General features: G+C 48.6%; 17 protein-coding genes and 1 pseudogene across 56 annotated transcripts; 12 read left to right on the top strand and 6 right to left on the bottom strand.

The window, feature by feature from the left end:
- Positions 1-1,018: 1,018 nt before the first annotated feature.
- On the bottom strand, positions 1,019-26,259 carry RBM5 (RNA binding motif protein 5). Of its 3 annotated transcripts, XM_079934529.1 has the most exons (25): positions 26,137-26,258; positions 24,725-24,794; positions 22,397-22,562; positions 21,461-21,616; positions 17,648-17,717; positions 17,085-17,158; positions 14,547-14,630; positions 13,601-13,661; positions 13,065-13,130; positions 12,046-12,206; positions 11,500-11,597; positions 10,808-10,895; positions 10,579-10,656; positions 10,423-10,495; positions 9,664-9,749; positions 9,197-9,275; positions 8,893-8,984; positions 7,096-7,257; positions 6,101-6,250; positions 5,947-6,018; positions 5,190-5,369; positions 4,583-4,657; positions 3,466-3,563; positions 3,259-3,388; positions 1,031-2,396 (listed from the first exon to the last, which is right to left on the bottom strand). In XM_079934529.1, the coding sequence occupies exons 2-25, from the start codon at positions 24,739-24,741 to the stop codon at positions 2,271-2,273; spliced, it is 2,442 nt and encodes an 813-aa protein (XP_079790655.1). In that variant the 5' UTR covers positions 24,742-24,794; positions 26,137-26,258; the 3' UTR covers positions 1,031-2,270. The 3 variants fall into 3 exon arrangements, with proteins under 3 accessions (XP_079790656.1, XP_079790654.1, XP_079790655.1); XM_079934528.1 differs by having other exon boundaries at positions 1,022-3,388; positions 26,137-26,259; XM_079934530.1 differs by lacking the exons at positions 17,085-17,158; positions 22,397-22,562; positions 24,725-24,794; positions 26,137-26,258 and having other exon boundaries at positions 1,019-3,388; positions 21,461-21,529.
- Positions 26,260-32,124: 5,865 nt separating this feature from the next.
- Positions 32,125-139,142, bottom strand: RBM6 (RNA binding motif protein 6). 3 transcript variants are annotated; one of them, XM_079933616.1, is made up of 21 exons: positions 138,981-139,142; positions 117,842-117,950; positions 112,470-113,748; positions 110,512-110,601; positions 109,183-109,252; positions 91,365-91,438; positions 54,573-54,647; positions 48,408-48,468; positions 46,204-46,476; positions 45,601-45,761; positions 44,440-44,537; positions 43,716-43,758; positions 43,494-43,575; positions 43,164-43,249; positions 42,450-42,596; positions 40,393-40,488; positions 39,000-39,260; positions 37,119-37,193; positions 36,328-36,425; positions 33,649-33,778; positions 32,125-32,369 (listed from the first exon to the last, which is right to left on the bottom strand). In XM_079933616.1, exons 2-21 carry the CDS (start codon positions 117,883-117,885, stop codon positions 32,244-32,246), a joined length of 3,369 nt encoding a protein of 1,122 aa, XP_079789742.1. In that variant the 5' UTR covers positions 117,886-117,950; positions 138,981-139,142; the 3' UTR covers positions 32,125-32,243. The 3 variants fall into 3 exon arrangements, with proteins under 3 accessions (XP_079789742.1, XP_079789743.1, XP_079789744.1); XM_079933617.1 differs by lacking the exons at positions 91,365-91,438; positions 112,470-113,748; positions 117,842-117,950; positions 138,981-139,142 and having other exon boundaries at positions 110,512-110,557; XM_079933618.1 differs by lacking the exons at positions 91,365-91,438; positions 109,183-109,252; positions 110,512-110,601; ... (1 more) ...; positions 117,842-117,950; positions 138,981-139,142 and adding an exon at positions 55,586-57,534.
- Positions 139,143-145,089: 5,947 nt separating this feature from the next.
- MON1A (MON1 homolog A, secretory trafficking associated) lies at positions 145,090-159,429 on the top strand. 9 transcript variants are annotated; one of them, XM_079934597.1, is made up of 8 exons: positions 145,090-145,399; positions 146,484-146,555; positions 153,132-153,178; positions 155,002-155,141; positions 156,371-156,856; positions 157,430-158,195; positions 158,908-159,055; positions 159,156-159,429. In XM_079934597.1, the coding sequence occupies exons 2-8, from the start codon at positions 146,550-146,552 to the stop codon at positions 159,294-159,296; spliced, it is 1,734 nt and encodes a 577-aa protein (XP_079790723.1). In that variant the 5' UTR covers positions 145,090-145,399; positions 146,484-146,549; the 3' UTR covers positions 159,297-159,429. The 9 variants fall into 9 exon arrangements, with proteins under 9 accessions (XP_079790723.1, XP_079790722.1, XP_079790727.1 ...); XM_079934596.1 differs by having other exon boundaries at positions 146,425-146,555; XM_079934601.1 differs by lacking the exon at positions 146,484-146,555.
- Positions 159,430-163,483: 4,054 nt separating this feature from the next.
- Positions 163,484-176,109, top strand: MST1R (macrophage stimulating 1 receptor). Of its 5 annotated transcripts, XM_079934016.1 has the most exons (20): positions 163,484-164,862; positions 167,492-167,680; positions 167,755-167,883; positions 168,057-168,227; positions 168,899-169,059; positions 169,416-169,581; positions 169,695-169,831; positions 170,250-170,411; positions 170,507-170,600; positions 170,758-170,967; positions 171,069-171,215; positions 171,296-171,458; positions 171,628-171,729; positions 171,805-172,011; positions 172,289-172,369; positions 172,521-172,702; positions 172,797-172,906; positions 173,169-173,334; positions 173,732-173,868; positions 175,632-176,109. In XM_079934016.1, exons 1-20 carry the CDS (start codon positions 163,615-163,617, stop codon positions 175,813-175,815), a joined length of 4,146 nt encoding a protein of 1,381 aa, XP_079790142.1. In that variant the 5' UTR covers positions 163,484-163,614; the 3' UTR covers positions 175,816-176,109. The 5 variants fall into 5 exon arrangements, with proteins under 5 accessions (XP_079790142.1, XP_079790145.1, XP_079790144.1 ...); XM_079934019.1 differs by lacking the exon at positions 171,069-171,215; XM_079934018.1 differs by lacking the exon at positions 171,628-171,729 and having other exon boundaries at positions 171,781-172,011.
- Positions 176,110-185,229: 9,120 nt separating this feature from the next.
- On the top strand, positions 185,230-189,236 carry LOC307192962 (uncharacterized protein). The gene is made up of 2 exons (XM_079934338.1): positions 185,230-187,446; positions 188,010-189,236. The coding sequence occupies exons 1-2, from the start codon at positions 185,502-185,504 to the stop codon at positions 189,173-189,175; spliced, it is 3,111 nt and encodes a 1,036-aa protein (XP_079790464.1). The 5' UTR covers positions 185,230-185,501; the 3' UTR covers positions 189,176-189,236.
- Positions 189,237-200,135: 10,899 nt separating this feature from the next.
- On the top strand, positions 200,136-204,613 carry CAMKV (CaM kinase like vesicle associated). Its single transcript, XM_079934294.1, has 10 exons — positions 200,136-200,374; positions 200,485-200,616; positions 200,799-200,873; positions 201,087-201,225; positions 201,369-201,489; positions 201,649-201,724; positions 201,823-201,959; positions 202,120-202,198; positions 202,435-202,522; positions 202,819-204,613. Exons 1-10 carry the CDS (start codon positions 200,280-200,282, stop codon positions 203,389-203,391), a joined length of 1,515 nt encoding a protein of 504 aa, XP_079790420.1. The 5' UTR covers positions 200,136-200,279; the 3' UTR covers positions 203,392-204,613.
- Positions 204,614-205,631: 1,018 nt separating this feature from the next.
- Positions 205,632-232,777, top strand: TRAIP (TRAF interacting protein). 2 transcript variants are annotated; one of them, XM_079933533.1, is made up of 15 exons: positions 205,632-206,368; positions 213,364-213,421; positions 213,925-214,008; positions 216,418-216,457; positions 217,063-217,190; positions 218,422-218,516; positions 219,017-219,130; positions 219,888-219,975; positions 220,724-220,813; positions 221,261-221,349; positions 228,995-229,150; positions 231,391-231,439; positions 231,713-231,862; positions 231,974-232,024; positions 232,246-232,777. In XM_079933533.1, exons 1-15 carry the CDS (start codon positions 206,271-206,273, stop codon positions 232,369-232,371), a joined length of 1,416 nt encoding a protein of 471 aa, XP_079789659.1. In that variant the 5' UTR covers positions 205,632-206,270; the 3' UTR covers positions 232,372-232,777. The 2 variants fall into 2 exon arrangements, with proteins under 2 accessions (XP_079789659.1, XP_079789660.1); XM_079933534.1 differs by lacking the exons at positions 231,391-231,439; positions 231,713-231,862; positions 231,974-232,024; positions 232,246-232,777 and adding exons at positions 229,546-229,605; positions 230,079-230,363.
- Positions 232,778-236,408: 3,631 nt separating this feature from the next.
- On the top strand, positions 236,409-247,585 carry UBA7 (ubiquitin like modifier activating enzyme 7). Of its 5 annotated transcripts, XM_079934052.1 has the most exons (24): positions 236,409-236,603; positions 236,688-236,856; positions 236,956-237,090; positions 237,200-237,306; positions 237,624-237,714; positions 237,815-237,950; positions 238,151-238,248; positions 238,342-238,488; positions 238,903-239,085; positions 239,267-239,374; positions 239,531-239,611; positions 239,689-239,844; positions 239,938-240,103; positions 240,183-240,388; positions 240,487-240,551; positions 240,643-240,826; positions 240,900-240,974; positions 241,229-241,412; positions 241,940-242,022; positions 242,304-242,390; positions 242,482-242,673; positions 244,237-244,329; positions 244,405-244,505; positions 244,963-245,169. In XM_079934052.1, exons 1-24 carry the CDS (start codon positions 236,548-236,550, stop codon positions 245,090-245,092), a joined length of 3,033 nt encoding a protein of 1,010 aa, XP_079790178.1. In that variant the 5' UTR covers positions 236,409-236,547; the 3' UTR covers positions 245,093-245,169. The 5 variants fall into 5 exon arrangements, with proteins under 5 accessions (XP_079790178.1, XP_079790177.1, XP_079790176.1 ...); XM_079934051.1 differs by lacking the exon at positions 244,963-245,169 and adding an exon at positions 247,421-247,585 and having other exon boundaries at positions 239,689-240,103; XM_079934050.1 differs by having other exon boundaries at positions 239,689-240,103.
- Positions 245,361-247,111, bottom strand: INKA1 (inka box actin regulator 1). The gene is made up of 2 exons (XM_079934015.1): positions 246,938-247,111; positions 245,361-246,193 (listed from the first exon to the last, which is right to left on the bottom strand). Exons 1-2 carry the CDS (start codon positions 246,986-246,988, stop codon positions 245,393-245,395), a joined length of 852 nt encoding a protein of 283 aa, XP_079790141.1. The 5' UTR covers positions 246,989-247,111; the 3' UTR covers positions 245,361-245,392.
- A 7,870-nt stretch (positions 247,586-255,455) lies between the features above and the next one.
- On the top strand, positions 255,456-262,541 carry CDHR4 (cadherin related family member 4; the record flags this gene model as incomplete). Its single annotated transcript, XM_079934845.1, has 19 exons — positions 255,456-255,504; positions 255,857-256,041; positions 256,165-256,327; positions 256,407-256,489; positions 256,997-257,107; positions 257,746-257,849; positions 258,044-258,180; positions 258,462-258,645; positions 258,742-258,895; positions 259,143-259,236; positions 259,512-259,715; positions 259,796-259,935; positions 260,170-260,320; positions 260,401-260,621; positions 260,863-261,005; positions 261,496-261,552; positions 261,654-261,741; positions 261,955-261,982; positions 262,486-262,541. The coding sequence occupies 19 exons, from the start codon at positions 255,456-255,458 to the stop codon at positions 262,539-262,541; spliced, it is 2,352 nt and encodes a 783-aa protein (XP_079790971.1).
- Positions 262,542-264,542: 2,001 nt separating this feature from the next.
- On the top strand, positions 264,543-338,948 carry IP6K1 (inositol hexakisphosphate kinase 1). Of its 4 annotated transcripts, none has more exons than XM_079932983.1 (6): positions 264,543-264,722; positions 316,891-317,241; positions 330,262-330,472; positions 332,467-332,648; positions 334,757-334,932; positions 335,489-338,948. In XM_079932983.1, the coding sequence occupies exons 2-6, from the start codon at positions 317,019-317,021 to the stop codon at positions 336,020-336,022; spliced, it is 1,326 nt and encodes a 441-aa protein (XP_079789109.1). In that variant the 5' UTR covers positions 264,543-264,722; positions 316,891-317,018; the 3' UTR covers positions 336,023-338,948. The 4 variants fall into 4 exon arrangements, with proteins under 4 accessions (XP_079789109.1, XP_079789112.1, XP_079789110.1 ...); XM_079932984.1 differs by lacking the exon at positions 264,543-264,722 and adding an exon at positions 264,769-265,043; XM_079932986.1 differs by lacking the exon at positions 316,891-317,241 and having other exon boundaries at positions 264,579-264,722.
- LOC307192256 (aminoacyl tRNA synthase complex-interacting multifunctional protein 2-like) lies at positions 318,787-323,772 on the top strand (annotated as a pseudogene). The gene has a single exon. The product of its transcript is annotated as an aminoacyl tRNA synthase complex-interacting multifunctional protein 2-like (transcript).
- A 204-nt stretch (positions 338,949-339,152) lies between the features above and the next one.
- Positions 339,153-341,501, top strand: GMPPB (GDP-mannose pyrophosphorylase B). 3 transcript variants are annotated; one of them, XM_079935253.1, is made up of 9 exons: positions 339,153-339,648; positions 339,776-339,856; positions 339,948-339,996; positions 340,135-340,277; positions 340,497-340,655; positions 340,742-340,820; positions 340,895-341,022; positions 341,106-341,288; positions 341,368-341,501. In XM_079935253.1, the coding sequence occupies exons 1-9, from the start codon at positions 339,520-339,522 to the stop codon at positions 341,497-341,499; spliced, it is 1,083 nt and encodes a 360-aa protein (XP_079791379.1). In that variant the 5' UTR covers positions 339,153-339,519; the 3' UTR covers positions 341,500-341,501. The 3 variants fall into 3 exon arrangements, with proteins under 3 accessions (XP_079791379.1, XP_079791378.1, XP_079791380.1); XM_079935252.1 differs by having other exon boundaries at positions 340,422-340,655; XM_079935254.1 differs by having other exon boundaries at positions 339,518-339,856; positions 340,422-340,655.
- Positions 341,502-341,520: 19 nt separating this feature from the next.
- RNF123 (ring finger protein 123) lies at positions 341,521-376,946 on the bottom strand. 9 transcript variants are annotated; one of them, XM_079935245.1, is made up of 39 exons: positions 370,220-370,563; positions 369,035-369,152; positions 368,677-368,761; positions 365,436-365,524; positions 365,217-365,311; positions 364,745-364,799; positions 364,547-364,632; positions 364,156-364,242; positions 363,857-363,924; positions 363,537-363,662; positions 363,033-363,147; positions 362,845-362,949; positions 362,286-362,411; positions 362,052-362,144; positions 361,907-361,980; positions 360,985-361,102; positions 360,697-360,796; positions 360,424-360,485; positions 360,175-360,246; positions 359,853-359,973; positions 359,178-359,279; positions 357,761-357,867; positions 357,153-357,351; positions 356,648-356,793; positions 356,260-356,343; positions 355,359-355,466; positions 350,294-350,471; positions 349,296-349,370; positions 349,053-349,140; positions 348,876-348,963; positions 348,703-348,787; positions 347,185-347,324; positions 346,893-347,081; positions 346,726-346,801; positions 346,400-346,484; positions 342,552-342,694; positions 342,305-342,399; positions 342,093-342,178; positions 341,521-342,009 (listed from the first exon to the last, which is right to left on the bottom strand). In XM_079935245.1, exons 2-39 carry the CDS (start codon positions 369,114-369,116, stop codon positions 341,889-341,891), a joined length of 3,954 nt encoding a protein of 1,317 aa, XP_079791371.1. In that variant the 5' UTR covers positions 369,117-369,152; positions 370,220-370,563; the 3' UTR covers positions 341,521-341,888. The 9 variants fall into 9 exon arrangements, with proteins under 9 accessions (XP_079791371.1, XP_079791364.1, XP_079791368.1 ...); XM_079935238.1 differs by adding an exon at positions 370,630-370,681 and having other exon boundaries at positions 341,872-342,009; positions 342,093-342,399; positions 370,220-370,361; XM_079935242.1 differs by adding an exon at positions 370,630-370,663 and having other exon boundaries at positions 341,872-342,009; positions 342,093-342,399; positions 370,271-370,361.
- Positions 342,711-346,381, top strand: AMIGO3 (adhesion molecule with Ig like domain 3). The gene has a single exon (XM_079935251.1). It carries the CDS (start codon positions 343,528-343,530, stop codon positions 345,055-345,057), a length of 1,530 nt encoding a protein of 509 aa, XP_079791377.1. The 5' UTR covers positions 342,711-343,527; the 3' UTR covers positions 345,058-346,381.
- Positions 371,563-383,227, top strand: MST1 (macrophage stimulating 1). 4 transcript variants are annotated; one of them, XM_079935248.1, is made up of 18 exons: positions 371,563-371,700; positions 372,370-372,517; positions 372,597-372,709; positions 372,793-372,907; positions 372,988-373,124; positions 373,205-373,325; positions 373,476-373,594; positions 373,769-373,937; positions 374,119-374,249; positions 374,340-374,442; positions 374,591-374,727; positions 374,820-374,855; positions 374,946-375,066; positions 375,237-375,314; positions 375,455-375,601; positions 375,682-375,788; positions 375,890-376,029; positions 383,095-383,227. In XM_079935248.1, the coding sequence occupies exons 1-18, from the start codon at positions 371,607-371,609 to the stop codon at positions 383,122-383,124; spliced, it is 2,046 nt and encodes a 681-aa protein (XP_079791374.1). In that variant the 5' UTR covers positions 371,563-371,606; the 3' UTR covers positions 383,125-383,227. The 4 variants fall into 4 exon arrangements, with proteins under 4 accessions (XP_079791374.1, XP_079791373.1, XP_079791376.1 ...); XM_079935247.1 differs by lacking the exon at positions 383,095-383,227 and adding an exon at positions 376,133-376,605; XM_079935250.1 differs by lacking the exon at positions 383,095-383,227 and adding an exon at positions 376,133-376,605 and having other exon boundaries at positions 373,682-373,937.
- Positions 376,775-394,868, bottom strand: APEH (acylaminoacyl-peptide hydrolase). 2 transcript variants are annotated; one of them, XM_079935246.1, is made up of 25 exons: positions 394,799-394,868; positions 394,487-394,541; positions 394,030-394,122; positions 385,617-385,796; positions 385,409-385,541; positions 384,819-384,945; positions 384,349-384,442; positions 384,174-384,249; positions 383,921-384,084; positions 383,617-383,754; positions 383,429-383,520; positions 383,306-383,346; positions 383,100-383,221; positions 382,581-382,641; positions 381,202-381,299; positions 380,503-380,554; positions 379,576-379,664; positions 379,002-379,140; positions 378,426-378,509; positions 378,261-378,341; positions 377,831-377,919; positions 377,547-377,737; positions 377,336-377,438; positions 377,145-377,251; positions 376,775-377,054 (listed from the first exon to the last, which is right to left on the bottom strand). In XM_079935246.1, the coding sequence occupies exons 2-25, from the start codon at positions 394,496-394,498 to the stop codon at positions 376,949-376,951; spliced, it is 2,472 nt and encodes an 823-aa protein (XP_079791372.1). In that variant the 5' UTR covers positions 394,499-394,541; positions 394,799-394,868; the 3' UTR covers positions 376,775-376,948. The 2 variants fall into 2 exon arrangements, 1 of the variants encoding a protein (XP_079791372.1); XR_013830311.1 differs by lacking the exons at positions 376,775-377,054; positions 377,145-377,251 and having other exon boundaries at positions 377,337-377,438; positions 377,547-377,694.
- BSN (bassoon presynaptic cytomatrix protein) lies at positions 394,040-479,195 on the bottom strand. The gene is made up of 11 exons (XM_079935236.1): positions 478,944-479,195; positions 430,204-430,612; positions 415,915-416,799; positions 408,249-408,719; positions 401,151-407,801; positions 396,828-398,904; positions 395,711-396,522; positions 395,484-395,583; positions 394,799-394,930; positions 394,487-394,541; positions 394,040-394,122 (listed from the first exon to the last, which is right to left on the bottom strand). The coding sequence occupies exons 1-10, from the start codon at positions 479,135-479,137 to the stop codon at positions 394,501-394,503; spliced, it is 11,772 nt and encodes a 3,923-aa protein (XP_079791362.1). The 5' UTR covers positions 479,138-479,195; the 3' UTR covers positions 394,040-394,122; positions 394,487-394,500.
- Positions 479,196-487,587: the final 8,392 nt, after the last annotated feature.

Genomic DNA, 487,587 nt, shown 5'->3' with positions numbered 1-487,587 from the left:
GGAGGTTCCCTCTAGGTCAGCAAGAGACCCTTCCAAATTCAGAATTTGGGTTTCCCTGATTGGGAACTTTGCACTGCTCTCACAGCACCCCCATCGGCCATGGCTGTAACAGCGGTCCTATGGTCAGGGTAGGCCAGGGCAGGACATGGCACACTCATCCCTGGGCTTGGGGATGGAGTAGAACCTGACAGGCCAGCGGGGGATGCCTGGGCCCTTGGGCTTCAGCCTCAGGTCCTCAGGGGTTAAGAGTCATTTAGCACTACTGGCAGGATCTCCCAAATATGGTCTTCTATGAGAGATCTGAGCCAAAGGTACAGCCTGTCAAACTTTAAGAAATTGGTCTATGGGTTCAGATGCAAGATGAGGGCTGAAGTCACCTGGCTAGGTATGCTGGTGACAGGTATAGCTGTGGAACAGGCTGAAAGTGGGAGAGGGAGCCGCCAGCTTCTCTTGAGGATCTGATCAGAGGATGGACACTAAATTCATGTTTATAGGAAAGCCCATGCCAGTGCAGACAGCAGATGCTGTGGTCCAGAGCTGTCTTCATGGGAGCCTTGAGCAGCAGAGTACGGCAACTATCAGCACCAAGTAGGGCTGGGACCGATTCCTGGTGTGGGGAAGTGAGAGGCTCAAGATGGCTGATGGAGACCTGGCTCTCCTGCCAGGGCTCAGTTGTAGCTTCCCAGGGAAGAGGCTTACACTCACTTGCCCTTTGATGAGCTGGCTATACATAATTAAGAGCTTCCCAGATTTCATAACATGTGGCCTCACCTGTGTGGCTGCAGCCTTCCAGGCTGGCTGTCAGATGTGTCTAATTAAGCTGCTTGCAACTGCTGCTCAAATACTAAGAGAACCAGCGTCTGCAAGGACTCTGGAGTTGGGGATGGTATCTCCCCACGGCTGTCCCTGGAAGATGGGCATATCAGTTGGGCCCTCATTTGTGAGGTTCCCAAGCCTTAGCCCACAGAAGCCCAAGCCTGAGGTTTCTGCATTTGCCTCCACATTTCCCTAGCAAAGCCAGGCTCAACCTCTCTGAGGCACCCCCTAGGAGGCTGGGGTGAGGGCACGTGCCCTGAAAGCTCCTCCTGAGCATTTTTCATCCTGATTTTATAAGGGCCAGGCCTGCCTGAAAACAGAAAAATATGACCATTCACAAAAGCCATGGAGGTCTAACTTTAAGAACAAGTTCCCCTTCCCTGACTAAATGCCAAACAGGGAGCCCAAGCACTCAGTTCAGCTAGATGGGCAGCATAGGTACCCCATCACCACATCTGGTCCCGGGAACAGCCTCAGACTCAGACACACTTCCTGCTCTTGTCAAGCATGGTGTTGCTGGCCAAATGATGACAAGGACTGGATGACACCACCCTGAATGGAAAACCCTGCAACGTCCCTCAGCAGCTGAGATGACAGCGGAGAAGTAGAGTGCTTCGGGGGAGAGAGATGGCCTCTCAGCTCCTCCACCTCAGCAGAGGTTGCCTGTATTGTGGCCAAAAGCAGGGAGGCTCTTCCTCACAGAGCAGTAACATGCCTACCCCCCGCAGGTCTAGGATATAGTCTGTGAAAAGTGAAGAAGCCCAAGTTCTCGCACTCACTTAGGCCTATACAAAGTAAGGAAGTGGAAAAGCCGACTCAGTTATGATGGAGTTTTCATGATGAATTTTCACACACTTCCTTCATCACCCCAAGAATAAAGAGACACAGACACACATTTTTCAAGGTATTTCTTTTGTAAAGGAGCCAGATTTGGCAACTAGACTGAAAATCTTCCAAAATTCTGTACAAATGTGTAATATACAAATATACACAAGGCTTTTGCCGAGAAAAGACAGCACAACAAATGACAGAGGCGGCTTTGGTGTTACATACCACCCTAGGGCATCTCAACACCCCCTAGGAATGCAAGGGGCTGATGGACCACAACATAGGCTACACATGTAAAACACACTACAATTACACTATGTACACTGAAGTATAAAAGACCCACTGTCCCCTTGGCCAGCTCACGAGCCCTCTGGCAGGAAGGCAGGCCATTCACCAGATAATCCATATGAGGGGAACTCCTTTAAGTGGGAGAACCTTGCAGAATGAAGTGGTTTGCCCTAAAAACTATTAACAGCACAAGGCATGCCCTTAAACAGAAAGGTGGTCAGAGTGAATTCAAGAGATGGAGCACTCCTTGTGCTCTCTGGAGCTCCTTGTCATATCTGTCTCTCTCTCTCTTTCTCTCTCTCTCTCTCTCTCTCTCTCTCTCTCATCCTCTCTGAGTCTCACTCCATCTCAGTGAACCGGGCAAACATGGCCTTCCGGACAGCATCTTTGTAGGAATCTGCACCAGACAGTCCGTATGCGCTGCCTTTGGCTCCTAGGCCAGCTCCTTTTAGCCGGACTTGAGCCTGGGGGGGATAAAACTGCTGTCAGCAGCTGGCAGGTAGGGTGTGGACGGCTCCCTCTCTCCCTTATCTAACCCACTCCCTACTGAGCTGGACCACCCTCTGGAAGACAGGAGAGGAAGTTTTAAATGAAGATATGGATTTCTATATTGGAGACCTGGAGTAGGTTTAAGGACTGAAGGGATCAAATAGGTAAGGGAGACAGGCAGATAGAACCACACCCTCCCCTACTCCTATGCCTGTTCAGCAAGCATTGTAAGGGCCCCAAAGCACAAAGCATTGCACTGAAGCCCAGGGAAGCTCTGGTAATTTTGGGCACAGATCACAGCAGGACAGCTTGAAGTCAGCAGAACTCACTTGCACAAATCAACAGTAAGAGTCTGACCTAAGCTATGTTACCGGGTCAGAGAGGGAGCAATCACTGGCGGTGCTTTTGTCTAGAAGGCCAGTGGTTGAGGGCCTCTGCTCCTGAGATCTGAGTAAAAGATTTCTTATCATGGATGGAAATCCTACTAAATTATAATTTGTTTTATACATAAGCAAAATCACTTAGAAATTAAAGCACAGTACCTTTCTAAAAATCCAATCTAAGCTACACGGGTCTGAATTGGTATTAAATTAGGGTTTGTTTATAACAAAGGACATGGAAAGACACAGCCCTTAGGAGAAGGTAGGTTTTACCCAAAGATACCAAAAGACCAGAAAAATCAAGTAGGGTGCCACACCCATTCCTTCCAACTGACATCTTAAAAGGAGCGTGAAATATGGGAGGGCTGCAGAGAAGACAACTCCCACTGGGTCCTAGGTCCTCTGGGTTCTTCAATCGCATCTCATCTCTGGGATAAGCCTGCAAGCCACTGCTTACCTCAATGGGGGCTGTGATGCCTTGACACTTTCTTCCCAAACCTGAGCCTTCCCGCCAACCCATGGCCTGCAGCATCTTGTTGCCAATGTTACTGTGGTCAATGCCATCTTTGGTGGGCTGCTCGTAATTCCTGCCAGTGGCAAACACACAGTTACTTAAAAAGCCAGAGCCCCGGCTCACAAAGTGGAAAATGTGCACAACACATACACAGTGCCAGCATCAAACTGCTTCTTGCGCTTAGGTTCTGGAGGTTCTGGAATGCCGTACTTCTCCCGTCTTTCTGCAGCTCGATCCCGGTATTTCATCTATGTGAGAAAACAAACATGGTTAGAGATATTCAGACTTCAATCTGTAGCAGTCTCATGCACCCACACTTCAAGATTATCACCTCAAGTGCTTTCTTCATCTGGAGCTTGGCCTTTTAGAGTGCTCTCAAATACCACATGCCCTGTCTCCCTCGCTGCACTCAGTCATACCCAAAACGGCAGGTTTGTAGAGATGAACTGTGTGTGGAACCTGGGGTAGAACTATGTTTACAACAACCAGTTTTATTTAACGAGTCACCTCTTGTCAAGCTCTTCAACCAGCCTGCTGGGCGTGGGCACAGCTTGCCAAGGTCCTCGAGGGAGAGGAGGGCAGAGCTGCTGTACCCCTCAGCATTTGGACAGGCCCACCTCCAGGGAGACAGAGCCAAGGAGACTTCCAGAGACCTGTTCTATAGTCCCTGGAGAGACGGCACCATAAACAGTGGAAAAAAACAGGAAAGCAAAAGCCCTAACTACAGATACTATCTTGGGGTGAGAAATTTCAAGTAACTTGCTCACTGGTTCATCTCTAACCCACAGGCCTCTATTTGTATTTAAAACCCTGCCCAGCTGGCTCTCAACCTGCCTCGTCAACTACCAAATGACTGCCCATTAGTGGCCCCACAAGTTTCTCCTGCCCACTGCTTCCTTCCACATCACCTGCAATCATCTTGTGTCCTGCTGTTCCCTGGGCCTCATTTGAAGCTTCTCTCATTGTTCACAAAGGCTTCCCTGGCCAGGCCAAATGAGCTCACTCTCTCCTTGCTAAAATCCAGCATACTTCACCAGCAAGTATTTGGCACTCAGGACTTGTGAGCAGCCTCGAGCACCCTCATTAAGCGTCAGTACAGGGCTCACAAAGCGCACAGAGTTGGGTCCAGTCTACATGAGCCACAATGGCCAGGTGACAGGTATGTGGCAAATCCTACCCTGTCCCTGGGACCTGAAACAAGTGCTACAAATAAAAGCCAAAGGCAGTTACCCCAAGACACTCTAGCGGCACATTGACCCCCATTCACCTCTCTCTCCCTCAGCTCCAAGGCTTCCAGCTCCTGCTCGCTCAGCCTGGATCGTCGGTAGATGTCCATGTTTTGCTATACGAGAGATTTTACAGACAGTAAGAATTCACACCTAATTTGAGATATCACAACATTATCAGTATCTATTATATTCTTTTTGTTTGTTTGTTTTGCGGTACGCGTGCCTCTCACTGTTGTGGCCTCTCCCGTTGTGGAGCACAGGCTCCGGACGCGCAGGCTCCGCGGCCATGGCTCACGGGCCCAGCCGCTCTGCGGCATGTGGGATCTTCCCGGACCGGGGCACGAACCCGTGTCCCCAGGTGGACTCTCAACCACTGCGCCACCAGGGAAGCCCCAGTATCTATTATATTCTAAGAGTCAAAGTCTAATTCACTACACTACAGCATGAAAGCCAGATCCCGGTGCATATGGAGCTGCCACGGTCCTTTCCACTCTATAATCTAGAACATACTATAATCAGGAGCAGCCTTCTAAAAGGCAATCATTTAATACAGGTATTTACTGAAACTTCACTACCGTCAGGGCACTCACAGCATCTTGCTGCCTCCCCTCCCTGCCTCAGATCAGCTCAGAGAAGCATGGCCACCTTGTGTAGGTCTGAGAGCTGCTGGTGCCTGACCAGGGCGTCTCTGTTTGGGAACTGGCGCCGGCAGAGCAGGCAGGCCATCTTCTTCCAGTCGGCCAGCTTTTCTTCTTCACTCTCAAGTCTCTCCACCAGCTCCTCTTCATTGTCACTGTCACCACTGTAAGCAGCAACCAGACCCCTCTAGGGACAAAAGGAGGGTGGGTCATTGGAAATGTACAACAGGAAGATAGCAATGGCTAAAAGTAATGCCTAATCCAAACTTTGAGAGTACGCATTACCCGTACTGAGTGGAGCAGCCAGGTCCTCCAGTGCTGGGCTCGAGAGCCTCCTGGCACCAACCCTCTTGGGGCCCCAAGAAGAGTTCCTGGATGGCTGTTCTCAAACTGCTGACCATATTTGAAAACCCCAAATACAACAGATCAGAGTAACAGCCTACCCACATTAGTATCTACCAATAAAATCCGTTTTTTTCTTATCTTAATTTTCTCTTTCCAGTCTGTTAAAACTCTCTATTTGCAAATGCAATAAAACTCAATTAACTGAGCTCAGGAATTCGGGCTTCATTCCCTGCTCCATCTCTCCAGCTCTCACACAGGGAAAGCAAAGCCCTGAACATGGATTCTATGTGCAGAAGCTGCTCCAAATACCCACTGACAGGGACCAATTAAGTAGAAATCACATTAGCCACGATGCAGCTGAGTTTCAAAGTGAGACACAAAGCACAGATATGGTCTTTAAACTGGTGGTACTTCCTTACTTTGAGGGGATTCTCCTCGTCTCCATTTCGCACCAATTCGGGGATGAGCTGCTGCCTTTCTGCTAAGGCTCCCTGGGAAACAGAGAACACACCATAAGCCTCAAATTTTACCTAAGTTCCCCTCATGAAGTAAGGCCATTCCTGCTACTTTTACCTTCTTCTCAAAGAGAGCAAAGCCAGCATCTGCTGCAGCAGATTCTCTCCTTTCTTCTTCCCTCAAAGAATTGACAGGTTGAAAGCTGTTTTTAAAATTTTCTTTCTGCTTGTTTAAACTCTTAGCCCAGCGTTCCATGTCTTTGGCAATCTAAAGTCAAACAACAATCACAAAAAATACACTTAGGTAGAGGAACTTAGGAAATAGTCTCCTATGCCATGAAAACAAGGCATTATGGTAACAAACTGTAACAAAACCCCTTTTGCCCTTACCTTTATGAGGTACATACAACCAAAGTCATTAAAGGTCTCAAAAGTCAATGTATTTTAAATTCCATAAATAGTTTTTATGGATGGCCTCTATCAGCTTCCCATTGAAGTTACCTGTATAAACGACTTTTCCTCCCTGGACTGAAGTTGGGACTCATGCAGGCTCCTGCACTATGCAGGCTGATTAATGACTCTTTTCTTCTTGCTGCTCCATCACAGGGAACTCTTCAGTGAATTCTTCTAACCGCCGAAAGGCACAGGAAACCCCATACAGCCTTATACAACCTAAATCTCAGGGACTTCCCTGGTGGTCCAGTGGCTAAGACTCTGTGCTCACAATGCAGGGCGCTCGGGTTCTATCCCTGGTCAGGGAACTAGATCCCTCATGCCGCAACTAAAGACCCTGCACGCGGCAATGAAGATCCCGCGTACCGCAACTAAGACACGATGCAGCCAAATAAATAAATATTAAAAAAGTCTTTGAGTCTTTCAGGATTTTTTTCCCCTAAGTACATAGGCAACTGACAGACAACATATGTAACACTAAAAAATTGCAAAATGCTCTACAAACTTGATATAAATAAGATGTGTGGCCCCATTTTAAAGAATGCAAATAAAGCAGATATAAATGCCTCGCCCCCCTGCCCCCCACAAAAAAAAAACATAAAAATTAAGCCCAATATCCCAGAGAGAAAGATGGGTCTGCTGGCTGGGTCATGACCTTACCTGCTGTGCTGTTTTGCTCTTGGGTTTCTCCTTCTTTTCCTTTCCCTCTTTTGCAGGAGGTAGGCCTGTCTGCTGGTGGGAGTTAGACTCCGCAGCCAGGACATAAGTCTCCTTCTCTCCATCCCAGTACAGGTACTGCTGGGTTAAGGAATTGTAGTAGTACTGGGAAAAAAATACCATTAATGCAGATTTCTGCTGTGTTGAACCATTAACTTAAAGGAGTATTTTGTCAAAAACCCACATCAAAGTTGTTTTGTCAAAAAAACTAAACATAAAAACAAAGCATGTTGCAGACTAGTAATATTTTCTACGTAGAGAAGAGGTGCTGTACACCTTGGTGTAGGTGAGGATGATGAACCAGCCAAGAGGTGTGAAACCTCTTGGGCAAAAGTAGAGTGTGGTTTCTTTTCAAGAGTCTAGTTCCTATTAACTTAATCCCTGGGCCTGGAGGGTACCCAAAGAGAAACGCGTCTGACTCCTTTCCATAGACAGACCATTTACACAAACCAAGTGGCCAGAACAGGTGGTTCAGGAGGAGCTTTTTCTCATACGTCCTCCATGACAACCAGTTAACATCTCATTGTTGGGTTCAACCATACAGAACACGGCCTGTGGACATTCAGGCAACCAAACAGGTTTGTAAGAGGCTAGCTCGGGAGCCTGGAAGGAGGTGACATGTGAAGGAACTTGATCTGAAATTTGTGGGGAGAACCACAACAGAGAATAGGTAGCAGTTATCTCTCCTCTTCTCTATTCTTCAATCACTCACTCTACCTGCTCAACAGGGACCCAGGAGAGACTGCCTGTTGTATCTCTTCCAGGGAAGGTGGTGCGGGTCAGGCACAGGAGCCACAACTTCTATGGCCACCAAGAAGAATGGCCTGGGAAAGGTCAGACTTCACAAGCAAGAGCAGTGGAAGAACCATGCACAGGCTCAGCCTCCCTGGCAGGTCCCACACAGCTTCACACCTGACTCTCAGAAACCACAAGCTCTCAATGCCAAGTTCCTGTGAAAAGCACTTATTTTAACTGTTCTATATATACATACAGCTCCTGGTCATAAATAGCTGTTTATTTTTGGAGTGTTAATGTTGCTTTTCCTCTTTAAAAGTTATACACACTACCAAAAATAAAATATCACTCCACACATCTGCTAATTTCTATTTTCAAAAATACAAAGGGTTGCTAAGTAAAAGCCAGACACAAAAGGTCACATATCTGATTCCATTTACACAAAATGTCTAGAATAGGCAAATCCATAGAGACAGAAAGCAGACAGCATTTGCTGGGGTGGGACGGGATTAGGAAGTGACTGCTTAATATATAGGGCATAGGGTTTCTTTTCAGGTTGATGAAAAGGTTCTATAATTAGATAGTGATGATGGCTGCACAACACTGTGAATATACCACTGAACTGAACACTCTAAATGGTTAAAATTGTGAATTTTATCTCAATTAAAAAAAAGAATATATAGTAAGAAAAAAAATCACAATTAAAATTTTTATCTAGGTCTTTACATGAAGGTTAACAGTCACTATAAATTTTAACTTGACAAAATAATCCATGGTTTAGGAGTAAGAATAGTGGCTACGGGTGGGGTTACTGACCGAACAGCAACAGGCACCAGAGAATGTCCAGTGTGCTAGGAATGCTCTCGTTCTTATCTCAGTGCTGGTGTATGTATGAACGCATATACATGCAAACATTCAAAGAACTGCAAGAACTGTACGTCAGTTTCATGCATTTTTCCGTATGTACATTATACCTCAAAACATGCATTTTAACCCTTAAATTACCTGCGAGTTGGGGTCATAATACAGCCCTGTTGTTGGATCATAGTAATATCCTGAAGATTCATCATACTGGTAAGTGGACGTGTCAGGCACTGCTGCAAAAAACAAAATACAGCATACAGTCATTCCAAGTAAGAAACTGGCTTTACTTTAAATTCTAAGCCACTGAGATGCAGCAGGCCTTAATGGTCTTCTCTCACATCCCCAAGTGTCCCTCTGACACCCACAAAGGGAGAGGAACTCTTATTAAACAAAGACAACAACTAGGACCTTCCAACTATCAACAGCCCCATGAGGTTTGGCTTACCATATTTGGTACCAGGAACTACACCAGTGGGGGAAGCGGCTGGGGCCTGTGTACTAGTGCTAGGCTGTGCTTCCTCAGTCTGGAAAGAACAGCAGCTTCAATATAATTTCAACTGTAAAGTCTCTCAAGAGAACTAAATCACTGCAACCATCCAGCAGGAAGGGCCCCCTGACAGACCCACTGTAGCAACGATCTAAGGCAATCCTTGATCAAAACACATGTTGACAACTTTCTTCCTAAAGGTCAAGTCGAAACATGCATAGTATAAATACACCGTTTGGAATCTTGCACTTAAAATACATACACAAGATTATTTTATTATTTAATAATATTTGACAGAGAAGTGAGACTGGAATGTGTGTGTATTATTCAATCCTAGCTCATACAGCAGGCAAAGACAATACTAGTATGGCAACACAAAGCTTCCCCAACAGTCACCAGTTCTGTATCTAAAATGACAGGATTACCGGAGAGCCAGGTGGATTGGAGGTCTGATTATATAGCTGGGGACTCTGAGATACTACAGCCGCTGAGGTGGTGGTCACCGCTGTGCCTGATAATAAACACAGGAGTTAGAAGAGCCAACGCACTGAACTCTAAGCCAAACATCCCGATCTGTAATGCCCAATCTAGCATCTTTGTATACGTCAGTTCTTAACAACCTAATTCCCAATAAGTACTCTTGAACCTAAGATATTTTCATTTTTATAATCCTGCTAGAATGTGACACACAAAGTCAAACATTCTGTATGATGGTTAAGAAGAAGGAAGAGAAGAAAGTCTCCATATCTGCTCTGGGGTTGTGAATAGATTTAACTGCCACACCTTTACAATTCTAGAACAACAACTGAAGCATAAGCTTTTAGAGTGACCCTTCTGATTAATGACTGGACACCAGACTGCAGGGCCACACCGTTTCTGCTTACCTGAACCTACATGGTCACCCATGATTCCTAACAACACAGACAGGGAAAATACTGAATTCCAAGAATGAACACTCATCACATGGTCTCTAAGAGCTTCTTATCAGCTCCTGATGTACACGAGCAATCCCAATATTCCCCTAGGACCTTAGGCACATGGTGACAACGCTGAATGTGTCCTATCCCCAAGTTTTGCAGGGAAATGGCCCTCATAGATTTATTTGGGTCTACTGAGAACATCTAGTTCTATCTCCTCAATTGTATTTGCTTAAACAAAAATAAAGGGAATATGAAGTTTATTACCTGATGCAGATGATGCATCAGATTCCAATCCTCCAGCCTGTTGCTGATAAAACTGTTGGTAATCCTGTGAGTACTGTAGAAGAGTCCACCATTAAAGCTGCTATTCTCAGACACACTCTGGAGACCAGAAGTTGGATGCTGGTCATATCTACCTACCTGAGCATACTGGGCGTAGCCATCTTGGCCTGGCTGTAGGTAACTGTAGTCAACATTGCCTCCTTCGCCACTCTGAGACTACAAAATATCAAAAGAAGAGGAAACACAGACATCAAGTTTTTAAAATGTCCTTGGAGAGCTTCTAAGGCAAGCACCGCTGGAGAGGTTACTTCTGTGAATCCGGGCAACGCCACCACACTACATTGAGCAAAAAGATCCTCCATCTTACCTGGGTGGAAGACCACTGAGCGGCAGCAATGGCTGTACTAGCCACGGAGAAAGCACTGACCCGGTTACCATCTGGGAGGACCAAGTCTCTGAAACCACAATGATCCAATCATGTGATTCTATCTCAGTATGCTTCCAATCACTAATGCCACACTACCCAGAAAACAGCAATTCACTCCAGCCTTTGTTGGAAGGTCTCTAATGCCAACAAGGCCACATTTCAGATGAGGAAGGGTTCCCATGGGCAAAGCCCTAAGTGGGCAAGTGTCCCTGTAGTATTTCTATTCTCCTTTGTACCCTTCCATCTAATAAGGTGTCTGCTGGATAAGCAATGACACCAGAAAGGGGAAATTTACGTCGCTAGAATGAAGCTCTATATACATGAAACTGCATGTTGTTCTGGAAGTAAAGAATTATATCCAGATGGGTTTGCACCATCTTGAAGCAGTTTGCATAGCACTTATTCTCAACCCATCTGCCATGTCTCTCTTTGTCCTGCTCTGAAGTTTTCTGGCAACTGGTTATTGAGACAGGAGGGAATAAGCTCTAAGAAGACAACTGTATCCTTCCCAGCCAACCAGGAAGGATAGTGTCTCAATGTAGAGAACATGGGCTTTGAGTGCAGTTAGCAAAGCATCCCTGGACAAGCACGCAGATGCAGCGGTTTGAAGTAAGGACAATGAAGCCACTCACTTTCTGGCACTTTTTGCAAAATCAACCCCAATAGTTTTGCCATCAATTTTCAAAGGAGGATGGAGACTCTGTAGTATCTGAAGCAGCTGAGAAGCGTCCTGAAGGAGAATGTGAAGAAAAACAATTTTGTCACGTAACTGAAAATCTCTCGCTACTACCTAGCCCAGTCAAAGAAATATTAAAAAAAGAATAGCAATTCATTGTTATTTGCGGATATGAAATCATGAGAAAAAAATTAGCCCTCTTTCCTCCAGGACATGAAGGTATCCCGTATTATTAAAAGAGTAAATGCTGAAACAGTCTAAAACAAAGCATGATGAAATGACAAAACTATGGCTCAGCCTTCAGTTATCTACAGGTATATATGGTATTTTTACCACTTACTGAAGTCATCAGCCTATAATTTAGCACTCTAATAACTGTCATTTCTTAAGTCTTGAACTTTGGGCTCCAGGAGCCTTACACACAGTATCACAATTGGATGAACCACATCTGCCTCTTAAATCTCAGTTTCTTTTAAAAGGAAAGATTCAATGAACATCTCACCATTGCAGAAGACAGCTGCACAAACGCGAAGCCTCTGTTCTGCTGGGTCTGTTTGTCTTTTATGAGGCGAATGTTATTGACAGCTAAGGATGCGTAGGGAGACAGCGCTGTCATGATGGAATCCACCACAGTGTGTGGAGCTATGTTTCGAAGTATGATTGCTGCAGGTGAATGAGACAGATGACAGATACATGCATTCCCACAACCAATGCTTTTCAAGGCAGGTTCAAGTACAAACAAATCCATTTTGGGAGGTTTCTAGCATATTTGACCCTTGAATGCAGAGGGATGAGGGGTGCTGACCCCACCCTCATCCCAGCCACGCAGTCAAAAATCTGTATATAACTTTATAGTCAGCCCTCTGTACTGGTAGTTCCACAACCCCAGATTCAACCAGAGAATACTGTACTACTATAGCATTCATTGAAAAAACCCACATTGTTCGTTAAACCCATGTTGTTCAAGAGTTGACTGCATATCTTTCACACTTTGACATGGAGAAGATTCTAAAAACCAATCTTTTATGAGGTAACCTGAAGCTACTGCTCCTCATTAAAAAACGGCAGGATGAAAAAAACAAAACAAAAAAAACGGCAGGATGGGACTTCCCTGGTGGCGCAGTGGTTAAGAATCCGTCTGCCAATGCAGGGCACACGGGTTCGAGCCCTGGTCCGGGAAGATCCCACATGCTGCGGAGCAACTAAGCCCGTGCACCACAACTACTGAGCCTCCACTCTAGAGCCCACGAGCCACAACTGCTGAGCCTGCATGCCCAAACTACTGAAGCGTGCATGCCTAGAGCCCGTGTTGTGCAGCAGGAGAGGCCACCGCAATGAGAAGCCCGCTCACCGCAACTAGAGAAAGCCCGTGCGCAGCAACGAAGACCCAGCGCCAGCCAAAAATAAATAAATAAAATAAATGCAAAATAAATAAATAAAATAAAAAAGGGTAGGAGAACAAAAACATCAAATGGAGGTTAATTTCCAACATAAAGGCCAAGAGATTACATTTGAACTTACTATCACAGTAGTAATCCACAGACTGAACTGATTCTGTGGTTCCAGGGGGCACTTCCTGTTCAGAGTCTACAAGAAAGGAAAGAAAGAGGAAGAATCAGTAACTGAAGACAAACAAACAACAAACCAATATAAAAAATACATTGAAATACCGAAGTTTTAATTTTAAGTAAATGTAGCAGTTGTTTTTTCTTTTTTAACCATTTGTGGCTATAGTAAAACCTCATTAATTTTGACATGAATTTTAAATGGGGAATGCAAAAATTGGGCCAGTGGAGGATTGACATTACCTCTATACTAAAGAAAAGCAGATGCAGAATGTAAACAAGGCGAGCAGACTTAATTTTGGAACATAAAAGAACTATTTGTACTCTCACAATCATCAGCAGGATCTACCTAACCTAAGGTAAGAAGGTTTAAGGAAAATATATAGGTTACTTGTTTAAATGCCCTACAACCTGTACTTTTCCTTAGGTTCACAGACAATCCAATTAGTCAGGGTTTAATACATATTCCCAAACAGCTGAATCTGTGCTTACCAAACTTGTCTGCTCCACATCGGAAGCATTTTAGTCTTTTCCTGAAATTGTTAAGGCAGCACTGGAAAAAAAAAGTTTTATCTTAGTTATTTCTCACAGTAGGCCGGGCTTACTAGTAACAATGTGGTAAGTTAGAGCAAGAGGGCCACGGGCAAGTCCCAGTGAGGAACAACCAAAAAAAAAAAGCAGAAAGCGATACCATGTATCCAAGATAAAGGGATATTAACCTAAAAATTTAGAATGCTTTTACTATGTGAATTCTCCCAAGAAAAACAAATTTTGATGTATTCTGAAGTAGAATTCCATTTTTACCAAGCTGGGGAAAAGTTTTAGTTCACCCCAAAATCCTATAGCAAGCCACTGGCAAAGTTCTCCCTTATATCAGAAGAGCACCATAAGGACTTCCCTGGTGGTGCAGTGGTTAAGAATCAGCAACTAAGCCCGTGCGCCACAACTACTAAGCCTGCGCTGTAGAGCTCGTGAGCCACAACTACTGAAGCCCATGCGTCTAGAGCCCATGCTCTGCAACAAGAGAAGGCACCACAATGAGAAGCCCGCGCACTGCAATGAAGAACAGCCCCCATGCACGGCAACAAAGACCCAATGCAGCCAAATAATAATAGAAAAAAAAAAAAAAGAGAGAAATTGCCAAAAGTTGAGAGCTCTAGAATTCAAGAAACCATAAAGTGAAATAAACTTAAAATCTTAATTGAAACACTGGGCTTAGAACCAGGATCTTAAACAAAATCTCTCATGTTTGAGGGATTCTGTCCTTTAGTACCTACTCAGGAGGACCCAAGAAAGTCAGAAAGTACAAAAATCACCTTATGATAAAAGCTGGTGATTGTGTACTTACTCATGTCCTTGTTTGGACAATCAAACAAACAAATAGAAAACAACAAAACCCCAAAAGAGTTTTGTCTATTTGGGAAGGACGCATGCTTACCTTGTTACAAAGCCAATCTTCAAACTTAGGTCTGGGATTGCTATAATGCATTGCAATATGCTTTCCTTGAATCACCAGCTTTTTCTGTAAAAAAAGAAGTAATTAGTTATTCCCATTGTGAGGAACATGTGTCCATTTTCCCAGGGCAGAGCACACTTCGGAAAAATCAGTGCTCTGGAATTAAATGGACAACATACGGGGAGGACCAACCACCGCCACCTATACTCTGCCCATCCAATCCTTCAGATAGGCAGTAAGAGAATGGGATGCGGAGTAAAGGTAAACGGAGTCAGGGAGTGCTGAGAAAGCTGCCACACACTAAACGCTGACATGCACCAGGCCGTGTCTCCAGCAGAGACAGAAGTCCTAACATTCATCATTGACAGGCTGCCTGAGAGTGACAGTCTATTTCAAAAAGCAGAAGACACAACTCTCCCAGTTCTGAGGTTGTCTCCTACTTTAGCCCTTAGCATGGTGTCCTTGGGCTTCGCTTCACTTTTTCCCCAGTCCCCCATCCTTATGCAAAGTGAAAGCCTTTACATTTCCCCTTCCCTCAAATTCCTGCTTCAGGATGTGTCCTTTGGGGGACAATGGGAGGGGAACTCATTTTTAAAGGGAATCTGGTTACAATTTTCTCAGGAGGAACTAGTCTGAATGCCATCGACTCTAAAACAGCTAAATGAGATTTCTTCCTGCCAAGTGCAACCACGTGATGTCCTGAGTGACAGATGTGTTTTTCACTGAAATAGATGGTACTCTCCTTCAAGATGAGTAACCAGGAGGCCAATGAAGTTTCTTCAGGGGGTTAGGAAAAGTTTGTAAATGTTCATATACCACCTCATCCTTCAAGTCAACCATGTGACTAAGAAGGACTTAATTTTCAAAGGTCAAAAACTCCGAGCTGAATCACTCTACCAAGAGTATACCCAGCACCTGCCCCCAAAGAGCCTTCATTTAACAGGCACATCTTTTCTTTTTTTTTTTGGGGGGAGGGGAAGGGAGCAGGATGTTCTGACACTGTCAGAACAGATTTAAGTAGGAGGTTAGATATCCAAATTTTTTTAAAGGAGTCTAACCCCTCTAAACATACATACTGTTGAGTAATTTGGTTCTTGCAAATCCTGGAAGAGTTAAGACATGCTGTGAATGTTGTCTCTGCAATATCTAAAGACAAGACTGCATGTCTGGCCAAGAGGGAAAGAGCTGAAGGCCATCCACTCACTGTGTTGTAAAGAAGCAAAAATAAAGAAGCTGGCAGATATGTCAACAGATCATCCCACTAGGAGGGATGTGTGCTGGGGGAGACTCCAAACTATCACTGAGTCCCTAATCCTACTGGCCTTTTATTTCTGGAGTGAATTTGAACTGTAATGAAATATTACACATTAACATAGCTTTGTATACATTAAAATTGTGGAGATTTTTAAGTGTCTTACAAGTTTTAATTTCCTAGGAGTTTTAAACTCCCAAGCAAGTCATTCTGATACATCCACCATATTAAAAATGCTGTCATGTAAAGAAAGCAGATTCACATGAAGCTTGTGTATGTCCTGAGTTTTATTAGGATGGTGTCCATGGTATGAAATGAATGAAGATCTACCATTATAAGATCAGGCTGTCACCTCTGGGTTAAGGAAATGAGAGGTTTAAAAATCTAACAAGTCAATCAAAATGATACCCTCATTAGTGAGTCTTGTTATAAATGATAATAAATCATCAAAGAATATAACTCTTATTTATGAGTGACAAATCATAAAATGCTGCAGAGAAGCAACATAATGAGTTAAGCAGACTTCCCAGAATGCACTTGGTTAAGGCATTCAATACTGTGCTTTGGAGTTCTGGCAAAAAACATTATTTAAGTGCCAAGCACTGAACATTATCTTGACAAACTGTAGAACACTTCAGTTAATGCTTCTTAAAGAATCATCAATGATTTGCTTTGAACAGACTATAAAAGGCATTCTCAGGGAGATTAGAATGTTAATGCCACTCTAACTAGATCAGACAGCAGCAGGACACCAGCTCCCAGGCTAATCTCATCAGACTTATTGTTCAGAAATTCCACTAGGTCCTTATATAGTCCTTGAAGACCCACTGAGCAGTTACGCCTCCAGGAGGCTTGCAGTCTCCAAGCAAAATAAAAAATTACTTACAAAATGCCTGTAGCAGACTTCAATTATATTCTCTTCACTGTCAAACCGAGAGTTGGATAATCTAAGATTACTCTCAATGGACATAATAGGAATATAATCAGGTAAGGAAAAGGGGAATATTAAAGATGTCTTGATAACTACCAGACAAATATTCAGTGGTTAACAAGGCCCTGCCAGGTAGCCATGTTTAAAGGCAGAGCAAATTCTGCAACGTAGTGCTTGGTACTGTATTTATTCTAGTAACAGCAATTTTAATATATACAAAGCTTTTCTTTTTTTAAAGTCACTCCTTTGGAACAAACCACTCCTTCAACCTTTTTTTTTTTAATTGTACAGACTTGTTCCATTTTCATGAATATCTAGACTTGGTGAGTGAAGCAACCTGATTGGCTTCCATCCAGCTGGTAGCATCTTGCAAGTGATAAAACTCCACGAAGGCGAAACCACGGCTTACACCTAGAGACAGCATTCAGATATAGACGGGATACTCGTGTTAGTCAGTTCCTTTATAACAGGTGAATCTCTCTCCCACTGCTTCAACACTGCGTGACAAAGCCAATTGGGAAGCAGCTTTACAAATGTGACTTGACTTGGGGATCTTCTTGATACTTTGCCATGGCAAGGAACCAAGCCGCCTGAACTAAATGCCACTCGATTTGATTCCACGCTTAAAAAGTAACCATGCAACCGACTACAAACAGTCAAACAAGGAGTTTATAAATCACTACTTACCGAAGGGAAAAAAAAGCCCCTAAAAACAAAGTTTTTAAAAAGGTCCTCAGATGCTTTCTAACATCGTTTTCAAACAGTCACATTCCTTAGCCATGGCAAACCTTTCATTCTGAATTCATGTGCTTGAAGACTGGGGATATCAGGATGTTCTTTAGGGACTGAGGTGGGAATGGGGAAGAGAACCAGAACAGCAGGAACTAAGCAAGCTCTCACCTGTTTTCCTCTTCATCAGCCTCACGTCCGCAGGCTGAGGGCCTTCAAAGGATTCCATCATTTCTCGAATCTGCACAGACAGGGATTTACACATTTATAGTTAAAGCTTTAGCCACAAACTATTCCACACTAAAGAGAGGTCAAAGACTAGGGATTACATTAACTGCTTAATTAGCCAAGCTTTTAACTTCTATCATCAAAATGTAATTATTCTAAAAATAGAATAAAAGAAGGAACACTTCTCATAGAAACTGATGTACTGTAACAGCTTTGAAGGCATTCTTTATATGCTGACTGGGAATTTCCTCAAGCACAATTATTTATTTTGTGATATACAGTCTTGCTCATGGTATGCTGTCCCTCAAGCCTCCCTCCTTTAGTCTAATCTTGTTGTTCTTTGTACTAAAGGACCAGAAAGAAAGATGAGATTTAAAAAATGCAGAAGATATGTCACTGTCTTCTGAAGTACGTAACCAAGTATCAATGCCAAAAAATGAGGAACTCCCTTAAGATAAATATTTTTTGCACAATATCTTAAAGAAATAGCTTCCTTACATTTACATTAATGGTGAAAATTAACAAAGCTCATAACGTTCTTTGGTTCCTAGTTAATCAAAGTAAACATTAATTGGGCCTGAAGAAAGACTTCTGGCTGGTAGGTTTGTTATTGATGTCAGATCAAACCCTTACTGCAAAAGGCAAAATACATTAATAAATACATTAGTCTCTTTATCAATCATACCAGGCAGCGATACTCCCAGGGAGAAAACCAGGGCCAAATTTGTGAAACAGATTCTTCGTGGCCTCCACTTTCCATAATTACGTGTAAAGGCTGCAGGATTATATACAGTCAATCCTCATTATTTGGGGATTCTGCGCTTGTGGATTTGCCTACGCATTAAAATTCGTTAACTCCAAATCAATACTTGTAAGTGCTTTCATGGCCATTTGCAGACACGTGCAGAGTAGTAAAAAATTTGAGTCACCTGATGTATGTGTTCCCGGCAGAGGTGATGCTCTGCCTTGTTTCAGCTTTCATACTGTAAACAAGTGTCCTACTCATAGTCTGTTTAGTGCCAAGTTTTTCACATTTTTGTACTTTTTGTTGGTGATTTCACTGTTTAAAATGGCTCTCCAAGTGCAGTGCTGAAGTGCTGTCTAGTGTTCCTAATGCAAGAAGGAAGGCTGTGATGTCCCTTACAGGGAAAATATATTAGAAAAGCTTCATTCAGACATAAGTTACAGTGCTATTGGCTGTGAGTTCAATGCTAATGAATCAACAGTATATATTAAATAAGGCACCTCTAAACAGGAATACACACGAAACAAGGTCATATATTGATCAGTTAATGTAAATGTTGTGACCAGAGGCTCACAGGAACCTAACTTTGTATTTCCCCTAAGAGCATGGTTCCATACCCCCAGTGCCTTTATAGACTGCAACTACCATAAATATAAGGAAAATCGACTATTTTTTCACAAAGAGTATGTATGAGAAGCACTACACTGAGCCAGAGCCAACCACCTGACTCAAGTCCATGCTTGGTAACACAGTAAGTAAAAAATCAGTCACCAGAGTAACTAAAAACAGTTTCTAAAAAATAGTGATACAGTACATACATAGTAACATAATTAACTAAAGACTGTTACTCTAAGAGTTCACATGTCAGTGGGGGACTAAAATAAAATGACAATACTGAAAGCGATAAACTGAAATTCAGGAGAAGATTAAATACTATAATTTTAAAAGGTTTTAAAGATCTCAATAAGCAAATTTTCTACAAATACTGCACAAAATTTGGCAACCTCAGAAAGTCTACTTTGAAAACCTGCCTTCTTAAGGTAAGCACTTCTGGTTCTCTGAGAAGCCTGAAATAAATAAGCATTTCAATCTTGTTTCATTACCAGAAGGGAGTGCCCCCAGAGTCAGCTAAGGCATTGCTCTCCCCATGCCACCCATTTCTTCTGCACGCTCCCAGGGCCACAGGCCTAAAAGACTCAAGGGAACAGTATGATCAACAAGTAAACTTTCCTCAACTGACTCCTGCAAGATTTCTTGTATCCCCTACTCCACATGCTCATGGCTGCTGCTACCTGAGCTCAGCTCTGCCTTCTTTCCACCCCCTACCATTCTAACCTACATAGCTTTTGTTACCAGGTAAAAACCTCAGTAGCTTTCTTTTATACTTAGCTGGGCTTTCAAAGACTCCATCACTGGCCCCCAAAGCACCTTCCCATCCACCTCTCTCCTGCCAAAGGCTTTTGATTTCAGTCAAACCAAGCTGATTTGGGCCAGTCCACATCTTATCCTCAGTTCTCCACCAGACCAAAACATTTCTATCCCCCAAGAATCAACTCAACTAAAACCTCCCTGGAGCTCTTCCTTGCTCTCGACCAGTTAACTCAGCTCCCTTAAAGAATCCTCCAGAGTTACTCCACAGAACCACTTTCAACAGGACCTCTTCCAACACCTACCCCTTTCTACTCTGCATTGTCTTCATTATCTGCTGACCTTAGCTATTCATCCTTAAGCTTTTATGAGGCAGGATCCATGGTTCTGCATCACTATAGCATAGCAGTACACAGTGTAGCAAGGGTGCTGTGGACCACAAATACCCACTATTAATTCTAATATCCCATCTCACATTTGTCACTTCCAATGTTTAGAAGACCAAGGCTGTGTGAACTCAGTACTTATCTTTAGCTCTAAAATTCACTAAACATTAGTCAGAATATTACTCTGAATACTCCAAGACAATAGATACTGGCATAATGCATGTTTTATAAATGTATTTCAAAACATCATTCATTTCACAAACAACATTGGCTGAGCAGCCTCCTGCATTCAAGGGTTGGGGATACACTTAAGAAATTCTACCTGGTAGGTCAAGAAAGGCTTCAGGGACTTCCCTGGCGGTTCAGTGGTTAAGACTCCGTGTTTCCACTGTAGGGAGCATGGATTCGATCCCTGGTTGGGGAACTAAAGTCCTGCATGCCGCACAGAGCTGCCCTCCCAAATGAAAGATGGAAGGAAGGGAGGGAGGGAGAGAGAGAGACAGAGGGGGAGAGGGAGGGGAGAGAGAAAGAGGAAGGAAGGGAGGGAGGGAGGAAGGAAGAAAAGGAAGGGAGGAAGGGAGGGAGGAAGGGAGGGAGGGAGGAAGGGAGGGAGGGAGGGAGGAAGGGAGGGAGGAAGGAAGGAAGGAAGAAAAGGAAGAAGGGAAGGAAGAAGGGAAGGGAAGAGGGCTTCAAGAAGAAAAAAAAGGCACACTGGTAGAACAGTGGACATGTTCAAAGTGGCCTGCAGCAGAAGCAAGTGGTGGATGTGGCTGGAAGGAATGCATGAGGATCAGAGATACCACTGGAAATCAGGCAGTGCCCAGTACACCAAGGCCGTAGTTGACCAGTCTGAGAAGTGGGGAGCCAGGCTTTTCTACAGGCTTTTAAGAAGTTTCAAATGGATAATATAATTTCCATTAAATCAAAGGATGGCCAAATCATAAAATGTTCTTACAGATACATCCTCACCGAGTAAGTAACCAATTCAATAAAAACGTACTGGCTACCTTCTAATAGCTATTATTGAAGGAATAAGAACTGCTCCCTGTAGTTCTTCTGAAAACTCTACATTGAGCTTCAAAGCCTAAATACAAATGATTCTATCTGTGAACCAAGTTGAGAGAACTCCACCCTAATTACAGAAATGTATTTCACTAGATATTAGCTTGAGATATAGTAACACAAGAAAATAATGGTAGAAGCTCAAAGTTCATTGTGCCTATTGGATTGCTCATTAGAACTGTTGGTTCCCCTTACATCGCTCTCTGTGATGGTGATGGGAAGGCCGCGAAGCATGATGGTCTTGCTCTCCCTCTCATCACTGATGTCATGCCTATAGTCATGCTCGCCATAGTCACCATCTGAATGGTAGCCATCTTCGGATCGGTCACTGTTCCTTCTTTCACGTTCTCTCTGATTTACAATAAAGAAAATTGTAATTCAAATCACACTGGACTTATTTATACCCTTTGATCCAGTCTCTCCACTTGTAATTTATCTTTAGGAATAGAGATAATACAAGAACTCCATGATGATGTTCACTGCAGTGTCTTCTAAAACAGCATAAAACAAAAAAAACAAGAACAGAAACCCCCAAACCTGGCAACAATCATTTAGTTCAGGAAGAATGGTTTAACAACTCACCAAACAGTATAACAACACACAATGAAACACTATTACCTGTTAAAATAAGATGATTATATGCATAAGAAAAAAAAAACAGTGCAAAATTATGCTGGTTGCACAATTACTGCTAAACAAAGCTAATGCATATGGAAAGAAATGTGAAAAAAGCTATGCTACAATGTTAAACTACAACTTTTAGAAACACCATCTGAGGCAAAGGGATGGTATATAATTATGCCCCAATTGTCTCATCTTTAAAATGAGAATAACACCTACCTTATAGGGTTATAGTGAGACCTGAATGAGTTCATGTAAGTCAAGTGCTCAAAAGAGTGCCTGGAGCATAGTGAGCCCTAAGTAAACCCTGGCCAGTATTTCTATGACTACAGGGCACAGTCTGTCTTTGAGGGTTACAGTCGACTCAGATTTCAGAATAATAAAGAGTTTGAATGTAATACTCCTCTTGAGAGACTTCCACACTTGGTATACTTATTTCAAGAATCTTGGAGGTTCTGTGCATATAATTCATAATTCTAACAACTCTATAAACAGTTGTTGGTCACTCACCTCTGGACTGTCATAGTCTCGGTAGTCATCATATCTATCACCCCTCCGATCATCACTAGATCTTTTGTAATCCGAGTCCCTCCTCCTGCTTCTGGATTCACGCTCATCACGATCATCCCTGTCTATGATGGACCCGTATCTTCCACTGCGTTCTGTTCTACTCACTCTGCCACAGAAAATAATTTTCATTTACTCTTCAGTAAATCATATTTTGTCCCTTCAGAAAACATGGTTGAAAAAACACACAACCCACATCTCAGTTTACAAGACATCCAACTAGTTCAGTGTATTCCTTAAAATTTATCACCAAATTCCAATTTACAAAGACAATGACTGGGAAAACAGCTATATCCCTAAGTACAAAGGTAGTTTTCAGGAATTCATACTAAATGTAAAAATATAGCTATCAAATGTATGGGTTTAATATTTTTGAGAGAGTCAAGCTGCCCAAGTTCATCCTGCATTTTCCCAAGCCTGTGGTCTACACATCACTCCTTTCATCCCTGATTTCAGATCTTAGTGATCAATCTAGACGGGAAGAATGTAATTATAGTTGTTCCCGCCAGGGACTGGTTCCAGGACCTGCTGTAGATACCAAAACCCATGGATGCTCAAGTCCCACAGTTAGCCCTCTGGTATACACAGTTCTGCATCTGCAGATTCAACCAACCACGGATCATGTAGTACTGTATTTATTGAAGAAAATCTGCCTATAAGTGGACCTGCAAAATTCAAATCCATGTTGTTCAGGGGTCAACTGTATTAGCATTTCACTCAATTACAAAGGAGGACATGTCCTGACTCATCCACTCTGAAGGGTATCTCACTACTAAGAAATGGACCAACAAACTGGATAACCTGTCTTTTTTCCCCATTAGGCAGTTAACCAAGTTCATTTGTTAGATATAACTAGCACCATCAGAGAACATTATTTCCTATAACATCTGATTGATTGATTGATTGGCTGCGTTGGGTCTTCATTGCTGTGCGCGGAGGCCACTTCTTGCTGCGGTGCGAGGGCCTTTCACTGCAGTGGCTTATCTTGCTGCAGAGCATGGGCTCCAGGTGCATGGGCTTCAGTAGTTGTGGCTCACGGGCTCTAGAGCACAGGCTCAGCAGCTGTACATGGGGCTAGTTGCTCTGCAGCATGTGGGATCTTCCCGGACCAGGGCTTGAACCCATGTCCCCTGCATTGGCAGGCAGACTCCTAACCGCTGCACCACCAGGGAAGCCCCTGATTTATTTTTGATTACTGAGCAGCACTGGGCTTCACAGGAAAACCTAATAACAAAAGGCTTAAACCCATTTGACCACAGATATAAATAGTTCTTTCATAAATTGTTTACCAGGTTCATAAAACTACTATGTAAGGACAAGACAAAGAGAAGGCTTATAAGGGCCTCATTTAGAGTATACAAATTTCATAAAAAGAAACAAATGAAACAAGTAGCCTAGGACTATTTTGAAATGTTAAGTACGTAGATGAGAGACCCCAAAACGGTAAATGTTAATTTGTTTGGAACCAGAGTACTGACAAAGCATTAAAACAATGATATCATGTGACATGAACACTTCATCAGTCCCAGTGCGCCATCAATTTGATCTATCACTGGGACTGGACTCAATATTAAGGAGGCAGCTGGATGTATAAACAAAGGTTGTGTGTTTAAATCAAATGGTTTGAGTCGGAGAATCCACAGATGACACAGGAGTCAAATGCTCTCATCTTAATTCTTTACTAATTCTTTAGCAGTTTTTCTTTCTTCTTCTTTTTTTCTTAAAAATGTAACCCATGGTCCAAAGCTTCTCAGCTCTATAAATCTGGATCATCTTGTCATGGAGGGGACAATAACGAGAACTGGCATTCACTGATTGCTTTCTACAGCCCAGGTACTGTGCAAAGTGACAGACAGTATGATCTCCTAGCTTCTTCCAGAGGCTGTTTGTTATCCACACCAGGAACCCTCATGACTTACTATTCCACCCAGCCCTCCTTTGCCTAATTCTTTCTTACCCTTCAGGCTTCACCTTAGAGTGAAGGCTTCACCTTAGCTTCTCCAGGAAGCTTTCCTGGCCGTTTCCAAGAAAACACATGTTCCTAAGTGTTCTAACAGCACCCTCAACTTCTTTTACCATAGCACAGTTCACACAGTATTTTAATTATCTCATTAAACTGTGTGCTTGTGAGAGCAAGTATCATGAAAGTGCTCACAGCAACGCCAGATACAAAACAGACACTCAAATATTTGTTTGATAAACAATTTTTAACAAATAGCTCAGTCCCCATTGAAATGCTGAGATCAAAGGCATGTAACAGTAATAACTTACCGTTTGTCTGAACCCATTGTCCTGCTGAAGATCTAGCACACTGCTCCAAACGGTTCAAATTTTGTTTTTCCTAGGAGACAAAAGAGATAGGTTGCTGCAAGTCTGAGAGATCATGTAAGTCAACTGTTCCACAGCTGGAACACTACTGAGATTGGAATTTCATTAAACCATTAACAGTGATTATCTAAGGTTGGGGGGGTGGGGAGGGAAGTGGGGACCAACTGTCAACATTAAAATCAAGCTAACATTTTGTTAACAGTGGGCATAGCAGGAAGGCGAAGCACAGTGAAAAATATTAGATTCCACATTCAATAACAAACCCATAAAAGGATACGAGCAGAAGGTTCCTTCCCTGCTCCTGCTGTAGGATTACAAAGCAAAAAGGGCACAGCTGCAATCAGCTCCCTGTGTTCTGAATCAAAGCAACTCCATTGCGATCGTTGACCGTTAAAACATTAATCAAAGTGTATTAATACAAGGAGCGAAACGAAATTCAAAAATTACTTAGGAAAAACTTAAAACCTTTCAGAAGCCCGATGCTGAGTTGATTGAAAATCTACTCCATTTAAAATGCAACGGCTGATCCAAAGCTATCTCAAACAAGGGTAAACCTCCACACGACTTAATTCCTAGGTAACAATGATCATCACAGGTTCTTGAGGTGGCCAGCCTGGCTCAGCTGCGCACCGGCGGTGATAAAACATCACAGAGCTAGACTGCGTTCGATGCGTGCGCGGTCCGAGAAACTACTTAACAGCAGTCCCTGGCGCCTGTTCTAGGCAGGCGCTGAACGAACATTTGCTGAATTAATAAATGGAAGAGAACCATCCAGGAGAAACCAGGCCCTAGGCAGAATCTCTGATGCCTCCCCTCTTCGCCTGGGCAGTGCCCGGACCCACCTCCGCGGGGTGTCGCGGCCGAGATGGCGGCGCCACGGCCTGCGCGACCAACTCAAGAGTCCGGCTTTCTCTTCCTGCCTGCACACCCGCCTCCCGACCCCCAAGAGGTTCCCAGCCCGCAGATCAGCCTTCACCGAACAGCTTTCCGGAGAGGGCTGATTCAGGTCAAGCTGCGGGGCGATGGCGGCTGGAGACTGTCAGGGCGCCCCTGAGAAGTACCCGAGGGACAAACGACGGCTTCATGCTCAGCTGGGCTGGGTAGTCGGAAACACGTCCCGACAGGGGCACACTCAGAGCCCGAAAGAAGCGGGCCTCGGGCTGGGCGGGAGAACGCTCTCTGAAAGCTGACAGCGCTAGCGGCGAGGAGGGGTGCGGCTCTCCAATGCCTCCGGTAGCCCTTCGAGAGATCCGGCTGGAGCTGATCGACCGCCGCCCGCGGCTGACAGGGAGGCTCTACAGGGCCTGCTGCAACAGAAAGAACCGCGGGTCATTACGGGCGGCCGCTGCACTCACCCCCAGGAAGGACGGAAGCAGCAGCAGTAGCGGTTTTGCGCCAAGGGATTCCAACAGGGTACGGCCGCCTCACAAAATGGCGCCTCCGTCGACGGCCGTCTCCTACCCACAGTACCTCGCGCCTATCCCCTCCCCCCGCCACACGCTTCCTATGGAGGTGTCCAATCCGCGAAGGGGTCTGGCTGCGCGAGGGCTGCTGGGGAGTGTGGTCGCTAGGGCAACCTGTCACTTAACTACGCCCTGTGTCAATTTCCTGCGTATTTCCCTTTCTTCAAAACCCAGGCCTAATCTCCAGTCTGCCTTTTGCAGATAGGGATCAGAGCTTTTACCTTTATTAGGCATAGTAATTATTTGCTTTGCTACAAGGGCCTTAGAGAGTACAGTTTTCTTTCACCGACGCGGTGTAAACCATCACGTTTAATCTGGCTTTAAGAGAAGGAATGTAGGTCGATCGCCTATTGCATTATTGAATGCTAGATTAGATTGGGCTACATGCTTTACAAATTTCTATTTTCATTTCATAACCTATGAGGTGGTTATTAAATCCATTTTTCAAGTAAGGAAATTGAGGTTTATGGAAATTAAGAGGATTTTAAAAAAATATTTGGTTGCATTGGTTCTTAGTTGTGGCAGGCAGGCTCCATAGTTGTGGCACACAGGCCCCTTAGTTGCGGCTCCAGGACTCCTTAGTTGCGGCACGTGGGCTCCTTAGTTGTGGCATGCGAACTCTTAGTTGCGGCACGCATGTGAGATCTACTTCCCTGACCAGGGATTGAACACGGGCCCCCTGCATTGGGACTGTGGAGTGGAGTCTTAATGCCACCAGGAAGTCCTTCCAGGGTTAATTTAACAGTTACTACTTGGCCGTCTAATAGAATCTCAAAATTAACACAGCCAAAAACCAACCTTGTCTCCTTCACAGCCTTCCCCACCCCATAGTTAGCAACCCCCTGCTTCCAGTTACTCAGGACAAAAAACTTGGAGTCATCCATGACTCCTTTTTCCTCGCACTCAATCTATCAGCAAATCCTGTTGACTCTACCTTTAAACTATATCTTGGATCTGACCACTTCTAGCTGGCTCAACTGCCGTTCACTTAAAGCTATTATCACTGTCCTTGTTTTAGAGAGTAGGTCACACTAAAATGTCACACTATAGATTCCAAACTATAGTGGTGGAACTGGGATTTGAACTAGTTAAGTTTAATTTGAGTCCACGCCCTCATTCACTAGAATGTAAACTCCAGAAGGAGAGAGACTTTTGTCTGTTTAGTTCACTACTATATCCCCAGTGCCTCTACTGCTGCCAGGCACATGGTATGCACTCAGTAAATATTTGTTGAATGAACAAATGAATCCACTACCAAAGCTAAAAGTGCAACATTTGTGGCAGAAAGAACCAGGGATCCTTCAGCAATTCAGAGAGATATTTTGGACCCTCACTCATCAGTCATATGGTGGTATTTCTATGTATCCAGTTAGCATAACTTGCCCACTGGCATTATTTATAGATATAGATTTAGTGGAACTGATTTTTCAGGTCACATATACAGATTGAATAATTAGACCATGACAAGGCAGAGGAAGATATTAGATGTGGAAAACCACATTTAATACTCTTTTTCTGAATAAAAAGAAATCTTTTAAGAATAAGTAGAAGGGGGACTTCCCTGGTGGTCCAGTGGTAAAGAATCCACCTCCAGTGCAGGGGATGTGGGTTCGTTCCCTGGTCAGGGAACTAAGATCTCACATGCCACAGGGTAACTAAGCCCACACGCTGCGACTATTGAGCTCGCGCACCTCAACTAGAGCCCGCGTGCCGCGAACTACAGAGCCCACGTGCCCTGGAGCCCGCACGCCAGAACTAGAGAGAGAAAACCCATGCACCGCAACAAAAGATCCCACGTGCCGAAACTAAGACCCAATGGCAGCCAAAAATTAATAAAATAAAAATAAAGAAAAAAAAGAATAAGTAGAAGGACGTCAAAGAGATTTCAAACCAGAAGCTCCAGATATACTGGAAAATCTTTTCCTTGGAAAAGCATCTTTAAACATGTTCTAACTATGGCTTATCCTTCTACGTCGAGGGCATTAAGTGATGACACTGGAAACTCTTTGGATAATTAAAAACATGACAATAGGTGGAAAGGTAGGAATTTCTGGATTTTAGAATAATGGGTAACTTTTCTCTCTCTCCTCATCTCTATTTCTATCTTGCTATCTATCCACCTACCTACCTACCTATGTCTGTTCAGGCTGCTATAACAAAATACCACAGACTGGGTAGCTTGTAAACAACAGAAAAGTTTTTCTTACAGTCCCGGAGGCTGCGAAGTCCAAGATCAAGGTGCCAGCATGGTTGGGTGAGAGCCCTCTTCCGGGCTGCAAACTTCTTATTGTATATTCACATGGTGAAAGGGTCTAGGGAGCTCTGTGGGATCTCTTTTATAAGAGCACTAATCCCAGTTATGACAGCTCTGTCTTCATGACCCAAAGACTTCACCTACTAATATCATCACCTTTGGGGATAGGTGTTGGTGGTGGTTGTGGGGAAAGACAAGCATTCAGACCATAGACTACCTACACACACATATTTTTCTACATTTTCATATGTATGTATGTATCTGTATATAATATCCAACTTATGGGGGAGTGTATATATGTATATATATATATATACACACACATATATATGTAAAACTTTTATCATCAGAATAAAGTAAATGTATGTGACCCTCGGAACTCCCAATATTAGTTTAATGATATTTAAAACTTAAATATAGATGGGTCATTGCAAACCCTGCAATGGATAATGCAGATGCCGAGAACCCAGAACTTGCTAGACTTAATGGTCACTAGAAGTCTGCTCATTTCCAAAGCAGTTAAACAAGCACTTCTGAGCATCCCTGAGGTGCCTGCTGGGCTGGGCTTGTCACCAGCCATAAAAGCTATATAGCTGTTCATAAATGGTACAAAATCATTCTTAAATACTTGAAGGAGGTGTCTAGAAAAAAAGATGGATTCCACCAGAGCAAAATGCCATCCTCAAAATTCTCTGGTAGCTGACCTTCCTTGTGGACACTGCCCTGTTGAGTTCCAGAGCTGTGCCCCCAAAGGCCTGTCTGGCAGCTGATGTGAGTCTGGAAAAGTTTAACAAGTTCCTGGCCAATTAAGGAAAACAAAGACAACAGAATGAGTTGTTTTTTTGTTTTAAAGAAAGCCACAGATGTTCAATATAGAAGACAGTCCTTTAAGTTTGCCTTTACTACTTTTTTTTTTTTTTGCGGTACGCGGGCCTCTCACTGTTGTGGCCTCTCCCGTTGCGGAGCACAGGCTCCGGACGCGCAGGCTCAGCAGCCATGGCTCACGGGCCCAACTGCTCCGCGGCATGTGGTATCTTCCTGGACCAGGGCACGAACCCATGTGCCCTGCATCGGCAGGCGGACTCTCAACCACTGCACCACCAGGGAAGCCCTGCCTTTACTACTTTTTTGATGGAAAAAAAAAAAAGTTCTCTTAATGAAACGATCTTAGGTCTTTTTCTTAATTTCTCACCACTTGACAAAAGAAAAAAAACTAGTTCACATGTTTTGGTCCCAGGCTGGGAACTACTGCTTTAGAATTAGTAAAAAGGCTCATGTGGGGAAGAAAAAAAAGAAAAGACAACGTGAGAACTCTTGCCTATACCAAGAAACCAAAATATTTAATTTTGTCAGAGATGGGCTTAAACTGAGAGATATGCAATCAAAATTTAATTCAACAAGTATTTACCATAGACCTATGAGTTCAGCATTATTCACTCATTTATTGGGTGCCAACTGTGTTAGGCCCTGGGCCAGGCCCTAGGGATATAGTAGTGAAGAAAATTACCCAAGATCTCTGCCCTTATGTAGCTGGCATTCTGATTAGAGGACTCAGGGAACCTCCTAGGGACATCTTAGGGTGACATACTTTTCACACCCATTCCGAGTTTCATACAATACCCAAAGTACTGCTTTAAAAATGTATGAAATACTTTAGACCTTATTTCCAACCATAAAATCTCCACGAAAGTGGCAAAATAAAACCAGAAGACAAACCAAGACAAAACTAGGCAGTGGCCTAAACTAGTCCGGAGGTCTGAGTTTAAACACATCAGAGAAGATGCTGCTGCCATCAAATGAGAATTAAGTCCGTGTCATACCATCCCAGTAGCTTGCTATACTTCTCCCTTGCATCTCTCATCACATCAGAAATTGTGCAACGTCCATCTTCCCCAGAGGACTGAGTCCCATGGTCACAGAGACCCACACTGATCTTGCTATAAGCCCAGTAACAAGTAGGCTTTCAAAACATTCAATGACCACTTAATAACTTGATGATGCTACTGCTGGGCAGCCAATAACCTGGGTCAACCAAGTAGCCTCTACAGGATCTTCAGTACTGAAGCATTGGATGTGTTTCACAGCCAAACAGGGTGACACAAAGTTAGGAGGAAAACCTAGTCTGACCAGTTCAGGACAAATTTGGAAACTTCCAAAAAATGTTTTGACCTATTCAGTGAAGGTCAGACAGAGAGTAACTGGACACACCATAGATGCACCTGCAGACCAACAGTTAGACCAGAAGGGCTCTTGGAGTACATCTGTCTGGGGCTGAAAGATCCAAATAGCCCATCTTCTAAAATGCTGCACTAATGGTAGCAAGGCCCAGAACTAGGGGCTTTTGATCCCTAAGCCAATGTACTCCTGTTTGTTTTCCTTTTTCGAAGGGGTAAAAAGATATATTAAAGATTAAGAGAAAGGGATATTTGGACACAGCATGGCAAACAATTTAAATTCACATTTACCATTCCTGTTGCTAGAAATGTTTTCTCCTTGGTATACTCCCACCTCTCCTTACCTCTCCCACCCCTCACTGCTCATCCTCTCCAAAATGCCAATACTCCCACTCAATTTTTACAAAACCCTCCTTGGTCCTGCCTTATGCATCCAGACTATGTCGTTAGACCAAGGGTTGGGAAAAGCCACAACCCCTGGGCCAATTCTGGCCTGTGACCTGTTTTTGTAAATAAAGTTTTATTGGACCACAGCCAGAATCACTTGTTTGTGTATTGCCTGTGGCTGCTTTCTTACTACAAAAGAGCTGAGTAGTTGCAACAGAGATCATATGACCTATAATATGAAGTCTAAAATATTGACTCTCTGGCTCTTTACAGAAAAGTTCACAAACCCCTACCTTATACAATCAAGATGTTCTTCAAAACATGCAGTTCTAAGAAACATTCTTCCCCTGAGATACCTGAAAACTGCAATTCTTAGTACCATATGTTCCCTTGAGAAATTATTTTTTAAAGTTTTAATAGGTGCCTAGGATATAGCAGTCTTTTTAACTATAAAGAATTAAAAACACACAAAAAACTCACTTTTGAAGCAAATTCTGTGAAATGGTATGAGTGATATGGTGGGCGATAAAGATTTGAAAGAGGGCAGACATCTCTTTGGAGAGTTCTAGCCATGGAGGAAAGGAAAAGCTGGGGCAGTGGCTGGAGAGAAGTGGTAATTCTTATTATGCCAACTTGCTGTGGTGACCACAATGTGTGAAGCAGTGAACATCCAGCAGACACTCAGAAAAAGAGCTGTCACAACACTGCCTCCCCCCGTCCCCCAACAAAGTCAGAAGAGGACTTCTGAAGGTCTAATGACTAGTAAACCAACATATGGAAATATGTTCAGCCTTAGCAGTTACAATAATGTGTGATGCTATTTTCACTAATTAGATTAGGAAAATAATTTTAAAAAATCTGACAGTATTCGTACAAGCCAGAGTTCAACGGTCACTGCAACCAGTCCACTCACACTGATAGCAGGCACTGTTCCAGGGCTCACTACAGCCCTTGTTGCCATTTCAGCGTCACCTCAAATGGACCCACACCAAGGGACTCTCTTCCTCCTACCATTAGCCCCACCCCCCCACCCATGGGAGAAAAATTTAACCACCAAAAGAAGTCACATTGAAAAAAAGTTTATTTAAAAAAGTTCTAGCAGCAAGAACAGTAACAAAACAAAAGGAGAGACGGACAAACAAAACAAGAAGGAGGCTGTGTCCTGTGGGACTTGTCTCCACTCTTTAATCGAGTTCTTTATACCGAGCAAACATGACTCTTCGCACAGCGTCTCGGTAAGTCTCATTGGACTGTCTCTTGCTGGTTCTTCCTGGAGCTCCCACATTGGGACCCCTCATCCGGCTTTCAGTCTGTAAAACAAAGACAAACAATGAAGTGAGCTCTATGAATTAATTAGCCTCAGGGCTGGTCTTTGACTATAAGCATTTCTGGACTAGTAAGGAGCAGGATATAGGAGAATTTTTAAAGAATGCTTAATAAACAAACACTCAAGATGAATAAGGAGGGTGGCGATGCCATGATTTCAGGATACAGAATTCAACACCAGAAATGTGAGAAGCCCATCTCATATATGTGGCATTTTCAGACAGGGACTAAGACAACACAAAATGGAGAGGGTTCCCTCTTATCACCTTTTCTATCTTCTCTTCTTTTCCTTAAACATGAGGGGTGAGGCCCTTCATGGGACCCAGGACTAGTCTGTCATACAGAGTGAAGTAAGTCAGAAAGAGAAAGACAAATACCATATGCTAACACATATATATGGAATTTAAGAAAAAAAAATGTCATGAAGAACCTTCGGGTAAGACAGGAATAAAGACACAGACCTACTGGAGAACGAACTTGAGGATATGGGGAGGGAGAAGGGTGAGCTGTGACAGGGCGAGAGAGAGTCATGGACATATACACACTAACAAACGTAAGGTAGAGAGCTAGTGGGAAGCAGCCGCATGGCACAGGGATATCGGCTCGGTGCTTTGTGACCGCCTGGAGGGGTGGGATAGGGAGGGTGGGAGGGAGGGAGACGCAAGACGGAAGAGATATGGGAACATATGTATATGTATAACTGATTCACTTTGTTATAAAACAGAAACTAACACACCATTGTAAAGCAATTATATTCCAATAAAGATGTAAAAAAAAGAAAAAAAAAGACTGACAGCCTTCGGGGCTTTCCTGGTGGCGCAGTGGTTGAGAATCTGCCTGCTAATGCAGGGGACATGGGTTCGAGCCCTGGTCTGGGAGGATCCCACATGCCGCGGAGCAACTAGGCCCCTGAGCCACAATACTGAGCCTGCGTGTCTGGAGCCTGTGCTCCGCAACAAGAGAGGCCCGTGCACTGCGATGAAGAGCGGCCCCCGCTTACACAACTAGCGAAAGCCCTCGCACAGAAACGAAGACCCAACACAGTAAAAATAAATAAAATAAATTAATAAACTCCTACCCCCGACATCTTCTTTTTTAAAAAAAAAAAAAAAAGACTGACAGGCTTCTCAGCTCTCACGTTCTTTGCCAGCAGTGGTGAAAGCCCAGCTAATAGGCAAGGACATAGCTCTGGGCCACAGAATGAGAGGAAACTAAGTATATGCCAGGTTCATGTCACCCCTAACAAGATGGAAACCATTTCACCTCCTCTGCTGAAGCCAATCCAGGATGGCCATATCCGAGGCCTGCCCCCTTCCTCCAGCCAGTGGCCTGTTGGACACAGCCTCCTTTGCTGCTATTGTCGATGCCTTCTTTACCAACAGGCTTACGATCACTGCAAAAGAAGCATACATACTTAGACACCAGCACTTTCAAAGTGACATGCTTGTGAGCCCAATAAAAACCTCTGTCCTCTTGATTCAGATTTGCCTCCTCTTAAGAATATTAAACAGTATCTTTGAGTGCCTGCTATCTATGAAACTGGCTTTGTCCTGAGGATACAGAGATGACCAAGACCTGACTCTGTTCATGGGGAAGGATGTGAGAAGGATAATATGTGAATAGATGCTTACAGCACATTGAAGAGCTCAGCCATGGATGTAGCAACAGTATATACCTACTATGGAAATACAAACAGGGAACACAAACCTGAAGGGGCATCAGCAAAAATGAGGAATTCTAACAGGAGGGTATACCTGAACTGGGTCTTAACAAATGAGGAGGTTGTGAGCTAGAAAAAGCATGGGAGGAAAGGAGGACACAAGCAAGGAGAAGTGAAAGAATACAATTTGTCCAGAGGAAGAGTGGCAGGAATTGATAAAAGGCTGCTTGAGCCAGATTGTGAAAAGCCTTGAACATCATGCTAAATCATGACTCTGTACTTCATACTTCAGGCAAAGAATCTCTAGAACCCAGGCCTCCCTTTAGGCAAGGTATATGTTCACAAAAAGGCTAGTTTTAGGAGATTTCTGTTTATAAAGGTCATTTTGATGGTAGGGTAGAAAGACTGAAGAGCAAAGATGGGGAGTAAGCAGTCCAGTTTGGAGGTGAGCTAGGAATTGGGGCAAGGCTTAATTATGGATGTGGCCACTAACGATACAGAGGATAAAGGAGGAAGATTGGGACAGACCAGGTAGACCATGATGCGATGATGTTACTACTCTGAAATAGGAATACAGCAGGTTTAGCAGGACTGGACTAGAAAATAATGTGGAATATAATATTGAGTAATTGTTTAGTGTGAGGAGGCTGAGGAGTGGCCAAGAGGATATGCCCAGAAGGTAAACAGAAATAATGATTTTGAGCTCAGAAAACAGAAATGACTTGAGATGGAGCCATAGGACTTGTTAGCCTGTGAGTGGTGGCTGAAGCCTTGGGTACCGTAGGCAGTCCAAGTCAAGAGGATGGAGGAGCAAGAATAAAGGAAAACTGAGGGCAGAGTCCTGGAGAATATCTGGAATAACCCAGAAAAGGAAGAGGAGCAGGAGAGAAGACTTAGAAGGAGGAGAGCCAGTAGAATGTGATGTGATGGGTGCTGAGAATAGAGAGGCATCTCTTTCTACACCCAGCTACACCCAACTGACTCAGGGCTAAGGTGCTCTTCCTCCTCCTGGCTGACTCCTTCAGTTTTGTCATCGTTCAGTGTATTTCAAATTGCAGAGAATGACCCAATGGGATGCTACATTGATTAAGTGGTCCCAACTTAGCACTTCTTACAAATGCGAATAGAATAGACTAAAATAAAAATGTCAGTGTTTATTGTACAGTAAGGAAGTATTTTTCATGAAGATTTCTTTTTCAGTTATTTACACACATACATATATTCTGGGCCATGATTCAAAATAATCTCTTATTGAGGGCTGTGAACAAATAAGTTGGAATGCCAGAGCCCCAGACCCCACCTAGACTTCTTAGGGGACTTTCTCCATCAATTATCTCCTTTCCCCACAGGCATACTCTACCCTCGCTACTAGTTCTTTTGCTTACTAATGTAGAGACTTGTTCAAGTTTCACTAGATCAATACCCTGCCTAAAACCATTTCATAACCTCCCACTGCCCTAAGACAAAGTCTTAGCAAGGTGTTAAAGGAGCATGAACTTCAAGAACTGGACTGTGTCTGTTGAGCCAGCCTCATCTCCTTGTCACTCAACCACTTATCTTCAGTGTTCAGCCCATCAAGCTACTTACAGCTTCTCAAATGCATCATGACCTCTCTCTCTTTCATCCATGAAGCATGCAGTTCCCTCCAATTGAAATGCCCTCCCCTTCTCCACCGGATTTCTGTGTCTGCCCTACAAGACAAAGTACCACCTAAGCCTTCCTATTCTCTGTTCAGACAGTCAAGGATAATACGTGTCTTGTCCACATGAATATTCCTTGCCCTTGGTGCAGTACCTGTACACAGTGGGCTATCAGCAAATTCTGTATAACTCTGGACTCACAACTTGGGAGCTCTCTGACCAGAAACAAGCACAGGAAGCTAGAGATCATATATTTCTATCAGCAGCCAACCATTTATTCAGCACCTAATGTGTGAGAATGGAGGTTCCCTAGAGAAAAAAGTCCAAGAGTGTGACATTCTTATCAGGCTAATACGGAGGTACAGTGTTACTGATGAGGAGAGAAAGGGTTCCCAACTATAGCCACTCCAGCCCTGGTTTTGAGCAGCTAAGCAGCCAGTGATTCTTACATGCAAACATACATATTCCCTGTGTTAAGACAGGTGGTAAAAAGGCTGGGGTGAACTTCATGCTCAAGAGTTCAGACAGAACCTGCTCCCGATAACCTCACTCCCCGAGAGAGAAAAAGGCAGCATGTTAAAGAAAGTGATGGTTTCATCATTAGGCTTGAGACCTAGGCTGAGTGAAGAGTTTCTAGCTTACCTGTCAGTTTCCCTGGAGTATTTAATTCGTTTCCTTTCTGGAGAATCAAAAGATTGGAGCTTTTCCCTGCGATCATTTCCTCTTTCTTTAAACCTTCCCTGTTGGTAAGCAGAAGAACAGATCTGAGACTCCCATCTGAGGGGGTGGGAGAGTGCGAAAGCTTCACTTTATTCCCGATATTTCTTCTAATGTGAAGGGATTCAACTGGTAACTCCTGGAATCTCTCATTCCTTCAAACATTCTTCTTGAGAAAGTAGTGGCTTCTCTAACTGGTAAATTTGGGAAGAAGAGGCTATCTTTTCCTCTTCTGAGGAGGAGGTGCTCTCCAATACGCCTCCACAGGTGGATTCTTGACCGTCACATAAGACCTGTCATGGGCCAGTGAAGCCTGTAGCTGGGTAAGTGAGTCTGCCTAATTGGTCTAGATAGCAAGTCCATTTGCCTCTCACTCTAAGCTACTTCCTCCAACTTGGCCTTTAACAGTAAAAGATGCTATTTCAGCAGCCCTATCCAACACTCCTTCATTGATTTTAAAAGCTGGGCAGGAAAGAGGAATGTTATTTCACCTACCCAAAGACCCTAACATCACCTTTAAAAAAAGCAACTTTACTAAGGTATAATTTATAAACTATAAAATGTACCCACTTTAATGTAGTTTGATGAGTTTTGAGAAATATATACACCATCTTTTGGGGCTTCTTCGTTCTTTATCTTCAGCACAGCCTACAAATGCTATACCAGAAAGCAAAAAGAGTTGGGGGTCAAGGGAGTAACAAGTCACCAAATCTTACCTCCCGTTCTCTCCTCTCCAGATAGGCTAGCTCCTGCTCAGACTGTTTTATCTTCCGATGGATTTCCAGGTTTTGCTGAGAAGAGAGGGAATTCTATGAGTGTAGGTCTAAAAAAAGTGGTCCTAGAAATGCTCTAGGCCTTTCCTGATAGCTGCTCTAGGACTGTAGCTCCTTTCACTGACCAACCCTCCCAAGTGATCACAGCACCATGCAAGCAACAATCCCTAACTGGTCTTGCGTTAGGCTCACCAATGGGAACCCAGGTTCTAACACTGGCTTGTCACATAGATTAGTTACATGTTGTGACACAAGACAGAATTTTATCCTACTTCTCTCCAAAGTGTAGAAGACACAAATCTGGTTTATATCTCTTTACCTAAGGTAAAAATGGGAGAGGGGAATCTGACTACACCAGTGAAGAAAACCAAATGCCCACATGCTCTGCCTACCACCACTACCACCTGCCATCCTCAGACACTATTCTCTGTGGGCACTATTCAAGCCCACAGAGAAACAGGAAAAGGAACTCCAAGGTCACAAATGAACAGATTTCTCTGAGAGTCCTGTACTCCTTGAGGGTCCTACACTCCTGAAGCGTGGCTCCTTCTGGCATATATAAGCAACTTAGGGTGTCCAGAGCAGCTCTTGTACAGAAAGGGGATTCTTTGCATTGGATTACTGCAAGGAAAGGAAAAGTGCTATAGTCCACGTTCCACTGTCCCAGGGCTAGTTCAGTTTGTGGATTCATCAGACCTCTGGCTCCTCTTTCCTGACAACAACTTTTTAATCTCTTTAGCAATTTATTAGCACTTTCATAAGAGAGCTGAATTTTAAATGTTTTGTCTGATGACTCAGAATTCCAGAAGGTCAAAGGAACTTGGAGGTAGTCTGTTGCAGGGGTTGTCAGAAGGAGCCTCTCAGAATCCTAGAAACTTTGCAGAGCCTCAACAGAGGCAGCTGGAAGAAGAGGTGTGCCTATCATGAAAGCAGAGCTTTTCAGCTTTTAGCTACATAGGACTTTGGGTTTTATATTGAGAGAAAGTCTAAATCTTATCCCCTCACGTGCTCTAGCAACATCTGCTGGAAAAGGAGTGTGAAAGAAATTACTTTATACTGAGAACACGAGTCCATCTAGGGGCTTTACTTGTCCAGAATTTGGCTCCTTGGCCAGTACATATAAATGAGAAGACTGCAAGGGAGGACCAATGTATGTCAGTTTAACACCCCAAGAATAGTTTTTGTGCCATGGCTTATAGCAATAACTCACTACATGAAGAGATGGCAGAATGTGACTCACCCTTGGGGAAAACCACACACTGTCAGAGCTAGATGGAACCAGGTGAAGCCACCAAGTATCAAAGAAGAAAAGGGCCTTATCTGAAGTCCAACTCTTAGGTTAATGGTAGAGCTAAGATGAGAAACCCAGCAGGTGAGTTTCCTTTTCCACGACCCCTTCTCCTCCTGTCTTCAGCACAGCTTCCATGTTTGGTGCCCCAGCCACAGCCATGATGCTTGCCTTGGGTCTACACCCTGAAGTTTTTTGAAGGTAGGCACCATCTTAATGTAGAGCAACTCATGAACAAAAGGTGGAGGAACAACTCATTTTTGTCTTTTTTTTTTTTTTGGCCGCGCTTTATGGCATGTGGGATCTTAATTGCCCAACCAGGGATCGAACCTGCGGCCCCTGCAGTGGAAGGCGAAGTCTTAACCACTGGACCACGGGGAAGTCCCAGCAACTCATTTTTGAATTAAACTGATTTAATTAGAGGAGTTGGGGAAGATACAGGCTGAGGAGGACAGCATAAGCTTCTTTAGTCACTGTAATGCTCAACAGTGATAAAGAGTCAAAAATTCGAAAGGTCAGGGCCCTTCCCTTAATACCTTGTGCAGGTCTGAAAGCTGCTGGTGTTTGCTCAGAACTTCTTTATTGGGAAACTGCCTTCTGCAGAGCAGACAAGCCAGTTTATTCCAGTCAGTGAGTTTGTCTTCTTCATTCTCCTTCTTGGTCAGCTCCTCCCGCTGCTGGGGCTGTGCTGTGCGGGGCTGTGGAGGAGGGGTCTGCTCCTCCTCCTCTTCCTCCTCATAGTCACTGTCTCCTCCATATTCACCCAGGAGGCCGATCAGTGGGTTTACCACTTTAGGCTGGTAGGAGAAGGCCAGGGATTAACGCAAACTCAACCTATATTTGGGGCCTGTTTTCTGGATATTCTGATATGGGCATCTCATTTCTTTTAGCCTGAATAATGAACTGGGTTCAAAACAGGCCCACTGACCATGCTGCTCATTTCCCAGATGGAAGCAACATGGCTCGAGCTTGACTGTTCTCCTTGTCCACTGAGATAAGCCAGAAAGTTTCCCTTAGGAGTGACTCTAGCAACAGAACAGTGATGAGAAGGAAGAGAAAGGGAAACTGACAGAGACCACAGGGAGAGTTTAAAAGTTACTTTTGAAGAGGCAGAGATAGCAACCACCTCCAAGTCACTGTAACCCATGGAGAAAAGGAAAGATAACTTTCATCAAGGCTACAGTAACTCCTAGAGCAAAAGAGATTTAGGAGATGGACTAAAAGCAACTGAAGGATAAACACTCAGGTAGACAGATTCAGTTCCTGAGTAAGGTAAAGACAAAGGCATGGTTAGGACAGATGTTATAGTGAACTGAATCAATAATGTAGAGCAGGCAAAAAGTATTTATCAGTAGCTTATAGGAAATGTTAAATAATGATGCATGATCACTGGCATATGATCAATCAAAATAAAAACAGAGGGTCTCTATTGTTATATATTTGTATTTAATCGAAATAACTTGTGATTAGATTGACACTATCACTTAAAGGCATCTAGAAAATGGGTACGAATGTTAGCATTGTTCACTCTGGCAGGCAAACTATAAAAATGACCATGCATGCACTCGACATCTAAGAGATTCTCATGCAGCACCAAAAGGTAGGAAACGTCAGGGCCAGGAAAATGGGTTTCCTTGGTCATTTAGAAGAGAAGAATTAACAAGACCGAGATTCTAACTTAAAAAGGGCCAGTCTGGTGGGAATGTCACAAGGCAGAGGGAAAGAGGACAGATAACTGCCTCTGATTCTCCATCAATACCCCTATTAGCAGACAGGAAAATTTACCTCATGCTTATACTCAAGAAGAGTCTTGTCTGTGAGACACAGAGAGCTAAAGGACCAACACCAAAGTGAGGCATCAACCTTTGAACTTCCCTTCCCATTCGGAACCAGCCCCAGCCCTAGCCCAGTGCATCAGCTTAGCCTTACTGGTGGAGGACTCTCTTCCTTCTTCACAGTGGGAGGCAGAGGCTTCTTAAAGACATCTTCTGGGGGAGCTGTCCCCTCACTGGCATTTTCCTGAAACTGATCAAAATCCCAGATAATTTTTATATGATACTTATAAAAGCTGGGTTTAGAGTTAACCCTGTTGAAATGAGTCTGATTTTCCAAACCTCTTAATTTGTGAAATATCTGTAATGTTACTATAATGATTCCAAAATTAAAAAAAAAAACTTTAAAAACATCACATTTAGTATATATCGAGTGATTACTATATGTCAGGCACCAGATGATGCATTTATATACATTATCTCCTTCAGCCTTTACTATAATCCTTCTAAATAGGCATTAATATGCTCATTTTACAAATGATTGAGAATATGGTTAGAAAGAATAAGGGGCAAAAGCAGAATCCAAGTATTAAGCCAGGGGCTTCCCTGGTGGCACAGTGGTCGAGAATCCGCCTGCCAATGCAGGGTACATGGGTTTGATCCCTGGTCTGGGAAGATCCCACATGCCGCAGAGCAACTAAGTCCGTGCACCACAACTACTGAGCCCATGCTCTAGAGCCCATGAGCCATAACTATTGAGCCCATGTGCCACAACTACTGAAGCCTGCGTGCCCATGCTCCACAACGAGAGAAGCCACCGCAATAAGAAGCCTGCGCACTGCAATGAAGAGTAGCCCCCACTCGCCGCAACTAGAGAAAGCCCGCACGCAGCAATGAAGACCCAACACAGATGAAAATAAATAAATTTATAAAGAAAACAAAAAAACCCCCACATATTAAGCCAGTATAACTTTAAAGTCTAAGTTTTCAGTGGTGATCATTTTGTAATGTATAGAAATTTTGAATCACTATGTTGTGAACCAAAACTAACATAGTGTTGTAGGGAAACAAAAGAAAAACATAACAAAACACCCAAACAAACAAACAAACTCAAAGAAAAAGAGATCAGATTTGTAGTTACCAGAGGCAGGGTGGGAGTAGGGGGTGGGGAAATTGGATGAAGGTAGTCAAAAGGTAAGAACTTCCAATTATAATATACATAAATACTAGACATGAACAGTGCTGTATGTTATATATGAAAGCTGTTAAGAGGATAAATCTGAAGAGTTCTCATCACAAGAAAAAAACATTTTTTTCCTTTTATTTTGTTTCTTTATGCGACAATGGATGTTCACTAAACTTACTGTGGTAATCATTTCATCATGTATATAAGTCAAATCATTATGCTGTATACCTTAAACTTATACAGTGCTGTATATTAATTATATCTCAACAAAATTAGAAGAAAAAAGTTCTCAGACAGATTCTTTCTCTATATATATGTATCTGCATAAACACTAGTAGTATTAGAAGGGGGAGGAAAAAAAGACAAGTTATGAATTAAGCCACAGGCTAATTCATCCATTTGCATTAATGCATAACTGGTGTCAGGGTGAATCAATATAATTCTTTGGAAAACAATTTGATTTTATGTCAGGAAATGTAAAAATGTTCATCATCTTTGTTCTTGAAAATTTATCCTAAGGAAGTAATTTAAAAAAGAAAAAATAAAATGTTAAATGCTGTATATTATAACAGAATAAGATTAGAAAGAAGAGACAAACAATGTAGGAATGATGAAGAAAACAAGGTCACAGTTTTACTATGAATTTTTACCATACAGGCATGGAAGTAATAAAGAGTATTATACAAACATGAAAAAATACTTATGATCAAATATAAAGTGAATAAAGAATAGAAAATGGTATCCCCTGCCTATAGAAGTGTGTATACGGAGTCAAGCACTGAAAAGGGATGTAGGAAAGTGAAACTGTGTGGAGCTGAGGTATTGGGGTTTGAGCTGAGCCACTTTGTTCCACCATCCACAGTTTCTGTATTTAGAAAAGAGAGTGACGACAGGCTGTAAGAGGCTAGTGGACTGCCTGCTTTTTTAGTAACTCTACACCTCAAACCCAGACCTCGTCTGTCTATGACTCTTTTCTTTTAATCTGTAATTATGTGGTGAAAAGGGAGCAGATTCACAAGTCATCTTACCCTTGTCACTCCTCGGTCTTTTTTCTCCTTGCTATCTCTTTTAGACGTTTCCTTCCTGCTGCTTGACTTTCCTTGACTGGTGGGTTTCTTTTCCTTGATGTCTTCTTCCTCAGGTGACCCAGGGTCCTGGGGCACATAGACTTCTTGCTGCAATACAGTTGGAAACAGTTAAGTCTACAGAACGTTTTACTTTCCCAGTAATTCCAGATCTAAGGAGCACAGTTCCCTTCTGAGGGAAAGAACAGCTCTCTCCCTCAAGCCTAAGAAGAGACCATATCAAACAATCGAAAACTCCACTTCAGGGGCCAGGATGTAGCCAGACCACTCACTGTCCATTTTTCCAAGAACAGCACTGTTCTTGCCTGTAATGCCACAACGCATTGATTTTCTATATGTACAACAGTTAACATGAAGATTATCATCTTTAAAATCCACCTAAATATAAAAAAAAAAAAAAAAAAATCCACCTAAATAAATATAACTCAATATAAAACCTGGACTTTTTAAAACAAGAAGTAGACATGAGGTACACATAGTACAACAGTGGAGCAGCTGCCTTGAATGGAGAAATATTCAGCTTATATAGATCTAAACTTTTATACTTTTCATGTAATGAGCAACCAGAGAATACAGGGAATAAAACCTTCAAAGTAACAAATCACAGGTACTTTACTCAAAAGAATCACTGACAAAATAACAAAGCCAAAAACTCACCTGGGTATTGGGGTCATAATAAGTTCCTGCCAAGGGGTCATAATAGTAGCCAGTAGCAGAATCATATATGTAGCAGTCAGATGAAGCTAGAGGGAATAAAACCAGAGCCAGTGTTAGTCCCTGTCCAATGAAGCCCTTGCTGGGGACTCATCAAGAACAATCTAAGAACGAGGCTGGCCAACCCAAAACAGTACAGAACCTGTAGACGATGCTCTCTGAGACATAACCCCTAGTCAACTGCATCTCTTGCCAACTTTGTGACCATGAAGATTTCAATGAATGAGTAGTCAAGCCAAAAAGAACAATAGAAATAAGACAAAGGTCACTCACACTGTTGTCCTTGTCGATTTGTATCTGAAGACCAGTCTGAATTTCTGCCACCTCCCCGCCTATCTCGGAAATATTTTTTACCCTATCACAGAAAGACAAGTTAAAATTATGGAACTTCTGATAGCCATTTACCTTAAAAATTACCCACTAGAGAAAATTTAAGATCACTCTTTCAGTCACTTGAGGATTTTAATAGAGCACCCCCCAACTGCTGAAGCCTACCTGATAGTAGTGCATGTGGTCAGAATGGTCCCCAGAATCATTTCTGCAACAAACAATACAACATGTCTTGAGCCTGCTACCAAAAGCCACTTGAGGAGTGCCCAACCCTACAGATTTGCTGAGAAACTCTTTTCCCTCTTTTGTATGGAAAGGAACCAACCCAGACAGTAAGCAAGTCTGGTGATGCAGAGACTCCCGAGGGGAGGGGCAGTGGGACTCCTACAAAGCTATCGGCTGAAGCAAAACAGCAACTGAGTTGAGGGTGCCAGAGCAAGATCTGCCCCATCCCTGTAAGCTTGCCTCTCTGATGCAGCCATTTCCCAGTTACCACTCCTGGGTCAAGATGAATGAAGGAGTAAAGAAGAATAAGATTTCCCAGCACTATGGGGGTATGAACAAAGTCAAGACAGCATTTTCTTAGGATTCCAAGGGGCAAGCATATATTGCAATTTTTTCCCTGCACATCCAAGACTGTACCGTCACCTGGGACCCAAAGATACCAGAGAATCAAGAGGGAAAAAACAGAAGTACCTAGTACTGCTATTTAAAGAGAAAAACAAAAACCTAGAGTCAGAACAAGGCAAGCTTCAGAAAAAGAAAACATACACACGTACCTGAAGCAACTCATACTGGGAAAGCACCACGTTTTACTACCTGTCTCTCCAGCCAGGAATAAGAGTTTCCTCCCAAAAACCTGAGTGGGGGTAGCACCCCTCTGCTTTACCTTCGTTTTCCAGTGGCCAGGTTTACAGCTACCATCTTCCCATCAATGCTAAATGGTGGATCAAGGTTCTGCAAGATCTTCACTACGCGAAGAGCTTCCTGGGGAAGCAAAGACTCATTTGAACCCAAAGAGGGAAAAGGACATGTCCCTTGAAAGAAAACTGAACATGGATTTTCCTTCTCAAAAGAAAAATTTCTAGGGCTTCCCTGGTGGCGCAGTGGTTGAGAGTCCACCTGCCGATGCAGGGGACACAGGTTTGTGCCCTGGTCCGGGAAGATCCCTCATGCCGCGGAGCGGCTGGGCCCGTGAGCCATGGCCGCTGAGCCTGTGCTCCGCAACGGGAGAGGCCACAACAATGAGAGGCCCGCATACCGCAAAAAAAAAAGAAAAATTTCTAAACATTATGTTCTGGTCATAACTGTAATACTAAGAGCACACTGGCAAAAACAGGCAACTCTTAATGAAGGGTTGATCAGAATAATGGTCAGAGTAGACATCAGTTCTTGGTATAAATTTCAGAAATTCAAATCCTCTTCTAGTCTGCAACTGTCATTGCATCAGATTCAGTTTACAAAGTCTCTTGTGATTTCTGAGCATGAAATCTAAGAAATATCAATGATTTTCATTGCTATCCTGTGAAATCTAAGAAATATCAATGATTTTCATTGCTATCCTCACATTACTTCCATAGAAAAGGGCCCCACAACTAAAACTTCAAGCCACAAGAAATCTATTAAAGCAACACTTTGAGGAAAAAGAGGAAATGCTCTGTTTCCATCAAACATAAAACTGTCTGTGGCCAGGCAAAATGATTTTAAGAAATCAGAAAATTCACTAAAATCTTGAAAAGGTTTAGTCCTCAGATTTTCCACAAGTGACTAAGCTGTCACTTTATTTTAACTGGAAACTGTAAATGCCACAAGACAAAAATGGATCTGGAAAACCACTCAGAGTTCCAACTTTCAAGGGCAGTCATTTCACCTGAATGAACCCCAAGAAAAGAGTAAGAGGGGTTATGGTACCAAGTAGCAAATGAGAATTCCAAGATTAAAGTCCTTCAAACCTTCTGGAGGTTTCTATAGCCAGCCATCCCTGGCTGAGGTAGTAGGAGGTGAGGGATCCAGGGGGTGGGGGTGGTGGTGACGGATAACTACGACTCACCGCATGGGAGTCAAGGTCAATAAAGCCATAGGTGTGGCCCATGGGGCCTGTTCTGTTCTTGATGATACGGACGTTAGCAGTAGTAAGGCGGACGTAGGGCTCCAGCACTTCCACTATCACCTCAGGTGGAGTGGAACGATAGATGCGTTTTAGCATGATTGCTGAACAAACCAAGCACAAATGGGAGAGGAGAAAGGAGAGAGAGAGAAAGGTTTACATTTTTGAAGTCCTCAGAGCCTGAGAGTGTGTGTGTGTGTGTGTGTGTGTGTGTGTGTGTGTATTTTTTTTTTACTGCAGATGACTGCAGATGTTACCCTGCTCTACCAAGGCTGGTTCTATAACAAAATGCTAGTCAAATACGTCATATTTTTCTTCCCCAATACTTAGATATCTAAAGTTATGCTTTGCTGCATCTGAATAGCAACTTGCTATTTGGAAGATATAGATTACTTCAGAGAGGCCGGGAAAAGCAAGAGCCTCTTCAATCAGGCCGAGCAGTTTTACTAGGGTGTAGGAAGCTGCTGGTCCAGAGCCACAACACAAGCAATCTATGTTCCAACCACAGTGGTCACAGTCTGGTACATGCCCCAACAAACCACTTACTTTTGCTTTCCCCATCCTGGCGTGTCTCCCCAGACCATGGCTCCTTCTCTCGGTCTCTTCGGAAGGTGAGCCCTTCCCTCCGCGAAGGAGGGAGATACCTTTCTGCTTCTCTCTTTTGATGTCCCAAGCGTGGTTCTTGTCCTTCTTCTCGCTTCTTGGGTTCAGATTCCTTATCAGCTGACCTTGGTTGGCTGGGTTGTTTTTCTGACGGTACTGGTATGGATGTTTTCTGAGGCTGAGGGTAGGTTATTAATTCTTGCTTGGCCTCTGTCGCTAGAGGAACAGAACAGAAAGAGAATCTCCAACAGGTTTTATCCCCCCAAACACTGTGATTCCTCCTTACCTGCCACCAAATACTTATACTGGAATGCTTTTATTTTGTTTTGTTTCGCTGCACCACGTGGCATGAGAGATCTTAGTTCCCCGACGAGGGACTGAACCTGGGCCACAGCAGTGAAAGCACCAAGTCCTAACCACTGGACCACCAGGGAATTCCCTGGAATAGTTTTAAAAGTCAAAGAAATACCTACAAAAAAGTCCTCTGACAGACTTTAAGCATGGCTAATAAGACAGCATATAAAATAGTTAACAGAAGAAACTACCCAGTATTTAAAAAATTTAATCTTACGAGCTTTCTATCACTTCCCCAACATTTAAATCTTTCATGAGACCCTGATCTTTATTATTATAACCAATGATAGAACAGATCTGGGGACAAAATTACCAAAGATATGGCCCTTGCTAGAAGTTTGCTAGAAACACTTATCTCAAACGTGTATGGCTAGGGGCCTTGCTTCTTCCAGTGTTAGGGTACTAAGATAGCTGCTCAAATTCTGTAGAACCAGACACCCTATTCTCCGGCGAAGCTAAGAAGAGACCTACCTGCACACAGCTCATTTATATGCAAATAATTACAATGGGCAAATGTCCTTCAAAATATAAACGACTCATTTCAAATCTCTTTCTAAAGCAGGATAATTTTTCCAGTTAATTGGAGGTATTTCTGCAATTAATTCATTCTTAGAGGAAGTCATGAGGCTCAAAAAGACATTCTATGGGAGCAGTGTAGAGATTACTTAACAGCAGTGACAGGCAACAAATGAATACTTGCTATGTATGTTTCCATGTTAAAGTTGTTTCAGCCATCTTAGTGGTATGGTGCTCAAGGGTTTTTATAAACCATCTGTTCATTTGTTAGAGTAGACTGAGAAAGAAGTCTTTCTTGAGGGAAAAAGTACAATTTTGCCTAATTGAAGTAATACAACAAGCTAAAAATCTCCAACCTGTCCATGGGGAAGTTATTTACTCACCTTCCCATATGCTGGTTTGGTCTCTAGAGCATGTAGAGCCTTCCCCAAAGATTTTCAGAACACCTGCTTCACAGCCCTCACTAGAGAGTAGAATCTCCACTATAGGCCAAAAGCCCAGCTAAGGAATTCTTTGTAGGCATGCTAAGTTCTAACCTTGGAACAAACAGATCTTTCAGAAGACTAACAGGATCCCAGCACTGAACTGTATTTTATGGTCATGCACTAGCTTTCCTTACAGAATAATATCAGAAAGAGGCACATAACAGTCATTGTTATAGGACTATTGTTACAGATGCCTTTGACACACTCTTCAAGGTTGTTTACCTACAGGTTCTCAGGAGAAATTAACTTTAAAACCAAGTTACTGAGAAGCTGTTAGGTTTATTACTCTATAAAAATAACACAAACCCTCAATCCTGATTATTGTCTCTTGTTTATATTTTTACTGTTACTTTAACAAATGTTTTTGTGTTGAAGATCCTCAAATGTTTAGAACGTAAATGAGAAAATAATAACAATAGCAAATTATTCCCAATAACTTCAAAGAAGCTGGGGTAGGGTGGGTGGGGTGTCCACATGGACTAATGCCATGTAGACTCCTTCTCAGTCTAATATCCTTAAAATGTATTCTGAGTAACAATACTACTGACATCTGGTCAGCTGTGTTATGGATAAGGAGCCCATAACCCATCTCATTCCCCTGGCAGAACTCTGAGATCCAAAACGATTTACTAACAGGTCACATGAAGTTAGCTATCACACTGCACTTTTAAGAGCTTTACAGATCATCTTGTATTTAGGGATGATCACTCTTTGAAGCCAAGGAAAGCATGAAATTTGTTTTGCTCAGTGCACAAAATAAAAACTACCACCTCCATCTCTACCACCACTCACCTTCCCTTGGGCACTTGCAGAATGAACATGAAGATCGGTGTCCACCAGTGCTGGCCTTACACTACAAGGGAAAGGAAAAGAATTCAAATTGACCAAAAAAAAATTTTTTTTTTAAATCTTACTTACATCCAACACAGCAACAACTGCCAAAAAATGAAAGAAATAAGCCATATCCCAGATCACCTTAAAACCTTATCAGTCTGATGTCTTCCACTCATCAGAGCTGACGTGGACTCTGATGAGCTGGTGTTTGAGAGCTGCCTCTAACAGGGTATATGGACCTTGGAGCAGCCCCAAATGCTTTTGCTCTGGACAAGGATTTCTACAGGAAGTAAACTTGACTAAGAAGACTGGACTATTAAGTGGTTTATAGGATATACTGCCCTAAAGCTGTTACCACTCAGTCTGCATCCAAAATTTGATCCTGAACTGGTTATGACAACCCTATTCAGGCTTGGCTGGAACTGAGAAGAATCCAGTGATCAATTCCTTTCTCAAATACTGATTTTATAAAGGGCACAGAAGGAGGCGGATGATCCATAAGTAGTGTCTCTGGCAGCTATTCTGAGGATGTTAAAAGGAAAAGTTACATTCACTACCCTAGAACAAGGGAAGAGACACTTTGCATTGTGAGTGTAGTTCTTCTTATCTGAACCTATGAACAAATAGGCAAGTCTATCATTGCCCAACCCCAAACACAGCCCCAAACCTGAACTTTTGCCACTGAGCTCAGAGTGTTAGAAGGGCAGAGTTGACTGGTAAGAAACCAAAAGAGCAGGAACCATGAAAAGGATTCTATGAGTAGGGTCTTGTAGGTTGAGTAAAAGAATACCAAATGGAGGAGGAGAGAATAATAATAAAAGCAGCAGCAGCTAATGATTAAACAGCACACAGCATGTACTGGGCTTACTTTACATGTGGTCACTTGCTGATCCAAACAACTATTATCTCCCCAATTTGTAGATAATGAAACTGAGGCCTGGAGAGGTTAAGTCACTTGAGCAAGGTGATTAAAGTCAATTACTTTATTGTTCCCTTCTCTGTAAGCAGATCATACACACAGCCCTGCCCACTGTCAAGTGACTGTGGTGCCTCCCTGTAGGGTGAGTGACTTCACTGTCAGCCTTGCCACATGTCTTGCTTTGGTCAATGGAGCATGAGTGAACGTGATCTACACAGGTCTGGTAGAAGCTTTAAGAGCCAATGCTTGTGTAGATGAGCGTCCTGTTCTTTCCCTTGGCCAGGAGTCCCGATGCGGGACTAACTCCTTCCACCTGGGTCCCAGACTGAGCAGCCAAGCCGAACTGCAGCAACTGCCCACAGCCCCTGGACATGTAATGTGAGCGAAGAATATGTTTGTCAATGTAAATCACTAGGATTTGAGGGCTATTTGTTATTACAGTTGGCCCTCCATATCCACAGGTTCCACATCTGCAGATTAACCAACTACAGATCAAATATATTTGGGGGAAAAAAATTCCAGAAAGTCCCAAAAAGCAAAACTTGAATTTGCCACATGCCAGCAGCTATTCACATAGCATTTACATTGTATTATCTACTATAAGTAATCTAGAGATGATTTAAAGTACACGAGAGGATGTGCCTAGGTTATGTGCAAATACTACATCATTCTATACAAGAGACTTGAGCATCTGTGGATTTTGATATCAGCAGGGTGTCTTGGACTCAATCCCCCACAGATACCATTGGATGACTGTACAGCAGAGCTGTAAGTGGGGTAATCAGGATCCTAACCTGAGTAGGTATAATTTAAATACCATAAAATCCATCAGTTTTAAGTGTCCAATTCAATGATTTCTAGCATATCTATAATACAATCATCACCATAATCTAACTTTAGAACATTTTCTTCATCCCCAAAAGAAACCTGGTGGAGTCATCTCCCATTCTCACCCCCAGTCCTATAGAATTAATCTTTTGCGTCTGGCATAGTCTTTTCCCAGTTCATTCATGTTGTAGCACCTATCAGTACTTCATTCCTTTTTACTGCTAAATAGCATTCCACTGTATGGCTATACCACATTTTGTTTATCCATTCATCAGTTGATGGGCATTTGGGTTGCTTCTACTTTTTGGTTATTATGAGTAATACCGCTATGAATTTTTTTAAAAGTCAGTGCATTTCACATCAGGCCAAAGATCACATATGCAGGGTTGGCACCTCAACTCTTCCAGAAAAGCACAAAAATTACAAAGTATCTCTGAAACAGCTGAACAAGTGGCCTGCCATTTTAGGGAACAATTTAACCAAGCTATTCTGTTCTTTCAAGCAACAGCCTTGGCAACAGCTACATAATTCTGATGTCAGATATTAACATTTTTGTCTGCTGGTTAACAGAAAATAGAGTTCAAAACTTTCCCTTTAATGCTATCTCCCTCCACCTCTTGATTATAAAATAAACAATACGTGTGCATTATAGCTAATAATGGAAAGTTTAAGAGACAGGGGAAAATCACTCATAATTCTAAGACATAGAGGCAGTCACTATTAAAATGCAAAATGTTCTCAAAATTCTAATGGCCTTTTTTGCAGAAATGGAAAAGCAGATCCTCAAATGTATATGAAATTGCAAGGGACCCTGAGTAGCCAAAACAGTTTTGAAAAAGAAGAACAAAATCGAAGGACTCACACTTCCCGACTGCAAAACTTACTAAAGAGTTACAGTAATCAAAACAGTGTGGTGGGTTTCCCTGGTGGCGCAGTGGTTAAGAATATGCCTGCCAATGCGGGGGACGCGGGTTCGAGCCCTGGTCTGGGAAGATCCCACATGCCGTGGAGCAGCTGGGCCTGTGTGCCACAACTACTGAGCTCTCACGAGCCACAACTACTGAGCCCTCATGAGCCACAACTACTGAGCCCACATGCTGCAACTGCTGAGGACCGCGTGCCTAGAGCCTGTGTGCCACAACAGGCAAAGCCACCGCACCATAGCCAAGAGTGCCCCTGCTCGCTGCAACTGGAGAGGGTCCATGCGCAGCAACGACGACCCAACGCAGCCAAAAACACAAAAACAGTGTGGTACTGGCATAAGGATAAAAATATAGATCAACAGAATAAAACTGAGAGTCTACAGAAATAAACCTATACATCTATGGTCAAATGATTTCCAACGAGAGTACCAAAACCATTCAACGGGGAAATAATAGTTAATTCAACAAATGGTGCTGGGAAAACTGAATATCCACATTCCAAAGAATGAAACTGGACCCTTACCTCATACCTGGAACAAAAATTAACTCAAAATAGACCAAAGATCTAAATATAAAAGCCAAAACTATAAATTTCTTAGAAGAAAACATACGGATAAGTCTTCAAGACCTTGGCTTTGGCAATGGTTTCATGACACCAAAGGACAAGCAATAAAAGAAAAAAAAATAGGGGCTTCCCTGGTGGTGCAGTGGTTAAGAATCCGCCTGCCAATGCAGGAGACACAGGTTTGAGCCCTGGTCCAGGAAGATCCCACATGCCGTGGAGCACCTAAGCCCGTGCACCACAACTACTGAGCCTGCACTCTAGAGCCCATGAGACACAACTACTGAAGCCCACGCTCTGTAACAAGAGAAGCCACCGCAATGAGAAGTCCGCGCATCCCAATGAAGAGCAGCCCCCGTTCACTGCAACTAGAGAAAGACCGTGCACAGCAACGAAGACCCAACACAGTCCAAAATAAATAAATATATAAATAAATTTTTTTAAAAAAAGAAAAAAATAGATGAATTGGACTTTATCAAAATTAAAACCTTGTGTATCAAAGGACACTATCAAGCAAGTGAAAGACAACACACAGAATGGGAGAAAATATTTGCAAATCACGTATCTGATAAGGGATAAACATCCAGAAAATATAAAGAACTCTTACAACTTTTTCTTTTTTTTTTTTTTTGGCCACACTGCACAGCTTGTGGGATCTTAGTTCCCCGACCAAGGATTGCCACTGCAGTCAAAGCACCAAGTCCTAACCACTGGACCACCAGGGAATTCCCAAGAACTCTTACAAATTAACAAGAAGACAGAGGGGAGGGATATATTGGAAGATTGGGATTGACATACACACACTACTATATATAAAATAGATTAACTAATAAGGACCTACACTGTATAGCACAGGGAACTCTACTCAATACTCTGTAATGGCCTATATGGGAAAAGAATCTAAAAAAGAGTGGATATAAATATATGTATAACTGATTCACTTTCCTGTACACCTGAAACTAACACAACATTGTAAATCAACTACACTCCAAAAAAAAAAAAAAGACAACCTAATCAAAAATGGACTTGAATAAACATTTTTCCAAAGAAGATATACTAGTGGCTACAAACACAAGAAAAGATGCTCAACATCATTAGTCATTAGGGGAATGCAAATCATCATCATAATCATGATGATGAGATACTATTTCATACTCACTGGTGGTTGTGAAATAGTTTGATGGCTACTATCAAAAAAAAAAAAGGAATATAACAAATGTTGGCAAGGATGTGGAGAAATTGGAACCCTCAGACACTGCTGGAGGGAATGCAAAATGGTGCAGCTGCTGTCTGTGGAAAACAGTTTATTGGTTCCTCAAAGAGTTAAAAAATGAAAAGTACCATATGACCCAACAATTCTACTCCTGGGCACTTCCAAAAGAACTGAAAACAGGTTTTCAAACAAAAATTTGCACATGAATATTCATAGCAGTCTTATTCTCAATAGCCAAGAAGTAGAAACAACTCAAATGTCCATCAACTGATGAACAGATAAACAAGATGTGGTATATCCATATAATATTATTCAGCCATAAAAATAAATGCAGTACTGATACACACTATAACATGGATGAACCTTGAAAACATGCTAAGTGAAAGAAGGCAGACACAAAAGGTCACATAATATATGGTTCTACTTATATGAAATGTTCAGAATAGGCACATTCATAGAGATAAAAAACAGAGTAGTAATAGTGGTTTCCAGAAACTGAGGGAAAGGGGAATGGGAAGAGACTGTTTAATAGATATGGGGTTTCCTTTTAGGATGATGAAAAAGTTCTAGAATTAGACAGTGTTGATGATTGCACTTCATTGTGAATGTACTTAAGGCTACTGAATTATATGCTTTAAAATGGTTAAAATGGTAAATTTAATGTTATGTGTATTTCACCACCTTTTAAAAAATAGTTAAATGTTTTCCTAAATTGACAGCTTAAGGTACTACATCCATGAACTATGAATACTTTGGTCAATGACAATCATAGCTATTCAAATTGTATTCAAAAATGTAAAGCTAAAACTTTTACTTAATTTTATCAAGTTCTACAACACTTTTAATGAATCTTGGTTCAGAAACTTTATATAGATTTTTCAAATTTATTTTTGAAACTAAACAGTAGCAATGAAAAGTGACAAAATATATTTTCATGCTCATTTGCAATCAAACTGGACTTCTAAAAAGAGTATAGCCTGGGGCTTCCCTGGTGGCGCAGTGGTTGAGAGTCCGCCTGCCAATGCAGGGGACACGGGTTCGTGCCCCAGTCCGGGAAGATCCCACATGCCGCGGAGCGGCTGGGCCCGTGAGCCATGGCCGCTGAGCCTGCGCGTCCGGAGCCTGTGCTCCGCAACGTGAGAGGCCTACGTATCGCAAAAAAAAAAAAAAAAAAAGAGTAGAGCCTAAAATCTTTATATATGCCATTCAAGAACAATATGAAGTTGAAGAGAGGAAAAATACCATGGTACCTAAAGTTCTATATCCTTGGAAACCCCTGAATATCCAAAAAAAATGTGTATCTCTCACAGAACCAGCCTCTTTATATACATCATTCCAAACACTAATAAATCCTCTTTACCCCAGGAAGGGTAACTGGGGAGAGGTTATAAGTCAAGGGACTGTTTTTCTTTCAGTTTGTAATCAACAGAAAGCATGGCATATGTCCTTGGGAAAAGGTCTCCAACTACAGACCCAGAACCCTCTATGGCCACAGGCAGTAGCTGGGAAGCAGAAATTATAGATGATCTTGCCCTGACCTCCAGTTCATCTGAAGTGAACCAAGGAAGAAGAGCTTTGCCCTTGGCAATGCATACTACACCAGGCAGCATTCCTGTAGACATGGAGGAGCTGTGATGCTGGATCCTTACTTCTAAGGAGAGGAATTCTTGGCACTTACCCGTTTGCAGTACCAAAAATCCAGGCTTGGTACATACTCAAGGGTGACCTCTTTGTCATGGATCATTAGAGTTCCCTGTAAAGACAAAGACAGAAGCCATTAACATTAACCTTTGGAGAAACAAAGAGACAGGAAAGCACAGAGAGCCTTTCCAGTCCCTAAGTTGAAACATTTTACAAAGAGTGGGCTTATTCATCAGCAAAAGGAAATGGCTGTTATAAGCCACAGACTTGGGACAGTGTGGCAGAGCAAGCTTAAGCTTAGGGAAAGGGAATGGGAGAAGGTGAAATCAGTCTTCAGCCTTGGCTCCTGTGGGTTGGGGCACTGTCTTTGGGCAGGTTAGGCCCAGTCTACTCCTCCAGAGGTCATGTAGTCCCAGCACGTCCCCCACCTGGCTAGGGAGCTGGCACACTGTCAAGAAGCAAACTCTTTCCTTCTGAAGCACAGAGGCACAGGAGCCCTCTCAATTATCTTCTTTTCCATGGCTAACTCAAATCCCCTTGGTGAGGTAGTACGGGCTCTTAACTTTGGTGCCTGAAAACTTTTTTTGCAATACTGCTGCATGGCAAAAGCACCAAAAGAAAGAGGTACAACACCGAAGACAGGAAGAAAAGAGGAATGTGAAAGCTTCACGGCAGGTCACATCCTTAGAGCAGGAAACTGAATGGCTGGTGGTGGCAGCAGTGGTGGTAGTGGCGGTGGTGGCAGCAGCATCACTGTGGCTTGGAGCCTTCAGAGTGAGCTGGCCATGAGAACTGAGGAGCAACCATTGGCAAATAAGCACTTTGGGAAAGCCTGGCACCAGAACAGGTGGGAAAAGGGGTTCAACAAGCCTGCAGTTACAGAGCTCCTTTGCCTCTGCATTTTGGACAAGACACGAATTCTTTCACATCAAGAAAAAAAATAAATTTTGTTTAATAAACACTAGACAGCAGATATGTGTTAGAGCAGAGGAAAAAAAAATCTCTGCCTACTGACAAGGGACCCTCACCCACACTTGCAAGTGAACTAACCGAGGATGCGACTCTGGAACTAGCCCCTGCGCTGTGTTCATTCTCCGCCCTCTAGGGTCCTCTGTGTCTCCTCAGACAGGGCTCTGAGTTATACAAGGCATTTCTTTGCAATTGGACCTCAGTTTCTTGCTTGAATCCATACATCTGTCAAATAATGCTTTACCTCTCTGCTTTTCACACCAAAAGAGTCAAGAGAAATACATAGAATAAAATTATTGTCTTGTGAAAACAAAACAAAACAAAAAAAAACCTGCCCACCTACCTAAGCCCTAGAATCTGGTCTCTGAGAAACTGTTTCATGGTTTGTTCTCAAGGCTAGAGGACAATGATAATAAAAATTTGCTAACATTTTTTAAGTGCTTACTCAGAGCCAGAAACTGTTAAGTATGTTATCTCATTTAACCCCTAAATGATCCCATGATCATTATCTCCATTTTACAGATGACGAAACATGCTCAGAGAGGTAAGGTTACCCAGCTGGTGAAAGGGAGAGGCAGATTCACTTCTGGGGCTGTAGATAAGGGACTGCCTGCTGCATTTGGCAACTCCTGCTCACTCTTAGGGATAGGTAATCTGCTCTAGGAGCCAATCCAGGAAAGAGAAAAAGCTCTGCAGACAGGGAGGGTCGGGGGATTATCACTCTGCCAAGCTCTACCTATACAGGAGGTTGGTCAAGATGATACCCTTCCACCCAGAGGCAGTATATCATGTCATTTAAGAATATGGACTCTGGGTCAGGTTCCCTAAACTTGCATCCTGACTCCACTCCATGACCTTCATCAGCAAGGTCCTTAACTTCTCTGCGCTTCAGTTTCCTCATTTGTAAAGTAGGAATAACAGTACCTACTTCATAAGGTGGTTATGAAGATTAAGTAAATTAATACATGTCAAGTGCTTAGCATGGGATATAGTTAGGGCTCAATACCTGTATTTCGAGCCCTAAGTGCTAGAAAAGGACTAGTCACTCATTCATCAGATTAGCTACTCACTTCATCTTACTTGCTTGTCAGGTGATAATACTTCACACTCCATTTCAATCTACTGAAAGACTAAGCTTTCATAAGGGAATGGTCACTGCATGTCAGAACCTGTATCTTTATGACAGCGCTTAGTGTTAGTTTTCAAATGCTGGGCCAAATCTGATCAACCAGGCTAAATCTTGCTGGTCTTTTATTATCAGTACCAAGCTCAGTACTTGGTACAGAAAAGGAGCTTAATAAGCAGTTATGGAACGAAAAAAAGACTGAATGGATCCAACTATCCCTGGAAGACTGGAGTGCTTTAGCACACAGTGGCTCTAGAGGAAGGTACTGCTGTCGTGTACACCTGTACACCCAGTCCATAAAACACGGGGGTTGCCATTTGAACAGTGAACAGTGCCATCAGAACAAGGCAATACTGTGAATTGCAGTCAATTGCAAATTCTGATTGTACCACTTGGAGGCATCAGTAGACTCAGGAATTCCTAAGGCAAGGAGCACGTTATACTTATCAGATAACAAATATGATGTTCCAGAAGCTGTTGATGACTTTCTGTCGAAGCTAGGGAACTCGCCCTGCTAGGAGTACTCACAGCATATCAATTTGAGAAGATTACCTTCAATTCATGTGTTACAATGGCATGCATGATTTCTTTTTTTTTTTGGCAGCACCACGAGGCTTTCAGGATCCTAGTTCTCGGACCAGGGATTGAACCCGTACCCCCTGCAACGGAAGTGCAGAGTCCTAACCACTGATTTCTTATTCCTCAGAGCCCCCTACAACTAAGGCGGCCCTTTCTTTTCAATCTGCACATGGTTAGACATGAGGCTACCAGACACCACTGCTAAAGAATACAAAATGGCTGTTAAACCCATCACTATTGAAGAACAGAGCGAATTGATTTTTTATAAATTTATTTATGACTGCATGGGGTCTTCTCATTGCGGTGGCCTCTCTTGTTGTGGAGCACGGGCTCTAGGCACGCGGGCTTCAGTAGCTGTGGCTCGAAGGCTCTAGAGTGCAGGCTCAGTAGTTGTGGCGCACGGGCTTATTTGCTCCGCGGCATGTGGGATCCTCCCAGACAAGGGCTCGAACCCATGTGTCCTGCATTGGCAGGCAGATTCTTAACCACTGTGCCACCAGGGAAGCCCAGGAGCCAACTGTTTTAATAAGAATAAACAGACACGGGACTTCCCTGGTGGTCCAATGGTTAAGAATCTGCCTTCCAATTCAGGGGACACAGGTTTGATCCCTGGTGGGGGAACTAAAATCCCACTGCCTCGGGGCAACTAAGCCCACGCCCCACAACTACTGAGCCCATGCACCACAACTAGAGAGAAGCCCATGCCCCGCAATGAGGAGCCTGTGTGTTGCAGTGGAGAATCCCACGTACTACAACTAAGACCCGATGCAGCCCAAAACAAATCAATAAATAAATATGTTTTTAAAAAAATTCTAAGAAAAAAAGAATAAACAGACACAAAAAACTCGAATAAGAACAATCAGGTTGATTTATGATTTGATTCCCCAGGTGTTATACAGCGGCTGCCCAGATGTACCAAGCACAGGCGTGACTTATACTGTACTCCTCCCCATTCCTGTCAGGTCTTTTGTTCAGATTTCATAAAGATATGCCAGTGTCTCCTAAGGAAACAACCTGTGGGGAGTTGGATTAATAAGTGGGTAGGATGATTTTGTAACTTTTTGGTTGACCACTTTTTTTTTTTTTTTGCGGTACGCGGGCCTCTCACTGTTGTGGCCTCTCCCGTTGCGGAGCACAGTCTCTGGACGCGCAGGCTCAGCGGCTCACAGGCCTAGCCGCTCCGCGGCATGTGGGATCTTCCCAGACCGGGGCACGAACCCGTGTCCCCTGCATCAGCAGGCGGACTCTTAACCACTGCGCCACCAGGGAAGCCCGGATGACCACTTTTAATTGTCTATTACCCACCACCTTCACACACTAGAATTTTTATTCATCATTTGAATTATTGGGTTATTTATTAAGCCACTTGAAGCAAAGGTACCATGAAGACAAGTCTGATTAACCACATCTGGCTTCTAAAGATGTACCACCATATATTTGAAAGTAAAACCAAAGACACCCCCTTTCTCAGTCGTGTTAGATTAGGCGTAAATTAGATTAAAACCTGCTAGAATCCTCCCAAGCCCAAAGCTCTCACTTGACAAAGTCACATATATGTGTCCCTAAGTATATTTCAAAGGGTCTTAATGTGAAAAAGCTGGAAGCAGCGAGAGATAATCACACTCCTGAAGAGCAAAGCGAGTCCTTACTCTCCACCTCAGGGACACTAGAGAGTAGCATATTCTGGGTCTGAGGGCTGCTAAATTCAACATTCACATTTCCATTTCCCTTTTCATCTGCTGCTCTTGGAGACTTCATAACTCCATTTTGTGACTGTTAACCTGTGAAAAGGACTTGGGTCAGAGAATTGAGACTCTATCGTAACTTCCAGCTGGTTTATAACCAAGCCCAAGGATTCTTAAGGTACTGGGGAGGTACAAGAGAAAATGGAAAGGAAAGAACGTTTCTGGCCAGCAGCTTTGCATCTTTTCTGAAGATCTCCCACAAGCAGAGTCACAGTTATACTCTGTATTGAGAATATGATTGCTGTGTGGCATAAAAGATCACCCCATTCAAATATGGAGAGAGAGGGAGACAGACAGGATCAAAGGCAGGGGGAAAGTATGTGAGCCTTGTGAATACAACTCACGCTGAAAAATGAGCAAGCCCTCTTTGCAGATTTGTGCTTCTTCCAAACACAGGATGGGAGAATCAAGTTACTGGTGGCTGAGAACTGGTACTGTCTATCAGAGATAGTAATCTTTATTCACAAAGCAATTACAGTTTATAAAGGCATTCTTCACAAATGTCATCTTGATAAATCCTCACAATAGGACATAAATAATACCTACTTCCACATGGGAAAGTATGGCTGAGATACATGGAGCACCCTGCCCAAGATTATAGAGCTAGTTAGCAACTTATATGGGACTGAATGTCAGGTTTTCTTTTCATCATATTGCTTTTCTTTGTTTTTAAACTTCCAAGGTGTCAGTCAACTCATAATACTTGCCACACCAAAGAGGTGGCTTCTCTACTGAAGCCCGTGTGCCGCAACTAGTAAGCCCACGTGCTGCAACTACTGAAGCACGTGCGCCTAGAGCCCATGCTACACAAGAGAAGCCACCGCAATGAGAAGCCTGTGCACCACAGTGAAGAGTAGGCCCCGCTCGCCACAAGTAGAGAAAGTCTGCGTGCAGCAACAAAGACCCAACACAGCCAAAAAAAAAAAAAAAAACAGGTGGTTTCTGATGAAAAGGTGCACAAGGCAAGTCTAAAGAAATTTACAGGCAATGGCCCCACAGGGAGTTTTTAGAGAGACTGCCATAAAGACTCTGTTTCTTGATAGCACTGCCAATCCTCCAACTGGCCTGCTCAAGGTGCTCTTTATGTTCTTAAAGTACCTACAATTACTTTAGGTGCTGTGTCTAAGACAAAGAGGGCTGCTAGTAAGTACATTACCAGGAATTTCAACACCAACAACAATCAAATGGACCTGCTGAAAGAGTAAAGCAAGAGGAACAAAATAACAGGTTTAAAACAGATGTATCTCTTGGTAACTGTGGGAGATTGGTTCCAGGACCCCCACGGATACCAAAATCCAAGGATGCTGAAGTCTCATCTAAAAGCCTCTAGTAGGGCTTCCCTGGTGGCGCAGTGGTTAAGAATCCGCCTGCCAATGCAGGAGACAGGGGTTCGGGACCTGGTCTGGGAAGATCCCACATGCCGCAGAGCAACTAAGTCCGTGAGCCACAACTACTGAGCTTGTGCTCTAGAGCCCGCGAACCAAAACTACTGAAGCCCGTGTGCCTAGAGCCCATTCTCCACAAGAGAAGCCACAGCAATAAGCCCGTGCACCACAAGGAAGAGTAGCCCCCGCTCGCTGCAACTAGAGAAAAGCCCGTGTGCAGCAACGAAGACCCAATGCAGCCAAAAATAAATAAAATAAATAAATTTATACAAAAAATAAAACAAAATAAAATGGTGTAGTATAGCTGGCCTTCTGTATCTGCAGATGCAGAACCTGTGCATATGGAGGGCTGACCATATGTCATTCCCCTCAGTATAAAAGGGTAGTTTTTATAGAACTCTTTTGCATAGCAGCTAGGCTCATTCCTTCTGGTACAAGGATAAGTTACAGTTCAAACATCTTGTAAAACTCAGTATCCCCAAAGGCCAAAACCAGAATGAGACAGAAAGAGAAAAGGAAAGGAAGGAAGGAGGGAAGTAGAGGCCAAAAATCCTGAAGGAAGTACACAGAAGGCTCTGTGACACCTCTAGCTTGGTCCACTGACAACAACTCTAGCTTGGTCCACTGACTGCCATGTACCCTCTGCTTAGAATGGCCTTTCACCCAACAGAAGCTGAGTTGCCCTCTGAGCCACCAGGAGGGCAGCCACCTGATGGAAACTCCACCAGAAACAAAATAGCACTTGAGGGTCCAATTAATACTGAGGAGCAAAAATAGAACTACCATACGACCCAGCTATCCCATTACTGGGCATATACCCTGAGAAAACCACAATTCAAAAAGAGTCACGTACCACAATGTTCACTGCAGCTCTATTTACAATAGCCAGGACATGGAAGCAACCTAAGTGTCCACGGACAGATGAATGGATAAAGAAGATGTGACACATATATACAATGGAATATTACTCAGCCATAAAAAGAAATGAAATTGAGTTATTTGTAGGGAGGTGGATGGACCTAGAGTCTGTCATACAGAGTGAAGTAAGTCAGAAAGAGAAAAACAAATACTGTATGCTAACACGTACATATGGAACCAAAAAGAAAAAAATTGGTTATGAAGAACCTAGGGGCAGGACAGGAATAAAGACGCAGATGTAGAGAATGGACTTGAGGATATGGGGAGGGGGAAGGGTAAGCTGGGACAAAGTGAGAGAGTGGCATGGACATATATACACTACCAGATGTAAAATAGCTAGTGGGAAGCTGCCACATAGCACAGGGAGATCAGCTCGCTGCTCTGTGACCACCTAGAGGGGTGGGATAGGGAGGGTGGGAGGGAGACGCAAGAGGGAGGAGATATGACGATATATGTATATGTATAGCTGATTCACTTGTAAAGCAATTACACTCCAATAAAGATGTTAAAAAAAAAAAAAAAAAGATTGAGGAGCAAGGAGACACTGCCCTCTAGGCAGCTACTTATCTGGATATCTTTTCTTCTCCAGACAAAAGCACAACAAACATGTTTTCTAAAATGCTACTTAATAACACTGTTTACTGCCTGACCAGTTTAACTGTCATTTCCTAAGAGGACACAACCTACCTCTTGCTAAAACTAAAACCTTATTTGTGCTCTTTGAAGCAGTATGGCTGACCTGTGTTTCACTGGGCCCTACTCACCAGGCTCAGAGTTGGTGGAAGTAAGGTCTCTGTTCCAGAAACACAACACAGGCGCTGACGACACAGGCATCTGGTGCTGAGAATATATTCCACCCACTCCACCACCATTCCCTGCCATTCTTTTGTGTATTTTAAAGTAAGATCCCATAAAATGCCTCTATCATTGTGAAAGAAAATCAGTGATCTGCAGTCTTGGAGATGATTTCATTAACTTAGGTCCTGGAAGACTTAGGATGGATAGACTCATCTACCAGGGGATCTATGAGAGACTTCTATTCTAAGAGTCATTTGAGTCAAAAACAAAGAGGGAAAACATAAACAAACAAACAAATAAATAATCAAAACAGCCAAAAGTCTTTTCGTTCCTTGTGAGAAGATGAGGTCCTATTACAAAGACTGAGACTGCCAGGCAGACGGGGCACTCAGCAAAGTCCCTCACCACAAATATCTTACCATAAAGAAACAATTTACAAGCTCCAGTTAACAGTGCTTAGAATAATCAAACAACTGTGAACCACTAAAATGCAAATATTTTTGAAACTTTCAGTTTGTTATAATTTTGTATGTTTTAGAACAATGTTTCAGCCAATGTTTATAGAGACCTCAGTTTAGTTAAGATTTCCCTGATTATTCAATTACTTATTTCCAAATAAAGATACCATCTAGTTCTTAGTGGAATTAGAAAATTAGGTTTGAACATATCTTACTGATATCCTCAGAATTCCTTTCAGAATTCCGGTTTCTATAACCTCCATTTTATTCTTTCATATTCTAAGATGACTATTGTTCTAGATCCCCTGGCTCTTTTCTTCTGGGAAAAGTGGACCCTAAATTCAACATATACTCATGCTTCATTGTCTAGGTCTCTAAACTGAGTCACCGTAGGGGAAGAAAAAGCAAGTTGCTAAAATCAATGTGGAGAATATACAGCTTCTTATTTTGCTTTGTTTGCTGAATAATGTTCAAACCATTTCTCTCTCATTTCTTTTTCTTACAGAGCTGACGACTGGAGGTAGCAGGAACAGCCAAGAGAGCAGATGAGGCCCACAAGTAGGCCACACTGCTGAGCCTACCACAAAGGCTGCACAATATTCCCCAGGCATCCCCCAAAAAACCAGCAGCTATTCTTCTGGCCTCACCATTGAAAAGAGATTATTTCTCCTGGCTCTTTACCTACTACCTCCCACCCAAGAATCTTAGCTCTCTTGAAGGTGGTCTCTATTAGCCTCTCTGGCTTCAGTGTTCTGGGCTCAGACACTTCAGAGAATCCTGCTAACATACTTTCTGCAGAAACAGGGCCTTGAAAAGATGAATAAAATACAAAGCTGCCAGACTTCTGAACACTCACTGTTCAACTGCCATTTTAGCAGAAGTAACCACCCACCATTCTTTATTTCTTAGTCAAAAAGCTATAGACCCACTGCCACTCTGACAGAAGCTACAAGACTAACAATGGAAGTTTCAAGTCAGAAAAGGTCCACTAGAACAAGTTGGATCCCTAACTGTTTTAATTAATTAATTAATTAATTTTTGGTTGTGTTGGGTCTTCATTGCTGCGCCCGGGCTTTCTCTAGTTGCGGTGAGCAGGGGCTACTCTTCGTTGCGGTGCGTGGGCTTCTCACTGCGGTGGTTTCTCCTGTTGCGGAGCACGGGCTCTAGGCGCACAGGCTTCAGTAGTTGTGGCACATGGGCTTAGTTGCTCCGCGGCATGTGGGATATTCCCGGACCAGGGTTTGAACTCGTGTCCCCTGCATTGGCAGGTGGATTCTTAACCACTGCGCCACCAGGGAAGTCCTCCTAACTCTTAGATCTACTCATTCTCACATGCAAATAACAGAATTATCAAACTTCAGCCCCTAATAAAAACAAGGGATGGCTTTTCACATGGAAGATGTGCCCACATTAAATTAGTCCATACTGAGGAAGCAACATCTGCTGAGCTGTAATATCATGGCTGCCATTGCAACAGATACATATAGAGAATGAGGGAATGATCTCTGCACAGCGCAGAAATCTCTGGTAATCCAGGAGTTTGGGAGAAGACAAAGCCAGCGGGTCTCTAACACTATCCCAGCTAGAGGTACTATCAAGTGCTACAAAGGCACAGCCTCTGGCCATGAAGAAACCCTCCTGGTCAGACCTGTGTGCCCTGGAAATATAACAGAGACTTAACCCTTGGATGCCTTGAAACACTCTCAAGACCTAAGATACACCATCCAATGTATTAAAAGGCATCCCTTATATTTGTTTGAAGACCACCAAAATAACCAAGATAAGTGATCATATAATTGAAAATTTCTCCTCTTTATAAGAAAAACTGGGGAAAAAAACACATTAAAAAGGGGAGAGCCTTGAGCAGTGTCAGGAAGCATCTTGAGGTTTCTAGCACACAGAATAGCAGGCATGTCTAGATTTTTTAAGAAAGTTCCAACTTCATGTTTTGTCCTATCAAAAGGCTATGTGGGGCTTCCCTGGTGGCGCAGTGGTTGAGAGTCCACCTGCCGATGCAGGGGACATGGGTTTGTGCCCCGGTCCAGGAAGATCCCACATGTCGCGGAATGGCTGGGCTCGTGAGCCATGGCCGCTAAGCCTGCGCGTCCGGAGCCTGTGCTCCGCAATGGGAGAGGCCACAACAGTGAGAGGCCTGCGTACCGCAAAAAAAAAAAAAAAAAAAGGCTATGTGTCAGGCAACGCAAACCAATTTGACATTTGAAGATGGTTAACGTTACAACACAGCTGGCTCCTCTCCAAAAGATTTCAGTTCAATACACTAAGATTATTTCTTCTTGTGGAAAGACTTCTAGAGTTTTATAGATTAAAAAATGCCTTTACCCTTTCCCTACCGACTCCTCATCCCCCAAAATCAGTAGCCAGAACAGGCTATGTATTCATTATTCAAGAACAACTGTTTTCTCACAGCAGACTAGGCATGGGGGGGTTCAGTGGTGAACAAAACCTAGCAAGGCTCTCATGAAGATTATTTTTTAAAGCACTAGGACAACAAACAAGTACAGTTTTAAACAAATAAACAGCACATATCTCTATCTGAAATTCTTATCAGGAGAAATACAGAATGGAAAGTGTTCTTTAATATTGCCAGAAGTGAAGAGGGACAAAAGGAGAGTGAGAAAGTTTATGCTAAGAGGTCAACTGTGTGACACAGTTCACCAGGTATAAAGTGCACTGTGAGCAGCACATACAATGGACAAAGCTGGATATGACCCAGAGAGGAGAAAATGATAAACCACACTTAAGAAAAGTGAGAGAGGCTAGCTTCCCTGGCGGCTCAGTGGTCAGGAGTCCGCCTGCCAATGCAGGGGAAACGGGTTCAAGCCCTGGTCCGGGAAGATTCCACATGCCGCAGAGCAACTAAGCCTGTGTGCCACAACTACTGAGCCTGAACTCTAGAGTCTGTGAGCCACAACTACTGAGCCCTCGTGCTGCAACTACTGAAGCCCACGTGCCTAGAGCCCGTGCTCCGCAACAAGAGAAGCCACCACAATGAGAAGTCCGTGCACTGCAACGAAGAGTAGCCCCCGCTCGCTGCAACTAGAGAAAGCCCGCAAGCAGCAATGAAGACCCAACACAGCCAAAAATAAAATAAAATAATTTATATTGAAAAAAAAAAAAAGTGAGAGAGGGACTTCCCTGGTGGTCCAGTGGTAAAGAATCCACCTTCCAACACAGGGGACGCGGGTTAGATCCTTGGTCAGGAAACTAAGATCCCACATGCCGTGGGGCAACTAGGCCCGCACGCCACAACTACTGAGCTCGTGCGCGTCAACAAGAGAGCCTGCGTGCCGCAAACTACAGAGCCCACATTGCTCTGGAGCCCACGCACCCTGGAGCCTCCGCGCCACAACTAGAGAAGAGAAAACCCGCATGCCACAGCTAGAAAGAGGCCCGCGCACTGCAACAAAAGATCCCACATGCCTCAACTAAGACCCGACACAGCCAAAAATAAATAATAAAATAAATAAATAATACATAAACCTTAAAAAAGAAAGAAAGAAGAGTAAGAGAGCCAGAAATAAATAAGATCAAGATATATTCTTTTTCTTGCTAAGATGGGCCTGGCAGAAATGCTAGTGCCTTCAGGAATGGGGCATTCTACTTCTGCCCTCTATAAATCTTACAGTTTACATATAATAAGTTGTAGAATAACTCATACAGAAAAACTACATCCAAAGCTGCCTAGGTAAAATATGGTCTTTATCATACTATAACTTCTCTAGCTTCTGAATCTATTGATCTTATATTCAAATTTTAGACACTGACATCAACACTGGTCTATTCCACATCATAAGCTTTAGCTACTAGTCGTAAGTCTATGTGACATTTTAAAAAATACAAAAACAGAAGCATACATTTTAATTATATTTTATTTATATAGTTTATTATTGTTTAGTATATTTATTATTATTATCAGGATAACTAAAGTTTGAAGAAATAAGTTCCATAACCTAAAAGAATTTGGAATCTGGTTCTTAGCCTGGAAAATTAAGAGACTACAAGTAGTCTCCCAATGCCTATTTGCTTTCTTTTTCTTGGAAGCAAACCCTTGATTTTTAACTGGGTACATGGCTGCCTGAAATAAAGAAGTTTTCCAGCCCTCCCTGCAGTTAAGTGAAGCCATAAATTCTAATACACTGGACATAAGCAGAAATAGTACTTGCAAAGTTCAGGAACTATTCTTGAAGGGAGAACCATGTCCATTTTCATCCCTTCTTCTTTTCCACTGGTCAGCAAGTCAAAGTGATGGCTGACACTCAAGCAGGTAGAAGTCACAGGTTGAGGATGATAGGGTTACACAACTAAAAGAGACTGGGTCCCTGATGATCATACCACCATAAGAAAACCTGGATGGCTTAGACGTCATTTACGGTAAAGAGAAATAAATCACCTCATTTTAAGCCACCGTTATTTCTAGTGTTTTGTCACTCACCAAATCTAATCCTAACTGATAGAGATGCTTTTGGAAATTATTGGTGATAGGCAGAGGTAGGTATTTTGCCGTAAAGACTATGAAATAAAAAGAAAGCTGTAAATTAGTTAAATAGTGAAACGAAAGATACAAAAAATGACAGTGAAAAAAACTGCATGTTTATTCTGCCAGGCATCAATCTTGTATCTCTATCAGTTACCTAAAGGTCCTGCTGTCACTTCACACTCAACAACCATCTTCGTCCCTCCCTTCCAAATGCCTTCCTTTTCCAGATGTTTTATTTCTGTTCAAGGTACTACCGTTCTTCTAACCTCTGAGTGGCCTCTGAGTCTACCCTCCCTCTTGCCCCTCTGTCCAATATCCAGTGTTACCAAACCTCAGAGAGTCTTCTTTCAAACCTGACTTCTTCATTACATACCTGCTCCCAGCCCCTAGTGGAAGCCATCATCTCCTCACATCTCAATCTCTGCTCCAGATTCTAAAAGACCTTTTCCTCTTCAGTTTCACCCCTCTAGTCAAGTCTATATACTACCACAAGAAGAGTTTCCCTATAGTGTCATTTTGACTTTGTTACATTCTTGTGGTTCCCTCATGTTTTTAAATTAAAGACTAAATGTAAGGCCCTTGACAACCTACCTTGCACTTTCCAAGCTATTCCTTTCACTAATTCCTGGAGTATGAGGACAAGAATCAAACAGAAACTTGGAAATTAGAACAAACAAGATGTGGCAACCTCTGTTAGAATAGAAACAGTATATTACTATCTGCTATCAAAGATAACAAGGTAGAAGCCTAATAGAAGTACCAGAATCTGGCAAGTCAAGAGGCTACTCAGGTTGGGAGAACAAGAGACTTCTACATTATGCAGAAACTAAAAAGATCACTAAAGGCTTATGAAGAAGGAATACAGAGTCAGAAACTACTTTTAAGTTGTATTAATATCCAGAAACAAATATTTATTTAGCACATCATGTGTTGCCAGTTATAGGTCTAAACCATTTAGGCAGTGAAGGAAATAAAAGTGAAAAAAAGAAACAGTCCCTGCCCTCTTGGATCTTTAAATCCAGAGACGTCTATTTCTGGTAACACCTGCTTTACTGTACATAGATCTTTGTTAGTCATGACCTGGGCACTTTGTCTGGTTTAGCTATTTACACCTTTATTCCGTATTTCTCAGGGTTCCAGTGCTATCTTGAAACTACCTAAGCAAACGCCTGACAACACAGAGTCCCGTTCCTCCCAAGCACTCAAATGAGCCACAAGAAGAATTTTCCTAGGCAAGGCGCCCAAACTAATGTTCTCTGACCTTAAAGAGGTCCAGCTGAGCTTAGAAACCAGATAGGAACAAACACAAACATTTCTCTGAGCTGGCACTCCTCCAGTTTATAGGGAACCGAACATATCCTGCATTGCTCTGGATTCACAGTGCACAAGAATCACATCGAAGAAGAAGATTTTAAGAAAAAGACCTTTATATCTTTAAAATACCTCAGGAGGGGCTTCCCTGGTGGCGCAGTGGTTGGGAATCCGTTTGCCAATGCAGGGGACAAGGGTTCAGGCCCTGGTCCAGGAAGATCCCACATGCCGCGGAGCAACTAAGCCCGTGCGCCACAACTACTGAGCCTGCGCTCTGGAGCCTGTGAGCCACAACTACTGAGCCCATGTGCCACAACTACTGAAGCTCGTGTGCCTAGAGCATATGCTCTGCAACAAGAGAAGCCACTGCAATTAGAAGACCGTGCACCGCAACGAAGAGTAGCCCAGACCGCGCAGCTACGAAGACCCAGCACAGCCAAAAATAAATAAATAAAATAAATAGATTTATTTTAAAAAAAAAAACCTCAGGAATTAGACAACCTGAGCATTATCAGATGCATAGGCAGAAATAATAAATGTGCCATTTAACAGTTGACTATGAGAAGGAGAACCTATAAGGAATGGAAAGAAGAAAACTAGCTGTTCAACCATCAACTGCAAATCCTGGATATGCTCAAAACCCAAATAACAAAGGCTGATCTATGTCCAGGGCAACAAGTGCCCTGAGGCATCTGGCTGAAAATAACAAAACAAAACAACATGAAACAAGACAAAAAACCCAACAACAAAAAAACAATCCATAGTCCAAGGGAGAATTCAAAATGGCAGCATGAATGCCCAAATGCATCCAAAACAGAACTGAAACCTGGCCATTGGAACTGTGAGTATTCCATGTTTTCAATAACACACCACTCCAATATGGGGCCTAATCCATTTGGAGAAAGCTCTTGAAAAAAATACCTGAAAACTTCAGCATTTCCACTCCTAGACATACATCCAAGAGAACTGAAAATGTATGTTTACACAAAAATTTGTACATGAATATTCATAGTAGCATTATTCATAATAGCCAAAAGTGGAAACAACCCAAATGTCTATCAACTAACGGATAAAGAAAATGTATTACAACCATACAATGGAATATTCAACTATAAAAAGAAATGAAGTACTAATTCATACTACAACATGAATGAACTTTGAAAGCTTTATGCTAAGTGAAAGAAGTCAGTCACAAAAAAGTGTATGATCCCATTTATATGAAACATCTCAAACAGGCAAATCTATAGAGACAGAAAGTAGATGGGACTTCCCTGGCAGTCCAGTGTTTAAGACTCCATGCTTCCACTTCACGGGGCATGGGTACGATCCCTGGTCTGGGAACTAAGATCCCGCATGCCATGCACAGCACGGCCGAAAAAAGAAAAAAAGAAAGTATATTAGTGGACGGTAAAAGCATGAAACAGGGAAAGGTGAAGGGAAATGGGAGCAACTGCTAATGGGTGCAGGTTTCTTTTGTGGTGATGAAAATGTTCACGAGTTAGATAGTGGTGATGGCTGCATAACTCTGTGAATATATTATACTAAATGCCACTTAAACTGTACACTTTAAAACGGTGAATTTTAAGATATGTGGACTATATCTTAATTAAAACAAACCAAAACAAAAAAAGCTTTCAGGGCTGCAAGACTATTGCCAGAACAAAGACATTCATTTATTTCATTCCTCTCTCTTTGCCATACCCTGGCCCACTTAACCTGTCCCCACCTCACAGCCTCTCAGTGAGTACTCTGCCCCCAGCCTTTTCTCCTCTAACTGTGCATACCACTGCCACACTCATCCTCCTTAGCACACCTCAATTCTTGCCCAAAGCTCTGGTTCCCAATGACCATATATAACTGAAAATTAGAGAACTCTAACTAGAAGGGAACATCCATTTTCCCAACAAAAAGATGGCCAAAAGGCAACTTGACCAACCTTTTTTTAAAAAATTTATTTTATTTATTTATTTATTTTTGGCTGCATTGGGTCTTTATTTTTGGCTGCAAAAGGCAATTTGACCAACCTTTTTTTTTTTAAAAAATAAATTTATTTTTGGCTGTATTGGGTCTTCATTGCTGCGTGTGGGCTTTCTCTAGTTGCGGCAAGCGGGGTCTACTCTTGGTTGCGGTGTGCGGGCTTTTTGTCATGGTGGCTTCTCTTGTTGTGGAGCACAGGCCCCAGGTGCACGGGCTTCAGTAGTTGTGGCACGTGGGCTCAGTAGTTGTGGCTCGCGGGTTCTAGAGTGCAGGCTCAGTAGTTGTGGCGCATGGGCTTAGTTGCTCCGTGGCATGTGGGATCTTCCCGGACCAGGGCTTGAACCCGTGTCCCCTGTGTTGCCAGGCAGGTTCCCAACCACTGCGCCACCAGGGAAGCCCAATTTGACCAACCTTGAATGAATAAACTTTAGGGATATGAAATAGCCAAATGTCTACTTAATTTATTAATTAGTTTTATATGTTTAAATTATAAAACAACATGGTCTGAATTACAACTGTACCCCCAATACCTATACACTGGCAGGCATATAAACACAGCAAGGAGCTCAGCAGCTACTGAATGACTGTATCTAGGCAGCAATCAATGAAGTTTAAACTACTAGGTGACAGACTGAGGATACACTCAAAATCCAAGTCCACCAATGGGTATATGTTAACAGGAATGAGTGTACCTATTCACCAAGAGAAGTAATAACTACGAAATAGCCCCAAATGGAAAAAAAACCAAACAAAACCCAACCCTCCATGTTCTTTGACAGTGGAACCAATGAATAAATTGTGGTATGTTCTTTTTCTTTCTTTAAATATTTGTTTGTTTATTTATTTATTTAATTTTTGGCTACATTGGGTCTTAGTCGCGGCAGGCAGGATCTTTGTTGTGGCATGCAGGATTCTCCGCTGGGGCACGCGGGCTCAGCAGTTTAAGGGCTCTCTAGTTGCGACACGCAGGCTCCAGAGCACGTGGGCTCTGTAGTTGTGGCCCGAGTGCTCAGTAGTTGTGGCACATGAGCTTAGTTGCCCTGTGGCATGTGGGATCTTAGTTCCCTGACCAGAGGTTGAAACCGTGTCCCCTGCATTCGAAGGGGGATTCTTAACCACTGGACTGCCAGGGAAATCCCTGTGGTATGTTCTTATACTGAAAGACCGTACAACAATGAAAATGAACACATCCCACTTAAACACAAAATGAATTTTAAAAACAATACTCAGTATAAAAGTCAGGTAGAAGAACACATCATGTGTGATTCCATATACATAAGGATCAAAAGCAAGTCAAAGGACTCTACAGAATGACAACTTAGGACAGTGACTACCTCTGGGAAGGGGAGAAAGATTAATGACCAGGAGAGGCTTCTTCACATGGAGCAGCATCCTGTTTATTAACCTGGGCTGCAGTTACATAGGTCCTTGGACAGAACGTTTGTGTCCACCCCCCTACCCCAATTCATATGTTGAAGCCCTAATCCCCAATGTGATGGTATCTGGAGGTAGGATGTAATTAGGTCATGAGGGTAGAGCCTTCATGAATGAGATTAGTACTCTAAGAGACAAACAAGAGAGAATCTTTCTCTCTACCATGTGAGGATACACAACAAGGCAGCAATCTGCAAACCGGGAAGAGGGCCCCCACAGGGAAACATACTGGCTGGCACCATGATCTTGGACTTTTCAGTCTCCAAAACTGTGACAAATTTCTACTATTTAAGTACTGTAACCAGTCTATGATATTTTGTTATAGCACCCAAACTAAGACAATAGGTGTATTCAACTTGTGACAATTCACTGAATAATATGCTTATGATCTCTGCTCTTTACTGTAAGTACGTGATACTTCAAAAAGCAAAGAAGAGAGAGAAGAAATAATGATTTAGAGACAGTACCCCTTCCATTTGTACACTTCTATTTTATTCAAGCTTTTTACATGCTGCATTTTTAATCACCAACAGAGCCATTTTAGGTCATCTAGCAGTTCTCTAGAGCACATCATTCATTCATTTATTTATGGCTGCGCTGGGTCTTCGTTGTTGCATGCTGGCATTCTCTAGTCGTGGCAAGTGGGGGCTACTCTTCGATGCAGTGCATGGGCTTCTCATCGCGGTGGCTTCTTTTTGTTGTGGAGCAGGGCTCTAGGCACATGGGTTTCAGTAGTTGTGGCACACAGGCTAAGTAGTTGTGGCTCGCGGGCTCTAGAGCGCAGGCTCAGTAGTTGTGCACAGGCTTAGCTGCTCCACGGCATGTGGGATCTTCCCAGACCAGGGCTTGAACCCATATCCCCTGCATTGGCAGGCGGATTCTTAACCACTGCACCACCAGGGAAGTCCAAACACATCATTTTTTAAAAATTTATTTTATTGAAGTTTAGTTGATTTACAATGCTGTGTTAATTTCTGCTGTACAGCAAAGTGATTCCATTATACATATATATACATTCTTTTTCATATTCTTTGACATTATGATTTATCAAGGATATTGAATACTGAGTTCCCTGTGCTATACAGTAGGACCTTGTTGTTTATCCATTCTATACGTAATAGTTTGCATTTGCTAATCCCAAACTCTCAGTCCATCCCTCCCTCTCCCACTCCCCTTCCCCCTTGGAAACCACAAGTTTCCTCTACGTCTGTGAGTCGGTTTCTGTTTCAAAAATAAGTTCATTTGGGCTTCCCTGGTGGCGCAGTGGTTGAGAGTCCGCCTGCTGATGCAGGGGACACGGGTTCATGCCCCGGTCTGGGAAGATCCCAGATGCCGCAGAGCGGCTAGGCCCGTGAGCCATGGCCATTGAGCCTGCGCGTCGGGAGCCTGTGCTCCGCAACGGGAGAGGCCACAACAGTGAGAGGCCCGCATACCACAAAAAAAAAAAAAAAAAAAAGTTCATTTGTGTCATATTTTAGATTCTGACTTAGTATGATAATCTCTAGGTCCATCCATGTAGCTGCAAATGGCATTATTTCATTCTTTTTTATGGCTGAGTAGTATTTCATTATATATATGTACCACATCTTCTTTATCCATTCTTCTGTCAATGGACACTTATTTAGGTTGTTTCCATGTCTTGACTATTGTGAACAGTGCTATGAACATAGCGGTGCATGTATCTTTTTGAATTATAGTTTTATCCAGATATATGCCCGGGTGTAGGATTACTGGATCATATAACAACTCTAGGTTTTGAGGAACCTGTATACTGTTTTCCACAGTGGCTACACCAATTTACGTTCCCACCAACTGTGTAGGAGGGTTCCCTTTTCTCCACACCCTCTCCAGCATTTGTTATTTGTAGATTTTTTAATGATGGCCATTCTGACCAGTGTGAGGTAGTACCTCATTGTAGTTTTGATTTTCATTTCTCTAATAATTAGTGATGTTGAGCATCTTTTCATGTGCCTGTTAGCCATCTGTATGTCTTTTTTGGAGAAATGTCTATTTAGGTCTTCTGCCCACAAAATGTGGTATATCTTAAGCAAATTTGATGGCAATTAAAATGATGTGCTCTAAAAAGGGAACCATTTGTACAACCGAAGCCCAAGACATACAGATCATGCTGTTTGGAGCTGCTGATAATGCTAATAAATGCTTTATGTAGCAAGTCTTCACTTCAATCAAAACATGTTGGGAGACTTCCCTGGTGGTCCAGTGGGTAAGACTCTGTGCTCCCAATGCAGGGGGCCCAGGTTCGATCCCTGGTTGGGGAACTAGATCCTGCATGCATGCTGCAACTAATAGTTCGCATGCCACAACTAAGGAGCCCGCCTGCCGTAACTAAGACCCAGCACAACCAAATTAAAAAAAAGAGAGAGAAAGAAACAGAAACCGACTCACAGACATAGAGAACAGACTTGTGGTTGACAAGGGGGAAGAGGGGTGGGGGAGGGACGGATTGGGAGTTTGGGATTAGCAGATGCAAACTATTATATATAGAATGGATAAACGACAAGGTCCTACTTTATAGCACAGGGAACTCTATTCAATATCCTGTGATAAACCATAATGGAAAAGAATATGAAAAAGAATGTATATATATGTATAATGGAATCACTTTGCTGTACAGCAGAAATTAACACAACATTGTAAATCAATTAAACTTCAATAAAATAAATTTTAAGAAGATATACCACATTTTGAATCTGTGAATAATGTTATTGTGGGGAAGTTTATCGTAAGCCCGAGTATTTTTTGGCATGAAACTACAATAGTCAATTCTTTCAATGGTCCTGTAAGTGAATTTGAATACTTGTTTTATTAAACATGTTATCCAACTTTTTATTTTTGAGATTATAACCCTGGAATAATCACCAAAACTGTGTTAAATTTCTTTGCCTGCTTAAAAAAAAAAAAAAGGATTCTCTTTTCTGAGGGATAAAGTTTTGAGAAACCCCATGTCATATTCAGGTAATATACCTAATTTCAACATTTCAAAAAGTCTAATAGATATCCCTTAAGACTAGACAGGGTAACTAAGATGTCTTCTTTTTTTCACTTTTAGCTGAATATTCATCAGGAACCAACAATTTACAAAAGAAATACAAATAACTAGTAATCAAATGTAAAAACATTCTATTTCACTAATAACCTAAGACAGAAGATTAAATCACTCCCTTCTTTGCTACACGGGCAACATTTTTTTTAAAAATTATGAAATATTTCAAACATACAGCAAGTTAGAGAACACAATAACACACATCCATGTACCACCACTCAATAAAAATATTTTGTTATTAACACTTGGCACCCATTGGGATGCAGGGAAGACAGGTACTCTCAAACACTGTTGGTAAAAAATAAGTCAGGAAATTTCTGGATGGCAATTTGACTATATTTATTAAGTCATAAAATATGCTTACCTCTTAATCTGGCAAGTCTACCTGGAGGAATTAACTTAAAGAAGTAATTAAGGATGTATGGCTATTTAGCTACAAGGAGATTCATCATAGCATTCTTTAATAAAATAAAGAAATAATCTCAAAATATCAAATGAAGAACTCGTTAAATCATGGTAATCTATACTATGGAGCATTACAGAGCCATTAAAAGTGATATGATAAAAATGTATTTAATGACAAGGAAATATGCCCACAATACTTGAAAAGAAAAGGTTATAAAATCATGTGTACAAGATTATCCTACTTTGTAAATACAAAGGTTATGGATGATATGTACATAGGAAAATTTGAAAGGGTACACATCAAAATAACAGCAATAATCTATTCAATGTTTATAGACTATTTCATCCAAAAATAGAAGAATACACATTCTTCTCAAGCTTAGATGGAACATTCACTAACACAGACAACATTCTGGGCCAAAAAACACACCTTATCACATTTAAAATAGAAATTATAAATGTATGTTCTCAGACCACAACATAATAAAACTAGAAATCAATAACAGAAAGATAGCTGTAAAATCTCCAAATACCTGGAGATTAAACAACACATTTCTAAATAACACATGGATCAAAGAAGAAATCTCTCAAGAGAACTTTTTTTTAAAATTTGAAACTAAATGAAGCTGAAAACACAACTTGTTGAAATTTGTGGGATGCAGGGAAAGCAGTGCTCAGAAGGAAATTTATAGCACTGAATGCACATAATAGAAAAAATGAAGATCTAAACTCAATAATCTAAACCTCCACCTTAGAAAACTATAAAAAGAAGAGCAAGTTAAATCCAAAAAGAGCAAAAGAAATGATAAAAATAAGCACAGAAATCAATTATACTGAAAACAGAGAATTCATAGAGAAATATCAATGAAACTAAAAGTTAGGTTTTTAAAAATATCAATAAAATGGATAAACACCTAACCAGGCTAACTAAAAAAAAGAAAGATACAAATTACTAATAGCAAAAATGAAATAGGGGCCATCAGTACTGATTTCATGGACAATAAAAGGATAACAAAGGAATATTATGAACAACTCCATGCCCACAAATTTGATAACCCTGGTGAATAGGAGCAATTCTTAGAAAAACACAACCTGTTAAAACTCACACAAGAAGAAAAAGACAATCTGTATAGGTCTATATCTACTAATGAAATTGGATCAATAATAATCTTCCAAAACTGAAAGCACCAGGCCCCGATGAGTTCACTGATGAAGGCTACCAAACATTTAAGGAATTTATACTAATTTTCTACAGTCTCTTCCAGAAGACAGAAGTAGAGGACACATTTTCTAACTCATTCTATGAGGCAGACATCACCCTAATACTAAAACCAGACAAAGATATTACAAGAAAAAAACCAATATCTCCCATGAGGGTAGATGTAAAAATCCTCAACAAAGTATTAGCAAAGCAAATCCAACAATGTATGCAAAGAATTATATGCCATAAACAACTGGAATTTATTCCAGGTATGCAATGCAAGGTTGGTTCAACTTTGAAAAATCAATTAATATAATCCATCACATCAACAGGCTAAAAAAAAAAAAAGAATTACAAGGTCATATCAATAGAAGCAGAAAAAGCATTTACAAAATCCAACAGCCATTCATGATAAAAACTCTCAGCAAACTAGAATAGATGGGAACCTCTTCTACTTGCTAAAGAACAATGCGGGTGGAGAGGGGTGGGGCAGAACCCTAGAGCTGGCAAATAAGCTTATGAAAAGATGCTCACATTCTATGTCAACAAGGAAGTACAAATTAAAATGAGACACCATTACATAGCTATTAGAATGTCCTGAATACTGACATCAAATGCTGGTGAGGATGTGGAGCAACAGGAATTCTCATTCGCTGCTGGTGGGAATGCAAAATGCTACAGCTACTCTGGAAGACAGTTTGGCAGTTTCTTACAAAACTAAACATACTCTTACCGTGAAATCCAGGAACTGCACTCCTTAGTATTACCCAAATAAATGGAAAACTTATGCCCATACAAAACCCTACATATGGATGTATCCTATAGCAGCTTTATTCATAACTGCCAAAACTCAGAAGCAACTAAGTTGCCCTTTAGGTGAATGAATAAACAAACTGTGGTACATTCAGACAATAAAGTATTATTCAGAGCTTCAAAAAAAAAAGGAGCTATCAAAACACAAAAAGACATGGAGGAAACTTAAATCCATATTACTAAGTGAAAGAAGACAATTACTAGCAAGTGCATATTACTATGTGAAAGAAACCAATCTGTAAAAAGCTACATATTGTATGATTCCAACTACATGAGATTCTGGAACAAACTATGGAGACAGTAAAAAGAAAATGGTTGCTAGGGGTTTGCAATCCAGCAACCATTGAGGAAAGGATGAACAGGTAAAAGCACAGAGGATTTTTAGGGCAATGAAACAACTCTGCATGTACTATAATGGTTGATGTATGTCATTATCAATTTGTCCAAACTCACAAATCTACAACACCAAGAGTGAACCCTCATGTAAACTATGGACTTTGAGTTGACAATGATGTATCAATGTTGTTTCACTGATTGTAATAAGTGTACACAGTGGATGGTGAAGAAGGCTGTGGGTGTGGTGTTGGAGGTGGGATGCTCAATTTTTTTGCAAGCCTAAAACTGCTCTAAAAAACAAAGTCTATCTAAAAGGAGAAAAGAAAAAGTCCATTAATTTATTTTTTTAAAAAAAGCAATATAGGGCTCCCCTAGTGGCACAGTGGTTAAGAATCCGCCTGCCAATGCAGGGGACACAGGTTCGAGCCCTGGTCCAGGAAGATCCCACATGCCGCAGAGCAACTAAGCCCATGCGCCACAACTACTGAGCCTGCGTGCCTAGAGCCCGTGCTCCCCAACAAGAGAAGCCACCACAATAAGAAGCCTGCAAACTGCAACGAAAAGTGGCCCCTACTCGCTGCAACTAAAGAAAGCCTGCGTGCAGCAACGAAGACCCAATGCAGCCAAAAATAAATAAATAAAAAGCAATATAGAGATCACTGGAGATACTAACCCTTTTCTCTTAACCTGTGTTTTCTACTTTTTCTACAGTAAAATGAGTAACAACCACATAGAAGAGTGGGTGAGGTGGTGAAGAACCACCCTAACTAACTTTGGGAAACAGTATTTTGACTATATACTCTCAGGCTAAAGACAAAAAGAACTGTACCCAAATACTGGATTCTAGTTTTTCACAGGGGGATGAATTAACAATCTGAAACTACTTTATGTATACTCTGGGATTGAGCAAATAAGTAAACATATTGTGGATAATGAAAGCCAGGATTTTTACTATTAGCAAAAAGAATTACAAATAAGGAATGAGGTAAAGCTAGAATGAACATAGTGATATTGGATTAGAATTGGAATTTATAACATCATGAAATCATGGTTTTTAATATATATACACAGATAGATATAAAAATGCATATGTGTGTATACACCGTATTATTTAGTTCTATTCACTACATAAAATAAGGGAGATGGGATGCTTCAACCTTATAGTAGAATTCTAACAAATGTGTAAGAAATGATGGAAATAGAAAATTGCCCTTAGACAAAAACCCACAGTAGTAACTTTATGTGCAAAAGCTATCAATGGATGCTAAAATTATTAAGTGAAAAAGGCATGCTGAGAAATAGGATATTTATAATCTCAAAGTATGCCCCCACAAAATACTTATTAATTATAATAATTATAATTTATAATTAATTAATTATAACTTATAATAGTAAGTTAATTATACCTAAAATAGTAACTTTACAGTGGTAAAACCTGACAAACACCACCTTAACCAAGTGGTCTAACTTAATATCACTAGTAATAGGACAAAACCATGTGCTACCTGATGATATATAAGGAAAGACACACATCACTCCTGGGGTATTCTTGCCAAAAAATGCATAACCTGAATTTAATCACAAGGAAACAGACAAATCCAAACAGAGAAATGTCCTACAAAATAACTGCCAGTACTTTTCTAAAGTGTCGAGGCCATGAAAGACAAAGAAAGACTGAGGAGTGTCACAGAGAATAAAAGGAGATATCACAACTCAATACAACATATGATCCTGGCTTGCATACTAAACCAGAGAAACGACATTAGCGGACAACTGGCAAAATCTGAAAAGTTATGTATATTAGATAATATTATATCTATGTTAACTTAATGATTATGAAATGTTGAAGAGTATTGGTATTCTTTCCACTACTTTGTACCCCCTTGAAAGACTGAGATTATTTCAAAATGAAAAGTTTTAAAAATTAAAAAATTTTAAACAGTGTCACCCCACTAGACCATAAGGAGACATGTCCATTTTTTCATTAATAAATGTATACTACTTAGTCCAAGGTCTTACACATAGAAGAGCTCAGTATTCACCATGTTAACAAAAGTTAAAATGAGTTGTTTCTGATATATCCAACATGATTCCAGACAGACCAACCAGTTTTGCACAGGAGGGTATGTCCCATTTACAGTAAAATGCTATTATATTAAGATAAAATATATGCATCTTTTACTTTGAGTTGAGTCTCTATAACTAGTTCAACATGCTGGCTCCAGTTATAAGGCTCTGTGAAACCTTCTTCCAAAATAAAGCCAAATGAAAAGATATTCATTTGGCTTCCAATATTTGATACACTATAACCAAGGGCTATGAAACTCAGCACCCATATTTTAAATACTCCCTGGAAAACTGACAAGTGAAATACAATCTGTTTAGGGAATTCTCAACTTGTTTTTCTAGCAACTGCTATCAAATGTGTGTGATCTGCTGACCCTCAAGCCCCATATCCAGCTGGTATGTCTGCTGGATAACAGAATATCTTAGTCATTTCTCAGACTGATTCTAAAAATCACCTTTGGGGGGGAGTTCTCTGGTGGCCTAGTGGTTAGGAGTTGGAGCTTTCACTGCCAAGCCCAGGTTCAATCCCTGGTAGGGGAACTAAGACCCTGCAAGGTGCGCAGCATGGCCAAAACAAAAAACCAAAAAAAAAAAAAAAAAAAACCCCATAAAACCCTTTGGTTCTTTAAAGAACTTATTCTGGGCAATATATCAAGTAGGTCTCATTCTGAAGCTCCTACCCCAAGGGCACAGGCTAGGCTTGTGACTGGCAGTCTGGAAGGTGGGCAGGAGCCATGTCTGCACTCTATCACTACACTCTTAACCCCACCCACCACTCCCCATTCTGTTAGGACCAGGAGGAAGGTAAAGAGAAAGGTGATTCATTAAAAGTCAACCCCAAAAAAAAAAAAAAAAAAAAGTCAACCCATGGGGCTTCCCTGGTGGTGCAGTGGTTGAGAGCCCGTCTGCCGATGCGGGGGACACGGGTTCGTGCCCCGGTCTGGGAGGATCCCGCGTGCCGCGGAGTGGCTGGGCCCGTAAGCCATGGCCGCTGGACCTGTGCGTCCGGAGCCTGTGCTCCGCAGCGGGAGAGGCCACGGCAGTGAAAGGCCCGCGTACCGCAAAAAAAAAAAAAAAAAAAGTCAACCCATGGCAAGTTGGGTCATCCTCTCTATGGCTAACCATAACTCCCGTCCCCTTATACCAGGGTTTCTCAAACTTGGCACTGTTTAAATTTTGGGCCAGATAATTCACTACGGGGGCTGTCCTGTGTGTTGTAGGATGTTTAGCAGCATCCCTGGCCTCTACTCACTAGTGCCAGTAGTGACAACCGAAAATGTCTCTGGATATTGCCAAATGTCCAGTGGCTGGGGAGGGGAGAAAAGGATATCCAAACTGCCTTCCCCCCGCCCTCTCCCCACTGTTAAGAACCACTGTATTACAAAAAAACATCAGGCCAATGGATGTAAGCTTGCTTTGCCTTTCCCCTGGCTGCTGTTGCTTCTTGGTCTAATGCTAGCTAGCACACAAGTCCTTCTCTGTGTATCAGGCATCCAAATGCCAGGTCTCTCACGGGGGAAAACATTTGTTGGGTTTTTTTTTAAGCCCCACAAAAACCTTACAGTGTGCAGGAGTGGGAGATTTGAATCTGGTCCTATTTCCCATCCTCCAACCCCAACCCCCAACCTCAGCTCTGCCCAGCAGGAGACCGACCCTCTTGGGAGCGCTGACAAGATAGCTTAAGCCCTCATCACTTTCCAAAGCATCCACTCAAACCACCAGAAATTTACTTACTTTCCCCAACCAAAGAGTACCTCAAACCACCAAGGGAGGAGGTGTGATGGGAAGACAAGTTAAATGATGCCTCTTCAAGAGAAGGGATCATTCAAAAATCTCTGCATTTGTTAAGACTCCCCCTCCCGGGTTTCTCTCCTGGCCCTTGCATCCCTCCACAAAGTGATTTAGCATCCTGAGCGAGGAACTGAGGCCTGAATCGCTTGGCATTCTCCAGCTTCCGTAGGGCCATGGCTATATGTGCTGCCGCTGTGTTTCTGGGTTTTTTTAACCGGGTTTGGGGTTTGATTTTTATTTCTCTGGGGGCTTTATTTTTCTTGGCAAATACTAAAAATCTTGTCAATGTAATTTCTGTGGTTTCTATTCAGCTTGGGTTTCATGTTTTAAAATAAACAAATTAAAAAAAAAACAAAAAAACCCAAATGTGGTAAAATGTTAACATTTGGGGACTGTGTGTGCAAAGCACATAGAAAGTCTTTGTACTGTTTTTACAACTTTTAAGTCTGAAATCACTTTATGGTTGCACGACTTGGTAAATTTACTAAAAATCACTGAATTATATACTTAAAATGGGTGAATTTTATGATACTTAAATTATCGTAATAATTTTTTTCTTTAAAAAAAAAGAACCTCTGTGACCCTCTGGTACTAGAGGTCAAAGATGACAGCTACAGTGTCAATACTGCTGAAAAGGGACTTCCCTGGTGTCACAGTGGTTGAGAATCTGCCTGTCAATGCAGAGGACATGGGTTCGATCCCTGGTCTGGGAAGGTCCCACATACCGTGGAGCAACTAATAAGCCCATGCGCCAGAACTACTGAGCCTGCGCTCTAGAGCCCACATGCCACAACTACTGAAGCCCTCACTCTTAAGAGTCTGTGCTCTGTAACAAGAGAAGCCACCGCAAAGAGAAGCCAGCGCACCGCAACAAAGAGTAGCCCCACTCGCGCAGCAACGAAGACCCAACGCAGCCTCCCCCCAAAAAAAGAATTAAAAAAAAAAAAAACCTGCCGAAAAGAAGCCTCTGAGAAAGATACAGGGAGGGAAACTCCCTCAGCAGTGATTTGTTCTTCTCTACCCACATTCCAGTTTTGAGCTTTGGTTAACAATTCCAGGAAACCAGGAAAGATCCATGTTGGTACCTACAAAGCATTCGGTTACAGGAATGTTGTCTCTGTAAAAAAAAAAAAAAAAAAAAAAAAAAAAAAAAAAACCCAAGGATTTCCCAGCAGCACTTTCATTTCAAATCTATCAATACTTCAAAATAGTCCTTTCCTTTCTTTCTTTTTTTCCTTCTTTTTTTTCTTTTCTTGGGCTGTGCCGCAAGGCTTGTGGGATCTTAGTTCCCCGACCAGGGATCGAACCCAGGTCCTCAGCAGTGAAATCGCTGAGTCCTAACCACTAGACGGCCAGGGAATTCCCCTTTCCTTTATTTCTAACTGTGTGTATACTAAAACAGAAAGCCCACTCTGTACTGAGCAACTACTGTGCACTACTGAGCAACTACTGTGCAACTACTGTGTTGAGCAACTACTGTGCACAAGCTACGTGGCCACTTCAGATGTGGCTTGTTACCAGTTCCATCCATCACCTTTCAGACATTTAGTTTAAATGTTCTTCTGTGGCATGTAGATACCATTAACAAAAAAATTCTTCAGACATTTTACGATCAAAGCTTTAAATCTCTAGCTTCCAGACAAACTGACATACCACCTTTTTTTCTGTAAGTGAATCTGTATTTTATTTTAGACCCGGATTCATTCCTGTCAGGCTGGGATCCTGAACTAAATTCCATGCTAAGTTTAAAGACTTTAAAACTTGAGATATAGTTCGCATACCATAAAATTCACTCTTCTTTGGTACTTTGTACAATTCAGTGGGTTTTAGTATATTCACAAGGTTGGTCAACCATCACCACCAACTAATACTAGAACATTTTTACCACCTCAGAAAGAGCCCCTATTACCCATTAGCAGTCACTCACTATTCCTTCTTGCTTTCCCCCTCTCTATAAGAACCTGGTAACCAATTATCTACTTTCTGTGATAGACCTCTTTTTCTCTTTATATTTTCCTTTGGAAATGGTGTTCATACAGATTAAATACAAATTTCACTTGGTCATAGATTTTGGTAAAATATGTATCATTAGTATACAACATCAGCATTACTAAATCTCACCATGAGAGATTAAAGATAATTATTTTTTAATACATTTATTTATTTATTTTTGGCTGCATCGGGTGTTCATTGCCGCGCATGGGCTTTCTCTAGCTGTGGCGAGCAGGGGCTATTCTTCGTTGTGGTGCCAGCTTCTCATTGCGGTTGCTTCTCTTGTTGCGGAGCACAGACTCTAGGCGCACGGGCTTCAGTAGCTGTGGCACCTGGGCTTGGTAGTTGTGGCTCGCGGGCTCTAGAGTGCAGGCTCAGTAGCTGTGGCGCACGGGCTTAGTTGCTCCATGGCATGTGGGATCTTCCCGGATCAGGGCTTGAACTCATTTTCCCCTGCATTGGCAGGAGGATTCTTAACCACTGAGCCACCAGGGAAGTCCCAAAGATAATTATTAATCTAGATAAGCTTATCCATGATTATCAAAGTCATACCATCAATACTCTTAACAAGAAATATGTACATATTATATATAATACATATTACATAGACACATATTTATGTATCTAGCTCACATACAAATGAGCTAGAGGGCGGAATGACAATATCTGAACAATTAGCCCTGTGGAGAACGGAGACACAAAGACACATGATAACCTCCAAGTTCAACTTGAATGGAGAAGACACCCAATAAACATTCAATGCCACCTGTGGCCTAAGTGAATTCTGTGACAAAACTACCAGCAATGCTAGATTCAGAAACAAGGCTCTCCACCATATGAGTGCTGGTATGGCCATGATCGTCTGCCCTCACATGCCTGGATGCCTGTGCACTCATCCCTCAGACACTGTCAAGACAGGTGCTACCCAGCCTCTTTCACTTTCAGTCCAGACACCCCAAGTTTCATGGGAGAGACACTGTGCAGCAACACAGAACTGGCTGTCAAAAGATCTAGCTGACACCCAAAGCACTGCCTCCACTTTTCAGGCATCTCTGCGTCCCAAGAGGTAGATAAGCAGCCAAGAAAAAGGAAGGCAACCAAGTAGAGTCCAGTGTTATAGAATCACCCTGTACTACTGAGTATATACCATATGCTAGCTGCCATACCAAGCACTTCACATACATTACATACTTTAATCTCACAACTGCTCTGAGGTAGGTACTGTGATTATCCCTCCATTTTATAGATGAGGAAACTGAGCTTCAGAAGTTACAAGAGCTAGGAACTGATGAAGCTGGAATCTTAAACCTGTCTGTGCTCTTAACACTATACTGTCTGGAGGTATACAAAGTCATAAACCAAAGCTATAACCAAGACCACAAAGGGAACTGTGCCTTTGTATAACCCCTGTACTAGTTAGTTAGAATTATACAAATTCTGCTTGTTTTTTTTCAATAACTGTCTGTAATCAAGTTCCAAAATTAGCACTTTGCACAATCCCAATTTTTATAAAAAGTCAAACATTAACTAAAAATACAAGCTGGGGGCCTCCCTGGTGGTGCACTCGTTAAGAATCCACCTGCCAATGCAGAGGACACGGGTTCGAGCCCTGGTCTTGGAAGATCGCACATGTCGCAGAGCAACTAAATCCGTGCACCACAACTACTGAGCCTGCGCTCTAGAGCTCGCAAGCCACAACTTCTGAGCCCGAGTGCTGCAACTACTGAAGCATGCATGCCTAGAGCCCGTGCTCCGCAACAAGAGAAGCCACCACGATGAGAAGCCCGCGCACCACAACGAAGAGTAGCCCCGGCTCGCTGCAACTAAAGAAAGCCCACGTGCAGCAACGAAGACCCAACGCAGCCAAAAATAAATAAATTAATTAATTAATTTAAAAAAAAATACAAGCTGAAAGAAATATGGCAACAACAAAGCACAAGGTTAAAATATACAGGCACATGCCCAATTCAGAACAAATTAGGAACTAAATTTCTTCCAACCACAGAAATGAACCATGTGTAACAAAAATAATCATAAATCTCATTATAGGAGACACATTGGAAATTTCCCTTAAAACTGCCAAATGATAAATATTTACTTTTCAAATTCAAGAAAACTAAACTGACTCCAATTTAGAGTACCTTTTACAATTATTGGAAAAAATCTGAGATAGGCAACGCCAGTGGCTAGTTACCAGAGTTTAGGGTTTTAAGGTCACAGGCTAGATTCCCAGTGTGGTCTAACCATACTCCATGCCCCACATGTGGTATGTCTCTTGCACTTCCTCTTGAGAAAATTTAAGATTTGATCACTGAGGCAGGAGAAACACCTAGAAAGACCTGATAATCAGTCCCAATCAGCAGGCTAAATAAGAAGTATTGTTGATGTAAAAATAATCCCCTGGACACTGCCACCAAATCCTCTTTTTAACCATATACTCCATGAAGCCAAAACTGGAGCTGCTATAATTTAGGACTTTCTTGTCCAGTCAGATAAGAAGTTGTGTGCTAATAACAAATAAACACTCAATGTTCACTGCGTGCCAGGCCCAGTTCGAGTCACCTTACATGCATTAACTCATTTAATCCCTAGAAGTATGAGAGGACATTGAGACACAGAGATGTTATGTTATGCCACTTGCCCAAGTTACAGAGCTGAGAAGCAACCCTGAGCAGTCTGCCTCCAGAGTCCACGTATTTACCTACTGAGCTAGTTGGGTGGAGATCAGAGTCCATATATTTAACTACTATGATATATTGGCTGGTGCCCAGCCAAGACTCAATCACTGGACAGGTAACCAAACTGCATAATCAGATCATCAATCCTTACAATCATTTTTTAAAAATATTTTATTTATTTATTTATTTGGTTGGTTGTGCTGGGTCTTAGTTGCAGCAGGCGGGCTCCTTAGTTGTGGCATGCAAACTCTTAGTTGCAGCATGCATGTGAGATCTAGTTCCCTGACCCAGTATTGAACCTGGGCCCCCAGCATTGGGAGCTCAGTCTCAACCACTGCGACACAAGGGAAGTCCCCCTTAAAATCATTTTTAATTCTCCAGAATTCCCCAACTCTCTGGTGAGTGAGAATCTTCAATTGTTGATTTACACACATTTTAGAATTCATTTTCCTTTCTGTTTCCCACCAATACCTCTACTGAGGGCACTCAAGAGAGGGTACTGAAATTGAGATTTCCAGAAAGAATGGCATGACTCAAGCCACAAGTTATACAGCTGAGCTCTGGCCAGGATGCCAAATTCTCTTCAGTGAAGTAGTTTTAGGGTGAGGGTTTAGGCAACGTCACAAGCCTTGCAGGTTTAGGCAACGCCACAAGCCTTGCAGGTATTTATAAAGATTATTTTTTTTTGTTACCTGGAAAGCACACAATTCAAGTACTGAAATGTTTCATACAATATTGCTAACAACTTAAATAAGATTCCAACAAACTGAGTCTCAGCTCATTTTTTCCATCATGGCCTCAACAAAGTCTTTCCCATCCCCCAAAACATAAGCGTTCCCTATTCATCTCATTTTAATCACAAGGACGGATCCTATTTAAGATTTGGCTTCCTTCACATACCTTCAGAAATACCCTGGCCGTCCTGGTATCTTCAAAAACTCAAACTCTCTTAAGTTTGTTGACACAAAAAAACACTATTTCATAAAACTTCATGTATTCTACAGTCTTCATTCCACATACTAGAAAAAGCCAGTGTCTGAAGGAATTTTCATGTTAGGTGATAACAGCATCCTTTTCCCTTGCACTTTATAACGTCAGGCTGATTCTGTCATGTAGCCAAGTCATCTTTAGTAAAGAAGGTCACTGATGCTAATAAGGTTGAGTAAAAACTGCAGAGAAATGAATTATTCTCCCAGAGCCCTTTTATAAGGGCACTTTAGTGACTATTTGGTCAAACAGAAATAGGCAACAAACATCATACCTGCAAATTTGAGAAAATAAAATGCTGCAGACCAAATGACAACGGTTTGAGAGAACTAGCACAACTGGGCAACCATTGAGAGATATTCTAACACAATGCTTCTTACTCCTCTCCCCAAGTCCCAGTGCAATGGCACACAAAGAGAAAGGAGATAATAGTCACTCTCAATCCTCAGGGACTTGGACAATAAAGAAAGCCAAGGGTATATGACACTGCTAGAAATACCTTTCCCAGGAAGGGACAGAATAAAAGGTTCTGCATCTCACAGTGTTTGCTGGCTTTATACTTCTCCTAGACAGAGATGGTGAAGGTATGAGCTGACAGACCTCTGTAGGAAATTACTTTCCCAGACAGACAGCTGCTGGCTAAGTGATGCCCTGATGAGTCCCCTTGGCCACCATCCTCAGTACTGCTGCAGAGCATCCTACTAGTTTGATGTCTCCATTAAGGCACTGGGAAAGGGCTAGAGGGGCCTTAGTTATCATCCTGAACAACCTCATTATGCACACATACCCCACAGTATCTGACAAACCAAGCTGACAGAAGCCTCCTTTATCCCCTTCCCCAGACTTATAAGTATCAGTCAATGATAAATAAAAGACATTTCACATCAAGAGTCAGGATAGTGAAGAGTTATAAAAATCTCAACCCAAAGCATTTCATAGAACCCTCCTCAGAAGCATATACACAGACTACTCAAAGGTGCCCTGTAGATGGTGACTCAGAATTCATACTAATTTTGTCTATAAGTAAAAGTTGGACGGAAGGAGAATGGATGAATAGACATCTTCCACAAACACTTGCACCTTACTCCAAGGAGTAAGGACTTCGTCCCTCACATTCTTATGTCTCTCATAAGATTTTAAACTGCTGTGTTATTGGGAGCTTGATCCACATCCATTTCCTTAAGGAAAATCCAGATATAAAATTTTTTTCCCCAGAATTATGATTGGAAATTACTTGACATGAAGAAGAAGAGGAGGAGGAGGAGACGACTGTCTAATTTCAAATGCTTACTAGGTATCAGATGCTATGCTAAGTGTTCTGTATACATTATGCACCAAGAGTCACTACTCAAATTCTATGTTATTCCTCAAGAAGTTTCCCTAACCACCTCATCTAAAACTGCCCTCATATGCATTCTCTCAATACCCTGCTTCATTATCTTTATAGCACTTAGCATTATCATATATTATTTTAAATTTGTCTACTTGCTTATGCTCTGACTTCTATCACTAAAACAGAAGTTATATAATCTGTCTCGTTTACTGCAGCATCTCCAGCATCCAGAAAGGTGCCTAGTACACAGCAGGCACTCGTGAACGCATCATCTCGTTTAATCCACTCCAGGGTCCCATGAGGTACTGGTAACAGAGGGAACTGAGGCCAAGGGAGGTTAAGAAATTTGCCAGAGACAACCCAGCTAGGAAGTAACATCTGACTATAGAACCTACACTCCTCTTTTCTATGCTATACTACCTAATTACAAAAATCCCCCTGAATATTCCATTCTCAAAATTTTTCTCATCAGAATGATTTGTATACATCTGAGCTGTGGTAAAAGTTGTTAGAAGAATACTGACTGGGTCATGAAGTCTATGCAGTTCAGCGAGAGGATTCTATTGCATGGCAGTGTTAGCAGTGTGACCTCTGTCCCATGGCTAGGGGAAGAATAAAAATCTAGGAAATCGGGTTGACTGAATAAGGATATGGTGATATCTTATTAAGAAATAACTCCAGGGCTTCCCTGGTGGCGCAGTGGTTGAGAGTCCGCCTGCCGATGCAGGGGACACGGGTTCGTGACCCGGTTCGGGAAGATCCCACATGCCGCGGAGTGGCTGGGCCCGTAAGCCATGGCCGCTGAGCCTGCGCATCCGGAGCCTGTGCTCCGCAATGGGAGAGGCCACAGCAGTGAGAGGCCTGCGTCCCGCAAAAAAAACAAAAAAAAAACAAAAAAGAAATAACTCCAGTGAATACTGAAAATGTTATCGGACAGAATTTGGAGTTTATCTGAGAGAACACTCTATGGAATCCATGAGTACCACATAATCTCTGTCACCTTTCTTAGTATGAGATTATAAAGTCCTAGAAGACAGAGGCTGTCTCTTATTTGCTCTCCTGCACAGAGTGACATATGCAAGAGCATGGTTACCCGTCAAGACATTCTATTTCACATCTAGAAAAATTCTGGCCTTGCTCCTGCTTTATTCTGGTGTCCCATTCACTGGGCAAAGGTCATTCATGAGGGATCTGGGAGAGTGTTCAAAGAATGGGTGGGAAGGGTGGGGGGAGATATGTCTATAGGCCACACCCCCTTGACACTGCTTGTGTAAATGAACATTTTTCTAGATGTACCTCTAACAGAAATCCAGCATTATGATAATCCTTATTTTTAAAGAAGGCTGCCCTAGTTCTATTTGACATTACTCTTTAGGAGGCTGGATACTTTAGATAGGATTTTTTGGGGGATAGAAGGAAGAGGCAGTTAAGACACAATATGGTTATTTTTAAGATTATATAGCTCTGATAAAAAGCAACATCCCTCTAGGAGAAACACACAGTTGGGAGAATGATACTAAAGAAATGGCATCTGCCATGGCTCCCCATTTATGTTTCTACCACTCACAATATTCTTTAGTACAGTGTCAAAGGATTTAAAGATTACTCACTGATAAAGACAAGATGCTTATGAATTAAATGAATGTTCTCAAATTAGGACAGATTGCTAGAATGGAATCAACCATAAGCATACAGACTAGGACTTTTATTCCTCTCTCCAAATGTTGGCAGATAGCATTTTCTGACACATAATTAGTATCTGTTAAATGACTGACTCAATGATGGACACTGAACAAATCAGGCAACGAGAACTCTGTGAAGGGGATATAGTCCTATTGCAGTCATTTTCTGAGGATCTAACAGTATTTATACTACTAACAATAGGAATGGATACATCAAGTTTCCTCTAATTACTTCTTGATCCCAGAGGATTTAGAGCATGTCATCTCCATTGCCATAAAGGGGGAACATGGTCAAAGAAGGGAAAAAGTTAAGTGCGATGAGCCATGCTGAATGGAACAAAGCTGATGAAAGGGCATTCGGCTATGAAAGAGAAACAGTTCTCATGCAATACTACTCTTCTCTGGCAGAACCTTCTTTTAAGATTCTGGGTGCATCGCAATCACAATGTTAAGCACAGGCAGTGGGTACATAAAAATCAAACTGTATCACTAAGCTTCTTTCTCCCACTTTACAGATGGAGGAACTAACACACCACAGAGAAAACAACTTTCCCCAAGGAAACACGATGACAAGGATTCTATCCATTTCATAATTCCTCCCAAAGCTACCAGGCAGCGTTCAATTAAAGACCCAGATGACAGTTCTAGGTGGCAAGCTAAATACATCTAGGTGTTTAAAACATAAGGTAAGTACAGATTCAGATTCACCAGCTCTGACTATATGCAGCTAAGAACTTGAGTACGAAACCCCAATTTGCAAAGAACAATGATGAATGCAAAAGACCCCAACAATCAACAACTAACTCTCTTCTCCCCATTGGCCCTCTTCCAAAAGTAGCACTTGCAGGCAGGACCTGAGTGCCACAGGAGTTGCCATCAGTGGTCTTCACCCTAGGTCTGGGTGTTAAGTACTGACCTAGAATTCCTGTGCCAGGAAGTTCCTTCAGATCACAGACAGGCAAGGATCATTCTTTGCATCTGGATCCCAAGCTCAGTCACATCCCAAAGGGAAGCACTCCAGACCTGTCATTTTTTTCCATCTACTGTCCTTGGAATATGGTGCAACTACAACTGAATGCTATTTTTTAAAATACACTCTGTGCCCATTAACTCTTCTAGAGAAACCTTCCCAGCTTCTTTTAAAGTTTCTCCTGGTTGGAATGTGGTATGCTCCAAATACATATTTCTGGTGCCTTTCCAAAGTTTAATCATTTGAAGCCCTCCCTCCCCATACATAAAAAATATATCCTTCCAGCATCATTTGACCGAAGTATAAAGCAACCTGGTTGGCCTCCATGCATCCGATGGCATCTTCCAAGAGTGAAAACTCCACGCAGACATAGCCATAGTCGTAACCTGGGGACAGCATTTAAATACAGACGGGAGTGGTGTTAGTGCCTTGAAAACACAAAAGACACACTTAAATCCCCTGTTTCTGAACCCCTTAAACACAAGCCCTCCCCATAGCCCCCCCCCTCCCCTGTACTAGGCAAAGCTGCTACCCCAAACAGAAAAAAGTACTGAAGGAAAGTCTGGATGTTTCTGGACTTAGAAAGTCATTCCAAAATGGCCTTTTCTATTAACCAAGAAGATTCTTTGCCCTCTTTAGCACTGTTGATCTGGTGAGGGTGCCCCAGAATTGGGTAATCCCACAGAAAGTTCAAAGGGGGACCCGAAACATTTTAACCACAGGCTGAGTCTTCTGGAAAAACAAGGTCAACAAGAACAGGAAAGTATCTGGAAAAAAAAATGTATACCGAGAGAAGAAGGAGAAGCAATTATCTCAAAGCTATACTAATAGTCACCACTTATCAAGCAGAAACCACCTTCAAAGACAGAAGTGCTGACAGACTGAGGCAACTATATACCACAGGAAGCTTCTGGTTGGCAGGGGACAGACCATATCAGGTCTCCTCTTTTTTTCCTTGTTTCAACTCAAGTCATAAGCCAGCTAAAATCTTTATGAAAGGAAGAAGGTGTAAAAGCATAAGTAAGTACAAATGGCTGGGTCCAAAACTGTGCTTATGCACAAAGTTGGGGTAGGCTGGGGGAGAGACAGGAATTGTTAGCAATCAGTACATGTTCAAGAATTGTATGTACCATCAGAGCACAAAACACCCTTCACCATTTTCCTGAGCAAGTGTCATTTGTGACTCTCGTGACCCATGAGATGGGAAGTCATGGGATTTACAAGCTGACAAACTCTAACACTAACCCCATCCTATAATTTCCTTGATACTGCCACCATATGACTACAAAAATATACTTATTAAAGCAATGCTCCACAAGTGGCTTCCATGTTTCTGCCACTCTACTGCGTCACAGGATAAAGAAGTTCATCTTTAGGAGTGACACTGTGCAGATGGAACACCAAGAAAAAGATGTGATTTGCTCAAATAAGAAATAAAACTCAGGGGCTTCCCTGGTGGTGCAGTGGTTAAGAATCCGCCTGCCAATGCAGGGGACACGGGTTCGATCCCTGGCCCGGGAAGATCCCACATGCCGCGGAGCAGCTAAGTCCATGTGCCAGAACTACTGAGCCTGAGCTCTAGAGCCCGTGCTCTGCAACAAGAGAAGCCACGACAATGAGAAGCCTGCGCACCGCAATGAAGAGTAGCCCCCGCTCGCCACAACTAGAGAAAGCCCCGCGTGCAGCAATAAAGACCCAACACAGCCAAAAATTTTTTAAAAGACACAAATAAATTTATTTTTTTAAAAAAAAGAAATAAAACTCAGGGAAAGAGTAACCACACAAAACCTAGGTCAATTTTGAGCACAAAGTATATATAATAATAGAAAACTGGTATCATTGAATCAAGGTAATAAAGGCCAAAAAAAGAAAAAAAAAAAAGGGAAAAGGAAAACAACAACAAAAAAGCTAGGGCAAGAGAAAATATAACTTAAAAACAGACCAAACTTGGTGAAATGGGTTGGATCCCTTGTCACATGGAATGAATGGCCTGAAATGTTTTATTATGATATAGGTAAGGCTTTAGATCTGTTACATACTCCAAGTTCATTATGAAATGTTACAATGGTATAATCTGATTCTTCCTTTGAATTTTAGGAAATGACCAGGAAGAAAAGAAAGCTACTAGAAATCTCAGCACCCCCTTAGGTGGACAAACTTTCTACCTGATTTCACAGCTTTGCCCAACACAGATTAGAACTAACCCCTGGAATCTCTATTTAAACTTACCACAACAAAATCAGTCTTCTCTAATTAGTAACTATTTAGAGAAATGAAACTACTTTAGAGAAACAGTATATGCATTTGTATATACCCTATTAACAGGAGAAATTGTTTTGTTACATATTTCCTTTCAAGTGGATTTCTTGATTCAACTCAGTGAACATCTCATACATAAAACATTCTGCATTTTGTAAAGGGCTCTGAGTGTTCTTGGGAAACACTGCATAAGAGCAGAAGCAACTAAAGTGCCTTTTATCACCAAGTATCTACTGTAAACATTCAAATGTATGTCCACAATCAGAAAGGGGCAGCCACAGAACAAGCAGATATACTCTCAAGTGTGTTGATTACCTCTACAGAACATTGTCAAAGGAGCATCCAGGTGTGTGGAAAGCAAACCCTCTCCATAGCTGCCAAAATGAAAAACACAGAACACCAACACCAAATTGGCAAAGCCCTGAGTTTCCTTTCTGTTCTTAAAGAAGTAACTATTGTGGCCCAGAGGAGCACACAGAATCTATGTGCAGAAAAAGAAAGGATTCATGGCAACATTCATACTTTGCTAAAGAACAAACAGACTTTGATACTAATGTCACTGCAAAGGAAAAGATACTAGAGGAGACATAATGAGCATCTAGAGCAGACATAATGAGCATCTAATAGCATCTCTATACATTCCTGAGATATTATATGTTGACAATGTACTTCAGATATAATATTTAAATTTATAAGCCCAACATTCAACTTCTTCTGCCTGAAACTTTATGAAACAAAAACAGAAATTTAAAGTTTAGGGAATTCCCTGGCAGTCCAGTGGTTATGACTTTGTGCTCTCACTGCTGGCATCCAGGTTTGATCCCTGGTCAGGGAACTAAGGTGCTGCAAACCATGCAGTGTGGCCAGAAAAAGCAAAAAAGTTTAACTATAATACCTAAAACTTTAAAAATAAATAAATAAAAATTAAAAAGGACCCAATCTTGATCCAAAGCATTTTGTGTGTCCAAGACACAGAGTTGTACTATAAGGATTTTCATAAATTGCCAAAACGGGTGATGATATCAAGTAATATTTACAAAGCACTTGTAGGTGCAAGACTGTATTCTAAATATTTTACATATAGTTAATCCTCACATGACTATCCTATAAGGTAAATATTATTAACCTCATTTTACCCATCATGGGGAAGCAGTCAAAGAAGGAACAAGTAATTTGTTCAAAATCACCTCAATGGTAAGGAGCAATACCTGGCTTCAAACCCAGTCAGTCCAGATTCAAACTGATGCTATTAACCACTACACTGTATAAATTAATCTGATTTCCAACCTCCATGGAGCCCAATCACAGAAAGGATCCCACATGCCTAAGCACAGATAAGACTATGTCTACAGTTAAGAAATATTGAAATTTGAGCACAACAGTTATTTTTATTCTAAAATATCTATGGCAGAACCATTGTGAGTGGGCCTGACTGTGCAAGTTAGAAAGCATTCACTTTCATGGACTGAATATACTGGCTATCAATATTCTTCTGAAAAGACAAAACCCCAAAAGTCTTGTTGTAAATGATGGCTATAAAAATTACAATATGATAAGATACTTGATATAGTATATTGAATATAGTATATTTTAAAAACTTTAAAATTGAGAACAATTATATAAAATGTGTATAGGAAAAAGAACTAGAATTAAATACAATGAAGTTGCATCTAATTCAGAGGTCAGAGACAAAAGTCAGCATATGAGATGAAAACCATGCATTTTCAATATCATACTTGAACACCCCAAGGTGAAGAACAACATACCATCTCTCAATATAGGTTAAGTCCAACACTGCCAGTTTTTCCTCCAGCGTCGCAACAGATCACTTTTCTTTTGGCTGACACCAGATGAAGAGGTTGGCTTGCATTTAAGGGCCATAATGTATGAAAAATATATCACTTTAAATGACAGAATCACAGCCAGCATAGTGAACGCTCATACCCAGAGAAAACTGGAGAGACCACCTGAAGTCATAGCCGAGTCACACCCCACCTCTCATGCTCACTCCATGAGAGGGAAAATGGGGTGTGGGGTAGGGGAGAGGAGTTGAGCAAGCACAAGTGAATATACAGAAATCTGAAAATGATGTAATGTGACACAACTGTAAACAAAAATGATTACAGTGGTTGTATTGAGCTAATTGTGATTTTTTTCCTTTAGTTCTCAAATGTAATTTTATAATTCACAGAAAAAGTTCTAGTAGACACAGAAGATGTTCCACTCAGAGACCTAAATGTTCTGAAGACTACCAACCAACCTTGCATTCAGAATTGCTAGGAACCATCTGGAATCATCAAGATGGTAAACTCAGTGTTAACAGTCCCACAGACAAATTCTCACCTAAAAAGAGTAATAAAAAAACCTCTTTTATTACCTTTTTCTTCCATCATCACATGCTGGGAAGAAACCTGGTGGGCTGATGGGTCTTTGTGGCTTATTTGTATGACTATTAAAAAGCATATCTTTCTCCATTTCCTAACCTAAATGTATAGATTTCTCATAGAAATGTGACTGCTCCTTATACTTTTTTTTGCAGTTGAGAAGGATGAGAACAAGGCAAAGGAAGGAAATCTATAAAGCTAATATTAAATTTTCAATTCTTCTCCATCTTCATTAACCATGTGGTTGCCTGTTCCCCAAAAAAGTATCTGTGATAATAGCTAACCAGGTGCTTAGGGGAAAACAAGGTACAGAAAACAAAGCCCTGATGAATAATATCCAATCCCAGAACTAATTCTTTAGTCTCTGTCCCTAGAAAAGCTGACTCAGTGATGCTGACAAACATGGCCCTTGATCATTCAAGCCAACTGTTAGTCTATACCAAGCCCTGTTTTCGTAACCGTTATACACCAAGATTTTTATTTAGGCAAATGAGATGAGCAGCCCTATATTCAAACTGACCAAGAAAAACCCAACTAAACATAAACAAGTCCAGTTGAATTTCCCATTAGGAGAGTACTGGTTGACTTTGAAAAAGGCCAGAATATACATACCAACTATGAAATGTAAAAAAGAATCAGGATTTTAAAGGACACAGGCAGAGGGAAAAATTAATTTTTTAAATGTTATTGGGTATCTTTGAGGAAAAAGAAAACACAGGGATTTCCCCCTTTAAACAAGGAGTAATATTTCTGTGGAAACAAAGCATTATGAATATAAAAAGCACCATGAAAAATATTAATAGAGATTCAAGAGGGCTTAGTTCTATCGGTCTTGTTTTCCTAATTCCATTTCACTGGGAATATAGGTGTTTAGAAGAAAAGTAAAATATTATCAGGTTAGAGATTTTAACAAAAGTCAAACAGAACTGATCCACGTATCTGAATTCCCATCAATGGAAATAACATGACAAAGGAGGCCTGTGTGAAAGATTTCCAACAGGTACTTTGCTATGTTAAAACCTCAAATGAGTATGTACCTGCAGCTTTCATTAGGAAAATTAGGAAAATATCTGACTTACATGTCAAAATACCATCTGGGAAGAATGAAATTGGCCTATATGAAATCATCACTTTGACATCTTATAAGCACTTTCAATTCTCTCTCCTTCAACTATGCATATAAGGATTGCTGGTTTATAATAAGACATATGAAACTACGAAGATATGCACTGATGATTACTTGCTAAATTTTTGAAAACTGCATATGGTTCTATTTTATCTAGCTTTCCATCTGCACCAGATGGTTATTTTTGTTTAATATTTTTTATTGGTTTGTATTTTCAAGTAGTTTTCAAAATCCAAAATTAATCTTAGGGTCACTTCATCCTGATGATGGTTCTCGGGCCCAGATTAACATTTGTTAGGAAATTCTCACCCTTATTCAACTCATTAGTTTCCACTGACATTTACAACGCTATGTGAGCACAGAGGAGGGGAGCGTCCTAGCCCTCAGAGAGCTTAGCCTAATGGAAGAGTTATGACAAGTAGATAAGCATAGACCATCTCAAAATGCTATGTAAGTCAAAAAAGGGAACTTTTTTTTTCCTGAACTATAATTGACAAATAATATTGTATTACTTTTAGGATACAACATGATGATTTGATATATGTATATACGGCAAAATGATTACCACAATAAGTTTAGTTAACATCCATCACCATACACAGTTACGATTTGTTTTCCTTGTGATGGGAACTTTAAAGATCAACTCTTACTGCAACCTTCAAATATCCAATACAGTACTGTTAACTATAGTCACAACCCTGTATATTAAATCCCCAGGACTTTTTAAAAATCTGGGAACAACTACTCTTTTTAGAGCCAATGATCTAGTTCAATTTTTGTTCACTTGAAAACAAACAAAAAAACCTACAGAGCAACCATCAGGAATAAGATCTGAGTTTCTCCCCCCAGCTAAGAACACTCCAACCTGACAGGAAAGATGGTACAGGAGTGGCAAAAGGATCACCCAAGAGAGGAGTAGGATCAATGCTGAAGCAAACTGCCCATGCAGAGAGATGATGCCAGAACAATAGAGGTCCCAGACTAAGTGGGGGAGGGGGATATTTTCATTTCTGTACACCCAACACTAGCAAAATACCCGGCACGCGGTGGCGCTCAGTCAACGCCACATCACTTGTAATGAGTATCTTCACTGGAGCAACACACAAAGTAACTTCTACAGTTATGTACATAGGCAAGAAGCTACAGCTAATTCATCATGTGCCCTCAGGCAAGGCACTTCTCTCTGGGCTTGGGTTATCTCATATGCCAAGTAGCAATGATGGTAACTCCTTTGCAGGGTGGTTTCAGGGGTGCATGAGATAATACATTTCAGTACCCCTGTGCTTCTATTACAAAGCGCTCTCAGGGACTAAAGATGAGACAGCTGCCCCTGTATTGCTGCTAACTTACTGACAGCACTTGTCCTCCATGCAGCCATTTTAAATTACAGGACTGGGCTTCCCTGGTGGCTCAGTGGTTGAGAGTCCGCCTGCCGATGCAGGGGACACAGGTTCATGCCCCGGTCCGGGAAGATCCCACATGCTGCGGAGCGGCTAGGCCCGTAAGCCATGGCCGCTGAGCCTGCACGTCCGGAGCCTGTGCTCCGCAACGGGAGAGGCCACAGCAGTGAGAGGTCCGTGTACCGCAAAAAAATAATAATAATAATTTAAAAAAAAAAAAAGTAAAATACAGGACTATTCTTGATTAAGATTTACCAAAACCTTTCATCAGATATGCTTGTACATTGTCAAACATACTCATTGTCTGATAAACAAGGTGAGCACTTTCTAGGACTTGATATTAATCTGAAAACTAAAATGAAAAATTTTCTAAAAAATATAGAATTTTAAATTACTTACAATTATACAAACAGAACACTCTACTCCCTCAACATAACACCATTGCATAGTTTTAGAAATTAAAATTAAGTATGTCAGAATTTTTGACAAAAATTTCTTGAGAGGATCTACTCATCCAATATTTTATTTCCAAAGTTAGCACATACATGTTAACTAATGTTAACTAATACTTTCAGGTTGAAGAAACATATTCCAATACTTACACAAATATTATTTAACCACCAATTCACACATAACCTCACACATTGCTACCAGGAATTTTTGTAGCTTGGCTAATATTTTCTTCTTTGATTTGAAGACAAGCAAAGGCAGGAAATCATTTAATTTGTGACACAAATTCAATTGCTCGGTTATTAGGAAAAAACTAATGAAGCTTAAGCTTCATTTATTAAGCAATGATTTTCCTACCCTGTCAGGGACATTTGATTCATTTTTGAAAATGATGTTATCTAAACAACAAGGTCCTACTGTATAGCACAGGGGACTATATTCAATACTTTTGATAAATCATCATGGAAAAGAATATTAAAAAAGAATGTCTATATGTATATAGCTGAGTCACTGTGCTGTACAGCAGAGACTGGCACAACATTGTAAATCAACTATACTTCAGTTAAAAAATAAATAAATAAAATTAAAATCATCTTATCTAGTCACTTTCCCTCACCAGAGAGCTATGAAGTACTATTCAGCAGCTCCCACCCCAACTCCTGTACCATGGGATTTTCTAACATGTATCTGACGACTGTGACAACCAACATTCATTTCTGGTAAATGCAAAAGCACTAGTGGGCATTCAAATAAACATGAAAGGAATTTTTTGTTTTGTTTTACTTTGTTTTTCCTGTTCCCCCTGCCCCTAAAACAACTGAATGAACCATGAAAGATATAAACCAAGCCAATAAATATCTTTTTTTTTCTCTTTCCAGTCCAAATCTAGTTTTTAAAATCGTGGTCAAAACAAAAACAAGGGCTTCCCTGGTGGCGCAGTGGTTGAGAGTCCGCCTGCCGATGCAGGGGACACGGGTTTGTGACCCGGTCCGGGAAGATCCCGCATGCCGCGGAGCGGCTGGGCCCGTGAGCCATGGCCGCTGAGCCTGCGCGTCCGGAGCCTGTGCTCCGCAACAGGAGAGGCCACAACGGTGAAAGGCCTGCGTACCGCAAAAAAAAACAGAAACAAAAAACAGTAGGTCCCACAAAACCAAAAGAGGCAATACCACAACAAAACTAACATTCTTTCAACAGAGCCAGGACTAAGTTCTACAAACGAAATATTACCATTTCCCCTATCCTGGTTCCTAAGGTACATTTTGAGGTGGTTTGGAAGTCACATTTCAGACCACTCTAAACATCTCAAAGTGCTCCAGATCATTTAAAAACTCCCCTGAAGGCAAAGCAGCCCTCTTTTAGTAAGGAGAAATAGTAGAGAAACTTCCCCAATACTGAGACTGAAATAACCAAGACCATCAAGGCCTCCAAAGGTCTCCTATGTAGAAAACAGCTTCTCTCTGAGAATTTACAAATTCTTACAACCCAACTACATTTTTAGAGGTTGAAAATATTCTTTTTAAAAAATATGCATTGGGGGCTTCCCTGGTGGCGAAGTGGTTAAGAATCTGCCTTCCAATGCAGGCGACATGGGTTCGAGCCCTGGCCCAGGAAGATCCCACATGCCGCAGCGTAACTAAACCTGTGTGCCACAACTACTGAGCCCACATGCCTAGAGCCCGTGCTCCCAACAGGAGAAGTCACTGCAATGGGAAGCCCTTGCACCGCAACGAAGAGTGGCCCCCGCTCGCCGTAACCAGAGAAATCCCGTGGACAGCAACGAAGACCCAACACAACCAAAAATAAAAAAATATAATAAAAAATAAAAATAAAATAAAGTGAGTCTTTCATAGACAGCATATAGTTGGATCATGTTTATTTTTAAAAAAATGCATTGGAACAGAGGTACAATGAGCCTTCCAGAAAGCACACAAAAAAGGTCCATGTGTATGCATTTTTCTCTACTTCTTGTCTGATCATTTCCTATAATACCCATGAAAAGTCTTGATTTATTTTACTTCTCTGAAACTCAAGGGACATCACTTTATTTGCTGATCTCTTTGACCAGTGATTACCTTCAAGCATTCACTTAGGTGTTATTCTCTTTTAATCCTGTTGCCTCTAAAAGTTGTCAACCAGTTTTCAAGAAGGCTTATTTTTTAAAATTGACATGTAATTCACATACCATAAAATGCAGTGGTATATTCACAAAGTAGTGTAATTCAGTAGTGTACAATTCAGTAGTGTATTCACAAAGTAGTGTAACCATAACCACCAAATAGTTCCTAAGAGGCTTGTATTTAAATTAGATAGAAGACCTAAGTGATAACCTAAGTAAGAAACATGGAAGTAGGGAAAAATTGCTTTAATTTACATTCTGAGGGTAGAGAATGTAAGCTAGAAAGGGCGAGTACAAATCAGATGTTCTGCAAGGGGAAAGTTAAAGGAAGAAGCCAATGTACTTTAAATCCCATAAATAGTTTTTATGGATGGCCTCTATCTACTTCTCATTGAAGGTAACTGTATAAATGACTTTTCCTCCCTGAACTGAAGCTGGGACTCAAGCAGGCTCCTGCACTATGCAGGCTGATTAACGACTCTTTTCTTCTTGCTACCCCATCAGAGGGAACTCTTCAGTGAATTCTTCTAACTACCAAAAGGCACAGGAAACCCCATACAGCCTTATACAAACTAAGATTCGGCCAAAGCCACCTAAGCATTTGACCAAAAAGACAAGTGAGGACTATAGCAATTCTACCTAAAGAAGAGTGAGGAACTCAGAAAGGCAGTGAACTGACACAGGGCTATAAACAGAGTTCAAACACCTTCTGCATTTCAGAGAGGCAAATTCCATCTCAGCCAAAGAGTTCTAGGGAAGAGAATATAACTTGCCAATTAAGGCATCTGCTCATCACTGTCATGCTATACTGTCACCTGTCTGTTCTACCTACAGATGTCCTGTGTGGTTTAGATAGAGACCTCCAATGCTACATAGTCTACCAACCAAAAACTGCCAAGCTGGTGGTCCCTGCTTATGAATAAACTGATGCCTTGGGTTGCGAAAGATGTCCCATTCTCAGATCCAGATTAAGACTCTACACCCAGGACTTCCTTGTGGCGCAGTGGTTAAGAATCTGCCTGCCAACGCAGGAGACACAGGTTTGAGTCCTGGTACAGGAAGATTCCACATGCTGCAGAGCAACTAAGCCCGTGCACCACAACTACTGAGCCTGCGCTCTAGAGCCTGTGAGCCACAACTACTGACCTGTGTGACTAGAGCCCGTGTTCCGCAACAAGAGAAGCCACTGCAGTGAGAAGCTCTAGAGCCCATGAGCCACAACTACTGACCTGCGTGCCTAGAGCCCGTGGTCCGCAACAAGAGAAGCCACTGCAATGAGAAGCCCGCGCCCCACAACAAAGAGTAGCCCCTGCTCGCCGCAACTACAGAAAGCCCGCGCACAGCAATGGAGACCCAACACAGCCATAAATAAATAAATTAATCAATCAATCAATTAATTAATACCATATTAAAAAAAAAGACTTGACACCCAAAAGCCCCAAGGAAAGGTAGCATGCAGGGAGCCCAATAAAAAAGTCAATAAAAATATTAAAACTTCCCTACCAGGGCTGCAAACTACCACTAACCATCCTTGCTAACTTAAGGGGTTTTAATAAGGAAGCTTAAATTGAAGAATAAGCCAGCTCCCAGAATACAAAATGAGTTTCATCTTAAGTGTTAGGAAAGTTAACTACCCCAAAGAAAAAGATTAAGTAAAACCAGAAATTATAAAGTCTTGCTTTCCAGAACAGTACTGGGATTCTACTTTAAAGTCAGCAACAAACCCTCAAAAGTACCCAGCCCTGACCAAGTCCTGAAAACATACTTATATCCTCTTAGGCTACCCCTCCCCTTACTAGCTGACAGACCTAAACTCAAACTTCCCTTAGTCACTAACCCTTAGTGCCTTACTGCTCCTATAAATTCTACAGGGACCTCAAGCTATCATTCCCAATAGTCCAGTGAGCCCCTATTCTGCAGTAAGTACCACACCACCTAATGAGGTTCAGAATACATCATCATCAGAGACAACTCGCTCATGTCTCTGCTCATGGTACTTAGCCAAGTTGTCCATTTCCAGAGTCTACACCAAGGTAATCTCTCAGGAGAGGTAATCCCTTAAAGTGAGGGTAAGAGTCACAAAACATCCATATTCTCTAACAGGACCTTCTACTCAAAGTCTTTGGGGTGGGAAACGTTAAAAATGAAATAAACAAGACCAATCCCCAGGTAATGCCAAGGATGACTAAAATTAACCCTAGTTCCAGCACCTCTCCCCAGTTCACCTGATCCCTCTAGGACCGCATCACAGGATTCTTCTCCAGGTGTACTGTTCTCCACTCAGCCATAGAGTCCATCCACTGCCTCCACAAGACCCACCCAGCCCTAAAAAGTGCCTCTTGGCTTTCCAGACATTCTTATTTTTAAAGCTCAGCCACCTTTCCTTAAGGCTCATCTGTAAACACCCTCCCCAAATGTGGTACCAAACCCAGTAAGTCTCCTGGCTGAAAAGATCGTCTGTAGTTTTAGAGATGTGACAGTAAGTGTGATATTTTCTGATTTGTCAGTTTTCCCCTAAGAACTAAAAGTTTTACTTGTCTATTCTGTAAGTGCCAGGAAAAAAACCCAAAAATGTGTATTTGCATTTGCCAACTATAATTTATTTTTTCTAAATGATGTTGAGCTACTCCATCTGGAATACCATAAACTATGCATGTTTTGTATCATCCATGTCAACCCATTTCACAATGGATTTCTGCCCCTAAACTGAAAGATTCTCTTAGAGTTTTTTCTTTTCTTAAGGAAGGCACTTCTGTTTCATCAACACAGACGTAAAAACTCAAACCATTTCAATTGTGAAAAATGAAAGGATATGAGCCTATTCCCTTAATAAATGCAGAGAGCCTCTGACACTTTCAATATACCCAAAATGCTAGGGTACGAGACCAAGTGACTTGGTTGCTGCAAATGCTTACTTCCTAAGAAGAAATTTCCTTCACAGGGTCACAAAAACTGTGTCCACTCACTATATGAACACTGACAGAATCAAAGCAAGATATTGCTTCTTCCTACTAACACCACCCTATTAACCTTCTAACTTTCTGACACTACTTAATGAAGCAGTACTAAAACAATTCTGTAGTACTGCAGTTTACTGTAAGAGAGTTACTTTCTATGTCTGAGACTTATTAGGAAACATAATCCATAAGCTATATTGTTTTTACTTAAATGATACAAATTCCTTTGGGAAAAAAATCACAGCAAGCTTTATACTGTCAGTATTCAAGTCCATCTAAAAATCAACAGCAGTTCTGTCTGCATTCAAATATCAGAAAAACACTGTGAGAATGCGAACATCTACAACCATTCCAAGATCTCTGGAGGAAGTATGCTACATAAACAGAAAGAACAACTAAGAACATAAAATAACATCAACACTACTCCAGTTCCTGCCCCAGCTCTGTACAGGAGAACTGATATCAGGTAGGCAAGGCCCTGCCATGGGCTCCTAAGGCACATATGCATTAGGCTTTTCTACTTACTGAAGGTCCACTTGCTTACTGTCTATTTTAAACGGTGCAAAAAAGTTCTAGAATAAAGACTATAAACAAATAATCGAATGCAATCATTCTCACAATTCAGGGTGCATCAAAAATCGCATGGAGGGGGCTTCCCTGGTGGCGCAGTCGTTGAAAGTCCACCTGCCGATGCAGGGGACACAGGTTCGTGCCCCAGTCCGGGAAGATCCCACATGCTGCGGAGTGGCTGGGCCCGTGAGCCATGGCCACTGAGCCTGCGCGTCCGGAGCCTGTGCTCCGCAACGGGAGAGGCCACAACAGTGAGAGGCCCGTGTACCACAAAAAAAAAAAAAAAAAAAATCGTATGGAGGGACTTCCCTGGTGGCACAGTGGTTAAGACTCCACACTCCCAATGCAGGGGGCCCCAGTCTGATCCCTGATCGGGGAACTAGATCCCACATGCATGCTGCAACTAAGAGTTCACATGCCACAACTAAGGAGCCTGCCTGCCGCATCTAAGACCCGGCACGACCAAATAAATACATAAAATAAGCATTAAAAAAAAAATCGCATGGAGGGCTTGTTAAAGCAGAGATTGGTAGGCCCCACCCCCAGAGTTCCTGATTCAGAAGGACTAGAAAGGAATCTGAAAATATGTATTTCTAACAAGTGAGAGGTAGTACTGACACTGCTCGTCCAGGATCCACTGAGGACCACTGCTCTATAGTTTGTTGACAGAAATAGTTCATTGTAGTCTTTATCTTGCGAGATTTCTGCTGATTGTTTTAAAATAGGATACATCAGATTTATGTCAGTTTTTCATATTTTTATTGGAAATAATTTCCAAGTTACAAAAAAAGTTGCAAGAACAGTACAAAGAACACACTCATATGCCCATTACCAGTTTCATCTATTGATACATGTTGTCATATCTACTCCCTTGCTTCTCCATATTCATCAAATTTTTTTTCTAAACCCCATGAGAGAAAACTGCATACATCATGGTCCTTTACTTCTAAAAACTTCACTGTGTATTTCCTAAGAATAAGGATGTTCTCTTACATAACCACAGTAGTTACCAACTTCAGTGAATTTAACATTGATACACCACTGCCACAATCAATATATAAAACAGTTCCATTATGCCCCCCAATTCCCTTATGCTTCCATTTTACAGTCAACTCCTCCCCCAATACCTTGGCAACCACTATCTTCTATTACTATAATTTTTCTTTTTCCAGAATGTCATATAAATAGGATCATACAGTATGCAGTATTTTTTAAAATTATAATCAAGTACAGAGAACACAAAATGTACCATTTTAAAGTGTACAATTCAGTGACATTAAGTACATTCACCGTGTTATGCAACCATCAGCACTATCTAGTTCCAGAAGAACATTTTTATCACCCCAAAAGGAAACCCCATACCCATTAAGCAGTCACTCCCCCTTTCCCTCTTCTCCAGCCCGTAACAACCACCAAACTACCCAATCCATTTTCTGTCTCTACAGATATGCCTATTCTGGATATGTCACATAAATGCAATCAGACAATATGTGGTCTTTTGTGCCTGGTTCCTTCACTGAGCATAATGTTTTCAAGGTTCATTCAAGTTGTAGCATGTATCAGTACTTTATTTCTTTCCAGGGCAGTATGTAGCCTTTTGAGTCTAGTTTCTTTCACTTAGCATAATGCCTTTGAGATTCATCCATGTTATTACATGCACACATAGTTTCATCATTTTTGCTGCTGAGTAGTATTCCATTGTATGTGTATATCAGAGTTTATTTGCTCAGTCACCAAAAGACATTTCATTCCTGGTACTTTTCCCAGGAATATAATCATATAAGTCAAGGTACTTTTACAACTAATAGGGTTATTATATATTTGCACATGGCAATAGAAAAACTCAAACGTACACAATATGTGTAGGTTCACAGTCCCTTATCTGCAATTCCAAAATCTAAATATCCCCTAAATACCAAGTTTTTGGTAAATTTTCAGTGAAGTCATTTGGAGACAAATCTTGATCTATATACTACACTTAGTCTCTTTATAGTCATCTTCTTAGTAAGAATATTCATTTTGCTGCAGAAGTATTACGTCTGATACACATCCCACTGGGAGAAATAATTCATGTATGAGCTATGTACCACATTACCTTTCTATATTCAAAAAAATTCATAAATTCATCTGATCCCACAGATTTTGGATAGAAGTTGTGGCCCTGTACTTACACAGCTCTAAATGAGACAAAAATTAAACTGATATTACTTGAGTCAGTGAAGAGGCATTAATGTTTTCTCTGTTACAGACTAGCTCCCCAATACATCAACTAAAAGGATAAACTCTACCCCACAATCCCCCTCTTATGATCAACATCCATCCTACATGGTCTCTGCAGGTTATCCTAGCCTAAAAAATTGACTGCCATTTATAAAAGACACCATTTCTACTAAAATTCACACAAAACCTTTAAACAAGTAAATGTTAAAGTTCTCAGAACATCTGATTGTTTCAAGGTATGTTCTTCAGCAGATATATAAGAGTGCATGGCTGTGAAACCTAAACTACCCTTTAATGCACCTCACCTGAAAGGAGACCACAGCTGCTCTCCATATACATTACTCCACATACACCACGTTATTCATTCCAGGCATGCTGGGAACCCATCAGGGCCTGGCAGAGTGTCAAGAACTGGGTAAACAGGAGGGAACAAGACAGACGAGGCTCCTGCTATCATGGAGCTAACTCTCTAGTGAGAGGAATAAGACACACAAAACCGCTGAGAAAAATATCAAAGTGATAAATCCTATGATGACAAACCAAGATACAATAAAAAATGACTGAGGAGTGATTTCAGATTGGATGGTGAGGCAAGGCCTCTGAGAGTTGAAACTGAAGTCAAGAACTAAACCCCAAAAGACAAGTGAGGATCAGTGGGAAGAGCAGTGCAAAGGCCTTGACAGAGAAAGAAGTCTTTATTCGCCAAGGACTAGAGAAAGGCTCAGTGTGGCTACAGTATAATAAGAAAGGTGGAGAGCAGTATGGGATGAGATCAGACAAACAGCCAAGGGCAAACTCATGCAAGACTGTGTAAGTCAAAACAAGAAGTTGGGAATTTCTTCCAACTGAGATGGAAAGGTGTTAAAGGGTGTTAGGCAGGGGAATAACATGATCTGACTGATAATTTAAAAAGTTCATTCTACTTGCCACACAGTGATGTAATATGGATAACATGGGACTGGTAATCCAATCCATTCATTTCAAAAGGTATATATATATATACACATATATGTATGTGCATATATATTTTTTTATTACACTATCACTTCATATATTAAAATGTCAAGAAAAGTGCATTTCCTGAAAGCTGATTTTTTTTTTTAAACCACTGTCCTGTCTTGAATGATTTCACATGTGTATCAGTATCTCTGGTGTGCCAGCTACAATTTTAATAGCTACCACAGCCAGGAAATTTAAGAACTCCCTCTGTGAACCATGTAAGTTAATGTAGGTTTTACTCTGCTAATAAATCTGACAATACACATAGAAAGTCAATGACTACTACAGAAATGGAAGAACTGCAATTGCTGCTATTTAAACATCAAGACATGTCTTTTTCCTAAAAATACCAATACTTAACGAAAGCACAGTTCATGAAACAACATAAAAGCTGAAATTATTGCCCTATGAGTCAAAAAGCAACAGCAGCCTATAAATTCTAGTTTTAATTCCCAAAGTTAATAGTAAATCAATAAAGTATGTATGAGACACATGCCCCTCCCTGCCAAAAAAGTGGTGTGCAAGAACAACTTAACTACTCTTAGTCACGTTTCCAAAAATTTAGAGTTGACATATTTAAAACAAAGGAACAATAGCTTTCTGAGAAATAATGCTTCTGAGTTTGTTGTCAAATTACAGAAAAAAAAATTCTGTACTTAACTCAAACACCAGATTATTTCAAGCACAAAAATTTATTTGTGCTTGAAATTTGTGGATCGTTTTCCTCTGTAGAACCAATCGAAAGAAGCTATCTAGTTAATGCAAAAATTTTATTCCATGGTAAACTGTTTAAAAGTAAACTTCTCAAAAATATGGCTTACTCTTACTTGAAGAGTTCTTTAATATGAATTACTGAAATTCTAAGTTTTGTGAAAAGACTAATGCTCTACTTCTTCAATTTAAAATTCTGCAAAATAGATCACTTAAATATTACCTTTTTAAACCATTTCATATGTGTAGTCCTAAAAATATTGGTCCAATACCTTGAGTGCATGGCATTTCACTTTTGATTACTTTTTCTGTAATAAGATTTGAAGAAACTGACCAAACCTGGTACTCTAAAATACTAGGAGGATATTCTGAAAGTCTAATCAGCAGTTCAGACCACAGAACAGAGGTCAAAAAGAAAGCTCTTCTGGATCTATTCATGGGTTTCAACAAAATAGCTGTTGCAGGAGTCTGTTCGCAGAATAAGACTAAAATTTCAAGAAACCACTAATTTGTACAATTTCTCTGGAAAGTTGAAAATTCCACGCTGAAGAAATGAAATGTAAAAGTTTACATATAGTAAGATAATTAAAATCTTACCAGGCTCAAACGTAAACATTCCACCACCATGAAGAACATAAGCAGTAAGTTTAATGATTCAATTATATAAAATATATTTGGGGACAAATGCTACAACACTCACTTTATATCTCACAGGCACTCAGAAGAACTGGAACATGCATCTTTATTGCCCATGTGTGGAAGAACATCCACAAAGAACCACAGCTAACACTAAAGCTGGCTGTTATTTGAAGGCATCAACAGGAGACTTCCGAAAATCTTAACTATGGTTTCTTAAAAAAATTTTGAGTAGCACAAGATGCAGAGATCTGACAAAGACTCTTCCTAACCCAAGGCTGCATGCAAGTCATGAAACTCACCTGTGTTATACTCCTTCAACTGCAAGTCCTTTACAGGCGTGCCATCAGGAGTCCGAAAGGCATTAAGAATCTGCAAGAATATGGTATGTACAGTAATGATACACATCATAATCAAATACTGAATATTATATTTCCCCTAGTGGCTTTTATTCTACATAATTTAAAGCTATGATTACTTTACAAAGGCAAAATTGAGCCATACACACTCCAGGCATTCAAAAACTGCTGAATAAGTAGAACATAATTATTTAAAAATTCTCAAGTACATAAAAAAAGCAGAAGAGCATAACCTCAAGAACTCAAGCTCTGAAATCAGACTGCCTGTATTCCAAGCCTCTCCTGCTCATGTGCTGTGTAACCTTTCAGCATCCGGATTCTCATCTTTTAAACATAAGATGATGCACTGAGCTCTTTCCAGTCCAGGGCCATGGCACCTGAACTCCCTCAGCCTGGTCAGTTCTTCTCCCCATTTTCAAATGGACTGTTCTCTCACTTGCATTCAGGCCTGGGATCAAATGTCACTTCCTCAGTGATGTCTTCCCAAACTACCCAATCTAAAATAGCCTATACCCCAATGATGCTCTAAACCCTTACTTTAGTTTCCTTTTTTTTTTTGCTTATTTTTTATTATCCATGGAAGCAGTGACTTCATAATGTTCACTGCTATATCACTCAGTGCCTAGAACATTGCCTGGAATACAATAGTGCTTAATATTTGGAATGAATCAATAAAGAGTATGTGTTTCATAGGATGTTGTGATAATTAAATGAACTAATGCTTGTAAACATCACACACTGCCTAATACAGAGTAAGGCACTGTCTGCTCTGTGTTGTATATTCTGACCAAACTCTTCCTTAAGGTCATCCATAGTTTAGTCACCAAGTCCTTTACCACTGAGGAGTTAGGCAGATCCCAGTTTTTACTACTGTCAATAAACTGCATCTTTATGTATCTTTATGTAACTGCATCTTGGATCATCCCCTAAAGGACGATTATCAGGCCTAAGGACAGCAATCATTTGTCATAATTTTTTTTTTTTTTTTTAACAAACCTCACCTCAGTTGAGTACATGTGTAACTGGTGAAAAATGAATGAGCTCTATGGATTACACCAAAGCCAATTTCCTGGTTTAGCTACTGTACTACAGTAATACAAGATGTTGACACTGGGGGACGGGCAGGAGAAAGCTGGGTGAAGGATAATCAAGATTTCCCTGAATATTTCTTTACACTTTCCTGGGAATCTACAATTTTTCAAAATAAAAAGTTAAAAAAACAATTTTAATTGATGAAAAGAAAGGAAAAGGAAAAAAGAAAATAAGCCTTACCTCTTCTTTTGATGCATTTTCAGGCACCCCATTTAATCGAATAAGCTTGCTTGGTTTCTCCTCACTTGGGCCAGTCCTATAATCTTGATCCTTGAATCCAGAATAAAAAATTATTTTAGAAACAAATACATGTTAATGCGCAAAATGAAACAACATGAAATACAGGTACTCAGGATCAAAAATCAAAATGACTTATATCATATGAAGATATGAAAAATTATAATTGTCTATTTTTCTGAGTTCCAAAATTTGATTTCTTTCTTTCTTTTTTTTTTTTTCGTGGGATCTTAGTTCCCCGACCAGGGATTGAGGCCGGGCCCCAGCAGTGAAAGTGCTGAGTCCTAACCACTGGACTGCTAGGGAATTCCCCCAAAATTTGATTTCAAATCATTAGAATACAAGTGTGCTAAGACCCATGGTCATTGAGGGAATTTTAAAATAGTAAAGCAGAAAATTAAGAGAAACAACACTGAATATGACTTTTATAAACAGGAAAAAAAATCACCTAGATTCTCAAAACTAAAATTTTCTTTTCCTGAATGAGAAAACAGCAAATAAATAAATAAAACCAGATGTCACTTATCAAAGATGTCAACTATAAACAAATTCCAGAACAGTCAAAAGGTGTCATATGACAATATAACTTAACAGTACAATTCAGAGAAATCTGCATTTTCCATATTCACAAAAGTCTCAGCTCTCAGGGCTTCCCTTGTGGCGCAGTGGTTGAGAGTCTGCCTGCCGATGCAGGGGACGCGGGTTCGTGCCCCGGTCCGGGAAGATCCCACATGCCGCAGAGCGGCTGGGCCCGTGAGCCATGGCCGCTTAGCCTGCGCATCCGGAGCCTGTGCTCCGCAACGGGAGAGGCCATAACAGTGAGAGGCCCGCATACAACACACACACAAAAAGTCTCAGCTCTAACTGATCCTCTTTCATTTCAACAGTTATAAAAAGGGTTTAACTTTTGGGAAAAAAAAGTCTCCTATAACTATGTGACCACACCTCCCAGTTATGCCTACTCTCCTGGCACAATTACAAATAGTGTCCTCTTTTACCCTTTTTTTTTTTTTTTTTTTTTTTGCGGTACATGGGCCTCTCACTGCTGTGGCCTCTCCCATTGCGGAGCACAGGCTCCGGACGCGCAGGCTCAGCGGCCACGGCTCACGGGCCCAGTCGCTCCGTGGTATGTGGGATCTTCCCGGACCGGGGCACGAACCCGTGTCCCCTGCATCAGCAGGCGGACTCTCAACCACTGTGCCACCAGGGAAGCCCCCTCTTTTACTCTTGAAAGTGTCCTGACTTGAACAATAAATTATATGGCCATCCACCTCTAACATTCTCAAAATCCATTATTTGGTTAGCATGTCTTAGAATTACTGTCCAAAATAACAGAAACTTCAATAGAGATGGGTAATACCTATTTTAAAAGATAATATTTTCAATGTCCAACTGCAAACATAATTCTCCTCGCTTAGATTATATATACATTAGATTATACATTATACATACAGAAATTCAACATTTAAGTCAATTAAGTTAGCTTCAACAGAATACTTGCAACATTAATATCACCGCCTCATAACTAGGTATTCTCTATCTCTATATCCTAGGTATTCTCTAAATGAGTTTAAATAAGAAAATGAGCCCTAAACAGCCACAGGCCTGACCATGTAAGAGTTGAGAGAACCAACTCGCAAAGACAAATACTTTCAAACTAAATTATCCCAAAGCATTTCGATCAGTACCATCAAGCAAAATAATGAAGAGACACACATCAAAAATATGATCTGAACTGAGGGCCCTTTCTCTAGAGATGTACACTGAATACAAATCTTGCTTTTTAATGGATGTACAAAGTTAAGACCTCGGACTAATGGTCCTGGACTCTACACTTCACCCCTCAGAAAAGTCTTACGAAAAAGCAAAATTCAAAAAAGCAATCCACTCCATTAACATACCTGAAGGTCCCGTTGGGCATCTTGGGAAGTTTTGCCCTCTGGAAAAGACTTGCTTTGGCCATAGCCAAATATCTGGCTTCCTGGAAGCCTGTGATCCACATCACGGTACTCCATGCTTCTGTAATCAGTGTCTTGCCGGCCAAGGAAGTCCAGACCACCTTCTTCTTTAAACATACCAGCATCTGAACTCTGTTGTTCACCTCCAGAAAGCTGTGACTTGTCCTGGTCTTGAAGTGGACTTTGGCTGGTCTGAAAGTCTGGTGGAGACTCATGTTCAAAAGCTACACCTTGTGTTTCTCCTTCTCTTGTTTCTGAATGCTCAAATTCTCCCTTCTGAATGCCAAAAGCAGGCCTTTCTGTTGTATGGTCATGTGCAGATTCTTCTCTCTTGTTCACATTCATACCAGAATGTTCTCTATCTTGTGTAGAGGGCTGAATGTAATCCAAAATATTTGGATCCACAGAGGGCATCTCCCTATCTTTAAATTCCATACAAGGTCCCACCTCTCTGCCCCTAAAATCCTGATCAGTCCTGGACCGGTGTCTACCTCTGAAATCTGAATGTGGTGTATCCCTGTCCCTAAAGTCTAGATCACTAGTACCTGAACCTCGGCCTCTAAAGTCCATCTGTGTTCCGTCTTTGTCCCTGAAGTCCAAATCAGATACATCTCTATTCCTAAAATCAGAACGGGACTGATCTCTGGCCCTGAAATCCAAATCTGATAAATCCCTTCCCCTAAAATCTGCATGGGATCCATCCCGGCCTCTAAAATCTAAATCATAAGTGCCCCGGCCCCTGAAGTCAGGTGGAGGAGCATCCCTACCTCTAAAGTCAACAGTATGAGCATCCCTGTCTCTGTAGTTCATGTGAGATGTCTCCCTACCTCTATAATCCATAGAAGTACCATCCCCACCCCTATAGTCCATAGGTGGTCCTTCTCTATCGCGAAAATCCCCAGAATGTATGTCCCTACTTCTGAAGTCCAACTGTGATGAATCTCTGCTCTGGAAATCAGAAGATGAAAAATCTCCCCCCCTGAAATCATGTCCAGGTCCCTCCCCTCCTCGATAGTCACCATGCTGTCCGTCTCTAGCTCCATAGCTGAAAGAATGCTCCTCTACATTTGCAAAGGGAGGCCCCGAATGCCCCTGGAAATCAAAGGGAAGTGAATCTCTGCCAGGAAAGTTGCCAGAGTGTCTCTCTTGAGCATGACTCTTAAGGGGAGGAGGAGGATAATCCCTGTTCCACCCGGGAGCAAACCTTTCTTCTTGGCTCCCACTGTAGAAACAAAGACAGTGTTATTCATATTGTCCAGAGAGTTTGAAATCTACACACCAGCATATTCTTCTCTAATCACAGCACATTCTTCTGTAAACATTTTTTTTTTTGGCAGAGTTCTGTAACAAGGTCCTAGATCTGCAGAAAACAGCAATGTTTTGCTATTTTAAGACGAAGTGGCGTAGTAAACTTTTATATTCCCATTTCAGAACACGAGGAAAGTCAACACAAGGTTTTCAACATGACTGCTGCAGAAAAAGCTTTCACCCAGTCCTGCAACAGGGAAAATCCGCAACACCAGATAAGCTAGCAATGGTGACACTCTACAAAAATGTCCATTTCCTATAGCCAGGGAACTTAGAATTCCAAGATCAGCATGATGATTCCTATACATCAGAAAAATCAATGCACTGTAAATTTTATACAGTAGGTTTCAGGAGGTGTCTTTCTCATTGGTGCATACAGGAGTAACATTCCAAAATATTTGATTACAGCCACAGTATGGACACCACCCAGTCAGAATGGATGCAGGCCCAAAATGAAGAAACACTGGCTGTAAATCACTAGGAGTATACCAGTGTTCACCAGCTGAGCATCAGCCCTGGCTGCATCTAAATCCTAGTTCTACAGTGGCTCTGCCTAGAACTGCTCTCACCTGGGTCCTATTATTGTTACTACTCAAGGGTATCTCAGAAGGCAGCATGAATCATGCCACAAAGCATGTGTTAAGTCGACTAAACCAAGCAACAGCATCCAGGAGCTTAATACTGAAAGGGACCTAGAGAGAGCATTAGGCCTTCAAGCATTATCACCAGGTCCCCAAAAAAGAAGCTGATTTTCTAGATTCTAATGCCTCATCTAATTTTTCATGGTAATACAATATATTTTAAAATAAGCATAGTATTAAATTCACATTCTCAGTTTACAGAACTCAAGAGATAAATGAGAATTGGCCCAATCTTTCATACTACCTAACTTCCTCCCTTTGTCTTAAGCTCCAGACCATTTTATACGTTTTGACTTTGGTAAAAGATTAGGGAATTTAAATAGGCAATTAGGTACCTAGGATACTGAGCTTGAAGGGGAGGGGAGAGAAGGGCATGAAAAAGGAAAACATGAAATGATCTGAATGGTTACCTGCTTTTTAGCAGTAAAACAAAAGTATTAAGAGATCAAGTCCAACTCAGTTCTCTCCTTCCAGAATATACAGGTTCTATTACATGACCCTTCTGAACTCAGACTACACTGCTATAGAAAGATTCAACAGAAAACTGCTTCTGGGTTACTCAGTGCAAGCGAAACAGTTACAATGCCAAACCCTTTCCAAAAAGTAATAGGAATTTAACAATAGTAACCTAAACAGTTGAATGATGCATATTTAATGGATTTTCAGAACATGGTAACTTCCAATAGCTCCTATTAACATTAGTTATATCTATGGGGTTCATCATAAGAGAAGCAACTTTAAATGTTCTTCATAAGTAATACAATATAACACTAAAATTAAGACATTACCACTAATTCTGGTGTCACCCATATTTAAAATCATTCAAATCCCAATAGTTAGGGACTTCACTGGTGGCGCAGTGGTTAAGAATCCACCTGCCAATGCAGGGGACACGGGTTCGAGCCCTCTTCCAGGAAGGTCCCACATGCCATGGAGCAACTAAGCCCGTGCGCCATAACTATTGAGCCTGCGTGCCACAAAAATTGAGCCCACATGCCGCAACTACTGAAGCCCACGCACCGCAACTACTGAAGCTCACGCGCCTAAAGCCCGTGCTCTGCAACAAGAGACGCCACTGCAATGAGAAGCCCGTGCACCGCAACAAAGAGTAGCCCCCACTCGCCACAACTAGAGAAAGCCTGTGCACAGCAACAAAGACCCAACACAGACAAAAAATTTAAAAATTAACGAAAAAAAAAATCCCAATAGTTAGCTTGCAGGAAGACTTAAGCCTCAGCAGACACTCACAGGCTGAGTGCTGAGGTATCTAAATCTACATGTTCTCTGACCAGAACACATCCAACAGTGTCTTTGAATACTACCCTAAGGATTACCTTACCCTCTTCAGTGGAGAAGATCAAAGAGATCTAGAGTAACCACTGTACTAGGGTTCTTAGAACTGTATTTTATGTAGACTATTCAAGAAACACTTCTATTAGTATAAAATAGCAGTGGCTATGAAAATCATTTTCAACCAAATTTTTAAAAATTTTAAGAAGATGAGTTGTTAAAATAAATACAAAATTATTTTCCTGCAAGATACCTTTTTCACCCAAATTAGTCCCCCCAAAAGTTATGCTATATAAACTATGTCTCTTTCTGGTCAAAGATCTTAAAAAATAGCAATGTAATGACTTATATTTAAACTAAAATTAAGGTGGGGAAATACAATTTTAAATAATAAATTCAAAGAGAAAATGTTCTGAAAAAAATTTTTAAGTGATGCAATAGAGCTAAAGTTACCTAATTCCTGAAGGCTTATAGGAAACAGCCTTACTTACAAATAATTATCCATAAATATAAGTAAAAAGGAGAGATTTTTAAATGTTAAAGTACAAACTCACTAATCTAGACTAGGGATCTGCAAACTTTTCCCATAAAGAGTCAGACAGTATTAGGCTTTGCAGTTTCTGTCAGAACTATTCAACTCTGCCATTGCAGCATGAAAGCAACCATAGACAATTTGTAAATGAATGATCAGGGCTATGTTCCAATAAAACAAAAACAAGCTGCAGGCTGTACAGCTTGTTGTTGTTGACCACTGATCCAGACCTTAATATTGTGAAAGGAAAAACATAACCAGCATCACCACCACTGCTTTAATTTAAAGACTGCTAAGCAGAAAGTAAAGACCCCTTTATTCATGAAACTAGTTTTACTAAATATTATACGGACTTTTTTTTTTTTTTTTTTTTTTTGCGGTACGTGGGCCTCTCACTGCTGTGGCTTCTCCCGTTGCGGAGCACAGGCTCCGGACGCGCAGGCTCAGCGGCCATAGCTCACGGGCCCAGCCGCTCCGTGGCATGTGGGATCTTCCCGGACCGGGGCACGAACCTGCGTCCCCTGCATCGGCAGGCGAACTCTCAACCACTGCGCCACAAGGGAAGCCCTATACGGATTTTTTTAAAACTTAGTTCTCTCCCTTAATTTTTCATTGGAACCCCAAGCTTCAAAATAATAAAACATCTGTTGAATTTGCACAAGAAGATCCTGCAGACTGCCAATCAAAAAGAAAATTTACTACTAACAAAAGTTTCAATTAGAACATAAATTTTTTTTTTTGGCCACACCACGTGGCTTGTGGGATTTTAGTTCCCCCACCAGGGACTGAACCCAGACCCTTGGCAGTGAGAGTATGGAGTCCTAACCACTGGACCACCAGGGAACTCCCTGGAGCATAAATATTTTTTAATGTATAGCTTTAAAGGTCAGATTTCTTTGCCATATACCAACTAAAGCCATAACAATCATATTCCAATTGTAAACACAATGCAAAAGTTTTAAAATACCATCATCAGTGTTTATTATACTGGCTATAAGAAATTAACTTCCCACAATTCTAAAATATAATCCATTTACAACTGAATGGTACCACCTTCTCCACTTATCTTTGTACCTAGTAATCCTTAAAATTGAAATGTAGCTTAGAAAATTGCATCGAGTAATTTTTGTTTCTCAGAACTATTTTTGGTAGCTGAAACACAATATGTCACAGGAAAGACAGAGCTCTGGATTCTAGACATAAATTACTGAATTTAATGAAACATTTACATACATTTATGTACATTTTTTACTAGCTTTCCTTATTAATCAAATATGTATTACTTTGCTAAAAGAGACAAAAAATATTTTTAGAAATTGGGGGATTTTGTTAATGCTTTTAAAAATGCTAAAACACAAAACACTTGGCACACTGGGTATTTAGTCTCACAATCACTTTAGAAATGACTAGAAAAATTTTAAATAGTTTCTATTTTTAAAAAATCAGAGCTATTTCTAGAAAATATCCCTCCTTACGGTAGGCCAAAAATATTATACTGTATCATTAAAATACTGACATTTCAATATTCAAATTTAAAGACTTACCGAAAAGGTCCTGTTCTGTTAGCAGATCGAGAATCCCCCCACATCTCTTTCTATGTCAAGAGGGTCCAATAAGTAGATCCTTGCTACCAAACTCTGGTTATCACAGTACCTGTACAAAACAAACCACAAAAAATGAGTACATTGGAACATGAAGTAAAGAATAAACCAATTTCCTCCTGTTTGGCTTATCAGGGACCACATCAGCAGGTATACTTTTGGAAGTCACTTTTAAACATTTACATGTTAATTTATAGCAAGACAAATACATTTTAAATTTAAAATGTGCACTCTAGGGCGCCATCAACTTCTCAATGTACTAAGAATGCTTCATAATATATTTACTTATTTTTCTGGCACCCATTCTATCTTCCTTTTCGGAAATAGCACCTTAGCATAAACACCACTCTCAGTCTGTGCAGCTGATCCTACTCTATTCAGCCTGGCCAATCAGAATAGTCTATTACTGGGACTTCCCTGGCTGCCCAGTGGTTAAGACTCCAAGCTTCCAATGCAGGGGGCACAAGTTCAATCCCTGGTGGGGGAACTAAGATCCCACATGCCAAGCAGAGCAGCCAAAAAATAAATAAAAATTTAAAAAAAAAAAAAGCAAGAATAGTCTATTACCTCACCACAGTGATTGCTTTGAAGATGGGCATGTAACCTAAGGCTGAGAAGTCATCACAGGACCTGTGCTCCAGCTACTAAAAAAGTGGCAAACTTTTTTTTTTTGGCCATACCACGAGGCCTGTGGGAGCCTAGTTCCCCGACTGAACCTGGGCCCAGGCAGTGAAAGAGCCAAGTCCTAACCACTGGACCACCAGGGAATTCCCAAAAAGAGGCAAACTTTTATGACCTTGGATTTGGCAATGGTTTCTTACTATGACAACGAAAGAAAAAATAAAGTAGACTTCATCAAAATTGAAAACTTTTGTGAATCCAAGTACACTATCAAGAGAGTGAAAACACAACCCACATGTCAGCAAAACAACAGGCTATGAAATTCCAAAGCCTCATTCCTCAACAGAAACATCAAAAAACAAGCAGTCTGAACCAACTTTGTTGTAGCTTTAGAAAACAGTCAAAGCTTTACAACAACCAACTGAACACTCAGTCAAGAAAAAGTCATCCTCGGGACTTCCCTGGTGGTCCAGTGGTTAAGATCCGGCGCTCCCAACGCAGGGGGCCTGGGTTCGATCCCTGGTCAGCGGCACTAGATGCCGAATGCCGCAACAAAGATCCCACGTGCCATACTAAAGATCCCACGAGCCGCAACTAAGACCAGGCGCAGCCAAATAAATATTTTTTAAAAAGAATAAAAAATGAAAAAGTCATCCTCAAAATAATAGGAAAGTTTTTTGGTGTTTTTACTGATCCTTGCCCCACCCCCACCCCAGCATGGCAGTGGTTCTTGTCTTGAGGGCAGCCCAGTTTTCAGCTCCCTCCCTAAACCCAAGGGAAACCTGATTTGTAAATTATTGTGTACATCTGTTCTAATCTGTATGGGGGCTATCTGAAGGACTGATGCAAGGTACTTGCCTCTGTTTTACCTAACTCAGAACTCTGGGGGGAAAAGCGGCAGGCACTGCTAATAAAAGCTGCAAAGCAGACTACAGACTCACAGATATGGAGAGGTTGGGGTGAAAACACTTTGGGGAGTTAGGACATTCCAAGGCACCATGTATATGAGAAAATTTAGAACACCACAAGCATACCCAGACACATGATCAGACAAAACCTGAGAAGACTCTAAGCTTTCACCTCAGGCTAATCTCTAGGTTCAGAGCAAGCCTAGCTAAGTGTTGAAGGAATGGCTCCAGCACAGAACCAATCTGCAAAAACAAAGAGAGGTGGGTTTTTCTTTCTCTTATTTTTGTTGGTGTGTTTTTTGTCCATTTTTGTTTTATCTGTTTGAGCTCCTAGAATTCAAGGAAATCTTGGTTAACACATTAGATGAACAAAGGCTAAGAGAACAGGTGTCAGTGATCACACCTAAGGAATACAGCCTTTGCAAAAATGGTATAGGAAAAGAATTCTATATCTAGCAAAACTCTCCTTCAAAAATGAGAAAGAGGGACTTCCCTGGTGGTCCAGTGGTTAAGACTCTGTGTTTCCACTGCAGGGGGCACGGGTTCAATCCCTGGTCAGGGAACTAAGGTCCCGCATGCCACTTGGCGTGGAAAAAAAAAAAAAAAAAGAGTAAGAAATTAAGACATTTCCTGATAAGCAAAAGCTGAAGGAATTTGTTACCAGTAGATGGGCCCTGCAAGAAATGAAAGAAAGTCAAAAGTAACTTGAAGCCATATGAAGAAATAAAGCTTCAGTAAAGATTTAAAAAGCAAGAGCAATTATAAAAGCTAGTATTATTGTGACTTCAATTTTTAACTCCAGTTTTTACTTTCTACATGATTTAAAAGACAAACACATAAAAAACAATTATTAACCTAGGTTAATGGGACACAATTTGTAAAGACGTTATCTGTGACATCAGTAACAGAGGGAAGGGGGACTTCCCTGGTGGCGCAGTGGTTAAGAATCTGCCTGCCAATGCAGGGGTGACGGGTTCAAGCCTGGTCCGGGAAGATCCCACATGCCGCGGAGCAACTAAGCCCGTGCGCCACAACTACTGAGCCCACGCACCTAGAGCCCACGCTGCGCAACAAGAGAAGCCACCACAATAAGAAGCCTGCTCACCGCAACCAAGAGTAGTCCCCACTCGCTGCAACTACAGAAAGCCCACGTGCAGCAACGAAGACCCAACGCAGCCAAAAATAAATAAATAAATGAATAAATTTATTTAAAAAAATTATTAATCTAGGTTAATGGGACACAATTTATAAAGATGCTATCTGTGACATCAATAACAGAGGGAAGGGGGACTTCACTGGTGGTGCAGTGGTTAAGAATCCACCTGCCAGTGCAGGGGACAAGGGTTCGAGCCCTGGTCTGGGAAGATCCCACATGCCGCGGAGCAACTGACCCCGTGCACCACAGCTACTGACCCTGCACTCTGGAGCCCGCGAGCCACAACTATTGAAGCCCATGTGCCTGGAGACCGTGCTCCACAGCAAGAGAGGCCACCGCAGTGAGAGGCCTGCGCACCGCAACGAGGAGTAGCCCCCGCTCACTGCAACTAGAGAAAACCCGCGTGCAGCAACAAAGACCCAATGCAGCCAAACATACATACATACATAAATAAATAAATAGAAGCAATGGGATAATATATTAAAACACAAAAAAACAGAGGGAAGGAAAGGAACAGTATAGAAGCAGTTTTTCTATGCTATTGAACTTAAGTTGGTATAAATTCAAATTAAATTGTTATAACTATACGATGTTAAATGTAATTCCCATGGTAACCACAAAGAAAATATCTTTAGAATATACACATAAGAAAATGAGAAGGCAATCAAACATTTCACTATAAAAAAATCAACTAAACACTAAATAAGGTATAATGGAAGAAATGAAGGGAAAAAAGCTATAAGGAATATAGATTACAAATAGCAAAATGGCAGAAGTTCCTCCTTATTAGTAATCACTTTAAATGTAAACAGTTTAAAATCTTCTTCTCAAAAGACAAGATTGGCACAATAGATTAAAAAACATAATCCAACTATACGCTGTCTACAAGAGACTCGCTGTAGATCCAAAGACACAAATAGGTTGAAAGGGAAAAGACAGAAAAAAATATTCCACGCAAATAGTAACCAAATGAGATCTGTGGTGGCTATACTAGTATCAGACAAAACAGACTTTAAATCAAAAAAGGTACAAAAGACAAAGGACATTATATATTAATTTAAAGGTTAAAAAAACACAAGAAGATAAATCATAAACATTATACACCTAATAACAGACCCTCAAAATATATGAAGCAAAAACTGAAAGAAACTGAAGGGAGAAGTAGACAGTTCTATAACAGTTGGAAACTTCAAACCTCACTTTGAATAATGAATTGATCAACCAGACAGTATATAAGTAAGAAAACAGAGAACTTAGCACAATAAACCAAACACATCTAATTGACACAGAACACTCCACCCAACAACAGTAGAATCACATCTTGTCAAGTGCACATGGGATATTCTTCAGGATGGACCATTTGCTGGGCCACAAACAAGCCTCAACAGATTTTATAAGATAAATAACCGTACAAAGTATCCTCTCTAACCCAAACAGGATAAAGTTAGACATCAATAGCATAAGGAAAAATTCTACAGTTTTCCATAGTTTTCCTTCTACATAAACTAGAATTCACAAAATTTTAAATGCATATTACTTCTGACTTTCTAGTTCCTCTTCTAGGAATTCATTCTCTAGAAACTTACAATGTGAGGTGACATGTTTACAAAGGTACATAGTGCAGCACTGTTTGTAATAGCAAAAGATTATAAAATCTATATTACATCAACAGAATATATTTGTACTACTGAAATACTATGCAACTCTCAAAAAATGAAATAGCTATGTTAATTTATATAGGATAAACTATTATATATTAAGTTTAAAAATATGTGCAAAATATTATTTGTAATATGGTATCATCTGTGCAAAATAGAAAAGAACACATACCACAAAGTTAGGGGACTCACATTTCCTGATTCTAAAACTTAACTACAAGCAACCTAAATGTCCATTGACACATGAATGGATAAAGAAGATGTAGTATATACATATACAATGGAATACTCAGCTATAAAAAAGAACAAAATAATGCCATTTGCAGCAACATTTAGATTATCATTCTAAGTAAGCCAGAAAGAGAAAGACAAATATCATATGATATCGCTACTATGTGGAATCTTAAAAAAATGATATAAATGATATAAATGAACTTATTTACAAAACAGAAAGCGACTCACAGACATAGAAAACAAACTGCTTGTTACCAATGGGGAAGGGGGGATGCAGGGAGGGATAAATTGGGAGGTTGGGATTAACATATACACAATACTATATATAAAATAGGTGACCAACAAGGACCTACTGCATAGCACAGGGAACTATACTCGGTATTTTTTAATAACCTATAAGGGAAAAGAATCTGAAAAGGAATATGTGTATGTGTGTGTGTGTGTGTGTGTGTGTGTGTGTGTGTGTGTATACGAAAAACTGAATCACTGTGCTGTATACCTGAAATGAACACGATATCGCAAATCAACTATACTCCAATTAAAAAAAAAAGAAAACAAAGCTACAGTTATCGAGACAGTGTGGCACTGACATAAGGATAAACAAAGATCAATAAAACAGAATTGAGAGTCCAGAAATAAACCCTCACATTTAGGATCAAGTGTATTAGACAAGAGTTCTAAGACAATTCAATGAAGAAAGAACAGTCTTTTCAACAAATGGTACTGGGACAAGTGGATGTCCCCATGCAGAAGCATAAAGTTGAACCCCTACTTCATGTCATGTATAAAAATTAATACAAATGGATCAAAGACCTAAATGTTTTAAGAGGTAAAACTATAAAATTCTTAGAACAGGCATAAATCTTCATGACCTTAGATTAAGAAATGGCTTTTTGGATAAGATGAATACCAAAAGCACAAGCAACAAAAGGAAAAATAAAATAGATCAATTGGATATCATCAAAATTTTAAATTTTGTGCTTTAAAGGACACCATCAAGAAAGTGAAGACAGCCCACAGAATGGGAGGAAACTTGTGTAAATCATATTTGATAAGGGACCTGTATCTAGAATACATAAAGAACTATTTTATAACTCAGTAGCAAAATAACCCAATTTTTAAAATGGGCAAAGGCTATGAATAGACATTTCTCCAAAGATGATACTTTTAAAAGGCCAATAAGCACAAGAAAAATGCTCAACATTACCCATAAGGGAAATGCACATCAAAACCATAATAAGGGGGTTCCCTGGTGGTCCAGTGGTTAGGACTCAGCACTTTCAATGCCGTGGCCCAGGTTCAATCCCTGGTCGGGGAACTAAGATCCCATAAGCCAAAAAACAAAACAAAACAAAACAAACAAAAAAACCACAGTAAGATACCACTTCATATCCACTAGGGTGTCTCTAATAAAAAGATAAGTTGACAAGAATTTGAAGAAATTAGAACCCTCATATACTACTGGTGTGAATGGGGCCAAAGATATGTACAAACATCTAGCGGTTCCCTCCAAAATTTCCTCAGAATAGCTGGAATTCTTCGGACAGTTTAATCCAGCAAAGCAAATGATTACAGGTCTTGGGGCTGAAATGATGTTAAACTATCCTTAAACTTTAAATGGGTAAAAATTCTTGAGTTGGGCTTCCCTGGTGGCGCAGTGGTTGAGAGTCCGCCTGCCGATGCAGGGGACACGGGCTCGTGACCCGGTCCGGGAAGATCCCACATGCCGCGGAGCGGCTGGGCCCGTGAGCCATGGCCGCTGAGCCTGCGCGTCCGGAGCCTGTGCTCCGCAACGGGAGAGGCCACAACAGTGAGAGGCCCACATACTGCAAAAAAAACAAACAAAAAAACCAAACAAAAACTCTTGAGTTACTGGCATGGAGCCAGGGCTACTTTTGGTAAACAGAACTGGCACTGCGGGATGAACTGAATGCCAGGTTAAGGCTTTAAATTCTGAAGCTCATCAGAACCCAGCAGGGATATTGGTTGATATACACAGCAAGACAGGAGCCAAGAAAGTCAGAATCCACTAAGGAATGTATAACAAGTCACCTGCCATACCACCTAACTCTGAAAATAAGTGGCACTATAACACTAATTACACAACTGTACCTGGCGGTGAACATGCAAGTGGGAACGGAAGGCCTGCCACCTCAAATGCCCAGATCCCACCCCTAACAGATGCAACATAGCAATGAGTAAGAGGGCCCCTGTGGTAAGGCTGAGATGTAAGTCCAGGTGAAGCTGCTGCAGGTGTAGATCTTGGTGGTAGTAGTAAATAGTCAAATGAGAGGCTTTTGTTTGTTTGTTTTTATTGTAGTATAATTGCTTTACAATGTTGTGTTAGTTTCTGCTGTACAGTGAAGTGAATCAGCTATATGTATACATATATCCCCTCCCTCTTGGACCTTCCTACCCCCTCATCCCACCCATCTAGCTCATCACAGAGCACTGAGCTGAGCTCCCTGTGCTATACAGCAGGTTCCCACTAGCTATCTATTTTACACATGGTAGTGTATTTACGTCAAACCTAATCTCCCAATTCATTCCACCCTCCCCTCCCCCCCCACGTCCACACATCAGTTCTCTACATCTGAGTTTCTATTCCTGCCCTGCAAACAGGTTCATCTGTACCATTTTTCTACGTTTCACACATATGCGTTAATATAAGATATTTGTTTTCCTTTGACTTACTGCACTCTGTATGACACTCAAATGAGAGTTCTGAATGCTGAATTGAAAAGTAATTTCACGTGAATACTGGTTGAACAGGAGTCATTTAATCCTGAGAGATGGCAAGCATCACATTAAACCATGGATTGCACTCCTAGTGATGCCCTTCTCATCAATTCCTTTAATTTTCAGCTTTACAATTATACTCCTCCAGAACATAAAGACTGGTTTCCTGGAAACCAACCAGTGGGTATGGGAATAAAGCCTCCCCATTGTATAGGGTCAGCAGCCTTTAAGGTTAGAATGATGATGTTAGCTGATTGTTTCTAAGCCTCCTCTGCCTTTGACTCTTGATTAATAAAAACATTATTGGCGGGACTTCCCTGGTGGCACAGTGGCTAAGAATCCTCCTGCCAATGCAGGGGACACAGGTTCAAGCCCTGCTCCGGGAAGATCCCACATGCCGCGGAGCAACTAAGCCCGTGCGCCACAACTACTGAGCCTACACTCCAGAGCCTGCGAGCCACAACTATCGAGCCCACGTGCCACAACTACTGAAGCCCACATGCCTAGAGCCCATGCTCCGCAACAAGACAAGCCACCGCAATGAAAAACCCGCCTGTCGCAACGAAGAGTAGCCCCCGCTCGCCGCAACTAGAGAAAGCCCACGCGCAGCAATGACGACACAACACAGACAAAAATAAATTAAATTAATTAATTAAAAAAAATTCTTGGCAAATACCTTCACTTTGGTCCATTCTGCACATATCCAAGAAATTTACCTCCAGCAAAATAAAACCAATACCCAGGGCCACCCCTCTTACTCATGACTTCAGTTCCAAAAGCCAACAAAGCAGAACCAGGGGTACTATTCCGTTAGTTTTAGCTGTGGTATATAGCAGCTTGTTCCTGCTTTAAACATTCTAATTTTTTCCAAAGTAAATGCTTTGAGCCAAACAGGACACTCAGCTAAGAGGATCAAGGCGGCACCAACAGGCAAGGACTGGTGTGAGCACCTACCCAACTATGATCCAACTATGAGTTTTTAAACAGCAGTAATTTTAATATGCACTATTGGACCTAGAATTAGTGACTGCTGGAAGCACCATTGCTCCCCCAACCCCTGCAAATTCCCATTAAAAAAATTTAAGTGTATTCATTTCAATTACACTTAAAAAGATTTGTCCTCGGGACTTCCCTGGTGGCACAGTGGTTAAGAATCCACCTGCCAATGCAGGGGAACCAGGTTCGATGCCTGGTCTGGTAAGATCCCACATGCCACGGAGCAACTAAGCCCGTGCACCACAACTCCTGAGCCTGTGCTCTAGAGCCCGCAAGCCACAACTACTGAAGCCCACGTGCCCTGGAGGCTGTGTTCAGCAACAAGAGAAACCACCGCAATGAGAAGCACATGCACCACAGTTAAGAGCAGCCCCCGCTCACTGCAACTAGAGAAAGCCCGTGAGCAGCAATGAAGACCCAACACAGGCAAAAAAAATAAATTAAAAAAAAAAGATTCCTCCTCAAATGTAATAGTGATTTTTCAGGCTTCCTCTCCAGAATCATATCCTAAATCCCCATTGATGGCATTTGCTTTGCCTACTATCATACCACATTAAAAGTGGATCTACATAAATGCAGAAGCTAAAACTATAATGTTTCTAAAAGAAAACACAGGGAATTCCCTGGCGGTCCAGTGGTTAAGACTTTACGCTTTCACTGCGGTGGCCCGGGTTCAATTCCTGGTCAGGGAACTAAGATGCCACAAGCCAAGAGGCATAGCAAAAAAATAAAACACAGGAAAAATATTTTTGAGCTCGGTATCAGCAAAGACTTTTGTCAAGGACCTAGAAAGCATTAGCCATAAAGAAAAATATTAAAATCAAAATCTGTTCTTCAAAAGACACTGTTAGGCTTCCCTGGTGGCGCAGTGGTTGAGAGTCCGCCTGCCGATGCGGGGGACGCGGGTTCGTGCCCCGGTCCGGGAGGATCCCGCATGCGGCGGAGCGGCTGGGCCCATGGGCCATGGCTGCTGAGCCTGCGCGTCCGGAGCCTGTGCTCCGCAGCGGGAGAGGCCACAGCAGTGAGAGGCCTGCATACCGCAAAAAAAAAAAAAAAAAAAAAAAGACACTGTTAAAAAAATGAATAGGTAAACTACAAAACAGCAAGTAAATATTTGTGACACATGTCTGACAAATGCTCCCTATTATTAGTCAGAAGGAAAAGATTAAAACCACAATGAGATACCAATACACACTCACTAGAATTGCTAAAATTAAAAAGATTCACAAAATCAGATACACAAAGATTTCCAGCAATCAGAACTCATACACTACTCGAAAGAATGCAAAATTGTAGGGCTTCACTGGTGGCGCAGTCGTTGAGAATCCGCCTGCCAATGCAGGGGACACAGGTTCAAGCCCTGGCCTGGGAAGATCCCACATGCCGCGGAGCAACTAAGCCCATGTACCACCACTACTGAGCCTGCGCTCTAGAGCCCGTGAGCCACAACTACTGAGCCCGCATGCCACAACTACTGAGTCTGCGCTCTAGAACCCGCGAGCCACAACTACTGAAGTCTGTGCACCTAGAGTCTGTGCTCCGCAACAAGAGAAGCCGCCCGGGCATGGCAAGGAAGAGTAGCCCCCTCTCACTGCAACTAGAGAAAGCCCCGCGTGCAGCAATGAAGACCCAATGCAGCCAAAAATAAAATAAGATAAATAAATCAAAAAAAAAAAGTTCACACACACACACACAAAGAATGCAAAATTGTACAATCACTTTAGAAACTGGCCTGAGAAACACTACCCTATGACCCAGCAATTCCACTTCTAAAGTATTTGCCTAAGATAAATGAAAATAAAAGATCTCTACAAAAATGTTCACAACAGCTTTATTCATAATAGCTTTAAAAAAAAATGGAAACAACCCAAATATCCTTCAATGGGGGATGAGATATAAACATTGTTTGGTGTCCTAAAGGGTATCCTCCCTGGCACAGTGTACTTCAGTTAGATTGCAAATGCAAAGGTGACTTTTTGGTAAAGTGGGAGAAGGGTTAGTAAGAAAGAGGAAGTGGAAAAGGAGAATCAACAAGAGCCATTTTTTAAAAATAATTTAAGTTTACCACTTTAACCATCTTTAAGTATACAGTTACGAGGGATTAAGTACATCCACAGTGTTTTGCAAATATCATCCCCATCCACCCACAAAACTTTTTTCATCTTGCAAAACAGAAACTCTGTACCCACTAAACAGTACTCCCCACTCCCCTCTTAACCTAGTCCTTGGCAACCACCGTTCCACTTTGTCTTTATGATTTTGACTACTCTAAGTACCTCAATACTAGTGGAATCATACAATATTTGTTCTTTCTGGCTTATTTCATTTACCATAATGTCTTCAAGGTTCATACATATTCCAACAGCTATCAGAATTTCATGTCTTTTTAAGGCTGAATAATATTCTATTGTGTGTACATTTTATCTATTCATCCACTTATGGACATTTGGTTACTCCCATCATTTGGATAATGTGAATAATGAACAAGGGTATACAAATATCTCTTTGAGATCAGTTCTTTTGGATATATATACCCAGAAGTAGAATTGCTGGATCATATGGTAATTCTATTTTTAATTTTTTGAGGAACCACCATACTGTTTTCCACAGCAGCTACACCATTTTACATTCCCACAAATAGTGTACAATGGTTTTGTTATGGACTGAACTGTGCCCCCTCCAATTCATATGCTGAAGCCCTAACTCCCAATGTGACTGTATTTGGAAATAGGGCCTTTGAGGAAGTAATTAAGGTTGAAAGAGGCCATAAGGGCGGGGCCCCAATCCAACAGGACTGGCATCAGTGGAAGAGACACCAGGAATGCATGCACAGGGAAAAGGCCATGTGAGGACATGGACAGAAGATGGCCTTCTGCAAGCCAAGGAGAGAGGCCTCATCAAAACCCAAAACTGCTGACACCTTGATCTTAGACTTCAGCCTCCAAACTGTGAGAAAATAATTTTCTGTTGTTTAAGCCACCTAGTCTGCAGTATTTTGCTATGGCAGCCCTAGCAGAATAATACAAGTTCCAATTTATCCACATCCTCACCGACACTTGTTATACTGTTTTTCTGTTTTGTTTTGTTTTTTAATAACAGCCTTCCTAATGGGTATGAAGTGGTATCTCATTGTGGTTTTGATTTGCATTTCCCTAATCAATAATGATGCTGAGAATCTTTTCATGTGCTTATTGGCCAGCTGTATATCCTTTTTGGGAGAAATGTCTATTCAAGTCCTTTGCCCTTTTATTTTTTTTTTTTTTTGGCGGTACGCGGGCCTCTCACCGCTGCGGAACACAGGCTCTGGACGCGCAGGCCCAGCAGCCATGGCTCACGGGCCCAGCCGCTCCGCGGCATGCGGGATCCTCCCGGACCAGGGCACGAACCCGCGTCCCCTGCATCGGCAGGTGGACTCTCAACCACTGCGCCACCAGGGAAGCCCCCTTTGCCCATTTTTTGATTCAGGTTTTTTGTTGTTGTTGTTGAGTTTAGAAGTTTTCTATATATTCTGGATATTAATCCCTTGTCAGACGTGTGATTTGAAAATATTTTCTCCCATTTTGTGAGTTGCCTTTTTACTCTGTTCATAGTGTTCACTGACCACAAAAGTTTTTAATTTTGATGAAGTCCAATTTGTCTATTTTTCCTTTTGTTGACTGTGCCCTTGGTGTCATATCCTCTAAATGATCATTGCCAAACCCAACGCATAAAGCTTTCCCCCTATGTTTTCTTCTAAGAGTTTTCATTCTTACACCCAGGAGCAAGATTCATTCTTTTTTTGTTTGTTTTAATATTTATTTAAGCTGCACCAGGTCTTAGTTGCAGCATGTGGGATCTTCATTATGGCATGCAGGATCTTTAGTTGCAGCATGTGGCATCTTTCAGTTGTGGCACACAGACTCCTTAGTTGCGGCAGGCATGCAGGGATCGAATCTGGGCCCCCCACATTGGGAGCGTGGAGTCTTACCCAGTGGACCACCAGAGAAGTCCCCAAATCATTCTTAAGAAAAGTATTTATGGAAGGCAAGTTCTGCATATTGATTCCTTTAAAAATATACATGCCCATAGTCTCTCTGGGATGTTTTTGTGTACCCATTAATTAAAGACTGTAGTCTGAAGAACGTACCCTTACCTTGCTCCATCACTTAACTCATTTTTTGACCTATATTACCACTCTGCTGACTACTTCCTTTTTGTTTGTAAACATACTCAAGTCTCCCTCATGCAAAACACACACCCACACACCCAATACAAAACCTTTAAATATTAGTTCAATATATAAATGAACGTCCACCAAATACTGCTAATCCCCTAGCCTCTATTCTGTTCCCCAGCATGTTTCTTGATGCCGTCTCTTGGTGCTATAGACTAAACTGAATGTTTGTGTTACCTCAAAATTCATGTGTTGAAGTCCTAATCTCCAATGTGACGGTATTTGAAGATGGGGCCTTTAGGAGGTAATTAGGTCATGAGGGTAGAGCCCTTAGGAATGGGGTTGATGCTCTTATAAGAAGGGACAAAAGAGGACTTCTCTGGTGGTGCAGTGGTTAAGAATCCACCTGCCAACACAGGGGACACGCGTTCGAGCCCTGGTCGATTCCACACGCTGCAGAGCAACTAGGCCCGTGCGCCACAACTCCTGAGCCTGCGCTCTAGAGCCCGCAAGCCACAACTACTAAAGCCTGCACGCCTAGGGCTCGTGCTCTGCAACAAGAGAAGCCACCGCAATGAGAAGCCCATGCACCGCAACAAAGAGTAGCTCCCACTTGCTGCAACTAGAGAAAAGCCCGCACGCAGCAACAAAGACCCAAAACAGCCAAAAATAAATAAATAATTTTATTTTTTTTAAAAAGGGACAAAAGAGAGATGCTCTCTCTCTCTCCCTGCCATGTGAGCATACAGCGGGAAGGCAGCTGTCTGCAAATCAAGAGGATCTCACCAGGAACCATACTGTCTGGCACCTTAATCTTAAACTTCCCCGCCGGCACTTCCCTGGTGGCTCAGTGGTTAAGAATCCACCCACCAATGCAGGGGACACGGGAAAGAGCCCCGGTCCAGAAAGATCCCACATGCCACGGAGCAACTAAGCCCATGCGCCACAACTACTGAGTCTGCGATCTAGAGTCCGCAAGCCACGACTACTGAAGCCCTCACGCCTAAAGCCCACGCTCCACAACAAGAGAAGCCACCACAAATAAGAAGCCCATGCACATCAACAAAGAGTAACCCCCACTCGCCACAACTAGAGAAAGCCCACGCACAGCAACGAAGACCCAACGCAGCCAAAAAACAACAACAACAAAAAAAAAAACTTCCCTGGCTCCAGAACTATGAGAAATTTGTATTGTTTAAGTCACCCAGTCTAGGGTATTTTGTTAGAGCAGCCCAAGCTAAGACACTGGGCAATCTTACCCATTCCCAATTTAACCACTATCTCTACCATCTCTATGATGATAATTTCCACATCTCCATCCCCAGCTTAGACTTCTCTATAAAGTCCAAATGCCTGCCAGAAATGGCCACTTAGCTATCCCATAGGAATCTCAAGCTCATGTACAAATAAGACTTTACTACTATAGGGAGACATTTAAATACTTCATTAGAGCTGCTTTTTCTTGTGAATAGAAATTTCCCAGATTTTAAATATTATATCCTGGTCCCTTACACCAGCAAATTACAGTCAGGTTCCTAGTTTAAAAGTGAGTTTTATAAGAAAGCACAGTGTGGTGGTGAAGGGACAAGAGTGCAGTCTCTGGACATACTCTGCTGGGGTTCACAGTTAGATTGCCTGGAGGCAAATCTTGGCTCTGCACAATGTAGCTCCTTAAGCAAGTTATTTAACTTAATGCCTCAGTTTACTTCTCTCTAAAAATCAGGATAAAGATGTCTACTTCATAGTTATCAGGATAAAATGACAATGTAAATTCACTAGAACGGTGCCTCATAAATAAATGCTCAGTAAATGTTATGACTCTTTTTAACAGTTTATTTCAACAATCATTGGGATTTGGAATGTTCCCATTGATGCAGTCTGGTTTGGCTAAATGATTGACATTAAAGTTTGATTTGCCAATTAAATTAAATGGCAGACATTTTCCATAAATTAAATCTGCAGTTCCAAGGTTTTGTCAACTACATATTTAAAGCATATATGCAGCATATATATTATACCAGAAAATACATCCTTTGCAGCCATTTATGACAGAAGTGTTAAGATGCCAACATAGAAATGTACAAGGTGGTAAAAAATTTTTTCGAAATTTTAGGGGTTAAAATTTTTTTTAATCCTTTTAGGTGGTTCAAGAGTAAAAGGGTTTCAAGACCATTGGCCTAGTGAATATGTTTTAGAGTCAGACTGCCTGAGTTTGAATCAAAACTCCAGCTTCTGGTAATTCCCTGGTGGTCCAGTGGTTAGGACTCCAAGCTTCCACTGCACGGGGCATGGGTTCCATCCCCAGTTGGGGAACTAAGATCCCGCATGCCACGCAGCATGGCCAAGAGAAAAGAAAAAAAAAAAAGGAAGACAAAACTTTAGCTTTCTTTTTTTTTTTTTAATTTATTTTTGGCTGCATTGGGTCTTCATTGCTACACACGGGCTTTCTCTAGTTGTGGTGTGTGGGGGCTACTCTTTGTTGCAGTGCGCAGGTTTCTCATTGCGGTGGCTTCTCTTGTTGCAGAGCGCAGGCTCTAGGCACACGAGCTTCAGTAGTTGTGGCTTGAGGGCTCTAGAGTGCAGGCTCAGTAGTTGTGGTGCATGGGCTTAGGTGCTCCACAGCATGTGGGATCTTCCCAGACCAGGGCTCGAACCCGTGTCCCTTGCATTGGCAGGAGGATTCTTAACCACTGCACCACCAGGGAAGCCCAAAACTTTAGCTTTCTATGTACCCTTGGTAAGTTATATTTAACTTCTATATGCCTCAAAGCTCTCCTCCTACACAAGGGGAATAATAATGGTACCTACCTCATATGATTACTGTAAGGAGTAAATGAGATCATGCATCAGAAGTAATTGCATTGATAGCAACATTATTCATGACAGCCAAAAACTGAAAAGAATCCAAATGTCAATCCACAGGTAGATGGATAAACAAATGTGATATACTCGTAAAAAGGAATGCAACATGGATAAATCTCAAAAAAGATTACAAGTGAAAGAAGCCAGACATTCCAATTATATGAAATTTCTAGAAAACATAAAACTACAGAGGCAGAAAGCAGATCAGTGGATGCTAGGACTTGCAGTTAAGAGTGGGAAGTGTAGATTAACAACAAACAGGAACTAGGGAATGTTTTGAGGTGTTGGAAATATTCTAAATCTGAATAGTGGTGATGACTGCATCAAACTGAACTGTTACAATAAGTGAATTTTATGATATGTAAATTATGCCTCCAAAAAAAAGTTTTGAAAAATTTTAAAGCAACAATGTATTAAATATTATTACTACTGCTACTATGGTCAGGTGTTTAAAATGACAATAACATTAAGCTGGAAAGGACCTTTCTGAGTATGTCTATTCCTACTCTCTGAAACAAGAGTAATAAAGGCAGGCACAGCTGAGTACTGACTCTGCCACAGTTGCGCATTTTACATGGGTTCTCTCACTTAATCATCACAGGTCCTCCATGGGGTAAGTTCTGTTACAATCCCCACTTTACAGACTATGAAACTGAGGCTCAAATAGGTTGAGAGACTTGCCCCAAAACAATATAACTAATATGAGGAAAAGCCAAAATGCAAACTCAAGACCATCTGATTCCAAAGCCCATCCTAAAATTCGTATAGAATTTCATAGGTCTCTGAATAGCCTTGAAAAAGAACATAGCTGGAGGACTCTCACTTCCCGATTTCAAAACTTACTATAAAGTTACAGTAATCAAAACAGTGTGGTATTGGTATAAGGACAGACATACAGAACAATGGAATAGAGAACCCAGAAATAAACCCTCACATACATGGTCAAGTTATTTTCAACAAGGGTGCCAATTCCATTCAATGGGAAAAAGACAGTCTTTGCAACAAATGGTCATAGGGAAACTGGATACCCACACGCAAAAGAATCAAGTGGGGCCCTTACCCAACACCATATACAAAAGTTATCTCAAAAAAAGAATTCAAAAGAGGGAAGAGGGCTTCCCTGGTGGCGTAGTGGTTGAGAGTCCACCTGCCGATGCAGGGGACATGGGTTCGTGCCCCAATCCGGGAAGATCCCACATGCCGCGGAGCGGCTGGGTCCGTGAGCTATGGCCGCTGAGCCTGCGCATCCAGAGCCTGTGCTCCGCAACGGGAGAGGCCACAACAGTGAGAGGGGAAGCTTCATGCATTGGATTTGGCAATGATCTCTTGGATATAACACTAAAAGCAGAGTCAAAAAAAAAGACAAACTGGACTTCATCGACATTAAAAACTTCTATGCTTCAAAGAACACTATCAACAGAGTAAAAAGGCAATTCACGAATGGGAGAAAATATCTGCAATACACATATCTGATGAGGGATTAACATCCAGAATATACAGAAAACTAAAAGTCAACAACAAAAGACAACCTGACTCAAAAATGAGCAAAGGACTTGAACACACATTTCTTCAAAGAAGACATACAAATGGTCAATAAACACAAAGGAAGACTCTCAACATCATTAGCAGTTAGGGAAATGCAACTCAAAATCACCAGATACGCCTTCACACCCATTAAGATGGTTATTAAACAAAACAAAAATAAACGAACAAACAAACAAACCTAACAGAGGCTGGTGAGGATGTGGAGAAATCAGAACCCTCTGTGTTGCTGGTGGGCATGTAAAATGGTGCAGCCACTGTGTAAAACATATGGCAGTTCCTCAAAAAATTAAAAACAAAATTATCATGTGATCCAACAATTCCAATTCTGGGTATAAACCCAAAAGAAATGAAAGCAGGAACTCAAGTAGATATGTGTACCCGCCCCCATGTTCATTCCTGCATTACTCACAACAGTCAAAAGGTGGAAACAACCCAATGCCCACCAATAGATGAAAAGATAAACATAATATAGCATATATATATATAATGGAATACTATTCAGCCTCAAAAAGGAATGAAATTCTGACAGATGCTATAACATGGATGAACCTTGGAGACATTCTGCTACGTAAAATAAGCCAGTCATGAAAGGACAAATATTGTATAATTTATGATTCTATTTATATAAGGTACCTAGGACAAGCAAATTCATAGAGATGGAAAGTAGAATGGTGGGTACCAGGGGTTGGGGGAGGAGAGAATAGGAAGTTATTGTTTAATGGGTACAGAGGTTCAGTTTGAGAAGACAAAAAAGTTCTGAAGCTGGATGGTAATGATGGTTGCACAACAGTGGGAAGGTACTTAATACCACTGAAGTGTACACATTAAAATGGTTAAAGAAAGAGAGAGAGAGAGAGAGAGAAGAGAGAGAGAGAGACACTACTTCACACCCATTTAGGTGGTTACTGAAAAAAAACAAAAACAAAAAAACAGAAAACAAGTGTTGGGATGTGGAGAAGTTGGAACCCTTGTGCATTACTGGTGGGAACAATGCAACTGCTGTGGAAGACAGTATGGTGGTTCCTCAAAAAGCTAAACACAGAATTACCATATGATCCACTTCTGGGTATATACCCAAAGATACTGAAAACAGGGACATGAAGAGATATTTGTATACCCATGTTCACATCAGCATTATTCACAACAGCCAAAAGGTGAAAACCCAACTGTCTAGCAAGTGAACAATTAAACAAAATGTGGTCTATACATACCAACTGAGTTTTGTTCAGCCTTAAAAGGGAATGAAGATGTCAATTACATCTCAGTTTTTAAAAAAATCTTTAATTAAAAAGGAAAGAATGGGGACTTCCCTGGTGGCGCAGTGGTTGAGAATCTGCCTGCCAAAGCAGGGGACACGGGTTCGAGCCCCGGTCCGGGAAGATCCCACATGCCGTGGAGCAAGCCCATGCACCACAACTACTGAGCCTGTGTTCTAGAGCCTGTGAGCCACAACTACTGAGCCACCGTGCCACAGGTGCTGAGCCTGTGCGCCTAGAGCCCGTGCTCTGTGGCAGGAGAGGCCATCGCGATGAGAAGCCAGCGCAGCGCAACGAAGAGTTGCCCCCGCTCGCCGCAACTAGAGAGAGCTCGCGCGCAGCAACGAAGACCCAATGCAGCCAAAAATAAATAAATAAATTAAAAAAAAAAAAGAAGAAGAATGAAGTTTGGACACACGCTATGACATGAAAACATTTTTACCTGAAATAAGTCAGACATGAAAGGACAAATATTGTATGATTCCACTTATATGGGTTACCCAGAACAGGTAAATAAACAGAGACAGAATACAGATTAGATGTTACCAGGGGCTAGAGGGAGGGGGCAATAGGAGTTACTTGCTTAATGGTTAGGGTTTCTGTTTGAGGCGATGAAAAAGTTTTAGAAATAGATAATGGTTATGGTTTCATTACATTGTGAATGTAATTCATGCAATGAATTTTATGTGAAGTTTACACATAAAAATGGCTTAAATGGCAAATTTTGTTACAATGTATGTAACAAAATACATTCATCACAACTTTGTAAAAAAAAAAAAAGTAACGTAATATACAAAAAAACACTGAATTAAGCACCTTAAATGGGTGAACTGTATGGTGTGTGAATTATATCTCAACAAAGCTATTTCTTAAAAAGGTAACCATGGCTAACATTTAGTGAACACTTTCCACACACCAGGCACTGTTCTAAAAGGATTACATAAACCTCAAAACAACCTACCGAGGTGGCTACATTTCTTAACCTCATTTCACGTATGAGGAAATTGAAGTTAAGTAATTTGTCCAATGTCACTCAGGTAGTGGAAGAGTCAGGGGTTCAAACCCTACCAGATTTTAGAGCTCCTACAGTTACCCACTCTGCTCTACTGAGTCCCACAGTGTGATAGGAAGGTTATTAAAGGCACCCAATAGATGCCCCGTTAACTAAGCGAATGAGATGAACAACTACTGTGGAATTCTAGCAGGAAAATAAATTCTAAGCACTTGGAATGTAGCCAGAAGAGTCCATGATTTATCATCTCTAAAATTTCAGAACTTTCCAATAGCGGGAATTTCCTGGTGGTGCAGTGGTTAAGAATCCGCCTGCCGATGCAGGGAACACGGGTTCAAGCCCTGGTTTGGGAAGATCCTACATGCCACGGAGCAACTAAGCCCCTGCACCACAACTACTGAGCCCGCGCCCAGAGCCTGTGCTCTGCAACAAGAGAAGGGACTGCAATGAGAAGCCCGCACACCACAACAGAGTAGCCCCCACTCGCCGCAACTAAAGAAAGCCTGCACGCAGCAACGAAGACCCAATGCAGCCTAAAATAAATAAATAAAATTTAAATTTTTTTTCAAAAAAAGAATTTTCCAATAGCTTTAATGTTAATACAACTCTGAGTTAGATTATTAACACACCATTTCATACATTTAAACACCGGCAGAAGAGTATAACCTTGCCCATGTATCTTCAATTAAGACTGGAGAGTTCACTTAGTAACCTCTCCATTGACAATTCTCCTCTGAAAGGCTACAAAAAACTAGGCTCCTAAAGGCAACAAAAGTAAACCCAATTCTGGTAACAGAATTCTATAAAGAAGGGTGCTACAAATGTCCAGAAACAGAGACCTAGTACCTATTCTATAGGTTAGGTACCTACTTAGATGCCTGTTAACCAGGCAAGGTTCAGGTCCAACTTTTGTGTGTTTCACCAGAATGCTAACATACCATTGTCAGTCCTACCCTCACTTATCAGTTCTTGATACCTCTCCTATAGTCCTCACAAGTTTGCTGATGTTGACATTATTAAACCATTCACATTGGTGGCACTACTCAACAGGAAGTTGAAAACTAACAAACCTAGGGCACAATCCAGAGTTCAGAAATGAATCAGGTGACCAGGCGCATCTAAGTCTACTGAACTCCACCTAGATCCCCGCAATTCTGACCTTCACAAGCAAACCTGGAATGTGCAAAAAATACAAGTACTCTTACAGTTTATGTACCCTACAAAACAAGGCCCTTTGTTTTATTAAAAAATGCACGCCCAGAGTTGAGCCCATAAGCACAACATCAATTCTAAAATTAAGAGAAAAACACAGATTTACAACGCCAAAAGGAATCTAAAAAGCGAATACGAGGAAACTTCCCTCTCCTCCTACCTGCGCCCAACGGGTGCAGGACCCACCAGACCACTCCCCTGGCTCCAGATTCTACAGCCCCGAGTGCCGGGCTCCGAACTCTCGCGCCCTGTGGTTCGGCTGAGCCCACTCGGGTCTGTCCAGGTCTGAGAGTGAGGCTACATGCTAAGCACAAAAAAAGCTCCCTCTTGAACGATGCCTCAGAACTGTATCAGAATCTTTAAAAAGCAGGAAAAAAGGAGGAAGAAAGGGCCGCCTGCTTGGAGCTCCTCAGACCAGGAGCACCGAACCGCAACCACGCGCCAGCTACAAAACACCGCAGCCGGCCGCCCCGAGACTGGACCGGTAATTCCACCGCCGCGCCGGGCCCCGCCCCGGGCCCGCGACCATTCTGGGGCGTTCCTCCCGTGGGCGGCGCCTCCCTCACCACACCGCCACTTGGCTCTCTTCCTGAGCGAGGCCGCGGCCGCCCCGCGACACCGAAGCTGCAGCTTCTAGCCCGCGCGGGCCCGCGACGTCCAGAGCGGCCTGGCAGGCCGGCTCTTTTCCCCCAGGCTCCGGCACGCCCTCTCTACGGCCACAAGCCCTTACCGAGGCAGCGCGGCCTCCGCGGCCCGCTCCTCCTAATCCTCGGCCGCTGCCACCGACCCAGCGCCGCGGAAACCGGAACTTCCTCCGCGCCGAGCCGCTGCCTTCACAAAGGCGCCGCCGCCTTTAGCGCTCTGCCCGCCGGGAGATGGAGTACCGCGGCCGGTCGCACCGAATCCACTCCCGGCGTACCCCGCGCGGGGGGCGGAGGGCGGGGCGGGAGGGGGGGTGCTTGCCTGCGCGGGTGGGACGTAAGAGCACGCTCTCGTCGGCGTCCAATGGGAGGGCGCCCTTCCCTCCCCCCCCAACTCCGTCCGCCGGGGCTGCTGGGGGTTGTGGTTTGGCCTCTGACCCACGGGTTCTAGTTCTTTTTCGGTCTTTGGAGTTGAGCGAGGCGTGCATTTTCTTGGTGGCTTGGCCTTCTCGAGTTTTGCTCCCCGCCAGAGCGCACATATGGCCCCGGCCTGCGTAGCTTGAAAACGACTTATTTTCCGTTAATATGAAGGAAATGGAAGGGAGGCGTCTCCAGCCTAAGACTTCCGAGGCAGGGGCTTCTGGCCCACACAAGAGCCTGTTTTCCGACCCTCCCATAGGATAGGGAAGCAGTAGTCACAGAGGCTCGTCTCCTTTTCCTTCTGATGGGTTTCCAAGTTAGGTATTACTGACTCAGGAATACCAGGTGGGTGTCATCTGTGTTAAAGGTTTAATAGCCCTACCTACGAAGGAAAATCTACTCAGTTTACACAGAGCCTTGCTAGCTCGGGCAATACATCTGGCCAAGAGTGACTTGTGCGAGGTCACAGAGCAACTGGAAAGTATCTGCAAATCAGCAATCTAGTGGAAAACGGGGCAGCACAACTTTCAGTTTGCAGCTCATGTCCAGAATCTCCTTACAGCTAATGTTCTTCAAATGGCCAGCTCCAAGCTTCCAAGTGGATCATCTACATTGTTGAAATGCTTGCTGGTTCCAGCTACCTGGTATCGCCAGGTAGTGGCTCCTCAGGGAAGGTAACCTGATTTTATAGCCTGAATTCAACATCATGGAATCGAAGAAGTCTGCTGCAAGAAAAGCCTATAAATCATTCTAAAATAAAGCAAGACTTATCTGTAGAGAAAAGAGATTGTTGAGTTAAGTAGTCTTTAAAGTTACTTTCCCACTTTTCAGACATCTTGTCTGGAAGTCATTCAAGAACTGCATGAAGCTCTTGCTGTGTGCCAGGCACTGTATCAGGTGCTGGGGCCACAGGAACCTGAACAAAGCTGATAAACTTTGCTGCTCTGGGGACTTACCTGGTGGTCCAATGGCTAAGACTCTGCCCTAGCAATGCAGAGGGCCCGGGTTTGATCCCTGGTCGGGGAACTAGACCCCACATGCATGCCGCAACTAAGAGTTTGCGTGTCGCAACTAAAAAGATCCCGCATGCCACAACAAAGATCCCGCGTGCCACAACTAAGACCCGACACAGCAAAATAAATACTTAAAAAAAAACAAAAGCAAAACTTTGCTGCTCTGGTGGAGATGGGAGTGGGGGTGGTTACTGAAGACAGACAACAAACTAAACAAGATATACAATCTCTGCTGAAATGAGTTTGGTTTCTGTAAGGAGGGAGATGGAAAGCTGTCGGAGGGCTCTAAACAGAATAATATCATGGCTTCCATGTAACCGGGATCCCTCTGGCTGCTGTGTAGAGAATAAACTGAAGGTGGGAAGGGCAGAAGCATGCCAGCTGATTAAGAGACTGTTGCAGTAATAAAACCACAGAAGGATAATACTTGTACCTATGTGGCCACAGTGGAAACAGGAAACATGGACTGGGATGAGGGGAAAGAGGGAAGAATGTCAGAGGAGCAATTTTGGTAGGAAGAGCAGGAGCTCAGTTTTGGGTAGGTTGTGGTTTTTTTGGGGTTTTTTTTGTGTGCGGTACGCGGGCCTCTCACCATTGTGGCCTCCCTCATTGCAGAGCACAGGCTCCAGACGCACAGGCTCAGCGGCCATGGCCCACGGGTCCAGCCGCTCCGCGGCATGTGGGATCTTCCCGGACCGGGGCACGAACCCGCGTCGCCTGCATTGGCAGGCGGACTCTCAACCACTGCGCCACCAGGGAAGCCCTGGGTAGGTTGTTTTTGATGCCTAGTAGACAAGATGTGGAGTTGGCAGTTGGCTACATGAATCTGGAGTTCAAGGTAAAGGTCAGGGATAGAGATGCAAATCTGGGAGGTATCAACATATCGCTGGTGCTGATATTTAATGACATGGGCCTGGATGAGATGACCTAGGGAATGAAGGAGTGAGAATAACCGGAGAGCAGAGTTGCAGCCCTGAGGCCTGGGGCACACCAGCACTAAGAGGTTTCAGGGAAAAGGAGGAACACCTACACAGAGCTGTGGGTACTTCGACTTTGCTTCCCAAACTGGACCATTGTTGGTGGTTCTTTCCCTTATCGGATAGTACTTTGTCCTCTAAGGAGGTAAACATATGAAAGAACTAATTATTTTTGCCTTATGCCCAAGCTCCTTGGGCAATAATAATTGCTACCCTTGTTCACAACTCTTTGCCTGGCCTTGTGCTGACATTTCATTATCTCATTTAATCTTCACAATAACTGTATGATATCCCCTTTTGTAGTTATGGAAACCAAAGCCCAGAAAGATTAACTTGCTGAAGCTGGAAAGTAGAGGGTGGGGGGATTCCAACCCAGGTCAGTCCTACTCCAAGGCTCATGTTCCTGCCTACTTTCCCCTTTTCCTTATGGTGATTATTGAGTTTTCAGAGGAAGCATCTAGAATTTTTTTTTTTAACTTACATTGGCCCATAGTACTTGTAAGGTTGTTTATATTGCCTAAGACCAGGAATATGAGTATTTAGAATAGCTAACCCAGAACAGCGCCCTCGCCCGGAATGGGGAGCACAACGTCCAGCTGCAGAGGTAGCTTGACTCACTTTCAGCCCCTAAATTCTCACATGGAAGAACCCAGCAAAGAGGAAGACTGTTGTGCTGCCTGTTGTTCTTTGTTGCCTTGGTCACACTTGGGGCCATGACTCTTCAGCATCGAAAGTAGGGACTTGATCAAATGTTAAAATGAGAGACAGGAACCAGGAGAGATACAGATAATACAAGGGCCACAGAGGAAATTTTCCAGCAGAGCAGGAAAACCAGCTGCCTTACCAGGAACTGCAAAACAGTAATAAAAACAGGAAGGAAAACCTCTTCAAAATTTCCAGGGAAGAACTGACTATTCTTTTTTTTTTAATTAATTTATTTTATTTATTTATTTTTGGCTGCGCTGGGTCTTCGTTGCTGTGCGCGGGCTTTCTCTAGTTGTGGTGAACGGGGGCTACTCTTTACTGGGGCGCGTGGGCTTCTCATTGTCGTGGCTTCTCTTGTTGTGGAGCATGGGCTCTAGGCGCACAGGCTTCAGTAGTTGTGGCATGTGGGCTCAGTAGTTGTGGCTTGTGGGCTCTAGAGCTCAGGCTCAGTAGTTGTGGCGCATGGGCTTAGTTGCTCCGTGGCATGTGGGATCTTCCCGGACCGGGCTCGAATCCGTGTCCCCTGCATTGGCAGGCGGATTCTTAACCCCTGCGCCACCAGGGAAGCCTGACTATTCTTATTATTAGCTCAGAATACTTCATATTATATAATCTTGTATTTGTAGGAGGGAGAAACTGCTGAAGATGCTGAAAGAGTCATTTAAAAATTTGCCCTGAGTCACACCAGCAAGATAGCAACAGGGCTGGTAACAGATCCCAGCCTCAGGATACAATCGGGTCTTTTCACTTCAGCTACAACATTTTCACAGCACCTCAGGTTCTGAAATGTCCACTCAAGCTATGAAAGAAAAGACATCTGGGGAAGAACAGAGGTCTTATTACCTTTGCTCCAGTTCTAGCTAGTCCTCCCCACTGCCCAAGGCTAATCCTCACTCAAAGCCCAAGGCTTGAAGCAGCATCATACAGGGCAGCAGAGCCATCACAGAATTGACATGTATTATTATTCCAAAAGACCTAGATTTATTTCCTGGTAATTCTATCAGTAAAAAGTGACCTTTAGGGCTTCCCTGGTGGCGCAGTGGTTGAGAGTCCGCCTGCCGATGCAGGGGACACAGGTTCGTGCCCCAGTCCGGGAGGATCCCACATGCCGTGGAGCAGCTAGGCCCATGAGCCATGGCCGCTGAGCCTGCGTGTCCAGAGCCTGTGCTCCGCAACAGGAGATGCCACAACAGTGAGAGGCCCGCGCACCACAAAAAAAAAAAGTGACGTTTAGGAAGGGTTGTCCCAATATTCAAATATAGGTCAATAGGTTGATTTAAACAGAGTTTTAAATCACAACCTTAAAACGTTTCGTAAGTAGCCACAACGGTTTGCTCTGAGTGTCCTAGGCTCAAGAGTTAGCCAGAAGCCCATGGAGTAAATGGCCACTTGCTTGGCTAAGGAGATGCAATACTTCCAAATGACAGTGGTGCTATCTGGTTGAGCTGATGTGCTTGAAAGCAAGAGTGGGACTCAGATAAGCCCTGAGGTCACGTGGAGACTGTTGAGGAGATTGGTTAGGTATGTTAAAAAAATTTTTAAATTTGTCTTCTATAGGGATCAATTCTATGGGCTGCAGCTTCTGGTTAATGGAATGTAGCCAGGATATTTCTGTATCAACCAGAGAATATGAGACCTTCTTGGCTTGAACTCTCATAATGTAATATGGCAGGATTAATGAGAGTAAAACTATATAAATGATATTTACTCTAAGGGTGGGAGCCTGTCCTGCTGAGCTAGTAAGGAGAGAAAATACTGAGTGACCTGTGGAGACAGGGAGAGACTCCTCTCTCCTTCCCAGGGGAAAAGATAGTTAAGGAATTGGGCATTTTCTCACACGTTCTTAACTATCAATAAAAGGGAGGAGAAAGCTCCCCTTAAACTATGTGCGAAGGTCTAAGCCCTGTGCAAAGCCATCTCCGGTAAAAGGCCACAGCTTTGTCACAATGTCAGTCACAGTCCAGTGTTGTGGAGGTAGGCTCCAAGTGGCAGCTGTCTGAGACTATGAGAAAAGCCCAGGGGCAGAGCTCTCCCTCAATTCCAGTGTAGGACTGAGATGGAGACAGAACACTGCATTGGGGTGTTTGGAGCAGCAGAGAGAATCAAAGGAGTGACTTCATACTTTTTCCTTCATCCCTGAACTGTTGGGTGAATTAACCATGAGGTTATTAAGTGATTTAATTGCTTCAGAGAAAACATGAGCAGTATTGTTGTTAATCCCTAATTTTATTTCTTTAAACTACTCTCCAAAAGTAAACTTGTTGATTTTATGTTTTCCTGTTTTTTTCTAGAGGTGGTATCCAGGCATTCATCTTTTTTTAAAAGTTCCCCAGGTCATTCTATGTGCAGAGTTGAGAGCTACATTCTAGAGATTCATACTGATATATGAAAACGTGGCTAAAAGGATGTTCTGGGACTTCCCTGGTGGCACAGTGGTTAAGAATCCACCTGCCAATGCAGGGGACACGGGTTCGAGCCCTGGTCCGGGAAGATCCCACATGCCGTGGAGCAATTAAGCCTGTGCACCACAACTCCTGAGCCTGTGCTCTAGAGCCAGTGAGCCACAACCCCTGAAATCCGTGTGCCTAGAGCCTGTGCTTCGCAACAAGAGAAGCCACTGCAATGAGAAGCCCACTCACCGCAACTAGAGAAAAACCGCGCACAGCAACGAAGACCCAATGCAGCCAAAAATAAATAAATTTATTTTAAAAAAATGTAAAAAAAATAAAAGGGTGTTCCTTTAGCAGCAGTTGGTGTGCCTACATCCTTTACAGTCAGTGTGGCCGGGTCCACTAATGACATTTATCCAGCCCCCAAACTTGCACTGTCCTTCCACAATTAGTGGAGGAAACAATGCCATAGTCTCTTTCTTTCGCTTTAAATAAACCTCTTGTTGGCTCGGGCGGAGGAGCTAGGAAGTCTGGGCCTGCGGTCCACCCCAGGCTTTGGGTTTAGGGAGGTGCCTGAGTTTGGCCGGGACCCTGTAAAAGGCGGTGCGGGATGATGCCACCGCTGACCCGGGTCAGGCCCCGCCCAGGTCTCTGCCGGGACCTGGCGCCCCGCCCCACCTCGCGGCGGCCGTGCACTGCGAACTACATTTCCCATAATGCACAGCGGGGCGGGCAGGGCCAGGCCCAGCGACTGGAGCCGGGCCTCCGCCGCCAGAGGCCGGCGAGTGCTGTCTTCTTGAGCCGGCAGCCGGGCAAGGGGCCGTGGGAGGGAGCGGTGGCCTGCGCTGTGGCCATGTCTGTGTCTGCAGGGGGCCGTGGTCCCGCGAACCTGAACCATCAGTCCGGGCCCGGCCGGACACCCGTGACCTCCCGGGGGTCCGGCAGAGGGCAGTGACCGGCAATCTCTGTGCTTCCTGACCCCTTCCCCCTCCCCGAGAAACAGGTGAGTCCGACTGCCAACCCACGTGGCTTGGGGGCGCCGAGAGACTGGAGAGCTGTCATCTTTGAAGGGAGGGGCTTGAAGACTGGGGGCCCCTGCAGTCTACGCTGCTATTTGCGGTAGAAGGACTGGGTCTCTCTGGGGTCCCTTCGCCGGTTCCCAGCTGGGGAATACAAAAGGCGAGGCCTGGAACTCTTCCTTCGGCTGGAAGGGCAAAGTCCTGTAGCCCCAACGCACACACATTCGGCCCAGCAGAGTGCTCTCAGAGACTGGCAGAGGTTGACTGTGGGGTGAGCAGGAAGCTCCTGAAAGTGTCTTGAGGCTTGGGACTTTGCCTTCAAGGGTGCCCTGGCTCAGATAACCAAGCTGCCTCTTGCACCTGTTGAGCCACACTTTCTGGGCTCGAGTTTGCTGGGGAGGGTGAGCAGCCTTTGTCAGAAAGGGGAGTGACCACTAGCAGTGACAAGTACCAAGCTATACTCTCAGCGTGGAGTAGGCATCCTGCTGAAGCAGTTACAGCACAGCCTCACCTGGACCCTGTCTGCCACACATCCATGCATCCTGGCACCATCCTCCCAGATAGCCCACTCCCCAAAGGGTCAAGGCAGGATAGGGCACAATCTAAGCAGGAAGAGGGAGCAAGAGTGGTAGGGACCCAGTAGGGAGGAGTTCTTGCAAGGCCCTTCCTCTCTCCAGGCCAGGCACCTAGAGGAGGGAGGCATACCAGAAGGGCTGATTGAGCTAACTTGTTTGGTGACATTGCTCAAAGGCACAGCAGAGCACTTCTAGGGCAAATAGCAAGCCCTGGGGGCTTCTAGAGAGGCTGCCTGAGAAGGGGCCCCAAGGGAGTATCTGGGACTGTTTCCAAGAGACCTCTCTTGCTTAACTGCTTCAGGCCCAGCCACCCAAGAGCTTCAGCCACACAGGTTATGGCTCCAGTGGGGTTTGGGGTGGGTTTTGCTATGAGTCATTCACCCTCCCTGCCTAGTTTCCAGTGTAAATGTCCAGAGAACTGTTTGCTTCACCAGGGCTTTTGGCTGGACCCCGATACTTGCCTTGGAGATATTGAGGTACTACATGATTTCAGGTGGTTGGAGAACTGTTCGGAAGGAGATGTCCACTAGCCCCAGCCAGCTGACCCTGCTCTCACAACATGCAGGTACCATGTTGGGTAGTACTCAGCCATGCTGGGCGCAGTTACCTAAATCCCACTGGGATCAGTGGATAGTGGGCCCTCAGGGGTAAGCTGCTGTAGACCTTGTTTTGGTCTTTGAGCCAGAGGCGCAAGGCCACAGAGTAGGGACATGTGGTAGAAAGGAGTTCAGCTTGGGAGAGACTTCTGGGAGCAGCAGGGAAGTTACAGGTCTGTCCTGCAATTTCAGGATGAATAGCCAGTTAGCCTGGAGGAACTCCCAGCCCTAGGCCCAAAGGCATCTCTGTCCCAGCATCACAGATGGGTCATTTCAGGCCAGAGCCCACCTGGCTTCATGAGGTCAGAAGCACGTCCTGCTCACTAAGGGCCTGGCTCAGGATGAGCAAACTTGCAAAGGACTGATTTACATGGCAGAGATTACTGGATCTGTGTATAAGTGCAGGTACACATGGTCTGAATAAGAATAATCATGATGTGCTAAAGACAGCTGAGTGTATATGTACCTACTCTGTGCCAGGGTAACCAAATTACATGGATTATCTCATTTAATCCTTCCACAACCCAATGAATCAGTGCTGTCATCATCCTCATTTCATAGGTGAGAAAGCTGAGATTTATAAAACCAAGCCAGGTTAATACAGGTCCCTCTGACTCCAGAGCCACTGTTACTGAACACTTAACTACTACCAAGGACTAAGTCTTCCCTACAGGCAGGAGTCTCCCAAGGCTACATTGGAGCTGGGTGTTCTCTGAGGATCTTTCATCTTCTCCCTTCCAAAGTTATTTATCTGACAAATGTTAATTAAAATCCTGCTTATGGAGCTGACATTCTGAAATTTGCGACAGCTCACAGGGTTACCTTCAATGTAGAAAAATAAAGCAGGGCAAGGGAGATAAGAATCCAGGATATTCCAGGAAGGCCTCTCTGATAAGGTAACACTTGAGCAGCAACCTGAAGGAAGTGACAGAGTGAGTCATGTAGATATTTGGCCAAGTAGTGGAATAGGTGAGGTGGGGGGCAGGGGGAAAAGTAGGGAGGTGTGGTCCAGGCAGAAAATTCAGCAAGAGCAAAGTTCTGAAGTGAAGGAATACTCAGGATTTACATTTACAGTATACTCAAGGAAAGCCATAATGTCAGTGTGGCTGGGTTGAAGCAAAGCAAGTAGGGGAAAGAACAGGAGATGAGGTTGAAGAAGTAATTTGGGGGGTGGGGTGCAGTGCGTGTAGACAGAGAGGTTCTTGTGCACCACTGTGAGGAAATTGGCTTTCTCACTGGGTTAGGTGTGACCGTTACAGACTAGTGAGCAAAGGAGCTACGTGACTTGACTTCTGTCTCAGGCAGATCACTTTGAGTGCTGTGAGAAGGATAGACTGTACAGGGACAAGGACAGAAGTGGGGAGACTGGTTAAAAGACTGTTGCAATGCTGGAGAGGGTGTGGAGAAAAGGGAACCCTCTTATACTGTTGGTGGGAATGTAAATTGATACAGCCACTATGGAGAACAGTATGGAGGTTCCTTAAGAAACCAAAAAGTAGAACTACCATACGACCCAGCAATCCCACTACTGGGCATATACCCTGAGAAAACCATAATTCAAAAAGAGTCATGTACCACAGTGTTCATTGCAGCACTATTTACAATAGCCAGGACATTTACAATAGCCAGGACCTAAGTGTTCATCGACTGATGAATGGATAAAGATGTGGCACATATATACAATGGAATATTACTCAGTCATAAAAAGAAACAAAATTGAGTTATTTGTAGTGAGGCGGATGGACCTAGAGTCTGTCAAACAGAGTGAAGTAAGTCAGAAAGAAAAACAGATACCATATGCTAACACATACATATGGAATCTAAAAAAAAAAATGGTTCTGATGAACCTAGGGGCAGGACAGGAATAAAGACACAGACGTAGAGAATGGACTTGAGGACACGGGGATGGGGAAGGGTAAGCTAGGATGAAGTGAGAGAGTGGCATTGACATATATACACTACCAAATGTAAAATAGATAGCTAGTGGGAAGCAGCCGCATGGCACGGGGAGATCAGCTTGCTGCTTTGTGACCACCTAGAGGGGTGGGATAGGGAGGGTGGGAGGGAGACGCAAGAAGGAGGGGATATGGGGATATTTGTATATGTATAGCTGATTCACTTTGTTACGCAGCAGAAGCTAACACGACATTGAAAAGCAATTATACTCCAATAAAGATGTTAAAAAAAAAAAGACTTGCAGCAATCTGCTAGAGAGATAATGTTGACTGGGACCAATGTGATAGTGGTGGAGGTGATGAGAAGTGGTCAGATTCTGAATATGGGCATTTTCCTATGGAACATCAATAATCTGTTCCATGAAAGTTGGACATTCTGTCTGGAATCACTAACTTAGTATCTGTTTCCCACTTTTTTTTTTTTAACATTTTATTGAAGTATAGTTGATTTATGTGTTTCCCCATTATTTCAAATGGGAAAAAGTATAATTCTTCCTTCATCAACCCCAAATCCCCAATTTTCTAAAATGGCACTAAAACACAAGGAAAATACATACCTAATATATGCCAAACAAATTATAATGTTAGGATACAAAATGCTTAAAACACTTCCTCCTGATCAAACAGTGTTGCTTTGATACAGCATCATGGCCTCTTTCAGTACCTGCAGATAGCCATGATGTAAGTAAACCCCTTTTGTTGGCACTCAATGATCTATCAGTTCTATTTGAAATGTAATTTGAGGCTTTAAATGCACATTCCTTTATTAAAAAATATAGATCAAGTGTTGATAATAGTTTTTTTCTATGTAAACATAAGCTCAATCAGTACAAGTTTGTTGTATTAGTTATCTATTGCTGTGTAACAAGTTATCCCAAAACTTAGCAGCTCAAACCAATAATAAATATTTATTATCTCATACAGTTCCTGAGGTTCAGGAATTTGGGAGCATCTTAGCTGGATGATTCAGGCCCAGTGTCTCTCATGAGGTTGCAGTCATTCAAAGGCATGACTGGGGTTAGATGATTTGCTTCCAACACTGCTTGCTCACGTGACTAGCACATTGGTACTGGCTGTTCTCAGGTTTCAGTTTCTTACCACGAGCTCCTCTCTTTACGGCTGCTTGAGTGTCCTCACAACTGATGGCTGATGGCTGCACCTAGAGAGAGTGATCCAAGAGAACAAAGCAGAAGCCACAATGTCTTTTATGACCTAGCCTCAGAAGTCACACATTGTCATTTTCACATTATCCTGTTGGTGACATAGATTAGTTCTGCTCAGTGTGGGATGGGAGTATATAGACTTGAATGCTGGGAGTTGAGAATCACTGGGGACCATTTGGAAGGCTGGCTACCACAGCTGTGTATTAAAAACCAAGAGGCATTCTATGTGGCAAAGGTTAATGAGAGACATTTTGCTGGGTGTACCTGTATTCTGAAGTAAAGCTGACAAGATTTGCTGGTGGTTTGGTATATGAGGTACGGGAAAAAGAGAGGCATAAGGGATGCCTCCAAGATTTTTTGCTAAATAACTGGAAGTATCAAATTGTCTTTCACTGAGATGGAGAAAACTCTGAGAGGAACAACTTTTTAAGGGGATGATCAGGAACTCAGTTTTGGACATATAACTTTGAGATACTATAAGATATCCAAGGGCAGACATCAAGTAAACAGTTAAATGTGTGTGCCTCTGGAAGTCAGAAGAGAGATTAGGGCTGTGAATAAAATTTGGAATCATTAATTTATCGGTGAAATTTAAAACCGTGAGACTGAATAAGGTCACCAAGGGATCGAATGAAGACAGAAAAGAGATCCAAGACGTGAAATCTTGGTCCCTCAACAGTAAGAAGAACTGTAAAGAGAACTTAGAAGGAGTGGTCCATGAGGTAGGAGAACCATGAAAGGAGAGTGATGTGCCAGAAGCCAAGAGAAGAAAGTGTTTTGAGAGAGAGGAAATAATCATTGTGGCTGCTGAGTGAAGTGAGATGATCCTGGAGGTCACTGGAGACCTTGAGGGAGCAGTGTTACTGGAGTAATAGTTGGAATGGATTCAAGTGTGAATGGGAAAAGTGGAGAGACACCTGAGCGCTCCACATTTCCCAGTCCCTCTGGCCACATGACTAGTTCTGGCCAATCTGGACTTTGAAGTATTTAAGAGTTCTGACATGACCCTCCAGCCCTGTCTTCCATTGCCAGGTGACGGCAGAACTATAAGATGCTAGTAGCCTGGATTCCTGAATCACTGCCCGGAGGGAGCTGCTCTGAATTGCTACCAAACCCACAGTACGTGAGCAAAAAATAAGCCTTTAGTGCTCGCTTCGGCAGCACTAAAATTGGAACGATACAGAGAAGATTAGCGTGGCCCCTGTGCGAGGATGACATGCAAATTCCTGAAGCGTTCCATATTTTTTGGTTCAGGCGGTAATGCGAGTGATGGGGAGCGGCGCGGGGTGGCAGATGAAGCTTCGGCTCTCCCGCTGCTCACCTCCTGCTGTGCGGCCCACTTCCTAACAGCCCACGTCCCAGATAGAGGTCCGCAGCCTGGGAGTTGGGGACCCCTGCTGTATATAATAGAGTCAGCCTGTCAAATTAGGAATTTGTAAATATTTTAATACATATTATCCTTTAGAGTTTATTAAAAAATGGTTGCAAAATCTGTGAAGATGGTCAAAAGGTACAAACTTCCAGTTACAAAATAAATAAATCCTGAGGATGTAATGTACAGCATAGTGACTATAATTAATAATGCTTGTATATTTGAAAGTTGCTAAGAGAGTAGGTATTAAAAGTTCTCATCACAAGAAAAAAATTTTGTAACTTTGTGTGGTGATGGATGTTAACGAGACATGGTGGTGACCATTTTGCAATATATACAAATATTGAATCATTATGTTGTAGACCTGGAACTAATATAATGTTATACATAGATTATTTCTCAATAAAAAAATGCTTGCAATAAAAAAAAAAAAGAAAAGCCTTTAGGGAATTCCCTGGCAGTCCAGTGGTTAGGACTCTGCACTTCCATTGCCTGCAGCCCAAGTTCAATCCCACAAGCCATGTGATATGGCCAAAACAAACAAAAAAAGCCTTTATGTGTAAAGCCTCTACCATTTTGGCACTCATTTGTTACACAGCATAGCCTAGCTTACGTGACTAATTAAACTCCAAGTACTGTTTACTGTTTTGAGGTTTGTTTGTTTGTTTTATAAAGGACAGCAAAAAAAAAAAAAAAATAGGGTGGTACCTAGAGGGGAATGTAGAGTTAAGGGGAGGTTTGTTTTAAGGTTTTAATTGAAATAAAACAAACATAAAGTTCACAAATCATAAGTACAGCTCAATGAATTATAACAGAGTAAACACATCTAAGGGAAGGTGTTTGGAAAATGGAAGAAACATCAGTATATTGGTGATGAATAGGGGAGAAGGGGACACTGATGATCTGAGAGAGAGAGGGACAGCTGCTGAAGCCATATGCTTGGATGGGTGAGAGGGGCTGGAGTGGAGGTGTTAGTGGAGCCCAGACAGCTCATCTTTAGTAAGAAGGAGGAAGGCAGAGTCTGGCAGGTGAGGTGAGGTGGTAGTGGGAATCTTGGAAGTTCTCTTTTGCTGACTTCCATGTCCTCAGTGAAATAGAAGGTAAGGTTATCACTGATAGTGCTGAGGGTGAGCATTGGAGAAGATGATGGAAGCTTGAGAAGAGAGAAGATGTGAAGCTCTCCACTAGGGGAGTGGGAAAGTGAGTACACATAGAAATGTAGGGCATTCCCATTTAAAGTAGTTGTTCTGGACCCTCTCCTCAGAAAAAAGCACATACCAATCCAGGCCTCCATCCAAGGAGCCAGGTCCAGAAGCCCTGGCCACAACCCCAGGACTGGCAGTAGCAGCTTGCCCTCTGCCTATATATGGACAGACTCATCTCTCTGGAGTCGCTCTCTCTTTACACAGCAATGCAGACCCCAACCGGGCTTTTAGGTTAGCTTGTAAAATAATGGTCTCCAAGGTTCTCGTGTGGCCTGTGTCTTCTTGCTCAAGATCTGGACATGCCCTAGTTTCCTTAGCACCCACTGCCCTGGGCTCCGTGGTGTTGCGGTGGCTGTTTTGGCCTGTTTTGGATTGCTCCTCTTGGTCTCAGTCTCAGAGGAGACCTTTCTGGATGCCTCCCCGGGTTCCTGTTGAGGGCATGCAGCTTCTTAATTACTCTTCATCAGAAAAGGTGGACCACACCTTGGTCTTCTGGGCTCTGACCCTCGCTGGGAACCATCACTCTTGATTGTCTTGATGGACAGGACTGGTGGCCTAGAAAATCCCAAAAGGTAGATGTTCTCCCAAATAATCTTCCTTTGAAGATTATTCAAAGGGCACTCTGTGTGGGGTGATGCTGTTGACCAGTGGTACCCAACCCCCACTTAACTCTGTGGTGCTCTGGGACCAGTGGGGGCGTGGCCATCAGGCCAGTCTCTGGCCCTGCCTCCCTCTCTGTCTGTTTTGCACATTGAACTGCTTTACAAGATTAATTTGAAGAAAGGATTCCATAGCTTACAACAAAGATGACAGAAGAGCTTGAAAATCAACTCTTTGGGTACACTTGCAGGAGCTGCCCGCTAGGAACTTGTGGTCGGAGAGAGTTCTTAGACACAGGTAAGCGGGGGCCACACAAATGCTAGTGCTGGTGACACTGTTTTGAAATCACTCTTCTCATGAACGTTTTTGAGCACCTACTTCATGCCAGGCTCAGGGTGGAGTCATTTGCCCAAGGTTACAGAGCTAGTAAGGGACAAGCCTCAATTATTCCCTATGGACTCTGCTCCAGGAGGGCAGGGACAGAGTCTGCTTTGCTCACACTAACACCAGTCCCCCCCAGGCCCCTGGCCTGCCTGCAGTGCCTTCCTCATGAGTCTCTGACTAGTCTTCGCTGCCCTTCTAGCCCATCCAGCCAAATTTCTATTCCCTAAAGGGTTAGTGCCTCAGATGGAACCCCTCTCCTATGGATTGTTTGTTGCCTGCCAAATGAAGACCCTTCAGCCTGACATTAAGGGACCTTAGAGGCTGATCCCAAGAGAGCCACCCAACTTCGTTATCCCTGACATCCACTCTTGGCCACCTCCACCTGGCCCTGAGGCTGCAGAAGGACTGGGAGATCAGGCTGAGTTTGTCCTTAGTGTCCATCAAATGAGCACTGAGAACCGACATGTCCATAGTTGTTTTTAACTGGAGAGGTGAGCCCTGGTGCCAAATTCAAAAGGTACAGAATGCAAGGAGAAAAGCAAGGCTTAGGCCTGTTTACTCTGACTCACTTTGTTCATAGTAAATGTCTAAATATCAAAAAGAACTGATTTGTCAACTCAGTTTTGAATGGAGAAATGTTCATGGTAGGATGTACAGTGGAAGATATCAGGATACAGAATGGTTTCAATTACCAGCTCCAGCGCTTCTTTCCTGTCGTGACATTGGACAATGTACTTACACTGTCTCAGCTTCAGTTTCTTCATATATAACGCTTGTCTGACAAGAGTGCCTGCCTCAGAGAAGAGTGATCAGGATTACATAAAAATCCACATAGGGACTGGGACTTCCCTGGAACTTCTAGGGGTAAAGAATCCGCCTTCCAATGTAGGGGATGCAGGTTCGATCCCTGGTCAGGGAACTAAGACCCCACATGCCGCGGGGCAACTAAGCCCACGTGCCATAACTAGAGAGAGAAAGAAACACTGCACACCACAACTAGAGAGAAGCTTGAGTGCCGCAACTAAGACCCGACACAGGGACTTCCCTGGTGGCGCGGTGGTTAAGAATCCGCCTGCCAATGCAGGGGCACGGGTTTGATCCCTGGTCCAGGAAGATCCTGAAGATCGCAGAGCAACTAAGCCCATGCACCACAACTACTGAGCCTGCGCTCTAGAGCCCGTGCTCTGCAACGAGAGGCCACCGCAATGAGAAGCCCGCGCACCACAACAAAGCTTAACCCCTGCTCACCGCAACTAGAGAAAGCCCACAAGCAGCGACGAAGACCCAACATGGCCAAAAAAAAAAAAAAAAAGTATATTTATTTATTTATTTTGGCTGCACTGGGTCTTAGTTGCATCAGGCAGGATCTTCATTGCAGCATGCAGGATCTTTAGTTGTGGCATGAGGGATCTTTTAGTTGCAGCATGCTGCTCTTAGTTTCAGCATGCGGGAACTAGTTCCCTGACCAGGGATTGAGCCGGGCCCCCTGTATTGGGAGCACAGAGTCTTAACCACTGGACCACCAGGCAAGTCCCCCATGCATTCTTTTATAATCAGAAAGAGAACAGCACGCTTCTTTAGAAGGGAATATTCAGAACCCATTCCCCAGAGGTTTGAGTTAGCTGGGTTCTGGTGAGGGATACTTTCCTGTACTTAACCACTCTTAATTATGCCAGTGACTCCTGCCACTAGCACCTTCCCGCTTACCCTCAATGATGCCTTTGTTTGCCCCACAGGAGAGCCCAAGGGATGGCTGCTGACATGCAGAGGAAGAGAAGCAGCGAAGGCCCTGATGGCACGTTGGCTCCTTCTGATGGGCAGAGTGTGGAGAGAGCTGAGAGCCCCACACCAGGACTGGCCCAGGGAATGGAGCCAGGTATGGGCAGGGTGCGCAGCCCCAGCCAGCTTACAGCTAGAGCAGCCTCGAGGGCAATCGGGATTCCCAACCACTCTTTCACTGTCACTCATTCATGCATGCTCACTTGTTAGCTATTTGTCATGTGCTGGGGATACTGCAAGGATCCAGGCTCAGTGTGCATCTGGCCTTCCTCTCCACTTCATGTTGTGCCACTTGCCCTGTGCTGTCTTGCCACCAGTGTGGGCTCTTCTCCTATTTCCTGTGTCTACAGGTACCTCCCTGGCTCCTTCTCTCTCCCTCAGCTCTCAACTTAAATGTCACCTCCTCACAAGAGAGGCCTGCCCTGACCATGCTCTGCACAGAACACTAGTTATTTTGTAGTCTTATTTGTGTGTGTATGTATTGCCCATCTTTCTTGTCTACAAGATTGTGAGCTCTTTGAGCACAGAGCTGTTGTATCCCCAATGCCTGGTACAGTGTTGAACTCATAATAGAGACTCAAAACATATCTCTTGAACTCTTCTGTCCAAAAAAAAATCAGTAAAGGAAAACTGACATTGTCCCTGCCTTGGGGGAGCCACAGGCTAGTGAGAGCATTCCAGTGGAGGGGGTTAGGAACCATGGGTCCCTGTGCAGGGTCAGGGAGCCTTCTCCCAGGGAGAGAGATTTGCTGAGCACAGGAGGTATTCCAGGCACAGGGCGAGGTGCTGGGAACACAGCAGCAAAAAACCAGGTTCCTGCCCATGAGGGGGAACCCCACTGCAGTTGGGGAGAAGGGCAATAACTGATAAGTGCCGCAAGAGAAGTCAAGGAGGGGGATATGATAGAGTGCCTGGGTTTGGGGGTCAGGTGACAGGGACAACTAACATCTTTGCTGTGAGCTGAAGTGTGACAGGGAGCTGGCATGCAAAGAGGTGGGAGTGCCTTCCATGCAGAGGGAACAGGAGATGCAGAGGCCCTGAGGTAGGTGGGGATATCCAAAGAGCAGATGCACGAAGGGCTGTGAGATGAGAGTGAGAGGGGCAGGCAGATACTGGCTACCACCGCAGCCTTGAGGGGTTGGGGTCTTATTCCCAGTGTGAGGGGAGGAGGCTGGTGGGCTGTAAGTCACAGCAGAGCATGACTTGTAGCCAGAAGGAACAGTGGCTTACCTCATCAGGACAGGCAGAGTACTGTATTGGGCACCTTGCTGGTGAGGTGGTCTGCCAGAAGCTACTGCTCTAAACACCAGTGCTTTTGGCTGGCAGGTGCCGGACAGGAGGGTGCCATGTTCGTCCATGCCCGTTCCTATGAGGACCTGACAGAATCAGAGAATGGGGTGGCGTCTGGGGAGAGCCCCAAGGAGGGTGCTGGTGGTCCTCCACCTCTGCCTACAGACATGCGCCAGATCAGCCAGGACTTCAGTGAGCTGAGCACCCAGCTGACAGGTGTCGCCCGAGACCTGCAGGAGGAGATGCTTCCAGGAAGCTCTGAGGACTGGCCAGAGTCCCCAGGGGCAGCTGGGCGACCAGCCACAGAGCCCCCAAGAGAGGGCACTGGTGAAGGGGATGAGGAGGAGACTGCTGAGGCATGGCGCCTGCACCAGAAGCATGTCTTCGTGCTGAGCGAGGCGGGGAAGCCTGTGTACTCCCGCTATGGGTCAGAGGAGGCACTTTCCAGCACCATGGGTGTCATGGTGGCCCTGGTGTCCTTCCTGGAGGCTGACAAGAATGCCATCCGTTCCATCCATGCAGGTGAGCCACCAGGAGGGGGGTGCCAGGAGGTCTCCCTGGCCAGGAGAGACCATACCAGGTTTCGGACTCCCAGGGACTAGAGGGCTGGGATGTGCTGTGTGACCAAGGTTAGTCCCTCCACCTCACCGAGCCCCAGGTCCTCATCTGAACACGGGAAAACAACACTGACTGCCTCATAGGGCTGTTGTGGGGGCCAAAGGTGGCTCGCACATGGGCTTTGCCCTTGGAGAAGGTGAGAAGCCGGGGGAGGTAACCAAAATAATCCCAGGTCTTGAGCCCCACCCAGCTCTTGCCACTTAGCCCAAGAATGTGTGTCTTTCTGAAGTGCTTCCTGCATTTTAGCTGGTCCCAGTCTGTGAAACAAGTGGCAGGAAAGGGGAAAGGGGGGGAAAGGGGGGCCCATGGGCATCTGTTTTTCTTTCATCCTGAAGCCCCCTCTGTGTGCACAGTTCTGAGGGGAGGTGGAGAGATTGTGGAAAGCGGGGCTCTGAGGGTGCTAGGGCAGGCCATTCAGGGAGGGCTTTCCGGAGAAGGGCTGAAGCTGACACCACCCCTATCCATCGGTCCCATCAGATGGCTACAAGGTAGTATTCGTGCGCCGGAGCCCACTGGTGCTGGTGGCGGTGGCCCGCACGCGGCAGTCGGCACAGGAACTGGCGCAAGAGTTGCTCTACATCTACTACCAGATCCTGAGCCTTCTTACGGGTGCGCAGCTGAGCCACATCTTCCAGCAGAAGCAGAACTATGACCTGCGGCGCCTGCTCTCGGGCTCTGAGCGCATCACAGACAACCTGCTGCAGCTCATGGCGCGAGACCCCAGTTTCCTGATGGGGGCGGCGCGCTGCCTGCCCTTGGCGGCGGCCGTGCGCGACGTCGTGAGTGCCAGTCTGCAGCAGGCGCGCGCCCGCAGCCTCGTCTTCTCCATCCTGCTGGCGCGCAACCAGCTCGTGGCGCTTGTGCGCCGCAAGGACCAATTCCTGCACCCCATCGACCTGCACCTGCTCTTCAACCTCATAAGTTCCTCCTCGTCCTTCCGCGAGGGCGAGGCCTGGACGCCCGTGTGCCTGCCCAAATTCAACGCAGCCGGCTTCTTCCACGCACACATCTCGTACCTGGAGCCTGACACGGATCTCTGCCTGCTGCTCGTCTCCACCGACCGTGAGGACTTCTTTGCAGTGTCTGACTGCCGCCGCCGCTTTCAGGAGCGCCTGCGAAAGCGCGGAGCGCACCTGGCGCTGCGGGAGGCACTGCGCACACCTTACTACAGTGTTTCCCAAGTGGGCATCCCTGACCTGCGCCACTTCCTCTATAAGTCAAAGAGCTCGGGACTCTTCACCAGGTGAGGGAGGGCCTTGGGGAGACTGCTTGAGGGAGACAAGGGCGTGGGGGGGGTGGGCGGCTGGTTGGGCCTGAGCTCTGATGCAGTCCTGAAGCTGATGACCCCTCTGGGAATGGACCGACCTGCTGTGTCTGTTTGACTCTGATACCAGGGGCCCAAACCCCCTATCACCCTACTCCCCATCAGCATACACCTCTCTACTTCAGTCATTTCCCATAAGGCCTTGAAATACCCAATACACCCAGGGAAGGAAGCTGGAACAGAGGTCTCCTCTGTTTGGTCAGTTTGGTCCAGCCCAGGATGCACAACTCCTCCACTTCCTCCTCCAGCAGAGGGGCTGGGGCCAGATGAGGCATCTTCTATCCTCCTTTTACCCCTTTTTGGTCCAGAAGGTTCCTGGCTCACTTTTCCTTCATCTCAGACCTGTCACTCTGTCTAGGACACCTAAACCCAGATTGGTTTCTCCAAGGGAGGGTCACCAAAGATGCCATGAACTTGGGGGAGAGGGGAGAACAGGGCTCCAGTCTGGGTGGGCCCAGCTTTGTCCTGGGGAGTCTTCAGTGGTGAGGAGACAATGCCTTGTCCTGGGGTGGGGGGGCATTTGGAGGGTAGGACCCATGGTGGAGTCTCCCTGGCCAGGAATAGGTGTTTCTGGATCTCCAGAGAAGCCAGTGGAAGTCATTCCTTTGCGAATCCACTCCCCCATCTCCAGCCCTGAGATCGAGGCCCCGTACACCAGTGAAGAGGAGCAGGAGCGGCTGCTGGGCCTCTACCAGTACCTGCACAGCCGCGCCCACAATGCCTCCCGCCCACTCAAGACTATCTACTACACGGGCCCCAACGAGAACCTCTTGGCTTGGGTAAGGCAGCCCTGGGATGGGCTGGGCTTCATCGGGGTCCTGGGCAAGGGCCACAAGGGTTGTCTAATCTGGATGACCACCCTGTGCCCCCTTCCTCCAGGTGACAGGCGCCTTTGAGCTCTACATGTGCTACAGCCCCCTGGGGACCAAGGCGTCGGCCGTCAGTGCCATCCATAAACTGATGCGCTGGATCCGCAAAGAAGAAGACCGCCTCTTCATCCTCACGCCCCTCACATACTGATGAGAATGTGTGTGGGCTCGGCCCTCCTAGGCACACCAGGCTGTGGAAGCCATGGGAGCTTCCAGGTGGGGCTGGCCTCTGGCCCAGGCAGCAGGCAGGGACTGTGGGTTGGTGTGTGCATTAAAGTGCTTTGGGGAAGACACTTGTGGGCCTTGTCACTGGTTCCTTCACTCTCACTCACACACAGACGCTGGATCCTCCTCCCTAGGCCCTGCCCATGCTTCCCCATGCACAGCATCACATGTGCTCAGAGTTGGCCCCTGGGCTGGGGCTGTTTTCATTCAGCTGAAGTCCTGCCACGTGTAAAGTGTTCTCTAGGACCCCACTGGCCTTCCCCACCACGACCAACCTCCCGCGATGCCCCACCCCACACTCAGTCTGAGCCCCTGGTGCCTCCCCTGTCACTCCTAGGTGGGATTCCCAGCTGCATGGCCTGAAGGACCACCCAACCACCTGGGAGCCCTGACTGTGGCTCTGCTTAATGGACTGCTGTATTTCAGCAGGGGCTGAGCTGAGTAAGACAGGGACAGTCAAGTGGAGAGAGTCTGAGCCCGGGCATGGGTGGGAGCCCTTGGTGAGGTGGCCCAGTGTTCAGCACAAATTCAGAGTCCAGCCTCACTATAGCTGTAGGCCTCTGGGGAAACTATTCCAGCTTAGGGTTCCTCATGAAGGCTGTCCACCTCAGCTCCCCTACCTCTAGCCAGCACATTCCTTAGGATGGCCCCCAGGAGTGAGCCAGAGGACCTGAAAGAAGACCCAGCTGACCTCTGGGGCTGGAGTGGACCCTGCCCTAAGAAGGGCTGATGCTCTTTTCAGTCACCCTGTTCCCTGGCATGGCCCAGCCTACGTGGGTCACTAGGAACATCCCAGGAGGCTCAGCAGTGAAGGCCCAGCCCCATTCACTCTACCATGAGACCTTCTTAGGACAGAGCCCAAGGCACAGTGCAGAAAGCTTCTACCTTCCTGCTGGGGACTCTCCCAGTTATGCCACAACTGAACCATCTCACTGGCCAGGGGAACAGAAGACCTAGGAAGTGTTTGGGAGAATAGTGTCCATGGAATATGGTCTTCAGACTATAGAGTGAATCACCTTCATGCAGTCTCTGAGTGCTGGAGCAAGATACGGTGCCACTAAAACCAACCCATGCTGGAAAATGTGTCTTTGTAGGTGGCATAGGCCAAGGATGCACTGGAATGAGTCACTTACTGTCCCAGGAAATGGCAGCACAGCGCCTGCCCTTGGCCCCACCCCAGATCACATTAGAATGGGTATGGCAGCAGGCCACCTGCCCAGACCCCAAAGCCCCTCTGGAGCAGCCACAGGCTTGGTGGGTGCTGCTCACACTGCCCACATGCCCTGGGTCTCTTTTCTGTCTGCTTGCTGTTTCTGTTCCTTCCCTAAATCCTGGAAAGGGCACCAAACCACTGCCTCTGGGGCCAGGGTGATGCCAGGCTAGCTGTCTCTGACTGCTACCGGTGTTCTGGTCAGTGGTCAGCCTCCAGGTGTCCCCGCTGGCTACCCTGATCCTTGCAGGGCTTCCAGCTTCTTGCCGTTCAGCACCTATTCTGGGTGGGGGTGGGAAGAGATAGTCACAATTAGATAAGTGTGTATACCTAGGACAGTAGGCACCTAAGAGTGCAGGGTTTACCTGTTTGGGGAGCAAGGAAGGGACAACAGACAAACAGGAAAGGTGTTCCTAGTGGAGCAACGAGCATGTGCAAAGGGATGAACCTGGTATGAAACCTGGTATGGTAAAGAACCTTGTCCGACTGGGTAACAGTGAAGCTGGAGGAGTCTTTAAAGCCTAGGGTTCTCAAACTCCAGGTAAAAGTCTGGCAGTGGGGAGCCACAGAATGTTTTAAAGCTGCAGAGTGACATGGTCATATTGTGGTTACAGAGGTCCCCCTGCTGTCATTAGGATGATCTCTTTGCGTTGGAGAAAGAGGCTGGCACTAGTTCTCTGGAGTAGTGTTCAGAGGGGAGTGAGAGCCCAAAGAGGGCAAAGTAGCTAGCACTCCTTCAGGGTGACAAATGCAAGGGCAGTGGGGTAGGTCCTTAGCTGAACGTGGGCCAGGCCTTGTGAACTCACCTTGAGAAAGTGCTTGTATTCGGCACTGCAAGGCTCCATTAGCTGACTTCACCCACATGGCTTGCCTGCCCCCCTCCCACAGACCAAGTGGATGAGGAGGGAGGAAGGGGCACTCTGTGGATGCCTGCTGTCAAAGACCAAGGCTACCTCAGAGGAGATGCCAGCCTGGGGGCAGCCAACAACTTGGCCACATGATGGCAGCAGAGAACCAACTGTTGACTGCTGCACATCCACCCCCAAAACAGGTGAACGGGGAGGACCCCTCAGGTTTCCTCCCAACCTCTATAAGTCTCTCCCAATGTCCTGAGGGGCCACAAGAACCCATGTCTCAGTGCCGGGCAGGGAATGTTTCATATCAGTTTTGCCCTGCATGACTATCTTTAGACATGTTGACTGTGGAACACAGGAATGGTGCCATAATTTCTGATGTGTGTTTATTCATTTCCGGGCCAATTCTGGTTAGCGAAGGGAGTGCCTTTTATGTTGCCTCAGGCACGGTATCCTCCCAGCACTGGGTGTGGCCGCCCCCGTGCTGTTTCCACCCTGTCACCAGATGCTCATTAAGCTCCAGCCTGGAGGGGTAGGGGAGTCCAACATTAGGAATGGGAGATGGGGGGAGTCAGGTATCCAGAGTAAACTGTGCTGGCGTAGGTGTAGCACAGGGTCTGTGGGACCCACAAGATGGACTTGTCACCGCCTGGATCAGGTAGGCTTCCTGGAGGAGATACCACCTAAGTTACAAGAGAAGGAAGGGAAAAGGGTGCTCCTGGAAGGAAGAACAAGGAGTATGGGCTGGATGGTGAGTAGAGGAGATACTTGTAGGGTCAGGCTGAATCCTGTTGGGCTGAGGGCTCCTCTCCCCACCCCCACCCGTTACCCTCCAAAGCTCTGGGACTCACAGTTCACAGGTCCCTCAGACCTCAGCCATGGGCCACCCTGTGATGCTTTCCCTCCCTCCAGGGTCCAGGCCCACCTGGCTGAAGGGGATGTCAGGCTAAGGATGTACCCCAGGGCCCCCCTCCAGTGTTGCGGGGAGCCAAGTTACCAAGGAGCAGATGCTGAGAGATGGCAAGAGCAGAACTGAGTTGACTCCCCTATCCCTGCCCTGCATATATCACAGCCTGGAGAGAGAACTCTGGGTAACCACCTAGCGAGAACTGCACCCTCATTTCAGAGACTGAGAGGCTGAGGCCCAGCATGGCTTACAGAGCAGGTTAGAGGTGCCCTGAGAGCCAAAGCCCATGTTTCCCTCATATCAGGGAGGCCCTGGAGCAGAGCCAGGAATGAAGGCCAACATTTTGTGTTTTATTGTCCCCATCCTACAGCTTCCACCTACTGAGGCAGCAGTGGACAGACCAGAGCTAGGGTTGGGCCTCCACATAAGTTGCTTCTCCTCTGACTCTAATGTCCAGCCAACAGGGCTGGCCCCATCTTATAAATCCCACCTGCCCTGGGCAGGCGGGATGCAATGCACCATGCTGACACCATCCTGTCGCTGTCAACCCAGGGCAGGCCCACAGAGGGATAGTCTCTGCCCACAGAGGCTAGTGCCACTCCTGAGGTCTCTCCACACCTTCCCTCTGGTTCTCCACACATTCCTGGCCTCTGTTTCCCACACGGTGGGTCCCCCAGGCCCTGCCTGGAACGAGTGTCTGAGGATGTTGCTGTATCCTGGCGCTAAGAGAAGAAATAGGCCAGGTGGTCCTCAAATGCGCTGGGGCAACACGCCCCCTCACTTCGCCCAGTCGGTCGTGGGGGGCAGGACGGGACAGCTCAGATCTACTTAACCTCTCTCCAGGCCACTCTACGCACACCCACCCACAGGCCACTGAGAAAAAGGGGACCAAGTGTAGGTGTAGGACCCAGGCTTCCGAAGGCCAGGAAAGTCGAACAGGCAGAAGGGCTGGGCTAGGCCAGGCATAGAGCAGGCCCCGCCATAGAGCAGGCCCCGCCCACGTCCCCGCCCCCACACCCTGGCCCCGTCCGCCCCGCCCCTGGCACTCAGACTTTGCTCCAAGCCCCGGCCTCTCTGCGTGTGTGTACGCCCGCGCCAGGTGCTCAGACCCGAGGGCAGGAGAAGGCGGCGGGCATCTCAGGAGTCCTGGTGGGGTCGGTGCCCCAGGGCTCCCAGGACCGGCGCTCGACGCTTGTCCAAACCCAGACTTCTCGTTGGCTCCCAGCCAGGCCCGGGCCTGCAGGAACCTCCGCGGGCCGCCATCTGGGCCTCGATGGAGCTCCACCCGCCGCCATTGCAGCCCTTCCTGTTACTACTGCTGCTACTGCTGCTGCTGCTTCTACCGGCGGTGCCCGAGACGGGAGGGTCCTGGCAGTGCCCGCGCATCCCCTATGCTGCCTCCTGCGACTTTGACGTGGAGTACTTGGTGCCCAGCTTCTCGGCTGGCCGGCCGGTACAGGCTGTGGCAACCTACGAGGGCGGCAGGGAAGGGAGTGCCGTGTTCGTGGCCACACGTAATCGCCTGCATGTGCTTGGGCCTGATCTGCAGCCAGTTGAGAGCCTGGCCACCGGCCCTGCTGGGGCCCCTGGCTGCCAGACGTGTGCGGCCTGTGGCCCAGGCCCCCACGGCCCACCGGGAGACACAGATGCGCAGGTTCTGGTGCTGGAGCCGGTGCTGCCTGCACTGATCAGTTGTGGCTCCAGCCTTCGGGGACGCTGCTTCCTGCATGAGCTAGAGCCCCGCGGGACAGCCCTGCACCTGGCGCCACCAGTCTGCCTTTTCTCGGCGCACCACAATCATCCGGAGGACTGTCCCGACTGTGTAGCCAGCCCGCTGGGCACCCTCATGACCGTGGTTGAGCAGGGTCATGCCTCCTACTTCTACGTGGCATCCTCACTGGACTCGGCGGTGGCCGCCAGCTTCAGCCCACGATCAGTGTCCATCCGGCGCCTCAAGGCCGACGCCTCAGGATTTGCACCAGGCTTTGCAGCACTGTCAGTGATGCCTGAGCACCTGGCTTCCTACCGCATCGAATACGTGTACAGTTTCCGTGCAGGAGCCTTCGTCTATTTCCTGACTGTGCAGCCAGCCAACGTGGTAGATGCTCCTGGCGCCTTACACACGCGCCTGGTACGGCTCAGCGCTGTCGAGACTGACCTGGGCGACTACCGCGAGCTGGTCCTCGACTGCCGTTTTGCACCTAAACGCCGGCGACGCGCGGCCCATGAGGGCGCACAGCCCTACCCGGTGTTGCAGGCGGCCCATGCTGCTCCAGTGGGCGGGCGACTGGCCACTGAGCTGAGCATCGCTGAGGGCCAGGAAGTGCTATTCGGGGTCTTCTCGGCTAGCAGAGACAGCGGCCCAGGTGTGGATCCCAACTCTGTCGTCTGTGCGTTCCCTGTAGACTTGCTGGACACTCTCATCGAGCAGGGTGTGGAGCGCTGTTGTGAGCCTCCTGTCCACCCTGGCCTCCGGCGAGGCCTCGACTTCTTCCAGTTGCCCAGTTTTTGCCCTGACCCGGTGAGCAGAAAGAAAGGGCCCTCACTTGTGAGCAGTGTGCACATGCTTCTCTTCCAGCACTGAGAGGATCTGGGACGGGGAGGGCAGGCAGGGAGAAGTTTTCTCTTCCACCCAGTTTCTTAGGGGGTGGTGTGAGGGAATCAGCCAAACAAAGGCCACACTGGAAGCTCATCTCCCAGCCAGGCTAGACCCTGTTGCTACACCATTTTGCTCTTTCACCCTCTCACTTACCGTGGCCCCTTGCTTTTTTAGGTAATTTCTCTTGTTATGTGAAAATTGGATTACATCATAACTGTCTCTCTACCAGGCACACTTCCAAACTCTGGGTACAACGATGGTTGTCCCTTCCTACCTGCCCACCACATATACCCTTAGGGACACACAAAAAAACAGCACCCTCCCCCCCACAGGCAGATACTCACAAATTCACCCAGACTCACATCTACTCACCAACACGTTTTCGCTTTCCCTGCGGGAATACTTGTTTTGCTCTGCTTTCTCAAGAGGGTGGGGCAGGAGTTGTCAGAGAATGCTCCCCTCCACCCCTGTTCCAGAGAGCCTTCCGGGCCTTGGAAGATGGGGGCTTGTCAGAGAGCCTGCATGCCTTGGGCTTTCTGGACCCACTCACCCCTGATTGTTCTCCATGGGGTGACTGGGGGAGGATTCAAGACATAGTGAGAAGGTGGCTTGGCTCTAGTAAATTCCAGGAGGCTCACCCCGGTCTTGTGCAAGCAACTAAACATCTGGGGATGAGTAAAGGCCTAGGAGGGGCTGGTTGGATTTGGTTCACCATGTAGGAGTCCCAGACTTTCACCATAGATGGGGCCCTTCTCACCCCAGGCAGGAGGTCTCCCAGCCTATGTTGAACTAGGTGCTCCTTCCTGCAGACCCTACCCAGGTTCTCTTCAGCCATGGTGTCAGGGAGCTAGAGCAGAGAGTAAGAGGACATTCCTTAAAATGCTTCCCTGATGACAAACCCAAAACCGTATCCCTTGAAGCCATTGAAACAGTCCCACCCTACGTTACAAGAGATTACGCCAAGGAAATGGGGTGAACGAACAAACAAATGGCATTGGACAAGTGGCCTTTCACGGAGCTAACCCACAGTCACTGCTCTCTGAGTCTTTGGCTGCCCTGGGGCTCTGGCCCTTCTGTGATATTCTTCACTGACTCCTTTCGCTCTGATTGATGCCCCAGAGGTGGGAGAGAATTTACACACAATGAGGGGTGGGGGGATCTTCTGCCTCCCTCCTTCAACTGACTCCCTCTGGGTTGAGGAGGCCCTAGGGGTTGAGATCCCTAGTCTGGGTCTGGGCAGCCCTGACTGCCCTCCTCTCCTTCTCTCTGGGGAGTCAGAACCTCTCCCTGACTTGGCTAGTGGTCAGGGGATCAGAAGACACCCAGCACGACTTGGCAGTGCAAGGCTCCAAAAGGACTAATCTCAAGCCCTGGAGCCCAGGGGCAAACAGGCAGCGGTGCAGCTCTGACCAGGGTAGGGCCTCTATTCCACCCCACAGCCCCACCTGTCCCTGAGTCATACTGAAAACACCTGGCTGGCTTCCTGCTAGGGCGAGGACTTTTACTCACCTCCAGTGAGGACAGAGTCCGAGTCCCCACCCACCCACCCTATAGACCCAGTGTGTGGAGTTTCAGAGCCCAGCTCTATGCTGAGGTCTTGTTCCCAAGACTTATAATCAGCACTGAGGTCTCAGGACTGAGTTAAGCATACTTAGTCTGATAGGGGCCTTCCATCAGCCTTGAGGAGTACCCTTAGGGTTGGCAAGGGAGGGTCCCAAGCTACTGGGCTACAGAGCCCTGCCTCCACCTTGCACCCAGCTCCAATACCCTGCATCCATACCCTCACTGCCTGGTTTCCTAGAAGCTTCCACAGCTCTGCACTGGGGCACTGAGTGTCCCCCAAACACCCACCTGCTAAGAGCAGGGGAGAAATTAGTGTCTCCTCTTACCCGGGCCTTCAGGCCTTGGTTTATCCCTCCCGTACCCTGAAGGAAGTACAGGTAGAAGCTGGAGGTACAGAAAGACCTTTGGCATCTGAGGGAGAAGGACGACGTTACCAACCCTGTGCTGGCCAGTTAACCTCAGAGTTCAGCCCCTTAAGCAGGTGGAGAGACTGAAGGCTGAAGAGGGGACAGGGTTTGTTGAAGTGCAGGGCAGGACCAGCAGGGGGCAGGAGAGGACTCTGGTCAGGAGCTCAGACTTCCGACCTGGTTCGTCTTCTGAGAGGCGATAAGGCCTTTGACATGTGAGCAAACCTCTCTGAGCCAGTTTCCTTATCTATAAAATGGGGGTGATGAGAGAACCCACTCTACAGCGTGGCTGTGAGGACAGAATGGGGTTGGCTCTGTAAAACTCAGTAACTCATTATGAGAATGGCCATGGCAGGGTAGGGCAAGGCGTAGGGGGAGCCAGCGTTCCAGCCTTGGCCTTCTTCCCTGGCCTTGCTACATCTGAGAGCCCCATGGAGGCAGTGGGGTAACTGGCAGGACTGGGGCCTTCTCCAGCCAGGCCAGGTGAGGGGTGGGAGTTTAGGCTGCTGTGGTCACTGACAGAAGCCCCAAGGGGTCAGTTCATGGAGATGAGCCCTGACTCCTTCCCTGACCCTCCCCAGCCTGGCCTGGTGGCTCCCAGCCCCAAAACCAGCTGCCGCCACTTCCCTCTGCTGGTCAGCAGCAGCCTCTTACGGGTGGACCTATTCAACGGGCTGTTAGGACCAGCGCAGGTCACTGCATTGCACGTGACACGTCTCAACAATGTCACAGTGGCCCACATGGGCACAGCCGATGGGCGCATCCTGCAGGTAGGTCCCTCATCTCCACGGCCCCTTGTCCCGGCATCCCCGTTCCCATTTTGCTCACAGCCGACCTGTCCCAGGTGGAGCTGGCCAGGTCTCTCAACTACTTGCTGTACGTGTCCAACTTCTCACTGGGCAGCAATGGGCAGCCTGTGCATCGGGATGTCAGTCGCCTTGGGGACCACCTGCTCTTTGCCTCTGGGGACCAGGTAAGGTGGGCAGGGTAGGGCCCGGGGCCGGGCTGTTGGGAGCACAGCTTCTCCATCAGATCCAAGGAGGCATTGACACACAGGTCCCCCCACCCTGATCTACAGTAGGACCAGGGGGTCTAAGGGGCTTAGTCTCCCCCTTCAGCCACCCCTGAGCCACCTGTTTGTCCAAGGTCTTCCAGGTACCTATCCAGGGCCCTGGCTGCCGCCACTTCCTTACCTGTGGGCGTTGCCTGCGGGCACAGCGTTTCATGGGCTGTGGATGGTGTGGGGGCATGTGTGGCCGGCAGAAGGATTGTCCTGGCTCCTGGCAACAGGACCATTGCCCACCCGAGCTTACTAAGGTATGGCTTACCTGGCAGGGCACAGGTAAGTGTGGGACAAACCGGGCCTGGGGTGGAGGTCAGCAGGTCTTAACCATGATCTTCCTCAGGCCTGGGATGTCTTCAGTGTTTACAAGGAGAACATTCTTTTTTTTTAATTTTTAATAAATTTATTTATTTATTTTGGCTGCGTTGGCTTGGGTCTTCGTTGCTGCGCACGGGCTTTCTCTTGTTGCGGTGAGCGGGGGCTACTCTTCATTTCGGTGCATGTGCTTCTCATTGAGGTAGTTTCTCTTGTCACGGAGCATGGGCTCTAGGCACGCAGGCTTCAGTAGTTGTGGCTCACGGGCTCTAGAGTGCAGGCTCAGGAGTTGTGGCACATGGGCTTAGTTGCTCCGCGGCGTGTGGGATCTTCCCGGACCAGGGATTGAACCCGTGTCTCCTGAATTGGCAGACGGATTCTTAACCACTGTGCCACCAGGGAAGTCCCAAGGAGGGTATTCTTGGCAGAGGGGATGGCACATGCAAAGACTTAGAGGCAGAAAAGTATTGAGTGAGGACAAGCAAGTGACCTAGAGTGACTGGAGTGTGGGGCAGGCAAGGAGTGTGGCCCCTAAGAAAACTTAGGGGCAGACAGGGCTGAGAGTCCTGACCCGTAAAGGGACTCAGGCTATCTTCTCCTCCCCTCTCAGTTCAGCCCCCACAGTGGACCCCTAAGGGGCAGCACAAGACTGACCCTGTGTGGCTCCAACTTCTACCTACATCCTCCTGGTCTGGTGCCTGAGGGCACCCATCAGGTCACTGTGGGTCAAAGTCCCTGCCGACTGCTGCTCAAAGGCAACTCAAACCTCAGGTACGACTTGGTCCCTGCCCTTTCTATCCCTGATGGGGATAACCAAGCAGCCCCTTCCCTGTGAGACCCTGTCCTCTGCTTGTATGGGGCAAGGAGGTATGAGGCAAGCTGTAGTAGCTCTGGTTGCTTTCTGTCTGGGGGGACATCTCTGTCCCTTCTTGAGCCTACATATGCCCTACCTGTCTGTTGAGTCATGGCAAAGCTAGTCCCTTCCCCGTCAGATCCTGCCGACTCTGGATGAAGCCATGGCTAGAGAGATGCTATCTTCAAGCTCAGATGAGACCTGTGATTTGTGGTGGGCATGCAACCAGGCCTGTGTGACCCCTGGCTGACCTTGAGTTCCCCTGATGTCCCAGCCAAGTACCCCGGAAGGACTTTGTAGAGGAGCTTGAGTGTGAACTGGAGCCCTTGGGCACGCAGGAAGCCGGGCCTGCCAACGTCAGCCTCACTGTGACCAACATGCCACTGGGCAAGCACTTCCGGGTAGATGGCACCTCCATGCTGCGAGGCTTCTCTTTCATGGTGAGGCCACTTTTCCTTGTTTGTGCCCTTGGCCAACTGGGCAGTTCGGGCAGGGAAGAGTTTAGAGTGGAGTGCCTCCTGCTCCAAGCTAAGCCACCTCCATGCCCTCTTAGGAACCCGTGCTGACAGCAGTACAACCCCTCTTTGGTCCACGGGCAGGGGGTACCTGCCTCACCCTTGAAGGCCAAGGCCTGTCTGTTGGCACCAGCCGGGCTGTGCTGGTCAATGGGACTGAGTGCCTGCTGAAACGGTAAGTGCCAGTGGGAAAGGGGATGGGAGGCCACAGGGTCCCACGTAGGGGAGCCCTCACCAGGTGGGGCTTGAATCCCCGCCAGGGCAGGGGGAGGAGGGCTCAGTCACTCAGTGTAGGGAACAGGTCCAGGAAGAAGTGTCTTCTGCTCCCTCCAGCCCAGAGGTGGTTTGGGATGGCAAGAGAGCCCATTACAGAGTCCACTGGCTGCAGCCAAGGCTGTGGGGGGAACCTGTTCCCTCCCTGACTTCTTGGAGGCCTTTCTGGGACCACCCTATCTTCAGACAGACCCATGGAGTATGGGCAAGTTGTGGAGATGACCAACAGAGGAATTGGGAGGGGTCAGCAGGCTCCTGGAGGAGTCGGGCCTAGCCATCACATGGAGGGTGCCCCTGAGCCTAATCCCCCTGTTCTGCAGGGTCAGCGAGGGGCAACTTCTATGTACCACACCCCCCGGGACTGCTACCGCCCGCGTTCCCATTCGCCTGCAGGTGGGGGGCGCCGAAGTGCCTGGCTCCTGGAACTTCCACTATCAGGAAGACCCCATCATGCTGGGTATCAGCCCCAACTGTGGCTACACGTAAGTGCCACCTCCTTGCCCGCTCTGGTCTCCTAAGAATGAGGGATCCAGCCTCGGAGAGCACCCCAAGTCCACCACCCTGCTCTCCTCCACAGTGGTTCCCACGTCACCATCCATGGCCAGCATCTGACTTCAGTGTGGCACCTCGTGCTGTCATTCCATGATGGGCGCAGGGCAGTGGAGAACAGGGTGAGTGGGCACTGGTAGCTGCCGAGTGGGCACTGGCCAGGAGGGAGGAAGGCCACACCAGTCCCCTGAGTTCCAGCCCCAGCCCATGCTGGGCTGAGGGGTCTGGGGTGGCTGTAGGTGGGATACCGGGCTAACCACTCTCGCATGGACCCAGCAGTGTGAGGGGCAGCTCCCGGAGCAGCACTGGTGCCGCCTGCCCGAATACGTGGTCCGAGGACCACAGGGGTGGGTGACGGGGAACCTGAGTGCCCAGGGGGATGGAGCTGCTGGCTTCACACTGCCTGGCTTTCGCTTCCTGGCCCCACCCCACCCACCCAGCATGGACCTGGTCGCACTGAAGCCTGAGGAGCATGCCGTTAAGTTTGAGGTAAGTGGGGAGGATAGGGGGTGGAGACAGTGGAGCGTTAAGGCTGCAGCCTGCCCGGAAGAGATGGGGGCAATGGCCAGCCCTCATGACTGTCTCTGCAGTACATTGGGCTGGGCGCTGTGGCTGATTGTGTGGATGTGAACGTGACCGTGGGTGGTGAGAGCTGCCAGCATGAGCTGCGGGGGGATGTGATTGTCTGCCCCCTTCCCCCCGCCCTGCAACTTGGCAAGGATGGTGCTCCACTGCAGGTAGGCAGCTCAGCTGGCCCTCTATGGGAAACATGGGTTGAGGACCTACAGGCTGGGCCTGAACTGCCACCTTCCTCCAGGTCTGCGTGGATGGTGGGTGTCACATCCTGGGCAAGGTAGTGCGGCCAGGTCTGGAAGGGGTCCCACAGAGCACACTCCTCGGTGTCCTACTGGCCCTGCTCCTGCTTGTGGCTGTACTGGCCACCATACTGGTCTTCAGTTACCACCAGAGAAAACAGCTAGGTGAGCTCTCCACTCCCATCCTGACCCAACCCCACCCCCAAACTCTGACATCTCCAAGTCCCTATATCCTCTCTCTGCCCAGGCCTTAGGGGTCTGCCCACACCTCCTGGGTAGGGGTCAGCCTCTAGGAGCTTGGAGTGGCTGGCTACCAGGAGCCATTTTTCCACAGTCCTTTCTCCGAACCTGGATGACTTGGCATCCCTGGACCGGACCACTGGAGCCATGCCTCTGCCTCTGCTCCGCTCAAGCTCTGACTATAGAAATGGCCTTGGTGAGATGGTGGAGGTGCTAGAAGCTGGGACCATACTCTCTGGTCCACCAGCCCCTCATTCCCTCTCTTCCTCAGCAGCCCCTGCCATTGATAGCCGGGATTCCACCACTCAGGTCCACAGAACATCCTTCTCAGGCAACGGGGATGGGTCCCATGTCGCACTGCTGCGGAAAGAGTCCATCCAGCTTGGGGACCTGAACTCTGCACTCCTGGCCGAGGTCAAGGATGTACTGATTCCCCACGAGTGGGTAGTCACCCACACTGACCGAGTCATTGGCAAAGGTATGGGGGCCAGGCCAGATGGGGTTGGGGCTCAAGGGATAGTTGAGCAGGACTCTGAGCCTCCATTTGCTCATCTGTGAAATAGGAATTCTGTCTTCCGTGGGTTCTGGTGCAGATTACGTGGGTGTGGGAGGGCTGCAGGCTCTGCCATCATGAAGCTGCTGCTTGTCTTTAATGTCAGGTTGGCCAGTAGGGGCTCTGAGGTCTGGTTGCCAGTGGGAGGGTATGGTGTGAGCCCTGGGCACTGGGCCCCCTCTCACTGTCTCTCCCTCATCAGGTCACTTTGGAGTTGTTTACCATGGAGAATACACAGACGAGGCCCAGAATCAAATCCACTGTGCCATCAAGTCGCTGAGTCGTAAGTGGAGCAGAGGCTGGGAGGATACTCGTCCCTGCTGTGCTACCACTGCTCTGAGTGACCTTGAGCAGGAGACCTTTCTTCTCTGTTTCCCCATCTGACCCTTGTAAAGGGCCTCCCTGCCCTGGGCCTGACTCCAGCCTCTCTGCAGGCATCACGGAGGTGCAGGAGGTGGAGGCCTTCCTGCGTGAGGGGCTGCTCATGCGCAGTCTGCACCACCCAAATGTGATGGCTCTTATTGGTATCGTGCTGCCGCCTGAAGGGCTGCCCCGCGTGCTGCTGCCCTATATGCGCCACGGAGACCTGCTCCAATTCATCCGCTCACCCCAGCGGGTCAGTGCTCAGCTGGCCCTGGATTGGGGGGCTTGGGCAACAGCTGGGGATGGAGCTGCTCCGTCCTCGCCTACTGACCCACCTGTGCCCCCAGAGCCCCACAGTGAAGGACCTCATCAGCTTCGGCCTGCAGGTGGCCCGTGGCATGGCGTACCTGGCAGAGCAGAAGTTTGTGCACCGGGACCTGGCTGCTCGGAACTGCATGTGAGCAGCCAGAGTGAGGTTGGGGTGAAGCCAAGGGGCAGAGCACCAGGGCGTGCAGCTAAAGGTGCCTCAGGGAAGGCCCATGCTCCAGTCCTTGCTGTGCAGCCCTGGGCATGTCCTTCCCTCTCTGGGCTTCAGTTTTCCTGTCTGCCCAATGCAGGCTTGAGTCGGACACTGTGGCTCAGAAACCTTGTAAGGGTCTGAAACAGGTGGGTTCAGGGCCTGGTGGGGGCCCGTCCTGAGTGTGATTCTCCCCTCCCAGGCTGGATGAGTCATTCACAGTCAAGGTGGCTGACTTTGGTCTGGCCCGCGATGTCCTGGACAAGGAGTACTACAGTGTCCAACAGCGCCGCCATGCTCGCCTACCTGTCAAATGGATGGCGCTAGAGAGCCTGCAGACCTACAGATTCACCACCAAGTCCGACGTGGTTAGGCCCCACCTGCCCCAGAGTCCACACGGCCTCAGAGAACACTTGGCCTTGCCCATTGATCTCCGGATGGTGATGAGCCCAGGGAATCCCCACGCTGGGCAGCCCCACAGCCCATTCGTCCACCTCTGGGCAGGTGTCAGGGCAAGAGGAGGCTGTGAACTCATTGGCTTCTCACAGACAATCCAGGCCCTGCCCAGCCCCAGCTCTGGACGGCTCTGGTGGTGGGCGGGGACAGAGGGAAATGCTTGTGAAGTATTGAGGAATGGGCTCTGACTGGGGGCGTTGAGCCCCTCATTTCCAGCTAGAGGGCTCTAGGAGGTAGAGGACCTGGGGGGGGGCCCACCTGTCCTCCCCAGGGCGAGAGCTGAGTCCCTTCACCTGTCCCCTCCCACAGTGGTCGTTTGGTGTCCTCTTATGGGAACTGCTGACACGGGGTGCCCCACCGTACCCCCACATCGACCCTTTTGACCTCATGCACTTCCTGGCCCAGGGTCGGCGCCTGCCCCAGCCTGAGTATTGCCCTGATTCTCTGTGAGTATGTGGAAATGGCGATGGGGAGGGAGCTGGGCCCCAGAGACAAGGAGGGGAGGAGGGGGCCAGAGACAGAGTTCTTGCCTGGCTCTCTGACTGATTCTCTGGTTGACCTAGAAAGGGACTCTCTCTGGACCTCAGTTTCCTCATCTGTGGTTCCACCACCGTTCGAGGCTTGGTGCTGGAGGGATATCATGGTTGCCATGGTAACACCATTCCCAACTCAGAGTCTGGGTTGAGGCCAGTGATTTGATTTCCCAGCACTCTTCTCCCCTCACCACGCCAAGAGGGGCTGTTTTCCATTTATTCCACTTACTTAACCTCAAGGAAAGGTTCCATTAGCTCTCACACTAGCCCCCTCCACGTCTCCAGATCAGAATGTTTTCTTCATTGGATATAGTTTCAGATTCCCTGTTCCCAGAGGCATGGCAGCAGCTGTGTTTCATCAGTGCCTGTCGCGTGGTTCAGCTTCATAAGCAGCATGCATGCCTTAGCTGTGCTGAGGTCTTTGAGGTTAGAACAGGAAAAGCCAGGTCATAGGTAAAGGTGGTTGATGATTACTGTCTCACCCAGCTTGTGCTCCAGAAGGGTATGAGTCACCCTTCCTCACAGCCCTGCCTGCCTTGATTTTGCTTTTTATTATTTATTTCACTAATGAACCTGGTTCAAAGTAAGGGAAATTAACTTCACTGCCTATCTGCCTCCAGGTCAGGCTCCCTGAAACAGATTCTGAGATGGAGGTTTACATGCAGGGGGTTTATTGGTAGGTTAGGGGCGAGGGACGCAGGACTAGGTAGGGGGAGAAGTTGGGCTGTGATGCAGATGCAGCAGAGGCTGCAGTCCATCCCCTGGGGACCTCTGTAATTGGGATGGCCCTTCAGAGTTTTCTGAAATTGAGACCAAGGGGCCCAGGTCTTTGCTCCAGACTTCCATTAGTCACTGCTTACAGATGTCCCTGAGGAAGGAGTGTGAGCTCGGAGGAGGCATTTCTTTTCTGCCTAGGCCAGTTCCTAGAGGGGGCCTCAGCCAAGAGCCATCAGAAGTCACAGGGGGGATGAAGGGGGGAAACTGGGTGGCATACCATGGCATCCTCCATACCAGGGGAAGTCCCTTCTCTCTGGGCTTCAGTTTCCTCATCTGCGAAGTTGGAATGATAACAGTACCACCCTCAGAGGTCTGAGAATTATATGAGATTATTGTGTGTACGTCACTTTTAGTATCATTTAAGGCAGGGATGACATTTCCAAGATAAAGGGTCATGTATTAGGACCCAACAGACAAACCTAGAGAAACTCTGCTTGGAATCCATGGTGCAATGAGCTGCCCCACACATCTCAGGGCTTTTAATCCCCATTTCACTGGACCTGGGCTTCCTTCCTGGAAGACGTGATGATAACCATGATAGCTTGTGAGCCGGGGCCTAAGCTAAGAACTTCACAGGAATCCTCTCACTTTATGCCCCAATAGCTCTGTGATCAGAGAAGACTCCAGAGGCACACACAGGTTAAGGAACTTGCTCAAGATCACATAACCCAGGTCACAGGACACAGGAGTCCAGCCTCTCAGCCCTGAGGCAATTTGACCTCTGCCAGGGTGGGAAGGCAGTCGAGAAGAGCTGCCCCTAATTGGCTGATGCAAGGCACCAGGCCCTGTCACCCGCTCTACATCCCATGTGGCCTGCCAGGGGGCTAACAGCAGGTGGATAACACAGAATCTCTGGGTAGGGGTGCACCGTGCCCCTCATGTTTTCCTCTACCCGCTAGGTACGCAGTAATGCAGCACTGCTGGGCTGCAGACCCTGCAGCACGACCCACCTTTGGAGCACTGGCAGGGGACGTGGAACGCTTGGTGGCCGCGTTGCGAGGGGACCACTACGTGCAGCTGCCTGTGGCCTACGTGAACGTGGGCCCTGGTGCCCCGGACAAGGCAGAAATGCCCTTGGAATAGTCACCATCCCCACCAGTGCACGGGAGTATAGGTGGCCCGGCCCCTCTCAGAGCCACCAAAGTCCACGTGACCTCAGCCCCAGGCAGGCATTGGGGGGTTGGACCTGCATAGCGGTGGGAGTTAACCCCAAGCTGCCTCTGGGCTGGCCTCTGCCCTGTCCCTGTCCCTGCCTCCTGACCTTCAGGGGCACAGGAGGGCTACAAGGCACATTGGTCTCTCACTCCCCAGTGGGGGCCAGTGATGGGATCCTTGATGCAGTGAGTATTTATGGAGTGTCTGCTGTGTAACTGGCTGCTGGGCACAGGGGACTCAGTGGTGACCACTGGCCCTTAGATCATTAAATGAACAAATAAATATTTAATTACAAATTGTGGTAAGTGCTATGGAAGAAAAAGACAGGCTGCTTTGAGGGAATGGAGGATAGCCTTAGATAGATGAATAGAGAGGTAAGGGAAACCACCCCAGGAGGTGACATTTTTGCTGAGACTTTGTCAGGTGGGAACTGTGCCAGAAGCGGTGGGGGGGGTGGGGGGCGGAGTTTTTGGCAGAGTGAACAGCACATGCAAATACCCTGAGGCTGGAAAGGGGTTGAGTCAGCAAGAAGGCTCCAGAGAACAGGAAGGGGAGGCCAGGCCCAAATCCAGGTTACAGGGTCCTGGGGGCTTTTGGATGGAACCGAGAGGGGTGGGTTGAATACCCAGATATGCAGCAGCCAGGTTGGCTTCTCCTATTGCCCAGTCTGCCTGTCCCATTCCCCAGGCCCTAACCCCACTCCAGGGCTCCCTGCTCTACCTGCGGCCTTCCCCCAACTCCCCCCGACACCCCCCCGCCACTGATAAGTCATGGAGACTTGCTCCCCTTCCCCCCAATCCTGCCAGCATTGCTCTTGCAGCCTTGAAAGAGATGAGCCAGCAGCAAGGCCTCAGCTCCACACTTTCAAGGCACCAGCTTCAAGGTGCAGACTGCTTAGGCTATTTATACTCGTCAAGGCCACTGTACAATACCCACTAGAGGGGCAGGCTCCACCAGAGAAGGAGAACAGCTTCCTCCTTGTACTATCCCTCCCCCGTGCCCTCAATGCTGAGGGGGTCGCTGGCCTCTGCTGGTGTGGATGACTGGAGTATCAGGGTGACTGAGCCCGGGACATGCACTATGGCGGTTCCTCTCTCTCTCTCTTTTTTAAAAAAATATTTATTTATTTATTTGTTTGGTTGTGCCGGGTCTTAGCTGCAGCAGGCAGGCTCCTTAGTTGCGGCACGCAGGCTCTTTAGTTGTGGCATGCAAACTCTTAGTTGTGGCATGCACGTGGGATCTAGTTCCCTGACCAGGGATCGAACCCGGGCCTGCTGCATTGGGAGCATGGAGTCTTAACCACTGTGCTACCAGGGAAGTCCTGGTTCCTCTCTCTTGCTCGGGTCCCCCATGGCCTCTATCTCATTAGTTGGGAGACCCTGGCTCACGCTAAAGGGCGTAGGCTCCCTTCCCTTTGAGTCCCCAGCTCTTTGCCCTGCCATGCATGGAACCCTGGGTTTAGGCAAGAGCTCCCTGGTAAGCAGAGTGGGGGTCTCCTTGGGACTGGAGCTGCCTAGCTGTTTTCTACCCATCTGTTGCCTACTCTGTCATCTCAGGCCAGAGGGAGGCCCAAATATGGGGACCCAAAGGACTCTGAGGACAGGGGTAAAGCTTAAAAGGAGACTCTCACGCTCAAGTGCAAGGGTCTGAAGATCAGGGGCCTATGAGCTGGAGAGGGGAAGAGATGGACTCCGTCTGCCTGTTTACCCCTACACCTCTGATGCCCGTGAGTGCAGGCACAGAGGAGGTTGTAGCCTTGCATGCTCTGCCAGGGACCCTTGGGCTCTCTCTCCCCCATTGTGTCACCCCTGAGGCTGGGAGAGAGGTGAGTGGAATGTCCTGGAGCATTCCCACAGCTGTGGTCCCCGTACCAGTTGGAAAGGACTGTCTCCATCCCTCCAACTAGTAGTCCTTGTGCCCTAACCTCATCTTGGGGATCTAAGGGTCACCCGGGGCTTGGAGCTGGGTGGGGAGTGAGAAGAAGGCTCAGAGGCTTCACTGAAGCTGGACTGAGGCTCCTTCCCCACTGGGCCTCTGCAGCGTATGGACCATGGGCTTCTCTGTTCATAAGAGAGGGACTCAGAGAGAAGGGGGTCTCTGGATGGGAGGGAAGCTTAGCGAGGAGAGGAGTCCCGGAGAATGGAGACGGAAGAAGCTCAGGGGATGTCAGGTTTCCTGTGTAGCCAGAATGTGGGGCTTTGGGCCTGTTTCTGGGCCAAGGGCCTCCAGGGCCAGGATTCTCCAGGGAGGGGACACAGTTAAGCAGGTGCTTGCCACAGCTGCACCCGCTGTCCCTGATGCTGCAGCCCCCAAGCTCTGAACTCTTTTCTCAGAGCCACTTGATAGTCCTAAGTCCATCTGGAGTGTCGGGAGCTGGAACTACTTCAGGGTTCCAATTCCTGACTGGGCCGCCAGGAAGGAGAGGAAGGGAGGATAGGTTCTCGGCCCCGTGATGGGCTGGGGGACCAGGAGTTTTCTGAGTGGTTTCCAGGGCTAATGAAGGCTGGACTGCCTTTGCCTTGGGGGAGGCCTGAATAATGGTTGGTCCAAGGAGAAGGTTGCTGGTGGCCCTGGTGGGCCTGGGCCTGCCACTAGGGTGGGATGGCGTGAGCACGGGTTTCTCCCAGGGCTTTGGGAGTCCAGCATTGCCATCATGAGCTGTGGAGAGCTGGTGTCAGTTCCTCTCCTCATCTCCAGTGGGGCTGGGGCCCAGCAGGTGCCAATAAAGGCTGGAGGAAGGCCAGGATGGAAGCTGGGGCTGAGGAAGCAGCAGATGACTCACATCCTCCTGATTGCCCACTGGTGTCGCTGTTGTCTGGCACCTGGAGGGCAAGCATGGGGTAGACCGACCTGCTTTGATAGGGGACCATGAGTCTGGTCTGAGATTCCCCTTATGCCAAAGCCCCAGCCTATCAGAGAATTTCCTCAGGGATCCAAAGGTTCTCTAGGGGGTCACACCTGAGGGCTCTAGACACAGCCCCATTTCAAATCCTGAGAACTTTCTGGGACAGTGGCTTCATCCGCCACTCCCTTGGTTCAGCCCGTGAGATCCCGGGTCCACCTCTGGTGCCATTTCATGAACTAACTCCCTGCACCTGTAGGAGAGAGCAGGACCCTCCACTGCCGGGTGGGGTTGGGGGACGTGGACACTGCTGGGAGTGTCTGAGGCTCAGGAAGGCCTGGGATGCACCTCTCACACTTATTGCCTCTGCCCAGAGAGAAGCAGCCCCAGGAATCGGTAGCTGAGCACTGATCCAGTATCTGCCAGGCCCTGATGAAAAACACCGTTTACTCCATGCTGGGCTGGAGAACTCTCCTCCATGAAGACCCCAGGAACCAAGCATCTCTTCACTCAGAGCCTCTGTTCTGCCCGTGTGAGGGTCCAACCAGCTTGGAGGTGGAGCTACTCCGGCCTGGAGGAGGGGGGATGACTTGATGAACCACCCCCAGCATTCCCCATCAACTGGCACAGGGGGGCCAGTTGAGCCTCAGTCTCTCCCTCCATTCTTTTGGGGTTTGTTCCAGTTGGGTTTTTTAACCCAATGAGCCTAGATGCCAAGAGAGCCCAGGACCAGCTCCTGTCCCTCCACAGCTACCCATTCCCCCACAATTTCTGCTCCACCCATCCTGCAGCCCAAACATTGGAAGGGAAGCAGATGCACTAGTGGTCCTGAGAGCCAGCCTTTGCTGGGCAGGTGGCAGGAGGGCCCTTGTATTTGGGCCTCCCCTGTCTCACTGTTGCTCTGTGGGAGCTTGAGGGCCAGGCCCATGATGGTTCCTATTCTGAGCTCAGGTGGTAGGAGCTGAGGGAAGTTGCTGAATCCCTGGGGCTCAGCATGGGCAGAGGCAGAGGGAGCGCGAGAGCCAGGGGCATCCTTGCCTTCTCTCCAATCTGTTGCCTTTCTTGTTGGTTTAGCCACTTGCACACTTGTGGTCAGTCTTGGACTGGGCAGTTGGAATCTGGGAATGCATCAGGGAAGGCAGGGGACTCAAAAGCAGCAGCTGGTGGCCAAGATCACAGGATTTGATCAGCTTTGAAGCCAGAGCTCCCTCTCTCATGCTACAAGTCCACCCCCCTGACCGGCTCCATGCGGCCTGGACCATGGAGACTTAGAGACCCCCAAAGAGTCAGCTCCACCCCTGGGCTCCACCGTAGCGACAGCTTCAGCCAGGCATCGGTCCTGCTGACATGTCTCTCCAAGCTGGGGAGGCCCCTCTTCAAAGGGTGAAAGGAATTGTTTGGGCTGCCCCAGTCACTTTGCCCACGTGGGCTCCTGCCCTGGTCTCTCTGACCCAACCGTCTGTTCCTTTTTTTTTTTTTTAATTTATTTATTTAATTTATTTATTTTTGGCTGCATTGGGTCTTCGTTGCTGCGCGTGGGCTTTCTCTAGTTGTGGCGAGGGAGGGCTACTCTTCATTGTGGTGCACGTGCACGTGCTTCTCGTCACAGTGGCTTCTATTGTTGCGGAGCACGGGCTCTAGGTGCACGGGCTTCAGTAGTTGCAGCACACGGGCTCAGTAGTTGCGGCATGCGGGCCCTAGAGTGCAGGCTTAGTAGTTGTGGCGCACGGACTTAGTTGCTCCGTAGCATGTGGGATCTTCCCGGACCAGGGATCGAACCCGTGTCCCATGCATTGGCAGGCGGATTCTTAACCACTGCACCACCAGGGAAGAGGGAAGTCCAGCCATCTGTTCTTTTTTTTTTTTTTTTTTTTTGCGGTACGCGGGCCTCTCACTGTTGTGGCCTCTCCCGTTGCAGAGCACAGGCTCCGGACGCGCAGGCTCAGCGGCCATGGCTCACGGACCCAGCCACTCCACAGCATGTGGGAATCCTCCCAGACTGGGGCACGAACCCGTGTCCCCTGCATCTGCAGGCGAACTCTCAACCACTGTGCCACCAGGGAAGCCCCAGCCATCTGTTCGTAAAGTCACCCCCACCCTCCACTGGGCCCGGGTTCCTCAGGGACCCTGAGGGAGGGCAGCTTTCCTTACATCCCCTTCACAGGTGTGGTTGGAGGTCTTTTCTTGCCAGGCATGAAGTCCTGCCTCCTCCCCCCACTCCCTGCTGCTGGCTCCTGGATGGGAGGCTGCTCCCAGGGAGGGTGAGGAGCTGGCCGCAGCCCCTAAGCCAGCTGTGGACAGCAGTCAGGGGGGTGCCAGTGCTCTTGTCCTCCCTCCTGGCTGGTGCGGCTGGCCATCTTTCACGCAGAGTTACGTAAGCTTGAGTCAATTGGAGCTCAGAGCAGTTCATTGTGGGCTATTTTTAAGCTGTAACACATCACAGCAGAGGGGTCACTGCACCATGGCTTGCAGGGAAGGTTGTTTAAACATCTGTTATTTAAATTTCCCTGTGCCTTAAAGCTCAAAAGCCATGTCCTCCTGCACTCTCAGGTTCTGCATTTCACATCCCAGATGAGGAGTGGATTATCACCCCTCACCCTGCCATAGTTTCCTCTAGGACTGGGGTTTTCTGCACCGTGACTGCCTTTCTTTGGGGTGAAGCAGCGGGGCAGGGAGAAGGTGCCAGCTCCTTCAAACATGGTGCTGCCTCTGTGGAATGGGTGCACCCTGAACAGGAGAGACTTCCAGGGAAGCAGGAAGTTAGAGTTCACAGGGTGGAGAGGAAAACACAGACAGAGTGCTGGGTGTAGAGCTGAGAGACAGACAGAGGGTACAGCCTTCCTCCTGGGGGGCTTTGGTTTCCCATCAGGACCCAGAGAGTGTTGATCACAAGGTCCTTGTGGGTCTCTTCAGAAGCCTGCCTCTGCTTGGGCTGTGCTCCTACCTGCAGTGCCCTCCCTCCACAGACCTAAGTGCTACCCACGTGCAGCCTCTGGGACAGAGGGCTGGTGTCTGAGCCCTTGGACAGTAAGCAGAGATGAACCTCTGGGGAAACAGGCATTGCTTTTCACTCCATTATCAAGTGGTTAGCTGCACTGGGAGCCCTTTAAGGCTCCTTTTTAATTAATTAATTATTTATTTTATTTATTTATTTTTGGCTGCTTTGGGTCTTCGTTGCTGCACGTGGGCTTTCTCTAGTTGCGACGGGCGGGGGCTACTCTTTGTTGCGGTGCACAGGCATCTCATTGCGGTGGCTTCTCTTTGTTGCGGAGCACAGGCTCTAGGTGCGCAGGCTTCAGTAGCTGTGGCTCACGGGCTCTAGAGTGCAGGCTCAGTAGTTGTGGCGCACGGGCTTAGTTGCTCTGCAGCATGTGGGACCTTCCTGGACCAGAGCTCGAACCCATATCCCCTGCGTTGGCAGGCGGATTCCTTAACCACTGCGCCACCAGGGAAGTCCCTAAGGCTCCTTTTGATCCTAGATTTTTGGAGATGTCGAGTCTTCCCAGAGTACAGGGAGGGGAAGGCAGGTAGACTGGAAGAGTGCAGGGCCAGGGACTTGACAGAGCTGACACCTGAGAGCACAACAGAGCCCAAAATATGTCTGTGTTGGAGAAGCAAGTCTGGGAGACTTGGCTGGTCATGAGGTAGAATGGGGCCTTCTGTGCCTCTCCTCTTGATGCTCTTCCTGCCCACCACCCTCAAGTTCTCCTAGGTAGGAGGATTCCAGCCTGATCCACTGGGAAGGAGGGTTTCTCAGAGTGAGGTGACTGTCCCCATCTTCTGAAGTCTGACCCTCTCCACAGGGTTTGGGGCCTTCCCCCAAGCCTGCCCGGAGCGGGTCAGGTGAAGTGTGAAGGGAGGCAGTGCTGGAACCCGCCCTCATAGAGGAGCCTCTGTATGGCCTCACCCTCAGACTGAGCTCCTTCCTGTTGCTTCCTGGCCCCTCCATCCCAGACAGCCCTCAGCCTGGGGAATGGGCTCAGCCTGGGGGAGGGGCTCTCTAGGTTGCCATGGTAACATGTTGGCCCTCCTCACTTTCCAGAATCAGAAATAGAATTGGATGCCCTTCTTCCTGGTGAGAGACTATTTAAAAACATGTTTGGGGGAGGGGTACAGGGGCAATGTCCCTGCCTGATGAGGGGGGAGGGGATGGGGGGGATGAGGGGTGGGTGCAGGAGGGGGCTAGGTAGAAGGGGCCCAGCCTGGGATCCTCTCTAACTGCCTGCTGCCCCTCCCCTCAGCTGGATAAAGCAGGGGGGCTTCAGCAGGCCAAGAATTCTGAATACAAGAGACTCAGCCAGGTCCCACAGGGTATGTAACTAGCCCCTACTCAGTACTGACAGCTTCCTGGGAGGCACTGGCTTAGTGCCCCCCAGGAAAATGCCCCCTCCCATGCCTGAGCCACCTGCTAAGCTATTGGGAGGAGGAACAGGGCCATGTGGGTTACAGCTTGGGTGGGGGCTTGGGGCTGCAGCAATCGGAAGGGAGGCATGTTGGCTCCCCTCCAGCAGGGTCCATGCCAACGTGGCCCTGCGCATGACACCTGTGATGGCATTGTAGTTTCCTGAAGTGTGGGTCCAGAGCCTGGTGGCCTGGCTTCGGATTCTGGCTCTACAACTCACTAGCTGCAACCTCTGTGAATTCTCTCTCTTCCCTGTGCCTTGATTTCATCATTTATAAAATAAGGGTGACAGCACCTGGCTCTTGTTGAATTGCTGTGAGGCTGGGTTACAGTGCTCAGCACTGCCTGGCACAGAGGAAGGGCCCAGTCAATAGCAGTCACTGTTCTTATTGCTATAAGGGGTGTTTGCTTCCCAGGTGGGAAAAGCTTTCTCCTCTCTCCGGGCTGCCTTCTTTGGTCTTTCCTTAGTGGGGCACACCCTTCTCAGATCCGTTGTTCATGAGGACTCCAGCCCGGAAAGGGAGAATTATGCCTCACTTTCGCAGGAGTCGGGGGATGGCTCAGTGGTCGGACAGGCAGGGACTCAGGGCCTCCCTCCATGCTTCTCCAGCCCTCCCACAACCACAGGAGGCTGCTACTAGCATCTCTGTCATGGGGAAAAACAAAACAAAATTAAAAAACAGTTTGCTTGGGGCCAGAGATTAATGAAGTTAATAGTGTTCAGCAAGTATGTGTGTGTGAATGCACACATGTGCAGACCACAGACCCTTGGGCTCTGTCACCTTCCTGGGCCATAGTGTGTGGTGAGCAGCAGTGTCCAGCCACATCTATCCCCATTCTTAACTGAAGGCAGCATCTGGGGAAGGGGGAGGGGGTCCGGGGGCCTGAGACATGGCTGAGTCAGGCTTTGCCCAGTGCCGAGTCAGGAAGGTGCAGACGAAGCACAGAGCTAGCCTTGGTCCCTGGTCACATCGCTTCACACCCCATGGCCAACCGTAAGCACTATTTTTAACTTCTGTGAAAACACACCGCTTCAGAGGACGAGACTACAGCTTCGTTCTCCACAAACCTGTTTCCTGGGTAGAAAGACTGAGGCCTGAAAGGATAGCCCTGGAGGACAGAGGGAGGAGGCCCAGAGCTCATAGCTGGGGGAAGGAGGAAGGTCTGACCCCGCCCCAGTCAGAACCTCCAGACTCAGGCCTGTAGCACTGGTCAGTTCCCCAAACTAGGCCTGTCCTCTGTGGCTGCAGGGCACATCTGGGCCTCGGCTGGTTGTCCAGGCAGGTCCCACTCCTCCCTGACCCTCTGCCCATCTACAAAATGGAGGGTAGGACTGCCCACCTCGTCTAATAGCTTTCTTTTCTGTGTGCTACCCAAGTCCAGTCCTTTGTCCAACTTGTCCTCACTGCGTATGCAGTTGTACCCAATGTGTACCCAGTTCTGCACCCACCATACCCGCACTGTGTAGCCAGCCCTGTGCCCACTGTGTGGACAGCCCCCTAACCACTGTGTCCCCACTGTGCCCCATCCTGTAATTTCCACTGGTGGCCTAGCCCTATGCCCAGTGTTCTGCCCCCCTTCTGGCCAAGGTGAAGTTGACACAATATGACAAAGGCTAGAACATTCTGACTTGAGGGTTCTGAGCAGAGGCCCCACTCCCACCCGTGTCGTCCCCATCCCCACCTCTGTGGGATACTGGTCCTGGGCCTCAAGGACATGTGACTCTGGGGAGGGGGCTCTGTGAGGCACAGGCAGGGGAAAGCCATCTGGAGCAGAGAGACTGCCAAGGAGCTGCTGTCCCTGGAGCGGGAGCTGGGGAACATGGGGGAGGGGAGTTAGAGCCTGAGCCTGGGCCCCTCACCCACTTCTGCCTCGCAGGACTGAGTGGTGAAGGGGCTTTGCCCCCCACAGGGGCCTTGGGTCACACATTTGGAACTGCATCCCTGGGTCAGGGCTTACGTCTCAAGTTGCCACGTGGGAAATGTGGAGAAAGAGCCAAGTCTGGCATCTGAGGTAAACTGGGAACCCAGGGGCTTCCTCAGTATCTCCCCTGCCTACCTTTTTCCCTTGGCCTTATACACGCTCTCGCCTCTAGGAGCACTGCCCTCCCTCTAGGGCTGGCCTGGGCAGAGTGGCCACCTGGCTGGCAAGGAGAGAGGAGGCCAGTCTAGGGTTGGCAGAATTCACTGGGGTCCCTTGGCCTTTCTACCTCTCAAGATTCCCTGGGCAGGCCCCATTCCTCAGGGGGGTGGGGCCCCTGGTTTCCCACACTCTCTCACCCTCCCCCAGGTCACTGGGGGCTGTGATGTGTGGGGTTGCCACACATGGCAACGAAGTGGGGGCAGGGCACCTAGGGCATGGAGCAGGACTATGGAAGTCACCAAGAAAGTCGGGGGCCCTGATCCATCGGGCTCCCAGGGCCACCCCTCAGCTGGCAGCCAGCAGCTGGGCGGTGGCCCTAGAGGGTCCCAGGGACCATGGATAAGCTCAGGATCTGTATACTTGAGGCAGGGGTTGTCACTGTCCACCGAGGCCATCCTTGATGGGTCCTATGGCTCAGCCTCCCAGGCCCATACACACGAGCCCAGTCACCAGCAACTCTGGGACCCTGCTGAGGTTAGCTCCCAATGTGGCTGTGAGCGGGCCTCTGAGGATTCCCTGAGACTCTCCTCCACTAGCTCGTTTCCAGGCTCTATCGCGGGAGCCCAAACACATCTCGTCACAGAGAACAGGACCCTGGCCCTACCGGTGTGCAGGCACGGTGACCGCACCAGTGATGTGGCCCAGCTCGGACTCTGCTGTTCCTGGCTTCAGGTGCAGATGGCGGGGGAGGGCAAGGCTCCAGCTAAAGTCCTAGTAGGCTGGGGCAAAGGCCCCTGCAGCCCCAAACAGATAGCCCCATTGGGCATTAGGAAGAGCCGGTGGCTACCGTATTTTCTTTCAGGGGAGGATGGCTCAGCTGCAGCCCAAGGTCCTCTTCTGGCTCCGGCCCAAGCTCAGGGCCAGGGCCAGTGCCCATGTTCGGCTCAGGCTCCTCCAACTCCAACTCCAACTCAGGCAAATACTCCAGCTCTGGATACAATCTCAATGTCAGCAGCAGTTGAATCTTACACCTGCAACCTTGACCACCTGATGGATACCAATGCCATCACCAAGGGCCTGTCCCAAGACCTCTTGCCCAGGAAATGTGGCAACCAATGGTCTATCCAGTTGGAGTCTCCCAAAGGGGTCACATCCTGCCAGGACAAAGTGAATTTCCATTCTCAGGATGAGCCTGCCACCCCAGCACGCACTCCAAAAGAGTCCCCAGACCAGGCCCAGGAGCTCGAGGTTGCCCAAAGGCCGGTGTTACCAAGGCAGCCTGAGAACCAAGTGGAGAAACCCATGGTCTGTACCTCCAGGCCAGGCAGCCCCAAACTGGGCTCAGGGCCTCCAGAAACCCCCAAGTCCAAGCGGGGTAACCAGGAGATCTGCAGCTCTCAGCCAGGTCAGCAGCCCCTCAATGCTTGCAGCAACACCTGCTCCAATGTGCCGCCGTCTGCCTACCAAGTAACCTGCCGCAACTCCCCCACAGTACAGCCTCCCAAGGAAGCCATGCAGATACCCCCCTCCAGTGCCCCTACCTGCCAGCTCCGGGATGCTGTGGAAGACCGTGTGCTGGTGTTTGATATGGCCACGGGCAACACCAGAACGGGGCTGCTGTGCCATGACCCCATGGGCTCAAGGGCAGTGCTGGTGGGCCTCATGCCCAGCCACCCATCCATCTGTGCCTCTGAAAATACGTTGTCCACCCGGCCATTGACCATGCCCATCTTCTCCCCTGACAGTGATGGCTCTAGCTTCTGGTCCACCACACCCATGGTGTCCAGCCCTGTGCCCTCCAGCCTTTCATCTGGAAGCTACCGAGAGGTGGCCCTGGTTCCCAAAGAGGCCAGGCTCAACCTGGAGTCACGAGGCTCCCCTGGTACTGAGACACCCATCAGGATGGGGATGCTCACTGGGCATGTTCCACTGGGTATGCCCCTCCAATTTGGAGAGAGGATACTGAGCCATGCCTATGATCCTGGCTGGTCCAAACCTGACGCTGAAAAAACCGAAACTAGTCACACCATCTGGATGCAGGATGCCTCCAGGATGCAGGACACCTCTATGGTCCAGGCCAAGAAACTGCAGTGGATGAACTCAGAGCTGACCCCAGAGCCTGTACCACCAGCCAAAAACCAGCAGGTGCCCAGACCCCTGCTCCAGGAGGATGTAGGCAACCACAATCAGAAAGAGGTCGTTATTGCTCACCCTGACAGCCCTCAGGTCAAAGGTGCTGGGCACGCCCCACTCTGTGGTCAGCCCCCACTAGCTGAGCAGCATCCCCTTTCCCGGCAGCCCCCTTCGGCCGGTCAGCCTCCCTCTGCAGAGCAGCGTCCCCTTCCCAGGCAGACCCACCTTTCTGGATAGCCACCCCTAGCTGAGCAGGCCCCCTCCACCAAGCAGCCCCCACTTCCTGGTCGGGCCCCTCTCACTGGAGCCCCTATTGCCAGGCAGCTTTCTCTCACTAGGCAGCCTCCCTTTTCCCAAGAACCCCCCATCTCCAATAAGCCCACTCTCTCAAGAGGTCCCCCCACCACTAGGGACCCTGGTCAGGCCTCCACCCTGTGCCAGGAAGGTGAGCCATTGGGCCCGCCTACCCATGTGGGGGTACTTCGGGTGACCCCGGCCCCTGAGGAGACCTGTGTCTATGTAAGCAGAGAAAATGTTGGTGTCAGTGCTGGTCAAAGCTTCAGCTCACATCGGCTCTCATCCTGGCAAGCTGGCAGCTGCCCCAGGGAGCGGGAGGAGCAGCCTTCCCTGCTCACATTCACCACACCTGGTCCTGGCTGCAAGGTCTTGCCCACGGCCCCCGGTTCAAGCTGACAGCTGAGGACATTACACACTCGCCAGTGGTCGCGCAGCTTGGCCTTCTCCGAGGGGCCTGCTATGAGCTGGTGCCCACCATGGATGTTCTGCCAGTACGGTCCCCAGTGCTCTGCCGCCATTCACGGGACCCCTACCAGGACATGGCACCTGTGGTGATCGACACAGGCACAGGCTTCACCAGATGTGGACTGGCTGGAGAGGACCACGTCCTCAGTGTGCTGCGCTCACGCATCCAGCTGCTCCAGCATCCAGTCCACGGCCAGCCCAGGTACGCAGTGCCTGAGAACCGAGAGGGTTCCTACTCGGTGCTGAATCGAGGAGTGGTCTCTGACTGGGATGCACTGGAGGTGCTGTGGCAGCACCTGTTCTATTGCAGGCTGGGTGTGCAGCCCGAGGAGCTGGCTGTGCTTGTGGCGGACTCACCCACATCACCATGCACGAACCGAGAAAAGGTGGCTGAAATACTCTTTGAGCATTTCCATGTGCCAGCCATGCAGACAGTGCATCAGGCCCTGCTGGCACTCTATGCTTATGGGCGGACCACTGGGCTGGTGCTGGGCAGTGGCCATGGCACCTCCTCTGTGGCACCCATCATCACCGGGGATCTGGCCCCACTTGACACCTACCGGCTGGATGTGGCGGGTGCTGACCTCACTGAATACCTGGCTCAGCTGTTGCCGGCAGGTGGCCAGTCACTGTTCAAGGCATGGCTGGTCAACCAGATTGAAGAGGCCTGCTGCTATGTGCCCATGGACATGACAGCTGAGATGGCCCGTGCCCAGGCCCTGGCCCGGGTGGACTTTTTGCTTGCAGACAAGCAGGTTATCACACTGGGCTCTGAGTGCTTCTGCTGCCCCGAGGCCCTCTTCCAGCCCAATATTCTAGGCCTCAATCAGCCAGGCCTTCCACAACTAGCCCTCCTAAGTATCAGCCGGCTGGAGGCCAAGCAGCAGGAGCAGCTGCTGGCCAGTGTGGTGCTGGACGGTGGCGGCACCCTGTTGAGTGGCTTTCCTGAGTGCCTGAGACAGGAGCTGGGCCCCGGTGCCACTGTGCTGGGCTCTCTGCACCGTGCTGCTGCTGCTTGGCTTGGAGGCTCCATCATGGCGTCCCGGGACTCCTTCCAGAGCCTGTAGCTCAGCCACCGTGAGTACGAGGAGGAGGGCCCATGGGCCATCTATAAGTACCATCTGTGAGCACATAAAAGTTCTTTCTGGTTCTGCTTCTTTTGACCACTGTGGCATATTTTAGGCACAGGGTGGTGGAGGGAAGGGCAGGGATCCAGGCATGTGGTCAGGGATGGGGCCCTTGGCACTGCCAAGGCATACCCTGCCTCTACACACTGGAATTCCATGGGCCTTGGCAATCCTATCCTTTCCAGAGAGCCCCACAGCCCCACAGCTGACATTGGCCCTGGTCTAGCCTGACCTTTATTGCACCCCAAGGGCAACCACAGAGAGTGGCAGCTGTGGGTTTTGCCCTGTTGCCCTGGCGACAAGCTCAATTACCCTTGATTGCCAGCTCGTTGCCATGGCAATTTCAAACATAATGTAATAACCCACACAGCCTGGAGTGAGTCATGGGGGCGGGCAGCCCCCTCCCCTAGCTCCAGAGGAAAAGACTGCTTGCCTTCCCCCATGTTGGGCCCTCTACGGGGCGCTGAGGCCAGCAACATTGACAACAGCCAAACAATTCTACAGATGGCTGGGGCCCTGGAGCACTTGTTACCCCCAAGGAGGGTCCCTGTCAGAGTCTGGGCTTCCTGGGGGAGCTGGCCTGATAATGCAGATACCTCCTAAAGTCAGAACCTTGGCTGGAGCTCTATGCTGGTTTGGCAGGTGCTTCTGTCAGCCAGTCAGAATATGAAGGTATAGGAGTGCTGGCCTTTGGTTCCCTGGGGCAGGAAATCAGGGTGGGGGGCTGATAAATCCTGAATCCTGGGTGGGAGATACAACCTGAGCTGGGGGATGAGGCTCTGGCCTGCTTTGTAGTCTCTGAGGACGTGGAGACTCACACCTTATCCTGCCTCTCTGACTATCTAGTTTTGGTGGGAGCCAGAACTGTCAACTTTGGGCTCCCTTCGCCTCCTGTGCCTCCCAAGATGGGCAGCCTCTGCCCACAGGGTGGCCAGGGTAAAGGCCTTGTCAGGAGATCTTCATAGAGGCTATGGGGCAATGCCAGTGCCAACTGCCCTGCTCTTGTCCCAAACTCCACTCTGTTTTAAAGGGCCTCCCGCTGTCCCTCTGGCCAGGGGAGTGGCTAGAAGCCACAGCCCCTGACCTTGTCTGGCTCTGAATAGTGGGGGTAGGAATAAAGGTCCATGTCTTCCATGGCCTGGAAGAGCTGAGAAGAAGAATTCACCTGGTGTTGCTACTTCCTACCTGGAGGGCAGCTGGAGGTTGAAGCCAAGACACTGAAGCCAGGACTTCCCTGGTGGTGCAGTGGTTAAAATCCGCCTGCCAATGCAGGGGACACGGATTCGATACCTGGTCTGGGAAGATCCCACATGCCACGGAGCCAATAAGCCCATGTGCCACAACTACTGAGCCTGCGCTCTAGAGCCCGTGCTCTGCAACAAGAGAAGCCACCGCAACAAGAAGCACATGCACCGCAACAAAGAGTAGCCCCTGCTCGCCGCAACTAGAGAAAGCCCACCTGCAGCAATGAAGACCCAACGCAGCCAAAATAAATAAATAAATTCTTTAAAAAAAAAAGACACTGAAGCCCTACCCTGCTGGTGCCCCTCTGGCTGGGAGCTGAGGGACAAGCCATGCCCCTGTCCCAACCCTGGGTTCTCGTCTTAGGTTGTCCTCTCCACAAAGGGCAAAGACCTGGCTATCCCCACACACACCTGAGAGTGAGGGGCTGCCCTTCGTGGAGAGACTATAAATGGCCAATGATATAAGGTCATCACAGCCCCCACCCACCCCTGGGCATGGTCCATGGTCCACCCTCTTCCCATGTCCAGCTTTCACACTGTAAGTCAGCCCCCACGATCCTGAGGCCTGTGCCAGGTAGGAAGAGGACCAGTGGCTCTAGGGACTAGCTAGCTACAGCGTCCATGTGCACATGCAAGCAAGCATGCCTGGGTGGACACAGAATGCAAACACATGTGCCCCTGGGCACCCCTGCACACACTGTGCTGTTGCCATCTCCTTTGGCATAAGAGCACACACACACAGACATAATCACACGTGTGCACATACACCCTGCCACGTGCTCACCCACAGGCACATGGAGTGTGCACGGGACCAAGAAGACGTGGAGCACTGCCAGCAGGAGGCAGGGCTCTAGCGAGCCACCTCTTCCCCTGCCTCTAAATCCCCCACATTCCAGCTTCTCCTTGGCCCAGCTTTTCTGTGCCTGGATAGCCATGATCTTCAGGAAAGGCAGAAAATGTGTGTACCACGTGTGGGGTCAGCAAGCCAAGGATCAGATGCACCATACAACACAGGGAACCATTGTTTCAATGACAGTGGGCAGACAGCAGGAAAGACTGAGTGCCAGGCCATTCATTAATTCTGCAGACATGAACTTAGCATACTGAGATGAGACTCAGAGCTCTGCCCTGCAGATGCCCAGCTTACCTGGAGATTCCTACCCAGTGGTGGAGTTGGTGCCATGAATGAGACCACCCAGAGCCCAGGGAGCCCAGAGGTGACACCCACCTGGCCTGGAAGCAATGACCAAACCAGGGAAGGATGTGAAGGGCTCCTCGACACCCCCTCTGGAGAAAGATATCGAGGGGTCCTGTTCGAGCAGTCATTTCCCAGGCTAGACTTCCAGCCCCAGCATGAGCTCCAACTTCCTCACTTGGGCAGTCACTCCTGTCAGCAGCTGTGGGGAACCATCCAGGAGAGACTCACTCAACATGGCCAGGGGTTTGGAGATGACCCCACCCAGGATGGGGTCAGAAGGCTCACTGAGAGGGTTCTGGTTGGGTGGAGCCCAGTTTCAGGCACAGAGAAGCCTAAGTCTGGCCTTCAGATACTGGCCTCAAGGCTTGTGGTGGGGCGGGGCAAGCATTTGGTCCATGTGCCTCTGTGACAAGGGACAGAGAAATGGCCAAGGACTTCCTTCAGAGGCTCTTCCCGGCAGTTCTCAGCCTCCTCCAGTCAGGGGCCATGTCTGGTGGGGCACCATGGTGCTGTAGTTCTCTTGTATCCCCATATCCCAGCCCAGGCCACCAGTAGTGATGCTGTTCAGGAAGGGTTCGAGGGTGATTAAACTGTCAAGAAAGCAGAGTCTATGCCATGTCATAGGTAACTTTTAGAGCTTGAGAAATTCAGTGCCACACAGGAGGGGGCAGGCTGAGCCAGCCACCCTGGATGGGACCTTGCAGGAGGGGAGGGGAGGATGGGTAGAAGACTCTGCCACCAAGGTCTGGAGCCCTCACTTGCACACACACACCCCGGTGTGTTTACTAGCTAGGGGAGGCCTGTCTGTAGCACAGCTTGCCCTAGCAACTGCCCACTTGGTTCTAAGTGGGTTCCGCTCTTTGGGTCAGGTTTTGGGAGCTGGGCAGAACGCCAGTCCCCTGGGGACTACTACCTGCCAAGACACTCCTGTGCAGCTCCAGGACTCAGGCTTTCCCCACACCTTCTACTCCGCACCCTCTACAATGGGCATAGGAAGGCCCCTCCGGTCCTTGTTGCCCGGTCAGTCCAAGGGCCTAAGGGAGCCTTTGAAAGCCTGGCCGGGGCCGGGAAGGCCAGTGCTCACCTTCTCTGCTGCCACCCCATCCTCAGCCCTCCTTCGAGTGAGATTCCGGGCTCAGGCTCCTCCAGGGTCGGGGCGGAGCCGGCTGAGGGAGGCCCCGCCCCCAGCCCGCCCCCGGCCCGGGGTGCGAATCCGGGGCGGCGAGCGGCGGGAGATGCTGGAGGTTCGCGAGCCGAAGTGGCTGCAGCTGGCGCCGCGTCTGCCCCGCGTGCCCGGAGCGGATTCTGCCCGCCGCCCCCGGAGCCCTCGGCGCCCCACTGAACCCGCGATCGCTTCCTCCCTGTGACCGACCAGCGCTGCAGGTGCGGGGTGACCCGGGAGGGGGTGGCGCCCCCGGAACGTACGTTGTGGGGTCTTAGGGGATTGAGTCTCTGGCTCGAGGTTCGGGTAGCCGAGTGCGCCGGGGCGCTGCAAGGGCTTGGGGTCCCGGCGGGGGCAGAGCACGCGGGCTCTGCAGATCCAGGGCTCGGCGTGCGGGGTTGGGCTAAAGTTCCCCATCGCCTCAGACGGGTCGGGGGTCCCAAGGGAAGCCTCTGAGACTCAAGTCCAGGCCAATCTCCCCTCCTTGTCGCCCATCCCACCTCCGTCTCGCTGGGCTCCTAATTGTGGGAACATTAACCCTCCAACATTCGTGGTGCCCCGTGGGGGTAGGGGCCGAGGGCTCAGCTGTACCTCTGGACTCCCAGAGCTGCCTCCGGCCCCTCCCAACTGCCCCCGGGCCCCCTCCCTCCCGCTAAGCAGTCACTAATTTCCATGACAACGAGAGTTCTTTATGGGCGACAACCTGAAGGGGGCTGGGCGGGGCTGCCGCGGGGTGGGGGAGGAGGCTCAAGCCCTTGGGGACCAGCAGCCCCCTAGCCAAGATCCATCTTCCAAGCCTGAACTCGAGGGCCCGCCGGGGGTCCAGGACACCGACCCAGCGCTGCGCGGTGGGGCTGGGGGACGCACATGTTTCTGCTGGGAGGTGCGGGGCTGGGTGCTCACACGTGTGCCTCCCGCATGTGTGTTGCTGTGCCAGCGGGGGCGAGTCAGCAGCACTGGGGAAGGGGGTCAGGGTGGCAGCACGGTGGGGAGCAGGGCCCCCGGCTGGCAGGGTGAACAATGAGCGAGTGAGTTTCTGCTTTCCCCAGCCTGTAGTGTCTGGCAGAGACCCTAGGCTCTCCCAGCCCCCCATAGCTCTGCCAAACTGCTTTTGTCCGCACCGCTAGGCAGAGCCTGCTTCACCAGGTTCCCTCCCAGGGAGCAGGGCTCTCTGTCCCTCACCAAAAGCTCAGTCTGCAGCAGTCCAGCCCCTGTCCTGCCACCCTCCTCCAAGGCCCAGGCTTTGAGCAACACCCCCGACCCCCGCCCAGGACCGCGCGTGGAGACCTGGTGCCCTTCCTGCCCCCCCAACTCCCAGTTGATTCCTGCCAGCTTTAGGCACCTGCTGGGCCCCAGTTTCCTCAGCTGGGCAATTGGTGACTCTACTCCCCTCGGTGTCAGGCGCTGGGCCCTGTGGTGGAGAAGAGGTCTCTCTCCCTTTCTTTTACAGCATTTGGTGTGGGCCCCCAGGTGCCATAGGCTGCCTTTCCCATATCAGCTTTTGGCCCTCCTCTCCAGCCCTTGTCCTGGCAGGTGGGCAGTCCTTGCCCTGGGAGAAGACTACAGAGTCAGTGATATCCATCCAAGGAAACTGAGGCATAGTGGAGGGATGCTGTGCAATTGTTATCCTGTTTCTAGGTTGCTTGGGGTGCTGTTTCTGGCCCTCAGACAGGATCCACTATCAGGGAGGGGGACGGTGGTGGCAGGGAATTAGGCTGAGCTGCAAGAGAGGCCCTGGGGACCCAAGGCCTCTAGAGGACAGCAGATGGGGGTGGGGGTGGCTGGGGAGTCTAGGCAGAGCTGGGTCAGCTGAGAGGAGGGGCTGTAAAGGGAAGCAGCCAGGTCTCCAAGCTTCATTTCCATCCCCCAACCCTGTGCCTTCAACATGTTGGACCTTCCTCACCTAAGCTGCTGTGATGACAGGGAGAGAGGCTGAGGAACTGTTCTGAGGGGACCGCAACAGCTGGCCTCTCTCCCAGAGCTACGGCTGTCCCACACCAAGTTCAGTGCATGTCTAGGGGAATACAGGAGGGGTCAGTCTCAGAGGTCCTGGCATCAGGGGCAGCTCCTGGTCCAGGTGTGCAGAGCACATGGTCATGGAGGCCTTAGGGCTCTGCTGGGCATCCACAGGCCCCTTTGAAACCCCCTGCCCACCTTCCCTCCTGTGTCCTTGTGCCTGCATCCTTTTTACTGTGTCAATTCTTTACTCCCCTTCCATCACAGGTTCTGCCTTTGTCTCTCTGTGTCCCTGCCCCTCTGTTTTCTAAAGTCTCTCAGTTCCCCACCTCCCCTTCCTTGATGGGGACCAGGGTCACAGAACCCATGGGGAAGGAATCAGGCCAAAGTCTCAGGGAATTCTTGGAGAATTTGAATAACACCTCTCCTCTCCCCTCCCCTCCCCTCTCCTTTTTAAAAAACTTCCATCACCATAGCAACCCTTTACTCTGGGGCCTTCCCTGAATTTCCCCTCCTCCGCTCACAGGGAAGCAGGGCCCCCAGTGAATTTTCCTTCAGGGGCTCAAAGACTGGGACCCCAGGTGCCTGGAAGGGGCCAGCTGGCTCTCGGCTCTGCCTGCTTATTGAAGGCTGAACTTTCTGGAGGCAGCACCTGATCCTATGCCCACCCCTGAGACTGGAGAGCACCCCCGCCCTCTGCCTGCGCCCTCATTAGATGGGAGAGAGTCAGCAGCAGGAACTACGGACCATGATTTAGCTAGAGCCTGAGGCCCAGCCAGGGCAGCCCCCTGCCCAGTTACCTAGAGCAGTTGGATAGTGGGCGAGAAACTTGACTCTGCCTCCTGACACAGACCTGAGAGTGAGGTCTCTATTTCTGCTGGTCCTGCATCCTGTGGGTGAGGTCTCTGCGGCAGGCTGGGCAGAGCTTGGGCCTAGGCATGTCTATTACAGCAGGAAACCCAGCTCCAGTCCCTGAGAGAGGAGAGCAGGGAAGGGGAGGGGTTGCCTGCAGGCTGGTGTTCACAGCTGCCACTAAATTGGGAGGTGTTGCCCACAGTTGTTGGGAGGCAGCTGGAGGCCTCCTGGGCCCCCCCTGGCCTCCCTAGTTTTACTGCAAGGTCTGAAGCCCCACATGGCAGAGGACCAGGGTGCCAGGTAACTCCTGTTTATGGCTATGAAATGTGGGGCTTGAATCAGGCTGACCCCAGTAGAGGAGGGGCCAGGACTCTCTGTGGGACCCCTGGGCCTCTGGAGCTGGCCTCTGTCCTATTCGGGCCTCCCCTGGGCCAGACTTGTCTTAGGCTACAGTAGGGTCCCTAGGGGACCCTTTATTACCAAGGCAGAGGCTCCATCAGCATTGCCTGAGGGGCCAGACCTGAGGAGCAGGCAGTAGCTAGGGAATGCTTGGCCCTCAGGCTCCCTTAGAGGCTCCCCCAGGCTCTGCACTTCCCCCAAGCTCCCTTTGGACCGCCCCCTGTGCACACCAGTCAGTTTCTCTGCAGAGAATGGAAGGAACCACGTCTTTAGGGAAACAGCAGCTATGGGACCTCTGTGCCCTCCCATGTCCCAGTGTGGACTTAAGGCCGAGCCCAGGTCACTTGTCGTTGCGGGGGAAGCCCTCTATTGTTGGATGTTGAGTCTGGGCTGTCCAGGCCATGGGGGTTAGAAATGCACGCCCTCTTTCTGCCTGGCCTTCTACTGTTCTTGAAGCCGTCCCTCAGTTTCTCCTCCCTGCTTTGGGGCCAGGGCCCCCTTGTTGCAAGCAGGTGCCAGGGGCTTGGTACGCATACCGGCAGCCTCCTAGGCAGCAGCAGTGGGTAGCAGATGGTAGAGTGGGTGGGGGTGGAGGGGACCAAGATGCTAATCTGAAGCAGGGCCCCCTTTTCTCCTCTCTTTGCCCTGGGGCCAGGTTGCGGGTGGAGGCAAGTGAGTGCAGTTAGGTTAGTGAGGAGAGGCAGTGACTGGCTGAGATCAGGGCCGCTGTGGGAGGGAGGAGACAGATCTGTCCCTGCCCCTGCCATGAGGCTTCAGGACATGGCTCCAGGCTGATGTGACTGAGCAGAGGTCCGGATTTCCGTGGTGGAGACAGACCCCCATGACCAGCCCTGGGTCCCTGTGGGTACGAGTGCCTGTGCACGGCCAAAAGCTGGGCCAAGATCAGGGACAGGCACGTACAAAACCTCCCACGCCATGCGGCTGAGCAGGGAGCTCTTGGTGTGGGGTGGGTGGAGGTGGAGTTTGTGGAAGTTACCTCAGCGAAGGGTGGTTTTGAGCCTGGAGCTTCAGGATCGTTGCAACCAATCTGTGGCACAAATAGCCTTATAATGTCAGAAATCACAATGAAAGAAGAGATTTAGCCCTGGTCTCAGCACCTAGCTCATGTGGAGGCTGCTCCACAGAGAGGCCAGGATGGGCAGTGCCCTTGCCAGTGCCCACAATTCCTGCCATTGGATGGACACAGTTGAGCTGGCGAGTCACCTGTTGTTGGTTGTTTAGGTAGTTGCTGATTTTTTTAATGTTAAAAATAACTCTGCCGTGACAAATAGGATACTGATGGGAGGCTTTGGGGGAAGGGCATTCCTGCCAGAGGGAATGGTGTAAGCAGCGCGGCAGAGCTGGGACACAGGTCCCTCCCAGCCCTCCTGGGGGACCTGTAGGCTGAGGTACAACCCTCCCACCCAGTACAGGGCCCTTGGATTGCAGCCTGGGAAGGAAATCGCTGCACATAAGACCAATGAGGGGACTGATGCAAGCCCCCTCCCCCGGATTGTTTGGGCATAGAGATGGGTGGCCGGCAGTGGTGGGTGGCCATGCCTCTGCTCTCAGCTGTGAGAGTGGGATTCTAGCCACAGGCTCCTTCCCGGCAGATGCAGGAGCAGGGCTGTGACAATGGCGGCAAAGATACGCAGTCAGGGACGATCTTCAAAGCTTCTCTTGTTTGCCTCTGCAGTGCCTCACAAGATGGCTTAAGCCCTAGCTTGAATCACACTGGTGAAATGCGTTTGTGTTCCCTGAGTCCAAAGAACCTGGATGCAATTTGTTCCCTAAAGCGGAGGGCAAATTTGAGGGAGAACTTTCAGGACTGGGTGCCCTAGGAAGTGGGTAGCCTCCGCCCGGGAGGAAACAAGCAGCAGCCAGCGCTGACCAGGGGGCTTGTGTGGGTCCTGGCCTTTGACCCTGGCTGGCAGAGTCCCTCTGACCAAGCTGCTTCCTCTGGTGGTGGCTTCTTCTCTCCTTTACTACCCTGTGGCTATGAGTCACTTCAGGTAGGGGGGCATCTAGGTAGCCAAGGCCCCAGCCCAGCCCCTTAGCATAGCAAGTGCTAATCGGGGTGGAGGGAGACTATGCACAGTCAGCAGAGCAGTTTCAATGCAGCCTCAGCGTGAAGTGTGTTATCATCCCAGTGTCACACCAACCAGGCATTAAGGAGGCTGACTCTGGGTCAGGTCTGGAAAGGTCCAGACACTGTCACCAATTCCCCTCCTGAAGTTTACCTCTGAGCAAGGACCGTGAGTGCCTTTTCCTGTGGGTGCTGGAGCCAGTTCACTCAGCACCTCAGGTGAGGATTGGGCTGGCAGGGTTGCAGACCCGGGGGGTGCCATGCTCCGGGTGCCAGAGTGCCTGGAACCTACTGGAGTCCGCTGCATGTGGTCATCCTTGTGCCTGGAATAGCCACCCCTGGCCAGGGGCCTCTCCCCTGGACCTGATGGTCCAGGTCTCCTGCGGGCCCTGGCAGTGAGGCACTAGGCAGGCTTGTCTTGCTTTTCTGGACCATTACCCCTTCCTGCCTCCTGGCAAATCCTTTCCCTCTAAGGCCCAGCCCTAATGCTGCTTCTTCCTCAAAGCCTTTCCTCATTTCTCCACCCAGATGGGAGTTCTCCCTCTGAAGAATCCCCAAGCAACATTTATTTATTTATTTATTTATTTATTTATTTATTTATTTATTTGCATCGGGTCTTTGTTGCGGCAGCCGGGCTCCTTAGTTGTGGCATGCGAACTCTTAGTTGCGGCATGCATGTGGGATCTAGTTCCCTGACCAGGGATCAAACCCAGGCCGCCTGCACTGGGGGCGTGGAGTCTTATATACTGCGCCACCAGGGAAGTCCTGCAGTATTTATTAAATCAGTAAAAGTAATCACAGTACAAATCCTAACAGAAAATTAATAAACAATTGGTATAAATCTGCCCCTCTGACACCCAATTCTTTCCCCCAAAGAGAACTCTTATTTTCTCCCAGAAAAGAGTCTGTGAGTGTACACAGGCATATAAACTTTAAAAATTTTTTCCCAGTGTAGCACGCTTTACCCACCATTCTGTCCCCTGCTTTTTTTCAGAGACTGTCCTACAGTAGCACATTTTGATCTATTTTATGCTTTTTAATAGCTATCAAGTATTCTTCAGTATGGATAGCCATAATTTTTATTAACATTTTTTATTGTGAAATATAAGATCTAGGAATGTGCCCAATATGTGTATGTACATTTTTACAAATTATTATAAAGTTGAACACCTGTTAAACCACGACTCAGGTGGTTCTCAGGTTCAGAAATAGGTCCTCCAGAATCCCCCCGCCCCCAATCACAACCTCTTTGTTTCTCTTAGAAAGACTCATGGTGTTTATTTCTTAGTGTTTCTTTATAATTTTACCAGTATGTCTGTATCCTTAAACAGTATAGGTTAGTTCTGCCTGTTTTGAACTCTGTATCAGTAGAATCCCACTATATGTATTTGGTATTTTTTTCACTCAACACTGTATTGGTGAGATTGACCATGTGCTTGCGTAGAGCTGTAGCTCCTCATTTCCATTGTTTTGTAACAATATTCCATTGTGTGACTGACTCTACCACAATACATCTTGCTCTTGATGGATATGTGGGCTGTTTCCAGTTTGGGGCAATTCTGAATATTGCAGCCATGAGCACTCTTGTACCAGTGTCCTGCTGCACAAATGTACATAGTCAGTAGTGCAATTGTTGGTGCACAGGATATGTTCGACTTCAGTAGTTTTACCAAACTGTTTAGCAAAGGGGAGACTTGCCCTCCACCAGCAGTGCTCGTGTTCTCCACATCTTTGCCAACACTTGGCATCTTCAGACTCGTGGAGATGATTCTCTGATGGGTGGGTAGATACAGCCCCTTTCATCTGTGGAATTACTGAAATTTAAGTAAATCATTTGATAAATCTTCTTTAGATTGTATATAATGCGAAGTGATTCACGGATATGTCAGTTTACTATATTTTTCATAAGCGCAGGGGCTTGTTGTAGTTCGGGCAGCCAAGCTGAGTGGTTGGAGGTACAGCCAGAAAAGCAGGCACTGGATCTGAGCCTGATCACCCTCTAGCCCTTCCTGGTGTAGACTCTGCCTCTGACTTGGTCTGAGACAGGTTGGGGTTTCCCAAACGCAACCTTTACATTGTGGGGAGAAGTGGGCTGTGGTACAGCTGAACCAGACCGCATCCTGCCCACAGCTCAGAGCCCGGCAATGCCGTTTGGGTGTGTGACTCTGGGTGACAAGAAGAACTATAACCAGCCATCGGAGGTGACTGACAGATATGATTTGGGACAGGTCATCAAGACGTGAGTGCCGGGTCTGTTGGGCAAGGGTGGGTGGGCAAGGGCTGGGGAAAGGGGAGCGGAGTACAGCCCACGCTGAAGCCAGGGCTGAGTGGAGTGCCTGCTGGCTGCAGTGAGGAGTTCTGTGAGATCTTTCGGGCCAAGGACAAGACAACAGGCAAGCTGCACACCTGCAAGAAATTCCAGAAGCGGGATGGCCGCAAGGTGCGGAAGGCAGCCAAGAACGAGATAGGCATCCTCAAGATGTGAGTATGCGGCCCAGGGGTGGGGTGGGGTAGGGGAGGTAGCCGGGAAGGGCTTCGAGGTCCGGAGGCCTCAAGTAGTACCAGCCTCTGGCCAGTTAGTCTGCTGTGGCTCACAGTGGTGACCAGAGCCTCTCTTAGGGGTTCACCCAGCCCTATCTATTGGCTCTTCTCTCTGTTGCCAGGGTGAAGCATCCCAACATCCTACAACTGGTGGATGTGTTTGTGACCCGCAAGGAGTACTTTATCTTCCTGGAGCTGTGAGTGTGGGTCTGGGTTCCAGGATTCCTCAGTCCCCCAGGTCTTTACCTGCTCTGCTCTCTGCAGCCAGGGAAGGCCCCCCTTCTGGACCCTTGGGGTCCCAGGTCCCTGTGCCTTGCCCAGCCAGCTGCCTGGTGTAGGCAGCCTGCCCACGTGCTCCTGCCCCACCCCCGATCCTGCCCACGCCGGGCTCAGGGGCTGGTGTCCCTCAGGGCCACGGGGAGGGAGGTGTTTGACTGGATCCTGGACCAGGGCTACTACTCGGAGCGAGACACGAGCAACGTGGTGCGGCAGGTCCTGGAGGCGGTGGCCTACCTGCACTCACTCAAGATCGTGCACAGGAACCTCAAGGTGAGGCCAGCAATCAGGTCAAAGGGTCAGCTGGCAGCCGGCCTGGGGCTGGGGTGGGCAGCACCTCAGGGCCGTGGTCCAGCCTCTGAGGGTTCCATGGTCTCTTCCTCTGCCCACCCACATGCCATTCCTGGCTGGAGCAGCTGGAGAACCTGGTTTACTACAACCGGTTGAAGAACTCAAAGATTGTCATCAGCGACTTTCACCTGGCTAAGCTAGAGAATGGCCTCATCAAGGAGCCCTGTGGGACCCCCGAGTACCTGGGCAAGCAGGGAGTGGGGTGGGGCAGGGTGGGACACAGCCTTCAAGGAGTGGCTCTGGGTGGGTGGGGGGGGAAGGAAGTCCCTATCCCAGCAAATGGGTGTGAGTGGTACAAGGCCTGGCCAGGCCTGATATTGACCAGCAGGTGGACACTGTTTGCAGCCCCAGAGGTGGTAGGCCGGCAGCGGTATGGACGCCCTGTGGACTGCTGGGCCATTGGAGTCATCATGTACATCCTGTGAGTGGATAAGCCGGCAAACAGCCTGGCAGCCAGGTGGGGTGGGGGTCTGTGTCCATGGCCTTCCTGAGTAACCCTGTCCTTGGGACCCTGTGTAGGCTTTCAGGGAATCCACCTTTCTATGAGGAGGTGGAGGAAGATGACTATGAGAACCACGACAAGAACCTCTTCCGCAAGATCCTGGCTGGCGACTATGAGTTTGACTCTCCATACTGGGATGACATTTCGCAGGCGGGTGAGGAGGTGCCCAGCATGAGGGCAGAGTGAAGGGTTGGCATGGGGGACTGCTCTCAGCCTTCTCTGTTGGACTCTGATCCTATCCCCGAGCCCATTCATCACCTCTAGACAGTGAAATGGGGTGCCCAAGCCTAGCCTCTCCCTGGCTTTGTCCCCAGCCAAAGACCTGGTCACAAGGCTGATGGAGGTGGAGCAAGACCAGCGGATCACTGCGGAAGAGGCCATTTCCCATGAGTGGTGAGCAGGGCCCAGGGAGGATGGGAGGAGAGGCCAAGGGTCCCTTGGCCTCTGTCCTCCTCACACCTAGCAGCCTCTATCCTTGAGGCCTCAAATTGGGGTTCAAGGGACACCCAGAGCTCAGGCCAACCCAGAGGGTCTGCCTGGTAATCCTTGGGTCTTACAAGAAAGGGCTGGGCACAGTCTCCATGAAGGCCATACCCCCTCAGATCCAGACGCACTTGCACCCTTTCCAGGATTTCTGGCAATGCTGCTTCTGATAAGAACATCAAGGATGGTGTCTGTGCCCAGATTGAAAAGAACTTTGCCAGGGCTAAGTGGAAGGTAAGGCTTGGATGGCTCCCTTTCCTGGCTTGATCCCAAGTGCTCCTTCTGGCACCACAGTTTCTTGCCTGCATCACACCCCTGCAGCCACACACAGGCTTTTCTTCAACCGTCAGGTGTAGCTGTAGCCACTGCTACTACCTTAGGCAGGTGTGCTGAGCAGCTGGGTCCCCGGCCCTGGGTTGGTCAGAGGCAGCCAGGGCACGATGGAATGGTCTGGGTTTGGCCTTCGCAAAGGAATGGATCCAGCTTCTGTAAGCCTCGCTCTGAGCCTCTCTCCACTGTCCTTCTTTCAGAAGGCTGTCCGAGTGACCACCCTCATGAAACGGCTCAGGGCACCGGAGCAGTCCAGCACGGCTGCAGCCCAGTCTGCCCCAGCCACAGACACTGCCACCTCTGGGGCTGCAGGCGGGGCCACAGCTGCAAGTGGAGCTGCCCCAGCCCTTGGGGGCAGTGCCACCCCAGCCACAGTGGGTGGTGTTACGAAGAGTGATAATGTAGCCCCTGCAGACCGTAGTGCCACCCCAGCCACAGATGGCAGTGCCACTCCAGCCACTGATGGGAGCATCACCCCAGCCACTGATGGGAGCATCACCCCAGCCACTGATGGGAGTGTCACCCCAGCCACTGACAGAAGTGTTACTCCAGCCACTGATGGGAGAGCCACACCAGCCGTGGAAGAGAGCACCATGCCCACTACCCAAAGCAGTGCCACACTGGCCACCAAGGCTGCTGCCACCCCTGAGCCGGCTTTGGCCCAGCCGGACAGCACAGCCCCAGGGGGCGCAACAGGCCAGGCTCCACCCTCTAGTAAAGGGGAAGAGGCTGCTGGCTCTGCCCAGGAGTCTCGGAGGGAGGAGACCAGCTGAGTGGGCAGGCTGTGGGGGGGCGGGGGATGGGCAGGAGGGTGGGAGAGTGGACGAGGGGCTTCTCACTGTACAGAGAGTCACTGGCATGATGCCCTCGCTCTCCCCTGCCCCTGCCTCCCAGCATGGGGCATGTCTGGGGGCCACAGGAGAGCAGTTTCGTCTCCTGTGTGTATGTGTGTGAGTGGTGGGCAGGCCAGAGGCAGGACCAGCCCCAGCCCCTGCATGGATTCCTTGTGGCTTTTCTGTCTTGCTAGCTTCATCAGTTTCTGTTTCTTGTGGGATGCTGCTCTAGGGATACTCAGGAGGTCCCTGCACCCCTCCCCCTTCCCTTTTTGCCTCACAATTCCCCCAGGCAGGCCCTGCAGGTCCCATCCTCTCCCAGGCCCTAAATTGGGTGGCCTTGCCCTGAGAGCTGGTCCTCCAGCGAGGCCCTGTCAGCGGTCTTAGGCTCCTGCACATGAAGGTATGTGCCTGTGGTGTGTGGGCTGCTCTAGGAGTGGAAACAGGTTGGTATAGAGAATGCTATAATCTCAGGCAGTATGCTTTAAGACAAGACTGGTCACATGGCTGGGGGCACTGCTTGGTAGCCATGGGGGTCCTCAGAAGTGAAAGAGAAAGAGTTGGAGGCTAGAAGCCTCCATCTTTGTCCCTGGAAGTCTCTCCCAAGATTCTTGTTCTATTTCCTGCCCTCCTGGGTCCTGTAGTGGGTTGCCCTGTGCCCTGAACTGCCTGAGCCTGTAAGGGGAAGGAGGAGCAATGAGGATGTGGCAATGAGATCTGGGAGGGCAGAGTGCAGGCCCAGCACCTAGTGTATCAGCCTAGCTGGGTCCTTACCCTGGGCCAAACAAGGAGTGCTGCCCCTGGCTCTTCCCACATGGGCTCCCTCAGGCTCAGTCCACAGTCCTCTCCATACCTGGGGGCCTGCTGTATGGCAGTGTCCCATAGTCTGATTCGGGGTTTGCCCTTCACAGGGGCAGATTTTCTGCTCTCTCAATTCAACAACAAAATAGAGAGGAACCCCCTCTATGTCTATGACCCACTTTCCCTTCTATCAAGGCTTGGAGAGAGGCCCAGGTGCCTCTGAGCCATGCTGAGTTGCTTTTGCTGGAATGAGGGAGTGGAACAAAGCTCCCCAGTTTCCTAACAGAGGCTCCTGGCAGGTGCCCTTTGTCAGACCCCACTACAGCCTGGGCAGGCAGCTGCACTGGTCCTGGCCCTCGCTTGGCACTTGGGGGTAGTCCTGCCCTTCTCCCTGCATGCCTGTGGGTCTGCTCTGGTGTATGAAGGTCGGTGGGCTGTGTACCTGCTGAACCTGGCAAATAAATGTCACTCTGCCAAAGCCTCTGGCCACCCTCTCGCCTTTGCTTCCTCTATATTACTGGGGAAGGGCCCCTGGAAGGCAATGGGGAGGGGAGAGGCCGGGAGTTAGGTTCACAGGTAGTGAGTGGTCTGTGCTCAGTGCCATGCGGATTGCTTGGGCTGAGAGTACAGTTCATCCCTGCCACAGGGTGTTCCTTGATGTGGCAAGGTCCTCTGGACTCCAGAAATCCATGTGGGTGGTGGGTACTGTGCTGGGCGTGTGCCGAGGAATAACCTCTGGTCTATGTTCTCACAAGTCCTGTTGAACAAGGAGCCCTTATCTTAACTTAGGCGTAGACCTGGAACCCACCAAGTGCCATCCACCATAGGGAGAGACCTTTGGGCTTCCCTGGGTTGGGGAGTGGATGCAGGGTGGGCATTACACAAAGATTCTAGCCTGCCCTTTGTGTTGATTCCTCTTTCCTGTAAACAACACCTTTGTTTTCCACATAGGCCCCAAGGACTTTACTGTGGGTCTACTTCAGGTGGAACAGATCAGCTTTATATTATGGGGCTCTGTACAAGGTTTTTTTCTGGGGAGACGGGAGTAACACTGCTAAAAATAATTAATCATGAAAACTCCTAGGAATACTTGTTCCAGCCCAGATCAGCCCAGGTGAACTCACCAGGTATGCTGCTCTTTCTCAGAGAGGACCCCAAAGATAACTTCTCTGATGTGGGAATAAGAAAAAGGTTTGTTAGCCACTCATCTATGAAGCATCTGGGCCTCCAAAATTCCAACCCTACTGCAGTCCCGAGGAAAAGCTTGATCCTCCTGAGAGCTAGGAACTAAAGTCAGGATACTGACCCTGCCACCTCTAAACTTAAGGATCATCAAGCTTTGCTTGTATAGAGCCAGAGTGAGCTTGAGGTGTCTGGACCTGTGTCCATCTTTCTAGGACCACTCAGAGCGGAAGGCTGAGAGGGTGGAGCGTTCTTTTGGTCTGGGAACTATGGGCTTCCACCATATGGTCGAGCACTGTCCAGAGGCCAGGGGACCCGCTCTCCATCGGGACCGTCGTCCCATTCCCCTACGGCCGTGGTCTTCTCGACTCCCCCGAAGTGCAGAGGAGGCTACGCCGAGAGAACGAGGCTGAGAAGCCCGTGCCCAGCGCACCTGGCACCAGCTCTGGCTTGGGACCATAACTCCCAGTCTTGCCCCAGAAAGGGGCCCGGCCGGCGGCGCAGCTGCTCTTCGTGCCAATCCAACGCTGCGCTCCTGCGGTACCGGCTGTCTTCCCGCGAGCCGCCTGAGAATTACCGCTAACAATTTCAGGCCCGCGCTCGGCCCCAGGATTCTTTACGGCCGGTGGGCCGCTAAGCCCCGCCCCTGAGGGTTCGTCCAATCCGGACCCAACCTTCAGTCCGCGCTTTCACGTGCCTTGTTGCCACTTCCGATCCGCTCCCGGAAGTTGCGCTCGGGAGCCAAATTTGAAGCAAGCTGAGACGCGGAAGCACGGCCAAGAAGCTGAACCCGTCGCGTTTTCCTTGGCTACCTTGGCCACTTGAGACCAGTCGTCATGCCTATCCGTGCTCTGTGTACCATTTGCTCTGACTTCTTCGATCACTCCCGCGACGTGGCCGCCATTCACTGCGGCCACATCTTCCACTTGCAGTGGTGAGTGACTGCTCTGTTGGAGCTGGGCGCTCGCCCCCGTACGGCTACAGGACTGTGGGGTGTCGGGCCTCCGGGCGACCCGGAGCCCAGACTGGTGATGAGGACGGCATTAGACGGAGCCCCACGAGAGTTCCTGACCTGGGCAGAGGCGGGTTATGGCAGGCTTCCCGGAGGAGGTGACAGCCTAGCTGAGGTCGGGGGTACAGGATTGGTTTAATGAAGACAGAGTAGGGGTTTCTTTGATCGACTTGCAAAGAGATGTGATTTCAAAATTAGCACCCCGGGCAGAAATGAACTTTCACCACATTAGCGAGCCCTTTTGTTTCTTCGAGACCTAGTAGACTGCTGGCTACCCGATTTCTTGTGGTTTGTTTGATGGTTTGGAATGATTCTGTCCAGAGTCATCTCGTTGGTCAGACACTTCAGTGTATTCACTGACCTCAGCAAACCCAAGTTAACATCGAAGGGTAAGGAGGTGCTTTCTAATCAAGCCGTTCTGTTGAGTGTGCAGCTAGTGGGGAGATTCCTCTAGCAGCTGTGAACAGGCTGATTCCGAGCTCCTTTTTTAATTGTGGTGAAATATGTGTAACATAAAATTAACCATTTTTTCATTTTTTTACTATACACTATTTTATTATAGTAAAAAATATATAAGATAACATTTAACATTTTAACCTTTTAAAAACTTTTGCAAAAGTTTACGTAACAAAAAAGTTTAGTATGAAAATGTACACAACCTGATTTTTATATCATTGTAAAACAGGCCCTTTGGAAAGGGAACACGTGGAAACAATTGATTTCTTTGGTGAACACAGCCATTGTTTATACTTGTTCCAAAACTTTTAACATGCTACTATTTCTTCATATTACCACCATTTCAGTATTGTTCTGTTGCCCAGTAGTTGCCATCTCCACACATTCACCTGTCACAAGATTCATAAAGGGATCAAATTCCTGCAATATTCCTTGGACGTGTTTGCCACCATTTAATTTCAATGATAACTTCTTCATAAAATTTTAAAATTTATCAGAAGGGTGTTTACTCAGTGAGCTCAAAGATGCCTTGCATTTTAACCTTTTTTTTTTTTTGTTTTTCCGGTACGCGGGCCTCTCACTGCTGTGGCCTCTCCCGCCGCGGAGCACAGGCTCCGGACGCGCAGGCTCAGCGGCCATGGCTCACAGGCCCTGCCGCTTCGCGGCATGTGGGATCCTCCCAGACCGGGGCACGAACCCGCGTCCCCTGCATCGGCAGGTGGACTCTCAACCACTGCGCCACCAGGGAAGCCCTTTAACCATTTTTAAGTGTACAATTCAGTGGCATTAAGTACATTCACAACGTTGTGTAAGCATCACCACTATCTATTTCCAAAACATTTACATCATTCCAAACAGAGCACTGTATCCATTAAACAATAACTTTCCATTCTCCCCTTCCCACAGCCCATGGAAACCTCTATTTTACTTTCTGTCTCCTTGAATTTTTCTATTCTAGCTACCTCATATAAGTGGAATTGCACATTTGGTTCTTTCGAGTCTGGCTTATTTCACTAAGCGTAACGTTTTCAAGGTTCATCCATGTTGTAACATGTTTCAGAATTTCATTTTTATGACTAAGTAGTATTCATTGTATGAAAATACCTCATTTTGTTTATCCCTTTATCTGTTAATAGACATTGGGTTGTTTCCATGTTTCAGCTACTGTGAGTAATGTTACTATGAACATTGGTGTACAAGTATCTGTTCACATTCCTGCTTTCATTTCTTTTGGGTTATCCCCAGAGGTGGAATAGCTGGATCATACAGTAATTCTATATTTAATTTTTTGGGAAGCTGCCTTACTGTTTTCCACATCAGCTGCACCATTTTACATCCCCAGCAACAATGCACAAGGGTTGCAGTTCCTCCACATCCTTGCCAAAACTTATTTTCTGTTTTGTTTTTTTTCCATAATAGCCATCCTAATGGGTGTCTTCTCTTTTATTCTGTGTGTTTAAAGCTATCAGATTCCCTCTTAGCACTGCTTTTGCTGTATTACACAGTTTTGGTATGTTTTCATTTTCATTAATCTCATGGTATTTTCTAATTTCCCTTGTGATTTCTTCTTTGACCCATTGGTTGTCTAAGAGTGTGTTGTTTAATTTCCACACATTTGTTCATTTTTCTTCTGTTACTGATTTTTAGTTTCATTCTATTTTGATCAGAAAAGATACTTCGTGTGATTTCAGCCTTTTAAAATTTAAGACTTGTTTTGTGGCCCAACATATGACCTTCCTAGAGAATGTTCCATGTGCACTTGAGAAAAATGTGTGTTCTGCTGTTGTTGGGGGGAGTATATGTCTGTTAGGTCTATTTGGTTTAAAGAGTTGTTCAAGTCCTCTATTTCCATATTAATTATCTGTATGATTGTTCTATCCATTATTGAAATTGTGGGGTACTGACATCTCCAACTTTTTAAATAATTTTTTTTAAACTTTATTTTTTTGGCTGCATTGGGTCTTCGTGGCTGCGTTCGGACTTTCTCTAGTTGTGGCGAGCGGAGGGCTACTCTTCTTTGCGGTGTGGTGCACGGGCTTCAGTAGTTGTGGCTTGTGGGCTCTAGAGTGCAGGCTCAGTAGTTGTGGCACACGGGCTTAGTTGCTCCACAGCATGTGGGATCTTCCCGGACCAGGGATTGAACCCTTGTCCCCTGCACTGGAAGGTGGATTCTTAACCATTGAGCCACCAGGGAAGTCCCAACACCTCCAACTTTTATTGGGGAACTTTTTGTTTCTCCCTTCAATTCTGTACAATTTTCTTCCATGTATATATTTCATATATATTTTGTTAGGTGCATATATGTTTATAATTGTTATGTCTTGTTGGATTGAACCTTTTATCAATATGTAAAGTCGTTCTTTGTCTCTTGTAAACATTTTTGACTTAAAGTCTATTTTGTCTGACAATAATATAGTTACCTCAATTCTCTTCTTGTTACTATTTTTATTCTGCTTGAGAATCATAGGTTTCTTTAACTTGTGGAACAATTTCTTTAATCAGTTCTGGGAAATTATCAGCCATTATCTCTTCATGTATTGCCTCTATTCCATTATCTCTTTTCTTTCTATGTTAGTTTTTCATTTCTGCTATAACAAATTACAACTAACTTAGTGGCTTAAGAAAACACAGACTTATTATTTTATAATTCTGGAGGTCAGAAGTCCAAAATGAGTCTTGCTTGGTTAAAATCAAGATGGAAGTGGAGCTGTGCCTTCTTTGGCTCATGGCCCATTTCTCCATCTTCAGAGTCAGCAGTGTTACATCTTCAGCTCTCTGTATGACTCCAATACTCCTGTTGCATTTACAGGGACCCTTGTGGTTACATGGGACACACCTGGATAATCTCTCCATCTCCTTAACTTAATCACATCTGCAAAATTACTCTTGTCATATAAGGTAACATACTCACAGGTTTCAGAAATTAGGACGTACACTTTTTGAGGGGAGGACACTATTCTACCTAACACTTTCTTTCTGGAATTCCTAGTTATATGTATGCTACACCTTATCACAGTATCTTTTATATCTCTTATCATTTCTCATATATTTTCCATCTTTCTAATTCTTGGTGTTTCCTCTGACCTATCTATCAATGTACCAGTTCTTCAACTGTGTCTAAACTGCTATTAAACTCATCCATTGAATTCTTAATTTTGGCCATTTTTTCAGTTTTAGAATTTCTGTTTGGTCCTTATTAAATTCTGATACGTCACCTTTTATTTTCGAATTCTCTGCTGATATTTTCTTTCTTTAATTTTTTTTTTTTTTTTTTTTTTGCGGTACACGAGCTTCTCACTGTTGTGGCCTCTCCCGTTACAGAGCACAGGCTCCGGATGCGCAGGCTCAGCGGCCATGGCTCACGGGCCCAGCTGCTCCGCGGCATGTGGGATCTTCCCGGACCGGGGCACGAACTCGTGTCCCCTGCATCAGTAGGTGGACTCTCAACCACTGCGCCACCAGGGAAGCCCTCTTTTTTTCTTTAATTTTAAAAAAGTTTTTATTTATTTATGGCTGCGCTGGGTCTTCGTTGATGCGTGTGGGCTTTCTCTAGTTGTGGCGAGCGGGGGCTACTCTTTGTTGCGGTGTGCGGGCTTCTCATTGCAGTGGCTTCTCTTGTTGTGGAGCACTGGTTCTAGGCGCACGGGCCTCAGTAGTTGTGGCTCGCAGGCTCTAGAGCACAGGCTCAGTAGTTGTGGTGCACAAGCTTAGTTGCTCCGCGGCATGTGGGATCTTCCTGGACCAGGGATCGAACCCGTGTCCCCTGCATTGGCAGGCGGATTCTTATCCACTGCACCACCAGGGAAGCCCTCTGCTGATATTTTCAATCTTAATTTTTATTTATTCAGCATAATGTGTTTATTATGGTCTGTGAAAATCCGAATATCTTAAGTCTTTGTGGATATGTTCTGGTTTGCACTATGTAGTGCTTTTTTCCTTGTATAACTGTTTACTTAAAAAAAAAATTATTGAAATACATTACAGGGACTTCCCTGGTGGTGCAGTGGTTAAGAATCCGCCTGCCAATGCAGGGGATATGGGTTCTATCCCTGGTCGGGGAAGATCCCACGTGCCGTGCCGGAGCCACTAAGCCTGTGCACCACAACTACTGAAACTGCACTCTGGAGCCCACAAGCCACAACTACTGAGCCCACGTGCCACAACTACTGAAGCCCACATGCGTCTAGAGCCTGTGCTCCGCAACAAGAGAAGGCACCACAATGAGAAGCCCGCACACTGCAATGAAGAGTAGCCCCTGCTCGCTGCAACTAGAGAAAGCCCATGCGCAGCAACAAAGACCCAATGCAGCCAAAAATAAATAAATAAATAAATTTTTAAAAAAGAAATGTTACATAAAAGTACAAATATAGGGCTTCCCTGGTGGCGCAGTGGTTGAGAGTCCGCCTGCCGATGCAGGGGACACGGGTTCGTGTCCCGGTCCGGGAAGATCCCACATGCCATGGAGCGGCTGGGCCCGTGAGCCATGTCCGCTGGGCCTGTGCATCCGGAGCCTGTGCTCCGCAACGGGAGAGGCCACAGCGGTGAGAGGCCTGCGTACAGCAAAAAAAAAAAGAAAAAAAGAAAAAGTACAAATATAGGGGCTTCCCTGGTGGCACAGTGGTTAAGAATCCGCCTGCCAATTCAGGGGACACGGGTTCGAGCCCTGGTCCAGGAAGATCCCACGTGCCGCGGAGCACCTAAGCCTGTGCGCCACAACTACTGAGCCTGCGCTCCAGAGCCCGTGAGCCACAACTCCTGAAGCCCGGGCGTCTAGAGCCCATGCTCTGCAACAGAGGAGCCACCGCAATGAGAAGCCCACGCATAGCAACAAAGACACAACACAGCCAAAAATAAATCAATGAAATAAATAAATAAAACCTTTAAAAGTACAAATATAATAAGTGTGTAGCTTGCAGAATTTTCACAAACTGAACACGCCCTTGCAACCAGAATTCAGAACAAGAAACTAGACTTCAGCACTCCAGAAACCTCCTCCTGAGACAGGCTGGGACCTGGGACACTGCCAGAGTGCTTGCACTTGCACCTAGACAAACCTCTCCTCAAGCAACAGAATACAGAGAAACTATAGGGGACTAAAAATAAGTACATGTGTGCAGCAGCTGGGGCAAATTACAAACAAAAAATACAAAAAGGCCAAAACCCAGCTGTCGCTTCTGAAGTGCCTGGAGCAAAAGCAGGGTACTGTGCATGACCCCTGCACACAGCACCACCAAAGGGGTGGGCAGACTACCTAAGCCACCCCTGTGGCTCAATCTGCCAACCCACCTCTACACTCACCCCATTTAAGGAGCCAGCTCCCCCCGCCGCCCCACAGTGAGCAAGCAAGGGCACCTGTTGCTTGTTTTTGCTCCCTGAGGTGCAGCACAAGTCCCAATAAAGACTTGCCTGAATTTCTCCTCTGGCCTCTTATCAGTTTCTATTGATTAAAGAGTCCAACGACCCAGGTTGGTGCACTCTTTCAGTTACTCCCACCTGCCCGCCTTTCCGCCACACATAAGGATAGCCACTGTCTTGACTTCCAGCAACATAGATGAGTTTTGCCTACTTTTTTACTTTATGTAAATGGAGTTATACACAATATACCTTTTTTTGTATCTGGCTTCTCTTCTTCAATGTTATATTTATGTAATTCATCCATAATTTGTTCTTAGTTGTAGACTCATTCGTTCTCATTGCTGTGTAGTATTCCATTGTGCATTGTTAGCTTTGTATTATATGTATTTGAAAAATTATTTATAGAAAAAAAATTGAGGCCTAGGATTATGGTATCATCTTCCTGAAAAGATTCTGTTTCTCCCTGGTTCCTGGGGGTGGGATTGTTTACCAGTAGGAGACTACATTTTGTTTTTGTTTCTTTTTGACTACGCTGCACAGCTTGTGGGATCTTAGTTCCCCCACCAGGGATTGAACCTGGGCCCTTGGCAAAAGCACGGAGTCCTAACCCCTGGACTGCCAGGGAATTCCCTAGCAGGAGACTATTTTAATTAAAATTTAAAGCAGATGGTGCATAGCTGGGCTGTGTTTTGCTTTTACTGCTACTTGCTTTTACCTCTAGTTTATCCTTACTTTGAAAGTGTACCCCTTTGGAGCCCTAGCTTACATGGGGGTATTATTACAACCCCCATCTCTGAGGGAGTCTGGCTTTGACTGTTGCTCCCCCATGCCCTGCTCCAAGCCTAGAAAGTTGACAAAATTGCAGCTCAGGGGTAGGGAAATCTAAGCCAACAGGGCCCAAAAAAGGGCCAGTTGGTTGGAGTGCTTGTACCAGTCAGGCCTTGTGGGATATACCGTCATGGCCTGTGGTGCTGCCCTCCTGGGTAGGCAGGCATTGGGTCGAGGAGGAGCAGGACAGGCGCTGTTCTGGTCGGGGTGGCTACCTGGCCTGTATGTCTCGCTCCAAGCCATGGCTCACAAGTCTGATTTTCTGTTTCTCATTCCAGCCTAATTCAGTGGTTCGAGACAGCACCAAGTCGGACCTGCCCACAGTGCCGAATCCAGGTGAGGGTGGTAGGATGAAAACACCTCAGCTAAAGACAGCTCCTTGCCAGGGAGCAGGAATGAGGAAGGATCTCTGAAGCTAAGCAATGTCTTTGACCTATTTGGACCCTCGTGGTTTGAGGCTGGTCGAGCCTCACTTGTGCTTTTGAGCGGCTCGGGAGGCCTGCTTGTACCCAAAGATAGCAGGCGGATGGACTCATTGCCTGGGCCAGTCTTCACCTGGGTAGATTTGGTCTCCTTCCCTGCCTTTCCCGTGCAATGCCCAGCACCTAGAGTTGGGGTTTCTTTTGAACAGTTACCACATGGGTCTGCAGTGACATGACTTCAGTAACCACCAAGCTAGTGGCACCAGCTTGGGCCACCTACAGGGTTACAGAGGTCCTCTCACTCCAAGGGATGTGCTGTGAAAGATTAGGCCTGAGATGGGCTAGGCTGAATGTACACCCTTATCCTTGCCCATGACCCAGCTGTGCAGTCATACTGTATCTTGTTCTTTCATTCAGGTCGGTAAAAGAACCATTATCAATAAGCTCTTCTTTGACCTTGCCCAGGAGGAGGAGAGTGTCTTAGATGCAGAATTCTTAAAGGTACCCAGAATTTATCTCATTCTACTGAACCCCAAGCCCTCTGAGAGTTCACTTTCTGCTCCTACCCAGGGAGAGCACCTCGAGTATGGAGATGGAGTTCTGGAGGGAAGACTTGGTAGAGATTTCAAGGCAGAGGCTGAGAGAGCAGAGGACAAGTGATGATGCTACAGTCATTGGAGAAATACGCTGTTAGCGGGGAGGGGAGCCACTTGACTGTGAGCCCTCCCCTGGGGATTTCAGAGCAATTCTGACCATAGTTCAGAGTGCCTCTCCTGAAGTTCCCCCACCTCGCAAAGGGTCTACAACCATCTTTTCAGTCCTCAGCCAGGGAATATGTGTGAACCTACTGTTCACAAACCTGCCTGTGCTTCAAAACTGCCTGGGGAACTTGGTATATATCCAGGTGCCTGAGTCTTTCTCAGAGCAGGAATGGAGGGTAGAGCCCCTGGAATCAAGATATGCAGCCAGGATAGAAACCCACACTGCAGGGGAGGATGGGTGGGTTCCCTCCTACACTTATACTGCTTCCCCTCCAAGTGTAAAGTTTAGCTTTCTTTGTGTACAAAGGGATTGGATTGGCAGAAACCTCTCAAATAAGTGGGATTGGGGTTTGCAAGTGAACCTGGACTCTGAGGGTTAATTTGCTGGGCATCTGTCAGATCAGGATTCATTTGGCCCTGGTCCCAGGGTGCTGTGATGTCCTTGGAACCTCACTGCTTCAAGAACGTGGAACTTTTATGCCTAAAGCTAACATGTTCATCGTCATGGTAACTGCTCCCAGTTTTAAGCCGTGTCCTCCCTGTGATAAAGGCAACAAAGGCAGCTTCATTTCTTTCTGGCCTTCTGAGCCAGATCTAGGAGACAGGGAGGCAAAATCTTGAGTAGTTTGGAGCAAGGGCTTGGAAGGCACCCTGCTTGGGTGTGGAAGGAGCCAGGGGACTAGCGGTAGCTTTGGGCTGGCAGCCGTTCTCAGGTAGCCCGTGTGTGCCCTTCTCTGCCCACCGCTTCCACCCCAGATGTCCGGCCTATTTGACCAGCTCAGCCACCAACAGTTCCTGCCCCAGAGTCCTGGGTAGAGAGTTTGACAACAGGGACTTATCCACGCACTGGGGCTAGGCCTTAGTATTGGTCACATGTGATATTCTGAGCCTTTTTTTTTTTTCTAAACTTATTTTATTTTATTTATTTTTTATTTTTGGCTGCGTTGGGTCTTTGTTGCTGCGTGAGGGCTTTTCTGTAGTTGCATTGAGCGGGGGCTACTCTTCGTTGCGGTGCACGGGCTTCTCATTGCGGTGGCTTCTCTTGTTGCGGAGCACAGGCTCTAGGCGCATGGGCATCAGTAGTTGTGGCTTGCGGGCTCTAGAGCGCAGGCTCAGTAGTCGTGGCTTGCCGGTTCTAGAGCACAGGCTCAGTAGTTGTGGCGCAAAGGGCTTAGTTGCTCCACAGCATGTGGGATCATCCCGGACCAGGGCTCGCACCTGTGTCCCCTGCATTGACAGGCAGATTCTTAGCCACTGCGCCACCAGGGAAGCCCGATATTCTGAGTCTTGCGTTGACCTGGGGAGGGTAATCTGGAGGAGGATTTTTCTGGATTGCATCTAGCTACCACCATGAACCCTAGGCCAAGCCTTTCAGGTCTGCCGAACCTGGTTTTCCTGCTTATGGAGTAGGCATGTCTCTTGCCCACAGGGGTGTTGAGTACATGGGACTCCTGAATGGGAGCTGGGCTCAGTTCTGCTTCAGCCTCTCAGTGGTTCTGTGGCAGTGGCTTCGGAACATAGGCACGCACTTTGAGAGGCCCATTTGACCCTCACAACAGTCTGGTTAGAGCCTAGCGCAGGTGAGGTTTCATCCAGGGGTGCAAAGTTGTGCTGGTTCACCTACCTGTTGGATTCTGGGGCTGGAAGATTCATGGTGCACAGAGCCAGCTTAGAGCTTGGAGAGGGGCAGACCATGAAGCAGGCAGGACCCAGGGTGGAGGGAAGCAGTGGTGGCCCAAGGTGCTTGGACATCCCAATTCTGTGTCCCCAGTGAGTGCAGCTAATGCCAGAGAGGGTCAAGGCCAGCACAGGCCCAAGGAAGCGATGGAAGCCTCTGCCATGAGACTGACTGCACAGGCGCAGCTCCACTTCTTTTGCCGCTTTTATGCCTCTTTTCCTGTCCTAGGGTCTTGTACCTGAGATTATTTTCGTCCATTTTACCTACTTTTTAAAAAGGCACACAGAGATAAAGCAAGGTTTCTCTCTACATTGTTGACTTAGCTTGGCCTTGAGGTGTGCAGGGTTCATGCTTCCCTGGGCCCATAGGCCTCCTTGTCCCCTCCTGGGGCTCCCCACAAGCCTTATGGGAGGCTGAGTGGAGGCCAGCTCTGATGCCTTCTTGCTGCTTATTGTGGATATTGCCTTGCAGAATGAACTGGATAATACCAGAGCTCTGCTTTCCCAGAAAGGTGAGTTCCCAAGGGGCCCTGGGAAGCCCCTGACTTGGGTAGTGGAGGGAGAGGCCCTGGGAGGAAGGCCTCCAACCTTCTGGCAGAGCCAGGGACTCTCCCTGCTTCATATGTCCAAGAGTCCTATCAGCTCTTGTGATTGGCAGAAAAGGAAAGGAAAGGGAGGTGACTGAAGCTGTCCACCTAGATCAGGTGAGCCTCTTCTCTTTGTCTGAGGCTGCTTGCCTAGGACCCGGGCTGGGAGGGGGCTATCTGATAGGACAAAGTATTTGTAGGTGAGGGTTCCACTGCCAAATTTGGCAGGAACTTGTTTGAGTTCTGGGATGATGAATTAACTAGACCCACAGGAGCACAGAGCAGTGAAATCTTTACTCAAGTAGTTCCAAGCATCAGAAAGAGGGTCTCATCCCCGGAAGGAAGAGACTCTGGCTGGGTGTCCCTGGTTTGGTGTCTGCCAGAGAGAGAAGCGGGCCACCCAACTTTCTGGCCTGAGACTTGTTCCTCACCTGGCTCTGGGGTGGTGTGCTGGAGCCCAAGGGCCCATGTTCTCATACTGCAGTGTGGACGGGCCTCTCCTCTCCCTCTATCCCCCACCCTTGCTCCAGAGAAGGAAAAACGAGACGGCCAGCTTATCATTGACACTCTGCGGGACACGCTGGAAGAACGCAACGCCACTGTTGAATCCCTGCAGAAGGCCTTAGACAAGGCTGAGATGCTGTGCTCCACCCTCAAGGTGGGTCCCCAGGCCTTGTGGACACAGATTGCTGGGGAGATATAGTTTCAGTCCTGGACTCATCACTCTGGGCTTGTCTTTTGGTTCTGCCTTGGTCAATACCTTGGTTTGTGCAATTGTAAAATGGAGGCAAATCCCATCTTCCCCAGGCTTCCCATGCTGTACCCATCCAGCCCATGAGAAAAGGGTCGTATTGCCTGCACTTATGGATTTTGTACTAGGTAGTTTCGAGAGGTGAGGCCTGCCCAGTGCTTCATGGAGGGGCTGCTCAGCCAAGACCTCAGTGAGGCTGGGCCGTGCTTCCAAAAGTGGTTTGTACTCCACTGACAAAGCCAGCCTGAAGAACCTTCCATTAGCACTCTAGTTCTTTGCTGGGCTGCTCTCTGGAGCCAGATCAAACAGCATCCCAGGGAGGAGCAGGGGGCCTTTGAAGTCGGCTGTGCTGAGCTGACCGGGCAGATCAAAGCCTGCAGAGCAAGTGGCTCTAGACCCAAATGAATATTGTGTCAGCCTAGGTTGGTGAGCCTCTTGCTCTCCGAGGGGCATGAGGTGATTGACTTGAATCCACAATTGATATTCTGGCCTCGTAGGAAGGAGCAGTCCTTGCTGGATGCCATTTGAAAGGGAAAGGGAGCCATCCTTGTGAACAGATAGAGCCCCAGGGTGTTCATTGTTTCTGTCTCTGCTTCGTGGCTGGCCTGGATCACGTGGCCTGGCCAGTGGGAAGGAAGGAGTGAACCAGCACCTGGCTGTAGAGCAGGAGTCTGCTGGCAGTCCCAGGTCAGAGATGAAGTGGCCAGGTACTGAGGGCAGCCTGGCCAGCTGCCTCTGGCTCAGCTCTCCTACCCCAGCAACTGTCCATAGGTCTAGCTGGTGGATAGCGCAGCCTGGATTTGTGCTCCAGGCTTCTTCAGCTTCCTACACAGCAGGCCACAGGACCCTGGCAGCCCCCAGCAGGCCTATAGATCCTGGGAGTGGGCTGTGCCTATGGTAAGACCTATCTCAGGAGGAAGCAAACAGGGAGGTGAGGAAGCAGCTGGCCTAGGGCCTCTTAGCAGAAAAAGCATAAGCCAGAGTGGGGCCCAGAAGCCTTACCTCCTGGGGGTTGGAGCATATGCTTATCAGCATTTTCAAAAGCATACAGTTCTAGGGTAGTGTTCTCCCAGTGACTTTAGCCTTGGCCCCAGGAGCTTCCAAGCAACAGATATGTAGGGGTACGTTTGCTCTTCAGAAGCAGATGAAGTACTTGGAACAGCAGCAGGATGAGACCAAACAAGCACGGGAGGAGGCCCGCCGGCTCCGGAACAAGATGAAGACCATGGAGCGGTGAGCTTGGATCTGGGGCCTGCCCTGTGCCCTTGCATCTAGGGCCCTCTGGGGCACAGCTCTCAGGACTTCAGCAGGGGCTGGCTCACCTCTGTAGCTCAACTCTCCATAGGCCATGGGGGGCTCAGGCTAGCTGAGTATGGGCACAGGTCTTACTCAACCTCTATGGGCTCCTCTACTTTCCATGGGGGCTCTTGCCACACTCCTCCCTGTCCCTGTTGCCTGTGGCCAAATGACCTGGCAGGGGTTTTGTTCCAAGAACCTCTCTCTGGGGATCCCTGACCTGAGGCTCTCTGTCAACACCCCTTCTTCCTCAGCAGCATCGCTGCAGCTGTGCTTAGCTCTGCTGTGGGGCCTTTCTTTGGACAGACCTGCCTGCTGAAGCATCCTAGCAGCTCAGGCTGTCACCATAGCAACGGCAGCAAAGGGAAGCAGAGCTGCACTGGGTACCTACCCATCAGCCTCCAGATTTTAAATGCCGTGGGCTGGGTGTTTTTCAGAATTGAGCTCCTACTCCAGAGTCAGCGGCCCGAGGTGGAGGAGATGATCCGCGACATGGGTGTGGGACAGTCAGCGGTGGAGCAGTTGGCTGTGTACTGCGTGTCCCTCAAGAAGTGTGTACTCTGGCCCCTCTATCCAAGCCCAGGAGCTAAGCCATGGCACCCCAGCCATGCCTCTCCGTCTGTTGCCCATCTCTTGTAAAGCACAGCAGGTGGAGTTAAGGGGCAGGCTCTGGAGCCGTGCTGCCTCAGTTTGAACCATCACCCCTTTCACCATGTGGCCAGGAGCCAATTTCTTAACCTCTCTGATCCTCAGCTTCCTGAATGGAGATAATAATAACTTGCCTCACAGAATTTTGAGAGAATTGAGTGTGAACTATAAGCGTTATTTGTAAAGACGTTGGCACAGCTTTCTGAGCCATGAGCCCCATCATGATATCTGGAGCCTGTTTCCTATTAGCACTGTTACTGACCCTGCCTGGCTTGCATCAGAAACTCAGCTCAGATGTTTACTACAATGGGTGTGAGGTGGGAGAAAAGGGACCACTTGGCTGACAGGCATGGAGGATCCCAGATGCCTCGTGTAGGGGTCAGGTGGTGTAGGGGGCCTCGTAGTGGGGCCGGGGCTTCCTGCACACCCTCTCAAATCGCCAGTGCCTGCAGGCAGGCAGGGAACAGAGACTCACCAGCTCTCCTTGCATTGGGTGCCAGACCCTCCACAGCACCACCTGGTCCCCTCTGGGCTCAGGTGTCAGAGTAGGAATGAGAAGGGCTGAGGGCTTGGGCTGGGCTTTGTGTTTGGTTGGTGCTGTGGCTCAGTCTGACCAGCAGGTGTCTGGTGCTGACATGTCTTTCCATGGCCCCTTTGTAGAGAGTACGAGAATCTAAAAGAGGCGCGGAGGGCCTCAGGGGAGCTAGCCGACAAACTGAAGAAGGATTTGTTTTCTTCCAGAAGCAAGGTAATTCAGTGGGGAGCTGACAGTGAGGGGAGAGGTGGCTGTCCTTTTGTCATGCTCATGTGTGTCTCCTAAGCAAGGCCATGGGGCTGTTGGATGACTCACAGAGGCTGGTTTCTGATCCTTACTGGGCATTGACTCTGGCTACATGGACAGTTAGGGTGGTAGATCAGGCAGGTATCCCCCCAGCCTCTGCACACTTCTGTTCCTCTCTGCTCTTCTGGGTACCTCTCAGCTGGCTGGAGCACACAGGTCCCAAATGTGACAGCTGCAGGTGCCTGTTTTTTGTTCCAGGCCCAGAGTATGAGGCCTCTTGTTTGGGGGTATTTTTTGTTTTGTTTTTATTTTGTTTGTTTGTGTTTTTTGGCCACGCCGCTCGGCTTGTGGGATCTCAGTTCCCCAGCCAGAAACTGAACCTGGGCCATGGCAGTGAAAGCCTGGAATCCTAACCACTAGGCCACCAGGGGACACCCAGTAGAAGGCATCTTGGAACCTGATGCAGTCAGCACAGCAGTTTTTATTTCTGGGCATGGTGCATCCATGGGCAAGGGTGTAGGAAGTAGCCCTTGCTCCTGGGCAGCTCCAGATGGACATTGCCGGACTAAGGTCCAGCCCCATGGAGCTAGGGTCTCCCTCCCGTGTTCCCAGCTCTTCTGGACCCCGGGCTACCACGAGCTGGTGTAGCAGCAGGTGCGGGCAGGGCACATGGGCACCCCTGGGTTCATCCTTTTCTCCTTACACTTTCTTGTAGTTGCAGACAGTCTACTCTGAACTGGACCAGGCCAAGTTGGAGCTGAGGTCGGCCCAGAAGGACTTACAGAGTGCTGACAAGGAAATCGCAGTGAGGGACATCTCTGGCCAGGCGGGAACGAGGGGTGGCTTATGTGCCCTCCAAGAACAGGGCTGGCCAGTTCTGCCCGCGAAACCTTGCACCAGTCAGTGGTGGTGGCTCTGGGATCCCTGCATCCTCCTGGGTCAGGGTGGGTCAGGACATGTGCCTTGGCCCTTGGTCTGGAGCCGGGGCCTCCTCAGCAGAGGACAGAGAGCACCTGGGTCTTCCTCACAGTCTGTCCTGTGCCTACATCCTTGAGACCACCAGAGTAGGGGCTCCACCAGAGACGGGTTCTGAGGTCGGGTGGTCCTGGCTTCCTGAGCCTGATATTTGGGTTTCGGGCCTTGTTCTGTTCCCAGTGGGCTTGCCTTTCGTGTGTGGTGCTCAGTCCTTGGTAGTCCCTCTGGACTTGGTGCCTCAGCGGCTCTTTCACTCTCTTCTCTTTCCTTCCCCAAGAGCCTGAGAAAAAAGCTAACGATGCTGCAGGAAACCCTGAACCTGCCACCAGTGGACAGTGAGGCTGTCAACCGCCTGGTTTTAGAGAGGTTTGTTGACCCTCTGGGGTGGTGCAAGGGCTATAGGCTGGAAGAGCTCCCTGGTAAGGGTGTCCTCACTCTTCCTGGCTTTGTGGGAGTGGGTGGCCCATGTGGGCCTGAAGGCTGTGGACCCCCTGCCCTGGGAGATAGCCAAGATTTAGCTGGAAAGCAGCTTTGAGGTAGATTCTGGGCTCTGACAAGGAGAGGCCAGGGGAGGCCAGAAAGTACCTAGGGCTGGTCATAGAAAGGGCAGGAGCACCAGCTCAGGGCATCCTGTTTATGGAATGGCTCACCTAATGTATCCGTCTGCCCCAGGTTCTGAAACAACCATGGAAATACTGTAACTCTCTTCTGGTTCCAGGAATATGCACATTAAAGCTGCCAGCAGAGGGAGCCAGAGGCAGAGGGATGGGTGTCCTCCTCCCCAGTGTTCCACAGAAGCCAATGGGCTGAGAGGGTCCTCAGGGCAATCTCCTGCCTAGCAGCCCTCCTGATGGTCCAGACAGAAGACACAACCCAGCAGCCCAGCCACTTTTTTTTTTTTCCCCGAGCCACGCGGCATGCAGGATCTTAGTTCCCCAATCAGGGATTGAACCCATGCCCCCTGCATTGGTAGTGCGGATCCTTAACCACTGGACCACCAGCATAGTCCCCAGCCACTTTTTTTTTTTTGGCTGTGTTGGGTCTTCGTTGCAGTGCATGGGCCTCTCATTGTGGTGGCTTCTATTGTTGCAGACCATGGTCTCTAGGCGCGTGGGCTTCAGTAGTTATGGCACGCAGGCTCAGTAGTTGTGGCTCACGGGCTCTAGAGCGCAGGCTCAGTAGTTGTGGCGCACAGGCTGAGTTGCTCCGCGGCATGTGGGATCTTCCCGGACCAGGGCTCGAACCCGTGTCCCCTGCATTGGCAGGCGGATTCTTAACCACTGCATCACCAGGGAAGCCCCCCAGCCACTTTTATTTCAGCCACTTTTGTTTTTATTTAACTATTTATTTATTTAGGCTGAGCAGGGTCTTAGTTGCAGCATGAGGGATCTTTAGTTGTGGCATGCAGTCTTCTTAGTTGCAGCATGCGGGCTGTTAGTTGCAGTGTGTGGACTTCTTAGTTGCGGCATGCATGTGGGATCTAGTTCCCCGACCAGGTATCGAACCCGGGCCCCCTGCATTGGGAGTGTGGCATCTTACCCACTAGACCATCAGGGAAGTCCCTTTGAGCCACGTTTCAACGTTGGAAACTCATTATGCTCCCTCTTCCCCACATCCACTCAATTGCTAGAGCCTGCCCATCTAACTTCTGTGGTGCCTTCCTGACCCTTTTCCTTGCTCCCACCTCCGTGTGAGACTTGTGACCCATCGCCCCACTCCTCCCCCCTGTCCTGTATAGCAGCCCCAGGGCATCATGCCACTCCCTTGCCAAACATCTCCCAGGACCCTTGGCACTGGCCTCAGGCCCTCATGGAGCTGGCCTTGTGGGCTGCGGTGGATATTCAGGCTTCAGCCAAATCACACTGCCCAATGCAGCAGAACACCCCTTGCCTTCCTGCTCCTATGCCCTCCTGTGTTTCTGCTCTTCTCCACACTGAAGTGTCAGCTGCCCTGCGGAGCCTTCCCTAGTCTCCTCAGCAGAAATAAGCTCACTGTCCTCTGCACAGGTAGCACTTCTTATTCAGATGCCATCAGCTGCTAGGGTCCACAGAGGTGCTCTAGAGGCTTTCTGGAGCCTGGTCTACCCCCTGTGTACACACCCGGCTGTGAGTAGACCGGGAGCTGCCTCCTGATCTGTGTCCCCACCATCAGCTTCCTCACACACACGCTCCTTCCCCCACACCATAGTACCCGGTCAGCATCTGAGGGGGGCAGTGAATGCATGCAAGCCAGTTTCCTCTCATTCTCCTACCTTTCATTCCTCAGTCTTTCTCTTTCCTTTCATACCTCAGGTCCTCCAGTGTTTCATTTTTTTTTTTTAATTATTTAATTTATTTATTTTTGGCTGCGTTGGGTGTTCGTTGCTGTACACGGGCTTTCTCTAGTTGCGGTGAGTGGGGGCTACTCCTTGCTGTGGTGCGCTGGCTTCTCGTTGCGGTGGCCTCTCTTGTTGTGGAGCATGGGCTCCAGGCGCGCTGGCTTCAGTAGTTGTGGCACGTGGGCTCAGTAGTTGTGGTGCACGGGCTTAGTTGCTCTGCAGCATGTGGGATCTTTCTGGACCAGGGCTTGAACCTGTGTCCCCTGCATTGGCAGGCAGATTCTTGACCACTGCGCCACAAGGGAAGCCCCTTCCAGTGTCTCTTTACAGAGCCAGGGCTGCCTGCCTGCCCCAGTTTAGGTCTGAGGGCTGTGGGAGTGTGATGGGCACATGACTCTGTGAGGTCCAGCCTGTGGCTGATTTTGACAAACTGAGCTCTGTTTCTGGTCCCTCCTACCTACTCTACACTCAGAGTCTATCGGCCCAGCCACCTTGGAAGCCCCAGGTAACATGAGGGCTCTGTCCGGAGCTTGGCAGGTATAGTACCCACCCTCAGGGAGCTGTTAGTCTCAGTGACCATCTCATGTAGATAGACCTTTAGAACCCAACCTGAGTCAAGGCAGAAAGTAAAAATCCTTTTTTTTAGGATATCACTCAAGGCTGCTGTCTGCAAGCTCCCCATCGTGCTCCCTCCACTTTCTATTCCATGGGCCTTGGTGTTTCCATGCACTTGTCATCTGTGTCTGGCGTCCACAGTAAGGGGGAGCACAAGCACAGAGGCTTCCTCTAGGTGCCCAGGGACTTTCCATTCCTGCTTTTGCTTACTTTCTTTTTATTTATTTGTTTGGTTGGTTAGTTGATTGCACTGGGTCTTAGTTGCAGCAGGCAGGCCCCTTAGTTGCAGCTTGGATGCTCCTTAGTTGCAGCACATGGGCTCCTTAGTTGCGGCAGGTGAGCTCCATCGTTGCGGCAGGTGAGCTCCATCGTTGTGGCATGTGAACTCTTAGTTGCGGCACGCATGTAGGATCTAGTTCCCAGACCAGACATCGAACCTGGGCCCCCTGCATTGGGAGCTTGGAGTCTTATCCACTGCGCCACCAGGGAAGTCCCAATTTCCTTCCTTTTTAAGGCTGAATCAGCAATCGCATTTTAAACTTGCACACATTCTTTCTTGCTCGCTGAATACATCCTTGGCAAAATATGCTATACCTTGTTTTATGGTCTAGCATTTTCATTTCTGTCAGGGCCAGTGTTTGCACATCATGGCCTTTCTCTTGGACTTCCCTCTCATGCTTGGGGGTCCTTGGCTGCCTGTGGCCCTCTGAGGAGGAATAACAGAAAGGTGTCCTGGGAACCCAACCTTTATGGGCAGGGATTGGGAGAATGTGCAGTCATCTGGTATCATGTCTGAACCTAGGTGCAGAGGGATTTGCTGTCAGGTCCAGTACTGGCTGCCGTAAGATCCCGTGGATGGTTTGCAGGTGACTTTAGAAAAGGCCCTTCTCATTCTTGGCCCCAGGTAGCAGGCTCACTTCCTGGTGCTCACTCCCTGATGTAGGGAGGGGTGGCACCAAGCTCGCACCTTCCATCAGTACCCCCATTTTCAGGCTTGTTTAATGCATCTGTAAATCCAGGTCTTCCCCGCTCCTCCCTTGCATCCGTAGCCCTCTCCTGGTGGGTTCTGGCTATTGTGTAAGTCTCCTATCCCCTGGCCATGCTCTCTCCCAGATTTTTGTGGAACTCTATGGGTACTGATGATGGCTGCCCATTCTATTTGTTGCAGTAGGGTTATCCTTCACTCCTGTCATTTTAGGGAGGCCTCAGGAGGTAGCTATCACCCCCAACCACAGAGGAGGTGTTTGGAAGACCTCTCTCATGGACCCCAAGAGCCCCTGACCTCCAAGCTGAAGGGAGTTGGGGAGGCCTTTGCTTAGGGTAGGCCTGCCGGTTGCCATGAGTTCATGGAGGACACACTGACTAACTCCCGTGCCACACAGGTAATAGGTCTGCCCAGGGCCTTGGTTGAGTTTTGGAAAGAGGGGTGTCTTGCCCCAATTCCTGAGTCCTCTGGCATGAAGCCCTGTATGTTGGCCATGGGTGACTATCCCAAAGATGATGGTATCACCCAGGAGGACCTAAAGCCAGGCCCTCAACCAGTTGGGGGGTGTATATGGCCACTAAGCTCTAGACTCTTCCACCTTGTCAGACAGACAGAAGGTGGGAAGGAAAGAAGGACCATTGGCAGGAAGAAAAACAGGGTTCGAGCTTATAAAAGAAGAAGGATTTACCAGGAAGTGTCTGAGGGAACAAGAAATGTGTTCATATGAGCCAGATGGTGTGGGGGAGTGAGGGAGGCACTGAGAGAACCTCCTGAGTCTTGAATTTAGTGTTGGGGATGGCCAGGAGGTGTGAGTGAAAAAGACTGGCTTGGCTTGAGCCAAGGCTGGGCACATGCCATGAACACCACTGGGCAAGGTCTGAGGCAATGGCAGCAGGAAGTCCTACCCTGAGCCACCTGGAGGGCAAAATGGCTGTCATAGCCAGACCCTGCCTGCCACCTGAGTGCACCTCTCTTAACCTGGACCTGGACTTGCTGAGATTGGTAAAACGTGGCAGAGTAACAGATCTTACAGAAGATTGGCATGGGGCTTCCCTGGTGGCACAGTGGTTAAGAATCCTCCTGCCAATGCAGGGGACACGGGTTCAAGCCCTGGTCTAGGAAGATCCCACATGCCGCAGAGCAGCTAAGCCGTGCGCCACAACTACTGAGCCTGCACTCTAGAGCCTGCGAGCCACAACTACTAAAGCTCACGTGCCACAACTATTGAGCCTATGCTCTAGAGCCCCTGGGCTACAACTACTGAAGCCCACGCGCCTAGAGCCTGTGTTCCACAAGAGAAGCCACCGCAGTGAGAAGCCCGAGCACCACAATGAAGAGTAGCCTCTGCTCACCACAACTAAAGAAAGCCCGTGAGCAACAACGAAGACCCAATGCAGCCAAAAATAAAAATAAATAAATAAAATAAAATTATTAAAAAAAAAAAAGATTGGCATGAGTGGTCCTGACTGCTGCTTTATGCTGTGGTTCCCAGAGTGGGAAGCAAAGCAATGCGTGAAATTGGTCTGAGGTGGGTCTATGCAGCCTTTGCTTCCACCTACAGGCAAGGAAAGGGTAGAGCTTCCAGGGGTCTGGCCAGGGAAAGAAAGAGAGAGTCCAAGCTTCCCAGATTGCTTACCTACCCAAGTCAGTGCAGGTAGTTCCTTTCCTCTGATCTGCACACCCCATCTGGCTCCTGGCCAGAGACTAATACGGCACAGCTCATCCCTCTGTCCCTGAGTAGTGAGAGTAGGGCTGTGGGCAGCTCTGAAAGGCTCCTGAGGGAAAGAGTGGTCTTGGGGCTTCCCCTGCCACTCCCCGGAGTTCTCTGATCACAGGAGCTGGGGAGCCCCACCAGGTCTGGATGGGCTAGAAAAAATCCTGTTGGCTTAAATTTTCTAATAGAATTATACCCTTCCCCCATTAAAAAAAGTAAAAACACATGCATTGTTGAGAATTTGGAAAATATGGACTTATCCCAGAGGTAGTCACCATTGACCAGTGGAAAATCCCTTCAAGTCCTTTTTCTGTATGTGGTAGAGTGGGGGATGTGTGTGCACAAGTCATGTGATTATACTATACATAGAGTTTTCTTTGGTTTTTTTTCCCCCAATTTTATTGTGGTAAAATATACATAACATAAAATTTACCAACTTTTTTTTTTTTTTTGGCTGCATCCGGTTTAGTTGCGGCACGCGGGATCTTCTTTGTGGCATGTGGAATCTTTCACTGTGGCGCGCGGGCTTCTCTCTAGTTGTGGCGTGCGGGTTTTCTCTCTCTAGTTGAGGCACGCAGGCTCAGTAGTTGTGGCGCATGGGCTTAGTTGCCTCGCGGCATGTGGGATCTTAATTCCCCGACCAGGGATCGAACCCGCGTCCTCTGCATTGGAAGGCGGATTCTTTACCCCTGGACCACTGGGGAAGTCCCTTACCAACATTTTTAAGTGTACAGTTCAGTGGTATTAAAGATGTTCATAAGGTTGTGCAACCATCACCAACATCTATCTCCCGAATTTTTGTCTTGTAAAAAATGCTATACTCATTAAACAGTAACTCCCCATTTCCTCCCCCTCCCCCTCAGCCCCTGGCAACCACCATTCTCCTTTCTGTCTCTATGGTCTTGACTACTCCAAATACCTCATGTAAGTAGAATCATACAGTCTTTTTGTGACTGGCTTCTTTCAGTTGGCATAATGTCCTCAGGGTTCATTCATGTTGTAGAATTTCTTTTTTGAAGCTGAATAATATTCCATTGTATGTATATACCACATTTTGCTCATGCATTCTTTTGTAGATGGACTCTTGGGTTGCTTCCACCTTTTGGCTGTTGTGGATAATGCTACTGTGAACACGGATACACAAATATCTCTTTGAGATCCTGCTTCCAGTTCTTTTGCACATACACCCAAAAATGGAATGGCTATATCACTTGATAATTCTAGTTTTAATTGTTTGAGGAACTGTCTTTCTGTTTTCCACAGTGATTTAATCACTTTACATTCCCACCAACAGTGCACAGGGTTCCAATTTAAGAACATTCTCACCAATAGTTGTTATTTTCTGTTTTGTTTTTTTTTATGGTAGCCATCCTAATGAGTGTGAGGAGTGTCTCATTGTAGTTTTGATTTGCATTTCCCTAATGATTAGTGGTATTGGGGGTCTTTTCATGTCTTCATTGGCCATTTGTTTAGGGGGGTGGTTTCTTTTGGCCATTCTGCGGCTTATGGGGATCTCAGTTCCCAGACCAGGGATTAAACCTGGGCCACAGCAGTGAAAGCCCAGAATCCTAAACATTAGGCCATCAGGGAACTCCCCTTTATTGGCCATTTATAAATCATCTTAGGAGGAATGTCTGTTCAAGTCCTTTGCCCATTTTCGATTGGGTTATTTGCTTTTTTGTTGTTGGGCTTTAGAAGTTCTCTATATATTCTGGATTTTAATCCGTTAACAGATATATGATTTGCAAATATTTTCTCCCATTCTGTGGATTGCCCTTTTACTCTATTGATAGTATCTTTTGATGCGTGAAATTTAAAATTTTTGTGAAGTCTAATTTTTCTGTTTTTTCTTTTGTTGACTATAGAGTTTTGTATTGCTTTTTAAATTTAACATATGAGCACTTTCCCATGTTATTAAGTTTACTCTCTAGAAACACTACTTTAATGTGTATATCATATTCAAGCTATGACAGTACCAGCCCCCTAGGGGAGTCATTTTGCCAGTTTCTAAGATTGTGCCATTTGTCATAATAAGTAGCACTGGAAGGGACATCCCTTTACTTCAGTCTGTGGTCACCTCTCTGACAGGATCCTTGCCTTGCATTCTGAGAAATGAGGCTACGTGAACAAAAGACCTTTTAGTTGTACATTTGGGTTTTGTGTGAGTTTTTGCTTCCTTTCATGTCTTCCAGACTTCCACTGTGTGAAGGACTAAGCCAAGTGGTTTTTTCTGTAGAGATTTGGGCTTCCTTGCAGGATGGCTCTAAACCAGGTGTGGGCTCCAGGCCCCTGGAGCTGAGCCATCTCTGATGCTTGAGGGGCTTTTGTCCTTCTGGGCTGCTGCTGTGGTCTTGATTAACCAGGCCATCTCTGCCTATAGCCCAGCTCCTGTGGAGATGCTGAACCTGAAGCTTCGCCGGCCAGCCTTCGGCGATGATATTGACCTCAATGCCACCTTTAATGTGGATACTCCCCCAGCCCAGCCCTCCAGCACCCAGCATGGCCATGCCAAGAGGCTCTTTCCAGAGAAGGCACAGTAAGTGGTAGCCCCTGGCCCTTCCACAGCCTGGAGGGAGGATGGCTAAGAGATCTCTGCAGGTCCTACCCTAATAACTCTGAGTGGCTGACAGGGCAGTGAGGGTCACCTGGGCTTGGCCATGGCCATGGCCATGGCTTTGGTTCCAGCTACCTTTCTGCCCTCTCCTGAGTACTCAATCTGTACAAAGCCCTTCTGTTGCTTGTCTCATTAATCTTCACAATCACCCTTCAAGCAAAGTTGGGGATGTGAATTAGAGAGAACATGGGGGTCCCAGCAGGGGCAGGTCTGGGCTGATGCTGTTGGGAGGCAGGGTGCTCCCAGTACCTTGAATGGGCTCGCTGGAGTCTTAAGTCAGGGACTCTGAACTTCCTCTTCCATTGTGTGCCCCACAGGCTCATGCTTGAGGCAGGACCATATCAGACCATGGAACCAGAGCCCTACCACTTAAGGAGGTAGCCCACAGGGACAGACATGAAAAGCTATGAGGAGCTGCAGTGGTATGGGTGGGACCTGCACTATTGGTACAGTGGGACTGGGAGTAGGGAGGCTGTCTCCTTGGCCAGGCAGGCCACTAGTTCATCATGGAGACAAGAGCTACTCCTGTACATCCATGTAGTTGTACGCTGCTCAGGTAAGGGAGTCAGGGGCTGAGCAAGTTTTTTCTCAGTCAAAGACTTTGGACATGAGAGAAAGAAATTGAGATGTTAGGCAGTGGAGGTAGAGGAGGCCCAGGGAGAGGACAAAAGGGAAAGCCAGCTGGATTTTCTACCCCTCCCCAGACTCAGGGGCAGAGGCACCAGTGCTGTATAGGGCCAGGCCTGGTAGCAGTGAGAAACAAACCTAGAGCATGTGGGCTACAGTCAGGGGGCCTACCAGTGCCTGCTCGGTACTCTGGCTTCCTCTTGTTGCCTCTTTAACTATACAGGTTGAAAGTGGGCACCTGGGGCCTGCAGGCTACCATACCTTTTAGAGACATTTCTACCATCTTCAGTGCCTGTGAGGGGGGTGAGGGAGCCCAGCCTCCCCAGAACCGGACTTGCAAGTGGAGCAAGAGGAGATTCTTCCCATGGTCATCATGCGGCATCACCACAGGCTATGGGGGCAGGAACAGAGGGGTTCAATATTTGCAGGCCCTGATCCTGCCCCTGTCCTTATGGCTTTGAGAATCCACAGGGTCAGCCTTAGGTCACCATTCTCCCACTCTTCTGGGAAGATATGAGAAGAGGGTATCCAGCTGCTAGGGTCCCCAGGAGTTGGATGGAAACACTGGGTCCAGCTCTGGAACTAGGAGTGGCAGACTAGGGCCTGGGGCCATGACCTGTTCTGCCCCAGACCCTACCTGCACAGATTTATCTAGGGAGATGGCCTAACCCTGTGTTCTGAGAGTACTTTACGGGCTCTCTAACTTACTGAGGGTCCTCTGGAGGTGGTGACCCCTCTCTGGGCAGATGGGGCTAGGCCTGAGCTCATTTTCAGGGCATGAGTGGCCTGCCTTCTGTGGGTAGTGAATTTGTTGGGCTCTCCAGCCCCACATACAGCCCAGGATGTGGTGAGGTGACTGAGAGCCCATCATTCCAATGGTGAGTGGAATTGGTTTGTCCCTGAGTGGAAGCCACAAGATTGGAATATGGCCCAACCTCCCCTGCCTCCACCACTCTGGTGGCTGTGGCTATCCAGCTGTTCACAGACCTGCTCTTGGGGTAGGGATTACTGAGGTGCCTTGCCCAGCACGCAGCCATGCCAGCAGCCATGCCACGCGGTGGCTCCCCAAGGGGAATGTGCTGAGCCTGGTTCGCCTGCCCCCCCCTTTTAAAAATATATTTATTTGTTTGCTTGTTTGTTTATGGCTGCGTTGCATCTTTGCTGCACGGAGGTCTTTCTCTAGTTGCGGCGAGCGGGGGCTACTCTTCCTTGCGGTGCGCGCGCTTCTCCTTGTGGTGGCTTCTGTTGTTGCAGAGCACGGGCTCTAGGCATGTGGGCCTCAGTAGTTGTGGCTCACGGGCTCTAGAGCACAGGCTCAGTAGTTGTGGCTCACAGGCTCTAGAGCACAGGCTCAGTAGTTGTGGCGCACAGGCTTAGTTCCTCTGCGGCATGTGGGATCTTTCCACACCAGGGCTCGAACCCGTGTCCCCTGTATTGGCAGGCGGATGCTTAACCACTCTGCCAACAGGGAAGTCCCTCACCTACCCCTTATGTCTTGCTCACCTGCCTCTTGTCTTCACGTTTTGCTCTTGCAGTTCTCCCGTTCAGGACGTTCTCAAGAAGATGCCCAAAGGCCCCAAGCAGGTAAGGCTTCCCAGAAGAAGCTCAGGCAATCACCCTCCAACTCTGGCCGGGACTGAGTATGAATCTGGTTTTCTGAGAGGTCAGGGCCTTGCCAGAGTCCTCTCACCCCTGGAGGACTGAAGCACTTTGGAGCCACCCTGGGAACCCTACTTACTGTCCTTCCTGCCTCCTGATGAAGCATCAGAGATCCTGATCCTATTCCAACACACCTCCTACCCTCCTTGTTTGCTGCCATCCGGCTTATCAAGCCTGGCTCTGGGGTCTCCTCTGCAGGAGTCCCAGCTCTTGCTGGGTGGCCAGCGCTGTCTGGGAGAGCCTGATGAGGAGCTGGCTGGTGCCTTCCCTGTCTTCATCCGGAATGCTGTCCTGGGCCAGAAACAGACCAAGAGGACCAGGGCAGAGCCCTGTCGCAGCACAGATGCAGTGAGTGTGGTTTCCTAAAAGTGGCAAGTGCCAGCCTCCTTGGGGGTGGGGCTGGGTGGCCAGCCCCCTAGCCCATTAGCCTGGCCCACTCACCTCTTCCTTCTGCTTTAGGTAAGGACTGGCTTCGATGGACTTGGAGGCCGGACAAAATTCATCCAGCCTGTATCCTTGTTCTGTAGCATTGGGCTGAGCTGAGCTGTGGCGCCCACATCATCCCTCACCTGTACCCCCAGACCCCAGCCCACCAGTGGCTGCAGCCCCAGGTGTGCAGAGCCAGACCTTACTCAGTATAGCAGGGCTGCCCACCACCAAGTCTGAGCCTTTCCTGCCCTGCATTCCATTCCAGTCCCCTCTTTAGGCCTCTTCCTTGACATTTCCTTCAGACTGACACGACTATGATCCGCTCACTGCCCGTTAAACCCAAGCCCAAGGCCAGGGCTAAGCAGAGACTGGGGGCCAGGACAGTGCTCCCTCCCTCCCAGGCCAAGCTGGACACCTTCCTGTGGTAGTGAGAACAGTGAGTCTGATCAGTGGCCAGATACATGCCTCTGACTTATAGGCCGAGGACTGCGGACTGGCTCGGCAGATGGTTTGTGGGGCATGGCCCCTCTTCTAGGACCAGCCCTGAGGACAAGGATAAACAAGAAGATGGGGGTGAAGGTGAGGCCCAGAAACTGTGGTTTTCCTGCACACACACACTGCCCCACCCCCCATCATACTGGGTCTCCCTGTGAGAGCTGATGTGATCAGCTCACTGTTCCTGCCAGCAGGGTTTGCTCCGTATTCCAGGCTCCCATTTATAGCCATGATCGGATGTGGCTGGGCTGCTTCTGGTCCTCCAGACCAGGGTTTTTTGTTGACTGTAAGGACCAAAGTGCTGGAGGCTTCTCAGGCAGCCTCAGCCTGCCCAAGCTTCTGCCTGTCTCTCTGACTTGCTGTTGGCCTGGACCAAGCAGGGCGGGGAATGGGGGATGGTGGTAGGGAGAGGAGGGGGGCCAGATTTCTTCGTGAAATAAAAAAGATAGAGTCTTTTCTTCCTGACTCTGGGAGTGTAAATTTGCCCTCACTTTGGAGAACTGTCTGGCATGATTTTCTAAAGCGGGACCTTCACCTAGACCCAGACCCAGCAGCTTCACGCTTAGGCATTTGCCCTCTCATAGGGCACAGGGAGACTGTAGCAAGAGTGACATCACCTCAGCTTTGTCCACAGTCTCTAACCTGGGCACAGTGCAAAGGCCATAAGCAGGAAAGCAAATGGGTGAACTAGGGTTTAGACACACAGGGAACTCACAGCAAGCACAACAAATGACCAGTGACACCCCCCTCTTCACCTTTCAACTCTGCCAGACAGATTGCTAGCCTCTGCATCTTAGCTTCAAAAGCACTTTCTCCCAGAAGACTTCCCTTTGAACTTCTAGCTTGGATGAGGACCCCTAAACTTTCCTCTCTCACTACTGGATGGGAGTTCACCTGTTTCTGCAGATCCCAGCATGGACCTGGCACAGGGGAGAATGCTTCAGGCTGAGAGTGCCCAGCTGCTCTCCAGCAGGTGTGGAGGAGCCTCGGGCTTCTTGGGGAGGAAGTGACGCTCTTGGTTATGGGGGTTGGACCCCTCTGGTGCTGCCTTGAGACGGGGACAGTTAGTGAGGGGAAGTGTAGCATCAAGTTAAGGGTGCGGTGGCTGGCTGATAGCTTTCTTATAGATCAGTAATGAACAATTCAAATTATTTTTAATTTTTTTTTAAATGTTTATTTGGCTGCATCAGGTCTTAGTTGCAGCACATGGGATCTTCGTTGTGGCATGCAAACTCTTAGTTGTGGCACGTGGGATGTAGTTCCCTGACCAGGGATTGAAACTGGGCCCCCTGCATTGGGAACATGGAGTCTTAGCCACTGGACCACCAGGGAAGTCCCAACAACTAAAATTAAAAACCCAATACCATTTACTTCAGCACCAAAAAAGAAGAAGAAAAAAGAAAACAAATATTTAGGTATAAATCTAACAAAATATGTACAAGATCTCTGTGAGGGAAAACTACAAGACTCTGGGTCTGTACATACAATGGAATATTACTCAGCCTTTTAAAAAATTCTGAAACATGCTATAACATAGATGAACCTTGAAGACATTAAGCTAAGTGAAATAATCCAGGGACAGAGGACAAATACTGTATAATTCCATTTATATGAGAAACCTAGAGTAGTCAAATTCATAGAGACAGAAAGTAGAATGGCTGTTGCCACGGGTGGGGAAGGAGGGAATGGGAAGTTATTATTTAATGGGTTGAGAGTTTCAGTTTAGGAGGATGAAGTTCTGGAGATGAATGGTGGTGATGGTGGCACAACAATGTGAATGTCTTTAATGCTACTGAACCGTACATTTAAAGATGTTAAAATGGTAAATTTCATTTTATGCATATTTTATCACAATAAAAAAAAGGACCGAAATTCTGATACATGCTACAACCTAGATGAATGTTGAAAAGGTATGCTAAGTGAAATAAATGAGACACAAAAGGGCAAATACTTTATAATTCCACCTACATTAGGTACCTAGAATAGGGAAAGTCATAGAGACAAAATAGAATAGAAGCTCCAGGGAAACAGGGGATCTAAGATTGTTGAAGAGTTACTTTTCAATGGATACAGTATTTCTCTTTGGGATAAAGAAAAAGTTCTGGAAATAGTGGTGATGGTTACACAATATTGTGAATGTACTTAATGCCACCGAATTGTACATTTAAAAATGGTTAAAACCACAATTTTAAAAAATATCTACTTCTATTTTAATAAGAGTTAAAAAAAATCAGGAATGGATGTTGAATTTCATCAAATGCCTTTTGGTATCTATTTGAAGATACCACTTACTTAAGAATCTGGCCCTGGTTTCTGTACCTAGTACGTATAACACAGCCAATAAATGTTCACTGAATGAAAAAAAAAAACCCACAATTACCTACTACTTTACACCCTCTAGGATGGATATAATTTGAAAAAAAAAAAAAAGGAAAACCAGTTTGGCCATGATATGGAGATCATTTCTGTACATTGCTTGTGGAAAATAGCTTTTTGGTCTGTCAAAAAATTAAACATAGAATTACCATGTGACCCAGCAATTCTACTCCTAGACATATACCCCAAAGAATTGAAAACAAGTACTCAAATACTTGTCCAAGAACAATCGTAGTAGCACAATTCATAATATCCAAAAGGCATAAACAACTCAAATGTCAACAGGTGACTGGATAACAAATTGTGATATATGCCTCTGATGGAATATTATTCAGCCATAAAAAGGAATGATGTACCGATACATGCTACAATTTGGATTAACCTCAAAAAGATTAAGTGAAGGAAAACAGATACCAAAGGTCACATTTTGTATGATTCCTTTTATATAAAATATCCAGAATGGGCAAATGCCTAGCGACAGAAAGCATATAAGTGTTTGCCAGGGGGTGAGATGTGGGATGTGGGATGGGTAGCAATTATTTAACATGGTTGTGGTGTTTTTCAGTGGGTGATGAAGTCTTGAAACTAGAGAGAGATTGTGGTTGCACAACATAGTCAATACACTAAATGCCACTACATTGTATACTTTAAAATGGTTATTTTAATTTTGTATGGATTTTACCTCAATTTTAAAAAAAGAATTTATGATAGCACCTGGTTTAGCTATTGTGGACTTTTGTGGGGAGCTGTGGTCCATCCTCTAAAGAACTGGCCCCAAGTTCCTAAGAAGGCAGAAGGGGACATCTGTGGGTGAAGGGTACACAGGATCTCTCCTTTCTATTTTTGCAGCTTCCTCTGAGTCTATAATTATTTCAAAATAAAAGTTTAAATGACAAATAAGGACACGTGATCATGGCTGCCCCATGCCTCCCACTCTCAGGGCTGGCACTCAGAGACTGAGAACCCTCTTTGAGTCCTGGCACTCATCAGTGAGAGATCCTGACAGGCCACCTAGAGCTGCCGACTGTCCTGACCAGGCAGCTGTGGGCAGAGGGGAATCCCTGATCCCTGAGGAGATGGCGCAGGGGCACACAGGTGCTCTCAAAGATGTTAGGCTCCACCCCAAGTCTGTAGTTTAAACCCTGGATGTGGGACAACATAATCCATAAGCTCTCACAGCCTCTGGGATGGGACTGGCTCTGCCCTCTAGGGTCTCTAAGTCTCTGTGTGTGGTTAGGAGACCAGGTGAGTGCTCAGGACAAGGGAGTTCCCACTGGTACTCTGTGGGCAGGAAGCCCATCCAGGCAGGGGCCCCTGAGGGGGATAGGGGCCTGAGGTTCAGGACATCTAGGGAGCTACAGGAGACCGCATGGATCCCTCCTATGGCCCTGCCCCCTCCCTCAAGAGAAATACCTGCTCTCCCAGAGGGGGAACAGATCCAGGAATTCTGTCTTACCTTACCAGTGCCCTAGAGCTGCCAGAACTCTTCCTTGCCTGGCTAGGCTGTGCTGGACAGGCTGGAGGCAGGACCAGGAGCCTGCTCAGTCTAGTTTCACTTTCACTTTTGCTTTCGCCCCGAAATGACAGAGGAACCAGGAAGAAAGCTGTGACTAGCAGTGTCCTTCACTCCTTAGCCTTAGTGCCTGTTTGCACTGGCTCCTGCCGGCACTACCTGCCACGCAGAGACCCTATCTGTAAGCGCTGCAGCCTGTTTTCCGGCCCCAGGCCTCAGGATGGATGTCTTGGAGACCTCCAAGTTGCTGGATGAAGAGCTATACTCGCGGCAGCTGTGAGGCCCGAGGTGGGGAGGAGAGCGGGGTGGCCTTCTGACTTCTGATCTCCAATCGCCTGCCCTCTTACTTCCCACCCACAGGTATGTGCTGGGCTTGCCAGCCATGCAGAGGATTCAGAGAGCCAAGGTGCTACTGTCAGGCCTGCAGGGCGTGGGGGCTGAGGTGGCCAAAAACCTGGTCCTGATGGGCGTGGGCAGCCTCACTCTTCATGATCCCCACCCTACCTGTTGGTCTGACCTGTCTGCCCAGGTGAGGGTCCTGGGGGGCTATGGGTTTCCAGACCATAGCCCTTGGGGAGAGGGCCCAAGAGAAAACTCCTTGCTAAAGCCAGACTGGGTCTCTCTTTAGTTCTTCCTCTCAGAGCAGGACTTGGGAAGGAGCAGGGCTGAGGCATCTCAAGAACTTCTGGCTAAGCTCAATGGAGCTGTTCAGGTGTGCATCCACACAGGTGACATCACCGAGGACCTGCTGCTGGACTTCCAGGTGCCCTCCCAGCCCTACTCTCCAGGCCAGCCCAGTGTCCCCCTCCAGCCTTTAGCAGCAGGGTGGGCTTGAAGTGGTTCTGGCCCTGCTGATCATGAGGTCCACCCAGGTGGTGGTGCTGACTGCCTCGGAGCTACAGGAGCAGCTGAAGGTGGGCACCATCTGCCATAAACACGGAGTCTGCTTTTTGGTGGCTGACACCCGAGGCCTCGTGGGGTGAGATGGCTTACCTAGCCTGCCACATCACAGGCAGCAACTGGTCCCAGTGCTGTCCCCAGCTCCAGGCTTGCTCCAGATCCCCTCCACCCAACCTCAGGCCTGTCCCGGCATCCCCTCTTGATTATACAGTCCCCAGTCCCATTTGTGTGCTTCCTCTACCCCAGCCTCCAGACTTGATCCAGTAAATCCTTCAAGCCTCTCCCAGCATTCTTTTCCCGATTCCTCTGGGCTTGCCCTAGTGTACGTCACCCTTCACCACAAATGTGGCAGTTAACAACTGAGCCATCTCAGTGACCCCTCCCACCCCACCACAGGCAGTTGTTCTGTGACTTTGGTGAGGACTTCACTGTGCAGGACCCTACAGAGGCAGAACCCTTGGTGGCTGCCATCCAGCACATCTCCCAGGTGGGTGCTAATGTGGGGGGTGCTCACCTACTAAGGAGGGGCTGCCAGAGCCTGTGGAAAGCAGGGACAGGCAGCCCTGAGCAAGCCACCTCTTATCCAGGGCTCCCCTGGCATTCTCACTCTGAGAGAAGAGGCTGATGCCCACCGCTTCAACAATGGGGATTTGGTGACTTTCTCAGGCATTGAGGGCATGGTGGAGCTCAACGGCTGTGCTCCTCGGCCTCTCCACGTGCAGAGTTAAGTCAACCCCACTCCAACTCCAGGCTCAGTGCCCAGGTCCCCACTGGGGGTGGACACAGCCTGGTCCTTGGAGATAAGTTCTCCCTTCCCCTTCCTCAGGGTGGAGCGACATCAAGAATGTAGATGCAAGACAGGATGGGGTGTGGGGAACTACTCAGGTTCAGAGGGCATACTGACCAGGCTCAATCTCCCCCAGGAGATGGGACCTTGGAGATTGGGGACACAACAACTTTCTCTCATTACTTGCGTGGTGGGGCTGTCACTGAGGTCAAGAGACCCAAGACTGTGAGCCACGTGAGTTCAAGTGCATCTGAGGTTGGGGAGCTTGGGCACCTCGAGGGACCCACAGTGTTCTGGACATGAATGTGAACCGAGTGCCCCCTGCAGGAGCCCCTGGACACAGCCCTGTTTCAGCCCCGTGTTGTGGCCCAGAGTCCCCAGGAAGTTCACCGTGCCCACTGCCTGCATCAGGCCTTCCATGCACTGCACAAGTTTCAGCAGCTCCATGGCCGCCCTCCTAAGCCCTGGGATCCTGTGAGTGGCCCCGATGCCCCTCCCTCCAGCCTCTGTCTTAACGGGGCCTCACCTACCAGGAAGCAACAATGACTGTCTTACAGATCCAAGACTGAATCCAGAAGCAGTTCCCCGCTCATATAAAGGAGATGGTACACAGTATCTGTAGACCAGAGGCTGGGTCCATGAAAGGGCCAAGCACAAAGCCTGGGGACCCATGCTACTCCTAACCCCTAAGATCTGGCCTGGAAGGTGCCTCCAGGTTGGGGAAGCCTCCAGGGCCATTGTCTGGCACCGGGCATCCACTAGTGGGACCCTCCCACTCAGTCTTCTGCTTCCTCTTCTGTGGAACAGGGTGGATGGCTGCCTGAAGGTTTCAAATGGGGAGTGGAGCTCAAGCTGGGGCTGCTTTACCGACGGAGTTCTACCCGATAGGTTGATGCAGAGATGGTGGTGGACCTAGCCCAGGCCCTGGAATCACTGAAGGGGACAGAAGGAGAGCCTTTGGAAGAGCAGCTGGATAAGGCTCTGGTGCGGAGAGTTGCCCTGAGCAGTGCTGGTGGCTTGAGCCCCATGGCAGCTGTGCTGGGTGCAGTGGCTGCTCAGGAAGTGCTGAAGGTGGGTACAGGTAGAGGCAGGGCGGGGCTGGGAAGGGTGCAGAGGTCGGTGTGGGTGCCACAGGGTGCCCAACACCAGATAGTGACCCTGGGGGTTTCACCAACCTGGGTGCAGCCCTCAGCCAGGATCTGAGGGGATTAGGAGGTGGGAAGAGTCCCCAGACTGAAGTGCTGACTTCTAGGCAGTCTCCAAGAAGTTTATGCCCCTGGACCAGTGGCTGTACTTTGATGCCCTTGATTGCCTTCCAGAAGATGAGGAGCCCTTTCCCAATCCTGAGGACTATGCACCGGTGAGAACCTGGGGTAGGGGTGCAAGCCTTATCCAAACTCAGGACTGGGGGGAAAGAGGAAGCACGGTCCCGAGATCCTGACCTGGAAAACTGGGTGCAGGAGGGAGATGCAGCACAGGCCAGTGGCCATCACTGACCCCTGTCTGTGTCCCCTAGAGAGACTGCCGCCATGACGGGCAAATTGCAGTGTTTGGGGCTGGTTTTCAGGAGAAGCTGAGCCACCAGCGCTACCTCCTGGTGAGCTATGTCGTGAGGTTGGGAGTATGTGGAAGGGCAAGTCCTGGCCCTCTGGCTAAGGTTGCTCCTGCTGGCAGGTGGGTGCTGGCGCTATCGGCTGTGAGCTGCTCAAAGGCTTTGCCCTAGTGGGCCTGGGTGCTGGCGGCAGTGGGGGCGTGACTGTTGCTGACATGGACCATGTGGAGCGCTCCAACCTCAGCCGGCAGTTTCTCTTCAGGCCTCAGGACTTTGGTGTGAGTGCTGACCTAGCCCCACACCCGTGTCCTGGACTGTCCTCCCACAATGCGACCCTTCCCCCACCCAACGTCTTCCTGCTTTCTTCTCAGAGGCCAAAGGCGGAGGTGGCTGCAGAGGCCGCTCGCCGCCTGAACTCAGACTTGCAGGTGACCCCGCTCACCTACCAGCTGGATCTTACTACAGAGCACATCTATGGGGACAACTTCTTCTCCAGTGTGGATGGCGTGGCTGCTGCCCTGGACAGTTTCCAGGCCCGTGAGTGCTCAAGCCTAGAACTCACCCTTTGTCTGAGGCTGTGCCAGCCCCACTTCTGACCCTCTGCCCCCTTCGCTAGGGCGCTATGTGGCTGCTCGCTGCACCCACTATCTGAAGCCACTACTGGAGGCGGGCACAAAGGGCACCTTGGGCAGTGCTTGTGTGTTCATACCACACGTGACTGAGGACTACAGAGCCCCCGCCTCCGCTGCAGCTTCTGAGGATGCCTCCTACCCTGTCTGCACCGTGCGGCACTTCCCCAGCACAACCGAGCACACCTTGCAGGTGAGAAGAACCCCAGAGACTCCTACCCACCTGGCTCAGTCCTCAGCTGCAGACCCCTTTGCCAACCGGCACCTCATGGTTCCTCCCTCCCCTCACAGTGGGCCCGGGATGAGTTTGAAGGACTTTTCCATCTGTCTGCCGAGACCGTCAACTGCCACCAACAGTAAGACCGCCAACAAGGGTGAATGGGAGTCCAGGCTCCCTAACACCAAGAGGCTTAGGGCTTAGCCTCAGACCTTCTCCTCTGTCCGCAGGGCACTCACGTCTCTGGCACACTTGGATGAGTCACAGGTGCTGACCGTGCAGCAGGTGGTGCTGGGTGTCCTGAGACAGCGTCCACAGACCTGGCGAGACTGCGTGCTTTGGGCCCTTGGCCAGTGGCAACTCTGCTTCCATTATGGCATCACACAGCTGCTGAGCCGCTTCCCACCCGACAAAGTGGGTGGCTAGGGGTCAGGAGGCTGAGGGCTCAGGGTGGCCCGACTGAGCCCAGCAGCCTCCATTTCCCTAGGTGCTAGAGAATGGAACTCTTTTCTGGTCGGGTCCCAAACAGTGTCCCCGGCCCTTGGAGTTTGACGCCAGCCAAGTGAGTGGAGTCCCTTGGCGGCCCTGAGATGGGAATATGGCCCCTCAGAGCGGAGATGGGCACCTCTATATTTTGTAGAGATGCACAGATGCTGAGAGGGAGAGAGCCATGTTTGTGCACATGTGGGTGTCCAAATGGGAGGCAGAAGCAGGCACTCAAAACAGATCCACAAATGGGCGGTGACCCCCACCCCATGCACCCACACAAGCTCGCTCAAGCCCATGCAGCCACCCATGCTCTTGGTCTCATTGCAGGACACGCATCTCCTCTACGTGCTGGCGGCTGCCAACCTGTATGCCCAGATGCATGGGCTGCCTGGCTCACGGGACCAGACTGCGCTCAGGCGACTGCTGAAGTTGCTGCCATTGCCTGACCCCCAGGACTTAGCCCCCATTTTTTCTAGTGACCTGGAGCTGGCTTCGGCTTATGCTGAGTTTGGTGAGGTCCCTGACCCTGGCCCCCCGTGCTGTCACCCAAAGGCCTGACCCTCCTCAGCCTGTGCTGCAGAAAGAAGACAGGGTCTGGGGGCCCTGAAGCCAACTCAATACCTCTCAGGCCCTCTGACCTTGCTTCTCTGTAGCCTTGGGTTCATCCTCTGGCCCCTCAGTAGGTCCTCTCCCTGCTGCCTACCCCACCCCCACCCCACCCCCATTCCTTTGGCAGACTCTCAGCCAAAGAAAACAAAAACAAAAAACAAACAAAAAAACACAAACCGTGGGAGCAACTAGCTGTGGCCCCCAGATGAGAACAGGGTCACATAGGTGTGCATGGGCGCACACACACACACATACACACACACAAGTGAGGGCTGGGGCTGCTAGACAGGAGACTGCACCATCCATCAAGGGGTCTCCCTGAAAGTGGTAAGTGATAGGCTTGGCAGGGACCAAGGATAGGCAGCAGGCTCCAGAGGAGCGCAGGACATGGGGACTAAGGACTGCCCCAACACCCCCTTCTCCTGACAGGCCCTGAGCAGTCGAAGCAACTGCATGAAGCCCTGGAAATCTGGACTGTGGGCCCTCCCCTGGAACCCTTGACATTTGAGAAGGTGGGAGCCCAAGTGGGGGTGAAGGGCCGGGCTAGAGAGGTTGTTGGGGAAGGTCAAGAGCTAAGAAGGTAGCTTTGAAGCCCCTTGGCCTGAGTTTTCCTCCCAGAAGGACCCCAGAAGCAGCTCAGCTTCCCCGAGCTTCAGCCTCCTTATCTGTTAAGTGGGGAGATATAAGCATCCACCCCACCGAATTGCGTGAAGAGCTGTGCAGTGGCACAGGGTCGGCCGAGGTGAGGGGCACTGGGACAATGCTAATTACTACTGTGCCTTGGGCCTCACAGGACAATGATTTCCATGTGGATTTTGTGGCGGCAGCGGCGAGCCTGCGAGCTCAGAATTATGGGATCCCACCAGCCGACCGCACCAAGGTACCCTGCCCCTTGGGGCTCAGGCCTGGAGGTGGGGGTCAAACCCTAGCCTTATGCCTTGGGCCCAGACCAAATCTCCTGTCCTTGGCAGACGAAGCGAATTGTGGGCCAGATTACCCCAGCCATTGCCACTACTACGGCAGCTGTGGCTGGCCTGGTGGGCCTGGAGCTGTATAAGGTGGTGGGCAGCCCACGGCCCCGCAGTGCCTTTCGCCACAGCTACCTGAACCTGGCTGAAAACTACTTTAGCCGCTGGGTACCTCACGCCCCAGCCATCCAGAAGGTGAGCCCTTGACACCCCACCCATACCAGACCTGAGTTTTCCCTGCACCTACCCAAACAGGCCCTACTTCAGCTTCAGGCTCTGATCAGGACCCAGACTCTGGGGGAGTCATCAAGACTCCCTCCAGTCGCCTCCCTGCTGCAAAGCCAGGCTGGGACCTGTCAGACACAGGAAGCAGCCGTCAGCCACCCCCACCCCCCAACAGTCAGGGTCTGGGGGAGCTGCAGCTTTAACTCATTAGTGGAGCCAGACATCCCCCGCAGTTCCCTCCTTCCCAGAAGTGCCCCTGAGGGGGAGAGGGGACTAGGGCCCTAGCCCCAAACAGAGCCTAATATCGGCCTGCAAAGCATGGGGATCCTGGCCCGCCCCCTCGACCTGAGTTAAAGGGCACTGAGCTCACCACCACGGGTGTGGGGTGTGCAGCCCTGTGGGGATGTGTGCATTCATGTCACAGGTGTGAGTGCACACTGGTCTGGGCATCCCTGGCCCTGTGGTGTGTGGGCATGGAGGGAGCATGCTTGCACATCTGTGTGCCAGATGGGACTGCAGGGCTCTTTCACAATGTGGGCTTGCGTGTGTGTGCATGTGAGTACACATGTGGGCTTGTGTACATGTGTGTTCCTTCAAGTGTAGGGCTATGAATGCCCCTGGCTGTGTGCCCAGGCTCTGCAATAGTTGGCATTTCCTTAGGGCAGAGGAGAGGGTACAGAGAGAATTCCCTCACCACGGGAGAGGGGAGAGGTCATGGGCCAGCACTGGGCTTTTGCTGAGCAGCCCTGGGGTCCCTCAGGGCACAGCACACAGAGCCCCTTTGTGAGGGGCCCCTCCTCTAGCTAGAACACAAGCTGCCTTTGTCCATGGAGGAGGGGGAGGGGAAGGGTCCCCCATCTCACCTCTGGCCTCGTCTCAGCTTGACCCCACTGTGTTTTCTGGGGAGCTGGCAGAACTCTTCCTGTCTTGGTGCCTGGCTGCCTGCCACCCTTATGCCCTCAGCTCTGGGTACCAGAACCCCAAGACTCCAGAAATAAGGAAGGAACAAAGGGACAGGAAGAGGAGTCCTCTGTGGACTGTGTTCCTGCTAGAGTCACTGTGCCTCTTGCCATGTGTCCATGAGTAGTCCAAGGCCCTGGTGGTAAAGGATTAGGGGACAGGATTTACCCCACCCCCAGCATCCAGCCTTGCATTTGAGGAACAAGCAGTTTTATCAGAGACTGCAGCAGCCCTGCTCCCGCTTCCTCAGGAAGCATTGCTCCCCCCAACAACACACACACACACACACACACACACACACACACACACACACACACGACTGTGTGATGGATCGCCTGTTTCCCTCTGTGGGGGCCCCGTATCCCCATTTCCTGTGCTGGCCCCAGCATGGGCGGGGAGGGTGTTGAGATTCTGGGCCCAGATCCCACCTTCCACCCCCACCCACTGGCTTCTCCTTCCTGCCTCTAGTCCAGCTCCTCCCCTAGGAAAGGGGCCATAAGCTATTGGTAACTGGGGTAGGGGGAGGGTGTGTGTGTAAGAAGCTTCTCACTCCTCCCCACTACCGCCCCCCAGTTCCATCACTGGAAGTGGACCTGTTGGGACCGCCTGGAAGTGCCTGCTGGGCAGCCCGAGAGGACCCTGGAGTCACTGCTGGCCCATGTCCAGGTGTGCCCCATTCCTGCCCTTCCCCCAGGCCTGGCCCAGCCTGGCCCAGCTGGAACCTAACCTGTCTCTCTCTAGAAACTAAATGGGCTGAGGGTGAGGATGCTGCTGCACGGGAAGGCCCTACTCTACTCGGCAGGATGGTCTCCTGAAAAGCAGGACCAGCACCTGTCCCGCAGGTGAGCCCACACCTGGCTTTAACCTCATTCTGTCCCTGGAGGTTGGAGGTGGGGGACAAGCAGCCTTTCCTCTTCCCAATCCCATTTGGGCCCCTCACACCTTCCTGAAGTTTTCTTTTGCCAAATGGAGCCAGCAAATGGGCTGGGGGCGGGGTGAGGGCCAAGAGCCTGAGGAGGGGCCTCTAGGAGCTGCCTGCTTGGCCAGCCCCACCAGCTCACGCCCTGCTCAGCTCCCCTTTCACGGCCCACTCCCAGAGGACTCACAGCTTCCTGCCTCCTGCCCACCCCGCCAGCCGCTCTTAAAATAGTTTCAGATGTTTCCTGTCTTGGGCTGCTCCTGCTCCTGGCTTGGGCTCCTTATGGCCCGCCAACACCCTATAGTCCATGCCAGGACACTCTCTGCCTGCCACTGCTCACCTACCCAATCTCCCCACCCCTCTTCCCCCCATGCCACCAGGGTGACGGATCTGGTGCTGGAGGTGACACGCCAGGTGCCTAAGCCTGGGCAGCGGGTGCTGGTATTGGAGCTCAGCTATGAGGGTGAGAAGGAGGACGTTACCTTCCCACCCTTGCACTACAAGCTGTGACAAGGCAGCAGCCCCACCACCCAGTTCTGTTGAGCCATGCATCCCAAGCCTACAGTAGGCGCTTAATAAATGCTTGTTGAAGGAAGGTGTAAGTGGACAGGATGGATGATGGAACACGGGGCAGACACATGGGGTGTGACACGGACATGACAGGGAGCCCTGCAGGGAGGGAAAAGGCTCTTTAGATTCGCCTGCCTGAGTTGTGCCTTGCAGGACTGGGGCTGCCTCCTGGAGCCTCAGGGGTATGGAACCAGGACAGTGCAGAGAAAGGCCTTTATTGTCCCAGGCTGGAGGGCAGGGTCAGAGGTAGCTGACAACATCATTGCAGATGATGGGCTGGCGACTGCGGCAACTCATGAGGGCTGCAAAGCGTGAGACATCTGCAGGCAGTTCGGGTTCCGGGCGAGGTGGGCATGACAGTCGCTTTCCTGCCACTGCTGCCCGGCGTGCCCTGGCCAGCTGGCGCCGCAGCTGCTCAGAGAGGCCAAGCAGGAACTGGGGGGGCCGAGCACGGGCACGGGGCCCACCCCCATTGTCCCCCTCACCTGCTGCCTCGGGCAGCTCCATCCAGTTGTGCACCAAGTCAGCAAAACAGTTGTCTCCCAGCACCAGGGGCTGGCGACTACGACCTCTGCTAAGTAGGGCTGCTGTCCAGTCCTCAGCTTCCAGCCCCTGCCAGTGCTCCAGGCAGGCGTCTGGGGTGGACTTGGGCCGTGGTCGGTGGGCAGGTGGTACACTGGCCGCAGGAGCTCTGCCAGGCAGGGGGATGCCACTGGCCGAGAGGCGCTGTCTACGGGGGGGCCATGCTGAGGGTGCTGGATGCTGGAGTACAGGCAGCTCTTCCTCTCTCCATGTGCTGCCTGACACCTCTGAGAAGCCAGAGTCCCAGTCTAGGGCATGCTCCCTGGGGCCTCCCAAGGCTGCACCCCTGTCTCCTGTCACCACAGCTTCTTCCTCCTCTTCCTCCACACCACAGGCTGAGTCCTCTTCCAAGGCATCTGAGGCCCTGAGCCGGTGCTTGAGCCGCATGCCTGGGCCAGGTTTGGGGGGTTCTGGAAGGGGGCCAGGCATTGGGGGTGAGTCTGTGTCCCGGCCACACAGCTGTGGAAGAAGAGAGGGCAGAAGTCGAAGGAGCAGTGCTTGTCACCCCTGTCTGCCTGGTCAGGCCAATTCCAAAACAGAAGGCCCAGGAGGGCTGGATTGGCCTGCAGGCCTAGGCAGCAAAGCCTCTAGTGGGCACAGGGCCGGCATGGGGCGTTGGCACACGAAGCTCGTGTGGCTCCCATCGGCCGACCTGGTGGCAGTCCGGCAGGCTGCAGCACGCAGCGCCGGGCAAGTCGGTACCCGCCACCAGGGCGGGAGGCAGGGTTGCGGGCCTGCATTGGGAAATAAGTCCTGCTCAGGGCTGGGGGGGGCATCCTGTGACTCTTGAGGGATTCAGCTCCCCAAAGCCCGCAGCGTCTTTCAGAGAAGAATAGAGCACCTGCCAGGTGGGGTATAGAGGACAGAGGTACAGGCCAGCCTGGAATAGGGGGCATCCATAGCAGCGCCACACCTCTTTAGTCCCTCACAGCCCCCTGCTCCGCCCCACAAGAAGTTTCTCCCACCAACTTCCTCCGCCGCGCCGGCAGCACGGCCAGCTGGGCGGCTGTTACTTGATGCCCAGCACAGCTTCCAACCGTCCGAAACCCGACGCGGGCCATCTGGGTCATCTGCGTCGCCCCGCCCCCATCCTGTCTTGGATGGGCACTCGGGAGAGCCCCCCACCCGAGTGCCGTTCGGGCAGGAAGGCAGCCGAGCACCCCACACACGTCCTCACAAGCCACACCCGCTCCCAAGCCTCACCAGTTCCCAGCGGAGCTGGCCCAGGAAACTGTCAAGCCGAGCACTGTGCATGCCCGTTCCGGAGCCCCCGCCAGGTCTGCCAGTTCCTCTTCGAACTCCAGCCAGAGGGATGCGGAGAGGGCCCCGCGGGCCGTCCAGCGGCGCCCTTACCCTCCGCCTGGCTCCGCGGCTCCTCCCTCTCCCTAGCTCCCGCCGTCGCTGCCGCCCCAACATCTGGCAGCCCCGGCCCCGCCCCTAGCGCCGCAGCCAATGGGGCTGGGGCGGGGCTGATGTGGCCCTGCCCCCCGGACTCTGCCGGGTGGGTGAGCCGGACACCCACTACCAACTCCACAGCAGCTCTGGGGGGAGGGGCGGGACTATAGCTGGAAGCTGGGCCGCGTCCGGCCCCTGACTACCCGGGCCGTTGAGCTGACTCCGGGTTCGCTGCATGACCCAGGACAAGTCGCTGCCTTGCGGTAGCCTCAGCTTCCCCATTTTTCCCAGGATAGAGTTGTGGTCCCTCCCGCGCGGGTTCCCCGGCTGCGCCCTTGGGCGGGCAGAGCGCCCCCAATCGTCGGATTCGGCACTGATGTGGCCCACTCGCGGTTCGACCCACTGAATCCGCTCCTGTAGCCGGCCTTGACAGTCCCTGGAAGTCATGGGAGGGGTCCGGCCCCTCAGAGGACTCCGGGAACGCCGAACCTCTTTGCAGCACCGGGGAGGAGCCTCGGCCAAGGCCCAGACCCCGCCCTATCTGCCCCTCATCTCGGCCTAGCTAAGCAGGGCTGCCCTCTAGTGGGCAGCGCCTGGTTAGCTGCGATTCCCGCGGCGACACTCCCATCCCCTCTGCCCCAGACCACATGCGGGCTGAGTACAAGGGGCTACGGCGGGGCTCTCTGACCCACCTTCCCTGAGCCCGCTCCATAGTCGGAGGCTAGGTTCAAGGACACAGACTAACTGGAGACAAACTAGACAAGTCTGTAGACAGAAAAATACCAGGGAATGAGGGCAACGGGCCAGGTTGGGAGAGGGGACTCTCAGAGGAGGTGGCATTCTGTATGGGATCTGGATGAGCCATCAAGGGGAGATCAAGAAGAGGGGCATTCTAGGTGGTGGGATCAGCCAGGTACAGGCCCTGAGAGGACAGGAGCTAGACAGGACATAACATAAAGAAGACTTAGATATCTCTGATGGTGGTAGTTGGGGGAGTGAAGAGGTCAGCAAAACCAGGCTCCTAGCAGTCTTAGAAAGGAATAAGGGGTTTTGTTCTTGGTGTGATGGGGAGCAATGGGGGCTTTTGAGCATCACCTGGGCTGCAAAGAAAGGGGTCCCTTGGGGGAATGTTTTGGAGTTAAAAATCAAGCCTTGCTGATGCATGAGTATGGGAAGAGAAAGAGAAGCATGAAGCATGACTCCTAGATTTCTGGCCTGAACAACTGATTGGATGGAATGGCCATGAATCAATCCAAGCAAGACTGGAGAAGAGTGGGCTTGGAGACGAAAATCAAATGATCATTTGTGGACATGTGACCCTTAAGATGCCTGTTAGGCATCTAAGAGGAGATGCGGGGTCAGCCACTGGGTGTGTGACTCTGCTGCCTGGGAGAGAGATCAGGACTGAAGCTTTGGATCTGGGAGGCAAAGTGAGTGGATGGTATTTTTTCTTTTTTTCCAAAAGAGAAGTCATTAATTAAGCAATGCTTTTATTTTTATTTTCACTTATATATTTTTTGAATTTTATTTATTTTTTTATACAGCAGGTTCTTATTAGTTATCTACTTTATACATATTAGTGTATATGTATCAATCCCAATTTCCCAATTCATCCCATCCCCCCACCCCCACCCCACCACTTTCCCCCCTTGGTGTCCATATGTTTGTTCTCTACCTCTGTGTCTCCATTTCTGCCCTGCAAACTGGTTCATCTGTACCATTTTTCTAGGTTCCCCATATATGTGTTAATACACGATATTTGTTTTTCTCTTTCTGACTTACTTCACTCCGTATGAGAGTCTCTAGATCCATCCATGTCTCTACAAATGACCCAAATTCATTTCTTTTTATGGCTGAGTAGTATTCCATTGTATGTATGTACCACGTCATCTTTATCCATTCATCTGTCGATGGGCATTTAGGTTGCTTCCATGACCTGGCTATTGTAAATGGTGCTGCAATGAACATTGGGGTGCATGTGTCTTTTTGAATTATGGTTTTCTCTGGGTATATGCCCAGTAGTGGGATTGCTGGGTCATACGGTAATTCTATTTTTAGTTTTTTAAGGAACCTCCATACTGTTGTCCATAGTGGCTGAATCAATTTACATTCCCACCAACAGTGCAAGAGGGTTCCCTTTTCTCCACACCCTCTCCAGCATTTGTTGTTCGTAGATTTTTCTGATGATGCCCATTCTAACTGGTGTGAGCTGATACCTCATTGTAGTTTTGATTTGCATTTCTCTAATAATTAGTGATGTTGAGCAGCTTTTCATGTGCTTCTTGCCCATCTGTATGTCTTCTTTGGAGAAATGTCTATTTAGGTCTTCTGCCCATATTTTGATTGGGTTGTTTGTTTTTTTAATATTGAGCTGCATGAGCTGTTTATACATTTTGGAGATTAATCCTTTGTCCATTGATTCGTTTGCAAGTATTTTCTCCCATTCTGAGGGTTGTCTTTTCGTCTTGTTTGTAGTTTCCTTTGCTTTCCAAAAGCTTTGAAGTTTCATTAGGTCCCATTTGTTTATTTTTGTTTGTATTTCCATTACTCTAGGAGGTGGATGAAAAAAGATCTTGCTGTGATTTATGTCAAAGAGTGTTCTTCCTATGTTTTCCTCTGAGAGTTTTATAGTGTCCAGTCTTACATTTATGTCTCTAATCCATTTTGAGTTTATTTTTGTGTAGGGTGTTAGGGAGTGTTCTAATTTCATTCTTTTACATGTACCTGTCCAGTTTTCCCAGCATCACTTATTAAAGTGATTGTCTTTTCTCCATTGTATATCCTTGCCTCCTTTGTGATAGATTAGTTGACCATAGGTGCGTGGGTTTATTTCTGGGCTTTCTATCCTGTTCCATTGATCTATACTTCTGTTTTTGTGCCAGTACCATATTGTCTTGATTACTGTAGCTTTGTAGTATAGTCTGAAGTCAGGGAGTCTGATTCCTCCAGCTCCGTTTTTTTCCCTCAAGACTGCTTTGGCTATTCGGGGTCTTTTGTGTCTCATACAAATTTTAAGATTTTTTGGTTCTAGTTCTGTAAAAAATGCCACTGGTAATTTGATAGGGATTGCATTGAATCTGTAGATTGCTTTGGGTAGTATAGTCATTTTCACAACATTGATTCTTCCAATCCAAGAACATGGTATATCTCCCCATCTGTTTGTGTCATCTTTGATTTCTTTCATCAGTGTCTTATAGTTTTCTGAGTACAGGATTTTACCTCCTTAGGTAGGTTTATTCCTAGGTATTTTATTCTTTTTGTTGCAGTGGTGAATGAGATTGTTTCCTTAATTTCTCTTTCTGATCTTTCATTGTTAGTGTATAGGAATGCAAGAGATCTCTGTGCATTAATTTTGTATCCTGCAACTTTACCAAATTCATTGATCAGCTGATTCACCGATCAGTTTTCTGGTGGCATCTTTAGGATTCTCTATGTATAGTATCATGTCATCTGCAAACAGTGACAGTTTTACTTCTTCTTTTCCAATTTGTATTCCTTTTGTTTCTTTTTCTTCTCTGATTGCCATGGCTAGGACTTCCAAAACTATGTTGAATAATAGTGGTGTGAATGGACATCCTTGTCTTGTTCCTGATCTTAGAGGAAATGCTTTCAGTTTTTCACCATTGAGAATGATGTTTGCTGTGGGTCTGTCGTATATGGCCTTTATTATGTTGAGGTACGTTCCCTCTATGCCCACCTTCTGGAGAGTTTTTATCATAAATGGGTGTTGAATTTTGTCAAAAGGTTTTTCTGCATCTATTGAGATGATCATATGGTTTTTCTTCTTCAATTTGTTAATATGGTGTATCACATTGATTGATTTGCATATATTGAAGAACGCTTGCATCCCTGGGATAAATCCCACTTGATCATAGTGTATGATCCTTTTCATGTGTTGTTGGATTCTGTTTGCTAGTATTTTGTTGAGGATTTTTGCATCTATATTCATCAGTGATATTGGTCTATAATTTTCTTTTTTTGTAGTATCTTTGTCTGGTTTTGGTATCAGGGTAATGGTGGCCTTGTAGAATGAGTTTGGGAGTGTTCCTTCCTCTGCAATTTTTTGGAAGAGTTTGAGAAGGATGGGTGTTGGCTCTTTAAATGTTTGATAGAATTCACCTGTGAAGCCATCTGGTCCTGGACTTTTGTTTGTTGGAAGATTTTTAATCACAGTTTCAATTTCATTACTTGTGATTTGTCTGTTCATATTTTCTATTTCTTCTTGGTTCAGTCTTGGAAGGTTATACCTTTCTAAGAATTTGTCCATTTCTTCCAGCTTGTCCATTTTATTGGCATAGAGTTGCTTGTAGTAGTCTCTTAGGATGCTTTGTATTTCTGTAGTTTCCATTGTAACTTCTTTTTCATTTTTGCTTTTTTTTTTTTTTTTTGTGGTACGTGGGCCTCTCACTGTTGCGGCCTCTCCTGTTGTGGAGCACAGGCTCCAGATGCGCAGGCTCAGCGGCCATGGCTCACGGGCCCAGCCGCTCCGCGGCATGTGAGATCTTCCCGGACCGGGTCACGAACCCGTGTCCCCTGCATCAGCAGGCGGACTCTCAACCACTGTGCCACCAGGGAAGCCCCTCCTTTTTCATTTTTAATTTTATTGATTTGAGTCCTCTCCCTCTTTTTCTTGATGAGTCTGGCTAAAGGTTTATCAATTTTGTTTATCTTCTCTAACAACCAGCTTTTAGTTTTATTGATCTTTGCTATTGTTTTCTTTGTTCCTATTTCATTTATTTCTGCTCTGATCTTTATAATTTCACCGAAATTATAAAGCCTGAAACATTCTTTATTTTAAAGTCTATTTTATCTGATATGAGTACTGCTACTCCAGCTCTCTTTTGATTTCCATTTGCATGGAATATCTTTTTCCATCCCCTCACTTTCAGTCTATATCTGTCCCTAGGTCTGAAGTGGGTCTCTTGCAGACAGCATATATATGGGTCTTGTTTTTGTATCCATTCCGGAAGCCTGTGTCTTTTGGTTGGAGCATTTAATCCATTCACGTTTAAGGTAATTATCGACATGTATGTTCCTATTACCATTTTCTTAGTTGTTTTGGGTTTGTTTTTGTAGGCCCTTTTCTTCTCTTGTGTTTCCCACTACGAGAAGTTCCTTTAGCATTTGTTGTAGAGCTGGTTTGGTGGTGCTGAATTCTCTTAGTTTTTGCTTGTCTGTAAAGCTTTTGATTTCTCCATCGAATCTGAATGAGATCCTTGCCGGGCAGAGTGCTCTTGGTTGTAGGTTCTTCCCTTTCATCACTTTAAGTATATCATGCCACTCCCTTCTGGCTTGTAGAGTTTCTGCTGAGAAATCAGCTGTTAACCTTATGGGAGTTCCCTTGTATGTTATTGTCGTTTTCTCCTTGCTGCTTTCAATAATTTTTCTTTGTCTTTAATTTTTGTCAATTTGATTACTATGTGTCTCGGCATGTTTCTCCTTGGGTTTATCCTGCCTGGGACTCTCTGAGCTTCCTGGACGTGGGTTGCTATTTCCTTTCCCATGTTAGGGAAGTTTTCGGCTGTAATCTCTTCAAATATTTTCTCTGGTCCTTTCTCTGTCTCTTCTCCTTCTGGGATCCCTATAAGGCGAATGTTGTTGCATTTAATGTTGTCACAGAGGTCTCTTAGGCTGTCTTCATTTCTTCTCATTCTTTTTTCTTTATTCTGTTCCGCAGCAGTGAATTCCACCATTCTGTCTTCCAGGTCACTTATCCGTTCTTCTGCCTCAGTTATTCTGCTATTGATTCCTTTTAGTGTATTTTTCATTTCAGTTATTGTATTGTTCATCTCTGTTTGTTTTTGGTCTTTAATTCTTCTAGGTGTTTGTTCTTTAATTCTTCTAGGTCTTTGTTAAACATTTCTTGCATTTTCTCCATCTTTGCCTCCATTCTTTTTCCGAGGTCCTGGGTCATCTTCACTATCATTATTCTGAATTCTTTTTCTGGAAGGTTGCCTATCTCCACTTCATTTAGTTGTTTTTCTGGGGTTTTATCTTGTTCCTTCATCTGGTACAAAGTCCTCTGCCTTTTCATTTTGTCTATTTTTCTGTGAATGTGGTTTTCCTTCCACAGGCTACAGAATTGTAGCTCTTCTTGCTTCTGCTGTCTGCCCTCTGGTGGATGAGGCTATCTAAGAGGCTTGTGCAAGCTTCCTGATGGGAGGGACTAGTGGTGGGTAGAGCTGGGTGTTGCTCTGCTGAGTAGAGCTCAGTGAAACTTTAATCTGCTTGTCTGCTGATAGGTGGGGCTGGGTTCCCTCCCTATTGGTTGTTTGGTCTGAGGTGACCCAGCACTGGAGCCTACCTGGCTCTTTGGTGCGGCTAATGTCGGGCTCTGGGAGGGCTTATACCAAGGAGTACTTCCCAGAACTTCTTCTGCCAGTGTCCTTGTCCCCATGATGAGCCACAGCCACCCCCTGCCTCTGCAGGAGACCTCCAACACTAGCAGGTAGGTCTGGTTCAGTCTCCTATGGGGTCACTGCTCCTTCCCCTGAGTCCCAAAGCTCATACTACTTTGTGTGTGCCCTCCAAGAGTGGAGTCTCTGTTTCCCCCAGTCCTGCCGAAGTCCTGCAATCAAATCCCTCTAGCCTTCAAAGTCTGATTCTCTAGGAATTCCTCCTCCTGTTGCCGGACCCCCAGGTCGGGAAGCTGGACGTGGGGCTCAGAACCTTCACTCCAGTGGGCGGACTCCTGTGGTATAAGTGTTCTCCCATTTGTGAGTCACCCACCCCGAAGTTATGGGATTTGATTTTACTGTGATTGCGCCCCTCGTACCATCTCACTGTGGCTTCTCCTTTGTCTTTGGATGTGGGGTATCTTTTTTGGTGAGTTCTAGTGTCTTCCTGTTGATGACTGTTCAGCAGCTAATTGTGATTCCGATGCTCTCACAAGAGGGAGTGAGTGCACGTCCTTCAACTCCGCCATCTTGAACCAATCTGAGTGGATGGTGTTTAAGGCCATGTGCCTGGATGTGAGGCGGAAGGTGGACAGAGGATGGCAGCAGTCAGGACTGAGCCCTGGAACACTCCACTGGGTGGAGGTAGGGACGATGAAGCAGAACCAGCAAAGGAACTGAGCAGGAGCAGCCAGAGAGGTGGGAGGAAGCTGAGAGAGTGTGGGCACTTAGGAGCCAAGGGGAGCAAGCATCAAATGCTGCCGAGGCGGTAAGAGTAGAGAATAAACTGCAGTTTGAAGGTCTCTGAGGACCCCAACAAGGGCATTTTTATGGAGAGAGGGACAAGCTCAACTATAGTGGGTAGAAAAGAGAGTGAGAGGTGAAGAACTGGAGAGGGCATGTGTAGACAACCTTTTAAACATTGACATATAATGTAAATAAAATGAACAGACAACTCTCAAAGGTACAGCACTATAAATGTTAAAATCTGTAGACACCTGTGCAACTGTCACCCAGATCAAGATATAGAATATCACCAGCCACTCCAGGAAGCCACTTTTTGCCCCCTCCAATTGATACCCCCAAAAGTAACCACCATTTTTATTTCTGTCACCAAGGATACCTTTTGTTTGTTTAATGTACACAGGTTTTGAGAGATTTTGTTGATGGTTGGGCTCAGGTTTTACAGGCAGATAATGTTCTTTCTTTTTTTTTCTTTTTTTTGTTTGGCTGTGTTGGGTCTTCATTGCTGCGGTGAGCGGGGGCTACTCTTTGTTGCAGTGCACAGGCTTTGCGGTGGCTTCTCTTGTTGTGGAGCATGGGCTCTAGGCGCACGGGCTTCAGTAGTTGTGGCACGCAGGCTCAGTAGGTGTGGCTCATGGGCTCTAGAGTGCAGGCTCAGTAGTTGTGGTGCATGAGCTTAGTTGCTCCATGGCATGTGGGATCTTCCCAGACCAGGGATCGAACCCGTGTCTCCTGCATTGTCAGGTGGATTCTTAACTGCTGCACGACCAGGGAAGTCCCTAGGCAGATAATGTTCTAATGGGAGTGGGCAGCTGGAGTTCAGACTCTGTGGGGTAGCAGGTCCTGGGCCCAGTTTTCCTGGGTTCTGTGCTTGCTCTGTCTCCAGGGACTGCATGACCAAGACTTCCTTGAGCCTCAGTTTCCCTATCTGAAGCTTGATCCTTCTCCCCTCACATCTCCTTTGAATTCTAGTAATAAATAGGGGAATTCACTGGGAGCAGTGAAAAAAAATGGAGTTTTCCAGGCCTCTTGATGGCTGGAGTCTAGAGCTCAGTCACTAGGGATGGGCAGGGCTAGAATCTTGGAGGCCCAGCTTTGTTTGAGCAACTGACCTGGCAACGGGGTGGGCCTGACAAACACTTCTGGCTTTCTGTAGTCTCCTCTGCTGTCTGTATCTTCAGGCCACTATGGTGCTGCTCAGGCCCCTGGTGCTTCTTCTTGCTCTGGTTGTCTCTGGTGAGGAGCTGGTGGGTGGGGGAACTCCAGTTCTCACCCCCTGACTCCACAGTGGAGTCTTGATCCCTCTCAGATAAGCTACCATGGAGGACAGGGGGTGGGGGGAGCCAGGAAATGGCAAAGATCTGTATCCCTGACCCTCATTCCTTCTCTTGGCTGCTTCCTCGACCAAGTTCTCACTCCCAGTCTGTGAAATGAGCTGACCCATGGTTGGATGTGGGGGACAAGGAAGGACTTTGGCTGCTTGTTTCCAGGATGTGGCCAGGCCCTAAGGCAGAAAGGAGGGACTCTGATTGTGTATATGGTTCCATGAGAATGGGGGCCTCCAGCCTGAATCATCTCTTCCTCACAGACCTCCACTCCCTGCCCTGGTTCATAAATGTCTCTGAGAGCCAGGGACCTGGCACCAGCCTTCAGTCTTTCTCCTTCAACTGCTCTTCACACACACCCACCCTGGAGTTGCTCCATGTGCAGCCACCCACCACCTTCTTCAACCCACCTAGCCTAACTAGATGGCAGGGGATCTATGTGGGCAAGGTAGGGTCATGGGCACAACTGGGGACCATGGGGGAACAAGGACAGACCCTAAATTCACAAAGCCAGAGGTGGCATAGGGGGATGGAGATCCTAGGCCCCACAGGGCACTGCCTCCTGCCACAGATGACCTTGAGCAGCTCGGCCCGGCTGGATGCCCTGACAGTGAACCACTATGAACTGCAGCTGCGGTTCACATGTGGCAACCATGTGATGGAGGGGCCACTGTCTGTGGATGTGCAGCGGGACCCTGGCCATATCCAGTGTGCTGGTCGATTTGCCAGCCCAGGTGAGGCCAGGGACAGCAGGCAGGGGGTGTGGGCAGGCATGACCTGAACAGAACCCCCCATGACCTCCCCTCTGGGCAGCTGGGGAAATCATTCAGGTGCCAGAAACTGTCAAACCTGGGGCCCGGCTGTACACTCTGCTGCTCCCAGGCCAGGGAGCCCAGGTGAGCCCTGCACATGGGCAGTGGTGGTGGTGGGGGGGTAGGATGGAGGGTCGGGGGGAGATGCAGAGACCAAGCCCAGCCCCTGTGTGGCCATGCATAGCCTGCAGAAGGATTCTTTAGTCTACAGCTGAGCCTCAGCAATGATGCATGTTTTTGGAGAGAGCCACTGAGGGCTGCCCACCCCCAATGACTATGGCTGTTCCCATAGGGACATCTCAGGGGCTGAGTTCTTCTTTAAATTCTTCTGAATTCTTCATGAAATTTCTGTATCATGAAATTTCTGTATCAGATTTCCAAAAGAAATCTAGATTAAAAACAAAATAATTAGTTTAAAAGCAGAGAGGATTGAGGATCAGGGCCCGGGGGAGCCCAGGCTAGAGTGGCAGTGGCAGGGTATGGGAGAGTTGAGAGTGGGCAGGTACCTGCTGGGTTGTTGGGGGACTTTGACAGGGATGCTTGGGGCACTGAGGGTTGGGGAAGGGGCCTCCAGCATCTCTGTCCTGTCAGATGAGCATCACCAGTGCCCAGGATCCGCCATACTTCCCTGGACCTTTCTCTATCAATGGGCAGGGTTGGCTGCAGGCGCCATCCCAGGGCCTCAAAGGCCAGGCTCAAAAGGTGAGCATGACTTGGGACCTGGAGATATCCATGAATTGGGCATAAAATGGGCAGAGCCACTACCTCCTGGAAGTTTGTTTGTTCCTGACCTCCTCAATCATGCTGCCTTTTCCAGACATAGCCCATACCTGTACCTGCTGCCCCATGCTGGCTGTACTCCCACCTTGGCCTGCTTCTGTGCTGGGCTCTGGAGTTCTAGAAAGAAGAGGGATCCCTGGCTCCAGGAGCCCATGGTGCCCCTTATAGAAAGGAGAAAGTTCTGAGCAGTCACACAGGAAGTGAAAGCTCTGGGTACAGTGCCTAGTGTAGTCTGGAGGAGGTTAGAGAAGTTCCTTCTTTAAAACTTCCATGTCTTATTGACTGACTCTTAGCAACTCTAAGATGATAATTCACATTGTGAATGATTCATATATTACTCTTTTGGGGGCTGTATGCATCCTAAGAGAAGGACTTATGACCCAGAAGAGTGAGACACAAAGGAATATCTGTCAGCAGAGTGACAGGTCATAGGGAGGAGTGAGTGTCGGGGTTCCTTGCGGAGGTCCTGAGGTGGCGCTGCCTATTTGAAGGGACGACTGGGCACAGATATACAGGTAGACACACACCATGGTTCCCTTCTTGTTTTGTGTGCACCGCAGGTCTTCCAGCTTCAGATCCTGGTGAACTTTGGACAAGGCCGAAGCTGCTGTGGGATGCTGACAGTGAAAGTTTTGCCTGCTCCCTCCAGCCAGGTCTCCTTCCTGTAAGGTTCCCCTACCCTGGGAACAGTGGGGAAGGCAGGACCTAGCCCCAGGGAATTAGGAGTAGGGTTAAGGTGTGGGGCTGCTTGAGCATCCCCAGCTGGCTCCTGTACCAGGGAAGACCCAGGGGAGGGGTCCGCAGACCCCGCCGGGGTGGCGGCAGAAAGTAGGAGCCAGTGCCCCCATTTTGGTCCAGGCAGCAAGCCCAGAATATCACCATCCCGGAGAACCTGGTCCCCGGAAGTAAGGTGGTTCAGGTCCAGGCCCGGGGCTTCGGTGTGCGCTACGAGATCCTCTCCCCAGTGCCCTGCCGGCTCTTCTCCATCGGACGCGGTGAGGGGCACGGAGGGCGGGTAAGGGGATGCCTCTGCGGCTGGTCTAGAAGCGACCCGCACTACCTCATCGCTCTCTTGAGTAAACGAGGCTGGTGCCGAGGCAGAAACTGGGGCGAGGTCGCGTTTGGGGGCCCGAAGTTAGAAGCGAGCCTTGGAGGAGGCGGCCAAGTGGTCAGTCTCTGCGCCCTCCCCCGCCAGCGGATCCGTGGGAGGGTGGGAACTGGACTGAGCTGGGGGTGGGGCCGAACTCTGCGTCCCCCGCCCTCCCAACCCGCCCAGTCGACGGAGTGGTCCGGACAACGTCGCCCCTGGAGCTGGCGCAAGCCCCAGACGCCGCGGTCACTAGGCTGCGGGTGAAGGCCTTTGAGCGTCTCCGGCCGTGGGCCAGCGCCGAGCTTGATTTCAAGGTAGACGTGCAGTCGGTCAACCGCTGGCCCCCGCGCTGCACACCAGCGCTGCTGGCGTGAGTATATGGGAGCCTTACCTTGGCTATTGGGTAGAGCCATGGTTCGCCGCCCCGCCCCAGCTCCCGCCCTGCCGCCCTGCCCTCTGCTCCCAGGACTCAAATCCCCGAGACCACGCCTGTGGGCACCGTGCTGAATACCTTCACTTGCACTGACCCGGACTCTCCTGGCTCCACCCTGGACTACCAGCTACTGTTCCACAGCCCTGCTGGCGCAGCCAGCCTCTGCCTTCAAGACAGAGTCCTGGAGGTGCCCAGTCCCCGATCCCAGACCCATGTGCAGAGTGCTTGAACAGGAAGGGGGGGTGGGCCAATGGTCTGCGGGAGCAGAGACCATGAGGGTGAAGGAGATGGTGGTGGAGCCAACCTGCTTTACAGTCTGGAAAACGGAGGGTCAGGGTAGGCTATCTGTGAGTAACCTGGCCTGAGGCAGCCCAGTGTGGCTCAAGGCTCTCCCAGGCCTTGGCTGGGCATCACCCTCTGGCCCCTCTGACTAGGTGAATGCCACACTGGACTGTGACACTCCTGGCGCCTGCTTTCATCATGCAGCTTCCATCCTGGTGCGTGATGGTGGTCAGCCTCTGATGACCAGTGAGTGACCATGCCCAGGCCTGGACATTCAGGACCGGGTTCTTCTATACCCTTCTTCCTATTCTCAGGATGGGGTCATCTCTCCTCCCTCAGAAACCAATAGGGCAGGGTTGTCTCCACCAAAGACCCCTGGCAGAGGCACATTTCTCCTCGCTGAGACCCCTTGGCAGGGGAGGGCTATTGTCCTTCTTCCTTCCAGAGCCTCTACCTCCTTAAGCCGCCAGGGCAGGGCTGGGCAACCCAGGCCAGCTCCCTGACTGCCAAATGGCTTCCAGCTGAGGTGCCAGTACTGGTGATGGTAACACCTGTCAACGAGTTCGCCCCAGCCTGTGTCCCACGCACGTTCCGGGTTCGTGAGGATGCAGGGCCCCACGCTCTTCTGGGCTCTGTGGTGGGCAAGGACATGGATTACCCGCACGACAGCATTGAGTACTCCACCCCTGGCGGGTCTGCCACTTTTGCTGTGGACCGTCTCAGCGGTACTCCCACCCCAGGGCTGGGATGGAGGGGCAAAGCCAGAGTTGACTCTGCAAGCTGAGGCAGTGGCCACCCCTTCTAGGGGAGGTTCGCCTCCTGGGGCCTTTGGACTATGAGCTGCAGAAGTTCCACAGGCTCACTGTCCTGCTGACTGACCATAGCCAAGACCAGGACCCCACCTGCCACCGCTCAGGCTCTTGCACAATTACCATTGAGGTGGAGGTAATTGAGCCCCGAAGCCTTGGAAAGAATTGGAAACAGTTCATATCTCCCTCTGGCCTTCTGCTTTTGCACTCTGTCTCAGGTTCCTCCACTGGTTGGCTGGAGAGGGGTGGGGTCTCACTGTGGAAAGCTTTGGAACCTGTTGCCTGATACCAAGGTTCTGGCTGTGGTGGGAGGAGGCTGAGGGGCTGGCCTGGGGGTTTGGGAGTGGGTGATCTGACTACCTGCCTGCAGGATGTGAATGACCATGCCCCCGAGTGTGAGCCCCCATTTCAGGAGCTCACCATCCACACTCACCTGGGCCGCAGCATGGAGGTGACCAGGGTGTCATGTCGGGTGCCCCAAGAGCCACAGCGCCTGGCTTTCTCCTACAGCATTGTGGGAGGTGAGGGCCAAGGGGACCACTGGGCTGTGGGGGAGAGGCAGGCCAGCAATGGTCCCCTTCTTCTGCCACTCTGTTTTCAGGGAATAGTTGGAGCCAATTCAGTCTGCAAGGAGCTGTCCTGGTGCTCAACGACCTCATGTTGGGGCCCTCCTGGCCAGAGCAGCCCCATACTTATGAGCTATTGATCCGTGTGGCCGATGCAGGTCCCTCCACCCCCCACCTCAGCACCACAGCCACTGTCATTGTGCATCTAGTTCCCTGGAGGGCCAGCACAGTGGCCACCAGCACCCACAGAGCCACAGTGAGGGGGGTCCTCAGGCCCTTGGTGGGTGGGAAGAAAGGATCTTGGAGGATGCAGGGACCTAGTTTTCCAGGTGGAACGATGGGGGAAGGCATTTCGGAGGGAACTGCTGAGTGCAAAGAGCCTGGCAATACAGAAGAGAAATCTGGGGTGTGGGGTGGCCCAGCCCTTGGAGGGCTTTGAAGGCTGGATGATCAGGGCATTTTGGTAGGGCAGTGGTGAAGCTGTGGCCCCATTTCAGGTGACTTCAATGATGACACCTCTGCTTGTGACAGACACGGAGGCTTTCTGGCAGCCGGAGCCCTGGTTTGTGGTGGTGCTGACAGTGACCAGTGCCCTTCTCCTCTTGGCTCTGGGCTGGCTCCTCAGCAGGCTCCTGTGGGGGTAGGGTTGCTATCCCTGTACTGACTGCCTCCCCCCAGCCCACTGGGGGGCTGGATCGCATCTGTGATAGCTGGTTTTACCCAAGATTGCCCAAGTTGATGAGCAGACAAACTGATATTCGGGACTGCTCTCCTTCCAGTGGTCATCAGGTTAGAGGCAGAGATACACTGGGAGAAAATTGTCTCCATCGCTGGCAGAACCCAGTCCTGGAATGAGATGAGGCCCAGGGCTTTAGAATCTGAGTCTGTCATGCATTGGGCATTTATCCCTATTTCTGACCCCTGCCCTCCATTTGAAACCTGACCTTCCCCTTAGACTCTGAGTTTCTTGTGAGCACAGGACTGAACCCAGGGGTAGGTGGGAGTAACAATGTGGGCACTGCATACAGACATAGGCTATCCCCAATAAAAGGGGCAGATGAATGGTGCTGGTTTCTGGAGCCAGCAGGTCTGCTGCTCTCACTGCTTGGTCCCTCCTCCTGGCATTTTAGGTTGGCCCAGGTGCTACAGGTACCAAGCAAACCAACCCAGGCTCTACTGCTGAACAGGTAAGCCTCCTTTGCATACCTCTATGCCTGGAAGTACATCTCTTAAACTCAGGCTGGGGCCCAGAGCCCTATCCTGTACTCCAGCTCCTACTCTGTCCCAGTATCCAGGGAACTGAGGGGTCCGTTGAGGGGTTCATGGAGGCACCGAGGATGGAGACACCCCAGGCACCCAGCAGTGTCATGAGCCTGGTATGTCAACCTACCATCCTGTGCAGTGGGCACTGAGGCTGCTGCAGAGTGCTCCCCTGCCAAGCCTGCCCCTTTTCCCATGGGAGGGCCCATACCAGCACCATCAGCATGGAGGAGGCAGGTGGGCTCCTGACCCTTCTGGGGGCAGGCCTCCACCTGCTCCCCATGGGCAGGGTTCAACTCATTGCACCCTCTCATTCTTCACCTCAGCAGCATTTTGATGGCAGAGCACAGGACCCCCGTGAGTCCCCCTCTTTCCAAACCATTCTCTACTTGGGCCCACTTTCTTTCCATACCCCATTTCAGTATCTCTGCCTCCCACCAGGCATCCTATCTACTGTTTCCCTGAATGGGGTCTCTTCTCACCCCCACTCACCCCTCAGCCAGTGTTTGCCAAACACCTGGCGAACGTGATCTGGTTCCTGCCCATGGGGGAAAGGGGGAAAGGTGGTGAGGGAAGAGGCCCCCAAATGCTCCGCTGTCACCGTGAATTATAGCAGAGTAATCTGGCACTGGGCTTAGGGGAGCTGGTGTCCAGTTTTGGGGAATCATGGATGCTTCCTGTGCATTTGAGCCAGACCTCAAAGGATGTGCTGAGAAAGGAGGGAGGGGACAAGCTGGATCAAGCAGAAGGGAGGGGGTCACACCAAGGGTCCTGGAATACCTTTCCCTGTCCTTAGGGGATGGAGGTAGTTCTGCTGAAGCCAGCAGTACCCTCCCTCTTCCCTGACCATCTGAGCTTAGGTACAGGCAGAGATTACCTGTTCAACACGCACACAGGAGCCCGGCGCTGGCTCTGAGGCCAAGAAGCTGCATCATATTTGTGGAATTTCTTCTTCACATGATTATGTGTTTTCAAGTTGATTCAATAATAAACAAAATTACAAAGAGAAGAGTCCTAGCCTTGTAACTTACATGTGGGAGAAGCTCTGAGATCTGTGCTTCCTTGTTCTCACTTGGAGAATGCCCTGTCTTGTGGAAACATTGTAGGGAGTAGTAAGGTTATTTTTCTTTTAAGAAGGCATTGTACAATGCTCTGAAATGTAAGAAGCTGTTATCCTTGCCAGTGACTGAGGGGGACTGAGGGGGCCTCCAGTTGGCCTGTCCCCTCAGAGGACACCTGCTCTGGCAGATGGGAAGGGCCCAAGAGCTTCCTTTTCCCACTGAAAGGAGGGCATTGTTCGTTTGAGAGCCCCACCAACTTCCAGGGCAGTTTGCCAACTGTATGTGGAGGTTTTCTTGAAAAGGATCTGGAGCTTTTGCATTGAGGTGAGGGTTGGTGCAGACTTGAGCACCCTGTGGCATGGGTGGCCATGGAGGGATTGAGAGTAGCCCCCTTTTGAGCAGGTGTTCCCATTTCCTCCTTATCTGTTTCTTCTAGTTCCAGGGCCCTCTGTCCTCCCTGTGCTGAGCTAAGCTGCTGCACATGGCCGGGTGGCCTACAGTAGCCTGCAGGAGGGGGGGTTCTGTTGGGTGCAGTGCTAGCTCACTCCCAATACCCAGCCTGGCATCAGGTCTCAGGTTACTGACAGCTCTCCCAGAGGACCTGCTGTCTTGGTGGAGGCTACCTTTACTGTGGTGTCCCCAGGTTCTCTCAATCTTCTCCCCTCTGTCAGGTCTGTGGACTTGAACCATCTTAGGGTACCAGAGATCCTCCCTTACTGAGCCAGTTATGGTACCCCAGGTGGAGGGAGAAGCTGAGTGCCTTCTGTGGGAAAAATATGCTTCACGGTGCTTCCAATAAAGTGAGGGTGTTAGAGCTGGCCTCAGGGCCAGCAACTTGACAGCAGGCCCTTACTGGAAGGGGTTGCAGGTGGATTTTTTCTGAGCACTTTACCCTGCTCTAAGGGCTTATTAAATCCTCATCTCTGAGGAGCTTAATTTTTATCCTCATTCCGCAGGTGGGGCAACCAAGCCTCAATAGTAACAAAACTAGCTAGTCCAGGTACTTGATGTGGGTCAGGCTGTGCGACTGCATCAGATGCCAAGCCCAGGGCTAGGTTCTCTGCATGGGGGGTAACGGTCTTCCCAAAACTCATAGTTGGCCTCGGGGGCAGATCATGACAATCCAGGGCAAAAGATGTTATAAGAAGTCAAGACGAGATGCTCTAGGGTAGGAAGAAAGAGTGCCCGCTGTGTGCCAGGGCTTGTGCTGGGGACTGAATTGGGGACTGAACTCCAGGCAGGACAAACGTGGGCAACAGGCCAGGGACTGCTGGGGCAGCACAAAAGGCTGATGAAGGGCAAACCTAGGGAAGCCGCTGGGAAGAGGGCATTATACACTGGAGCCGGTAAGAGGAGGCACGAAACCTGGTGCTTACATTTCCAGAGGTGGTGTAACCTTGGCCCGGCCTCCCCCTCTGAGCCTCAGCTTCCTCACTAGGGAGGGACAAGTCCTGCCTTCTAGGGTGAGTGATTAAAAAAAAAAGGGATGTAGCACACAGCAAACATTCCCTAAGCATGCGTGGAAGAAGACGCTGCCGGCTGCGCACGGGGGCGGCATACTAAGAGATGCCAAGGGTGCTACGGACTCGGAGTACCCCGTGAAAGCTCTGCCGCCAGCAACTCCGGGAACGGCGCGCATGCGCCAACCCGTGCCGTCACAGTCACGTGCTGAGGCGCTCGGCACGGGCCGCGAGAGGCAGGGTCTGACTGACAAGCTGACCGACCTGTCAGCGGGAGGCACTCTCCTGGGCGTCGGGCAAAGAGGTTGTTGATTGGGGATATTCTGAGCCGGGGGCGGGTTCTTTGCCGTCCAGGTTACTATGACGCCCGGCCCCCGCCCCCTCGGCTGGCCGCCATCTTGTTGTTGATCCGTACCTAGTGGGCAGCGCCGGGAGGTGGTCCGAGCGGCCGGTGTGGGGTCGCTGTTGCGGGGCTCAGCCACCTGCGTTGCCTGCCAGGGGGCGGGTCGAAACCTGGAGGCCCGGGGGGCCCAGCTCCCGTGGGGAGCCGTGGGCGCCCGCTGCCCGGGCCGGCTGGTGAGTGACAGGAGCCGGGCCGAAAGACCGGCCTGACGCCGCGGGGCGGGCGGCGGCGGGCGCGGGGTTGGAGCTGGCGCGCGCAGGGAAGGGGTATCGGCTGAGCATCGCTCGATCGTCCTGACGGGCCGCCCGTGGAGCCTCCTAGATGCTGGTGCCGAGGTCGGAGGACGGCCTCGGGGTGGAGGTCCGAGAGCCCCGCTCCCGAAGTGTAGCGGGAAACTAGTTTCTGTGACTACAGCCCTGGGCTCCGCTGACCCGCAGCGCTGAAACGTGTCCAGTGCCAGCTTGATGCTCTCCGGGGTCTTGTGTTGTTCCCAGGTGAGAAACACACGTACCATTTTCTTAGATGTCGCTCCTGCGACTGACTTTCAGACCGCTTGAGACTAAGACTAGACGAAACAGTCGAAAGCCCCCGCGAACCAGGCAGGCCAGTGTGACGGCCCTGTGATTCTGACAGGGCGAAGGCCCTGTGCCCGGCGCCTGCCTTCTGTGCTTCTCGGAGCTTACCGTTTGCTTCTTCCTGAAGGGCCTGGTTAAATGTTCATGATGCCCGAATTTTATTTTGGGACAGAATTTCTTTGGTTCTGGACCACCACTCTTTGGAGTTGTGGTAAGGCTCTTTTGCCTCTGGGAGAAAGTGAATATTACGGTGGTGAGTTGATTGATTTTATCTCCTAAAGAGATAATCTGGCAAGTGTAATCAGGAGACAGAGGAAATGTGGGAGTGTGCTAGAATCAGAAAAAGAAATGAAACTTCTTTTTGTCTCGTGAATGCCAAATTAACTTTTAATAGAGTAAATGTATCTTGCGCAATGAAAACAGACCGCCAGCCCCCGCTTCTTGTGAGGGTAGGAGGGTTAGAGACGCTGGGCAAGGTGTGCAGGTCTAGGAAGAGTTCTGAGTGTTCCAAAACACATTTCTCTTTCCCTGTGGTCCTTTGGCTTCTCAGCATAGGCTCCTGTATATGGTCTTACAGCAAGCCTGCCTGAGACGACTAAGAAGTCAAGCAACAATACTTTGTGGGTTTGTGTCAGGATCTTGTCGCCTCAGAATGTGTTATTTTGAAGGAAACTAGCTGTTTGGTCAGGAGATCTTTTTGGAGAAGATGCTGAAACCAGAGGCAGCTGGTGGCCTCTTGCTGTTTCCCTTACTTGTGAGAAGAGAGAGAAGTTGAGTGAGTAGTTTTTAGATATTTTATTACCCTCCCTTGGGCCATTTTTTGAATGTTGAATGAGTTTTGATTTTGGTGAGACTAGTTCCTTGGGCAGTTCTTTACAAGAAAGGAGGGAGATATGAAAATATTAGGAACTTCTCAAAATGGCCTCAATCTAACTTCCCCCCAACCCCCCCCCCCCCCCATTAACACTTCCTTTAGAAAGTTAAGGCTGCCACAGGGTTAAATTCTCGCTGTTTTCTTTCCTTTTTTTTTAAAGATTTTTTTTTGATGTTGACCATTTTTAAAGTCTTTATTGAATTTGTTATAATATTGCTTCTGTTTTCTGTTTTGGTTTTTTGGCTGTGAGGCATGTGGGATCTTAGCTCCCCAACCTGGGATGGAATCCACACCCCCTGCATTGGGAGGCGAAGTCTTAACTACTGGAGCGCCAGGGAAGTCCCCAGATTGTCGCTGTTTTCTATTAAAACAACCCTAAGTTAGGCTCTTAACATATTTTGGGTATCTGACCTCTTAGAGATATAGAAAGAGACAGATCCACTCAGTCAACTTCACTACACTAACTTTTGCATGCAATTTTAGGGAGGTCAGGGGGTCCATTAAAGTCCATTCGTAGTCTAACCCTGTGTTAGAATTGCTGCCCCAAGGAAATTATAGAATATCCAAGAACTTTATTGCCTTTGTTTAATGCTTTTACTGCCTCATGAATACTTATGAGTATTGGATGATGCTTGCTTGATTCAGTGTATGTTATTAATAGCAGTACTTCTGTGCTGGGCATTTTTAAGTGCAGATGAGTAGGGATGTTAGAATAGTGGCCCTTCCATCTACTTTAACTTTGTATTTACATAATTCACCTGTAAATGTCAACACTTTTAACTATTATGAGCAACAGACATAATTCACAACTATGGAGATCCTACACCAAAGTCAAACTGCTGCAGACTTATGGGATGAGATCTGATGTCCTAATGTGGCATTTAAGGTGCTGCTGCCCAGCTGGCCGCGACCCACCTCTTCAGGGTTTGTCCTAACCCCACTAACCAGATGGTTTGGTAAACATTCCATACATGATATTTACTTAGACAGATCCTTTTACCAGCTAATCCATTGGCTTTTGCCCCTCTTTGCCTTCAGTGTCACTTCTCTTTTCTCCAGAGTCCAGCTCACATCCCTCCTACCTCCTTTATGAAACACTCCCGAAACATTCCAGTTCTTGGGAATACTCCACTCCCTCTGAACTGCAGTAGTATCATTGCCCTTATTAAAAAACCAAACAAGCAAACAAAAAAACACAGTATATACTCTTTTGAGAATAATTGTTTTCTCTGATTAGACCTAACCCCTTTCCTATAGAGATTGTGTTTTTGTGTCTTGTACCTGCATGTAGTAGATAAGGACTAAACGTTTACAAAAATGTGCTAAATTTGTCTGAGTTAGAACACCCTCTAATTAAATAGGGAAATGGAGGGAATGGGCAAGTAGAAATGAGAATTTGGCCATGGATCTCCACCTCCTACGCTGCCTGGAGTGCTTGCACTCTAGCACCTTATGGAGGCCCATTCCTCATTCTGCAGGAGGCAGTAGAACTTGCTCAAAGTGCATGACTGAAGCCTGAGAACAGAAAGCAATTCTGCATCTCAGAAGGGGCTATGCGACTCAACCCGCTTCCTGGCTAAGATGCCACTTTTTTTTTTTTTGTGGTACGCGGGCCTCTCACTGTTGTGGCCCCTCCCGTTGCGGAGCACAGGCTCCGGAGGCGCAGGCTCAGCGGCTGTGGCTCACGGGCCCAGCCGCTCCGCGGCATGTGGGATCCTCGCGGACTGGGGCACGAACCTGTGTCCCCTGCATCAGCAGGCGGACTCTCAACCACTGCGCCACCAGGGAAGCCCGGCTCTCAATCTTTAACTTAAAAGGTTAATGCTAGTTTAGCTTCTTAATCAGATTATAGTATGGATGCAGATCATTTTTCAAAGTTCTCTAGAGGTACTAGTTTGAGAACGATTGGTATAAAACTATGATTCGAGCCACAGATTTCTGAACATTGCCCGTAGAATAAGCCTGGTCGTGTTGATATCAAGGTTGGTTTAGGCGTCCAGGGATTGCATCTGTTTTTAGGCCCAGGGAGGGCACAGCTCATGAGTGTGACATGTCTTCGGAGGAGACTAGCATTCGGATTGTTATTTCTATGGGTAAGACTATTCGGTTGTCCACTTCTAGTAGTCGTAGCTCTCCTGGTTTTAGGTCTGATGTTGGGATTATGTAAGAGTCGAAATTTAGGTCTTCATAGTCGGTGTATTCGTAGCTTCAGTATCATTGGTGGCCTCTTGTTTTTACAGTGAGAGAAGGGTTATTAATTTCATCTATTATGTAGAGGATTCGTAGGGAGGGTAAGGCAATTAGAATTAAAATGATGGCTGGAAGGATAGTTCAAACAGTCTCTACCTCTTTGGCGTCTATTGTACTGGTATGTGTTAGTTTGGTTGTAAGTATTAGGGTGATGATATAGAGGACTAGGGAGCTAATTAGGAAAACAATTATTAATGTATGATCGTGGAAGTGTAGGAGTTCTTCTATAATGGGTGATGTTGCATCTTGGAAGCCTAGTTGAAAGGGATATGCCATGGAGATATACAGGATTTTCACTTGTGATTTAACTTTGACAAAGTTATGTAAGGTTTTACTAATATCTCATTTATAAAGAAAGACATAGTGGTTATGGTGTTGGCTTGAAACCGATTAGAGAGGGTTCGATTCCTTCCTTTCTTGATCATTTTGGGTTGACGTATGCTGGTTCTTCAAATGTGTGATATGGCGGAGGACACCCATTTAGTCACTCAAGGTTTGTGGAGGTGAGGTCTACTGTTAATACTTCTTGTTTGGATGTAAACGCTTCTCAGATAATGAAAATTATTAGTATAACTGCTGTTAGTGAGATGAAAGAGCCTATGGATGAGATAGTGTTTCATGTTGTGTAGGCGTCTGGGTAGTCGGAATATCGTCGAGGTATGCCGGATAAGCCTAAGAAATGTTATGGGAAGAATGTTAGGTTTACACCTACGAATATAATTATAAAGTGGATTTTTGCTCATCTTGAGTTAAGTGTGTATCCCGATAATAGTGGGAATCAGTGGGCAAATCCTCCTATGATGGCGAAGACAGCTCGTATTGAAAGTACGTAGTGAAAGTGGGCGACTACGTAGTATATCATGAAGAACAGTGTCTAGTGATGAATTAGCTAGAACGATGCCAGTTAGGCCACCTACTGTGAAGAGGAAAATAAAACCTAAGGCTCATATTAGAGCGGGGGATCATTTAATATTCCCTCTGTGAAGTGTTGCTAATCAACTAAAGACTTTTACTCTTGTGGGGATAGCAATGATTATAGTGGCTGATGTAAAATATGCCCGTGTGTCAACATCTATACCAACTGTGAATATATGATGAGCCCATACGATAAAGCCTAAGAACCCGATAGAAATTATGGCTCAGACTATTCCCATATACCCGAAAAGTTCTTTTTTTCCCGAGTAGTAGGTTACAATGTGTGAAATTATTCCGAAGCCAGGAAGGATTAGAATATATACTTTGGGGTGACCAAAGAATCAAAATTGATGTTGATACAGGATTGGGTCTCCCCCTCCTGCAGGATCAAAGAAGATTGTGTTTAGGTTCTGGTCAGTTAATAGTATGGTAATTCCAGCTGCTAAGACGGGTAGTGACAATAGGAGTAATACTGCTGTGACTAGGACTGATCATACGAAGATCAGTATATTATGAGCATCTGGGTTGGTAAACGATGCATTTACATCAAGGGCTAGCTTGCAGTAAATTAGGGAAGCAGGGTGTAAGGACAGTGGTGAGTGGTGGGGACTTCGGTGATCTAGCAACCACAGGCGCTATTGGAAAAGGGGCACTGTTTCTTAGTTTTAGCCAGTTGTTGTGTTACCAGATCTTGTGATTTTGGGGGTTTTTTTTTTTTAAAGGAAAACCAGAAATCTGGATTTTCATGTGAAATTTCCTGATTTTAAAGTTTGGTGATGAATTAAAATTTGAGCCACTCCAGTGATCAGAGAAAACCCTTTGCAGACCAGAAATGGTGAAAAATTTGAATTGCCTGGTATACATTCCCAGCTGAGGTTGAATCAGGTGACACGCTGCCATCTTGTTTCAGCTGTAATACATATTTCCCTTGATTTCCAATGAAAGTAGAGTGCTTTCAGATGGAAGTAGAGTGCTCCTATGAAACCTTTCATGAGCCAAACGGCTTAAAGTGAAGAAGCAATTACCTTAGGACACATCTTCTAGTTGTGGCATGCGAACTCTTAGTTGCAGCATGCATGTGGGATCTAGTGCTCTGACCAGGGATCGAACCCGGGCCCCCTGCATTTGGAGCGCAGAGTCTTAACCACTACACCACCAGGGAAGTCCCCAGTTTACTGTATTTTTTATAGTTTGTTGGGAGAGAGAACTAATATGTAGTATTCCTCTTGCTTGATTGGAATCTTTATTCCCTGGTCTTCATGTTTTTCTTTTGAATAACTAAGTGGATAAGAGAAGGAATTTCTTTTTTAATAGACCTATGAGACAAGTAGTAGTACATTCACTTTACATTTGATGAAATGAAGTGAGAATAATGTTTAGGCCACACAGCCAGGGAGTATCAGTGCTCAGACAGTGCCCACGCCTTGTCATGATAAATAGGCTCTGCTTCAGTGTTTGTTTAAGTACATATTTTTTTTTTTGCCCCTCAAATGATTAGATTTCCCTGTTAAATTTTTGTCTTCTTTTAAAGTAACTTTTATTGAAGCATAAAATATATATAAAGTACACAAAATTACATGATTTTTTACACCTGTATATACCTAACAACCACCCAGATAAAAAAATTAGAACATTTGAATAATTTGGCTCTTGGGGGACTTCCCTTGCGGTCCAGTGGTTAAGACTGTGTGCTTTTACTGCAGGGGGCATGAGTTCAGTTGCTGGTTGGGGACCTAAGATCCCTCATGCCGCACAGCGTGGCCCAAAAAAACAAAATAAAAGAGCAAAAACAAAACAAAAAAATTGGCTTTAAAAAAAATAGATTTTGGGACTTCCCTGGTGGCACAGTGGTTAAGAATCCTCCTGCCAGTGCAAGGGACATGGGTTCGATTCCTGGTCTGGAAAGATCCCACATGCCGCGGAGCAACTAAGCCCATGTGCCACAACTACTGAGCCTGCACTCCAGAGCCCGTGAGCCACAACTACTGAGCCCGTGCGCCTAGAGCCTGTGCTCTGCAACAAGACAAGCCACCTCAATGAGAAGCCTGCGTACCGCAACCAAGAGTAGCCCCTGCTCGCCTCAAAAGAAAGCCTGTGCACAGCAATGAAGACCCAATGCAGCCAAAACTTAAATAAATAAATAAAAATTGTTTAAAAAGATAAAAAATAGATTTTGTTTTTTAGAGCAGTTTTGGGTTCATAGCATAATTTGAGTGGAGAGTTCCCATATACCCCTAGGCCCCACTCATACATATCAACATTCCACACCAGAGTGGTACATTTGCTACAGTTGATGAACGTACATTGACACATCATTATCACTCAAAGTCTGTAGTTTATGTACCTTTTATGGGTTTTTACAAATGTATAACGACATATATCTACCATTATAGTATCATACAGAATAGTTCCACTGTCCTAAAAAAAAATCTCTGTTCTTCTGTTCATCCCTTCCTCTCCCTCAGCCTCTGGCAATCACTAATCTTTTTTTTTTTTTAATATTTTATTTATTTATTTGGCTGTGCCGGGTCTTAGTTGCTGCACGCGGGATCTTCGTTGCGGCATGTGAACTCTTAGTTGCGGCACGTGAGATCTAGTTCCCTGACCAGGGATGGAACCTGGGCCCCTGCATTTTGAGCACAGAGACTTAGCCACTGGACTACCAGGGAAGTCCCACTGATCTTTTTACTGTTCCTTTTCTAAAATGTCATGTAGTCGGAGTCATACAGTGTGTAGCCTTTTTAGATTGGCTTCTTTTACTTAGTAATGTACATTTAAGATTTCTCCATGTCCTTACAGAGCTTTGATAGCTCATTTCTTGTTAGTGCTGAATAATCCATTGTGTGGGTGTACCACCATTTATTTATCGGTTCATCAGTTGAAGGCCATCTTGGTTACTTCTAAGTTTTGACAGTTATGAATAAAGCTACTATATAATTTGTTTTTTATACAAAATAGATCTTGATGTTTGTTTTTCTAGAGTGAAATGCTTGTTCCGTCCTCCTCCCCTTGGCCGTGCTGCGTGGCTTGTGGGATCTTAGTTCCCCAACCAGAGATCGAACCCGGACCCTCGGCAGTGAAAGTATGGAGTCCTAACCACTGGACGGCCAGGGAATTCCCTCACTTGCTCTTTTTAAAGAAGAGTAACATGCATTTCATATTTGTTGTGAGCTTAGGCGAATGTTTAGATTCATAACCTATTATAAAGTGGGCCAAATAAAGCTTTCCTTTTCCTACTTCAGCTTTCATCTGATTACCTTCTGTGTGCTTTAGTGTCCTCATCTTTTATTTTTTTAAATGATATATCAGTTTTTAAAAAATATTTATTTTATTTATTTTCCTTATTATTTTTTTTGGCTGCATCGGTTCTTCGCTGCGGCACACGGGATCTTTGTTGAGGCATGCGGGATCTTTTCGTTACGGTGTGCATCTGCTCGGGTTTCTCTCGAGTTGAGGCATACGGGCTTCTCTCTAGTGGTGTGCAGGTTTTCCCTCTCGTTGAGGTGCGCAATCTCAATAGTTGTGGCATGCGGGCTTAGTTGCCTGACCAGGGGTCGAATGTGCGTCCCCCGCATTGGAAGGTGGACTCTTTACCACTGGACCACCAAGGAAGTCCCTAGTTTCCTCATCTTTTAAATGTGGACAACTTTTCCTTTCCTCCTCAACAGCTGTGCACCCTGGCCTGATACCTGGGAAATTGGGCTTTAGGTAGGTAAGCATTTTACTTGGGAAACTATAATCTGTGCTGTGAGCAAACCTTATTGCTGTATGTGGTCCTTATTGAAATACTGGCCCTGTGGGAGGGCGAAGGATCTTGGAGCTGTTTGTAAAACTTATTGAGGGTAAAAATCCTTATCTGAAGGTGATGAAAGCAAATCAAAACCAACTTTCCTTTAAGAATTTTATCTTTTCAAGTATAAGACTGTAGTTAGGGTCATACCCCCTGAACAAAGCAGGTCGATTTTCTAGTCCTCGTACAACCTGAGATTAAGGTAAAATCCTTTGTTAGAAAAAAGTTCAGATAATTGGTTCCGATATTCTTCATTTGACTGATAAGCCCTAAAAGCTATGCAGAGGACTTTGTTTCTCCTTTGGGCTCATCTTGGAGCCTTTTGATAACTGTACCCTTTGCTCCCTGTATCCAGTCTGACTGCTGGGTCTGCTGAAGACTATGTGAGTGGCTTTGGTATACTGACAGCATTGCTTGGCTGTACTTTCTTCCCAAGTCAATTTTTTTGTTTTTATGTATTATTATTACTTCAGTTTTCCCTATTAAAATATTCAAATTTTGGACTTCTCTGGTGGCTCAGTGGTTAAGAATCCACCTGCCAATGCAGGGGACATGGGTTCGGTCCCTGGTCTGGGAAGATCTCACATGCCACAGTGCAACTTAACCTGTGCGCCACAACTACGGAGCCTGCGCTCTAGAGCCCGCACACCGCAACTACTGAGGCCACGCACCACAACTGCTGAGCCCGCGTTCTGCAGCTACTGAAGCCCTCATTCCTAGAGCCCATGCTCTGCAACAAGAGAAGCCACCACAATGAGAAGCCTGTGCACTGCAATGAAGAGTAGCCCCCACTCGCCACAACTAGAGAAAGCCTGCGTGGAGCAATGAAGACCCAACACGGCCCCCCCCCACAAAAAAAATTCAAATTTTGTCTTAACAGATGTTGTTAATGGAGCCCCACAGAGGCCTTGCATCTGAACTATAGCATTGTCTTGGTAGCTGAACTGGTGATGCCAGTATGGTTTCTCCTCTGCCAGGATAGAGAGCGGGGGAAGGTGGGAGACCTCATTTCTTTTGAGTTGGCTTATAAATTAGTTTTATAATGCAAATAGCAACTGCTACTGGATTTAGATGTTGTGGTTTTTTCTCTTCCATATTACCTAAGGATACAATTTCAGCCGCTCTTCTCAAAGTTTTCTCCTGACCATGTATTGATGCTGGTTGTCAGCATTCAGCGTATTTCCTGGGAGATTTGAAACCCTCCAAGATTATATTATCACCCAAACATTGGAGCTATAATGTGAAGGTTTCCAGATACCATGCTTTCTTCAGGTGGGATGGTTTCAGAGTCTTAGACATTATTTTAGAGTGTGGGGACTTTGGCAATGTTGTGTTCAGTTTCTAGGTGATGTCTAAAGTTGTAGAGAAAATATGTGATATTCTTAAGGGCAAGCCTGGTTCTGAAACTTTTGGTGTCCCCACTATTTAGTTTCTCTTCCTCACATTCTGTGGCCTTGCTTCCTTGTAGTGTGAAAAAGGCACAGGAGTGTTGTCTCTAGTGTCTGAAAGGTTTGGGGTCCCCACATCATTTTGTTAAGGCAGTAAACTTTTTTTTTAATTTTAAAATAAATTTATTTATTATTTTTGGCTGTGTTGGGTCTTCGTTGCTGCATGGGAGCTCTCTCTAGTTGCAGCGAGCAGGGGCTACTCTTCGTTGCAGTGCGTGGGCTTCTCATGGCAGTGGCTTCTCTTGTTGCGGAGCACAGGCTCTAGGCGCGTGGGCTTCAGTAGTTATGGCGCGCGGGCTCAGTAGTTGTGACTCGCAGGCTCTAGAGTGCAGGCTCAGTAGTTGTGGCACACGGGCTTAGTTGCTCTGTGGCACGGCACGTGGGATCTTCCCGGACCAGGGATCGAACCCGTGTCCCCTACATTGACAGGTGGATTCTTAAACACTGTGCCACCAGGGAAACCCAATGCAGTAAACTTTCTGGGCAAATGAACCTCCCTGTGTACTTACTGCCTAGAGTACTAATCTCACTCAGTCCTGTACAGGAGTGGTGCCTGCCTCCCCAGACTAGATTGAAAAGATCCATCTTGGAACTCTTCTTGGAACCAGGTGAGGAAGGTGAATGCTGGTATTTCAAGTATTAGTTGTGGAGCCTTACTTAGACAAGTCATCTGATTTCTCTGCTACTTTGCTTGTAATATTGGATTGACAATACCTAATCTCTTTACTTTATGGTGTTGATCAGATAAAGGGGAAGCTTGTCAAATGGTTAACCTATAGCTTGTTTTATTTTTCTAATGTTATTTTAAAAAATTTATGTATTTGGCTGCGTCGGGTCTTAGTTGTGGCATGCGGGATCTTTCGTTGTGGTGTGTGGGCTCTCTAGTTATGGCACGCGGGCTCAGTAGTTGCAGTGCACGGGCTTAGTTGCCCTGCGGCATGGGGGATCTTGGTTTCCCGACCAGGGATCGAACCCGCATCCCCTGCATTGGAAGGCAGATTCTTAACCACTGGACCACCAGGGAAGTCCCTATCATACTCTTTTTTTTTTTTTTTTTTTTTTTTTTTGCGGTACGCGGGCCTCTCACTGTTGTGGCCTCTCCTGTTGCGGAGCACAGGCTCCGGACGCGCAGGCTCAGCGGCCATGGCTCATGGGCCTAACCACTCCGCGGCATGTGGGATCTTCCCGGACCGGGCACGAACCCGTGTCCCCTGCATTGGCAGGCGGACTCTCAACCACTGCGCCACCAGGGAAGCCCCATACTCTTTTAAAATTGCTTATTTGCCTCTCCTCTCTACCTGCTCTCCATCCTCACTTTCAGTTTTCTGAGGGCAGGAACTGTGTTTGTCTTATTACTACAGTATTCTACAGGGTCTCATTCATTTTGGGTACTCAGCATATATTTGATTATATACTTTAAAAAGGTTTTTTTGCAGATATTATTTTAATGGTTCACGACTGATTTGGAGACTTTATAATTGCGACTTAGACACAAACTTGATTTGGTGAAAACTGTTCTGAAACTTATAAAGACTGCTCAACTGGAGGATATTGTGTGGGTCAGGGCCAAGTAGAACACTAGATTTTTCAGGCCAGCACAGGGCATGCCTAGGCTGTTTTGGTTTTTGATATTCTGCATGAAAAATACAATTATTTTTTTAGCATAGAAAGTGAAATGAATGATAAGTTTCTTCCGTATTTTGGAAGGTGTATTATAAAATATGTGGTTGTGTTAGCTATTTCATGAGTGTCTCCAAAAAAAATGCTGCCTTTAGCTTCAGGGAGCTGAATATTAAGCTTGAGTAACTTCATGAAGCAGAATGTACCAGGTACCTTAGGCCCTTAAACATGTTAACTTGACTGTTTACAATGTTGTATTACTTTTCATTGGTAGATTGTGAATAAAGCAGAAGCATGTGGATTTTATGTAGGTAATAAAATTTATCATTTTAGGTGTATGCTACTTAGCCTTTTCAACTCATTGAAACAACTTTCAGGGTCCATTCAGAAACCACACAGTAATTTGAACAGGTAACAGGAGATTGGAGTAGTGATGGGTTGGCTAGTAAGAAGTAGAGTGAATAGCTACTACCTGTAGGGCTGATACAGGGTGCTTAAGGAAGATACCCTTCTGGGACTGAAATCCATATCTTGTTGGAGGATAGGGTGGCCATGACTAACTGGATGGCCGAGAAAGTCATTGTAGTGTCACACTGGCAGAACATGTTGGAAATCTATCCTCCAGAACTTGCTGGAAATCTACCCTCTTGGATGTCAGAGAAAGCCATTTATGGAGGGGTGTCTTGCTGGAACCACTCTGCCGCAAAACTGCTTGAGTGAGGTGTTAGAGGAAGCTACTGGACACTGCGTGCTGCTGACCACTATGCATTGCAGGTGTCAGGCACCCATCAGTGACTGGACAGTGCGGGGAGCTGACTGGCTGGCAGGGGCCTGGTGATAGGAGCATACTGGAACCATGTAGAGAAGCCTCCTCTTTTTGCAGTGTCTCTCCCGTGTCCTCTACTGATAAAGTTTAACATCAGTTGGCAAAGGAAAATATTTAATGGGTTTAGCTCCATTTTTGCAGAGCAGGCCATGATGTTTGGGTTTGGAGCAAAGAGGTAATATATTGATAACTGGTAAACTGCTGTTTGTCAGCACTATATAACAAGTTATTAATTTAAAACAATTTATTTATTTAATAAATAAATAAATATTGGCTGCACTGGGTCTTGGCTGCACCGGGTCTTCGTTGTGGCACATGGGATCTTTAGTTGTGGCATGTGGGATTCTTAGTTGCAACAGGAGGACTCTTAGTTGTGGCATGCAGGCTTCTTAGTTGCAGCATGCGAACTCTTAGTTGCAGCATGCATGTGGGATCTAGTTCCCCGACCAGTGATCGAACCCGGGCCCCCTGAATTAGGAGTCTGACCTACTGGATCACCAGGGAGGTCCCAAGTTATTAATAATTTGATAAGTATTTTCTTAACAGAATTCTCTTGTTGCTACCACCTTATGTTTTCAGTTTGTTTTAGTGTAAGTGATTAAACCACTGTTCTGTTCTAGCCAGAGACAACTTCTCTGACTTTTTTCATCGTACATTAGTTAGGCTTGTTCTAAAATTTCATATAAGTGGAATAATATCCTGTGTACTCTTGTATAGGGCTTCTTTCATGCAGTATACTGTTCAGGGATTTATCCATGCTATTGCCTGTATCATTGGTTCATTCCTTTTTATTGCTGTGAAGTATTTCATCGCATGAACATTCCAGTTTGTTGATCTGTTCCCCTGTTGATGGACATCTGGTCTGCTTCCAGGGTTTGACTTATAAGTAAAGCTTCTGTGAACATTTTTGTACAAGTGGTTTTGGAGAACATATACATTCATTTCTCTTGAGGGGAAATGAATTGCTGGATCATAGGGTAGATGTATGTCTTGTTTTATAGGAAACATTGACACCTTTTTCAAAATGGTTGTACCATTTTACATTCCGACCAAGAATATATGAGTTGTGATTGTTCCACGTCCTCAGCAACATTTAGCGTGTTGTCAGTGTTTTGAATTTTAGCCATTTTTGTGAAAGTATTATGATATCTCCTTGTGGTTTTAACTTGCAGTTACCTGATTACTGATGATGTTGAGCACTGGTGTCTCTACTTAATGGTCATTTGTATATTTCCTTTGTGAAGTACAATACTTGTTCAGATTTTCAGCCCATTTAAAAAAAATGGAACTGTTAACTTCCATCTATTATTGTGTTTTAGGAGCTCTTTTTATATTTTGAATACCAGTCAGATATATGTTTGTGAAAATTTTCTGCCAGTGCATGGTGGCTTGCCTATTTATTTCTTATAAGTATATTTCGAAGATTAGAAGTTTTCAGTTTTGTTGAAGTCTGATTTATCAATATTTTCTTTCATGGCTATTGCTTTCTGTGCCCTTGCCTGTCTCTAAGTGCAGGAGATTTTGCCTGTGTTTTCACTAGAAGTTTTACAGTTTTAGCGTTTACATTCAGGTCTTTGATCCTCCTTGAATTAATTTTTGTGTATTGTGTAAGATTGAAGTTGAGGTTCAAACTCCCTCCCCACCCTCCACCAGTATGGATATCTTGTCCCAGTACCAGCACCATTTGCTGAAAAGACTTGTGTATTTGTTATCTATTCAATTACTCCAAAATTTAGCAGTTTAAAACAGCAAACATTTATTACTTCAGTCTCTGAGGCTCAGTAATTGAAGAGGGGCTTAGTGGGGTGATTCTGGCTCATAGTCTCTCATGAAGTTGCTGTTAGGATGTCTTCTGGGGCTGCCAGTCATAGAGGTTTGCCTGAGGCTGGAGGATCTGCTTCCAAGATGACTTACTTGGCTTTTGGCAGGAGTCCTCAGTTCTTTGATATGTGGGCTCTCTGAGTACCCTCCTGGTATGCAGTTCTGTCCTCCAGAGTGAATGATCCAAAACAGTAAGGAAGAAGCTTCTTATCTAGTCACATACTGTCACTTCTGCCATATTCTGTTTATTAGAATGAAGTCATTAAGTCCATCCCATACTCAGGGAGAGGCGAGAGGAGGGCTCTGCCTTTTGGGGGAAGGAATGTTGAAAAATTTGATGTAGTTTAAAATCACCACAACTTTCTCTGCTCCTCTGTTTGCTTTAGTACTTTGGTCAAAAATTAATTGACTGTGTAGGTATGGGCCTATTTCTGGGGTCTCTGTTTTGTTCCATTAATCTGTTTATTTATCTATATGCCAGTACCCCACTGCTGTAGCTTGTTTTATTTATCTGTATGCCAGTACCCCACTGCTGTAGTCTTGAAGTCAGGTAGTATAAGTTGCCAAACTTTATTCTTTATCAAGATTGATTTGGATATTTTAGGTTCTTTGTATTTCCATATACACTTTAGAATTAATTTGTCAATTTCTGTGAAAAAATCTGACATTGTGGTTGAGATTTCATTGAATCTATAGATTCATTTGGAGAGAATTGACAACTTAACAATATTGAGTCTTCTAATCCATATACATTATATAGATCTCCATTTATTTATGACTTCAATTTCTCTCTGCATTGTTTGATTGTTTTCAATGTTGAGATCTTTCATATATTTCATTAAATTTATTCCAAGATATTTAATGTTCTTTTAGTGCTATTGTAAATGAATTGTTTTTTGTCAATATTATTCTTTTTATTTAATTGAAGTACAGTTGATTTACAATATTATATTAGTTCCAGGTGTACAGCATAGTGAGTCAGTATTTTTACAGATTATACTCCATTAAAAGTTATAACAAGATAATGGCAAGAACTCACTGTTCTATACAGTATATCCTTCTTGCTTATCTATTTTATACATAATAGTTTGTATCTGTTAATCCCATACCCCTTATTTGCCCTGCCTCCCTTCTGTCTCTCCTTTGGTAACTACTAGTTTGTTTTCTGTATCTCTGAGTCTCTTTCTATTTTGTGTATGCATTCATTTGTATTATTTTTTGGATTCCACATATAAGTGATATCATACAGTATTGTCTTTCTCTCGCTTATTTCACTAAGCATAATATTCTCTATGTCCATCCACTTTGCTGCAAATGGCAGAGTTCTTCCCCTTTTATGACTACGTAATATTCCATTTGTGTGTGTGTGTATATATGTGTATATATACACACACACACATATGTATATACACACACACACACATACATATACTACATCTTCTTCATCCATTTATCTGTTGATGGGCGCTTGGGTTGCTGCCATATCTTGGCTATTGTAGCTAGTGCTGCTCTGAACATGGGGGTGCATATATTTTTTCAAATTAGTGTTTTAAGTTTTTCCAGATATATACCTGGGAGCAGAATTGCTGGATCATATGGTAGTTCTGTTTTTATTTTTATTTATTTATTTATTAAAAAAATTTTTTTTAACATTTTTATTGGAGTATTCACTTTGCTTTATAACAAAGTGAATCAGTTATACATATACATATATCCCCATATCTCTTCCCTCTTGCGTCTCCCTCCCTCCCACCCTCCCTATCCCACCCTTCTAGCTGGTCACAAAGCACTGAGCTGATCTCCCTGTGCTGTGTGACTGCTTCTCACTAGCTATCTGTTCTACCTTTGGTAGTGTATATATGTCCATATATACACTACCACTCTCTTACTTTGTCCCAGCTTACCCTTCCCCCTCCCTGTGTCCTCAAGTCCATTCTCTGGTAGGTCTGCGTCTTTATTCCCGTCTTGCCCCTAGGTTCTTCATGACCTTTTTTTTTAGATTCCATATATATGTGTTAGCATACAATATTTGTTTTTCTCTTTCTGATTTACTTCAGACTCTAGGTCCATCCTCCTCACTACAAATAACTCAATTTCGTTTCTTTTTATGGCTGAGTAATATTCCATTGTATATATGTGCCACATCTTTATCCATTCATCTGTCGATGGACACTTACATTGCTTCCAAGTCCTGGCTATTGTAAATAGAGCTGGAATGAACGTTGTGATACATGACTCTTTTTGAATTATGTTTTTCTCAGGGTATATGCCCAGTAGTGGGATTGCTGGGTCTTATGGTAGTACTGTTTTTAGTTTTTTACTGTTTTTATTTTTTTAGAGGAAACTCCATACTGGTAAATGAATATTTTTTTTAATTGTAGTAAAATACATATAACATAAAAGTTGCCATGTGAACTGTTTTAAATGTATAACACAGTGGCATTAAGTACATTCATAATGTTGTGTAACCATTATCACTGTCTATTTCAAGAACTTTTTTCATCATCTCAAATAGAAGCTCTGTACCCATTATATAGTAGCACCCCATTCCCCCTGCCCCCCACCCCCTTGCAGTCTCTAATCCACTTCTATCTCTATGAACTTGCCTATTCTAGATATTTCATATAAGTGGAGTCATATAATTTTTTTCCTTTGGTACCTGGCTTGTTTACTTAGCATAATGTTTTCAGGGTTCATCCATGTTATAGCATGTATCAGAATTGCATTCCTTTTTATGACTGAATAACGTTCCATTGTATGTATATACCACATTTTATTTATGCATTCATCTGTTGATGGATATGGGTTGTATTCACTTTTTGGCTATTGTGAATAATGCACACTAGTGTATAAATATCTGTTTGAATCCCTGCTTTCAGTTCTTTGGGTTAGGGGTGGAATACCTAGGAAAAGAATTGCTGGATCATATGGACATTCTCTGTTTAATTTTTTGAGGAACCACCATATTGTCTTTCACAGTGACCTCACCATTTTACAGTCCTACCAGCAGTGCACAGGGTTCCAATTTCTCTGCATCCTCACCAACTTTTGTTTCTGCTTTTTTGATGATAGCCATTCTAGTGGGTGTGAAGTGGTAGCTTATTGGGGCTTTGATTTGCATTTCTTTCTTTTTTTTTTTTTTTGGTACACGGGCCTCTCACTGTTGTGGCCTCTCCCATTGCGGAGCACAGGCTCCGGACGCTCAGGCTCAGCGGCCATGGCTCACGGGCCCAGCTGCTCCGTGGCATGTGGAATCTTCCCGGGCCGGGGCACGAACCCACGCCCCCTGCATCGTCAGGCGGACTCTCAACCACTGCGCCACCAGGGAAGCCCTGATTTGCATTTCTTTAATGACGATGTTGGGCATCTTTTTATGTGCTTATTGGCATTTGTATATGTTCTTTGGAGAAATGTCTAGTTAAGTCCTTTGGTCAGTTTTTAATTGGGTCATTTATTTTTGTTGTTGTTAAGTTGTAGGAGTTCTCTTTGTATTCTGGATATTAATCCCTTATCACACGTGGGATTGCATATATTTTCTCCCATTCTGTGGGTTGTCTTTTCATTCTCTTGATAGTGTCTTTGATGCACAGAAGTTTTAAATTTTGATGAAGTCCAGTTTATCCATTTTTTTGTTTTCTTGCTTGTGCTATTGTTGTGATATTCAAGAAATCATTATCAAATCCAAGGTCATGAAGTTCCCCCCACCCATGTTTTCTTCTAAGAGTTGTATAGTTTTAACTTGTAAGTTTAGGTCTTTGATCCATTTTGTTTATTTTTGTATATAATGTGAAATAATGGTCTAACTTCACTCTTTTGCATGTGGCTGTTTTGTTTTCCCAACACCGTTTATTGAAAAGATTGTTGAGACTTTCCTGGTGGTCCAGTGTCTAAGACTCCATGCTGTCAAGGCAGGGTGCCCGGGTTCAATCCCTGGTCAGGGAACTAGATCCCACATGCCACAACTCAAGATCCCGCATGCTGCAACTAAAGATCCCACATGCTGCAGTGAAGATCCCGCCTGCCGCAACTAAGAGCACGCCAAATAAATTTAAAAAAGAAAGAAAGAAAGAAAAAATTGTCCTTTCCCCACTGAGTGGTATTGGCACCCACGTCAAAAATCATTTGACTGTATATTTGAGGGTTTATTTCTGGACTTCCTATTCTGTTCCATTGGTCTATATATCTGTCTGCATGCTAGTACCATACTGTCTTGATTATTGTAGCTTTGCAGTAAGTTTTGAAATCAAGAAATGTGATTCCTCCAACTTTGTTCAAGAATTTTGGCTGTTCAGAGTCCCTAGAGATTTCTGTATGAACTTCTGGATGGGTTTTCTATTTCTATAAAACCGCCATTGGGATTTTGTTAGGGATTTCAGTCAGCCTGTAGATCTCTTTGGGTGGTCTTTGTCATTTAACAATAGTAAAAGTTCCAGTTTATCAAATGGGCTGTCTTTCCATTTATTTACTTCTTTAATTTCTTTCAACAATATGTTATAGTTTTCAGAATACAAGTCTTTCATCTCCTTGGTTAAATTCATTATTTATGTATATCTTTGATTTATGTATCTCTTTGATACTATTGTAAATGGAATTGTTTTCTTAAAATTCCTTTTCAGATTGTTCTTTGCTAGTGTATAGAAATGCAGCTCTTTTTTTGTGTTGCTTTTGTATCCTGCAAATTTGCCAAATTCGTTTATTAGCTCTAACAGTGGTTTTGTGTGTATGTATGTAATTTTAGGGTTTTCTATATATAAGACCATGTTATTTGCAAACAGATAGTTTTTACTCTTCCTTTCCAATTTGGATGCTTTATATTTCTTTTTCTTAATTGCTCTGGCAGGAACTTCCTTTGTAATTTCTTGAATCCATTGGTTGTTCAAGGTTGTATGTTATTTAATTTCCACATATTTGTAAATTTTCCAGTTTTCTTTTTATTGATTTTTAGTTTCTGTTGTGATTGTAAAAGATACTTTGTATTATTTCAGTCTTATAAAATGTATTTAGACTTGTCTTCTGGCCTACATATGATCTTTCCTGAAGAATGTTCCATGTGCACTTGAGAAGATTTATTTTTCTGTTATTGGGTTGAATATCCATATATATCTGTTACGTCTAATTGGTTTACAGTGTTGTTCACATCCTCTATTTCCTTATTGATATTCCATCTGTTTTTGGTATTGTTCTGTCCATTTCTGAATGTGGGATTTTGAAATCTCCAACTATTCTTGAAGGACTGTCTTTTTTTCATCTTCTGTGCTATCAGTTTTTACTTCACACGTGTTTTGCCAAAAGCCTGCTTTTGGTTTCAAGGTTCGTTGGAGTCACTGGCAAAATAACCACTCGTCTCACACAACTGAACAGATTTAATTAATTTTTTAATAAAACATTATTTAACTTAAGTTCAATATATAGTCATTAGAAGGGGGTGAATAAAAGTATTCGAGAGACATAACAGAGTACATCACCAGATTGGGCCAACACCTACACCCAGATTCAAACAGCAGCTGGGAAGTCCCGAGTAACAGCAATCTGGAGTCCCAGTGGTGAAGGGTCCCAGGCGGTGTGTCCACCCCACAGGTGAGACTTCAGATTGAAACTCTGGGGACTTCCATTTATAATCCCAGACCGCACACTGTGATTTTGGTTTACGTGCAAAAATGCAGCCCTGATTTAACTGTAACAATGCTGTTGGTTTCACCGCTTGAGTCACAAGATTTTCCAGACCCTGGGGGACTGGCCAGGTGCCCAGGGCTAAAGAAATTCCAAGACGCACTCCCTTTCTTATCATAAGTGCTACTTGTTGGTAACAATTGTTAGGTGAGCAAGCAAGCACACAGTCCAGACAGGGTCACAAATCAGTCTGAGGCCTACTTCTGCCTCTGAAGCCTGAACAAGACTACTTTACTAGTTTTCCCAAGATTTGGCCTCTAGGATTGTTTAGGCTGAAGAGCGTAAGAATAAGGCAATATAACACGAGCAGTTTTTCGAATACGGTAAGATAAGTAACAGTTACAAACAGTGAGTAAGAGTAATATAATCAAAAATACAAGCAGTGGGTTAAATAATGCAGAGAACAATTGTCGAGCTTTGGGGGGTTGAGTAAAGAAAAAGTCCCACCAAGTATGAGAAGTATGCTTTTGTACATTAACTCCCACATCTATTGTTAGCTGCAATAGTAGTAACAATAGAGTGTTCGAACAAAGTACAGTTATGTTTACCTATAAATTTCTGTAGTAACGCTGTTTACTGTAATACCTTTTTCAAAGGTTCAAGTGGTAGGTTAATATTAGGAACAGGTAAAGTAGGAATTAACATTTGAGTCCACAACAATTGTGTGTGTATGGGGGAAAAGAAATAAGTTGTCCCTTTCCAATATAAGTGTATGTGCTAGACATCCTGCAAAAGGGTTTCCTAGCTGATAATTAGAAGTTGTGTTAATATCATCAGTTATAATACATACAAATTGGGGAGCAACGTCAAAAAACATACTATAAGATTGAGGAAATATAGTCGATTCACAGTAGTTAATGGAATTCTCTAATAAACAGGGTTCCCAGATGTGTGAAGTCTGGCCACAAAGCAATCCTTGAATAGTCTTTTCACAGTCTGTCAATAAGTGGTTGTGATTATTAAAATCTAAGTAATTTCCAGCAAAATGAGGCAACCAATATTCATTTCCAAAAACAGTAGGCAGCACGTGAAATTGACAGCCATAGAAAGTCATAATTAGAAAAGGACAGGCCTTGTTTGCAGGGCAGGTGAAGTTGTCTTGAGTTCGGGTGTGGCTCATGTTTTCCCAACAGAAGATTCCCCAACGTTTTCCTTCTTTATCCTTTCTCAACCAAAGCAGATATCCTGGGGTTAAGGCATGGGTGACGATCCACATTACAGTCAAGCTTCCAAAAACGGTCTATTCACGAGAATAACAATGGGTTAATGGCGCATACTTTCATTTTTCTTGTCCAGGGATCAACACCAACACAGTGTCATCCTTTCCCTGCACAATTACATCAGCAGGTATAGGAGGGCCATTGGGTTGCTTCACCTTTAGCTCCAATTGAATTGTGCTCTGTTGTGGATCTAAATCCTCCATCTCCCCAGACAGTTAACAAAGTAGGGGGTTCTCCTTTCTTGATTTTCCAATTAGACAGGGGAGAATAAGTAGTTGAGCAACCCTGTTGTGTTTATTAATAAATAAATCATCATTACCTTCATTTTGTAAAATCACTTTAATTTCTCCTTGATAGTTCAGGGTCAGTCACTCCTCCGTGGACACAGATGCCCCTAAGGGCTAAGCTAGAGCATTTCTTAATTAGCCCAAAATGTCCAGGAGGCATTTTCATACCAATGCTAATTGATATAGTAAAAATCATTCTCCTTGTAAGCCTCTGCTCAGTCATAGAATGCAAATGGAGGCCTGCTGCCTCAGGAGAGGCTCGAAAAGGAGCTAATGCTCCAGGTAAAATTTCCCAATATTCAATTATCTCTGGATGGAAATCCATCCTATGAATTTGTAGATTTGGTAGAGTCATTCTCATTAAACCCAACTGGACGATTGTTCAGAATATTTAAGGCAGCATTTAAGTTAGTCCTCCAATTTTTATAAGAACCCTGTCCCAATTTAATCACTTATTCCTTTAGCAATCCATTCATTCTTTCAGTTAAACCAGCAGCTTGAGGATAATATGGAATATGAAAAATCTATTGTGTATTATGTTCCTGGGCAAATTCACCTTTGAAAGTTACCCGTTACCACTTTGTATTTGGAGTGGAACACCATAGTACAAATTAATTATTTCTAATGTTTTAATAGTGTTAGTTTGATTGGCTTTTCCACATGGAATGGCCACCGAGTATCCAGAATAGGTGTCCACTGCAGTGCACACATATTGGCAGCCTTTATCACAGATTAATGGGCCAGTGTAATCAATTTGCCATATCTGCCCAGGCAGTTTGCCACGTGCCAATTGTCCTTTTATTAGTTGTGACAAGCTCCTGTGTTTAACATGTTGGCAGATTGGACATTGTAAAATAACAGGCTTAATGAGATCCATAGTCAAGGAAGCACTTTGATCCTGAGCCCACCTGTATGTAGCTTTTTCTCCCAGATGGCCACATTTTTCATGTGCCCAAAGTGCCAAACCTTTGAATTCACTAGAGTGTGGGTCGACTTCCATCGTCTGGATCTGATTTTGTTCATCTGTAATTGAATTATACCATCATTCTGTGGAATGGGAGTACTATGAGCGTCTAGATGAAAAACTGAAACATTAGTTTTCTGGACAGTTTCCTAAATATCCACCCATAATTCTTTCCCCCACAACTCTTTTGAATGAATTTGCCAATTATTTTTAACCCACGTTGGAAGCCAAGTTGCTAATCCATTGGCCACAGACCAGGAATCAGTATAAATAGGACATTCTGTTAAGTTTCTTTTTCAAAACCTGATATACTGTATATAGTTCAGCAAATTGACTGCTTTTTCCCTCTCAAGTGTTAACAGTTCAGTTGTGACTGGGTTGTAGGCTACTGCTTTCCAGTAATGAACAGATCCTATATATTTTGCTGAGCCATCTGTAAACCAGGCATGTTTCTTTTCTTTCTCAGTTAAAGAGTCAAAGGGGCTTTCCCCATTTTACAGGCGACTCGGTTAACTCGGGTTTAATCATAGCCTCTTGTTTTTAAATTAATTAATTATTTTTGGCTGCGTTGGGTCTTCGTTGCTGCGCGCGGGCTTTCTCTAGTTGCAGAGAGTGGGGGCTACTCTTCATTGCGGTGCGTGGGCTTCTCATTGCAGTGTCTTTTGTTGCGGAGCACGGACTCTAGGCGCACGGGCAGCGCGTGGGCTTCAGTAGTTGTGGCTCGCAGGCTCTAGAGCACAGACTTAGTAGTTATGGCACACGGGCTTAGTTGCTCCAAAGCATGTGGGATTTTCCTGGACCAGGGATCGAACCTGTGTCCCCTGCGTTGGCAGGCGGATTCATAACCACTGTGCCACCAGGGAAGCCCTAATCATAGCTTCTTGCTCAAGACCTTCAATTGGAATTTTAGAAATCCTTGCATGTAAAACAGCGGCACCCTGTGGGCCTGGTTTGGCCCAGTCCTGTATATACCATTTCCATTTGACTATAGTAGACTCTTGGGCTTGCCCAATTCTGTGGGTCTTTGGTGAGCTTAAAATCCATTACATAATGGGCACTTGGGGTCTCAATATAATTGTGTGATCTACAGTCAGTTGTTTGGTATCAGAGCCCAGTAACATGCTAGTAGCTGTTTTTCTTTTTATTAATTTATTTATTTTTGGCTGCGTTGGGTCTTTGTGTGGGCTGTGTGCGGGCTTTCTCTAGTTGTGGCAAGCGCGGGCTACTCGTTGTGGTGGTTTCTCGTTGCGGAGCACGGGCTCTAGGCACGCAGGCTTCAGTAGTGTGGCTCGCAGGCTCTAGAGTGCAGGCTCAGTAGTTGTGGTGCACGGGCATAGTTGCTACACAGCATGTGGGATCTTCCTGGGCTAGGGATCGAACCTGTGTCCCCTGCATTGGCAGGTAGATTCTTATCCACTGTGCCACCAGGGAAGCCCGCCAGTAGCTGTTTTTCAAAGGTAGTATAGTTCTTTCCGGCTTCTGGGAATTTTCTGTTCCAAAAACCCAGAGGTACTCTTTTGCCTTGCTGTTTTTGTTATAAGCTCCAATTAGTATACAGTTCATTGATTGACATATGTAATTCTGTGTGCCCTGGTTGTAGGTCACGGGGCGTCTGATCTCCATTCAAAGATAGACTACTGAGATAAGCTTTAGAATAATTCAATTAAACTTTTTACCAATAAAACATAACAACGAGGACCTATCTCGGAAGTGAATCTTGGTAAACACAGACCTCAATTAACAAAACTAGAATTTAATATTCAGTGAAACATAATTTTTTTCTTTTTCATTGTGAGGGCATTAACCCTGCTGCCAGGGAAGGCTTTATCCCATCAAATAAAGAATGAGGTTTGTCAGGGAGCCAGGAAAAGCCAAGGGACCGTCTTGGATTTCCCATAACCCTGACTGTTTGATTTACAGCTATTGTTTACCCATTTTAAATTTTCTGACTTAGGAGTAGACCGTTGCCATGTTATGAGGACAACAGGATAGCAAAAGTCTGACAATGAGGGGTTAATTTTTTTTTTTTAAGAAGGGGAATGAGCTTTATCTACCTGTGCCATAATCTTCATAGATCATTGTGAATTAATACTTATTTACTTTACCAAAGTAACAATATAAGATTTCAAAGGCAAATATAGAACAGCTCACTTAAAAGGTAAGAAAACTTAAAATTTGTTATCAAAGGCAGTTCAACATATTAAGAAATCTTGTCCTCTTAAGAGAGAGAAAAGCCAAATTCAAGTTTTACACGTGCTTACTTTTAAAATTCATTTACTCAGTTAAATTTATTTTAAACTTTGTCAATTCTGACCATGCACAAAACTCTTTTCTTGGGGTCCACTTTCCACAAAACGTTTTTTTATCAGTTTCTATATCCATCACTTTATATTCCCATTCAGAAATAGCCAGCTAGGGGCTTCCCTGGTGGCGCAGTGGTTGAGAGTCCGCCTGCCGATGCAGGGGACACGGGTTTGTGCCCCGGTCCGGGAAGATCCCACATGCCGCGGAGCGGCTGGGCCCGTGAGCCATGGCCGCTGAACCTGCGCGTCCGGAGCCTGTGCTCCGCAACAGGGGAGGCCACAACAGTGAGAGGTCTGCGTACCACAAAAAAAAAAAAAGAAAGAAAGAAAGAAAGAACTAGCCAGCTATAGGTCAGACCTACTTCCTTTTCCCTTAATAAAATGTAATTACATTCCTCATACCTTATTTACTGACAACACATCCTACTTTCCTACTATACACTGAAATGTTTCCTTTATTATTTTTATTAGCTTTAATTACATGTTTAAATTACAATCCTCAGCTCTTAAAACCTTAATTTCTTGTGAAAACTAAGAAGTAAGTAATTATGAACTGTCCTTTACATTAGCATTCTGTAGATTGGTGAACATAAATACCAGTGATTTATTCTTTTTTTTTTTTTTTTTTTTTTTCCGGTACACGGGCCTCTCACTGCTGTGGCCTCTCCCGTTGCGGAGCACAGGCTCCGGACGCGCAGGCTCAGCAGCCATGGCTCACGGGCCCAGGCGCTCCGCGGCATGCGGGATCCTCGCGGACCGGGGCACGAACCTATGTCCCCTGCATCGGCAGGCGGACTCTCAACCACTGCGCCACCAGGGAAGCCCACCAGTGATATTTTCTAAAAACATTTATTTTCTTTAGAGAACGTGGCACCAAATGTATTCATTAATAGTCCTAAGTATCTTTTGTTTCTCTGTAAAAGGAAGCCAGTGTTCAGTAATTAATGTTTCAGTATCTTATGTTATTTGGGAATGACCTAGCTATTCAACAAGCTTCCATCACTTAATTTAGCATAACTCTAGAATTTCAAGTTAACAGAATCTGGAGAGACTATTTTAGATACACATTCCTAAAACATAATTTTTTTTTTTTTTTTTTGCGGTACGTGGACCTCTCACTGTTGTGGCTTCTCCCGTTGCGGAGCACAGGCTCCGGACGCACAGGCTCAGCGGCCATGGCTCACGGGCCCAGCTGCTCCGCGCCATGTGGGATCTTCCCGGACCGGGACACGAACCCGTGTCCCCTGCATCGGCAGGCGGACTCTCAACCACTGTGCCACCAGGGAAGCCCCAAGCATAATTATTCTTAATAGAGTTTATCTAACAGCTCTTATCTCATTTACATTTTCTTAAAAGTTTCTTCACATCAAATTACTTGCTGACACATCTGTAACAAATATAACAAGATTTTATGTAGCTTATATTAAACCTAGGCACAATAAAAGCATTACACTTAATGTTGATGACTCCTAACACATGTCTATATTAATTAGATTAACAAACATTAATACCAGGTATTAATTTAATATTGACTATTTCCCATTTCACATGAACCTAAAATTCATGTAGCTTAATTTCTCTTGTATTTAGAATTGTTTGATTTGTAAGCACTTACTTTGCTTTAAGCCATTGAAATAGAGCTCATTTATAAATTAACCTCAGTAATATTATCCAAAGAGAAAGACACATACTGAGACATACACATACACCCAGAGAGACAGATCTCTCATAGTTTCTGCTTGAGATTTAAAATGTCTTGGGCTTCCCTGGTGGCGCAGTGTTTGAGAGTCCGCCTGCCGATGCAGGGGACATAGGTTCGTGACCCGGTCAGGGAGGATCCCACATGCCGCAGAGCGGCTGGGCCCGTAAGCCATGGCCGCTGAGCCTGCGCGTCCGGAGCCTGTGCTCCGCAACGGGAGAAGCCACAGCAGTGAGAGGCCCATGTACCGCCAAAAAAAAAAAAAAGTCTCTTGGTCCCTTTCTTTTTAAAAAAAAAAAAAATATTTCCCATAATTCTTTTGTAGTTATTCCATCAGTCTTTTGGGACCCCATTTGTAATAAGGGCCAGGAACGTGTCCTTTCCAGATATCCTGTCTGCTTGTCTTGCTCTTTCTTTATCTTCTTCTTTCTTTTCAAAGTTCCACTCTCCCAAGTCTCCCAATTCTTGTACTTTATTTAATGACTTTGGAGATGGGATTACCTGTCTCATTTAGCAGGAGAGTCACAATTACATGCTTGTAAGTAGGAGGAGCAGTTTTAAAAACTTTATTTCTCATTTGTACAGTCAGGGGAATGTCAGACATGTTATCTAGATGTACAATAAAAATAGCACCTTTGGGACTTCCCTGGTGGCACAGTGGTTAAAAATCTGCCTGCCAATGCAGGGAACATGGGTTTGAGCCCTGGTCCGGGAAGATTCCCACATGCCATGGAACAGCTGAACCTGTGTGCTACCACAATGAGAAACCCACCTGTAGCAACGAAGACGCAATGCAGACAAAAATAAGTAAATAAAATGAATAAATAAAAAAAAAATAGCACCTTTCATAGCGTCTTCCTTTAGTCTCTGGACACAGTCTTTAAGAGTGTACCAGGGACGGTCCCTTCCAGGCCAAGCAGATTCTATAGGATATTTCTATAGAATATCCTTCATATTCTAGGCACCCTTCAGCGACTATTTCCAATAGATTGGAATCTACTGGGCGATTAGCTTTATCTCTAACAGCCTGTTGCACAAAAGACTCATTGCTAATGGTGCCAAATTTATGAGCATCTCCATCATCAGTTAATATTCCAGCAGCCCCTGCATCATAGGTACTAACTGCCCAAGTAATTAAAGGCTCTCCTGACCTTTCAGTTAACTGTCTTAAAATATCGTTAATCTCATGCTGAGTATAATCCTCCAGAGTATCTTTTTTTATTGCATTCCTCTGAGCATCAGTTTCCATTTTACGCTGCCAAGCTTGCTGTGTCTTAAAGTTAGGCGGTTTCAGTTCTTCCTTTGACTGTGGGGCTGACTTCCATCCCAAATCATCATTTTCATCAGATTCTGATTGTGAGCTATCATCCCAGATACCTCCCTCCCATGTATCTGGGTCCCAGTCTACTCCAGCTTTAGCTATAGCCAGATGTACCTTTTATTTTACTTTGCCCCGCCACTTTCGATATGTGGCTTGGGCAACTTTAACAGTGGCTTTTTCGGCTACCGACTGGAAAGTGGAAACCTAATCAGCTAGAATATAAATTTGGCATTGAATCATGGACAGTCGTCCTTGTAAGTCACACAGATCTTTTTCCAATTGAGCTTTCTCTTCAACCAGTTTCTGCTTAGCTTAATGCACCTTACGATAGGCAGAAAGGAGGATCCAACCTGTGTGGTACATTCTTGCCCTTTCTCTATCAGCGTGAGCTATAAATAGTCACATCCAAAGGTTCGGCTCGCTTAGATTTAGATCTCCAGTTCTCACACAGTCCAGTCGATATGCCCCACTCTGCCACTAATGAGCTGTAAGGGAGCTCGTCCCATCCTGGAATAAAAACCTGATTAACTAACTTCTTTCTTTTTAAAGAGAGGCATTTTGCTGTACGAATCCTGCTCACAGCGCCAATTTAATGTTTTGCCAAAAACCTGCTTTCAGTTTCAGGGTTCGTTGGGTTTGCTGGCAAAATAACCACTCATCTCACACAACTGAACAGATTTAATTAATTTTTTAATAGAAGATTACTTAAGTTCAATATACAGTCATTAGAAGAGGATGAATAAAAGTATTCGAGAGATATAACAGAGTGTACATCACCAGATTGGGCCGACACCTACATCCAGATTCAAACAGCAGCTGAGAAGTTCCGAGTAATAGCAGTCTGGAGTCCCAGTGGGGAAGGGTCCTGGGTGGTGCGTCCACCCCACAGGTGAGACTTCAGATTGCAGCTCTGGGGGCTTCCGTTTATAATCCCAGGCCACAAACTGATATCATCAGTTTGTGTGCAGAAATGAAGCTCTGATGTAACTGTAACAATGCTGTTGGTTTCACTGCTTGAGTCACAAGATTTTCCAGACCCCGGGGACTGGCCAGGTCCCCAGGGCTCAAGAAATTCCAAAACCCACTCCCTTTCTTATCATAATTGTTACTTGACTCGTTGGTAACAATTGTTAGGTGTGCAAGCAGTCACGCAGTCCAGGCAGGGTCACAAGTCAGTCAGAGGCCTACTTATGCCTCTGAAGCCTGAACAAGACTACTATACTCGTTTTCCCAAAAACACATTTTGTGGCTCTGTTATGTGCATGTATAATTGTTATTTCTTCTTGCTATATCTAACTTTTTGTCAATATTTAATATCCTTTGTGTCTTGTAACCTTTTATAATTTCAAGTCTATTTTATCTGCTATTAGTAGAGCCACCTCAGCTCTCCTTTGATTAAGATTTGCATGGAATATCTTTTTCCATCCTTTTACTGTCAACCTCTTTATGTCTTCATATCTAATGTGAATCTGTTGTAAGCAACATATAGATGGATTGATATTTTTTTAAAGTCCTTTCCACTAATCTCTGCCTTTCAGTAGGAGAGTTTAGTCCGTTTACATTTATTGTGATTACCTATCAAGAAGGAGTTACTTTCATTTATCTTTTTGTTTTCTGTGTGTCTTGCATGTTTTTGTTCCTCAGTTCCTCCATTACCATCTTTTTTAGAATTTAGTTGATTTTATTTTGTAGTGAATCATTTTCATTCTCTGTTTTTCTGTATGTTTTAAAGTTATTTTATTAGTGATTATCTTGGGGATTAAAATTTACATCTTAAACTGATAACAACCTAGTTAGTTTATACAAACATTCTGCCCTTATACACCTCTATCCCTCCCTCTTTTTATTTATTTATGTGTACATATATTTATAAGATTACATCTTTATACATTGTATGCCTATTAACGTAGATTTATAAGTTTTACGCATTTGTCTGCTAAATCATTTAGGAAGAAGAGAGAAATTACAAACCATACCAAATATACAATAATACTGGCTTTTATGTTTATCTATGTAGTCATGTTTACCAGTGGTGTATATTTTTTTCTTAATGGCTTTGAGTTGTCCTTTCATTTTAGCCTGAAGGACTCCCTTTAGCATTCCTTATAGGACAAGTCCACTGGTAACATACACCTTCAGTTTTTGTTATTTGGAAATATCTTAATTTTCCCTTCATTCTTTTTTTTAAAATTAATTAATTAATTAATTTATGGCTGCGTTGGGTCTTCATTGCTGTGTGTGGGCTTTCTCTAGTTGTGGTGAGTGGGGGCTACTCTTTCGTTGTGGTGTGCAGGCTTCTCATTGCGGTGGTTTCTCGTGTTGCAGAGCACGGGCTGTTGGTGCATGGGCTTCAGTAGTTGTGGCATGCGAGCTCAGTAGTTGTGGTTCGTGGGCTCTAGAGCACAGGCTCAGTAGTTGTGGCACACAGGCTTAGTTGCTCCATGACACGTGGGATCTTCCTGGACCAGGGCTCGAACCCGTGTCCGCTGCATTGGCAGGTGGATTCTTAACCACTGTGCCATCAGGGAAGCCCCTCCCTTCATTCCTGAAGGATAGTTTATCCAGGTATAGAGTTCTTGGTTGACAGTTTTCTTCTTTCAGGATTTTAAATACTGCCTTCTGGAGGATTCTGAGGAGAAATCAGCTGCTAATCTTATTGAAGTTCTCTTGTACATTACCAGTTGCTTCTGTCTTGCTGCTTTAAATATTCTCTCGTTGTCTTTGGGTTTCAACAGTTTTATAGTGTGTTTTTGTTTTATGTGTCTTGGTGTGGTGTGAATCTTTGAGTTGATCCCACTTACGCTTCATTAGGCTTCTTGCACATATATACTCATGTCTTTCCTGAGATCTAGAAAGTTTGGGGCCATTATTTCTTCAAATATTTTTTTTTCCCTTTTATTTCCTCTTTTTGGAATTTCTAAAATGTAGATATTGTTACATTTGGGAGTGTCCCACAGGTCCCTCAAACTCTTTACTTTTACTTATTCTTTTTTCTTTTTGCCTCTCGTGTAATAATTTCAGTTGTTTTACCTTCTGGTACACTGATATTCCTTATGTGTGCTCAGATCTGCTGTTGAATCCCTCTAGTGACTTTTTCTTTTCTTTTTTTTCTAATTTATTTATTTAATTTATTTATTTTTGGCTGCATTGGGTCCTCATTGCTGTGCGGGCTTTCTCTAGTTCCGGCGAGCTGGGGCTACTCTTCGTTGCGGTGCCTGGGCTTCTAATTGCGGTGGCTTCTCTTGTTGTGGAGCACGGCCTCTAGGTGTGTGGGCTTCAGTAGTTGTGGCTCATGGGCTCTAGAGCGCAGGCTCAGTAGTTGTGGCGCAAGGGCTTAGTTGCTCCACAGCATGTGGGGTCTTCGCGGACCAGGGCACGAACCCGCGTCCTCTGCATGGCAAGCGGACTCTCAACCACTGCACCACCAGGGAAGCCCTTTTGTTTTGTTTTGTTTTGTTGGTAAGAAGTAGATCTATTTAGAGATACAAATTCTGTAGACAGAATACAGTCCATCTCAAAAGGCGAGAGTGGCCCCAGGGCATGGGGTTGTCTTGGAAAGTGAGGGCAGCAAAGGGAGAAACACCCTTCACAGACAGAGTGTAGGCTGTCTCAGAAGGTGGGAGGCCACGGTGTTTTGTATTTTTTGTCAGATTCTCCTTTTCCTGTGATCAGGCATTGATTTTCTGTTTCTTAGTATGTTTTTAAATTTTTTGTTAAAACGACATTTGAGTAAAACAACATTTGAGTATTATGTTGTGGTAACTTTATTAATTTTTTTAATAAAAAATTATTATTTTTTATTTATTTGTCTATTTGGTTGTGCCAGTCTTTGTTGCAGCAGGTGGTCTCCTTAGTTGCGGCCAGTGGGCTCCTTAGTTGCGGGTGGTGGGCTCCTTAGTTGTGGCATGCTAAATCTTAATTGTGACATGCATGTGGGATCTAGTTCCTTGACTAGATCCCAGGATTGAACCCAGGCCCCCTGCATTGGGAGCATGGAGTCTTTAACCAGTGCGCCACCAGGGAAGTCCCTGTTGTGGTAACTTTAGCAGTCTAACTTTCCCACTCCTCAGGTGTTGCTAGTTTTTGCTCATTGAGTGTGAGAGCCTTCCATTTGTGACTTTTACAGATAAATTTTCGAAATGTGTATTCCTTATTGTATGTGATAATTGAAGTTTCTGTTCAGTTATATCTGCAGTTATACAGTGACCTGACAAAGATTTCCTTAAATGTCTGGCTCCCAAAAGGGGGAAAAATGAAAACAAGTACTGTTCTCTTAACTCTCCTGGAAGCTGCTTCAGCCTGTGGGTTTTGGAACAATGGTCACCAGCCTCTGCCTGCTCCTCAGTGATCAAAAGCAGCCGTCATCAGTCAGAACACACAACCCCAATATTTGGAGGACAAGATCTTTATTGTGTCCACCCTAGCCTCCAGCAAGCTATATCCGGAATGAAGGTAGCCATGCCACTGTTGCTTGCTGTGAGGCTGGGGGTTGGGTAGGTGCTACACAAAAGGCTTAAATTTACCAGTATTCACCAGCCTCTTCATCAAGCTCTACCTTGGAAGTTTCATGTTTTCCAGCTAGACTCCAGAGTTCCAAAAGTTACTTCAGACAGTTTCTGCCAGCTCATTAGTTGTTTGGGTGAAGGGATGGATTCCTGAAGCCTCCTTCTCTACCGTCTTATATGAAATTAATCCACTAAATTGTCTTTTAATTTCTAATTGTTTGCTGCTAGCATAGAAAAATATAGTTGGCTTTTGTATATTGACCTTGTATCCTATGATCTTGTGAAATTCACATAGTAGTTTCAGAAGTTGTTTGTAGATAGCTAAGTATTTTCTATGTATTTTATGTATAAAGTATTTCTATTAGGTTATCTATGGATAGAGAAAGTCTTGTTTTCTTCTGGTCTTTATGCTTTAAAAAAATTTTTCTTGCTTTACTATACTGACTGATAAAATGTTGAATAGAAATGGTGAGAATGGACATCTTTGCCTTATTTTGATTATATGAGGGAAATGTTCAGGATTTCACATTGACTGTGATGTCAGCTATAGTTTTTTGGGGGTTTTCATAAATGCTCTTTAGCAGGTTTTTCATAAATGCTCTTGAGCAGGTGAGGAAGTTTTTTTCAAATTTTTATTTGTGAGAGTTTTAAATTATGAGTGGGTGTTGAATTTTGTTGAGTGTCTTCCTGTATGGTTTTATTCCTTTCTTCTGTTAATATGATGGATTACATTGATTGATTCTACAGATAGTTAGTCAGCCTTGCATCCCACACTTTGTCATATTATTCCGTCTGTATGTCACTGAATTTGTTTTGCTAAACTTTTATTTATTTATTTATTTTTGGCTGCATTGGGTCTTCATTGCTGCGCACGGGCTTTCTTTAGTTGTGGCGAGCGGCGGCTACTCTTTGTTGTGGTGTGTGGGCTTCTCATTGCAGTGGCTTCTGTTGTTGCAGAGCATGGGCTCTAGGCGCACGGGCTTCAGTAGTTGTGGCACATGGGCTCAGTAGTTGGGGCTCATGGGCTCTAGAGCGCAGGCTCAGTAGTTGCGGTGCACGGGTTAGTTGCTCCGTGGCATGTGGAATCTTTCTGGACCAGGGCTCAAACCCGTGTCCCCTGAATTGGCAGGCAGATTCTTAACCACTGTGCCACCAGGGAAGTCCCTGTTTTGTTAAACTTTTAAAAGGGATGTTTGTGTCTGTGTTCATGAAGGATATTGGTCTATATATATTTTTTTCTTTCTTTCTTTTCTTTCATTTGTTTTTTCTTTCTCTATGGTTCTTTTTTAGTTCTTGTTATCAGGGTTACCTGACCTCATAAAACAAGTTGGAAAGTGTTCTTTCTCTCCTCATTTTCTGAAAGAATTTGTGCAAGATTGGTGTTATTTCTTCCTTAAATGTTAGATAGAATTTACTAGTAAAATCATCTGTGTCTGGACTTTTCTTTGTGGAAAGAGTTGTGATAAATTCAGTTTTCTTCATAGATACAGGTCTATTCAGATTTTATGTTAATCTTGTGTCAGTTTTGGTAAATTGTATTTTTTAAGGAATTTATCCATTTTGTCTAAGTTGTTGAACTTATTGGTATGCAGTTGTTCATAATATTACCTTATTATTCTTTTAGTGCCTGTAGGATCTGAAGTGATATCCCTGTTTTTCATCCCTGATAGTGGTAATTTGTGTGTTTTCTTTTCACTGATCAGTTTCTTTAGAGATTTTTATCAGCTTTATTGATTTTTTTTTTTTTTTTTGGCTCTGTTATTCATTCTCTCTCTCTCTCTGTCTCTCAGTGAGTTCTCGTTGTATCTTATTTCCTTCCTTCTACTTACTTTGGTCTTTTTCTAGCTTATTAAGGAGAACCTTAAGTCATTAATTTTATATTTTTACTTTTAAAGCTAAAAAATTTTAGCATTGCTTTAGCTGCATCAGTATAGTGCATATTTTTATTTTTTAATGAACACTGATTTTATTACATTTTTAATATTTTTTAATTTTAATTTTTTGGCTGCACCACGTGGCATGGAATCTTAGTTCCCTGACCAGGGATCAAACCCATGTCCCCTGCATTGGAAGCATGGAGTCTTAACCAGTAGACCACCAGGGAAGTCCCTGTAGTATATATTTTTAAATTGATTTCTCATATATTACCTCACCCTGAAAAGTAGGACATACAGTCTCAAGTCTAGCTTCTTGTCAGGGAAAATAAGGTGAATTGGTGTATTGAAGGGTACACAACTTACTAATCATGGGATTGATGGTTGCTTCCAGGTTGAGTTCCACTTTTTTTTTTTTTTTAATATAGTTTTTGACTCCCAGAATCATGAGAGCTCTCTACATGTTCACGCTGTTCAGTTCCTTGTATCACATGAAGGTCAGGAAAGGAAGCTGAGAGAGTGGAGAGATTTGGAACATGCTCTTAAGGAGTGACGTTTCTTTGGAGATATCTCTACACTTTCCTGAGTTGGGAAGTTGTTGTGTGGGTGAAAGTTAGTCCCTTCTCTATCTAGAACTATGAGTTATTTATGAGGTAGATAGAAGTTCTTTTCTGATTTTTAAAAATACATTTATTTATTTATTTAGGCTGTGTCGGGTCTTAGTTGCGGCACATGTGATCTTCGTTGCCGCGTGTGGGATCTTTAGTTGCGGCATGCGGGATCTTAGTTGGCGGCATGCAGGATCTTAGTTGTGGGATGTAGTTCCCTGACCACGGATCGAACCCAGGCCCTTTGCATTGGGAGCTCGGAGTCTTAACCACTGGACCACCAGGAAGTCCCTCTTTTCTGATGTTTAAAGGTGCTTAAAAGTACCTTTTAAAATTCTGGTGTTTCACTGGAAGGTAGAAGACAGAATCTGTCTTGACAGAGCAGTCAAACTCTGTTGCATTTTGTGAGGCATTAAACAGGTCATTTGCCTCTTCTGTTTACAGGTTTTCCCTACATTCACTGTCATTTTGCATGTTGCTCATCTGCTTCTGGGTACTTGCTAATAAAATCTTTACCCACAGGATAGATGTTCAGATATGTCATAGTGTGGCCGCGAATCATATGTGGTTCTAAGTGGAGGGACTACCTGTTGAATTTGTGCTCTGAAATCTCCTTGCATTGTTTTCTGAATGTCTGACTATATAAGGAAATATGCTGTATGGGCCTTGAAGGGGAGAGGTCTCACAGGAGGTTAGGAACATAGGATACTAAGAACATGGTCCTTGGAGGAGAACCTAAGTTGGTCTCAGCCCCTTTGTGGGAGTAGCCGCAGATTATCCCAAAATAGCAAAACTCAGCAGTGCTATATTTTGTGGTGGACACTTCATTGTATCCCCCAACTACAGCTGAACACAATACAGTGCCCATGTCTGAGGAATTTGGTTTTTGATTATAGTTTCAGGTAATCTGCAGAGTAGTATAGTATCAAGACCTTTAAGTATGTGATTTCACCACCAAAGGCAGCCCTCTGGATTGTAGCCATCTTTGATTTTTAGGTGTATATTGCCTCTTGGTGTGCCTCTTTTAAATAGTACAGAATTCGGTGATTTAAAACTCCTTTGGAGCTCTAACAGTTGTGTGGTATCATTGAGATGTCACAGGAAAGACAGGAGCTATTCTATGGTTGCCTAATTCCTTACTCTGGAGATTTTCTTGTTTTAAGCTAGTAGTCATCTTTCATGGCAGGGGGTGGGGGATCTACATGAGGCCCCCAAGTAATCTGAAAAGCTCAATGCTGTGACTAGAACTTTGACTTCACCTGTCCTAGGTACAGGAGATTTTATTTCCATGTTTTACCTCTTTAACAGGACACATGTGAATATCACTAGTACAAGGTAGCAGATTTGTACCTGGAGTGACTTCCAGTTATAAACTCAGAGTTACAGCTAATTGAAATTTGGGTGAGTGACAAGAATTATTTTTCTTTTGTTTCTCTTCTGAAATAGAGCAGATTTTATTCAAAAAAAATTTTATGGTGGGGGGAAATCTCAAGTAGGGAGGTGTCTACATCAGTTTCCCAGTCACCTTAGGGTGTGTTCACTTCTGCCTCAGCCCTGTCAGCTTGCCTCCACTGTGCTCAGCTTCTCTTTTAGTTGAGCTGCAATAGGATGGTAGTAAAGAAAAGGAACTAGAGTTACCAGTCATGTCAGGAACCTAGGTTGCTAGAACAAGCCTTGTACTGTTCCTTTGCATCTTTCAGTTGTGCAGAAGCTTCTGTCTTCAGCTTTGGGTCTTCAGTGGGATCAGTAGTATGAGATAATAAGTCTGGAAAGCTCCCCATTCCATACATTAGCATTTTAGACAGTCTCATTTTAAGTGTTCTTTGGTTTTGTGTTCCTTTTTGAACCATTTCTCCTATCCTTCTACATGTGTGCTTTCTAGGTATGACCATGTTTGTATTCAGTTCTAACTGTGCTAGGCAGAGACTTACCTGATCCAGGTATGGCTTGTCTGAACTGACTAGTCACAGCACGGGTATTTCTTTGGATTCTTGTTAAAGAATAATCCCGTACAAATTGTGAGCAGACACTGTTTCTGGTGAGAAGGATGGGGTGCCTTTGTTTCCCCTTTTTGGTGTTTTCTAGTTTTGATTTCCCTATATCACTTTGGACCTGTGTTCTTAAAATTCTGTCCTGAAACCTCCTTACTTACACTCTTTTGAGCAAGTTGAAATAGACACTTTCAAAAGGATCTTCACTAAAAAAAAAAAAAAGAAAGAAAGTGTATATATATATACACATATACATATATATATATGTCTGGGGAAGCACAAGTTTCTAATCTTTAGAAATACAGTAAAAGAAGGAAAGGGGTTCACTGGATTTTACTTAGATTCTCTCTTTGTCCTAAATTAATTCTGTTCTGGCTGTTTCTTGATGGGCTGGCACATCTCAGGCATCCTGCCAAGTTTCCATTCCTCCCTGTTTGCTCTCAGCCTGGTGTCCTCAGGAGGATGCCACTGTGTCCCTTGCTCCTGGATAGGACCAAGATGTCTAAACAATCCTTCCTCTTCTCTGAGGATAAACAAAATAGATACCTTTAAGCTTTTTCCCCCTTCTCCTTTTTTCAAACCTCCCAGATTGCTCTAGGCCTTTGCACATATTTCTGATTTCTAGGTGAGGGATGTCCCAGTCCCTGGTAGATTGGAAGGGCAGGCTCAGGTTGGCAGCCATACTTACCTCAAGAATGATGCCTATATTTCTGTCTTCCTTAAAGGAGAGGTTTGTGAGCATCTGCTTGAAACAGTCCTTAGGGGTGAAGGAAGGAGGATTGTTCTCTTTCACCCTCATAAATATACCTAATCTATATCAGTACCTACAGTCTCATACGTAAAAGCACTAATCGACCTGAATTTCGGAAAGCATTAGGTTCCCTTGATTTTATATGCTTCAGAGAACAAACATGCTTTCATGTTAGTTTTCAGCTGTAGTTTTGGGTTTTTCTGTCCTTGAATTTGAGAGTATTTCAGTATCTTTTCCTGTTAGAGTCCATATTAGCTTATTATTTCTGAAATAGTTAGAAATTAGTTTTCATAAAGTCCAGAGCTATGCAACCAGAGCTTTATGTGTTGTTCTTTTCTGTTAGAGTGACTTATCAGTCCATTGTGTTCTTTTCAGTTACGAGTGATTTTGCTGTTTTTCCCTTGGATTGTATTGGAGAGTAAAAAACAAATGAAAGATACATTATTGCCAACATTTTACTTAGCATTCCTGTCTTATCAAGTTTAAATTACTTTTAAAAGACTAAGTAGGACTTTCTGGTAGCGCAGTGGTTAAGAATCCTCCTGCCAATGCAGGGGACACGGGTTTGAGCCCTGGTCTGGGAAGATCCCATGTGTTGCGGAGCCGCTAAGCCCCGTACTCCACAACTACTGAGGATGTACTCTGGAGCCCGCGAGCCACAACTGTTGTGGCACACGGGCTCAGTAGTTGTGGATCGCGGGTTCTAGAGCGCAGGCTCAGTAGTTGTGGTGATTGGGCTTAGGCGGCTCCACGGCAAGTGAGATCTTCTCAGACCAGGTCTCAAACCTGTGTCCCCTGCATTGACAGGAGGATTCTTAACCACTGTGCCACCAGGGAAGCCCTCATATGCTTTTTTAAGGGCGTGATACTTTGTCATTATGCTTTTAGTGCTTAAGTGGGTATATTTAATTTTAGAAGAGGTAGTAGAAATACTGGATTTTTAAACCAGTTTCAATGAAAATTTGAGGAAATTTGCAAATATACCTTGTTCAATGTGAAGGTACTAAGTATGCTTCTCTTTACAAAAAGGTTGTATATCAAACCCAAGTGGTTAATCTCAGGCTATAAAAATACATCGGCAACAGAATTTCCAATTCTTTTTTCTTTTTTTTGGCCGCACCACGCAGCATGTGGGATCTTAGTTCCCCGATCAGGGATCAAACCCCTGTCCCCTGCATTGGAAGCGCGGAGTCTTCCGCTGGACCGCCAGGGACGTCCCAGAATTTCTACTTCTAACCAAGCTCCTTAGAGTGCATGTCTGCTGGTCTGCATTTTGAGTGTGTGTCTGTGCTTGCCCGATTAACAAAGTAGGTGACCAGGTATTGTCTTTCTCTTGCTGTGAAGACAGTGCTTTCCTAGTTCTTAAAATAGTTTGGACCTCATTCACCACCATATCTGATTGCAATTTCTCTTTCTTTGCCAGTGCTTTTATTCATTGCCACTTTCTAGCTTTGCTGTGTTGTTGAATTAAAACAAACAAAACTTATATCTCCTAAATTTGGTTCAAGTTCTTTGATGTGGTTTATTCTTTATAATTGAGATTATCTGTATGTTTGCCTGATTTTTTTGCCCCTTGTTTCTCTTTTGTATCATTAATGAAAATGATCTAATCATCCTCCCTCATAAGATGATTCTTTTTTCCTTCCATATCTAGTTTAGTTTCTGTTGTTGTCATTCTTATCCAGGTACATTTAAACATCTTTTTCTTTCATATATCAACTCTTTTTCGAGTCAAAACACAGAATTTTGCGTTCTTTTTATTTCTTTGGTTTGGAATTCTATCCTTTGGTCAACATACTTCTCTGTAAAGGCACGTTAACTCTTTGTTCTGGGTTTGGTAGCCCTAGGTTAGAAGTCTGTAAACTTTTCTGATTTACAATCCTAATAGTAAAAAAAAAAAAAAAAAAAAGACCTTGTCCTGTCATAAACATTTTTCATATGTTGTATACTTACCCTACTGTACACATCTGTTATATAATCATATACATACATTCATTTATTCAGCTGTTTTTATTGTGTGGCTGCCACATGCCAGACACTGCTCCAGGCAGTTTGGATAAAATATAGTGAAAAAACAAAGAGCCTTTCCTTCATGGAGTTGACATCATAATAATAATAAACCACAGACATTATCAATAAATAAAATATATAACATGTCAGAAGGGGATAAGTGCCATGAAAAAAAGAAAAAGTAGAGCAGATTAAGGGGGATGGAACATCCAGGCGGGTTTGCAGTTTAAACTTAGGGAGGTTAGGGTAGACCTAATTGAGAGAGACATTTGGGCACAGACTTTTGTTTTGGCTGCGTTGGGTCTTCATTGCTGCGCACGGGCTTTCTCTAGTGGTGAGTGGGGGTCTTCACTGCGGTGCACAGGCTTCTCATTGCGGTGGCTTCTCTTGTTGTGGAGCACGGGCTCTAGGCGTGCAGGCTTCAGTAGTTGTGGCACGTGGGCTCAGCAGTTGTGGCTTGCGGGCTCTAGAGCTCAGGCTCAGTAGTTGTGGTGCATGGGCTTAGTTGCTTCACAGCATGTGGGATCTTCCCGGACCAGGGCTCGAAACCCTGTCCCCTGAATTGGTAGGTGGATTCTTAACCACTGCACTACCAGGGAAGTCCTGAGCCAAGATTTTTGAAGGACGTAAGGGAGTTAGCCACTTGGATATCTGGGGGAAGAATGGTCCAGACAGAAGGAATGGCTGGTGCAAAGACCCTAAAGTAGGAATATTCCTGTATGTCTAGCCAGTATGACTCAGAGTGAGGTAATAAGCAAAGGGGAAAGGGGTAGGAATCAGATAAGAGAGAAAATGGGGGTGGGGAGGAATGCAGATCTTATAGGTTATGGCAAGGTGTTGGGTGAGATGGGAGCCATTGCAGGATTTTGAACAGAGAAGTCACATGCTCTGACTGTCAGTTTAACAGAGTCACTGACTGCTGTGTTGAGAACAGATTGCAGGAAGGCCATGATAGAAGCTGGATACCAGTTGGTGATCACACCAGGTGGTAGCATTAGAGATGGTAAGAAGTAGTTGGATCTGGATTTGTTCTGAAGATAGACTCGGTAGGATTACATGACACCCTACTGATATCATGGGGTTTGAGAGAAAAAGAGGAATCAAGAATGCCTGTCAGGATTTTTGTGAGAACAGCTGTGAAAATGGAGCTGGGGATGGGTAAGACTGCAGGTGGAGAGGTTTTTTGGGGGTGGGGGGAAATGAGTTCTGTCAGCAGTGTTAAATTTAAACTTCCTAGATCAAATAGGCAGTTGGATATATGAATTTGGTGTTCAAGAAAGAGGACTGAACTGAAAGTGTAGCTAGACAAAAGAGAACCAAAGACTGAGCCCCGAGGCCTCCAGCGTTAGGCTGGGAAGAAGAGAAAGAACCAGCAAAGTAGATTGAGTAACAGGAAGATGAGGGGAGTGTGGTGCTTGAAGGCCAAGTGAAGAAAACAAATCAAGGAGTTCTAATATTTTTTTCCCATTTCCAGGGGACTGTGATGGTATTCATACTCCACTTTGGGAACCATTGCTAGTATGTTCTTCTCCTGTCATGTGCTGTGTATTGACATCAGGCTTTTAGCACTGTGAAGACTTTTTGTTTTATTTAATGAAATATAAGTTCAGGGAATAATACAATACTAGTGTACTGGGCACATAGATTAAAAAATGTTAACATTTTACCATATTTGTTTCAGACTTTTTAAAAAGAAATTAAAAATTATTAAAAGAGCTGAAGTTCCCTTTTCTTCCTAGATACCAGTCCCCTCCTTTCCTTTCCTCCTGTAAAGTTGATGCACATTCTTCCATTCCATATCATTGTTGTCGTTAATACATATGTGTGTCCATAAATTCATGTATAATACTGTTTTATGTATTAAAAATTTACAGTGATGGCATACTAGAAATATTTCCAAACATGCTTTTCCAATTTGTTTTGAAATGTATTCATCTTGACATATGTAGATTATTAATTCAGTACTATACAGTTTATGAATATACCCATTCATTTATCCATTCGCCCATTGATGAACATTTAAATCGTTTCCCATTTTTCTGTTATAACAATGCTGCAGTGAACATCCTTGAACCTGCCATCTTGGGTACGTGCTGGGTTGTGGAGAGTACAGATCTTTGGTTTTGTGTTACCATAATCAGAATAGGAGAGGAGCCATTTCTCCCCGGTTTGCCAGTGCTTGGTATGTTCACACTTTGTATTTTTTGCTGATCTTACAGAACTGAAATGGTTTCCTGTTTAAATTTGCATTCCTCTGGTATTTGTGAAGGGGGGCATCTTATCACATGTTTATTAGCCATTTGAGTGTTTTCTTTTTTTCCATTTTCTTTTTTTTCCCCACTTTTATTTCTAGGAGCTCTTCATATATTGTTTACTAATATTGCTAATTATAAATATTGCAAATATCATTTCTTTGTCTGACTTTTATCTTCACTTATGATTCTCTTATACAGAAAATAATTTTATTGTGGCTGGTGGTAGGAAGGGGGGATTGCAAGTGGGTATGAGGGATCTTTTGGAGTGATAGAAATATTTTAAAATTGGGTTGTGGGAATTGTTGTACAACTCTGTAAATTTACTAAAAATAATTGCATTGTACACTTAAGTGAATTTTATGGTTTGTAGATTATACTTCAATAAAAGCTTTTAAAATTAAAAAAATATTTAATGGCATCTTATCAGTGTTTCCTGTTGTGGTTTGTGTGTTTTATGTCTTATGGAATTTTACTTAATCTATTGTCAAAAGGCATTTAAATTTTGTATTTATTGCCTTCAAGTTTTATTTTGCACATTTATATGTTGGGAATTTATTTTGGATTATTGTTGGAGGTAGGGATAGAATTTTATCTGTATGTAGCCTGTTTATGACATAGATCATCTTTTTCAATTGAATAATGGGTATTTAAATATTTAATATTATTTAAATTAAATATTACTTCAGGCACACACACACACACACTCCCATGTGTGTTCCTAAGATCTCTTTGGTTCTCTTTGCAAAATATACTCTTTTTTTTTTTTTTTTTTTTTTGCGTTACGTGGGCCTCTCACTGTTGTGGCCTCTCCCATTGCGGAGCACAGGCTCCGGACGCACAGGCTCAGCGGCCATGGCTCACGGGCCTAGCCACTCCGCGGCATGTGGGATCTTCCTGGACTGGGGCATGAACCCGTGTCCCGTGCATCGGCAGGCGGACTCTCAACCACTGCACCACCAGGGAAGCCCTACTCTTTCTTAATTGCTATAATTTCATAAAGAGCTTTGCTATTGGGGAGGGCAAGTCATCTTTCATTACTCTTTTTTTAAATTAATATCATATTACTATTTATAGATTTATCCATTTTAGAACTAACCTATACATCTTATCACAGAAGGTAAGAATTTAACTTTTTTTTTTTTTTAAAGAAGATGTTGGGGGTAGGAGTTTATTAGTTTATTTATATATTTTTGTTGTGTTGGGTCTTCGTTTCTGTGCGAGGGCTTTCTCTAGTTGTGGCAAGCGGGGGCCACTCTTCATCGCGGTGCACGGGCCTCTCACTATCGCGGCTTCTCCCGTTGCGGAGCACAAGCTCCAGATGCGCAGGCTCAGTAGTTGTGGCTCACGGGCCCAGTCGCTCTGTGGCATGTGGGATCCTCCCAGACCAGGGCTCGAACCCGTGTCCCCTGCATTAGCAGGCAGACTCCCAACCACTGCACCACCAGGGAAGCCCCACTCTTTTTTTTTTTTTAAGTTTTTTTAAAAAATAAGTTTCAACATTTTTAAAAAATATTTATTTATTTTTTTGGCTGCCTCGGGTCTTAGTTGCGACACCAGGATCTTTCATTGAGAGCTCGTGGGCTCTTCGTTGTGGCTCCGGGCTTTTCTCTAGTTGTGGCGTGCAGGTTTACTCTTTAGTTGTGGCACGTGGGCTCTCTCGTTGAGGCACGTGAGTTCAGTAGTTGTGACGCACGGGCTTAGTTGCCTCGCGGCATGTGGGATCTTAGTTCCCTCACCAGAGATTGAACCTGTGTCCCCTGCATTGGAAGGCGGATTCTTTACCACTGGACTACCAGGGAAGTCCCTTTCATTTCTCTTTGACATTGCTGTCTAGCTACATTACTTGGTCTTTACTCCTCCATATGAATATAAAGTCAGCTTGTCAAGTTTGTCAGAAAACTCTCTTGGAATTTTTATTGAAATTGCATTACGTTTCAATATCGAGCCCCCCCCACATGAATATGGTGTATTTATGTCTTCTTTTAGGTCCTTCAGTCAAGTTTTATTTGTCATAATTTTTAAAGATTCATATGTACTTTATGTAGTTTTGGTTGCCGTTGTAAATGGGATATATTTAAACAGTTTTCATTTTGTAATTGTTTTTTGCTAGTATAGGAGACTACTATTCATTTTTTTTTCCTTTTTATTAAGTCCTGACTTATAGTAAAGCTATACACAGCTCAGTGGATATGTATAGTACTCATCTTTGTCACCTCTACCTTCGTGCCCCTTCTCAATTAGTATTTTCCCAGAGAAACCACTGTTGTGGTCTTCATAATTTTGAATTTCATATAAATAGAATCACACCACATGGCCTCTTTTGTGTCTAGATTCTTTCTTGCTACATCACACCCGTGAGATTCATCTGTGTTGTGTTTAGCAGTAGTTGGTTCTTTTTCATTTTTCTGTAGTATTCCACTGTATGAATATACCACAATTCACCCATTTTAATTTTTTTACAGAATTAAATATCCCATTTATTAATTTATAAGCCATAATAACACCTGACAGTCATTTTACCTAACCAACAGCTTTTGCTTTGAAAAAGGAAAACAAATTAATATATAAATTTCAGCAATATCAGAAACTTTATTTTACTTGAATTAGAACATGATTCATTTCGGAGTTCAATTATATGTTCAAGGAGTTAGTAACTATAACCAGAAAGTCAACCTAACTTTTGTTAACTAGTGTCTTTAAAGTGCAAATTTATTTTCATTTCTTGCTGTACACCAGTGGAAAAAATTCAATTTCAGAATCTCAGCAAGTTCTTCTTAAAAATAGCCTCCTTCCCATTTTATGCAGTGAAATGTGGAACCAAGTTTTTTAAAGAAAATGAAGGACAAACAAATATAGACTTCTGTAGCTGGTGGTATACAAATTCATAGGCAGAGCAGTGGAACTCCATGACCTCTGGGGGAGCAGTCCATTCATAAGCTGACAAAATTTTAACCATTTTAATATAAACTTCCAATGATCTAAAATAACTGATTCAAACAAACTACATTATTTCCTCTCTGAACATCAGTCACCAGGATATATGGAGGGAATTGCTGCTACTTAAGCCCCTCTTACTCCAGCATCCACATTTGTGAAGAATGTCTGCTGCTCCTTTTCCTCAGGTATTTAGACCTCTGCTCTGCTCCTGAGGCTGGTGACAGTGTTGAATAAAATGCAGCTATTACTGAAAACCCCACAAGCTAAGCCAGTGGTCCTTTCATTTGCGCACAGTCTTTTTTTTTTTAAATAAATAAATAAATTTATTTATATATGGCTGCGTTGGGTCTTTGTTGCTGCACGTGGGCTTTCTCTAGTTGTGGCGAGTAGGAGCTACTCTTCGTTGCGGTGTGCGGGCTTCTCATTGCGGTGGCTTCTCTTGTGCAATGTGGGCTCTTCCCGGCCAAGGGCTCGAACCCGTGTCCCCTGCATTGGCAGGTGGATTCTTAACCACTGCACCACTAGGGAAGTCCTGGGTCATACAATTTTAATCACCACATGATTTTGCCAAACGTTCCAAATCCTAGCTTGGTGCTATACTTTTCCTGCCTCCCCTAGAACCTGATTCAGACCCCAGTGCAAACAACCCAGTAAGAATAGACATGGTAGTCAGAACACAGTGGTCTTGTCTACTCTAATGCATAATATTAAATAATATTCTTGATTAATTTCCATTATTCAAGGTTGTGTTAATCAGATAGGAGCTTTACTATTAAATACTGAAATGTATCATGTTTCCACAATGGGAATTTTCTTATTTTTAAATATTTTAAAGTAAAATAATTTTCAATCCAATACACACAATGCTACAAACTATTTCCATAGAAAAGGGCAGTTTCCTTTTCACAAAAACAAGATTTCCTCACCAAATATTCTATCTAGTCATGGCAGAAATGGTGAAGTCTCATCAGAAAAAGAGTGAACAGGTACTCTTGCAGCAGCACTTAAAACACTGATTCTGATTTCTGCTCTAGACTGAATGTTTGTGTCCCTCACAAATTCATATGTTGAAACCTAATTTCCAATGTGATGGTGTTTGGAAGTGGGACCTTTAGGGCTGATTAGGTCATGAGGGTGGAGCCCTCATGAATGGAATTAGTGCCCTTATAAAAGAGGCCCCAGAGAGCCCTTTCATCCCTTCTACCATGTGAGGACACAGTTACTCATCGAACATCAAACCTGCCATTGCCTTGGTGTTGAACTTCCCAGCCTCTGGAACAGTGAGAAACAAATTTCTGTTGTTTATAGGCCACCTAGTCTATTGTATTCTATTACAGTAGCCCAGACGGATTAAGACAGTTTCCTAAGGATTCTTGTCAAAACCCTAAGAATGTAACTCCTTGTAATTACTTCCTTTCAGTACTCCGTAATGCCCCCAAAATGAGAAATACCCTATTTATGCCAAGGACAAAAAGGTGTAGAGAGAGGAAGGAAAATAGTACATTTCCCTTCAACCCTGAATCCGGGCAAATGCCACTTCAGATTTTCATGTCAAAGAATTAGGCTGTAGGAATTAAATACTAATTGCAATTGCTTTTCACTTCTGCATGTTTGTCAGTCACAGAAAAGGGCCATTGGGATGACTGGGGAAAGTGGGAGCCTCTTTGTGTCCTGGAGATGCTTTTAATAAATGCCAGCTTTCTGCTGGTCTTAGAAACTGGGATAGCAGCTCACAAGTTCCTCCACACTGTATGGTTCCTGGGTCTGTCTGAGTAGTGGAATTAAAGTGGCTCTTTTGTGGGACTTCCCTGGTCTGAGAAGTGAAATTAAAGTGGCTATTTTGTGGGACTCCCTGGGACTTCCAGTGGTTAAGACACCACGCTTCCACTGCAGGGGGCACGGGTTCGATCCCTGGTTGGGGAACTAAGATCCCGCATGCCACGCAGCATGGCCAAAAAATAGGGGGAAAAAAGTGGCTAATTTGTAATTTTCAAGCACTATTCTTCATTCCTTTCCTTGACACCCAGGAAACCAATGCTTGCCAGCATAGAGGTCTGTATCTGTAGGAGTTCCACCTTTCCAGAGAAAATTCTTTATGTTACCTGGGAAGTAGACAAGACAGGTAACTTGGAAACATATTTACATGGGAACACATCTACACAGAAAAGTGAAACTTGGCCATGATTTCTGTAGTGATGCAGATCTAAGATGCCACATAGGGAAAAAGAGTACCATTTATAAAGTTTTCCCCAGGGAAAACCTTTGGAGTTTTGTTTACAAAACCAAACCAAACCAAAAACATATTCTGGTAGGGAGTTTTTTTTTTGGTTTGTTTTTAGTTTAAAAACTAACAGTGAGGGCTTCCCTGGTGGTGCAGTGGTTGAGAGTCCGCCTGCCGTTGCAGGGTTCACGGGTTCGTGACCCGGTCCGGGAAGATCCCACATGCCGCACAGCGGCTGGGCCCGTGGGCCATAGCCGCTGGGCCTGCGCGTCCGGAGCCCGTGCTCCGCAACGGGAGAGGCCACAACGGTGAGAGGCCTGCGTACCGCAAAAACAAAAAAAAAAAAAAAAAGAAAAAACTAACAGTGAAACCCATGGCAGTGAAACCAGAGTCCCTCATGATTGCTGTTATGTGATATTTTTGATACTTTGTAGCTTTTAAAGAATTCACAAGTTTTTCTTTTTTTTATATATTTTTGTTTTTATATATTTTCTTTATTTCGAAAATTTTTTAAAATTTTTATTTATTTTTGGCTGCGTTGGGTCTTGTTGCTGCGTGTGGACTTTCTCTAGTTGCGGCGAGCAGGGGCTACTCTGTTGTGCACAGGCTTTTCATTGCATTGGCTTCTCTTGTTGTGGAGCACAGGCTCTAGGTGCGCGGGCTCAGTAGTTGTGGCTCGTGGGCTCTAGAGCGCAGGCTCAGAGTTGTGGCGCATGGGCTTAGTGGCTCCGCGGCATGTGGGATCTTCCTGGACCACGGCTTGAACCCATGTCCCCTGCATTCGCTGGCAGATTCTTAACCACTGCCCCACCAGGGAAGTCCCTTCTTTATTTTTTTTGGCTGCGTCAGGTCTTATTGCAGCATGTGGGATCTTTTCGTTGCAGCCCGTGGGCTTCTCTCCAGTTGTGGTGCGTCGGCTTCTCTCTAGTTGTGGCGTGTGGGTTTTCTCTCTCTAGTTGTGGCGCGTGGGTTTCAGAGTGCCTGGGCTCTGTAGTTTGCGGCACACAGCCTCTCCGGTTGAGGCGCGCGAACCCAGTAGTTGTGGTGCATGGGCTTAGTTCCCCTGCGGCATGTGGGACCTTAGTTCCCCAGCCCGGGGTTGAACCCACGTCCCCTGCGTTGGAAGGCGTATTCTTTACCACTGGACCACCAGGGAAGTCCCCACAAGTTTTTCTTTATGCTAGTAGTTTCTTAAGTCTAGAAAAGACTGCAGAAGCTATTGACATCTTGAATGGCATAAACTACTTGAAATCAGGTCAATGTATTTGCAGAGCACAGTCTGCAAAATCTTTGAGAATTAATTACACTCTGGGAAATATGATTTATTGACTACATGGTATTTAGATCCGTTTGTAAAAAAAAAAAATAATGAGCAGTAAGGTCCTGAAGTGGCAAGAGTATCAATTTCTTTTATGGTCTGCCTCCTGTTGAAGCATAGTAGAATCAGTTCTAAACTAATTATTTGGATATTTGGACAGGTTCATTTCTACGTATGAGAGAATGAATTTTCTGTTGGTCAGGTTCTTTTTTAGTATCTTGGTACCAGCGCTATGGACCAGACATAATTCACATTCTCTGACTTCAGGGACACTTTAAAGATTATAGAGCAACATTTTTCATTTTGGGGCTTATGGAGAATATGCCCTTTGTCATTAGTGAAAAGAGCTTGTTCTTCATTTGTTGGAAGTTTCCTTATTGTCATCAGAAAACAGTTAGTGACCTCTTTATGTGCAAAGTGTATTAACTGGAGATCTGGGGATTTTGATGCAACTATTTCTGTCCTTTCATTTATGATGGTTTTGACTGCAAGTGACAGAACATCCTAATGTGACTGGCTTAAAGCATAAAGGGAAATTTATTTTTGTTACATAACAGGATATCCAGTACTTTAGTGACAGCCTCATGGGCCCTGATTTTTATTTCCTGTTCTGTATGCTCAGCATGTTGGCCTTGTCTTAGGCAAGTATCTTTTAGAGTTACAAGGTGGCTGCAGTAGTCTCCGATATCACGTGCAGACAGAATAATATCCTGAGGAAGAGGAGGTACCCCTCTCTCGTGTTAAGAGCAAGGTATCTTTTCCCAGAGAATCCCTGGCCAACTTCTCATCTCATTGGGAAGAAGAGAGTCACATGCTTTTTCCTAAATAAGCTCGTAAGAACTGAGGTACTGTTCAAGATTCTCCCTGAGCTAGAATGGAATTTCACATTCCCTTGAGGTTTGGCTGCCTGAACAAGATTGGGACTCTATTAGGAAAGGAATAGTGGAGACAGACACCATCGTCCATAGCCCTCTCAGTCCACGGTTTTTACAGCAGGCCTTGGTGGACACCAGACTTCAGGAACGACCTCTGATTGTTTATCAAGAAGAGTCAGAGCTTTTGCTATTTCCAGAACTTTCAAGGCTGGGCGGTAGGTGAGTCAAGCCCAAGCCCTTCACCTACGTCGGCATATCCCACAGGGTTGGCAGTGGGCATGTCTTCATGAGGAAACTTGAAGTTTCTTCCTTCAAGTGACATACAAGTCTCCACACCTTGTAGGCCAGGGCTTTACAGAGGTTGAGAGAGTTCTGGGCACTTCCATTTTTTCAGGTTCCCAGTTTATTTAAAAAGAAACGCCAAATCAGAGCTATAGAAATGTGGTATATTTTACATGTTTACTTCTAAGAAAATATTTCAAACACAAAAACAGTACCATGATTTTATGTAGACATCAAGGGGAAACAAAATATCAAAAGTCTACATCTGACTGGAGATTGAACTTCTTCCTTTCAGTCCTGTGGGGGCTGCAGAGGATGCCACGGATCTCTCAGAGTCCAGGGAATGGCCCTAATGTCCAGCTCTTCTGGGGCACTTGGCACTGTTGACCCCTCTCCTAAACCAGATACCCACTGACCCAGGCTAGAAAGTCTGGCACCTTCTTGGTATCCCATCTGTGGTCAGAGGCAATCCCAGGGTGAAGAGGAGCCAGGGCAGGAGCCGATTGACATTGCTAGCTAGAGTCCACTGCCACAGTGGGCACCTCTAGGAACCCTGAGATAAGCCTTCCGCAATTGCTTCCTGCCCCCACTTTCTGCCCTAAGCACTGCCACTGTGCTTTCATATTTTATTTTCATATCGTTGTGCTTTTACTCACTGTGGTCCTCTTCCTGGAATTATTTTAATTCATTCTAACAAACCTCATTTTGAGTACTGCCGTGTGCCAGGAAATGCCTTGGATCCTAGATGGAGTTAAGAGAGAATGGTTTGGTGGTGGTGACAGATGACAAAATAGATGACAGTACAGTGATTTATTGCTGCCTTAGAGTTGGCACAGGGTGCCGTAGGAGTCGCAGAGGTGTACGTCGAACTCTTGTTTCTTTTTTTTTTTTTTTTTTTTTTTTTTTTTTTTTTTAGAGTCCAAAATACGTTTTATTTTGTTGCCTTCCATATATCATGCTTTCCGACATACTAGTTAAATTATTTATGCCAATTCCAATCATAGTATGGTTTCCTTGGTTTCATGCTTTTTATTTTTTTTTTTTTATTTTATTTTATTTTTTTTTTTATTAACATCTTTATTGGGGTATAATTACTTTACAATGGTGTGTTAGTTTCTGCTTTATAACAAAGTGAATCAGTTATACATATACATAAGTTCCCATATCTCTTCCCTCTTGCGTCTCCCTCCCTCCCACCCTCCCTATCCCACCCCTCCAGGCTGTCACAGAGCACCGAGCCAATATCCCCGTGCCATGCGGCTGCTTCCCTCTAGCTATCTACCTTACTACGTTTGTTAGTGTGTATATGTCCATGACTCTCTCTCGCTCCGTCACAGCTCACCCTTCCCCCTCCCCATAACCTCAAGTCCGTTCTCTAGGAGGTCTGCGTCTTCGAACTCTTGTTTCAAGAGAATGGAGTCTCAGAAAACTCCCTGGGGCAGGGAGTTGCCTTATCCTGAAGGAGGACTAAAAAATGAATAGTTTTAAAGTGGTGCTGATCTGTTTGTGGGAGCGGGAATGGAGAATAATTTATTTTTGTTGATAGTGGTGAAATAGAACATAGTTTCCTGGGCAGCTTTGGATTAAGAAAATTTTGCAGTTTTGCAACAGTGTTCTTGTATAGCTCATTTTGCCCATAATTATGAGGTTCAGAAAAAAAAATAGTTTATTATATCTTGCAGATAAAAGCATATTTCTGCTCTATATTTTCTTTTTCTTTTTTAGTCTTGATCTTTCAGATGTTGTCTTGCCTACTACATTCCTTTTTACTTTTTTAAAAATGTTTTTGAAGTGTAGTTTATTTACAATGTTGTGTTAATTTCTTCTGTACAGCCAAGTGACCCAGTTATACATATATATATATATATATGTTCTTTTTCATATTCTTTTCCATTATGGTTTATCACAGGATATTGAATATAGTGCCCTGTGCTGTACAATAAGACCTTGTTTATCTGTTCTATATATGATAGTTTGCCTCTGCTATCCCAAACTCCCAATCCTTCCCTCCCCCACCCCCGCTACCTACTACATTCCTAGTTTTTAAAATATATTCAGTATTAAGTTGCCCACTATATTAACTTTCTTGAGAGAAGACTGACATTAAAAGGAGGTTATTTAAGTACAAAGAGCTTTTCTTTGTCCTTAGAGTCAAACAGAAAGGGAAGCTCTGTGGTGCTAGACATGGTCATAAATTGATGGCCATAAATTTAGAGTAGAAGAAATATGAAGCCTGAATTCCTTTCAGAAAAACAAAACATTTTTTAAAACTATTTATTTATTTATTTTGGCTGTGCCAGGTCATATTTGTGGCACGTGGGATCTTCGTTGTGGCATGTTTTTTCGTTGCGGCATGCAGGATCTTTTTGTTGTGGCATGAGGGCTCTTAGTTGCGGCCTGCAGACATCTTAGTTGCGGCACGTGGTCTTCTTAGTTCTGGCATGTGAACTCTTAGTTGCGGCATGCATGTGGGATCTAGTTCCCCCACCAGGGATCAAACCCAGGCCCCCTGCATTGGGAGCACGGAATCTTACCCACTGACCACCAGGGAAGTCCCAAAACAAAACCTTTTTTTGCTTCTGCAACTCAGGAAGGAATGGCTTTCCCTGTCTGGTCCTTGGCACCTTCAGCAGAAAAGTTGGGAATCTAGAGTGACCTGATTTCTCAGGCAAAAACCCTTCCTTTGAGTCAGGGAGAGACCCTTACCAGTACTGAGTATTGTGAGAAATCCAAACAGAGTGAGTTGGTGTTGCTTTCTGTTTTTTTCTTGAGCTCTTAACTGAATGTGAAGTGAACAGGGATAGTTGCCTTCCTGATGGCTATAACATACTGTAGCTCTAAAATCAAATCCTTTAGAGAACTTAGAAGGGATCTGAGAACTAGGAAAGGAAGAGAATATGGGCTTCTGTGCATAAAAAGACGGATGGAAGAGACCAAAATTACATCATTCAACAAAAATTGACTCAGCTACCTCTCATGCATCAGGCAGTGTTGTACTTACTGGGGAACACATAGCAGGGAACAAGACAGAATCCCTGTTTTTCCTCAGGAGTGGATATTCTGTGAACTCCAGGGAAACTGTGGCTTGCCTGGTGTTTTGATTCCCTCTTTTCCTCTCTTCCCTCTGTTAGGAGAGAAGAATAAGCTGAACAGACTCTGACCGTTGGTTTTCAGCTCGCCAGGATCTTCTACCTAGCTCTCCTTTCGTGGCTCATGTGCTGCATCCTCTGCTCTCAGTGTGCAACTGGCCCCCAACGCAATGTGTGTTTGTCAAACCATGGAAGTGGGGCAGTATGGCAAGAACGCAAGTCGGGCCGGAGACCGGGGAGTCCTCCTGGAGCCCTTCATCCACCAGGTGGGCGGACACAGCAGCATGATGCGCTACGACGACCACACTGTGTGCAAGCCCCTCATCTCCCGGGAGCAGCGCTTCTACGAGTCCCTCCCTCCCGAAATGAAGGAGTTCACCCCTGAGTACAAAGGTCAGTCACTGGCCAGTTTGGAGACGGCAGCAGCTTATAGGCCCTCAGCTCAGTTTTCCTTGTTCTGATGGCCATGTGGTGTGATTGTAGGTCTCTGTTGTCTCAAAGCAGCAGAGTCACTTTGTTAAGCAAAATTTGAAGCTGAAACCATCAGCAAGGTCTTTAGATCTTGAAAATTGAATTCATTGATAGGTAAACCTGAGAAGAATTCACAGCATTAAGTCCCATTGGTGAAGAGCATGCTGTTGTCAAGGAGGTTTCCCTGTTTGCTGGAATGGTCTAGGAGAGAAGGGGCAGCACTTATCTGGTCCCAGAGGAGGAAGAACTGGATGCTTTCCAGGCTAAGGCGATGAGACAGCTGGCGAGGAGGCTCTGTGGAGCTTGTGTATGTATGTGCTGGGGGATGAATTGATGGTAAGAAATCTACAGAAGGATTGGGGCCTGGAGGGTCCTAACTTTTAAAGGAAAAATAATCTGTTTTAAAATGTAAATTAACTTTATAGACTAGAACCCCGTGAATATATACCAGAATTTAAGGTACTTGATTTTCAAATCTGATTTTTGTCACTATGTTTATATATTTTTATGATTGCCCCTCACGTGTAAGTTATGTTTTTTGTGTTCTGTTTTTTGTTTTGTTTTGGCTGTGCCACATGGCTTGCGGGATCTTAGTTCCCTGACCGGGAATTGAACCCGGACCACTGAAGTAAAAACACCAAGTTCTAATCACTGGACCGCCAGGGAATTCCCTGTGTTCTGTTTTTTTTCTTAATTTATTTATCCAATTTATTTATTTTTGGTTGCATTGGTTCTTTGTTGCTGTGCGCGGGCTTTCTCTAGTTGCAGCGAGCAGAGGCTACTCTTCGTTGCAGTGCGTGGGCTTCTCATTGTGGTGGCTTCTCTTGTTGCTGAGCACGGGTTCTAGGTGCATGGGCTTCAGTAGTTGTGGTGTGTGGGCTTCAGTAGTTGTGGCTCGAGGGTTCTAGAGCGCAGGCTCAGTAGTTGTGGCGCATAGGCTTAGTTGCTCCCTGGCATGTAGGATCCTCTAGGACCAGGGCTCGAACCTGTGTCCCCCGTGTTGGCCAAGCGGATTCTAAACCACTGTGCCACCAGGGAAGCCGCTCTGTTCTGTTTTTTAACTTTTCCAAAGCAGTATGAATTCAGTCATGTTTGTATCATCCTTTACTTGGGGGATCCTCGATTTAGAAAAACCAATCCATATTGGTATTGACTTTTGTTTCCTTAAATCTTTAATTGTGGTGAAATATACATAACATAAACATTTTTAAAATTATTTATTTTTGGCTGCGTTGGGTCTTCGTTGCTGTGCGCAGGTTTTCTCTAGCTGCGGTGAGCGGGGGCTACTCTTTGTTGCGTTGCGCAGGCTTCGCATTGCGGTGGCTTCTCTTGTTGCGGAGCACGGGCTCTAGGTGTACAGTCTTCAGTAGTTGTAGTGTGCGGACTCTAGATGGCAGGCTCAGTAGTTGTGGCGCACGGGCTTAGTTGCTCCGCAGCATGTGGAATCGTCCTGGACCAGGGCTCGAACCTGTGTCCCCTGCATTGGCAGGTGGATTCTTAACCACTGCACCATCAGGGAAGTCCACGTAACATAAAGTTTAACCTTTTTTTTTTAAGTGGACACACCTTGTCTTTTTTTTTAATTGAAGTATAATTGATTTATGATGTTTGTTCATTTCTGCTGTACAGCAAAATTTACCATTTTTAAGTGTATAATTTAGTGGCATTAAATGCATTCACAGTGCTATATACCATTACTATTATCTATTTCCAGAACTTTTACATCATCACAAAATCTCTATACCCATTAAATAACTCCCCATTTCCCTCTCACCTCCCCTGGTACCCCCTAATCTACTTTCTGTCTCTACAGATTTGCCTATTGTAGATATTTCATACAAGTGGAATCATGTAACGTTTCTCCTTTTGGGTCTGGCTTATTTCACTTAGGATAATGTTTTCAAGGTTCATCCACCTTGTAGCATGTGTCAGAACTTCATTTGTTTTTATGGCTGAATACTATTCCAGTGTAAATATATGCCACATTTTGTTTATCCTTTCATCTGTTGATGGACACTTGGGTTGTTTCCACCTTTTGCCTATTGTGAATAATGCTTCTGTGAGTATTTATCTGAGTCTCTGTTTCCAATTCTTTTGAGTATATAGGAGTGGAATTGCTGAATCATATGGTAATTCTGTGTTTAACTTTTCTGAGGAACTGTCAAACTGTTTTCCATAGTGGCTGTACCATTTGACATTCTTACCAACAGTGTTCCTGTTTCTCCACATCCTTACAAACCCTTGTTTTCCATTAAAAAAAAAATTATAGCCACCTTAGTAGGTGTGAAGTGGTGTCTCATTGTTTTGATATGCATTTTCTTAATGATTAATGAATGATGTTGATGTGCCATTGGCCATTTGTGTATCTTCTCTGGAGAAATGTCTGTTCAAGTCCTTTGTGCAGTTTTGAATTGTATGGTTTGTTATTATTTTCAAAACAGAATCAGAATAATATCAAATTTGGAGGAATAAATATTCTAAGGCTGCAAAATGAGAGAGAAGCCAGAATCACACACACTGCTGTCTCTAAGTGGCTAAGAAACAACAGTTATAAATGCTTTATAAATGTAGCTTTAGCCACCTACTTATCCACACTCAACACATCCATGGCCAAATCTTCTGCTATAAATATGCCAAAACCAGAAAGAGAACTACAAGCCCTGTTAGCTCATGGAGTTCTTCTGATGCTCAGGGAAAAAAAAAAACACTTAAAATGGAGTTGAGCCCCTGGCTCCAAAGAAATGTTTTCTAAATCACAACCACCAGAATTGGGACAGGTTAGAATTTCAAGGTGCCACCCAGGGAAGGATTGTCAGTCATATATTGGTTCAGTTTTTCCCCCAACCTTCTCTCAGACTGGGGAACAGAAGTCTTTAAAAGCCATAGCAAATCCTTAGTATCTACCTGATTTTTTTTTCCTCAGGCTGCATTTTCACTAGGGAAGAATAAATACACTTTCTCAAAAATACAACTAAACTAAAATTGATCTCTTCTTTTTAAGTCAAATGAAGTCCAGTTTATTCAGAGAAAATGGAAGATATGATGGGTCCAATTCATGTATTTCAAAGACTGATACTATAGGGTTTTTACCTTTTTTTGTTTTGTTTTTGGCTGTACCACGTGGCATGTGGGATCTTGGTTCCCTGATCAGGGATCAAACCCATGCCACCTGCAGTGGAAGCATGGAATCTTAACCACAAGACCGCCAGGGAAGTCATTTCCTTTTTATTTTGAAATAAATTTAAAATGACAGAAAAGTTGCGAAAATAATAAGAGTTCCTCTAATGGTCCCATGATACTGATGTACCAAGTAAAGCCCTGTCATTGTGTGGCTCACCTCTCTGTGTAGATGCACGTACTGGCTCCCCAGTATGCATGGCGGGACCATCAGCCCCGTGCTAGATGCAGGAAGAGTCTTCAACCTCTTGAGTTCCGCCAAGATACTTTATTTTTTCCACCAAGGTGATATTCTAAAGTATCTCTATGAATTGAAAGTTGTAGTCGATGGTCTCTCCAAGATGATTCAGATGCCAGATGTGGATTTGGATATTACCAACATAATCCAAGCTGATGAACCCACTGCTTTAGCTACCAATGCATTGGGCTTAAATTCAGTGTTTGGAAGAGACTACAGGGCACTGAAAGACATCTTGATCAACACAAACCCAGCCACCCCTCCCTTCCCCTCTCTCTGCTTGTGTTGCACTGGCTGCTCTGTGACCACTAGAGTCTCTCTCTACTGTTCACACACATTCAGTAGTCAAGAGCACGCTAGAAAACCTTCTTAAGTGCTGGGTTTTACTCTTAATTTGGAAGAATGTGCTAAAGACTCAGATGAAGTTCAGTATCCAAATGATGTATCCCATTGAAGGAGAAGGGAACATGCACATTTTCTGTTTGGCCAGAAGCATAATGCTGTAAGTTTAACCCTTATAGATAGCTGGGTAGATAGAGCTATTTTTCAGCTAGAAGAGGGAAGCCAGTGTGTTCTGCTCCATGAATTCAGCTTTTGGGAAGAGCTCCTGGCTTCTTGGGAATGAACTCACTGTGGCAGAAATTGTGCTGTGGTCTGTTCTCCAGCAGACAGGAGGCTGCAGTGTGATGGTGCCAGCCAACGTGCAGAAGTGGATGAGGACCTGTAAAAACCTGGCCCTTTTTAACACTGCCCTTAAGTTCCTTAAGTGAATTTCAGTACCTGATTTTAAAGGGTTTAGATTTTAAGTATGATGCTGTTTCATGCCGATTGTTACTAAAGGGACTTATACTAAAATCAGAGTCTTTACTTAGGCTGGTAGTCTAGTATCAATAAGCAAAAGCATCATTAAAAATATATATAACCATAGTATAATTTATAATTACCAAAGCCAGGAAAGGAACATTGGTATAATACTATTAACTAATACGTACATTTTATTCAAATTTTGGCTGTCTTTCCACTTATAAATTTATTTATTTTTGGCTGCATTGGGTCTTTGTTGCTGCGCACGGGCTTTCTCTAGTTGTGGCGAGTGGGGGCTACTCTTGGTTGCGGTGCGCGGGCTTCTCATTGCGGTGGCTTCTCTTGTTGTGGAGCATGGGCTGTAGGTGCGCAGGCTTCAGTAGTGTGGCACGTGGGCTCAGCAGTTGTGTTCATGGGCTCTAGAGTACAGGCTCAGTAGTTGTAGCACATGGGCTTAGTTGCTCTGCGGCATGTGGGATCTTCCTGGACCAGGGCTTGAACACATGTCCCCAGCATTGGCAGGCGGATTCTTAACCACTGTGCCACCAGGGAAGCCCCCCTCTTTTTAAAAAATATTTATTTATTTATGTTTGGCTGCATTGGGTCTTATTAGTTGCAGCACGTGGGATCTTTGTTGTGGCACATGGACTTCTCTCTAGTTGTGGCGCACGGGCTCCAGAGCACGTGGGCTCTATAGTCATGGCACGTGGGCTCTCTAGTTGTAGAGAGTTGGGCTCAGTAGTTGTGGCATGTGTACTTAGTTGCCCTGCGGCATGTGGGATCCTAGTTCCCCAACCAGGGATCAAACCTGTGTCCCCTGCATTGGAAGGTGGGTACTTAATCATTGGACCACCAGGGAAGTCCTGACCTCAACACTTTTGAAGAGTACTAGTAGTTATTTTGTAGACTGTCCCTAAATTTGGATTTGTCTTATCTTTCCTCAGAATTAGATTGAGGTTGTATATTGGGTTGGCCAGAAAGTTCATACAGGTTTTTGTAAGATGTCACAGGAAAACCCCAACGAACTTTCTGGCCAACCTAATATTTTGGGGCGATAGAAATGATCCTGTGTCCTCTTCAGTTCATCATGTCACAAAGTACATACCTTGTTACTAGTGATTTAACTTTTTTTTTTTAATTAATTTATTTATTTTTGGCTGTGTTGGGTCTTCATTGCTGCGTGCGGACTTTCTCTAGCTGCAGTGAGTGGGGGTACTCTTTGTGGTGGTACATGGGTGTCTCATTGCGGTGGCTTCCCTTGTTGCAGAGCACGGGCTCTAGGCACACAGGCTTCAGTAGTTGTGGCACATGGGCTCAGTAGTTGTGGCTCATGGGCTCTAGAGCACAGGCTCAGTAGTTGAGGTGCACAGGCTTAGTTGCTCCACGGCATGTGGGATCTTCCCAGACCAGGGCTTGAACCCGTGTCCCCTGCATTGGCAGGCAGGTTCTTAACCACTGCGCCAGCAGGGAAGCCCCCCCCATCATTTTTTTTTTTTTTTTTTTTTTTGCGGTATGTGGGCCTTTCACTGTTGTGGCCTCTCCAGTTGCAGAGCACAGTCATCCAGACGCGCAGGCTCAGCGGCCATGCCCCACGGGCCCAGCCGCTCCGCGGCATGTGGGATCCTCCCGGACCGGGGCACGAACCCGCGTCCCCTGCGTCGGCAGGCGGACTCCCAACCACCGCGCCACCAGGGAAGCCCCCCCCATCATTTTTGACTATTGCTTTACTTTCAGTTACTGCAAGATCTTCCAAGCTCATCTTGTATTTTTCCTGTCCCGATTCAGGAATCAAATACTTCTGCAACAACCTCTTCTTCCTTTTAGGAATGGTATTTAGAAAAACAAGATCTTGGTTCTAGATGTTCTGATTGCTACTGGAATATCTTTGCCTTTAGCCCCTTTGAACACACAGGTTTAGAAAATACATCTATTAAACTAACCCACAATTATTTATTTATTTATTTATTTCCAGAGGTACAGGTATTTTTAAAACTCAGCTAAGGAAAAATGCCAGTAATATTTTATATTTTGGCAGTAGGTTTGAAGAGGGATTTTCATTTATTTAGTATGACCAGCGGTAGTTACCAAGTGTTAACTTCTTTTTTGTTTTAATATTTTATTTCATTTCATTTCATTCCATTCCATTCTATTCCATTTCATTTCAATTTGTTGTGTCTTTGTTGCGCGTGCGGGCCTTCTCTACTTGCGGCCAGCAGGGGCTACTCTTTGTTGCAGTGCACGGGTTTCTCATATTGGTGGCCTCTCTTGTTGCGGAGCATGAGCTCTAGGCACGTGGGCTTCAGTAGTTGTGGCACATGGGCTCTGTAGTTGTGGCTCGCGGACTCTAGAGCTCAGGCTCAGCAGCTGTGGTGCACGGGCTTAGTTGCTCTGCGGCATATGGGATCTTCCCGGACCAGGGATCAAACCCATGTCCCCTGCATTGGACGCCTAACCACTGCGCCACCAGGGAAATCCCAAGTGTTACTTCTTTTTTTTTTTTTTTTTTTTTTGCGGCACGCGGGCCTCTCACTGCTGTGGCCTCTCCCGTTGCAGAGCACAGGCTACGGATGCGCAGGCTCAGCGGCCATGGCTCACGGGCCCAGCCGCTCAGCGGCATGTGGGATCTTCCCAGACCGGGGCACGAACCCGTGTCTCCTGTATCGGCAGGCAGACTCTCAACCACTGCGCCACAAGGGAAGCCCAAGTGTTACTTCTTAATAGTACTAAATATGAGGTTCTAGGCTTCTGTATAGTTATTCAAAACTTTGCCTTATTCATTTTTCTGTTACCAGTACTTACTGAGCATCTACTAGATGCCAAGCCCTGTGCTCATTAGAGTAAAAGACAAAAAAGGCCCATACCTTTATGGAGCTTGCATGCTAGTGTGAGAAACAAAGAATAAACAAATTATAGACAAAACAATTATAGATTGTGATAAGTACTTTGAATAAAATAAGTCATGTTCTGTAATTGAAAATAATAAAGCTTCCAAAACAGAGCACTTGATATAGAATGATCAGGGAAGGAGTGTCTGGGGAGACTTAAAGGACTGAAGGATGAGGAGCAGCTGTGGGCAAAGGACAATGGAAAGGACATTCCATTCCTCTCATAGACAAAAGCCCTGAGGTAAAAAACAACTACTTCTAAGAACTAGTCTACCTCTTTTTGCCAATTAAGAGTTAAGAAACAAAAGCAATTATACTCCATTAAAGATGTTAAAAAAAAAAAGTTAAGAAACAACCCTATTCATAAATGGTCAAAGGAGTTGAATAAACATTTCTCCAGAATAGATACACAAATGGCCAATAAGCACATGAAAAGATAATCAGCATCATTAGTCATTAGGGAAATGCAAATCTAAACCACAATAGAGACTACTCACTACCAGTGGATGGCTATTAAAAAGAAAGAAAACTGATACAACATTGTAAAGCAACTATATTCCAATAAAAATTAATTTGAATAAATAAATAAAAATACATTAAAAGAAAGAAGGAAAAGAAAGGAAGGAAGGAAGACAGGAAGAAAGGAAGGGAGAAAGAAAGAGTGGCAAAGATATGGAGAAATAGGAACATTGCTGGTAAGAATGTCAAATGGTACAGCCACTATGGAAAAACAGTTGGACAGTTCCTCAAAAAGTTAAACACAGAATTACCATATGATTCAGCAATTCCACTCCTAGGTATATACTCAAAAGAATTGGAACTAGAGACTCAAACAGATACTTGTAATACTCACAGAAGCATTATTTACAATAGACAAAAGGTGGAAACAACCCAAGTGTTTGATTGGGTTGAACAGACGAACGGATAAACAAAATGTGGCATATATTTACGCTGGAAGAGTATTCAGCCCTAAAAACAAATGAAGTTCTGACACGTGTTACAAGGTGGATGAACCTTGAAAACATTATGCTAAGTGAAATAAGCCAGACCTCAAAGAACAAACATTACATGATTCCACTTGTACGAAATATCTACAGTAGGCAAATTTGTAGAGACAGAAAGTAGATTAGAGGGTACCAGGGGTTCAGGTGAGAGGGAAATGGGGAGTTATTTAATGGGTATAGAGATTTTGTTTGAGGTGATATAAAAGTTCTGGAAATAGGTAACAAAAGTGGTTATACAACATTGTGAACGTACTTAATGCCACTGAATTTTACATTTAAAAATGGTTAAAATGACAAATTTATGTTAAATATGTTTTTACCACAATTTTTAAAAGTAAAAAAAAAAAGTATATTAAAAAAAACCCCGAAAACCTCTACCCAAATGTAATTCTCTGTGTTTAAGCCAATCTTAAAAATGCCAAGAAAATTAGGACTTATATCAAATGAAGTAAAGGACCATTGATTTTCATTTTCCTACCTGAATTCTTTCTAGGTGTGAGTAATGAGGTAAAAAAAAAAAAAAATTAGGATCAAAAAAATACATATTTTTTAAACTAGTGGTAGGTTGCATGGCTCATTTAATTACCAGATCTTACCCACTCTTGGAAGGCTCTTCTTCCTGTTCGACCCATAGCATAACCACTTCTCCCTTGATCAGGTATGATGCTCTGTGTCAAGGTACTCAATGGTACGTGCCTGCAGAGAATTAAAGGTTTCCATTATAGCTTTAGATGGCCCTGCAAGATAAAAAGAAATTTTAAAGGAGGGAATGATGCATTTGAGTATATAAAATTAAAAAGTTTTATCAAAATACACTTTTAAAGAAAATTAAGAGCTATTTACTTCACATAAAACTGACCGAGGATTTGTTTCTAGAATGTGTGTGTGTGTGTGTATGCAATTCAAAATCAATAGGAAAAAAGACAATTCAGTAGGAAAATGAGCAAAAATAAAGAAAATCAGTGAAAACTAAAGACCAAAGGCTAGGATAAATCTCTAGCCAGACTGATTAGGAAAAAGAAAAGACATAAATTTCCAATATCAGAAATGACAGATGTGGGACTTCCCTGGTGGTCCAGTGGTGAAGACTTCACCTTCCAATGCAGGGGATGTGGGTTCGATCCCTGGTTGGGGACCTAAGATCCCACATGCTTCACGGCCAAAAAACCAAAACATAGAAGCAATATTGTAACAAATTCAATAAAGACTTTAAAAATAGTCCACATCAAAAAAGAAATCTTAAAAAAAAAAAGACAGATGTATCATCACTACAGTTTCTACCGATATTAAAAAAAATAAAAATATTATGAACAACTTTATGCCAGTAAATTCTACAACTTAGATGAAATAGACAATTTATTGCAACACACAAACTATGAAAACTCACTCTAGAAGAAATGAATAATCTGAATAGCCCTATGTAGTAAATAAATTGAAATTGGAATTTAAAGCATTTTAGCAAAGAAAACTCCAGGCCCACACAACTTCACTGGTGAATTCTACCAAATATTTAAGAAATACTACACAAACTCTTTCAAAAAGTTGAAGCAGGAATACATCTCTACTCATTCTATAAGGACATTACAAGAAAATTAATGTCCTAGACGAACCTAAAAAATTTGAACAAGATTTTAGCAAATTGAATATATTAAGAATATATTAAAGAATATATTAAGAATATATTAAAAGGACAGTATGTCGTGACCAAGTAGGGTTTACCATAGGAGTAATGCAGGGTAGGTTTAACATTCAAAAGTTAATGTAATTGACCATATCAATAAACTAAAAAAAGAAAAATCATATGATTATCTCAGTAAGTGCAGAAAAAGTACTTGACAGTATCCAACATACATTCTTTTTTAAAATTTATTTTACTGAAGTATAGTTTATTTACAATGCTATGTTAATTTCTGCTGTACAGCAAAGTGATTCAGTTATACATATATGTACATTCTTTTTCATATTCTTTTCCATTATGATTTATCACAGAATATTGAATATAGTTCCCTGTGCTATACAGTAGGACCTTGTTATTTAATCATTCTATATATGTTTGCATCTGCTAATCCTGAACTCCCAATCCATCCCTCCCCCCCCAACCCCCACAAGTCTGTTCTCTGTGTGTGAGTCTGTTTCTGTTTCGTATTGTAGAAAAGTTCTTGTCATATTTTAGATTCCACATGTAAGTGATATCATATGGTATTTGTCTTTCTGACTTACGTCACTTAGTATGACAATCTCTAGGTCCATCAGTGTTACCGCAAATGGCATTATTTCATTCTCTTTTATGGCTGGGTAATAGTCCGTTGTCTATATGTACCACATCTTTATCCATTCATCTGTTGATGGACATTTAGGTTGTTTCCATGTCTTGGCTATTGTGAATAGTGCTGCTGTGAACATAGGGGTGCATGCATCTTTTTGAATTACAGTTTTGTCCAGATATATGCCCAGGAGTGGGATTGCTGAATCATCTGGCAACTCTAGTTTTTTGAAGAACCTCCATACTGTTCTCCATAGCGGCTGCACCAATTTACATTCCCAACAACAATGTAGGAGGGTTCCCTTTTCTCCACACCCTGTCCAGCATTTGTTATTTGTACATTTTTTAATGATGGCCATTCTGACTGGTGTGAGGTGGTACCTCGTTGTAGTTTTGATTTGCATTTCTCTAATAATTAGCCATTGTTGAGCATCTTTTCATGTACCTGTTGGCCATCTGTATCAACATCCAGTCTTGATAAAACAACAGGAGTAACAAAACTCTTAGCAAAGTGGGGATGGAAAGAAAGTTCCTCAAAGCTGATAGAAGGCATCTATGAAAACCTACAGCTAGCTTCCTACTCAGTGATGAGACAATTGCTTTAACCCCTAAGATCAGGAACGAGACAAGAATGTCCATGCTCTCCATTTCTAGTTGACATATAACTTGGAGGTTCTGGCCAGTGCAGTTAGGCAAGAAAATGAAATAATAAAAGACATCCAGATTGGAAAGGAAGAAGTAAAACTGTCTTTATTTTCAGACAACATAGAATTCTGTCTTCAGCCAAACTATCAGTCAAGTGTTGGAATAGAATAAAGTCCTGCAAAGGACTCAGAAAATTGACCTCCTGAGCACTCTTAGGAAGTTACTTGAAGATGTATTCCACTCAAATAAGGAGGAAACCAAGAAAGAAGGGAAAAGGAGAGGACATAGAAGGAACAATTCTCACTCTGGTCAGCTGCAGCAAGGAGGGGCCCAGCATGGGAGCTATGTGGCAGGCCTGGAGGACACTCTAGATCAGAGTACGAGGGGGAGCCCAGGAAACAAAGAATATTGTAGACCAGAGGGCATTCAAACTTGAACATAACTGAAGCTCTGGAAAAGACAAAGAGAAGAAGTTACAAAGGCAGAAACCTGTAGGAGAGGCAGTCATCTATGTAAGGAAGCCAGGACACAGTTGTGAAGCTCACTAAAGTGAGGTGTACATTTAAGCAATGTAATGAGAAGGTAAGAAAAATCGATTTCACCTTAATGTCTTAAGGATTTTTTTTCCTAATAGAGACCAGGGATTGGGGCAGTGCCCTCCTGGAGAAGGAAATGGGCCAAAGAGAAGGATATTCTTGGTCTAGCATACTGACATATTCCTAAATGCTTCTCACTGATTCTCAATAATGCTGATATTGCACACCAAGAATGTAAACGAGGAGTGTAGCTGACAGAGGGTTGGATATGGAAGTTAGATGAAGGGCAGCCTCGACCTTTTTAAGAACAAATAACAAAAAACTCCTTGATTTCTAGGTATTGTGTTTCAACTCGTTTGGTAATGATCCAGAAGAAACTATGAAAACCTGTTTGATAAAAATGGACACAACAAACTGTTTTGCATGAGTACAGCATGGAAAATAGGTGTTTCAACTTAGGAATGCTGGTGGTTTGGTGAGGCAGAAGTTCTGCCTGTTGAGCTTAGAATAGCCTGATGTTCAGTGTCGGCAGAAGACATATTTTGGGGACTGTCTTTGAGAAGTCTTGATGTCTGTCAAGGTGACATTGTCAGGCAGAAGGAAACCAGATCTAGAGGAGGACATAGGAAATGACAGCATCATAGAGCAGTTAAATAAGTAGAGGGTTAAATTATGTCGAGTGTGGATGTCACCTAGAAAATACAGTTCTTTTGAATGGTACAGAAGGCAGCAGTTGAAAGTGAGAGGGTGGGCTTCCCTGGTGGCTCAGTGGTTACGAATCCGCCTGCCAGTGCAGGGGGCACGGGTTCGAGCCCTGGTCCGGGAAGATCCCGCATGCCGCGGAGCAACTTAGCCCGTGCACCACAACTACTGAGCCCATGCTCTAGAGCCCGTGAGCCACGACTACTGAGCCCACATGCAGAACTACTGAGCCCACGCGCCTAGAGCCCATGCTTCACAACAAGAGAAGCCACAGTGATGAGAACCCCCACGCACCCCAATGAAGAGTAGCCCCCGCTCGCCACAACTAGAGAAAGCCCGTGCGCAGCAACGAAGACCCAACGCAGCCAAAAATAAATAAATAAATAAATTTATTAGAAAGGAAAAAAGAAAGTGAGAGGGTTAGACAAGAGAATGGGAAAAATATATAGATTTATCCAAAATCAAAGGTAAATAGTGGACTTAGAATGGGGGATTAGTGGTTAGACTTAGAATGGGGGATTAGTGGTCAGCTGTGTTTTGGAAAGATGTCTGCTAGTCATTGTTCCCACAGTTGATACAGGGCAGGTGATGTCAGTGTGCTGAGGGACAGCATGTGCCAGCAGTCTGAACTGAAGGGACCCAATCTCTGTAGACATTTGTTGACTGGCTGCCTTTTTTTCTCCAACAGGAGTGGTGTCAGTCTGCTTTGAGGGGGACAGTGATGGTTACATCAACTTGTTGGCCTACCCTTATGTGGAAAGTGAGACCGTGGAGCAGGATGACACACCAGAGCGGGAGCAACCTCGGCGTAAGCACTCTCGCCGGAGCCTGCACCGGTCAGGCAGTGGCAGTGACCACAGGGAGGAGAAAGCCAGCCTGTCCCTTGAAACCTCAGAGAGGTAAGGGGATGGTAAGCAGGACTGGTGGTTCATGTCTGGTCCTGATATACTCAGAATATCTCTAGAGTCCTGATACATCATGGGGAAGTAAGGCTCAAGGTTGGGGGAAGGTGGCTGATGTTCTTAGGCCACCCACATAGGTGCAGGCTGCCGCCTGTATGTCACATCACCCCAGTGATGCCTCCTTCTGAGTATGGCTGTAGCTAGTCAAGAGAGAATGAAGTTCCCTCAGCTTTTTGGGAACAAGAACACCCTGTTTTCTCCAGCTTTGTTATGTCTCGCACCCCCAAGACAGAGGTGGAAATGCATTGGTCCACGATGAGGTTCCAGCTCCTTTCTCACCTGCAGGATGTCAGAGCCCAAAGGCAATGAGTGGCATCCAGACTAGTGTTCCTTAAGGGTTTGGGTGTCATATCTCTCTGAGACTCTGATATCAGCTATTAATCCTTTCCCTGAATCTGAAGTTCAGTTTATTGCATTGGAAATTGACTTTTCTTGTAGATTAGGAAAATAATCTACAAAGAATTATTTTTCTTGATATATCATGCAAAAAAATGTGAACCCTGACAAGGGTGGCCATAATCAAAAGGATAGACAATAAAAGTTTTGATGAGGATATGGAGAAATTGGAACCCTCCTACACTGCTGATGGGAATGTAAAATAGTGCAGCTATTCTGGAAAACAATTAGGCAGTTTTTCAAAAAGTTAAACCTGGCAACTGCACTCCTAGGTATATGCCCAAGAGAATTGAAGGAATATATTCACACATAAAACTTGTACACAAATGTTTATAGCAGCATTATTCCTAATAGCCGAAAACTGGAAACAACCTGAGTGTCCATAAATTAAATGTGGTATAACTATACAATAGAATATTACTCAGCAATAAAAAGGGATGGGGTACTGACACATGCTACAACATGGATGAACCTTGAAAACATTTATGTTAAATGAAAGAAGCCAGTCACAGAAAACCACATATTATATGGTTCCATTTATATAAGATGTTCAGAATAGGCAAATCCATTGTTTCTGTCCAAGAGACAGAAGGCAAAGTCAGTGGATGCCAGGGACTGAGGGGGAGGGATAGATGGGAAGTGACTGCTAATGGTGACAAGGTCTGTTTTTGGGGTGATGAAAATTCCTAAAAATTAAATAGTGGTGATGTTTTATAACCTCATGAATATACTAAAAAAAACGCCAGGGCTTCCCTGGTGGCGCAGTGGTTGAGAGTCCGCCTGCCAATGCAGGGGACGCGGGTTCGTGCCACAGTCCGGGAAGATCCCACATGCCGCGGAGTGGCTGGGCCCCTGAGCCATGGCCGCTGAACTTGAACATCTGGAGCCTGTGCTCCGCAACGGGAGAGGCCACAACAGTGAGAGGCCCGCGTACCGCAAAAAAAAAAAAAAAAAAAAACGCCAAAAAACTGAATTGTAAAAAAAAATAAAACTAATGTAAATAAAAAATGAGCGTTTTGAACCAAAGTGAAATTAAAATTGTATGATTAAATTACTTTATATATATTTAATATCACTCAAAAATAAGTTTCAGTGAGGGAATTCCCTGGCAGTCCAGTGGTTGGGACTCGGCACTTCCACGGCCGAGGGCCTGGGTTTGATCCCTCGTCCGGGAACTAAGATCCTGCAAGCCGTGCGGCATGGCCAAAAAAAAAAAAAAAATTCAGTGAATAGGATGCTCTGTGACTTGACCTAGAAGTTGGAATTGGGACTTTTCTTAGATGTGGCAGCACATAGTTTGTCTCTGACATCAGATCAGATCAGTTTAGCAACACAGGCTGCACACCCTAGCTCCTTAGTACTTATACCATTTACTCACTTTGATGGGCTCATGCATCTGGGCCCCGTGTCACCCCTCAGGAAGGTCTATGCGTGGCACATTAGACTTGATCCAGGCCTCCCCCACCCTGTGTAGTGAGACCCCAGAGGGTGACTTGTCTGAGCCCCTTAGCAATGGGTATGTTCTTCCTTCTTAGCCCCCAGGAGGCAAAGACTCCGAAGGTGGAGCTACACAGCCACTCGGATGTCCCTTTCCAGATGCTGGATGGCAACAGCGGTCTGAGTTCCGAGAAGATCAGCCACAACCCTTGGAGCCTGCGCTGTCACAAACAGCAGCTGAGCCGCATGCGCTCCGAGTCCAAGGACCGAAAACTCTACAGTATCCTTGTTACTGCTTCTCCAGCAGTGCCTGCTACTGGGACCATGAGTCCTGTGTCAGGGCACCTAACAGTACCATGGCCAGCGCCCTCTCTGTTCAGGGGCTCCTCTTTTGTTCTCATCTCCCTTTTCCATAGGCTCTTCTTCCTCTTTGTCCTTCTTATTTTCATCAACATGTTGTTTCTTTCCTGCGTTTTGGGGCTGGTAAGACTGAAGCTTAAACTTGGCAGTCTAGAAGAGTGCTGTCCAATAGAACTGTCTGTGACAATGGAAGTATTCTGAATCTGTGCTGAAATTTGTGGTAGCCACTAGCTACACTGTAACCGAAATGTGGCTGCTGTGACTGAGTTACTAAATTTTTTATTTATTTAATTAATTAAAATCTAAATTTAAATCACCAGGCATGGATAGTGGCTACCATATTTATCAGTGCATGTCTAGAATTGGGGTGTGTGTGTGTGTGCGCGTGCGCATATGTACACGTGTACATGTGTGTATTTCTCCCCTCCCAAAAGATAATAATTAAAAAGTAATATGTTTGATTTTAGTATGTTTTTTCTAAACACTATACCTGTGCAATATAAAACAGTTTTTTAAGATACCAAAGGTAAAAAGTATTATGAAATGGGAATTCTTAAAATCATTTAGTGTTTTGAAGCAGTAGACAATAAATAAATCTTACTGAGAAACTGAGGGAAGTATGCTGAGCACTTCATATATACTTACTCAGTTTTCCTAAGTCTTTTGAGGGAGGAAGTGTTATGATTTCCGTTTACAGACGAGTAAATGGAAGCACAGGGTGGTTAAGTGTTGTGCTCAGAGCCAGTGAGTGGCCGAAGCAGGATCCAGTGCTCTCAGGCATTGTGAGATATTTCTGCAACCTTCTTTGAGTTTTACTGTCACTTGTTTATAGCTTATAGCAGGTGATGAGACTAGTTAAAAGCCATATTTAATGATTTTTTTAGTGTTACTCCTTAAAGAATTAGCGGATATTAAAATATTCATCATCATAGTGATGCTGAGGGTCTTATCCTCCAAGACCATGTGATTGCTACATAGTCCCAAATATGGAATTGAGGGCCAGGCTGTGAGCCCTGATGACTTTTGGCAGACATGTGACAGGCCTGTACCTTTAAGATTGTTGCAGACAGGAGATGTAGATGAGGACATGGATATAAATGCCAGGAGGCCAGGACCACAGAGCCATTTTAAGCAGAAGATCCTAGAAGTACTAAGGGATAAGTTTAAATATATGGTCCACTGGTTTGAAGTTTATTCAGAAAATGGCAAGATAGAAATTTAAATCCAGATTTTTCTAAAGATTCCTGTTTGGGAATGTTAAATCTGATTTATCATTTTTGTAGTAGTGCTACAAAGGAAGTTCCTTACTTCTTAGGCCTGAGTGAGACACTGGATTGAGCAGGGCCTTGGTTTACTGATGGTGCCAGGGATGTATGTGAAACTGCCAAATCTTCTTTGGTTTATTGTATGCCTGCAAGGCAGATCTAAAGAATAAAATAAAAATGATATCAACAAATGTGGTATATACATACAATGAAAAATTAGTCAGCCATAAAAAGGAATGAAATTTTGTCACATGCTACAATATGGATGAACCTTGAAAACAATTTGCTAAGCGAAAGAGCCAGATACAAAAGGACAAATATTACATGATGCCACTTATATGAAGTATCTAGAACAGGCAAATTCATAGAGACAGAAAGTAGACAGTGGTTATGGGGGCAGGGGAGAGGGGAATGGGAGTTACTGTTTAATGGGTACAGTTTCTAATTTCTATTTGGGAAGATGAAAAAGTTTTGGAGATTGGATGGTGGTGATGGTTGCACAGTAATATGAATGTACTTAATGCCACTGAACTGTATACTTAAAAATGGTTAAAATGATAAATGTTACGTGTATTTTACCGCAACAAAAAAATTTTTTAAAGAAATAATAAGCCAGTGGTTTGAAATCCACATTTGAGAGTTTGTGAGGTGAATACAGATTACATTAGAATGGAATGCCTCCTTTTATAGAAAAATGGGATTATGCTTTTCTGGCTGGGGCTGATGGTGAGTTTGGTGGTTATTCCCCTTGACTGTGGCCCAGAGTTCCTCCTGCTTGAGAACGTGGTGCACCACTTCAAGTACCCCTGTGTGCTGGACCTGAAGATGGGCACCCGGCAGCATGGTGATGATGCATCAGCTGAGAAGGCAGCCCGGCAGATGCGGAAGTGCGAGCAAAGTACGTCAGCTACGCTGGGTGTCAGGGTCTGTGGCATGCAGGTGAGTCATCCTTGGTGAGAGCCTAGGTGCTCCTGCTTGCATGTTTTGGGTTGTGTGTGTGCCTGCCTGCTATCCGAGCCAGGTGTCCTCCTGGCCCACAGTGGTCCAGAATCTCCTCCGAGAGGGTGAGTCCCCTACAGAGTGCTGAGTGCGTTTTTGTAGACATGTTCCCTGAGCCCTCTTGTCCTTACCTGGGGACCTTGGTCTGGGCTCCAGTGCAGAACCACTGTGAGAGCCTGTTGCCTTCATATTGGGGCAAGTAAGACTCTTGTCTGTCAGCAAGATAATTCCTAGTTTGAGTCCAGCTGGTCTCCTGGGGCAACTTGGAGGAGGGCTCCAAAGGTAGTGACAGAAAACCTGTAGGCCTGGTCTCTGCACATTGCTGGCTTTACCACAGGAAAACTTAGGGTGAACTTGGCCTGCCTACTCTAGTTGTGTAGGGTTGAGCAGAAAAGCTCAGGTTGGTCAGAAGTACTTTCCAGATAGTGCCTGCCCAGGGCACCGTGAGGTCATCAGACCTCCCTGGTACTCACCTGTCTGTCTCCTGGGGTTTCAGGTGTACCAGCTGGACACGGGGCATTACCTCTGCAGGAACAAGTACTATGGCCGTGGGCTCTCCATTGAAGGCTTCCGCAATGCCCTCTATCAGTACCTGCACAATGGCCTGGACCTGCGGCGTGACCTTTTTGAGCCCATCCTGAGCAAACTGCGAGGCCTGAAAGCTGTACTGGAGCGGCAGGCCTCCTACCGCTTCTACTCCAGTTCCCTGCTTGTCATCTATGATGGTAAGGAGTGCCGGTCTGAGTCCTACCTGGACCGCCGGTCCGAAATGCGTATCAAGCACCTGGACACAGGGCTCCCTGAGGTGGCACCATCCTGTGGCCCTAGCACCAGCCCCAGCAGCACCAGCCCCGAGGTGGGCCCCTTCTCTCCACCCAAGGTGGATGTCCGCATGATCGACTTTGCACACAGCACATTCAAGGGCTTCCGAGATGACCCCACTGTGCATGATGGGCCTGACCGAGGCTATGTGTTTGGCCTGGAGAACCTCATCAGCATCATGGAACAGATGCGGGACGAGAACCAGTAGGCCCAGCTCTGGGCTTCCAGAACCCCTTCCTCTCCACCCTCAGGCAGGGACCATTGCTCTGAACTCGCCATGAGGACACACAGACTTGCTTTTAAAAGGGTGATATTTCTCTTTGGTGTAAACTAAAAGAAATGTTTTTAGCTGTAGCCTGGAATCCATACATATAAAGTGAAGGAGGGCAGAACACATCCTCTCAGCCAGGCTTCCTAGCTCTATGGTTCTGACTGCTGTGTCCAGGCTGACTTAGGAAGGAAGAGATACCCCTGGTGGGCTTGGCAGCAGGGACAGGTTGCCCTTGGACATTGGTTTCTCTTGCCTAGGTCTTTGGGGTCTGTGGCTGCAGGGTCCTGCTAGTTGTGGGGTGAAGCCCTGGGTTGGCTCAGGGCCCCTCCATGCTCACTCATCCCTTGTTCCCAGTAGTAGAGGGTTGGGTGCCCATCTCTTGGGGGACTTTGTAGCTTGTGTTGTGGGTATCATCCAGGTCTGTAACAGATGTCCCCAGGGCACCACAGGGCCAACTGCACACAGCTGGACCCTTCTCGGTTCTGACCTTGGCATGAGGCTAGATTCATGAAGCTGTGCTGAAGCCAGCAATGATAGAGGGCAGGCCCTGGGATCCCCAGGCACTATTTGGCACTTGAACCTGCTCCTCCTCCTGCCTGCACAGCCCAGCCAGCGTTTCTCACCAAGATCCCTTGCCTAAGGAGGCCATCCCCTCTTGCCCCACTGGAGGGGGCCCTGCTCTGTTTGCTGAGGAGAGTCAGTGTTCCAGCAGGCCTCAGGGCCTCTGATGGCTCTGACCCAGCTAGTATTTGCAGTCCTTGTGCTGTGGGTAGGAGTCCTCTTCCTCTAGCTTGGGCAGCTGTGCTGCCTTGGATGGGCTGCTCCTTCCAGGGCTCAAAGGCTGTGGTCCGCTCAGGGTCTCACCTCTCCCCAGGCCAAGCTCAAGGCAGGAGCCCATGTGAGGAGCTCCAGGCTTGTGAGGGAGAACTTTAAGCTTGTTTGCTTATAGGGACATTGGGTGCTGGGTGCAGGTGCCCAGATTCTGCTAATGAGAGTTTTGTCTTATCAGTACTGGGGTCCATCAGTCTGTCCATTTGTCCATCTACCAGCCCCTGTGATCTTTCCCCTGGGGTGTAGCCTTGTTCATTAGTAAATATTGATTTTCTTCATGCTTCCCTCAGCAAAATATTCTCTTTACCATTTCTGAGGTGAGCTTTTGCCCCTGTGCCCTTCCTCAGCAGGTGCTACCTTTTCTAAAAGAACTGGTAGCAAAATGAATTGGAGGAGGTGTTTCCCTGCTGGCCCAACACCCTCTCTGTGAGCCTGGAGTGTGGCCCCCTCAACACTCAACACTGACAGTAGCACAGTGAAGGCCCAGGGGGTGACCCATTCCTTGCCCATAACTTTTGCTGCCAGCCCTTAATGGCACAGAGACCTGCCACCTCTAACACATGTGGCCAGGTGATACTGCACTCACCTAGCCATTGCTGAGGTTAGTGCTCTCACCTCTGAGTCTAGGGCCACTGTCATTGTCACTTTTAGCATGTCCCTATTGGGGCATTAATGGTAAGCCTGCCAGCCTGTGTCTCTGAGAGGCCTTGGTAACTGATGGACTAATTTCCTGGTCCTTAGAGATGCAGCCCCACACATCTTAAATGGGCTCCTTGATGGGATCCCATCTCTCTCGGCCCTCTGACCCTGGTGCCATTGGTGGGCAGGTTCCCATTCCTTGGGGCTAGGAGGGGCAGCTTGCCTGTTTCTGGTCAGTAATGACCATCTTCTGTACTATTCTGTGGCTTCATCCATGGGGGCAGTAGCTCTTCATTAGTGTGGATAGTCATTTCCTGGTAAGGCAGAGGCTAAAGCAAAGGGTCTGGGGCCACTCGGGACCCACTTGATGGCACCTCTCCAGCCTGGGGATGTGCTGTGCTTCCTGAGTTTGTATATTATGGGAGATGCTGCCCCATTCCGCTCTTCATCGCGAGAGAGGCTGTACCGACTTAAATTCAGTGTTTGCCTGGCACTAAAAGAGCAGGGCTGGGATTTGCTGCTTCTCCCCCAGGGCAGGGTCCCTTGTTTTCAGTACTTTTGAACACTTGGGAGACACAGCCCTGCTTTCTGGTGGGTGGTGGGCATGTGTGTCTGCACACGCTCTTTGCCACCATTTCGCCCTGTTCCATGCTAGAGAGCCCTGTCCCTGCCAGGCCCTGCCTTCCCAGCCCCAACTTGGGACCAAAGTGCAAGATGGGATCACGGGTTGGGGCGTTCAAGCGACCCCTCTCTATAGTGCTTCCCTGGGCGAAGTCGACACCAGCCCCCTAGCGGGGTGGGATGGGCGGTGCTTAAAGAGGAAGGGGACCAGTTTTGCAACTTGCCCGGGACGCCACCCCTCCCTCACATCCGGGCCTGTACAGTGGGCGTGGGGATTCTCCTTAAGGGGCCAAAGGCCTGGGCTAGTTCGTATCCTTTGCTCACTTGCTCACATCCCGCCACGTGCACCCCCCCCCTAGATGCATATTGCTTGAACTTTTAAAACTGTTCAATTTGGTTTTGTTTGTGCCGATTTAAAAAATGTTTTAATGGGGAAAAGTTTGGGGAGAACCAAGGGAAGGGCCTGGTATCTTTGCTTCTCGGGGAACTGCAAGGCCTCGCCTGGAGGACCGCTCTCTACTCCACTTTCCTGGAAGCTGCCTAAGCCTGTCCACGCCGCCCGAGCCCTGCGCCCGGATATGACACGTGGCTCCGGTCGCGTCTGGGCGCGGTTGCGTTTTCTCGGGACCTTGCGTGCAGGGGAGGGGCTGCTCCGGCATTGGGCTGAGCCTGCCCCTTTCTGTACACCTAGCGCTGCCCGCCCCGCTTGTGTCTGAGGTCGTGTATGTCAAAATAAAGCCGCTAGAAACCGAGGCGTGTCCGTGTCTTTGAGAAACCCCTCGGCCTCCGGGAGACTGGCATAGTCCCGCCCGCCCGCATCCTCGGCCCCTCCCCGGCCCGGCCGGCCCGGTGAGGCGGGGAGGGGCCGGAAGCGGTTGGGGCGCAGCGCAAAAGAAGCCTCGCCCTTGGCGCCAGCTCCGCTTTTGTATCCGCCAATGGCCAGCTGACTCGCAGGTCCGGGTCCCGGTCCCCATGGTAGCCCGGCGCGCTCGGTTCTCATTGGCTGCGTCGGCCGGAGCGTCGCGTTTCGGCGCTTCGACGCCGACTGTGTGCCACGTATACGGTAGCTGATTGGGCCGCCCGAGTTTACGTCACTTCCCGCCGGCCGCCGGCCCGAGTTGGGAGGCAGTCGGTCTCCGTCCGGCGTCGTGTCCAGGTTTGCTGCGGTCTCGGCCCTAGCGTCAGCGCGGACTGGGCGGACAAGGCAGAGCCAGAGTTGGTCAGTCTGGCGGGTGAAGGGCGAGGGGCCGGGCACAGCGGCGGGAGTGTGCGGCAGGGGTCCGCCAGGCAGGCCGCGGACACCTCGGAGCCCGGGACTCACTCTCCGGCCGCCCGCAGGCGCAATGAAGGCACTGATTTTGGTGGGTGGCTATGGGACGCGCCTGCGGCCGCTGACGCTAAGCATCCCGAAGCCGCTGGTGGACTTCTGCAATAAGCCTATCTTGCTGCACCAAGTGGAGGCGCTGGCCGCGGTAAGGCCCGGGGCCGGGATCTTGGTAGGACCTGATAGGATGAGGGACGGCCAGCGATTGGGGATCGGGGACACCTGTGCCTTCGGCTGAATCCGCTTGGCGGCCGGCGCTGTTCTGTTGCCCACAGGCCGGCGTGGACCACGTGATTCTGGCTGTGAGCTATATGTCTCAGGTGCTGGAGAAGGAAATGAAGGCGCAGGAGCAAAGGGTGAGGCACGGACTTCTCGCTCTTTCCCTTGGTCCCCGCTCAACTTTTCACCGTGGTGAGAGGAACCTGACGGGGGGCTTCTTCCTTCCAGCTAGGAATCCGAATCTCTATGTCCCATGAAGAGGAGCCTTTAGGAACAGGTCAGTAGAGATAGGAAGGTCCCTTGGGGAGGGTTTAGGGCCAGGGAAGGAGCAAGACTCAGCCTGGATGGGGACTGCTGAGCCTGGATCCAGGGGCTCAGACCCCCAAAATGATGGCGACCTGTCCCTCTCCCCCAGCTGGGCCCCTGGCACTGGCCCGTGACTTGCTCTCTGAGACTGCAGACCCTTTTTTCGTCCTCAACAGTGACGTGATCTGCGATTTCCCCTTTCAAGCCATGGTGCAGTTCCACCGGCACCATGGCCAGGAGGGCTCAATTCTGGTAAGAGAGCCCGTCTTTCTGTTCTAATGTACCTGTCCCCATGCGCAGCCTCCCTAGCCTCTCCCATCCTCCAGCCTTGAACTGCCCCTTGGTGTTGCGGTTGCAGAGCTGTGCAGTTTGTGCCTTTAGGCATTTTCGGCAAAGCCCCTGAAATTTAGGACAGCATGTATATCAAGGCTCAGGAGCCCTGGACTAGGCCTGAAGTCCCCCTGCACTCAGGTGACCAAAGTGGAGGAACCCTCTAAGTATGGCGTGGTAGTGTGTGAGGCGGACACAGGCCGCATTCACCGGTTCGTGGAGAAGCCGCAGGTGTTTGTTTCCAACAAGATCAACGCAGGCATGTACATCCTGAGCCCTCCAGTGCTACGGCGCATCCAGGTGTGTAGAAGCCAGCTGCTGGGTGGGCTGGGGTAGGGCAGGCCACCACTGCCATGACCCTGCTCATGAGCTGCCCACTCCCACAGCTGCAGCCCACATCCATTGAGAAGGAGATCTTCCCTGTCATGGCCAAGGAGGGGCAGCTCTATGCCATGGAGTTGCAGGGTGAGGCAGGGAGGCCACAGGGTGGGGGTGGTCTGTGGCTGGGCTGAGCCCCCTGATGCATTGTCTCCCTACAGGCTTCTGGATGGACATTGGGCAGCCCAAGGATTTCCTCACCGGCATGTGCCTCTTCCTGCAGTCGCTGCGACAGAAGCAGCCTGAGCAACTGTGCTCAGGCCCCGGCATTGTGGGCAACGTGCTGGTGGTGAGGCCCTTGCCCAGAGCATTGTCAACCCCCTCAACCTTGGGGGACAGATGGCCCACTTGTGTTTTCCCCGCTGTCCTCAGGACCCAAGTGCCCGTATTGGCGAGAACTGCAGCATTGGCCCTAATGTGAGTCTGGGTCCTGGTGTGGTGGTGGAGGATGGTGTGTGCATTCGGCGGTGCACGGTGCTGCGAGATGCCCACATTCGCTCCCACTCCTGGCTTGAGTCCTGCATTGTAGGCTGGCGCTGCCGCGTGGGCCAGTGGGTAAGCCTCCGGGCTGGGCCAGATGGGGAGGGTGGGGGAATGCCTCTGCCTCGCTGACAGGCCTGCCCCTCCCCCCAAGGTGCGCATGGAGAACGTGACAGTGCTGGGTGAGGACGTCATAGTTAACGACGAGCTCTACCTCAACGGGGCCAGTGTGCTGCCCCACAAGTCTATTGGTGAGTCGGTGCCGGAGCCCCGCATCATCATGTGAGGATGCTGTGGGGCTGGCTGAGCCCCCATTTCCCCACTGGCAAGGGGATCACTGGCTCGACACATCAGGAGGCCCTGGACTCATTGCCATCTGACTGGGGAGGATTGGACAAGGTTGAAGCCATCGGACACCCGCCTTCTCCTGTGGACATAATCTGGCAAGATCCTTGCTGGGCATACCCCACAAAGCCCACTCCCTCAAGATGGGCTGGGCCAGGACTGTATGGAATAATAATTTAATGCTCACTGTGGCCCTGACTGAAAGTCAAGCTCAGGCACAAATAGGGCATGGTGGGGGGCCGTGGGGGACAGGGCAAGGGGCTCATAAATAGGGCCCAGCCTGGGTTTGAGTTTAAGGGTAGAGGTTCCTGCTGTGTGGGCCAGGTAGGCCTAGGCAGCCGAGGAAGTGGCACTTGCACTGGCTGCCTTGTCCCAGTCCTCTACAGACATGATGGTGGCTTTGCAGAAGAAGCAATCCTTGTTGTTCATCAGGTGCTGGTTGATGCAGGCTCTACAACAGGGGAGGGCATAAAGATGGCCTGTGTATCCCTGCTGTTCCCCACCCAGCCCCTTGTGCCCGTGCAGCCCACTTACTTGCAGGACTTGTGGCCACAGGGCTGGAACACAGCAGAAATGGGGTGAGCATAGCAGATGGGGCAGAGGTCTTCCTCACTGGTGGGCTGCAGGGAGCAGAGTGCAGGGTGGGCTGGGGTCGGGTGCCCAGACAAGTTGGGTGTACAGTACGCACACAGCTGTGGTGACGTGTACTGGGGTTGTGTGGACCCGTATGCTGTGGCCCCACTCACCAGGGAGGCAGCTGCTGCCTGGGCAGATGCAGAGGTCAGGTGTGCCAACATCTGTTCCACCTGGGCCAGTTCCTCAACACTGATGTAATCTGTGTCTGGCGGGTGGTAGGAGGTGTCAGGCCAAATGTGGCCCTAGAACCCAGTGCCTCTTGAGTACTCACTGCCTGGGAATTTGCTCCTCTTAAGACTACTAACCTGGCCCAGCCCCAAATCCCTCTCTTCCCTGACCCACCCCCAGCCTACTCACAGCTCTGTAGGGAGAAGCGCTTCTGGTCAGGGGCAGGCAGGGCAGTGCCAGGGGTAGGGGGCTCTGGCTGCCCCAAGAGATAGCATATGGAGCGGAGCTGGAAGCAGGGATCAGCCAGGAGCACTGATGTGGCTCTCTCTGTCCTAGGTGGGAGAGGGTACAAGGGTAGTCAGAAGCTGGGCCTGTCTGAAATCAGTATCTGTTCGGGCGGGTGGGGGTGGAAAGTCCAGCCTATTTGCATTATTGCCTGGTTCATTCCACCCAGTCTCCCTGCTTCTCTCCAGTCCTCCCAGTAAAGTCCTAGATCCCAGTAAGGACCCACATTGTCGGGTACCAGTTTAAGGGAGCACCACCAGAAGATAATGGAAGTCCACCTGCCCCTTCATTTACGTTAACCCTTAAAAGGAAACAGCTGCCCAATCATATACGTTAACCCTTCAAAGAAAACACCTGCCCCCTCATAAACGTTAACCCTTAAAAGGAAACACAACACAAGAAGCTTAAAGGCATGCTTCCCAGGGTTCCGGGAGACGGGCCCTCTGGAAAGCCGCCAGCCAAGCTCAGGCTAGGGTATTGTGGCCCAACTCGCTCACCCTCTGGCGGCCACGCGGGGGCCTATGAACGCCGGGGGACGCGGCTACCCCGCCCCTCCAATGGGAGCCAATGGGAGCCTGAGGCCCCGCCCCCGAGAAATCGCCTCCCGGAGAGTATTTAGAAGCTGAGTGCTCAGAAAGGCACTCAGGAGAGAGCTGGGGAAGCCTGAGAAGGGAGTGCTGAGCAGAGCGTGGCCCCAACTCAACCCAAAATCTGGAGCCGGGCAGCTGGAGCGGTCGGCCTTGCGGGACGGAGCCCGCATACTGTCTCGCTGGCCACTGGCCATTTAGCGCCCCGCACTTCTAGCCGGATGTGAAGTGGGTGAGTCTCGGAGCTGCGCCCCGCACCAAGCTGCCCTGTCCCACCCCTGGCAGCCGCCGCCATGGCCCGGCTGGTGCTGCAGGGCACACTGCTGTGCATGCTGCGTGTCGGATTAATGAGCACCCTGGACTCCGAGGGCTTCCTGTCCCCTGCGCCTCATAACTGTCCCTACAAATGTGTCTGCGCTGCCGACCTCCTGAGCTGCGCCGGCCTGGGGCTGCAGGATGTGCCGGGCGCGTTACCAGCTGCAGCTGCAGACCTCGACCTGAGCCACAATGCGCTGCAGCGCCTGCGCCCCGGCTGGTTGGCGCCCCTCTCCCGGCTCCGCGCCCTGCGTTTAAATCACAACGAGCTGGATACGCTAGGTCCGGGAGTTTTCACCAATGCCAGCGGCCTGCGGCTGCTCGATTTATCATCTAACGCCCTGCGGGCCCTGGGCCGCCACGACCTCGACGGCCTGGGGGAGCTCAAGATGCTGCTTCTGTTCAATAACCGCCTGGCACACTTAGACGAGCAGGCCTTCCACGGCCTGGGCGCGCTCAGTCGTCTCTACCTGGGCTGCAATGAACTTGCGTCCTTCTCTTTCAATCACCTGCACGGCCTGGGCACGACCCACCTACGTACTCTGGATCTCTCCTCCAACCACCTAGGACGCATCCCTGTACCTGACCTGGCTTCACTGCCAGCCTTTCTCAAGAACGGCCTTTACTTGCACAACAACCCATTACCCTGTGACTGCCGTCTCTACCATCTGCTGCAACGCTGGCACCAGCGGGGGCTCAGCGCTGTGAGCGACTTCGCGGGCGAGTACACATGCCTGGCCTTCAAGGTACCCACCTCCCGCGTGCGCTTCTTTGAGCACAGCCGTGTCTTTGAGAACTGCTCAGCTGCCCTGGCTCGGGGCCTAGAGCAGCCTGAAGAACAGCTGCATGTGCAGGTGGGGCAGTCCCTGAGGCTACACTGCAACACCAGCGCCCCAGCCGTGCACATTGCCTGGGTCTCGCCGCAGCATGAGCTGCTTGTGGCACCAGGGTCTCGCAACGGCAGCATCGCAGTGCGGGCTGATGGCAGCCTGGCCATCAGCAACGTGCAGCCATGGCACGAGGGTGTCTTTGTGTGCCTGGCTACTGGACCCCACCTGCATCACAACCAGACACACGAGTACAACGTAAGTGTGCACTTTCCACACCCTGAGCCTGACACTTTCAACACGGGCTTCACCACGCTGCTGGGCTGCGCCGTGGGCCTGGTGCTCGTGCTGCTCTACCTGTTCACGCCACCCTGCCCCGGCTGCCGCAGCTGCTACCATCACACCTGCTGCTGCCGCCGCTGGCCCCGAACACCCAGCCCACTCCAGGAGCTGAGCGCACAGTCCTCAGTGCTCAGCACCACGCCGCCCGACGCACCGAGACGCAAGGCCAGTGTCCACAAGCACGTGGTCTTTCTGGAACCTGGCAGGAGAAGCCTCAATGGTCGTGTGCAGCTAGCGGTAGCTGAAGACTTTGATCTCCACAATCCCTTGGGCCTGCGGCTCAAGGCTGGCTCTGAGTCCACTAGCTCCACAGGCTCTGAGGGTCTGGTGATGACCTAGGCTGCCCAGGGGCCCCACCAAGGCCACTGCCTGCCCACTGCTTGCCCTGCTCCCCGCTGCTGCCCAGAGAAGTGCCAGATGCTGGTGGGAAGCACTGGGCTTGGTCCTCCAGCCTCCTGTGTGGGCCTCGACATAAACCACAGCAACACCACTCACTGGTAGAGGGGCTGAAGTCCCCAACTCTCTCCTGCTTCTCCCCAGCAACACAGGACCAAAACATCCCAGGACCTAGCAGGGCCTACCTGTGCCCACATGAGGATTGGAACCGAGGGCCATCTGGAAGAGCCCTTGCATTAGAGCCCCAGGTTCACCCGCAGGGGCTAAGGCAGCCATCAAGGAGAGTCGTGGTGAAGAATTGAAGCATGACCACCTTCTGCTTCCCAAGGGGACAGGAGTGGCCCACAGGGGAAAAGGAGGAAGACTTCAAAGGAAGACTGAGTCCCCACCCCGAGGGTGGGAAGAGGAATTACAAGCCCTCCCTCTGGTGAAATGTGACTCCCCACGCACCAACATTCAAGCTACTTGAAGCTTCATGAGTCCATGCAGTCTGGTGAGAAGGCAACCAGCAGGCAAGGCTCCTCAAGAGACCTCCAGGGGCATCACTGGCACTCTGAGGGCAGAGCCTCTCCCATGGGCTCACAAGACAATGGTAAGGGGCACCAATGACCTGTTCCCCCAGCTTTTCAGCAGTAAAAAGCCTGCTGAGCATGGCTAAGATGGGAGGGCTGAGCCGGAACTTGCTGTCTCCCAAGGGCAGAATCCTCTTAAGGGCTGGCACTGGTATCAGCCTAATGGCTGAAGCAGTGCCCTGGCTTCATATGCATCTCACCACTCCCACGGCAGGGAGGCAGGGAAGCGGGGACTGGGAACCCCTCCTGAGTGAGGGCTGAGCTGGGGGGCCCACAAGTGTCCTGGATCCAGCTATCATGGAATTTCTTAATAAAGGTAGTACATGCTCGTCGTTGGAGCCTTCACAGACACAGATGGCAGTATGTGTGCTCAGCTCTTAACCCCAGCAAGTGTGTCCCTGGATATCACAGGATGGCACCCCGCCCTTAGCACAGTCTTAGTTCCCCTGCCCCTGCCTGAGGCACAGCCACAGCCAGCGGCTCTGCCCATGGGCCAGGGCACCCTGCTCTGTGGAGCTCCTGGATTCTCCTACTTTAGGCTGCTGCTGCTGCTGCTGCCGCCACCTACTCAGTTCATACCTCACTACCTTCCTTCCAGCTCCAGACCTGACGCTGAAGTCCATGTGAGAGATGAGCTTTGGAAGGCCCTGCCCAGCCCCCTCCCCATCAGACAAGCCCAGCACCCACAGGGGACCCCAGCCCCTAACACTCACCCTGAGGCTGGGCCGTGCACCAGGAGTCGTACCAGGATGCCTGTCACTGCCACCAGAATAGGGTAGTGGTCCACACTCTCCAGGCCTAAGGGAAAGGGAAGGAAGGGGATGAGCTACCCAAGTGGTCCCGCTGCAGGGGCTCCATCCCTGCCCAGCTGACATCATCGTCATTCACACTTCCCACCCTCCTCCCCACAGAAGGCTGAGCTAGGCTGGGGGTGCCAAGCCAGGCTGTCCCAGTGCAGAATGTAGAATCAGGCAGCACTGCTCCTGGCAGAGGAACCAAGGCCTGTGGTGTGTTGGGTACAGGGCTTCTAGGTCCTCACCAGGCAGCCGCAGGGTGACCACGCGGTCAAACAGGTTCCTCTCAGCTGTCACCCGGTTCAGCACCTGGTTCAGCAGCTGTGAGGGCAGGAGCACATTGGTGCATGGGTGGGCTCACACCACTGGGGTGTCCCCAGGGTCCCAACCACCCTTGCCCAGATGGACATACCTGTGCGAGACGCCGCAGCAGCATCTCAGAGGTAGGCTGGGCCCAGTCGAGGAATATCTCAGGCACCAGCGTGATGGTCATCTCCAAGACACGCAGCAGGCTGACCGAGAGGTCAAAGCAGGTGGCACATACCTTGAGCTGCCGGCTGTCCACAAAGTTCCGCTCCAGGCGTTCAGCAGCCTGCTGGATCTGAGCCACCAACGTGGGGGCAGCAGTCAGTGGTCTGGCCACACTGCAGATTGTGCCTCATCCTCTGCAACCCCCTGGCCCACAAGGTCCCTCCGTGACCCACCTCCTGGATCATGCCGATAAACTCAGAGAAGGCCCAGTTGAGCTGGTTGAGGACGCTGTTGAGGAAGCTGGGTGCCACGTCAGGACCCTCCCGCAACAGGTCTGCCATGTGCTGCTGCAGCAGGGTGGAGGGGCAGGGCTCTGTGGGGACATCGGGAGGGGCATCATCGGGACTCCAGTCAGCGGCCCCTGCCCGTCTGCCTCTGTCCTCACTCACAGGCCGTTGGTGTAAGGGCAGAAAGACAGCTCCCTGGGAACTTGAAGGGAGCTTGAAGGCAGGTCTTGAAGGCAGGGGGACAGGGTGCAGTGCTGCCTGGGGGTCAGGGCTAAATCTGTCCCCTCCCTCTGCTGGGCCAACCACAGGCTGCGGTTGTTCCCAATGCCTCCCCCACCCCCAGTTCTAGAACCGCCCCCAAGCCCCAGCCTGATCCCCAGAAAGTTCTCAGTCACATGCCCTTCAGGAAGGGCTAGACCTAGACGGGGCAACCTAGACCCCTCTTCACTCGTATCAAGGCCATTTCTCCCAAGAGCCTCCTCTGAGCCCTGCCATCCTCCACTGTCCTCTGCTGCCCTTGGCCTGGCCTTAGCATACGGCTGAGGTGGTGGGCGCCAAGTCTGGGCTGACAGGCAGCAGTAACCAGAGCCCTCAGCCACACCGGGCTAGGCATACCTCCCCCCCCTGCAAATCAATAGTTCCTACAGCAGCAGGATGCATATCTGGCCCCACTGCTGTTCTCCACTTGCAGCTCAGGTCCACCCTGGAGGCAGGACCAAGGCAACTGGCAAGGACTTGCTGTGTGACTCTGCACAAGGAACTTGGCCTCTGGGGACCCCTTTAGGCCCAAACACTCCCACAAGGGCAGAAACATACCACATGGGCTAAAGAGAGCCACTGTGTGGGGTGAGTACAGCATGTGGCAGGCAGATTCTGCAAGCAAGACAGCCCAAGACCCTGGGCTGGGCCCAGTGAAGGTCCTCAGGCTCACAGGGCTTTGCTGGACCATAGGCCCAGGACAGAAAATGCAGACTTTGCTCCCAACCAAAGGCCACTTCCTCCAGGAAGCCCCATGGACACCCTTTGGGGCCCTGGCCAACCCTTAGTCTGTGCCCCTGCCTTGACTCAGGTATCCAGGGTCTGGCACCAGCTAGTGAAAGTAAAGGGGCAGAAGGACATGGTGTTGGGACAAGGCTGGAGGTCAGGGAGCTGGTTCAGAGGGCAAGGGATAGGGTCATCACTTTGCATAAGCTGCCAGCAGCCTGGGAAGATGCTGCCCCTTTTCACTGTGACACATGCAGACCGTTCAGGACCAAAGGGCACACATGGGACTGGAGAGCAAGACTCAAGAGCACCAGAGGGTCCTTAGACTGGGAGGAAGCAGGGAAATGGAGACCCCAGGGGATACACAGGGGGTTTGGGGCCCAACACGAGTCCAGGACTGAGGCTGGAAGAAGTGGGAAAGTCTGCGAGAACGCAAGAGCAGCGGGTGAGGGCCCCCGCCTGCCAAACCTGGATACTCACTCTGGAGGCTGGGCAAATTGGCATCCTCAGGTTTGGTTTTCAGCAGGTGTGGCAGCCGTGTATAGCGGTACCCGAACCCACAGCCCTGGGGGTGGAGTTGGCGGGAGGTCAGTGGGGCAGGGCAACCCCTCCCTCCAGCCAGCCATAGCCACCTCCTCTCCAGCCAGGCTTACCCTCCAGAGCCGCACCAGGATCCAGTTGGTCTGGGCCCAGGGCCGCTGCTCATAGGGAGCCAGGAGACTCCTCACCATGGCGATACGCCTGTGAGAGCAATGGGTGGTAGGCACGGGGTGACGCTAGTGCTGTGCAGGGCAGAGTGCGTGCCCCCCTGCCCCTGGGCCCCCACTCACTGCTCCTCAGGGATCCGCTCCACGGCCCGCAGAGAGTTTGGGTAGCACACGTAGCTGGCCAGGGCCTGCATCAGCGAGTCACGGATATCTGCTGGGACAGGTCATGCCTCAGCAGGTGCCTGGCATGAGCCCTGGTGCCCATGCCTCATACCCACCTGGCTGGCATTGTGCGCAGAGAATAGCCAGCCAGAGGTACCATCCCGTCCGTCCCCGTCTCCCCCAGCCCTCTGTCGGGCACCTCACCAGTGCCCACGATGCGTGTGTCGGCAAAGTGTTTGGCAAGGATGGCAGCCAGACGGGTCAGGGTCTCTTCATAGCCTGCAGGGTTGGGTAGTAGGATGAGCTGATCGGGAGTGCGAACTCCAGAGGCAGGCACACCCCTTGGTGGGTGGGCTTGGGTAGTGGGCTCCAGAGCTAGCTCCAAGGGCTAGTCTGGGCCCAAGCTGACATCGGGGGACTTTAGGCAGGGCATTCACTAACAGTTGGTAAGAGTTGAAGGCACAGACTCATTGTGGGCGTTGGGCGGGTCCCAGCAGGAGGTTAGGTCCTGACAAAGAGTCCTCCTGCCTGGGCTCAAACCCATCTCAGCACACACACTGGAGGGCTCAGCAAAGTCCCCTGGGCACCCACAGCCCCACCTCTGAGGACAAAGCCTGCACTGAGGCCTAGGGCAGGGCAAGGGGACAGGCCAGGAGCGTAAAAGCCCACAGCCTAGTCCAGATATAAACTGCCAAGCCCAGCCTGGAATCAGTGGTCTGCAAGAAGCCCAGACTCCTATGTGGCCACCAGCAGGGCCCCCCTACTCCTTGCTGTGATCTGCAAAGACAAGCCACTCTGCCCCTGCATGGGATGCCACACCCCATGGCCAGCGCCAGGGCAGCAGGGTAAGAGGCCAGCTGGCTCCTGGGCCACAGAAGCACCAAGAAGGAAGTGAAAGCCGGGGTGGGGTGGGGCGGGGCAGGGTGGGTGGGGTAGGGGTGATCCCCACACCCTGTACTCCATTTCGTCTGTTTCCCTCCTAACACCAGGGAGGAGCTGTTGGTTCTATGGCTGCTGGTACTAGGACAGGGCTCTCCACCATGTGGGACTTTTGCAAATGCTTGTGTGATGCTGGGCAGAGCCTCACCTCCTCCCCACGTGGGATGTGTGAGGCTGGGCCACGAGGGCTCAGAACAGGGCTTCTAGGGCTCACTCCAGAGGCCCCCTTTTCTGTCCCCTCCCAGGCTGAATGGCCCCATCACCTGGGAGCTCCTCCATGCTGTGCACAGGGCCAAAGTAATTCTTGAGAGCACTGTAGCTGTTGATGGCCACACTCAGGTAGAATTCGGGCATGAAGGCAAAGAGAGGACCTGTGCGGTCTCCATGCTCGATGGTCCGCAGGCAGACACGCAGCAGCCAGTAGATGTCCTGCATCTTCTCCTGTGGGAGGCACACAGGGTGTTGCTGGGCTGTTCATGGGAGGGGTCACAGGGGGTGTGGCCCGGTCTGGAGATTAGGAAAGGCCTCCCAGGAACATGACATGAGAACTGGATTCCAGGAAGTGGGAGCAGTGGCTCAGGTAGGAGCAATCAAGCACTGTACTGGGCAGGCAAGACAGGCCACCAGCCTGGATAGGGCAGCACTACAACCCCAACCAGAATCCTGGGTTGCAATTTTTTAAGGTACAGAAGGTGTTAAGCGAGAGGGTGCCATGTGACCAGAAGCCTGTGTTGGAACACTGCCCAGAGCAGAAGGGGCTGCAGGGACAAGTGGGGACAAGGCAGTGAGGAAGCTACAGCCTTGGCTAGGCCCAAGACAGCAAAGGGACTGGATGGCCAGGCATGCGGATGCACCGATTGGCTGTGAGGGCAAGGGAATGGTCGCAACAAGAACAGGGCCCACATTTCTGTGCGTAATGGAGCCTCCATGGAGGCTGGAAGTCCTGGGGGAGAAGCAGGCCTGGTGAAGGGCAGAGGGGATGTGGCTTAGGACATGTGGAGCATGAGGTGCCCAGCGATGCCCCCAAAGAGTTGGTGTTAAGGAGGCAGGCAGAAAATGAGTCTGGAGCTCAGAGGAGAAGGTGGTGTGAAGGTCAAAGGCAGCATGACTGCTGGTGGAACAGAGGCCACGGAAAGCAGACAAAACCTGCCAAGGGCCCAGTTCCCCACAGTATGGTTTCCAGATAGTCTATCCCACAAAAGGGGCCAGGAGGGGTCACCAACCAGAGTGAGGCCCTAGGCCCCAGTCCAGACCCATAGCACCACATCTCCTGGAGTGGAGCCAGAGCAGCTGCACTTTCCACCAGCTCTCTGATGTGCTCTCAAAGCTGAGAGCCCGAGAAGATGTAAGCAAGAAGTCAGAGGGTGGCCCTAGGCCTGGAAGTACACACGGACAGGGAGGCCTACAGGAGCTGGCGTCACCGAAGGCCAGAGAAGACCGAGTCTGAGGAAAGGATGGCAATGGCACCGACGCGGCCAAGGGGGCCACTGTAATGGGAGAGGAGATGTGTCCACAAAGGGAGGGGGGGAGCTTGACAGACACCTTGCAAGGCTATTTCAGAAAAGTGGAGGAGCCTGATCTGGGCAAAGAGTGAAGAGAAGATGAGGAAGCCAAGACACAGAGAAGGAAGGAGAGAGCGGTAGTGTAAGCAGATGTACAGTGAGAGAAAGGCATCACGGGCCTTTTCCTTTAGTAATGGGAGAAGCTGAAGGAGCAGGAGGCAAGAGGGTAAGCATTGCAAATGTAGAAGAAAAAAAAAGGCAGTTCAACATAATAAAGGCTGTATTATGAAAAGTCCATAGCTCACATCATACTCAACGGTGAAAGAATGACAGGCTTTCCCCTAAGATCAAGAACAAGACAAGGTGTCTGCTTTTGCCACTTCTGTTCAACATAGTATTGGGAGTTCTAGCCAGAATTAGGCCAGAAAAAGAAGTAAAAGCCATCTACGTTAGAAAGGAGGGAGTATGGGACTTCCCTGGTGGTCCAGTGGTTAAGACTCCACGCTCCCAATGCAGGGGGCCTGGGTTCGATCCCTGGTCAAGGAACTAGATCCCACATGCATGCCACAACTAAGAGTCTGCATGCTGCAACTAAAGAGCCTGCATGCCGCAATGAAGATCTTGCATGCTGCAACTAAGACCCGGCACAGTCAAATAAATAAATAAATATATATATATATACACATATATATATATATTTTTTTTAAAGGAGAGAGTAAAATTATCTCTGTTTGCAGATGACATGATCTTATATGTAGAAAACCCTAAAGATTCCACCAAAAAACTATTAGAATTAATAAACGAGTTCAGGAAATTTGCAGGATACAAAATCGACACACAAAAATCAATTGTGTTTCTATACACAAGCAAGGAACAATCCAAAAAGGAAATTGAGAAAATAATTCTATTTACATTAGAATCAAAATTAATTAAACAGGTGTAAATTTAGCCAAGGAAGTGAAACACTTGAAACACTGAAAACTATGAAATGTCACTCAAAGAAATTTTAAAAGGTACAAACAAATGGAAAGACATCCCACGTTCATGGACTGGAAGACTTAATATCGTCAGATGTCAATACTACCCAAAGCAATCTACAGTTTTAATGCAATTCCTATAAAAGTCCCAATGGATTTTTTTTTTTTGCAGACATAGAAAAAACTATTCTAAAATTCCTTTCGAATCTCAAGGGACCCCAAATAGCCAAAACAATCTTGAAATAGAACAAAGCTGCAGATCTCACACTTCCTGATTGCAAAACTTATTGTGAAGCTACAATAATCAAAACACTATGGTAGGGCTTCCCTGGTGGTGCAGTGGTTGAGAGTCCGCCTGCCAATGCAGGGGACATGGGTTCGGGTCCTGGTCCGGGAAGATCCCACATGCTGCCCGCATGCAGCAACCAAGACCCAACACAACCAAAAATAATAAAATAAATTAAAAAAAAAAAAAACAGTGTGGTACTGGCATAAACATAGACATACAGACCAATGGAATAGAGAGCCCCCCACCCCCAAACCCTCACATATATGGTCAAATGATTTTTGACAAGGGTGCCAAGACCATTCAATGGGGAAAGGACAGTCTTTTCAATAAACAGTGCTGGGAACACTGGATATCCACATACAAAAGAATGAAGTTGGACCATTATCTCACATCATATACAAAAATTACCTTAAAATGGGTCACTGACCTAAACTTAAGAGCTAAAAACTCTTAGAAGAAAACATAGTGGAAAACCTTCACGACCTTGGATTTGATAATGATTTCTTGGATATCACAACAAAAGCATAGGCAAGAAAAGAAAAAAATAGATAAATTAGACTTCATCAAAATTAAAAAATGTGCATCAAAGGACACAATCAAAAGAGAAAATGGGAGAAAATATTTATAAATCATAATCTGCTAAAGGGTTGGTACCCAGGATATATAAAGAACTCCTACAAATCAAAAACAGAAAAACAATCTGATTTAAAAATGGGCAAAAGGATTGAATAGACATTTCTCCAAAGAAGGATATACAAATGGACAATAATTACATGAAAAGATGCTCAACATCACTAATCACTAGGGAAATGCAAATCAAAACCACAATGAAATACCACTTTACACAGATTAGGATTACTATTAATAAAAAAAAATTTCTGAGAAACAAGTGTTGGCAAGGATAGGCAGAAATCAGAACCCTGTGCCCTGCTAGTGGGAATGGTGCAACCACTATGAAAAACAATATGGCAGTTTCTCAAAAAAATTAAAAATAGAATTACTATATGATCCAGCAATTTTGCTTCTGGGTATATACCCAAAATAATTAAAAAACAGGATCTTGAAAAAGTATTTGCACACCCATGTTCGTAGCTGCATTATTCACAATAGCCAAAAGGTGGAAGCAACTCAAATGTCCATAGATGGATTAACAGATAAATAAAATGTGGTATATACACACAATGGAATATTATTCAGCCTTAAAAAGGAAAGAAATCCTAACACATGCTACAACATAGATGAACCATGAGACCATTATGCTAGGTGAAATAAGCCAGTGACAAAAATTCCACTTATATGAGGTACTAGAGCAGTCAAATTCACAGAGACAGAAAGTAGAACAGTGGTTGTCGGGGACTGAAGTGAAGGGGGGAATGGGAATTAGTGGATATAAGTTTCAGTTTGGGGAGATGAAAAGAGTTCTGGAGACTGGTTGCACAGCAATAAATATACTTAACACTGCTGAACTGTACATTTAAAATGATTAAGATGATAAGTTACATATTGTATTTTACCGCAACTTTTTAAAATGGTTAAGATGGTAAACTTTATGTTGTGTATATTTTATCACAATTTAAAAAGAAGGTACAAAGATGGGAGGGTGAGGTTCCTAAGAAGACAGTGTGGGAGGGGATGGCAAGATCGCCTAGGGAGGTGGACAGGCATGAAATCCTGGTGGTGGGATGACAGTGACCATCTTTGTGGGGCTGGAGCAAGGTGGTCTGTGGCAAGAGAGAACAGAGGGGTAAAAGGCAGAGGTGGTTTGGGTTGGGGAGGAGTCACCAGAAGAAAGAGCAGTATAGACAGGGATACCAAGCGCCTTGATCACCCAGTTATGGGGGAGGGGCACGCCCAAGAAGGTGAACAGATGCCCTACATGGGCACCTGGGGAGCATCCCAAGGCACTCACTTGTGGAGGGGGAGACGTCAGGGAAGGTGGGGAGGTAAAACAAGTGCGGCGGGTCCGGGGCCTGGGGTGGCGGGAGTCAAAACATGGTCGCTGCGGGAGTGCACCGTCTGTCCGTCTACCCCGGGAGGACAGGGACTCAGCTTTCTGGTTCACTACTGAGTGTCCCCAGTGTCAGGATGGCACCTGGCATCCTCCAGGCTCTGGGCATGTTAATAAATGAACGAGTGAGTGAATGAGTGAGAAGAGAACAAGCCAGTGGCCTCGAGTGGGAGGGGAGTCAGAGAGAAGCAGATGCAGATGCAGGGTGAGGCTTGGGAGAGGTCACAGAGCCCCTGATGCGCTGGGAGAGGAGCAGGGGCAGCGGACAGTGGGAGGCAGGTAGAGACAGGCTGTTCCTTGAATGGAGGGTTATGAGCTGCATGGGGAAGTGGGGTCTACAAATGGCATCTACTTAAGTTCATGGGGCATGAAAAGTTCAGGGGATGTGGCACTAGGTGGGGAGGGAGGATGAGAAGCGGGGAGGGGGCACGTGTGTGCCAGAGGCCCAGGAAGGCAGGGAGCACTGAGGGGCTGGCACAACCCTGCCCAATCAGTGACTAGTCCGGGGGCTTGGGGAGGGCAGCAGCTGCTGGCCTAGGCCACACCGCTCACCTGGGAGTAAACGGTGGCATGGACCCAGGCAAGACGGCGACTTAGGTGATCCAGCTTTTCTGAGAAAACCTTCTGGCTCTTCGTCAACTCTGCAAGGATGTCCTTCCTCTGCCACCCAAGGAGAAGGGAGGAGAGGACAATCAGGACATGGCCCCGTGCCCAGACCCACGCAGCCTAGCAGGGGCCCCACTGGTGCCCGGGGCAGGCAAAGGGTTGGGCGGACCCAGCTCCACTGTTCAAAACCCTCCTCAGCCTCTGACCTGCTGGTGAGCCTGAGCAAGACAGGGCCACAGGTGCCCCTCAGAATGTGGAAGTGAGACGCAGCTGAGGGCATGTGAGATGAGCCCCTGGCTGGGATATCCCAGGGACTCCACGCTAGAACTGCAGCTCCGGCAGCTGCTTTTGCCCTGGACAAGCGCAGGGTTCTGTAGACAGGTGGGAGCCAGGGGCTGCCAGGAAAGCCCAGACTGGGCATTCTTGGCTCTGTTCCCCAGGCCAGAGAGCTACAGCAGAGGGGCTCCAGGGGAGGGAAGGAGGAAGGGAGGGAGGCCCTGCTTCCTGCTGACTCTGCAAGTGGCCGAGGAAGTACTCAGGGTCGAATCCATAATTGATGAGGAGAGTGGGTGTGCGTCAGCACTTAGTGGCCAGGGTGGGGGCACCCTGGCACAGGCCATGGCTGGCTGACGGGGCTCAGGCCGTGCCTAGCCCTGGTGCCAGCCCCACTCTCACTGATGTGGTCTGCCCGGGGCGGGGGTGGGGAAGAGGAGAACTGCTGGGCAACCCCAGAGGCAGGGGCAGGATAGCAGCTTTCCCTCATGGGCTTCCCTGGGGAACCCCAGCGAGCAAGCTGCCCTCTTTAATGCCCTGCCCTCCCAAAGACCCACCTGCCCATCCACCTTACCCGCTTGGGGCACCGGCGGAGCTTGTCCTCTGTGTCCCTCAGAGCCATCGCATACTCATTGACATCATCGGACACTCCCACCATCTAGAGCACCAGACACCACATCCAGGGTGACCCTTGGGCACTTCGCACAGGTTTCTCCACACCCAGTCTGGACCCCAGCCCTGCCAAACCCTTAACCTTAGGCCCAGGACAGCCCCCTCCCACAGAAGTCAACGAGGTCAGGCCCAAACGGCACTGGCAGAAACTAGTCTTGCTGTGGCATATGCTAACGTGCACAGTCACGCCCAGGCACCCCTGGAGACACGTGGGCACGTGTGGGTGCACACACACATGCATCCAAACACCCAGAACCACATAACATGCGCATGGACCAGTGGTGTGAGACCTTGCCCAGCTGCTGGTGAACGCTGAGATTATACATCATGATGGCACCGTCCAGGACTTCCAGCAGGGAGTTCTCGGTGAGGGGCTGCTCAGGCTCCTCGGGGGGCCGCCCCACCAGCAGGCCCTCATTCCACTGGCTACCCTCGACTAGGGAGTAGGGAAGGACAGGGTCAGGGTCAGGGTCGGAGCCATTCCAGTTCTCTTTTAAGCCTATGGAGCCAGGATGGGCCTTATAGGAGGAGAAGGAGGCCCTCTCCCCCTGCCTGGGCCCAAGGAGGGACCTGCAGGGAGAACGTGTGGGCCGGGGCAGGGAAGGTGCTGCATTCCAGGACCTATTTCTGTAGCATCAATTTCCTGCCCTCAGAGTGCACTTCCCACACCCCTGACATACTGCCAGGCCACAGGACCAGGAGGGAATGGGGTGTATTTGGCTTTGCCCCGGGGGAGTGTTGTACAGGAGAGAAGGATCCTTCAGCGCGCCACGCCTGGCCCTGTCTGGCACCTACTGTCCTCACGGGTCCTCTGCTCCGCGCTCAGTGTGCGGACCTTCACTTTCTCTGAGGTGCTCAGAGGCCGCCGTGGGGTCATCAGGCTCACAGCTGCTGTGCTGAGGAAGCGGTTGGCTCGGCCCAGGGTTGGAGAACTGAGCCAGCTGGGCCGAGGCAGGGGCAGCGCACCCCCCATGGCCAGGGCCTGCATGGGGCGCTGTGGTGGAGAGAGGAGGCCAGACGCCACTCAGCAATCCCAGGACCCGGGCCCACTTATGGCTCCCTTGATATGTGAGGCTGGGGAACGGGACAGCGAGAGGGCACCGGCTGGCTGGGCAGGAGGCCCCGCAGGGCCCCATTCACCACTGCGCCTGCGCCTCACCCTCCACCTGCTCCAACCCAGCCTTCACTCTGCATCCCAAGGCCCTGTGTCTCGTAGGGGCTCAGCAGCAGGAGGCATGCCCCACCACACCCGTCAGTTCATGCCTCCACCTACAGCAAGGGAACCTGCCTGGGGACAAGCTCCTTGCCTGCATGGAGGGGGAGGTGGCCCCGTGTGACACCCCTGCCCTTATGATAGAGGGACAGCCCAACACAAAGCCCCCTGCCTGCCCCTACCGCGGCACCTGGGCCGCAGCCGGGGCTGGCTCCTCATCCTCATCCAGGTCATCCATGGTGGCCGCCTGGAGCTCCAGTGGGTCGATCAGGATATTGGCCTTAGAGGCAAGGTCATCTAGGAGGAATGACAAGAGGGCTCTCAGACCAGTGGAGGGCAGAGGGGTCATAGGTGGCACCACTGAGGACAGTGAGAGGGCAGGAGGCCCCGCAGGGCCCCATTCACCACTGCGCCTGTGCTTCACCCTCCACCTGCTCCAACCCAGCCTTCACTCTGCATCCCAAGGCCCTGTGTCTTGTAGGGCGAGTCATGCTGAGAGGCAGAAGGCTCTCCCCACCACGACCCCATCACTCCCTGTCTTTATCTGCATGACCTCACTCTCTCCAGGGCCCTACTTCTCTGACTGCTCCGTTGCTTTCTTCCTTGTCCTGCCCCACAAAGGGAAATCCAGAGCTGCCCAGGGCTCTCCTTGCCTCACTCTGCACACTCCCCAGGGGGTCCGGTCCTCACCGCAGGCTTGTCCCCACCTCTACGCTGACAGCTGGACACACCACCGCTTCCTCCAGCCCAGGCCTTCATCCTGGCTGCATCATTGGGCACCTCAAACATACTAAACTGTCCTCTCCTGCAGCTCCTCTTCCTGATGGTGCCTCCTCCCCACAGCCTCTGGCAAGAAGCCTGGGGTCATCCTTGTCCCCTCCCCTTTACCCTCCCCGCCTCCTCTGTTGCCTGGACAACTGGCTTCCTTGTCTCCTTTCTTGGCCCTTGCACTCTACCCTCCACACTGTAGCAGCCAGAGGGAGCTTCTTACAACACAGACCCCCCAACCTCGCACCCTTGCTTCAGGACCTTCCAAAGCTACCACTGTCCCTGGAAGGAGCCTACAGCCGCTTTGTGGCCCACAAGGCCCTCAGACTCTGCCCTTCAGACTCCCTGGCCTCATTTCCCATCACTCCCTGCCTCTCATTTTCCTCTCTAGCACGCCAGCTGCCTTCTCTCTCCAGGCCATGCTGGGCCGTTGCTGGCATCCCTGCCACCGCTCACACTGTGCTCTCAGCCCTTTGCACTGGAGACATTTGTGCTCATCCTTGAAAGTAGTTCAGGCAGCAAATGCGAGCCCCCCCCCCGGCCCCCGCCCCCCCAACAACTCCCTCACCAAGATCCCATGGTTCCCTCCTCCATCAGCACACTGCCCCCTATTCCATCACAGGGCTCCCAGACCTCCTCTGGGGTGGATGTGCAAGGGAAGGAAGGAATAGTTGGACACAAGATCGGGGCAGAGGAGGCCCATCAGCATCTCCCTGCAGAGCAGGTGGAGTGACTTGGGCGCCCTCTGGTGGGCACAGCGCAGCTCAGCACTCAAGGCCGAGCTGGCTCAGGAACCACCCCCCCATCCTGCCCTGCTAACTGCCCAAGCCTGCGCGCACCTTTGAGGGTCTTCCGAAGGTGCGAGAGGAGGCCTCCAAGGCGCTGCAGGTCGAAGTAGTCCACCTTGCCATTATAGAAGACCTGGGGCGGGATGTAGGCCTCTGCGAGGAGTTGGGAGGCCGGGCCAGCAGTCAGAGCCCAGCAGGACCCCTGGCCTAGGCCACCTACCTGACCAGGCTTCCCCTACCACCCCGCCCTCTACCATTTCAGGTCAGTTCCAGCAACGGCACAACTTGGGATGAAGGGGGCATTCTTGGCTGCTGGTCACCCAGGTGAGAATCAGAGAGGGCCCTGACCCAGCCCTATGGGAGATTGCCCAATGCAGGCTGCTTCCACTGACCCCTGGGGACTCCGTCCCACACAAACACAGGGCCCCCAGCACCTCAGAGCCCACCCAAGGCGTCCCCGACAAAGGACTGCACAGAGGGCTAGTGGGCAAGGACTGAGGAACAGGGCCCATAGAGGACAGGAACCCAGGGGACCATCAGAGCAAACACGGGCTCACCGTCCAAGTGCAAGGCCTCCGCGCCCAGTGGGTAGGACTCAATTAGGCAGGAGGCCTGGGACAGCTCCCCCCAGCCCTGCCCTCAGCTATCACTCCACACCAACATTAGGGGCTGCCCTGGGGCTGGCTCTGCCCAGCGTCTACAACTCGAGGCCCTGGCCACACTCACCGTCACTGAAGGTAGCGCATGGATTCGAAGCCTTGTATTCGTCCCAGTAGTAACGCAGGGCCGAGATCAAGCGGTGTAAGAAGCAGACCATGTACTCGGGGGGGCAGAGCATGGGCATGTTCTGCAGGCACAGGTGTAAGACATGCATTTGTGCAGCCCGGAGGCCAGCCCACTCCTCATCCAAGGCCCTGCCCCAGGACCCTGGGCTGAGCAGAGAGGGTAGGGCGGCAGGCGGGGAGGAAATGCAGAAGTGCCAGAATTACAGGTGCAAATGCTGCGACAAAGCCAGGGGGCCATGGTGGGCTGGCCTGGGGATACCTACCCCCCGGCTGCTGGCATTCTCCTGCAGAAACTTTCGGAACTTGGTCAGGAAGATGTACCTAGAAGCTTCGCCCTTCGGGGGAAGGAAAGCCAAGGCTGTGATGAGCTGAGGATCCTGGCCCCGAACCGGACTCAACTTAGCCTGCACCCTGCCACAAGAGCCTGACCCAGCCCTGCCCTCTGGGTCTCCAGGCCCGGTCTGATACCCCTCCTGGCCAGGGACCCACACAGGGGTCTGGGAATCACTTACCCCGTTGTCATCTTGATTGTTCAACAGCAGCTTCAGGATCTGGACCTGTAGTTCTTCCACCACTGGGGGTGGGGTGGGGAACAGGACAGCCTTCCTCAGGCAGGGCCTTGCCCTCAGGCTCCCGGGGACCGGCAGGGGGAGCAGGTTTGGACTGAGGCTCCACCACCAGGGATCCCCAAGTCCAACCTAAGCATGGTCACTACCAAGTGCCCCCAAGTACACAGGCACAGAAATCCTCCACCCCCTACCCAGTGCCTGAGGAACGGGGCTGACCTTCGATGCGCTTCTTGAGCCTTTGGCAGCCCCGTTCATAGGCACGCCGCCGGAGCCGCTCCTCGGAGGTTTCGTCCTTCACCTCCTTACTGTCTTTGCCCTGGGCAGGGGCGGGGCAGGGGAGGGGGGTGAAAGATGGCAAGGCTCACCCTGGTCTACTTCAGACAAAAGACCCCCTACTCCCACCCCCAGCCCAGGAAGGGGCCTCGCGTGCCATGTACAGGTGGCTCAGACACCCCGGGTCAGCCCTCACTGTGACCACCGCCCACCCAAGTCAGGGCTGCCCACCTCCCTGCTGGAGCGGTGGGGCCACCAGGTGGTGGGGATGAGCTCCTGTAGGCCAGCCTCCTCCACACGCAGGGGGCTCTTGATGTAAAAGAAGACAACGGACCGGAGCACGTCGAAGCTGGTGGTCGTTAAGGCAGAGCTCCGCTCACCACAAGGTGCCCCGTACACCCTCATGAGCCCTCCCGAAACTTACCCACCTCCGGATATGCCCACCACAGCTCTCCCAGTCCTCAGGGTGCCATCGCTGCTGTGTGCCTGTCACCACTGACTGTGAGCCCAGAGAAACAGCTGTGGCTGTCAAACCCACCAAGCCCAATTCCAAGCAAGGGCACGATGAAGACTTGTCACAGGAACAGATGACAATGGGACAGCTGGAGAAAGGGCCTGGCAGCCTCTCTATTTGTTTCTGCCTCCTAGAGGCTGAGGACCCCACAGAGAGAAGACAGCTACTAGCACAGGTTTCCCAGCCAGGGGCCTGAAGCTATGCTCTCTCTCCTGCACCTGCAGTTCTCAACGTTATAGGGAAACAGGAGGAGCTGACTCCTTCGAGAAGATTTCATAGGAACCCCCGCCATGGAGCACAGATAGAAGTGCAGTGCTTTGGCTGAAGAGGGCAGGCGCTGATGGCTCCCCCCTGCCCCCCACCCTCCACCTCTGGGTGGCCCAAGAGCCTGCAGGCATCTGGAAATCCCTGCTCAGGCCAGCCAGCCAGCCAGCCTGGATCCTTTGCTCTACCCTCTCTGCTCTGTAGAGAAAGTGCTGGGAAGGCTGGGTCCTGGAACAAGGACTCACACGCTGGGTGGCTCTGGTCTTCCTGAGCCTCCGTGGGGAACCCTGGGCAGAGGCACACCACCCTCCCTGGTTTCTGCTGACCCCAGAGGGCACCGCATGTCTGGCCTGCCTAGTAGCAAGGAGAGGATACAGGACGTGGCTAAGCAGAAACTTGCGGGACTTCTCATGACTGAGGATGGCAATGGTGAGCCGCAGGTAGCGGATCTGTGGGGAGAGGGTGCTCAGAGTGGGCAGGTGAGGCCCAGGGGGCTCAGGGCCAGGGCAGGAGCTCCTACCTGCAGGCCCAGGTCAGGGACGATGGGCGAGAACCGGTACAGCCGCAACAGGGACATCATCAACTGCTTGAGGCAATCTTGCATCTCATAGTCCTGGAAGAGGGAGGTGAGGTTGCACAGCTACCCGCTGAGGGCAGGCCCCGGGACAGCCATCTATGCGGCCTTCTCCAACACCCTCCCTGTACTCAGTGGAGCCTGACATCCTGGCCTGAGGGCTGATATCCGGCGCCTCACCTCCATGAAGAGCCACAGGAGATCCAGGACCTGATGCACCACAGACTGCGCCTGTGCGGGGGTGCCCGCCTCCACGACACCCAGCAGGAAGCTCATGAGCACGGCCTCCACCAGGTACACCTTGCGCTGCACCAAGGGCGGGTGCCAGTGAGGTGGCAGCCTCCTGCCCCACTCAGGGCCCCCCTGCCCTGGCACGTGGCCAAGGCCACAGATGGACTCTTGGTCCCCGTCAAGCAACCCCAAGTCATGGATGAGCCCTTCTGGGGTCTGATGGAGACACAGGAAATGCTGCTACCCAACAACGCCTCTGGGGCTCTGCACATTCCATTCCCTTGGACTGTGATGTCACCACCCCTCGATCTTCTTTCTAGGAAGCCCCCTGATACCCTCAGCTGGAAGTGTCTCCTCCTCACCCAGTGACATCCTTGGGGTTTAAGGGCTCTGGTCACAGGGGCCCCTGACAGGTGATGCTGCTGGACCTCATGCACCTCAGCATCCCAGCCCTCAGCAGGGGTGTTTCTATCATGGCCCGCCTCTCCCCTCCCTAATGTCCCCTCACCAGGAGCGGTGCGAAGCGATGGAAGATGTGAGCCAGTGTGAGGAGGACGGTGGGCTGGCCCTGCAACTGCCACTCAGAGCTTTCCTTCTCCACCAGCCGCCCTTGCTGTGTGGGCGGGGAGGAAGGGACTGTGAGAGGCAGAGGGCTGTAGAAAGCCCCCAGCATACCCGGCCCAGACGCTGGCTCACCACGGGGTCCAGCTCCACGCTCAGCACTGCCTGGAAGCAGCCCAGCAACTCCTGTGCCCGAACCAGGTCGGCGCTTGGTGGGTCCTGCAGGGGCCGGTAGCCCACCACTGGGTAGGTGCCACAGAGTTAAGCCAGCAACACCTGATCTGTGGCTCAGAATACCTACCCCCTCCCACTGAGACCCCTGCAGAAGGGCCTGGGCTCCAGGGCAGGGCTGAGAGGTCAGATTGCCTGGTTTGCATCACAACCCTCCCGTTTCTCTGTGAAGCAAAACTTCTCTTGCCACTTTATGCTCTTCACCTGTTCAGTGGAGACAGCAATGGTACCCACCTAACAAGGTTGCTGCAAGCATTGTCCTCAGCACCCACCTCAGCTGTACCCTACTCACTCTTCCCGGCAGCAGGGCCTGCCACCAGCCCGCAGAGCTCCTGGAGCAGGGAGACCCCCATCCTGGCTTCCTCAAGAGCATCCAAGCAGCCCACAGCCTTCTTCACAAAAGGATATCGCAGGGGACGGCTGCCGAAGTTGAAGGCCACAGACTCCTTGAAGGAGAGGCTGATGGCTGGGAAGTAGGCCATGCCCAGGCCCCTGGATAAGTTCTCAAAGGCAGTGCCCAGAGACACACCATTCCTGGAGCAGAAGGGAGGGTCCATGAGCCAGTGCTAAGAAGGATGTGGCTGAAATGGACCAGTGAGCAGGCCTCTGTGGGGGCTGCCCACCCTCAGGCTACCAAAGCCAGCCTGGCCCCTTACAGGGCCTGGAACACGAGGGCAGACTGGGGATGCCCCAGAGGCCAGGCCTGTGAATAGAGGCAGGAGACTCACAGGCAGAAGGACAGCGTGCCTTCATCCAGGTCGATCAGGCAGCTCACAATGTCCCCCGCTGCCCACGCCTGCCAGGGGAGGAAGACTTACAGATGTGCAGAAGCCCAGCAGCCTGCCCACTCTGCCCCCCTCCAGCTGTGTCTCCACTGCCACCCAGGGGAGACTGGCCACAAGGACAGAGGACCTCAGTCCCTGCCCTCCCCCTGGTGCCCTACATTCCCTCAGCGCTGCCCAGTGGCCCCCACCAAGCTGTGGGGATGGACATGGGCCAGTTGGGCTGCAGGGGGCCCGGGCCTCACCTTCCCGTAGTTCGTCGTGGTCACGTTCCACTTGCGCACCCGGTTGCCATCGTAGGCATAGGAGTTGTGTGTATCTCCAACCCCCTCCTAGGGAGGAACTGTCTGTGAGGTCTGGGGGAGGTGGGGAGGGGCAGGGCCAGAGCCCACCAGCCACCAGCCTTGGACCCACGTGGCTCTACAGAATGGGGCTGATGCTCTGAGGGAAGGAGTGAGGGCTGTTTCGGGGCTGGATTGCCCTGGGATGGGGTGGGACACATTATGTCTCCTCCAGAGGGAAGTCCAGATTAGGGTGCTGAGCAGACCCTATGTGGGTTGGGGGTTTGCCTGAGCCCTGATGAGGCCTGCTGCCAAGAGAAGGTCTCCCTGGGAGGGGTCCCTCTCCCACATGTACCTCCTGATTGAAGCGGCAGTTGATCGTGCACCAGCCAATCTGCATGAGCCCCTGGGAGGAGATGAGCACCTCGTAGACCCATTTCCCTGGAAAAAGTCACGTCAAACCCAGCAGGGAAACAAAGACTGCCTCCTGCCTCTGGCCCGGGCCCTCAAACTTCCTCCCAACTCCCTGGGCCACAGCAGAGCATGGTCTCACCTTTGTACACACATGTGGTAGAGCGGATAGTACCAAAGTTGCTGTGTCCAATCACCTGAGTGGAGAGCAGGGGTGGTGAACCTCCTCCCGGGCATACGGGGTGCCACCCCAAGGGAGAACGACCCCACTCCAACTCGGCTCGCCTTGGTGGCGACGCCTGTCGTGGCCAACACTGTCCTGTGCCTGAACAGGGTGGAAGGGGCTAGACCCACGTCAGCAGGGATTTGGGGCCGGGAGCATGATAGGAGGGGCTCATGGCTATGCTGGGAAGGCCTTGGGGCTGGGGTCACACCAAGAGGGTTTCAGGGCTATGTCAGGAGGGTTTGGGAGCTGGGGACTCAATAGTCCACATCAGGAGGGGTCTGTGGCTGCAGCCCCATCAAGAAAGGTCGAGACCAGGGCCACATCAGGAGGAGCTTGGGGCTGTCAGGAGGGGCTTGGATCTGGGACCCCACGCCTTGCCCTCGCTCACCCCCAAGAGGTCATCATCCACCAGAAGAAGCCCTTCGAAGCCACCCGTGTGGTCCAGGACCACAGTGGACGGGCCAAGCCGCCCTTCAACCTTTCCTGGAAAGGAGAGAAGAGGGTGTGGGGTTGGGCCAGGCACAGGGCCTGACAGATGCAGAGAGGGTACTGAGCCCCCCAGGCCCAGCCCTGGCTCCCCAGTCCCATTCCTGAGGCTGTCACCGACCCTGGCTCTCCTCCTCCTCCTCCGCCTCCTCGTCCACATGTAACAACTGGTCCAGGTGCTCTGGCAGGTTCTGGAAGTTCAGGAGTTTCCTGGGGAGAGCAAGAGGCTGCGAGGGTCCCAAAAGTCCTTGAAACCAGCCAGATGACGCTAAATCCCTCTCCCAGTCCCTTTCTCCTGAGCTTAGGAGGGTGGCTGCCCAGACTCCAGAAAAAGGGCTGTACCAGTCCCAGATTCTGGCATGCTGGGGGTCAGAAGACTAGATTATCCACTAAATTTGGTGCACCTCAAGACTGTTTAAAAAAAAAAAAAAAAAAGAAGGAAGAACTCTTTCTAAACCTTAATCCTCTCATCTGTATAAATGGAACAAGAGCTGTATCTCAGAGATGCTGTGAAGATTCCTAGGAATAATGCGCCCTCCGTAGCCCATAACCTCCCCACTCTTGGAGGTGGCTTGTTGATTATGCCTGGGCAAGGAAGGCTGGGAGCAGTGCTGATCCCCAAGATGGTCAGTACCAAGATCAGCTAGTCCAGTCCTTGACCCCAGGTCTGTGGTCCCAGCCAGGGAAGCCTGTGTGTTGAATGAGACATGTCCTGGGAGGATAAAGGGCTCAGCCCTCTTAGCTTCTGGCTGGCTCTGTCCTGGACCCACCTGTAGAGGAGAGTAGAGCACACAGCCTGCCTATCTGTCAGCTGCCCCAGCCAAAGGGCCTAGGAAAATCTGCCTGAGTGGCCCCCTCATCCTCCCAGCACACATGCCCAGAGGAGAAAGAGCTCTAACACTGGCCAGCTAGGTCCTGAGTTCAGTTGCTAAGAATAGCAGGGAATGAGGTGGTGCTGACTAGCAGGGCTCAAAGAGCAGAGGCCTGACGCCCATCTGGATCCAGCCCACAGACTGCTGGCACCTGCTCTTCTAACTCTAATCCCAGTTCCCACCCCACTCATCCCCCTAGAGAGTAGGCTCTGGAAGGGCACGTAGATGGGCCAAAGCACTGACTCTCTGGCAAGGTAGCTTCAACCCAGGCCCAGGGGCCACATGTTCCCACACTGTGAGCTACAACTGACCTTGAGCTACAGGAGGTGGAGATCCATGAAGCCTCCTCCCTACTCCTACTGAGCCCCAGGCCAAGGCGAGCAGGCAGCCGTGCAATGGGGTGCCTCGCCAGTAACATGGAAGGCTGTAGCCAACCCTGTCTCTCAACACCCCAATGCGCCCAGAGATCAAGCAGGCTTCTGCAACAGAATTTCTGACAGGCCCACACCTGGGAGGGCTGCTCTAGTCCTGTGCCTGCTCTTAAGAGCAGCTTCGGGTGGCCAACCTGACACTCAGCCTCAGTGAACGCCTGCAACATTGCCCATTTGGCCAACCCCAGCACTTGCCTACCCTTTCTGGATTGCCCAGGTTCCAGCCCAGAGTTCTGCATCCACACAACCACTGACTAACGGCTCTGCCACCTGCTCTCCCTCCTGGCAGCCACGGCACCAGTGGCAGCAGGATCATTTCTGGTATCACATGAGGTAGGGATCAGATGGCCCTGGGAACAGGCCAGGGCTGGGGTTGGGGTGGAGGTGGGCAGCAGCCCTCCACAAGTAGAAACCCTTTGGTCACCACAGCTGCTTAAATGGAACAGGCAACGATGCTGCCCTTTGGGTCTGCCCAGCGAGCAGAGACTGTGAAAGACAGAATAGCCCTGGCTGGCAAGGGGGCTGAGACATGGGGACACCCATGCCTCACTGCAGGGAGAAAGAATGTACAGGCCGGGACTTCCCAGGTGGCGCAGTGGTTAAGAATCCACCTGCCAATGCAGGGGACATGGGTTCGAGCCCTGGTCTGGGAAGATCCCACATGCCGCGGAGCAACTAAGCCCGTGCGCCACAACTACTGAGCCTGCACTCTAGAACCATCGAGCCACAACTACTGAGCCCGCGAGCCACAACTACTGAAGCCTGCATGCCTAGAGCCCATGCTCCGCAACAAGAGAAGCCACCGCAATGAGAAACCCATGCACCACAACAGAGTAGCCCCCACTCGCCACAACTAGAGAAAGCCCGTGCACAGCAACAAAGACCCAATGCAGCCAAGAATAGATAAATAAATAAAAATAAAAATATAAATTTATTTTTAAAAAAAAGAATGTACAGAACCCTTTGAAGAAGAAATTCAGCAACAGTCCTAAAAGTGATTGCAATTCAAATACTCTAGCCTTGTGATTCCAACCCTGGGCGTCTATGCAGCACTGTTTACAAAAACAAAAGCCCCTCTAAACTAGGGCAGTGATCAGGCAGATTCCTGGACCTAAAAGATGCCCACCGAGATCAATCTGTAGTGTAGAAAAACATTCAGGAATAACATCTGATGACAAAAATAGGATTTAAACTATACACTTTTGGAGGTGTGGGATATGTTCATGGCACTGCTGGTTTCACAGGTTATCCATGTTAAAATTTACTAGATTGTATGTTTTAAATACATGTAGTTTACCGTATGTTAATTATTCCTCAATAACTTTAAAAAAGCTGACAGTGACAAAAATCTAAAACAAATTTTCCACACAGCATAACCCAAACTACATACATCGTGAGGTAAAGAAAACAAAAAGGAATCACACTCAAATGGTTATATTAGAATAAGAAGATGACAGTTGCTTTTTCTTCTTCTATGTAAGTTTCTGCTAAAGGGCACTCGTAACTTTTTTTTCTTTTTTTTTTTGCCGTGTCAAGTGGCTTACGGGATTTTAGTTCCCCGACCAGGGATCGAACCCAGCCCTCGGCAGTGAGAGTGCAGAGTCCTAACCACTGGACCACCAGGGAATTCCCCACTTGTAGTTTTGATATGAGCTAAACTTAAGTACATTAAATTTGCAAGGAATAAAGGGCTGGTGGCATCTGTGCTGTACAGATCAAGCAGAGGCTTCAGAGGGCCAGGGTGCGACAGTGGTGAGGGCAGGTGCACATGGACCAGATGCTGAGTGTAAAATAGGTGCGAAGTGCCATGCTGAGTGCACATCATGCCCCTGACCTCCACTATACTCTCAGAAGGAAGGTACTAGCACTGCCAGGGGAAAGGAAGAGGCGGAGTCCAGAAGGCGGACTCTCTGGCCACAGGTCTCACAGCCAGGAGTGGCAGAGCAAGAACGGAACCCAAGCCAGCCTACCCAGAGCCCCGGCCTCCTTCCCCACAATGCAGTCTCCAGCCTCTGGTCTGGTCCCACAGAGTGAGGAAGGGAGATCCACCTGGCCATACCTGCTGGTGGCTGCCGTGGGTGCACGATCAGTAGAGGAAAAGATGCGGTGCAGGTAGTCGTCCAGTAGCTTCTCGTGCACGATGCCTGCGCCACAGGTCAGAAGGGAGAGAAGGGACACATGGTCAGTGTGGCTCCCAGCCCCTACTGGCCACAGAGGCTCCTGGTCCTAGGCCAGCCACAGGAGTCAGCGGAGCAGTCACGGTGGGTGCCCTGCTCCATGGCTGCTAGTGGAGAAGAGCTGACTCACAGGTACAGGGGGTGCAGGAAGGCCTGAGGCTCAATGCACCTGGGACTTTGCTGCCTCTCTCCTTCTTCCCTCAGCACTAGGAGCCTCATCCCAGCCCTTCCAACCCTTACCTGTGACCCTAGATTTCTCAGCATCTGAGGTCAGCCTGTGGCTCTTTCGGGAGAAAGCCATGCCGGCCCCCTTGGACGCCATCTTTCATCTCTCGTGGGCAGCCAGTGGTCCTGGGGGCTGAAGCAGAGGCAGAGCCTGGCTATTCGAAGCCAGCCAAGGGCCCCCATATTGACCTCAATCCTGTGGTGTCAGGAAGGCTTGGGAGCAGGTGAAGCCACTGCATGCACACTCACACACACATCAACCCAGGGCAAAGGAAAGCAGGGGCTTCCAGCTTCCTACACGGGGGGTGAGGGGGAGGGGGTCTGGGGCCATGTGACAGGGCCCCACCATGTCCCAGTGCTCACACAGGGCCCAACAGAGAGCAGGTGCCAGATATATGTTTGTTAAACTAAACCAAATGCTTCTGCCGAGTGTGAAATCAGACCCAAGGGTCCAAAGTGAGGTGGCCCAGGAGCAGAGCCCCTGTATCCTTCTCGGTTGTAAGCCACTGTGGGTCCACATCTGGAAGAGAGAACCCTACATCAAGTAGAGTCCACCATCCAAGGCCTTGGTGCCATCTCCAGCTACAAGTCCTGCTTACATCCAAAGCCAGGATCCCCTTCCTCAGTTCCAGAATCCTCCCTTCTCTATTTCAAAGGCCTGCTAGCTTTCTTGCCCCCAATCAAACACACAGCCTCCTACCCCATCAGAGCACCACCCTTGCCCTCCTCACAGGCGCCACTGTCCCCACTGCTGTCCATCCCTCACATACCATGGTGTTGCTACAGCTGCTTCAGAAGCTGCGCTAAGTCCCTGGTGCCTGGTTCACTGATCTAGGGCTGTGCTGTCCAACACAGCAGCTACTAGCCACACACGGGTATTTAAATTTCAGTTAAAATTAAAAAGTCAATTTCTCAATTATATTAGTCACATTTCAAGGATTCAGTGGCCCTATGTGGTTAATGGTTACTGGACTAGACTCCGAAAATAAAGAACATTCCCATCCTCACATAGAGTTCTATTAGTCAGTGCTGGTCTAGAGGCTGGCCCTCCAGCACTGCCTTAGACAGAACTTCTCTTATCTCACCCCAAACAGGTCCTCTGCTCCCGCCACACACTCTTGCCCACTCCCAGGCGGCACCACTCCTGCCCCTCAGAAAGGTGACTCCCCGCCCTGCCGCCCACCACCAGCCCTCTCACACCAGAGCAGGTGCAGGACAGATTAGACGCTGTCACTCAACTGATGAGCAAACCTTCCAGACATCCACTCCGGGTGTCAGGTGCTGAGGACCCAGGTGAGAGGCGGTGCTTGACTTTGCTCGGGGGCTCCCTGCCACGTCGATCCTGTTCAGCCCCGCCGAGAGTTCAAGGCTTGTAACCGAACCGACCCCATCTCGGATCCCAAGGACGCGAGGGCAGCGCTTGTTTCCCCCAGTCGCCTCTGCCCGGCCCCAAGCTCCGGAGGATCCTCCAGGCCAGCTCCGGCCCGGAGTCTGGCACCACAGGCTGCGACCCCTCGCGCGGCGAGCGCCCTCACACTAGACGGGCTGGGGCCGCAAGGGGAGCCGCGGACACCCGCCCCCCTCGGAGCCCGGCCGCCCCTCACACTCACCCCCAGCCTCGGCCGCCGCGTCCGGGCTCACAACATCCGCCCAGCTCTCAGCTACGGCGCCTGTCCAGGGCCAAACCGCGCGGCCGCCGCGCACGCGCACCGACCCGCGCCCGACCTCCGCCAGAGGGCCCCCTCCACAGCCTCCAGCGGGCGGGCTCCCTCCGCGGCCTACAGCTGGGACGTTCCCGGCCCCCGCCTCGCCCCACTGCCCCACTGCCCAGACGCCTCCGACCCCCGCCTACGCAGGAGGAGCTCCTGGCCCAGCCATGTTGTAACGCTGTGTCCTGGGAGAGACCTTGGCCACCTATCTCAACTCCTACCCGTACTTGGAGGTCCGGCCCACAGGTCCCCTAGGACGTCTGAAAGGCCGTGCCTCCCAGGGTCCCTGCCACCTGTCACCCTCACCTCCATTCAGGCCAGAAGGGTGGCCTCGCTCATCTTCCCTGGGATGGCATCTCTGGCGGGGCGAGGGGAGCCTCTCTGGGCTCTGCTGACAGGGGCGTGGGCAGACCTGCCTCCAGCTGGGGCCGATAAGACAGCAAAAGGGGCAGGCTCCTTGAGGCTGGGGCAGGGAATATTCTCCACTTTACAGGGGAAAGCTGAAGCTCAGAAAAGTTTAATATCACCACCTTCGGGCTGGAACCTAGGCCTCTGGCAGCAACCATGTCCACACTGCCCTTCCCTTCAAAGCAGCCTAGGGTGCGGGGAGGGGGAGGGGGTGGGGCTAAGGGAGGGGGGCAGTGGGGCCCTCAAGTGTCCCCACTGAACCTTTCCAACACTGCCCACTACATAGGGAGGCCTCTCGGGGGGCTAAATGTGCCAGAGTGAGGACACTTGTACCTCACCTATAGGGCCTAAGGCCTGGCACCACCCCCATTCCTGCCACTGGGTCACAGGTCAGGCCCCAGCAAGTCTACAGTGGGGGTGTGGAGACAGAGCCACCCAATCCCGTAGGGACAGGTTTCACAACTTCCCGGATGGGGCTGTGGTGGGTCACAGTGCAGCCTCCAGCCAGGAGGATGGGGTGGCTCCCACTCCTGCTGCTTCTGACGGGGTTCTTAGGGGCCCCTGGTGAGTGCCCTTCCCCTCAGCCCTGATCCCCATCTGCGTTCAGAAAGGGGTTGGCCCCAGGCCCATCCGGCTCTTTGAGCCAGGAACTTACTTTCCTATTGGGCATGGAGCAGCGAGTGACCTTGGCTTCTTTCACAGAGCTGGGCAGCCGCAGGAACACATAAACACATTGCCTATTCAGGCCTGCGTTAAAAAGTCTGCTGTAGCATTGAGGCAGTATTAGGGCCACACAGACGCAGGCACACGTGCAGGCAATTACCCCTTATGAGCCAGATCTAATTCTCTAATTTAGCATATGCCCTTATGCTAGTGAGAGCCTAGACTTGGAGTCAGAATGCTTGGGTTGGGCCTCTGCATGGTTAATAAGATACCTCTGAGCCTTCTCAGTCTCATCTGAGAAATTAGATGGGATAAGCTCCATGGGGCAAGCACCATCACCCACTGCTCTCAGAGTATATGTTTTACAGCTGAGCCTAGTGCCTTGCCCACTAAACAGGTGCACTAGTGATAACTATCATGCCTGGGCCTGCTTCTCCCACCCAGTACAGGGGTCTGACCCTTGAATGGGCTGACAGGGTCCACTCCAGAGGCCTTGTAGTTTGATCCCCTGAATGAATAAAGTGTGCACGTGCTGATATACATGTGCTGACACGCATGCCCACCCTGCAGGGCAGCGCTCGCCCTTGAATGACTTCCAGGTGCTCTGGGGTACGGAGCTGCAACACCTGCTACACACAGTGGGGCCCAGGCCTTGGCAAGAAGATGTGGCAAATGCTGAGGAATGTGCAGGGCTTTGTGGGCCCCTACTGGACTGCAGGTGAGTGGCCAAAGGACCTAGATAACACTGGAGGTAGGGGAACCTGGGCACTGAGTTACCCTGTGGCTCCTCCTCCCAGGGCCTTCCACTACAATGTGAGCAGCCATGGTTGCCAGTTGCTGCCATGGACCCAGCACTCACCTCATACACGGCTGCAGCGTTCCAGGCGCTGTGATCTCTTCCAAAAGAAAAGTGAGTGGCTGCAGAGAAGGGCGGGCTGGGGAGAGGGCTGCTGGGGTCTCAGGCCTTGTTGATCCTGGGTCTTTTGCTCCCAGTCTATGTTCGGACTTGCATCATGGACAATGGGGTCGAGTACCGGGGCACCGTGGCCATCACCATGGGTGGCCTACCCTGCCAGCGCTGGAGCCACAGGTTCCCCAATGACCACAAGTGAGACAGACTGCAGCTCCCCTCTGTCCCTGCCGGCCTGGCGCCTGCCCCCAGTACGCACTGTATTGCTACTCTCACAGGTACACACCCACACTTCGAAATGGCTTGGACGACAACTTCTGCCGCAACCCGGATAGGGACCCCAGAGGTCCCTGGTGCTACACAACAGACCCTGCCGTGCGCTTCCAGAGCTGCGGCATTAAGTCTTGCCGGGAGGGTAAGCAGCTCCGGGTCAAGCCTGGGGCGGGAGGAGCATGCCCACGCCCGTCCACGAACCCATCGGCCCTGTGTCTCCAGCCGCTTGCCTTTGGTGCAATGGCGAGGACTACCGCGGCTCAGTGGACCGCACGGAGTCAGGACGCGAGTGTCAGCGCTGGGACCTGCAGCACCCGCACCCTCACCCCTTCGAGCCCCGCAAGTACGCGTGGGCGGGCTCGGCAGGAGGAGGGCGGGCAAGGGGAGGGCCCAGCACTCCAGAGGCGGGGCGATGTAAGGCAGCACATAGTTGGTTGGGGCCAGACAGGGCCTGAGTCCCAGGCTCTTGTTCACGCCCGGCTACCGCCTCTAGGTTCCTGGACAAAAGTCTGGACGACAACTATTGCCGGAATCCGGACGGCTCGGAGCGGCCCTGGTGCTATACCGCGGACCCGCAGATGAAGCGAGAGTTCTGCGACCTCCCCCGCTGCGGTAGAGCGTGAGGGCGGGGCCTGGGAGGGCACCTGGGACACGTGGGGGCGTGGCCTGGCTGGGACTAGAGGAGGGGCTGGGCGTGACCCGGTGGTGGCCCAACAACAGTGGGGCTCCGCCCCAGCCCCAGTCTCACCTCCCACTCGGGCTCCGACCGGCCTCGATCCATCCAAGGGTCCGAGGCACAGCCGCGCCGGGAGGCCACGACGCTCAATTGCTTCCGCGGGAAAGGCGAGGGCTACCGGGGCACGGTCAACACCACCGCTGCGGGCGTGCCCTGCCAGCGTTGGGACGCGCAGCATCCGCATCAGCATCGCTTTGCGCCGGAAAAGTATGCGTGCAAGTGAGTTGGCTGGCCGCCGCTGGGAGCCTGCTACTCCTGCGGGTGGGACCTGAGGGGGGCCCCGGGCGGGGCTTGAAAGGAGGCGGGGCTTGGGGAGGAGCTGGAGGCTGGGCTCCCGCCCAGGCGGGCTGGCCAGCCCATGACCTGGGACCCACCCGGGCTGAGCTGCGTGCTTGCTCAGGGACCTTCGGGAGAACTTCTGTCGGAACCCCGACGGATCGGAGGCGCCCTGGTGCTTCACATCGCGGCCTGGCATGCGCGTGGCCTTCTGCTACCAGATCCGGCGCTGCACCGACGACGTGCGGCCCGAGGGTAAGGCCTGAGCTGGGGCTGGACGCACGGGGCCGGAGGGCTGGGGCGAGAACCGGCTGACGGTCGCCCCCGTCCGTCCGCCCGCCGCAGACTGCTACCATGGCGCGGGGGAACTGTACCGCGGCTCAGTCAGCAAGACCCGAAAGGGCGTCCGGTGTCAGCGCTGGTCCGCGGGGACGCCGCACAAGCCGCAGTAAGTCCGCCAGCGCGCCTGGTGCCTCCCAGACCGAGGCCACAGGCCCCGCCCGGGACTAACCCTAGGGCGGCATGCCTCGGCTCTGCAACTGGAGGCTTGCGAGGGCTTGGGATTACCCTTTGATTTTGCTCCCCCTCCCGCCTAGGTTCACCCCCACCTCCGCCCCACACGCACCACTGGAGGAGAACTTCTGCAGGAACCCAGACGGGGATAGTCACGGGCCCTGGTGCTACACCACAGATCCGGGGACTACGTTCGACTACTGTGCACTGCGGCGCTGCGGTGAGCACGGGCGACACAGCCCCGGGGCCCCGCCCCTAGCCTCCACCGCCAAAGGCTGGCTCCCTTAACGCGGTTGAACTTGGGTCTTTCAGATGATGACCAACCGCCGTCCATCCTGGAGCCCCCAGGTACGGACTTGGGCCAGTTATGCGTCGTGGTCCCTTTACCCCCCATCTCCATCCAGTCCGGGGTTTCAAACAGCACATTCTATCCCCCAGACCAGGTGCTGTTTGAGAAGTGTGGCAAGAGAGTGACCCGCCTGGACCCATGGCGCTCCAAGCTGCGTGTGGTGGGCGGCCAGCCTGGGAACTCACCCTGGACAGTCAGCTTGCGCAACCGGTGAGGCACAACTGCCTGATTCTCCAAGACAGGGGCTGACGCTACATCCTCTGTGCTTGTGCCAGTAGGGGGGCGGGAACCTGCCCCAGCCTCACAGATCCTAGCCAAGACATGGCAGGTCCAGCCTGTGTCTGTGTCTCAGGACCGTTTCCTAACCTGCACTCCTCCAGGCAGGGCCAGCACTTCTGCGGAGGCTCCCTAGTGAAGGAGCAGTGGGTTCTGACTGCCCGGCAGTGCTTCTCCTCTTGGTGAGCCTTCCTTGGGTTTGGGGACTCCCAACCCCATGCCTTCCTCTCCCCCTTAGCCACCTTCCCTAGGCAAGCCAATGGGTGAGTGTTGGGCAGCAGACTATTGAGTCTCGACTGATGTAGCAGAGCTTCTCTCTCAGCCATGGGCCTCTCACTGGCTATGAGGTGTGGCTAGGCACCCTGTTCCAGGACCCACAGCCCGGGCAGCCAGGCCTGCAGCGCATCTCAATGGCCAAGATGGTCTGCGGGCCCTCTGGCTCCCAGCTTGTTCTGCTCAAGCTGGAGAGGTGTGTGACAAGTCAAGAGGGTGTGAGGTGGGGCTGGGCCTTGTGGCCTCAGACCCTGAATGCCGTCATTCTTGCTGAAGACCTGCGACCCTGAACCAGCGTGTGGCCCTGATCTGCCTGCCCCCTGAGTGGTATGTGGTGCCTCCAGGCACCAAGTGTGAGATCGCAGGCTGGGGCGAGACCAAAGGTAAGAGTACACTGCAGGGGCATGGACTGTTCCAGGCCAAGAGGCCCAGCCTTGTGTACTACCCACAGACCCTATCCTTCTTCCCATTCTCTTCACTGTAGGTACAGGGGACAACACGGTCCTGAACATAGCCTCCCTCAATGTCATCTCCAACCGGGAATGTAACATCAAGCACCGAGGTCGCGTACGCGAGAGTGAGATGTGCACTGAAGGACTGTTGGCCCCTGCTGGAGCCTGTGAGGTCAGTGGCAGGGCCCCTGGCAAGCTGAAAATGTACTGCTTCACCCCGAAGGGGGCTAGTGTCTACCATGGTCCAGGCCCTCACCAGTTCTTGCACCTACCAGGGTGACTACGGGGGCCCACTTGCCTGCTTTACTCACGACTGCTGGGTCCTGGAGGGAATTATAATCCCCAACCGAGTGTGCGCACGGCCCCGCTGGCCATCCATCTTCATGCGTGTCTCTGTGTTTGTGGACTGGATTCACAAGGTCATGAGGCTGGGCTAGTCCCAGCCTCAATCCTGTGGGCCTTGGGGAGGACGAAGCTTTCTGTCAGACATAAAGCCACCTTTCCTCTTTATGCCTGTGCAGGGTGCTTCTTAGCCTTTACTTCTAGGGAATGAATTGGCAACTCCTCATTAGGGCCTGAGTGGCAGAGTCCAACACAACTTGGGCTGGGCGATCTGACCCTAGTCCTACCTTAGCCTGTGGGTGCTGTGAAGGGCAGGGCCTCACTAGTCCCCTAAATAAACTGTTGGGAGGAGAAGGGTGGTGTAGGGCAGTTTCTGACAGAAGGGGCTGCAGTAGAGGGAGCTAGCCTGGTGGAGTCCTACTTGGCCAGGACAGGCAGCAGCTGAGCCTCTCGCTGTCCCCTCCCCTCTCACGCTGGAAGTAGTTGCCGTCCTTATGGCTACCATACCCAGGGCCTATGGTCTCTGAACCCCAAGGGTGGGGCTGGGGTTAGGGGTGGCTTGGTACAAAGTACCAGCAGGAACTAGACTCTGTGTCCTCATTTATTATGAGTATATAGCCCACATTCCTCGGCTCACCCATCCATGAAGTCCAGAGCCCAGGAAGCCTCTTGCCGCTCTGCCAGACCCTGGGGCTCTCCAAGAGCCAAGTGTGGCATATGTCACCCAGCTCATACAGAGTGGTAGGGCTTCAGTTGCCCAAGTGCGTGCACAGCCAGAGCGCAGCATTCATGAAGCTGTCTGATTCCACCTCCACCTCTGATAGTGCATGGGTGCTTTTGGGATAGAGCAGGAGCCTGTAAGGGTTGGGCAGCAATGTTTGAGGATTGAGGATCCTTCCCTGCTCACCTGCCCACCAGCTGCCAGGGCTGTCTTGCTGTACTCACCGAACGGGCACGTTTCGGGCCTTGAGGGCACGGTAATACTCCATGCCCTGCTTGAAGGGCACACGCCGGTCCTCCTGGCCCAGCATCAGTAACACTGGTGTCTTCACCTAGGTATGTGGGGAGTGGAGGTGAGCAGGGCCCGGGGCCCTGGACAAATTGGTGGTGCACTGGGCAGGGGGAGGGCTGCGTACCTGAGGGGTGTACTTGATGGGCGACTTGTGCAGCATCTCACCCCACATGTTGAGGTCTGGCAGGCAGTTGCTGCTGTAGGGGAAGCCAGCCTCCACCACGCACCTACAAGACACTGAGATGATGCAGGCCCAGGAGCTCTGGGGCCTGCCGGAGCTCCATGAGGGTACGTAGTGAGGGGGGAGAAGGGCGGGGACCTCTGGGCACACCCACCAGTCAGGGATGTCAGTGGAGCCCATCATGGAGGCAATGTTGATCACAGGGTTCCGCACCACGCAGGCACCGTAGGTCTCCGGGTACTGACCAATCAGGTGGCAGGACAGGAAGCCACCATGGGAACCACCCATAAGGGCCACACGGCCTGCATCAAAGTGTTCCTCCTGGAGCACCTGCTCTACTGCAAACTACAGGGTGGGCAGATCATGCTGCAGCCAGCTGCCTGCCCAGCTGAATGGAGCCACACCCCCAGCCCGTCCAGAAGCCCCAGCCCCTGCTACCTGGACGTCCTTCACATCCTGGTGGCCCACATTGCCGGGGAGGGAGAGGATGCTGTCCTGGCCAAAGCCCGTGGAGCCACGATAATTCACTGGAGGCCAGGGAGGGACCAGACAGGGTGGTCAAGTGACCTTCCCAGCGCCCTTTCACCTATATGTGAAGTAGGCCTTGAGGCTAGCTGCACCAGACTCAAGGGGAAGGGGCCAAGAGATTTGAGACTGCCCAGTGACCACACACCCTTTCCGTGGCAGTTGCAAGTTACTTCATGTTATCACCATGCCATGGAGCCAGAGACTGGCCAGGGCAGTTTCTGATAGTGATTACCAGAGGCCTGGAGACTAGGGTGGTACCCGCAGTGCTTGTACAGACCAGGCCCACACCATCACCACCACCCCACAGCTCTACCAGAGGTGCAGCACCCTGCTCCCTCACCTAGTAGTACTGCAAAGCCCATCTTGCAAAGCATGGCTGGGAGCAGCATCCAGGCAGTGACAAAGGATGAATGGGGTCCCCCTGCAGATAGGGAACAGAGAGAAGGTGAAAGAGCTAGCTAGGAGGGATTGTGGAAGGGCAAGGACCCTTAGGCCAGTTGCCTACCGTGGGGCATGACCACCATGGGCACCTGGGTCTTATCTGGAGGGTCGCTGGGCTGCAGAAGGATAGCTTCAAAGTCAAGGCCAGCTGCAGGGGAAAAGCAGCAATCAGCAGAGCCAGGTCTACTGCCGAGGGGCTTCCCCAGCCAAGGCCTCAGCTGTAGCTGCAGGTCTGCAGCTGACCTCTGAAACAAGAGACCTGGCCAAGGTAGCCCACACTGTGACACATGGACCCCAGGACGCTCATGCTCCTTCTGCCCTAGTCAGGGAGTCCCAGTCTCTGCAAGGACAACATTCTGGAGGAGGTGTGGTCACAGAGGCCTCACACAGGCCTGTCTTCTTTGGGCTCCGTTATCCCACTGCAGACGATCTGGCCTGGTGATGCCCAGCTCTGATACCCAGAGTAGGTGCTCAGATGCCTGGACACTACTCCCCATGACCGTCCACAAGAGGAAAAAAAATACCTCTTAGAGGTAATCTCAAAAAATCCCAAAATGTGAGACAGGAGACGGGAAAGGTGACCACAGACACTGTGCTGGGGAACTTGGAGAAGGTGCCCCTCTGCCCCTGCCCAGCTCACCATACTGCACATGCTCTTGCTCTGGGGGTGGCTGTAGTACCCGGATGCTCCAGGAGATTTCAGGAATGGGCTCGGCCTCCTCCAGGGACACCCATGATACCGCCTGCTCCTTCCCCTCAGGAGGCAGGAACCCAACTTTCTGCCAAAGGGAAAGAGTGTGTCACAGGTGGCCTGGCTGCCTCCCTGCCTTTCCACCAGTGTGCGAGTGGGCAGCTCTCATTATACTGGGCCATCTGCCCACCTCCAGAGGGCCCAGCATGGACTCCTGTCATGAGCTGGTATATACACAGGTACTCACACAACCACACATATGTACCCCTCCCTCCTCAGCTTCTAGGCTGTTATGCTAGAGGACTGAGCACTTTCCCAGGCACCCTGTTCTGAACAGAGCAAACCTTAACCCAGTAGTTTCTCCCCATAGTGCCAGACCCTCGTGGACTATACTGGGCTGGGTCCACACCTTGGCCTCTCACATGCTGACCAGCCACAGTCAGACTCGGGCCAGTTCCCTGACCTGGGGAACTCTGCCTGCACCGAATCCCTGCCTCCTGGCCTGGGGCCCACCAACACTCACCAGGCATGGGGGTCGGCTGGGCGTGGAGAACTGTGCCACCATGAGGTCCCGGTCAATCGTGAGCAGCTTCCAGCTTCCACCTGACCCCCCTGGACAAGGCAGATGCCACCACTATTCCCACCCAGTCCCTGCAGAGCCAGAGTCCCAGGCTGGAGGCTTTATAGTGAGGTGCCCCTTATTCCCTGGGAAGCAAAGGGATGCCCACAGAGGGACTGTCACAGACAACCGCACACAGCTCTGGGTGAGCCGCCTTCTCAGTCCATTCATCCAGCAGGCGCTGGTTGTCCCCTGGGACTGCCAGATCTGGGGACACACCAGACCACATGGCACAACCACCCACCACCTGATGACTGCCGTCTGCAGGGGTGGCAGCTAGGCCCAGAAGGCTGGGGGGGAGGTGCTAATTCTAGGCAGTGGGGTCCAAGGAGATTCAGATTCTTAAGCAGATACTATACAATGAGATGCAGTTTGGGAACAATCCTTTGGTAGCTTTGTGGAGGAGTGAGTACAGCCAGGGCAGGTGGAGGACTCAAAAACACTTTAGGTGCAGAATCATCAGGCCTGGGTAAGAGGAAGATCAGGGAGCCAACCCAGGGCTTCTGCGCCCTGGGTTGGCAGAGGTGCCTCTGCCTGAGGTTTGGGGAGAGGGAAGGATGACTCTGGCAGATCTTGGCAAGAGAGAATTTTGTGGGTTTGAGAAGTAGGGTGGGGGCCGTGCTGAGGCAATGCCAGGACACAGGGAGCAGAGCAGAGCCAGGAGGCAGTCTGCTGGCTGGGTAAGGGTCCTGCATAGGCAGGGTCCTCGCAAGACTGTCAGTAAAGGCTGTGGGACAGTCAGTGGTGCAGAGTGGCCGAGAGTGCTGCCCCACATGCTTGAGCTCCAGTCCCTCCCCTGGCCTGGCTGGCCCGCTCGCCAGCCCTGCTCACCAGCCGTCAGAGAGGTCACACTGCCCATCTGGGTGTCCACAGCAAACAGGTCCTGAAGCAGAGAGGAGGCCATGTGTGGTACCACATCCAACAGCCCTATGGGTCCTGCCCCCACCTCCTCTCTACCCTCTTGGGGACCCTTGGGCCAAGGCCAGAGCTGTGAGTGAGTATGGTGATAGCTACTCAGTGCAGTAGGGAGTGGCCTGAGGGCCTGGGTTCAAATCCCAGTTCCATCACAACTTGCTAAGTGACCCTGGGCAAGATAAGGAATGCCTTTGAGCCCCTTAGAGCTACCCTGAGGACCAAACGGTATCTAACCCCAAAGGAGTCTGGCACACTGTGGTGTCCCCACACAGTCCCTGGGAGAAAGCTGCTGTCCCATCTCCATCAGCTCCCCATATGGTGTTCAGGGGCCCGCCCCAGTGGCAGCCCCCTTGCCCACCACATGGCAATGCTGAGGGTGGGGGCTTTGCATCTCTGCCTCAGGAGAAAGGGCCAAGGGCTCTGTTATGGGGTACCAGGGCAGCCAGCCCCCTCAAGGAAAAATGAGTCCAGGACAGGGGCAGGCAGGGCCTTAAGGGGCCAGGGAGACCTGTGAGCTGGGCGGTCCACCTGGCAGTGTGTGTGTGCTATGTCCCAGGCCCACAGCTCCTGGGGGTTGGTTGAGGGCTGCCTCTCAACACAGTCAGGGCTCCTCACCTGCCGGCTGCGCTGAGCTGAGTCAAAAACCACTCTCTGGCTGTCAGCTGACCAGCATCCCGGAGGCAGAAGGCTGCAGTAGATCCCAGAGAAGTTCTCTGCAAAGGCAGAGAGCTGGGGGCCACGTCCAAGAGTGGAGGGGTGTGTGTGTGTCCAGACTACGGGTGTGTGTGTGTGTGTGTGCGCGTGCGTGCGTGCGTGTGTGTCCAGACTATGAGTGTGTGTGTGTGTGTGTGTGTGTATGTGCGTGCGTGCGTGTGTGTGTGTGTGTCCAGACTATGAGACAGCCCGGGTCACTGGGGAATTCACCTGGGGCCCCAGAACTGTGACAGAACAACAGCCACATACATGGGGGTACCCTAGGCAATGAGGAACTGCTTGAAGAGGGGGCTGAGGGGCAGAGGCCTCTGAGGGCCCAAGAGAGGCGGAGCTGAAGAGCTTCTGATAGAAACTGAACGCACTGGCATTCCTCTGAGCTGCTCTTAAGGGCCGCTAGGAGGCAGCGGATGCTGTAACCAAGACACCTGTCTGTCTCTAACCGTACTTAGCAGAGTACCTGGCACTCGGGCCTGAATAAATCCTACCCTCTAACATCATCACTCATTTACCCCTCACTACAATCCTACAAAGAAGGCAGGAACAACCACCCTCTCCTCCCATAAATAAATGGAAGATCAGGGGGTCAGGATACTGTCCAAGAACACACAGCTAATAAGGGGCAGAGTTCGGATTCAGACCAGGTCCCCACTGCTGCATCCCTGTAACCCAAAGACAGGAAAAGGAGGCCATCCCTTGTCCTTGACTCCTGGAACTGACCAGGCGGCCTAAGAAAACAAGAGACTCACCCCTCACGTCCTTGGGATAGTCTGGGATCCCAAGCAGAGTTGTGAGCACCCGAGACTGTGACTGGAGCTTGTCAGCCAAGAGCCACCCTCCCAGAGACCCTGCTGCCTCAAGGGCTTGGACTAGACAAACGCTGGGGTGGGGGCTGGGAGCGGGAGAATGAGCACCCTTGGGGCAGGACCTGCCAATCTAGTGTACTTTCCGAGACCCCTTGAAGGAGCAGTGGCTTTAAGCAGCCACTGGAAAAACAAGATAAATCTATGGGCTGCGGCACAAGTGAAATAATCTCAAGCCTCAGCCAGCTTGGGCCACTCGGATCTCAGCTTTGGTCCAGCTGACCTTCTATGAGAACCATTCCCTATAGCAATGGCCCCACCCCCTGCAGAGGCTGAACCTGGGGCTGGCCCAGCAGCGGGGAGACTTCAGAAGGAACCCAGGCAGGAAGAGCTGAGGAGGCTGGCCCTGAGCAGGGATAACAGATGGCAGGAAAACAGAACTGCATGTTCCTTGGCACCCACCCAGCCGACACCCCTTACCTCCCAGCTGCCGAGGCACAACGTCCACCACCACGGAGGTGACCCTGGTATACCAGTCATACTGCAACAGAACACAATGGTCAGGCTCACCAGGGGACTGGCAGTGCCCTCAGGGCAGGGAGGGGAGGACCTGAGAGAGGCCTGATGTATCTCCTTTCTGGTGACCTGGAGCAGATGTCTGGAGGGGCCCTTTTACAAGGACTGAGACTCTGTAACTGCCCATTATATCCCAGCCCCTTGCAGAGCCTGGCCACGTGCAGATGAGAAGCAAAGGGAGGAGCATTCTCGTAGACAGAGGATGCTCTCAAGGTGGTGAGTTTTGATTGTGCAGAGCCCCCATGACAGCACTCTCAGCCTCCAGGCCTTGCCTGGAGAGAAGGAAAGGCAGAACTCACACCATCACTGTACCCAGGACAGGAGGTCCACTGAGGAGGCCATGGGGAGATGAAGCTGACCCTTCAGCTCTCATCTGCCATCCCCTCCTCTTGCTGACCTCCCCCCACCCCCACCCCAGCTCACCAGGCACAACTGCCCACACTGCTGATGCGGGACCAGAGATGGGAACCTCAGGTAGACGATGCGACATTGGTCTGGGCTCAGCCGGGGAGAAGAGACAGCCAGAGAGTCATCCGAGAGGAGCTCTGGACCAGACAGAAATGCAAGCATCATGCAGGCTGCCAGGGCCAGTGTGTGTCAGTGAAGCACAGGTAGGTGCCAGCACTTACCACACTTCCCCCCGATGAGGTCTACATAGTACAGGGCTGACCTGGAACCACCAGAGAGACACTCAGCTTCAAGGCCAGTCTGAGCTGCAAGGCCCCCTGCCCTGCCCCTTCGACTGTCCTCACCTTCGATTGGTGCAGAAGCGGATGCCCAGCCGGAAGGGCTCATGCCACCAGCCCACAAACACAACACCTGTGTCTCCAGGGGCCCAGAATGCCTGTAAACAAGACCACAGGGCAGGTGTGAACAAGGGACAGTAGCTCAGGCAGGGGCCCCAGATTTTCGGAGTCATGTAGGCCAAGTCAGCACTAACCTGTCCAGGGGACACACTCTCAGGGACCCCCTCAAGCACAGAGATGTTGCCACTCTCGACATCCAGCACACAGAGTACAGGAGTGCTTTTGGAAACCAAGTTTTCTCCCCAATCTTCGTAAAATAAAAATTGATCCCCCTGAGAACACAAGACACTCATTGCCCAGGCTGTCCTGCAGGAGACGGCCCTGCCCCCTAGAAGCCAGTACCTCCCTGGTTCTGATAGGCACAGTGTGGGCAGAGAGCATAGTGGACCCCAGCACTGCCCTGAGGGGCCTTCATGGACTGGCCATGGCCATGAGCACCTTAATGGCCTGGTCTGGCTTCTTCAGCCTGGCCACCTCGTCATCGCTGCCACTGACGTCCAAGGCTTTGGTCTGAAAGAAGGACTCAGCCTTGGGGCGCTTCTTCTCTGCCACGTATAATAAGTGTGTCTCCGAGTGCGACCAGGACAGGCAGCCAAAGCAGTCTGGGTGCAAGGAAGGCCGATCAGGGGGAGCCCTGGGCTATGGCTGCCCCTCCTGTCCGCCCTGCCTGCTCACCAGCCAGATGCCTCACCATCCTCATAAACCAGCCCATGTTTCTCCAGCGCTGACAGGTTGAAGCTCTTGAGCTTCCGGTTCTTCTCCCAAACCTAAGGACATCTGGGAGTCAGGTTGCCTATCCTCCAACAGAGCCTTATCCGTGGGACTGAGCCCCCAGTTACCCACCACGTGGTCCTATGCAGACTTACCTCCAAAAACTGCTTTTCCTCCCCAGCGCCCGGCCCTCCAGCCTTGCGCAGCACAGCTTTCATGGTGCCTGAAGGAGATTCTCTGCTCAGCAGCCTGAGGAGGATGTAGGGGAGCAGGTCAGTATTACCTCCCACCCAGTGATAACCCATCCTGTCCCCTTATTGGCCACAACCTCTTAGACAAGATTCCTGAGGCTCTGGCCCACAACCGCCCCTGCAGCCCTTCTAGCCCTACCACGGCAGCTGCCTTGCCTCCCTTCCCTGGGGCAGGGACTCTAGTCCCAGCCCAAGTATGGAGCAAGCCTCCAATGCTTGTGACCATGTCACTACTACCTGAGCTCCCAAGGGTCAGGGATCTGGCTCCTGGCTTCCCTTCTGGGCCCTACCCACACCAAGGCACAGGGTGGGCATTCATAAAAGGCTTGCAGATGGCCATGGCCTTGCCTACAAGCTTCCTCCTTCAAACTTACTCGCCCCGGGTCTCCACACTGTTGCCCGCAGGCCCTGCAAACACCACTGAGTCCGCATCATGGAACACCAGGTACTGGCGGCAGAATCGGATGTTCTCCATGCGTTCCAGGTCCCTCTGGGTCCACTCTGCGAGAAGAGGCATGAGGCTGCTCAACTTGACCAGTCCCAGCACAGGCTACCCCCTCCCCTACCCCACCTCTCTCAGTCTATCTCCAGATATTCTGGGGGGCAGGATGGGCAACACTTGGCCACAACTCTCAAGTCTAGGCCTCCAGAGCCTAGGCTGACAACGTCTTGGAGAGAAACGATTACTGCTCCTAGCATCCACCCTAGAATCTTGAGAGCAGGTGTGGGATACGATGACGGGGGTGACCCTTACAAGGCCCACACTCTGCACTCATGGGCACCATCCCATAATACCCCAAATAGGCCGCCCCCCCATACACCTGTGTGCACAGACCTCTTCCGGATGCACTGTTCCACACCCACACTCTCCAAGCCCGGCCTTCTCCACACACCCGTGTGCACTGTCAGGCAGCTAGCCCTCCACGCCCCCCTCCTCTCCACCGACTCCCCTCCATACACACACCAGTGTGCACCGTCCGGTAACAACCCCCGTACTGCGTGGTGACCTCCGGGCCCAGGCAGGCGGCGCTCAGCGCGGGCTGGCGGCTAAGGTCCCGGTACAGCGCCGCCGCCTCTTCGGGCTCGTTCAGCAGCACCTGCGCAGGGGACACAGCAGGGTCAGGCCCGGCCCGGGCTGCAAAGACCACGGGAACCGCGGGCCGCTCCCTCACCTGCCGCTCCATGGTGGCTCTGGGCCGCCGGGGTGAGGCGGGGCGTTCAGGCGCCCGGAAGTGAGAGGCCCGGCCAGTCTCCGCCGCGGCCTTGCCGCACAGTGAGAGGGGCGGGACTTTCGACGAATGAGCGAGGACGATTAGACGAGGGGCAGGGCCTCGATGGTAAGGAGGTGGGGCCTGCGAGGAACAAGTTGGAGCTGCGGCCCCAGGAGTCCTGGAGGGGAAGAGCAGGGACCTCGGGGAAAGGAGCAGGCCTTTCGGGGTGGGCTAGGCTGGAGAGAGGCGAGCTCTGTGGGCCAAGGCCCGGCCTATTACTGGGAGGGGAGGGAATGGGGTTTCCGAGGAGAAGGGGTGGCGCTGTCGAAACGGAATAAAGGAGCGGGTCTGTAGGGAGGGGCGAGGTGTGTGAAGAACGACAGGGCCCACGGGAGGAGGGCAGATGAGGCCGGACGGGGGTGGGCCCTAAGCATCCGGGGGCAGGTCCTGAGAGGCTGCGGACCGAGGACTCCGAAGACACGGGGGTGGGGTGGGAGGGCGGGGCTGAGCCCTGCGAGGGTAAAGTCGAGGAAAAGAGAGATGAAGGGCGGGGGCGTGAGAGGCAGGGTGCAAGCCGAAGTCAGCCCCAGCTGGGGTCTTCCGCAGCCCGGAGGCTAACTGTCGGGTCCTTCTGGTCCATTACGGGGCAAGCATTCACCAGACGGTGCCAGGCCCTGCTCTGGAGGGGCCCTCAGGCCGACGAGAAAAGAAGGGCAGAGGTGCGCTCCTGGCAGGGGGCACAGAGCTCGAGCCCTGGAGCTCCGGGGCGTGGGGCAAAGAAGGGCGGGTGCAAAGGTAACAGGGTGTCGCCTGGTCTTATCGGCCACCAGGCCTACCCCAGAAGCTATCTGCCCCTGCAGCCCTCACCCGCCCCACTCAGTGGCACCTTGCTGGGGATCATGAGCGTGTGGGCCTCTGTCTGCCTTCCCAGGCCTCAGCCCAAGTTCTTGGGTGTAGAGGGCCTGGGGGGTCAGGCTCCACCCAGAACCAGAGAGCTTCCTGTGGAAAGAAAAACCTGGGCAGGCAGGCTCCCTCAGGACAGTGGCACTGGACTGGGCAGGTTACAATGGCAGAAGAAGGCAGGAGAGGCTGGGCAGCGGTCAGGCCAGCAGCAACGGATGTCCCCTCCTCCATATACCCTGAGCCTGGCTGGTCTTCCACACCTCAGGGCCCTGGCTCCCTGCACCCTGCCTTGCCTTTGACTGAGATCCCACTTGACTGGCCTGCAGCTTCTCCTTCCATTGGATTAGTTAACTAAAAACAGTTTCCACTTTCTGAGGCCACTTAACTTGTGAGCATCCAGTGTGTGCAGGACTGGTAAGGCCAGAACTGGGAGCAGAAAGAGTGGCCCCAGCCACCAATCTGGGTGGAAAGTTGGAAACTAGGATGTTCATTACAGCATTGTTTATAACAGGAAAACTGGGAACATGGTGCCTGTCCTTGAGGGCATGTGCAGTAGACTGTCTGTAAACGCATGGTGCAGCTCTCTGGAGGCCGGGCACTGGAGGATGAACATCTAAATACTTGGAATGAATGTGTAGAAGTAAGCAGGAGGCTAGAAAACAGTAAGTACTGTGCCTTCTGGCTTCTGTTTAAAATGAAAAAGAAAAACACAAACAGGAAGGAAAGACATGCATCAAGATACTAACTTTAGGGAAGGCCAGAGGTGAGGCTGATACTCGTTTCATTTATCTGTGTTTTAAAAAATTTCTAGCAACTCTGGGTTACTTTGATAAGGAGGCTCTCCCATCCTGGGGAAGGACTAAGATCTAGCAGCCCCCAAGAGTTTGGGGGTTGGAGTGGACACAGCAAGGCAGACAGGTGTAGGGCTTGTTGGCAACACCAGGGGGCAGCACCTGCTCACCTGCTTCCCCAGGGAACCAGGCCCTAGAAAGCTGTTTGTGCAGCCCCGACACTCAAAGGCTGTGGAGGCACAGTCCCTCAGCAGTCTGCCCAGTGAGCTAACCGCTCCCTCCAGGTCCAAGCATTAAACCTGCCTTGGGGCGCCTTTGTGGAGAGGCCCACTGTCTTTGGACAGATTGGTATAAACTCAGCCCTGGCCTTGCCAGTACTTCTGCAACTTTGCCTTTTCACTCTTTTCCCTTTAACTGTGAAAAGATAGGACTGTCACAGTTTGGGGATTTGTTCCTCTGCCTACGCCTTCCCGTTTCAGAAACCATCCCAGAGACAGTCTGTAGGTTGTTTATATCAAGTCCTTTTATTCTGATACCACAGAATTACCTTGTTACAATACAGGGGGAGGGACACTGAAGTACCACGAGTTCTCACAGAGCACAGGAGGACGGCACACGATTCACAAGGTCATGTGAAGGACTCGGGTCATTCATTGCACTTACAACTGTAAACTTGTTTGTTTGACTTTGTACAGCACTCTTCCCCCCTCAAATAAAGAAGGAGAGAAGGAAAGAAAGGGAGAGAGGAAAGAAGGGAGGCAGGGAAGGAGTGAGGGGGAAGCAAAAACAAGACATGGAAGCTAGCAGAGGAAAGGCATTGGGCGGCCACCACTCTCCAGGGCACTGCACTTAGAGAGAAGGAGCTGATTTGATCCCAGAGGCCAAATGAGGCAGACACACACACACATACACACTCACACACTTGTTCACATGCACACACACACAATATCTCATGACTTCCATGGCTCTCCAGTGCCACCCCAGTGCACATGGCAGCAGGGCTGCTGGTACCCAGGGAGACAGAAGTGATATCTCTGAGGAGTTTCAGTTGGTCAGGCCTGTCCCTCTGACCCTGTCGGAGTCCACAATGACCAGTATTTACAGAATGGGGGGAGGGGGCACGAGGGCAAGGGAGGGGCCAACAGGCCAGGACCTTGTTGTCATGGTAAAGAATCTGCCTGGAAAACTCCCCACAGGCTCCAGAAGACAGGCCATGGTTGCTGCCACTGCTGCCCAGTCATCATGGGCCCTGAGACCACCCTCTCTTCCCAAGGACTAAGTGGATGGTGGGGAAGCGGGGTGTCACTGTGAATGCATTAGGCCCTGAAGTAGACAGAGGCGGCAGTGCCCTTGTTCATGATACTGGGTCGGGGGAGGGTGTAGAGAAGGCCTGGATTGCATCCCAGAGAACCCCTTGCCCATGTGGAAATGTGCTTGGTGCTCCCCACTGCCCAAGGCATCGAATGCTGGTCCCTCAGCCTCTGGCCCCCAGAGCCACAGCTGTATCCACACAAGGGCCAGGACACCTGTGGCCCAGAGGCCTGCTCCAGCCACCTTCACAAGGGGTGATAGGCACAGATGTGTCCTGTGGATACACTGGGGGTTAGGGAGTGGCAGATGTCAGAAATTTCAAACTCAGAAAGCTTGGCCAGAAAGGAGATTTGCGGAAGCGTCAACATTGGAGAGCGTGAAACTAGCTTTGATGGAGGCTGACCTGCTGTCATCTCCCTGCCTGTTCCCTGCTCCTGGTCCCATCCCTTGGCCTTTTATCGGGAGGATCGCTGCATTAGTCCCTCATGTATCCAGCCACTAGGCACATCCCCACAAAGACCTGGCCCTGGGTGGTCAGAGGTGCCAGATGGTGGCCTCCTTCAGCCCTTGCACAGATGGCCTCATACAGCCCAGGCCTGATCTCTGGGATGAGGCAGGTGTCCCGTTGGATGGGTGAAGCCCAAATCCAGAAGGGCAGGGTCTTAGGCCCAACACAAGGGTTGACAGCCTCCTATCTCATCCACAGCTGCCAGAGGTGGGCCAGGATCCCTCTCTGAAGGGGTTTGTAGACCTTATGGGAAAGAATGAGAAATGTGGACCCCTGAGAAATGCATGGTGCAAACCAGAGCACTCTGGAGGAAGGCCAGGCCTGGAGGGGTCGGGCAGCTACCACCTGCCACACTCTTGGCTCAGTCTTAGAGAAGCTGATGAGCAGTGGGATACTTAGGCTTCAGAGATAGGGGCTGGCAGGGAGTTTAGGTCCTGGAGACAGATGCAGAGAGTGTCACAACAGAACCTTCTGTAAGTTTTGTTATTGAGAAGCTTCCCAAGAAACTCAGCTTGAAGCCACTGTCTATGTGAATATGCACTCTGATCAAAGATGACACTGTCAGCTGTCCTCACCACAAATGCCAAAACTCCAGCTCTTCCTGAGCATTCTCTGGCCCCCTGGCCAGATCTCCTGGCTCACAGACCTTTGAGCCTCCCAGCCACAAAGGAGAAGTGCAGTCAGGAGCTGGGCCCTACCCTTGGCCTCTGTCCCTCTGGCTACAGACGCAGCCCAGCTCTGCTCTTCAGCAGTGCCCTGCTGGGAAGGGGCGACCAGATGTCTCTGGCTCAGGGCTGGGATAAGTGGGGGAGTGACTTACAGATGGAAATCCTACAGCAAACCTTCCGAATGTTCACACGCACACATCCTGTGCGGGCTCCCACCACATGTCTCCTCAGAGACATCTTGGTCAGAGAAACCTGCAGAGGGTGTGGGGCCTTGTACTGCCGGGCCCACAGCCTGGCATGCTCAGGCAGCAATTCCGGCGGGTCCTCACTAGCTCGTGCAGAAGTTAGCTAGAAGCACTCCTGAAGGAGAGGTTCTGAGACAAAAAGAACTCCAAGCAAGAGGGTCGAGCATTGAAAATGGATGAAATCGTGCAAAGAAGCTGCGAGCTGTGCATGCTCCACTGCGGGACAGGCGGTGACTCGCCTGGCAGCAGCGAGTCCTGCCACAGGTCGAACATGCCACAGACTGAGAATTTCACACACACAGTGGGAGCAGGGGAGGGGGAAGGGAGCGAGGGGTTTGATATGAGCATATCTATCCAGTTTCTCAATTGCAGGTTTGCAATTAACTCCTTATACATAACACAGAATTTAATAAATATTAACAGTTGTCTTTGAGGGTTTATATTTCATTGCATAGAACGTTAGAGATGAGACTTGTGGCTGTGCCCAAGGTGAAGGGAGGCCCCTAAGGGAAGGGCCTCAGGGAGGAACACTGCCCAGTCCACCAGGTGGATGGACGGTGCCACACTCCCCAGCACAGGGCCCTGGGCCCTTCCCTTGGCTGGCAGAAGCCCTGGCCCCTCTGCTCTGAGCATGTCCACTGGTGATGGCTTAAGAAGGACTGGAGTTGCACGGTAAACAGAGGCGGGCTGAGGGGCCTCCCTAGACCCCGCCCTGGGGTTGTGCTCTTGGTGGCCTGCTGCCCACTATTGCTTCTAAGTCAATATTCTCCCCATGCTGAGCAGGGGCAGAGCAGAGAGGGAACCAAACCATCAGTCACAAGGTGGTGGTGGAGGGGAGAGGCAAGGAGGTGAGCCGAGAGAGCAAAGAGAGAAAGGGTGGGGGGAGAAATAAAAGAACAATGTTTATGAGGTATACACTTAAATCAAACTGAAATAATTAAGGCTGTTCTTGAAATCAAAAGAAATCCCCAGGTGTACGAACGAGGAGCCGGCTGGTCGAGACAATGGTGGTGCCGCTGGGATGCTCACGATGACTGGGGGTGATGGCTTTGAAGATGGTGGCGGGCGTGCTAGCACGCGGCCACCCACGGGCTGGGAGAAGCCTCAGCCAGCGCCCACGCTGCTTTTCGGTGCTATGGCCTCTTATTTCAGCGATGAGACAGTGTTAGGTCCTAATGTTTGTAAAGTTCTCCCAATCCCACGCTAGCCACATGGAAGTCTGCTCCGGTGTCACCCAGGGGGCAGGGTGAAGGGGGCAGGGCCCTGTGGCCACAGAGGGATCTGGGCCAGCTGGAATGTGAAGGAAACGGAGCCCAGGGCCCCCAGCCCTCAGTCAAAGCCCCTCTCCAAGGCTGTGGAAAAACTTCTGGCATTGCGGAGGGAGGGCAGCGTCCGTCAAAAACAGGCTGCGCGCGCCCAAACTCTGTGTATAACGCATTGGTAGCCTGGCTGGCCAGGCCGCGGAAGGCGGCTGTGGGAAGAGCAGCAAGACTGCCGCGTGACAGGGCCTGAAGAGAGGGTTCCTCCCTCCCAACGACGGCTACGCCTTGAAGGTGGTGCCCTGAGGAGAGCAGGGTCTCTGGAAAGACAATCACAGGTCCCCCTGGGCCAATGGTCCCACTTGACCAACAGATGTTTCACCCCGGCAGCTGCTGTTAGAAAACATCCCGTCCTCAACTGAGGCCCGCCTGCCACGTCCCACCTGGTGTGAGTCTTTGGGCCAAGGTTTGCCAGATTGTAGATGCTTGGAGGAGAAAAGGGGGGAGGGGGAAAGGAAACAGGAAAGACAGAAGAATTTTGTCAAGAACTGTGGACAGCTGCTTCCCGCCCGCACTCCTTCCAGCTGTCTGCCACAAGCTGACGGCCTGGCTCCTCCTCACCCACGGGATCCCACCCCACTGAGGCTGGGGGAGAGGGGTGCTTGGGCAGGTTTGAGGTCATAAAGAGAAGATCAGGAAGAAAGAATCAGGTTGGCCAGGAAGGGCCATTTCTTTAACACAAGTTGCTTTTTGTTTCTTAAGAGTGAGGGAGATGGGATTTTGTTTAAAACAACAAGCCTCTCCCAGCCCACTTTTGAAATTTCCACAGAAGACACCAGGAGATAGACACTCACAGAAGCACTGACCGCTTGGCCCACTCAGCCAAATGCCAGAACTTGAGGGTGATTCTTTTAATTACAAAGTTAGTGGTCTCAGTAGCCCACGCACATCGTGTGACAGGACACAGAACAAAAGGAACGATGCAAGTGGTTCCTTTCCCTCCCTGGTAACAGTGCCCTACACCCAAGGTGGGTCCTGCCATAGACCTGGTCCATGGGCTGCCCCTCTTTCCCCTCCCTTCAGCACAACTTCTGATTTCATACCTGTTTCAGGGCAACTCAGAGGAAACATCCAGCTGGGTGGGAAAGTGTCAGGGAGCCCGCTGTCGTGGGGTGAAGGCAGGAAGAACACTGAGGTGCTGCACTGTGGCTACTCTAATTAGAATAAGTTCCGGGCTCTTTACTTTCGCCTACAAAGCCCACCCCAGCTGGCTCCTGCCCCCTCTGACGTCACCCCGACCATCTCTCCCCTCCACTGTGGATCTAGCTGTGCTGGCCTTTTGTCTGTCCCTGAGGCCTATCTGTCTCATCGGAGCCTCTGCGGGTGCTGTTCCCTCACTGGGCACATCCCACAGCAGCCTCTTCTCCTCCCTTGAGCCTTACCCATCACTGACCACTTTCTCTAGAGTGGCCCCCTCCATGCCATAACCCTGCGTCCCTGGCTTCAGAACACTTATAACCTTCAGAAATTATCTTTTAATCTCATTTTTTAAAAACTTATTTATTCTCTGCCCCTCTTAACGGGCTGTCAGCTTGAGAGGGCAGGGACTTGGTCTCGTTCCCTGCTGGATCCCCAGAACTCAGAACAGGGCCCAGCACCTACCTAGGGCCTGACAAACATTTATTGAATAAATGAATAAATGGATGGGAAACTGGACCTTTCCAGTTTCCCTGCTAGTCCTCCAGAGATAGGTGGCCCTTTTGGCACTACACCTAGCTCCCTCCCACAAGCAGGCCAGGCCTGGGCAAAGGCCCTTGCTGGCCCCAGCGCTCCCTCGTGATTTGCTTGTTGAGGGCCTGGCCCTGCCAAACACACACCTGCTCACTATGAGAAGCACCCACACCTCCATACTCTTTAACGGTAGAATTCGCAAAGGCGCGGTAGGAAGAGGGTCCCAAGGCTATGGAATGGGAGGAGGTGGTCCCTGGCTGTGCGCAGAGCAGCACCAACAGCCAGCCTACCCTCCCTGCCATCCTGCATGATGTACCGCTTCCTCCTTCCCGCCCAGAGGCAAGGCCAGGTCCAGAGGAGGCTCTAGGCAGAGGCTTCAGATCCTGCTTTGGCCATTGCAGCCCAGAGAGAGCCAGGGCTCCCATCCTGAGGCCCTTCCACTCTCTCCCTGGGCTGACCTGGTCTGGAGCTGAGACTCCTGTCTGGGTGACCTCCCTTTCCGCTCCATCCCTTTCCTGTCTGCCTCTCCACTCATTCTGCTTTTCCACCTTGCAGGTCTTGAACTCAGCCTGTGAAGCCAATTGTATCTTGACGTCACACCAAGGAGTGCTAAGCTCTGCAGGGTTTGAGGACTCCAGCCTCATCTGAATGTCTGGAGCAAAGGTCCCAGCACTAGGCCTCAAGGACGGGGCTTTGGAATCAGTGCCTAGTGTACAGACCCCAAGTTGTGGGGCACAGTTTGCTCTGCCGGGCCCCTTTCCCAAGGTTACTTACCTGACTCACCTCAGCCAGCTCAGTTGTCTCTGCCTCCCAGGTAGCAGCTGGGCCCATCCTAGCTGAAGGAAGCCCACCAGGTCCCTCCTGGCTCACACTTACAGGAACTGGGTCAGTCTGGTCAGCTAGGCCTTGGCCCTTCACTCCCTCCTCTGCCTCACCCAACCCTAGTCCTGATACTCACTGTTATACGCAGAGTCCAGAGCTGCGCCCAGGCCTCTGACTCCAGAGATTTTTCCACAGCAATGATATCATCTCCCTTCATTTCTTCAAGAGCCTGTGGAGCATTTACAGAGGAGGGCTGGGAGGAGCTGTATCCCAGGGGGACCCACCTACAACCTAATGTCAACTCATAGCTTTAGGAACCCTGTTGGGGGCTAAGGGGTGGTAGAAAAGGACAAAGGGATGTTGGCCTTGGCTTCTCTTTGCTGGGGACCTCTACTGTGTTGGCCACATGTTGGGACCTCTGTGCACAGGGTCCCTCTTCCTCTTCCTCCTCCCACTCTCATAGGGGAAGGACACTGCAGCTCTGGCCACATCACCCACTACTGAAGACCACATTCCTCCCAGAAGACCCCGCAGGACTTAAGAGCCCTGACTCGAGCACCAGGAGAGGGTGGGTACAGGCAGCTCATACTCACCCTGCAGGGCATGGTCACCAGAAGGAGGAGAATTTTTTGCCAAAAGCAGACACAGCTGTGACAGAAAAAGGAGAGAGGTGTCAGGAAGTCGGGCTAGGCTCCCTCCTAGTCAAGGCCGTTTGGCACAGTGAAGCCAAGCTCAGCCTAAGGGGCAGGGACTACCCAGAGAACCACTAGGCCGCAGCAGGTGGGCCCTCGGGCTGGCCTGTGCCTGGGTGACTGAGCCCGGAACCAGTCCCCAGACCCGACCTCTGCCAGAGTAGGGCCCTGGAGCAGCCGTCCACCCTGGACCTGGCTGTAGGCAGTGCGTACCTTCCGTCAGCTTGCCGGCCTGCTCTGCTGCCCCACCAGGGAGAATCTTGGAGAGCACACTCTCCCCTTCGGCACCTGGCTGGCTGGCAGGAGCCCCTGGGGTCCCTCCAGGCTTGGCTCCAGCCTTCATGCCTAGGGGTAAAGAAACCACCATCATAAGCTGTGCTTGGCCTGGCTCTTCAGCGTCTGAGTGGGAGAGCAGCTAAGAGGGAATCTGACCACGGGTACCCTGTGAGGTGGAGGGTGAGGAGGAGGATAGAGAAATAAAGAGAGGAAGGTAAGAGTGGGAAGAAAAGGGGTGGGAGGAAGCAGCAAAAAGGAGACTGAGGAAGATAAAGAGGGAGAAAGGGAGGAATAGGCAGAGGAAGATGAGAAGGCAGAGGAGAGAAGGGAAGGGGAAGGAAGGAGACAGTAGGAATCCATGGTCCTGGCCCTGTGATCACCAGCACCTTCGAGGCTCCCTGCCCAGAGCTGCCTGGGCCCTAAGGCCCCAGTGCTGGTGATCCCATTGGCTCATTCTAACCCCAGGCTCGTTTCTGCTGGGGAGGCCTGCAGTGCACTGGGCACCTTCTCAGAGAGCAGTGAAGGCATGCAGTGCAGGGGAGCTCAGGGTGCCAGTCAGCACAGGAAGAGGGCAGCCCAGGTACTCTTGGTCATAGCCAAGGGCATCCAAAGGCAGGCTCACCTGCAGGTCCAGGTCCTGGTGGTGGCTGGGCCTGAGGAAGTCTCCCCTGCTGGGGTGCTTTGGCAGTCCCTTTAGAGCCGTTCGCCTGCTCTGCCCGCGGCTGCAACACAGAACCCATAGCTGAGCTACCACGCGTCAACTCTGCCCAGCCTGGAACCAAGGGGCTGTCCAAGCTGCAGTCCCAGCATCCACCCTGGGGAGGATCCACGTACTGGAGCCTTACTTACTGGCCCTGATGGCTGCGGGCCTGTGGCTGTCGAGGGCCCTGGCTGAGGCTTCCCTGCTGGCTGGCTGGCAGCGGGGGCCGGACCCCGAGCAGCTGGCTGGCCCTGCTCCTGCAGGCGGGCCTGCGAAGGGGCCTGCTGCAGAGGCTGTAGCCCGAGACCCTGCTGCTGCTGCTGCTGCTGCTGCTGCTGCTGCTGCTGTGTCTGCGGCTGGCGTGATGCTGTTGCTGAGGGCGTCTGCCTGGATGGAGGAGGCTGTGACTGCTGTGGACCTGGAGCTGCCTGCCGACCTTGCGGCTGCAGCTGGGGTTCTGGCTTTGGCTGCAGTGCAGCGGGCCCTGAGTGGGCCTGCCGGGAGCCCTTCTTGCTCTCAGAGGCATGATGGTACGCTGATGGAACACGGGATGGCTGTGAATATTCACCGGAGCTGGGGTACCCAGGCTGACCCTTCTTCTGCACGGTCGGGGCAGGGCTGGGCTGAGGGTGAGGCCGGGCCTCATGGCGACTCAGGTCTCGAACGTGTGGTTTGGCAGCACGCCGTCCCGGCTCCTCGCCAGTGTGGCGGCCTGAGTGCCGCCCGTGGTCACCATGGTGTCGGTGTTCCTTGGCTGAGGCATGGCGGCCTGGGCCACCCTCATCGTGTGGCCACAGGCCCTCCTCGGGGGGCTCATCGTAGTCGTGGTAGCCGTGCCTGGCAGGGCCTCGCTTCTGGGAGGAGGAGGAGACTGCGTGGCCCCCGTGGTGCCTGAACCGGTCAGAGCGGGCATCCCGGGGCTTATCAAACCAGTCTGTCTCCTCCTGGCCCAGGTGATACGCTTCAGGGACCAAAAACAGAACACCATCAACCCCCGGGCTGGCCGCAGTGGGAGGCCCAGCTGAAGCCATGCAAGGAAAACAGAGGGTGGGCGCCACAGCCACAAGCGTAATGCCAGGCCCCAGCCCCCTCCCACAACCGGGCCAGGGCGCGGGTGCAGCAGGCAGGAAGGGCAGCCTGCAGCAGGGCCCACTGGGTGAGGCGCCAGGCCAGCCCCACTGAGACATCTCAGGGCTCAGGGCCCCACGGGCGGGCAGGCCCCCCAGGTGCTGAGCATCTGCAGAAATCACCCCCAGCTGCCATTACCTTCGCTGTCGGAAACTACGCAGTGGGAATCATCCAGGATGTAGCCCTCCTCACACTTATGCGCGTGGGCTCGCGGTCCATCCTTGACATGCTCCTGGACGTCAGGCATGGAGTGGCTGGAGCAGAACTGTGGGCAGGTGTCCCCCGGGGGGAGGGTGCCCCCAGCAGGGTGAGGCCGCCCCAAAGGGCTGACGGGGCTCTCCTCTTCAGAGGCCTGGCTCCGCATGGGGGGCCGGGGCCGGCCATGGGCCATGCTCAGAGATGAGGGCTTGGGGCCCGCTTTTTGAAGTCGCTCCACAGCCTCCCGTTCCCGCTCGTATCCCTTGGCCCGGCCACTGACGTCATGGCTGGAGAGCTTCTCCCCGCTGTATGCAGATGCCACCCGGGACCGGCTGCTCCCACTGTACACGCGGTCATCCTCTTCCACTGGGTCCCGGCTGGACACCCCATAGTACCTCTGCTGCTCATACACATTCTTCTTGAGCCCATAGGTGATTTCGTCCTGGAACTTCCTGCCCCGAGAGGCCAGGCTGCTGCTGACTGCAGAGGATGGGTAGGAGGCCAGGTCTGACTCTACATCCTTGGCCTCTTCGATAGGTGAGAACTTGGAGATCTTTTGCTCCATGCCCTGCTTCCGGTGCTTGCTGCGCTTTGAGGAGACGGCAGCCGGGGCCAGGCTCTTGGAGGGATGCTTGGGCCCCACGGGGCCTGGGCTATACTTCTCTCCTCGAGCCCCGTGTCTGTAGTCGCTGTCACTGTAATAGTGGGTGCTAGCTAGTCGGCCATTGCTCTCCACGCTCCTGTGATGGCCGCTCTTCCCACGGGGGTCGTAGGAGTCCTCCTCGGATTCTTCCTCCCCTCTGGTATAGCAGCAGGGCAGTGTGGGCCCCTCAAGGACACCTGGTTCTCCTGGCTCTTTCCCTGGACGCCCACTGCTGCTCGGCCCCAGGGGCTCCAGCTTCTGGCTGTCAGGGGCAGTGGAAGCACTGTCCTTGGTCAGCTCACTGATGTCGTCAATCATCACATAGTTCCGAGGGACATTCTGCTCCAGGCTGGTGTAGTGTGAGTCAGAGGGGTAGGTGGGGGCTGGGCTCAGGCTCACACCACTACGGTCACTGGCCCGCGGCAGCTCAGGCGCCTTTCCTTGTTCATAGCTGCTGCTGACTGCTGGGCCACTATAGCTGGTTTCAGACGAGGCTGCAGACATGGTCACGACAGGGCTGGCGATCACCTCATAGTTGGTGGGCACCTTCTGCTCCAAGTCGGCTAGTGATGTCTGGCGTGGCTTCTGGTGGGGGGTACGGCTGTCAGTCGGGACTGGGTAAAGGGTGCTCTGTGTGGTTGGCATGGGTGTTTGGGCTGTATAATGGCCTGTGGGACGGAAAGCCTGCTGGCTTGGCAGGCCAGGCTCAGCAGGGTAACTGGTGCCGGGAGGAAAGGCAGGTGCTGGGTACGTGCTGGGGCCAGGGTAGGTGGGTGCCTGGTGGGCTGGGAATCCATTCTGTGTTGGCCCACCACTGCCTGCAGCATACTGTGGCGCCGGAGGTGGGAACCGGGATTGCTGGAAAGCAGTGGGGCCGGAGGGAGTGGCAGGAGCAGCAGCAGTGACAGGGAAGTCTGCATACTGGCCAGCCGGAGTGGCACAGCCCTGGAGCCGCAGCTGGTTGAGCTCACTGTCTGACAGGTAGTCGCGATGCTCACTGAGACCACGCAAGGGCGGGTAGTCACGGCCACCCCGGTCTCTGGCCAAAGACTCTTTGCGCTGGGTGATGCCCAGCTCCAGGTACTTGAGCTTGGCGTCGATCTCCTTCTCCTCCTCATCCAGCTCTGCCTGCTTCTTGCGCAGCTTGGTGGACTCGTGCTCCACCAGCCGCAGGTCCCGGTCCAGCTCCCGGAGCAGGCTGGCCTTGGTGGCAGGGACAGCGGCGGGCCCCACCAGCCCACGCTGCAGCAGGCTAGCCGCATACAGTTGTGGGGGAGCCTGGCCAGCCAGGGGCAGGTGAGCCTCCTCTGGAGGGGGGCTAGGCAGTGTCCGCTTCACCTTGCGGACCAGGCCGTTGGGTGGCAGCGCCGACACCTGAGACAGAGGGAAGGGCGGGCAGCACTGAGACCCAAGGTGTGGGTGGCCTGGCAGGCACAAGGTAGAAGAGCCCTGGCCTGGGCTCGGGTAGGGGCTGGGCTCCACGCCGTCAGTGCCCTGATTCACCAGGCAGCCTTGAGGCCTGCCCTGCCCACCCACTGGCCTTGGAGGGAGGGCCTGTGATCATCTTACAGGCCTTCTCCTTCCCAGACCTCGGGGCAGTGGGACGGGAGGAAGCAGCAGATGCCCCTCTGTGCTGATGTCTAATACTGGCCTGGCACACAGCACGTCTCCAACAGGCTTGCCACCCTCCGCCTCCCACTGAGGGTACTGAGGTGAGGAGAGTACAGGTCTGGCTCTGCGTTTGGGTCCTAGCAGCTGGCAGGAGCCAAGGGCAGTGGAGGGCCATGGACAGGAGTGGAGTGGGTCCTGGGCCCACCAGGTTCCCTAGAGGATCATGACAGGGGGCGCATGCTGACTGGATGTCAGGTGCTGCAGGCTCCGAGTCTTTTCTGCCTCCTGCCCTTCTCCTCTCTAAAGTGAAATGCAATTCAGCCACCTGTCCGCTCTCCTCCTCCCGTGGCCCTGTACCACCCTCTGTCAAACTGTGCCCTCGGTCTGGCCCCAGCTCCCTCCACATCCCTGTCAGCCCACCACTCTCTGAGGCTGCCAGGCTCCTCTAGGGCCTCTCCAGCCCTATCTCTGGCTACCTGGCTTCCCAGTCAGGGCTCCCTAACATGTTCTCCATGGGGTCCTCCTCACCTGCCCGAGGCGCCACATTGCCTCAAGGTCCACATTGCCAGAAGCTTTGTCCTGGGTCCTCCCATCGTCTCTAGCTCCCAGGCCTCTGGGTTTTATGGGCCACCCAAATCCCCTAAACACACTGGGGACGGACATCAGGCTTCTTACCTTTTACCTTGCCAAGAAACTACATAAAAGCCTCCCACCTACTTTCACCATATGTCATAAAGGAAATGATAATGTGTCCCCAAACCTCAGGACGAAGGGTGGCCTTTGATGGAATGGAATAAATTTCCCTCCTTGAACTCCTCACTCTGTTGTCTGTCTTTTATCATTTGGTCTCACACCATGAGTGCCCATCGTGGCGTGGCACCCCCATGGCCAGCCCACAGGACCTCTGTGCCGACCCTAGCACGGAGCCAAAACCACCTGCCTCTCTGACGTGCCTTCCCTGCCAGCCCAGACTCCTGATCCCACCCCCACCCCTCTGGCCTGCATACCCCAGGGCTCTCCACAACCCAGACTCACCTCCACAACCCCACCCCGACGCCTCACCTCTCTCCTCTCTGCATCACACTCAGAAAACGGGTAAATATACCTCCCAGTGCCTCTGGCTCCTAGGCGGTCTCCCCAGGGCCACCGTGCAGTCACTTCCTTGAGTCCATCTGCCCATATTCTGCCTAGGAAACTTTCTAAGATACCCATCTTGTCCTGTCTCACCTGCCTGAAACACCCAGGAGCTCCAAGGGCCTTTGAGAAAATCCCAACCCCCTCTTGGCCTGGCACTCAAAGTCCTTGGTGTCAGTCCCTTGCAACCTCCATCTTCCTAACATGCCGGCCACCTCTCACAGTCCTGGGACATCATTGGCAACTAAAGCCACAGACGAGGGTAAGTTTAGACTCCAGGAGCCCCTATCTAGGGCAGCAGACAGGTGTGTAAACAGATTTGCTGAGGGCCAGATAGGGGCATGGGACAAGATGAGGCAGAGAGCACGCTGCAGCCCACTGAAATGGGCCTTGAATGGTAGTCCAAAGGACTTTGGCTTCCTGTGGGGCAAGGGAGCCAGGCCGGGGCTGGGGAGTGGGGAGCAGCCCAGCCAGGTCGGTGCTATGGTTTTCTCAGGAAACATCCAAAGAAGAGATTTGGAGTGGGAGGGGCCCAGGCTGGAGGGGAGAGCTGAGGAGGCCTGACGGGGGAGGTGGCAGGGACTGGACTAGATACGGGCTGTGAAGAGGCAGTGCTAGGGTGAGGCTGAAGTTTCTAGCAGGGTCTAGATGGCTGTGGTGGCCCAAGTGTGTGTGTTTTGCCCAGGATGTCCTTGCTGGGCTGCGGGCTCCACCGGATGTGCATCGAGATGTGCATCCGTTCCTCGACTCCTAGCTCTGGGCCTCTGGAGCTGGAGGTGACTCCACCCCCACCCCAGGAGACGCCCCTCCCTGTGGGGCCCCCCAGGCTAGGCAGAGACCCCTGTCCCACCCTGGACCAGCCCCTGTGCCCATACCTGGCTACCCAGTCCCCCCTGGTGCTGGTAGAGGGAGAACCTCTCTTTGGCAGACTCCTCGGCGGTGGGGCTGAGGGGCTTAGGGTCAGACAGGGACCGCTGCAGGGTCTTCATGGGGCGCGGCAGTGTCTGCTGGCGGAGAGCGCTGTCAGCCGTGAAGTGCTTCTGGGGACTCACGTGAGCCTTGTTCAGCCTCTCACTGGAAGCAAAGGAGGTGTCCAGGAGCCGGTGTGGGGAGAGGGGTGAGACTGGTGAGTAGAGGACCTGGGGGGACTTGGGAGGCTGGCGGCTCACAAGCTGTGAGAGAGACTCCGGGGGCAGGTGGGCCTGGTATCCAATCTCCAAGGGATCCGGCTTCTTTTTTTCGAATCTGCCCAGGGGCCCTGGGGTGACGATCTGGATGCCAGGCAGGTAGGGGCTGATGGCAGTTGGCCCTACAAGCTGCGGCCCGGCCACACCCTGGGCCTGCCCATCTGGCTCCGTCTGGCAGGCCAGGCTCTCCCCACGCCCAGTCTTCTCTGGCGCCGATATGTACCTGACGATCTCCACCTTGGGGTCGGTGGCAGCTGTGATGTGGATGGCTGGAGAGACTCTGGGCAGCTGGTCAGGCTCTGTCTGCACAGAGCAGTCGCTGATGGTCTGGATGCCCACGCTGCTCATGGCCCTCACGGCGGGGGCGGCAGTGGATGATGAGGCAGTAGCATCGTGCTTGCTGTCGGAGCCAGAGTCTGAGTGGCGAGAAAGACGGGACCTGCGGCGGCGCACTGGCTGCTCCCACTCGGCACTGTCCTCGTCGTCCGTCTGCACGCTGCAGTCAGCACTCCGCCGTGCCCGGCGCCGCCGGGTCAGGAGATAGCGGCCCTCTCCATCCTCATCATCCGTCTGCACGCTGCTGTCTGCAATCCTCCTGACCACACAGGGCTCAGGCCCTGACTCTGGCTCGCACACATCCCGCAGGCGTGGCATGGAGTGCCGCTTCTTGATACCACTACGGCCTGCCTCCCACTGCTCCTCAGTCTGCAGCGACATGTCCGAGGCGGAGCTGGGGAGACCCCGGTGCAGCACGGGCTCACGAGGCTGCCCAGGCCCCTCAGGCCCAGGCATGGCAATGAAGGCTGCGTGGGTCAGGGGTGGCCAGTACTGGCCATTCTGAGCCAGCTCTGTGGCAGCTGGGGGAGGCCCTCGACCGGGTGCCTCACAGGCCACAGGGAAGGGAGCCTTCTGCCGCTGCTTCTGTTCCTCCAGTTGCTGCTGCAGCTGCTGCTGCAGCTGCTGGATCTGCTCCAGCTGCAGACGCTGCTGTGCTAGCTGCTCCCGCTGCAGTGCGAACTGAGCCTGCCGTTCCTCCTGCTGCTGCTGCAGCACATGGTGCTTGATGGTCTGCAGCTCCTGCAACTCCCGCTGCACCAGCAGCTGCTCTTCCTCGCGGTGCCTCTGCAGTTCCACACGCTCCCGCTCCAGCTCCTCCTGCAGCCGCAGCTGCCGCAGCTTTTCTAACTCCACCCGCTCTCGCTCCAGCTGTAGCAGCTGCTCCTGCTGCTTCCGCTGCCTCTCCTCCTGTGATGCTTCCTCCTTCTCGAGCCCTGGCCGGCTGAGGGCCCCACTGCCGCCCCCAGGAGCAGCATCTACCGGCGGCTTCTGGCCAGCCGCTGGGGCTGGGGCTGGGGCTGGGGCTGGGGCTGCTACAGCCTCCTTGACAGCAGCAGGGGTGGCTGTGGAAAGAGGCTCTTCCCGAGCAGCCCCTGCTGGCAGCTCTGGCCTTGGTGGGCCCCCAGCCCCTGGGGCCCTGGCAGCAGCAGGCTTCCCCAGGTAGACAGGACCCTCAGCAGGTGGAACGCTGGAAGCAGTGGGGAATCTACTTGGTACAGGATATCGGTATAGCCCTGTGGGCCCAAGAGGTACCCGGGGGGCAATCATGGGCATGCGTGTCAGGCTGGCGAGTGGCACGGCTGTGACTCCTCCGGATGCATAAGGCCTGTACATGCCACCACGCACCATGGGCCGCAGTACTGAGGCAGGCTGGGTGGTGATGGGCAGTGTTGCAGCAATTGGAGTGTTGATAGTCGAGTAGATCATGCCGTCGGCTGCACGCACAGTGGCTGTGGATGGCAGCAGCTGTCTGATTGCTGTTCCCTGGCCTGCTGTAGGCCTGTACTGGGCCAGGTTCCCAGGACTCGGGTGGCCCTCCGGGAAGGTGGGGTTCCCAAGGAGGCCAGGTCTGAGGGGAGCCAGACCTTGCGGGGCACTGAGCCCTGGCTGGGGCTGATACTGCATGAGGTCGGGGCCACCACCACCGCTGCCACGCCGCCCTCCGTACTGGTCCATGGAGTTGAGGGCAGCACACATACGGCTGATCTCACGGGCCGTGGTGGCGCTGTACTGGGCCAGGCTGGCCTCCTGGAATCCAGCTGCATCTCCCCGTGGGCCATACCTGTGGTCTGAGTAGATGTTTGACACTGAGCTGTAGCGCCGCATGGGAAGCGGGTGAGTCAAAAGGTCTGTGGGATGACGTAGGTCCGTGAATGAACCATACTGCAAGCCCTGCCCAAGGTAGCGTCCATCTGCAAAGCCCAGGCTGTAGGAGTGCTTCAGTGAGCTGAGGTCCATGGCCGAGTCTCGTCCAGGGCCCTGGAAGAGGTGACCAATCCTGTGGGTGTGGTAGTTGAGGCCAGCCTCAGCCAAATTGGTGTCGGACATAGAGGAGTACAGCCTGCCAGGGAGGCCCTGTGGGTAGGGCCTCTGCTCCTCATGGGGCCCAGGACCCCCGACCACCTGTGCCCGGTAGGTGGGGGCCTCGGGAGGCTCAGGGTCCCGGGGACTGTAGAAGGGGCCGCTGCTTTGGCCGGGTGGGGCAACATCTGCCACACTCTTCTCAGGTGCGCTGGGGGTGGGGTGAAAGGTACCTGTACAGCTACTGCCAAAGGGGAACTTGTAGACCATATCACAGCACGCCAGCTGGCTCTCGGGCCTCATCCCAGTGAGGTCCAGGGCACCTGCCGGCTCCTCTGGGAGCAGTGTGGTCACAGTGCCTGCTGTGCCTTCTCCCATCTGCACCACCACTGTATGTGGCTTCCTGGCACCTGGCAAGGCGTGTGACCGCAGCTCTGCGGGGGTGGCCCGATGGGGTTCGGAACCAGGCTCTGGCACTGGGCCTGACTTGAGGCCAACACTCTGGGCAGTGCCCACCTGAGTGATCAAAACATCCCTTCTGGCCAGAGGTGCCACCTGGTTGGGCAGGTTATACCTGGCAAACTTGGCCTCCCTGGGTCTTCCTCGGGGCCCACCACGGTAAGGGGCTGTCTGGACTGCCTGCTCTACCTGCTTGACCTGGGCCAGGCACACGGGGCTACCCGCACCCTGGCCAAAGTCCAGTCGGCTCTGGAAGGGGTCTCCATAGACCACAGGCTGCTTCTGCTGAGCCATGAGCACAGATGAGGCCATGGTGATGCTCACGGTGGTGGCGGTGCTGAGGAAGGCATGGGTCTGCTCCTGGGCATTGAGGTTGATAACCAAAGGCTGTACAGCGGTCGACTGCCGTCCTGGGATTGGATCCAGAGCAAGGCCGTACTTCCTCGCTTCCACAGCAAGAGAGGTCAGGTCCATGCCCTGGTCAGTGAGGATGATGGGCGTGGGCTTGATGGCTGTGCGAAGGTCTACCACGGCACTGCCAGGGGGCCTGGGGCCGGGCTCGACCCTAGATGTTCCAGGGACAGAGGAGATCCGGCACAGGGAGATGTTCTCAGCAGGGAGGGCGCCCCAGCTGTATAGTGCCAGGGGCCCATCTGCACCAGCACTGGCTGCCCGCGGGAAGCCAGGTGGCCCAGGTGGCTCTGGGGGCAGCTGAGGTGTTGTCTGGCTGTAGCTGTGGTCGGTGGGCTGGGTTTCAATGGGTGAGCACACTGGGGAGGTGGAGGCACTGGCATGGACCATCTTGGTCTGGCTGGAGGCATCTGACCCCAGTGTGATGACCATAAAGGGGGCATCCTGAGGGGACTGCTGCCGTACCAGGTGAGGCGTGCTGGGTCGGTGTGGCGTCTGTGTGCCCTGAGCCACCGTGGGTGCCGGGCTGGGGGCACCAGGGCTCCGTGGCATGTCCAAGGCAGGGGTCGGGCTTGGCGTCTGTGTAGAGAACTCTGCTGTGGCCCTTGGGCCCAGCTTGCCAGGGGAGAATGTGGGACTCTCTGAGGGAGAAGATGGAGAGAGAGGGGGGCTGGAGCCTGCAAAGTAGGAATATCCCCGGGAGGTCTGCGGGGTGCCACTCTCGCCATCACTCACACTCAGGGGCTTCTCTCTGGCAGCCCGTCCACTGACAGCAGGGCCACGGGGGGCCTGGGGTAGCTCCTCAGTTTGAGACCCATAGTTTGCAGTGGTTGGGCTCTGTCCATAGCTGTGGCCAGTGGAAGAGAGCAAAGGGCTGCGCTCAGAGCCTGCCGGGGAAGTCGGAGTCATGTACCCTCGTGGCAGGCCAGCTGGACAAGGAGCCGCAGCTGCGGAGGCTGGGGTCCCAGGGCCCTGGGCAAAGGTTATGCCTACTTCCTTGGAGGCAGAGCTGGGGGAGGCAGGAGAGCTGTGTAGCTTGAGGGGGTCCTGAGGCTCCTTTGCAAAATGCTGAGTAACACGGACATCGGGAATGACTCGGCCCCCACTGCTGTCAGAGGAGGTGGAGGTGGAGAAGGACACAGGGGCGGCGAGCTGGGTGGGACTGGTACCAGGGGTAAGTGGGCCGCCATTTTGTTTCATTGGGTCCATGTACGCACTCTCGGCATTTAGAAACTGCTTCTCCTTCTTCTTGTCCTCAGCAAAGGCCAGGTCCCGTGAGGAGGCCTGATGCATGCGGGCAATGCTTTGTGACGTCTGAAGGATCTCCTGGTACACGGCTGCTCCCAGGCTGGCTGGCGTGCCCTCCGAGGCCGGCTGAGCAGCCCCACCATAGTCATGGTCTGGAGTGTCCTGGTATTCGAAGGAACCCTGGCCCCGGGGGCCTACGGGCTGAGAGGGGCCACCATGGGGCCCACGGCCCCCTGCTGCCTGGCCTTGTTGCCGCTGGAGCAGCTCGGCCTTCCGCATCATCTCCTCATAGGCCTCCTCAGCGCTCTTGAGGGGCCGGCCGGAACTGGGAGTGGTGGTGCTGCCCAAGGGTGTCTCGGTTGGAGAGTAGAGGGACATGAAGGTGGGCAGGTTGTACTCACTGCCTGACTTGTAGAGCCGAGGGGGGCCCCCATCCAGGGCTTCAGCCTCCGAGTCAAGGGAGGGCGAGGGCGAGTACTCGGAGCAGGAGGAGCGATGTAGCTCCTCCATCTCGGCCGCCTGCCTCAGCTCCTCTGTGGGGGAGGCATCCTCAATGGGCGACAGGTTGCTGGGGGGGGTCTTGGAGCGCTCACGCCGCCGCTGGGCCCGCAGCTCCTCCTTGTCACGCCGGGTCTTGCGGGCCGTGCTGCGGATGCGCTGCTGCTCCACCTCCCGCATCTTCTCCTGCTCGCGCAGCAGCTCCTCCTCTTCCCGCAGCTCCTCCTCCTCTGAGGAGTCCTCGATGGTGGGCAGCAGGGGCCCATGCGAGCGGTGCCGGGCCTTGCGCTGCTGCTTGGCTTCTTCCAGCCGCTGCCGGCGGCTGGGGCTGCTGTCACTGTCCTCCTCCAGCGAGGACAGGGAGGTGGGCGAGGTGCCCGAGGTGTAGCTGGGTGTGGAGGCCGGCAGTGTGGAGGAGTGCTCCCCGCGGGAGCGGTCCTCAGGCGAGCCCGTCAGGCTCTCCATCTCCAGCTCGGGCTCCCGGTCCAGGCTGGGGTCAGGGCCTTGTCCCAGGTCCAGCTCATGGCCGTAGCTGCCCGTGCTATTGAGCTCGATGGTCTTGAAGCGGCGGAGCCCGCCCTGCAGAGCCCCACTGCCGTCTGCAGCCTCTGCTGGGCCTCCCTCGGAAAGCAGCTCCTCATAGCCCGTGGTGGCGTTGTGGGGCAGGCGCCTCTTGGGCAGCGCTCCCTGCTCTTGGCTGGGCTCGGGCCTGGGCCGGGGGCTGCCCTTCTGCGAGCCATGTTTGACGGGGCCGTGCCTCGGGGGGGCAGCGTCATCCTCCTCCAGGTTGTCTTCTTCGGCACTCATCTCCAGGATCTGCCGCCTCATGAACTCCTCATCAGTCAGTTCTGCTGCCCGGGATGGGGGCTGGGGCGGAAGAGGGGACAGGCCACCCTCACTGCTGTCCTCCACATAGTCATGCCTCAGCTGGCTGCCGAAGTCATCTGAGGACTCAGCTGTGTCCTGCTGCTCCCTCCGGCGCCCCCACTCCAGAGAGTCTTCTTCCTCCAGGATATCCTCCAGCTCCTCATCCGAGTTGAAGGCCTCGGGCATGATGGACAAGGAGTGGGGCCGCCGCTTCTGCTCCTCACCACTGCCGTAGCGGGGCTTTCTCCGCTCACCACTGGGGGCCGGGCCCTGGGCCTCCAGCGAAGGCCTCATGCTGCTCCCCACCTTGTGGAGCTCAGAGGGGCTGGGCGGGCATGGCCCTGTCGCCCCTGCACTGTCCAGCTGTTCCACCTCCTGCTGCACAATGCCTGTGATCTCACTCTGGGAGCTGGAGACACCATCGGAGGAATAGCCTGTGTCGCTGAGGCTCTGCGGGCTCCGAGACAGGTCCTGAGAGTAAGGCTTGCCCACCGGCTCCTGCAGCAGGGTGAGAAGCAGACACTGACTCCCCATGGCAGACGGCTCGTGGGGGGAGTCCAGCCCTCTCCATCAACCCAGGGCCCTGGGGAAGGGTACCTCCACCTCCCGGGGGATCAGGGCCCGCCACCCACTCCATTGCTCTGGTCTTGAATAACCTGCAGGTTCCATGTCAAACCCCAAGCAGCCCCAGGTTCTCAAAGAGAAATTTTACTAAATCTGCTGGTAGCAGAACCCAGCAAAGCATCCGATAAGGTGTCAGACACAGGATCGGCCTAGAACTCACAGGCTCTAGGCCCTCTAGGGCCTCATCTAGGCGTCCCTGCTGTCCTCTGTGGCCCCAAAGGGCCTGTCCCAGGTCTACATCCCAGTCCCGCAGGGAGCTAAGCCCTTCTCTAGATTGCCCTGCCTGAAAGCTAGGATCCCTGGGAAGTAAATGAGACTGACCTCCGCCTCCCCACCCTTGGGGGCTTCTGGAACCCCTGCCTTGACGACGGGGGTGGCAGGTTCAGTCCTCCGCACCCCAGCCTTTGCTTTAGGAATCCCAGGGGGCAGGGTAGTCTCTGGAGGTGGCTTCAGCACCGGCTCAGCTTTAGCTGGGACTCCTGTCTTCTTTTCCTGGGCACTGCTCGGGGTCCTGATGGGTTCAGAAGCCCTGAGGGGCTTGGCTTGGGGACTAGCCTTGGTAGGAAGGGGACTGGCCTTGGTGGGCAGGGGACTGGCCTTGGCAGGCGGGGGGCCTGATGGCTGGCCCAGCCCCGGTGGCCCTTTCTGCTTCGGAGGGGCTGTTCCAGCTGCACGGTGAGGGGCCCCTACAGGGGGCTGCTGTGAGGTGGGCAGGGTCAGTGGGGTCGGCTCTCCCAGGCTGCCCTCCAGCAGCCGCTTAGTTTGGCAGTTCAGACAGAGCCACTCGGTTTTCTGTACGGAAACGAGAGAGGAGGAATTTGATGAAAATCACAAAGACACTGAAGTACTCAAAGATTATTCCTGTGACTATTTCTGTAACCTTAAGGAGGAGAAAATCTCCCAAAGCATGACACTAAAGGCACGAGGAGAAAAAGACTGATAGGTTTGTTGCCCCCAAATGACAGATGCCCCATCCTTCAGAGGCATATGTAGAGTTAAAAAGACAAACCCAAAGGAAGGGTCGCTTCCTTACCCCATAGAGAGCTTTTCACTTGGCCTGAAAAGGAGGAGAACCTGTATGAGATGGGAGGCTACAAAAGTAGCAGTGTCTGGAGAAGAGGGGGCACTGGGGACTCACCCCCAGGGCGTGAACAGCTTCTGGGAAGGGTGCAGAGTCCCCCAGGTGAGAGCTCCCGCAGACCAGGAACAGCATCCAGCAAGGATCACCTCCCAGAGGCACTGCCCCGCCCCAGCCTCCACGCTCTCAGGCCTCAGATACCATCCTTCTCCACCCCCAAGTAAGGGCTGTGCTGGGAGGGTGCAGGCTCATGGGGCCAGGGGAGGCTGTCTGGGGGAAGCCTTGCTTGGGGGTGGGGGATGGAGCTAAGCAGTCCCCTCTGTTCACACCCCCCAGCCCAAGTCACCTTGTCTTAGGCCAGCAAAGACGCCCAGGCGAAAGCCTCCTCCTGCTCCCCCGGCCTCTGGGCTGTTCTTCCGACGGGACCTGTGTGTGCCAGCCCTTGGGCCAGGGGCCCTGCTTCCTCCAGAGTTGGGCTGGGATCAAATCCTCAACCATCAGTCCACCAGTTTCAGGATTACCCTCTCTGTGTCAGTCTAAGTGCTGGGGACTGGAGACATAGCCATGATTAAGACGGACACACAGGCTGGCATGCAGCCTTCTTGGAACCCAGAGCCCCAAAGAGGTCATTCTGAGTATGACATGGGCATCAATGGTGAATTTCCCAGAACACCAGAAACCAAGTCTAACTCCCCAGGTCCCACTGTCTGCACAGGGAGAGGGTCAAGCATCCCAAGCCCTGAGCAGGTGATTTCTGTAGCAGGTCAGAAGCTGGCAGAAGCATGTCTCCCAGGAGCCTCCTCCAGGGTGAGGGCTCCTCCTTGGCAAGACTTGAGGCCCTGTCCTGGCCCACGAGGGAGGGTTGGGCGGGGAATGAGAGTAACAGCACACACCTGTGCCTGCTCTCATCCCAGGGATGCAGAGCCTCGGCACCCCTACTGTCCTACTGTTGCACATCGGGGTGCCAAGACACTCAGGCTCCCACCAGCAGCTTGACCACTAGGATGGGGCATCAGGGGAACCAGAGGACACAGAACTACAAGGTCAAAGAGCCAGGGACAGGGCAAAGAGGTGGCCCTTGGCCCTCACCAGCCCAGAGTGGGTCAGCATCCTCAGCACCCTTACCACGCACACTGCCCCTAGGCCCAAGTCAGACCCTAGCCCACCTGGCAGAGCCTTGGAAGCATGGCACCTCCAGGATGCCTGCCCTCAGCCTGGCATCCACAGGCCACCATGGCAAGTACCGTATCAATGATTCTGCCCTGATTTCCTGCCCACAAAGCTACACACCACATCTCTGCCCTGGGCCCCAGCAGAGGCCAGGTCAGGCGGGTGGCAGGGCCTTGGTGTTGATTGAGTGACAGGTCTGCTCCACAAACTTGTTACTCAGGGCCTTGAGACTGAGACTCTCAGAGACTCTCAGACCTTCCCTGAGACTGGAGCTCCAACTCTGCCTGGAGGTCCAATTCCACACACAGGTCCTGAGCAGAGGGGCTCAGCTATGGAGTGGGACCCTTCAGAGGTCCTGCAGGTACTCACCCTGTTCCTTGTAGGGCCTGGCTCTAGCACCACTGCTGACTCCCCTGGACCTTATCTGATGCTCTGTGTTTCCCCCATACAAACTCCTATGAACCTTATCTGATGCTCTGTGTATCCCCAATACAAACTCCACTTGCTGGGCCTTGGGCTCACTTGGTGCCTAGGGAGAGTGCTGGATGGGCTGAGCCAGGAATCCCATCCACGTTCCCCCAGCATCACCTGAGGTCACAGTGGAACTCCCTCCATGTCAGAGAGGACTGTAAGGTGGCAAAATGATCCTAGAGAAGTGGGAGGGGTGTTAGTAAAGGCCCAGAGAGAGTTCTGGAAATGAGCGAACAGCCCCTTCCCTAGCCCCAGGATCAACATGATGGGGTTAGGATCTGGGCCTAGACAGTGGGCTGGCCCAAGGCAACACTGCCCTGACTCCACCTTGGGTCCATGCACACAGCCATCCAGGTTAGGCCTCTGAAGGTTCTGTCATCTACTTTGGCTCACCTTGCTGGCTTGGCAAGCCTCCGACCTCCACCTCTGGCCTGCAGATCCCACCCCAGAAGTAACAGTCCAAATGAAGCAAGGGCACCTTGGAAGGGTGGCCTGGATGGAGGCGACAGACCTAATGCCAAGAGCTCAGAGGCAGCCCCTGCAGTGGCCTGCTTACCTGAGCCCAGAGGCCCAGCCCTCAGCAGAGCATGTCAACTGTGGTCACATGCTCCCTGGGGTTTCGTTCCTTCCCACGCTTACTCACAGAGGCAGCCAGGCTGCAGAAGGGGCTGCCCAGCTGGCCCTCTTGCTCCTGGCTCTGCTATAGCAGGCAGTGAGGGAAGGAGGGAGGGAGGGAGGGCAGGCAGGAGGAGGCATGTGAGGTAAGAGCTAAAAATAAACCGCTGAACTAGCTGCTGGAGGCCCTTCCCCAGCCCTCTGGGGTTGGTGGGAGAAGGGTACAGGGCACTGGGGACACTAGAGGTGGAGCCAGGGGAGACCTGGCCAAGGCTGGGGATGGGATGGGAGGCAGGCTGTGCCTGGGGGCTGGAAAGCAGCTGCAAACTGAGGCCCTGCCTCCTTTATTCACGTTGCTCTCATCTCTGCCCCTCACTTCATGCCCCCACCCCCACCCCGCTCCTTCATTCCCTGTTCATGCATTCCCTCTCCCCCTTTAGTGTTTACCCCCCTCATTCAATCATTCACTTGCACATTCTCTCTCATACTCTCCCTCATCCAGCCCCAGCCCTTGGGGAGCTGCTGCTCACTGGCCCCTTTTCCTATCCCCTCTGACAAGTGGGCAGGGGACAATCTGGGACATGGGGATGGACATGAGAGGCTCTGATGACCATTTCTGCCTTGCCTCCCTCTGTCCAGTTCCTTTCTGGGGGCAGGAAGGTAGGAATCCCCCAAGGGCTATCGCCACCTAATAACGGTGGGAGGCGTAGATGTGCATACCTTCAGATGGAGCTAGGTGGGTTCGGGGCGAGGCAGGGGAAGTGAGTTATCTGAGAGAGTTGGTAGGGTACCCCACAGGCGGGTGAGACCTGCTACCTTCCGGAATCACTGGCTGCTGTACCTCATGGGCCAAGAGAGCCCAGCGAGGCTGCATTGGAAGCTGGGCATCCTCCCTGCACTGTCTGACACAGCCTGAATGACCCTGCAGAACACAGTCTCTCTGCATGTGGAGCTGGCCTAGGTTACAGCAACACCGGACTGGCTGCCTAGCCCAACATACCCCCAGCCCCACTGCCAGACCAGGGGCAGTGGATGAGAACTGAGAAAAGGATGCCCAAAGGTTAAAAATAAAAGAGCCCAAGACTTGCACACTGGACCACAGGCATGGCCATCGCTGGTGCTGCTGTTCCTCTACGGACCCTTGCTCTGCTCTTCCCTGTCCCCAGACATGCGTAGGCTCCCCTTTTTGGGACCTCTGCCTCCGATAAGAAGAATCGTCCCTGATATCCCCAACGTTTGCCTTTATGGTTGGGCTGTGCTCTCCTCATGCTCCAGCACCAAATGTGTCCATTCCCTGTGGCCATCCCTCATGAGAAGAGGATCTTGCACTGGCCACGGGGTCAATTCATACCCAGGTAGTAGGGGCTGGTGGGGACTCTTTCTTTCCCGTACAGAGACCCTCTTTTAGGACACTCTGGTTCCAATCTCCTGGCTCAAGGGCTGACTGTGTGTTGGACCTTGCACAAGTATCTGAAGTATGGCATCTCACCTGGTTCTCACAGAAACCTAAAAGGGAGATCTATGGCCCCCAATTCCACAAGGGAGGAAACAGGCCTCCCTGAGATCACTACCCCACAGGCAGACTGAAGCAGGTCTAGAGCAGAGGCAGCCCCCACCCCAAATAGGCCCAGCCCGTCCCACACATCACAGGTGCCAAGCCCTTTGTCCAGGGAGGCCTGACTTCTCAAGGCCACGGCTGGTATTTTGGCAATTATAATAAGATAAGAAACGGGCAGTGTTACTGTAACAACTCCAACTCCACTAATTTCTTCACAAACTCTATTTTGAACCGAAAGCCAATTAAAAATTAAGCCAGAGGGTACTATTATCTTTCAAAAAGATAAATAGGTAAAAAATTTGGAATCAACAACTGTTAATCATGAAATGACTCACATTTTATAGCACTATGGTTAATTTTTCAGAGAAAATTTCAAAGGGAAAAGGGATCTAGTCTTATTGCCTCCTCCATCGTATGCTCTGGACTCCCTCTTGAGAAAGAAGGTAAAAAGGGTTTTACAGCTCAGAGAGTTGGGGTAATTCCCACCCTGGCAGCCCAGACAGGTGGCTCCAGCCACAGGTGGAGCCACAGCAGGTCTAACAGGTCTAGGGGGGAGCTGGCCCTCCCTCAGGCCCCCAGCCTGCATGCAGACATGCCTCATGCTGTGCACAGAGACAGCCAGATGGAGAGAGACAGCCAAGGCAGACCTACCCCTCCACCTCCCTCCCAAGGCAGGATGTGTCTGCGCCACCTGCTGAAAAATCAGGAGCCTCTTACCAAGAACACACAGGGAAACACAAAATTGCTCTAAATGCCAAGTGGCCATTCACTGAGATGGGACCAAAGATGGCCCATGGCCTGGTTAAGAGCCTCAGCTGGGAAGGGCAGGGGAGGGGGACACACCAAGCACCAGCCCTTCCCCACCAGCCTCCCCAGGCTGCCAGCTTGCACCTCTGATGGATGATGGTGGCACAGTCTCATGGTGGGAACCACGGGAGGGGGCATGATGGCTGCCCATCCACACTTTCCCCAGGAGCAGCCACAGGCCCTCTGGGGATAGCAGCATTAACAAGCAGAGCCATGAGGAGAAAGGAGTCAGAGAAGCTGGGCTATCTTCTGACTGCTGTTAGGAGCAGGAGGCAGGGAAGCAGAAGCTGCGGGTAGGGAAGATCTAGGACCAGGACGCCCAGCAGCTTTGCCATCAGGCCCATGGAACCCACAGATCCTGTGGAGGCAAGGGTGGCCCTGGCCAAGGAGGTGGCAGTGGGGCAGGACATGGAGACAGCAGGACATGGAGGGATTGGGGCAAGGGGCAACGCTAGCTACCGAAGGGCAGAAGCTCCAGGGGCCAGGGAGGCAACAACCAAGCCTCTAATGAGGGGCTGAGATCAGAATCCAGACCGCTCACCCAGAGTCAGCATGTGACTGAGACACTCCTGTTTGGGCAGAATTAGCACTTCCCCTGGCCTGGCCCAGAGGGCGCTGAAAGGAACTGTCAGGAACATTTATACTCCTGGACAGAGACAGTTTTCCCCTCCTCTCTGCACATCCTGCTTAATGAGGAAATGTGGGCCCGGAGGTCCCTCGGGGACAAGGGTCCTCCAGGCTGGGCCAGCTCAACAGTCCAACAGGGTTCAGTGTCAGGCTGCCCCACCTGGCAGTGGGTGTGTGCCTGGCTCCAGACTGGAGCTCCTCTGGCCCTGTGGTGACCCCTTGGTGCCCCCTCACCTCTCTGGGCAGCCAGGCCAGCCATCCTCCAGTGAGCCACTGGACCTAGGGCTTGGGGAGGTGGCAGTGAGGACCTGGAGGGCATCACATGAGGCATCACACGAGGAGGTCACTCATCTTGCTCAGGCTGCTCCTCCCTATATGTTGGAAAATATGGCCTGTGGCGGCCAAAGTAGTCTTCCTTATCACAGTGGGCTGCTCCCATGGAGGCCTGGCCCAAGGCAAGTCAACAAGGCGCCACAGAGACCATGACTACAACCACACACTCCTCTGTTGTCTCTGGGCCAGCGGTGGTCTGCATTCCACACTCTGCCCAACCACCAGTCACATATGGCTTAGCCCAGGGGCCCCAAGACTCAGGTGGCTACCGTGTGCAGGAGGAGTGGGCTTGGCTTGACATCTCCTGATATGACACAGCTGGGGACACATCCACCTGCCAAGATGAGCCAATCATAGACCGCAAGGGCACACACGGAACGGGACACACCCAGCTATGGGCAAGGCAGCCAAGGTAGGGGTCACATGGATGGCCCTGGGCAGGGTGGAGTAGATGAGGGCAGGGGCAGGAGCAGCCTTCCGGCCCAGGCTTGTCCTGCTCTGCCAGGGTGCCTCCGCACCTTCTGAACCTCCCAGGCTGGGCTCCAAGCTTCAAGAGAGCACCAGGCCTCCTGCTCCCTTCCACCCAGCTCTGCACGGGGCCCAGAACCCTCCTGTGGAAGAGGGACTGCAGAGAGACAGGCCCCAACCCCAGCACTCCCTCAAACTTCCCTCTGGGTAAGAAGAGCATCTCTGAGCATCCCCACAAACAGCCCCAATGAGGGCTAGGCCCTGCCACAGGAAAGTATGTGGACCAAGGACTGTGGCTTTGACAAGCAGATATCAATATCCACGACCTCAGACGAGGGGATGAAGGGAGGACACTGCCTGGCTGGGCTGCCCCGCTGTAAGAAAGCCTTCAGCCCTGCCCTGGGCATGGGGGCACAGCCCTCTGCCTAACAGCCTTTCAACCCCTGTGAGGGTCACAGACTGAGGGCAGGGTACGACTTCAGGTTCTTCCTGCCTGCGCAGCGGGGGTTGGCATCATCCATGAGGGCCATGCCCATGATAGCCAGGAATGGGGAGGCCGGTTCAGGGCCTCCTGAACCTGGCTACCTCTGGGACCAGCCTCAGGGCACTGGTCAGCCGATCAGAGGCAGCGGGCACCATTATTCTGTCCACTGTGCCAGTTAATTCTCTGAGTGGAATGACAGGCCCAGGGCAGGGACAGGTAAGGGAGCATAGACTCTCTGCAGCTGTGTAGGGGCAGCCCTGTGATTGCTACAGACCCCGATTTCTACAGCCCTTTCTGGTTCCCATGCCCCCCCATCACCCCAGGCCTTGGCCCCTCACCAAGGCCCAAGGGAACATGCTTGGTCCAGCTCTCTTACCTCCACCAGGTGGGGCGTCGGGTTGAAGCCACACAGGTTGCACACCTGCAGTTTGCACGTGGTGCAGGTGTTATAGTTGGCGGGGCCCTTGCTGTCCACGTTGAGCTCAGCTTGGCACAGTGGGCAGGTGGCCCTTTCCTTAGGCATGGTCTTTGGCTTGGCAGCAGCCTTGGCCACTGCCTGGTGTTCTGCTCTGCCATGCTTTGGACTGGTTGTTCCCCCAGTTCTTGCCAGGGCTCCAGGCCCTGATCCAGGACCTGTTTTAGCTCCAGGCTCAGTTTTGGCTCCAGGTGCTGGCCCAGACCCGGGCCCTGAGCCTGGAGGTCTTGGGCCAGCCTGCTTGCTGGCATCGCTGAAGACGATCTTGGGCGGCCCCTTGCTGGGGGCAGCCTGGCCCTGGGGGTCGGCCTCAGGCTGCACAGACATGAGGGTGCTCGCCTGGGTCAGCAGCGATGCACCAAGGCCAAAGAGCTTCCCAGTGAGGCCCTCCTGGGTCGGCTCAGCAGCACCAGGCCCAGAGGGCGCTGTGGTGGCACTTTTGGCCGGGGCCTCTCCTGCAGGTGGCCTGGGCTCAGCTGTGGAACGCTTGATGGGGAGAGGGGGCTGAGGAGACACCCTCCCCACCTCCAGAGGGGCGGCTGCTTGGGCAGGCCCCGGCACTGAGGTGGCTCTGGCTGTCTCAGCCTGGTGGGGGCCAGGCTGTGGTCCCCCTGGGCCCCATGATTTCTCTTGCTCCGGCTTCCCCAGGGGCTGTTTGGCTGGGGAGTGGACTGGAGACAGGGCTGGGGAGTGCAGCTGCTGCTGGCTCTTGGAGCGAGGCGCAGTGGTCATGTCCATCCCTAGAGCCCTCTGCATCTGGCAGTTCAGACAGAGCCACTCCTTCACCTGAGGAGGAAGCATCATGGTCATCAGGGTGGTCAGGACTGGGGGTGCCCATGGTCCAGGTCATTGCAGCCCACAGCAGCCAGGGCCAGCTCCTAGCACAGGCAGGGGAACCAAGCCCGGCTCCGGTGTTTCTGGGCTGCCAGGAGGTGGGCTGAGGGACAGATAGCACTGCCCTGCCCTCTAGGAGCTGCCAGGTGCGTGGAGCCGAGCAGAGGCAGTCACACACTCCCTACCCCCAACTACCAACACACTGCCTGCCAGACTGCCTGCCAGGGTCCTCCCCATGCATGCCACTGGCTGTACCTCAGACCTGCGTACATCATCCATGTCCACATCCCGCCTCACCAATCCATGCTCCCATCCTCCTGGTTGGATGACCCCAAAAGCCTCCAACTGGTCACTTTCTTTCCCCTGCTGCCCCCTTCAGGCTGTTTCCACACAGCCGCCAGAGTGACCTTTTGAAATATAAACCAGGAGGAAAAGCATGGCCCTAGAACAGTGCCTGGTATGCGATAGGTACTCAATAAAAACTTGCAGAATGAATAAAGAAGTGAAGAGTAATAGGTACGAGAGGGAGGCATAGAAAATAAAAAGAAACCATGATTCCTGTCCTAGAGGAGCTTAGAGTCTAGCTGAGGAGACAAGATATAAATGAGAAATCTTGAGAGCAAAATAAGTGAGGGCAAAGTAATGCAATGTAAGTGACGTAAGTAGAACAAAAATACCTTTTGCTTTCTTAAGGAAGAGAAATTTTTTTAAAGAAAATGGGATAATCTGTGCCTCCAGAATAAACAAGGCATGTGTTGCTGTTCCCACGATGGACGTGTAGTTTCTCTCTGTCATTAACTCCTCCCTAGGACAGCAGGCTCATGACTCAGGTTGGGCCAATCACTGGTTGCAGCTAGGGGTGCAGGGATGGGCATGTGACCTTGCAAACAGGGCCAATCAAGAGTCCTTCCATGTTACTGGGTGAGTGAACAACAGGAGATAGGCTCACTCATCAGAAGGACGTAGCCTTGGAGTGGTCAGTAGCCTTCTTGCCCAACATGCAGAGAGGCACTAAGGATGAAGTCAAGAGACAGTTGGAAGCGGAGGTGAGACAAAGAGGAACGAGCAGAACTGATGACTTTATTCAATTCCCTGGATCCAGCTCTGCCTTAAGTCTACCCTCGGACTTCCAGTTACATGAGCCAATATCATCTTCCTCCAAAAATCCACATACAAATCAGAGAATGTCATTTACAGGCTCAAACCCCTCTAGTGAATTCCCACCACACTTAACCATGGGAACTCTTTACTGTGACCCATGAGGCCCCCTATCTACCCCAGCCTATGCCTCTCTCTGGCCTCCTTTCCTGCCCTCTCTCCTTTGCTGTCTCACCCCAGACACGCCGGACCTCCTGTTCTGCCAAGTGGTCCTCTGAGCTCTCTTCTGTAACCAGGGCCTTTGCACTCACTCTTCCCTCTGCCCCCGGGTGTTGCTAGCTATGCAGGTCTCAACCGAGTATCACTTCACCAACAGGGGCCTCCCTGGCCACACAATCGAAAATACCTGGGACTTCTCTAGTGGTCCAGTGGTAAAGACTCCACGGTCCCAGTGCAGGATGCCCGGGTTCAATCCCTGGTCAGGGAACTAGATCCTGCATGCTGCAACTAAAGAGTCCACGTGCTGCAACTAAAGATCCCGCACGTGGCAACGAAGATCCCGCATGCTGCAACTAAGACCCGGCACAGCCAAATAAATAAATACATAAATAAATATTTTTTTAAAAAAGAAAGAAAGAAAATACCTCCGAAGCACTCTGTAGGTAATCACCCAGTTTATCCTCTTCACTTATTCTTTCCCAAAGCTTCTGCTACTTTGTCCCTTTGGGTGTCTCCTGTATCCTTGCCCCAACCATGCGCTCTTGTTTAGGCGGTCTTGGGACAATGCACAGTGTGTGGCACAGAGCAGGGATCACTCCAGAAATACTTGCTGTAGGATTAATCCTGACAACCTATTAATAGGGGCATAGCTCTTGCAAGGCTGCAGCCATGAGAATGGAGATTCAGCATCCCATGAAGAGGCTTCTCCTTCTCAACCAGAAAGGCAGAGGCCAAGTCTGCTCATCTATGGTTGAGCAGCCAGAGTCTTTGAAAGCACCACAGTGGCCCAGTTGCCAGGGAAAGGTCCAGTCTGGTCCCTGGGGCAGAAAGTTCCTTCTGCCCACCCTCAGGGGTGCCTCCAGCCCTGCTCTCTGCCTTGAGGTCACAGGGCTGTGCTGCTGCCGCTGTGGCTGACTTGCCACAGTTTGGAAGCCTGGGCTTGGTTGCCTTGCCCAGCAGCCCAAGAGCAGCATCCAAGGAGTGGGGAGAAGACTGCACTTTGATGAGTACCCCCTGGCACCCTGCACCACACAGGGCATGTTCGCAGGCATTCTTGCATTTTATCTTCACGGTAGAGAAAAACAAGGTCTAGTGTGATTTAGCCACCAGCTCTCACAGTAGCCCAGCTTGGAAGTGGCACTACTGGCAAGACTGGCCCTGCCAGCCCTGCCCAGCTCCTGAGCTGCAGGTTGCAGCCTGTGGCCTTTTGCATGTCTGCCTCTTCTGCAGACCGCTTAGCCTCACCCAAGTCAAGTCATGGGTCTAGAAGTTGCCCCTGCGGAACTCAAAGACCAAGCCTGGCTCTAGAAACCATAAGAACAGTGATGCCGCAGCACTGGGGAGTGAAGCCATCCCCCAAGCCGGGAACTGTTACCTCATCTAGATGCTTTGAAGACCCAAGGCAGTTTTGTCTACCTTTGGACAAAGAAAGCTACAGAGGAAACAATCTGTGTCCCGGGGACTCAGCCCAAAGACTCCTTTAGAAAAGTCATTTTTGGCGAGGGTGATGGGGGTTCACTCCCATCAAAAGCGGGAGCTCCCAGGGGCAAGCTGTTTTGGCTCACCCTCAGAGGGACCCTGGGAGATGATTACCCTCTTGAGGGGAGGCCTAGGTCCTGGTCCAGGACAGCAGCCACAAACTCAGTTCCTGTGGTGGGTGCGCAGCCCACACTGGAGGTCCCATCTCTGCAGCATGCCCTGAGGTGGGACTTCCCAAGAAGAGGAACCTGAGAGGTGAGGCTCTTTCTCCTGGGACTTCAGGGTGACCCTCCTTTGGGTTCTGGACAGGGTTGAACAAGGGCCTGTGCTAAAACTCCTGCACTCACCACCAGAACCTTCACTTACCCAGCCTCCATCACCCAGGCTGTCACAGGCGTCTCACCTAAAATAGAACCTCTCCAAGAAACAGCTAAAACGCCCCTCAGTGACTCATATCCCAGATGGGCGTAGCTATTTCTATCCAGCCTCTTCCAGACGGCAGGAGCCGTGACCGTGCCCTCCCCCAACCCCTCCCAGGCTCAGGCCCAGGCAGATAGGGCCAGCACACAAGGCCACCCAAGGAGAAAGCTGGCTGGGGGATCTCTCTGAACCCAGCAAGACTTCCCTCTCTGCCTCCCCCGTGGAACTTCAGAAGCTTGCTGGGAGGGGCTCATCCTCAGCCTCTTCCTCCCTCCTCCAAGGTCCTTACCCTGTGTTAGGGGGATGGAGGCTGTCCACTGGGTAGGGAGGGAGATGGCTGTGCACCACCAGCCCACCTGCCCACCTAGGCTGGGTATACATGACCAGGCCTGGGGCAGCTCCCCTGGCTCTGGAACCAACAACAGCGAGAGTCTTCCTCGGCTGGACACAGTGTCTGTGGCTCCTGGGTACCCTCCTAGCTGGCTGCCCACCAGAATCAGAGGGCATGGCCTTCTACCAGTGTGACAGGGAACCTCTCTTAGAGTCTTGTTATCAAATATCTCCATAAGCCCTTGGCCCATGGCCAGGAGATGGGCAGGTCACAGACTTCATGTCCCAAGATCCAAAGATGGGGCTAAGGGGACTTCCCAGGGCTACTCTGAGGTAGATGGTTCCACCTGACATCAGCTTTGGTCAAGCTGATCCTTCTTGCCAGCAAGGGGACCCATTGTGCCATCTCAGAGGCATAGAGGCCCCCGCACCCAGCCCAGTGGGGGTCTGAGCAGCAGTGGGGATGGGAAGGCTCAGCGTGGTGTGCAGCCAAGAGCTGGTCCGCAGATGCGGGAAGGAGAAGCTACAGGAACATGGTTTCCCATAGGGAGCCAGTGCCTGCTCTGCCAGGAGCCGGCCAGAGATTCAAAAAAGCAGGCCTTGTGGGTTCCTGGCTCTGAAGGGACTTTCTCCCCGAGAAGAGCCTTTCTCAGCTGCTCCCTTACTTGCACTGGTCAATCACAGAAGGGCAGTAAGGCAGTGCAGCCCACCAAGGATCCAGAGGCCTGGGACCAGGCTGGGGGCTCTGTGAACCACACGTCTGCGTGGCCTCTCCCTGCGGCTCCCTCCACTGGGCTCTGGGGCAGGAAGGGGAGTGGGGAAACTTTGGGGGAGGGGTTTCTACATCTTTCCCACAGGGGCACTGGTGGCACTGCACCTGCCACCCTGCATCTCAGCCCCAAAGGGTGGGATCCAGCCTTGCATGTCATATTTGGCCCCAAAGGATGCTGCCCAGGGAACTTGCTTCTGCTCCTGGGTGGGGCCTGCCGCACTGTCACCTCCGTGGCTACCAGGAAGCTCTGAGGGCCCCCAGCAGTAACAGGTTCTCTTTCCACCATCCCCTCCCACGTCCCCACCAGCAAGGAAGGAGGGTGGCAGACGTCACTTAGCCTGCCTTCCTGCAGAGAGCAGTGGCTTGCCTCCGAGCCCAGCCCCGCCTGGGAGAGCGGGCATGCAGGGTGTCAGATCACTGCACTGACATCATGCCTGATGCTGCATTCATTCTTTTTTCCATTTTGGTACAAGTTGAAACATCACAGGAGCAGCTTATAAATGAGCCTTCCCTGCTGGTGCCAAGTCTAGAGATTCCTGGGAGGGCCCCTCCGTCCAGTGTGACCTCATGCTCTTCCAGGCTGTGAGTCACTCGCCAGGCCTCGACAGGAGGCACATAGCCCACTGTGTGCTTGGAAGAAGGGTGGGCCTGTGCCCTCGCACTGCCCCTAGCATTGGACACATCACCTGCCTCATCCAGTATCTAGCTGCCCCAAGTCTGCCACCAATCTGCTTGGCCTGTCAGCTGGTTGACCTCAGGTTTAGGGGCAGGTACCACAGGGTCCCATAGAGCAGGGCACATTGATCCAGAGCTGGATCAGCCAGGCCTGGCCCACTGGGGAAGCCTGTGCCAATCTCATCAGGTCAGGACCCTGAGGGGGACCCCGGGAATCTGCCCAGCATCTGAGGCCAGGATTTGGGTGCTGGAGGCTGAACCCAATTGCTGCTTGGGGCTGGAAGGCCTCACTAGCCTGGAGCTCCATGAAAGGGAGAGAATCCATCCCCTTGCTGATCCTCCTCCCGATATCCCTCAACTCCCCACCGATCCTACCCCAGACGGCCTCCCCTCCCTCCCAGGCCTGTCCACTGTGTCCTATAAAACCTCCTGTCCAGGACCGAGCCAACTCCCCTACACCCCATCCCCATCCCCCTCTTGGACCCCAGACGATCTCTCTAGGAGAAGCTGCACTCCCTGGATTTCAGAATGTGGCAATGCCTCACCTTCTCTTTAAACTCCCTAGGGCCCTCGGAGCTCAGCCTTTGGCTTCCCCACCCTGTTCCCCTCCTGGCTCCTGCTGTCTTCCAGGACCCCTCATCAGGCCTCTAGTCTCAGAAGTCCTTGGCCCTGGCCTCCCAGGCTTCCACTGCACTGACTCCCACAGTCACTGGCAGATGGCAGCCACCCGCTAACCCACCTGACACCTCTATCCCTCAGCCTCACCCTCAAGCTTACCCTCGCCCAAGACTGTCTCTCCTCCCAAACTACCCCTGTGCCTGTCCTCCTCCAGCCTCCAGATCACCTCCTAGGCCTCCCCACTGCAGCGGGCCTGGGGCCTTGTGGAGACTTCCCCCACCGAGCCTCTGCTTTCTGTTCGTCCATGGGCCCTCTGCTTTCGCATCCCTTCCTACCCAGCTAAATCTATGGTCTGCCGATCCTGTCACACTCTGCTCAGCGTCTGTGCTCTCTTGACCTGTGTCTGCTCCAGAATTAGATCCAACTGCATACCTTTTTCTCCGGGCCTACACCTGAACAGCTGAATGGGTACCAGGCAAAGGGGCTCCACTGTAAATTAACTTATGTCCTAGCTTCTCCCGGGCCCCCCAGCTGCCTTGTTAACTCACTCCATCTCTCCAGTTAGCTCTTCTCCACAAAGGCTGGTTCAATTTCTCCATCCCCATCCCTGCCTGTCATCTTCCCCTGCCTTCTGGATCAAATGATGGCCCTGCTTCCAGTGTCTCAAAAAGGAGCCACATAATAGGATGCCTCCTCCACACTCAGGATCTAGACCTGCCTTTTCGGGGGCCCCACTCTTTCAATCATGCCCCATCTCCCACAGGCCTAGGCATGGCTTTCCTCTCGGAGCTCAGACAGCACCACTGTCTCCTGCTTTTCAGAAACCCTCTCCTGCCTGCACACCTTCCCTAGTTACTGTCCAGGCTCTCTCCTCTCCTTCTCAGCCAAGCTTCTCGAGAGTTGACCACATGGATGAAGCTCAAAAAACACTGTGCTGAGAAAGGACTTACACAAAAGAGTGCATTCTGTATGATTCCATTTATATGAAGTTCTGGAATAGGCAAAACTCATCTACGGTAGATAAAAAATCACAGCAGCAGTTGGCCCTGGAGGAGGGATGAGGATGGACAGGGATGGGGCCTGAAGGGACTTTCTGTGGTGACGGGGATGTTGTCTGTCTTGACTGGAGGGCTTTGGGTGACACAGGTGCATGCTTTTGTCAAAGCTCACTGAATGGTACATTTAAGCTTTGTACATTTCATTCTATATAAATTTTACCTTAAAAAAAACCCCTTAAATACTGATCTCTAACTAATGAGAGGCTTACTGAAGTGTTTAGTGGGAAGTATACCGATGTCAGTATATGGCTGTGAATCTCCAAGGTCTCCAGTCCTGACCTGCCTGCACGCCAGGGTCTTAGATTTGTCACCCTATTGCACTCCACTTGGGTGCTCACAGACAACTCCAACTTGACACGACCCAAACAGAAGAATTCTCCATCTCCATCTCCTACCCCCATGTCCACTACATTTCCATAACCTGTCTGTTTAGCCTCCAAAATACACCAGGAATCTGTCACGGTTCCCCTCCACCCCATGACCATCTCTACCCCAGCCCCAGCCTGCCTCTATAGGCTATTCTCCACACAGCGGCCAGAGTGTGGGGTGTGTGTGTCTGTGTGCTATTGTTGTATACATATACACCTAGGAAGGGGAGTAAAACAAACATAACATAAAATGTGCCATTTTAGTCATTTTTAAGTGTAGATTCAGTGGCGTTAATTACATATATGATGTTGTGCAACCATCACCATTATCTATTTCCAAAAAGATGTTTTTAAATGCATACCTTACCTTCCCACTGCCATCATCCAAAACCCTTGACATCACATCTGGAGCCCCCAGCAGGACCTGCCTGCCCTCTGGACCTGGCTTGCACCCCGGCCCTCACATGGGCCACGTACTTCCCCTCAGGCCTCCCCTGCCTCCACCTGTCTCTGGTCCAGCATCAGTCTAACATCTGCAGTCTAACCTCCCCTCCTTGTAGAAGTCCCCAAGAGTCTTGTCACAGCATCACAGCAAGTCCCACCAGCCCTCCTCCTGGTCCTCCACAACCCTGACCCCCAGGTGTGGCTGTGTGTTTGCGGGCGTGGTTACTGGTGAACGAGCTGCCTCTCCCTCTGGCCCGGAGGCTCCCCAAGTCTGAGCAACACATCTGCTGCAGCTCTGCCTGAATCTCCAGTGTTGAGGACAGTTCCTGGCTTATATATGGACTCAAAAAGCATTTGTGGAGGGAAGAAAGGATGAGAGAAAGGGAGAGGGCCACCCTCTGACTGAGTAGATACAAGCGGGCCTGCTCAGGCCGAAGTTTGAGCTAACAGACAGCAGAAACGGCAGAACCAACAGGTGACCAGCCAGCAACTGGCTACTTTATGGAGCTTTCCTCCTCTGCCTCTTCCTGCCTCTGGACCCCTGCCTCTCCCCTTCTTGTCCCTTCTCCCTGCTTCTACTTTATTTCTCTCTTTCTACCCTTTTCACTCCATTCTTTTTCATGCTGTTTTCTTTTGCCCTCACATACAAAATCAAGTGTTTTAGGAATAAAATTTCGTATTTTCTGTTCTGATTTAATTTTACATTCATTCTTAGATAACTTTACAGCCCCCTTCCATAGCTAAAAGTTAAGTGCCATGCCTGACAGCCACAGCTATAAAAAACTCCCACTCCTGAACAGCCACCTCTTCTGCCTGCCCCCAGTGGCTCTGGCCTCCACCCCGTAGTGGCCCAAGCAAGGCGGCCAAGGGGCCTAGTTACTGGGAGCAGGGACTGACAGCACGGCTGGCTGCCCAAGGCTGGCTGAATCTTGGGGGGCATTTCCCTACTGGCTCAAGAGATTGTTTGGGTCAAAGTGGCTACTGCCAGGCAAACCACCCAAGGACTAGACGTACAGAGGGGAGAAAGGCCTCCCAAAGGGCCCGCCACCTGGAGATCCATTTCCTCTTTGTTTGGAGGTGGAGAGGGGAAGGCTGGGCCCAGGAAGGAGGAGGACACCTCTGCCTCTCCTCAGCTCACCGCTGATCCATGTCCTTCTAACACCTGCTCCTCTTTCCTCAGTGGCCCAGGCAGCAGTGTGGCCAGGAGGGAGCAGAGGGAAGGGGGCAAGGCTAGTGGCTGCAGCAGAGGGATCTGTGCTGCACTCACAGCACCACCCCCGAGCCAGATGGTGGCCCAGCCCTTGCCGGAAAAGAGTGGGATGCAGGCAGGAGAGGAAGAGGCTTGTGGCCACTGCGTCTCTCTCTCCCTTCTCCACACCACCCACCCGGGTAAGTGCCTAAGCCCAAGGCTTGCCAATGGGGTGGGAATGGGGGAGGGCACAGTAGCTTGGTCTTGGCGTCATCTCAGCAAAGTCTAGACCTTGGAACGGGCGAAGAAAGACCATGATCACTCTTCTGTAGTTTTCTTAGAGGGGCTTATAAGCAATTCTGACTAGAGCAAGGGAGGTTGAAGGCACATGGGCTGTCTGGACCTGGAAGGCTGGGGATAAGGTGGCAGCTCTGCTGCTACCCACAGCGGTAGAGGGTGGGCCTCCCACATGCAGGCTACAGCCTCACTTTAGGTGCTGCTCTGAGAGGATTCTGCTGATCCGACCGGGAAGCACAGGCGTGCAGTCAGCACTGCCTCTGCACAGCACTCATTCCTGTGATGCTGTTGCTAGCGCAAGGACAGACTCCACTGAAGGAGTTCCAGGCCAGGATGTGCTGCTGGGGCTGCTCTGAACAGGGCAAGGAGGCCCCTGAGGGGGCTGACAGAGACAGGCCATGCCTGCCCCCAGCCACGGCTTGTCCTCTCCAGGAGCTCACTCCCACCCCGCTGTCCACCCCGACCTTACCTTCCCCCTCCACCCAGCTGGCTCCTGGCCACACCCATTTCCTTCCCACAGCTATCAGAACAGGTGGCTCTGTCCCAGAGGAGAAAGGGGTGGCAGGCATGAATGCTGAGTTACCGAAGAGCAGACAGGTGGGCTAACGTGGCACGGAGCAGGCTTGGGGCATCGGCAAAGCCACTGAGACTGGTCCCTGGACCCTGCTTCTCCTTAAACATTCGGGAGGTTTAAGGTACTTGTGTAAGAACCCACATCCAGGGAGAGAAGAGAACAGTCTTCCTGTCTTTTCCCCATCACTGGGCAGTGACTTGGCTTAAATGCTAACACCTCTGGCTTCCTGGTCAGTGTGTCCTCACAGGGAGGGTCTTTTGTGGGTGGTGAGAAATGTTCTGACCCCACAAGGAAACCCCCAGTCTTTTGCCATGGTTTCAAACAGGCTAAATTATTTACCTGCCCTGAGCAACCAGGGCTGGAGATCTCCAGGAAAAAACAGCCTCCACCACGAAGAGTGGCCAGGATAGCCCTGCTTGCTACGAACCATCCTCAGCCCAAGCAGAAATGGACTATGAATAAGGAGAATGGGGATGGGAATCCTTGGGGTAAAACTGGAGACCTAGCTACTGGTTCTGGGTCCCCAGCTCCCTTGCTCCAGAATGAATCAGAATAAACGAAGACTTGGTCTCCTCAACTGTAAACAGAGGGTGCTCTGAGCTGCTCCCTGACTTCCATGAAATCTTAATGTGCTCCAGGCACTCAGACCCCCAGCAAAGTGCATGGGCAGGCATCTTCCTCTCAAGGCATCACAGCCTTGAGAGCCAGCCAACCCGGGCACGGGCAGGACAGCAAGTGCCACATCTGTGTGAGTGTGGTACCCATCCAGCAGCCCCTGGGTACACTGGCCAGAAAGCAGTGGTTCCAGATCTCAGACACTATTCTGGCCACATGGGGCTGACCTGTGTGTGATTCTCACCTCCAGACCTGGTGTGCTGTTTCCACAGGACCCAGCTAAAGTAATAAGATGCTGACAGATGCCATGAGACAGAAAAACCAAAACTCTGAGTTCCAGTGACCATTGGCCCAGCAGTGCCAGTCTTTTCCTTCCTTTCTACTCCTTTGTCCTCACATAGCCATTCAGCACAACAGTTCTATCACATTCCTAATCTGTGCTGCAACTTGAGTTACCAACCAGCCCCTGATTCTCTCCTTGTGACACGCACGATAAAAGGTTCATTTTCCATGGTCTCATTTCCAAAGATCCAAGAGCAGATTCATTAGTGGTCTGAGAGGCATGAAACCCTCCAAGTCACTTGTGTGGTGGAAAGCTGAGGAACAATGCATCCTGCTCACATGCCCTGATGAGGCTTCGGTGACCTTCAAGGCAGGATGCAGGACCCAGGCTACCTCGGCATTACCACACTAGCAGTTTCAGGCACAAGTTCGCACCCCCAGACAGGACCCCAATTAAGCTGCCCAGTGGCCAGTGTCTGTAGTGCATCTGTGCTGGGACTGGCAGTCCCCCCACCCCTTTCCACTCTAGCTGGGCTACTCCTAGGAAGTGAGAAATCAAAAAAGGAAGTGAGTAATCAAAAAAGGAAGTGAGTGCTGGAGCTGGAATTCCTGGAAAAGGTCACTCTGCCTGAGCCCCTGCCACCTACACCAGCCTGACTTCAGAACCCACCCCTTGCGCTGCCCAGAACCTCAGGCCAGGCAGGAGCCCAGCCCAGGACACCAGGGCAACCCCACAGACAGCCTTGTTGGCTGATGAACATCATGTTAGAAGGGCCAGAACAGATGTGGTTTGACCAAGGTGGATCTATCAGCAGGTATGTGGGCAAAACTTGCAGATGTGCTTTGTCGTTATGTGGAAGCATGACCAGGGAAGTGAACCTGCTTTTAGTGAAGTGACGAAGGGCAACTGCTCTGACTCAAGAACTAGGCTCTGCCAGCCCCTCAGGAAAATGGGCCGAGGGTTCTCTTCCTTGACAGGAACACCACTGAAAGCCAACCGTGAAGAAGAAAAGGTTCTGCTTGGAGACCATGGCAGAAAAGGGCATCCACCAGGCGAGAAGCTGGAGAATGGTCAGCACTTCCCAAACTGAATGCCATGGAACAGCAGCCCCTAATGTTCAGTGAAAGCAAGTCTGGGAAAGGCCACCAGCAACAGCCCTGTCTTGGAGCTCCTGCATGTATATGCCGTGAAGGACCTGGTCCGGAGGCCCGCTCTTCACCAAACACTGTGAATCTGCAGTAAGCTGGAGGCCCCTTTCCTCCTGGCCCTGAGCCCCGGCTTCCTCCCAGCACAATGAGGCAGATGGACCGAGTGTCGCCAAGGTCCTCCCACTCTGCTGTTTTTCCAGGCACAGCCAAAGGCTGGTTCCCCTCCCACCTCACCAAAGGTCCTAGGCTGGGGGAGTTTGTTGTGTGGGAAGGACTGAGATGCCCACCAGGAAACTGGTGCCACCGTGTGCGGCTCTCCCTTGATCTCCGCCTACCCCACCCAGAGTCGTTCGGGTCCTGCTGCTCTAGTGAGCGTCTCTGGAGGCTGAAACCTGGGAGGCAGGGCCAGCACAAGAGGGGGATCCCCACAGCAGCCTCTCTCATCCCTGCCTGCCAAGCCTCCCTGCTTCTCGCTAGCAGAAACACCCAGGTGAGCTTCCCTGGCCTTAACCACACTGTTCTAAATACTGAGGAGCAACACTTACCTAACTGATCAGTGCAGGGATGGGTTGTTTCTAATCACGGATATAATAATCACGAGTGTACACGCCTCCTCAGAAAGCCCCCACACTCCAGGAGCGACTGCAAACGCACTGAATCATCTCCCCACACCGGCAGCTCCTTCCTTGGAATCTCACACTTACCTCTCGCAAAGCACACGTCCCACACCCACAGCACCTCATATCACAAATAGACCCCGACCTGTGAACAATTATTCTCACTCATCCCCCCGCCCATGTGGTCCAAACGGCTCCTGCTGCTGATAATCCCAGCTGCGGGCATGCAGTCACCACTCTCCACCCGGCCCAAGGGCAGAGCCCTGGGGGTCTACCAGAGACTTCTGTGGGTTACCGCGGAGGAGAGGGAGGAAGCTGACAACCCCACTTATTTCAAAGGCATGGCCCCAGCCCAGCTAGTATATTGGGGCACCCAGCCTCCATGGCACCAGAGAGAGGCTCAGGGGCTTGGCTGAGCATCCCACAGCAACTCAAAGCATCCCAACACAGCAAGGGTGGGGCTGGGAACCCAGGGTCCTCTGGGGGAGAACGCAGGCCAGTCTCGTGGAAATGGCCTTGCAGTGGCCTCTTGATGAGTGTAGGACACTGCCTCCATGTGGATGCTTGGCCCCCAGTCTGGGTCTCTACTCCAAGGTTGTTTCTTGGGATGGGTAGCTGCTCTGCCCCATCAGGCCCCAACTTACTGGAACGGAAGCCCAGGGGAGGCGGTTCCTGAAGCCCAGGTGGGAGGCAGTTTCCTGTCTCCCTTAACACCTTGCTCCCCTCACTGGCATCCCTCTCCAAGACCCACTGTCAGGGAGAGAGGCTGGCCAACGGCCAGGGAGACTTGCCTCCCTTTGGGCCCTGCAGCTGCTCGTGGCCCTCTCCAAATGAGCATCCACTGGGAAAAGTTGTCCGTAAGACTGTCGTTGACCCTCCCCCTAAGGCCATTTTTCCAGGTCAAACTTGGACCAGGTAAGAAAGCGTCTTCTACTCAGGACTGAGCCCAAGCTTTCAGTCCTTTCGCTCAGGACATCTGGGGCCAAGACTTTTTCTCTGCTACCACATCTGGGAGCCAGAATACAAGCCCTGGGAAGACACAGAAGCTGATGGCCAAGGGAAATGACCAGGAAAAGAGAGCTGGTAAAAAGGGGAACCGGGGAGGCCTGGGAAGGCAGGTGGGATGGAGGAAGACGGCACAGAGCTGATTACCTGGGTGAGATGAGGGTTGGGGTTGAACCCACACTGGTTGCAGACCTTGTTGTGACACTGGGTGCAGGTGTTGAAGTTTGGCTGGCTGGGGGTTGACGTGAGATCCGAGGTCTTACATATGGGACACAGCGTGCTGCTGGGAAGGGGGGCGATCTGGGGGACGGAGTAGGGTGATGTGGGGGTGCTGCCTCTGTCCGGTGACACAGAGGGGGACCGCCCTGATCTCTGCGTCCTGCTGTCTACCTGCAGCGTCCTGCGGGGGCCATCAGCCTCCTGGCCAGCTGGGCCCTGTGCCCTTGTCTCCTGGGGGCTCTCACGGCTGGGAGCAGGAGCAGAAGGCTGCTTCGGGGTTGGGGAAGCTGCTCTCTGGCTACCCAGGGGCTCCTTGGGGTCCAGTCTCCTGGAAACGCTGAAATGACATTGAAAATGACGATGTTAGAGATATACCTTAGAGAAGTCCCCTGCAGAGGTCTCCACCAACCTAGGTGACTCTGCCAAGCCCCGTTGCCACCCTCCTCTGCTGCCCAGTGGCATATCACAGCCCCCACTGGCCGAGTGCTGACTGACAAGTGTCCCCCGACTTGAACCGTCAGCACCAGGCCATGTGATCGGCTCATGAGTGTCCCCTCTTACATCCCACTAAAGTGCAGAGTCTGATTCAGTAGGTCTGGGGTGGAGTTTGCACTTTGAAGAATCTCTAAGGTACTCCAATAAAGCTGTTAAAAAAAAAAAAAAACAATCTCTAAGGTGATGCCTTTACTATAGTCTGCAGACTACACTTTGAAAACCAAGGCTCTAAACCTATACATTAGTAACACCTAAGCTGATTTTAAAATTTCTGACTCTCAGACTGCACCCCAGACAAATTACATGAAAATCTGTGGGGACAGGACCCTGGCATTACTATTTTTTTCCTCCCTAAGTGATTTCAACATGCAGCTAGTTTAGAGCTACTTCCCTGGCAGGTCTATTACATTCTGGCTTGTCCACTTCAGAGGCCGACCCCGGGCAGTTGGAGGTGAGGGTGGGGAGGCACTCCAATGCCCAGTTAATGCCATCTCCATTAACTGGCAAACCATCAGGCTAAACTCAATGCCCTATATTCCTTCTCATTTGACCCAATTTCAGTTCATTTCTGCCAGTTTTCCAATTTGAAAAAAGCCAAGCACAAAAAGCCAAAAGCAATGCTTCATATTGCTTCCCTGAAATTCGATACTTGCTTCAGTCTATATTCATTTGGGTGGATACTGGCACCCAGGAGACAGGGCAGCCTGGCTGAGAGCCACTGCAGAGGCCCGGCCACAGCTGCCTGTGGAGCATCCTGGCCTGGCCCCTTCAGCCCCAGTGTTCCTGGTCCTTGTAGGGTCTGACTAATAGGAAGGGATTCTAAGTTTGCTGCCTTTATATGAAGACCATCTGCTTGCCAAAAAAATTCAGGAGCCAACTGTATGATGCCTTAGGACAAGCTATTTCAGAGGGGAGACGAAGAGCTTCCCTGGCGAGGCCCACTTCAAGACACTCTGCAGTCCTTCTTCCCTTCCGAGGAACTGCTGGGGAAGAGACACACCCTTGGTCTAATAAAGACTCTTCCAGGAAAAAGAAACACTGTTGAATGTCCATCAACCAACAACAGAATACACCCATCCATCCAGTCTCACAGACCTGCCACTTTCTTCTTCAGTGGGATAACCAGAGTCTGAGTCTAGCCCCTCTGAGCCACCTTTGCCACCAGCTGTGAGGCCCAGTCTGGTGGTGGCTGCAGCCATGTCTGGCCCACACTTGGAACCTGGGCTCTAGGGCCTTTCTGTAGACTAATTTCTAGGTATTGTAAAGAAATAATCCCACACGGCTAAATTCATAATTTCATTTTTTACTTAAATTATTTGGGGCTAGAATTTAAAAGCAGCCCTTGAAAGCCAATCAGAAACGGGCTTCCCTGGTGGTCCAGTGGTTAAGACTCCACGCTCCCAATGCAGGGGGTCTGGATTCGATCCCTGGTCAGGGAACTAGATCCCGCATGTAGCAACAAAGATCCTGTGTGCCGCAACTAAGACATGGCACAGCCAAATAAATAAATAAAAATTTTTTAAAAAGCTAATCAGAAGCTACGAAGAGCCCTTTATAATATGTGAAGAGACTGTAGCCCCTTCTCAGGCTGTGCAAGGTCAGTGGTTTCTCCTGAGAAAATTAGCAATTTCTACCGTGTTTGTTTTGCGTGAGGTGTGACAGGCAATCTTCCGTGTACACAGTGACTTTTTAAATTCAGTGTTGCATCACAATGTAGTCTTTCTGGGGACATTTTATGTGACACTTAGGGATCCAAATTCAAGTTAACTTTCAACTCAGCTGTGGTGACAGTGAATAAACAAACAATGCCCACTGCACCCAGCAAAGTCTGCACTTGGAAGGGCAACGCTCCCTGCACAGAGGCCTGATGTGTGTTCACACATCATACGGTGACTGTAGTTGACACCTGGCAATCACAGTACACGCCCATGAGCCCTTCACTCTCCTGTCTCCTGGATGATTCCTCACACCTCTCCTTGATCTGCAAGCCGCCAGCATGTCCCTCCCTCTCCTTGCTGTAACTGACGACTTGCTCACCATCTCGCAGGGAAAGCGGGAGCCACTGGAGGGGAATTTGTACATTTAAGGCCTCTCGGCGTCTGTCCCACTGTGTTTGCCTGTCTCCTGTTCCCAAGGCCCACTTCTCACCTTCACAAATTCTCCCCTCTCCTTCATCGTCCATGTTTACCTCTCTACTTGGATGATTTCAATGGCCATACAAACATGTGTCTCCCATCTTGAAAAAGAAAAAAGAACTTTGGCCCACTTTCCCCCTCAGCTATGCCTCATTTCTCTGCTGCTCTTTACAGCAACACTGCTTGAAAGAGTGGTCTCTACTCACGGCCTCCAGCTCCTCTCCTCCCTTCCTCTCAACCAATACAGCCTGGCTTTTGCCCATCCTTCCACAGAAATCTCTCAGGTGACAGTCACCAGTGGCCTCCACATCATCAAATCTGACAGTCGCTTCTCAGTTCCTCCTCCCACCTGATCATCCCCTGACCAGCAGCGGAACTTGAAAGCACTGAGCATTCCATCCTTCCTGAAATAAGCTCTCCACTGGCCTCCCGGAACACCACCCTCTCCTGGGCGACCTCCTCTCTCCTGGCCATACCTTTCCAAGCTCTTCTGCAGGTTCTTCCTCGTGTCCCAAACCAGGGACCCCACTTCCTACACTGCAGGGACTTAGCTTTTGTCCACACAAGCATTTCACAAATGTACACAAACCCCTGAGGTTCAAGACCCACCCAGACTCAAGGCTTTAACTCTCACTCCCCACTGATAACTACAAATGTGTGTCTGGTCCAGACCCCGCCCCTGAGCTCCTCCCTTGGCTCACTGCCAACTCTACATCTTCACTGAGATGTCTTACAGGCACCTCAAACTTGCTGTGTCCAAGCTGAGCCCCTGATCTTCCCACAAATGTACCCCTCCTCATCTTCCCCTTGGAGTCTCTGACTCCCTTCTCTCAGCCCATGTCAATCATCAGTAAATCTTGTGGGCTTCAGCGTCTGGCCACTTCCTCTGCCTCCTCGCTCCACCTGTCAATCACTGTGCCCTCTTTTTTTTTTTGCACAAGCTGGGTTGCTCCCACTTGCCCCTCTATGTGGCAGTCTTCACCATGCAGCAGCTGGGATAATCCTTTACGTACATAAATCAAACCACTTCCCTTGTCTGCTTAAACCTTCCTTTCCCTCCCACAGGAAAAGCCAAAGGCTTTACAATGGTCTGTGAGGCCCCATGAGATTTGGGCCCTTTCCCTCCAGCCTCATCTCCTACTATCTCTCTCTCCCTGTGTCCACTTCCCTTACGCCAGGCCCACTCCTGCCTCTGGGCATTTACGTCTGCTGGCACTTGCGCTCTCTCAAGTCTTTGCTCTGGTGGCATCGTTTTGGAGACACTTCCTGGACCACCCTATTTAAAATGCAGCTTCCATCCCTCCTGCCTCTTTGTTCCCCATGGCACTGAGCGCCTTCCGACTCATCATATACTATGTATGTTGCTTCTGTGCACCCTCTGTGGTCCCTGCATTAGCCTGCCAGCGCTATGCGGGCAGGGCCTCTGTGCTTTCTCCACAGCTGCACCCTGGAGCCTAGCACAGTGCCCGGCACGTGCTGGATGCTCAAGACATGTTTCCTGGATGGATGGACTGCAGTCACATCACGACTCAGAACATTAAAATGTGGCCCCAAAATGTGTTCGAGCTGAGGAGACATGGCATGTGACAGGTATGCACTCAGCCCTCCGCTGGATCTGACCTCATGCAGGACAGAATGACAGGAACAACACCCGGAGTCCTCTCTGGCCAGGGGCTGCACCCCCAGTCCCACCACATAGAACACTCCGCTTGACCACGGCGATGGTGATACTAATCGGGCCCTCACCATGAGCACCACATGTGCCAAGCACCTGTCACATATTAACTCCTTTAAGCCTCATAGCAAATCCATGCGGTAGGATCCAATTTGCCTATTTTATAGACAAGGAAACTGCCACACATAGAAGTTACGGAACTTGCAAAGCTATTATGACCTGTAAGTGGTGGCACTGGGATTCCAATATCAAGGCCACCAGTCCATGTCCCTAACCATGTCCCACACCACCTCTGGGAGAGCATGGTGAGGCTATGGAGGGGTGGGAAGCACTGCAATTTGGATTCTTTGGATTTTTTCTTTCTTCTGAAGAGCTGTTTAAGTGGAAACTCCCTCAGAAGCGGCCTGACATTTTGCTTCTCACTGTAGCCCAGGCCCAGCACCATGCTGGGCACTGAGTGGACACTCAATAAGTGTAGATGCAAAGTAAACAGGAAGTCATATGGCAGTGCAGTGAGCTCACGGAGTGGGGCTGAGCTAGGGCAGTGATGTTACTTAGTTATGACCACTTCCCCTGGAGTTTGGCCAGCAACGCTGAGAGACACATAGAGAAAACCACGTTCATTCACTCATTCATTCGAGCATTCAGTCATTAGCAAAGATTCACTGACCCCTGGAATGATAGTTCCAGGCCCCGTGATAGGTACTGATGGCAAGAATGGATTATATCTCTTACAAAAGAAGGTGGGCCCACAGGTGTTCGTTGTATTGCTAACCTTTACATCTTACACATATTTTATCAGTGTTCTTATATCCTCTATAAATACCTATTCAATATTTAACTAAAATAAATTTTTTAAAAAAGTGAATCAGACAGGGATCCAGTCTTCTGGGAGCCTCCAGTCCAGAGAGGAGACAGATGTGCAAACAAATCACTGTAAGACACCTCCACACAGTCCAGGGAAGGCAGAAGTCTGACAAGGCTTTGAGGACTAGGAGACATCTAAACCAGGTCTTAATGGATGGGCTGTTCTCCCCAAGGTAAAGGGCAATCGAAGCAGAGGGGAAAGCACTTGCAACGGCCCAGAGGCCTGACAAGGCGTAAGTCAGTGCTATTCTCAGCACCTAGAACAGCTCCTGGCAACAGTGTGCACCCAACTACCAGAACTACCTGGGAAGCTCAGAGCTAAAATAGGAAGGGCCAGGGGAGCAGGGCCTCCGAGCTTTTCAAACAAGGGAGTGCTCCAGCTCTGCGTCAGGGAGATGGTGGAGGTAGGGAGACAGTGAGAATAAGGCAACAGCCCAAAAGATAGTCCAGGGACCAAGAGGGAGGGAAGGCTCAGCAGGGGTATTCTGACCTGGGGTCTAGGGAGGAGTGGTTCTTTTGATTGAGACGGAGGATCCAGGGAGAGAAGCCAATTGGTGGGTGGAGGCTGGGGAGTGAAATGGCAAAATCACTAGGTTGAGTTTGGTTTCGCTGAGTTGGTGGTCTTCGGGGGGCATCCAAGGAACATCAGGAAATGGGTCGGAGCTTGCGGTCAATTCAGACAAGTCTAGATATTTTTATCTGAGAGAGTTAAGGGTTCAGTTCACAGGCGAGCCTCAGGGGATAAAGATCACATGGAGAGCAGTGGTCCAGAAAAGATTTGTGGGGAGCATCAACGTTAACGGGAGCAGAAGGGGTATCAGAAACAGAGAGGTCAGAGAAAGGAGAACAACAAGAACACAACCCCCAGGGTCAGAGAAGTTCCCATAAGGAGGAGCATTCAACAACATGCTCCTGAGTCTACGTCCCTGAGGGCTGAGAAGCCTCAGAAGCTCTGAAGGAAAAGGCCACACCCACGAGGGCCATGAGCCCTCTCCCACTCAGTCCCCTATCCTCAGGACAGGCCAGCTCTCTATCCTTCTGACCACAAGGGCCCATCCATGGCCAGAGATCCAGATTTGTGTGTGACACTCTACTGGACACAAGTCCCAAGGGGGCCAGGGTTGGAGTAGCTTAGGGCCTCCTGGGGAGGGCAGAGGAATGCCCTCCCCAGGAGGCCCTCCTTAACAAAGGTCTCCACTGGGCACAGAAGGGAGGGAGGGAGGGAGGGAGGTGTCCACAATCGGGACCCAGCCCAGCCCCAGGGAAGACCTGGCTTCATGGATATGGCTCATCAGTAGTGAGAGCCCTGGAGGCCAGTGCTCCTCTCAGCAGCCTCCAGGAGTCCTGCTCCTTGAGGAGGGCTGGGATGAGGACAGGTGAGCAGGAGGGGAGAGGGACACTGCCGTAAAGTGGAAAAGACACAGGAGGACAGGCAGGTGAAGAAGGAGGGAGAGGGCAGAGCTATGAAGGAGTGGCTGGAAGACAAGCAGCGGAAGACTAAAAATGCCTTATCCAGGATAGATATTTTAAAAAGATGGCCAAGAAAGGTAGAGGGTGTAAAAATTGCTCTATTTCTACCAGGTTTCCTCCCTTTCAGCATTTAAGGCTACTGACTAATCAGAAACAAGTCTTAAAGCTAGCTAGCAGGGCAGGAAGGAGCCCCCGCCACAAGACCAATCCCGTTGGCCTCCCCACCAGCTCTCCTCAGTACCCCTGTGGCCTTCTGTCCCATACCATGATCACTGCTGGGAGGAATAATCTAGTGAAAAGCTGGACTCCCCTCTGTCAGAAACTCCCAAGAGAGGCATGAGGCCGACAAGCTCCAGTGACCAAAGATGCTCAGACACCAGGTTTGTCCATAAGGGCAGGGCCACCAGGGAGAGCCGTGGCTGCCTTAGTCCACGTGGGAAGGAGCCTGGAGGCCCTCTGGCGGCTGCAGTCAGGGAGGGCCTGCTCAGGCTGGGCAGACTGGCAGGAAAAGCAGGAAGAGACCGTGTGAGCTCCCAAGGGAAAACTAGGCCGGGGTCCACATGGCAGCATTCTAGAGCATGCCCCCCGCCACCTCCAGTTGAATATTTGAAAGAGAAATATTTCACACAAATAAATGGCTGCCTTTGCTCACCAGGAGGGGAGTGAATTTAAAGAAACTGTTTTTCTAAGAGCAGCCGGAAGAGTTCCCACAGCTTCAAACAAGGTTTTGATAAATTCTTGGCTGACCTTTCTATAACAGGCAATTATGGCCAGGAAGATGCTATGGGAGGATTTCTCCTTTAAGGTCCAGGCCAGGAAGGACCTCTAGGCCAGCCCAGCGGCCCCCATGTATCCAGGCAGAGAAGCAGGGGCTGCAGAACGGTGGGCACCAGGATCTAGGTCCTGGGTCCTGGAGCAACTCTCTCAGGAATGGATGGGAGAATTCAGAAAGTTTGAGTTTAAAAAAAATGCCAGTTTTCACACAAGAAAACATTTCTTGACCTGCTTAGCTTTCAGACCAGTGGCCTCCTGCCTTTTTGATCATGGGTCCCTGGTAGGGATAAGAGTTGCTGCCATCAGACACAGCCCCAGGGAAGCTGGAAGCATAAGGGGAGACACCAGCAGGAGGCTGAGAGCAAGATGGGACCCAGGCCGTAACTGTAAGGAAAGCAAGTCCTGGCTACCTCATTCCCCAGCCTTGAGGCCTATCTGGGTCCACTAGGTTGAGAGCATTTCTCAGGACAATCTGATTTGGCCTTGGTTCCCTTTAGGTCCAGTCAGTCTCCAGAATCCAGAACAAGGATGGGAAATAAAGGTAACTTTCCTCCAACCCCATTAATTGGTAGAGACTGCCTGGAGGGCTGGGTTTGAGAAAGATCAGTGGGAAAGATTGTTGCCACCAATTAGAAAGGTCTGTCATGAACCCAGGAGTAGGGCACATAAGCGCAAAGGCCATGAACTTGTCATCCATGATGCAGAACCAAACCAGACCCTCAGACCTGCCTCAAGTGATACCCAGCTTCCAGGAGTGTCTCATTCAGAACTGGGCCAGACCCACCTCAAGTCAAATTCATCCCCCGAAAGAGACCAGAGGATGCATGTAGTGTTTACTTCTGACCTTTCCCTTGGTCCCATTTTCACCTCCAATCTGTGGTCTTCCCAGAGTCACAAGAGCTGTGTGTGGGCATCAGTCAGCTGAACCATCAAATGCCATAAGCTCGGTGTAACTCTGAAGGCCGAATGTCTCTTGCACTGTGGTGCTTGTGTGAACCATGGCTCACCTGAGGGCAAGCGAGTGGTAGATGCCATCCCCCTTAGGACTCTGTTGAGGGGTTACTAGTCCTCTAGTCATAGCTTGCCCATTCATGTCTTATGGAGTGTATCTCTAGAAATTTTTATTCATTCATTCATGTTAAAAGAGCTCATAGGAACCATGTTCCCTAGTTCTTGAAAGTCCGAACATACCTTTGTGGTCATTATCTGAACAACAGCTTGGCTGGATGTAAAATTCTCAGTTGACAGTTCCTTTCCCTGAGGACTTTGCAGGTACAGCCCCTGTGTTTTCTAACTATGACTGTGGAGAGCTCTGGGCCAGCCCAATTAGTTCCCCTTATAGGTATACTAACATTTTCCTCTAGGTGCTCTAGAACTCTTTTTTCTTTTCTCTTTGAAGTTTAGTAACTTAATATTCCATATCTATTTTTCCTGAAATTCAGTATGTTCTCTCAAACTAAAGATTTATGTGTTCCTTTACTGCAGGGGGGAAACGTTTTCTATTAATTATACCTTTGAATATTTCTCTGTTCCATTTGTTTTGTTCTCCTCTCCAGAGATACCAATTACACCTACTTTAACTTTCCTTTGTCTTTCCATTGTTCAGGCTGCTGGCAGCCCATGGTTCCCCTCCACTCCCCCACCCCGAATCTGCTCAACTCCTTGAGCAACTCCACCTCCCTAGTAACTTCTTGGCATCACACAGGGTTCAGGGACACTCCTAAACATCCCCACTTATAGTGGCTTTGCTAACCAGTCCAAGAAGGTGGTTCTTGGGTTTGGCCCTCTGGACTCTGACCTCCCTGCCCTAGCTCCACAGAGGCAAATTTCCCTTTCTGTAGCCCTCCCTCATCAGAACTAATTTTCCCTGTGTTTGGAAACCATTCTTTGTTCATTGCATTCCTACATATAGGTGTTCCTTAGTTTTGTTGAAGAGAGTTTTCTGTTTCTTTCTTTTTTTTTTTTGCGGTACGTGGTCCTCTCACTGCTGTGGCCTCTCCCGTTGCGGAGCACAGCCTCCGGATGCGCAGGCTCAGTGGCCATGGCTCACAGGCCTAGCCGCTCTGCGGCATGTGGAATCCTCCCAGACCGGGGCACGAACCCATGTCCCCTGCATCGGCAGGCGGACTCTCAACCACTGCGCCACCAGGGAAGCCCGTTTTCTGTTTCTTATGCTTCTTGCAGTTTTTGGTTAGTTCAGTAAGGAGACTGAGCAAAGAGATGCTTTTAATTTATCGTATTTAACCAGAAAGACATTTTACAACACAAAACAAATGCCATTTTCTGGCTTTTCACCTGTGCAAGTTCTAAGTTTTCTAAAGCATGGTTCCTTTATAAATCTGATTTAAAACTTTAGATCTTATCCTTAAGAAGAAGAAAAGTACACATTCATAAACATTTCTGTTTGCTCTCAGAAGGCATTGGACCTCCTGAAGCCCATGGAGTCCAAACTCCTCAATGGCTGGTCTGGGCCTACCACACCAGCCTGTCTCTCAAGCATCACCCACACATCCCCTAACACAAGCCCTTCCTGAGGCCTGGGAGCTCCCCAACAGGCCAGGGGCTTTCCTGCATCCACGCCCACAGGCTCTCCAGAGGGCTGGCTGAACACTTCCACAGCACCATTCCAACCGGACTTCTGGTGTGGAGCCTCCTGGGGTCTCCCTCCCTATGCGTCCCCCTCTGGCCTGGTCCCAGTGCTGCCCCTGCAAGGCACTATCTGTTTACAGTGTCCCTTAGGTCAGACTGAGCACCCTATAAGGGCAGAGATTCCCAGAATCTAATGTGGGTGCAATCCCTGTTTGCCAGTCAAAGGAAGCAGAAGTTCACACAGGTTGTTATAAACAACTGACGAAAGATAATTTGTAATTAGGCAAGATTTATAGGAAATGACTCTGGTAGGGCTCGAAAGCAACTTCTTATTTTAGGTGAATTAAACAGTCATATTTATATCAATCATCTTTTACAAAGGTCTGGTTCAGCCAATTACCACAAATTCCAAGGGGAAAGGATTCAAAGACTGGGTTTTACTACAGTGCATAGAGGAGCTGGCTTCTTTAGCTAGAACTTAGTAGGAGGGGAGCATTACTGCTTTTAGGGCCCTAATGCCTTTTTCCCACTTATTCATCAGACTTGGGTAAAGCTCATCAGTAGGAGATTCCTGAGGGAGCCAGGAGAGGTGAGGGCCCACGCTGGGAGCCAAGAGGGCCAAAGGAAGGAAGAGGAGGCAGGCAGGTGGCAAGCCCAGAGTCACCGCCCAGAGATGAGACCCAGGTCAGCAGCTCCTCAAAGGCTCTCCCCGTCACCTCCTAGGCTTTCCAGCTGGCCTGACCTGGGACACCAGAGGAAACAAGGCCCCAACCTTAGGGACTCTTCTTCCCTTTGGGCACCCTTCTTCCCTTTGGGTACCATGAGGACTGAACCCAGGATGCTGACATCCATCTGGGCAAATCCCAACACATCCCTGTACTAAGACCTACAGCATATATAGCATTTGAATTTTAAGGCACCCTCTGGCCTTTTCCAGCCTGTGGTGACCAGGGTACCCTTCAATGGCACCTCCAGGCCCGCCACATACCCCCATGAACTCCCCTCCCAGGCTCAGCTTTCTGAGGGCACACATGGTGGACAGGCAAATTCTTAGCCCCCTCTCTACAGCCTTCTCAAGATCTTTGGCCCCAGGCCGGCCCTTGATTCTCATTTACCAACCCTGTCTTCCAGGAGTGCCATGGTTCCCAGGTGTGGCCCAGGAATTCAGCCCAAGCCACCGAGGTTCCTACCCCCACCCAGCCCCAGGCTTGCAGACATCTGCATGGGAACCCCACATAGGGACAACTTTGAGCTGCGAAGTGTCCCAGTTTTCTGGCTCAGGGAGAGGACTCTTAAAGCTAGGAAGCTCTAATCAGGAGTCAGGAGTCATTACATAAAGCTGAGCCAGCTTTTCCCCTGCTTCTCACTCCAGCAAATTCTACTACTACAGCCTTTTACCAAGGGGAAAGCACTATGCTTGTCAGCTCTCTTCCAAATTCTGCTGAAACCAGGAGATAAGAGAAAACTGCAAGTCTTTGTGACAATGGAGGCAGCAGGCCCCACTCTCTCCACTCCAACCCCAACATGGCAGAAGCCAGGACTCTGGCTCAGAAAGCTTGACAAGCTTCTGCCCTGTCTTCAGACCCAGTGCAGTGGATTCAGCCGTCAGCCTGTCCTCAGGGACTGCCGGGACACACCCTCAGCCACAAAGATGGCTGAGGACCTGCTCCATGCCCGCCCCGATCCAAGCACTGAAAGGAAGATGGGGGCCAACAATGCAGTTAGTAAGATAAGCCAGTGCCTGCATCATTAATACGTGAACTGGCTGAACACCTGCCGTGCACAGGGTACTGGGCTGGACCTGAAAAAACCTCAAGTGTATGAGGCTTCCCAGAGCTTGCCCTTCCAGACTTGCAGGGAAACCCCACCTAGCCTGAGGACCCCTTAACTCCCTTCTCATGGAAAGCCAAGGGGATCCAAAAACTATGTCTATTGTGTATTTGGGGGGAGAAAGAAACACCAAAGTAACGTCTGCCCACTCCATGTTAAAAACCTCTCTGTCCAGAAATCAGCCCTGCTCTTTTTTTTAATTTAAAATTTTTTTAACTTTTTTTTTTTAACTAGTAAGAGCTTGCTTGCTTTTTATGTTTCTATACAATAAGGAAAAACTTATCTGTGACCCAAAAATGGTAAAAGAAAATTGTGACCGAGGATCATCCATGGTCCTTGGTTTCAGCTGAGTGAAAAAATAGAAGGGGTTCCATCCCTACTCATCTCCCAAAGTCACCCTGTCGGCGCTTGCCCTTCTGTCACTTGCTCCCACAGCCCAGGGCACAGTGCTGGTTCTTGCGCAGGGCTATTCCAACCGCTAAAGAATGCTGCCTTTGGACAAAGGGCCTGCAGCACCGGAAGTAACAGGTAATGAAATGAGGAGGAAAGCCTCTGAACAATACCTCTGCCTTGCAATTTCAAATTTATGACAATCAAGAGAACTCAAAGCAAGTGTTCTCACACACAAAACTTTACCATACACAAAATAATTAGAACTTAAATGTGCAGACATGTTTGTGTGGTGGGGAGGGGTGGGGGATTCGGGGACTCCCAGAAGGAGAAATGGATGTGGGCTGGCACAGGTAGAGAAAACTCTGGAGGAAGATGCGGGGAAGGGGACAGGCTTCCAGAGAGCAGTGGGGGCAGTCTGCCTTTCCTCCACACTGGGTCACCACTTGGTCCTCAGAGCCTGGCACAGGGCCTGGCATACAGGGAGACTCAGTAGTTGTGGACTGAATGGCCGATGGCCTGGGGTGAATGATTAGGGAATCGGCGGTCCTGTGTGGTGGTGACGGACACAACCAGGCTTGGAAGATAGTAAATGTGTTGCAACAATCCTGGAGCCACAAGACTTCTGAGGCTGATGAGAGACAGTCTGGGGGCAGAAAGGACTCTGAAGTCCAGGACAGAGATACCAGGGTAGGCCCTGTTCAGGAGTTTCACTCAGAAAGCCCATTTGGGGACTTCCCTGGTGGTCCCCAGTGTTAAGACTCCGTGTTTCCACTGCAGGGTGCACGGGTTCAATCCTAGGAACTAGGATGCCACCTGCGGTACGGCCAAAAAAAAAAGAAAAAAGAAAGTCCATGAGGCAGCTGCCACAATCGCACAAGCCACACTGCGCCAAGTGCTCACTCTTCCCACCTCCGAAACAGGTGCAAGGGAAATGCCACCAGCCCCATCCATGTTGCCACCCCACCCTGGATACACTCGGCCTCTGCCTTCAAAGCACTCTACAATGGGGTCCTCCCACCCGCAGTCTCCTCTTTTTGCACTGCCTTCAGGCAGGGAGTCCTGAGGCTCCTCAGCTGACCCTCACTCCTCCCAGCTTATGCTCTGCTCTCTTTCTAGAAGGCCCTTTCCTTAAACTCCAAGTCAACTTCAAAACCCAGCTCAAGCATCCTGCCCTCTCTGGGACCTTCCCCAGAGTCCCCTGTCCCCAGAAACCTGCTGTAGACCTTCCTGCAGACTCCCACAGCCTCACACAGGGCAGCTCCCTGAGGTGCCTGAGGGCAGCTCTTTGGCCTCTCTCCCTGCCCTACCTGCATGCAGCACAGGACTAAACACCCAAGCCCAAATGGGGTCTGTGCTAAGGAAGTGTTGATCTAGTGAATGCAGTTCTTTACAGGGCTTGTGAAAAAAACCAGAATGACAAAAAACGACATCTCAAGATGGTAAATGAGACTCAAGATTCCAGCAGGAAAAACATGCCCTCTTCATTAAAGGAAACTGTAAAAGGAAAGCCACCCACCACCCTTCCAGCCTTCAACAGCACTGTGCCCACTGTTCCACCTTCCCTGTCAGCCTAAAATGTACATGGATGGAGGCTCTTTTTCCTTTTTTGCCAACTCCGCAGTCTTTCCTCTGTGGTTCTCTTGCCCTTCACTTCTGAGGGATCTAACTCAGAACGAGAAATCTAATATCTACCTGTGGCAGTTTGGTTCCTGAGCCTCCCTCTCCCTTAGACTGTGAGGGCCATGAATGTGCTGTGGGTTCCTTTCTAGATCCCTCCTGTTGGAGTTTCACCTATGAGTCCCTCAGGGAGCTTTGCCTGCCACTGGTGGAGATTTCCCAATAACATGAGAGGCTAGGGAGGCCTCCTGCAGGAAGTGCTCCCTCACCCTACCCCTCTTCACCCCATGTGCCTATTCCTTCCTCCTGCTTGAGGAGATGACCCTCACACACCCCAGTGCCCAGACTGCCATGGGGTAGCTAACTCTCTTGCAAGGCCCCCTGGGCCTGGCCTAAGGCCAGAACCTTCCATCCAAGGAGCAAAAGTCCCTTTCAGGTGGGACCCTTGACCAGGAGAGGTCCTTCCTCGGGCTGACCACCAGGAGCTCCCTTCCCTACTCTCTTCCCCTTCCCAGGGCTCAGCATCTGACCAGCAGAGGCTCAGGGATGCCCATGTTCCTACCTGAAACATGTTCACATGTCCGGAGTGTTAAACTCAGCTACCTGTGCTTAAAATCCATTAAGACAGATGCACTCAAAAGGAAAATATGAGTCTGAGGCTGGTGATTAAGACCCAAGAAAAAAGCCTGATGAGACGCTGTGTGACTGTGCATGCACATGTGTGAGTGTGGGGCACTAGTGTGTGCTCCTGTGTGTGCAGTGCATTGCACGCGCACGTGTGTGAGCACATCAGCACATGTATGACCACACTTTTCATGGCGCATGGAGTTACAGCCCTGAGTAATGAGTAAGACCCTGTCCAGGAGGTCTGCTCCCAAGGGGAAGGGCAAATGACCTGAGGGACTAGCCCAGCCCTGCGTCCCCGCCAAGAGTGCCCAGGCCAGCCTAAGCCAACAGAGCGACGAGGGTCATCCCAGTCTGAGGAAGAGCAATGCCAGGTGCACAGTAGGCACTGAGAAAAACATTAGCTCTTTCCTTCCTCCCTTCCTTCCTTCCCTGGCTTACAGCAAGGGGAGTGGGCAGGAAGCCTGGGATTCTGATGCCAAAATCTTCAGGGAAGTGGGAAGTAATGAGAGGTCCAGCCAGCAAGGCCGAGGGAGAGAAAGTGGTAGAACCATATGGCCTGTGGCTGACAAGAGAGGAAGGACCAGGGTCTGAGGGCCAGGCTCATGCAGCCCCAAAGGCCCCCTGGCCAGGAGGGACATGCGAGTGAGTGTGGGTCTGCAGAGCCCTGCCGAGGGGCTGAGGGGACTGCTGCAACCTCAGGCATAGCCAGGCTCTCACCTGGCAGAAGGTGGGGGCAATGTCTGAGAAGGTGCTGGGGACCCAGGATAGTTTGGGATGACGTGGACAGAGCACGTAGTGAGTGCAGATCCAAATGCAAGCTGGGGAGACAAAAGGGGTTAAGGCTACGATGGCAGCACAAGTGTGAGGCTTCACCGAACATTAGATCCTTTTTATCAAGAGCTCCAGGGTGCCTGGCACTGGGCTGCACTGCAGATGTTGGTTACCTAGCAGTGAGCAAGGCAAACAAGGCCACTCGTCTCATGGAACTTGCCTTATGGTGCAGAGACAGGCAAAGACCAAGAAGACAAATGGATAAGCCTGACTCGTTCAGAACAATACAAATGAGGAAGGAGGGGGATGACCCTCAGAAGAGGGGACACCTGAACAAAGCCACGCAAACACCCTGGGGCATGGGAGCAGACCCTGCTTCTGGACTCCTTCCCGAGCCTCCGCACCTCATCCCAGTGCCTGTCTACATGTCTTTGCTCTACCTGTCCACCAGGCTGCTAAGACTCAAGGATCCCTGCTTTATTCATAACAGCCAAAAGGTGAAAACAACCCAAAAGCCCATGGTGGATGGGTAAATGGATACACAAAATGTGGTATATACATACAATGGAATGTTATTCAGACTTAAAAAGGAATGGAGGGACTTCCCTGGTGGCTCGGTGGTTAAGAATCCGCCTGCCAATGCAGGGGACACAGGTTCGAGCCCTGGTCCAGGAAGATCCCACGTGCCGCAGAGCAACTAAGCCTGTGTGCCACAACTACTGAGCCTGTGCTCTAGAGCCTGTGAGCCACAACTACTAAGCCCGCATGCCACAGCTACTGAAGCCCACGTGCCTAGAGCCCATGTTCCGCAATAAGAGAAGCCACCGCAATGAGAAGCCCACGCACCGCAAGGAAGAGTAGCCCCCGCTCACCACAACTAGAGAAAGCCTGCACGCAGCAGCAAAGATCCAACGCAGCCAAAAATAAATAAATAAATTTATAAAAGAAAAAAAGAAGCCAGACACAAAAGGCTACATATTTTATGATTTCATTTGCATGAAATATCTAGAATAAGTAAATCAATAGAGAGGGAAAGCAGACTACTAGTTGCTAGAGGCTGGGGGAGGAAGAAATGGGGAGCAACTGCTTCATGGGTATGGGGTTTTCTTTTGGGGTGAAGAGAATGTTTTAGAACTAGATGGAGATAATGGTTACACACATAAATAAAATAGACACATGCACTTGGAAATTCATCTTGGGACGATTTGTGACAGCAAAGCTCAGGAAACAACCCCAAAGTCCTCAGTAGGAGTTGGCTGAATAACACTGTGGTCCAACAACATAATGGAATTCTCCACAGCTGTGAAAAGGGATGAGGAAGGTCTCTGAGGACTGCTGTAGGATGATCCTCAGGATCATTGTCAGGGGCAGAATTGTTAAGCCTAGGATATCTTATTGTGCTACAGTTAAGGAAGCTAGAGCAAACCAGGGAGGCCAGTGTAGGCCCAGTCAGAGGCTAGTGGTCCGAACACCAGCCACAGGGTGTTGCACAGACCCCTCACAGGGTCAAAGCAAACTGGTGCTTGTTGCTGGGAAGGAGAAGCTGCTTCGTGGATGTACCAGGAAAGGGAAGCACCTAACTCAAAATGAAGGGGTTGTTGGGGGTGGGGGCCTCTGCACTCGCTGGGAGCTGGCAAGGTCAGCTGAGCACTTTTTTGGGCTGAGTCAGATCTTGAGTTTCAGCACAGAGTGACAGTATGGCTCACCAAAAACCTGCTAAAAGAATGGCCAACAGAAATCTATCTCCCTGGGCCTTCAGAGCTACTGGTATCACTGTAGCGAATGGCTTCTGGGCTGTCTCCAGCAGTGGAGCGGGGTCCACTCAGCACTCCTCACACAAGGCTCACTCCTGGAAAAGGCTCTGGTCACTTGCTAATTCGGTAATCACGATGCATCCTAGCAGGCCTGTGTTGTCTAGGGTGCCAATCTAGACAGGTAACTCCTGGGACTTCCCTGGTGGTCCAGTAGTGAGGAATCCGTTGTGCAATGCAGGGGACGCTGGTCCGATCCCTGGTCAGGGAATTAAGATCCCACATGCCGCGGGGCAATTAAGCCCATGCGCCACAACTACAGAGCCCACATGCTCTGGAGCCCACGTACCACAACTAGAGAGCCCGTGCACCACAACTACTGAGCCCGCGCGCCACAACTAAAGAAAAGCCTGCACACCGCAATGAAGAGCCTGTGCACCGTGACGAAGAGCCCACACGCCGCAGCAAAACATCCCACGTGTCGCAACTAAGACCCGATCCAGCCAATAAATAAATAAACAAATAAATAAATAAACAAACAAACAGACAGGCAACTCCTGTGATACACCCTGTGCAGTTGGGAAGAAGGAATCAGGCTAAGCTGGTGGCATCTGCTTACAGGACCACACAGACACTACAACTGGCCCCACAGGAGGAGGAATCCACTGAGGTTACACACAAGCCAGGCAGCACACCACCTACAGGCAGAGATGAGGCTGAGTCACAGAGGAAAGGGCACTTCCTGTGACAGCTCAGAACAAGGTCTCCAGGGCTAGAGCAGAAGAAGAGAGCAGTGGAGTAGCACCTGTGCCGCTCAAGAGTTCCCAGGCTGTTGGTTCTGGAGGAGCCAGCAGAGGTGGGGCACGACTCTATGGGCCCAGCGCCTCCAGTGGGTGTGGAAGGCCAGGCCCCAGCTGCCCAGTGAGAGGCAGGTATATGAGCAGCTAAGCAGGGCAGGCCAATCTGCTGATTGAGCACAAAGCTCTGGGAGCAACTTGCCCCACCCACAGAGCAGCTACCCCTCACAGGAGCTGCAGGGGTGTGAGAATCCCATGTGCTGTGCCCCTGACTCACAGGATACCTCTTCTTTCACTCTGCACATGAGAAAGACCTGTCACTAATGAAAGAGCCAGAGGTCAGTGGACAAAGAGCCCTTGGCTCCTGCCCCCAACCCCGTCTCACCCAAACACAGTGACTAATTGCAGAGATCTCAAGTTGAGAAGCTCTCAGGAAACAGGGTCCTCTTTCCCATATCTTTACTTGGTGAGGCTTCTGTCTGACAGTCAGTCATGGTTAGCTCACAGAACACCAAGTTCTCCTGCTTCCCTTATAGCTTAGTCACAGAGAACAGAACTGGAGACCACGCAAAAGCAACAGATGGAGTCCTCTCTGTTTCAGCCAAATGCTGTGACTCATTTAAACAAATCCCACATTTTTCAGAAATCTAATAATTACCTCCTATTGAGAAATAAAAGTATAAATTCTTCAGAAACAAACAATGCTAGTGATTGATATATACAAAAAATTGGAAAACTGTCTGGTATCTTTCTGAGACTGGATATAAACCAGGCTAGACTGAGACTCAGCCTTCACTGTGAGACATCATGGAGCGACTTCAGTGAGGAAAATGACATCCAGGAGACTCTGCCCCAGGGACTACCATCAGAGCCTTGGCCTCTGTTTGCAGCTCTAGACTTACTTCACCTGCAAATTTTTTGGCCAAGACACAGAGCCCCAAGATAGCACTGGAACAAGTGTTACACTCAGAAGACCAACCTCCAAGAAACCATGCTCTTACTAAGATCTTTCTAGGCTTCTGGTCACTCACGAGGCCTCAGAAAGGAAAGCAGAGCTGAGCCCATTGGACACTGCCATGACCAGGAGTACAAGTAAGGACCTCCTTAACTTCTGAAGAACCTTCAGGGAGAAGGTCTCATGTGTGATGTTCAGGCAGCTCGGATGGTTGCCACCTGCACTGCAGACCACTTCCTCAGTCCCTCCAATTTTCCTGGCCATACTTCCAGGCTACCCACCCCCACCATGGCTTCCTTTTTCTGGAGCCTAGGAACCTCCCTACTTTCCTTCCTCTTGGAGAACTTACTCTCCTCTCTGCTCTCCCAGAGGAGCTTTTCTGATACAGAGTTGGTTTCTGCCATTGGTCACTGACTACATCACAGGGGTGAGGAAAATGAACTGGGGCTTCTTGTCCTGCCTTGACCTAGACTTAAAGATGGCTCCTCACCTACTCTTTCCTCACTCTCCGTGGGCCATTATTCTGTCTCAAACCCATGTTCAACAATCTCTGTCACTGGCTCCAAGATGGGGCTTTGGGCGGTGACTATAGCCTCCACTCATTACTGGGCTCCAGGCTCGCCTCCTCCACGAATGCCACATACAGTAGCCAGAAGAATTTTCCTAACAAACTCAAGTCCAAATCCTGCCTGCCATTCCAAGCCCTCTGACCTCTGGTCTCACCACCCCACTCAACCTGATGTCTGGACGTCCCTCAGTCCAGCCGTCCCTTCCAGCCACTCCCTCATCACTCTTAGTTAACATAGTACTGAAAGTTCTAGCTGCTGTAATAAGGCAAGTAAAAGGAATAAAAAACATACAGATTGGAAAGGAAGAAATAAAACTGTATGTGTTTGCAGATGACATGATTATCTACATTAAAAACCCCAAGGACTCTACAAAAAAATCATAGAACTATTAAATAAGTTCAGCAAGGTTGCAAGACACTAAAAAATATATATATAAATCAATTCCATTTCTATATACTAACAATAAACATGAAGAAATCAAAAGTAAAAACACAATACCACGTACAATCACTCCAAAGAAAATAACACACTTAGGTATACACTTAAAAACATTTATAGAATCTCTGGCTGAAAATTTCAAAATGCTGAGGAAGGAAATCAAAGACCTAAATAAACGGAAGAGCATACTATGCTCATGAAATAGAATACTCAACATAGAAAAGATGTCAATTCTCCCCAAATTGATCTATAGGTTTAATGCAATTCCTATCAAAATTCCAATAGTTTTTATAGACATAGACAAACTTACTCTAAAATTTATATGGAAAAGCATGGGACCTAGAACACGAAAATAATCTTGTCAAAGGAGAGTAAAGTGGGAGGAATTACTCTATCCAATATTAAGGCTTACTATATAACTATATTAATTAAGACAGTGTGGTATTAGTAGAAGGATAGACACATAAATTAATGGAAAGAATAAAGGATTCAGAAATAGATCTACACAAATATGCTCAACTGACTTTTTACAAAGGTGCAAAACCAACCAATTGAGGAAGGATAGCCTTTTCAACAAATGGTATTGAAGACAGGAAAACAACAACAACACCACCACCTTGGCCTAAGCCTCAGACTTCATATAAAACTAATTCACAATGGGCAATAAACTTAAATGTCAGGAAAATTTTCAAGATCTAGCTAGGCAAAGAGTTCTTAAATTTGATACTTTAAGTATGATCCATTACAGAAAAATTGATAAACTGGACTTCACTAAATTTTAAAAGTTTCGCTTTGTAAAAGCCTACGTAAAGAGAATGAAAAGAAAAGCTACAGAGTAAGAGAAAGTATTTGAAAATACATATCCAATAAAGGACTAGTATCCAGAACATATAAAGAACCCTCAAAACTCAATAGAAAAAAATTAATTAGAAAGTGGGCAAAAGACATGAACAGACCAAATGGCAAATAAGCATATGAAAAGATGTTCAACATCATTAGCCATTAGGGAAATGCAAATTGAAACCACAATGACGATCAGCATAACTAAACTAAAAATGATGACAATACCATAGGCTGGAAAAGATGCAAAGAAACTGGATCACTCACGTACTGCTGGTAGAAATGTAAATGGTATAGCCACTCTGGAAAACAGTTTGGCAGTTTCTTTAAAAACTAAGTATGCAACTGTCAAACGACCCAGCCACTGTATTCCTGGCATTTATCCCTGAGAAATGAAAACTTATGTTCACATAAAAACCTGTGCATGGGGGCTTCCCTGGTGGCGCAGTGGTTAAGAATCCACCTGCCAATACACGGGACACGGGTTCGATCCCTGGTCTGGGAGGATCCCACATGCAGCAGAGCAACTAAGCCTGTGAACCACAACTACTGGGCCTGCGCTCTGGAGCCCATGAGCCACAACTATTGAAGCCCACATGCCTAGAGCTCATGCTCCGCAACAAGAGAAGCCACTGCAATGAGAAGCCTGCGCACCGCAACGAAAAGGAGCCCTCGCTTGCCACAACTATAGAAAAGCCCGTGCATAGCAACGAAGACCCAACACAGCCAAAAATAAACAAATAAATTAATTAATTTTTTAAAAAAACCTGTGCATGAATGTTCATAAAAGCTTTATTTTAATAGACCAAAACTGGAGTCAGCTCAGATGTCCTTCAACAATGAATGGCTGAACACACTGTGGTACATACATACCATGAAGTACTATGCAGCAATAAAAAGGAATGAGCTATTGGTTGACACATCAACTTGGACAAATCTCTATGGAATTATAGGTGAAAAAAAGTGAAAAAAGCCAACCCCAAAAGGTTATGTATGATTCTACTTGTGCAACATTTTTGAAATGACAAAACATTTAAAATGGAGGACAGATTGGTGTTGCCAGGGATTAGGGATGGAATAGGGGGAAGGGGCAGGAGGGAGGCTGGATGTAGTTACAAAAGGACAACACAAGAGATCCTTGTGGTTGGAACCGATCAGAATCTTGACTGTGGTAGTGGGTACACAAATCTGTTCAAGTGATAAAATTGTATACCTTAATTAATAAGCACACATAAAGTGAGTACAAGTAAAACTAGGGAAATCTGAATAAGATTGGTGGATTGTATCAATGTCAATATCTTGGTTATGATATACTACAGTTTCACCACTGGGAGAAACTGGGCAAAATGTAAGAGGAATGTCTCTGTATTGTTTCTTAAAACCACATGTGAATCTACAATAATTTCAATTTAAAAAATATGTCTTAAATTACCCTACTCCATTGGCTTGCTATTTAAAAAATTTTTTAAACATTTTTAACAGTTTTTAAAAACTGTGAATAAGAAATATGTTGATATTTCATCATTTCATAATATTACTCTGTGCCTTTGGTTCTCAACCTTATCAGAGTCAACAATCTTTAATAACAAATATAAAGTGAGCTTAAAAATCTCTGGAAAAATAGATATTTTTTAAATGAAGGCAAAATAAAGCATTCTCAGATAAACAAAAGCAGAAAAAAACTGTTGATAGCAAATTACCTTACAAGAAATAATAAAGGTCAATTATACCTCTGTAAAACTAAGGGGATAAAGAAAAAACAAATTCCTCAGGCAGATAACAAGTGATACCACACAGTAATTCAAATTCAAACACACAAAAAAAATAGAGTGCTGGCGAAGGTAATTATGTAAGTAAGCATAAAAGAAAGTATAATTGCATATTTCTTCTCTTAACTGATAAAAAGGCAATTGCATAAAACTGTATGTGTTGTTGAGCTTATAATGTATAGAAATGTAATATGTCTGACAAAAAGAGCACAAAAGAGGTGGGTGGGAACAAAGCTGTATTGAAGTAGGGAAATGACATCACCTAGTAACTAGAATACAGGAAAAAATGAGGAGAATAAGAAGTAGTAAATAAGAAAGTTAATATAACAAATTCCACAAATATATACTTTCTCCCCTTTTTCTCTCAGCTTCTTTAAAAGGTCTATATAAGATTGTATATAACATTACATAATATTATATAAAGTAATAATTATAATGACATACTGTTAGGTTTGTAATATATATAGATACAGTATGTATAACACTAATAGCACAAAAAGGGGGAAAAGTAATAGAACTGTATAGGAGTAACGTTTCTATATTTCAATGGAATTAAGTAAGCATAAATCTGAAGCAGATTCTGACAAACAAAGATGTATACTGTGTAAGTCTTACAGCAACTACTAGACAAATAATCTAAACCTATATAATTTAAAAACCATCGGAGGAACTAAAATGTTAAACCAAAAGTGTCCACTTAATACAAAAGAAAGAAGTAAAGGAGGAAAAGAGGAATAAAAAAGCAATGAGACATATAGAAAACAAAAAGCAAATTGGCAGATGTAAATCAAACTATACCAATAACATCATTTAAATAAAAATCAATTAAACAGTCGAATCAAAGACAGAGATTATTAGACTTGATTTTTAAAATCCAACTATATGCTATCTATAAGAGACACATTTTAGAGTCAAAGACATAAATAGCTTAAAATTTTTAATGGGAAAATATTATTACACAAACAGCAACCATAAGAGAGCTGGAGTGGCTATACTGATATTAGACAAAATAGACTGTAGAACAGAAAAATGTTACTGAAGATAAAGATTGATTTTAAAAACTCAATTCATTAGAAAGATTTAAATTATATATAATTATTATAATTATATACAATTAATATACAATATCTAATTATATACAATTATAAACATATATACATAAACATAAATACACCTAGAAACAGACTGCCAAAATACATGAAGCAAAAACTAACAGAATTAAAGGGAGAAACAGAAAATTCAACAACAATAATTGGAGACTTCAATACCCTTTTTTTAAAAATTTTTTGGCTCCTCAACAAGAGAAGCCACCGCAATGAGAAGCCAGTGCACCGCAACGAAGAGTAGCCCCCGCTCGCCGCAACTAGAGAAAGCCCGCATGCAGCAACGAAGACCCAACGCAGCCAAAAAAAAAGAGAAATCAATAACAGAAAGACATTTAGGGAATTCACAAATAAGTGTAAATTAAACAACACACTCCTAAATAGCCAATGGGTCAAAGAAGGGAAATTAGAAAATACTTTGAGAGAAATGAAAATGAAAACACAGCATGTCAAAATATATAGGATGCAGCAAAAGCAATGGTCAGAGAGAAGTTTATAGCTGTAAACACCTATATTCAAAAGAAGAAGACCTCAAATCAGTAATCTAAACTTCCACCTTAATAGGCAGAAAAAGAGCAAAGTAAACACAAGTACAATGAAAGAAACAATACAAATTAGAGCATAAGTAAATGAACAGAAAATAGAAAAACAATGGAGAAAATCAAGGAAATAAAATTCTCTTTCTTTGAAAAGATCAACAAAACCAAAAAAAACATTCTTTTGATAAAGAAAAAAGAGAAGGGCTTCCCTGGTGGCGCAGTGATTGAGAGTCCGCCTGCCAATGCAGGGGACACGAGTTCGTGCCCGGGTCCGGGAAGATCCCACATGCTGCAGAGCGGCTAGGTCCATGAGCCATGGCCGCTGAACCTGCGCGTCCGGAGCCTGTGCTCCGCAACGGGAGAGGCCACAACAGTGAGAGGCCTGCGTACCGCAAAAAAAAAAAAAAGAAAAAAGAAAAAAGATCAAATGACTAAAACCAGAAATGAAAGAGGGACACCACTACTGATCTTAAATAAATAAACAGAATTACAAGAGAATACTATGAACATCATATGCCCTTGGTAATTTATTTTATTACTTTAAATTTTTTTAATTAATTATTTTTTTAAATTAGTTAATTTATTTTTGGCTGTGTTGTGACTTCATTGCTGCGCACAGGCTCTCTGTAGTTGTAGCTAGCAGGGGCTACTCTTCATTGCAGTGCGCGGGCTTCTCATTGCGATGGCTTCTTTTGTTGCGGAGCACAGGCTCTAGGGGTGCTGCCTTCAGTAGTTGCAGCATGTAGGCTCAGTAGTTGTGGCTCGTGAGCTCTAGAGCACAGGCTCAGTAGTTGTGGTGCACGGCTTTGGTGCTCCGCGGCATGTGGGATCTTCCCGGGCCAGGGCTTGAACCCATGTGCCCTGCATTGGCAGGCGGATTCTTAACCACTACGCCACCAGGGAAGCCCGCCCTTGGTAATTTAGATGTAATGGACAAATTCCAAGAAAGATGCAAACTACCAAAACAGACTCAAGAGGAAACAAATTTGAATAGACCTATAACAAGTAAAGAGACTGAATTGGTAATTTTAAAACTTCCAACAAAGAGGAGTCCGGGTCCAGATGGCTTCACTGGTAAACTCTAACACTGAAAAAGAATTCATATCAACAAATACACTACAAGGAAAAAGAACTACAAGTCAATCTCCTTATGAATATAGTTGCAAAAATCCTCAAGAAAATACCAGCAAACCGAATTCAGCAGCCTATTAGAAGGACTATACATCATGACCAAATGGGATTTATTTCTGGAATACAAGCATGGTTGAACATCTGAAAATCAATCAATGTAATATACCACATTAATAGAATGAAGGAAAAAAACCACATGATCACATCAACTGATACAGAAAAAGCATTTTACAAAATTCAGTATCTTTTCATGATAAAAGCTGATTTAGGAATAGACTAAGCACAGAAGGAATCATCCTCAACATGATAAAAGCCATATATGAAAAAAACACAGCTAACATCATACTCGATGGTGAAAGACTAAAACTTTCCATCTAAGATCAGGAACAAGACAAAGATGTCCACTTTCACCACTTTTATTTAACATAGTACTGGAAGTCCTAACCAGAGCAATTAGGCAAGGAAAATAAATAAAAGGCAGTCATATTATAAAGAAAGAAGTAGGCACTTCCCTGGTGGTCTAGTGGTTAAGATTCCATGCTCCCAATGCAAGGGCACAGGTTCAATCCCTGGTCAGGGAACTAAGATCCCGCATGCTGCACAGCACGGCCAAAAAAAAAAAAAAAAAAGGAAAGAAGTAAACTATCTCTATTTGCATATGACATGATCTTGAATATAGTAAAGTCCTAAGGAATCCACTAAAAAACTATTTAAACCAATAAATTAGTTTAGCAAGGTTGCAGGATTCTGGATCAACATACAAAAGTCAATTTTATTTTCATACACTAGCAATGAACAATACAAAACTGAAATTAAGAAAACAATTCCATTTACAATACCATCAAAAAGAATAAAATACTTAGGAATAAGCTACACAAACAAAAAAATGTGACTTATACACTGAAAACTGCAAAATGTTGAAATTGATTAAAGATCTAAATAAATAGAAAGACATCCATGTTTATGCATCAAACTTAATATTGTAAAGATGACAATATTCCCCAATTGATCTACAGATTCAATGCCATGTGTCAAAATCCTAGCTGGCTCCTTCGCAGAAATTGACAAGCCTCTCCTTTCCAAAATTCACATGGAATTTCCAAAATTCATATGGAAATGTAAGGGATCCAGAATAGTCAAAAGAGTCTTGAGAAAAAACAAAGTTGGAGGACTCACACTTCCCAATTTCAAAACTTACTACAATACAACAGTAATCAAGACAGTGTGGTAGTGGCATAAGGATAAGCATATAGATTAATGGAATAGAATTGAGAGTCCAGAAATAAACTTATATGTGTATGGTCAATTGATCTTTGATAAGGACGCCAAGAAATTACAATAGAGAAAAAACAGTTTTTTCAACAAATGGTGCTGGGATAGCTATATGCAAAAGAATGGAGTTGGACTCCTACCTCACACCATACATAGAAATTAACTCTGATGGATCATAGACCTAAATGTAAGTGAAACTCAGAAGAAAACATAGGAGAAAATCTTCATGACCTTAGGTTGGGCAATAGTTTCTTAGATACAAAACCAAAAGCACAAGTGACAAAAAAATAGGTAAATAGGACTATATCAAAATTAAAAACTTTTTTTAACTGTAAATGTATCATTAAGAGAGTAAAAAGACAAATCACAAAATGGGAGAAAATACTTGCAAATCAAATCTCTGACAAGAGTCTATTATCCAGAACATACAAATAACTTCTACAACTCAACAATAAAAAGACAATCCAATTTAAAAATGGGCAAAGGATTTGAATAGATATTTCTCTAAATAAGATATAGACAACAGTAACATGAAATATGTTTAAATCATTAGTCATTAGGCAAATGCAAATCAAAACCACAATGTATACCACTTCACACCCGTTAGAATGGCTAAAATCAAAAAGAAAGATAATGACAAATGTTCACAAGGATGTGGAAAAAAAAGGAACCATCATTCACTGCTGTTTGGAATGTAAAATGGTACAGTCACTTTAGAAAAAAGTCCAATAGTTCTCCAAATGTTAAATGTAGAGTTACCAAATGACGCAGCAATTTTACTCCTAGGAATACATCCAAAAGAATTTAAAACATATGTCTACAGAAAAACTTGTACTCAAATGTTCATAACAGAATTACTCATAATAGTCAAAGCCAAAAAGTGGAAACAACCCAAATGTTCATGAGCCTATGAGGGAATAAAATTTGGTATATCCATACAATGGAATATTATTGGGCAATAAAAAGGAATGAAGTACTGACACATGCTACATCATGGATGAGCCTTGAACACATGCTAAGTGAAAGAAGTCAGACACAAAAAACCACATACTGCATGATTCTATTTAATCATGAAATGTCCAGAATAGGCAAATCTAAGAGACAGATAGATTAGTGGCTGCCTAAGCCTGGGGGTGGGGAAGAATAAGAAGTGACTGTTAATGGATATAAGGTTTCTTTTGGGGGTGATAAAAATGTTTTAAATTTAGATTGTAGTTTTTGTTGTACAATTCTGTTCTAAAAAACATTGAATGGTACACTTAAAATTGGGTGAATTTTATGTTATGTGAATTATATCTCAAAAAAGAATTTCAAAATACTACCTGAGGGACTTCCCTGGTGGTCCAGTGGGTAAGACTCCACGCTTCTAATGCAGGCAGCCCGCATTCGATCCCTGGTCAGGGAGCCCTCCCACATGCATGCTGCAATTAAGAGCTCGCATGCCGCAAATAAGACCAGGCACAGCCAAAATAAATAATTTTTTTAAAAAATGCTACCTGAGCCTATACCCCCAAATATGCAATATTCATTTCTAAACTGTAAGCATGTGCTATGGTGCTAATGTATTAAGCATTCACAAAGTTATAAAATAAAAAGTGATATTTAAAAAAAAATCTTGACTGATGAAATACATAATGGTTTCAATGTCTTTCGTTCGTGGGAGTCAGACCACTAACACCATCACCCCTAGCACCATCAGGCTCTCAGCTCACTCCATGTGCCAGACTCACCCTTTACATAATCAACCTCCTAACAACCACGCAGGGTGTGTACTCTTATCATTTCCATTTTTTTCCAATGAGAAGACTAAAGATTAAAGAAACTAAGCAGCGTAAGGGCACCAGAAAAACAGGCAGTGTGAGGCTGGGACCTGGCCTGGGAACTTAGGTCCCCCCGACCCTACTCTAACACTCCCAACTCCTTAAAACTAAGTGCCTCATCAGAAACACACCAAGGCCAGTTTCAGGGAAACACACCTCCTGTTCCTTCGGCATTTCATAGGAGAATAAAATGCTCCTGGTAGGATAGAATTTGAGTAAAAACTCAGGGAAAAATTCTTGTGATTTATTTGGTTGGAAATTTGAAATTCATGTTCCTGAGGCAAAAGCTTCCCACAAGCAGCGAGGAAACCAGCAAAACAAAGAAATCTGGGAGGAGGACATGATTAATAGGCAACAGTAAGGACTGCCTAGAACAGTGCTTAGCATGTAGTATGTGCTCAATAAATATTTATTAAATGAATAAATGATCCCAAGCACTATTCTGCCCTGGAGTAGAGGTCTGGTCCAACATGGAGCTGGGCTGCACTAAAAAAAATCTTCAAATTTCAAACACCAAAACCTTTAGCGGGAAGAGGTTAGAAAGTTGGGGTCCACCCTCCTTCAGATTCAGGGTTGGGTCTCTGAAGGGGCATAGACAGTGTGTACTAATACAGGTCACCATGGGGACCAAAAAGAAAGGCAAGATGCCAGCACAGATGATTCCTTATGCTGTAAGTGGCCCTGCCCTGCGAGCAGTCTTCTACTCAGATGATTGTGAATCTGAGCAATGCAACCTGCAGAAGGTATGAATAGAGAAAGGGAATTCACACCACATGTCAGGGAAGAAAAAGGAATTTTGCAGGGAACCCTGCATCCAGGAGACAACCCTAGCTGGAAAAACAGATTAGAACCTGGAAACCCTCTGAAGTTCACAGGCAGAACTCAGGAACAAGTCCTCAGGAACAAGGGCACTGTCTTACCCCTGCACAGAGCTGCTCAAGCTCATGCTACCCTCAAAGGCTGAGCAAGTAGGTGTCCAGCTACACAAAGGTCTGGTAGCTTGCTTGGAGATATGCCTGGGACACAGGACTGGCCAAGAGACTCCAAAAGGCACAAGGATTGCTCCAATTCAGGAAGGGACAAGGTGACAAAAAGTTATCTAGGGCCCAAACTGCTGATTCTTTGAGAAGTGAGGGGGATAGGGAGAAATGTCTCCCCATACTTTTCTGTGAAAAAAAGCTGGCTGCAAAGCAACATATTCAGTGTGATCCCATTTCTTTAAGAAAGTATGTGTTGATCTTTTAGCGGCCAGTGGAGAGGGTGGGCGGATTCAAGATGTCAGATGGTGAAGGAGCCACAAGCACAGTGGAGGAAGGTGCAGAAGCCATGGCCAGTGCAGTGGGTGCAGCAGGTAGCACTGACAGCCAAGGCAGGCCAGGTAGTCCTGGAAGTCCTGGTGGCTCAGGTGGCCCTGGGGAGCCGAGGCAATCCTAAGGCCCTGGCATCACAGGAGAGGAAGATGCCACAGCCGGTGGCATTTCCCATACACAGTGGGCACCCCATACACCAGGGCCTGGTGACTAGAGGTCCAGGTAACCCACTGCTCCAGTTCACCTTCCCTTGCCTTTGCTGTTACCTATGGAGGTGGAGATCGCCCACCAAGTCCTGATCCCAAATGCTGAACTCTCAGGGACAGTTCAGAAGGAGCTCAATGTGAATGGCTGAAGACCCTGGCCAACTCCAAATTTCCATCCCCTCCTGTCTCGACCAGCTTTCTCTGGTGGTGCAGACCTTGCAGAGCTTTGTGCCCCATTTTTTGTTAACCCTTAGCAGGGAAAAGGGGGCTAAGTCTAACTCTGTGCCCCTCCTAGGCAGTGCATCCTTCCCTAGGGCATTGATTTCTGGATTAGGTGCTACTTTATTATTGCAGCCTAACATTTTGCCTGTGATGGCCCTTGGGTGCTCAAGGTCCACAAGTTCTGTTTGGTGATTAAATGTTTGCTACTACAGAAAACGAAACTGATCTATTTTTAAAAAGTGTGTGTATATGTACACAAAAGAGTCATGAATATAAATGCTTGGAGAAAGATCTTAGAAATATACACAGAAAAGTAATAATGCTAGAAAAGGAAAGGAAAATAGAAGTTTTACTCAATATATGATTGAATTGTTTGAATATTTACATCAAGAATATATTCATGTCTTACTTATATAATTTTTATTAATTCCAGAACAGTCTCATCAGCAAAGTTAAAACTCAAAATTACCTGGATATATCAGGAGTCGGGAGAGTAACATAAAAAAAAAGGGAAGCCAAGAAAAGAGCATGGGAACAAATACAAAGAACAAGCCTCACTGGCAACAAGACTGCTGCTCAGGCAAGATCTCTGAGAAGCATGGGGGTAGCAGGACCCAAAGAGGGCTGAGAGCTACCTCTCAGCAAGATCCCTTCCTGAAATCCCTACTGAGTGTCCATCCTATTCTTGGAGCCCCCACTATGCCCCAACCTACTGAGTACTCACAAGCCCAGGGCCCACCTGTGCACTAGTCAGGGATGAAAATATAGTAAACTTGCTCCCCCTGTCCCAGTCATGCTAAGCAACCACACAGTTAGCACCTTGATCAGTGGTATCACGGTCACCGGAGGGAAGCCACCCCATGCAGGCTTTCCTGCCCCCGCCCACTCCTCTCCATGTCTCTCCTCCCTTAGGGAACATAGCCAGATCAGCGGGACAATGGGGTCAGTCCTGGGGAGGGGTGGGGGGCAAGGGGGAAGCAGAGTCTCTGTTACATCTGTCTGGAGGCCTGACCTTGGCTTCCAAAGGTGTGGCTTGTGCTGCTAGGGTTTTAAGAGGCCCACCTTGAAGCCAAAGTTGCAAGGAAGAACTCCCTACGAGCCCTGTCACAAGCTGATACGCTGATGAGAGCTAATGGTCTTGCTCCAGGGTGCCCTTGCTGTATACCTGCTTAGAAAAGGGAAATTGGCTGCATCCTTACAGGAGATCCCAATAGGATAGACCAAACTTCCAACTCCAGGAGAAACACCTGGGCCCACCAACCTGGGCCCACCCAGAAGCAAGGCTTCTCCACAGGGAGGCCGCAATTCACCATGGCTGACCCTGAGCCCCATCCGTCCCTAATGTTTCTCATAGGGTTAGACAGAGTTCCTGCCCTTGGGAAGCCTGGTGGGTGAGCCCCAGTAGCTGTTCACAGCTGCTCAGCACTGTTATACCATGAGAAAAGGAGGGAGCAAGCCCCTTTCTGCTCCTACCCCCAGTACCAAGCCTTTAGACTAAGGCAACAGTCACAGGAAAGGCTCCAATGCCACGGTGATGGTACGCTCATGGAAGAGAGAATGGGACCAGAGGCCAGGACCTGGCTGGAGAGCAGAAGCAGTTGGGTAGAAAAGAAGAAAAACACTTACGGTCCCAAAGCAAAAAATGGGACCCCAGAAGCAGGCTTCTGGGAGGAAAGCCTGCTGCTGTGAAAGGCAGCTGCCCATTGGAGTCTGAGGGGATGGGGTGGAGTCAGCCCAAGGTTGCTGGAATATGTTCTCCTCTTCCTGGACAAGCAAAGAATCAGGTCCAGGAGCCAACCACCACTCTCTGGGGAACATGCCCTGGCAATCACTCTGGTCCACCTGGCCTTCTGTCTCACCTGGATACCAGGTTCTCCAGGGTGTAAGATAGAGTCAAAAGGGCTGCACATGGAAGAGGTTTTAAATGGGCACTCTGACACGCTGGCCAGCAGCAGGGATCCTACAGATTATCCTTGTGGGTGGACCATAAGCTTTCCACTTAGTGGGGGAATCTGGTGGAATGACCCTACAGAAGAGTCCTGTGCAGACTGTACAATGTGGCTCCACCTGCACTGTGGATCAGAGCTGATGCTGGCCCCTGGCCCACACTGAGCCTCTCAGAGTCTCTCCCCGGAGAACTGAAATGGGGGAGGGAAAGGAAAACAGGGAGAGGGATGGGTGAGCTGTGAGTTGCCAAGATTCCCACCAGCCCGTCTGGTGAGAAGCCAGACTCACCAGGCTGCAGAAAGAAGCAGCAGGGAGGAGAAGAAGAGAAGCAGATTTGGGAGGAGAAGATGATCTCCCAGGTCCTCATCCCTATCTGAGAGCTGACTATAAACTACTTTTGAGTTCTGAAAGACACAACTCTGATCTTATAATATGGCCCCCTCATTTTGACTTAAGGCTGTCCAAGTTGGATTATGATATTTCCCACCAGAAGTGTTCTTTGACCATCCGCACTCTGCTCACCTGCTCCTACTGACCTGGGGAGCCCAGGCCTGGGCCTGAGAAGAGGTTCCATTCCCAAACAAAAGACTGTTTAAGGGACTTCCCTGGTGGTCCAGTGGCTAAGACTCCACGCTCACAATGCAGGGGGCCCGGGTTTGATCCCTGGTCAGGGAACTAGATCTCACAAGCCACAACTAAGAGTTCGCATGCTGCAACTAAAAAAAGATCCCACATGCCACAACTAAAGTTCCCGCAGGCCACATCTAAGACCGGCGCAGCCAAATAAATAAATATTAAAAAAAAAAGACTGTTTAAGATCTCTTATGGATACCAAACAAAATCATCGACATTCCTGTCCTCAAAAAAGTCTTATGTCAGATTAAGTTCATTGTGGTACAGACTCAAGTTTTCCAAGAAAAGGGGTCCTGCTAACCCAACATTAAACACTATTTCAGCCAAAGGGGAGAGGTGAGAGGGCAACTAATGGCATAGTGATGGTCCATATGGAGCTGTCCACTGGGAGTGGGAGGACCAGAGCTGGAGAGTTTGGGGAGCCGTCAGCATGCAGCACCTTTTGCGTAGAAGCCTTGGGCAGGCCTAGTGAGAAGAAGAGATTTGGCTGAGGGCTGAGTCCTGGGAACCTCATCAGACAGGGCAAGCAGTGCCACAAAGGAGACCGACAAGTAAACAAGGACATGCTACAAAACCAAGAAGGAAGCATGGTCAGGAGGGTCTGAGCCCACAGGGAGGTCTAAGCAGATAAGGACAGGAACCTGGCCATTAGGCTGTCCCTGGAGCACCGGGAGGTAACAGGGTCAGGGTGTGTGTGTGTGTGTGTGTGTGTGTGTGTGTGTGTGAGAAGAAGTTTTGCTGCTCCTTTCTCTGAACTGTGTGGCTTTGGCTGAGTCCCTCATGCTGACCCAGACTGTGGGATCCAAGTAGGCTGACTATTGCATTTCCTCTGTGAACTCAGAGCCTGCACAGACCCAGATACACAGCAGGATTAATAAATGCTTGTTGAATGAACAAACACTGAACACAAATAAATAATGAACAAAAATGTTGGACAAAGAAACAGCATTCTCAGAATGAGAACCGTTTGGGAGCAAAGCCTTTCCTGGGGATAAAGCAGGGCCTCTGGAGAAATTAATTTTTCGGGGGAGGGTGTCAGTGGTGCTGTATAGATCCTAGGTATCTAAACCCACCCCCCAAGGCAGGTCATGGAATAACAACCAGCACCCTTTATCAGAATCGCTTATACCGATTCTGATAAAGTGGCCATGGGTCTTATTCCTGAAGGCTGTATACTCCACAAGGTCCTGGAGCTTGCGTGCTTGTTCAGAAGGTACTCCCTGCATCCATGCCAGCACATAAAAAAAGACTGAATGATTTCTGTCCTCATTCCCAACTGAACCCTGAGGCCTCTGGGGCCTGACACAGAGTGAGTGCTCTACAAGAGTGAGTTGTTTGGAAGAGACTGCAGCAGAGGCCTTGCTCCTAAACTCCACCTAGTGGGGACTGGGCTCTTCTCTTCTGGCCCTGGAGCCTTATATCCCCAAGGCCACCCTGAGATTGTCACCTGCTCCCCACCCCTAGCCCACTCTACCCAGGGGCAGAGAGTATACCAAGCAGGCCAGTCCTGCACACCGATGTCTGATCCCTTTACTGGACACATGGAAGGTTCCTCATCCCAAAGTAGCGAGGGAGATTCACTGAACAGAGGCCAGGGTGGGCAGTCCAGGCTCCTCCTCCTGGTCCTGCCCCACCTTGCTATGGGTTCTTCGAAACGCCCATTACCTCTCTGGCTTCAGTCTTTCCACCCTTCAACAGTGATTCTGACCCTCTATTGGCCAGAGCTACACAGAGGAAAAAATACTGTATAAGCAAAATCACTCAATTATTACTAAGTATTGTTACTATCTTTTCAAAAGCTATGTACATCTTTATCTGAATGTCTTGTTTCTCCTGAGCCACCAGCAGGGACTAAGGAAAAGGAAGCTGAGGGAGCCTGACCAAGGCCCATGTTCCCTGAAAACCTTGCCAGGAGACTCAGCCTTTACTCCTGGGGTCACTGCCCCTGCATCACACCAGCCTGAGAATCCCAGAATAAGGGCTCATATGGGAGTACAGGGAACACAGGATGGTTTCCAAAAAGGCAAAGCTTCTCGTTTCCTCTTTTTTCATGCCACTTAAAACAGGTTTTCAGTACCGCCAGGAGTGGTACTCCTCGAGCAGGAGTCAAGGTCTTGGCAACTGAAAGGGGCAGTGTTGCCCCCAGGGGTCCCCACCAGGCTCTATGAATTGAGGACAGGGAGGACATTTTTCTTTCTCACACCACACTCAGGGGTGTGGAGGTTCTTACCATTTAGAAAAGGACCTGGTCAAGGGGGAAGGAGGGTAAGGGAGGGAAGGATTGGGAGTTTGGGATTAGCAGAGGCAAATTATTATATATAGGATGGATAAACAACAAGGTCCTACTGTATAGCCCAGGGAACTATATTCAATATTCTGTGACAAACCATAATGGAAAAGAATATGAAAAAGAATATATTTTAAAAATATTTTTTAAAAATAAAAGGAGCTGGTAGTGTGACAACTGTCTCTGGAGCCCTGGATGTGTTCCCCAGGGTTCCTCATACCTGACTGGATACCTGGGTAGGGACAGCACAGAGGCCATGTACCTGCTGCCCCTCAGTCTGTGTTTCAGCTCAGACAATCTAAGGGGTACACCATGCTGGCCAGGGAGGTGCCAAGTACCAGTGAGAGCAGGGATCCTTGGAGGGGCTCCACCATACACCCTGACAAAGCTGGGGAGTAAAGGGTAGGGTGGGGGCAGACCTGGTCTGTTGGGAGAATCTAGAGCAAGCTTCCCTGTTCTGTCTCTTCCCTTCCTTCCTTTCTTCCACAGGTTCAGCCTGCATCACAGCTCCCTGAAAGCACCCTGGCAGGAAGCCTCTCTCACCCTGGCAGTTAGCACTAAGCACTATCATTTGCAAAAGTGCTTCAGTACAGGAGGGGAGCAGAGAAGAATGCTTGGCCACTGGGAAAGACCTACTCCAGTCCACCGGCTTTGGAGCCAGCTCCGTGTGCCACAGCCTGCACCCAGGCCCCAGGGCCCAGAGAAATGTACATCACAGAGTCAAATTATGTTATCTCTACCCCAGATGCCCATGAGCAGATCACTACCCCAGAGCAGCAACCACAGACTTGGAGCTCCCTCCCTCCTGCCCTCTTCCTAATCCCCAAAATCTGCCAAGGGAACCCTCTCCCACACCACAGTCCAGCCTTCCTGGAGTTTCATGAATATAAGTGAGGGTTAAGAAGAAACAGTGATACTCTTCCTACAGTGAGAGGGTGTTCTCTGTGGCTCTGGTGGTCTGGGCTTCAGATCCAACCAGCAATGAATTCTGAGAGCCTGTGGGATGGGCCGGAACTTTCAAGTAAACTCTCTGGTCTGAGGCTCAAATTCTGTATCTATTTTAGCAGCTGTGTGTGAAGATGAGAAGGATGGACCACAGTGGGCTTTCTGAGCATCTCCCAATGAGTGAGTCAGAGTTCCCAGAGGGCAGAGTCCATACCTTCAATCAAGTTTAACTCAAAGGTTCTCTGTAGTAGGAAACAGGGATGCTAATCTACCTGTTCACCTTTATATCCTCAGCCCTGGGCAGGAACCAGGCACCAGTTGGCATTTAATGCCAGGCCTCTTGTGAATGCTTTCATTTCTAGCACTTCATTTGATAAAATAAATGCTTGTTGAGTTGAGCATACTTGACTTGCCCTCTTGGAACTCCAGTATGGCCTCAATTTATTCCTCTTCCTTATTTCTTTCTCAGAGTGCTTGTAGGAACCAGGTGGCATCAATATTAAAGCATTTGCAGGTGAAGTGCTACTTTATGTTTTTAGCCGGGACTAGAATACCCAGCCGCCTACCTAACATCTCACTTGGATGCCTCTAAAACACAAGTTGTCCAGGAAAAAACTCCTGATCTTAGACCCCATCCTTGTTGCCCTCAGTGTGCACCAGATGTTCAGGTCAAAACTCAGGAGTCCTCCTGACTCCTTTCTTTTTCTAACCCTTCACAGCCAACCCTTTAGCCATCCTGCTGACTCTACATCCACAATATATTCAGAAGTTGAGCACTTTTCAGCACTCTCACCCTCTCCCCACTCCCCATCACCCCCTCCTCATTCTCGTCCAGTGACCATCCTCTCACACCTGAATACCTTTCAAGCCCCTCACTAGCTCCCAGCTTCTGCCCTTGCCCCTCAGGCTGGGCAACACATAGCAAAATGTGCATTCACCATTTTGTTTCCGCATCCAACAGGAAACTATCCTACAGATACAGTGGAAAAAACACAAAATATCCCATAGATACACTGGTAAAAATACAAAATGACACAGATACCAGGTTCCTCACTGTGGTGCTATTTGTAAGAGCAAAAGACTGGACACAGGTTGATGCCAAGGGAAAACCATAGCATGTGCATATGATAGAGCAGTGCCCAGATGCAAAAAGAAATCAGGAGAATTTCTATATTCTGCTATGAGGAGATCTTCAGGATATATTAAGTGAAAAAAAGGCAAAGTATAGAATAGTGTTTAGAATCTGTTACCTTTTATATACAAAAGAAAGGTAAATAAATGTATATTTTTCCTCATATTTTCAAAAAGAAACAATGGAAAAATCTGATAAAAATGGTTTCTTATCAGGGAAGGCAGAGAACAAAGTGGAAGGCAACAAGATGGAACTAGACTTCTCTCAATACACCTTGTTTTATTTGGAATCACATGAAAGTTTTAAATAATTTTAAGAAAATTAAATGGTAAAGAAAAAATATGGTAGATGGCATTGTTCTCCATTCTTTACCTTCTGTGGATTTCTGCCCTTTACCATGTGACTTTGCAATTCCTCCCACTAGAGGTGCAGTATATTTTCCCAGCTGCAGCAGACTCTATTTTTGAAAATAACCTCAGCGAAATTTCCAGTCTCATATGCTCTTTTTTTTTTTTTGGCCAAGCTACACGGAATGCAGGATCTTAGTTCCCCAACCAGGGATTGAACCCGCGCCCCCTGCAGTTCTAACCACTGGACCACCAGCAAATTCCCTCGTATGAACTTTTTTTAAAAATTTATTTATTTTTATTTTTTGGCTGTGTTGGGTTTTCATTGCTGTGCACGGGTTTCCTCTAGTTGCAGCAAGGGGGAGCTACTCTTCGTTGCAGTGCGCAGACTTCTCATTGCAGTGGTTTCTCTTGTTGTGGAGCACGGGCTCTAGGCACGTGGGCTTCAGTAGTTGCGGCATGTGGGCTCAGTAGTTGTGGCTTGTGGGCTATAGAGTGCAGGCTCAGTAGTTGTGGCACACAGGCTTAGTTGCGCCGCAGCATGTGGAATCTTCCCAGACCAGGGCTCAAACCCACGTCCCCTGCATTGGCAGGCGGATTCTTAACTACTGCGCCACCAGGGAAGCCCTCATATGCTCTTATAGAACCTGGACACTCGCAATCAAGAGATGGAGTCTGCCTCCTCCTCTCAAACCTGGGCAGGACTTTGTGACTGCCCCAATGAATGGAGTGTGGCAGAAGTAACAATGCACATCTTTTGAGATTAGGTAATAAAGGCAGCACAGTCTCCACCTGACTTCCTTTCTCAGGACACCCTTGGAACCCAGTAGCCATGTTGTGAGGAAGCTCAATCTAGTCCACATGGAGAAGCACTGAGGCCCTCCCAGCTAATAGCCAGCATCAGCTGTAAGACATGTAAATGATGAAGACATGTCAAATGATTCCAGTCCCCAGCTTTCAACTCTTCCAGCTGAAGCTCCAGACATTGTGAAGCAGAAATAAGCCATCCCACTGTGCCCTGCCTGAATTCCTGACCTACAGAATCTAATAAGCAAAGTAATGGATGTTTTATACCACTGAGTTTTGGGGTAATTTGTTAGGTAGCCATAATAACTACAGTACCACACCTTGATTTTGGGCTTAACTAAAAATTGCTTTGACTAAAGAAATGTTAGCAGATGTGTCATTTCAAGCAGAGGCTTGAAATTGTGTGTGGTTAGGTATGCCCTCTTGTGCATCTGTCATCACCATCGGAAGAACATGCCCTGGCTAGCCTGCTGTCTGAGGAGGATGAGAGACACGTGGAGCAGACCTGGACTCACCTACAGCCTGGAGCCCAGCCTAGATCAATGAATTCTAGCCAGCATGCAGATGCATGAGTGAGAATTAAAAATTGCTATTTGAAGCCACTGAGTTTTGGTTGACTTACTGTGCAGTATGACAGTGGCAACAGGTAAGAGATCAAAAGGCAATCCTTACAAACTGAACACAAACTGCAAAAAAAAAAAACCAAACCTTAATTGTATAGCCTCTTAGTAGCATAACCACACAGAGAAGAATCATTTCTAATAGCTCTAAAACACAGAACTTTGGGACTTCCCTGGTGGTCCAGTGATTGAGACTCCACGCTCCCAATGCAGGGAGTCCGGGTTCAATCCCTGGTCAGGGAACTAGATCCCGCATGCTGCAACTAAAAGATCCCGCACTCAGAAACGAAGATCCTGCGTGCTGCAACTAAGACCTGGTGCAGCCAAATAAATAAATAAATAAATATTTTAAAATAAATAAATAAAACACAGAACTTTGACTACATATTCCTGAAAATATATAAACTAAGGACAAAAGAAACTACAAGCGAATTTTAAACTACATTCAGTAGTATTGTTAGTAAAAATATCTATCATTATTTTGAAATAAGCACACATATATACATTACATATATATAATAGTCTATATATATGCAAGGTTTGTTTGGATTCTGATTTGAACAAACAAACTCTCAAAAGTCATTTTTGGAAATCACATTTTTCTCTGAACTCCCCCATACATACATAAATAAAAGTCTGTGTTTTCTCTTGCTAAAAAAAATTTTTTTTAATAAAAAAGTCTTTTAAATAAAAAGTCATTTTTGAGATAATCAAGGAAAATTGAACATGGACTAGGTATTAGGTTATATTAAGAAATTAGAGGGAAGATCCCACATGCTGTGGAGCAACTAAGCCCGTGCACCACAGCTACTGAGCCTGCGCTCTAGAGCCCGCGAGTCACAACTACTGAAGCCCGCACACCCAGAGCCTGTGCTCCACAACAAGAGAAGCCACTGCAATGAGAAGCCCACGCACCGCAACAAGTAGCCCCCACTCGCCGCAACTAGAGAAAGCCCGCGTGCAGCAACAAAGACCCAACGCAGCCATAAATAAATACGTAAATAAATAAAGTTGAAAAAAAATTACAGTTAACTTTTGTTGGCTGTGATAATGTCATTGGATTAAAATTAAAATATCTTTTAACTATGAGAGGTACATCCTAAAGTATTTATGAGTGAAATGATATGTTAGGATTTTGACTGAAAATAATCCAGCCAAAAAAAAAAAAATTGGAGGAATATAGATGAAACAAGTTGGCAAAACACTGATCGTTGTTGAAGCTGGGTGATGGGGTCACAGGAGGAGTTCACCATACCATCTTCTCTCCTTTTATGTGTGTTTGAAACTTTCATCTGCAGAGTACGTGCTGCCCCTGGGGACATCTAACCTACAGAGCCAAAGGCCAACGCACCCCAAAGAGAGGCCAGCATGACCTGGCCAACCTGGGAAGGACAAGCCTGCACCGGGGCTGCCATGGCTAAGATGCAAGCAGTGGCTGCCTCTCCAATCCAGCCCTGTCTCTGCCACTGTCCTCAGCTGGCACCACTCCAAACCCAAGCTAGCAAGGCTGTGGCCTCTATAACCCAACACTGGCCACTCAAGATCAGATAAAGGGGTTTGGAAAGTGGGCTCACAAGGCCATAGGAAAGGGAGAAGTTCACATAGCATGATTACTGAAACAATCACACTGCCTTAGTTATTACCCCAGTTCAGAGGACAGAGTCAGGATCCAAAAGGGTCTCACTAGGTTGGAAGGGATCTCTAAGTACAACCAGAGATGTCATGGCAGGGACCCATGCAGAACCCCCAAAGATTCACACTCAGGTCACACAAGCCCAGGATGGAGGGAATCCAGCCTTCATGCTGAGATGCCCAGCATGAGGCTGGACAACTGTGTGGTGCAGTGACAGAGAGTGCTCAGAAAGGTGTAGGATGGTGTTCTCAGGCTACATAAGCCAAAGCCCCTCATCCTTCAGACTGTCACTCACAGTCCATGTGACATGCTGAGCCCTGAGCCCTGTTCTTTGAGCCTTCCTGTCCTCAGGATCTGACAGTCTTGGGCAGGACAGCCCAGGTCAGCAAGGGTCCCAGAGTCACATTCCAGCCACAGGAGTTGGAGAAGCCTAGAGAGAAGACCAGGGTTGAGGAGGTGAGAGCACAGTGAGCTCCTGCCAAACCTGTGAGCGGATAAGTCAGCTGGCCCAGAGGGCAGAGCCAGCACCCAGAGACAGGAGGTATAAGGAGACACACAAAGGGAAAGAAGAACTTTCCAACAGTGGAATCATCTGCCTGGGAGGGACCAGAGGCCACGGACCACTGGGGTATTCGCACCAAGGCAGAGCTCCTGCCTTCAGGGAATATGGAAGCAGCCATTCCGGTATCCATTAGGTGTTGGATTAGATGCTCAAAATAAAAGGAGGACAGAGCAAACATATCACGTGCTGAAGCTAAACCATGCTCCTGAAGGATGTGGCCTCACATGCCAGACCTTGACATTGGAGGAGACCTGGCCTGAGCCCACAAAACCCACGGAGCTACAGGAGAAACTGCAGTGAGTACCACATCCATCTCCTCACTCTACAAGGGAAGGAAGCTGTACAACTGCCAACTGGAGGGGGCAGAACTAAAGTCTCTTTCAGGCCAGCCCTATCCATGCCCCACCTCCCCCACCACAAAGTGTTTGCTAACTCTGGCTCCCCTGGAAAACGTGAGCACACTGGCTGCTGCCAGAGCACCTGTGGGATATGGATGGGACAACACTCAGGAGATAAGCAGTCGAGCACGGCTGGGAAAAGGGATCCTGCAGCAGGCTCTGCAGGTCCAGGTGGGAGCCTTGCTGGCTGGCCAGCCAAGCCAGTAGAAGGATGCCAAGAGCTTTTCAAAAGCCCGTGTTTACCAGGAGCAACCAATTGGCAAGGCAGCAGCCAGTCCCTCTCCTGGCTCCAGGCTTGATTGTGAGGTCATTTTGTCCACTCCGGAAGATCTCTGGGGCACAATGGAAGAGCAATCCTCTTCATTTAAAGCTCTTCTAATTAACCTAAAGGCTGCACATTGTACTTGTTTTCTCTCCTCTGTGAAGCTGAACAGTGGGAAGCATCCCCCTTCCTTTTCAATCATCTCACAGAAATAAGCTGTCAGAGGTGGAGGAGACTTCGGGGATTATTTAGTTAAATTTCTCATTTTACAGATGGAAAAAAACTGAGGACCTACCCAACACGTACAGCCAGTTTCAGGCAACATCAGGACTGATTAAAACCTGAGTTTCTGACCCCCACCCAGGATGCTTCCACCATTCTTCATCCCCCACCCCACCCTACCCCATCCTTTGCTCAAATGTCCTACTTCCAGATCCTTTTCCTGTCCTCAAGGCCCTCCCATCCTCTTGCTAAATTTTCCATCTTCTGAGAACAGGAGGCAGGGAAGTGACGTGGTTCTCCAGCTGTGCTCAGTGTATGGCATTTGGGTTTGCTAAAGTCAGCTAGCTGGCTGTTCTTCTGAATCTCTCATGTTAGACCTTTGGAGCTCCCAACAGAGTAAGTTAGTGCTGTGAATGTGTTTTGTAAGCTGTTGAACACCATACAAATATGTGCTCTACTATTTTAGAAGATGAAATAATACAAACCCTTTTAATCGTGTGCTCATTTCTCTTACCTCTGTGAGACAAAGAGAAGGCAGGAGCAAACTCTAATTTAAGGAAGTTGAGGGTAAAGATTTGAACTTGTCTCTCTTTCTCTCCCATCACGCTGTGAGCCCTTTTGAGGGCAGAGCCCATATCCTGCGCCTTCCTTTGTTCCTCACATTTCACCCAGGGATAGGCATCCAGTAGGTGCTCAGCAAAGGGTTTCCTGAATACGTGGCTGAACATCACTTTAAAGTCCTCCTACTTCTAAGTAGAATTTAACTGTAGAAATCCCTCATAACTGCTCCCGTATACAAAAAGTGCAGACGATCCTTATTACCTACCAGCACACGTGAACGTATCCAATGTATGGATGTGACTACCAGGAAATTTCCTTACCTCTCCTTTCCTCCTAAGCACCCAAGTGTCTTACTGGTTCTTCCAGCATCCCTGGCGGGGGGGCAGGCACATCCCCCCCCCTGAGCCTGGGGCACTGCAGAGCTTGGGCTCCTCTGGGTATGGGGCAGTCCCAGATAGGACCAGGTTGGGTGATCCTTGTGTGAGCTCCTAGACAAGCTGCTGAGGCTCTTTGATCTCCTCAGTGGTTGGGACCAAGTCCTTCCACTACTCCTTAGGGAAAATCTCTTCCTCACCTTTGGCCCTGACAGCAGTCCCACCACTTCAGAAGCAGCCAGGCCTCTCCAAAGAAATCTGGATTTGATCTCAAGGGTGACCTAAAGTTCTCTGGAGCCTCCCAATATGCCTCCGTGTGACCCTCCTGTTAGAAAGAAGTGGAGATACCACGTAAGAGCGCTCTGCTAGAGCAAGGCTCTCTTAACCCTAGATGCCCCTAAGAGCAAAGTACGGGAAGGAGAGATCAAAGCAGCCCTGAGACCAGCCTGGGCACCCAAGGTTTAGCACAGATCCATCAGGGAGCATGCTCCTCTTCTCCATCCTACAGGCACAGCTGGCCAGAACCTAAAGTATAAGACACATGCACTGAGAGAATCCCAGAAAGGGACAGGTCCCCACCAGAGGCCCAATCCACGGTGGGGGTGGGACACCAGAATTCATCTCCCTTGTCAGGCCAGGGTCCTAATTCATTCCCCAGCTACAATCAGCTTCCACCACTACAATGGTGAAAGGAGATGGCAGAAGGCCCTACAGGAAAGGAACCTGCGCAAGTCCTACGAATGCAGTACCAAACCAGCATGACATGCCCCTGGCACCAACTGAGATAGGAGTCCCCAGAGCTGGATTGTCCACCAAGTCCCAGCTTACTAGGAGGGCCTCAAGTCCTAAAGTGACACTTGGCCCTTGCTGCTGGCAGGTAGGTCTCAGCCACCATTTCACCATTTTAAAAAGTGAGTCCCTGGGAAGGAAGGACGAATAAGGCCAGGACAGATGGAGCCTGCAGGAGCTGTATGGCCAGGCAGGTGGAGTGAGGAATAAGTGTGTGTAAAACACCTAGAGGAATGACTATGGTGGAACAGGCACCCAGCAATGGTAGTTATAACTATTACGACAGCTTTGCCAACCTGTCTCCACAGTCAGCACCAACTGATTGCGTATGGGCCACAGGCTCCAGGTACAGATTCTCCCCAAGTAGCCCACACATAGCAAGGTCTGCCCCTCCCCACATCCATCACAGATTAGGGGAAAGGGCCCCATTCAAATGTGCAGGACCTATGAAAAGGGGGAGGATTTACTGAAGCCCCAAATCCTCTCTCCTAGCAGCCTGCTACTTACATATACAGGGAAGGCTCCCCCTGTTATGCTGGAGTGAAAAGGTGTGATCCAGGGGCTCTGAAAGCTTTGACTTCTTAAACTCAGAACCAAACCTACTCAGTGGAAGGAGAAATTTAGAAAAAGAACAGAAAAGTGGCCCACTGTATTGTTCTTTGGTTCCCAAACTAGTCCAAAGTCTAGATCTACTTTCAACAAACTCTCAGTCCCTTCACATCTGAAGCCCTCAACGAACTCTTTCTTAAAAAGCTAGAATTTATTGGCCAAAAAGAGAAATGTGATTCTGAGTGGCTTCTAGATGTAATTCCCAGTTTTCAGGAAAAATACGGGACAGAAGAACATCTTAAATAACACCACAAGGATACAATCAGCATAATCCAGAATATGAGAAACCACAGGACAAATAACACAGCCAATCATAAATCGCAACGGGGAAAAAAGGAGAAGGAACATACAGATTTAAAGAAACTGAAGAGATGTATCAGACAAATGCAATGTGTAGATCCTGTTTAGTTCACAGTTCCAACAAACCAATTGTAAAAATAAATTAATAAGATAATCAAAAAAACTGAACCCTGACAGGATATTTGCTGAGATTAAGAAGAGAATGTTAGCTGTTTAGATGTGATCATGGTGCTATGGTAATGTTTTTACAAATCCCTTATTTCTTAGAAATAGACACTAAAATATTGATGATGAAATGCTGGGATATCTTGAAGATGGGGGTGGAAGTGAGGGAGATAGATAAACTTAATCAGCCATGAGCTGATGATGGTGGTGGCTGGGCAATGGGAACATGGGAGCTTATTAACTTATTCTCTCTACTTTTATGTATGTATGTTTGAAATTTTCCATAATAAAAAGTTTTTTTAAAATAAAATAGACTTCCTCCCCTTAATGCATCCATAACTTTTTTTTTTTGTATCTGCAGCATCTTATCAGTCTTACTAATGCTAGGAACAGCTATATTATCAAAACTGTCCCTCTCTCCCTGGCAAGAAATGCAAAAATGGTTGCCCCCTTTGGGTGAGCTTTTGACATCATCACCATTCAGATGTTAGGTCACTTAAGCGCAAATTCCATGACATGCCCTCCATGAGAATCCAATGGCCTCACAGGATCTCTAAATAATAAAGGATCATTATTTCCAAACCTAACAATTGTATCCTTTCATTTTAGCCTTACAAATTAATCCCAGATTTTTCTAGAGCCTGACTGATAGCTGACATAGTATAACAAGTCTGGCTAATCCCAAACCAGAGATACTATGCCTGACAAATCCATTCATTCATTCATTCATTCATTTTTGAGATATAATTATGGCAAACCCATCTTGAGAAAGGAACTCTGGGTATGGTTCTCAGAGCAGCTTCAACCACCTTCCAGCAAATGCCCAGGCTCTCTGTGCCCAGCTGCCTTTGGCTCAAGATGTCTCCCTGGACTGGAAGTGAGTGAGAGCTCAGCACTGATCACCAATTTCAATGGGGTAACGAGCGGGAGGCGCCTTACCTGGTTTGCCCCAGCTTTCCACACCCCTGCACTCAGCCCCAATCTCTGCTCACTGTCCCTGCCTGTGTAAACCACGCTCCTCATGTCATTTCTATCTCTCTCCACCTCTTAGACCCCCATCACTCTCCCAAGAGTCTTGGGATTCTCCTTCTTTTGAAGCCTGGCTCTGCCTCTCCACTCTTCTCACTTGACAACCCTTCTATAAGCACTACCTATTTGACACTTCTCAGACACTGAGCTGCCTACAGTGTCACTCCTAGGAACCTTCCATGACTTTGTTCTCTGAGAGCTCTTCAAGAGCTATCTGACCAACCAGACTGTGAGGTGCTATAGGACAGGGGAGCATCATATATTCTTCCAGACCCTCCACAAAGCCCAGCACAGTGCTTGCTCTTGATACCAGTAAATATACCTTGGTTGATTGACTAAAGATCAATTTGCAAATGTCAAAGTTCTGCAAGTCCGCAGAGCTGGTGTAGATTAAACAGGCCGCCACTGGTCTACGTGGCTTCTTTGTGCAATTTTTTTAAAAGGTGCTTTCTGGGGTACTCATAAAATTTCTCTTGAACTGGTGATGTGTGTACAAGTAAAATCCCATCAACTTGGGACCTTCACTGTACATCAGGCATTCCACCATAAAAAGAAGTGAATGAATGAATAAGTGAAAAGTGCCCCTTCCTGTAGGAAGATGCAGCCCATACCAAGGCATATAGCTTGGAGCCTGAGATAGAGTTCAGCCTTCCCTGACCTGGCAGTCCTTGGGAAAGGCACAACGTATACAACTGCACATGTGACCCTGAGACCAGAAGCAGAGAGCCCTGCCTTGAGAGACTCTCTGATGCCCAAAGTGCCATATCATCCAAACAGGTTAAGAGGCGGCACTATGGGTGTGGTGGCACTGCTACTCACAGGATTCTAGTCAAGCTCTTCAGCCACAGATGCTGGAGCTGCCCCCTCACAGAACCCAAGTCAGCTCAGTATGACGATGAAAAGACTAATTCAACCTGGGGTGACAAGGGGTAATACAGCAACAGGAAAGAGACAGGAATCAACTCCCCCAGGACCTCAGTTCCATTCCCCTTTGGGGTCAGTAAAATTACCTCCCCCTTACCTGGCCCTCCACCTACCTCTATTCACAATATAATTCCCCCAAATTCACAAGCTGGCTTGAAACTATGCCAATGCCTTTCCCGAATGCCCAGAAGCACATGCCACAGGGCTTTTTCTCCATCAATGGGCCAATCTGTTCAGCAGCATCTCGGAACAGAACATGCTAAATTTGGCATCAGGTACCTGAGACGCTCTGGTGAGAGGAAGTAGAAACCATTCTGATGCTGAAGGAGAGACGTATCATGGAGATGCAGCTCAGCTGAGATGCTCTGACAAGCAAATATCAGCTGGAAGGGTAAATCCCATCTCCTAAGGGCCCCCAATTCAGAGCTTTGGTGACAAATAGCCAGCTCACCCCCTGAGCCTGACAGCTGTAGGACCTTAGCTCCACAGGTCCACTCCTGCCCACAGCCAGGAGTGAGATTATGTGACTGCTAAATCCAGCAGGAGCCCATGGTTCCCTAACCCACAGTAGTTCATGGGTCTGCCCTGTAGCAGAACACATAGACATGGTAGAAATGAAATACTGAAAAGGAATATGAATAGACACTAGCCTCTTCCTGTGTCTTTGGGCTGCCCTAGTCTTTCCAAATTTTCATATGCTTGGCTCTGCAACATTAGATAAACTACAAGCAGACTAGCCTGTTTGGTTATCAGAAGAGAAATGACAAATTTCCCATATAGAGAACTCCTAACAACAATGTGTTTTTCCACTCAGCCGTAGATGCTTTCCTTTGGAAGGAGAGCTCTAAAGCCTGAGTGAGCCTCCCCCAAGCTAAAACTCAAACAGCAGCTCAACACGCAGCAAAATGGACAGTATTTGCAGTGCTAAGAACTGTGTGCTATCCAACTGCATTACCATAATAGCTAATGTAAAACGGGCAAATCCCTACTCTAAAAGGGATGGTCACAGGCTGGCCTGTCTGTGGCAGGTTTCAGGCTACTAAGAGCCTTTCATTACTGTTAATTGTCTAAGAAACAACTTCTGAGAAAATAACCACATGAGAGGCACAGTTGGGCAGCTAAAGAATCAAAAATTATGCTCCCTCACAGTTTATGCGCTCCCACACAGAGAAGCCAAGGCAACATTATCAGCAGACTCACATGGATCCAGAAGCACTCCCCAGTTTTGCTACTCCCCAGGTCTGTTTGGTGTAAAGATAATGCCTTCCATTTTATCTTGTTGTCTCTTGGTAGCTTTCCTGAGTTTTAAGTCTACTGGTTTATTATATATTGGCATTTCCTTCCACTGCATTTACTGCCACTTGATTGTTTATAGGACCTCGGGGTGCATTTTAAACAAGCTGGTTTCACAGTATTTGATCAGATATGTTCTGTTTAAAACATTCCACTGATCTGAGGTGGTAATCTAAATCATAAGAGAACATATTTGGTTCTAGATGATTCAACTGCATTTTTGCTTCACCCCAAAGTGTTTTTCACTAAACCATTGTGAAAGCACATGACCCTGTTAGTATTTATGAGCCTAAATAAGTACCTTTTGGTGTCCAGTGGCATTTTCCCTTCCTCCAAAGATGATTTTAGCCACTAAATGCCTGAGGAAAGCACATGACCAAGTTCATGGTTCAACTATTTCCACATCTTTCTGTTCCTCGCAGTGACACTTATCTTCCCTGACAGCCACTCCCATTGTGCTCTTTCCTTGGCCCAACACAATGGACACATGCAGACTCCAGCAGACAGGGAGGACGCTTTCCGTCCCATTGCTCCCCAGTGCAGAGGGACCCAGCAGAGGTTACATAAGCCCCTCCTTAGCCCGGCATTGGGGAGGAAGCGAATTTGGGGTTCGTGACGGAGTCACGGTCTGCAGGCCCGGACTGACCCTGAGCTCACCATTCTGCTTTACTAAGGCAGGGCGGCTGTAAAGGGAGGGCCGCTTCCCGCGACCACCCGCTCATGCCAAACCAGCTGGGTTCTAAGTGTGGCCAGACGTCCGACCTCGCTGTCCAGACTAGACCGCAGGGTCGTGGGCCCCGGCCCCGGCCTCGGCCTCAAGCTACAGATCCCCGCCCCCCGGGCGCCGCCGTGTCCCGCACTTACGTGCCCGGGCCGGCACCGGGCCCGGGGCCTGGACCCGGTGGTCCGGCGGTTACCCGCGCCCCGCCTGACGCCGGGAGCTGTCCTCCACCAGCCGGTGCTGAAGGCGGCTTCCCTGCGCCGGGGCCGGGGCCGGAGCCGCCGGGCGGCAGCGGCCCGTCGCCAGCGCCGCCCTCCAGGCTGGCCTCGTTGCCCATGGCGGGCGGGCGGGCGGGGTCGGGGTCGCACTGGGCCCGGGCCGGCGGTTCCCGGGCTGCTGCTCACACACTCCGTGCCGCCGCCGCAGCCGCCGCCGCCGCCATCATCTCCCAGCTCTGCTCGCGCCGCCGCCTGCCGCTGCGCATGCGCGGCTCGGGTGCCCCTTCCCTGCTCACGACGCCCCCCACGCGTGCGCGCGCTCCCGCCAGCCCGTGAGGACTCTAGTACACGAGCCAGAAGCGGGGTCGCAGGGAAACAGCCACCGGCGGCAGCGCATGCGCCGTCTGAGGCCGACGCGAACGGCGAGTGCTACCAGGAGCCCAGCGGCGGTTGGTGGGAGCTTCCCACCCAACCAGGATTGGAGGGACACGGATCACGAGAAGGGGCCGTGGGGGCGTCGCGCCGTGCCCTGCCCTGGAGTCAGTGGCGCTTTCTGACTCGGAGAACTTGGGAGTGGGAGCTCTCATTTGGGTAACTTCAGTGTCCCACCTGGCAGACTTTGTGGGAACAGGCCTCAGAGAGGGGACACCGAGTGTGGCATTAAAGGATGTTTAGGAGTTGGAAACGCAAATAAACAAGAGTGTTAAGAGGCACGATGTCATGGGAGGACGGAGATAAAGGATGCTGGGTGATGGGGCTGGTTATGAGGGTCTCAAAGGCTAGCTGGGGGGTGAAGATTTTATTCAGATGGTGCAATGGGAACGAACCATCTGGGATTCACTCTGAGGCCTGGTCCCGCAGGACAGGAGTCTCAGGAAGTGTCCCTGGGAAAGGTAAAGGGTGTGTCAGGGCTGGCCTGAAGCCAGATGGAAGGATGCCTCAGCAGGCCCTGGGACAGTGACCTTGGAGATTGGGAAGAGGAATTGATATTTCTTAGAGGCTTTGAGCTGCGGTTCCCAGGGACTGTTCCCAGATGAGGGGCTGCAGGCTGCCTCTGCATTAACCATTACCTCACTTTTACAGACTTCAGTGTTTGCATACTACTCTGCCTCCTGGCTTCTCACACAAACCTGTGCTTTCCTGAGGGAGAATATTTCTTAGAAGATCCAGACTATATTCCAAACTATTCCTGGCTTCATAAATCATGGCTGTGTAGAAGAACTTGAGTAAATTTGGACCCATTTTACAAACCCATTTAATTCTCCTGATGATGAATATATCAAAAGGGATGTCAGCAGTTCTAACGTGACCTGGACAATTCCAGGGATCCCAATGAACACCGATAACCAGGCTGATGGACAGACCTTGGCTGGGCCTTCCCATACACTCTGATCTGCTGCCCCCCAACCTCTGGGATGGAGTTTCCATGAAGCCTGGATCGCTGACTTGACTACCTGACTCTGACTGCCCGGGATGATGAGAGCCTCTCTGCCTATGTTATGATGGTCTTCACTGTGTTTCCTCCTGTGTTTCAATCATCTTTGTGTCTGGTGACTAGGTGTGCACATATAGGCTCCACAAGGATCCACACCTCAGTCTTGCCACTTTCCAAATGGGGCCTTGGCAACTGACTTAGGCTCACCAAGCCTCCATTTCCTAGCCTGCAAAGTTATAATAATACTAGCCCTTCTAACATGGGGGATTATGAGAGTGGAGTGGCTGATACAAATAAAACAACAAGTGCCCAGCATACACATAACTAACTTTATTATTAGTTGTCCCTCTGGTGGGTGGTCTGGGATTTGGGGGTTTTGTGCCACACCTTTTCTCCTGTGGAAGAACGTGTACAAAGGCACTATGGGCAGGCCAATGACCTGACCTTGGCCCGACCCAGGCCCTTCTGGCTTCACAGACACCAGTCAGTGTGGGCTGGGCCACTTGATAGTGGGGGAGAGAAGGATGTTTGTTTTCTGTTTTTGTAGAAGTCATAGGAGCTGTGGCTTTCCACAGATTTAAATCAACATGTCCCTGGTACCAATGGGGGTAATTAGCCCTACCCAGGCAGCAGGCCTGGGGAGTTGCCTGCCTCAGAGTGGATTGCTGGCTGTTAGCAGAACTCCAAGGTCTTTGCTGCCTTGGTGACAAAGGACACAGTACAGTAGAGACCTGGAAGTGTGGGTTAGCGGTTCCCCTACCTTCCTTTCAAACTCTCAGTCCCACTTCCTCTGAGAAACATTGCCAGGAACATGCCTGCCCTGTCCACATCCACCCCTGGCATTCAGCCTAGGGACTCCTGCCAACCATGGGATGGTGCTGGCCTCTGGTTGTCTGGGGCTCTGATTCAGTTTTTATTCATTGTTCCAGGGGTTGTTTCCTTCCTCTTGACCTACAGTGGGCATTCCTCAAGAACAGGACATTGTCTGGCTTGTCCTATCCCCTGGGCTGCTTTCAGCAGGACCTCAGGGGCTAATGATTGGGCTGAGTTCTCTTTGCAGCTCTGAGCATTTCCCTTACTTGCACTTCCAAGGGCTTCACCAACCACCAGGCTAAAAGCACACCAGAGGGACCTTTGGCTGTAGCTCCTGCAACACTGCATTTGGGTTGTTGACTTAATGAGTAAAAGGAGGGTGCTGAGGTTGTGTCCAGAGTGTCTCCTAGTGGAGGGGTCATAGACAAGCTGCCTATACTGACCTAGGAGAATTCACTAGGCTTGACTTCATGACAAGTGAATGCACAAATCTCTCGGTTTGTGCAAACCAGCTGTGTGGTATGTCTGGTACCACTCCCTCCTTCGTCCAGCTGCTGCCTGGCCAGGGACGGGATGGACCTGGAGACCCTACAGAAGCTCCCCAGCCCCCTAAACTTCACTTGCCAAACGCATTTTCTTCCCACTTCAGTGTGACATATGACACATAGCAGTCATTTTGGAGAAAGACCAGATGGGAGGAGAATCAGTCCACATGCCAAAATAGAACTGATGGATGGACACATGTCCACTTACTTCTCCAGTCTGTGCTCTCAAACACTTATAAAAGACCAGAGGGAAAATGAAATCAGGGGGAAAAAAATCTATCCAGGTAGGAAAAGGCCTAGTCAGAGCCAGCTTGCTGCTGGGATTTGTAGAAATTATTAGTCATTGGAAGGCAAATCTTGGAAGAATGAAGAGATGCAGGGCCTCAGGAGCTGCACTTGGATGCCAGCTGGGCCATGGGCAAGGCAACAGGCATGCAAGCCCATGCACAGGGGTCAGGGTGCAGACTCTGAGGCTGTCCTGCTTCCCCACACAATCCAGTTTACCCTGGGCTGCTACTTTCAGCATGGTGACCTCCACAGGGAGGCTCAGGAGCCAAAGATGAAGATGCCGACGGTGGTGAAGAGGAATGACAAATTTTGCAGGCAAGAAGAGGAGGTAGAGAGTGTGGAGATGGGAGAGAATGACGAAGGATGACTGAGGACAGTTCTGGATGACGTGTTGCTACGGGCTTTGGACTATTCCAGAGAGGCTGGGAGAGCTGGCTCCCATCTACAGGGCCCCCTGACTTCTGCACTCTTCTTTTTTTTGTAGTGATGCTGAGGCGTATCTCACCTCCCAGTGAGAAGCAACTCGGGAAATTGGATCCCTGTGTGCATTCCTCCTCTGGGATGGAGAAACAGGACTGAAGAGGAAGGAAGGAAGCCCAAAGAAACAGAAGGTTTCCCTCCTGGCTGAGGTTTGTCAGCACTACCCACTAACATGGGGAATAAGGCAGCTCTCAAGCAAGCCTAAGGCTGGTATGAGGCTACAAACAAGAAACCTGATTGATCTTTGTCCTGCTCAGCAGCTCATCTGGGCTGGCTAGGACAATTTTGCTTGTGTACTAGGATCTTCAGATGACCCATGCCCTTTGTAGAGTAGGAAAAGGGAGCAAAACTGAAAAGTATAGAATTTGCTTGATGCCTTGTCTGCATACTTCCTTTACTGTTGCAATGTGCAAATCTTTACTTGAATTATGTGAAAAAAGCCAGTAAAAAAATTATCGGAAATGTTTATCACTAGCCTAGCCCCACCGCCCATGCATTGCTCCCAAGAAAGCTAATTAAGCCCCATTGCTATTAGAGTTATGTGCTTCCAAAGGCTTGTTGTGACATAATGAAGACATGGCTTCTCCAAGTTGTAATTGTCCAAGTCAAAACATGCTGCTTTCCTTGCCCCTCTGCCTTCCCCCAAACAGGCCTCCAGGCTGGCTTTGCAGATCTCATTCGTGCGTGCACGCACACTCATCCTCCTTCAGCCAGTGCATACCTAACTCTTACTCGGCGCCAGGCCCAGTGAAGACTGTGGGAACTTCACTCAAGAAGTTCAGTTTGCAGAAGGGGAGAGACAAGCACACAAATGGTTTCCCGTAAACTATAGAAAATGCTACCTCGGGACTTCCCTGGTGGTCCAGTGGTAAAGAATCTGCCTTCCAATGCAGGGGAAGCAGGTTGGATCCCTGGTCAGGGAACTAAGATCCCACATGCCGCGGGGCAACTAAGCCCGCACGCCACAAATACTAGGCCCGCACGCCACAAATAGAGAGAGAAAACCTGCCTGCCGCAATGAAAAGCCTGCACACCAAAACAAAAATCCCACGTGTTGCAACGAAGACCCAACACAGCCAAAAATAAAATAAATAAATAATGAGAAAAAAAAAAAAGAAAATGCTACCTCAGTTACTATTGCAGTCCTTCCCACTAGGATCCCAGTTTCCATGGAGTTGCTTCCACCTACCTCTGTTCCATGGATGGGGAGCAGGGGGAACAGGTCAGGTGGCAAGTCATGCCCCTATGCCCTCTCTTAACCAGCCCATGTATCCTACTCCAGGCAACAGAGGATCATACATGACTTGGACAGTTCACGGGAAGGGAAAGCTAGTTCAACCCCTTCATCAGACTCAGTTCCACATGTCTTCAGGGAAGTCTATTAAAGGGAACCCTACCTCCTGACCCTCTGTGGCTCCACTACTGCAAACCCAAGCCCATTACTGGGAATTAACCTTTACCACCAGGTATTTCAGGCCATGGGACATAGCTACTCTCTGCACTGAGCTTTATCTTTGTCCTGATCAGAGTGGATTATGATAAGGTTTTTTTTTGTCCAGGGAGCTTCCAGGAGCCACTGGAAGAATTCCTGCCTTCCAGGAAAGATGGACAGAATAGGGCAGGTCGGTGAAACAAAACCCTTATGGCAAGTAGAAAGGTCCACAGTCCCTTAGGCCTCTTCTAGGATGGATGACTTCAGTTCAGTTAAATTCAATTTAGTTAAATAATTTCAGTTCAATTTGGCACTTTTGAGCCCTAGAATAAAGACAGCATCATGCTAGGGCCCAAGGATGCAGCAGAAATCAAGGCTGTTGAGCTTACTCCACCCTCACTGAACTTGCAATCTCCAAGTCTGGCCTTTGTCTGCCTGCTGCGCAAACCAGGCCCTGAATCTGTAGGGCTTGACTGCTGGCCCTCCATGCAGGACCACTACCATCCCCTGCATCCGTGGGTGTGGCCAAAGCACCACCAGGCCAGGCCAGGCTGTAAGGGCTGAAGTCACACTCAGGTTTCCCTGGGGTTCTGGGGTGGGTAGCAGCAGGTATCAGTTGCACAGCAGCAGCTGGGTTAGCACTGCTAGTTATGTATTAATAACTCCCCCAGCTGGCAGGCCTGGCATGGGCATCAGCTTTCTGAGAAGGTGGCCTTTCTGACCATAAGCTAACAGTACAGACTGAGGAATTCCTAGTAAGGCTGAACAAAGTACATCTTCCTCTTGCCTTCAGAGAACAGAAAGGTCATGTGTTCCCCTGAGCCCTCCCTCCCCCAGTCTGCTCATTTCAACCAAGCCCTCCCTCATCCCCGGATCTGCTCCAGGGATCTTCTTGGGGCTCAGAGGGTGGCTGTGTCCCTCTCCTAGCCCTGCCTGGCCTAGGGTGTCTCTGAGGAGAGGAGTAAGCTGATTGTACTGCCTGGGACACAGGGTGAGCCTTGGGAGGCACAGTGGCTGCTGAGTCAGAGCCATTGGGGTCACACTGGATGCCTCCTTAGCCTCTCATTTGCCCTCTAATCACGGTACTGGACACAGAAACGCTGGCCTCCCCCCTACACACATATGCACCATGTGCTCCTAAAACAAGAGGAGGACTCCATCCCCTTCAGCGGATCCCCCAGGCCCTGCTTCTTGTCCAGCCCAACTAGGCACATGTTCCCTGAGGGTGAGTTCACCCAGGAAAAGCTGGTCCTCTCCCACAGGCACACCCAGAGGAAAGCTGCTGCCACCTCCCATCAGGACCTCCCCATCCCCTACCATCGTGGGCTGGAGCCAGCCCCATTCTTCACCTTTCTCTCCCAAGACCTTTTGCAACAGAGATGCTGAGGGAAATGGGGCATGATCTCTGGAAAAGGAGCTGGCCTAACCTGAACTCCCAGCCATTTTAGCAAGTCCCAAACCTGGGCTTTGCCCTCTACAGCCTGAGGCTGCAACACCATGAGGACACAAGGCAAGAATACACTCAGCCCTGCCTTTGGGAGCTCTAGCCAGCTGCCAAATGGATGTTCCCTGCTGTCCTAGTGAGTGCCCAGGGCTGTGGAGAGAGCTTTGGGCAGGGTGTTCCCTGGGGCTTCAGGGTGCCCCCACTCCAGGGTCGACTCAGAGAAAGTGTCATCTGCTACCCCATCCCTGTCTTTCTACTGCCAAGTGTCTTCTCCTAGGGGCACAGCAACTGGAGCCGCCTGGCTTCCATCCAGGACCCTCCCAGATCCGCAGCACTTTAGGCCGTGTTCTCAGCTCTCAGGCTGGAGGAAGAGGAGACTCAGGGAGCATCTAACAAGCGCTGAGCCCTACTGTGTGCAGGCCCCATGCTGGCCTCCACCGCAGGAATCCTGGAGGTTTACAAAAGCTAAGGTGCAAAGGAAAGGTCCTTATTCCTTCCTGCCTAAGTACGTCCGAATTCAAGGTTTGCCAGCAGGGCCCCAGTAACAGAAGGCATCTGGAAGCCTGGGCCCCAGACTCGCCCCTCCCATTTATTTTCTGCTAGCTTCCCTTTCTGAAGGAGAACGGCCGCGGCGAAAGGCAGGCTCCAAACCCCAGCAACTCGCACCCTAACGCCCTCAGGGTCTCTGCCTAGATGTCTGAGCGAGAAAAGACCCGCCCAGTTAAAGCGCCAGTCCGCGGCCTAACTCGGAGCGGCTCTCGGCAGCAGGCCCTACCGCCTTAGCCCTGCCTACAGCCCCGCTCGGCCCCGCCCCCCTCCAGGGTTGGTCCAGTGCCCGGCCGTCTCTGCTCTGCTCTAGGCCGGGTTCCACCCTCCTACAGCCAGCCTCCGCTGTTACTTAACCCCGCCCACAGCCTGACTTGCCCATTGCTGTCAGGCTTACTCCAGCCTGAGGCGCCACCTCCTGGGAGTCCATGGACACTGTCCCCCCTCTTTGGCCCAGAGCCCCTGGCAATTGGCTCTCCGCCGGGCTGACATGGGGCGCCCCTGAACCACTACCAAGGCTGAGAGCTGCCCCTGCTACCGCCCGGAAACCACCCAGGGGCACCTCCTGGACACAAGGAGCCTTCACAGGGACACAAACAGACCAACTTAGCCCCACCCCAGCTGAGACTCTAGGGTCACCTCCATCAGTGGCTTCAGGTTAAACATTAAGCAGAACTTCCTGAGGCCAAGAGAGCAAAGGCAGGGTCATTTCCTGGGCTCCTGCTGCTAGGTCTTGGGGTGAGGTATGTGTCCCTGAACTCTGCACTGGGGACACCTTTCCTGGTATTTATCAGTGTGGTATCCTACAAGTAATTCACCCCCAACTCCCCACTCTGGGACTCAGTTCTATCTGCAATACAGGACCAGTCTCAGCTCTGGGTCTTGAAAGCTGTGAGCAGAGCTGCAGCCTGGGTGCTGTAGGTGGAGATGGTGAGGACCCTGTGGTGGTGGGAGTGAGCCCAAAAGAGGCACCAGTTGTTCTGTGACCAATGGCCCTGATCCTGCCTCTGAAGACACAGCTGCTGCATGCCCTGCCTCCCACGCCCTGGCAGTGTCCCAGGACAACCTGCCCCTTCCTGGGCACTAAGTCATGCTAAGGCTACCCAGCTGGCCTGTCCATCCCAGGCAGGGCACTTAGGGGCAGGCCCCCAGAAACTACAGGCCCAATGAAGGCAGAACATCCTGGCCAGAAACCATTCTCCCCTTCTCCCCACCCAAAGGCCAAGGCCAAGGCCAAGGCCAAACCTGCCTGAGACTACCTGGGAGACTGGCCAGCCTCAACCCCACAAGGTAGTAGGCAGGGGGCCCAGCCTGAGGGACCCCTGTCTGGAACCTGCAGAAGCTGACCCACTCTGGGGCAGACAGCTTGTAGCAAGACCTCTCCCACCATCCTCCTCTCCCGCCCAGTCTCACTGGGTTTTCTGCCCGTTCCTCTCCCCACCCCGCACTACAGATGAGGAAATTGAGGCTCAAGGAGATTTATCTCAGCTGGCTCAGGCAGAAGAGGTGCTAAGGAGGGCTCATTGGTTGACAGAGCTTCTGGTGCACACACCCACCCCTCCCAGAGGAACAGAAATGGTAAGGAT

Source organism: Stenella coeruleoalba (genome assembly GCF_951394435.1).
Source record: "Stenella coeruleoalba genome assembly, chromosome: 10".
Classification (NCBI taxonomy): domain Eukaryota; kingdom Metazoa; phylum Chordata; class Mammalia; order Artiodactyla; family Delphinidae; genus Stenella; species Stenella coeruleoalba.
The sequence above is the reverse complement of the archived record's forward strand: the minus strand, read 5'-3'. Positions and strand labels throughout refer to the sequence as shown.

Excerpts from the sequence above, each read along its gene's own strand:
- MON1A (XM_079934595.1), top strand. The coding sequence starts at position 150,756 with ATGCTAGTAGCCTGGATTCCTGAATCACTGCCCGGAGGGAGCTGCTCT. Across the intron at positions 155,142-156,370 it reads GGCCCAGGGAATGGAGCCAG|GTGCCGGACAGGAGGGTGCC; the intron begins GTATGGGCAGGG and ends TTTGGCTGGCAG. Across the intron at positions 158,196-158,907 it reads AGCTCGGGACTCTTCACCAG|CCCTGAGATCGAGGCCCCGT; the intron begins GTGAGGGAGGGC and ends CCCCATCTCCAG.
- RBM6 (XM_079933616.1), bottom strand. The coding sequence starts at position 117,885 with ATGTGGGGGGATTCTCGATCTGCTAACAGAACAGGACCTTTTCG. Across the intron at positions 54,648-91,364 it reads GATGCATGGAGGCCAACCAG|GGAACTCTAATGATCCATGA; the intron begins GTTGCTTTATAC and ends TTGTCTTTACAG. Across the intron at positions 40,489-42,449 it reads AAGACCGAGGAGTGACAAGG|TTTCAGGAAAATGCCAGTGA; the intron begins GTAAGATGACTT and ends GATTTTGATCAG.
- RBM5 (XM_079934528.1), bottom strand. Across the intron at positions 10,496-10,578 it reads GCTACGCCCAGTATGCTCAG|TACTCACAGGATTACCAACA; the intron begins GTAGGTAGATAT and ends ACTCTTCTACAG. Across the intron at positions 7,258-8,892 it reads ATTATGACCCCAACTCGCAG|TACTACTACAATTCCTTAAC; the intron begins GTAATTTAAGGG and ends TTTTTTTCCCAG.
- MST1 (XM_079935250.1), top strand. The coding sequence starts at position 371,607 with ATGGGGCTGTGGTGGGTCACAGTGCAGCCTCCAGCCAGGAGGATGGGG. Across the intron at positions 372,908-372,987 it reads AGGTTCCCCAATGACCACAA|GTACACACCCACACTTCGAA; the intron begins GTGAGACAGACT and ends CTACTCTCACAG. Across the intron at positions 375,067-375,236 it reads ACAGTCAGCTTGCGCAACCG|GCAGGGCCAGCACTTCTGCG; the intron begins GTGAGGCACAAC and ends GCACTCCTCCAG.
- INKA1 (XM_079934015.1), bottom strand. The coding sequence starts at position 246,988 with ATGCACAGTGCTCGGCTTGACAGTTTCCTGGGCCAGCTCCGCTGGGAA. Across the intron at positions 246,194-246,937 it reads GCCAGCTCCGCTGGGAACTG|CTGTGTGGCCGGGACACAGA; the intron begins GTGAGGCTTGGG and ends CTTCTTCCACAG.
- TRAIP (XM_079933533.1), top strand. The coding sequence starts at position 206,271 with ATGCCTATCCGTGCTCTGTGTACCATTTGCTCTGACTTCTTCGATCAC. Across the intron at positions 220,814-221,260 it reads GTGCTGACAAGGAAATCGCA|AGCCTGAGAAAAAAGCTAAC; the intron begins GTGAGGGACATC and ends TCCTTCCCCAAG. Across the intron at positions 231,440-231,712 it reads TGCCCAAAGGCCCCAAGCAG|GAGTCCCAGCTCTTGCTGGG; the intron begins GTAAGGCTTCCC and ends TCTCCTCTGCAG.
- LOC307192962 (XM_079934338.1), top strand. The coding sequence starts at position 185,502 with ATGGAAGTCACCAAGAAAGTCGGGGGCCCTGATCCATCGGGCTCCCAG. Across the intron at positions 187,447-188,009 it reads TGACAGCCCTCAGGTCAAAG|GTCTTGCCCACGGCCCCCGG; the intron begins GTGCTGGGCACG and ends CCTGGCTGCAAG.
- GMPPB (XM_079935252.1), top strand. The coding sequence starts at position 339,520 with ATGAAGGCACTGATTTTGGTGGGTGGCTATGGGACGCGCCTGCGGCCG. Across the intron at positions 340,278-340,421 it reads GCCAGGAGGGCTCAATTCTG|CCCCTGAAATTTAGGACAGC; the intron begins GTAAGAGAGCCC and ends TTTTCGGCAAAG. Across the intron at positions 341,289-341,367 it reads GCTGCCGCGTGGGCCAGTGG|GTGCGCATGGAGAACGTGAC; the intron begins GTAAGCCTCCGG and ends CCTCCCCCCAAG.
- MST1R (XM_079934016.1), top strand. The coding sequence starts at position 163,615 with ATGGAGCTCCACCCGCCGCCATTGCAGCCCTTCCTGTTACTACTGCTG. Across the intron at positions 170,412-170,506 it reads AGCCCCAACTGTGGCTACAC|TGGTTCCCACGTCACCATCC; the intron begins GTAAGTGCCACC and ends TCTCCTCCACAG. Across the intron at positions 173,869-175,631 it reads GAGTATTGCCCTGATTCTCT|GTACGCAGTAATGCAGCACT; the intron begins GTGAGTATGTGG and ends TCTACCCGCTAG.
- BSN (XM_079935236.1), bottom strand. The coding sequence starts at position 479,137 with ATGGGCAACGAGGCCAGCCTGGAGGGCGGCGCTGGCGACGGGCCGCTG. Across the intron at positions 395,584-395,710 it reads GCCCGCAGCCATCAGGGCCA|CCGCGGGCAGAGCAGGCGAA; the intron begins GTAAGTAAGGCT and ends TCTGTGTTGCAG. Across the intron at positions 394,931-395,483 it reads ACCAGGACCTGGACCTGCAG|GCATGAAGGCTGGAGCCAAG; the intron begins GTGAGCCTGCCT and ends CTTTACCCCTAG.
- RNF123 (XM_079935243.1), bottom strand. The coding sequence starts at position 369,116 with ATGGCGTCCAAGGGGGCCGGCATGGCTTTCTCCCGAAAGAGCCACAGG. Across the intron at positions 362,145-362,285 it reads TCCTGTGGCTCTTCATGGAG|GACTATGAGATGCAAGATTG; the intron begins GTGAGGCGCCGG and ends TCCCTCTTCCAG. Across the intron at positions 357,352-357,760 it reads CAGCCCCGGCTGCGGCCCAG|CGCCCCATGCAGGCCCTGGC; the intron begins GTGCCGCGGTAG and ends TCTCCACCACAG.
- IP6K1 (XM_079932983.1), top strand. The coding sequence starts at position 317,019 with ATGTGTGTTTGTCAAACCATGGAAGTGGGGCAGTATGGCAAGAACGCA. Across the intron at positions 317,242-330,261 it reads GTTCACCCCTGAGTACAAAG|GAGTGGTGTCAGTCTGCTTT; the intron begins GTCAGTCACTGG and ends TTTCTCCAACAG. Across the intron at positions 330,473-332,466 it reads TCCCTTGAAACCTCAGAGAG|CCCCCAGGAGGCAAAGACTC; the intron begins GTAAGGGGATGG and ends CTTCCTTCTTAG.
- APEH (XM_079935246.1), bottom strand. Across the intron at positions 380,555-381,201 it reads CAGCTCAGCGCAGCCGGCAG|GACCTGTTTGCTGTGGACAC; the intron begins GTGAGGAGCCCT and ends TCTCTGCTTCAG. Across the intron at positions 377,252-377,335 it reads CCATCAAGTACACCCCTCAG|GTGAAGACACCAGTGTTACT; the intron begins GTACGCAGCCCT and ends CCACATACCTAG.
- AMIGO3 (XM_079935251.1), top strand. The coding sequence starts at position 343,528 with ATGGCCCGGCTGGTGCTGCAGGGCACACTGCTGTGCATGCTGCGTGTC.
- CAMKV (XM_079934294.1), top strand. The coding sequence starts at position 200,280 with ATGCCGTTTGGGTGTGTGACTCTGGGTGACAAGAAGAACTATAACCAG. Across the intron at positions 201,490-201,648 it reads TGGGACCCCCGAGTACCTGG|CCCCAGAGGTGGTAGGCCGG; the intron begins GCAAGCAGGGAG and ends CACTGTTTGCAG. Across the intron at positions 202,199-202,434 it reads GAGGCCATTTCCCATGAGTG|GATTTCTGGCAATGCTGCTT; the intron begins GTGAGCAGGGCC and ends CACCCTTTCCAG.
- UBA7 (XM_079934050.1), top strand. The coding sequence starts at position 236,548 with ATGGATGTCTTGGAGACCTCCAAGTTGCTGGATGAAGAGCTATACTCG. Across the intron at positions 238,489-238,902 it reads CTCCTAAGCCCTGGGATCCT|GTTGATGCAGAGATGGTGGT; the intron begins GTGAGTGGCCCC and ends TCTACCCGATAG. Across the intron at positions 240,104-240,182 it reads CCTGGACAGTTTCCAGGCCC|GGCGCTATGTGGCTGCTCGC; the intron begins GTGAGTGCTCAA and ends CCCCTTCGCTAG.